This window comes from Syngnathus scovelli, chromosome 14, assembly GCF_024217435.2.
Source record: "Syngnathus scovelli strain Florida chromosome 14, RoL_Ssco_1.2, whole genome shotgun sequence".
NCBI lineage: Eukaryota > Metazoa > Chordata > Actinopteri > Syngnathiformes > Syngnathidae > Syngnathus > Syngnathus scovelli.
This window is the reverse complement of record NC_090860.1, coordinates 7,065,222-7,552,808: the sequence shown is the minus strand read 5'-3', so window position 1 is coordinate 7,552,808 and position 487,587 is coordinate 7,065,222. Positions and strand designations below refer to the sequence as shown.

At 40.2% G+C, this 487,587-nt stretch overlaps 16 protein-coding genes and 4 long non-coding RNA genes across 80 annotated transcripts; 7 read left to right on the top strand and 13 right to left on the bottom strand.

The window, feature by feature from the left end:
- Positions 1–295: 295 nt before the first annotated feature.
- col12a1a (collagen, type XII, alpha 1a) lies at positions 296–49,120 on the bottom strand. Of its 41 annotated transcripts, none has more exons than XM_049739590.1 (77): positions 48,895–49,119; positions 47,853–47,958; positions 44,916–45,032; positions 44,690–44,833; positions 44,117–44,164; positions 42,990–43,253; positions 42,747–42,911; positions 42,423–42,596; positions 42,043–42,333; positions 41,358–41,960; positions 40,938–41,216; positions 40,535–40,810; positions 40,167–40,439; positions 36,918–37,187; positions 36,185–36,451; positions 34,872–35,064; positions 34,653–34,777; positions 33,473–33,622; positions 32,966–33,085; positions 32,730–32,894; positions 32,512–32,658; positions 31,585–31,724; positions 30,743–30,872; positions 29,945–30,090; positions 29,479–29,608; positions 29,240–29,376; positions 28,609–28,738; positions 28,390–28,529; positions 28,138–28,270; positions 27,967–27,987; positions 27,116–27,255; positions 25,696–25,825; positions 25,385–25,524; positions 24,744–24,873; positions 24,545–24,565; positions 24,296–24,316; positions 24,035–24,055; positions 23,807–23,827; positions 23,542–23,562; positions 23,263–23,283; positions 23,001–23,021; positions 22,743–22,763; positions 22,440–22,460; positions 22,033–22,053; positions 21,549–21,569; positions 19,079–19,221; positions 18,073–18,202; positions 17,820–17,962; positions 17,426–17,555; positions 16,881–17,000; positions 16,651–16,797; positions 16,457–16,573; positions 16,222–16,374; positions 16,055–16,129; positions 15,832–15,971; positions 15,610–15,733; positions 15,386–15,529; positions 14,772–14,936; positions 14,617–14,655; positions 14,372–14,510; positions 13,696–13,838; positions 12,887–12,996; positions 8,637–8,789; positions 8,332–8,409; positions 7,872–7,958; positions 7,375–7,428; positions 6,968–7,063; positions 6,758–6,811; positions 6,171–6,224; positions 5,935–5,988; positions 5,003–5,074; positions 4,876–4,911; positions 4,734–4,800; positions 4,474–4,656; positions 4,209–4,286; positions 2,982–3,152; positions 296–1,105 (listed from the first exon to the last, which is right to left on the bottom strand). In XM_049739590.1, exons 2-77 carry the CDS (start codon positions 47,920–47,922, stop codon positions 957–959), a joined length of 9,567 nt encoding a protein of 3,188 aa, XP_049595547.1. In that variant the 5' UTR covers positions 47,923–47,958; positions 48,895–49,119; the 3' UTR covers positions 296–956. The 41 variants fall into 41 exon arrangements, with proteins under 41 accessions (XP_049595547.1, XP_049595549.1, XP_049595550.1 ...); XM_049739639.2 differs by having other exon boundaries at positions 984–2,303; positions 48,895–49,120; XM_049739637.2 differs by having other exon boundaries at positions 984–2,218.
- A 1,471-nt stretch (positions 49,121–50,591) lies between these two features.
- On the bottom strand, positions 50,592–54,250 carry LOC125980690 (cell cycle control protein 50A). The gene is made up of 7 exons (XM_049740111.2): positions 53,778–54,250; positions 52,938–53,057; positions 52,571–52,678; positions 52,411–52,498; positions 52,201–52,344; positions 51,900–52,109; positions 50,592–51,715 (listed from the first exon to the last, which is right to left on the bottom strand). Exons 1-7 carry the CDS (start codon positions 54,024–54,026, stop codon positions 51,522–51,524), a joined length of 1,113 nt encoding a protein of 370 aa, XP_049596068.1. The 5' UTR covers positions 54,027–54,250; the 3' UTR covers positions 50,592–51,521.
- Positions 54,251–54,888: 638 nt separating this feature from the next.
- filip1b (filamin A interacting protein 1b) lies at positions 54,889–72,968 on the bottom strand. Its single transcript, XM_049740110.2, has 6 exons — positions 72,355–72,968; positions 65,075–65,360; positions 64,336–64,509; positions 64,075–64,253; positions 57,143–59,930; positions 54,889–55,431 (listed from the first exon to the last, which is right to left on the bottom strand). The coding sequence occupies exons 2-6, from the start codon at positions 65,351–65,353 to the stop codon at positions 55,225–55,227; spliced, it is 3,627 nt and encodes a 1,208-aa protein (XP_049596067.1). The 5' UTR covers positions 65,354–65,360; positions 72,355–72,968; the 3' UTR covers positions 54,889–55,224.
- Positions 72,969–76,826: 3,858 nt separating this feature from the next.
- Positions 76,827–99,883, top strand: tfb1m (transcription factor B1, mitochondrial). The gene is made up of 8 exons (XM_049741298.2): positions 76,827–76,982; positions 78,048–78,196; positions 78,671–78,822; positions 79,039–79,147; positions 79,642–79,793; positions 80,397–80,516; positions 98,338–98,465; positions 99,020–99,883. The coding sequence occupies exons 2-8, from the start codon at positions 78,064–78,066 to the stop codon at positions 99,285–99,287; spliced, it is 1,062 nt and encodes a 353-aa protein (XP_049597255.1). The 5' UTR covers positions 76,827–76,982; positions 78,048–78,063; the 3' UTR covers positions 99,288–99,883.
- On the bottom strand, positions 87,967–92,406 carry LOC125981318 (claudin-20). Its single transcript, XM_049741300.1, has 2 exons — positions 92,146–92,406; positions 87,967–91,614 (listed from the first exon to the last, which is right to left on the bottom strand). The coding sequence occupies exon 2, from the start codon at positions 91,506–91,508 to the stop codon at positions 90,783–90,785; it is 726 nt and encodes a 241-aa protein (XP_049597257.1). The 5' UTR covers positions 91,509–91,614; positions 92,146–92,406; the 3' UTR covers positions 87,967–90,782.
- A 189-nt stretch (positions 99,884–100,072) lies between the features above and the next one.
- Positions 100,073–175,421, bottom strand: LOC125981312 (rho guanine nucleotide exchange factor TIAM2). 6 transcript variants are annotated; one of them, XM_049741283.1, is made up of 27 exons: positions 175,362–175,421; positions 136,938–137,028; positions 134,380–135,562; positions 132,120–132,564; positions 131,761–131,933; positions 131,111–131,335; positions 129,290–129,475; positions 128,912–129,049; positions 125,551–125,607; positions 121,878–122,054; positions 121,303–121,407; positions 121,140–121,218; positions 120,977–121,066; positions 120,705–120,902; positions 119,350–119,429; positions 111,232–111,465; positions 110,591–110,659; positions 109,174–109,299; positions 108,678–108,786; positions 106,894–107,073; positions 106,684–106,802; positions 105,666–105,774; positions 104,835–104,893; positions 104,643–104,745; positions 103,999–104,092; positions 103,090–103,226; positions 100,073–102,894 (listed from the first exon to the last, which is right to left on the bottom strand). In XM_049741283.1, exons 3-27 carry the CDS (start codon positions 135,550–135,552, stop codon positions 102,251–102,253), a joined length of 5,109 nt encoding a protein of 1,702 aa, XP_049597240.1. In that variant the 5' UTR covers positions 135,553–135,562; positions 136,938–137,028; positions 175,362–175,421; the 3' UTR covers positions 100,073–102,250. The 6 variants fall into 6 exon arrangements, with proteins under 6 accessions (XP_049597240.1, XP_049597239.1, XP_049597243.1 ...); XM_049741282.2 differs by lacking the exon at positions 175,362–175,421 and adding an exon at positions 156,424–156,610; XM_049741286.2 differs by lacking the exon at positions 175,362–175,421 and adding an exon at positions 156,424–156,610 and having other exon boundaries at positions 134,380–135,558.
- LOC125981314 (SR-related and CTD-associated factor 8) lies at positions 173,979–193,353 on the bottom strand. 2 transcript variants are annotated; one of them, XM_049741289.2, is made up of 21 exons: positions 193,194–193,280; positions 191,790–191,873; positions 190,321–190,402; positions 182,024–182,068; positions 181,664–181,825; positions 181,419–181,575; positions 181,203–181,330; positions 180,888–181,064; positions 180,377–180,456; positions 180,179–180,290; positions 179,964–180,095; positions 179,590–179,699; positions 179,241–179,434; positions 179,052–179,152; positions 178,799–178,912; positions 178,454–178,610; positions 178,017–178,144; positions 177,651–177,792; positions 177,452–177,499; positions 177,149–177,373; positions 173,979–177,063 (listed from the first exon to the last, which is right to left on the bottom strand). In XM_049741289.2, the coding sequence occupies exons 6-21, from the start codon at positions 181,495–181,497 to the stop codon at positions 175,376–175,378; spliced, it is 3,615 nt and encodes a 1,204-aa protein (XP_049597246.1). In that variant the 5' UTR covers positions 181,498–181,575; positions 181,664–181,825; positions 182,024–182,068; positions 190,321–190,402; positions 191,790–191,873; positions 193,194–193,280; the 3' UTR covers positions 173,979–175,375. The 2 variants fall into 2 exon arrangements, with proteins under 2 accessions (XP_049597246.1, XP_049597245.1); XM_049741288.1 differs by lacking the exon at positions 190,321–190,402 and having other exon boundaries at positions 193,194–193,353.
- A 755-nt stretch (positions 193,354–194,108) lies between these two features.
- LOC125981315 (connector enhancer of kinase suppressor of ras 3) lies at positions 194,109–228,150 on the bottom strand. Of its 7 annotated transcripts, XM_049741292.2 has the most exons (26): positions 227,875–228,148; positions 215,700–215,863; positions 213,409–213,611; positions 212,582–212,669; positions 210,049–210,090; positions 209,246–209,365; positions 209,095–209,154; positions 208,501–208,569; positions 208,260–208,406; positions 207,497–207,621; positions 207,015–207,175; positions 206,631–206,717; positions 205,792–206,045; positions 203,337–203,374; positions 200,898–200,940; positions 198,046–198,099; positions 197,261–197,300; positions 196,750–196,919; positions 196,354–196,427; positions 196,159–196,230; positions 195,994–196,058; positions 195,773–195,897; positions 195,619–195,688; positions 195,361–195,522; positions 195,027–195,217; positions 194,109–194,938 (listed from the first exon to the last, which is right to left on the bottom strand). In XM_049741292.2, exons 1-26 carry the CDS (start codon positions 227,924–227,926, stop codon positions 194,744–194,746), a joined length of 2,871 nt encoding a protein of 956 aa, XP_049597249.1. In that variant the 5' UTR covers positions 227,927–228,148; the 3' UTR covers positions 194,109–194,743. The 7 variants fall into 7 exon arrangements, with proteins under 7 accessions (XP_049597249.1, XP_049597247.1, XP_049597252.1 ...); XM_049741290.2 differs by having other exon boundaries at positions 195,361–195,688; XM_049741294.2 differs by lacking the exons at positions 194,109–194,938; positions 195,027–195,217; positions 195,361–195,522; ... (8 more) ...; positions 200,898–200,940; positions 203,337–203,374 and adding an exon at positions 204,235–205,569 and having other exon boundaries at positions 227,875–228,150.
- Positions 228,151–229,308: 1,158 nt separating this feature from the next.
- On the bottom strand, positions 229,309–234,911 carry qpct (glutaminyl-peptide cyclotransferase). The gene is made up of 7 exons (XM_049739931.2): positions 234,655–234,911; positions 232,628–232,774; positions 232,194–232,463; positions 231,046–231,213; positions 230,836–230,935; positions 230,130–230,246; positions 229,309–230,045 (listed from the first exon to the last, which is right to left on the bottom strand). Exons 1-7 carry the CDS (start codon positions 234,760–234,762, stop codon positions 229,864–229,866), a joined length of 1,092 nt encoding a protein of 363 aa, XP_049595888.1. The 5' UTR covers positions 234,763–234,911; the 3' UTR covers positions 229,309–229,863.
- Positions 234,912–235,182: 271 nt separating this feature from the next.
- Positions 235,183–241,032, top strand: mocs3 (molybdenum cofactor synthesis 3). Of its 2 annotated transcripts, none has more exons than XM_049739930.2 (13): positions 235,183–235,414; positions 235,819–235,951; positions 236,030–236,122; positions 236,891–237,011; positions 237,683–237,757; positions 237,836–237,953; positions 238,014–238,122; positions 238,236–238,298; positions 238,987–239,150; positions 239,238–239,285; positions 239,811–239,907; positions 240,002–240,109; positions 240,517–241,032. In XM_049739930.2, exons 1-13 carry the CDS (start codon positions 235,304–235,306, stop codon positions 240,672–240,674), a joined length of 1,398 nt encoding a protein of 465 aa, XP_049595887.1. In that variant the 5' UTR covers positions 235,183–235,303; the 3' UTR covers positions 240,675–241,032. The 2 variants fall into 2 exon arrangements, with proteins under 2 accessions (XP_049595887.1, XP_049595886.1); XM_049739929.2 differs by having other exon boundaries at positions 235,816–235,951.
- Positions 241,033–241,968: 936 nt separating this feature from the next.
- prkd3 (protein kinase D3) lies at positions 241,969–268,849 on the top strand. 2 transcript variants are annotated; one of them, XM_049739928.1, is made up of 19 exons: positions 241,969–242,243; positions 243,566–244,169; positions 256,745–256,883; positions 259,318–259,449; positions 259,757–259,914; positions 260,093–260,297; positions 260,388–260,465; positions 260,542–260,728; positions 260,909–261,032; positions 261,237–261,314; positions 264,076–264,352; positions 264,804–264,856; positions 265,071–265,143; positions 265,229–265,335; positions 265,760–265,921; positions 266,688–266,786; positions 266,851–267,118; positions 267,236–267,321; positions 267,415–268,849. In XM_049739928.1, the coding sequence occupies exons 2-19, from the start codon at positions 243,882–243,884 to the stop codon at positions 267,586–267,588; spliced, it is 2,688 nt and encodes an 895-aa protein (XP_049595885.1). In that variant the 5' UTR covers positions 241,969–242,243; positions 243,566–243,881; the 3' UTR covers positions 267,589–268,849. The 2 variants fall into 2 exon arrangements, with proteins under 2 accessions (XP_049595885.1, XP_049595884.1); XM_049739927.1 differs by having other exon boundaries at positions 260,090–260,297.
- Positions 268,850–278,045: 9,196 nt separating this feature from the next.
- On the top strand, positions 278,046–280,939 carry foxa2 (forkhead box A2). The gene is made up of 2 exons (XM_049741258.2): positions 278,046–278,383; positions 279,229–280,939. The coding sequence occupies exons 1-2, from the start codon at positions 278,312–278,314 to the stop codon at positions 280,495–280,497; spliced, it is 1,341 nt and encodes a 446-aa protein (XP_049597215.1). The 5' UTR covers positions 278,046–278,311; the 3' UTR covers positions 280,498–280,939.
- Positions 280,940–282,605: 1,666 nt separating this feature from the next.
- Positions 282,606–296,580, top strand: LOC125981160 (uncharacterized). The gene is made up of 3 exons (XR_011088105.1): positions 282,606–282,718; positions 292,370–292,551; positions 294,924–296,580. It is a non-coding gene; the product is annotated as an uncharacterized lncRNA (long non-coding RNA).
- Positions 296,581–297,843: 1,263 nt separating this feature from the next.
- LOC125981161 (uncharacterized) lies at positions 297,844–319,683 on the bottom strand. Its single transcript, XR_007485850.1, has 3 exons — positions 319,460–319,683; positions 316,837–316,901; positions 297,844–300,646 (listed from the first exon to the last, which is right to left on the bottom strand). It is a non-coding gene; the product is annotated as an uncharacterized lncRNA (long non-coding RNA).
- A 39,336-nt stretch (positions 319,684–359,019) lies between these two features.
- Positions 359,020–367,272, bottom strand: pax1a (paired box 1a). 2 transcript variants are annotated; one of them, XR_007485845.2, is made up of 6 exons: positions 367,037–367,272; positions 365,992–366,624; positions 365,283–365,416; positions 364,932–365,145; positions 364,218–364,366; positions 359,020–359,468 (listed from the first exon to the last, which is right to left on the bottom strand). XR_007485845.2 is itself a non-coding variant. In XM_049741005.2 (5 exons), the coding sequence occupies exons 1-5, from the start codon at positions 367,038–367,040 to the stop codon at positions 364,272–364,274; spliced, it is 1,080 nt and encodes a 359-aa protein (XP_049596962.1). In that variant the 5' UTR covers positions 367,041–367,271; the 3' UTR covers positions 363,949–364,271. The 2 variants fall into 2 exon arrangements, 1 of the variants encoding a protein (XP_049596962.1); XM_049741005.2 differs by lacking the exon at positions 359,020–359,468 and having other exon boundaries at positions 363,949–364,366; positions 367,037–367,271.
- A 25,512-nt stretch (positions 367,273–392,784) lies between these two features.
- On the top strand, positions 392,785–396,488 carry nkx2.2a (NK2 homeobox 2a). Of its 2 annotated transcripts, none has more exons than XM_068653020.1 (4): positions 392,785–392,896; positions 394,554–394,596; positions 394,880–395,147; positions 395,486–396,488. In XM_068653020.1, exons 1-4 carry the CDS (start codon positions 392,856–392,858, stop codon positions 396,040–396,042), a joined length of 909 nt encoding a protein of 302 aa, XP_068509121.1. In that variant the 5' UTR covers positions 392,785–392,855; the 3' UTR covers positions 396,043–396,488. The 2 variants fall into 2 exon arrangements, with proteins under 2 accessions (XP_068509121.1, XP_049597094.1); XM_049741137.2 differs by having other exon boundaries at positions 392,800–392,896; positions 395,459–396,488.
- On the bottom strand, positions 393,440–394,809 carry LOC125981226 (uncharacterized). The gene is made up of 2 exons (XR_007485860.1): positions 394,574–394,809; positions 393,440–393,739 (listed from the first exon to the last, which is right to left on the bottom strand). It is a non-coding gene; the product is annotated as an uncharacterized lncRNA (long non-coding RNA).
- A 10,092-nt stretch (positions 396,489–406,580) lies between the features above and the next one.
- On the bottom strand, positions 406,581–410,449 carry LOC125981163 (uncharacterized). Its single transcript, XR_007485851.2, has 2 exons — positions 409,841–410,449; positions 406,581–407,636 (listed from the first exon to the last, which is right to left on the bottom strand). It is a non-coding gene; the product is annotated as an uncharacterized lncRNA (long non-coding RNA).
- A 1,334-nt stretch (positions 410,450–411,783) lies between these two features.
- On the top strand, positions 411,784–414,631 carry nkx2.4a (NK2 homeobox 4a). Of its 2 annotated transcripts, none has more exons than XM_049741022.2 (2): positions 411,784–412,507; positions 413,383–414,631. In XM_049741022.2, the coding sequence occupies exons 1-2, from the start codon at positions 412,138–412,140 to the stop codon at positions 414,060–414,062; spliced, it is 1,050 nt and encodes a 349-aa protein (XP_049596979.1). In that variant the 5' UTR covers positions 411,784–412,137; the 3' UTR covers positions 414,063–414,631. The 2 variants fall into 2 exon arrangements, with proteins under 2 accessions (XP_049596979.1, XP_049596980.1); XM_049741023.2 differs by having other exon boundaries at positions 411,787–412,507; positions 413,410–414,631.
- Positions 414,632–434,855: 20,224 nt separating this feature from the next.
- kiz (kizuna centrosomal protein) lies at positions 434,856–455,347 on the bottom strand. Of its 4 annotated transcripts, XM_049740352.2 has the most exons (15): positions 455,186–455,347; positions 454,833–454,898; positions 454,346–454,508; positions 453,550–453,612; positions 451,785–452,367; positions 451,493–451,664; positions 448,669–448,788; positions 448,106–448,270; positions 447,210–447,354; positions 443,758–443,917; positions 443,293–443,355; positions 441,879–441,980; positions 441,371–441,440; positions 437,522–437,568; positions 434,856–435,141 (listed from the first exon to the last, which is right to left on the bottom strand). In XM_049740352.2, exons 1-15 carry the CDS (start codon positions 455,344–455,346, stop codon positions 435,038–435,040), a joined length of 2,184 nt encoding a protein of 727 aa, XP_049596309.2. In that variant the 5' UTR covers position 455,347; the 3' UTR covers positions 434,856–435,037. The 4 variants fall into 4 exon arrangements, with proteins under 4 accessions (XP_049596309.2, XP_049596312.1, XP_049596311.1 ...); XM_049740353.2 differs by lacking the exons at positions 434,856–435,141; positions 437,522–437,568 and adding an exon at positions 440,571–440,754; XM_049740355.2 differs by lacking the exons at positions 454,346–454,508; positions 454,833–454,898 and having other exon boundaries at positions 455,186–455,322.
- Positions 455,348–487,587: the final 32,240 nt, after the last annotated feature.

Here is a 487,587-nt window from a genome sequence, read left to right as displayed (position 1 = left end):
GCTTATTAGCTCAAAAGACTGAAACTTACAACTGTGAAGCAAATCAGAATAGTTCTGGAATATTTATTTTCACACTCCTGCTTCTCTTTTCCTGTTGCACTGACATGACCTGACATTTGAGGTGGCTGAACATGTCTGACTATAAAAATAAGGCATATTTCTTAAGGCTTGAATGAACTTATGTCACTCAAAATGAAAAATCTGAACCATTAAACCCAAATGAGAGAACTCCCACTTGAGGAATTTGTTTTACCATTTTTTTTGGCAGAAATGAAAAGTCCGCTGACACAAAAGCAACATTTTCAGTAGTTTTATTGAAAAATGCCTCTTCTGTTTTTTTTTTTTTGAGAAATAAATAAGAAAATAAGGCTGTGGGGAATTCACAACATATGTGCAGTTAAAACATGAGAACAGCAATTCTATGACCCATAGTCTTGCATCCAAATCTAACTGCATTGATAGAACACAACTATATTCTGACTTACAAATTCTCAGTAAATTATACAGCACAAACATGCAAATTACACATCTGGTAGCAGAAAAAAAAAACATTTGATGAAAAAGTTTTGCTGCATTACAAGTCAGACTGTTATTTGGTTTTATAGGCCAAATAAGATGCAGAAACCTTTACGGGATAGAATTATGAGACATTTTTAATGTCATGGAATTCCTACAACAGCTTTACATTGAATTAAAAGACCATCTGGTGGAAGACTTTCTGCAGTTTTTTTACAGGATAAATGCATTCAACATTGGAATCAGATAAAAAAAAAAAAAGGAGCTCTAAGCGTGATGAGTGACCTTGTATTGCTAAGTTCTCATGTCAAAACAATATACGTTCAATATAACTATGGGTATCAAACCCATATACATATGTTCTGAATAGCATTTTATCCTCACATAAATGGATCATCAACGTTAGGTAAATACTACACTCTAAGGACTCCTCGTGGTAGCTATGATTCTAGTGTCTCTGTATCGCCTTTTGGAAGCGATCGCTTTCTTCGCTGGTTTCGCGTGTAACCTGATGATTGTACTGTCTCAATTGCTCCAGCCGGCTCCACGGATAAAGACGCTACCTCCGGTTCAGGTTGGTAGGTGTTGGCTATAGAAAATACGCGGCCAAATTAAAAATCAAATGGTATTGCACATAGTTTTGTTGTAAACTGCCCTGTGATCACTTTTACACAAAGGAGTATTAGCCTCAGAAAAGAAAAGAGTATATATACTGAGAATAAAATAAAAATATTACAAGAAAAAAAATGGAATATGTGTGAAAAATGTTGCAAGTTATGAGACTGCATTAAAAGTCATTTTTAGCAGGAATAAAGTTGTAAAATGGCAACCAAAATTTAATTGTTGAGGATAATGTCATTGAGAATGAAATAGTCAATGTTTGGAACATCGACACCAGTAAATAAATTAAAAACATCCAGTTCGGGGTAATAATCAACAAATATTCAATTATTTGATGCAATTAATCTCAAGAGGCCGCTGGCCCTTTTAGAAACTTTTGGGTTTATGTAACTTTCACTCAATATTACAACTTTATTCCTGTAAGAAAACCACTTTTAATCATTTTCCCTTTTTCCTTTTCCTACTATGATGACTTTATTCTTAGCTCATGTTCTTGCACAATAAAGCTTTTAAAAAAACAACAACAACTGCGCTACACTAAACCGGCAAGAGAGCAACACTGAGCACCAGTTTGTCCAACATACACACAAAATAAAAATATAATGGTTAAAAATTACAAACGGAACATGCTTCAGTCTGGTCACTTTGTAAACAGAGGTTATTGCTGGTGTAAGTAAGTTAGCCAGGAGGGTTATAAGGCATAAGCTTAGTACAGACGTTAACTTGGATTTAGTGAAGTGTCCGGGGGGATCATAAATCATTTACATAGCACAACATTAGTTTTATTTACAGTCTCACCTCTACGCGTACACAATTATGAAATCCTCTTTGTTAGTAGTTGTGTTGGGTGGTGTTTGTACATGCTCCTTCCTTGGTAGGAATGCTCTGTCTCTGTTTTTGTGTTCCCAGCGGTTTTTGCGGTTCAAGATGCAAACAGGCCAGCAGGTTGCCATCACGGTAGCTTATAGCTGTGAGATGATGTTAGTGCCAGTCCACTTCCATTCTGGGTTTTGGCGTTTTTTTTTGTAATTGTTTGTTTTAATGTTCATTAGTCATGTCCATGTGCACCTTTAGTAAAGCCCTGGAACAAATAGGCAAAGGTCTCAGAAACAGGACTTGAAACTTTAAAGGAGCATAGTTGATTCTGAGAATTTACTATGCCCAACCTGCAAATATTCAGATGGGGTGAGTTAGTCTTTGGAAAAAAAGTTACTTTATTCTATGCAGAGAATCATACACTGCTAGCTAGAGTGATTTACATGCATGCTTTAAATAGAACATCAAACGAATGCAGGTGATGGAGAGCGGTGAGTCCCAACTGACCGATCACTAAACACTTCCCAATGGGGATCGTCCAACCCAGTTTTGGATTTAAATCTTGCACATGAGGCTTGAGTAAGAGCGAAATGAAGGATTCCAAGTTGGCAATCATAAAGATACAGTGAATTTACTTTCCATGCGAGGAAGTCGATGTTTTTCTACCTTCGTCCAAAATCATTGAATGGGCCCATTGTTCATAGAACCATGAGACCTCAAAAGTCAAATGCCCCTGAAGTTGTACAGTTTGGAATTTGACCAACATTTAAAAAAAAATGCAATGATAATCGTACTGTAGAACACAGCGTTATGCTTGAATTTAATATTAAAAATGTCACCTACAGTTGAATCTGAAATTGAGCTCATTTGGGGATAGAGTTTAGTAAATGGTCAGTTTTCTCGCATTAATATTTTGTATTCACTACCACACATGCATGTTCCTAAATGTTATCATAGAAAGTAGTGCGTGTAATTAGTGTGCTATGTCATGTAGTAGCATGCAGCAGCTCGACATTTTCGAGCTTTACCTGGATATCCTTGTCCGTTGTAAGGGATGCCAACACACTGAGAGGAGTCACAGTATCCTTGGGGTCCTGGTGGTCCCCTCACCCCGGGATTACCATTACGACCTGGAGGGCCACGAGGGCCTGAAGAGCCAGTGGGACCCGGGGGACCCGTTCTGGACTCTCCTTGTGGTCCTGAAAACAGAAGAAAGAGCGCAAGAGTGTTTAGAAGGGGTACAAACTCAAAGCCCTTATGACCTCAATCATAAATATTGAGTGGAAACGGTTAACAGGCCTGTAATTTCACAATTCCAGTTACTCAATTATACAGCCCCCCACTCGCAAAAAAAAAAAAAAAAAGAGTTATGTCGAACTTTGTGGAGGTACTGGTTCTAACCAACCCCCCTCCCCAAGCTCCATGTGTCTAGACAGTGAGAACTCAGCATGGAATTTTCCCCCTCGTGCTCTCTGCCTTAAGTGAACCCATGTGTTGTCAACCAAGTCACCAAAGAACGCTCATTGTGCAACATTCTGATTCTCTCTTCTTTACGCACACATACACACGTACACTCATATTGGATTGAGTCATTAGAGTGGACTTCCTCCCACAGGTCTTTAGTTGTGTCTCACATCAGTCAGAATTTGGTCGAGTGAGGTCGGATTGAACGGAACACATGGTTTACAAATGTCCTCCTCTGAGCAAAAGAAAATCTTAAGAAGCGATGAGCTATTGTTAAAATTCATGTTGATATTACATTATTATATCGACATTGTAACTCTACGTGCAAGTCATCTAGAACTGTAAGGAGACCATGACTGACATCTGGAACTGGTCAAAATGTATAGACAAGTAAAAATGTTAAATTTAAATGCAAGTTACGGAAAGTAATATTTCAGATGTGCACAATGTTTTGGAGAAGCACATATGTACATAAATCCTATAGAAGCGTTCAGGAATATCCTTTGTGGTTTTCCAAGATCATCCATTTTATGGTCAAAAATGTTAACTCTTTTCTGTGAATCCATTTTCATTTCACCAGTTCTTGTGTTCAAAAGCTCCATGAAAAGAAGAATGGAGCCACTGTGCGAGTGGGATTTTGTGTAAACATAAAGTCGCACGACTAGTTGACCGGCAGTCTGAGATGATAAACAGAGAACCTACATGCTTATGTTCCTTGCCTCATAGGGCGGAAGATTTAACAATGAAGTCTTTTGTCAGACTAAAGAGGGAGGCAGGAAGGAGAGTCTTACCTGGTGGTCCAGTTGCACCTCTTTGTCCTCTGACACCTGTGCCTGGAGATCCTCTCTCTCCCTTCTCACCTGGCGCACCTACACACATAAGCAATAAGAATCAGTTTTGTAGAAAAAACACATCCTGAAATGATCTGGAATTAAAAGCACACATGGAAAATAGTTAAGTTGAACCATGTGCAGACTACACCAGATTGTTACGTAATTCTCATAATTAGCATGACCTTAAACTCAACTTTTACAAAGCAAAAAAAAACTCAAGTACCTCTTTCTCCTGGACTTCCAGGTAACCCGGGACCTCCTGGGAAGCCAGGTCGTCCGCCTTGTCCTGGGTCTCCACGGGATCCCGGTTCGCCGGCCGGGCCAGGTGGACCCGGTGGCCCTGGATTGTTGCTACGGTAGCTAGAAGGAATCTGGTTGAGCATCTGGTCAATTCGACTCATTTGACCTGGAACAAATAACAACATATGTTTGAGTAGGATGATCAAAGTGAAAAACAATATGATGAAGAAATGTTTTGCTCACTGTTCACAAGCTGCTCGCAAACTTGTCTCGCAATGGAACGCATCATGTTTTGGGATGCAAAGTCTCCCTGGAAACACATGTTGGATTAAATCAATGCGACTGTGATGATAGGAAATGACTGACACATTGAAAGCGTACATACCCGCTCGCCCTTTTCTCCTTTAATGCCAGCGGGTCCCTGTTAAAGCAACATCACATGAATAAATACATGCATTAAAAAGCTATCCTTTGGTGTGATGTGCCATGTCCAATGATTGGGGTACACGTACTGGGCGTCCTGAGTCTCCTGATTTTCCTGGTTTCCCGGTAACTCCTGGTGCACCTGGAGTTCCAGGATTTCCCTGAAGAATGGACGAAAAAATGGTGATGCATAATTAATAAAAGTTCATCTTTAATCGGAGCAGTATGAAACAGAGGTGGAGGACTAAAGTCATGACTTGTCTCAAGTCAGACTTGAATCGCCACATTTTATGGCTTGCGACTTGATTGGCTTAAACTTAACAAAACTTTGATGACCGACATTTTGACTTGAATTACATTATAGCGATGTAACGGTTCATCAAAAATCTATTTAAAGTCGATTTAAACTGCTTTAAAATGTGCATCAATGTAAAATAAGTAAAAGAATAAATTCATTGTTAAGATTAAAGTGTAGTTAAACAGTAAAAAATATTGGTTCATTTTCAAGGTTTATTTTTTAAAGTTAGAAAAGTCTGCAAGAAGGCCTTTTAAAGAATCTAATCAAATTAAAAGCAGGAACTGTAAATTGAAAATCAAATCGGGGCTTGTGTAAAAAAAAAAAAAAACAAGTTTAGATTACACATTTTACTCCCACCTCCGGCATTAAATCCATTTCCCGTTAACTGTTGCATGAATTAATTTGAATTGGGATCCACTGTAACAAATCCATTAAAGGCCACATGTTGCCAAGGGTCTAAGCGGAGATGAAAACAATCCCATGTCAAAACATCCTCTGCAAATAGCACTCTTGAGATAAACTGCATATATATACGTATTTATTTATCGTATATTGGCATGGAGCCTGTCCTCAGCGGTGCTCGATTAATTACATTCAGACATCGCCTTAACCGCAGCGGAAAAAAATGTGAGCACCATCATTGTGGCAGCAGAAGCATGAAGAGACAACAAAGCTTGTGCACCGATTGGGATTTCAAGCACATTTAATGCAACACAAACTTACCATTGGCCCTGGCGGGCCTCTGGGTCCAGATCCGCCGTCCTTTCCTGGTGGCCCCTGCATGGAAACAACATACAATGCATCAGTTTCATGACTGTATTTTGCTTTCGGTCTTAAGTTTGTCTTATTGAATTAGCACCTAATATTATTGCTGACAAAAGTTAGGTAAAATGCTGTATAGTAGTTGAATGTTACATCCATTTGAAAGCACACTAAGCGGATTTGGAAGTATGCCTTACCCGCGCTCCGCTTGGTCCAACAGGACCCATAGGACCACGTGGTCCAGGAGAACCCTTAAAGAAGAAAGGAGACACAGTCAATCAATGTGCAATGATCGGGAACAACCTCTTCATGCAGTTACCAAAATAGCTCTGCTTAAATGGACTATAACGCTCTAAAATCGTGCATTTTTTCAGTTATTACGCCAGAGTCAACATACTAACTTCAGACTCAATGCAGTTGATACTGGATGTGCATAATAACATGTACAATATTGATTGCACATATATACTGCAATTACTTTTTTTACACACACTTTTTACAAAGTCAGTATTTTCTGTTATAAGGCTGAGAAAAGAACATGTTCCATTTCAGTTATTCTCATTTGGGTAACTTGAGTCCACGCTTAATAATTTAACTCCGGTCTACCGTTTGTCAATCATTGCGCCTCTTTCAGAATGTGGGTGTCCCTGAGGATGGAGGGTAATCCACCTACTCCTGAGTGTGGTTTCCCTGATTGCAATGTTAACTGAATCCAGGCTACAGAAGCAGATATACTCTGTTACGTCCTGTTCGTAAACCACAAGAAGGGAGTGGGGGGGCTTACTTGCAGGCCACCTAGACCCTGGTCTCCGCGATCTCCCTTTGGTCCAGGGCGACCCTGAATATGGAAGAGAAAAATACATATTTTTACTTTGCTATGGCAAACAGTGATGGTTGTAGATTTTCACCTATTCAAGAATTTCCACATATGTTTCTCATTGCTGTATTCACTGATGATAAAGGTTCTATAACTTGGTGGTGTTCATAAACTTACAGGTGATCCAGGTAGAGACAGTCCGTTAGGACCTTGAGGACCTGGGGGTCCCAATGGGCCGACAGGTCCTGCGTCACCACGTGGTCCCACTGGACCCTGCCGAGACATAAAACATAACACAATAGCTTTAAAAAAGACAACTTTGATCAGATGTTTAATTTGAAAATAGACGTCATCAGTTTGTTGTTGAAAAGTTAAGATCTTCTAATGGTAAAAAATAAAGAATTTCAGATGTTGCTTCTTTTGTTGGTGTGATTAACGATATTGTTAGAGCAGACGAGTCACTGCTTCTGGAAAACCACAGCAATGAGATTTGGTGTTTCAAAATCTGGGAGTTATCATTGGCGTTTGTCGAATTGAAAACAAAACGTTACAAGATGTTAAAAAGGAACCAAGGTTTTACTCACAGGTTTGCCTGGGTCGCCTCGATCTCCTCGTGGTCCCTTAGTTCCCGGGCCGCCCTAGAGAGGTAAGCAATCAAAAGACAGAGCGTGAGTGCAACAACAGGAGAAAATTCCAACAGCCCTAAAATGCACAGCCATACAAAAAAAAAAAATAATTCCTCGCACGAGATGAGTGGGGGTTATGGGCAGTCGTTTTTCCAACAGGCATTTGTCTTTTGACGCTGCCATCGAAACCCACATTTCATTGCATGTGACTGGCCTCATTGCTCAGCTGCTCAGAGGAAAAGAAAATATCTCCTGAGGCGAGGGACATCCTCAGACTTCTGGAGATCAAACTGTATTGCAGGCATATGTCAAGCTGCTCTTCATAGTCGCACCATCATAATAATCTATGGCATTGTCATCATTGTCATAACATGTTTGACATATGAGAAAAGTATTTTATCAGCATTAGAGATGAAGACAGGTCGGAGGAAAAACGGGATGTGCAGTAGCTTTACCGAAGGACCGGGTGGACCCTGGGGGCCGATGCTATCTTGCGTGCATGTGCAGGAGTGGGGGAGGGACGGGCATTTGGCCTCATCTCGCTGGAAACAAAACAGAAAAAGGATTAAATGAGCGAAACTACTTGTGTAGATAAGACCAGCAATTAGGGGTAAAAAAAATTACAAAGAAGGCCATCGAGATTAATCAGAGAGCTTGTGCTTCAAAAACCTCACAATCAATGGAAATTAGGCAATTATAAGTGGAAAAACGTGTATGTACACTCTTCATGCAAAATGAATGCATGTGCCAATTCTGAGTGCAGAACAATCATTTCATGTTGGTGTCAAATTTTCTTTTTATTCCATCAGAACTACAGTCCAATCCATGAAGAGGCCTTTGGTCCTCCACTTCAGAGTTCCAACCACTGAATGATTGCTGTTATTGAACACCCCTGTTTTTTTAAATGAAACCTACCGTGGCTGGCAGATCGCAGCATTTGTCTCGGCTGATCCAACTCAAGCTGCAGATAATATCGAACATCTGGAGCTGGAACTAAACAGAGGTAGACAAAAACATTGAAGCGTGTTAAAAATGACTTCCATACATGATGACAATGCACAGTGTTAAAAACTGCACATTGAGCTCTTTTTTTTTTTACCGTGCATAGCCACACATGGAATTCTTTCAAAGAATTCCTTTTTATTCGTTGTTCACTGAAGTTGTGAAAAGAAATGAGATGCTCTTGCACATGTGTTTTCTGGAAGTCTTGTTTCACTTACCGTTGCAGACTGCCTTCTTCCCGAGCGAACCATCTTGCCAAGCACTTCGGTTCCCTCCAATGTGATGTTGCTGGCCTCCTTGATGGGCTTCTCCCCCACCTCTTGGCAGTCCAAATTGAGCTTGACTTTCTCTGGGGAGACGGTGATGTGGAGCTGTAGGACGAAGATGATGGACAGGTGGCACGGTTATTCAAAATATTATTGTCCTCTTTTCTACCTTTGCAGCTGCCAAACGTGAAGCTATGCTATTATTTGATAATGCGTAGGGCTTTTGAAAATATGGCTTTGACATTTACTTTTGGATTTGTCTGGGGTCTGACCGACCTTTTAAGCACGAAGGAAATGAGGAATTAAGGAAAAGTGCAGCCTTACGGATAAGAACAACCTCAATGAACCCTTTTTTTGTATTTAGCTTTTAAAGATTTTTTAAAAGCTTTGCCTTTGCTCATACTTCAGTACACACAACTGTTTCTTTTGGGAAACTGTTTGGAATTTCCAAAACTGCTCTTATTACCCACTCCGATATTACCATCCAGTGGTTCCTGATTCCGAACGTTTGATGCCTTTGCTGATCATAATATACAACAGTTGACAGCAGCCTGCAGTGGTAAAAACTGAGTTTTGTATAACAATACAGAATGACTCAAGTGTCAGACTGTGTTCGGAGAGCCCTGCTTGGCGTTATGAAACTATATCATTTGTGGCATACCGAGCTTTCATTTCACCAGAGCGCATTTTCCCCTGCTCAGTGGTCTCTTTATTTTACAATAAGCATGTCACTATTCCTTTATACAAAATCTTAACAACCACAGACTTGACCAAAGTTCTTGGAAACTAATATGTCATTAATTGCTCGGTCTTAGGTAGACTATACCATGGCACTTTTATCTTGAGGATGATCTTGTCCGAGCCAAAATACAAGTAAATCTGTTCTTCTAGCTATACCACTGACATATACACTGACTTTTTCTTATTTTTTCTTTTTTTTCCATCTGTATGATATGTATTAGGATGCATATTTCTCTATCTATTGAAACTTTACCTTAAATGTATTCATATTTCTGGAGAATGCCACTTTGCAAGCCCCTGGAGGGTTTTTTAAGACATTCTCCATCACATTTATTTAATCTATGTACATTTTAAATGTTTTTGCATGTGAAAATAAACAAACAAACAAACAAAATATAGTGACAGGAAGCACAATTCTCTTCCATTAGAGGGCAGAAGAGACAATAAACCAATGTACCACCAGGAAAAGTCACAACTTCCTGTAAGTAGCTGTGTAGAATTAAACATTTTACACTGCGTGTGTACATTTGTCAGTGAAGTCAGACAAAAGCAACATTATTTCAGTACTCATACATTTTTGTTTGGTGGTGTGGTATTGGCTTGTTAGGAAACAATGCTCTAGAGAATGACAACTGCAGTAAAAAAAAAAAAAAATTGGTTTTACTCCAGTGAAATCTTACCAAAGGCAAATTTCAAGCTAATCTTCTACTGTTTTGCAGTGAGATGAAGTGAAAAGAGCAATCTTGGGTCAACAAGACCATCTCCTAACCCTTAAAAGTGGGAGTCAGGGAGTTCCCAAGAGGGGTAGTGTGTCTCTCATATGCAAAATTCATCTTTGAGAGCTTTCCCACATGCTCAGCTCGCGGTAGACCACGACCTCTCAAGCCCGGGTTGCTCTTTATTTACAAGTTTGAAGACGAAAGCCAAATGCAAGCACTTTATGACCAAGTGCTGTGGACTTGAACCACGTAGAATGACTCTTCGTACATTACAAAAATGAAAAAGCCAGAAAGGGTTGGGTGTAAGGGGAAAAAGGGAGTATTGTGCTCCTTACCAAAATAAAATTCAGACTGGATACTCGGTATCTTTCCTTTTCCTATGGCAGTACGTCAAAGCTCTATTTTTTTTTTTTCACAGAATGACTGCCCTACCTGCATACTGTAACTGTGTTTTTTGTACTTCTTAAAAAAATAAAAAAATCTATGAAACCTAATCCTGTTATGTGGTTGCTGGATTCAAACAATGTTTTAGTTGTGTTATTTTTAAATTTATTACTGCGATTAGTAATGTTTATACTTTCCATTACTGGGAAAGTTCTATTATTGTGAGAGTTAAAGTTAGATTTATAATATTGGTTCAAAGTGAACTTCAGAGAAAGTGAACTTCAGATCTAAAGTTTCATTGGCAAAAGTAGAAGTCTGTGGTCAGCATTCAGCCATGATGGTGATTTTTTTTTTTTTTTTTCTTTTAGAAACGTCAAAGAATAATGTCTGAGACCTGATGGATTATTTGGGGGTTGGAACATTTGAACAGTCCCTACATTTATGAAGCTATCAGCTAAAATCTTGAAGCAGAAGAGACCATGAGTGAAGGGGAAATATGTTTGACAAAAATGGCAGTCCCTGCTATGTGTTGTGATGTTGCTGGGAAAGTAATACTGTAGGGAAAGTGATTGTCAAGTGGAGCTATAATTGATCAATAATAAATCTTGGTGAAAAAAAAGAGAAATTGACTAAATTTTGCCGGAGAATGTTTCAGCCTGACAGCCTGATTCTGTAACTATAGTGGACAAAGTGACAGGAAACCACATCAACATAGTCTGCCAAAGCATGAAGCAACAGCACCCAGTCAGTACTCCAGTAAATAAGAGGCTAGGTTGACCACTGTGCCGCAAGCTAGCCACCCAGTGTACATTCGGAATACAGTCACGCTCTGAGGGCTCACACATATAAATTATGCTGTCGAACAAAAGCCACGGTGATGTCATGAAATCATCAGCAAACATTTTCCAGGATCTCATTCATTCATAAAATCCCCCCAAAATTAGTTTTGCGGTTCCTAGATAATAACATTGAGATCATATTTGTTAGGATGAAAACGAAATACAATGCACCATTGGAACATTTCCGCAGTCTAAAAACTTGGGCTCAAATAATACTTTCAAGGAAAATTTGTTTTGTTTGGCTTATTTTGGTATGAGTATGCTTTCATTATGCTATCAATGATTGGAAGTCAAAACACTGAACAGAAAGTATGACGATATGAAGAAAAAAAAAGTCAGTTATCACCAAAACTCATCAAAGTAGCTCGTCACACATTATTTTTTCTTTTTGCGCTTATTTAACAACACAACTTGCCAAAATATTTAATAACTCAATCCATGTTCTCAGAGTATTATCACGACTTATTCTATTTCCATTATTTTTTTTTAAGGAAAGATTGATTCAAAATCTGATTGTGTTACAAGGGTCCACTCAATTGAGATTATTCAGGCATGATTGAATGTTGCCATTGGATAGGTACTTTATCTAATCAGTCTTCTTAGGGGACTTACATATTAGTCTTTGGAGAAAAAAAAAAAGTAAAAGCAAGTGGCCTTGAAACGACTATTTTTCCCTGCTGTGTGGGATAAGTCATCGGTAAGAAAATATACTATGTTTCATTGTTGTGATCCTAACAGCCTGCTGAGTTAAAACAAAACAGTGGATGTTTTACATTGGCTGCTGCTTTGACTTGGATTCAATACAATCTGATTTCAGTCATCCCAAGAGACGACACACAAGCAAGTGGGCCTAATGTAGTGGCAAATGTTCTGAAGACAAAGGTTTCGTAAAAGAAAAATAATGACTCCGTAGGCGGTTAGTTCAAGCGATGTCTTGTTTTGACAGATTGTTCGATGACAAACTTCTCTTAACGACTCCTCTAATAAGCAAAGTTTAATTGTTAGTAAAATGACCTAGAAGATGACGACATCAAGCCAGCTGCAATCATTTTAAATTGAAATAGTAGTGTGGAGAGCTTTGTTTATCAAGTACCTACATGCACCATGACTAATTCACATTCAATCCAAATCAAATAGAAAACAAAGCAATCCAGCCTCCCGTGTGCAGCGTTGATTGGTTTGGAAATCATTCAACAACTTGCAGAATAGCTGGTCTTCATGTGGTTATTGGATTGATGAAGTTGAAGAATTTCTTTTGTATTTATAAACGTCAAAGCTCATTCATCAAGTAAGTCATTGAATGCTAAAATACCATTTGGACATAATACCTCAGTTGTATGAATGATTGGAAATAGTTTTTTGGGGGGAAAGGCATGAGCTTGGCTGGTGCTTTCATAACTAAACAATAGATCCGAAAGTTGAGCTAAAATATTTTCGATGATTTAAATTATAACACGATGAAGATATTCAATAAGGACCACGACAGCTTTTCCCAACGAGCATGGGACGGTGTGTTTACCTTGTGGAAACTGCCATGGAAAATGCGCTTCACTTGTTCCTCATTAAATATGGCTCTCTGGATCTCTCCTCGGGTGTCCTTGTTATAGAACGTGATTGTTTTGCTTGAAGCTGGAAAGAGAGGAAGCTTTGATGAAGCGACATGGAAAGCACAGACAGTTCTATAGGGAACACATGGGGGTAGACGGACGGATGAGGGGGATAACAAGAAGGTTAAGGGGGATTTAGTCCATTCTCCTAATCATTTGCATGCACTTACCACATGTGCAGTTGAAAAATAAATGCCCAACTTAGAAGGAAACCCCATCCTAAATTACCGTAGAAGACTACCGACAATTCTGCACATTTCCAATTATCGGTTTCCACCCATAATTAATTAGTCCGCGTTTGATATGCTATAGCGGCGGCTCGGTGGCGCACTGGGTAGCACGTCCGCCTCACAGTTAGGAGGGTGCGGGTTCGATTCCACCTCCGGCCCTCCCTGTGCGGAGTTTGCATGTTCTCCCCGAGCCCGCGTGGGTTTTCTCCGGGCACTCCGGTTTCCTCCCACATCCCAAAAACATGCTTGGTAGGCCGATTGATCACTCCAATTGTTGTCCCTAGGTGTGAGTGCGAGTGCGAATGGTTGTTTGTCTCTGTGTGCCCTGCGATTGGCTGGCAACCGGTTCAGGGTGTCCCCCGCCTACTGCCCGATGACGGCTGGGATGGGCTCCAGCACGCCCGCGACCCCCGTGGGGACTAAGCGGTTCAGAAAATGGATGGATGGATGGATGGATGATATGCTATAGCGTATGACAAAAGGAGACTTACGATTGACGGTGACGCCGACCTCCGGATTGTTGTTTTTGTCGGAAATCTGCCAAACATCAAAAGGTTCAGAAGGTGTGTCGGGTAGAAGTCTGAAGAGGAGGACGATGGTGTAGGATGGGGGAAGACCATCTGGATGGATCTCCCTGTTGGTGTAAACAAATTGTATCGTTATTAACCCAAAGTCCACAGAGTCAAGCAATCGAACAAATGTTGTCAACTTGCTAAAGAGTGAACTAACAAGAATGTTAAAGTCTGTCACAAAGCCATTAAAAGCTAAATTATTACCAGCTACCCCTCTGGGTGTACAAAAATGACTCACATGTTGAAAGTATTTTCCATCCTCTCTTCCTGACTATATTGTCAACTGTTTCCATTCCACTCACTACTTGAGAAGTTCAGTAGTTGCAAACACACCACTTGCGGATGCATAAAAGGGCAAAACATTTCGCCCAGGGGTGAGTTGTGTCATTAAAACAGAAAAGAACAGGACAGGAAGAAAATCTCCTCCAGGTGATATCACTTGGGCATCTATTCTCAACTTATTGCTGATGGTTCACTTGAGTAGTCTCTTTGACGACGGGGGAAATTAAGTATCATTATCAATAATGACAGGGGGTTGGACATGAAATTACTTTGTTGATTTTACATGCACTCAGGGTTTTGCACCAGTTCTTACTTGGTTGGCTGGTTTATGTAGGCATCCTTATGCAGCCTGTAGGCAATGTAGCTGTTGAATGAGCCCGGCTCCATGGACACACCATTCATTCCAGCGAACGTGCGGTCTGTGATGTTAAAAGCCTCAAGCATCCTGAATCCTGAAAATTGGCGAAGAACAGTCACGTCAATAGTAAAAACCACAACAAGACATGCTAGTCATGTTAGCAAGGTGTGTAGGGATCAGTTAGTGTGCGTGATGCTTACCAGGTGTGGTGTATCCATTCATGTAGATCAGAGGGCAAGCTAAAGCAAAAACAGAAAAGCATCAAACATACTCTTAGGGTTGAAATAATGCTTCTTATGTGTTCAGACATTAGGTTTAAAGAGATTGAAAGGACATAATATCTTCTCTGTCTTACTGGAGGTAGCAGTTTCACAAATGAAGGTGATCAGGTTGTCCTGGATCTTGTCGAAGGCATCGTAGTCATCGACCACAAACACGTGTCTTTCGCTGGGCTTGCTGCCAATGTTTCTCAACTCTGCCATGTCCACATCGGCTACGCCAACCACAAACACGCTGTAGCCTGTGGAGGGAACAACACAAAACAATTCAATTGTCAAGGAAATTAGAGTTCAACAGCTAAAAGCCATAATGCCGAACTGAACTGGTACCAAAAGTAGGGAAAAAAATGAATTGTTTGTTTGTTGGCAGAATATTTCTTGGTTTAGAAAGATGACATGAGATTTGACAAATGGACAGCTGCGGTGGACTGTAACATTAACAAAAATTAAAACAAATGACTCCTCTATTATTCCTTGCTCCATCTGCCCCTGCTCCATAATGTTATGCAGAACTTTGAGTTCAGCATAATTCTACAAACAAACTAATCAAAATACAAATGTGGTGAATTTGTAACATTTTTCTCTGAGGTAAAAAAAAAAAAATCAAATCTGTAAACATTTATGAGGGGAAATTTCAATAACTCAAATTTGTGTTTGTGAGCTATATTGATGCAAATTAATTTAGGCATACCAGCTTGTTGCAGCTGTAGGGCGTTCTTCTTGACATCATCCTGGGAGCGTCCATCGGTGACAACCACTAGAACTTTAGGAACATTCCTCCTCATTCCACTGTCAGAGGTGAACACCTTGTCGTAAACATGCTTCAGCGCAATGCCTGGACAAAGAAGCAAAAATCAACACCATTATCACATTTGTTCATTTCATTGTGCAGACGCACACTTGTAAGAAGAGTACCTGTCTTGGTGTTTCCTCCTCTGTAGCGAACATTCTTCAAAGCCGAAACAACGACACCCTTGTCATGGTATGTGTTGAGCTTGAACTCAGTCTTAGCATCATCGCTGTACTGCGCAAATGCAACCTGAGGGAAAATGCGAAATGGAAAACTTACTCTACATTCTACGTAGACCGACGATTAAAATGTTCTGATTCAACAGACACCAAAGAACTTCTTCTAACCTGCATGCCACTCGGACTGATAACATCAAAAGCACCGGTCATGCTCATGACAAACTGGATGACCTTGTGGAAACTATCATCTCCGATACTCCAAGAGCCATCAATGAGGAAGACCACATCGGCCTTAGCGCCTCTGCAGACTGTGATTCAAGCATATCAGTGATTAATAAAAGCCAGTCCGGTGATTTAGTATCATTATTTAACATGTGAAAGCTCTCCTCACCATCCAATGCTGATGGAACTGTTGCTGGTGGAGGAGGAGGTGGTGGCTCGGTTGGCGCTTCAGTGGGTTTAACCACTTAAGGGACCAGAAAAAAAGTACATTAAATAAATAGTCAATGGCATGTACATTGAAGAGCATACACTGAAGCATAATAAATGCCATCTTACATGTTCGCTCCTTCGTGTTCACTCCAGGCCCTTCCATGCTGGGGGTCTGAGTATACACAGTGGCAGTGTAGAGGGTGTCAGGTGTCAAACCGTCAAAGCAGTGATCACTCGCACTGCTTCTGACTGTGATCTCCTGAGCTCCACCTCGAGAGGCTGAAGAGGGAAGGGAAATTAGATCTATCCGAAACAATATTTCAAGAGATTCTCCAAAAATCAAAACTACTGATGCACTCACGATCAACCGGTTGGACTTTAAGCCTGTAGGACGTTGCGGCTCTGTGCTGAGCCCAGCGAATGCAGAAGGTGTCATAGGCCACGTTATATGTTGTCAAGTCTGTCACATTCAGGTACACTAAAAAAGACCCAAAGCATATTTGACTGAGAATGCCAAAACAATTTGGAGTAGCTGTACCTCAGGTATCATCTTACATGTGGTGCCCTGGCCAACCAGAGGTCCACTGATCCCGGTGCTGTACTGCGCCAACACTTTCACATCATAAGTGGTTCCGGGTGTCAGGTTATTCAGTTGGTGGGTCGTGACATCGCCAACAAAAACCTCTTCAGACTGATCAGAGCCTGGGAGGAAACACCAGCAGGACACGGTGTGAAAAATATTTATGCTAATCAAGGTACTCATCTCAAGAATGGCATAATGCTACCTTCAGGCTGGTAGATAAGCTTGTATCCGGTAACCCTTGATGGAGCTGGGTCCCAGGAGACCTTAAAGCGGGTGTACCATTCATCGGAAACGCGAAGGTTCCTGGGTCCAAGCATAGCCACTGTAGGAAAGCCCAGGCATAACGATTATCATTAGATCAGAGGAACAACATGCAAATGAAATTTCACATGGTTCTGTTTCATCACCTTATCAGTGATTATATGAACTATGGGGAATTTGGAAAACTACAAGAAGCCACTTTCATTTTGTTAATTAGGTATAATGCGAGCCAGGACTACTTCAAGAAGCAGGTCCTGCTGGACTCCAGGCATTGCGCAATCCTCTGGCAATAGCTTGTGTTTATTTTGGCCAGTGTGACATCAAGCCAAAACCTATTTTTCTGGAATTACTCACAATTCTAATCAAGTAAATGAATCCATTCAATCTTTCCAACTTCTGCTGTGAATTCCAAACATTCATGCCGAATTAAGTCAATGCATTCTAGTGTTCTTCCTCCTGTAGAGACACATGTTGAATAGTCTGTACCTGTGCGACCATCTCCTTCCAGTTCTCCTCCTGGTCCATCAGCATAGATGGCAGTCACTTTGATGTGATAAGGGGTATCTGAATCCAGGTTCTGCAGAACCACATTGTTTCTGTTCCCTTGGACTGTCGTCTGCAAGTCATATGACAGAAACCTAAATGTCAACAATCATTGTAATTGGCAACATACGCTACATACCCTTAGGAGGATGTTTAAATTGGTACACGTAAACAATTTAATACAAATTAGATGTTATGGCGAATTTTTCAGGATATGATTAGAGTGTGCAGCTGATCCTAATTATGTGCCCAACATATCCTTAATTTCTAAATTAAATTTATTCACTTTTATAACAATACAAAGTTCAACTTAATTACAACGTCTGCAAATACTTACATATTCTTCAATGGGGTCGCCAGTGGTTGGGGCATAGGTGATGCGATATTGCGTGACTGGGCCATCAGCGTGTTCCCAGCTCACAGAGAGACTGGAGGTCGTGGGGTCGTACACAACCATGTCCCTGGGGCCGCCGCGAGGACCTACATTATAAGAAATGTCAGTACCTTCATCATAACATTTTTTTTACAAACCTATTGATACTGAAATAAGTTTTCTAATCAAGCCAGCGTTGTAATCATAAGATTCGTACGTGTTTTGCCGTTGTCATTGATGGTTTCTCCTTCACCGTCACTGTATACGGCAACGACTGCAACGTTGTAATCCGTGTCTGGAATCAGATCTGGCAGCAATGCCGTGGTGGAAGTCCCTGGTACCATAACCTGTACGCAAACACATGATTGTTATAGTGAAGATTGAGTATCCTTTACTTGACTATGACCTCCCTGCTTTTGTGAAAATGAATGGAACAGTTATTTTGTCTGCTCTCTATCATTTGGACCCCCCTCCTTTAACTTCTTGTTGGAGCAAACGAGCAAACTTGAAGTGTATCATTAACATGACATGGAATCCTCCTGCCAATTGCTCCCCCAAGACCTTTCCCTTCTCTCTTGATGGACACGTGTGTTGTACGTTCCACACAACACCTCTCTTTGACTCATCAGTCCCATTGCTGTCAGCACAGAGAGAAGGGACGAGCCAAATATTCTTTTGAAGTTGACGAGTATGTTTGACGGCTGCGAAGGCCACATCTTTGGCCCACGAGTTGCGTGAGACCTGACTTGTTGGAGAGTTACTCCAATAGAATTTCAAGGCCAACCAAAGGTAAAGCTGTCAACCTAAAGCCAGTTATGCAGATGATACAGGCCATATTGTTGTGGAGTCATATCATATGCACCTCATAGAAGAACTGAAATCCTCACTATTTGAAGCAGACGGTAAAGCGAGCCAATGATGTCACTCAAGTAAAACTTCAAAACTTGTTTACATATTCCGAAAAATTCTTTCCACGTTAAGATGTTGAAACACTCCTTCCAGATGTCACATACAGTTGAGGTTTACAGTTCATGCTGGTGTACAGGTATAAAGACATGACATTTGCTAACCAGACTAATGTTTAGCTTTTAACGTCTTATTATGAGGCTGTTACATTCCTTGTGGCAAACACAAGAGTACTTTAAATTCAAGTCAAATGTGGGCCGTTAGGTTGTTAAAATACATTTTATACATGTGTGCCCACTTGCTTGTCGGAAACTCACCGATTCAGCAGGCTTGGCACCAGACAAAGGGGAGTAGACCACCCGGTACTGCAGAACCGGTCCTGTGGCATGCTCCCAACGTACGTTCAGACTGTTGGTTGTGGGATTGAATACTTGGATGTTCCGGACAGGTCGACGCTCCACTGCAGTGCCAGGAATGGTGGATGGCAAGAAGGTAGTTGAGTGTAGAGAAGGATCAAGTTAAAGATATAAGAGGCGAGGTCAAGAAAAGGTAAAGTATGAAGAGGATCGTTGGACAGAGTGAAGAGTGATGACAGAGCGAGGTTAAAGGGCAGTGGTGGAAGTGTTTGCACAGAGAGGTGAAGAGAGGATGAAACAAAACAGACTAGTTAGATCTACCCCAATAATTTACAGATGTCCCCTAAAGCCCAAAAATGTGCTCTATGCAAACAAGGATAAACATGTTGAAGCTTACGAACTCACTAATTATTTTTTTTTGGGGGGGGGGGTGACCTTGACCCCTCTGTTCTGCATGAATCTTAAATTTTCAGTATGTTCATTGATTTGGGACAACTCTATGCTTCTAGCTCTGTAAAAAAAAAAAATCCTGCTTTTCCTTCATACTAAGGTATGTAATTCCAATCCGAAGGAGAGCGGGCGGCACTGCTTTATCACCCCAAAAGCGTAGAAACAATACGCCCTGATTTTGAATCGCTTCAAATAATGAGCGACTGGCTGGTCCAGGTACTAAAAAAATCTGCCTGTTGGTTTTTCCCATGGAACTACAATACATCCCATGGGAAAAAGGGGCAGATTCCCTCATGTTTATCTTTAAATTGTTGTAACAAAACTGCCATCAAAAGGAAACTTCCTGTCAGAGCCTTAAAGTATACACAAGGTGCATAAGCAGACACGCATTCAAAAATCCGAAGCACATGTTTAGTGCTTTTGTGCCGCTCCTCCATTATAACCTCATAAACGCAGGGGGGAAAACACAGCGGGTTTAAGACAGAGAGAGTACTTCCGTACTTTCACAGGCTGAAGCTAGTTGCTGGAAGTTCCTTTGAATTTTTAAAGCACAATAAATTGTAAAAGGTTAGAGAAGATCCTGAAGATGAATTAGACGGATTAAAAGCACTGGAACTGACAGTATAAAAGCCGCAAAGTCAATAAAAGTGCAATTTAAAGTCTTGTTTTTGTAGGCATATGATTGGATAAGCTGGTTAGGTTTGGAAAAAAGAGGAAATATTTTAACAAAACGGAAATGATAGCAGGCACCGTTCTTGACCTTATTCAAGTAAGTCTAAGGCCATAGAGAATATAAAGCTTTCTATTCATTCATCAGTCCCCTCCCCTTCCTTTCCTTTTCCCTAAAGCAGAGCAATTTAGTCAACGCTCCCCCTCCTCTGATACCCCAGGCTCACCATTATCCTGACCGCCACCCTTCATTCCATCCTTTAAATGGACAATATTACGGTAAAGAGAAAGAGGAGACACCATTATGAAGCTGCCAGCTGAGGAATTCCTTCCTACGCAATCACCCCACAAACTGCTGACTCATTCAAGGGTGGAGGTTGGCGGTTTCGAGCAGTCCGTAACCTCGCTCCAGATTTTGCTTACTCTGCTGCCTCATTTTTTTTATGATTGATCTACAGAGACGTTTATGGTATTGTACAATCAACTGGTCTTGGTTTTTATGACATCATGAAATGAATTGGTAATAACTGCCATTTAATGAAGACAAAGAATTCACTGGATTTTTAACCAAGTGAAGGAGATGGTCATCCTCATTTTTCCAAGGATGTAACACAATGTTAGATACTGCAGAAGACATGCATGGCAATTACCTCCATGTCAGTATGGTTGGTTACTTCATAAAGTTAGAGCGGTTGCTTAGATTCAGTTCAAAAGAGGATTTTAAAGATGCAGTTCTTGATATTCCATTGGTTCTGATCATTTGTTTTGTCATCAAAACACAAAATAATGCACACGTTGAAATGTGCATGCATGGACTGTGAATATCAAGAATTAATACTTTAAAGGACAGAAAAGATCCGTATCTTTTCTGAAGCATGGATCAAGTGAATGAATGGATGGATCAGTAAATGCAATGGATAAATGGATGGAAAAGATGAAGTGATATTTAAAGGATGATGAGGGGATGATGGAATGGACTTCACAAACAATAAATTCATCAGCCATTTAACATAACTTTAGCGCATTCGGATAAGCAGCTGCGACAGGATAGCACTTGAAGGAACCCGGCCCACAAGAGCTGGGCATGGGCTAAGCACCTCGCGTGATGATAATGATAGTGATGATGATGATAATGATGACGATGATGATGATAATAATGACGACGATGATGATGATAATAATGACGACGACAATGATGATGATAATAAAGATGATGATGATGTTTTGACCAATGAGCAGCGATGCATATATATTAAGCATGCTTTCACTTAGAAAGGTAAAACATGATTTTCCCTCTAACATATTTACTTACACGGATCACGGGTCTCGGACACTATAGAAAACAAAAAAAGAAAGGTATAATGGGTTTATCCCTCATAAAACATTGTATACCTATCCATGTTGATACCACACACACATTCTGTCATACAAGTAGGATGAAAAAAAGGGTTAAACTACCGGAAATGGATTTAATTTTCCATTAGTGTTCATTCCCTGGCAGCACTTGCATGTTTTGCCATTTTCTGACAATGATGATGATGATGATAATGACGACGATGATAATGATGATAATTATAATGACGACGATGATGATGATAATAATGACAATGATGATAATAATGACGACGACAATGATGATAATAATGACGACGACCATAATGATGATGATGACGAAGACGACGATGATAATGATGATGTTTTGACCAATGAGCAACAGTGCACATTGGCCATATATATTAAGCATGCTTTCACTTATAAAAGAAAAACATGATTTTCCCTCTAACATATTTACTTACACGGATCACGGGTCTCTGACACTATAGAAGCAAAACAAAGAAAAGTATAATGGGTTTATCTCTCATAAAACATTGTATACCCATCCATGTTGATACCACACACACATTTTGTCATACAAATTGGATTAAAAAAAAAAAGGGTTAAACTAATGGAAATGGATTTAATTTTACATTAGTGTTCATTCCCTGGCAGGACTTGCATGTTTTGCCATTTTCTGACAATGATGATGATGATAATGACGACGATGATAATAATGATGACGACGATGATGATAATAACGACAAAGACATCAATGATAATGATGATGTTTTGACCAATGAGCAACGGTGCACATGGGCCATATATATTAAACATGCTTTCACTTAAAAAGGAAAAACGTGGTTTTCCCTTTAACATATTTACTTACACGGATCGCGGCTCTCGGTGACTATAGAAGCAAAAAAGGAAAGTTATAATGGGTTTATCCTTTTTAACAATGATGATAATTATAATGACGACGATGATGATGATAATAATGACAATGATGATAATAATGACGACGACAATGATGATAATAATGACGACGACCATAATGATGATGATGACGAAGACGACGATGATAATGATGATGTTTTGACCAATGAGCAACAGTGCACATTGGCCATATATATTAAGCATGCTTTCACTTTAAAAGGAAAAACATGGTTTTCCCTTTGACATATTTACTTACACGGATCGCGGCTCTCGGTGACTATAGAAGCAAAAAAGTAAAGTTATAATGGGTTTATCCTTTCTAACAATGATGATGATGACGATGATGATATTGATGGTAATAATGATGACGACGATGATGATAATAATGACGAAGACGACGATCATAATGATGATGTTTTGACCAATGAGCAACGGTGCACATTGGCCATATATATTAAGCATGCTTTCACTTTAAAAGGAAAAACATGGATTTCCCTTTGACATATTTACTTACACGGATCGCGGCTCTCGGTGACTATAGAAGCAAAAAAGGAAAGTTATAATGGGTTTATCCTTTCTAACAATGATGATGATGATGACGATGATGATACTGATGATAATAATGATGACGACGATGAGGATAATAATGACGAAGACGACGATGATAATGATGATGTTTTGACCAATGAGCAACGGTGCACATGGGCCATATATATTAAGCATGCTTTCCACTTAAAAAGGAAAAACATGGTTTTCCCTTTAACATATTTACTTACACGGATCGCGGCTCTCGGTGACTATAGAAGCAAAAAAAGAAAGTTATAATGGGTTTATCCTTTCTAACAATGATGATGATAATGACGACGATGATAATGACGACGATGATAATGACGACGATGATAATGACGACGATGATAATAATGATGACGACGATGCTGATAATGATGATAATGATGTTTTTGACCAATGAGCAACGGTGCACATCGGCCATAATATTAAGTATGCTTTCACTTAAAAAGGAAAAACATGGTTTTCCCTTTAACATATTTACTTACACGGATCACGGCTCTCGGACACTATAGAAGCAAAAAAAAAAGGTATAATGGGTTTATCCTTTCTAACAATGATGGTGATGATAATGACGACGATGATAATGATGATAATAATGAAGACGACGATAATGATGATAATAATGACGAAGACGACGATATAATGATGATGTTTTGACTAATGAGCAACGGTGCACATTAGCCATATATATTAAGCATGCTTTCGCTTAAAAAGGAAAAACATGGTTTTCCCTTTAACATATTTACTTACACGGATCGCGGCTCTCGGACACTATAGAAGCAAGAAAAGAAAGGTATAATGGGTTTAACCTTTCTAACAATGATGATCATGATAATGACGACGATGATAATAATGATGACGACGATGATGATAATGACGAAGACGACGATGATAATGATGATGTTTTGACCAATGAACAACGGCATGCTTTCACTTAAAAAGGAAAAACATGATTTTTCCTTTAACATATTTACTTACACGGATCACGGCTCTCTGACACTATAAAAGCAAAAAAAGAAAGGTATAATGGATTCATCCTTTCTAACAATGATGATGATAATGACGACGATAATAATGATGATAATAATGATGACAACAATGATGATAATAATGACGAAGACGACGATGATAATGATTGTGTTTTGACCAGTGAGCCACAGTGCTCATCGGCCATATATATTAAGCATGCTTTCCACTTAAAAAGGAAAAACATGGTTTTCCCTTTAACGATTTACTTACACGGATCACGGCTCTCGGACGCTATAGAAGCAAAAAAAGAAAGGTATAATGGGTTTATCCTTCCTAACAATGATGATGATGATGATAATGATGATAATAATGATGACGACGATGATGATGATAATAATGACGACGATGATAATGATGGTGTTTTGACCAATGAGCAACGGTGCACATTGGCCATATAGATTAAGCATGCTATCACTTAAAAAGGAAAAACATGGTTTTCCCTCTAACAAATTTACTTACACGGATCATCCCTCTCGTACACTATAGAAGTGAGAAAAAAAAAGTATAATGTGTTCATCTTTCATAAAACATTGTATACGTGTATCAATGTTCACACCACACACACATTCTGTCATACAAATAGGACGGGAAAAAAAGGGTTAAACGACCGGAAATGGATTTCATTTTACACTAGTGTTCATTCCCTAGCAGGACTTACATGTTTTGCCATTTTCTGACATGCGTTGTCCTTCTCCAGCAGAGTAAACAGGAACCACAGTCACAGTGTAGACGGTATCAGAGTCGAGCTTCTTCAGAACTGTGTTGTAAGTGTTGCCTGATACTTGGACCTGAAGGAGTGACAACACAGAATACTTTAGGGGAAGATCTGACAAGGCTGTCTCATAAAAGTGAGAGTAGGCTATGGGAGAAAGGAGGATCTGGATTAAAGGATCAATTCCAAGAATTTTCTTCTTCTATTAACATTCCAACCTAAGTCAAGACCCATCACTCAGTCTTCTTTAGTACTTGCTTATATTATCTAGGTCACAGCAGGAATTGAAGACCACCCATCTGATTAAAGGCACTGCGGATGGATCTTGAGTGGGAGTTGATTCCAGAAACAGACTCAGCTATAAACAAACACTATTCTACCAATAGCCGTTTTGTTTTGTTTTTTAACATTTTCCTTAATATATTTGTGAATAATGCAGAGATTATAGCAATTGGTAAGATGTGTGCATCATAGTCCATGATACAAATAAATGCAATACACAAACTTGTCTGAAATCCAAGAATTTCCATAAATCCAGAAGACTTTTCCCAAAAATATCCCAGTGAACAAACTTGGCTATGACTTACCATGTCTTCCCGGCCTCCAGCTGCAGGTTGATAGAAGACCCTATACTGTCGCACGTTGCCATCAGCAGGCTCCCAATCAACATTCAGGGTGCTGGTCGTGGGGTCAGTGACCCGCAGGTTCCTGACACCACCCAGAGGCTCTGAAGTAAAAGAAAGTAACTCAATACTATTGTGATAATGACATCACATCATTCTGGTTCTCATCCCAACTCAAATCATTTTCTCCCTCCTTATACACTGTAAAATAAATCATTAAAGCTGCTCCTGTTGATACTTGTTCTTCAGAAACATCCAAAGTATAAACATCTTACTGGTCCTGCCAAGTTCGGTCAGTTCTTCACTGACTCCTCGGGGGTAAACAGCCACCACGCTGATGGAATATTCAGTGTCAGGGGTTAGCTTGGGCATGAAGAGAGTGGTCTTCTTTCCTCCAACTTGGGCCTATTGGGGGAAATAAGGAGCATGTTAGGTTTCCTCTCCTGTGTTAAATGTGCCTGACATAATCTTGCAAAACACATTATTGCCCAAGATGCATTATCTTCACCAAGCTGACATTAACTTTTTTTTTTTTATGCATCCTTCACTGTCATATTTTGCAGCCAACTGTGGGGTAACCACATTTCATCAGGTCTTAAGAGGAACACAGTCCAGCAAGCCTGCAGATGTAAGTGAAGCCATGTGAGGTGAAGCTAAAGGTGTTGACAGCCTCTGACTGAGCAGCGAACAAAATTTGCTTCCTCCATTTAGTAAATAATTTTCAGAACATCTTTGTGGTATTGAAGTTGAAAGGTTATGTGATGAATAAATTAGTGGAAAAAAATATTTTGTAGGGCGGCTCGGTGGCGCACTGAGTAGCACGTCCGCCTCACAGTTGGGAGGGTGCGGGTTCGATTCCACCTCCGGCCCTCCCTGTGTGGAGTTTGCATGTTCTCCCCGGGCCCGCGTGGGTTTTCTCCGGGCGCTCCGGTTTCCTCCCACATTCCAAAAACATGCTTGGTAGGCCGATTGAAGACTCCAAATTGTCCCTAGGTGTGAGTGTGAATGGTTGTCTGTCTCTGTGTGCCCTGCGATTGGCTGGCAACCGGTTCAGGGTGTCCCCCGCCTACTGCCTGATGACGGCTGGGATAGGCTCCAGAACGCCCGCGACCCCCGTGGGGACTAAGCGGTTCAGAAAATGGATGGATGGATGGAAATATTTTGTTTAATTGTCAAAATACATTAATGCACAATAACTATACTGGATGATAAGTGACAAAAATATGTATGCTGCTTGAATGCAAGCACAAGAGTATAATTAGATTTCTTTGTAAGCCAGGATTGTGGAAGCAATGTCAACTAAAGGAAAAAAAAAATCAACTGCCATCCACTCAGACTTTAAGGAAGAGTGCCCATGACCAGCAGGACACAGTCGCCACTGTTTGGAAACATTGGGGGGTGGCGGGAAAAAAACCTCAGACAGGTTCCATCAAATCATGGTTGCCTTTTCCAAACAACAGTTAGGGATATTTGACTTAGAGTAAACCGCATTCATGCAAAAGTGATGCCGCTGTGCTTGAGCAATGCACAAATATTTCCTGGATGAGACTGTACTCAAGTCAATTCAACTGAGACCTGCTAAATCATAAAGTAAGCGTACAGTCAAAATTGTAATACACACATTCAATACGGCTCATGCATTGTAAATCCATTTTGGTTTCAGGTCTTTGGCATTACAAATATCACATGACTTACAGTCTGGGTCCTGCCTCCGGAAGTGGGAACGTAGGTGATCCTGTAGTTCTGGACACGGCCTGGAGCTGGATTCCACCTGGCGTTCAGGGTTGTGGTTGTTTCATTGTACACAACCAGGTCGGTAGGAGGAGCAAGAGGTGCTGAAGAATACATACGTGACAATTACAACCTTGTCAGGATGGTTGGTTATCCTAGCAGATAAGAGCGGTTGATCTTTTTTTTTTTTTTTAAATGCTTTTAAAGATGCTCTCCTTGATATTCCAGCCATTGACTCGAATTTATATGTCAATGAATCAAAATGTCATCAAAACAAGATAACCAACATATTGGAATGTGCATGCTTCCTATGATATGAATATCAAGGATTGCTGCTTTAAATGCAGAAAAAAATACTCATCCCAGGGATGGTATCTTTTCTGAAGCAGGGATGGATTTGGAATAAATAAGTGCAATGGATGGATGGATGGAAAAATGGGATGATGATGATGATGATGACAATGATGATGATGGAATGGACATCAAAACCAAAGAAAAGTCAATCCTGACATGCACGCTTGAACTCCGTCTTCATCCATTTAACTTCAATTGAATCATTCTTAAGAGGAGCATTAGGAAAAGTAGCAGGGCAACAAGCACGCAGACAAAGACGGAAGCTGGAAGCACTTCAAGTCAACAGCTGTGTCAGCGGCAGCACAGCTGGCCTCGCTTGATGATGATGATGATGAAGATTATGATGAAAATGATGATGTTCGACCAATGAACACCAGTGCAGATTGGCCAAAAATAATAAATCATGCTTTCATCACTTGAAAAGGAAAATCATAGTTTTCCTTTTTGACACATTTACTTACACGGAACACTTCTCCTGGGCACTACAGAGGCAAAAATAAAAAGATATAATGGGCGCACCTTTGACTGAACATAATACCATTTACAAAACCTTCGACCAAAATTCCTCATGGAGAAACTCTCATGCAACCGGGCCTAAAAATTGAATTTATGTTAACGTTTAGTCATCTTACATGTCCTCTCAGTTCCAAGCAGGTCTTCGCTCTCAGACTCATCTGGATAGATGGCGGTGACGGACACATCATAGGGGGTGTCGGGTTCCAGGTTCTCCAGAACATGGGTCGTCTCATCATTATTCAAAATTGCCTGATGAGAAAAAACATAGCATGTGAGATGATTCTTAAAAAAGTAATTAAGTACGGGGAAAATTAGACAAGCAATGAAATATACTTCAAGTTGCTTTTAAGAAATGTAGGCAGACGTACATATTGGAAGTTGGTTTCTCCTTTCTTGGTCCAGCCAATGCGATAGAGAGCCACATCAGGAGCTCCATGCTCCCAGGTGGCTCTAAAACTGGTCTGGGTAATCTCTGAGAATCTAAGGTTCTTTGGAGGAGGAACCACATCTGCAAGATGGAAGATTAGAAGTTAGGGTTAGCTCATTTTATTGTCATTGTAGTTGTGTTGTATCTTCTTCAATCTTACCAGTGATTCCGACGCCCGGCATGGTCTGACCAGCACCTTCATCATAGATTGGGGTAACAGACAGGGTATACTCGGTCTGTGAGATCAGGTTGTCTAGTACTGTAGTGGTCCTTGATCCATCCACTTCCAGCTGTAAACATTATTATTGCATAACATTATTCCAAATTTGTAAACTGACTGAAGATATTTTTTCCCCAAGTCTTGCACAAGTTTCCAGACATTATTTGGAAGCCAAATCAGACAAAATGACATTTTTATGTGTCTGTGTTTTAAGTGGCATACTGTCACTGAGTGGGTAAAAATCCCATCATCCATTAAGCCAACATTTTGCTATTTTTGAGCCAGAAGACTTTTCCACCGACTCACTACATTTTTCATAATCAAACTGACAGGCCATCAGACACTTCCACATATGTTTCCAGAACAAGAATTCTCCCAAAAGGGGAAAAACAACCATGTAGTCTATCCATTCAACAGAAACATAAACCCGACTTTGACCCTGGTAAAACCGAACTTTTTCATCAGACACAAACATTTTGAATGTTCATACAGCTAGATGTTGATTGAGACGTCAGTCAGCAAGTTTTCAGTCGTATCATCCCTTCCACACGGGAAGACGAATCAAACTCACCTCCTTTGGTTCTCCAGCCTCAGGTTTGTAGGTGATGATGTACTTGCGGACAGGACCGGGAGCAGCATCCCAGATGAGCCTCATGGTGCTATGAGTGACATCCTGGACCCTTAGTTCACCCGAGGGTGGCAGGGGCACTGAATAAGGGAACAAATACGTGACAATCAGACACGGTCCAAATTGACATTTTTAGGATTGTCCTTGGCCGGAAATATCATCTGAATTCATCCAGTGCTTACAGGTGACTCCCTGTTGTCTCAGTGGTTCACTGACTCCTTCTCCATGTAGGGCCAAGATGGACACAGTGTAGGCCGTGTTGGGTGATAATTTCACGAGCTGGGTATCAGTTGTGCCACCAGCCACGATGATCTGTGAGAAAACAACGCGGGTTGGAGGTACAAGTTAATAAAACCAATTGCGCATTTGGATTCAATCTTTTGAAGCTCTCTCAGAAAAAAATTCTGACGCTCCCTCGGCTGAGTGAGCTCATACATGATTACTCCCACCCTTTTCTAACAATGTGACTTTGTATTTCCCTTTTTCTTGCAGACAATAATGGTAGCTGTGTACTACAAATATGACCTCATTGTGTTACACCTGTTTTTAGTCCAAGACTGCTCACCAGACTTAAGCAATGTAGCTTGGCTTTAAAAACTGCCTACAAAATTTCAATTAGCCTAATATAAGCAGCAAACAGGCAATTACCTCCTGTTCAAATGTAGGCTCCGTGGCATTGATGGCGCTGTAGAGCAACTTGTAGCCTGTAGCACCTGTTACCGGCTCCCATCTCACTCTCATTGTGGTCATCTGTTCATCATAGATGTCCATCCTTCTTACACCAGGAAGGGGCACTGCAGAACAGAGGATGACGAATTATTAATTAATTAATTATTAAACATTCTCATAGACAGTGTCTTCTTTTACTGGTGTCCCTGAGCTGTATTATTTTTACAGAGTGCCAATAAAACTTAAGCACTTAAAAAAAAAAAAAAATGTCAAAATGAAGCTCATACCACACGGCACATACTTGATGAAGATTTAGTATGTCATTTTTGCAGCCATATAATTTCAGTAACTTAGGGATCAGCAAAATCATTTGCAATAAATTAGGTTATTTTCGTGGTAACTCCATATGAGGACTGGAACCAATAAAACAGACACACTAAACCAATTACTTTTCCCTATATCAGATTCGGGCCAGCTGAATGATCTGATATGATTGTGACATAACACATAAATCTACGATGAGCAAGCGTTTCCAGCTCTCTGATGCTCTTTTCTTGTTGGGGAAAGTGTTTTTATTCTTCTATGCTTCGCATGGTATGCCCAAAGGGCGATAAAAGTTTAGAGCGCCGTTCTTTAATGTTGACATTATTTGAAGACAACGATCTAGAGTTTACATTCCCACTGGAAAGGCCGACCCTACATGGGTGCTTCAAAGTCCCTTGAATCAAAGACTGCATTCCGAGCAGTAAACCAAAACCGCAGAGAGCAAAAACCTACATGTGGTCTCGACGCCCTTTAGTGGCTCGCTGATCTCTTCTCCCACCACAGAGTAGACGTTAACCAGATACTCGGTCAGGGGGTCGAGTTGCTCAAGTACCACTGTGTTCTGAGTGCCATCCACAAAGACCTATTAAAACAGAGGACACTTAGAAGATGGTCTGCAGTTGTATGGTCATTGGCACACATCCATTTTACACACGATGATTAATTATTATTATTATTATGATCTGCGCATACAATGAGATTAATTACAAAAATATTTTACAATTTTCATTTTTAATATAACAATGTGTTTATTATTGTTATTAAAGCTTGTAATTTGAAATATGCAAGCAATATAGTAACAAATATTTTTTCAGACTTGATAAATGTCAGTCAAAAGTAATCATTTTTTTTTCTTTGTATATTTTTGAGGATTTGATATTGGATACATCTGGGCCTTATTAGATTGTGCTGGCATACCTTGATTTATATTTTCTAATAGATTTAAGATAGTTACATTTGGGTAATCGGTTAATTAACAAAAATGAGTAAATCATATCAATATACATTCTATTTTCCCAGTGCTGCAATTGTTCATGAGGTCATAATATTTCCTGGCCCTCCGTCTGATCAAAATGTAATTGGACTCCCGTTCAGCAGGAGGCCAATACAAACAGGAGGTTGGAAATTGTTTTCGCACAGTATCCCATTAGACTCTGAAACAGTGGTTCATTACATACAACATTTTAGGCCAAACTTCTCTCAATACCTCAACTCTAGGGAACCACACTTAACCTTTATGTGTTTTGAAAACGAAATACTGACTGCATTATTGGTGGTCCGACAGTTCTAGTTACCTGTTGTGTGATTCCTGATTCAGACACATATTCCACACGGAATTTTTCCACTGGGTCCTCGGGGAGAGTCCACGTGGCTCGGAAAGAACGGTGAGTCACCTCAGATGTTACCAGATTAGTTGGCGCATCAGGCGGACCTCCTTTAGCAGACGGAAAGTGCGAGACAAACCATCACGGTCAGCATTATATGTGTGCTAAAGTTAATTCCGATGTGCGTTACCACCTGCAAATTCTCATAAAATGGAAACTTGCAACTTCCCCAGACTAAGGCTCATTTGTTACCTCTTTAATTTGATTAAGTTGCATCCATTTTACTTTACTAAACACAAATTTGTAAAGCAATAAAATAATTATTTCTAATGCTTTGACTAATTTCCTGCTTCGACTTTGCACATAAGTCAATGACCCTATTTTAACTAAAGTAATGGGATTTTTTGGCCATTACACAATTTACAGGAACTGAAAATGGAAAAATAAACTGAATTGTTTCTCCCAATGCAGCAGCTTCCATTCTTTCTGCAAGATTTTGGAATGTGTTCGTGAGAATCTTTTTGAACTCATCCAGAAGAACATCTGAGGTCAGCTGATGTTGGATGAGAGGTCTTGGCTCAGAATCTGTATTCCTTTATCCCTAAGGTGTTTTATGGAGTTGAAGTCAAAGCTCATAAGGCCAATACTGAACTCATGCAAGCATACTTTTATGAAACTTGCTATGTGCAATGTGGCGCAAACATATTGGAACATATAAGCCCCTCCCCTATACTGCTCTCAAAGTTATGTAGAAGCATAATACATTCTGGGATTAAGTAATCAATATAAAATAATGGGGTATAATTGTATGCTTTGAAACAAAAAATTTAAAAAGTTTAAAAATCTGCAATTGTTGTAACTCCTAAAGTGAATTTGATGATAAAAACTGATACACACCTGGTCCCTTTACACTGTTACAAAGGTTGTCAGTGAGCCTGTCCACAATGTCTAGCAGGAAGGAGAAGTCGGCCACGTTGTACATGTGAATGTCATCGGGATCCGTTGCAATGGACCTCAGCTCATTCTCATCAGCGTTCTTTACACCTGAAATCCAAGATAGAAGTGAGCTACGATCATAATAGCATGCAGCTATTATTGTATCGAAATGTGTTTACCGATGGCATAAAGCTCAATGCCCTCTTCACGTAGTCTCTGAGAGTTGACATTGACGTCATCCTGGGACTTGCCATCAGTGATCAGCACACCAATTTTGCGGGCATTGGGTCGCATGCCAACATTTTCTTTGAAATTGTTCTGGAGCAAGTAGTTCAAAGCCAGACCTGTAGGATTGATGTTGTGTATCAAAACGTTTCCTAATTGCTCTTTTTTTTAGCTTGATAAATTCAAGTACCTGTCAAGGTGTTTCCACCCTTGTATGGAAGGTTAGAGATTGCATCCAAGAGGGATTCCCTGGTTGGGTGAGCATCCAAATGCCATTCAGTCTTCGGGTCTCCACTGTACTGTGCAAGACCTAAATAATGTAAAGATTTTCATTAGTCAAACACACACAACTTCAAAATGGCTTTTTGGGGAAAATAGGTCCCGTATTTTCTGCAATATAAGGCGCACCTAAACACCTCAAATTTTCTTAAAAGCGCGCCTTATAATCAGGTACGCCTTATATATGGACCAATATTGAGCCACTACAGCAGCCCAAAGTCCGGCCCGCGGGCCAAATTTATATATCTTATATATGGACAAAGTTTTAAAATGGGCCATTCATTGAAGGTGCGCCTTATAATCCGGTGCACCTTATATATGGATAAAGTTTTAACATGGGCCATTCATTGAAGGTGCGCCTTATAATCAGGTGCGTCTTATAGTGCAGAAAATACGGTAATATGCTGGATACACTCACCAATCTGGACTCTATTGGGGCCGATGTCAAAGACTCCAACCATGCGAGCGATGAAAGAACGGATCGTCTTAAAGTTAAGACGTCCGATACTCCAGGAGCCATCGACAAGAAGCACGATGTCAGCCTGCGCACTGGTCTTACACATCACATCTGACAGGGCAAAGAGTTTTAGTGTCTTCATTGGATCACATGAGATGCAACTGCATGTGCATGATCATGTTATTTTTCAAAATGTAAAGACAGTTAAGATATGGAAGTGGTAAAGAAAAGAAAGAAATGAGAAAATATTTGCAGAACACAAGCAGACAGTAAAAGTGGCTAATATTTCTTTCATCTTTCGCCGAGGAATTTTTTTTGCAGGGAACATTTCTTTTCCAGGTGTTGTAATAATTGTCCTTTCGTCTTGTTGCGTGTCAGGGCAGTTTCTTTCCTGGCTGTTTTTTTTTTTTTTTTTTTTTGCATCTGTGTGTTCATCCCACGGGCAAATCAGGAGAATAAAGTCATAATAGCCCATGACATATCAAAGGCGGAAGGAACTCCCTTGCCCTCCTTAGCAGCCAGGTAATGTTCAAATGTTGTTTTCCAACTGTGCGCTGGAATCTTCAGCACCTAAAAGGAGACTGCAGATGTGCAACTGGCACAGGCAGATGTTGCACTAACTGCCACTGTCTGGAACTGAACACAGGTTACATATTTGATTTACAGCTGCCCCAAACCCCCAACAAATGAAAAATCAAAACAAACAGGCAGATATCAAACAAACAGAAATGTGACACAAATGGAAAACACTATTTCAGGTGCAAACAGAAAATTCCTGCTATCTGACTGAATAGATTCATTTTTAGCCATTCAGATGCTTTGAAGCCAGATCTGTCTCCTTATTAGGAATGGCCCGGTCAAAATGACCTTCTATACTCTTCACATGTCAGTTTCCTTTTACAGTGCTAATATTTGTGTGATGCCCTCTGACCCAAAAAGCAATAAACCATTTTTAAACCAAAAATAAATGAAATATGTTCGAGTCAAGTCTGCACTTGGACTGGAAATTTTAGGTGCAATCCCAAAGTGACTCACTGCAGACAGCAGGAAATTCTTGATTGATGTGGCACTACTGTAGATGTGAATTAGTTGGTTTTTCTTTCACTACAATGTCATGTAGTAGAACATTAAGTAAAGTCACCTGGTAGTTCAATAGGAGGTGGCTCGGGTCCACTTGTGAGTGTGGTTTTCTCTTCTCCAGCCAAAGGCATACTTTCTCCTCCCTCAAACACGCCAAACACATTCACTTTGTATTCTGTGTCAGCTCTAGAAATAAAAAGAAATCAGCCATTTATAGTGTCATACAAAATACACGAGACGGTTCTTTAAAAGTGATTAACATATAAAAATGCAACACTACCTTAACTCCTCCAGTACCACGGTGTTGTCATAGGGGCCAACTACAAGCTCTCCCAGGTCAATCTCATCCTCTTTAGGGTGGAAAATCACTTTGTAACCTTTCACCTGACCAGGTGCAGGGTCCCATGTTACGCGGAAACTGGTCTTTGTTGGTTCTGAAGTCTGGAGATTCCTAGGACCTTTATAGGGGGTCACTAGTAGGGAAAGAGGTACAAATATTTAGATTTTCTCCTCCTTCTCAAGATCACTTGTGGCTCTTAGACCTTTCAAGTACAGTTTGGAAAGATGATGTAAACACAGTCATTAGTTTTTGTAACTGTTAAAGGATTTTCTCTTGTCTTGCTTGTTAACACATGCTTTGATGGGTAATAAAACGGAGCAATAAATTATTTTTTTTATCGATCATGATTTTGTGTCGGTGTTATGTTGACGGTGGAGCACAACATGCCAGCAATTAAGGCCAAGACGAAAATGGAATCAGAAAATAGGTGTGTGCATATCGGAATGGATTATCCTCACTGGGGTCGCGAGCGTGCTAGAGCCTATCCCAGATGCCTTCAGGCAGAGGGCGGGGTACACCTGATCGCAGGGCATACAGACAAACTATTCCCATTTACAGACACACCTGTGTTTATTATTAGCAATTTAAAGCGTTCAGTATGTGAGTTTATTCCTAACAATTTAAAGCGTTCAGTATGTGTGTGTGTATCAGGTATAGTATGTATTTTTTATATAATCCCACCGAATCAAATTGTTCCAATTTTAAATGAATCATTCTTGATTCGTATCCCATATTAAATCATACAGAGATAGTTATCCAATTGTCTTTTTTTGAAGAAGAAGAAGAAATGCTCAACCCTAATGGCAATACATTTCAGGAATACAGTAATCCCTCGTTTATCGCGGATAATTGGTTCCAAAAACCACTCGCGATAAGTGAAATCCGCGAAGTACGGTCACCAACAAGAAGTACTGGGCAGGCTAACGAGTTAGCGGAAAGATACTAATTCGCGATCGTGCTAACACGCGAGAACGGACTTCTAAAGTAATGTAAACGAACATTTGGAGCAATACTACATTGTCCTAAAGGTTAGACACATATTTTCTCAATTTGGAAGTTTTATTTTGACTTTTAAAGGTTTTTTTAATTTGGGGGAAAAAAAATCTGCGTTGTAGTGAAGCTGCGATAAACGAAACGCAAAGTAGCGAGGGTAATACCAACTTGAACAATGCAGTGTCTTTCATTTGTTTAGCTTAAAATGCGATAAATATGTGGAGATAAAAAATGGAGTATGAGGTTAAAGGCCAACTTACATGTTGTTCCTGCGCCTTGTCTTGCCTTGCCCTCTCCAGAACGATATACTGGCACAACAATGATGTCATAGGTGGTGAGGGGAGTAAGGCGTCTCAACACGGTGGTGGTATTGCCACCGGGCACCTTGGCTGCCAGCTGGCGCCCTCCAGACTGCGGTTTATAAGTAACACGGTAGTTGACCACATTTCCAGGTGCTGGCTGCCATGTCACCTTCATGCTCTTCTCCGTCTCCTCTGAGACGCCGATCACTCTGGCAGCATCCGAGACTATGATGAAGAAAAACAAAAAATCTCTGCGGTTAAAACGGGGGAAAGATAAATGGATAGTCTGATGGAAAATACAGACCAAGTTCTAATGTGCGCTAAGTGTGTGCTTAACAGCTTGTGTTTCCGATGCACCTTTGGAAACATAAGCGCCATGGCTGTCTTGATTGAAAATAAACTAAACATTAGCATGGCTCAGTCTTTCATCTGGATATCTACTTTGTTATATGATTGATTATGTTTAGCTTGTTGTCTTTGGAATGGATGCCTGTGAGGTTAACAGGACTTGCTCATAGCAGAAAAAGGCAAAGAAACATTCGAGAAAATATTCATGACGGCTACAAATACTATATGAGAAGCTGGAGAGTGTTTGAAATAGCTTTGATGATTGTGGTCCTTTCTAATCAAGGAGAAACAATGTTACAAACATTGATTTGAGAATAAGTGGGAGTAAAAATAATGGACTTACTATCTGTGGTTTCCTCTCCAGCTAATGGTTGACCTTCACCGTGACCATAAATAGCATACACAGACACCTGATAACGTGTCTCTGGTGTGAGACCATCCAGAATCGTGGATGTCAACTCTCCTGGAATTCGCTTTTCCCCAGACTCCGCGGTGAACATAGACTGCCAGGTGATCCGGTACTGACGGACCTTACCCGGGGCCGCAACCCAAGATACAATAAAAGTGGTGTCTGTGGGATCTTTGGTCACTAGATCTCTGGGTGAACCAAGTTCTGTGGAGAAATTGAGAGAAATATTTAATCATCAACAAAAATCAAATATAGCTGGATAGATTTTTGACTATGCTTTATTCCCTCTCATGTTTCACAAAGATAGAAAATAATGACTAAGGGAGATTTGGCAGTATCAACGTTCACTCCAAAGAATAAACCATCATCATCTATTATACAACACCATGACCTTCTCCTTTTATAATTAAAGACCGTTGGGAAAAATCTTCTAACCTAATCACAAATTCCGTAGCTGCACCTCTCCTTGTAGCACTTTAATTTTCCATTGAAAAAAAAAAGAACATGATCCACAATACCACAATTGCAGATGTTGCACTACCTCATGTCTTCACTTATTTTACAGCTTGGGGATTTTGTTGGTGGTGTTTCATGAGGAGCAGCCAGATGCTAAGAGTGGTGAGCCTGTGTCGAGACTCTCACCACTCCCACCTGGCTGAAACTATGAGAAACCAGAACAACCAAGTGCCCCATGATAATTTTTTTTTAATGCCTTTATCGGATTATTTGTGGTAGGTGGTCGCTGTCAATCATTCTCATATCCCATTGAAAAGAAAATATATGAGCTGTGATTCCCAGCTTAAGAAGCAGTCCCTGTGTCTAATCTATTTCTCCTTCTTAGCATCCCATCCATCCATCCATCCATTACTGACGGCTTGGAAAGCGATCTGAACCGAAATAACAGCAGAAGATGTTCCAGCCAAGCAGAATGATCTGCACCTTGAGATTAAACTTCAGAGATAAAGAGTTCCAGAGTTTGAGGACCATGAAGAGTCAAGGCTGCACAAACTCTAGCCAGAGCATCCAAACACCTGGAAAGTCTTTGCCAAATAAATGGCAAAAGATAAATTTGATTGACTGTTCCGGCCGTGTGTGAACCGTAGGCGAAGAGAAGGAACGGAATGATTGCTTTTGCAGACGGTGGCCCACTTTTCAACATTTGCACACAAGCGAAGGGGCCACTCCAAAAGGTAAAGCACGCATGCATGAAACACATGGTTCACAGATTTAGCATAAACTCAGACTGACTTTTTCCACTGTGAAAAGCTAAACCTGCAAGACAGCTAGCCTAAATCAAATTATGGGCATTCCCGGTAACACCGGGAGGAATTGTATGCTAATAAAAACATAATCAAATTATGGGCATTCCCGGCCGGTAACACCGGGAGCAACTGTATGCTAATAAAAACATTCACCACATATTTTGCTTACTGCCCTCAACCTACTGTCCTCATTATATCAGTGCTAATCTCACATTAAAACCTTGGGGAAAAAAAACAACTGATAAATATGCACAAAAACCTTAACTGCATTTATAAAACCTTATCTGATACAACTCAAGAATATCAAAAGAGCTTTCCCTGTTGGGTGTGTGCTGGAATAACATTTACATTTGTAACCAGAGATTCCCAAAGCTCATTATAACAACAAATAAAAAGCAACCACAAAAATGCACCCGCACTATCTCATGCACTGATAATTATCTTCATTATTTTAAAATCCCATTTGGCCACTGAGCTCTGGACTAAGTTCAGCAACAAGTTCTGACTTGTCAAGTCCTCCCTTTCTCTAAGTTGGAAGTCATATTGCAGCTCTGCATATATTGTACATGTAGATAAAAAGAAACTTATAACAACAATATTATATAGTAAAAAAGAGAAACAGAACAACTATGGTTTTATTTGTGTAAGGCAACAATGTTGTCCTTCCAAAATACATATAGGCTTTATCTTCGCTCTCTCAAAAATCTTGGAAGTCCTTTGACCCACCCAGCATCTATCAGATGTTCCCATTGGTGACATCGTCCATTATGGACAGACGTACCGCCTCATAAGTAAATAACTGCCTTTGTTCAAGGTTGAATGGCATATTCCATTTCCTGCTGCACCTGGAGAATGTGCTTCGCTCTTCGACATTTCAGAGTAACAATTCTGCCTACCCAGTGGCTTCTGTGTTGGCTAACGCCATATGGGCTTAGCCATAAGAGCATGCTTTGTATAACCCACCTACACGGACTTCACAGGGAGGGTCACTCAAAGCAAATGACCCCTGAACACAATGAGATCAGTGTTCAGAGCGTGCTGAGATCATGACAGCTTAATAGAGCCGCCTAAACAAAGTGCTTTGTCATCGGGCCTTTTCCTATGGGGGTGTGCAGCTAGTGATGGCACATATTTGACATCATTTTGGTCAGGATGGAAAATACAAAGGGAATTTTGTTTACATTAAACATTCGACAAAATGAAACCACACCTAATGTCATCTGGGCTGGAACAACATGATTGTGCTCTATAAATATGAAATGTTTACATTGTTGAGCCATTGGTTGAGAACGGAATGTCATCAATAGCTGATGGCTGAGATCATTTATTGCAAGGCCAGGATAGTTTAATTTTATCTTGTAAATCTTAATTCACATCAAATTTATGATGTGATGACTTTGGATATCAATAAAGTCTCATAATTGTAAACATTTGCCTTCTCACTTTAGATCAACAACAATGAAGCCTCTGTTGCAAGTGTCAGAATAGAAAACTATGATGACTGTTCTCACCGACAGAACACGGACTTTTTACCCCCACTACCTATTTTAATCCACATTTTAATGGAACTGACATTCTTCTCTGCTGGAGACAAAGCCTTCCCTGTTGTTCATAATGCCACAACACCTCTGTCTTTCTGTTTTAAATTAATCTTATTTTATTTTACCTCCTTTCTTAACGTGTTGGGCTCCAACACTCTGGCAATGATGGAGAACTTGCGCTGTCCAAAACTCTTTTAACTGCATCTGAAGGTTACTATATACAAATATTTTCATACCATGCATACCTGCCCTGCATGGAGCACAATTTGCAGACAAACCGGGATGATTTACGATCATCCCCTCCTCCCCACACACCCACAGATGTCCTCCTCATCAAACCTACAATCTGTGCCAAATAATGAGGTGAAACTCCTTCTTACCTTCTAATGTTGTTCCTGTACCAAGAAGAGGATCACCCAAAGCCGAAGTATAACGTGCGCTGACAAACAGTTCATATTCAGTATCTGGTTGGAGGTTCTGAAGCAAAGCCTCGGTTGTATCTCCTCTGATAGTCACTTCTCTCCTCTCACCTGCCTCGGCAGGTTTATAGGCAATGATGTATTGGAGAACATTTCCTGGAGCAGCCTCCCATGTTAGTCTCATGGTATTGATGGTTTCATCAAACACCCGGAGGTTACGAGGAGAACCAATTACTGAGGACAAACGAAAATGAAATATATATTATCAGTATTGAAAGGGAAAAAAAGTTCTCAGCGTCATAATTGTTTTAATTCTATTTTTCGCTCACCTTCTTTGGTTGTGCCATCCACTTGCATTTCATCCCCCAAGCCCGTGATGTACTCAGCAGACACAGACACACGATAGGTGGTGATGGGGAAAAGTTCCTCTAGAACAATGGTAGTCTCATCTCCTATAGTTTGGGCCTCCAATATTTCCCCAGCACCACTAAGTGGGACGTACGTCAGGCGGTATCTGAGAACCGATCCTGGAGCAGGTTTCCAAGATACCCTGAAACTGCTCGTAGTTTCCTCGGTAACTCGTAAGTTCCGTACCCTCCCTTTCTCTAGAAAGGTAAATTACATAGATGGTAAAGGTGTAGCTATCATAAATGAACAGCTAACGCGTATTTCATTTGAATGACTGGTAATTACAAGTTTACCAAACCCTCCAGATAAAGATAAATATCTTACCTTCAAGGGTAGTTTCTTCACCAGTCAAAGGAAAACTGTCCCCCTTATCATATTGCCCAAAGACATTGACCTCATATGTAGTGAGGGGCGTAAGATGTGGCAGAATAGCTGTAGTCGTCTCACGGGGAACTGCCAGAGTAACATAGTCTCCGGTAATATCTTCAGCCTTACGGAATCGCACCAGGTAACCCAAAACATCGGAAATAGGTGCAGTCCACGTTGTGCGGAAGCTGCGGGAGGTAATCTCAGAGAATTCCAAGTTTTCGGGTGGAAGCAGACCTAAGAAGAGATAATAATATACATAGTAAGTGGACAATAGCATACTAAATATACTTATTGTTCTCCACTATGGAATGTATTTATTTAGTTGTTGTACAACTGCATGCTTCATGGTCTCAGGTTATTTGTATTGCAACTTACTCTTCTTTTTAATCTTGAGAAGTTCCTGTTCAATCCTCAAACAGATGGACTGGGTAAGCTCTTTGGAAATCCTCTGGAAGGCATCAAAGTCTTCCACCTCATAGACGTGAGTGTCTGATGGTTCATTGGCGATTGCTTCCAGCTCTGACCTCACTGCATCTTTCACACCCACAGCAAAGATTTCGACATCATTATTTCTCAGGTTGGTTGCTGCGTCCTTAAAAGAGTCTGATGATTTTCCATCCGTGATCAGCACCATGACACGGGGGACATTGTCTCTCGCACCACGGTTGGCATTAAAGATCTTGTCCTTCACGTAGGCCATAGCCTTGCCAGTGTTGGTGGAACCTCCACGGTAAGGGAAAGTACGGACAGCTTTGACAACGGCGTTAATGTCATGATGGGTGTTGAGCGCAAACTCAGTGTGTGGATCTCGACTGTACTGGACCAAACTAAGCTGGACGTTGTTGGGGCCAACGTCAAAGGAATTGACCAGTACCTCCAAGAAGGCACGGACTTTGGCGAAATTTTGTAATCCAATACTGTATGAACCATCCACCAGCAGAACCACGTCAGCCTGCACATCCACTCCCAGCGAGCATTCTAGAATGACAGCACGTACAATCGAGTTAAAGACAAAATGACATCAAGAATGACAATAAATCACACAAATAAATCTTCTCACCTGTTCTCACTTTGACGGGCTGTGTCTTCTCTGTAGCCATGACGGGTTCACTCGGTGTCAAACCCTTGAGGGCATACAGGCTTATCTCGTACACGGTATCAGGAGCGAGATCACGAACATTGATGGAGTTCTGCATCACGCTTATGTACAATTCTTGACGACTAATGCCAGGCAACATGGGAACCAGGACAAGCTTATATCCTGTGACATATCCCTGTGAGGCATCCCACGTCACCTTCATTGACTTTGATGCAATTTCCGTCACTTGCAAGTTGGACGCCGGCTCCACCACTATGAACGAGACGAAAAAAAAATTCTGCAATTCGGACACTGCAATAACTTTCCAGCACTGCATTTTATAAGCAGAATATGGGACCTACTTTCTTCACCGCTAACAAGAACGCTGAGCTGCTCATCAACACCAGAGCACACTTCTGAGATGATCTTTTTCTCGACATCTTGGATCATATCAAAATTGGCTACATTGTACACATGTTTGTCGTACGGAGTGGAGGCCATTTCTCTAAGTTCATCATCATCTGCACCTTTGATACCTGCGATGGATAAAGAGAAATAAAAAAAAAGAATAATTTATGATATCACTCTTACAATGGACCATCAGTGGAAAGTCAGGAAGTTTCCAAGAACATGCTGATAGGACACATGGGAGAGCAAAATAAAAATTCCCATTATGAAACACATACCTAGGACAAATATTTCCACTCCAATGTTCCTAAGTCTTCTAGCATGCTCCTCCACTGGATCCTGAGATTTTCCATCAGTGATGATCATGGCTATCTTTGGAAAAACTTTCCTGGATCCAGTTTCCTCCGTAAAGATGTTTTGAAGCAAGTACTCAATGGCATCACCTAAAGACAAAGGTATAAAGAACATTCTGTATTTGTCTTTCTTCATTCTTATGTAAAATTGACTGAAGAGCTCCTCACCTGTCATAGTATTTCCTCCCTTGTATGGCAGTGAGTTGATGGCTTGGATCAGGTCTCCTCTCCTGGTGTAACGTGTCAGAGGGAACTCTGTGCGAGTATCCGTACTGTATTGCACCACTGCTACTCGAGTTTTATCCTCGCCGATGTCAAAGGCTCCAGCCAGGCTAGCGATAAAACTACGGATGTGCTTAAAGTTCTCTCTGCCCACGCTCCATGAACCGTCAACCAGAAAAACCAAATCTGCAATCGCACTGACTGAGCACTCTGTAGAAACAAAGAGTAGAAGTGTGTTAGAGTTTTATTGCAGAATTTAAACTGACCTAAGCTCGGGATTAGTGTAAAAATATTTTTAAACTGACTATTTTCTTCCGAAGTGGATCCTGACACCAAAGGAAATATGTGTGTGCCAAAGAGTGGGTTTGGTATAGTCATTCCACCCTGTGGACCAAATATTTACCAAAAGTCCCAGCTGCAATATTCACTTTTTAAAATTCCGCATGGCTGTTTGGAGTGGATTGTATTTTCTGTTGGAATAATGTTTGCCTGTTATAATTTCTGACAATCTTGAAGGTACACGTGATATTCAAATTGGTTTAATTCATTCCAAATGTGTCCTTCTTTTTTTCATCTGAAATTGTCTGACCAAATGTTGGTAATGTGAAAGACAGTGAGTGCTTAGCTATGAACAAGTCAAAGTGAAATCTGGAAGTGGTTTCCAAAAGAATCAACAGGTGGGGGGGATGTTCAAGATGTTTAAATCCCTATGACGTACTTTGTCGGACGTTGCCTGTTTCTACGGGGTACAATGAATGTGTCATTCCTGGGTCACCCTCCCCTTCCTGCTCTCTTCCCCCTCCATGACGCACAAAAGAAACCTTGTCTCCTACCGTGAAGCCTGAAGCCTACTTTTCCTTTTTTTCGTAATGTGGCAACTGCTGTTAATTAACGGAATCAATGCCTTCCCAACCACTGTCAAGAACGTTATGCACTCATTACCCAGAATATAAAATGACTAAATTATTCCGGGGGGGGGAACATACAATGACGACTGTGATGATTTGAGAAAGAAGCGAGACGATGGAGAAGCGCTGAAAATATTTTGGTTGGCACTTGAAAAAAACACTCACTTATTGACGGTGGCCTTCGAACTCGTCCAGTAGAGTTACTGGATTGGACTGAAAGACAAAAACACAGACTGTCAACAGAACCCATTGTTGTCCCGATCCTCTTGCAATATTTTCTCAACAGGCGAAGATAATCAACACATCATAAAAACAAGTCAACACAATCAGAACCAGCTGCTTGCACATTCAATATTTTCCGGACTATAAGGCGCACCCAAAAACCAAAAATGTTCTCAAAAGCCGACAGTGCGCCTTATAGTCCGGTGCGCCTTATATATGGACCAAATTCCTACATTTAAACTGGCCCGAAGCATTGTGTCATGAAATCAATCATAAGTGGCCCGCTGAAGACTATGAATCATGAATCAAAAAGACTATGGATAATTATTTTGTGATTATAAAGTAATTTGTTGCGTCTGAAGTTGAAATAAAAAAGATAAAATGGAGAATGATTCAATTTAGATTAAAAATCTGACATGATGCATCAATGGTGCGCCTTATAGTCCAGTGCGCCTTATAGTCTGGAAAATACTTTATATGTTGGTGCATCCACTTTTCCCCAAAAAAATCACTTACTTGTGAGTCGCCCAAAGATGGGAATACTCTCCTCAGATCCATAATAGGAATTGATGGATACTGAGTAGTCCAAATCAGGGGTCAGGTTAGTGATTGACGTGGACGTAGTATAAGCATTAAGGGCGAAATCTCTTGTTGGTTCATCTGCATAAGAGATAAAAATACAAATAAATGTTAGGTTGTGTTGTCGGATTAAATGACCTCAAAATATGCGGTCTTTACTCACCTGCTTCTGAAGTAATTTGTACTCTGAAGCCTTCTATTCTTGTCGAGGGCCTTACCCAAGACATTTCCACTGTGTTCTCATTTTGAATTTTAAAGTTCAAGTCCGAGGGGGGATCCACTGGAAAACAGATGAATCAGTATTAAACACAATTACTTATAGTGGTTATGTATTTTTAAGGTAGTATTTTTGATCAAATATAAGATGGAATTTCTAGTCAAGCATTCACATGAATCCCAACGACAAACACTTCACGGTTGAAGTGAGCTTTTTTTCGTTGTTGGGAAATAGACACAAAGCATTGATGCCCATGTGTCACGTGACAAGTACAGAAATGTGACAACAACCAGAAACAGTGTGAGAAGCCATTTCGGAGTAAAAATGGCATTTGTTTGAGTTGTCCAACCACGGAGGCCAACAACTCAAGCACTGGCAAACATAACATGTGCACGACTCAAACATAACCATAGTGCAAACATGAACGTGAACCATCCAAATAACATGCTGAGTGCAGTCATCACAACGCATGCAACGACCACTTAAACCACAAAAGTTGATCCCAGCATGACAAAAACACAACTCAACTGCAAGTTACCGATTATACAATGGAACTCAAGATGCCATACTGAAGTCTAAATGCAATTGAACACTATATGTTTTATATACACACAGTATATAAACATATTCCATTTTGTTTATTTGGTTAAAAAAAAGTGGCACATATCCATTGCAAACCTTTTAAAAAAGAATACACAATTTGTCACATGACTCTTGTGTACTTTTTCCACAACAGCATCAACATGTTTTTTTACATGTGCAATATATACATAGTCTAAAAAAACAAAAATAAAGGACATACAGTATATTGGGAAAGAAGGCAATTTTCGGATCATGCATCTTGTACATGTGAAAGTTGTTCAGCTTGACAACTTTGATGGACTTGCTTCTCCATGTACAATTGGGGCCACACAGACAGATGACAAATATATTTTACAATGATATTCCCAAACTAAAAGCCTACAATGTAGTTCACTGTTATTAAACGAGTATGTAGAGTCTGTGGAAATTTGCATGCATAAATTTCCTCTCAAAGTGCTTAATATTTAATCTAGCATTCAAATTAGCTGTCTTTATAAACAATTGCATATCTTGTAATTAATGTCAGATATGTGCCAATATGGCGGTGAGTGAGAAAATAAATCATCATCAACAAACTAGAATTACTTGTTAAAACGATCTGTACTGGAGTAATATGACTAATTTAAAACAAATAATCATGCAGAAAATTTTAGAAATCAGGAGAGCGTTTCTACATGAGACCGCATGGTAGCTATTAATAAGAGTTTTCCATGGATATCATTGTAAAATACATTTTGGGGAAGGAAACCATAGTTTGGTAACTGAATGCAAAGGCAGATGATGAACAGGAGGTCATCAAATAGGTAAAAACTGGGATTGGAGGATCACCAACCTGTCTTATAAACTCAAGGAGCCCCGATGGAACGTGTCGGCACTCAATTCTCCACGAGTTCACTGCTCCAACAATGGTATGAAGGTGTGAATAATGTGTGTGTGTGTTCAGGAAATGGCTCAATAAAAATTGTTTAGGGAAGTCTTCAGTTGATGTATATAGTTTCTTTTCCTGGAGTTTAAATACACTTGAGGACCAAAGGTGGTCTCTGGTGTGTTTTTAGGAACTTGTGGCTGTTGGCGTTCTGTCCCATCAGTTTCTAATAAAGGACACCCGCTCTGAGTCTGGCTACTGTTCTCTGAGTAACCTCAGTCTCCAGGCAGCCAGCCACCCTGGTTTGAGCTACTGCCAGAAAGGGAGACCAGGGAGAAGGGGAAGGAACAATGACCCTCCCATGGAGGCAGGGAAAAATGCCAAAGTCATTCAGCAACATGTGCTGACATTAAACATTTCTGCATATTCGCTTTCCATACATTTCGCAAAGTCAGCGTTTTTGCAAATACCCGCAAAGGAGGTCGAGAAAGGCTCTTTGTGTGTCTCATTGCTGTCTGAGGATTCATTTGCTATTCTCCTATTTCATCTTTCCATTCGTGCAGTGGAGATATACGAGAAGAGAGCTTAGACTCCACTCTCGCTGCCAGAAAGCTTTATAAGGAAGGAAAAAATGACAACGTTTTCCATATCATATTTGACGAACTTTTTGATATCGTATTCGAGTCGTAAGTTACTTTTCGTTGGCAACTTTCACATCCTATAACGAATTAAATTGCGTGTACAGGAAAATACCATTCATATAATCTAACTTTACACAGAATAAATGTCACATCTCATTTCTATCATCAATGCAGTTCAATAAATTTAAATAAAATCGTGACGTTAGTCGAGCTTGATGTTTTGTAAACCATACTGATTAATTTTCAACATTATATGATGACTTCAATCCACCGAGCGTTACTGATTTTACAAGTGTCTAATCATTTTTTCCAGTGTCCTATTAGGATTCAGCAAATGTCACCATGGAAAATAGCAGACATACAAAGATATTTAATGGTGAAGCACTAAGCAATAAAATCTGATGACGTCGGTGTTTGCCCTGCTGTTTTAAGACATTTAATTACAAGTTGGAAATGGAATACAATTTTTTTGCTGTTGATTTGCTACTATTTGCCATATTGTAACATTTGCTATGAATAGTTAAAAATCATTTGAATTGCAGCCTTAATGTGATTCAATATTGAGTCACGGCATTTAAATAATAGCCGTGGGTCAAACAGTCAAGCATACACATAGAATAACAACAACTTTATTGACTTCACCGTTACACATTGTCATATAATCGATGACATTTAAATAAAGGTCTATCTCCTTGCAACACTAACAACTGGAGATAAGAAGAGAGGGAGGAGTAAAAGAGAGAGAAAGGGTAAAGTGTGTCTCATTAGAGTGACTGACGGGTGTGCTTGGTTTACCTTGAGCATCGATGGAGGATATCAGAGCTGCAAACAAGGCAGCTGTGGCCAGACACAGCCCTTTCTTCATTTTTAGACCTTGGGGGTTAGCAGGGCATCAATGGGTCTGGATAGGAACCAGGGATTTTGAGTTAGTCTAGGGCAACAGCGCCCCGTGTGTTGCGTTTATATATTGCATGCTATGGATGTATTTAATTAGCTGTTTAAAGCGGTCAAGAATGGAAGTAGTTTGGTATAGACACAGTCAGCTGCAGGTTATTAGCACAAAGGATGCAGCCTAAGACTCGAGAGTTAAGATATTCATGAGGTTTGCCGTTTATTAATTTGAAGGTCTTAAACCACTTTACTTAAAACACCGCAAGTCTTCATTTGAATTTAAAAGCTGCAGCCCAGATGCCATAAATTGACAAAAAATAAAAACACCATCTACACCAATGGGCAATAGTCTTCAATTATGTACTATCCTCTCGGTGGTTATCACAGATGCATGAGCGGGAAATGAATAGACTGGTAATATTTGGTGTACAATGTTTTTTTTTTTTTTTTTTTAATTGGACAGAAATGTACACAAAATAAACATGCAGGTTACATTTTGCTGCCTCAAAATCAATTTAACTGTTAACATTTAGGGGCCAAATCACTACTTTGGCCCTTCTACTCTTCATCTACAAAAATTTCGATAATTGTAAAATATGGCTGTCCATGATAGATAGATAGATAGATAGATAGATAGATAGATAGATAGATAGATAGATAGATAGATAGATAGATAGATAGATAGATAGATAGATAGATAGATAGATAGATAGATAGATAGATAGATAGATAGATAGATAGATAGATAGATAGAGAGTTGTCAAAATATTTTCAAAATTATTTGCAAATAAAAAATAATAGCTAGATTGATGGATAGACGGATTGAGAGTTGTCAAAAAATCAAAATTATTTGCAAATAAAAAAAATAATGGAAAAAAACCCGAGAACTCTCTCAGTCAATTAACTGTCAAAAAAGTCAATAAAAGTATAAAATAGGACGGCTCACCTATTGAAAAAGCCAAAAGATGGAAAGATGAGAATTCGAATGTGCCTTGGGTGAAGAAGCGTCCTTGTGCGCACCTTCTTTCCTCTCTGCCTCCTGCGCGCTCCACCAGCAGATGTCCAAGGAGGGAAAACTTCCTTCCAAGTGGGAAGATTCTCTCCACCACCGGCTTCTTAATAGGGGGGCAGTTCCCAACTCTCAATTTACCATCATTTTGCTCTCTGACGACTTTCCCCCGCCTGTTACTTGATATATGTCCCCCTACTGGGACCTTGGAAATTACATTTTTTCCTTCAAATTCCATTGGTCTGGCGGTTTATTGAGTTTCCAGCGCCAACGTGACCTCACAGTAGTTTGGCCAGACGACACTGCGGGGGTTGTGCGAACTAAGAAATACAATTTATTTGGATATGCATCAAGTGATGAGTCAAATTGTTTGCTCTGGGGAAAGAAACCGACAGGCTCCTTGTGATTCAGTGCCTGAACCTAATATGCTCAGAATGCTTTTAAACATCAACACTGATGTCATCAAATGAAGAGCGTTTAGCTCATTATTTGGGTTTCACAGAAATTTGGACATTTGTGAAAATGTCAGTTTATTTAAGAAAAGTTCAAGGACTTCATCAGGCGCCGTTTCCTTATTGTGTCACTGGTTGTTCTTTGGTGCTCTCTGGAGCTCAAAACTGAAAACTGCATGACAATTGCTGGAGGAATTATCTATATGCAAAAATACAGCTTTAGCATGAATTTTTAACACTTTTTTTATAAACCTAAAATACAGAAAGATGATGTGTCGTTTTAATGGCAAGAGGGAATAAGATGGACTACTAGAATGATTTTGGTGTACTGTGTGTAAGATTGGGCAAAAGGATGATTGGAGGATTTGGTGTTTTAATTTGATACATCAGATCCCAACTCTGGTTACAAATTGGACTTAGAATGTGTGTGTGTTTTTTTCCTTGTCTTTTTTTCTTATCAGACATGACCCATCAAGTCTCACTTAGGGAGTTTTGTGGATCAGATATTTGATCCACCCTTCTGATGAATAAGTACTGCCATCCTGTTCAAACAGGATTAAAGAGTGAAAGCTGGTTCAACATAAAACACATACTCGCCAGTGCTATTAACTATTAACTCGCACCACCTAAATTTACAGGAAAATATTTCAAAAATAATATAGTGCTTTTGCTTTATGGGAAGTGTTGTAAACAAGTCACCCTTGCAGTGACCTCTCTTATAGCAAGCCCATTGGCCAATGACTAATGTCCCCATACGTACTGTTTTTAACTAAGCTATCTAATTCTGAGTTAAAAACTGTAACGACTGGATTGGTTGCAATGGCTCAGTAACTGTTTAAAAAAAAAAAAGACAGCTCAAATGTTTCCAAGAAAGTTCCCAATATATGCAAAATAGGGACATCTGCTGGCCAATCTGTGTTATTACAAAGACGGCCGAATGCCAAATGATGTACAGCAAACCCCCAATATGAAAGAATTTCTTCAAAATGCAAAACAATTATATACAATATAACTTCCAAAGCACAGTATACTCAATAAGTGTGACAATCTTTCATCAAGTCAGGATTGCAGGTTTCCCCCAAGTGATTTTATTCACAACAAAAACAAAATTGTCTATCCTGCAGCAACCGCACTTGTTAATAGATGAAATAATGGAATGTGGAAATAAAATACAAAACCGCAGACATTGACAAATTCTTTAATTGGAATCTGTTAACCTTGTAAAAGCCCACTCATTTCAATTTCACAAAAGACTCCACATTTTAACAAAAGTGTACTAAAACAGGTGGAAATTCTGAAAGGTGTGAGCGTGAGGTCGGGTCGCACCGCTATTCTTTTTTTTTACCATTTAATCTTATTCAGGTTGAGCTAGAGCCTAACCCTAGGGGACTTTGGACAAAATAAACGTTAAGTGCAAATCATTTCGTCAACACTAATATAATTGTGCAATGTAATTTAACAGAAGAACCCTTACCACTTATCAACCACACAGAAAACTCGAGTCAGTTAACAATGGAGTGTAAGTTTGTTGCATGCATAAATAATCATCCAGTTTTTGTACATTTATGAAAAGTGGAAAGCAAGCTGAGATTATTTGTAATTGGTCATGACGAGGGCAAACTTCTTACTAACATTGTTTACCAAGTTTGATGATGCACCAGAAAAGGTTTTTCTCATTTTGAACACCTCAAACGTAGAAAATGAGAAAAGGTTTTTTTCTCATTTTCAACATCTTAAACCTAGAGGTATGAGGTCAATATAATGTAATAGTACATTCATCAGCAGGATATTTTGTCAAACATGACATGGACAAAAGCTGACATATAATAGACATGCCCTTCAATAATTAAGCCATTCGCAAAGCTGTGCTAAGATACAACACATACTTTGATATATACATAAATAGCACATTTTAAAAAAATTAAAACACAAAATGACATTCGCAGCAGCCAACTTGAAGCAGTCAAGACTCTGGCATTGTACTGTTATTTTTAAACACAGCTTTTGATAGGACAAATATGGGACTGCTCTTGCACATACGTTTACAGATGACCAGTGTATTTGCGCTGAAAACCACCAAGCAGTCCACAATGGACGCTCAGCAGTCGGGATCTAATTCTGAATATCTGCGCTACTGTTGCGTGAGTCATATTTATGATGGATGATGAGCAGAACCACACCCAGGGAGAAGCAAATGGATCCCACGGTGATGTAGGCGATGCCCAGGAATGGGTTCTTCCCTCCCATCCAGGAGATGGTGCTCAAGATCATTCGCTTGCGACCGTCAAAGCTCAGGACGGGGTAATCTGATTATACAGCATGAAGGAAATGTGACTGGAGATTTTTGGAAAATAGATTAAAAGAAAACTTGGCCCACAGCAGTACATAATATTAACCCACCTTACAAATTCTAGCAGAAACAACACGCAAAAGTTCAAACCCAAACTGGCCTTTCTTTGCAACTGTGCTGATCAGACTACAAAAGGATACTGTAGGTGATGTCCAAGGTATATCTGCCGCTAGCTAGCGTTGGGGTTGTGCTCGACTTCTTCTGGATGATCCTGTAGAGCTTGCGGAAAGTGGGTAAGGCGGCTGTGCGCATCCACACAATGAAGTCCTCATTGATGAAGCCGTTGTTATCACGGTCATCCGGGTCCAACTCAAACACTGGCTTTCTCCAGTTCACCGGCTTGTTAGTACCTGAGAAATAAAACGACCCAAATAGTACGCCTGTAGCAATTGAGAGCGGAGAAAAACGCTCGACTTTTCATGCCATACTTGATAGAATTACCTTGAAAAGCGACGGTAAGATTAGCATTCCCACCAGGATTCCTAAACTTCACATGCTTGTCTGTCCACCAAGCAATGCCTTTCTTTACCAGGGGGATTCTAATTCTGGTGCCATTGGATTCAATATGATATAGAACCAAAGTGTCTGCAAAAGAAAACATATTTTGTTTTTAGAGTATGTGTTGCGGGCATACTGCTACTTTGCTTTTACCATTGAAGAGGCTGTTGGCTATGGCTCCGCAAGGAGCAATGGGCTGGTTTTCGCTGGTACGGTAAGGCTCACATTCCTTGCTAGGATTCTATGAGGCAATCAGTTTCATTATTTGATAATCATCTCTGCAGAATGGAATGGAACATCTTTAAAGCCATACCGTCAAAGCAGAACGATCCCCATTCAGTTGGCTGTCATCCCTGGATTTCACATAGCGTCTGTGATTCTGATAGAAGTTTGATAAGCCATAGTACATAAAGACGTTGCTCTGGAAAGGGGGAAAACAAACTGTTACTGAATGTGAAGATTAAAAGATGGAATCTGGTCACTTCTCCCCTGCACTAAAATTTGAGGAATCAATCATAAGTGTCCTGTTACTTGAGCTAAAATTAGATGCTAATGGAGATTTTCTGTCCACCCCCCACTTAATGTCACTCACCAAGCAATACTATCAATATTGCACTGAAACGTGTATTTATTATTCATTGAGTGTATGCAGAGTGCATGAAGAGTACGGTAGGACACACCTCAAATGGCTGCTCCAAAGTGAAATTCACAGAGCAAAAGCAGGGTGTCGGATTGTCCCAGCTGTAGTTTTTTGCACAGTTATAGCATGGGCTTGACACGTCCACACCGGTGTAATCAATCTGAAAATGAAACACATAGCATCTAATAAATTCAAATAATTGTAAACAAACTTCATATTGATCGTATGCTTTATAATTCACTGTCCATTTTATTCCAAACGACATATGATACACCAATTAAGACATCTTTTAATCAGCATACATGGTCTTGCTCTATCCTAAAAATGAAAAATAAAATGTGCAAATAAGTCACATTCTCTTAAAACCAACTTAAGAAGTTGGTGTAGACTGGAGCTGCTTGAAAATGATCAGTGTCAAGCCTGCTGAGCATGTAAAGCTGCATATTTAAAATTCTGATTTGTATCGGTACGTGTATGTTGTCTTTAGACTCAGGCTTTCATTAAACAATGTGACTGCTCCTTTAGTAAGACATTAACTCCTACTGTTAACCTTTTATAAGCATGTAACTGGAAACAAATAGAACAGCTTGAGCTTGTTTACAAAGATGAATTCATGAATCTAATTAAGCACAAGACATAATTGCTGCTTTTTTTTCTGCCAATGAACTTCTACATTAATTTGTTGTTGACATTTTCTGTACTGTATGTTGTAGTGTCAACCGAACGAGCTAACGAAAGTAGCATGCCATATGGTCGGCACTTATGATCTTTTCTGTTGGCCTACGTGGCCGATTGCGATGACATTGTGGTTAAATGACACTGCAGCTGCCTGGACGTCGCGATATGACCAGAAGAAGGTTGTAAGAGAACCTGGACCAACCTCATACTCCTTGATGTTGTTTGACGTAACATACAGGCCGATGCCAATGGGGATGAAGATGAGACCGATGACGAAGAAAGCGGGGAGTACAGTTCCAGCTGTCAAGATGGGCTGCCAAGCAGGTAGTCTTTGTTGTTTAAATGCAGTATTGTCCGGTTTCTTGCTTTTAACGGCCCCAGCGCCACCATGATTAGAGGGGCCTGAGTGATGGCCGTCCTCTTCCTTAGCGTTGTAGCTCGACGCCATCATGGTTGCAATCCGCTCTTAGTAAATAATACTGTTGTGGACAGCCGCTCACTCACCGTTCTGATCCACAAGAAAAACAAAATACGTGACTTTAAGGTAAGCTAAAAAAAATCCCGATTAGAAATCTAAACAGTTGCTCAGAATTGCATCGGTTCTTTTGGTTGTAATAGTTCCATCTTACACCAAGAAACAGGAAGTAGCTAAGCCGATAGGCTTTGACGCGTAATGTGACGTCACAAAGGAACGCCCACTGACGCTGTCAGTGACAGGAAAATATATTTAATTTTTATTGGCTGCAGTATTTACAGTGTTGACTTTTATTTCTTCTCTCTCTCTCTCTCTCTCTCTCTCTCTCTCTCTCTCTCTCATTGTTATGAAGCAAGGTATTAACTCACTGGTGTCAAACTCAAGGCCCGGGGGCCAGATACGGCCCACCACATTATTTTATGTGGCCCACGAAGACAAATTGTGCATCAAATTCGTGTCATTACTAGAATTGCAAATTGTCTTCACTTTTCCTAATATCTTTTTTAAAATATTTGACCAGTTTTTATTTGTCTGATTTGAAAACGAGTTATTTGTCAGTTTGTTTTGTAGCTTTTACTGTATATAATATGAGGTGCTCATACATTTATTTGGGTTGACAGTCATAATGGCCCTCCGAAAGAAGCTATGACTACAATGCGGCTTGCGAAAAAAACGAGTTTGTCACCCCTGTATTACCTCATGTTAACCTTTCAGAAGTGCATAAGTGAAACAAAGAGCAGCTTGATTCTGCTTGCAAAGATGAATTTTTGATTCTGCTTGGAAAGATGAATCCATGCATAAAAGACAGTAAATTTGCAAGAATTTTTCCCAGAGTATGAACACTTCAAAATTATTTTTATTAAAAATATGTTAACAATCCATAACAAACGATTTACATACAATCAAAACACAAATTACTTTAAAATATACTGCATACATTTGAAATGTTTCTCATTATATGTGATGCAATGAACAATTAGTAGCAGAGTGGTTTGACCTCTCTTTTCCCCGTACATTTTAGTTATGTAAATAAAAGTATATATGATACAGTATGTGACAGGGAAATAAAAAAAGGCTATATATAAATAAAATATTTGAGCTCAAACATAATTTTCACTTGGCTGTTGTGTATCAATGCGTATTTTTTGCTTACAGCACCATTTTGGTTTTTAAATCAGCCTTTTCCTCCATTTTGATAAGTAATGCCATTCACGGCTGATTTCTTAAGTTCTATCCTCATAGATTGACTCTCAGCACGCGACTCTGCCTTCGCTCCACTTGATATGCCCAAGGAACCAAGCACCGTCTTCCCCGTTTTCAGGCTCTTGGACATTGGGATGCGGGTCAGTCCCGTACGAGGAGCCTGGGAATCGTGCCCACACTGTTAGACAATAGAAAGAGAGAGAGTACAGTTTCTCAGGCAAAAGAATGAAAGCAGTTGGCATTTGAATGGAAAATGTATATTCCAAAAAGAAAAACGGGAATTCAAAAATTCTAAACAGTTTAACTCACTGGCCGGTAACAGAATGAACATGCAAATATTTATTCATTCTTTCATTTGGTTTCTGTGTGTTGTTACTGCTGCAAGGCTGTTTTTTGTCAGCCGGGGGGCACAGAGCTCTGTGTATCTGTTTGTGAATGTAAACACTGTGAAACAAATATAAATTGCAGCATGCCTGTAGCAGGGTGGCAAAATGCCACATCATTAGCTCTGCTGTGCCCAGGCCAGCCCATAGGGCCTTTTTGTCACGCTAGCAGTCTGAGTCACAAAGAGGATATCATAAGGTCCACTGAAACATTAACACTGCTTTGCTCTCATGGCCTTCCATCCACATAGTGAGCCTTTAATCTTTATTAATTTATTTTATCAGTGAAAAGTCATCATCACTTTTTTCTTCTTCAAAATGGTTTCAGGTACCATACACAATTTCTATGTCTTTGAATAAAAGATGCTGAAGTATTTGGCCAACACATTGGATTTGTTATTTTAGCAGTACGGCAAGCCACAAAAATTATGATCAGATATCAGAGGATAATGATATCTGATTCAAGGATTTAGCTCTCATGTAAATCAAGTTTGTGTAACTACAATATTACTAAATGATCACTTCTGTTACAGTGTCAATCAACGTGTGACTACCTTTGTAAAGACGTAATATTTATTATCCCTCTTACAGATATCATACTGTGCAACAGGTCATAATGTATCTGTGTCAAAGATTTTTTTTTTTGTTTCAATCATTATTTAGTAGGCTACTTCCTGGTTCGTTTAAAGCACAGGTGTCAAACTCAAGGCCCGGGGGCCAGATACGGCCCGCCACATCATTTTATGTGGCCCGCAAAGACAAATTGTGCATGTAGCATGTTTTATTACTAGAATTGCAAATTGTCTTCACTTTTAATATCTTTTTTTTTTTGACTAGTTTTTACTCGTCTGATTTGAAAACGAGTTATTTGTCCGTTTGTTTTGTAGCTTTTACTGTATATAATGAGGTGATCATACATTTATTTGGGTTGACAGTCATAATGGCCCTCCGAAAGAAGCTATGACTACAATGCGGCCCGCGAAAAAAAAAAAGAGTTTGACATCTATCTATCAGATAGATCAAATAATGAGATGAATTATTTTGAGTTTCTGGTTTCAATAAACCATTAGCACACATTCAGGGTTGGACATTAACAAATTCCAGGTTAAATCTTAAAGATTGACAGTCACTCTTATTCATTCACCCACCAATAATTACAAATGCATCTTTTTCAAAAAAGCCATTTGGCTGCACATTCAGCATTCTGTCAAGCCAAGATGCATTCAGTCATAATGTCCCTCCGAAAGAAGCTATGACTACAATGCGGCCCACGAAAAAAATGAGTTTGACACCCCTGGTTTAAAGTGATGGACAGGTAGATTTAGATTCTGGTGTGTGAGCTGTTCAATTGACACAAATGTTTTCATGTTTACTTGGATTCTTATCAAAACAAATATATAAATATATTCATTTACAAAACGACTGCTGTGAATGAGCAATACAGCGAGCCTTTAACCTTTGCACCCTACTAAATATCATTGTACCGTTGCTGTGTATTAAACGTACCATGCTTTGTGTGGATCTGCTCATGTTTGACGCGACAGGGGAAATGGTAATGCTGCTCGTCACTTTGTTCTGTGTGGTCCGCGTTGTGGTGATTTGGCGAGGGGCACGCAACACTGTCCCGGTCGACAGGGTCAGTTCCTTACTCTCAGTTATGGCAGACACCGGCCTGACCACCATCTTTGGGGTCAGATTATTACCTAAATGAATATGGATCTTGTTATCATCAGTGGTGGTGATAATGCTGGTGTTGTTGTGACCCTTCCTTATAGGTACAGGGACCATCTGCTTTTCAGGGGTAACTTTGAACACAGCCCGGCCCATGGTCATCTCTTGGGGTTCTGGGGAGGAAGAGGTGTCAGCCACTGCCGTGGTGCTAACTGTCATGATGGTGACAGGAGACATTGGCCTTCCCGAGGTAGACGAGGAAGCTTGGCTGCTGTCTGGAGACTTGGCTCTGGAAATAGTTGTGATGGTGACTGGAGATTTGGTTCTTTCTGGACCCTGATGTCCATTGGCAGCGGACCTTCCCCGAATTGTAGCAGAGTGTGTTGGAATGATTGTAATTCTGGATTTGGGTTGTGATGGGTTTGCATTTAGTGGGGTTGATGTTGAGAAGACATCCTCAGAAGTGGTGCTACTGATTTCAAGGGTGGCCATATTGTTCTGGTGGTCCGGTGTCACTCGGATGTGTAAAGGCTGACCTTGCTTGTGGGCCATAGTCAGGTTTGAATTTGTGATATGCGTTTTTTCCAGGCTGGTTTCGTGAGAGTTGGTGTCTTTCTTCCTCATCCAAGGAATCCAGGATTTCTTCATACTGAGATCACTTCCAGATGAAGGGGAACGTTCAATGCCACCGGACTTTTCTGTTGGCTTCTTCAGGCTCTTCTGTCTTAAATTGTTCATGATGTGATTCTCTTCTTGAACAGACTTCCTGATAAAACCAGCCGGAGTATCTTCTTCTGTTGGCCCATTGGACGGTGCTTCTGTTTGTACTCCAGTCGATGTGACGGCAACATCAACCATCCTTCGTCCATTCAAACTGGGTCTCAACGCACGACTGTGGCGCTTTGCTATCTCCAGCTCTTTGGTTAAATGGAGAACCTCAGTGCCTATGCTCTTGGCTTTCTCTTCCTCTTCAAAGAACCTCTGCTGGAGGACTGAGTAATCGACTTGCAATTGAGAAAGCTGGTCCTCCTTATGCATGAGTTCATGTATTTTTTCCTTTAGAGCCACAACATCTGCTTGCATCTCTCTGGTTTTAGCCTCCTCTTTCTTGTATTGTTGTCGCAAGTCTTCCTCCTGGCTGTCCTCCTCTCCTTTCTCAATGGCTTTGTTCCGTGCTATCTGATTCCTCATGGCTTCTACTTGCTGGGAAAGTATGTTGGCTTTGTCTTGTTCTGTTATGAACCTTTTCTCCAGAATGTCATATTGATCCTCTGTTTTGATGAGATCTCCCTCAACCACTTCAAGTTGTTTGAGACGATTTCTTAGGTGCTCAATCTCAAAGGTTAGCTCTTTGATTTTGTTATCTTCTTTTTTGCCAGCATCGGCAGATCTTCCTTGGTCACATTTCAACGATTTGTTTGCAGACAACCTTTCTGCTTGCTCCAAACCGTCCAACCTCTTTTTCATCTGGCTAACCTTTGAAAGAAGATCCTTTGTTTTATCTGTTTCGTATGCTAGCTTGGTGTTGAGGTCCCTCTTTTCTGTTGTCAGACTGTCAACTTTTGTTTCCATTTCTGTTTTAAACTTTAAGAGTTTTTTGCTCTCTTCTATCAATTTTTCTGTCACCTCCATCACCTTACTCTGCTCATCTTTGACCATTCTAGTCAAGTCTTCCTTTTTCTTTTCATCCGACGTCATTCTTTCCAACAAAGTCTTTCTCTCCTCCATTAAAGCTGCAGTCAACGACTTCAGCTTACCCAAGTCATCCTTCAAGTTAAGCTCAGACTTTTCCAACTTAAGCTCAGAGGATTCAAGCTCTTTCATTCGGATCTTGAGCGTCACAACTTCATCAGAGAGCTCTTTGCTCAGCCCCTTCTCTCTTTCTAAAGCAGCTTGTAACTGAGCAGATTCCGTCTTACTTACGTTAAAGGCACCTTCAAGTTTCTCTAAATCTATCATTCTTTTCTGAAGTTTCTCTACCTCTATCCGAAGTTCTTTACTTTTGTTATTTTCCTCCTGTAGCCTCTTCCTGAGCTCCTTGCACTGATTTTCTGCTCGGGTGATCTCCTCATCGTTTCCTTCCATCTCCAGCACACGCTTCCTTAAATTCTCAAGCTCGGTAATTAAATTAGAGTTTAGACATTCTCCTTTGCCAGTTTTGTTGTCCATCTCCTGCAGTTCCTCTTCGGATTTTCTCAAGGCTTTGTTACTCTCTTCGATCTCATCCACTGTACGCATGAGCTCGAGAATTTTCGAGTTGAGTTGACGGTTGAGGAGCTCCTGACTGGCAAGCTTAGCGTTCATCTCTTCATGCTGTTGAGCAAATGTGACGTTTTTTTCTTTTAGCTCAGCCTCTAAGCTCAGAACCCTGTGGGCATCTTCCTGAGCGTGCTCCCTGGCTTCACTTAGTATCTTCCTCTGCTGCTGAAGCTGCTGGCTCATTTCCTGGACCCGTTGAGTCTGTTGGTCCATTTGCTCCAGGTGTTGTTGGCGTTCATTGACCAACATCAGGGCAAACGATTTCAGTTTCACCAGCTCCTCTTGTACCTTGGCCAGACGTTTAGAATGCTCCTTCTCCTTTTTCACCTGGTAGGCTTTTTCGTTGTCAAGCAGCCTCTTTAGTCTAAAAGGCGAGAAAAGGAAAAATCAATTTTGTGCATTAGTTAAGCATGTAATAAATCTCATGGGTATTTGTTACTTGCCAAGTTTCTGCACTTAAGACTGTATTGTACACATATAAATTATTTTTATTCCATAATGTGGTCTTTGGGCAGATATTTAACAATTATTGCAGTTAAATGATCAATTTTAGTAATATTACTACTACTGCTACTACTATTACTATTTATTTTTATATATTTCCTGCATGTCACTTTTATTTGCATTTCTATCTACAATGATTTTTTAACTGCCCAAATCGCTGAGGATTGGATCCAGCTCACTGACAATACAGAACAAGCCGGTAATTATTCATCAACACAATTAACACTTGAGCCAAACCAGGGTTAAATATTACATCCAGCTCCCCCATAGTACTTAATCCCTTCCTCCCAAATTAGAGTAGGAACTAACACACAAACTGGTGTTTGCAATCCTTTCACTTCTTTTATATTTTCTACTTTCCAATATGCTAATGCAGATTCCAACAAAATGCATGCCAAGCAGAGTGCGATGTTGCATGTTCTCCCTCTACACTGCCGCAAACGTTGCAGAACCATAATTGAGCTATAAACCTCGAAAGACACGAAATATTAGTCGATAAACAAGTATTTATATCTCAGTTTAAAAAAAAAATCATGTTGCAATGCAACATTAAATCTCTACAATCAGAAAAAGAACTCAATCAGAACTTACCACTGTTGTTCTAAAAGCAACACACAAGGATAATTACAGTAATATAAAATCCAATCAGCATGCGTGACCAGTAGCCAGGACCTCTTTTTCAAAAAATTATCCTCTGTGACACCTCAAGCATGCTTATTTAAGGACTACAAAAGATGAATTACTAGAGTGCAGAAGCATCAGATCTCTGCATGGTGCACAATGTCACCGCATCCTTATAAGGCAATGTGTGTGTGTGTTTGTGTGTGTGCGTGTGGAAGAAAGTGAGAGACTGCGTACTGTTCTACTTTGCACTGTGAAAGGGGTGGGATTTTTGCCACAGGAGGAGTGCTCTGCAAAACTCCCCCAATTTTCCTGCTTTTATGCAATACTGGCATGTTTGAGTGAAGGCCAGTGCAAACAATTTTCCAGACAGTTTAAGTCTTACTGAGTAACATCACACAGTTTATAAGTTCATTTGAGGATTTTTCAGTTTTTTGACACTTTATGGGGAAAACTATGAAAGGAAACAGGAGGAATTGTTCAGTGTTGTTCCCCTTGAGGGGAAATTGGATGAGCACCGCTTTCCATGTGATGAGGGAAACAGATACAGAATGGTTGGATGAGAAGATTACGGATGACAAAATGTAACCATGACAACAATATTAAAATAAGGCTATTGTGATGCACAACACTGGACTTTGATTTAATTCTATCATTATTAAAATTGAATTGTAAAAATGCAGACGTCTGATCCTAATATGACTAAATATATTTTTTAATTATTCCATGATCAGGTTGATAGTTTTTAAATACATTGAAAGTTGCTTTTTTTTTGTTTATGGGAACTACAAAAACACATGGCACAACATTTTATCCTGTGTTTCCTGAGGAATTTTCTCAAAGGCTGCAAAGACCCTCTGTCTCCAAAGGATGAGGACTGAAGGGAACAGCTGCCAAGAAGCTGTCACGGCAATAGTGTGTTGTGTAGAATTTATCTCAGTTGACTGAAAAACACAATTATGTGTGACGCTGCAACATTGGGTTGATGAAATGCAGCAAGAATGATGTACTGTTAAGAAAACCAAATTGGAAACAATGTGGACATTAGGCAATTACCAAAACAGCATAACAACTTTTCTAGTAACTACGAGATGGGTGTTGTGAGACTTATGGTGACAGGTTAAGATTCCAAGTAGCAGCAATGGAGCATGACTTAGAATATATATAAAAAAAAAAAATGCAAATTGCAAAGTACATGAGGAAAGGCATATTTGTCCAATTTTAATCCGCTTTTCCCATTTTTTTCAAGGAAAATATTCAATGTTTATCAGTGTTGTTTGAAAAACTATTTTGGGTTTTGTAAAAAGAAAAATCCAGCCATTGTTCACCCAAAGATTATTTATTTATTTATTTATTTATTTATTTATTTATTTATTTATTTATTTATTTATTTATTTATTTATTATTTATTTATTTATTTATTTACCAAAGTTGCCGCTGCAGCCCATGGGCCACGTCACACATTTCCACTTTACATGATATAAGATAACCAAGAAAAAAAAAACATAATTAATTACAATTATCTTAAATTATACTTATTGTGCATGAATTGACACATCCTTCCAAGAGTGGAATTTGTTTCTCCTGTTAAGCATCAACCATCATGTCACTTAGCTATTTGAGGTTCTTGACATACAAATTGATCTGTTATCTGAGAGTTGTAAATTGCCCATAGTTACCAGTTTGAAAGAGCTTATTTGGTGCCCATTTTCTGCATTCCTCTGACTGTTTGGCACACGAGTATTCTTTTTTTTTTTTTTTCTTACTCCACTTAGCCCTCACCCAGAATGCTGGAGGACATCACACTCATGGAAATGAGATTTTTCCCATTTGAACTAAAGGAGAGAATGGCAAAGTAGCAAACTTGCAGATAGACCAGCAACACAGTTTTTTTTATATATTTGTGCTTCTATATATTTCTTGATAAGGAATCCTGCATATATTTATTTATCGTTATTATTATTATTAGCATAATTTTGTATTTCGTAAGGATTCTTTGTGCACCGAGTGTTACTTATATGTCGTCATACGAGCTTTCATGTATTGAGTGTAGCCAAGTCTTGATTTCTGACATCTAAACAGTGACTTGGGTGGACTTAAGACACTACCGCTCAGGCAAAGATCTCTTGTCACAGCCACTTAGCCAGGGCTGACTTGAAGTTGAAGATCATTCCCTCCGCTGTGCTTTCGATTCTCATTCATGCAGGCATTTGCTGCACGGGAAATGGGTTAAAAGGTCAACAGAAAATATTCACATGCAAATTGTTTCTTTGGCACTCATTTTTTGTCTTCTGTTTGAAAACAAATTTGCCACTCTGAGGGGTAATTAAGTTGTTACATTTTCAATGCTTGGGCATTTCCACATGTTGTTTTTCGGTGTCCCAGACCATTCAAGATTCATTTTGGAGAATCCACTGAATGTGTAGCCTAGAATTCTCCTTCAGCATAGCAACTGCCAATTACTCTCTTTCATCTGTGAGTACTTTCATCAGTAGGGGCTCCGTTCGTATTTGCATTCAGTGCAGATAAACAGCTCATTTGATGTCTGTGAGGCCCTCTGTATCCACGTGACGCAATATCCATGGTGTGCGGTACCCCTCCCTTTGTCTCTCCAACACACTTCCCATCATGACCTAAAGGGAAAGGTCACAGCCTATGGGATGACATCATTTCAGAAGTGATGTCATGGACTCTTGATTCTCTTTCTATTTTGTACAACCCTTATCTCCTTTTGTGAAGAACCAGACACCTCGCACATCTAGAGTTTCCGCTTTGCTCACTTTTTAAGTGGTAGCTTGTAATATGTTATTTACATTTAATAGTTAAATAATATTTAATATTTATTTCAACTGACAATTATTTTAATAATCAATTAATCTGGTGATTCATTTTGATTAATTGATAAATTGGATTTTTTAAAAGCATCTTTTAAGTTCTACTTGTTTATTCAATAACAGGATATTATGTCAACTTAACAGTGTGGAAAATTAATTTTTGGGTTGGTTAATTTGGCAGAAAATAAGCAAAAACATTGATTATCGTTTTCCAAAGTAAAAGCAAATGTTTCATTTTAATTAAACAAATATAATCAGTCTGCTTTCATGGAGGACAGCATTTACCATCGAGAAGCTGAAATTTGGACAATTTTAAATCAAAAAGGCAACCAAACGATAACCGAGCATTAAAAAATGATCGATTCATTTGATAATCGAATAGTTGTCGATGAATAGATTAATCGTTGCAACTCTGTATTTAATGTTTTAACATTTTGGTTACCTTCCTACATTATAAAGGCAAGTTAAAACACTTAACCACAAACCTGTGCTTCAGTTTTACACCTCTGCCAACCACACAACCACAATAATTAACACGTTTTTCCTCACCTTTCTCTCTCTTGCTCAAGGAGATTGGTAAAATCATCACTCTTGTTCATGTAATCGGCATGTTTGCGCTTCTCGCTGTCCAACTCGTGAACAGTTCGACGATGGCACTTTTCAGCAAGCAGCAACTGTCCCAGCATCCGCCTGTACGTTTCCCTGTGCTTTTCCTGCAGGCGCTCCAGCTGCAAAAGAACACAAAGCACAAGCTGTGATTATTTTAAGAAACACGATGATTAATTGTTGCAGAAGATTGCCACGACTGACCTCAATCATCGGTTTTTGGTAGACGCTGTGGATGTTTGGCGAGGTGCCGGCGATGAGGCCGTCCCTCTGCAGGGCCTGGAGGGCCGAGCTACCTGCTTCACAGCTTTCTGCTGATGCAGTGGTCACTTGAAGGGGCTGCTTCGATTTTAGCATGCCGATAACATCTTCTCTTGCCTGCAGGCACATAGAAAGATATAAAAAGATTAAAATAGCAAAATGCAGCTTGAAGTGCAGGAAATTAGCAAGCAGGAAATATCAAATTAAGTTAGTTTGCTGTACTATTTTTCTCACAAATGAAGGGATTTACTTTGCTTTCGGGGTTGTTATGCAACAGTTGTTTTGTTATTTCCCCAAAATCATGTGACGGAAATTGATTTCTGGATCATCCATCATACTTGAGGAAAATGTAATCAACAAGCAGGCGCATGTTGTGTTGTTTTTATTGATGTTGTGTTAATATGCAGTAATGAATCACTTCATTAGTGATATCTTAACAACACTGCACGTTAGAGGAATTTCAAATATGGGTCTTGAGCTTTGGGAAAACATTGTTTTCTATTAAAGTGAAGAGTCACACTTAACCACAAGGTGGTGGTCTAGGTCAACTTAAATCCCAGAGATCAGTGTGTTACTCTATTCGCGTTCACACAATTATAGTCCAAATATTTTAAAAATGTTACCTAACTGAATCATTCCGCCATTGAAACATTGGTTGTGTCAGATAGGATGTTGGACCCACCTGAATCTCTCCTTCCATGATCCCCAGCAGTTTGAGCAGATCCTGTTTGGACAGGTTGAGGACAGCACCTTTTTTTTCTTCGCTCTTAGAGTCCATCACTGTCTGCTCTTTGTCAAATATCACCTCCATGTTATCTTCACCCTCCTGCTGCTGAGTTTTGGCCTTCATGTTCTTCACAGCAATACACACATCCTGCTCATGGCTGAGGTCATGGTCATCCTGTGGGACTCCGAGCACCCCGTTGGGCGGTTGCGCCACATCACTGCTTTTGGATCTCATCTCCTGCCTGGGCCGAGAACAGAGAAAAGTATGTAATCTAACATGCCCTTGTTCTTTTTTTTTTTTTTTAGTACATCCAACCCTTCCATTTTCTTTAACACTTGATGATAACCCGTGAGCTGGAGCGAGGTGATTGTTGGCCAGCCAATTGTGGGGCGCATATGGACAGTCACTCCCATTAACACCTAATGGGAATTTAGTCTTCAATAAACCTAACATGAATTTTTGGGGAATGTGGGGGGAATTCCTGGAAATGATGTGCTGCTTATTTGAAGCTCATATCTGATATCTAAATCAAATCAAGGCGTGCAACACATTTCTAACCCTAATTGTGCAATTTGCACTATTAATTGTGTTAGAAGCAGTGTGCTTCCCTTAATGATTTTAACACAGATGGAAAGAGCCTGGGGGAAGACTATGACTTAGTGTGCTCATTGTTCAACACACTGTACTAATTCATCAAAGTGGGAGTGTGTGCGTTTGTCTCTTATGTGTGCATTTGTGTTTCTAATCTCAACCTGTCCTTGAGATAAATCATGTTTGTAATCTTTAGAACTGACATTATCTCCCTGTGTGAGTTCCAAGAAAACATCATCAGACAGAACAGACTTTCTGAAGTGTTCTAAAATGTGAAGCAAAGGCAAATATGTGCAAATTACACAACAATGCAACTGGGACTTCTGTACTTTTAGGAATCTGGTCTGTAGAAGATTCTGTCTCAGAAGAAAGTCAAATCTTAAATGCAGTAACTCTAATGGCGCTTGAAACTGAGCTTTCTGAAGCGACCCTATTTCTAGGGGGAAGAATACAAGATAGCAAAAACTGCATCTCTCAGAAGATAAGGAACCAGAACAAAATTACACATGATGGGTATACCTCGTTTTACTTCTGGGTCCTACTTGATTATTTTTCCTACATGCCATTCTAAGCATTGTTTTGCATACAGCACACACAAATGCTTCCAGGGTTCAGCTAAGCAGCACTGACACATTTGAATGAGACATGACAAATGTCCCGAATCTAAACCTTGCCCGACTCGGCACGAGCGATGAATCATGCGTGATACTTTGAATGCTGGTGACAAAATCAGTCCTTGAGTGCTTTATTTTTACATACTGGGCTGATGACAGAGTACTACGGTATGGGTCTCATATTGCAGGGAAACTCTTCGTGGTCCAACAGAGCTAGCTGACTGCATAATGTTTACGTTAAGAAAATGTCTGACTGAAATTTCATGAAGGATACCTTCACAACAAAATTTTTGCAAATTGATTCATATTGATTATCCCGGTGCATGTGGTCCAAATGTGCGCTTAGGTGCAGTGTTTTTCCTTTGGTATTTTTGTGGAAGGGCACAGTTAGAAAGGGGCGTTTGCGCTGTTGAGGAAGTGAACACTTCCTCGCCGATGAAAGTGGCTCCTTTTGTTTCCTTTAAATCCATTTCCGGGGCATGTAAAAGAAGATGCCCTCGCGCTGCCAAAACGCAAATTCCCAAACTCTGTCTGCACCAGCACAAAAATGAAAATGCTCCATGTTTTTTTTGTACCTGACTACAAAAAAAGAGCCTTAAATTGTGAACCTTTTGAAATCTCATCCTGATACTGTCTGGGCTATATTGATGACATTGTTGTATTTGATAAGGGTCAGACAGGAATGGTAAGAATTTGCCATCAGTTCAATGCCTTTCCTGTTTGATCCACTTTGCCTGGTCAATGAAGCCTTGACTATATTGAATTCTCCTGAGCAACAAATGGGCATTCCAAAGTCACGTGACCCTACATTCCAGTCTGGCATGCAGCACTCCCAGTTGTCTGAATGAAGAATAAAAAATATCTGTCAGACAATCAAGCTTTAGTCAAAGGTCTTCGGTGACGACCAGACTGCCCACACCGAACATTTACCACGTTACTGATTGTTTGGTGCAATATAATGTCATAGGACAGAGCCAGAAAGGCCACAAACAAATCCTAAATTTAAAATGGGGAACCCAAATGTAACTCATGGCAAGTCCAGCTGTCACAAAGACATACATACATGTATTTATAGCGCCTCATTCCAAAGCAGGAGAAAAAAAAGGAGCTATAAAGGATGTCAGTGGTCAGTGGGTGGATACCACCAATGGTTGCTACATGACTTTTATCATGATCTAAATTTGGTTTACATTTTTCTGTAAAGTTAAAGGATCAAATGTTTACGAAATTAAAACAATAAAAATAGAGGATAATAAAGGCACAGTTTGAATACGGCTAAATGTCTAAAATCTTCATAACGGATTGATAACCCAACAAAAGAATGATTTCATTGCCTTTAGTTTGCCTACAGCGTTGTCAAGATTTTTTTTTCTCTTTGGTGTGATCATAACCTAATACTCCCTGTGACTAAATAAGGAAAGAAAAATTTTAGTGTTTGGCAACTTGCTCTCTTAGCTGACACCTATAAAATGCAATACGCTGGCGAGCCCATTTCATTCTGACATGAGAGACAAAGCCAGCCAAGATTTTTGGATTTGATATTTGAATCTGTATGTGCGTCTTCGAGTCAGCATTTCAAATCAATCCGTCTGTTGATGAAAACTTGGCCGGCATGATGCTGTTCACCAGTACAAAGCAGCAGTACGTTCCAGCATTTTGATGGACAGCGCGTTTTGGGCCAGACGACCAGTGACCTCACGGGTCAGATTTTACGTAACTTGCCGTATTCTCGAGAAATTCATATTTGGTATGCAAACTGTGAAAATACCAACTGTAACTCATACATCCATAAATCAGCTTAAAATACCAGACGCCAGCACTGCAGCATTTTCGTAAATGCCAAACTGTATAATTAAGATAAATTGGTCCTACAAGTCAAAGCAACATCGGTTTGAAATTATTGGTAAGCATGTGAAAAATGTATTTTGTGTTCACTCGTGACATTGCTGATGAGTCGTTGGAGTCACCAAGCATATGGGTGAGTGCACCCTGTACCCTTAAAAGGCCAGGTGCGACCAGGGTGAAGCTAGGACATGGAAAAAAGGAAGCGGCTACTCAATGTTTCAACTTAACCACTTGGTCACTACCACTCTAGTGACCTTTTAGAACTTTTTAGACTTCTCGAGACTCTGAAAGCAGTAGAAGTGAGTCCAAATTGCTAACTGACTAATTGCTGGTGTTTTTGCCAGTCATTCCTGTGAACTTTCTGTATAGATTTAAGGAGTCATTTTTCAATTGTATGACGTCTTTAAATATTGAATGTTTGAAAAATAGTAAAGTTCTGTGTGATTTCAAAATAGGCAACTGTGAAAATTGTTCAGTGTTTTTTCCCCTTAAAATGGACAAAACAAAGTTTATTTTTCAAAAATGCTCCAATATTTGCAGTAGTAAAATGGAAATTAGTAATAAAAATACACTTGAAAACTTTCACAATTAAAAAAAAACTGATTTAGCTATTAAATGAGTAATGGTGTATATGAGAAAAGGCGAACAGGAAGAAACGTGTTGAGCATTAGAGTGGTGGTTCATTTTTACGTAGTTATGGAGTAGAAAATGTTCAAAACTTCAGTCATCATGTTGCCATGTAAGATTTACAACTTAATTGTTTGGTCCTAGTCAGCTTTATTCATATGTTTTTAAGCTTGTTTTTGCAGATGCTTTGGCTGATTCAATTCTCCTTTCAGAAGTGGTACAGTTGAACATAATAACTACTTTCTGAACAAAAAGACTCAAGTGGAAATTTCAAATTTAATCACAGTCTATTCCATGACCCTAATTGACCTTCGCGTTCCTCTTAATTTCAATTTTTTTTATTACATAATGTACAGTACAGTTTGTACAGTGTAGTGGCCAGCCAATCCAAAATGTACCTTGCTTTTCAACAAAGTCAACTGGGTTAATAATAGTCATTGCCAGTGAGTAATGGGGAGAAAAAAAGATATTGCATAATGATCACGGCCCAATGATGTAATCGACTTTCAATTTGTTGATCTTTACGTTTGAATTTCTTTCAGCACAATATCGTTCCTTTCTGGATAGATAGTAGCAGTGCAACTAATTATCAGCATGTTTGCAGTGACCAATTATGAGACTTGGAACCCCTCTGACATTATTAGGCACCAATTAGCAGCTAATCCAATGTTTATAGCCAGTGCGCTTTGCCGCCTTGCCATTCAGGATCAAATGACCTGGAGAAGATCTTAAGTTGCTATGGAGTCAGAGGACTTATTTTTAAACCAAGGTGAGTTATGAGTAGGCTACCAGTGATCTGTGAAACATCCAAATGTGTCTAAACTACATTTTTGGAATTCAACTGCAGGGGCTCTTATATGTGTCTGTGACAGCTGTCGTTGAGACCCACCAGACTCAAAGTTCCATAGCGTACTTTAGTATGTTCGCAGAACTGACACCAATACATTTAGTGGCATTTCTGATATGAAAGATGATCTTTCTTGTCTTTATTTTTTTTAAAAGCAGTTGCACTGCACAAAGACAGCCTGAGGTCATCGGTCACAGGTGTCAAACTCAAGGCCCGGGGCCAGATACGGCCCGCCACATCATTTTATGTGGCCCGCGAAGACAAATTGTGCATCAAATTCGTGTGTCATTACTAGAATTGCAAATTGTCTTCACTTTTAATAAGATCTTTTTTTTTAAATATTTGACCAGTTTTTACTCATCTGATTTGAAAATGAGTTATTTGCCAGTTTGTTTAGTAGCTTTTACTGTACATAATATGAGGTGCTCATACATTGATTTGGGTTGACAGTCATAATGGCCCTCCGAAAGAAGCTATGACTACAATGCGGCCCGCGAAGAAAATGAGTTTGACACCCCTGTCATAGGTGATACAATCGTTGAAAGACAATAATTGTTTTGCATCCCTGTTGTATGCTATGTCAAGACTATGCGTGACGCATTAAAGCCACAGTATGTAATGTTCTCTATTAAGGCCATGCGAGTGACTCAATCCAAACCAGGTATGTGGCCTTGTGGCTCTAGAGGCTGGAACACGAGATTGTTACATTGCTGTGTGGGACCTGGAGCAACATTGATGATTATAAAGGGAACCTGAAGTAGAATGAAGAATGAAAACAGTAATATTGTATATTACAATAATACCATTACAAGACATAATGGTGTCAGATTAAGGAATCAAGTTGACAAGATGCAGCCAACTGTAAATGTGTCAAGAACTAATAAAAGGAGAGCACATTCTTACCAGAAATATTTAGAGACTGTTTAATTGTCTATGTGGGGTTTTATGTACTATTTTGTGAGCTGAATTTTAGCAAGTCAATAATAACCACACACATCAGAAACACTTTAAACATATGCTGTGTGTATGTCAGTCAGAAAGGGTGAACTTCACCTCACTATGTTCACTTTCTATTTTCTAAAATAACCTTGGAATGAACATGCCCATAACCATCTAGTGCGTGCTTCATCTGATAGATCGCGTGTCAAACTCAAGGCCCGGGGGCCAGATACGGCCCGCCACATCATTTTATGTGGCCCGCGAAGACAAATTGTGCATCAAATTCATGTGTCATGACTAGTATTACAAATTGTCTTCCCTTTTAATATCTTTGTTTTTAAATATTTGACCAATTTTTACTCGTCTGATTTGAAAACGAGTAATTTGTCAGTTTGTTTTGTAGCTTTTACTGTATATAATATGAGGTGCTCATACATTCATTTGGGTTGCCAGTCATAATGGCCCTCCGAAAGAAGCTATGACTACAATGTGGCCCGAGAAAAAAATGAGTTTGACACCCCTCTGATAGATCAAATAATGAGATGAATAATTTTGAGTTACTTGAGTCAATAAACCATTAGCACACATTCAGGGTTGGACATTAACAAATTCCAGGTTAAATCTTGCCCATCTTATAAAACTAGAAAGATTGACACTCTTATTCATTCACCCGCCAATAATTACAAATGCATCATTTTCAAAAAAAGCCACTTGGCTGCACATTCAGCACTCCGTCAAGCCAAGATGCACTCTCGGTGGGCTGAAATGAGCACACAACAACATTAACGAGGCAAATATTGCCACCATTTCTCTTTGTGGCATAGATACCACATCAACTGAGGAGGGAGGCAGGCTGCATTCCAGGAAGAGCGAGACTGTGTGAGATTGTACGCGACTTCTGGACATTTGACCGAATGCATCTTGGAGGGTAATTAAAGCCACCCCTGTGCTGGCATCTAATGTTAGCGCCAGTGAAGTATGTGTCAGGTTTTCTTTTCGGTTTACAGTGGCGGTGTACAATATACAGTATGTTGACAGATGGATAGAGAGTAGCGGCTGAACGAATGTGTCTCCTTCCTGGCTGATGACCTCATGTAGATGAAATTGATTCTATATTTTTTAAATATGTCATCATGCTGCAAGATGCTGAGAAGTGTTGTGGGAGTGTTTTTGTCAAGTCAAGTGGGAAACCCATCAAGTTGACTTTTTATTTGTTTATTGCAAAGGATAAGCAAACCAGATGATGTAAGCAAACACATTCAAAGCAGTAAAATTCCAATATGTCGTCACAGGTCATCACAGTTAAGATAATCTGTTTAGTCAAGTAATTTCCAGTTAAAAATTCTTGAATGAAATTAGCAACCGTTCCAGTGAAAATCCATATAGTCCTTCTATGACTTCATGCTCATGACTCATCGTGCTATCATCCTTCATTCTCTGGTGGTGTTCTGCCCACATGCAAACACTAACTAAATGGCCACATTCATGTTTTGCAATAAATGTCATTCATCCACATTTTTTATTCATGACTCTAACCACTCATTATTCACTAGAACAATAGTGAAGCTCTTACAAGCATGAACAACACAATATTTAAGTCATGAGGGAATCATTAGTGACAAATGTGAAGAATTGATACTTTTGAAAAGAAAGCTTGTTCATTCACATAGAGCGCTCGGTTGACTTAAATAAAACCAAATTGTTACTTGGCAACAATGACTGAGGACATCCTAATAATCTGACAGTTCGTTACGTACAAATAATGGAGTTACCTGTTGTGTTGTCACCCACGTTTAATTAATCGTCCCTCGTGGATAATCCTGGTAATGAAACATCCACAAATATCCCTTTTGAGATGTCCTGTGCTGGAACTGGCTATTGAGAAATCCCCATGCTCCTTTCCCTCTTACTTGGTCAGATCAGGGAGGGAATAGAAGAAAGCAATAATGGAGCACTGTAACTTCCCACTCTTAACTCTCTCTCTCTTTCTCTTACCCTCCCTCCCTTGTTCACTCCCACAGCCCATTCAGTTGTGCTAAAACACAACAATCCTTTCCAGAAGCCATTTCGGACAAGTATTGACATAAAAAGAAAGACTGTTGTCCTTTACGTACATCTTTTGAGCATCCCTTGCAATTCTTCTCTTTAGAATCCAAAAAAAAGTTCCCCTCTATATTTAACTTCTCCTCTCTTGCCAGCCTGGGTACTGTTGGCAGCTGAGGTTATCTGAATCTTAGACGACTTGGCTGGCCGAGCGAGACCGCTAACGCTCCTCGCTGACTTGGAGATGACAGCTGAACCATGTCATCATGCTCGGAAAGTCCGGTGACAGCAGACACCCAACCCTTAAGTTGCTCCAAGGAACCACCAACTGCTGACGTAAAGGTGGTCTTGGAGTGTGAGCGTGAGCCAAACTTTCCAACACTTCTGTAGCTACACTTGCTCGCCGTCTCTGCTACAATGTAAATTTAGACAGTGAGATCAGCGCATAGTCCATTACTGTAGTCATGAACTCGACAATACACTTCATTAGATTCGCTTGGTCCAATGAGGTCCAAAAGAGGAGCGATAATAAAAAAGTGTTACAATTGCACATAGTCTCTCTGTTGACTCGTTTTTTGACCTCGCTGCTGCTTCTATAGCTTATTTTTTCTGAACTTAGATCCACCTGCTTTTAGTCAACACTCAAATGCAACACATGGTTTTGTTCAAATGATCTCATTGATCTGCAAGAAGAGGCCCAAAAGCCAACAATTATGTATTTGGATATTTCTTTGATTCAACTGAGAATATGGATCATTTTGAACTTTTGTGGACGCGTACCATGTGTTTCGTATGGAGTTGATGTACACTGTGAGGACATGAGATACGTTATGTCAGGCCACCGATGTTGAGGTTCATTTGTCTGACTCCCGTGAAGGCAGTGTTGGTTCACTTCCAACTCAGCTGGTGTGAATGTGAATGTGCATCATAGTCTGTCTCTATATTTGCGCTGTGATTAATTGGTGACCTGGTGCCTGCGACCCTGAATAGGGTAAGCAATATAAAAAATTAGATGGACGAATAATTCTATGCAATGTCAGACTGAGACTGTTGACACGCATGGGACATCAATGAGTATATTATTTTTCTCATCATGAAAGGACTGTGGACCGCTGCTATTTGCAGGTGCTGAGAACTGGCCGACCCTTAAATTTCAGAAATCCGAAAGATTTCCCATTAAAAAAAAATTCCATAAAATTTGAGGAAAATATGGGAAAAAAAAGTTTTTTTAATGTTGAAAAATTTTTATGAATATGCAAATCCATGGGTGTCTTGGATTTAATTCGTACTTGATTTTTTTGTAGTGCAGTATTAAAGTTTAATTACAGTTCATATTTGCATTCGAAACAATTCTCGGCCATAAATACTGTATAAAACAATTCAATGACAATTCTGCTACTCAAACTATTTCCGTAAACACCATCTGAAACCTTGACACAAAACAAACTGATGACCCACCCTGCACCATAAGTGAATGCATGCACTCTATGGTAATGCTCTTCTTTTAACACTTCTTGGAAAGGATGGCCCTTGTTTTGAGAAAAAAATCCACAAAAACCAAAAGGAAGCCAAAAATGTCCCAAGTAACAAATGCATGATGGCAGTCTGAACTCTTGTTGTGTGACAGACACAATTGTAGTGATTAGCCTTTTGAGGTTCACTGACTATTCTTTTACAAGTAGATTTGTCTTATTATGGGCCAAAACGCTAACCACTTGTCTTTGTTCCATAGCTTTACATATGTACCAAATAGTTGTGGTTAGAAGAGGTCCCTGAATTAAATCTTGGCTCTGACCTTCCTATGTAGATTTCATATCCAGTCCTGGTGTTTTCCTGGGTTTTCTCTGGGTATTTTAGCTTCCTCTCACACACCCCGCCCCAAAATATTGCATGGTATGCTCATTGAAGACTCTAAATGTTCCTTTGCTATGAATGTTTTCTTTGTTTCCTCCTTGCAATTTTTTTGGGACCAGTCCAGGATGACATTCGCCCTATGTCAGCTGGGACAGGTTCCAGCTCCCCCACAAACCTAATGAGAACCACTACAAAAAAAAATAAAAAATCAATAGGTTGATTTTAATAATTGACCACACTGACTAGGCTGAACAGGATTTAATTAAATGCAGGTTTAATTATTTTATTTTGCACTGGTACTATATATCTCTTATTAATGTTCATTGCTATTTTAGTTTCGGATTGGCTGACTTCTTTTCCTAATGTTCAGTGTTCATGCAAACATATCATTAGCGTTGGGTCGAATTCCTGTACCTCCAAAATCATCACTTTCCAGCAGACCCAAAAATCTGGACGTTTGTTCAGCGAGTGTAAAAGCGAGCAAAGCATTATAGCACTTTAGATTGCTCAATAATTTTTAAATAAATAAATAAATAATGGTAAAAAAATAAAAAATATTGGAAAAAAAATAATCATGAAATTATTTTCAAAATTTGGACAGCAGGAATACTCCATGTGATGCAGTTTAATCAAGTGTTGCTGACCACATCGAGGTAAACATCTGGTAAATATAAAGAAACTGGAAACCAAAGCAAACAAAAAGTCACATCAAGTCACTGAGGGGCTATTTTAAATGATGTGACGACTGCACTCACTCCATCCTCTGTGATTCATGCGGCATCTGAGCCAAGAGCAGTATTGTTCTCTTGTAGTCGTTATCAAACTGGGCGGGTGTTGTGCTGATGTCATGCTGTTGATGAAGTGAAAGCACACTGCACAGGCCATCCGATTGATAACTTTTGACATCCCTCACCTATCACTTTATTCCGTCTATGTGTGTGTCTGTGCAAGACAGAACAACGGGTGAGTGTTAGGTCACAGGAGGTCACTCCACAAGCTTTATAACCAGATCTACTACTTTTTATGTGTCACCAAAAGATAATCAAATCAAACACTTTCCTTGTCATATTCGGAAGGATGACATATGTTGTGGTATCAAAGAGGAAGGGTGATGCAAGATGAGATCATGAGAAGAGTATTTTGATGGAAGGCCATAATTCCCACACCCTAAAATGAAGTCATGTGGCGGGAAGCAGCGAGGAAGAGGCTTGTTATGATTTCCCTCTTTATGATGCATGTAATACATGCATGACCTGTTTGGGCACATGTGTTATGAATCCGAGAAGAAATGTAGGCAGTTTGAATAGCAACATTCCCACACTAACTTGATAGATGTTTTATGTATGTATATAGAATAATATTTTTTTAAGACTCGATGTGGTCATGCAATTCCCAATCTGTACTTTAAGCACCAATTTTATTCCTCCACTTCTCCTTAGGGGCTCAATGATTGTGTCTGTCGTCAAAACACTGCTGCCGCTTTAGCAACACTTTTTTTGGTCTCATCCAAGGAACGTAGAGACGCAGGGCCAAGGCCATAATGGGATTAAAAAGGGAAGCAGTAATGTTATCACTAAAAAAGGTCATGAAAACAGAAAGTATAAAACATTTGTTTACTGAGAGCTTGAAACTTTTATCAAAGTTGCAGACCAGTCTGGGAGAAGAATGCCTGCATTAATACATCAGTTGATAAAAACATCGATTCCCTTAGTAGATATCTCTCGAGGTGTGTTTATGTCTTTCTGTCTATCTAGCTGGATTATGTAGAATGAAAGGATGAGTGATGGTCTAGGTCAGGGGTGTCAAACTCATTTTTTTTCGCGGGCCGCATTGTAGTCATAGCTTCTTTCGGAGGGCCATTATGACTGTCAACCCAAATAAATGTATGAGCACCTCATATTATATACAGTAAAAGTGACGAAACAAACTGATAAATAACTTGTTTTCAAATCAGATGAGTAAAAACTGGTCAAATAGTAAAAAAATAAATAAAAAGATCTTATTAAAAGTGGAGACAATTTGCAATTCTAGTAATGACACACGAATTTGATGCACAATTTGTCTTCGCGGCCCACATAAAATGATGTGGCGGGCTGTATCTGGCCCCCGGGCCTTGAGTTTGACACCTCTGGTCTAGGTGTTTTAGACTACACTGTGACAAAATTGTGGAGGGAGTCAGAGTGATTGTGGAAGTGAATTCATTAGATCAGAAGCGCCACGGCTGAAAGCGTTGAACCTAAAAGAGGATTAGCAGGCTGGTACTGGTGTCCACAGTGAGGAGGATGGAATGGAGATAGAATTACACGCAGCAGCGTCTCTGAAATACCGCCCTCTTCTGGTCATGAATCGTCATTACATCAACAACAACCGACTGTTGAAGGGCAAACCCAAACCCCGCCTGCGCAAATTGATTGGTGGAATTTGCGAGCCTCGCAATCTCATTGGATATTTCGACGTCAACGTCATGACGAATAAGGAAATAAAAGAAAGAAAAGCATCGCAGGTGAGAAGCATGGGTCATGTGGTTTATTCTCCTTCATTACGTTTGCTGTATAATTTATTCCGTTTATTTTCACGTTGTACTCGGTTTGTTTAATCTATGCCCCGCCATAATTTGCAGCCTTTACTAGCTAATGTAGAACGAGTGAGGAGTAAACTTCATAATGAAATTGCCTGCACGTTTCACAGTTCACATAAACGATTATAATCATATAGGCAACCCTTTTTAAAGTTATTTATTTAGTTGGTGTCTATATAGCAACTTTTAGATTGCAAAACGTATGTGTGCATCCAGTCAATGTTGAATAGACAGTCGTGAGTGACGAAATCGTTTTTGTACTTTTTCTTACCATTAGATAAATTAAAAAAAAACCCTATTTGCAATTCTTTAATTACATGTCATTAAAAATATGTCAATAAAATTATTTCTTATTATTAAGTATTTCGGACGCTGGGTGCTTCCGTGGAAAGTGCAGTACAGCATGTTATACTTTATTGTGCCACGAGATAGCGCGCAAGGACCTTGGCCATAAATGGAAGCCTGTGCAGCCCTGTTAACTAAATTATACGGACGTCTGCAAGAAACGTCTCGACAATTTAAGCGCGAATAAATACAAATGCCTCTGGGTGTTGTTACAAAACAGTGCTAGATATTTCAATATTCTGTTTTCTGTTTGTTTATTTGTTTTTCTTTTTGTTGTTTATCCAACACTGTCTTTGTCCCCTTAAGTATTTTGTACTGTGCACAAACTAGTGGATGTGACATTAGAAGCATCACTCCTGTAATTTTCCTAAATGTGCGTCTCAGAATTTGTTTTTAGTAAACTACAATACACGTTGTGTGTTTTCTTCAAGAGGGTTGATTTAATGGAAAGTATTTTATTGACAGCATGAAATACAATTAGAATAAAATCTTTGATGACCAGTGAGTAGAACAAATCTGATTAACATAGTTTATGAGGGTCCATGTTTCCTCTATTAACATTTCCAGAAATGTATGTCTCCCAGTCATTGTAGCTGAGGAAAATGGATCCGATTTTATTTAATCTTTCTGTTTTTATTTTCGCAGTGTATATTTAAACGAAATGGCTGCCTCGGGGAAGCTTGCATCTTTCCGCTTGCCTCCCTTGCCTACTGTTGGCGAGCTCATAAAACTGTACCACCTGCGGGCGGAGAAACAGCTTTCCCAAAACTTTCTTTTGGACTTGAGGCTCACAGGTTGGTCATACTACCACGCACGCTGTCCTTTTCTTCCACTATCTGCATTGCACCAATACCTGCTACTTCCTATTCCTCATTATTTTGTCTACACCAGTGCACTTGAGTGCACAGCTCCACGCAGTCGTGTTTCCAGAATTCAAGCAGACAGGCTTTCCTGTCTGGGTCATGTTGAGGAGATCTACTAAACTGAAAAAGCTAGTCATCAGCCTTTGTGGTGCTTAATATGATTATGTGTAAATGCACTGCAGGTCTAATGTGCCTTTTTGTTATTGAGCAAGGTGACTGTTAGATTAATGCATGTCATCTTCATAGTGCATATATTGCATTCCATTCTATTCATGGACGTTTGGACACGCAAGACTGATGAAATCGTTTGATTGGAATCTGTTGTATAATTTGTTGACCTCTGCTCGATGCGTTATTCACTTCTTACGAGCAGAACGGTATTAAGTTGATCATCCATCTTTTCAGACAAACTAGTGCGACAAGCAGGAAATTTGAACAATGCACACGTGTGTGAAGTGGGTCCGGGTCCTGGGGGCCTGACCCGGTCCATTCTGAACGCCGGGGCAACGGACCTGCTTGTGGTGGAGAAGGATTCGCGCTTCATCCCCGGATTAAAGGTACGAGTCTCTTCACTCGAGATGCACCAGCATCTCAATGTCATTGGCACCTTGTCAACAAAACACTTGCATCTGTCCTTTTTGAAGATGTTTTGATTGAGCTGTTTTCTTCTGCTGCTTCATTGCTACCCGCCATCTGGAGGGAGACTGATGAGCTGCATTTTTTCACTCAATGGTCTGTCATATTCCTAATTGGATGTTTCTCTGTTTCCTCAGCTGCTATCTGAAGCTGCACCAGGCAGGGTGAGAATTGTCCATGGTGACATTCTTACCTACAGAATGGAAAGAGGATTCCCAAGAAGTATTTGTCAGCCATGGGAGGAGGGTGAGATTATTTAACTGAACAAGTGTACGACCTATTTCGCCAGCAAGACGCGTCTCAGTCAATTCTCAAGTTAATTCAATAGAGAAGTAATTGGCGAAACGAGCTTACGTTCTGATGTGGGATGAACATGCAAAATAAGGCTGCAATTGCTGAAAATGGGCAGCCCGGTGGAAATGTTCTTCTTATGCTTGTGTGTGTTTTCTCCAGCTACCTCCCACATTTAAAAACCTGCGTGGTCGGTTAATTGGAGAGTCCACTTTGATCATAGTATGAGCATGAATGATTGTCGTGACGATGTGCAACGAAAATGGTGACTCGCAAAGAAGAGAGTATGAGAGGTTGCATGTCACCTGACTGTAATCACAGATTATTTTCAAATTGTACGGTTACTTTAGAGCTAAAACTGCACTCTATTTTTTTTTTTTTTTTTGCAAGATGACACGTTACCTGCTAATGTAAGCCCTAATGTCTGCGTGTATGTGTGTGTTCCACAGATCCACCAAATCTTCACATCATAGGCAATCTACCCTTCAATGTTTCCACCCCTCTCATCATCAACTGGCTGGAAAACATAGCCAACAGAACCGGGCCTTTTGCCTTTGGGCGTACCCAACTCACTCTCACCTTCCAGAAGGAGGTCGCAGAGGTGTGGCAAATGTGTGAATAAGTTGCAACTACATTGATCCCTCGCTACTTCGCGTTTCGTTCATCGCGGCTTCACTACATTGCGGATTTTTTTTTTTTTTTAAATTAAAAAAACATTTAAAAGTCAAAATAAAACTTCTAAATTGAGGAAACACGTGTCTAACCTTTAGGACAATGTAGTATTGCTCCAAATGTTCGTTTACATTCCTTTAGAAGTCCGTTTTCGTGTGTTAGCACGATTGCGAATTAGCCTCTTTCCGCTAACTCGTTAGCCTGCCCAGTACTTATTGTTGGTGACCGTACTTTGCGGATTTCACTTATCGCGGGTGGTTTTTGGAACCAATTATCCGCGATAAACGAGGGATTACTGTATATGTATATTAAGGGTCTTAAGCAGGCACAATAAATTCCTGAACTATCCAAAATGAATACAACAAAAAACAATTGGACCCTGATTTTGTGACTGAAGTACGTTTCTTTTCCAGACTTGGTTATTATGCCAACGACTAAGAAATGTTAAATGAGCCCACCATGTGACAGTGTCTTATCACATGTATCAGTGAATCTTACTTTCTTGTCTTGTGGTGTTGTCTTCTCCAACCAGAGGTTGACAGCCAGCACAAAGAGCAGACAGAGGAGCCGTCTGTCCATCATGGCTCAGTATCTCTGCACCGTCCACCACCGTTTCACCATCCCTGGAAAGGCCTTCGTCCCCAAACCAGAGGTAGGAATTTCAAATTGGCTCTTCTTTGCTTTCAGTGCAGTGTCAAACCAAGCGCAAAATCGTTTCTATTTTCTTACTGAGGCAGTGTGTTTAGTAATCTCCATGGAGTCATGAGTGCTGCCCCCTCAATAATCATCATCTGATGTGTTTGCTTAAGCGTAGAAAATCCACACATGCCTCCTCAGGGGCGTGTTGCTGAAATAGCATTTCATCTTTCAGAACACATTTCATTTATTTATTTGTTTTATTTTTCAAAAGTTCCATGTTTATTTCACTCGGTTGTAAAATGATGGCTGCAAGGTCATCAACGCCAGATGGACGTGTTGTTATTATATCACACTTCTTCCTGGAGGACAATTGCGGGACCTCAATTTTAAATATGTGGCCTTCTTCATCGGGACCCGTGTTGTCATCGCAAATCCCTTGTCATATCGCCATCACTCATCCCTTCTTCACCCTTCTTGCTTCAAGCCTTCATTAGGACTGTGTTGAATCACTTTTGTCTCTGTTCTGTCTTTGGACCATTTCTGGGATGTAATGATGCCTGGTGGGTATTTGAGATGTGGCACCCTAACGCTGCTGCGTCTCGTAATGAGGCCCAAGTTCTTTTTTAGGCCCCATTTTCTGCCTCTGTCTTTTAGCCCGTGCGTGGATCAGCCATGGAAGAAAGAGTCGAGCGCTTGCATAACATGGGAATGCAAGATGTTTTTGCTTCATTTTCCAGGGTCAGGGTTTATAGTAAGACTAGAGGGTGTATTGAAAAAAAATGAAACCTTTGCTTTCATCGAGATCTTTTTATTTAAGATAATAGGCAGGATGACTCGGAAGGTTCCTTACGACCTGGTACAAATATTTTTTTTTAGTCTCTGGATTAAAGGGCAGGTATAAAGTTGATGTCATGGATGTCCCTTGAAGATACTATGGATCTTTAGGACGCACTCTGGATAAATAAATTATTCGGAAATGTTGTGAATTGGACCAGGGCCGATTTTTCATTCTCTTAGAAGAGATGGCTCCCGATAATTATTTCATCACAGTCAGCGGCCACTTAGCACCTTACTTTGAATCTTGCTGTAAATGTACACAAACACGCACGCAGACAATACAAACAAACATGATTACAGAGGGATCACACTGCAGATTCAGCACCTCCGACATGCCCACACAAGCCATTTTTCCCGCTCTAAATGTTTTAATGGGCACTTGGTGGGAATGATATCATTAGGAAAGATGATGGCGGTTTGATGAGCAAACCCCCTGCTGCTTGTGCCCTATAAAAGATCACGGCGCTCAGAGTGAGTTAATGCGTGTATGTACGCCCTAGACACTATAAATGGACTGAAGATCTGGGACTCCTGGTCATTATGCCTACAGGGAGGGAAATAAAGTGTTGGTCCTCCTTCTCAGCTTCACAGTGTGTTTGTTGGTACTCTGTCCAGAAGTCAGAGGTCACCGATGTCGGCTGACTGGCACGGCCTGGCTCGCAATCTTTGTGGTAGTTCATATCAGAGGTGTTTGATGAGGAGGAGGTTGAGGTCAAGTTCTTGCACAGAAGTCATCCAAGCATGTCTTTATGTACCCTGCTTGTGCACTGGAGCACAGTAATGCAGAAACAGAAAAATAAAAAAGGTTCTTCCTCGCTTCAAAATGAAGAGTTGTATTCCAGGATTTTTGTCTGTCTGAAGGTGTACCTCTTATGGTATATCTTAAAAAGCTCATTTTCTTTTGGACTGATGAATTATTCTCAGTGAGGAGTGAAATTAGTTTTTCTTGTAAAATCTCAAAATAATCTATCTCACGGTTGCTTTTTGCCAATTGCTTGAGTGAAGGTAACTTTTTTCTCCATCATTCCAAACACATTACATTGTCTGACAATATGATGAGGGAAGGAAATTATTGAAAGTCTGCTATGCATATTTTATACAACGAAAAGGCTGACAAAATAGTTAAAGGAAATTTCCTGTCAGGAAAATTGTTATTATTATTTTTTTAAAGGTTGGAGCGGAAAATATGTTGTTGCTGTTGTGTGGCGCTTGTAGATGGGAGCATTATGCAAAAAAGTAGACCAGTGCTTTGCAAGCAAAACATTCCAGCTTACTCATGAGAATTAATTTTCAAACACATATCCACTGATGAATGCCTTCACGTTCCAACAAGACTTGAAACAAAGTAATGTTTAAACTAAAATATGCATAATTTAGGGCAATGTTTCCCAACCTTTTTTGGGGGGGGACAAAATTACTCAAATAATGATAATGTCATCTAAATTTACTCACAAACTGATGAATTGATTGAGATGAACAAAGCTATATTTGTAAATAACAAATAATAATCTATGGGTGAGCCAAAAAAATCGTATGTATCCAAGCCAATTCTTGTGTTATAAAATTGAAGAATATCCACTTAGCTGAATGTGCGAGTGTGTCTGTGTGCCGCACACCTATAGCCAATAAATCGGCTCACTGGTCTAATTGTTGGCATTATCTCTTCGCCTCTGAAGCTGTGGGCTCACTATTGTGTTAATGAAGAGGGATTTGCTCAAATTGACACACAAGAGGTATTTGGTATTGTGCGCTCTTGGCATGCCTGAATCTGAGTCTCATGGTTCTGGTGTAGTAGGCCTTGCAGTTGTGGCTGTACTTAAACAGGACTGGTGAATAATTTATACTAACTGGCTATAGCAACACTTACTAACCTGTACAATGAAAACCAAATGAGATTAAATACCGTATTTTCCGGACTATAAGGCGCACCTGACTATAAGGCGCACCTTCAATGAATGGCCCATTTTAAAACTTTGTCCTTATATAAGGCGCACCGGACTATAAGGCGCACTATTAATGCATCATGTCAGATTTTTAATCCAAATCAAGTCATTCTCCATTTTATCTTTTTTATTTCAACTTCAGACGCAACAAATTACTTTATAATCACAAAATAATGATCCATAGTCTTTTTGATTCATGATTCATAGTCTTCAGCGGGCCACTTATGATTGATTTCATGACACAATGCTTCGGGCCAGTTCAAATTTAGGGATTTGGTCCATATATAAGACGCACCTGACTAAGGCGATAAAGGTGAGAAAATTTTAGGTTTTTAGGTGTGCCTTATAGTCCGGAAAATACGGTAACTGGCAATAGCAACACTTACTTACATGTACAATGAAACCCAAATGAGATTAAATATATAAATGTGTTGCCAAGGGCGGTTTTTAGCTAGTAGCAGGTGCGACACTGCACATATGGCAATTCAGTGACATTTTTCAAAGTGATTTGATGTTGTGCACTCACCAAAAAGCAATGGACCTTTCTAGCGTCCACTGAAAGGTTGATGGAGTGGTTGGACATTAAGCCAACAATGTAATGAGGACGCAATTGTTGATTCCTCTTTGCATGAGCACTTGCCAATATTGAGATGGGAGGGTATGATAGTCCTCTCTATTTTATCCGTCAGCCTTGTTCTCCTTGACCCCATCTGCTTGTGTCTTATTGAGTGACTGAGATTGCCCTTGAGGGTTTCGGAGAGTCGCGATTGGACGATTTTCCCTTGCGGCATACACCCGAAGCAGATCACACCTGAGTCCCCCTTTCCTGCTTTTTCTCTTTTTTATTCACACTCCTCTGATGCATTCTCACAAAGTCTGATCTTTGAATCTGTTCAGTTAAGCTTGCTGGATATTCGCTTTCTTTATTTGAACCATTTTAGCCATTTTAATGCTAATGTAATGAATCTTCCCAAAAGTGGTATGTTTGGCACCTACGTTGAACTGAGTGGAGGAGCTTCGTTTTAATAGTAAAAAGTGCTTTGCCGCTATCTTGTTTGATATTTATGCAATTACAAATATTTTACTATTCATGACAGTATCCCCTGCAAGTGCAGACACATACACAAAATACACACAGTGTTGGTGTCTGCTTGCTTTTGTAATCATAATAATTTCTCATTTATATTCTGGTCATGGGTCAAGAGGAACCCATCAAGCCATCGGTACGTCTATACGGAGCCATCCAGATTAATTTCCATAGCCCCTTTACATAGAAATGAGCGAATTGGCTAAGAATGTACCTGTGTTCATGAGCAGAATATGTTTCAGTCAGCTTCAGATTGTGACAAGTGGCATTATAAGACATGTAGTAGATGCTTCATCACGCTCAACATGCCTCCATAAGCTCTTCGGGAGGGCTCCACAGTTGTTCCCAATAATTAAAAAGAGGGGTGGTGAGGTATGTTTTTACATGCAAACTGGTGAATTTAAAATCAAAAGACAACATTTATAACAACAGTGCAAATGGGGCCCTATTTTAACATTTTGTGGAGGAAACAGTCGAACAGAGCAGATTTTACATTTGGTTTACAACCATTGGGAGTTTGAACATTATTGCCTGATATATCAAACTTTGCGAGGCCTTAAATCTTTAAAATTGTTCAAGTCTGAGACAGTCATAACTTATAGCATCAAGCGCATTATGTCCTATGTAAGAAAGTTTTGTGTAATTTTGTGTCGTTTTTTTCACTCTTTGGAAATATTTGCCTAATTTTATACAATTACATTCTAAAGCTGACCTACATTTGCTCATTACAAATGAGTAAGGAAAATTACCCACATGGCGAAGCCTCATTTGCAGAATCAGCCAAAAGGCCGCCTCATGACAAGATGGATCTGATTGGAGATGGAGGCATACCTCCGACAGATGGTGGCCTGTCTGGGCTGGTCGTCAGCCCGGTCTTGAGTAATGGTTGCACCCGGCGGCTCAAGCCAGCTAACTGAGCCTCGCAGGCGGAAAGCCCTACAGATGTTCGCCTTGTACACAGTCATCAGCTAAGACCACGGGCCAGATGAACTGAGCCTAAATTGAATTTGTTAATGCCGCATTGAACATCCATTAGAGCTGGTGACTGTCCAGGGAGGATGCAGATGCATTCAGCTCAGTTATATTTTGGTTTCCCTCCCAGCTATGCCGTTAGCACGTATTCCAGCCTCGTATTTATTATCTCTTAAATCCAGGAGGGTGAAACAATGTAGTGGCAGACACAGTGATGGATACCTTTGCTGTGACCTGATGTTGCCCAGCTCTGGCTTGAAGAGCAAGAGCGCAAAGTTATTCGGCGGGACAGCACGCTTTTCTCACCGCCTACCGTGCACACGCTCCACGGCCACCGCAATTCATCCTGGCCTCCAACTGCCTCGTAAAACGGGTCAAACGTGGTATCAAGAGGATCGGGGAAAGTTATTTTCAGGGACCTGTGCCAGCACATTAAACGCCTGAGGCTTTGGTCTTGTTAGAAGGTAAAAAAAAAAAAATACTGTTCTCCTCCTCCAACCGTATCACCTGAAACAGAATGCAGCACTTAGCAAAATGGTGTTTTAAAGTTGGCATTACACACTTCAAAACCTCAGCAAACATAAGGGGTTGTCTTGATTTGTGTGACATCGTCGTCCTTCTTAAATCCATTTCCGTGTTATAACCAGAACACATCTACAGAGATTGAGCATCAACAATTTTTATTGATTTAGCGTCGCCTGGCTACCAAAACCTCCCAGCCGCACGTGTCATCCCATGCTGAAATATTGAAGAGTCTCCTCTGGAACTGTCACAGTGTATTGTTTTCTTACATGTAGTCCCTTTGTCATCCTCGTAGCTTTTACTGCCTTCCTCAGCAGTTTACTGTGTTGTCAAGGTCGCTGCCATGGTTCCCCAGCTTTGCATGTGCACTGGGGCCAGGAGTAGCTCCAAACAAAGGAAGGTCACCCACCCCCCCCTCCCTCCCCTGGCATCGATAAGAACATTATATCTCTAATATGATCATGAGCAAGCAGAGCAGCTGCCCAAAACAAAGAGCGGCACATTAAGTGCGATGACACACCAAGGCTATTTACTTCGGCTTTCGAGTGTTGTATTTTGGCCATTGCACCGATGTTAAATGGACACGCGGATGAATGTCTTTCTCATCCTTGCCAGCGTGAATGGCGGATTGTGCCATCTTCGCCTCATTATCCTCTGCGCTTTCTGCTGGTCTACATAATCTCGAAGGGTATTTGTAGATCAAGAAGGCAAACAAATAGTGTAGGTTCAAAAGAGAGGCCGCCGCTCACGAGTGTCGAGCATTCGCCACCTCCTCGTCTAAGTTCATGTTCAGATCTGTCATTGTGGCGAGTCTAGGTGGGAGTCTTTGATGGAGAATGTAGGTTAAATACACAGAGGAGCAGATCTTATTCGTGTTTTCCCCACGAGAGGAGCAGCTATTTGAGCTGTACTCCTGTTGCATAACCACAAGGAGTGGGAGAATGTGGGAGAGCTATGAATATTCTGTGTTGGTTTCAGGAATTTCCTCTCACTTTGATGCTGTTCTTCCTCTGATCAATTGAAATAAAAGGTTAGTTCATTGTAATTTCCCTACCATCTAAACAGGCCTTTAAAAATATATAATGAATATTAGTATAGAGGTGCGACAATTATTTGATTATTAAATTGCTCAATAATGATTTTTGATAATTGATTGTTTAAACTTTTTTAATTGTCCAAATCCTCAGAATTTCAGCTTGTCAACAGTAAATATTCACCGATCTTTGTCATTCTCCATAAAAGGAGACTGATAATCTTGGTGTTAAATCAAAATATAACATTTGCTTTTACTTTCAGGGATGAGAATTTTCTGCGGATCCGCGGATTTCCGTGTTTTTTTCCGTCTAAAGTATTTTCGTGAATCGTGTAAATCCGTTGAGAAAATTATTCTTTTAAATATGGGGGGGAGCAACCGGCTAGCTGGCCGGGCAACGTTAGCCTCGGTGACTCTTGCGGGCATTCCCCCGCCCGCCGTGACAGCGTATATCCCCCCCCCCCCCCCCGCTACTTTTCCGTGCTTTTTCACATTTGCTATTCTCATCCCCGTACTTTGGAAAACAATGATCAATTTTTTTTTCCCCAACATGTTACGGACAAGAGCATTAACTGAATCAAAAATATATATATTTTTTGTACTATTCATTTTAAATAATGTCCTATTTTTTTAATGAAGGGATACAAATAAAAAAAAAAGATCCAATTAATGGATTATTAAAATAAGTGCCAGTTGCAGCATCTTGTCAAATCCACTTTACATAGATAAAACAAATACAAAATTCATCTCCCCAGTTGCCTTTAAATCCATGCAAGGTTATTATTCATGCTGTCATCTCGGTGAGGAAACGCTCGGTGAGCTTGGGTGCGACATTCCGAGTAGAATTCTTTTTTTATCAAAAGCCATTTGCACATGGCGATGTATTATGGATGCATACAGTGAAACCAATGCCGCCGCTCCCCAGGGTGCTGCACCGCGTAAGAGCAGCCTGACTGGCCGGCTGCACTGAGCACAGCCTGTAGCATCCGACAATCTGTACATTTGGCCAGGCTGACAATACTTCACCCTTATTGGCCGTGCATATAGTAACAAACCACCAGCAGGCGTGTTGCTTTCATAAAATAGTTTTATTAGTACAAAATAGAACTACTTGCACAAGCACATTGAGACAACTGTTTCACACAACCTGTGAGCTGCTCGTCACAATTATGCTCTGGCAAAGTAAGAAGTGCTAAAGCATCCACAAAAATAAGCTGCAGTTTTATCAAAAAGATAAATCAATGCATCGGTACAGTTTCTATGCACATTTGTAACTTTTTAAATTCATAGGACCACTTTGCACTCGGGCCCATTTCTAAGCTAATGCAATTGCGTGCTGATATCAAGCTGCACAGACACACAAAAAAGAGGAACCTCTCGCTCGTAACTCCCCGCCGGAGCGCTCAGACGTCATCCACCCCCCCCCCCCCTTTTTTTTTTTTTTTCCAGAGTGCCACTTGCGTAGTGTTTGTACTGGTGCAGGGAGCTTGAAATGCTCAACCATTGGAAACAAACTACTCTCAAAATAGTAACACAAAAAAGGTGCATTGGCGTACTCTTCTTATAAAGAAGATATGGTATGATCATGGTATTGTATCTTCTTTTGGAACAATCGGAGAGAATTCCAAGTCCCTCAGCATAAACAACCACGTAGATACTTGTGTACAGCTGCCATCGACCTCTTGAACACTCCTAAATGAATACATTGGTTTAGAAAATACCACACTCATGTGACCCACCCACACTCATGCTTAGCAAATCTTACTGTGCTTTGGGAAATCAGGAATAAAGAGGATTTCAAATAACCCTCAAAAGCCGCCCTGGACTGCACACAAGCATCTAGTTGACTTGAGACTTAGTCTGGCAGAATAAATCCATAAAACATTCGCTAATGTACAATTCATATACAAAGAACACATTAGAAAAATAAAGATAAACCATTCCGGATAGTCATAAAATGTCATCATGAGACTACAGTATTTGGCACATTCTTGAAACGCAAAAAACGTCAGTATTACTTAATGATATGGCACATTCTTCGCGTTTTTTTATTTTGTTTATTGCATTGCTTCTGGTGCCAGGGCACCGAGTTATTGTCAGCGAGCCAGCTCTGTTTTGGATGCTGGGGCAAGATGGCGTAGAAACCTGGTCGCAGAGTGCTGCCAGGGCTGGAGATGAAGCCCGTAGTGATGCCTCGCGGTGTGCCGGCAGCGGCCTGCAGGTGGCGAGCTGGGCTTAGCCATCTGCTCCCTCCACAGAAAGCTGAGTGTTTATGAGAAAGCAGGAGGAAACTGTGCGGTCCTGCGCATCACTGCCAAAATCTGTCTCCGTTATAATTTCCAATATTCCTCCTCGAGAAAAGAATACACGCACACTGGGACAGCAAAGTGTGAAAGCGCAACAGTGCCCCTGACATTTAAGTAGGTGAAGCGTATGCGTGTGTGTGTTGGCTCATGCTTTCAACATGCATCAAGAGTTCTGCCGTCAACTATCACATCCATGTGACATGGGACGGAAGCGGGACAGAGGATACGTGTTTGCATGTCTGCGTAGCGATAGCAGTCAAGTGGTTTCTGTTTAAGACACAGAGACCTTCTGCAGGTGCAGCCTCCATGCTGACACGTTTGGAAAACAAGTCACATATGGAGAATGACTCCAACCTTTTGTTACTGCCTGCCAGCCTCATAGCGAGCCGTTCGACCGTGACTCGAGAGGTTTCACATTTGCCTCTATACCACTCCAGCCACGAAATGCATCTCGAAAAAAAACAATTCAACATGGACGCTGCCTCTTCTCGCTGGCTAATAAAGGGGATTAGACTAAGTCGTGTACACAGAGGCTCTGATTGAAGCTTATGGAACAATGGGAAGAAGCAAAAAATAAAAAAAGAGATGTCCTACCACAAACAAATCACTTGGCTGACAAGCACCGGCCCCTCAGACAATAATTTGGTTTCCATGGTAGCGTGAAGGAGGATAGCAGGATGAAAACATGCAAAAAGCAGCATGAGTGTGTGTGTTGGCTGTGTCTGTAAGGACACACAAGTATGTGGGGGAGTAGTGCATGTCTAATGGGGCGCCGGTGTGCCAGAAATGGTTACTTTGGCCAGAATTGGCAGCTTAGCGACAGGGTGCTTTCAGGATGGCGATATGATAACAGCTCACTCCCACATGGTTTGCTCAAAGATTCCATCTTTTTTTTGCCTTTCGTCCCTCTCCGTCTCTCTCACATTTCCACCTGCCGAGAGGAGGAGAGCAAGCATCTGTTTGTCTGCATTTACTCAAAACCTGCCCAGCAGCCCACGTCTCCTCCTCCTCTAATGTCTCGACAGCTTTTTCAGGCACAGGCATATTGTGTGGCTATATCACGGACTTCTACCCATCCATCCCGCTGTCTTAAAACACAGGCTCCACACGGCATGCTTTAGCGGCAAGACATCAAAGTTACTGGAACAGCAAACAAAAATATGGCCGGCCTATCTATGAAAGGACGTCCAGCTACTGTATTTGTTTTCAATTGAAAGCGCTCCAAAAGATTGTAAATAGCAGCTAAGTGATTGCTTTTTTTTTTTTCTTTTGATTCAAACCTTCGGCCGGGAGGGTGTCGGCATCCTTCCTATTTGCTTAATCCGCTCCTCAGGGAACGCTCCCAGTCATTTACCGATGAGCTTGCATTTGGTTTGCGGCCCCCCTCGGATTGTGCAGCACCTCATCCGTGCTTCCTGACGCCTTCGGTATGTTTGTTCCAAGGTGCTGCTGGGAGATTAAAACCACTGCTTGTGCTTGCAAAACAGAAGAAAGACAGGAGCAAGACACAAGAGCAGCTCATATTTTCCCACCTGTGTGGCGCACTCGTCCACTCCTCCCCCTCGGCCTGTAAGCTTACCTACACATAGTCCTGCAGGCTGTAGCCAGTCTTATTGTCCAGTGGGGAGAGAGAGCAATACTGATGCTGGAGCTCCTGTTGTTGGAGCAGCTGTTGCTGCTGCTGCTGCAGTAGCAATTTGTCAGGCGGGGGGAGCAGGACCAAGTCTTGGGGTCCGTGCCTTTTCCCCGAGCAGGACACGCAGAAGATGGAGCCCCCCATTAGGAGGAACCCGGCGGAAACGAAGGCCACATACACGGCGCCCCCGGGCTCAAACTTATTGCTCTCCGGCACGGTGGAGTCCAGGAAGTTGGTGATGACCTCATTGGTAAACCAGGAAGCAGGCACCAGGCACAAAAAGCCGGCGGCGACAAAGCAGCCGCCGCTGGCGATGGCCGCGTGCCGCTTGGAACGCCGCCCCCCTCCCCACCGCGTACACTTGAGTCCCAGGGAAGCCAGGCAGAGCCCCATGGCCGCCAGTACGCAGCACAGCACCATGGTGGTGCGCGCAGTCTGCAAGTACGCCGGAAGCGAAAGCACGGAATACTTGAGCGTGCAGCTGAACATTCCCGTGCTGTACCATGTGCAGTCCATCCACAGTCCCTGCATCTGGGAGATGGCAGTGATGATGTTGGAGCCCACGTCGGCGCTCACCTTCCAGTTGGGCAGCAATGTGGCCACCATGGCGCCCATGATGCCCAAAAGCGCCAGCACAAATCCAAATATCTGCATGCCTGTGGACGCCATGCTCCGTTGTCGAGCCTAAGCTGACGTCTCGGCCAGGTAGCATTCGTCAAGCGGCTGCCGGTCAAACCTTTTGCTTCTTCAGCTCCTGGGCTGCAGCTCCGCTGGTCTGGAGCACAGAGACACAAATGAGAAAAGAGACAGAGTGACTGCCTCGCACTGCCTCCTCTCTCGCCTCATTCAGCTCGACACAGACGCACTTTACTGGCTGCAAACAAAGAACCAGCAATAAGAGCTGACTGTGCCTGACCCTAGGTAAGCAAAACTAAAGGGACGTATTGTGCATGTGTGCATTTTCTACGTCCTCTCCCGTGCCTTCCACCGTGCTGATACCAGAGAGGGAGAAATGACTTTGTGCTATTTGCAACGCTCAATGCCTATGTCGACTTAAAGCTGCAGTGCCCGTCCATACCTTAACACTCATTAAATGGCTTTAATAGCGCTAAAATGGGAGCGCTTTTGACCAACCATTTTTGAAAGAAAAAAACATCCCATTTGGTAAACAAGTTACAGACAACTTTCTCACTCTACTTAATCCAGTGTAAAATATTTTTGAACAGAATTAGGGAAATTCTCTCGCCCCTAACGGTGGATGATCGCCTTCTTTTCTTTTCCGTCCCCATAAAACGATCGGTCTTACCCTGGCTGCTGCTGCAGAGCTGCCACTGGCGCGTCACGTTGTTGGCGATGATTCCAGTAAACACACATAGACGCGTTGCGCGCTGAACGACTAGGAGGAGGCGATGTGGACAGCTCAGTCCGGACCTCAGCTCCGTTCGCGACGTCCATCTCCTTAGCAACAACGGAGGAGAGCACACCCCAGCCCCGACGGACCACACAGGCTGGACAGAAGCCTGCTAGGGAGAGAGAGCCGCGGTGCTCCGGCTCTCTCGCTCTCTCTCTCTCTTCTCGATCGCTCCCCCGCACTCGACGCCCGCCCCCCCTCTTCTTTCCTCTCTTTCGCTCTCTCCTCCCCGGTGTGTGCGCGTCTGTCAGTGTGATGTACTTTGTGTGTGCTCCCAACTGCGTGCGCTGCCCGTCAATCAAACGTTCACAAGTTTAACATTTTCCAAAATGTCACCCCCCCCCCCCCCCCTCTATGATATTCATGTATTTCTATAGATGCAAATATTTAGTAAATGTTCCGTCGTGAGTCAGTGAGTGAGGAATATTGTGTTTGGAGTTCGGCACATCACTGGATCATTGGAGCTTGTGAATGTGATTGGACGCCAGTATAAAATGAACCAAAGTTAAAGAGCTTTTTATTTTTTTTAGGATTTTCAGGAGAAGCAAAATATATTTTTGGGGCTGGGTTTTAAATGTGATTAAAATCTAAATTGCTTCTGTTTATTTCGTTAAATTATTTTATTTTTCCTGAATCTGCAACCACACCAGATACCTTGACTGGTCAGCTGTTTCTTAATGGCTGTTGTTTTGCATTCATTGCAGACCATTGAAACACATAAATGAAAAAAAATGAAGCTCCCCAGGGAATCATCTCCATCAGGAATCAGTCAGCGGGGGACTTAACCTCCCAGCTGCTCCCCGTACGTGTCTGCTTATCTCTTCTCTTCAGTAGAAGGCATACAAGAGGGGAGCCGCTTGACAAGGACATTCTGGATTCTTGAATGACAAAGAGGACAAACTGTAGGTGCACACAAACATGACCAGTGCACCGATATGCTTTGTTTTCTTTGTATTGTGCTTGATGGCCATATCAGTAAACGCCAACTCCAACCTAATGCTGCGGGCACCAACCATTGCAAGCCACAATCTCTCCTTTTAAATCGGTTGGTTGCTTTTGATCTGTTCATCTATTGATCTGTTTTTGTGTATGGAGAAATCATTTCTCCAATTCCCCTGAAGAGACTAAGAATCCAATTCAAATGTGCTTTAAAAATCTCAACTAGGATGTTCGCTCTATGCTACCGCAGCTCCCCCGGAAATAGAATCTTTCCACTTTTCTTCCGACATGCTCGTGTGTGACCCGTCTCCTTGTAACTGATGAGATCCTAAGTGCTGATACTGATGTTGCTCCATGGGGAATAGAATAAATAAATAACTAGGTTAAAAAAGGAAGGTGCGAGGAGAGAAAGCGCAAAATGCAGTTAACATACCGTGGGGTAGTGCAGATGTGCCACTCTGCCATGTGTGAAGATTTCACAGGCTATTAAAAGCGTGGTGCCCCTCTTTTCTTTCTTTATCACCTCACAGCAGAGCTCTCCTGTCTTTCCCGACCAGTCACGCTATTGCGTGACCCGCATCGGGGTCTTTTATCGTTCAATTAGCGTTTTCCCTCCTTTATGTGTCCCCTCGTGTAATTGGTTCCCGTGCTCGTTGACGGCTAAGGCGCAAAGGTGTTATGTGATAGCTGTTATGTATGTCGGTGACCGCGGAGCATGAAAGTTTTTACCAGGTGTGAAGCTGTCAAATATGCGACAATTGGTTAGTTGAGGTTAAAAATCTTGTACATCATTAAGAGTGACATACAAGAGGTTTAAAGAAGCCATGGAACGTCTGGAGCAAGTCAGTCGCGTGAGGAAAGGAGTTCTCCAAGTGGGTTGATAGGGTAGGTCTGATGTCCTCGTGCTTGCCCGAGGCCGTTCCATGGGAAGTACGCTGGGCTGCTTGTACAGGAAGCCAAAGCCCTTCCTCTCCAAATGCCCGCAAGCAACATCAGACTTTTATATTAGATGAATGTTGTGAAAGTTCATTATCTACACGAACTAGTTCAAAATTCAGTTCACAAATTTTACAATTAATTTGTTCAGTTCATAGTTCATAATTGAAATTGTATTGCTGGCTTCGTCAAATATAAAAATAAAAATAAAGTTGCTGCCAGCTGTTACATTTTGGCATTTTCTCATGCGCCGTGTGACTGTAGCCGGGGTTGCCAAATCCTTTTTCTTCTGCCTTGTTTACAGTGTTTTTAGTGTTTTTATTTTTTATTTTAAAGTCTAAGAAAAGAAAACCTGGCATCCTTGAACTAAAGTGAACTGCCGTTCAAAATTGTTCATTGGCCCCAGAATGAGCGCGTTTACAAAAACCTTCACGAAGCAAAAACGTTCAGTTCACGTTCGTCCAAAATATGAACTTCGTTCGTTCATTCAACACTGTTAGGTGTCTTAAGATGGACTGCTGCCTTCTTTTCTTGAGAGCTTGCCTTTTTGGCTTTATGTGGAGGTTGTCTTCTTAAGGTCATTCATGATTAATGTAAGTCTTCTTTTCTGCAACATCTCAGTGCAATCTTCTCCCACATATTCTGTCCTAGCTTTACAGCTAGTCCGGCCCCCCGCCCTCTTGTTTTTTTTTTCCTCACGACCAGTCATTATGTAAGCATCCAAGTGTTGGTGGTTGAAGTAGCAAGGTGCCTGGTGCCCATGGATTTCTGCCCTCCCATGTTTGTGACAAATTACACCATCGTCAAGATATAGGTGGAAGTTGGAAAGAGCAAAGATCTCCCAACTGAGCTTTGGGAAGGTCAAACACATGAAATATGGAAAAGTACAAGTGTGTTGATGTGGCTGTGGGGCCTATCTAACACTTCAGGTGGGTTACGAAAAGCCATTTATGTATTTGGCCTTCAATCACTTTACTATAGGAATCCTTGCTGTCAGGTGAAGCTTTTACTGCAGTCTGTTGTTACTTTTTCAGCATTTTTTTTATTTTGACCACTAGCCTACTTGAACACAAAGAATGGATCATTTTAGCTCAGCCGCCTAAAGAAGAACCTAAAGAACATTTGTTTATCTTACTGACACCGATGTTTGTGACCAATTTAGCTCAATGATAAAAGTCAGATGCTCAGAATTTTCTTGCACTTTAGTATTGATTCCTATCCAACAAACTAATTTAGCCTGTTCTTGTCTGCACAAGCCAACACACGATAATTGCATTCACACTATTTCTATATTCTCCGCCTGTGGGAAAATTGGAGCGGAAACAAGTTCATTGCACCTAAAGTTTCGGGCCAGGTGATATGGCGGCATGTGATTTACAGTGGAGTTTCCTCGCATGCCGAGTTTATCGGTGGGGGAGGATTAATGGCAGGATGCAGTTCATATTACGTGGGTCTACCTAGTGAAGCCGTGTAGCAAGGCCATCTATAAATCATAATAGCAAAGTGACACGGACAAGCTGATGGCTGAAATGCCGCCGCCCATATCGTCTTGATATTGACTTTTCCCCTGTGCTCTTCTCTTAAATCATGGCGTGGAGAATATAAATGGCCTAATTATTTTAGCGCAGGCTGGAATCATACGCACGGGTTTCTATTGCTTCCCCGGAACAGATGGTTGTCTGATCTTGCATCACCAAAGCACTCGGGAGCATTTTGCAATTCAGATCTTCACTATATGGTCAAGCCAAATCCCTCTTATGTGCATGACAGGTGGAAAAATGATTTTCATAAAGCTCTCCGCTATTACGACATCACGTTGCAGCCACGCTCCTGGTCATTATCGACATGTGACAATACGCCATCTGAATTAAGTTGGTCGAGTCATGGGATTTTAACAAACAGGCGAGATTCCAAACGATAGAAAATTTTGGAGTGTTCTCTGCATCAGCCAATCAGCCGCCACCACTGTTGTCCTATTACAGCACTTGACGCTGCGGTGAGGAAACACAGGCCTATCTATCAATGTGATAAGAGATAGCGCTGCAGTTTATCAGCACAGCTAAATGCAGCCACAATTGAAAATCCAAACATCTTCTTAGGAATGTCTCACGATTCCACGTTGCTTGTCCTTGCACCACTCCAATGTAGAGGACAGCTGAGAATGGGTGAGTCACCAAATCCAAGACTCCAAGCTTGAGTGGAGCACGAGGTGTTCAGTGAAGTCATGTTAATTTCACCCCTATGTGCTTGTTCTCATGACTAATGGAGGGAGTAAACTCAGCTATCCTTGCCAGTTCTTTCCAATCCAGGACTACTAAGTTATAGATGTTGTCCTCTCTAATGGATCTTTGAAAAGCACCCAAAATCCCTTAAAGGGAATGAAATGCATAATGATGATGATGATGAGGACAACTAATACCACTGATGTTTGTGATGCGTGTCTTTAGCTAGAGCGCAGCCAGTGGACCTACGAATGCTAAGCTCCTCTGTGTGCTGCCTTACCAGGCCATTGGTCCCTATACACACACACGCACACACACACACACGTATTGCGGATTGTGTGCTAGCACGATTACCCCACGCCACCCCCATTAAGCTATAACATTCATGTCAAACACTGTTTACAAAGGGGCACCAAATGCGGGATTATGAAATTGTCTTCTGATATTTCGTGTGATTCCATTCTGATGCTCAGAAGATGAAGTAAGATGATCCTTTAGAGGAAAACAAGCCATCGGGGACAGTTGAGAGGGTGAGCGGCGAGGAGTGTGTGCTGGTTGGTAAAAGCCAGAGCTCCTAAAGCAACTCCGCTGAGTCTGTCACGACTTCTTCAACAGAGTGTCACGTCAGTTTAGGGCTGACGCGGGAAGGATCGAGAGGCAACACCTTCGCTCGCTGTTAAGCGCGAACACCAGTGAGGACCCCCTGAGCAGGGAGCTCCACAATTACAGATTATTGGAAATATTCTGTCAGGTGTCTCAGGCAAAGTGGAGGGAATAATGAATTGTTCCAAAAAGCAGTCAGTGTTAGCATAAAACCTTCAAGATTCTGCTGAGTCGGGAAAAGCTACTCGAACATCTGAAAGTTATTTGGGGTTAATCAGAGGCACCTAAAATGTGTCACGTTTGCCGATTCCTATTTAACACCAGTTTTAAGTTGAGTAGTTAATTCTGTACACAGCCATGTCCAAGTTATTATGAGGGGGTGCACACTTATGCAACCACATTACTTTGTATTTTTACTTGGACTTTGAAAGGTCATAAGGTTATTAGTGGAATCAAATCAAATCTATTTAGGACATATTTTCATTTCACAAAAACCTGACATTTGAAAAGGATGTGCAGACATTTGAAATCCACTAGAATGCCAGTTTCCATGCAAAGGCTTGTCGTGAGCATTACAGTAAAATGTATTTTTAATAAATTTATGGTTATGACTTCATGTAAGCTCCTAACTTGGTCATCTCACGGCACACTCACAGTAATAGGGCAGTATTTCCCAAGTGCTGCACCCACAGCACATTAGAGTGCCGTCCCATTTCACTTAATTGGTCCAATAAGTATTATTTAGTAGCTCACTTTGTGTCTTCCTTCACTTCCTCCCACTATATCAGCATTGTCGTCATCTAAACAAGCTATGATTTCATACTGAGTAATTACATTTGTGAGGAATTAGAGATGAGATTCTCATTATTTCAGTGCAATTTTATTATTTTTATTTATTTGATATTTATTGTCTGTGAAATGTTTCAAATGTAAATTAAAAAATGAAATGAAAATGAAAAAGAGCAGCTATGTCTAAAACATCATTTGCACAACAACATTTTGACATTTACCTTGGAAAAAGGTTATTGTGCCTTTTAGCTTTTTCATGAAAATTCACCTGAAAATAGAATACCCCGAAATGTTTGTCAGTTGTCCCGTTTTTTTATTTTGTTTCATAAATTAGTGATATAAAGAAGTGGTGAGTCAGCCTGAATGTGCAGGAAAATAGCGAACACAGCTCGGTGTTGTTACTATGACAACTCAGCAACTCAGTGGCTACTCTGCGTCATTTTATTTTCACTTTTGTCCGGTAATCTTTATTCACTTTTTTGCTTTTCTGTCCCTATCTGCCTGCTGCCACTTTGCTCATAATTCCCTCAAGTGCATCTATTTTTTTGCAGTGTCTTCTCAGGTCAATGTTTCAAAGCAACCTTATGTGTGTACATAGGTGGACGTCGGAGTTGTTCACTTCACCCCTCTGGTTCAGCCTCGCATTCAACAGCCCTTCAAACTGGTGGAGAAAGTCGTCAGGAATATTTTCCAGTTCCGCAGAAAGCACTGCTACAGAGGAATCGGGTGAGCACCGATGTTGTCGGCCAGCTTCAAATGCAGAAGCAACTCATGAAAGCGCTCCCGTGCTTGTGAGCAAGCGGGCCCAGATAACGGCGCGGTGCTGGCTGTGTGAACGAGAGCAGCAATTATTAGTCAGCGAGGTGGCACGGGAACGACGAGGCGCTCAGATTTTATATAACTTTGACGTGTTGGTGGAAGCAGCACCCGACTGGTAATTATTTTAAGGATGGACATTTGGAATAATTGACTTGATCAACCCACTCTGTGGTAAATATAGTTATTTTTTTAATTGTGTTTACTTGTTTAAGTTGAACGGGATTTTCTCTCACAGATAATTGGAGATTCCAATACAAGCTATAAAATTTTACCATGCATTATAATTTATAGCTGTTTCAGAAAAAAAAATCCAACTTTCTGAATCTAACCCTTTGCTTATAAATGACTATAAATTGAGTGCATATGTATTATTTTCTTGTTAATATTACGAAAACCGGATGCCAGCATGTCTGATCATTGAAATATCTTTTGCTCCTCGCCTCTCTTCTCCCTCCTGCCAGAATGTTGTTCCCGGAGGCTCATCGCGACACTTTCACAGAGGAGCTGATGTGCAAGGCAGATGTGGAGCCCACCATGCGCCCCACCGAACTCACCATCCCCCACTTTAAGGCGCTGGCTGACGTCTACGCTGACATGTGCACCCGGGAGCCGCTTCTGCTCGGCTACGACTTCCGAGAAGAGCTCCGGCTGAAACACCTCACCAGGCAGGAAAGAACGCAGAAAGGCGTAACCAAGGGAATGACGCCGAGCCCGGAGGGACCAAAGTGATCGTGACAAAGTGCAGAGAGCGCGACAGAGGTCAATTTAGTGCCGCTCTTGTAGCCTTGACATTTCCACCTGGCACTGGCATGCATTTTTTGACACTTTTTTTCCATGCCTCCAAGAGCGTCAAACGGCTGTTTATTGGAAGAACAGATAAAGAGCAGATTGGGCTAAAAAAAAAAAAAAATACACACTAAAATATATCATGTAAACAACATGGCTGCATCTGATCCAGGTCGCTTGTTTTCTATTGTGTAATGTTGTCACTTGGGAGTAAAAAAGATTACACACATGAATGTGTACACTGTTGTGGAAAGCCACTTGGGACGTTTTTAAAGTCAACTTGGTTCAAAACACAACTCAGTAAGTTTCTTTTGGATGAGTCAAGATATTTTTTTATTTTTTTTATTTTATTTAGGAACAAAAAGGTCACACCGCTCGCAACACTTCAGTGTAATTTTTCTGGATTCCCAAGATGCATTAATTTGTAACAATCCTTTATTTTAACGTGTATTCATTTTATCAAATGATTTGTGCGATAATCTTAATGAGCCAATTAAATTCCATTGCAGTGTTCCGCTCAATGGAAGCAAATTTAGAAATCGGGGGTGTTTTGCTTTACCGCTGAGGCATCTCAGACAAGGTGGCATAGAGGGAGAATTGCGGGAACTGTCGCCAAAAGTCCGATAGCAAAATGAAAATGATTTTCTCAGAACTGCTTCACCTGTCAATGTACTTAAGTGGAATATGCACACGCTCGCTCGGTGGCAAAGACGGAACTGTTCTCCAGGCACCGTTCACAGATAAGTTTTATTTCAAAAACAATTCCATCAGGAGGAGGAATTCACATTCATTGGTATGCTAGCATTGAAGGCATGGTGAGAATGGACTGTCTTTAACAGATATAAACCTCAGTATAGTACCTCAACTCCATCCATGTTATCTAACAAAAAAAAGCATTTCATTTTCTGAAAATTAATTCCTTCCTCATGAACTGTACAGTATCTAGTAGAAAAAAAACAGAGTATGTACACAAAACCCTTAAAAGCATACAAATAGTTGAACTCAATTATTGCTATTCAGACTCATGAAAACGGCCTTATTTCAACCAATAATTTCTCTGCACACAAATCAACAATGCTTTGCAGAACAGAATGATCAACCTGCCATTTTTTTCTTTTCTGGTAATTCAAAGTAAATTCAATCTTAAATGCTCGAAGCCTTGTCGACAAATACACAAAACCAATCGACACTAAAGTAATAAATAAAAACTGCATTAATAACATTAAAACCTGTACAGAAACACGAAATCTAATAGGCAAACAGTGTACTTTAGTGCACAAAAAAGAAGCGAGAGAAAAAGAAAGATATTTTTTGACTGCAGCCGGTCTTTGGATCTTTGCTTTCAGTGAACATGTGACCATGAGCTGAGCTGCTGTGTGTATGTGTGTCCCAAGTATATCAAAGCTCTATCATTTCCTTCTTTTCATCATTTCCCATCATTCAGTCTACTTTTGAATGTGTTCCTGTCAGCTATTTTTAAAGGTGACAGGAAACAAGATGTACTTAATAGAAAGTAAAACCAATCTACCCTACAGTCTAATTTCCTTCAAACCGCCACTTTCATTAAAATTAAACTCAGTCAGCCATTATTTTATTCCTCAGATAAAAAAAAAAGTCATGCAACTAGCTTGGCCTATTTTTTCCTGTCTGCTGACATGTGGTGAGGTCATGTTATTGATTATCATGGAAGCGTATCATGGCCACATGTTCACTGTTGTTGCCAGGATTTTCTTATTAGCCCTGTTGATGCATAGTAATGTCTGTGAGGAAAAAAAACCCCAATCTGAGCAACTCTCCAACAAATCTCTGGAGTAAAGTTCTGGTTTGATGTAAAGAAACAATCAAATAAACCTGATCACTAGCCAAGAGTTGAAAGCTGGAATGCGTGGCTGAGCTGCTTTTGTTTTGTCCTCAATTGGCCACATGTCCTGCGGAAAGGGAGGGTGGGGAACCTGACCGCCCTCTAAAGAATTTGAGCATATAATTATTTTGTTGTTGTTGTTGTATTCATGAAGCATTTGCGCCACTGTCGCTGGGGCTTTATCAGGGCCTGACTATAATAAAAACACTTTTTTGCCCCTAAAATGGTACAAGCCCCCAAACCCTGCTTTGTTAGCAAACTAAAAGTGTCCACGTCACGTTATATGAGAAATGGATTTGTTCTTTACATTCAACTCTATACCAAATTTTTAATCTCCTTCGCTTAAGTGGTTTTACAAACATCTATTTTCACCAAATTTCTTTTTTACTTCCATTGGGCAATTTGTACAATGAATGCACCCCCCCAACGTGATTCATTGTTTTTGTATTATATCAAAATATTGCTTTGGTGCCATTTTGTGGCATCTTTGCTCCAAGGGACTGAGGATCTTCATTTAAGTCAGGCCATCATCTTTATCTAATAGAAAGAGCAGCAGCTTAGTCATCATCTTGAGGGACCCATTGGCAAATACAAAATTAATCAAATGTACAACCTACAGTTGCTGTGAAGCATGTAGTCGGCCATTTTGGTGTGGAAATGCCATTTCTTGGATTTCTGTCCTTTTTTGGGATCCTAACTAGTGAACACATGAGTGACAACTACTTCGCAAAAAATCTTCAATTGCCTTTAGATGCCACAAGATGGTGGCAAAGAACGACTTATGTCTAAATGAAACTTTGACATTAGATGACACCTGATGGCACCAAAGCAATATTATAGTACAGAACAAAACTGAACAAAATGAGCTAATACGCAAATTTGTAACTGCCGATGTACAAATATGGGGGGTGGGGTCTAAATGTGACGGGAATCAAATGCACTTGTGGTTGCTGAGCAGGCCACACACTGAGGAACCCTCCCCCCTCCTTCGAGAGTTTGTAAACCAATCAGCGTACCTCATGGTTCTCACCTGAGCGGATGTGTGCTAACTGGGCTTGTGCTCTTGTGCTATCGGGGGTCTCTCTAAGGCCGTGTCGTAGAAACAGTCCTCATTGACCACCGAGGTCAGACTTTGGACACTAAACTCTCTCTCCAGAAGCGCATTGAGGTCCAACACGCCTGGCGGTGGCAACGCATCGCTGCGGGCATCCAAGGAACCGCTTTGCTCATTCAAGCACACTAGCGCCCCCTGGCTTCTCCGCAAACTGCCACTTTTCCTCTTTGCCGCACTCGGTCGATCTCTCGCGAGTCTGGGTTGAACCGTGGGCGTGCCCCCATCAGGTTGGACGTGGGGCACGGGCGCGTACGTCAGCACAGGCTCCTCTGAGATTTTTAACTGGAAGAACTGAGCATCGAGAGCGCCCCTCTTGGCGCCCGCAGTCTCGCTAAAGCCGTCGTCTTCTTCGTCGCTGAGAATGTCAGACTCCTTCATCGAGACAGAAGCGGGTTGGGAGTAACTCCCCTGTGGTGACCCAGTCGGGCCTTCCCGTAGCTGGGGAGCGCCGGACAGACTGCAGGTGGCAATACTCGTACTGCCTTCCTCCAAATCCGTCCCGGACTTGAGATTCCGGGACTGGGTGGTTGGGTCTCCAAGGGGCTGCCGACACAAGCGGGAAGCCCTGGAGGAGCCTGCGATCAAGATAGACATGGAAGTCATACATGGTGCTCTTATCTGAGCAAAACACACAGCTCCCTGCCTTGCAGTCTTTTGATGGCCTAAAAAGTAAAGATATGATCTGGTGAAGGTGCATTTCACACTTGTACTATCTTTGGGAATTTGTTTAGGAAGAATTCCTTGTGTTGGCGGCGTAGAGTGACACTCACCCATCCTGGTGCGCATGGCTGCCAGGCGTTCCTTACAGCCACGCTCCAAGCTGGCCTCGCCTCTCGTGTTCCTCCTGGCGTTCTCCCTGAGAATGGAGCGGATCACCTTGATGATGTTCACCTTGCTCTCGGGCTCACTGGGGAGGACACAGACGAGGTTGCTTGAGTACATAGCGTGATCGGTAGATAATTTCAGAGTCCTAATGTAGATTAAGAGGATTGCTGCCAGAGTTCGAGGGTGTCCCCAGAGAGAAGAGCAATGACATTCATTCAGCCTGATCCCAATTTATCAGTGCATTATGGGATCTTTCGTCTTGATGATGTCGCTGTCACCAGCGCGGGAACTGAATGTCACACTGAAAATGCGATACGGTGAAAAATAAAATATCAAACTGTAAATTAGGTTTTACTTCTGAGGGTAAAACTCATTCTTAGCACAAATGAATGATCTCAGCACTAGTTGTGGCCTATTTAATTGGAGAACTGGACGTACAACAACGTGTGTAACTGCTTTGCAGCCTCTTGTCATTAACATAAAGAAGCATTTAGTAGTATCTGCAAGCAGCCAACCATATTTTAGCAGGAAATTGCCTACTGAGAAGTCGACTCAAAACAGAAAAGAAAAGCTCATTACTGGTGGTGACTTTAAAAGTATGGTAAACACTCCAAACAGTAATCACCCGATGCCTACTGCATCTTCAAGAACAGTGTGGGGTGAGAGAACAGTCAATGTGGGAAATGGTTTAATTTCAACTAAATTGGCTCAAAAGCTATTTAAGTGTTCTTCTCAATGAAGCATAGTGACGGGCAGAACAATTGCAGAAAAATGCTCTTCCATTCCACGGCAATTAACCGGTGTACCTTTGTGTCATTTTTATTTTTTTACGATCATCAAGCTAAATGTCTGACCTGCTACACAACTGGAAGACTGTCTCTGGTCTGCCTTCCACTTCAGACCTGGAGTGAATCAGCTCCCAGATGCAGCTACTTTCTGTGCCTGGTCCTGAGAGAAAGCAGAGTAAAAAAAAAACAGTTTTAATCCTGCAGCCTTAAAAGGGTTTACCATTTTACAGGAAGCTGAAGAGAAATGTCAGAAGTGTGTATGTGTGTGTGTGTGTGGGGACAAGGTGAATGAACTCAGACGTGTGTTCTGCGAGAAGATGAGTAAAGACCAAACACGTTTGGTGGATTTTCTTTGAGAGTGATTAACACTGTTGGGTATGACAAGTAGTGTCGGTGCAGGTAAAAAAATAAATTTCTCAGTAGCCTAGTTGAGACGTCATTGTTTTGAACATCAAAAAGCTTGTCACAGATAGAATTAAAACGTGTGTGCAGGGAATTTGTAGTCATGAGGAAGACGAAAGAGGCTGGAAGTATAACTGGCTCATGTTCCTCAGAATTCTTTGCTAGCTATTTTGGCTTTGACGTTTTTTTTTTTTTTTTTTTTAGCAAAGCTTCATTTAATATAGAAATAACAAGGACGTTAACTCGCGACTTTTCTCAAGTTAGTTGCCCAACACGGGCGATTACTAAAGCTATCATGCTAGTCTTACCTGCTGCGTTCCCCAGCCTGACCTGGAGGGCAGATAGAGGGATGAGCCAACGAAACTTGAACGGGTCCGGCTCGCCGTGAGAAAGCGATGAGCGCGAGTTGGTCTGATGACATAAAAACAAGAGAAAAATGTTTTTTTTATTGCCAACATCCCATTTAAGCCATGTGAAAGCACGAGTGCGCAGCCTCTCACCATCTTCTTCTTCATCTTGTTGTTTTCCCTGTAGACCAATATGACTGCTTTCTTGAAGACTGGCAAGAAAGAAAAACACTCTCAGCATCTTTACTTGTGCGTGTGAATGCCTCATGGGGGAAGTGGAATGAAGGGGTACAACCCACAGAGGCATTTTAGATGCAAACGTGGAGTCGAAAAAGAAGCTGTTTCCGAGTAATAATGCGACTCTACTGCAATTTTGTTTCTACTGCAATTTTGTTTCAATAAATGAATTGAACCCTAACAAACGTAATTATTTACTGGATCATGAATAGGAAAGTTCTACTTTACATGATTTTCATGACCGGTTTGGAGGTTAGCTGTGGTTTTATAAAGTCAAAGATTCAATACCTGTTCATACTGGCTGTCATTGGTAATATTTTTTTTTTCTTTTTTGAGAGCACTGCTTGAGTAGAGCATAAGTTTCTTCGAAGTTAATCGGCCCCAATTAACTGGGGGGGCAAGATGACAGAGACACAACAACATGGATGCCTTTTTGCTGTTGACCTTTTCTGTTGATTAATGTGCACACTCACACACAAATACAATTAAATAAAGCAATAATACATTAAATAAATACATTATTTTCACTGACTGTTATACTGTCAGGTTCCAATAATGGCCCCATGCCTATTTGGGTATAAGTAAACGATGATAAATATATGACTTTGTTTTTCATTTAAATATACTGAATATTTATGATTCAGCGCAACAGAGCAGCATTTAACAAAAATCTCGTCTTTGCACTAGTTACAGTGGTTGGTGAGCATTTTGATTTGAGCCAAAATGCAACAGAGGAGGCAGACTTACCAAACACGGTGATTTCAGGGTCTTTCCTCATGCGGCCCAATGATGGATGTGGATTGAGCCAGACTGCAGTGGAATGCAGAAGAAACTCTCCCATAGAGATTTCAGTTACCTGTGTGACACAGTGTGAGATTTTATAAAAATAAACTATAAATTAAGGATGTTTTGTGGATTTAAAAAAAATAACTCACAAAATAAGAAAGACAGTGACAATATAGTAAACGATTCGAAATGGGTCTTCAATTGACAGCAACAATCTGACCAGCTGAATTGCCGTACATTACGTTACATACTGCTGCTCCATCTTGCAATCAGATGAGTGATCAGTTAATGGATTTTAAAGCTTGTTGTTCGGCCCTAAATATCCGGATCATGTAAATGGTGGATTGATGTTATATAGCGCGCCAAACCTCATCGCACAACAAGCTCGGCTTTTGTTAAAATGTCTCCTTTTCAGCTCCACTCAGATACGAGGGTTCGCAGCAGCTGGCTGCTTGCTTGCACTAGCGAAAGCAGAGTGCACGAGTGTGGAAAACATGCATTTGGCCCAGACCGTGAACACATTTTTGTGGCACAAAAACACCTCGTGAAAGGCAAATTGTTAATTAGCCCCACTGCCCCATAACAGTAGGGCGGAAAAGCAGAAGAGCTGGCTCACAGGCACATTTTCAGAGATCGGCAGATTTACTTGCATGCTCAATTTTACACAGGCACTTTAGAGACCCAATATTTGCATACTTACTAAACTATGATGTAGACAAGTAGTGAATGACGTGATTTATATTATGCACACACACATTCTACTGCATCTAGGAGTGGACTGCAATAGATACAGACTAAATATTCCATCAATCTGGAAATGTATTCATACCCCAAAGGCAAAAACACAGAAGACGGCATAAACAGCTCAAGCAGCAAAGCAGTTTTGTGACAAATGTGTGTGGGAATATTCAATTTGACTTTTAATTTTCACAGGGCTAGTCATTCCTACTGGGGCGGCTTATAAGATTTGAGCGTGTACCTCTCTATCATGGCTGGCCTGCTCGGTAACAAGTTGATCAAAGACCGAGCCGTAATCCTCGTAGATTTTCTGCATCTCATTGATGTGGCTCGCCACCTTCTCCATGGCCCTCAGCGCCTCTGCACCAGGCGCCAAACAAAACAAATTCTTAGCAGTGATCAACTCTATGCAATACAATCCGATTGTTTATATTAACGTCGATAAACCTACCTGTGAGGTGGTAGTGCTCTTCGCTGTTGGCGTCGGTGAGGGAGACCAGCTCCCTGAGCAGCAGGGGGTACTTGAGAACTCTTTGCACTGGTTTAATCAGATAGGACTCCAGGGTGGAGGAGTGCTGCTTGGTGGGATTTCTTGCATCTAAAAATTCCTTGAAGGCCCGATCGGTCTTGGCTTTAAAACAAATCAAGAGCGAATTGCAAATTAGAGGCTGTTTTATTTATTTGGCACGATCAGGTATGACCAAGGTGCAGAGTCACAACACCAGCAGGGGGTAGTGTTCGTGTATGCTTCTCATTGTTTTAAAACTAAAAACACATATCTGACTTCATACTGCAGTAGAAATAATGAGAATACGCTTCTGCCACATCCCTCAGAATAGAAGAGAATATAATTGATAATAGAGGGCAAATGTTTTCCTCGAGCAACACGCTCGCATTGTGGGGGGCCATTAATGTATTCATTATGACACCGCCAGCTGCAGACAGGCAGCTCAGTCGACACCTCCCCGACTAATTGGCAGGCAATTAACGAGTCGACAAATAAACAACGATGCTTCCCTGTGGCATGATGGCAGAGATAGACATCTATTTCTTTGCATAAGCTTGACAGACCTCACTGTGTCCTTGGATCAACTGGATGTGACCAGGCTGTGCCGTGTTCTGCATAACACTGAGTCACAACTCGAGTTTTTTTTTTTTAATTCCACTTTTCAGTGCTGCACTATACAATTACTTGACTGTGAGTTACTCTCATAATGTAGACCTATTGTAACATAACTATAAGGATTTGATTACAGAATAGGCCGTGGATACAGTTCTGACGTAAAGGTGGTCATCACTGCTTATTATTGCGTAAAAAAAAAAAAGAATCCCATCAATCCCTTATGTGTGTACACATGGGTTAGTGCAATAAAGGTCTTTATAGGAAAATACCTGCTGTTGTTTTTAACAAAATGTTTGTATTTATAAACACAAAATGCAATATAAATATATAAATAAATGCAATTGAAATCGTTTGATACCATTGAACTATTTCTTTCCGTGCATTTACGTGTTGCTCGCAATCCTTGCACCAAATAAACAGCATGTAATGCCCCTCTTCCTCTTGCTGACCCATTAGAGACTGTCTAATCCTATTAAATGCCCTGCAGCTTACCCTGAGAAATGTGCCATGCAATTCTGAAAATGGGGCAAAGTGACCCATCACCCTCCTCCAACCTTGGTGGCAAAGAAGCTCACCCTCTTAGAGTTGTGGAAAGCGCTGCCAAATTGTGCTGGAAAGGCCAGCATTAATCATTTGGAAATGTCTACTCTTTCACATTCAGGGGCAAGATGCATGGATATATTTCACGGATATATTTCACGGGTTGTCTAGGGCACACTGCGCATGCTTTAAATTTAGAAGGTGATTGTCGTATTTAGGAGGTTAATTTAAAGGTTAGCCAAATGTTAAGGCCTTCGTTTTTTTTTGGAAAGGGGGGTATTATCTTTTTTTGTGATGTAGCCATGGAGAATGAATCCCGTCTCCCTTCTTGCAACTCAAACAGGCCCCGCCCCTCCCACCTTGGACTGTGGAGTGCTGTGAGGGGTGCTGATGCAACACAGGTGCAAGCATGCTGAGTTAGCATTTACATTTTTGGAGCCCAAAAGGTATTCTAAATATCAAGAACCTAGAACCAAAAGTGATCTTTTTCAAAATGCTACCTATTTAAAATGCACTTCCTAAAATCATGCTTGCGTGTTGTTTGTGGCAGCCCCATAATAAATATGTCGTACCTCTCTCCAGAACTTTCTGGACCTTGATGTGATTTGCACAGAAGCCACTGTAGAGCTTGAAATGGTCAGCGTAGTACAGGAAGGAACCCCCGAGAGAAAACAGAAGCTTCTGTGAAGTGACAAATAGAAGAGGTGAGTTCACAATGCATAAACAAAGAACGTGTGAACATGTGAAGTTGTGATCGGAACACTCCCGACCTCCCTCCTCTGGGGAGCCCAACGGATCGCCCCGTCCTCCCTCTCACCGAACCTCTCGGCCGCTCTCAACACCTCGCAATCTAACCAGTGAACCACCGCCGCGATCGATAGACCCCCGCGCCGCGTCATGTCAAGCCTATAAATCAGCCGGCAAACCTCGTGCCTCGCCATCTCAATTATTTATCAACCTCAAACATTCAGTGATGACACCTTTGTCTTGCAGAGGTGGCTCAATAAGTCCAACTGAGTGATATCTACCTGAACTCTTTGGCCATTTGTTCAAAAAGAACAGACTAACCTTGAACTGGGAAGGCGTCTCGAGCGTGCTGAAGTCAGGGGAGGAAGCAATCCTTTCTTCCAGCGTCTGCAGGAAGACCTTCTGGAAGTCTAACATCTCTGGCAGACTGCCGAACAGACTCTCCATCTGGGAGGGGGGGGAATACGAAAAGGTGAAGAATTGCCGGTGAAGTGAAGTATAAGACGGAGTGAGGGAATGGGAGGAGGCCAAGATAGCTTGTAATTCATAACAGTAAGTCAGACAGGCACCCTGGAGTGCAGTAAAACCTCCACTCTGATGTCTTCATCACTTACAAAGGCACTTAAGGAACAAGCAATGGCCCTGTTATAAATGTAACACACACATACGCGCACGCTTCGACATTCTCCCGCTCTGACACATACATCCGGGGTCAACGCACCCTTCATTAAAAGCCATTCAGGGGATAATGTGACCTTGTCCGTTTTGTGTCCAGGAGACTTCCGAGTATCTCATAATGGTCTATTAATTTGGCCCGGCCTATCGACCAGTTTATCTGGAAGAAACCTTCTACGTTTGAGGTCACTGAAAAACACAGGACTTATACTTAAGTGGTAAAAAAAATAGCAATATTTTATGTATTCCCAGAAATAAAAATCACAAGGGCACAAGAAATGTGTTGACATGAGAAGAGCGCTTCCACGGAATATTTTTATTTTGTTCGTGCTCGGCAGTTATAGGGCAGCTGTTGAGGTTCGCGCTTGAGTTCTGGTGCCCACGGAGATCCGAAAAAACAGCTACAGATATTGGAAATAGTTGCTGGAGAGATGAAGCGTGTTTGCTTGCTGGGTACTGGCGAGGTCAACTTAAGCACGGAAGATGTTTATTGACTTTCGAGAAAAAAACAAATCATGGGCTATTTATTTGTTGGTTAATGTATATTTGAGATGGCATGCATATTAATGAAAGTCGAGTAGCTGAAAATTCTTAACTTAAATGATAACGGTAGCAATGTTACGGACACTGATATATTTTCCACCAGCCTGTTATAGCGTGAGCAGTGAAATTGCGCTCTCTGCTCGTTGCTACCAATTGTTGAAATCCATTATGTCTCCATTTTATCAACACATAACAATTGGAGCAATAACTCATACGTGTTTGTGAAGGACAATGGACTAAATCCCTACTTCTCCTTGGGGCAACAATTAAAGGTTTTTCCTCCTATGCTGCAGTATATGAGGTGAGTTGAAAAGGTGGCCTTCACAGGCACGTCCCTTTGGGAAGGTCATGGTATGGGGGATGCTAATTTGTCCGCCAGGCATTCACAGAAGTAATGAGAAAGATATAGCCTGTGCAGGTTTATCCTCTTCGCCACGGGGTAATAAACATTTAATGCATTTCATGCTGTATTTGGCCTCAACACCTTTTTTGTGTTTACCAATGCATTCTGGCCACCTACCTCATCCAGCGTAAGGAAAGATTCATTTTGTAGGGGTTTAAGGTAGATCTCGAACAAGCAAGCCAGGTCCTGCACAGAAAAGCCCAAAAAAAAAGGTTAGTGGAAAGAATACATATTTCTCTCATTTGAAATAAACAACAATTCTCATTTTGCCATTTTATGACCTCCAAGTCTACTACGAGCTTCTATTTAACAACCCCCCCAACCCACTTCAAATAGTTGCTTGTCTTGGTATCAATGGGCATATTCTCATTTACGAGCGCCTTCTTTACAAAGCTACAGCACAAGTTGCACGCAGACATTAACCTGTGCCAATGTACGTTAAAAATACATTCGCCTCAGCTACAAAATACGACTGTAGAGAAACGATGCACGAGGGACGGGGAGTTAATGAAAAATGAGAAGATGAAGAAGACAGGGCAGAAAAAAATGAGGATGTAGCATCGCTGAGACAAGAAGATCTGGTTGTTCAATGGGTGTCAGGCAGGAAAAGGTCATGCTGGGGAACAAGAGTGATGGGAAGAGGATGAGTAGGAGGTGCTCTATGTAGAGGCGCACTTGTTGTGTGCCAAATATATCCAAGTAAAAAATTCCAAAGCCAAAACCAAAATAAAAATCAGATCGTAAAAATCAATTTTCACCTTCACATAGGATTTCTCTGTGTCCACAAGCTCCTGGATGACCTTGCGTAAGCGCTCCGTGCCACTCATATGCTTGTGGCAAGGTCGGAGAAGAGTGCCATCTCCCCTGGAGCCTGGAGCTAAATCGCTGGCCTGCTTCATTGGAGGCTCCTTGGTGTCTTCCATCGGGCCGCCAGTGGCTGAACCTTTTCCCTCCTGGAAGGACTGGTACAGGTTGCATACTGTTTCCACACTCTGTAATGTAATGCAAGAAAAAAAAGTACTTTTTTTTTTTATTAGGATAAAATAGTAATCATACATTTGTATAAGGACATAGAGACAACATTTGGTATGGCTGTACAATCTAATGAAATAACAAGTGTTGAATCAAAAATTCACTAAGTAGCACATTCCTCGCATGTTAACTACAAAGTTATAAAATAAAAACGTGTACAATGTACCTGCCAAGTGAATCCCACAAGTCGACTATTGTATTCTAATTAACTTTGCATCAAAGACATTATAGCGCATAATTATGTTCATAAGGATGGGACTAGATATTGCTGCCGTGATGATGCCTTTAAAGCCATTATGTAACAACTGACGAAAAATTAACAAGGTGCAAGATCCGAGTAGTCTGTTATTGTATTATTAATTTGTGGCTATTTATGTACATGGAAGCAGAAAAAAATGGTGCTCTTGTCATTCTCAGGAGGATCATTAACTTGACATCTTTATTTTGTTAGATTATCATGCATGATATAGGACTGATAGTACGCATAGAATGTCTAAACCCATACTGCCAGGTCGCTGTAAAAGAAACTAAAACTTAGAAAATGAATTTTGAGTGGGTTGTTCTGTATATGGAAAGGAAATTATCTCAGAGTGACAAAGTGGCTGACGCCACTTTCCCATTATATTGCGAGCATTTCAAGTGATTTGTCATTTGTGAGTACACTTCATCAAAATCAGCCTCTTAACGTCTTCGGAGAACAACTATGTAAAAGCAAAACATTTCATCATTAGCGCCATTCTTGACTGCAGCATCAATTATGGTTAGAATTCAAGCCAAAAATAGTGTCAGTGCTTTGGAGTGCATTCCAAGCACATCCTACTCAGACAACGACTCTGACATTATTGTCGAGAAGCTTCCTTGGTCACGCCAGAAGCTGATTCCTTGTTGGAAAGGTCACCTGGGGGATTCGAGTTTGTAGCACACTGACACAGTGAGTGGGAGGACCGCCATGGTCAGCACTCTGCCTTCTTATGTGTGCCCGTGTGGGTGGCTAGATCTTTCAAATATTGCACATGTAAGCGTTTAGGAGGACCTCACAGCTGAAGACTGTAAAGTCGTGTGCACAGACCACACTGCGGGCGTCACTCATTAAGTGTGTGTTTAAGCTTGTCCGAGTCATTCAGCACTTAAAAACACATCGAGCAGCGTCAGCTTTAAACGCACCACCCCTCACCCTGCAAGGAGTCCGCACTCATCAGCTGGCTCATTGTAGCATAGCCTCTCCCAGAGGTGCTCCTAAATGTGGCTGTGACAGTTTGAAAGACACTATGATGGAAGACGAGGACGTGCATTGGTTCTATTTTGGCCCAGCTTGGTTTGAGCTCATTTTTATGAGTGTCGGCATGCCTACTGATAGGAGGCCAAAAAATACATGAACTGCTCACGCACAATTATTATTACATATAATTATACTAAGGAGCTTCAATTAAAATTCTGAAGGGTCTGCTTGCAAGGCATTTCTTCGAGCAAAGGTCCACCCAGACTTGAAAACAAGTGCGTGATGATCATTTTAACTGTTTTGCCTGTGTTTCATGTATCAATACTAAATATTGAATTTGTAGCTCCTTGGCAGAGATCTTATATGACATCTGTTTCCTGACACACATGAAGCCCAGAGAATTTTATCTATCTGCAGAAACATTAGACAACAGACAGCACAAATAATGCATGTCATGTCATGCAGACATTTCTCGTGTGCTCCGATGCAAAGTAGTTCCTCTGCCTGGAGGAGAAGTCAACACCGTTTTATTTACACATACATCATTTATATTACATACATATCTACTTTGACCTCTTAACTGCTGCAAAACTTGACAATACTTTATTCCGACATAGACTATCTATAAAGCTGTACCGTTGTCATTCCTCCACAAAAAAATATTGGGCCGCAGCCATTGGCGCACAGTATACGATAAATAGGAACGATGCTGCAGCCGCCCACAGCTCTGCACATCGACACAATATTCAATCAGGTAGGAGGACGGGGGAAGATTGCCTGAAGGAAATACAGGAGGTTGAAGGATATCAGAACGACATATTCATCAAGACGCCCGGTAGCCTTTAACGAGAGAGCGCTTGTGGAGACTGATAACAGTCACAGAGGCCATTTGTCTGGGCCATGGGGAAATGGAAGCCCACAAGAAAGAATGTGCGTATGTCCGGTGGCACACTGTCACTGACTTAATTTTGGCAAACACAAAGGACATGCAATCAAGCTCAAGTCACACGCATGCATGATAATGAGGGGCGCACAGGATTGGGAGAAATTCATCATAAGCTTGACAGGAAGGATGGGAATACAGCCCCAGGACTGTGCCCAAATTCTTATAGAGCTTCCTTGGAGCATGACAGGAAGAGAGTGAGAGTGAGAGTGAGAGTGAGAGAGTGAGAGAGAGAGAGAGAGAGAGAGAGAGAGAGAGAGAGAGAGAGAGAGAGAGAGAGAGAGAGAGAGAGAGAGAGAGAGAGAGAGAGAGAGAGAGAGAGAGAGAGAGAGAGAGAGAGAGAGGACCCCTCCATACCACAACTGAGAAAATGTGATTGCCTCACAACAACTCGACCAACACAGCCTGACAGCTAGCACAAATAAACCATTAAGTGCAACGGCGGCGAATAGCCTGGCAGGTTTTTTCTCCCTGACAGCTGACAGCTCAGGCATGTTTCTGCCTCTTTTTGCTTCTTGTCTCCAAAGTTCATTTTGAAAAGACATCGCCAACCCTAAGTGTGACAGTGGACTACTTGTTTCCTTTTAAACTGACACCTGCTAAAACAAACATTTAAAAAAAAAGGATATAAACAAAGAATTTAAAATGAAAACTTAAAAAATCAGTATTTATCCTCTATGCTCACCATGAAGAGCAACCTGTAGAGCAGCCTCCATGCTGCCGTGGCCTGCCGCTGTGTTCTTCTGGCAAGGGAGCATCCTTTCCTACGCAGTCCGCCTACCCTGGATGTCGGCATAGTGCCGCCACAAAAAGTGTGCGCGGCCCAATGGACATCCACAGCAGACAGTAAAATATTGACTTCCCTTCCACTTTTCAGGTTGATTTTGCTCACCCTCTTAGGCCAGGTCAAAAACAAATCTAGTCTTGAGTCCTTGGGGCAAAACGTTATCCGACATGTTGTTCTTGCGCTGCATACTATCGGTGGTTGTGAGATTGTCTTGCATCACAATCCCGAACAGACTTCCCGGCCTCTTGGCTTGTGAGCTCTCTCCCGGCATCTCATGCATCCCTCTGCCTGTCTGTTTCTCTGGCGTCCCAAATACTCAGTCCGCTTGCCCTCAGATTTTTCCTCTCATTTAGACATGTGACATTTACGTATAATTTCCAGAGAGCTGAAAACTGAAGTGGTTTGGAGCATCAGTACTGCGCCTCAATAGCAGCAGTACAATGTAGACTGTTCTGGCTTGTACGATCAAACACAGAGGAATGGCTGACTCAAAAATGGGAGGCTGCAAGGTCATTGAGGAAATGGGACAGGCATGTAAACAATTGTATTTACACCTAAAGTCCTTTCATTAATTTGCAAAAAAAAATTAGACTAATGCTTGGTCTTTGAAAAACTCTCATTCCATGTGATCAACAAGTTTCAAGTTTTTTCGAATCACTGCTTAGTTCATCCAAAGGTATCTGCAGAAAAGATTCAATTGGGTTGGGAGGAAGTCGTTGAACAACAAAAGACTTAAATAATAAATCCAAAGAAAGTATGCCACATGCAAATACACAAGATTTGCCCTTTTCATTAAACATGATACAAATACGCTGCCGTCTCATCAGTTCTGATACGTCAATTCTACGTCCGAAGGGTTTGTGTTGAACAAAACCAAACAGAACTAACTCAAAGCTGTCAAAGATGTCTCGATTGTCACGAATACTTCAATGAAGGCGTTCTACATACAGCATGGATTCTTTTGCAGATGAAACACATCCATCATCAAATGAGCAGTTGAGATGGACCATCTTAGATGAAGTAAACAAGAAAACATGGATGGGGGGGATGTAAAATGGAGGACAAACAACAAACAGCTATGCTTGGAGATTGCTTTTTTTTCTTTGCTTGTATGAAACTAGTCAAAAGAGCAAGAGAACTGGGGCCAGCTGTTGGGACAAGATTTATCTGTCCAATAGTGGACAACTGTGGCGCAATCATTTCAAAGCTCAGTAAAAGTAGACCTGCCCTCATAAATCAAATAGTCGAAGGGGAGGTGGCGCCGTTCCGCTAGAATCCAGCCCATTTACCCTTTTATTATTCATTCTAAACAAATATTATTCCACAAAGTCTCAGAGGCCTTTGGGAGAAAGAGCGTGTTTTCATAATGAAACCAGCTTCAGATTAAAGCACCCCATTCCCTGGAGTCCCAAATCTCTTCACATAAACTCCAACGCACGAAAGCTGCTGTAGAGGCAAAATAATGCCGGTCCCAAAGTTAGCGTCATTAATAAATTGCTGAATGAAAGCTTACGATTTATTCTTAAAGCATTTAGAATAAATTGGTAAAATGCAAAAGGGGGAAGCTGGTAAACTAAATAAAGCCAAATAGACTGTACTGCCATAACATAGCTCCAATGTAAACTGAATTGAATATTTCTCAAAACACATTCCGCTAGGTCCGACAGTTACCGGTCGTTGGCTCCTTTTAGCGTCACTCTGGCAGGACAAGCAGTTTTCCACATTTTGCGCCAAGCAGTCCAATTTGTCTTTCAGGAAGCGTCCTAAGCTGAGCAGCACAGAAGCCAGGAACAGATCCTTCTGCTCGGCTTCAGAGCCGGGCGGCCAGAACCAGCACATGGCTAGCAAGGACCACAAGGCTTGCGCCGGAGACTGGTCCTGCATGAAGAGTTCAACTAAGGTAGTGAGGTACAGACCGGGGCCGGGATCTTCAGTGTTCGTCACTGGAGCCAAAACAGCCATGGTGGTGTTAGACACCTTTGGTGTGGTCATTCCAAGCAGATCTGTGTCATGGTTCTTGTTTCCTGCGGCTCTGTCCGTTTCTTCTGTTTTGTTTTCAAACTTAAATGTTTGTTTCCAGCAGTGTAGACTGACAGGAGCAGACAGGCATTAAGTGCACCGCCAACAGTAAAGCCAGATTATTAGCCCGCTCACAGCCAGATGGCTGGCGGCTGATGGGCTTAGTCATAATACACAGCTCCCCGAGTTGCAGCTCCACCCAAAAAACAGACCCACATAGGAATTTTAAACAGATTCTACAAAGTTAAGAGAGGGGACGACTGTAGCTTGGAGCAAGAAGAGATCGCTTTTTTAGAAAATGATACTGCCTAATATCTAAAGACATCAACTTTAAGATACTTTCTAAATTTAAAGAACCGGGAGGAAAACAAATGGAATATTTCCACTTTTTGAAACTCTACTGACAAGACTGAGACTAAAAACAAAGAAGCAAAAGCCCAGCAGCATCATGACCTACACTTATCATCCATAATGACAAAGCGGCCAATCCTACAGTTCCTCATCAGTCCATTTAAATGCTCTTACAGAAAATGCCTGTCTCCACAAAGAGGCTTAATATGTCTGACTGCTCCTTAATCTTTTGTTTAATACAAGACATGACAGGCAACTATGTTCCGTGTCAAACATCGCACGGCTATAAATACAGCAGAATTCAATTCAGCCCTTACAATTTAATAGACCCTTAACGGCGAGGAAGCACACAGCGGCAGTCCACCAGAGGTCCATGACCTCCTCGCCTACAATACACAACAGGATTGTTATGTTTTATTGGATTGTGCAATCCATCCATTCATTATCTATAATGCTTATGTGTGGGGTCATGGGAGCCTGGAGCCTATCACAAGTGACTTTAGGTGAGTGCTGGGGACAAACGCAGGACAGACCACTAGGCACTAGACTTTATGACGCTCTGAGAAAATCTTATAAACCTTACGAGTGATACGTTCCTTCATGAAACAATATATAGCCTATCTATCCACATTAGCCCCTTTTCAGTCCATTAACTTGTTAAATTGGCGACACAATCCAGATTCACATCCATGTGGGCTACATTAGTTCTTTTTAAAACAACATGCAATGCGGACCAAGGACAATTTTAGATTCCTTATGGTAGTGGTCCGGGGCAAATTGAGTCCTCCAATCATTCGCTTGAGCTCATAATGGTATAGACCAATAACATTTGTTTAAACTGATGAATAAGGCTCTTCTAGTGCTGAATATAACACAGCATTAACTCAGAGGCACAGGAATTACAATCAGTCCCAATAGTAAACAATACTGTTAATTCTGCATAGTAAGCACTTCATCTCAAACATACACAGGGATCCCTCAAGCGTAATTAGAGTAAATTGAAATGCAGTAGACCAATTAATCAAAAAGCAGCCAGACTAGCAAGGCGGCTGATTACAAGTTGTGACAAGAGGCTTGAAATTGGTCCTTCCTTTGCCATCCATCTTTATTGACTTTCACAATGACATACGTGATAGATTTCCACCCAAGTAACTTTATTTTCCTTACCTTTGAAAACAGATGACTGACTTTGCTGCACATAATTTGTTATTCACAATATCACAGTTTTTTTTGTAACATTTTGATGTATTTTGTGATATAGGTTTGATATAGATTATCTTTTTATTCTGCACAGTGCCAAAAGAATTCCCATTCAGCACATTTATATACCGCTTTACACACGCACACACATTTCTTCCATTTGTTCCTCCATAAAAGACAAATGCTGAGCCTGAGCAGCAGTGGTGCAGTGCAGAGGGACTGACTCATGTCGCCACTAGGAAGAAATCAAATGATGATAACGGACGAGCAGAGTGAAGCAGATGAGGCTGTCCTCTACTTTTGCTAAGTGACCACAAGTCGGCTTTTGTCAAGTCATGGCGGCTGCTACAATTAAAAATAAATTTTCCAGACATTGGGCCTGAATGGATAGAACAATCAGGGAAAATGAGCAGATGCCTACAATTGGTCAGTGCAATCAATACATTACATGAAATTGCAGTTTAACATGCAATCAATGACGATGCTTGAACACATTGGCGAACACACACACATACTGGCTTGGATGCTTCCAGACAGAAAGCTTTATGATGACCATACAAACTCATTACCACTCTCGATAAACATCAGCATAGTCATTCCTCACATTACAGCACAGAGGCATAACTCCCACAAGGACCAGGCTCACACTAATTTGAACAGCTTCATTCAAGTTAGCTCAGATATTGAAAAAAAATTACTAACCAGATATTTAAGAACCACCGAGCCAGAAATAGACACACAATCGGTTGTATTTATTCATCAGTGACAACCATCTGGCATGTTTACACAGGAGATATTTTAAAAGAGCCTTAGAAGATGTTCTTCAAAGTGGACAACAAGCTTTCCAAAGAGAACGCTATGCTTTAAAGGTGATGCCTGCCACTGGAGGTGATAAAATGACGTCTGAGTGACAACTATTTATTTGGCCCTAAGCAGCATACAGTATCTCACTACATGCAACCCGCAGCAAATAGCTGAGTGTGTATGCTGTTCAATGTAGAGTTACATTGGTGATGAGGTTACAAAATGCATACACCCACGAAGCTATAGAAAGCCAGATGTGTGCGAGTGTTATTTCCTCCCTCACAGATCATTCTGCATGACAGTAATAAGATGTGTTTATACCAGTGGCTACAATGGAGCATTCTAATTATAGTAATCAGAGGAATTGGTGCCAGTCTGGTTTCAGACAAACTACCGATGTGACAGCGCACATGCACATACGGGCAGATAGCCCGAATACATTCTGGAAGAATCGAGACACATGCTGTATGTGAAGTGGGTGTCTGCATGACAATGGAAATATTCGATTTAGCTCCACCCACCTTGCTGAGCTGAACAGGCCTGTGTGCGCAGTGGGAGTGACTCTGCATGGACTCGCCGCCCTCCGCTGCAGTGCACAAGTCTAACGAGAGATAGAAAGAGGAGGGTTAAGTTATAGGTATGTGTGTTCTTCACATAACTGCATGATTGAAATGGAGGTTTATTGAAGTCTAGTGAGCGCTAAACACAAAGAGTATTTTTTGAAAGCCATCAGAGGCGCCTGCCTGACTGCAAGGTCTATAAATGACAATGCCATTGCACCCAAAAGAAAAAAAAAAACCAATCAAATCCAGTAATTGTTATGTTTGTTATGATGCCTCGGAAAATACAAGTGACACATTGGCCTTAGTAATGTAAAACTGAAGAGACACTCTGACAAGATATTTTTAGATGAGTTTTGATGACCCTCAGCTCATTAAATTCACAGCTCTCATTGCAAACTGTGTAGCAGTTGGCACATGAAAAGACTTTATCCCTGATTGTAACATGGGAGGTAAGCCAATCTGACCAAAGAAAACTTCTGGACCGCCTACGAAGCTAAGCGTGTCCTTTCTGAACCGCCAATCGTTGTCAACCAAATTGCAGACTGCTAAAGAAGATTCATTCAATCTGAATTTAATTTGTCTGTCTTGCACATTAGTGAAGACAGGCAGTTTTCTAAAAAGCAATTTGTGTTTGACAACTACTAATTCTTTTCCATCAGCGCTTCTTTCTCTTCCTCTTGATCAGACAGCTTGGGATTGTGCCCTCTAGAGACTGAGAAGAAAATTGCAATGACTTTGATCACACCGTTTACTGTAATGAGGCTTTCAAGTCATTAATCCCTCAGAGTTTAATTAAAGATTCCCAAGGAAAGACTATGCTAATGAATTACTACCATCAAGATAACATAAAATGTTCTTACTGGTTTTTTGGAAATAAAAGCAATAAAAAGGCATGACAATGTGTGTGCATGCTGAGGGAAAATGTGATGTGCACAGTGTGGTTTATTTTATTTTAATCACGCTGCTTATTAATGTGTCATTTTGTTTATTTTGGAAAACACATTCATTTTATTTTAATCACGCTGCTTATTAATGTGTCATTTTGTTTATTTGGGAAAAAGCATTTCTCTTCATGGGTTCAGGTCAGACTTTTGAAGAATCTGCAGAACACAAATTATAATTTCAGACATCGATTCATCACACTGAGTAATTAAATCTGAATTAGCAGCAGCCTCGTTTTCTGAGTAATGGTGAATTAAATTTGAATTGCAGAAAGCTCCCTATAGAAAACAACAAGACGAGGTGACAAAATTAGGGGGATGAAGGGTTTGTGCGTGTGTTTTGAGTCATATCTGTTTCGTGATTATAAGTACCCGAGGAGGACTTGGCTTTGAGCTTGAATGCCGAAAGAGGAACTGGGTTGTCAAAGGCACCGTTTTGAGGCGGGGGTCCGTCCCGCCTCAGGCACATGTTGAGGGTTTGCTCAGCAAACAATGTCTGGATCAGCGTCAGGTCCAGACCTGACACATTGCGGCCATTCAACATGAGAACCTCATCACCTGGACGTAAACCTGGAAAAACAAAAAGCATGTTGGAAGTGCCATGAAACATATGATGCAGCAAAACTGTCATTGCTGTTTGGTACCTTCAATGAATCCCAGTCCATTAGGGAGCACCTCACTGACAAAGATCCGACTATTCTTCTGACTATCTATATGTCCCGTTACTGCAAATCCTGGATAAAGAGAAACAGAATGACAGGATAAGGATAAAGATGAAGTGCGAAGGGATTTTTTACAGTGACTTACCGAAATCTCCACTGCCGCTTATCCTGCTCATTTGCAGTGTAAACATATTAACGGGAACCACCTCCAATTGGCTGCCAACCTGCAGGTTAATATCAGACAAATCAAAACAACTACGCAAACAAGCGTATCATGAAGAGTCGCTGCATCTGCTTGCTCTCCTCACCAATTCGGAGACAAGCTCGCCAGGCGCCACGGATCGAATCTCAGTATCCTGTCCCGCCTGTCTGTGCAGACGCAGTCGGTGCAGGTCTGGGTCCAGCCCTTTCGCCTGTTTACACAAGAGAATCTAATACTCGGCAGCTTGTGTGCGCAGACTTATCGGACATGTTTTGTGCACCAGCGCTTGGTTCGACAGCTGTGGTATGGTCATGGCGTGAATTATTCATAGAATATACACACAGCGACGAATGGTTTGCGGTAAACAAAACAGCGTCACCCACCCCAAGTGATTACAGCCTATGTGTCAATCTTATGGGACCGTGTGAAGTTAACACTGGATGAATAGGTGTGTTGCTTTAGAGGCCCAAGGGAGTAGAAAATGACAGCATCCGCTACAACAAAGACTTGTGTGAACTGTTCACTGACTAGCATCTTTAAAACGATATTTTATCCGGGGATTGTCTTTCTCCAAAATCTAAATTTATATTTAATATAAAAATTATTATTATAAGCAAGGACGATTTTACAAGGTGGTACAAGAATTCCTCATATTGTTCTTTTGTGCTTATAATCACTCACCTTGCAGGCCTCCAAGAGGAGGTCAGTGGCTTTCTGCTCACTTCGAACGTGAACTTGGGCTTGCAGGCCATCCGGCATGTAGATGCAGGTCAGCATGCCTGGGGTGCAATTGTTGCTATCCCACACACCAACCTCAGGGGGCGGCATGGAGTACATACTGGTGTGCCCGTCCATCCCCTGAAGAATGACAGATGGGTGATTACGGAAAGGGCGGTATCACATGTCAAAAGTGTCAAAGGGGTAATGGGGGGAAAAAACAAGGGTGGGAGAAAGCAACAGACTGTGAGTCTCAGTAGATGCATCTATTAAAGATATATTTTAAAAAATCTCCATTACTCAAAATGGTTTACTATGGTGCAAATATACTGTATGGCTTTCGTTACATTTTCATTTGACAGTATAAAATCCAGTCATTGCAATGATCACACGAAGAACGGAAAAGTTTAGGAGTTCATTTGATCGAGACAATTAGTTAATTTTGCAAAGAAAAGAAAATGTCACAAGTAATATGGAGGCCCCACTGCTATTTGATTTTCTTGGCAGCATTAGATGTGAAGTTTGAGATGTACATTAAAGGGAGGAAGGTTTTAGCCATCATTTTTGAGCAGCTGGGAGTTACGCTTCAGACTTTGTGTCTCTGGAGAGAAATGCGCCACTGTGGCGTTATGAGCCTGCGGGAGACACCAAATTATAGCTTCTGACCACAATTGTTAAGGAACTGGATCTTGAGGAAACCATCACATCAAATGAAGCAAACCTCATTCAATGGAGTGTTTTAGTGATTCAGCACTTCTGCAAAAAAAAAAAAAAAGATGACACGACTGCGGTTTAGACGTGAGAGGAACAGATGCCTTAGCGAATGGAATGATTTGGGCACGACCCAAAGTTTTAAATAAACTAAGAATTACCCTTCATGTCAAGTGGTGTGTGACTGTGGTTGTCTGGAGCGTTTGAATCTGACACGTATGAGCTTTTGATTGTTCAGAAACTGTTAGCTCATGAAAGACCTTTTAGCCTGCACGCCGCAAAACACTATTAAGAGCTGTTGCGCAGATAAACAGACACATACGTTGGACTTTATTTTCCGTTTCTGCTCCTCAAAAAATGAAACGCCAGCAGTGCTATTTCCTAAAAACCAAGGGATGGATGAACACAAGGTGCCTCTTGGAACCTGCAACTTTACCCATCCATTTAGGGATGCAAAGTCAATTCTAACTCACTGAGGGGGATGAAGTAACAAGCAACACGACGGCTGGTTACATAAGCACCCCATTTGTGTGCCAGCAATATGGCGTGAGTGGAAAACTAAAAATTTTGTTGCCTCCACTGACCTGAGCAGCAGCTGATTTAACACTGTACACCCATTCATGGTCACAGAGGGTAAGAAGAGGCAGGCGGTTGCCTGGTCAACCTTCCACCACCAAGTGCCAACAAGCCTGTGGAGACGGCACGTGCTTTGCCATCAATAAGTGCCCTGTGTGGTCAGTCTGTGGGCACTATTCAGTCAGAAATACACACAAACTGATAGTTCAGTCTTTCCCTCTGGAAAGCGGAAACTACTCGCAAACCAGAGTTTCTAAAAAAAAAAAAAAAAGAAGTACGTGAGGACATTTGGTGACAGCTGCATAAATACACAACTACACCCTTTCGGCTCCACTTAGCAACGGAGAAACACAAATACTCCAGTTTGGACTAAAATAGATTAGCTTTAAAGAAAAATCACAACTGGTGTTGCAGACAATTTTAGACAATTTCCCTCAATTACATGGACTAAAGAAGGATTACTTTTAGTTTCCATTTCCGCCCAGTCTTTTTACACTACGGGTGGCAGGCAGCCCATAAAAGCTGGCTCCACTGCATCAATTTAGCCGACATGTGGAGAACTAATCATCAAAGGCGATTGAATGGAGATTTTAACCTTAGCGCCTTCCTGCCATCCTCCCACCATGAAATCTTACTCCCTACATCAAAATAACCTGAATCAAGGAAAGATCGAAGGACGCCACCGTGGGGAGCCTCTGACATTTGAAGCTACATTAAAGCATTTACCCAATGAAAGCCTGCATTGTTTCCCAAACCACTTCCGCTCCAATCTGATGGCGGGCAAGCTTTTGACACTCACCGCCGACTATGAATCACTGCATCCTGTGGAACTTACGAACACTCATTCAGTTTTTGTCGTGCTCATTTGTCAACAATAAATGATTAATCACCTCAAGGGCCTTTGGGGACATTTTATTTGGAGGAAAAGTGCATCCGTGTTGGCATATTAACGCATAACTGGGTCATTAATTGAGATCAGGGAAAAATACAACTGGAATTAATGAATAATTACGTTGTCAACTCCAAGTGAGAGAATGCTGCAGCAAAAATATAGTAAGGTTTGGATCTGAACCTCGGAACACAAAATCACGCATACTTGATGTAAACATGTAAGAATTTAATTGCATGAGGGCTGAAGAAACCTCAGCGTCTGGCGACCCAGATGGTCAAGATTCACACTCCTCAGTCGGCTGACAATTTTACCACACATGCGTAAACTTACACGATCAGTCGGCGTTTTGGTCATCACGCACTCAAATAATGAATTCTAAGAGCCCACACTGTATTTCAACACTTTATACGTACTACTATAAAAAAAAGCCAGTAAACAGCTGTTCGTATATTTAATACCAGCAGACTGACATGGAATTGTTATCTTTGCTATAAGGTGAGAAATGGACATATATATCGTATTTTCCGGACTATAAGGCGCACCTAAAAACCTCACATTTTCTCAAAAGCTGACAGTGCGCCTTATAGTCCGATGCGCCGTATATATGGACCAAATTCCAGCCCGCGGGCCGTCTAAATTTAAACTGGCCTGAAGCATTGTGTCATAAAATCAATCATAAGTGGCCCGCTGAAGACTATGAATCATGAATCAAAAAGACTATGGATCATTATTTTGTGATTATAAAGTCATTTGTTGCGTCTGAAGTTGAAATAAAAAAGATAAAATGGAGAATGATTTGATTTGGATTAAAAATCTGACATGATGCAACCTGGCCTGTTTACTGCAGTCACAAACACCAATATCACCCTTCTTATTCATACAATAACAATAAAACAAACTTAATACATCTAATAAAAAAAATCATTCGACTTTCATAAAATTGTTAATTTGTTATTATTTTAATCTTTAATTTTTCTGGTGGTGCAATTGACAACAGATTCTCATTTGCAATATCAACCTATCTGCAAAAGCTATATATAGTAAAGGATATAGTTACATATTTACAAGTTCATTCACAATGGTAATGGTTCGTGGAACGTCGGTGCGAATGGTCGGCACCTATACAGGACTGTCTCAGAAAATGAATGCTTTAAAGGTGTGCCTTATAGTCCGGTGCGCCTTATATATGGAGAAAGTTTTAAACTGGGCCATTTATTGAAGGTGCGCCTTATAGTCCGGTGCCCCTTAAAGTCCGGAAAATACGGTAAGTCCATTTTTCAAATAAACACCATCAAAGCCAGGATTGGGTGGAAAAGGTCGTGTTTCTACCACGACTCCTTGGCACCCATCAGTGAGCATATAAAATGATGGATGACATGGATGACTGAGAGAAAGGAGGTTTTAAATCATAAATCACAGATCCACACACCATGCTGGATGAAGTAAGGGATGACTCACCTCAGTGTTCTTGGGAGGCGGACCATGCGCTTGACCTCCAGCGTCGCTCTCAAAGATCTGAGATCAAGAGATGGGCATATGAGAGCGGGAGAGAATAGGGACCCACTGACTCATAAGCGATTACCGGTATGAAGTGACATCTTATTAGACCCGGATCGAGCTATTCTGACGTTGATTAAAACCTACGTGTGGTGGGTGCCAATCTTTCAAAGTGCTGAAATGTGCGTGAGCAAAGAGGTTGTGAATGGACAAAGAGATTAAGCGGATGAGGATGGCATTTTCCCTATTAAAAGTCTAAAATAACAAGATTCTTGCTGCTTCATGCTTTCCGACTGTTGTGTGAGCCTGAGGCTGCAGGTGACTCAACCTCTCAAATACAACATAAACAGAAGCCACCACTTGTGTGATAACTGCTTGTTCAGCAGCCTGCAGAGCGAGCATGCAGAATTTTTTTTCCCTGATTTGATTTGTGGAAAAGATGACATATTGCCATATTACGTCAAACTTAAACATACTTCCCAAAGTCAATGGAATTTACGAATAGCAACAAATGTTTTTTAATTAACTGTTAAATACAGATGCAGCAATATTACTGTATTTTCCGGACTATAAGGTGCACCAGACTACAAGGCGCACCTTCAATGAATGGGCCCGTTTTAAAACTTTGTCCTTATATAAGGCACACCGGACTATAAGGCGCACCATTAATGCATCATGTCAGACTTTTAATCCAAATCAAATCATTCTCCATTTTATCTTTTATATTTCAACTTCAGACGCAACAAATTCCTTTATAATCACAAAATAATGATCCATAGTCTTTTTGATTCATGATTCGTAGTCTTCAGCGGGCCACTTATGATTGATTTCATGACACAATGATTCGGGCCAGTTTAAATTTAGGAATTTGGTCCATATATAACGCGCACCATATTGTTGGCTTTTGGGAAAATGTTTGGTTTTTAGGTGCGCCTTATAGTCCGGAAAATACTATACATGTAATTTGTTTACAGTGGGGTACAGAACCAATTGTGAGCTCTACATTAGTACCTTTGACTATTGTTTCTGACAGTGTAGTTGGTGTTGCAGATACAGTATATTAAGCGCCCCCATCCGACCCCGCCCTGATAATACTTTAGTAACTCTCCCGCCCCTTACAAGAAAATAAAGTGGCTGTAAACAGAATTGCTTTCCTGTAAACTGACTAATTATAGCATTACCAACTCTCCCACAAATCCTTAGACCGCTCTGGCCTACTTCCCACACCCCCAATGAAGGCCAGCTTCTTACGGTATACATATAGCGCCGCTAAAGGGGATGATGGCACTCAAACAAGTGGGAGGAGAAGACGAGCGAACATGACTCTGGGACAAGATTGTCGTGCGCTGGGTTAAATGAGCTTAAGTCAACACAGATGATTCAGTGTGGAAGCTGTGGCAGAAGGGCTGCCAGCAATCGTTCTGATATTTATGCGTGGAGAAGAGAGTTTGATGAAGAAGTTGTAGAAGTGAGACGAATGAAGAGTGAATTTGGGAAGTGATCAGCAATGGAAGGAAAATGGATTAGACCTAAAGACCTATTTGAAAGCCTAAATAAAATAGTCACGCGTGAAGTGGATATACTTTAAGCTTGTTTGGCTCTTTGATAGCCCGGCTGTCCATATCCTTCAAGAAAATTGTATCGTCACTTCCTTGTGGAGAACAGGCATGGGGAATGATGATGTCATTGGAGACAACTAAGGAGTTGGATTTCCCACAGTCAGATGATATAGAGAGCTCCTACATTACTTTTGTATAAAGCAGCAGATGTCCAGGAATCCCACGCCACCTTACGACTACCAGCATTTACTCTCCTTAATTAGCTTTCAAGCCAAATAAGAAAAAAGCGCTAAATGTGGTTCTAAGAGAACGAGGACCTTGGGATAATAAAAGAAGGATGGACATCTAATATTTAGCATCTTTACAGCAACCATCTGCTTGTGTCCACGGGGTTGAGGGAAGAATGGGGAATGCCATCAACCACATATGGCCATTCATAATTGATGTTTATGCTGCAGTGCAATTCCGGCCCTCCTGCATGGCGTAATCCTAACTGTGTCTCATTAGAGTGGCCGACTTGAGCTTCTCATGAAAAATCACAATGTGCGCACACACCTCATTAGTGACAGACTGTTGTTAATGGTCAATCACAGTTAGGAGTCAATGGTGCGCCACATGTAGAATTTGAATGACCCCGTAACTCGAGAAACACGGATGACCTCACAGCATAAAGATGCTAAGTACACTTATTTACGATAGCAAATGAGCAAAGCTCCATAAAATCTAATTGAAAAGTAACCAAGTATTTCCTGTAGTGTGTTTTAAAACGAGCACACATGTATTTGGGATTCCTGTATGAAAAAAAGTATGAGTAACTGTAAAGCTGGAAGGACTTCAACTGGCCCCCTGTGGACAGGTATTAAGATTGCTCCCTTGTGTTTTTGTCAATTTAAAAAAAAAAAAAAAAAAAATGGAGTGTGGAAATACCAAGAAAGGAAATGGCAGACTGGGGGGAAAAAAAAACCCTGCTTATCCTATATTGATATTTAACACAATTAACACAATCAAACAAGTTTAAATATAAAAGAAAATAAGAAATAAAAATAAAAACATAATATTTTTTTTAAACTTTGATTTAATTTATTAAGGGGGGGAAAAAAACTATACAAAGCTACCCGTTATAATAGTAGCGAGATCATTTTACAACTGTGATGGGCCACCTAAATGTGAATGTGCGTGTGTACGTGCACATTCCTGAAGCTTTATGTTGCGGGAATGGTCTTATGAATTCTACACGGTCACATTTTGTGAATATCCGGTGGGTTTCTTACAGGAACACACTGCTCTAAAACCCTGTAGGCCAGACTTTCATTCTTCTTTGCATTAAGTGAGATTATTTGGAGTCTTTTCAAGGTAGAATTGCTGTTATTGGATCGGAACCACACAGTATTTCAATTTAGGACATGGGCTGCAGTCAATTTGACCACAGGAACGCAGCATTTTTAATCTATCTGTGCCACCGAAAATTTAGGCTACTCGATGATCTTTAAAAGCCATATTTTCAAGACACATTTTTTTAAGTGCTCTGGCACATTAAATGCAATGCTATGATACATAATAAACACAATACATTCCTTAACTTTGATCACTTTGATGGTTTTAGCAAAATTTTGCTGCTGAACTTGACTCAAATGTGTAAGTCATCTAAATTCAAGCAATGTTTAACATTTGATCATATGATCATCAATTTTCTAAGGTTCATTAGCAGGCAATACTCTTATCTTAAAATATTACTTTATCAGTACAACAAATATTTTGTTTACCTGAGATGCCGAGACCCTTTTGCCCTTCTTTGTCAAGGTGTCAAGGCCTTTGAGGGAAGAGAAAAGGCCCCGCTTGTGCTTTCGGAAAGTCCGTGACAATGAGCGCCTGCGCAGTGTAGCCTCATCTCTGGAACAAATCTGAACAAAAGACCAAAATGAGAACTATAATCATCTAGCTCAACGAAAAGTCCCTTTAATCACATTATCTTAATTAGATTTACGTTTCTATAACATCAGCACATTTGCAAAAGGTTTTCAAAGGTATAATGATGTTCAGGGTTGCTGCTGGACATGAGGTCAATTAAAATCAAAGGAATGTTAAAAGGATCTAAACATCAGTCATAGACTCGTTCTTGGCCCCGCCCTTTGCTTTCTCACCAGTGCGTGAAAGGATGAGACAGAGAAGATCCCGAGGCGGCCCAGGGTGGTTTTGGTCGGGCGGCTGGCGATTGCTAACAGGCTCTTTGGGTTGGGTAGCTCGCCGCCCTGAAGACTGGCCAGGTAACAGCGCATCCTGAAGAGGTCTAGGTTGAACCTTTCCAGATTTTGCTCCCACTGCTGGATCTAAAGGACGAGAGTTAGGGGGGGAAAAGTTTTGTGTTGGAACTGAAGCTCGGGAATCATTTGGTGGCTAGGAATGACGATTACGTGGAAGTGAGGACAGAATGTAAAAGAGTGAAAAAGGTTGGGTCAGAAGAATGTTTCCATTAAGCTGCAATTGCTTGCAGATGTTGGTGGAGGCTAAAACCATACATTCGTTGCTGATACAAGCAGAGTAGTGGAGATGTGTGCAATAAATGCCCATTTTAATGCAGTCTTGAGGAATGGTGATGCTGCACAGACCAGCCTTTAACCCCCACTATTTACAGTTGCCAGTCCCCCATTCCTTTTTGCTCCATATAAGAGCCCAGAAGTGACTTGAGACTCATTTTTAAAGAGACCACTTGGATAAAACAACCCTCTACAGCCACTGACATTTAATAGGTCTCGCTTGCCATTGTAAATTCATTTACAATAATGGACCCCTTGGCATTGTCCCAATTGGGTGCAGTCACTCTCACGGCCTGCTTTAGGATTAGGGTTGTCGCAAAGTGGGACGCAAGTGTGGTGTTTAATGAACCTGAGACTTTTCAAACTTTTGAGAAAAAAAAAAATCAAGTGCAATGTAAATCTTTGCACAGTAGATAATACTAGCTACGCAGACAGCCGAATAGATTTGTAACAGAGTTTCCATGTTTGGTATTTACGACAGTTCTTGAAAAGGGGCTAGTAAGATACTAAAACAACGGCAGAGGTTTCATGCGGTCAGCTGCTCTTACAACATGAGTGGGAAAATGATGCAACCAAGACGGAACAAGGCCTTCTTTTTAGAAACCCTGTTTTATCTTTTGACATTCTGCATAAAATACCTAACCCAAGAAAATTGTTCAAATCTAATGTGATCAGTAGCGCCAAAGACAATCTTCAAAAGCAGTTTGTTGGCACATGGATGGAGGTGGACGGCTCCGCTACATCAAAGTCCCCTGTTAGTTCTGGATAACCCCAACAGAACGTTCAATCTATCATCAGCCTCTGGGCACCAACATCAAATGACATACACCTCTGACCCTATCATTGACTCAAAACCGCATCTGTCTCTGAATATACTCTTGAGGTGGCAGGGGGGCTAATTGGAAACATACGAGCGCACCAACACGTTGACATCTGCACTCAAGACTCTTGGTAGCCTCCATGGAGACAAACTTGCAGAAGCAATATTAAGGTAAACAAATATTGTAATCACTGCAGCGATAGGGGATTTCCCCCTAGCTTCAAGTAGTCGTCATGTAATAACAAAAGTGAAGAACCCACTACCGGAAAACATCTGGAATCTCAGTCTAATACTTGAGGAGAAAGATATCCCCCTGGGCCCCTGTGAATCATTTGGGGATTGATGCATTTATCCCGCAAAATTAAAAGCACAAGACTGTCGGCGAAGCCATACAAAGCTGTATAATAAAGCACAGCGCAGCATGTGGTTGGCAAAAAAACAACATATACTGTCATGCAGGGTCTGAAATTAATCAATGCTAGCTTCCAGGAAACACAACCCAGGGGACAACTTGTCAAATTCACTTGAGGCCTTCCAGTTTGTTCAGTGCATTGACGCCATTTCTTCCTGCATCTATCAGGACCACAACATCAATAACATCAACTAACCTGGTTTTCAATGGCCTTGCGGTTTTTGGGGTCACTGACAACAGTGAGCTGAAGCTCAGCCATTTTCTTCATTTTCCCGTCCATGTCAATCTTCTGCAAGAGGCCGCGGACCTGGCTTCGCAGCAGACGTACTGTATCCTCCTTTCCCTGGCGCTTGGCCAGCAGCGAGGCGCTGGCCGAATGGATGGCTGTCACCCAGTTTTCGAGGTCGGTCTGGTTGCTGGCCTGCGGGGGGAAGTCAAGTTGATGAATTGGCGAGCCTTGCTTTACTGAATCAATACATGCAGCATTATGAACACTGCCTATATCAAACCTACATTTCATTCTTGCATTGTCAAATTAATTAAAAGCAACATAAAACGGTCTCAAAGGCCGTGTGGAAAATGAAAGGATAGCCTTGTTGCCGTCTTTATGTTTAATAGCTGATTTCTTTGCACTTTGCCTCGGGGGCATGTAAGCTGCTCACTCTATTAGATGCAAACTATGTCTGAACATCATAATGCAGTCTGGCAAGCTTTTAATGTTAAGTGGTGATATGTAGGTCAGTAAGCACAAGTGGCAAATGTGCTCTTAGACCTCTTACCTGCCATGTTTGGGCACATTGCGTGCATAGCTTTTGCAACAATAGCCATACGTGTCATAGACTTTACCTGAAAGAGATAGATATCTCCGTACGAGTTGCTAAGGCACAAGACGTTCTCCTTTTTAGGGTGTTCCGGAACAGCCTGGACGATGCTGTCCTCGGCCAGAAGTGAGTAGCGAGGTGAGAGCTCTTGCTCCGGTGACCCTTTACTGTACGTCTCGTAGAACAGCAATGTACATCCTAAGAGAAGATGACTCATCAAATTGGTTCCAGGAAATAAAAATTCTCAATGCCTATGTAGTAATTATACTACAATTAACCAAAATTTCAATTTCTGGGAGATCGCTGATGGATTAATTATTAGGCTTAACCCATTTGTCCAAATTTACACGCTGGTTGAACATGAACATTCCAAGATGAGCTCACCTTTCAAGGTAACCCAGTACTGCTTCCACTTGCGCCGTGTCACCAGCTCCAGCTTCCTATCCTTCTGCAGAGTCACTAAAGGCTTAAACGAAAGCCAACCCGCCCGTCTGACCACCCCTTGTTCCTTTTCAAACAGCAGGTCCATCTGCTCCAGAGAGCCTTCGGCCGACTCGCTGCTGCTCTCGCCGTCATCTTCGCCCGTGGAAGGGTCTCTTCTCTCGCTCCCTCCCTGTCCACTACCCGTCTCCAGCTCCCTCATGAAATTCTCATAAATGTTCTGGCGAAGGGCATCATTGGTCGACTGGTGAATAGCCCCCGATGATTGAGTCCTCGGGGCTCCTGGGAACCACAAGAGGCTTGACGCTTGAGACGGGGAGCTGGTGTCTGCAGTCATGCCGTCAACGCCGCTGTCAAAGACATCGCTCATGTCCTTGTGCCGAGTCTCCTGATAAGACAAACAAGAGGCATGTAGACGATAAAGAGGTGTTTGAGACAGTGACCGCTATGCTACCAATGGTTCCTTCATACAATGCCAATACAGAAACAAGTTCACAGGTTCATTTTCCTTACATACAATTTTGCTAAAAAAAAAAACACCATGTTAGCCGCGAGCATTACAAACCTCAGTATGTCAAGCCGCGTGAGTCAAAAATGGAACGCAACTCAAAGTGTGCACTTTCCATTAGCCAGGAGGCACTGCAAAAGTTGAAGGGGAACTTTTGAAAACATGCACTCAAATCACTCAAAGCTACTTCAAAGTCTGCATTACGGTGACTTGATCTTTCAGTAGGCAGGGAAAGTGGGGCAAATTTCCTGTGACGGCACCTGGGGAGGTTAGAACCCTCCGGGCTGGAATAATTTCTCATCATTTACGGCCTGGAGTGGCTTCCCAATTCTACAAATGAACACTCGATGGAATTGCACTCTCCAAATCTAATGAAGCCTACCTGTACTTGAATAGATTGCTGCATCGATTGTGGCAAACCGTTTGGAGTGAGCTGTGCATTTCCCAACGTGCAGACACACTGCCTTTATTAGCTTTACTGTATCACACAGTTTTAATGGAAAAATGGCCATGGTATAATTTATTGATTCAAACCGATTTCACTTATTCCTCAACCTGACACCTGAAACGCCACAGAGCAGATTTGGTGACGCCACACATCCAAGAGTCAGCATCTGTTTCTTGTTTGAAGCAGGTTCTTCGGTCACAATGTGACCTTTAAACTCACAAAACAACTCTGGTGGACCGTAAGCTGGAAGGGAACAAAAGCTAGAGATGCATGGGAGCTTTGGGCTGGATATATAAATCTACCTCAGCTTTTTTTTTTTTTGGAGTACCTATACTCAAAATTAAATTAAAAGCAAATAGGATTTCTGAAAGCAAGATAAAAATTTGATAGGAAAAAGAGGTGGAAGTAAATCACTGAGTTCTATCCAACGCCAATGAAGAGTTAAGTACAAACAGATGGTAATGCAGTTAGAGCAGGACGTCATTAATATAAAGTGAAAGTTGCTTACGTGTCACTACAGAGACAAGCAAAAAGGCCATGACAAAATATCCAGTTTAAAAAAAAAAATCACTGCACTTCACAAGTCCATGTAATAAAAGGTCAGCTAAATATAATCACAGTTTTATTTTTGCTTTAGTTTGCGTTCAGACCTAAATGACTTTACAGCAATTCCTATTAGCAGACTTTTTCCTCTAAGGGATGCAAAAGAAGACCAAAGCATCTGCACCACATAACAGGCAGAACAACCAAATCCATTCATTAACATTAGAGGGATGAGGCTAAATCTTGAGCTAGGATTAAGTTGCACTCCAGTAGAGCCTCTCAAAGGCTTACAGCGATTCCTTTTGGCGCTTTCCAAAAAAGCATGTTGCCGCCTTTACAAGGCAAGGCCAAACTAAGTAAATGGAGGAACAATTGATGTCAAAATCAGTCAAATGGAATGTTTTGAAAAATATATTTTGGGTTTGAACAATGATATTGTTCATCGAAACTTTCAGGAGCTAAGCAGAAAAGAGTTGTAATACTTTCCGTTGTCTCCTCTGACCTGTCAAAGTGGAAAGAGTATATCATTTTACATCGATTAATTACGATGTGGATTCTCTGTTTGCAGTACTCTGCTTGTAATACTTTTCCATCCTCAGATAAAATGGAGCAAGAAACAGGAACAGTGTTTTACATCGTACCCAGTCTGAACATAACTGCAACTATCACCAAACAAAAAGAGAAAAAAATTCAAGCCACATTACCTGGGTCTTCCTCTTCTTACGGCTGAGGCTGCCAGTCCAGTCACTTAAACGTCGAATGTGTTTTTTTATCGAAGCTTTCTTGTGGAAGCCAAACTCCGATCCAGACCGCTCCCGATGTTGTTCATGGTTGGGGTACTGATCCAGACCATCACTCATGGTGTGAGCTTTGGGTCTTCGACAGGGTAGCGTGTATGATGAATACTGGCGGGCCTCAAGGCATTCATCTTCCAAAGGGACATCCAAGATTGAAGCAAGGGAGGCTCGATGTGGCTGTTGGCCAACAGGAGCCGCCTCTAAATGGGAGGACAGGTCTTTGGCTATTGGGAAGGTTGCAGCCATTGTGGAATCTTTATAGAGACCGGCGATGGACACGGGGGAGGACTGCTCAGTGAAAGAGTCATGGTGGATTGGGGAGTGCACTTGTGTCCTGCTAGAAGAACAGGACTGGTGGTCCTGCTCACAAAGTTCTGTGCTGGCTCCCCAAGGAGAATCATACCAGGAGCCATCTGAGCTCAGAGAGCTTCCTTTACTGGTTCTGGCAGTGGAAGAGGTAGAGGCTGGAGGAGGACCACTGTGGAGGCCATCGGGTTCGCTGCTCCCGGAACCAGGCAAACTCGGGGTGGAGGGGGACTCCAAATTAGCAGAGAACTTGAGGAGCTGTACAGGACCAGTGACCTCATCCAAGAGAAAATCACTGCCTGAGGTGTTGGTGAATTCCACTCTCAGACTGCCGTCCTTCTTGATCACTACTCTTGGGCTACTCTGTTTCTCTAAAACCTGCTCTTTGTCTCTCTGGTCATTCAAAGTATGACCATTGAGCTCGACACCATACGGATTATCCTCATAGTCATCGGACACGTGCCGCTTGCGTATGCCACATCCAGTCGTCCGATGCAAGCGGTGTTCGCTCGGGCTACCCCTGGCGCCTCTGGAGATGTAGTCGTGACGAGGCGAGTAAGGCTGCCGGCTCTTCGGAGGAGAGAGACAACCTCTGCTGACGCATTTGGCCTTATACCCGGAGCTCACCGGCGCACTTTTCCACCACTCGTGAGGTGACAGAGGGTCGTCTGTGGCTGAGCCAAGCTTTAGTGAGTATGGCTTTTGGGTCCCAGAGAAACCAAAGCTCGTGGCTTTAAGGCCCTGGATGCTGTACTGGCTGTCAGAATTTCCCATTGCTGGCTTTCTGGAAAACAAGTCACTGAGAATTAGGTAAATGGGAAAAAATGTTGTGACAGAACACCAGCTCATTTGGAATACACAATTAATCTATTTAAAAAATATATAAAAATCAATACAGAGGAGTCTCCCGCTGCCCGTGCAAATCATTTAACTCCAAAATTAAAATTAAAAGTAAAATTGAACGAGGAAGAAAACATTCTTCCAAAGTACTCCTAAAAACTATATTGTGACCAAACAGCCTTTATTGCTGGTCTCCTACAATAATATTACTTTACTGCTTATTAAATAAATACTGGTACTACCGCTGTCGGGTAACAGTTTACTACACGTTACATTAATAGTTTAAGACTTGTCCTGCTTGTTAATTGTGTATTCAAAACAAATCTTAAAATGATCTGCCTTAAGATATGAAATACCTGCCAAACGAGTTGCATAACGCAATATGCTCATAATAAACAAGTACAATAGCATTACACGTCTTAATATTTTACTTCAAAGGTCACCCAACATGTTTAAACCGGCTGCTTAAAAAGAAGTATGAGGTGGTCAGACGGGCGGGGTGGCTTTTTTAAGGCTTTCGGTGACGCTGCAGGATTGGAACCTGGAGCTGGTGACACATCTTAGGTAATGAATAACGTGAAGGGCTACCAGTTTTATACGCATTTCATAAATTTGCTCAAATTTCCTTAATTCTATGCTGTTAATAATTAATGACATTCATCTAAATCACATGTGTCAAACTCAAGGCCCGGGGGCCAGATACGGCCCGCCACATCATTTTATGTGGCCTGCGAAGACAAATTGTACATCAAATTCATATGTCAATATTAAAATGACTAATTGTTTTCACTTTTAAAAAATAGCTCTATTGCTACCATTCATATTTTTAAAATATATTATGTTTTTCTTAGTCTCTGTTTTGAAAACTAGTTATTCATCAAGTCATTTACTAGTTTGTTGAGTATACACTATACATAATTTGAGACATTCAGACATTTATTCGGGTTGGCAATTTCAATGGCCCTTCGAAGGAAACCATGAGTATGATTCGGCCCGCGACAAAAATAAGTTTGACACCCCTGATCTAAGTGAAAATAAATAATTATCAATGACTTAACAAGGTGAAAAACGCAAAAATCAACGTGCAATACAATTTCTATTAAGTGTTTATATTTTCAAACATTCCTCAGAAATTACAATGTCTCATCACAGGTGAGCTGTTTTTAAAACAAACCCGCAGGCTACTCATAATGCTTGGGGACTACATGGTAACTTTAGATGCCTGTCTCTTTGTGCCATTAACAGGTAGAAATGAAAAAGACTGGAGAAAAGTGCCAAATGCTTTCCAAACATGCCCGATGTGATGCCCTCGGACTCACCTGCCTCAGAGTCTCAAACTGGTGCTCCTTTGTGCAAGATCCTTCCACCTCATGACTCAAAGTATACGACTTCCGATGTAGCCTTGATCATCTGAAACAGAAAAATATTGCCTTCAATACCACTGCTCCACATTGTAATTCAAAAACATCTGGACCAATATGAGAGAAGATAACCCCCAACATTTGTCAGAGGATTTGAAAAAATGTGTTTCGGTCCATGTTGAACAATGTTATTAAAATGGAAATAAGGCTCCTGTCGATTTTCAAACTACCTTACTATCTGTAAAACTTTTATCTGTTAGGAGGAAAGCTTGTTACTGGCGGCTTTGTAAAAAGTGAAATCACCAAAGTTTCGGAGCTGAAAAAGTTTCCTTCACATTGAAAATGTGCAGCTCATACGGGGTGAACGAGAGCTCACATGAAATCCCAATTGATTCACTTGAACCAAGTTGTTAAAGTGTCAGTAGAGTAATATAATGCCACCGTGTGTGTGCGTACTAAAGCACACCAAGTTGAACGTTCTCTCCACCCAACTTGCTTTCAAATCAGCCAATCAAACTAAATGCTGGAAACATGTTTCCACCCCCCCAATTTTCAAAATGACGTCGTCTTTACTCAGCATTGGAAATATTTTTGAATGCTGGCCGCAGTTTACCCATATGTTTATTTTTAAACCTTGGAATCCTCGCTTGTTCCTTTTTTTTTTTTCCTTTCCACTGCCAAATTTGCTCAAGAGCAAGAACTAAAACAAGAAATGGCCCAGGAGCACTCTTAAATAGGATTTGGAGCATCTTGGGTATAACTTACAGAACATACATGAAGCTCATGCTTCTAGACGTGTTTCAAGTAGTGCTAACACTGCTTAGCCTGCTCAGCATGTGTTGGGTTTCCGAGCAAGCAGTCCACTGCCAAAAGCCTTAACCTTCGGGATTAAGTGATGTGCACCATCAAGAGTTTTATCTGCTTCTGCTTAAATACACCTTGACCACAAGGTGAGCAGTGTGACAGAATTAATTGACTCCTCTAAAACAGTTTTGGGCACCCCTAATCTAAACCTTGCAAACTTTATCAACAATACCCACAAAAACAATTGGAATTGAGAATTCCATTTATTCTTTGAATGACAACTAATTTGCAAACTTCACTTTCCACGCAGATTCAATTCAGGCAGAACAGAGTTGAGTGAAAGGCTTTAAGGCGTGCCAAACCTAAAGGCACACACGCTGGCCTTCTGCTGTGACTTGAACCAGACTATTGTGCCACTTTTGAGGCATACAAGACAAGTCTGCCTGTTTGCTGCAGCTACGGCGTCAAGTATGAACCCTCCCCTCCTTCCTTCCTTCTTTTCCTTCAACCCCCCTTTGCTCTTCTCAATGGATTTCCTACAGGCCATCTGCTCAGGGGCCAAGTGACCCCGACGCTCCTCGAGACACCCTGTGACCTGGCATTCTTCTCCCTCTGCCCTTGAATAACTCCCACGTACGCTTCATGTTTAGTCTGGCAAAGTGTTGGGTCTGGAGTTAGGAATAACAGCGAGGAGTGGGCCACACACCTCAACATGATACAAACACTTGGTTTAGGAAGTGAATTTTCCTTAAACCAATCCACTGTGCAACTGGAAAATCCACACAGTCAGTTCCTGGCCGTTTTTGTCCTTGGACCGTGAAAAAAAGTGGAGCAGCAAGTTAGTGACACAGCAGCTTGGCAGGCAAGGCGTTCCCCTCCTCACTAGAACGCAGTTTTCAAAATCGAAAATACTGCAGTGCTTTTGAAAAAAAAAAGAAGCTTGCTATATCTCATTGGGCTGCAAGAAAGATCACGAAGGCAGAAAATATATAATGTGGTAAAATCATGCTTGAGTAACTTAAGTGGTTGCATAGACAAAAACCTGTTAAGTCCTTGTGCCTTAGAAGATACTGCGAACTCAAAACAATGTGGTCATTTGTTATTACTAGTGAATGTTTACACAGTTGCCGAGCTTTCTTCCTGTCAAATCGCAAAGTGCATGACCCGCCTCTTAGGGCTTTCTCTCAAGTGAAGGAGCAGCGTACTTCACAGCTTTTGGATGCATCATCTTCAAATCAAAGTTTTCCAAAAACACCATCGTTCATTCTTTTTTGGTGGAAAAAAAAGCAACCAGATGTGAATATGGAAAAGGCGCCAAGGAGCAGGCCAGCATTGCTCTTTTTTTTGTTTTTGTAATTTGAACAGCAACATGGTGGCACGGAATGAATCACTCCATGCAAGTCTACATTTCTGTGTGGCGCAAGAGCTTGTGAAACATCTTTAGGTATAAATCTGGCAAGACAACCATTGCATGAGGAGCAGTACAATTGATATTCAAAATATCAAAAGGTCATTTATTATTATAGCTTACAAGAGGCCTCGGGGAAAAAAAATCACTTCAGATGTAAATTAAGCACAAGTGGTGCTCTCGTGATTTTGTTTGGACTGAGTTATTCACACATGCAGACACCTGCGCATATCAACAAGAGGATTCACTAGGCAACCGGACCAACCCTGCCACCTCTTAATCCAGGACAAACAAAAACGGAGCGGGAGATAAAACAAGAGCCCATAAGATGCCTTACCTCTTCTGCACCGGCCTTTTAATCTAAAAGCTCTTTGCGAAATCTCGCTGCTGTTCTGTCACCTTAAAGTGGATTCTCCCCATGAAGGCTTGTTGGGTCTTAAAGCAACAGAGACATGCTACGTTTGACTCACACACAAGCAAACACGCACGCTGGAAGACACGTGGAAATTCCCTCCCTTCTCTGAGGCAGAGGCGAATCACCGTCCTCCTGGGGTAACCCTGGGTAACGGCGCACAGGCTCGGAAAGCAGGACAACAGGGAGCGGAAAACTTCTCAACAGAAGCACTTTCTCAGAAAAAGAAGGAAGACTGTTTTATAGCTTCCATCAATTAAGAACCTCCACTCTTGTTTTTCCTATACGGTATATAGAAGCCTCGCTTTTCCGTTGGCTCGGAGGGGAGGAGGATGCATGACTGGTTGCAGCCAAGGCAATTTTCCATAGTCGTCTGAGACGACTGGGCGAGACATGCAGGCGTGGGGTGGCTGCAGAGTTGCCTTACAGGCAACGGGGAGGGCGAGATGACTGGAGACTTTGTCGGATCACAAATGGCACAATAACCCCAGGAGGAGACCAAGGTGGCCAAGAGTCTGTGTGTGGTTAGTCCACACTGACAGGAAACAAAAGTCTGCAACACACGATTAAGTGATTTGTTTCTTAGGGCAAAAACGGGCACAATTGTCCAAAAAGAGATCTCTAAACATTCCCTGCTAGTGGAATTCGGGAGATGCTTTTGAAATGTTGTGACTAAGCCGGAGCCTGGTGGCGACACAGTCAAGACCGCCAGTGGTTTAAAACGCCACGCATGCCTCCATTTGACTATGGCTCACATAACTGTGGTCGCATAATTGAGTTGGGCCGATTTAGATGGCCGCAGTATAGCACAGTGCAGGACAAGCGGTGGGTGCTGGTTTTTTTTTAATGCCAGACTGTTATAGCAGCTACCAACAGTTCAGCTCTTCATGTCAAGTCAGGAGTTTGAAGATTTGTGCATGTAACCGACGATATCACCCTTGACTTTTGTTTTTCATAAGACATTTTCAAAGTCATACCCAAAAGCATGCTATATGAGCAGCTGCTCAATAGGCATCCATCAGCCTGCTGTCTGACGTGACAACATCAGGATTCATCAGAGCTAAACATTGTTTGCCATACAATAGTCAATGTGAAGGAGTCTGGGCTGGTCTCAAAGCCTTTTGTCTGCTCTAAAGGTTCGTGGGCAACACACTTGGTGGGAGTAGGAGGCATGAAAAGAGAGAGAAGACGACAAAGAGCACCACTGTGATGCATATTCATACAGAGCAGGTGCTTCAGGAGTTCGGCTCAAGCCAAACGGCGAGCGTTTTGATTAAGATCAATTACAACATTTTGCAAAGAAAGATCAAATCCCACGGGGGACTAATACAAAAGCGATTATCGGTTCCAAATGTAAAGCAATTGGCTTGTTGCAGTCTACGAACATGAATCATTTTATTTTTTTCACCTTGTGAAAAGACCTTGTAACCAGACTAGCTTAAATAACAAATGTCATACTGATTCAGGGAATTAGTTAATTTAATTGAGAAGTAAAACTAAAATTATTTATAAACCAATTAACTACAAAAATATCTTCCTGTAGCCTCACAATACTATTTAGTTCATTTAAACTCAGCAAAAATAGCCTGCTGTTATTCTGATGGATTAGCGTGTTAAATTGTTAGCGCGCACAAAAGTCCATGTAAATGTTAATTTATGACATATTTAGCCACAGATTACTTTCAATAATCCCTATTTAATGAAAACAAAATCCCACTGGGGGGTTGTGTGCTTGGGATATCGCTCGTGGGACCCGGACCTGACAAATGGAGGAAAGCTTGGGGAAGAAATATGGGAATTCATTCAGCGTGCTAATACTTATCACCCCTCGAATCAATTTAGCTTGGGGGTGTTTATGATCTCCCACGTGGGATTGCAGTCAGATGTAATTCATAAAAGACACACGAGTATGGGGGCCATACGTTGATCCTGATTGGACACGCTCGTAAAGATCAGTACTCCGATAAACCCCCAAACAAGGACTCAAATTTCTGGAGCCTCCAGATGCTTTATTGAATAATAGAGTATCAAATGAATGGATGGGTGAGAAATGATGGAATCCACTTAAGAACAGGGTGCTCTGAATCGGGGTCAGAGATCAAACAAAACCGATTTAGCATTTTTTTCTTTTTACCAATTACGCTCCAAGATCCATCACAATAATTATGTGCTTCTCAAAATAAATCATGACAGCAACATGCATTGCTAAGTGTGTATTATTCAGTGCCCTGATCCTATTCATCTCTGTTTACTGTAAGTGTCTTCAGAGGCATAATTTGTATGGACGGGCAAAGAGGGAATTGGTTACGCCACAAAAATCATGCAGTGAGAGGTCTCAAATAGCCGGAAGGCGTAGAAGTTCAAATCGGCTAATTTCACAAATTTATTGAACAGCAGAAGTTCGTTTTAATGATTAAATACACAGAACAGTCATGAACTTACTCCAGAGCTACAGAATACATTTTCACCCAGACAGGTTTTAGAGCATATTTGAACTACGGAAATAATGCTATCCACAACAACAACAACCGGCGTGATATTTCATATGTATTGAGTAAGTTACTGTATTTGCATCAAATAAATCTGATGAGAACTGTCAGACACTCAGCTGTTAAAAGGCCTGCATAATGGATGAAAATAAACGTGTCCTGTTCAGGGTCACGGGTCTGCTGCAGCCTATGACAGATGACTTTAAGCAAGAGGCTGGGCGCGTCCTGGACTGGTTTCCAGTCAATCAAAGGGTACATAAGGATAGACAATCACTCAGATAGACTGTCAACCCCAAATCTCTTGACTGAAAGACGTGCTAGCCAGTGCTCCACTCTGCCGCCTGTAAATCCCCAAATTTAAATCCATGGTACGGTGGTTCGATCTGACTTATACAAGTATGTGCAGTGGTCAGAAAAAGAAAACAACACTGAGACTGTAGAAGGAGCTTGTAGAGTTGGGTCGAAATCTATTAAACTACCGTAATTTCCGGACTATAAGTCGCGCTTTTTTTCATAGTTTGGGTGGGGGGGCGACTTATACTCAGGAGCGACTTATATATGTTTTATTTCACATATTTTTACTTGAGCATTAAGACATCACTTACTTACAAGTATAGTTGACCACTTCCCATGTTATTTTTAGTATAGTTGTTCACTTCACATGCTTTTATATCTTTATCTTGAACATATTGAAAACATAAAAAATAGAGAAAACATCAAATAAAGCAATTAACACTTTAAAGCACCATATCCAAGTCCACTGTCTGCTGTATGTACACTTGCTCTATTTTTGCTCCTCTTATATTTATTATTATTATTATTATTTATTTGGCCCGTTCTCAGCTCTTTGTTTGTGTTTGTCACGTTAGCATACCTATCGTTTAGCCTGTTGTTGCTATTTAATGAATTGGAGTGACACCGATGGTTTTATAAACATGTTATTCATGTAATAGTTGTCCTTAATCACCCTATATGTTACGTCAGGCCCGTTCTCAGCTCTTTGTTTGTATTTGTCACGTTAGCATACCTATCGTTTAGCCTGTTGTTGCTATCGTTTAGCCTGTTGTTGCTCGTTCATGACTGTTTTTGGTGTGGGATTTTGTCGAATAAATTGCCCCCCAAAATGCGACTTATACTCCGGAGCGACTTATATATGTTTTTTTCACTTTTTGGGGCATTTTATGGCTGGTGCGACTTATACTCCGGAGCGACTTATAGTCCGGAAAATACGGTATCCTGATAGGATTGGTGATCATTTATTTGCACTCCACAATTACCAGCAATTATATGCCCTCCCCAAAAAACATTTCTATTTAATCAATTCCGACATGAGAAAAGAGCTCACAAATGCATTCTACTTGACATATTTTCCCATCAGAAATGAGCAGCACAATCCACGCAATTGTTGCAAGAGTGGAATGAATCAAAGTAAGGGCATGTAGCTATTTTGAAGACGATAGGGAGAAAATGATAGGAATGAAGGTGGTGTTTAAAGAAAAACACTGAGTACCAGTGTGGAAGCATAGGGTCGAAAAAGAAACTAAAATAGAATGGAAAACATGACCTTGGTGTCGTGCAGTAGATTTATATACATCTCTATTCTCCTTGAAAAATTATATGAAAATATTAGCTGTTAACAATACAGTAACAAACAAAACAAATCCATTCTCCTCATGTGGCACATTAAAGTGCAGGTAAACTAGAATTTGCTGAGGCTGCACTTTGTGACTCTGATCTATTATCCTACTGTAGTGGGAGCTAGAGCGATTAATAACATTCATGTACTCGTTATTAGCAAAGCCACTATAGTAGTGTTCTGCGGCGAGACTCACTCCATGTTCCCTTGATGACCCATCAAAGATCATTGACTGGTGCAGGATAATGAGATTCAGATGCTGGGGGTGCAACACTATCACGACAGGTTTCAACACAACAATGGCGTCGTGGGGATTTGGGAGCATGAGCGGCACATGCATGATTGGTAATCAATGTTTACAAACATGAATTAAAAAGTCTCATATAACACTCCAAATAGTATATTGAGGCATTGATTACATGATTGGAAAAAGCATATAGTTTGGCTCCGTTCAGTAAGTTATACAAATTTACTGCAGTTTTACTGCAGTTCATTGGTGGGCTGACATATATTCATATGAAAATGGAAAAACTGAAATTTACTGCTTGGTGGAAACATGGCAAAACGCAGGATTTACTAAAATAATATGGAGAAATAAAGCAAAAAGACAAGACCATGTGCACAGATTCATGGACATAATCAACCAAACATTTAGTGCCCTAGGGAGGAAGTAACAGGCTCAAAATTGTTACTTTCCAGCCAAGATTGACACGTGGCTGGTGCATAACACAACATCGGGGCTAGTAGGCCAAACACTTTATGGCTTTGCCTCAAAACACACACTCTCACACACAAATACCTGCTATGCTAGCAGATAATGTATCACACTTGCAAAGGCCTCTTACTTGCATCCAGGATCTTAGAAGGTCTATGAATAGTCTTGAATGGGTCTTCATCCATCATACCACCATACAATCATTAATTCATCTCTGCGTTCTTGAGTTGTGACACCAGCAGAGATTTGCCCTTGGATATTTTTTTAAATATATATATTTATATATAAATATTCAGACTCCAGAATAGAGAAATATACTATTCTTTCTGTATGTTTGTTGCTCAACAAAGGCCGCTCGATTTGCTTCTTTAATTTCCAACTCCGTTTGTGGCAGACGTGTGATGTCATGTATGCTGTGGTCGTGACAGCTCTGATCAACTGGTGAAAGGAGTTTGAATCGCATCACTTTCATCCATAAGTGCTTCAAAAACAAAGCGTATGGAGAAAAAGCTTTTGTTCGTTTGTTATGTTTGTATAAATGCTTTATGGTGTGTGTTCTTTAAACTGTATCTTAGGTTAATAAAATTGGTTTGCAAGTAGCTGTAAGAAATATGCAGAAGTGCGACGATTAATCGATTATCAATCCATCCATTATCAACCGCTTATTCGGAGTCGGTTAGCAGAGGCAGCAGCTTCAGCAGGCCAAAATTCAGATCTGACTATTTTTGTTATAGACCACAGGTGTAAAACTCAAGGCCCATGGGGCCAGATATGGCCCGCCACATCATTTTATGTGGCCCGCATCAAACTCATGTGTCATTACTAGAATTGCAAATTCTCTTCACTTTTAATATCTTTTTTTTATATTCGACCAGTTTTTACTAATCTGATTCGAAAACGGGTTATTTGTCAATTTGTTTTGTAGCTTTTACTGTATATAATATGAGGTGCTCATCCATTTATTTGGGTTGACAGTCATAATGGCCCTCCGAAAGAAGCTATGACTACAATGCGGCCCGCAAAACAAAATAAGTTTGACACCCCTTATAGACGAATTCGCTTCAACTCAAAGCTGAGATGAGCGATATGTCCTAAAATCCATATCATGGTATAAACTGAATCCAGTGGCTGTGATGGTACCAAGCATGACATAAACGTAAGTGTAAAAAGCGTAATAATGAAGCATCAAGTTATTTTAATGTGTAAATATTTCTTGTTAAAAGAATACAAATACCCTGCTGATTCTGATTGGTGAGTTTTGCAACAGAGGCTGTGTGAGATGAGACTATAGTTGACAAAACAGATTCCGGATCACACGCAGCCTTGGCAATCACAATTGAATTGTCTGGAATCGCAATTTCAATTAAGAAACCATACAACCTTAGTGTAGGGATGGTAAATCACTGGCATGTGACGTGGAAATGGAAGACTAGAGGGCAGGTAATAGATGTGGTCAAAGCGAGACAATTCAAGTCTGGTCTAGCAATGGGGCGCTCCTGTTACGTATGGCCTCTTAAAGGCCAAAGTGCAGATCAAAGCTGGGCCAAACGCATCTTGAATTAATCTCCGGTAGGTCTAACTGTGGCCACAGGCAAATGACCTGGAAAAACAAAGCCGTGAAAATTTAAAGCTGACTAACGTCAAGCTAAGGAAACTGGCAGGTCGGACTGATTGTTGCGAGCTCAGCACTTTCATCAGTCACATGTGCCAAAGTCTTAAACAGTGACAGTGAAAGCCAAGATGACGTGAGGCTATTATGGGTGGTTACACAGTCTGGAACTGCCTGCCTGCTTTGCTCGCTATGGTCAAGGTCACAATTGCAAAGAGGCTACTCAGGAGCCATTACCACACTGGGGTGACTAAATAAATGGACAGTAGCTGTCAAGTGGCTACACTGACCTCATCAAAGCGTTTGAGACCGACGCTAATGGCAAAACCTTTCTATGAAATCATCGATAAATGAAAATTAATCTCATTAAAGTCCAAAACTATTGAATTCTGTTGTCCTTGCATAAATAATCCATCATGCGAGACATCTTGGCCTACATGGAATAAAGCAAATGTGTTTCCCACAGTAATTAAACATAACATACTTAATGTAGCCTCTAATAAAGTGCCCCATTTTAAGAGTACAATTAAATACTCACATGAAGTAGCCATTCTCTGACTGGTAACCCGAACACAATGTTGATCAAAGGTTAGTAAATCCCCAAGGCAACAAATGTGTTTATCAAATTCCTGTGATGAAACAGATGAGGGTGACATAAAATGGAGGTTATGAGTTACCAAGCCTGTCAATAGGAGGTTTGGAAATCAGATAAGGCAGAAATGTGAGCGACCTTGCATTCTGGAGCAGCTACAATTGGCGAGGCAGCTGGATATGAGACAAACACACAAGCACACACGCACTGTAATTTTATTCTACTTTGGGCCACCGTGAACGTATGAGTCAACATGTTGCAGTAGGTCCGAAGAAAAAAGACTTCTTCAGATAAAACTTCATCTGACTCATTTCTGTAATGAGGGACACATTGTTTCATTTGTTCATGTCCATTAGTATTGCACTGGATCTTGTTTGATAAAATATGGAGATTTTTAATTTGCAGAGATGAAACAAAGACTGCGATTATGAATGTATTGGCCGTGTGAACTCGTGGTGTTTGTCCAAGGTTGGATTCATCCATCTTTCCGACAAGCGGAAACAGATTTAAATTTCAACATTTTACAGCTCAGTCTGAAAGCGGTCAAAAAGGCTGGAGTCAAGATTAGGTTTCACAGCGGGAATTATCACGAGAAATTAGCTGGGAGCCGCTATCGGCTCTAATCCAGAGCAGGTGTTCCACAAAGCTACGTTGCAGCGTTAAAATACACAACGCAACAAAAGCCATCGTTTTCTCACCAAAACTAGTTTTTCAACTCATGTGAATGAAAAGATGAAAAGATAACTCTTTGCAAAACAATCCCATTTACTCATTTCCGTGAGGCTGTTGCAGAGAATTGCGGTCACTACAAACAGTAACAAATGTTCTTGTGCACGACATGTCTCAGCTTAGCACCAGAAACTGAGCCATGTGTGTGACATTTTTACAGATGTGATTAAATGAAGGTTTATGCCCAGAATAACACAAAGAGCCCCGGTCACGATGCCGTCATCATGTACACTAGACAAACCAAAACACCAATGGAGTCTAAAACGACAGCATTCGTGACAAAAAGAAAATAATGGCCATCTTTTAATTCTTAATGACAAAAATAAATTCCAGAACTGATTGAATTAGTGGTCAGGGGGCAGATGTGGCAGTCTAGTGATGGTCCCGTATGACCCTCTTGGTAGGATTTAAACAGGCAGATGCGCTACCAGCAGGGGCCATGAGAGGTCAAGCTGTTCCATTATGAGAGGACAAGGGTGGTATTTATTCACTGCCTTGCCTTCCTAAAAGGGGGAGGGGCTTAGAAGGGAAGAGAGATGGATACTTAACCCTTGAGGCGAACGGCTGATTACAAATCATCCCCTGTTCTTCTCATCTGCTGGCGGACATGCAGCACACCCAGAAAGATTCAAGGCAAGGCAGAAAAGTTGAGAAAGTTGAGAGCCAGACATTCGACTCTGCAATGATCCAAAGTGTTCCTAAATGCTCCCAGGAGGAGAGGAGGGGGAGAACCAATCCACAGAAAAACAATAATGATCATGACAGAAGACGGCAAGTGAAGCAGTGTGAGGCCGTATCAAATTGGTTGTGATGCACCCCTGCATTTAAGACACGATTTCCACTCCTGATGTTTTTCATGCTGTGTATGTGTTTTGGCTCTGGTACCCCAGTGGCAGGCGCAAGCATATTGAATGGCTTGCCAAAAGCCACAGAGCAAAGCATGCTGGTGAAAAAAGATCACAAAGGAGAAGGGATGCCTTCCAGATGGTAAAAATATTCTTAAAAATAATATATATATCGGAAAAACATTTTACGACAAAACCGTTCCCATTGCACGAGGGAGCGTGAAAATATTATTTCAAACAAATTCACTAGAAAACTCATCTGTAAGCAAGTAGATGAAAAGGAAAAAAATAATCCAGTGTGAGCAATCATACGTGAGACCATTAATATAACATGACTGCATAAGTACAGCTTTCACTCGGGCCCTCGAACCATAACAACCATCTCATCTGACAGGAAAACACAGATCCTGGCATGTCTCTCGGTTATTATTAGTTGAAGACGACGCACACCAGAGTGGACATGCGCGTTCTAAAACATTGTTATTAGTGCACATGAAGGCAGCCACAAGTTTCCAGAAGAAAGTGAGGTGCAGACCACAGGGCTTGCTGTTGGAGACCCGCAGTGACACACAATATTATTCCAGAGGAGAAAAGAAAGACAAGGCACGAAACTCAAAAGTAAATATCAGTTATAAGAATCATTATTTAGAGTTAAGGTCTCTGTCAGACAGAGGCAGAGAGCGGAGGCTCCATAAATGACAATAATGATAGATGGGTGCAAATAAAATCCAGAGTTCTTGATTGTATTGCCTGGGAAGATGAATTACAATACCTTTTATTTCATCTAAGTGGACACCAGTGGTTGAAAAAATAAGATATTTGTCAATAGATCGCTAAGTATTTACTCAGTAAATAATTCCCTTTTTTATTACCGTATTTTCCGGACTATAAGGCGCACCTAAAAACCTAACATTTTCTCAAAAGCCGACAGCGCGCATTATAGTTCGGTGCGCCTTATATATGGACCAAATTCGTAAATTTAAACTGGCCCGAATCATTGTGTCATGAAATCAATCATAAGTGGCCCGCTGAAGACTATGAATCAAAAAGACTATGGATCATTATTTTGTGATTATAAAGTCATTTGTTGCATCTGAAGTTGAAATAAAAAAGATAAAATGGAGAATGATTTGATTTGGATTAAAAATCTGACAAGATGCATTAATGGTGCGCCTTATAGTCCGGTGCGGCTTATATAAGGACAAAGTTTGAAAATGGGCCATTCATTGAAGGTGCGCCTTATAGTCTGGTGCGCCTTATAGTCCGGAAAATACGTTATTTAACTCCTTAAATTCTCACGAACAGCTGGGATAAATTGTTGAAATTATAAACATTTTTAGGTAGAAATAGAAGCACCCCCCCTCCCCTTTCTTAATCTTCTTGTCCAAAGTGTTAATATCGGCAGACGCTGAGGTCATTTTCTTTTTCCAAGAAAGACGGAACCCTGCGCAAGTGAGCCACAACAGCTCTTGTTCATCCACACAGTGATTCCCTCAAACACACACATAGACTGATTTTGCACATCCCTTGTAGTTAGTATGAGTCATGTGTTCCACTCTTACCACACAGAGTCAGTCTAAACTGTAGACACTTAGAAACATCTGGAAAAGCCACCAAATATTTTTCCATCCTCTGGCTCCTGACTGCTATACTAAACAGACAGACGGACAAATTGGTAATCTTACAGAATCAATTCAAATTATCCCTGTTTAAAAAAAAAGTGTAGTTAGTTGTGCTCGGAAAAAAAGCAATAGAACCAGAGCAGACGAAACAAAGCAGTTCAATCCCCCGGCCTTTAATAACATTAGCAAAGAGCTACGGACAAATTACAAGTCGGCTCCTCCAATGACCGTTGAATGTCAAGTGCCGTAAATAGCCTCCGGTATCGCCTGCAAACACGTGTGTTGGGTATTTACATACAATAGCTTGACGTAATGGTTCTTGCCATCCACTTCGTAATCACGAACTGAGCTATGACCTGTCTGAACCTAATTTAATAATTTACGCTTGTTTTTTTTCCCCTCAGGGAACTTGCTCAAGAATTGCCACATACAGTACACAGAACGGAAGCACACTTTTAACAATGGATTTTATTCGCTTGTGCTTCTAGGCCATGCAGGTGCAGTGAGCAAGAGATGGGTCTCCCCCCTCCCTTAGGCAAACAGAGCACACCTTTAGTTAAAACCACTCTTATGCAATAACAGAGGAGAGATTGTTCTTGGCACTGCCAGCGGATTTGTGGAGGTGGATGCTTGTGTTAGATAAGAAACTGTGTTTGAAATCTGGGGATCATGTAAGGCACAGGTGTCAAACTCAAGGCCCCGGGGGCCAGATACGGCCCGCCACATCATTTTATGTGGCCCGCGAAGACAAATTGTGCATCATTACTAGAATTGCAAATTGTCTTCACTTTTAATAATATCTTTTTTTCATATATATATTTGACCAGTTTTTACTCGTCTGATTTGAAAACGAGTTATTGGTCCGTTTGTTTTGTAGCTTTTACTGTATATAATATGAGGTGCTCATACATTTATTTGGGTTGACAAGTCATAATGGCCCTCCGAAAGAAGCTATGACTACAATGCTGCCCGCGTAAGAGAAGCCTGAAAGAGAATATCATCAGGCCCAGCGATAAATAAAATAAAAAATATAATTAAACCTCATAGGAATTGTTTTCATTCCCGCATCACATTTAGCATGGCTGTCAAGAAGATGTCAAGAAGACGTTAGGAAACAAGGTAACAAGGTGCCCATGTGATCCGAATTGTCGCCATTTGATCCCCGGGGACCCCAAGAACAGACGACAGATGAGTGTTCTTATCGTAACATTCTTTGCAATGAGCTAACATCCTCTTCCGTCTAACAGCTGAGGCCTGACAGCCAAACAAGGCCTGATGATTGTATCGCTCCAGGAAACACGATCTTTGGTTACATTTACCTCTTTTTTTTTTTTTTTTTAGGGAAAGAGAGTTAATTGAGCATGTTCAGAGAGTCAATAAGGGACCGCCAAGGACCAGAATGTGTTGACACTGGCCGGACGCCAAATGACTGAATCAACATGACAAAGCTTAGGGAGTAAGAAATCAAGAAAAGAGATTATCTGGCTTGGATATCAAGCCGGCTTCTGCTCAAGTGGAGAGTTGGTTGGCAAGAGGAGTGTTAATGAGGCTCCTCAGCAACACAACACTGAAACAAGTGCTACCAAAGCCAATCCGAAGAACTTTGGGGCTCATGTTTCTGAACAGGTGGAATAACCACAGCTAGCCACTAAGACTAGACAAAAATGCCTTTATTGTCATTTTAGAGCAGATATACCGTATTATCCGCACTATGAGGCGCACCGCATTGTAAGGCGCGCCTTCAATGAATGGCCCATTTTAAAACTTTGTCCATATATAAGGCGAACCGGATTATAAGGCGCAAAGAATAAATAACTCAACGTTGCTCAAACGATAATACAATCACAATATAGTAACACTCGAAATAGTGAAAACAATAACAATATATCGAACTCAACGTTGCTCAAACGTTAATATCACACAACACACAAAATAAACACGTAAAGCTTACTTTAATAAATTAGTCCTTATCCACAAATCCATATTGGTCCATATATATGGCGCACTGGATTATAAGGCGCACTTTCGGCTTTTGAGAAAATCTGAGGTTTTTTAGGTGCGCCTTATAGTGCGGAAAATACGGTACAATGAAATATTTCTGAGTTTTGAGCCCACCATTAACAAAGGTTGACAAAATATTCCATAAAAAAGACTAATTACCATAAAAAATGCATTAGTATTTTTGCTTTTATTATGTTCCAATTCCTTTGTATATAATGAATGAAGCATTAACTGAGCCATGTGCATGAGGAAATCAGCAAGGAAATTGCATAATATGCTAGGTGCTAATCAAGATAACAATGACTCAGTCTGACCGGAGGTCTGCATGTTACCAGGCAACATTGTAAATTTTTTGCTGCTAGCTTTTTTCGCTCCACCAAGCCCAAACTGAACAACAATGGGGGAATAAATCCTGAACCCACACTTTAATCTGGATACACACCTAAATTTAATGACTTGATCCTTGTCACGTGCACCACCGTTTTACAAATGAGTGGTTTTTATGTACAGTAATCATGCTAACATACAAACTGACAATATGACAATATTAACTGCTTGCTGTTGGGGTGAATCAATTCCCACTTAACATTCCTTTTATGAGTCTAGGTTAGTCCGCCATCAACTGAGTCAAGCGACATAGAGCCTCTGCTTTGACCTTAAACAGGATAAGCCTCACAGAAAACAGATGGATGGATCATAGTCGGCCAAAACACAATCATTCATGTTGAGAGGTTATGTAAATATATTGACTGAAGTGAATGTGCAAGACAATAGATGAAGCACACACTTCCTATTTTTTTCATCTTCTTCTCCAAGATGGAAAGTCAATCTATCCGTCTCCACCCACGTGACGAGCAGGTGGAACATGGTGGAGTAAAATGTGAATTTGCATCATCCATCATGTAGGAACAATACAAGACACACGGCGCCAAGTGGAGCACTTTGGCAGTCGCACCAGCTGTGTTTGCTTTTCCAATCGGGATAGTAAGTGACATCCGATGGTGACCGGAGCATGGATCAATCATGATTTTTATTGTCACACTGATCGACCCGAGAGACGGCTGTAAGCCAACGAGCGGGTGCATTTCTATGTTAACAAGATTGCTGGTTTACCATAAAAAATGTGCAAGCATGTTTTAAGGGAAAGCGATCAGAAACACAAATGTGCTTGAGAATAACTCACTTTTACAAGGTTCTCCATCAATGTCAAGTTATCAACTTTCCATGTGTGCCAGTACATCAGCATGTTTTTTTTCTGACCGAACACAAAAAAAAGATGACCGAACGTCATCTTACATGGAGGACTACAGAAAGTGAAGTTTTGGACAATTTTAAATGACTACGTCTTGCGATTAATCGTTGTTTCAAAATGGTTATCGATTAATTTGATAATAATTAGTTGTCGATTCATCGATTAATTGTTGCAGTTTTACTATTTATTAAATTGATGGTAAAGACCTGTTAAGTAGTCATTTGACATTTAAATTGATACAAAGTAATTTGATAGTTTCACATGTGCATTATTTCGTCTCCAGTTAGCCATATTGTTTTACTGTACTGCATTTTACTGAGCTGTGTTTCCGTTGTCTATTTTGGGAACCTCATTAGGACGAGCTCTCAGTATGACGCAGAACAGTTCTACGCCACTGCAAAGTATAACAACAATCACTGCTCATTAAATTCCCACCATTGTTAGAGCGTCAACGGTTAATGAAGCCGTTTTGATTTGTGATATCGATCTTGTAGCGGATCACCACCGAAACGGTACGGAATGTTGTAGATGGTGAGTCACTGCAAAAAGTTATTTCTCTCCTTTTTTTTTTCCACCTACATCAACTTCAACCATCCACCTGGAACCTTTTAATCCTGCACCTTGTGACAAATGGTTAAAGCCACCGTCCTCTTTCAGTCTTCATTTTCTTTGCACAGCTTACAGACCGTCCTTTTTTTTGCAGGTGACCCCAAAGGTGTGCTTTAATCTCCCCCCCAAAGACTTGAGGCTGTTAAGAGAGCATGACTGGGCGCACCTTGTTCTGCCGGATCAGACCTTGCTGCGCCGCTGAGCTTAGATAGAAGATTTGTTTGTGCAGCAGCAGATGCCCAAGTGCAGCTTGACTGAGTAAATCCTCTCAAAGTGGACACATGCGTGAGTGTGGGTCCACAAATTCAACTGCATGAGAAAACTTTTGAATAAAGTTTCAGGGTCACTGAATTATGCATCAAGTAAAATATGAAGCCTATTTCTTTACCGTCGCTAAAAGCCATGGCGGTATGATTGGGTTTATGTTGACTATATGCAAACTCAGGTCAGAGCCAGTTCATGTGTCTTTTAGGTGACCTTCACTTTCTAAATGACAAGTCTCGGGCCAGGATGCTGTCAGCACCAGCCTCTAGTTAAGTTTCTTTTTATAGCAACCTCTCCAGATGCTGCTGCATGAACACAAGACAAATAGAATAAAAACCACAGCAGCAGAAAATAGAAACACACGAGCCACCATCACATCAGCCTCACTCGACTGTCCACGCCGCAAAAAGAACCTGGAAGCCATAAAAAGAACAATTGTGACCATTTAGTCCAAATGAATTCAAGTTAAATCCGTCTGGAAGATGGGTGCACCATCTCCACCTTGGAGGATGACACCATGTGACAGTGAGCATAGATGCTAGCTTGATAAGTCACATGCACGCCTTGCCATATATGGAGAAAAATGCAGAGGGGAGAAGACATGAAACATTTGCGACTTCAGAATTAACAGCGGTTCAAACTTCCTAATAGGCTGCAGAAGCGTTGGAACAAAAAAAACAAAAAAAATCCTGCTGGCTACACAGACCATCAAAAGAGAAGAAACTTTATTTTCCATCATCCATTAGCCTGCACGACCATGCATAATTCACACTAAATGAACTGACATCAACAACAAGAATGATTTGCATGGGAGAAGTTTATGTGGGAATGAGCTCACGGCTTTAAATGTCTGTGACCACCCACCAAGGAAGATGGCTGACATTACATGCCTGATTTTTTTTTTTTTTTTTGTCACGAGTCAACATATTTGACAGCGGACCTCCTCCTGTCAGAAAAGAGAACAACCAGAAGCATCACATGCTTGGAGGAAATTACGGCTCACACTCAATTGCCATCACACACACACAAAAAAAAAGAAATAACAAACATCATGTTCTGTGCGGTGGATAACATTTCCTCACCTCAAAAATGTGAATGGCAGGGACAAAAAAATACAAAAACGGTGCCACAACCTCTAAGCCACCAAGTTTGGTTTCCACAGTTAAAAAAGAGAGCACACACATACACACGAGAAATACAACAATTATGGAAGTTGATTACGAGTTTTTTATGGTCCATTAACTAGGCAGAACCAACGAGGCTGGTCTCTTGCTAACAGACATTGTTTAGTATCTTACTCTGGCGCTCGTGCTGCTTCAGTCCAATTCCAGTGCAAATGAGGTAAACAGAATTCCCACAATTTCAATGCCTCATAAAGTGAACACTAATGATGCTAATTAGGACATAAATATCCCAAAAGAGTGAATCAGCACATGGATGGTGGCCAAGCAGAACCTTTCCAGAAATTACTCCCAACCATCCTCTAAGCCATGTGTGGTTCAAAAGGTACAAGTGACACAGTTGTAGGTTGCCAAGGGGAAAAGGGCCAAAATTGCCAAAAGGCTGGCTTTCTTTGCTCTTGTCAGGCCACTCACTTGGGGGGGATGCCCTTTTGTTGGCTCTGCATGATCCCTGAGAGCCCTTTGCAAGCAGCACACGGCCAAACAACAATAGAGAGCAACCAAATTGCATTCTAATACAACTAGTGGTCATGTCCTGTGATTGAGTGCAATGGGCCCATAAATAAAACAGTAAGAGTGTGACATCAGTCTGAGCTAAACGGGTATGATCTGCTGAGCTAATATTAGAATGCAATAATACACATTACATTTATCCATTCATTTTCTATAATGCTTATCCCTTATTTTTGCCACGGTTGTGCGTCAGTCTCTCTAAAATGAATTTGGGCGTAAGACGGGGAACACCCTGAAGTGGTCTGCAGTCACTCACAGGGCATATTTATTTAGAAATAATTAGTCTGCACTCGTAAACGTTTATGGAAATTTAGAATTTCAAGCTTTTTTTTCTTCCTAGGGGGGTGTGCCACGCAAGCACGAAAAAAAATCTGCACACAGAAAAGATTTGTAACCAAAAATTGAGACCCGTCACTATGACACACTATACATTTTATGACCCATTACAATATTAAGATTTTTTTTGCAAAATGCAATTCATATTTCAATGACTAGATTGCATCTATGTGTGCACAAAGTGTAAGCAAAGCCAAAGTTAAAGCGAGTATAAATAAAAGTTTCGTTTAGAAACACTTGTTGGTCAAACATGGTTAATCATCGCGTTTTGTCGAGCGACAAAGCAGTTTAATAGGGGGGTAAAAAAAACACTCCCCAATAGCGGAAGATTGGAATTGCATTAATAGATTTGCCGTGTGAGACGATATGTTTGTTCAACGGAACCGAACAAAGCGCACGTGAAACTAAAATAAAGTTGCACACTCACCGTTTAGTGTTTCCTCCGCTCAAACATACTGTAAATCTCCGCACAGCGTCAAAGCAGAATTGGGTTGTATTTTGACGCAATAAAAAAAGAAGCGTGCTTGGTCGATATGTTACTTTCAAGGATCGTGTTGTTTCCAAGCAGGACGGAGAGCGCGGAGAACAAGCCGACTCCTCCCAGACATTGTTGCGGGGGGGGGCCAGGGGGGGGACTCCTCCTTCCCTCGGACAGCATAAAGAGGGGGGGGGGGGGGGGGGGGCATGGCCCAGCTTGCTACCGTTTCCTACCTTTTTCATATTCATAAATACACGCGTGAACGTCTTGACGAATTCAAGGCATTATTTACATTCACATTAATAACTTAATGTACAGCACTCATGAAGACAGCCGACTAAATACAGTAGAAAGATACAGATTGGTTGAAAAGCAGCTGTTTTCTGTCACATTAAAAATTAATTATAATTTAGTTATTTTGTTTTTATATGCACAGGAGTAATAGGAGTGAGAGAGTCTAAATGCCTATTGTAAAAACACTCGAGGGAACCTTCGACGGCCTTTGTCCATCAAGTGGTACTGATCAGGAAACGGAGCACGATTGTAAAATCTGATAAATGTATTCCTATTTTTGTTAGTCCCTCCACGATTCTGTAGAGAAAAAGCATCGATTCCATCCATCCGTTATCTGAACCGTTCATCCTCACGAGGGTCGTGGCCGTGCTGGATAACTAGTGTGACTACATTAGCAGGTTCACCTAAATGAATAGACAACATTTGCTAAAGGAATGCTGCTTGAAGGAAAAATCTATTTATTTCATTACATTATTTTTGTCTATTTTTTTTTTTTATTTTTTTTACAAGGACTCACAGTGATTGTAACTGTCAAACTCCATGAATTATACTGACCACTCCCATCCGTTCCCCACAATCTTTGGTGACCTTTTTTGACATTTGCCATCAATACAATTGTTCCACCAAGTCCCCTCATGAGCATCGTAAATGCCCCTCCCATCTGTTCATCACCCACCGTGAACCAGGAAGTCACCTGCTCGCTAACAAAGAGATGAACAAACAAATATTACCCTCAATTATTTTGGTTTTTGACTTCTGTTCACACCTTTTTAATAGTTTGTGTGACCTCCCAGTTATAATTGTTTCTTCTAAATTAGCTAAAACACCTACCTGAAGGATAAAATATGATGCTAATGTACATGTGATACACATTTATAAATTGTTATTTATATGGGTATGTTTGTTATAACTATGATGCTCTCCTGTTTCAATGTTAAGTGATTAACATTTCTGTTTTAATTGCACATATGAGATCTCCTGCTGTCAAGTTCTGACTAAGTAAAAGGATTTGTCTGTCACATGGATCAATGAGCTGATAAAGAACAGGTTTGGTCTCCTCAGACAATCAATCAGCATGCGGGCCTTGACAGAATGCATTGTTATTCATGCGACAAATGTGCAAGAAGCATTCTTCTTTCATTTTCCCTCGACCACATGAAGAAACAAAAATTCCCCCGACCTTTTGGTAGCGCTCGTCATATAGCCAGAACTTGGTACCAAAAACTCAGTGTTGGCTAATGTTGCTTTTTGGACAGGCTTGCTAGACCCAATCTGACTATAAATATGAATAAATTTACTGGGGCTCCGCTGGGAGGCCGAGCGTCCATGCTTATCACTGCAAGTCATCGTAGGTCGATAAAGCACGGCTGTGCAGCTTTCTATCCTCTCATCACTCTTCCGCTCTGTTTAGCAACTCTGGTTAGCCAAGCATTTATTTTTAACAATCAACACGGTATCTAATTAAGTATCTCTGACCATTTAAAAGGCTACAAGCAAAAGTGTGTCATTGCAAATGGAGATAAAGTGAAATAAAAGCAAATCTGTTCTCAATTGTAGATTGGTCTTTTTAGTAGTACTGCACAATTGTAGAAGAGGTGTTAAAGAGTAATCGACAATTACTCGACTATCAAATGAATCGACAACTATTGTAACAAGTAATCATTTAGAGCCATTGTCAACTTAAAATTGTTAAAATCCTCCATTTTTCAGCCTCTCAACAGTAATTATTCTCTGATTTCTGTAGTACTGCATGAAAAATATGTGAATATGTTGATCAAAATAAGACATTTGTAAACATCTGCTTTTAGTATGGAAAACAGTGACGGAACCAGTAACTGAATCGGTTTCAAAAAGGTTGCCATGTATGTACATCAATCAATTCTGTTTTGTTTTGTTACTTCAAATCTTGGGGGATTTTGTTTTAATATTTTTTAAAAGAAATACTTATTGTTAATTACTCTTGACTCCCTCCTCCCCTGCACTTGGGTCCTCCACACTCGACCACAAAAACCTCAAACGCTGACCAAACATGCATGTTCGGCCTATCACCCAAAGTCGACCTTTATAATGATAATCAGTATAGGAAATGCATCAATGTTTAGTATATACTTTATTTTCCAAATAATTTCTGTAGACGGGCCAATGAAAAGTCATATGTAATATGCATAACCAGTCAATTATAGGTTCAGTCTTGGTTGACCTTCTGTCTCTTAATTTTTGAATATCCACATATATGTGAATTTAAAAGTAATTAAAAATATAATTGAAAACATACATAAATTACATTGCGAAGGAGATCCATCCCATCCCATTATTGAACCATTTATTGATTGGGACGTTTGTCGTAATACTGTTACCCATACGTAAATTGTAAGTGAAGCTCAATCAGGTGCTAAGAGTCTGCCTTAACTAACATTGGTGCAAGAGGTTCTTAGGTCACACACATTGTCATTGATTTCTCATTAGTAAGGACCTTGGGAAGCTGCTTAGTGCATCATTTAGATCAAAACTGTCGTGTTCAATTAAAAGCTTTTGTTTTTTTTCTTCTGGCCTTATCTTTACACCGCCCTTCCGTCACCTTTCCTGCGTAACTTCTTTTGTCGTTACTGTGAGCCGCTGCAATTGCCTCTTTCATGTTGTCTGCTTCATCTAGACACGTTGAAAGAATTGTTGCTAGGTGTGTCTGATTGCAATCACACAAACTATCCCATCGGCTTCCTTGTGTTTCTGCCCGCTACACAATTACTCCCTAAGAGATTTCTGACCTACTGTCTCAGACATTTCTATCACAGGGAGCCATAAAGTACATACATAGAAAGGACAGACTTCTCATTCCATCCAAATAATAGCTGGATCTCAGTCTACAATAGCAATAAGGGTGAGGAAAATCACTTACCATCTACCCAATTCACACACATGCCTGCACACTATTATTACCCTATTACAGTGCTCGTACGGGCAGAACAAAGTGGTGGCAGTTGGAAAGCCTGAAGACAGTAGGTGGGTGTTGAGAACTCTTTTGAGGGAAGGAAGAATGAGTCAAGGTGCTAATGGGTGTGCGCGTGCGTGTGTACGTGCGTGTGAGAGAGAAAGACTGTTATATGTGACCGATTTTTTCTCTAAAAAAGTGCTTAAGCTTATCAAGTAAATTTGTCATTAAATTCTGTCCATTTTCTACAGAGTGTGGCCTCATTACTCCTCCCTAAAATGTCATCTTAGGGCACAGGTGTCAAACTCAAGGCCCGGGGGCCCAGATACGGCCCGCCACATCATTTTATGTGGCCCGCGAAGACAAATTGTGCATCAACTTCGTGTGTCATGACTAGAATTGCAAATTGTCTTCACTTTTAATAATATCTTTTTTTTTATATTTGACCAGTTTTTACTCGTCTGATTTGAAAACGAGTTATTTGTCGGTTTGTTTTGTAGCTTTTACTGTATATAGTATGAGGTGCTCATACATTTATTTGGGTTGACTCTCATAATGGCCCTCCGAAAGAAGCTATGACTACAAAGCGGCCCGCGAAAAAAATGAGTTTGACACCCCTCCCTAAGGGGTTTGTGTGATGATCCGGGGAGCTAAATTGTCTGAGCTTTTATGTCCCTGGCAAGGTCACCTATGGCAAACAGGTCCCAGGTGTGAGACCAAAGAAAAGGATGCTGTTTTCTCTCAGCCAAAAACAAGTCGTCTGGAGCCAGACAGGTCCAGAGGTGGGGATTGTTAATGAGCACTACTTGGTGGCCTTAGCTGGACCCCAGGCAAAGCCCGAAGAGGCAGTGTGGGTTCCCCTTCCCATTGGCCCACACCACCTGTGGGAAGAGCCAAGTGGGTCGGCCGAGTGCATAGAAAGCAATCACAGACGGTGAGGGATGCCATCAAGTTGAAGAGAGAATCCTATTGGGCCTTTTTGTGAGACTCCGGTGGTAGCTGATGGGTACCAGCTGGCCAAGCAGAAGCAGCTTTGGCGGTTGGTGTGGCAAGAACTCGGGTGCGGTAGTTCAGCAAGGCCATGAAGGAAAACCCTTGCACAGCTTCGAAAAATTATGCTCCACGATATGCCACTTTGAGGAGGAGGAAGCTGTGCACTATCAACACTGTGTGGAGTTTGACTAGTGCCAATGCTGACCTCAACTTGAGACGAGAGCGATCGTCTCATTTCTCCTAAACATTTATACTTCCACATATTTAACTCATCTGTCAATCTGTGGACTACCTGTGGTATTCCACAAGGTTTGGTATTGGGACCGAGGTTACAGTATTTTCCGCACTATAAGGCGCACCGGATTATAAGGCGCACCTTCAATGAACGGCCCATTTTAAAACTTTGTCCATATATAAGGTGCACCGGATTATAAGGCGCACTGTCAATGAATGGCCCATTTTAAAACTTTGTCCATATATAAGATATATACATTTGGCCCGCGGGCCGGACTTTGGACACGCCTGCTGTAGTGGCTCAATATTGGTCCATATATAAGGCGCACCTGATTGTCGGCTTTTGAGAAAATTTGAGGTTTTTAGGTGCGCCTTATAGTGCGGAAAATACGGTATTTGTAATTCACTTAAATATTTGCATTGTCTTCAACATACCGTAATTTCCGGACTATAAGCCGCACCGGACTATAAGCCGCACCAGCTAAAATTCAGGGATATTTTAGTTTTTTTCTTACATAAGCCGCACCGGACTATAAGCCGCACGTGCACATGAGTTTTTTACAAAGAAAGACAGTACACAGAAAGCCGTAAAAATCCATAAATACGCCGCGCCGCCATTTAAGCCTCAGGGTTCAAAGTAACCTTCTGAATGAAATGCATTAAAAGTTCACATTCATTACAACTTGTTTTTGGCGAGCAAAATTTCAGAAGAATTGAATTTAAATGCTGATTGATTGGGTTTTAATACAATGCAGATGGTCCAAACAGCGCCACTCTGAGTCACATGGCAGAGTAAAAGAAAGGGTTTAGAGCCCTTTGACGCAGGTAACCTAGTGTGCATTCCTACTAAAGCTCATAATAGTCACAAACAACACAGCCAGAATAAGCAGCAGCCATAGTAGTGTTTTAAAATAGTATTTTTGTTGTTTTTTTCTTCAAGATACCGCACAACAGTGGTCCACAGCCTTTTTACGAGTGTATAAAAGTGATCAAGTCATCACAAAAATCACGGAAAAAATCTTATATAAGCCGCACCTGACTATAAGCCGCAGGGTTCAAAATTTTGGAAAAAAGCCGCGGCTTATAGTCCGGAAATTACGGTATATAAAAGGTTTGTAGATGACAAATTTATTTTGTTTGCTCAGGGGATAACATGAAACAACAAAAAAATATGTAGGAAGGGTATCGATCGTGTTAAAAAAATAATTGTAATAAGTCATCAAATGAAAATAAAAACTAAATTTCCAGTAAAATAGAAAGTGACTGTTCTCTGTGGTAGCTGATGGACCCAGTGATTGATAGAACCATACCGGCTGTCAAGCGTCTCAGTGTGGATTAATTGGCATGAGGAAATGTGTGATGGATTCACGGCTCATCGTTTGGAATCTGCCTCTAACTGCCTGGCTAGCATTTGTCAGTGAGGGACGATGCTCTGTGTGTTATTTATTTGTCAGTTGCTACTGAATGACATTGCAATTACCGTTTATGTGGCAGTGCTAAAACTATTAACGGTGGTCCAAGACTCTATTTGTCTCCAGTGCTGTTCTACAATGTCAATTGTAGTGTCTAAAACTAAATAAATTTTTGTTGAAGTCGTTGCGTGCACGTGTTAATATTTCTCACACACTCTCACACCTTTTATGAGATCACACAAATCCACCCAGTTTTACTGTATATTCTTAGTTATACATGACCATCTGCTGTGTGAAGTAGCAAAATCTGTTGTGTCGTTCTGCAAAGTCCCTAGGAAACAAACTAATATAAGCAGATCAGATTATTTACTATCGTCCCAAAATAAAGTTTGATCATTGTTTGTTGTGAAAGGTCTTCTCACTCAGGTTACATTTATTTTCAGTACTGTTGTGTGTTGTTCTTTCAGTTTGTCTCTTTGAAAATGTTGTTGTGGCACAATAAACATTGCTGCTTCCAAAAACGGGGTCACTCGATTGAATTATTGCCGTCTAAAATTGAGTGTAATGAGAATAACATACGGCAAGGCAACAAAGGAACACATGACAATGTGAAGTTCAGTAAAGAAAATGGCATAATCTGATTCCAATGAGTCAAATGTAATCAGTCACTTAAGTGTAACACGGTTTGTGTGCTGCTTATGTTTAGTAATTGAATAAAGCAACCGGTAACAGGGATGACACTGTGGATTGTAAACAACTTGGAAGTGAAAGTTCAAGAATAAGAAAAAATAAACTTTTTGTCTTGCTGAATCATAATTTTTGAAAAACGGATGCGCCAAGTCGATCTTTATTTGATCGTAGTAGAATGCGCAAAATGCACGGTGACCCTTTTGAGCTAGCTTGACCTTCTCGCTTCCCATGGCGAAACACATTCACACCCATGTTGAGAGGGCAGTTAAAATTACCTTGTTAAAATCCGCTTAACTGGAAACACGCAGCATTGAACTCCACGGCACTAAATAATCAGCCACGAACAGGAAGGCCATGTCTTTGTATCTGATATCTTAGGTTCATATAATGGATGGATGGTAAAGATCTTTTAGAAAGATGATACCCCTCCACTCCTCCAGAATAAATATGTCTAGACTGTCTGGTTTGTTTATACACTATGTTGCAACAATGCATTATGTTGTGTATAATAGGCATGTTATTGCATAATGTGTAAATTCATGCAAACTTTACAGAGCACAGTGCTTTATGGCACTGAGCTTCCATGTCCTTGAGAGAGGCTGAAAGAAACACCTTTCTGCTGCATTTCATCACAAGGGGGAACCTGCTGGTTTTGGGCACCACTGCAGTCCTTTTGCAGCTGAGTGAGGGTGTGTGTGTGTGTGTGTGCGTGTGTGTGTGTGTGTGTGCGTGCGTGTGTGTGTGTGCGTGTGTGTGTGTGTGCGTGCGTGCGTGTGTGTGTGTATGTGTGTGTCCTAAAAGCACTTTGTGGTAGTCATAATCCACTCTCTCCATTTGGGCTGTGGAATTGTGTTAGGCCTCTGATTTCTGGAGTATGATGAGTGCCACACTGACCACAAGAGAGACGTTTTTAGTTATGTTTTTAGCATGCTAGCAGATTTTATGGTCATAACACTCAAAGAGTGGTATTGATTTAAAATGTGTCCTCAATATGGTAATTAAGACCGCCTGTGTAGTTAGTTTGTAAACATACCACAAAGAAGTGTGAAGAAAATATTGGGAGATGATTTCTTTGTTGTAACAATGCTTCTTGGCAATAAGTTTTGTACCACTGAAAAGCTTGTAAAGTAGATTTTTAAATGGTCCCACATTTGTAAGGATGATGCATTTATGGGATGAGTAGCAGAGTTGAGTATATTGGTTGCACCCTAGAAAGGTTTGCCAAATCTCTTCCAATTTTGCTGTTGCCACTAACTCAAAATTGCATTTTTAGCTTGAGTGAATCCTTGTGTGAGACCCCTAGTTGCTATCAAATTTTAAATGCACATTTAAATAAATATATTCAGGTTATTATTAGCTGTAATTAAGTATAAAATGTGGCCGTTTGAAGATAATACGGAACGAAAAAATTCCAAGAAGACTGAGAGGAGAGTAATGATAGGGAAGACATAAGGGGTGTGGTGCAGCATCATTACTCCTCTTCTCATTTGTCGATTCATTTGCAGAGGCTATGGCGTGAAAGATGTGATTTACACATCGCATTAGAAGAGGCCATAAGGGCTCTGATAAATTAAAAAGAAAGAAGTGAAAATGTCTGGATTCATTTTTGGGCCGCAACAATCCGGACAACACTGCTGTATTTGAAGAGATGCAAAGTGAATAACAGCAAGAAGAAGAGGCAGAGAAGGTCCCCTACTAAGAATCAGTTATATTTGTTGTTGCCCAGAAATAAGCACTTCATATGCTCTGCTTGCATGTTGCTGCTCTGTCAAATTACCCCTTTGAAGCTTTATAATTACCACAGCAGCTATGATAATTTTCTGCGTATAGCGGTTCACATTACATGTGAACATTAACATTATGTAAAGTCAGCAAAGTCAGCGCCGATAGGCTCCAGCTTAGTCGCAACGCTAACAAGGACAAGCGGCATACAACATGGATGAATAGATGGAAAAATGCCAAGACCAGCTGGGAATTTACAGACGAGAGTGCAACTGAGAGAGCACAGAGGGAATATCCTCTACATTGTCGATAGGTCACGGACTTCTCAACCCCCAAACACACACACACACACACACACACTGGAGTGGCATCTGCTGTCAATAGACGCTGTCACACTGCACTCTCTGCTGGGGCCACCCGTCACAAATGTTCTCAGTGAGGTCCCTTCCTTCCTTCTTTCACTCTTTCTGAGAACTCAGAGGATTCAGTCCCAGAAAGACAAGGAAACAGGAAGCGTGTTTCTGCTTAACAGGACGGCAAATGTCCGTATTCGCTCTCAAGTTCAATACAGTAATCCCTCGTTTATCACGGATAATTGGTTCCAAAAACCACCCGCGATAAGTGAAATCCGCGAAGTACGGTCACCAACAAGAAGTACTGGGCAAGCTAACGAGTACGGAAAGATGCTAATTCGCAATCGTGCTAACACGCGAAAACGAACTTCTAAAGGAATGTAAACGAACATTTGGACAATACTACATTGTCCTAAAGGTTAGACACACGTTTCATCAATTTAGAAGTTTTATTTTGACTTTTAAATGTTTTTTTAATTTGGAAAAAAAAAAATCCGCGATGTAGTGAAGCCGCTATAAACGAAACGCGAAGTAGTGAGGGATCACTGAATACGAATCACCAGCAGGCCTTGTTTTTAGTCCCTGCAAATGGAAGCACTCTGCATAAAATGACTGTAATTCTTAAAAGGTAAATGTCATATTCATACAGAGACTCTTAAAATAAAGCTTAAAATCTTCCCGTAAATTTAGTCTTCCACTTTCCTCTCTCTCTCACACGCACATTCACAAAGTAATGGAATAGAAAGTTTAAGTAAGTATAAATAAATCAGAGAAAAGAACATAACTGGTAATGCTTTTGTGAGTGTACAAATATATGAGAACAATATGTCCCAAAAGTTAGGAAAGTGTACTATCGTGTTGTGTATGAGGAAGACTATGTGGATTAATTGTCAAATGTGAAGATGTGCATGTGTAAGTGTGCATTTGTGTGTCTTAACATCATCAATATCACCCACAAGGGTCCCCCTGCCACCTCACTGATGGGGGATTAAACATTTATGAGCATGTTTATTAATGACCAGCAGGCGTCACGGTTCAGAAACACATACACAGATTGGAGAAGCGGCAGGAGGGAAGTTTGTTAGCAGCAACAGTGTTAAATGTGTTCAAGTGTGAAGGAAGATGAGATTTGTATCAACATGTTTCACACCTAAATGCTCCACTAAAAACAGCAAAGACTTATGTATTATAAATAATAGTTTAGAAGACATAATTGCAACATATATTTACTGTTAGACTTGGCCATAATGGTTTATTTTCATTTGAGGAACATGGGCATATAATATCCTAAAATGAAGATGCAAAAATTGAAATTTATTTTAAAATAAATAATAAAATAAAAAATAAAATACAGTAAAATTGAATTTATGTTCAAATCATTATCTAGAGTGGCAAAGACAAAAACAAATGAAAATAAAATATGGTATGCTGGTTGTGTTTCTTTGTCTATTAGCAAGTCAATTCCTGGTTTACACTGACTGGACCATACCATGTTTGAGTCTGGGGGGTGGGTAGAAGCGTTTCTATTGAGAGTGAGAGTTACAAAAACATGTTAAAGTGGTGAGTTTTTGATTCACGCAGAATGATGTATGAGGATTTGGCAGCCGAGACTACAATTTGCATTCTAGTATGGTTGAATGCTTGAAGGGAAAACACATTCTTGCATCCATATTTACCCGAACTTGCACCAATATTAAAGACAAGTGAATTCAGAGATTTGTTATTTTCAATCCATTATTCAAGTTAAAAGTTATCTGTTGAATACATGCAAAGACTGTGTAGTATTCCCTTGAAGAAATATAGTGTTAAGCTGTTTTGTTTGTTTGTTTTGTTTAGTATTTGAGTTTTGCTGATTATTGGGGGACGTGGACAAAACAGCATCGTGTGATTTTAGAGTGCGGCATGAGTAAAGAAGGGTCTAAAAATGGCTCACACCAAATGAGTTAAGTGTTAGCAAGACCATCATGCATGAACTAGCACTGACAAACAACTTTGCTCTCACAAATGAACGCTGTCTGCCCTCGCGTCTAAGGCCACGTTTCAAAAATCCTTCGGTGACATGTTCAATGAATGGGCTAAGATAAATCGTAGAAGCTGCTATTTTAGGGGTAAGAAAAAGTCCCAGTGTCACTTTAATTTGTGCTGTTTTCGTTTTTTATGAGAATCTAAAAACAGAACGAGGAATCTCTCAGTAGTGGCATCCAAAAAATTTACATGATTTAAGACTGATTTAATGGTGGAAGAAAAAAACATCATAAAAAGATTGCTTAACATCATTCAGAGCTAATTGGTTTTAACTCAGTGATAAATATTGTAGCTGTTATTCACCAAAACAGTAAGTGATGAGAATTGAGGTCAAATCAGGCAAAACATGAAAAGTTGTTTTTCCCTCACCAACAAAATGAAGTGTGGAAAAATGAAAGTGTACGACATTTTGTGCAATGATTTGACGACAATGAAGATGCGACTGACTTATTTATATATAAAGGCCCTCGATTTATGATGGTTTTGTGGTTACAAACGCAAACCAGCTATGACTAGTTTGTGCCCTTTTTAGTCTGCAAGCTAACCACAGATGTAATGGAACTATTCACCCTTATTGATCACAGTCTTTCATCGTTTTATTTGAGGCTTACAAATTTAGCGCTGCAGCAATTAATCAAATAAGATTAATAATTCACTGCAAACGCATGTGATGGTGGCGAGCCAGGAGAAAACAGTCTGTAAAACAGAGAATGTCCCAAGACAAGATTCTGAAAAGCAAAACTGGCTTAAACAATAGCATGTACATTGTAATGTAAAGCTAGTTAGCTTATTTAATTGATTTAGGTGAATTTAATTTAGGTCAGCCACAGCTGCCAGTCCACTTTCTATGACTAATGATAAAAAAAATCAAAAGGAACAACATTATCAGGACATTCATATGTGCGCTTGTTTTGGCCACAACAGCACTCCAGTATGCAGACTGGCTAACTGTTAGCCAGTTAACAGCCAAGCACTAACCAATCTTCGTAATTCACCAGGTCAGGCCCTGCATTTTGAAGCAAAGTCACACAACATTGTAGAGTGATTTTGGTGACCCCAAGTGTATATAAAACAACACCCGCACCTCATATGCACACTATTGTATTGTGTATTTACCCGATTAATCATTAGGATAATCCATAGAATATTTTCTCCGACAAATATTTGATATTAGCATCCCCAATACAAATATTAACCGTAATTCAGACTACCATAGCGTAGGTTAGTGATAAAATGTGAATGTTGACCAATGTGTAAATTCTGTCAACTTTTTGGACGAATCTATACTATTGGTCAATCTGCAATTTAAAATAATAATAATACAACTAATTGACCAATCTAAATTGTCTAAATGGCTTGCTCTCTTTGACAATGCTATTAACAGCTCAACAAACATGACATATTTTTGGTTTCCTCAAAAGTAATAATTTCTGAGATTATTCCACAGATTCCACCTGACGTTTGAGATATTTGGATGACCTCAGTGTCGTGTTTACGTATTGTATATTTCTTACAGAGCAGTTATTCAATTGCAGAGGGACTGTGCAATAAGAAACGTGCTGAATGTATAGCATGGGTTGGCAAAGTATGGCCTGCGGGCCACAAATGGACCAACCTATTCTTTACTTCAGCAGAGGTGTGGAATAACTCGCTATAATTTCAATTGAACGCAATTACGCACACTTGCCGATGACTCTCAAGGGAAAACCTTCTTCTTAGCATCTAAAACAAACTGAAAGACATTGACTCTAGGCCTAATGGGCTAATTACCAGCTAGCAGCTTGAACCACGCTCTCACATGTTGAGGGAAGTGGAGAGGAGGGGTCAAATAGATGCGCGGTCATCGCACTTAACGGAAAACAATGAGGCTTGTTCTTTGGGGGGGGCGGATGAAACAGGTGTCACATCTGCAGACGCCGCTGAGTCAGACTTTTAATAAGCAGCTTTTTACAAGGGTTTTGTAACCCGGTGACAGACTTATGAATGGAGACTGGAGGAGAACGAGCGTTAAATGTCTGCTCTTTATTAAAGGGTGTGTGTGAAGCAGACCTCTTGCAGCAGAGTGTAAAAATCCGCCTGGTGACGCGATGAGGGGGAGTATATTCACGGACCCAAATCTCCCCCACCATCCTCCATTCGTTTCCACACACTATATGCTGTGTTGAAGCTTGCTCAGCATCTCAACCCCCCCCACGAAACACACACATTTTCCACATTTAATAAGCTCCCCTGATACCTGGATAACAATCACGCTGAAAATCAGCATTTTGCCTTCTTGACAACAACTTCATCTGCACGTTCAAAGCCTCATTCCCACGTCTCCTAATAGTCACAACCTTTGAACTCCAATGTGATCTCTCGCTCACTCTGCATGTTATGACAATCTGAGATGGGAATTAAAATAAATTAATAATAATATCATAATAATATAATAAATATAATATTTTATATATACGCACGCACACGCACACACATATAAATAAAATAATAATAAAAAATAAAAAAATATGAAAAAGGTCCAGATTTCCCAAATCTCATTGCTTGATACAGCTATTATGACCAAGTAGGGGAGGGGGGGAGGCTATCCATGGGTTGACCGGTAAATTTGCATTTATTTATTTATTTTCTTTAACATATTTAAAACAATGTTAACAAAGCTACCAGCCGGCAGTCCTAAAATGTGTACGCAACCCTGTTTGCACAAGTGAGACTGATTCAAGTTGCATTGTGACAACCACTGCTGAACCACTGCCAACGCACAAACAGTAATGTGAACGAGGCTGAGGTATTTCGTGACAAGCATTTAAACTGCTACTATTAAAACACACTCACTGGTATGTAAATACACAGTGGCTTGGCAAACACATGCTGTCATAACACAGTGTTAAAAACCTTTTGAATGTTCCCCAAAAGACAATTACATGAACGACACAAATGAAAGTTGAGGATATAATTAGATCATATTTGGGAGGTAAGTGGTACGAAAACATTCTGAAAATGTAATAGCTGGTAGGTAAATGATTTCCAAAGTGTGACGCTTTTATTGCATGTACTCTATAATGCCTGAGGGCTTTTCCAATTAAAATCAATGAAATTCAATCTCAATTGGCTATATTACACTAGTATGCCATATAAAGACTGGCATCCCATAATAGTTATTTAATACAATATGAATTCATAAAAAGAATCAATTGACATTAAGTTTCCAATTTTGACAGCACGGTGTATTAGTGGAAGGCAAATCTTCGAGTTGAGAGGTTCTGGGTTTGAATCTTAGTTTGGGCCTTTCTGTGAGGCGTTGGCATGTTCTTCTCAGGTTAGCATGTTTTTTTTGTTTTTTTTTTATCTGGCTACTCCAGCTTCCTGCTGCAACATATTAACAAACATCTAGGTGTGAATGTGAGTGTGATTTTTGTTCATGCCCTGTAATTGGCTGGGCAACAAATCATTATCAAACAGTATTTCGCCATTGACATGAATGAAAATGGCATTAATTTGTTCCAGCTGAAAAAAAACCCGTGTTTTTCGTTTCCAAAATAATGATTCTCGTAAGTCTGGAAAAATGGGGCAGTGTGTACTTATTATTTGTAATGATATGATGGGGTGACATCCATTTATATGATTTGATAAAAGCCCTCTGAAAGAAACCATAACTACGACATGACACATGATGAATGAGTTTGACACCCCTGTGAGTCTACAATAGTGTTTCTGAAGGTGCTTTTGAAATAAAAATGGCACACTTTTATTTCGGGGCTACACAGGTCAATTACGCAACCTCTGCTATCTAATAGAAAATCATTTAATTGTCCTGTCACTCACCATGCATCACTGTCATAGTTGAATAAATAACGTACAGTCGTGATTTGTAATAATTTTCAAACCAATTAAGTGAAACTTTTTAAATTGCTGCTAATAATAAGTAATATATCTCCGTTTATCAATCTACACCAAGGACATAGTGACAGACAGAACGATTAAAAGCTTATCTGCAAGGTGGTAATTAACCTGTGTATCGACTTCTGTGACATATTTATTTTAGTGGTGTGCCGTGATATTTTTCCAATGTCATGTAATATGTGCTTTGGCTGAGTACGGCTTGGGAAACACTGATCATGGTAGCAGAGGCTCCTTGAAACCAGCAGGACGTTTTAAACACCCCCACGGCGATGAATAATTGCTGGAGCTGAGATAGGGGATTCCTCCCTCCCGTGTACACAATGATGGATGCTCCCGCAAATGTCCCCAACTGTTCCCCAGACTAGGAATGAAGACGATATGGATATACTGCAACCATGGCAGGCTGCTGTTACTCAACTAATCGAACGCTTGAATCAATTAAGAATGTGGCGAGCAAAACAAGAAGGTTGCGGAATATTTCCTACAAACAGAAGCTCATCCCATTTATCAAATAACTACCAAAGAGATAAAATATATGATTGATTTATTCCAGTGATGCAGTTTTTTTTTTATCCCCTTATCATATTACTGAAGAATTTTGTGTGTAGAGGCCATCTCTTTCAAGGTAATAGCTCTATCTGCTAAACGGTACCACACTGACCTCTAACGGTCAGATTATGTAATAGGCCCATGACTGTTCTGCTGTGAGAATGCTCCCACGCCAGTCAAGAACGATTTAAAACACCCACCCCAGTCAAGATGGATTTAAAACACAATCACTCAACTACACATCGTCATCCATGCTAACTATCTGCCTTGATTCATTCGCTCAGTCGACTCTCAACCATTAGTGTCACCACCTTGTCATGAAAATGCAGTGAATCATTTCCCTCTCCAATTAAGTCTCGGGGCTCCTCATCAATTACCTGCTCACGTACCAAGTTATGATTGGCAAGTTTATTTAAGGACTGTAATGTAGACTAATGAAGGCACCGGAGCATCATTGCATTTTGTGGTGGATGCTTGCCACATTTGAGTGAACGAATGACATAAAAGTGTAAAAAAATAAAAACGGTCAAGATTTTTAGGATTTTTTTAATCAGTGATGCATGTAAACTTTTTGTGCTCATTCTGAAAGTGACCTTGCTTTTTATCTCCAGCACATGTTTTCATCATTTTCATAAAACGCCAATATGTACTATAGTAATATATTTAGTAGTATATCTGTTGACCGTTGGAAAATATTTGCTAAGCTGTCTTTTGGGGTATTACAGATTTACGTACAGACTTTGTGACAGACACATAAATTGTTATTTTTGATGACATATCTGCTATGGAAATAAATCTTCTATCGCTCTGTGTTATTAAACAAATCGCAATGTTTTCTCCTTCTTATCCTATGTAGGCCCATTTCAAGTTTAGAGGGAGAGCGAATGCTGGCTCAGCTCTTGTGCTGAGTGAAGAGGTGATTAAGGCAGCCAGCATCTGCAGCTTTGCTCTAGCTTATGTTGTTTATCCATCCATTTTCTATAGTGTTTATCCTTATTAAGATTAAGACTTCTAATCTAAGACTTATCGCGTGCACCCCTGCTAAATCACAGATTGTGCTTTGATTTTTTTAAATAATTACAGCTGAGTATGAATTTAGGGTTGTGTGCTTTTAGTGTACTACCACAATGCGATGTAATATGCTGGGCGGAGAATATGTACTTTGCGCTTATGTGTTGTCCCGTCGTGCTGTTGTTTGTCGTTTTATAATTACCATGAATTGGCCTACAGCATTCCATATTATTTTATCATTGAAACGTTCCTTAGATATTATTACATTTTGGTGTTATAAATACACAAGGTTTTGTGTATTGTATTGTATTGTATGGTATTGTATTGTATTGTATTGTATTGTATTGCATTGCATTGTATTGTATTGTATTGTATTGTATTGTATTGTATTGTATTGTATTGTATTGTATTGTATTGTATTGTGAAAACAGTGTGATCAAGAGCGTGTGAACAGGAGTACTTGAAAAAAAAAAGTGTTTTAACAAAATTAAGTGTTTTAATACATTAAATTAGCAACGTGACAGGATTTCCCAAAATGCAAAGTCTGATTGGAAAGGCCACTTTAACCTGAATACAACACAGCAAGAGTTTTGGAAATCAGATGAATGTGGAGAGATAGAGCATTTTGTGGGGTGGGGGATTGCCTTTTTGCAGACCCCTTGATGCATCCGCCTACATTATTTCCCGTATTTAAATGAGTGTTTTTGCTGTGTTAGTAGAAGAAGCAAACAGACATTGCTGAATTTAATAAACTAAATCCATCTGTCTAATTATTGAAGGGAACCCGCTGTTTGTTTTTGCTATAGGCTTCAAGGAATATATTGAAACGCAAAAGACATGTCAGTACTCACCCATAAAGGGTAAACTTTATGACTTCAACTGATCCTTTAATTGTGTCTGCTACGCAGAGAATCCCTTCTTTGTTTGGCAGCCAAGTCTGATAAAAGAATATTCACAAATAAGCTCATAGTGGCCGGAATTTTGAGGTGTGCTTTGAGTGGTCACCTTAAAATGCTGCTATCTTTCAAACTTGCCTTAAAAATGCGATATAGTAACGCAAATTCAACATTATTTAACAGAAAAGCAGTGTAAGCAGAAGGTCATGTACTTTAGTCAACTAATTGTTTTCTCGCGAATGTATCTGTTATGGGTATTTTAGAGGCATTTGAAATGTTTTTTTTTTTTTTTTTTTAATCCAGCAATGTCACGTTGCTATTTAAATGTGTTAAAAATGTGGGGAGGGATAAAGCGATATACACAAAATTTATATGGTCTCTCTACAGCTCAGATTTTCACCTACTGACAATTTCCATGTTTATTTTAAGGTGTCACTTCTTAAAATCTACATTTGTCACAATAATATATATCTATATATAAAAAAATATAGCAATATCTGATGCACCTTCAACTTTTATTTATTATACCATTTCCTGTGGTGGAACAGTAGCCTAAGCATCTCCGGGGATGTGCCTGAACAGAAGAGCACTACAAGCATGAAATGAACACGACAAGAGGCTACAAGGCTGCATGCACAGAACAAGTATATTGTCTCTTCTAGAATTGAGTGCTGTACAAACTCTCCAGCTACCACACATGAAAGGTTTGTTAATTCTGTCCAGGTAGTATGCGCACACACACACACGCATTTTGGTGTGTATCGCACAGGAGCAATGAAAAGAGTCCATTGAAAAGGCACAATCCAATCATCTGCAACAGTCACCAAGCACAACACAGGCTGAAATCATCTGTAATTTAAACTATGTCCCGTGTTCCCCATCCACCAGAGTGGATGGATGATCTAGCTGCATTTTCAGTTCCAAATAACATTTACTGTCTGAAGTGACGGCACATAGTGTGCACGCGTGTGAAGAAATGTTTCCGGTTGTCCTGGGTCAGAAAAGCAGTCCTAAAGCATGTGTTTAAGGAGACAGTTGTTTATTTCACACTAAAACAAAATGCACCTGACATCCATCGCATCCCTCTGTTCATTGTCTTATCCATTGCTCCTCCCCATGCTGTTACTGTTTTGCTCAGCTTCATCATAGTTAGAAACACATTACATATACAGCATAATAATGTTTTTTTTTTTTTTCTTCCATACGGTTCCAAATTGAGTAGTAGCAATAGCCGTAATGTTTTATCAGGCTTAGATGTGCGTGTAAAAAAAGCACAAGACACCTTAAAAGCATTCACTAAAACTTTGCAGCAGCATTTTAAAAGAAGGTGTAAGAAATGAGCGCACAACTGCAATTTTCCAGTGTTGTGTGCAATTGTATCCATTGCTGAACAGTCAACAATCCATTGCTGAACAGCCCTGATGTCATCCTTTCTTCCATAGGAAGGTCAAAGCGCGTGCCCCCACACAAACCGTTTGGGGTAGTCGATCAGATAAAACGTACCCGTATCCCACCGAGCGGCAAACGTTTGCGAGTGGATAGTGATATTTTTTCGTCACGGTTCGTTCAAGGTTGTCAGATGTGACCTTGAGTGAACCGCAACGAGACCGCGTATTCGCTACCACTTGCAAACGTACGACCCTCCGTTTGATACCTACTTAAGCTATGCTTGCTAAAACTTGATGTGGTGGCAGTACAAATTAAAACGGAAACAAAATACTGTACAAACAAACAAAATGTTCTCAGAATAAGTCACTAAGGACCTCTCTATTTAAGTACACTGGTAATTGTGAGCTATTTGCCGTGTCCGGTGTGGTGGTGATGCTTTGCTGACATGAGTACAGAGAAGAAGAGACAACTATACAAAATGATCTGTTACCTACTGAGTGATGATTATGTCCCCTCAGTGTCTGTGTCAGTGTCTAGCACTGGCTCACTCGCAGCTTCCTCCATGGCCTCACTCTGTACAATGTCTACGTCCTGAGGAGGCCCAGCCTGCTCCTGCTCGGCTTTACTTTCAGGAAGCGCAGACTCGGTGGGCTCGGGAGAGGCGTCCGGCGTGGGCTCGAACGCCGTGCTATTGTCCATCTCAGCTCCATTGAGCCACTGGGCTTTAGGGGAAGGGGTTTTCTCTTTTGAGACATCTTCAGTCTCCACCTGTGGGCATAGCTGCGCCTCCAGAGAGTGCGTCAACTCTACAGGGGGGCTGACAGCTTGCGTGACGCCTAAAGGAGATTCTCGGCCCGGAGTGTCTGAGGACCTGGTGGGCTGGGGACAGGCCTTGTCCGAGTCTTGGGGTGGTGATTTGGGGAGTAGAGTGGTCTCTGGCTGGGGCGATGATCGGGCCTCAGTGAGTGAACTGGGCAACGGGGTCTGAGCCTTGTTCTCAGGTTGGGTTGAGGGCAGGGATTGGGATTGAGGGGTCTGAGGCAAAGGGCTATGGGATTCAGCTGCTGGGCTGGCTTTTCTGACCTCTCGTGACTGGACAGGAACCGGCAGCTGATGCTGACCTAACAGAGGCACTTTGGCCTGAGCTTGAGATAGCAGGGGGGACTGGAATCGGGACTGAATGGGGTTGTTCAATCTGAGAGGGGTAAGCAGTTTCCCTTGGTTTAGATTCAGATTAGGGATGAGAGGGGGCGTAGGAAGAAGAGGTGTTGGGAGAGGGAGAACAGGTGTCCAATTGCCGCGTTCCCGCTCTCGGTCATTATTGCGGTCTTTCTCGTGCTCCCGGGGAAGGTCTCGCCCTCGCTCCCGGTCTCTATCCCGCTCGCGGTTTGGACGATTTCCATTCATTTCCCTCCGGAAGTCAAAATCTCTCTCATCGCTGTCTCTTTGCCTGTCCCATTGCGATCTTCGTTCATCTAGGTCACTTTCGAAACCGGCTGGACCACCACCGCTGCGGTTCCAAGGCTGTGTCCCGGCAACGTTTTTGGGAGCTGCATTAGCGGGACGGTTGTCAAAGCGATTCGGGAAGTTCTGCCCCGGGTTGGGACGATCCATGCCGTCTCGTTCATCGAAGTCCCCCCTCGACTGGTTCCAGTGATTATCGGGGGTAAACCCGGCAAGAGCCTGCAGACGGCCAAGTAGACTGCCTCTGGCTGGCTGAGTCCCTGGTGTTTGCAGCAAAGGGGGCCTGCCACCTCCCCCTCCCCCGCCAAGGGGCGCCCGGTGCTCTGGTGGAGGTGTTCTCAGCAGACCTGTACTCTGCTTCTCCACTGGGGGGAAGCGGTAGTCCTGGTCTTTGCCCTCATCAGCCCCCGAAGAAGACTCCTCTGTCTTGGCTACATTATCATTGGCCTGGGGAGGGGGCCTGTGAAATGGATCCATTTGAGAGAATGGAGGCCTGACATGGGCTTGAGCCTGAAGGGGGCTGTCAAGAAGGCCACCAGCCTGTTGGCCAGGTCCCTGGAGGAGGAGAGGAAAGCGAGCCCCGGCCCCAGGCGGAAGGAGGTTAGGACGCACGTCGAGTTGCAACATTCCAGGCATTCTTTGTCCCGCCATTCCCGCCTGGTGAAGTGGGTGGGCTGAGGGGTGCATGCCAAGGAGGCCCATTCCACTGCGAACTGCATTATGCATGCCTAGGAAAAGATAAAACATACAGCATGTTAATGTCACCTTCCACACTAGTCAACTCATCCATCATATATGTTAATGGTGCGCCACCTGGAAGAGAAAGCTCCGGTGTCCCCTCCAAACCCTTGGCAGAAGGCGGCATTTTGTCACCCGAGTGCTGCTGACTTTGAACTCCAGCCGCATTAAATACATTAGCTCCAGAGATAGCGGAGGACATGAAGCCACCAGGCATAGAGCTGGTCGTTGCAATCATAGAGCTGAACGGAGATTCCTTGGCCGTCTCCTGGCTCGTTGCCACAGGGGGCGGCACTAGAGCTACAGCAGGGTCACAAAGAAATCACTCTAAATGACATGTCACATGAGTCAAAAGGTTACCACGTAAATAGCACTTACAAGTTGGTGCTGAGGCCATGGCTGCAGTCTGTGCTGCTGGCATATAACCTGTACAACAGAATATAACATACGTAATCTTAAAGTACAGTGTTCCCATGGTTCATCATTTATGGGGTAGATTCTTTTATTCTTACAGTACACAGAGTTGCATGCTTTCAGTGTAGTACGACAAGTTTGTAAAAAAAAAAAAAAAAATTACCTGGAGGTGGTTGTGAGGCATTAAATGCGGGCCTTAGGAAAGGTGGGGGCGGCCCATAACCTGGCGGGGGGATGCTCATATTGACAGGGAAGTTAGGAGGCACCAAGCCTACTGGACCAGGAACGGCCTGGGGCACTGGTAGCTGAGTAGGAGATAACAAACAGCAGGTTGAAAATAACGACCTGAGTTGTAATGCCACCAAAACTGATATTCAATTCTCATTTCGTGTAATCGTTTCTAATTTAAGAGCTCGTCAGGCCAATGTGGACTGAGAGAATTACAGAACAAATGAATGCTCCCACAGAGAGGATCTCCTCATATTCACAACCATCAAACAAGTTTAGCAACAGGCAGCATCTTTCTTACCTGCACCGGCATCATGGGTACTGGCTGGTTGTAGCTTTCACTCTGGCTGTTGGATGCTTTCGTCTCGGCGCTTAGTGGTTGGATTATACCATCCTTGGTTGCCTCTGAACTCTTAACTGTGTCCCACTCTGAAGAAACAGACAAAACTTGATTTTTAAACCAAATTATTCCTGCGTGTTGGATTCTTGCTTGCAGTGCTAATACAGGGTTAACTATTAATTGGTTATATTAACAATTAACGTTTTAAAGTTAGGACTAGCCTTACTAGAAGCAATTTCTTCAGCTATGTAAGAATCCAATCAGTTACCACCCTGCATATTGTATGATATTTTGTTTTTGAAATTGCTTCTTTGATTCTATTATGTTGTGTGGATAATTGATTCGACCCATGTCTGAGCCCATTGATTATTTTTGCTGAATACAAAATCAAATTTTACCTTCATTGACAGTCTCCTGATCAATGATTCCTCCTTCGGCAAAGTCGTCCAAGTCATCCACCTTAACTTTCTCCCAAGGTATGTAGGTGACTCCAAGGTCCACATCCCAAAACTGCTTGTATTCTTGTCTTACTCCTTTGTTTAGGGCCCAAGCAATCTGCATTTAAAAAGCATAACGGTGGCAGGGAGAGAACAAAGTATTGTTCAGAGACACAATCTATAAAAGACATCAAGCCGTCCAAGGTTCCGCTGCTAGAGGTCAATGTAGAATTCAATTACAAAGAAACTATGGAGAAAATGACATTGCATTCAATCAAATTACAGCATAGCGGCAGCAAAGTGTACCTTGATGATCTTGGAACCAATTTTGCAGGAACCTGTGCTGAGCTTTTGGCGTGCACGGTAGGCGTCTTGTCTGTGGACCATACAGATGTAGGCGCAGCCTCTCGGAGGGATCATCTAGAAAGGTCATAAGAGATACAAAATAAGACAAACTTTATCCAGTCAATAACTAACACATGATACACTTCTTGGAAATGTGAATGGGTGAGGGTCAAATGACAGAAGACACAATCACACTGTAGAGTAGACCTCTTACATTTATTGACTCTATTTGGCCAAACTCTTCAAACAGGTTTGTGAGGTCTTGTTGAGAAGCCTTTTTGTCCACTTGGCCAACCCAAAGAGTTGTGCTGCACACTAGATAAAAGGTACAAATAGGACAAAAATGTATTGACCTTAACTGATCAGATAATTCAAACATATAAGATGAATGCAATTTAATTACCACTTAGAGTCTTGGATCGTATCGGAGGCAGTCCTTTCTTCTGCCGCTCCTTTTCTCGTTCTCGGGCACGTCTTTCGCTTGAGTACGAACGTGACGTCTTTCTCTTACGATCTCTGGAGCGTGATCGTGACCGCTTACGATGCTTACGCTTCCGAGAGCCGGAGCGGGACCTAGACCGTCTCCTTTTGGGAGACCTGGAGAGACAAAACAACACATGCTATGAGAACATTTCCAACGACTGTATGTTTTCCGTTTAGGATTTTTTGCAACACATGCCCGTGTTGTAAGATTAAATACTTTTAAAATATCATAAAAAAAAAAAAAACAACTAAAAATTGTTTTGACTGACCGAGAACGTGACCTCGAGCGTGTCCTGGAGCGGGTTGTGACAGTCTTTGTGTCTTCTCCCTCAAAGTTATCCTCTTCCATTCCATCTGGGCCCTCATCAAGGTCCATGTCCTTGAGGATCAATTCAAAATATAAATATAAGCAAATAAAAATAAATATATAAATAATAAATAATCCAAATAAATAATATAAATATAACTAAATATATTTGCTGTGCTGTACGCCTCACAGCACAGTTAAGTGCCCAGCACAGTGGTTAAGTAGTAACCGCCTCGGAGAACCCAAATGTGGCAGAAATGAGTGGGAAACGATCCATACAAAATCAAATATGTATTTCAATCTTCCAAGCAGTCTCACCACCTGGCCTTTAGTTACCTGTTGCTGGTTGTCTATGGTGTCATCCATCTTAATTTCTGGCTCGGGTAGCTGTGGCTGACAGCTCGTCTGAGCAGTTGCAACTGAGTTCTCTTGTCCATATAGAGTGTCTTGCCCGTCTATGCTCATTGCCTGCAGAAATACATTATCAGCGTGTAACAAAACATTAGTCAATTATAACAGCGCCCCCTAGTATTGGTTATGCGCGTAACTACCTTTTGCTGGTGCTCCAGCAGTTGCTTCTGAAACTGCTCCAGGTTCTGCTGCTGTAGCTGCTCAGCAAGTTGGTGGAAGAGTGAGCTGTTCATGGGCTCCGACACCATGGGCCTGCAAAGTGGTTAACAGATTGGATTAGGCACATCCAAGGGTTGTCGGGAAAAATCAATCTTGTCGATAAAACATAATGAACCCACAGTTGAGAAGATGCCGCTTCCTTCTTAGCTTCTTCAACACGCTCAGCCTCATTGCCAAAGTCAAACTGCCCCAAGAGTTTCTGGGGGAAAAAAGCATTACATTTGTCTCATTAAAAGTCATTAGAGAGAAATAAATGTAATCATTAAGTACTATAGTATATAGCTGATTTATTAAAACAGAGGGGTATATTTTTTGTCATTTGAAAATCTTAAAACTCAATCCCGGTAATATTTTTTTCTGATATGTTTTTTCTTGCATTTGTGCTCACGTCCGGTTAAGTAAGGCAAAAATGCTTGAATTTTTTTTTTTTGTCAGCTCAAATATGTTGTGTTTAAAAAGTGTTAATATGCTTAAATGTACTGTAAGTGTGTGGGAGGGATCATTTAAGCTTCAAACAATTGAGACATTACATGCTATCTTTAGAGCAGATTTTCATCTATTGTGGGTGGGCGTGGAACTTAACTCTGAGAATGAAAAGGGGGGGGGGGGGGTCACTAACGCTATAAGTACCTTGTTAAAAGAGGAGACCCTCTGCTCGAGGGGATTGAGACTGTTTGCAGTAGCGGCTGCAGTGAGTTGAGCGGTGAGAGCTTGCAGCTGCACAACCAGACCAGCATCCAAGGCTTGGAGCAATGAAGGCTGAGGCTTTTGCTGCTGCATTTGCAGGCTCTGTACGAGCTGTTGAAGCTGGTGATAGAAAAAAAAAACATTTCAGATACCCTGAAGAATAGGCAGAAAATACTTTGTAGCAAAACTTTAAAGATACCATTCTTTCTAAATTTTCATTTTTAAGAAGAGACCCTCAAATGTATTGTTTTCTCGAACCTGCTGGCCCTGAGGCGTTTGTAAAATTTGCGCCACAGCTGCCACAGTGTCTGTGTTGGTAATCTGCGAAGCCCAGTCAGGAAGACCTTGAACGATGTTGGCGGGTGTGGCTGGTGTTGCTGGTGTGCCTTGAAGCAAAGAAATAAACAAGTGAGTAAAATAAAGGCAATGGACATAACGGAAAAGAATGACCTCCACGCAGGTTTTCCGACTGACCAGGTGTGGTGTTATTGACGGGGGCAGCGCTGCCTGGCATGACCGGAGTAACGCTCGGAGGAGGAATCCCGGCAGCCATGTCCAACAACGGCTGGATGATGTCACTCTTGAAGACAGCATTCTTTTGCCACAAGTTCAGGACCCGCACTATCTTACTCTGAAATATGACAGGAAGATCTGAGTAAAACTAACAAATTGCATCAAGAATAAAAACCAAATAAGTACGTAAGGGCAAACATTAAAACCTTGTCATCTGACGGACAACGGTAGAGGTGCTGGAATGTGGCGATGATATTCTTGCTGAAGCGTGGTGCAAAGACATCCTTCTCCGTGCCAAACTGGTGGCGCGACTGCCTCACAATCGAGTCGATAACATACAACCCCGGGACCTTGTATTCTGGTTTGCACTGGAACGGCAACAACCAAATTTAATGCATGAAAATATGGACGGCAGTTCACATTTTAGCATGGAAGGTAGATGTTAAAATTTGTTTGGTGTGGTTAAAAATATTCTTCTTATTCGCATATCTGATGTAAGTAGATGATAAATATTGTTAATTACATTGTTTTTCAGTTTTACTATTTTACAGGTAAGTACAACTCACCTTTTGTATGAACTTCTCTACACTCTGCACAACATGCTTGTAGAACTGAAAAGAGGGGAACATTTGTTAATAGCAGAGTCTAAAAGCAGCATGAAAGAAAAGGCATATAGTTAAACAGTGGGCTATTCAAAAGGGGCAAAAAAAAATAATGAGACCACACAGGATTCACACCAATTTTCCTGCTCCACAAATTCAGACGATTTAGCTGCAATTTTTGGAAATCTTCAGAATTTACTGTGTTATATGTCCTTTCAAAGTGTTGGCCTCAGTGTACTTGTTGGATCCTTTGACAATATCATGGAGAAACTTCGATGCCAGTGGAAAGACATTTATATTACTTGGGGCAGAAAAATGGTTTCTACATAATTTTCTTGTGATGTTTTGTTTTCAGTCATGTTTATCTAAATAAACACAGACTTTTTGTTGACTGGCATGCAGGCAAACTAATTGGGAAAACTGATTATCTTGATAATAAAGCTCTGTGAAGCCTGCCCCTTTGTGGTTGCGGTCTTCTCCAGACAAATTGTTGCAGTTACTTTTACAGCCGACAATGTGTTTTTGTTTTTAAACAAATAACTGCTTATTGGATGTCTCAATTATGTAACAATTATAATGACCAGTTAGCTAATGGTGTGAGGCGTTACGAGAATTGAGATTTGTAGACCGGCAATTGTAATTGGAAAACCTTTTATGCAAATCATATTAATATCAAGTGGAGCTGGGGTGACAGGTTGAATATTTGCAGAACTTGTCCCACATCATTTACCAGAATAAAACAAGAACGAGAAGAGTTTGTAACTATGATGTAGCAACAAGATTACGTAAACATTTGCTTAGCTGCTTTTTCTAATTGAACTTATTCCTCGTTTGTATTTTATTGTTCTACTATTGTTTTTCAACACAGTCATAGTTATTGCAATTAATATCAAGCTACCTAAAGAAACAGATATGACTGGATAGAAGAAATACCCACTATGATAAAAAAATATAACCAAGACATTTAAAAATATAATTTCCACTTTATGCTTCTAGGTTAAGGGAAAATAGTACACATAACTCCATATTTGATATTCAGGATCTCTGACCATAGCAGAAAAAATATGAATAAATGAAATAAATAAATACATACATACATACATACATACATACATACATACATACATACATACATACATACATACATACATACATACATACATCATTAAATAAATAAGTCTGTGAATCCTTTTTTCTTTCCTGTTTGCGTTTCCAAAAGTGTGTCACGATACCAACATTTTGAGCAATTCTATACCTGCATAAAGTACCTCAATACTGGTATTGAAACGATTACCATCAGTAACAAGCAGTGGAATGATAGCTGGGATAAAACAAATTTATTTAAATATGTACTGATTTAAAAAAAATATTACATATAAGGCTGCTAAGGCGGCTCGGTGGCGCACTGGGTAGCACGTCCGCCTCACAGTTAGGAGGGTGCGGGTTCGATTCCACCTCCGGCCCTCCCTGTGTGGAGTTTGCATGTTCTCCCCGGGCCCGCGTGGGTTTTCCCCGGGCACTCCGGTTTCCTCCCACATTCCAAAAACATGCTTGGTAGGCCGATTGAAGACTCCAAATTGTCCCTAGGTGTGAGTGTGAGTGCGATTGGTTGTCTGTCTCTGTGTGCCCTGCGATTGGCTGGCAACCAGTTCAGGGTGTCCCCCGCCTACTGCCCGATGACGGCTGGGATAGGCTCCAGCACGCCCGCGACCCCCGTGGGGACTAAGCGGTTCAGAAAATAGATGGATGGATGGATAAGGCTGCTAATTTGAAAACTTGATAATTCCTCCAAGTAAATAGGTCCGTGCTCATTTTCTATATACGCTGTATTTTTCTTCCAAACGAACTGTTTTGAAAATTACATTTTATTGCATTGACATTTGTCAATTTGAGTTCAATTAATAATTCAGCTCAAATGAAAATGCTTTCAGAAAAAAAGTTCATTAAACAAGGTTATACAGTGACCATATAACAAATACAGTCTAATACAAAATACACCTAAACTTGAGAAAACCAGCTGCCATAAGCTACTATTTTACTCGGAATAACCGCCTTCTAAACAACTCAAAAACATCAGTCAAGACAAGTCAAGGATATTTGTATAGCCCTTAATCATAAGAGTGTTACAGGAAAAGTGCATATTATATGAATCTACCCTAGCCAAAGAGTGAAAATGTTGTGATCCACCCATCCATCCATTCTCTGTACCACTCATCCTGATAATTAATCAAGATTAGATGACTAATTAGTTGGTTGTCACTACTACGTCGATTACCAAATTCTTTGAGGGCTAAATTTGGTAGTTGACGTCGTCAGGGATCGACACTAACTCTTGCACTGGTGCTACCAACCTTTTCAATTGGTCACACCGCACAGGATTTGCTGGCACCCTTTTTTTTCCGGAAGTATAGTATGACCATGTTTGCTAATATAGTTATCTCATTTGGCATAGTTTCATATGATGTAAAGATTAACACTATATATTAACACAGATAACACAGGCAGATAAATTGTTTTTATACGCTGTAACTTTAAGAGAAAGAAAAAACAGGAAAAAATACCACAGCAAAAACTGAAAACATCAGTAAAAGGAAGTGAAGTGATAGCTGCAAATTTTACAACTTCAAAATAATTTTACTTGTATTACAAAATACTGTAACGATAGTAAATTGCATTGATAGCATTCCCACAGCAGCAAAAAAGTTACCACAGGAGAAGGAAACAGCAGCGCGAGTGAATGATGACGACATATGTAAACAAACCATTTATCGAGTCCATTTTTCCTTAGCAAAGGATAAGAGTTATGAAAGTTAAGTGAGATAAGTAATTACTGTGACAGGCCTAACTATGGTACTGCTTCTTTGTCTTTATATTTGTAAACTTCTTGTGGATAACAAATAATGTTAGATTAGCTTAAAACTTTGCCATTGGACAAAAAGCTTCTAAATTAAAACAACAAAATAAACATCAGCGGTTGTATCATGCTTGTTTGACGTTGATTGACGTTGATTGATAGCTCAAACTAGTTAATGGCAATTATTTGACACAAACTGACACGCACACAGGTTGCAAGATGAGGCAACATCACACATAATAGCCAATCAAAACGCACAAAAGCTTAGGGCTCCAACTAATGATTATTTTAACTATCAATTAATCTGTTGAATATTTTGCTCATTAATTGATAGATGAGATTAAAAATGTATTACTTTCATCCCTTTACTCAAAAACAGTTTTTCAAATTGGCAGTGCATAAAATGTTCAAACGTGTATTAATTATTATTTTGTTTCAGGTTTGACATCCAAGAGAAATCTGCAAAAATGTTAATTGTTGTCCAAAATTAAAGCAATGTCATAATAATTGCAATATCTTATTTGAAAAACCACTAGCATAATCAGGCTGCTTTATGATATCAGCCATCATGACGAGCACAATGCCAAAAATATTAATATCAGCAATTTTAATTACTTTTATTTGCCCTATATTGCACGACAGAGTACTGGGTTTTGAGATGGACACAATAATAGGTCTCAAAATAATTAATTTCCTATGTAGCTTTGCCAAGGGATTGTTTATTTGTTAAATAGTTTTCATTGCATTAAAAAAAAAAAAAGTCATGTTTACATTCATTCATCCATCCATCTTCCAAACTGCTTATCCTAATGAGGGTCGCGGACATGCCAGAGTCTATGAAAGTTGTCTTAGAGTGGTAAAAGGCATACCAGTCAAACAGAAACATGTTTACATGAACATTTTCAATGAAAGGAAGCAGAAGAATGAATATGAAACTTTCTGACCCTTTTTAGGCAAAAATAAATGAAATAAAGATAGATTTCCACATTTAAACACTGCATTCAAAAATACTTCCATTATTATTTTTACGCTACTTTCACACTATTAGGGCGAAAAGATTAAATTAACACCATGATATGAATTTCAGGCCATATTGCTAAGCCCTCCGGCTGATAGCAGCGGTCGAGCCTAGTCATAGATTTTAATGGTTTTAATTGTATGACGACATTTTCTGTCAGGTGTGTACAAGTTATTGCCCATTGTGAATTTTCCAAGAAAATCGCAAATCGAATCGAAAAACTTTTTTTTTCCTTGTTATTGTTCAGCACCACCTGGAAGTGCGACGCTAGCCATTGGGTGCATTTTAGTAGCCTTGCAAGCCTTTACGCAAGTGTGTCTGGAAAGACAATTTCAAAAACAAACCGTACACGGCAGCAGAAGCAGTAACGCGGGAAGAGACCATACTTTATGCTTGATTCAGAATTCAACTTAGTTAAAAAAAAAAAAAACTGAAACACAAACTCAATAAAAACCCTGCATCATAAATATTTATATTAAAAGACATGTTTTTCCCCCCCGACATCACATTTACTCTTCGACTCATTTCTTCTACCTGTTGCTCCGCCTCATTTATGTGCATGATGAGACGGTTATTGGATTTGCAGGCAGACATTTTAGTAATGGAGGTGGCATACATATCTATTTATTCAGTGATAGATGTTTAAATACTTTTAGGTGCTGCTGTAAAACACAATGTCGATATTGCAAGATGCGTCTCAAATTATGGCAATCTTAAAATCCATAACCATCCATAATTGTGTGTGAAAGCCAAAGCGAGAGGATCAATCTTGGACCACATGTGCCATGTAACAGGTAACATGTAACAGCTTGTGAATGAATATTTGTTTCATCGATTGTACTCAAACTTTATTGTTCAACAATAAGACGCGAATCTTAAGTAACTGATCGCACTCGTATAATGCGCAAGACACAATCAAAGAGCATTTATACAGTAAGACATTTCAAACTTGGGCAGAAAAATAGTAACCAAAGTTAATAACCACAAAATAACCAACCAATACACATTTAATGGGCTTTTGGGAGGAAAAAAAAATTCTGAATAATAAAATTAAATTCGAAAAGGTACATGGCTCACCTAAGCATACTTGTAAAAAATATATTTTATATTTGTTTTGTTTTAAAGGTGTAATAAATATTGAGACTGTGTAATAAATAATGAGACTCATGTTACTTGTGTACAACTTTTGTAAATGGTTAAAGTAGCTACATATTAGGTAAAAATAACATTGTCAAACATCAGCCATTTGGCGAATTAGTTTTAATTATGTTTATGTTTAAAGGGTTGAGGGGTTGTTTAGCTGGCCAATTAATCGGTCTGGCCCTGAAAATAATCACAAATAGCAAAACAATGTGGGCTTTCGAACAATTCATAAAATACACACAGGAAAAATGCTGGAGGTGTTTTTTTTTTTGCCTTTTACTTAATGCTTAAATGCTGGAGGTGATTTTTTTTGCCCTTTTACTTGATTATAATCAATTGTTCATTAAGGACGGTAAATAATTTATCTTGTGCTCTGTAAAGTACTTTTTGTGTTACAATTCATATTCAAATCACTGGGCTTCAATCCTTTGTTCTGCAAGTTCTTCCATTACTAGTGGTTAGGATAATATAAACAAATAGTCACTTTAATCCTCTGACCTTGTAACGTTAGTAGGAGGAAAGATTTGAATTTTTTTTTTCTTCTTATAAGCTTCAACAACAAATATAATTGTATAATTGCAGTATACAAAAATCGGTTATCGGCATCAGTTTGTAGAAACAGGAAATTATCAGTTGCCTGTATGGTTTCGGTGGGGAAAAAAAAAGATTGTTAATCGCTATCAACTGTATATTGTATTTATTTATGAATCTAAATAAGTTCAGCGTTTAAGAAGCGCAGTTCACTTGTTTACATACGTCGTGACGCATCATGAGTTCAATGTGTTAAATGGTAGTCACAGATGTGTTTGCATTATTGTTTTAATCTGCCTTTTAGTTTCTTTGATTTCTTAATGATTTAGAATAGTATATACAGAATTATGTGAATGCTTACAGACTACATGTCAAAGTATTTAATAATTTTAAACCTGTAATGTAATAGGCTGAAAATTTTTCATATCAATTAATGTTTAATTTCCCATTATCTTAACACACCATAGTATATAATATATATGGTATGTTTCACTGTAGATAAGTCAAATTAAATGCTTGTTTGTAAAAAAAAATATATATAAAGGCCCTTAAAAATAATAATCTAATATTACATCGCAGTCGCAACTTTTAGGGATAATGAATCCTTTCACGAGAGGGAAGTTGACAAGGGTTGCAAAGAGATGTCCAAAACTCACAGATATTACTTACAGTGCGGTTACACTGTTTTACTACGCAGTTTAATTTTATTTGATGTGTCATCTCATCTGAACGCATTTACTTGATATAAACTCAGCCCTGATGTACACAAATTAATCAAGGTCCTACACCACTGTGTCTAGCCATCCTAAATTCACTAACACTGGCCCAATTTACTGTGCAGCTGAGATTTTTGTTTTCATGTGTTGGGTTATGTCCTTCCACAAATAATGTTGTGAACAAATTGCACAGCAAAGAAAATGTCAAATGGTAAATATTCAGTTATAATTTTTTTTTTTGACAATGAAAAAAACCCAAAACAGGCAAATAACTGTAACAACGCAGCAGTAATATTGCCTTAAAGTCTTAGGTAACAGTATTAAGAGGGTAAATAGGAAATAATTCTTGAAACATAGAACGTATATCACAATACAGGGGGCGCAATATGTGTGTCCCCATACTTGGCCTGCAAAGTGAAATATCTCTCAATATTTTACATTCCTTTACTTTTTTTCTGAAAATGGTCATGTGTATAGCTAGATTATAATTTTATCATGCTATATGGCATGTTCTTCAACTGTTCGTAGCGCTTCCAGTTTGTCACCAGCAAAGTGTCTGCACTGCACAGCTAGGAGCAGCTTTGAGAGATGTGCTGGCAGACTTTAAGAATGAATCTGCAATATCAATTATGCCTTCATATCAATGCTTGTACTGTAAAGAGGCCCGCAACAATACATTCCCATATTGATTTTTTTTAGCACAGCCCTATTTATAGTGGTTACAGTTTATGCTGAGTCCCCGCATGTGCAGCGCACATTACCAAGAAAATGACGAAATATTAATGTGCCCAACTACACTCATGTGTGGTTAGAAGATTTTCATACTGTTTAGCCACATTGACTAAGAGGTTTCACGACCAAGTTCACGTTACGTCACAGGCTGAAGAAATGTAACCGTCTTAAAACAAGCACCCCTGTATAATATTTTGTCAACATAACATGTGGTGTTTAACTGAAAATACAATTCTATGGAGTAAGTTAAGAATGACACATTTAAGTCATTATTTTTAATGTACAGTGGACCTAAAGAACGCAAAGCTCAATCAAGGACAAGTGAGGGATATTGGCTGTACTTTCATATTTTTTTCTAAATGAATTACTGATAAGGAAATCTGGTATTGCATGTAAGTATCCATCCATTGCCCAAAAGCAACACCGAATGAGTTTTTATTTATGCATGAAAGCGCATTGTGTCTCCTGTCATGTCACCGTGACAATAAACCAGGCAAATAAAAAGTCTTCCAAAAACATCAAACTCGGGTCATCATCTGCTTTATCTCTTGACTGATGAATGAAGTTCTTCAAACCAATCAAAAAGCTGACTAAGGTCAACACAATACGTCTGGCTACAAAAATACTAACTTGAGCCATCTAAAAGCAGTTGCAAAATTCAAACAAGGCTCCATTTCAGACAAAGCAACCACTTAGCATACACTGGAGCGCAAACTATTAACTCAACGGAAACTAAGTGGAAAGGAAATTATGAGAAATGGATAATTGGGATCAAACCATCTTAGGTACAAAATGGGGTCATACTAGATCATTGATCACATGGCAACACTGCCACACTATTCCAAGACTTAAATCACTACACCTTCATCCATAACAATTAGGTTTAAAGCAAATACTAAGAGAGGTCACATGCCACAATAATGATTTGGATGCACTTGCAGTATTTAATCTTGACTGATCAAGTCAGTGTGCATTGAATGCAGCGCACGAAGTCTATGAACACCATGATGTATTATTGTGTTCAAAACAGTATGGAGTTACGAGAAATGTGTGCATGTCCACAAAGCAACCTCCATTTTGGAAAACAAATAATGTTCTCACTTTGCATTCCCAAAAGTGTTCTTAGTTAAGAGTCTTTACACCAAAGAAATGCATCAGCAGCCAGGCCAGACATACAAAGTCTCCCAAGCACCACTATTGAGCACTGCCTGGAAAAGTATGGAACCAACTGAGGCATCTTTCCTTGTGAAACAACCCATACTCCTACCTAAGCTGGTTAGGGATTCTCTTATCTCTTTGTAACTCTCTCCACCCCATCCTCCAGTGCTTTGGGGGAGCTGGGAGAGCTGCTGAGGGAAGGGGAAACGAGTGTTATTCATCAGGCACAGTAGTTCTTTAAGAACAAACAAGGCAGAAAAACATTTGATGAGAATATGATGTTAAAAGCCTGGTGTTGTCCTGTACTTTTTGGTGTAATGGATGGATGGCTTACACTGCAACTGCCTCTATTAATGAATATATTAATAAACATTCGTAACTTATACTGTAGGCTAATAAGTACGGCTTGGGGGGGGTATTTAAGTTGACCACATAAGTTTGACAAAACAAAAATGTTTCCGTTGAGACAATAAAACGCCCAGTACCATGTTTGGTCACTTGCGTGCTCATCACAGACATTTTTTTGGCGAGTTGCTCTAAAACTGAAAACGGGTAGCTAATCGATGTGATCGGAATCGGTCCATCTGACCAAACCATGTCAACTAGTTTCACCAGCTCGCACAAACGAACCCCCCTCTCATTTGCGATGCCATCTTTATTGAAATTTTATCACGTTGCCATTGTTAGTGAACGAGGTCCATTGACACAAATAAAGATTGAAAAAACGGGACCAGAAATATGTCTGCTGTTAATTGTATTCCAGAGTAGCATGCCTGTGAAAAGGGCACTCTCATTACAACGATCATCTTCCCTAAGAATTTATTTGGAGCATTTCGGGAGTTTCATCATCAGGGTGTTTGTTATGGGTGAAACGATTCCGAATCATTTTTGTACCTCAGTTTTACAAAAAATGTCTAAAAGATTTTTTTTTTCTCCTATTATTTGGGATGCAGGTCGGGATGCATGCCGCCAACGTGCGGAGAAGGCCAACTTCAAAATAAAATCTTCCCAAATACATTAATGCACAGAAATCAATGCTTTGGTACACTTTAAGATAAGAAATACAGTTTGCTGCTATGCAGTTTAAATCTCGGGGAAAAAAAATTGTTGTCCAAAAACAAAAACCAACAAGTTGCTCATGTTCTCTTGTGTATTCGCAATTGTTCTTTAACCAACCCCCCATTTTTTTTTTTTAACTTTATCTGAATGCTCGATTACTTGAGAGAATTTTAAATAGTATAGCAGAATACCAAAATGTTCACTATCATATAAGTTGGACACCTCATTTGTAGGCTATGTTTACTGATGTGGGTTTTATTTCCCAATTTTGTTGTATACCTGTTGTACAATGACAATAAAGTGATTCTATTTTATTCTGTTCTATTTATACTAAGGTAAAAAAAAAAACAGCCGAATAATAAAGACAAAGGTGATGAGCAATTTTAATATGGGCATCGCCACTATCTGCTGAGCAGCAGTGCTTTCTCTGAGGCAGGCCCATAAATAAGAATTAGAACCTGGTGTGAACACCATTTACAATCTTTATTCCAAATTCCTCACCTAACTTCTTATACTTACTTTAATGGCCTTGATGCCTGACTTGGTGATTTGGGTCATCTTGGCCTTCGAGATGGGCGGCTTGTACTCATTCAACGAGTATAACTGCAAAAATCACAGAAGACATACAATGAGAATCAAAGTTCATTCATGACGAAGAAATCCCTCCTAGTTTTCTAATTGTATTAACAAGGAAATGAAACGACAAGGAATGAGAATCAACCTTTATTTATGTCGAAAAAAATTCACATCTGTAAGAAGTGATTTGTTCACACCACTGTTTTTCTCGTTTCATTGTGTTGGCGTTATTCACCTTACCACTATATACCACTATAGATGACATAGAACACAAGACTTAGTTTTTTTTCCCACAACTTAAAACTTCCTTGAAAGAGCAATAAGAAACAATTGACAGATTTCCGGACTCCATAGTTAACAACCCCACCTCATAACTTCTGGTTGAGGAAAGTGTATCTTTATAGTTGTCTATGGTTCTGCCAAATTTGATGTAATTTGGTCAATCTGCAGAAAAAATATTTTGGATCCACCAATCTCTTGATGTGACCTGCCATGATGGCTCGTATATTCCATCGCTTCCAACATGTGAAAGCACTATATAAATAAAGATGTATTGTATTGTATAGATTTCATGAATTGTAGAATTCATTCATTGTAGCAAGTAAAATGCATTATAACTCTGATATAGTAATTCCTATGTAGTTCGCAAGGTGTGGAGTGTTTGTTCATTCACAACTCCTAATTTGTTATTTTGTAAGCATGTTTGATAACCAAAAAAACATACAGCTGACGAATGTCTCTCTATTTGTATTCTACCCGTTTTAAGTCTTTTGTACATTTGCGTCAAGTCATAAAAAAAAATGCTGCATTGGACGAGATGTGAATGTACACCGATCACGTCCAGGTTTGTGGTGTTATATCATGACCATTAAAAGTGATAAATGGCGAAAATGCTTTATTTATTTTATCACTGCTGGATGCAAAACATCAACTGGCAGAGCAACAAGCCTAAAAGTACCGCGATCGTTTTTGTCAATGTCAGTGATGCTTAAGCTAACGCTCCAAGTTATCGTGCAACTCAGACGGGTTAGCTAACTTGTAGCGTGCTAACGTTAGCAGCAGGCAGTGCAGCTCCCGTTCTCGTTTTACACTGCAGATAGTTGTAATTACAATGTAATCACGTCGACCTTTAACCAAGCACCTCCACTGACTATGCCTGGACGAGAGCTTCCCTAAAAATAAACAACGCCGCTACATGTTTGTGCAGTTATGCGGCCTTGCGACAGTCCCGCTAACGTTAGTTTACGTTAGCTTTAGCTAACTAGCTTTAACGTCACCGCTAATAAGAAGGGGATATTGGATTTTTCGTCATGTTTACATGATCTACTGCACGGATTTGCAACAAACCTCGTTGTTGAAGGCTTTCACGGCCTCCATGGTGGCGTGTTCGTGTTCGGGCTCTCAGCGACTATCTACTCAATAATAGGTTGGAGACATGCATGCTCGGTGTCTGGCGAGATGGAGGAGATTGCCAATATGGCGCACAAGCATAGGAGGACAACTACAGTACACACGACCACGACCCCAAGCGTCGATTTTGGGGAGTTACAAGTTGCGCCTCCATGTTTTTGCAGGGATCATTCAAAACAATGAAGAAAATGCTTTAGTCGAGTTTTATTGGCCTGAATACAAACAAGCTCACCATCGTTGAGCTTCATAATATACACTGGAATACGTCACGCATCCATTTTTAGGAGCCTCAACAGCTGACATTGGGTTGGACCAAGGTTGGGGTTGTCATTATATTTGATTGCAACTTGGACTTGGATCTGTTTTACTGTTTTGAGAGTGGCAATTACAGTGATGAACAAGTGTTGTTTTTTTTTTCGTTTTTTTTCCAATCAGATTTAAGTAAAATTTTCTAGATGTGTGGTTTTTTTTTTTACACTGATTCTGAAATGTACTTTTTTTCCCCTCTAGCACATCAGGTTGTCATAATAATGTAATATGCACCATAGTAATATACATATTTAGTAATATTGATGAATTAAGGAGGTTCAGCAAAAAGTGGATTTTTTTCTGAAATGCAACTACAACAGTCAAATCCATATTGTGCAATATTTTATAGGTTAAACAAAATATGAAACTATTTCTAAAACCTGATGAGCTAGAAAATAAGGGACAACATTTTTAAAATCAGCAGCAAAAAGACATCTGGGGACAAATTAATCCATCTCTGGTTAAAATTTGCTATTCACCGGTGTCCTTCTTAACTGTGAGTTTCCCACTACCAATGTTTCATAGAGCTTAAAATACTGAATACACATTTTTGTGTTTGGTTTAATTTACAGCAGTTAAAATGAGCCATTTTACTTACAAGTCATAATCACATTTTAAGTGAGATTGTAGAACAAAATGTTCTGCTTTACATCATCGAAAAGAAATTCAAACAAACGTGAATACTCGTGATTTATGATAACTACTCAGTTCTTGCAGACTGAAGTTCAGTAGAGATCCTTCTCAAGTTTGTTCAAAAGGTGTAACAGGCATTGAAGGTGCATGGCACCCGTAAGAAACTGAAAACAGTAAAGAACATACATTATATCCGGCACCATCTAAATAGCTCAAACCTTCAACAAAACAAAAACAAGTGTTTCCATGTAGAGAGCAATGCGAAATACTCCATCTTTCACAAACACAAACGGCAAAAAATAAAAGGAATACCCTGCAAAAGATGCTAATTTTACAAATGGTAAAACTAATACTAGGATGCATTTCACATTGTAATGTGACCCGCTAGTTAAAAAATGGCTGTACAGACTCTATATAGAAATAGAAAATAAAACGTTTTCATTGAAGATCGTAAAAGTCCACAGTAGTCCCACTTTAAAATTTAACAGCAGTGTGTATGTACAGGTGTGTGTAAGAAAAGTCAGTAGCGGGACACAGGGGAGTCTTTAAAAACTGGACTCAGCTACAGGAGCAGCAATGGCCATTGCGCCATCTTGGGAGGCCTCTACATGTTGGTCATTTGGGACACAGATCTCTTGCACCAAAGGCCCGTTGGCTTCCTTCCATTCTCTGAACTTGACCGAAGTCAGCTCAGTGTCTGACAGCACCTGCTCTAGTGCCTGTAGGTCTGCCTGTTTTGACTGGGATGTAAAAGAAAAATCACTTAAAAATCTGCAACTAAGGTGAACCACAATTCATCAAAGCAACACTATAGGAAAACAAACCAACCTTTAAGGTGCTGTTCAGTGTCCTGATGAGATGCAGTTTGTCATTGACAGTTTGGTTTTTGCAACGTTTCACGAAGGATGCCCTGAATTCCCGTTTGGTAGATGGTTTGCGGTCTCCTATAGGCGACAGGCTGGCCTCCTTCAAGTGGATATACAGTTTCTCCATCTCATCGGCGGTGTTGCCGTAATCTCCTGCAGCAACATTAGTCCCACGACATCATGATTAGTATCATCACAGACTACATGTTAAGTAACCATAACAGCAATAACACCAAAAAATAGAATGTAAATTATATCACTGGTGGCCTAAGCTGGCCGTGTTAAAAATGTCTCACCTTTGTCCACCACACCTGAAGCCTCCATGTTTGCTGCGCCTTCCTCAGTGAACCCTGTTTCAGCCAACTCCAGAGGAGCCGAATTCTCCTCCACCTCCTCGTCCTCCTCAGGCGGGTGTTGATGCAAGTGCACCTGGACCGAGCACACCGCCGGCGCTTCGCCTGAAGAAGCAGAAGACATCTGTGCCACCAGGTCCAACCAGGACTGGCGCTGTTTGGAGAGAGACGAGGCGGAGGAGCTGTGGGATGTCATCGTACTGGGAGGCGAGGAATGTGAGCCGTTTCCTTCGCTAGGGACCGTCGGCGTGTACGGTGGAGGAAGAGTGCCCTGTGAGACCGAGATAATCAGAGAGGTTGATTACACATTTGCTACGCAATACAGGCAAACACTCGACCAAGCCATGGCTCAGACCTGATGTGTGCTACCAGGTGGACCAGACGGAGCCCCGGAGTCCCGCTGGGTCTGCTCACAGTATGGCGGTGGAGGTATATCTGTGGTTTCTGCATCTTCATGGTCACTGGCCTCACTGTAACACTCTAAAAGCACACATGCGCAATGTCACCTTCCAACTCGCTGTGTTTTCAATTGAAATGACAAAGTCACACAAAAGCGAGGTTTCTTCAGAAGCTTACCAGCTGCTGTGTCTTGTTCCGTGGGCTCATAATGAATGGAGGCAAGCCCGAGCTTGTTCAGCCATCTGGAACACACACACACAAGGTAATTGCTCGGCAGGATTTGAACATTTCATTTAATTTGAAGCATCTTTTCCAATGCAGTGGGTACGCCGTTGTACTTACATGTTCATTTCTTCGTGGTTCTCAGCAGCAAAATAAAACATCATAACTTGTGGGTGGCAGGCTTTGAATGCACTGCAGACAAAAATGAGGCAATGTTGAGAAGGGACATGAAAGAGAGCGCAACGCCACTTCCAATGATGTCCACGTCTAAAAATGAGGAGCTTAGCGGGGGACATTGCGAAGCGCATCGCTTACTGTTTCTTCTTGCACTCGATGGCTCGGTCGATCATGAAGTTGGTGAGGTCAATGTAGCCCTCGGCTTTCTCCGCCTGTATCACAAACATTGAACAAGAGTGAGTGTGAAACGACTTTAAGCCACTTCCTGACAAAGCCCACTGCCGTCCGCTACTTCTTCTATTTCCTGTCTGTGACATTTCACACCAAACCGAACCTGTCAGTCAAACTGGCCGTTCCATCAGGGTCATAGGAGGTGTGAGACTGCATGCTAGTTACTTTTAAGACAGGCTGTGGAGGAACTCTTCTTCAAATAGTCTTTGCGGCTCAACATTTGTCAGAATTGCTCGATCATCCATTAGACATCCAACTCAAATAGATTTCACACCTTCAGTAAAACGATAACGGTATTCTCACCAGCTGGTTTGTGTACCAATAGAACGCTGTTTTCTTCAGGACGAACCAGAACTTCTTCCATTTCATACCCAGGAAGCCTTTGCTCTCTTTCTTCTTGTACAACCAACCCTGGTGGTCGGGCTGACCCAGCTCTTTGACTGACACCCGCCGCCTGCTCATTGCACCATTGCCTGTGCACAAACACACACGCACACACACACGTGCAAAAGCCACAATGAGACATTATACAATGTATGAAAGCTCAAATGGTTTCCAGTGACCTCAATTGAGGTTGCAAACAATAAAATTCCACCTAGATGTTAAAAAGCCAATAACACCAGCCTACCTTTTTCACATATGAATCTAGGTATGATCATGATTCCCAAATTAACTCAAATTGGCTACAAAGAGGTAAACCCTATATTGAAGTATGTAAATAAGCAAGCGCATACTAGCCCACTATTACATTTACACAATTACAGTTCCAGGGCCCTGCAGAAAAATTGATGGAAACCGGAGGGTGACGACCTACCAGTTCGGCTCTTCTTCTTGGACTTGTGGCGCAGGGAGACCTTTTGGAGCAAAAAAAAAACAAAAACAGGAGTGAGATTGAGTGGTGGGTCAGTGAATTTAAGAGCATGCTAACCAAAACCAAGCAGCTCACAAGAAGAAGCCGCCTGGAACATCCTGTTTCACACTGCAAATGTCACATGCACTCACTCTGTCTCTCTACTTCTCTCATACGTACGCAAGCACACACGCAAAAATAATGACGTTCTTCAACTGTGCCCTGGCTTTCTGTCTTCTTCAGCTATGGGCTCTATTTCCAAATAAAGCCTAGAACAATGATATTGGAGGACATTTTATCCATTTGTTGAATTAAAGGAAATAGTTCTAAACATAATCTGAAGATATGTCATGTATGTTGAATTATTTAGATCAGATCTAGATTAAATTTGGTTTCACTTATCTTCAGAAACTGCCCACACATCAAAAGTTGTTGAAATAAATAAATAAAATAAATATTGATACATTGTTTTGTTTTTTCACAATATAGCCTTAATTGTAGTCAGAATGTTACACCCAAACAAATAAATGTCTGCCAGGCTTTCTCTAACCTCTTCATTATAAGACTAAAATGAAAAAAGTAGTTGATAAAGAGGTCAGTATATGAAAATTAATTCCAACAAGTAGCCCTTTGCGACAAAACAGTTGGCTTGCTTGGTGGTCATTTTGGGTCCCGCAAAGTTGCTAACTAAAAGACAGCGCAAGCACCCACAAAAATGTAACTAACAAAACAAAATAAAAAGAACTTACTGGGTTGTAATCGTCAGCAGCCATGGAGGGTGACACAGATATGGGGAAGGCAGCCTGGTCAGAAAGACAAAAAGCAAACAAAGCATATCACCAGCAAGAAAAGAAAAATGCAATTCCAATTCTTATGGTTCATTGACTAATACACAGTTATTCAACAGCACCAAGCGAAAGCACATTTTAAAGTATGGAAGTAAAAAAAACACTTAGCAAAACCTAGACCTCCTGCAAACTATAATACCAAATGACTATATAAACAGCACAGTGTCCATTTTTTTAACATTACAAAGTTGACCAATTTCGGATAGCCAAATGAAAACATACCAGGAGCCTTTGGATCAGTTCATAAATATTACAACGGACAAAGAGTTAACACGATCACCTTTTCTACAATGGAGGTAATACGTAATTTATCACACCAACCAAAGAAACAATGAAATCTGAGGAAAAACACAAATCAAACGCAGCACTTGACTCACAGCTTTCAAGTTGTACTGTCAGCAATTTGTGATGCACAAAGCACTTCCACGCTCCTTAGTATCCTCTAGTCTTGTTTCAAGACTACACCGCTGAATATTAATGATTATTGTATTAGCAATAAGGTCAGACGTACGTCTCGATTGTTAACGTCAATGATGGGTGAGTGTGACATTGAGAAATCTGAGCACCCGCTTGACTCACTTCCTTGCAAACTTAAGTTCCTTATTTTAAATTTGCCATCTTCAAGAGATCCTAAAAAAAAAATAGCTTGACGTTCTCCTGTGAGAACATTAAAAGGTAATCAATTTACATTTGTTTAATATAGATTGATAACATCCCACACTATTATTATTACACATCAGGCTATCCGTAAAAATGTTTTTCATAAAAATATCAAAAGTACACGCTACAATAATGTCAAAGAATAAAAATGACAACAACAAAACGACTCATACCTTTTAAAAGTCCTTCATAATTCGAAAAGGAGTACCCTCTTGTTCTAAAACACTTCACTACTGTGCATAAACCAAATTTGAGTGGATGTTGCCCAAGAGCAGTCGCAGTTGTCGCATCCTTTCCGGATGTAATGGCCAAGTTAAACCGCCAATGGGCGACAGCCGCAACATTAAACTTGACAGACACAAAACGCAGGTGTGCTTTCCCTTTTTGTTTTTCCCTCCATGCAGACTACGAAACGTAAACTGCAGATTTGACGGCATAAATGCAAACGCAGTCACTCCTGGATTTTGAAATAAAGTTACTAAATTTACGTCTTTTCGTGGACGTCGAGCAGCGTCTCGTGGGGTTACCCAATAAATTCCTCGTATATTGACAATAGGTAACCAGTCAAAATCAGTGTGCAATTGTTAATAAACTACTAACATACCGTACCTGCCACCACATTGTCAACGTTTGCAGCGTTGTCCGAAAACTGTGCTCAAAGTTTGACCAAACTTTGGCGAGCATATCGGACATGCAACAAAAAGCTACAAAGAACTTGTTGTTATCAGGTGGTTTACCCTGATTACCTCGGACTAAAATGAAAAGTATGGTAAATTAAATGCGTTTCGTACAAGACTATGAAATAAAATTAACTTTCAAAGAGTAACTTCAACTTGTGACATTTGGACAAAACTGCATTTCTCAAAAATAAAAATCACCGATTGTTTGCCGCTTGGTGTCGCTGTAAGGTAAAACGCTTCAGACTGCGCACAAAGAGGAAGTCGAATCAAATGTGACGGAAATGTCAAAATAATAACATTTCAAAATAAAAGTTCATATTTAGGTTTAGCAAATGGCCTAAAATCCGTCTCACAGAAATATAATTTATATAGTTATAATTTATTTGATTTTACTTATATTACTGTTCTACAGAGGTAAAAGTCTGATGAAACTCACACACTTAAATCCATAGTTGACCCAAAACAAAAGTTTTGTTATCCACTCATTGCCTAACTTCACAAACCAGTTGTTGCTTAATGTCACTGTGTGCAGCACTTTAAATGTTTTTGCTGGGATAAAGGTAACAACAGATGCACTCCCGAGTCACAAATAGAGCTTGATTTAAATGTCCTAGAATGAACCCTTTATTTGCTTACCATTTTTCTCACTGCGCAATACTAATTCCAGTGGTCCCAGCCATACTGCCCATTTATTTCTGTATTAATCGAGCGTTCCATTTTAACATAATTCACATTCCCATCTGTTCATTTTTATTTTTAAATGACAGTGGACAACTTAATCATGATTTAAAAGAGCATTTGTGTGCAAGTGAATTTCGAGAGGCCTGAAGGATTCCTGAGAATTCTGATTGGTCACACCATTGTAGCGCTCAATCTCCCATCACGATTCATGCTGGGAAGTGTCACGGCACTTATCTAATGTACCCCACGCCCCTGACACCACTCCACACCCTTCTTGACCCAAAAACCGAGTGTGTGAGAGGAAGGGCTAACAGAGAGACTATTCTTCTTGAGCAACGGGGGAGGGGTGCAGGCCTGGTCATGATATCACAATCTAGTTTGCTCACTTTGGCTTCCTTTGTAGCGCTCCAATGGCCACCACAAGGGGTCTTGTGTTGCAAGACCCTTAGTATAGCCACAAATACGACATTTGCTTGCACTCAAGTGGACTTCTCACACACACACGCACGCACGCAATTTTAGGAGCGCTGGAAGAAAATTTTGTAAAATTTAGAGGTACACAATTGTGACTATTATTTCTTTCATTAACAGAAAGGTACCAACAATTTTGTCCGTGTGAACATCACCCATTAGAGGTCTTCCTTGAATCAAATTATTTTCACAGATGACCCACAATTAGTGCACAAGAAAAAGCACCACGTTGTGCTTGTTTGATAGAGGCAGTGTACTTACAGCTTGAGAGAAGGACCAGGATCGTATATTTGGTTGATTATACCTGCAAGAGCAAGAAGTATTTAAAATTGAGAGGACCACAGAGAAACATTTCGAATTCAACTGTCATACTTCAGTACTATACATAAACATGTAGTGATTGTGACTTTCTCATAACCGCACAATCTATTGCAAGCTGGCACCGACTGAGTCTGGTGACAGATTTTATGGAAATCGTTTAATGACTGGAATGTGGTAGGATGGTGCCAGTGGTTTTGATAATGCATTTGGCAATACTGCCACAGCAAACATGGGTTCCCAAAGCTGAAAATACTCAGTACACCCGAGACGGGCCTCACCCTGCAATTTAAGGCAACAAAAATGTCAGCTTATTTTCCTGCGTTTTAGTCCCTTTTTCCTCTTCCCATCAAGGTTATTATAGTTAACGGAAAGTAAAACAAAAAACAATAAAACTAAATATGAAAAAAAAAGTTTCATTAATGAAATAATCAAAATGATTACTGAAACTACATTTAACATTTTTAAGATAAATTAAAAGCAACTATAATTGCAGTGAAACTGTCCATTGTTTTTATTTTTCAATTAATTTCATACATGAGATTTTGGGGTTTATTAAATTTTTTCATTTCGCCATTACTCCTCAACCGTCCAGAAGAACTGATATCTAACAGTAAAGTAGTTTGGGAATCGTCGTTTGTGATATTATGCAATACTTATCACAACCTTTCGTTTTCTTTCCCCCTTTTTTTAAATCTTTCACTTGAGAACTACTTTATGAAGAAACCAAAACTAATATTAAATCTAATAAAACATAAAATAAGCATTTGGGGGGGGAAATAAAACTAATAAAAACTAACAATGCTGCTCTAAAAAGTAATTAAAATTTACACTAATTAATTCTGTTGGCAACAACACAATTTGATATTTACAAATATAATAGAAGGAGGGGGTCTAATAAAACAGATGGTGTGGCATCACGTCACGTCACATCCAACCATACAACAAACTGATGTCCACACTAGCAATGATGACAATGTCCAGCCACAATATAAGATACAGCCAATTATTGGCCAAGCAGTTAAATTCTATCGTAAAAGTGTTTGATGGGGATGGGCTCTCAAGTTCCATAGAAAAATCATCCAAGCTGCCTGTGTGAAAATTATTTTGTGCCCTGGGAAGAGAAAATGGCCCTCGCCAAACAGTTATCCCAAATGTGTCATATGCATGACTAATTAAAATTCATGGCGAAGAAAGGACTCAAGCTGATTGCTAAATTAGTCGATGAAGATGTGTTTGTCTGCTTTTTGTCCTTCATGGACCTAAACCAAGTCGACGCTTTTGACAGGTGACATAAGAATGAAACCAATGCAATGTGCATTTGTTTTTTCACATTTCCAAACTAAAATGATCATGACAGCTGATTAATTCCTGAGTCAATCATATCCTCTGGCCTTAACCATTGCCTCCCACTGTTTTCCTAGATGCCAGCCCACTCCCACAGTAATGAGTCACCCGATTAGCATCGCATCCATCTATTTATTGTAAATACGAGGCGTGTGATTGAGCGGGCGATAAATAAGATGTGATGTTTTTAGGACTTAGAATAGAAGCAAGTAGGTGGTAGGGTGACTTTGAGTCATCGATCATGGCGTTAAAGTGGGCAGATGCGCTTCATTGGGCTCTGTAACCAAGAGCAGAGGAGACACGGGTGTCACGGATGATGAAATCTAGAGGAAAGAGCAAGCCTCAGATGTCGTCATCTGTCACAGAAGGCTGCTGTGCTTCCACCTACAGACATGCCAATAAATATTGTGGGCATCTTAGTGGCTAATTTGGAACACCGGGAGAATTCCCGATAGTACACAGTACTTTATGATTCTGTTTTGGTCCGATTCTAAAATCGGCATGCAATTACAGATATACAGTACATGCCTTTGTATAATGCTCTTTAAATTTAATTTGTACACTCTAAAAACAAGGTTAAAAAAAACTCATAAAGGGACGATCCACTATTTGGATCAATTGGATCCAACTTTCTGGGTTGTGCAAAAAAACAACAATTGAAGGTTGGGGCAAAGGGACCCAAGTGGAGGGAACGGTAAACTATTTTATTGGAGTAAAATCACATTCATTAAAGATCTTTTAGTTTTTAATTTGCTGACTTCATATGCTATAATTTAAAAACCTCAAAAGATGCCAGCTTTGATCTGACAGTTTTGCCACCCCACACCTCTCACCACCTGTCGATGACTAACCCATGCGGTAAAAGCAGCCCACCCACTGATCATGTGGTTGGTTTGGAAACAATTCTACAGGCTACCGCCCAGTATGATGAAGAGAAATGAGACTTGCCCACCTCTTACTTTTGCAGTTTGATTTATGAGTTCAACGCGGTATTAATGTGTGGAAAAAAAAGTGGGCAAAAGAGTGGGCACTCACCGATTGAGGAAGTCTCTGCTATGGTGCCAGTCGGGTCCCTGCGATACATAAAAAATTCACGCTTTATGTTCCATTTGAAATCAAATTATGTGTAACACTAGATTCAATTTAATTCTAATTCTTTGGAGTAATTTAATAAATATGAAACACTTTAGAATATTTTTTTTCTTATTAAATCCATATGTGATTCACACTGTTTGTGATGTGCATATTGAGTTAGTGGTTAGCAAACTGGATGAGTTAAAAAGTGTGAGTGCTATTTAGGCAAACCTCAGGGCTTCAGAAGGTGCAAATTAGTGAAGATCGCAGGAAACTAGCGCTGCAAGCATGGGCAAGAGCCAGATAGACGGAAGTAGAAACAGAGAAGATTAGCAGAGAACATGCAGCAGAACCCCCGAGCAAAGGTGAGGGTTCATTTTGATCAGAGGAAAAGGGCAAAAGCTGCCAGACGGCTTGTAATCCTATCCTCACTTTTAAATGTAAAAGACAACATACGTGTAGAAACAAGAACTCGTCATGGTAAACCTGCTTGGAGCATATGGTCCACCAGCTGGAGTTTTAAGGTTTGTCAAAGTGCATTCACAAGCATCATCACCTGACCCCCCCAACCCCACCACACACACAGGGGGTACCTTGATGTTAGCTATCATGTTACACCACATGCTTAAAAAACACGAGCGGAGTTCATAGAAGGTTAGAAAAGCAGAAGGCCCTGTCATTTGCTGCTGCATTCACGAGCAGTGAGAAAATCACACCTCAGACACCGGTAAAAGCTTATCAGAAAAAATGTGTGATCACAAAGTCGAACGAGATTTGAATAAATGAAAGAAATGTGTTGAAGTTTGGTTAGATTTAAAGCAGTCACACTCAAATGGTAAAATGAAGACAATACGAAAGATGACTGAAACAAACTGCACTTTTTAATAAAAGGCTATGCAAAACGTACAAAAAAGGCATGTTGCGCAATAACGGAACCTTCCTCTTAGCATATTAGTTTTAAACAATACTGTGATGTGAGCTATAGTCTTTTCATAGCACAAGATAATCTGTGTAGATAAAAAACATTGATTCAACGTAACACCCTAGTTTATTACGGTTATCAAGACGCATGTATAGACCCCTTGAGTTGGGTAATTGCAAAGTAAATTGAAACAGGGTAGAAAGAACCACACTCAGTAGTGTGCGTAGCTTAAAAACCCAACACAAATATTTGTGACAGCGATGAGAACATCCTTTCACCGACCGATGCAGCAATATCAATTTAAGTGACAAAATGATTATTGTAAAAATATGCATAGCTTGAGAGGCAACCATCGGCAGAAAAAATGTTTTACAGTAGCTAATCTATCACAATAGTAATCGAAGAACAAACATACATGCACTGCTGCATTAACAAAAAATATTCGGAGTTCCGTATTTTTTTCTATAACTTACGCATAACAAAAATGAGAACATAACCAAAGTAATCCCAGGCAAGAGACATAAGTTAATATGTACATTGTGATTCGCGGACAGCAACGTATCCGAACGTGAACAATCTGGTCATCATGAAGCCAAGAAGAGATTTAGCTGTAGTCGGGGTTAAAATGGGTGATGATATAATGCGGTAAGTACAGTTAGTATTCAGGGTTCGACATTAATGGTGGCCCGATGGCCAGTAAGTTTTTTGGCCCGAAAGCGCATTTTTGGTTTCTCAAGAAAGACTTATCAGCCCGGCTGGAGGAGGTTGTTGTAAAGATGCAAGAAAAAAAACATTTGGAACACACTTGACTCATTAATGGCCCATTAATCAGATTTAGCCTCATGTCGCTAGTGTCAGCTAGTCCGCTCGCCATTCATTCCAGTGGCAGGATGACCACAGAATGACGAAACAAAGTAAAGCTTTATAGTCAGACTATTCTCATCAGAGGCGGGAGCCACTCGAAGCATGATAAGAAATGACGTTGGATTTAATAAGTCTGTGGAAACGTTATTGTTGCAGGAATTCAGTGCCCAAAAATAAATAACCATATACTTGACTTATACTTTTTACTATTTGAGTCAAAATATATCAACTTCAATTCGACATCCATAGAACAAGCGCACTCTTGATTTTTCTTTAGAAAATTAAAGGGTCTTAAGTGTGCCTTATAGTCCCCCTCCATACAAACAGTATATGATGCATATACAGGGCCAGAACTGCGTCAGACCGGGCCATCGCCACTCCAAAAAGGCTTCATGTCGGACCCCGGTACTACAAAAGAAGGGTCGATGGATGAGTAGTAGTTGGTAGTAGTAGGCAACATCAGGGAAAGAGAGTTGGCAAGAGAGTGCAAGAGAGCCGCAAGCTGCGGCCAATAAAACAGCAGGATTTTCAAAATCAAAGGCACAGAGTAAGGAAAAAGGGAACAAGAATCCCCAAACAGGAAGGGGATCATCATTGAGTCAAAAGTTTAAGTCTCGTGATCCAACTGACCAGTAGCGAACGTTCGGCCGTTGTGCGCTTGGACACTGCAGCTACGGAGGATTTCTTGACATCCTCCTGGTAGGGGATGGTGGCGCTGTTGTGGAGGTCGGAGTTGGAGTAGTAGCGGCTGCCTCGGATGTGGTCAACTCTGACTAGCCGATGTTCCCCGGTCGGGAGGTAGGTGGGCGGAGACGCTGACGCCACTTCCTCGGCTATGGTGGGGATCCTCTCATTGCTCAGGTATCTGAACAGGAGGTCATCACCTTCGCACAATGACACGTTACTTGATATTTGCTGTGCACGACTGAAAAATATCGATAGCCACTTTTCTATTTAGTGGTACAGTTCATTGCCGCTTGCCACAGTACCATTTGAACCCATAAATCAGGGGCGTAAAACTCATTTTTCGTGGGCCACATTGTAGTCATAGCTTCTTTCAGGGGGCCATTATGACTGTCAACCCAAATAAATGTATGAGCACCTCATATTATATACAGTAAAAGCTACAAAACAAACTGACAAATAACTTGTTTTCAAATCAGACGAGTAAAAACTGGTCAAATAATTAAAAAATATATATGATTAAAAGTTAAGACAATTTGCAATTCTAGTAATGACACGAATTTGATGCACAATTTGTCTTTGCGGGCCACATAAAATGATGTGGCGGGCCGTATCTGGCCCCCGGGCCTTGAGTTTGACATCATGCCATAAATCATTGCATAAAGGCAAAATGAACAGTGTTGCTTGTAGCAGAGACGACTTAACACACAAGAAAATAAAGCAGCTGTGTGAGAGTAAAAGCTTCTCATAAGTTGGAATATTGAAATAAGAATAATAGTTAATACCTTTCCTGTTCTGTGTCCATGGCTTAGCAAAGGGATCAACAATTGCAACACAAGTATCCACAGGCATGGAGATAGGCCGAGGCTTACCTAGAACACATGAGAGGATCACTGTTTTATGAGCTACTGTATTATTTGTGAATGCAAATGTGTCCCAACCGTCATTGAGCTAAGGCGCCCCAGTTTTCATATCAGCGATATCTCATGGTACACCACCAAACCAAAATGTCACAAAAAGTATGAATACTGAAATCATGACAAGGTACAAAACCTGGACAATTATATTAATTGATAATTATATTTCCTTAGACAGCCATGATGATGTCATCACACACTCATCAGCTTCATGGAGTATATAAGATATGCATAGACTAAAAATGTACAAACCACGAGAAGGCTTGCGCTCCCTCATTCTGGGCTGAATCCCATTGGCGTCATAATCTGCGATGGTGCAGCGTTTCCTACTCTCCTGATCCAGGAAGGAGTTGGGCGACTCTGAGCCGTTTGCCCTTTTACTAAAACTAGAAAAGGCGTCGGTTCGTCCCTCTCTGCAAGCACAAGTACAAATAGTGCAGGACTATTTTTAACAGAACAAAACTAAAGCATGATTTGTATATGGGCAAAGACGTGATTGTAAAAAAAAATAAAAAAATCTGTCCCTCTATCGAAATAAATGTGGAACACATCATCTCCCTGGGGGAGGAAGATAAGAGTCATTGCATCAGGATGGTGTTGGGTTTGTGGGAGAAGAGTGGGTGGGACAAAAGCAGAATATTCTGTGGGAAGTAAACTTCAGCAACTTTTTCTGAAGAAGACTACTAAGAACTAACTTGCATCTTGTTAAATCAAATCATGATGAGAACTTTCACCTTGGAGTGTATGGCATTTGAGGGGGAGGCGGGATGTAAAAATCAAGGATCGCCGGTTTCTCCTTTTTGGTTGATCCATTAGCTGAGCTGCCGGGGGGCTGGGTGCGGATCAAACAGGAATTGTTCTGGAAAAAGAAAATAGTCCAAAAAAAGCCACAATAGACGTCAACATGGCGCAATTGTATTTCTGATCAGACCTTAGTCAAATAATTGATAGTATTTTATGACGCAAAATGGAAGACACTGACAACCAGTAAGACATCAGACATACAATAAATTTCCACGTGGCTCCACGACACGGAGTGTTTGTCAGAGTCAAACATAAACTGAGATGACCAATGCCGATATCCCCGACGACTTGATAAAACAAGATGCTACGGGCATGTTAACAGTGAGCACCTTTGTGATGAAAGCCTTTTTGTGCAAAACACGCTTATCTCATTCTCTGACTAAACGAAACTGCGGAATCCGAGAAAGCACCTTGTCACTCAACGTTTGTGAATTTGTGTGAGCTTTCTTGTGTTGTTTTATTTTGATGGGAACATCGCAGCCATTGTTTTTAATTAACCAGATACAATCTGAACAGACTCCCACACTCGCTTTATCTCCTGCCATTTATGGCGGAAAACTGGAGCATTGAACTCTTCCGAGAGCCTCCTTCAGACTTGTCTGGGCTTGTTGCCTTGGACTCCTGACTGTAAAAAGCTTATAATTGATAGATAATGACTAGACATGCGTAGGAGGAAGTGCCTTTGTAGCCTACCTGAGGTACAGGAGGCTTCCAGCGCATATTCTTGAGAGGAGTGGGGTTAAAACCCGTTGTTCCTGTGGGTCGCTTCTTTAAGAGGAGGAACACACCTTTGGGATCCTCCCTTAGTTTCATTACCAGGTTTTTCAGCTGCCAACCGACCTGGATTACAGAAACATACGCGATCTGATTAATATTTAAGGATAATATGAAATAATGCTGTCCTAAATTCTGTAAAATCAAATAATAATCTCACCACTGTCTGTTGATTGACTTGAATCACTTCATCACCAGCATGGATCTTCCTGGTCAGGTCAGCAGGGGACTGAAGAATAAAAAATATAATATAATACAATATAATATAATATAATATAATATAATATAATATAAAATAAAATAAAATAAAATAAAATAAAAAATAACAAATAATATATGACATTTCTTTCTCCTGCTGCTCAGAAGTATCGGCCAATAAAATAGTTCAGATCATGTCCGATGTTTCTGTCGATATGTTATTTGAACCTTTAACCAATCACATTCAGTTGAAACAAATCGTGAGAAAACACACAACAAACAGGAGTGTTGTCGATGATTCAGATCGTGATTCACAACAAGGGCCTCAGGCAAACTGATCCAATGATACTGGCGCATTAGTCACTGCCTGAATGTGTCATTGTCATTCAACGTGGGACTTTTTCATGGAGGGGTGTTTGTGGTTGTGCAAAAACTAATTGCCATAAGCAGGAAGAGTTAGAAACTCAAAAGAGTTGAATGCTTTTAATACTAGAGGTGGGAGATGGAAATGCAGGGGAGCTGGAGAGAGAAATCTGTGACTTGTGTTAACACCTACATGTTCCGTGGTTCCGGTGATGACGTGTAAGCCATCATATGTCGACTTAATATACATTCCCTAGGAGGAAACAGAAAAATATTGTGCTTTGTATTTTGATGAATAAAATTGGGACATTCTGTATACCAGGATCAGATGAACGCATCCTTACCAGTCCTTCACCCGGTTTGATATTGGCCAGCTGGACCTCCTCCAAGCAGGCAGACTGGCTCATCAGGGGGTCAGAGGTGGTTCTTACAGTCTGATCACAGATGTTGTTCAAAATTTTTGACTGGAAAAGAAAGAAATCACATCTAATGATCTTGATGTGCAAAGCCGCAGGAGCTGTGTAAAGAAGCGTTTCCGACACGGTGATGTCCCACTTTGGGGAGTTCTGTCTTAAACGGAGAGGTGAATAAATCCCCTTTTATCCTCTAATGTGCTGATTTACCAGCAAGCCACCATGAAAGCTGCTTTTGACTCTGTGTATGCCTCCCAAAAAAATCCCAAATTAAATCCACGTTTAATCTGAGAATTTCACTGCACAAGTATACTCGGGAAATTCAAAATAATCTCGTGCATGTTACTGTTGAGTTTTTCCCCATTTGAAAGTGAAGAGATTGCATGCGTTTAGTGTCTTCATTCAGTATTTTTAAACAACGTGCAAATCTCAATTATATTTTGGACGCTTTGCTCGTGTGAAAGAGCGACAATAAAATACAGGAAGCCTCGAGAACCAAAAGAGTGTCTCCAAAAGGAAGCATTTAATTGATTGATGGCCTGGTGGCAAGAGGCGCCCCCGCCACTGGCAACCCGTCATTATCCTTGCAGAACAATGAACAGAGTGCTGAGATACCATACAACGTCAACATAACAAGACAGTTTTAATTCAAACAATCCCTTTAAGTAAAACATCTTCCTTCCTTTAATTATTTGAAATTACAAGAGAAATAAAGATACATTCAGGATACTTACTACTTCCAGGATTTTTTCTTCCATCTCATAAACACAGCAGTCCTGTTAGACATACGAAAAACAACAACAGATTAGGATCTTGAGCAGTAGACGACAAGCTAGAAGGAGAAGCAGTCATAACAAGAGCTGGTCAAAAAATATAATCAGCTTTCCATGTATAGAACGGAGCAAAATGGAGAGCTCCCAAACATAAACAGCAACCCGTACATCAAAATTACACCCCTGCCGAAATTGACGGGAGCTATAATTACATAACTCCATGAGTGGTTCACTATTACTGGCACTCTGACGCATTTGGGAACAATGTGCAGGTAACATGGGGGGGGAATCACCTCAAGAAAATCTTCAACTAATACTCTAGCCCACAGGTGTCAAACTCAAGGCCCGGGGGCCAGATACGGGCTGCCACATCATTTTATGTGGCCCGCAAAGACAAATTGTGCATCAAAATCGTGTCATTACTAGAATTGCAAATTGTCTTCACTTTTAATAGTATCTTTTTTTTTTTAATATTTGACCAGTTTTTACTTGTCTGATTTGAAAATGAGTTATTTATGTAGCTTTTACTGTATATAATATGAGGTGCTCATACATTTATTTGGGTTGACAGTCATAATGGCCTTCCGAAAGAAGCTATGACTACAATGCGGCCTGCGAAAAAAAAGAGTTTGACACCCCTGTTCTAGCCTTTGGCACACCAAGAGTAGCTGTGAGTGTCATTTTAGAGAGATATTTTGCTAAGTCAGCTTGGAGGTGGCACGAAAGCGTGCTTTCACTCCAGCTGGACTGCACACAGCTGAGGCAACAGCCTCCCCGGACAACTGTGTCAGCCCTGGTGGTGAAAAGGGACTGTGTTGAGGGTGTAGGGGGTCTACCCTCCTGTGGGGTGAAGAGTGGGGGCAGCTTGTTTACAAAACTGGAAAAGGCTACCACAAAGGAGGCCATACATCAAAACACAGGTGGAATGCTTCAGTCTAAACTGGACAACAAATAATCCATGTTAACCTGAATTGATCTTTGCAAAATAAAATAGAGAAAAATGATGAATAACTGATATGGTGAAAATAGTAGAGCAAAATAATTCTTTTAAAATGTCCTCATGAACACCAGATTTATGTCCCTGTAGACAGAAGCTGGATCATAACTTGTAGTCAATAAATGAAAAATGACAATCCCGTGAGTGTGGTGATCCCTTGCGGTTTTGGACTTGACCCCCATAGTCAGAGTGGATCAGATGACTGTGTCTACAGGCTTCTGGGTCTTTGATCTGTCACCAGAACAGATTTGTACGGTTGGGCAACGACGCGGAAACAGAGTGGTGGGACGCTGTGGGAACATGGGACTTAACACCAGTTCTAAATAACAACACTTAAGTCATATTATGTCAATTACATTTTCCACAGTCTTTTTCGATTCAAACTTTCAGATGCCGGAAGCTTGATCAAAAACTTAATAAAACAAAAACTTTGTCCATCTATGATTCCATATCCAGTAGAAATTGAGTGTTCTGCGCTAGAAGAAATGTGAACAATAAAAAAATGGTATTCAAAGCAGAATGGCCTCAATTGTCCCTCCAATCAGCAAAACACCATGTGCTTTAATATATCAGGAATACTATAGCCAAAATGAAGTTTCCCAGTTTTTTTCCCCATAATTGTCATGATTCGGGGTTCTTGTCACATCTATGACACTGCAATCAAAGTGTCCCAGTGAGTTCTCAGAAGCTATTCTCAAAAATAAAAGAACGCTTGAATGAAGTGAGGGTCAAACTGTTAAGAGGAGGAAATGACAGCTCAAGTTAAGAATATTCAAGTTGGTTTTTTTTCTACAATTTAAAATGATTCATGTTCAAATGGGATTCTTTTTGTTGTGATGTGGTCTCAATAAATGCACCTTTGGCGCACTTGAAAAAAAAAAAAAAACTGTGGCCCTTTACGATTTGTATTTGCCGTGCCTACACCATAATCTCTGCGATTCACATGGCAGTGTGGGAATTGTACACCCCCCACTTCTACTAGATGACCATGACGATGCAGCAACAGTAAATCAGCAGAAGTGCCGAAATACCCAACACTAGCTGGGAAATGTGCACCGTGGGAAAGGAATTTATTTTTATACGATAAGCCTCTTAAAAAACGACACCTCAAGTCTCAGCGTCCATTTTCAAATGCACCTTTACACTATACCTTCATACAGGCAGACAAATCGACTAGGCTTAAGAGACGTGGTCTGTGTGTCTGGTTATGAACATGTTAAAAAAATCCAACAAATCCTCAAAGGACACAAAGTGGGTCCCCACAAAAAAAAGAAAAAAAAAAAAAAAAAAAGTTTCCAATCATCTGTTCAGACTGTGGGTGGTGGGCTTCTGTCTTGCCTGCCAGACCACATTTCCCATAAGGCTCCTCTGCTTCACTTGATCCTGCATGTCTGTACCCCGGGGCTGGAAGGTGCTGAGTGTTTTCCACTATTGTGTACATGTCGCTTTCTCAGCGGCTGGCTATGCACGTGCTGTTGTGCTGACAAGTGTGCAAACCTGTTGAACGGTGGTGGTGAGCTCCAGGCAAAGCTGAATGATCTTGTTCTTGGTGGCTGTGAAGTCACTGATCCCTGTGAGAGGCGTCCTGTCCACGGACAAACAAAAGGGCAAAAAAAATAATATAGATTTAAAAAGTAGCAATGATATACTGCCATTTTGGTATACGGTGCACATTGTACAATATGTGGGTGACTGGCCACACAAAAACTTCAACTGAAATTTAATTTAAATGTGTTCCTTCTTTAGAACATGTGGACAAATTTGCAGGGACACAATTACACCCACAGGAAATGAAAATGAAAGAAAATACCAGATGGAGTCCCCACCACCACACACACACTCACTCTGGGAACATAGGCTGTTAGATTTGGGAGTTCGTGGGACTTTTTGTAAAGTCAAAGGTCACCTATGTTGGTTGATGCTGATGGGGGCGGTCATAAGGCTCTGTGCTTATCCGACAATGCCTTTTACTTTTTTTCTGTGCAGCTCACTGGACGTTATCAATACCCCCATTTTAGTTTAGGTGGCATATTATGAGAATTTACTTTTTGATTGCTTGTATTTAAAAATTAGGGTTTCTGGTGACCTTGCAACACCATCGGGATTGAAATCAAACAACTCATGATGTGCCTCTTTCTATACATTGCAATTAGCACTTTACATAATAACCAGGAATGTAATTCTTGGGCTATTTTGAGGTCACCAGAGAACTCGTTTAAATCGTGATTTTACAAAAAATAAAAAGGGATGCGACATTTAACCTGTTGCACGATAAATTCCAATGAGCCCATCTTTCATCAGAGGCATGGTGTGAAAGCGCTTACCGATCAAGCCAAGCCAGGAGACTCTTTGCAGCACCAATGAGCTCCACCACACACGTGAGAAAATCATTGGGTGGCTTGCGTGAAGCACTGGCGTCATACACCGGGCTCTTTCTGCGATCAGATGTGGCCATGTGGAGACTGTTGGCGGCTGCTCTCATCCTCACCACTAGGGTCTTCAAGTTGTCAGTCTCCACCCCACAATTCTAAATCAGGGAACATATACACAATGACAAACCAATAATTAATAGAAAGCTTATATTTTTACTCTAAAAATTGAAAACTTACTGTACTATTATTGAAAGAACACACATATGTAGCTTTTTAAAGCAAAGCTCCAGCAATATAGTCACTGCTATCCTAGTAAATATCAGCTTGTGGGGTGTTGTAACACTGCCAGTGACTCTGCTGTTCAGACTGATGTGCCAGAAGGCTAAACATGCTCCGACAGAGAAACGCAGCACGTGTCAAGCCAATAAAGGAGATCTGCAAGTAGTTAGTGTCTGCTTTTATTCTACTCCCCCCCCCCCCCCCCTCCCCCTCCTAGAAACACCATTCTTTTCACTAATGTCAGTGTTTGAGGAATTACTGGGATAGTTTTGTTCGGGACATAATCACTGTGGAAAGCCTTGGTGCTGGATTAGCACTGAAATTATTTAGTAAATGTTTGGTCGTCAAACATTAGTGTCAGATGGAAGGATGTTAAAAAAAATTATTAAAAAAAATTTATAGAGCATATATACACATAAAAATTGCACAAAATGGTTGGTACCCTTCCATTAATCAAAGGAAAATCCACAGTGGTCACGGAAATAACTTGAATTTGACAAAAGCAATACAAAATGAATCGGTGACGTTTATATGCTAAGTTTTTTGTGCATGGCCCATTTTGCCATTCTTGTTGATCTTATATGAGGAGACTGTGGAAGTTGATGTTTATGTTGACCTAATGATGTGGGAGTTATCTAAACAAACTGAAATGAATGTTTCCTTCTAAGTGAGGGATAGCTATCACAACACAACACTTCCTGTCCGTTCCACAGGATTTAGCCAGACTGGACTAAAAACACGCAGTGTGTTTTACATAAGATAGAATATGGCATCTAACGAACACGTCCACTGATAATTAAAAATAAAAAACATTAAGAGGGATTCTGTGGCTCATCGCATGATTTTATTTCTATTAATGTATGAGTTTGTCTAAGGGGGACTTTTATGCATCACTGGGATGAAGGAACAAGTAAACATTTTGGGAGTCACAGCGACTGCAAAAGGCAACAAGGGCCACAGAAGTCCAGTAAAATTAAACAGACTGTTCTTTGTTTGCCCTTTGACAGCAGTGACCGGCCGATAGCTTGTGGGGAAGAGCGCCACTGTTTCCTGAGACAGCTGTGGGGTAGCATGTTGGTCCATCCGTCATTCTGATTAAGGTTGCCGCCCGTAAGCAATGTTCTGCTTCATAGATAATGGTGACCAAATTGAACTCCCGTAAGTATGCAGGGGTCCGCTGCATTAGAGGAAACGTACAAGAAAGCGTCAGAACAACTTGGAGGGAGGGTGCTCCAGATGTTGGTGGCCTTGTTGGAAGCAATGACCTTGCCTCAATTTCAGCTAATTGAATCGGGGCCACATTTCCTCCCAACCCAAAGCCCATTCTCAAAAACAAACCTCCAACGGCACACTACTTGAATGGGAAGGGAGAAATATTCTGGACTAAATACCTGAACTTCACAGGAACATAGATTGGTCCATGAAAGCGAACCTGCGTGAGCACATCTAATAGAAAACAGAGCAGCTCTTAAATGATCAAAAAATAAGTTTTTCCATGCGTTTGAGCCAAAAGGACCCATCCATAATGTGAAATGTCTGAGACTAAATGGATTTTAAATCTAAAGAACTAGAAGACCCCTTGAACAGAAGAGATAAAGCTACGTTTCCTGGAAAAATGTTACAAGAGATGCAAGTCCGACATTAGAATGCAAAGAGCAATTTTAAAAGGGCATAAAGGGAGAAACTGCCGACATAGCTCAAAACAAATGGACCACAATCTGAGACTTTTATGGGACAGGAAGTGATAAAATTCCAAATCAATTCCATCTGCTGGAAAAGTTACTTCCCCGCTCAGACCGTTTGTAGCGCTGCTTTGATGCTAACTAGCACCTAAGTGCTTACACACAAGGACGTGAAACATATTCCGTATACGAGGAGAAAGCAAACGAAGTGTGTTGGACAAATGGACCACTTGGGCTTCTTTTTTTTTTAACTATATACACTTACCGATGAGTTCTACTCACCAGAGCACAGAGAAGATCAACAGCCTCCAACACCAGCTCCTGATGTCCAATTCTCGCCACACCGAGTTCTTCCAAATCTTGATGCGTGATCTTCAATAACTGCTCTCCACTGATTTTCTCCCTCTCAAAGTTGCTCACGTACTGCTGTAAGCTTTCATCCAAACCTGGACGCACATGAAAGACATCAGCAACTTTATTTAGCTCAGATGGCAGCAAATATTATCAGAAGTATTTGCCACTTTAATTTGCATGTAAAATATTATTTGTCTGCAGCTGGTTGTGTGAGGGTGTGAGTGGAAAAACCATTTCGAGTCACAGGTGGGACAGATAACTTCAAAAGATAAACACACTGCAAACAAAGAAACAGTTGCAACCTCTAAGTCAGTTAGGCTGGTTAAACAATGGATGGCTATATTTGTGCAAGTGTACAATATGTCCGCGTGTCCATCTGTGTGTGTGTGTGTGTGTGTTAATCGCCTGCTGCAGAGTTAAAATAATACATTGAGTGCACACTAAACAACCACGCTAACAACCCTTGCATTAAGAAGTCCAAGCGTCTATAAATAATTGTATTTAAATGTTTGCTTCCGGTAGCCTAACATGAGATATATACAATATGACAAGAAATGAAAACACACAAGATTACTTGTGTGCATGTTTGTAGAACACCATCTTTCTTCCAATGAAAGAGAGTACAGAGAGGGGGCAGCTGCAGATGCATGGCCCTGTGCCCTGTTTTTCAAACAGACCCGTCAGCTGTGAGGCACCCTCAGTTATAAGTCCAACCTCACCACACACACACACACACATACACACACTGTGACACACACACAGATATATTCCTCAATACAAGGCAGGATTTGGTAGCCCAGCTTGAAATTCAAGTCACGAGAAACTTGACTTTTTTCTTTTCCTAAGAACATAAAACGTGGCAGCAGATCAGTGGGGCCTTATAAAATGTAGCTCGTGAATTTATGAGAGACAGGCCACTAGGTCCACCTTCTTCTCACCGAGACATTTTTCTAACGAGGCGCATCACATTTTAAATCTCGTTAACAGTCAGTGTGGGTCAAATGTGGGTAGCGAAGTAGAAGACAGCAGAAGAAAGTTAGATGCTGAAGTGTGATTAATTGTAAAATAAAATACTCAATAATTCATACGCCACTGACATAAAAGGACATTGAAAGAAAATCTGAAGTCAGGATTCTCACACACTTGTGTCGGGATGAGTGATTTTTATTTGAGCTTTCTGCTTGAACTAAAATGTGTCTATTTATCAAATAGTGAAAAATTATAACCAAGTACCGTATTGTCCGCACTATAAGGCGCACCGGATTATAAGGCGCACCTTCAATGAATGGCCCATTTTAAAACTTTGTCCATAATAAGGCACACCGGATTATAAGGCGCATAGAATAAATAACTCAACGTTGCTCTAACGTTAATGCAATTACAATATAGTAACACTCGAAATAGTGAAAACAATAACAATATATCAATAACTCAACGTTGCTCAAACGTTAATATCACACAACACACAAAATAAACACGTAAAGCTTACTTTAATAATTTAGTCCTCATCCACGAATCCATATTGGTCCATATGTAAGGCGCACCGGATTATAAGGCACACTGTCGGCTTTTGAGAAAATTTGAGGTTTTTAGGTGCGCCTTATAGTGCGGAAAATATGGTAGATAAATTGCTAAACAAATTTGTTAGACTACTTTCCAAGCTCAGATTTATGCAACAGCTGCCCTTGTTTAACAACATTGGAAATGACAAACATCATGTTTGGTTCATATTAATGTATATCAGCATAAAATGTAAGGAAGTAAATTTCACTGGTTGGAGTCCATGCGTGATTAATTTCTCAGACGTCCAGTGAGCCAACTCAAATTTGAGTCTCAATTCAGTTTGAAATACTCATGACTTATGAAAACCCTAAAACTCTTAAAGCTCAGAGAACTTAAAAGTGCCTGCATTGAAGCAATTCATGATGCACTGTGACAGGTGGTCGAATAAATTGGTTTGTTATGGTCTGAGTCTGAGCTCAAGTCATCTCAGCTGAATCAAAGGAGAACCAATCGGGGCTTGTTAACCATTACTCTGCACACCCAGCCAAATCCGGTTAGGCTCACGAGATGTTTCTCATTCCTTGGCATGCAAATTCCTGAACGCCGCATTAAGGAAGTTTGGGTTTAACCTCTAAATGGCCAGCTGTAAGGAAAAACACTATGTCACACAAAACAAACCAGGAATAAGAAAATAAAGTCATGCTAAATGTAAACACTGAGCCAGCTACCAGGGAGCAAATGAAAACAAATCGTGGTTTAACAAAGTCAATGGGAATTATGTCACATTTCCGTCTACTATCAGACAAAATGCCACAAGGAAAGTCAGCAAACAATGAGACTTGTTACGAGTCACATTGTGTTGCTTTTTTTAGTTAGTTCTCAGGCAGGGTCAAGAACCACGCCAAGAATCTGCATGAGATACTAAACTGACAAAAATGGTACCTGTACATTTGTCAGCCAAATTCTGATTCAACTGGAGATACTAGTAAAAAAGATAATCTCGTATTGTCTTGAAGTGAGAGGAAGGGAATGCAGTGTCTGTGTGAAAGCTTTTCAAAAGCTGTGCACGATGAAAGAGCTTTGACAGAGTTTTACGGCCTCTGTGAACCACTTGGCAAACGTCCTCGGACCAAAGCGAGAGGGTGTAACTCCACAGCGGAGACATAAACACACACCACCAATGTCAAATACAATCATCTTGATCTACAGCTGGGCCCATATTTACAGCTTCTCAATGTTTGGTTCGATTGAAGGCCAACTGCAGTAAGTCATTAAATGTGTGGCGCTTATTAAGTTCAATTTAAAATGATTTTCTTTTGGGATTTGATGTTATCATTTTACTGCTACTATTCTGTTTCCTTTTATAATGTTTTCTGTGTGTGACAACTTTCACTGGAGGTCTGCGAGAGAAGCTAATTTAATTCACAGCACTGGTTACTGTATGTCTACAACAGGTTGTGTAATGTATATGTGTACTTTGCCCAGAGTGGCATAATTGTGGGTAGCTTAGAAAGCACTTGGCGCAGATAGTCCAGTCTGGACTCTGCAAGTGGGACTACAGTACACTCCAAGGGAGGCCGTCAAAACCCGCAGCAAACTTACTGGCTGTGTAAGCAAACACTTCTGGTAACATAAACAGCAAAACCCGCCTCTTTGCCAATGTCTGTGCTATTCTTGTCACAGTAGGTCCCATCAGCAAAATATTTTGTAGAATAATGATAGCGTGATGTCTTGTGTTGTGCTATCAATGATAGCATTGATGTACATGGTAAATAGTTTGGGACCCAACATTGACCCTTGTGGAACCCCACAAACAATCAATGGAAGGTTAGTAGAATTTGTTCTCCTAATTTTATAAATTGCTTTCTGCAACTCTTAATCCACTCTAAAGCAAGTCCTTCAGTCGCAGGTTAGCCACAGATTCAAACATTTTTGTTGTGAGGCTAACCAATCAATTACTTTATTTGAATCAAGATATCATTACCGTATTTTCCGCACTATAAGGCGCACCTAATAACCTCAAATTTTCCTAAAGCCGACAGCGCGCCTTATAATCAGATGCGCCTTATATATGGACCAATATTGAGCCACTACAGCAGGCGTGTCCAAAGTCCGGCCCGCGGGCCAAATGTATATATCTTATATAAGGACAACGTTTTAAAATGGGCCATTCATTGAAGGTGCGCCTTATAATCCGGTGCACCTTATATATGGACAAAGTTTTGAAATGGGCCATTCATTGACGGTGCGCCTTATAATCCGGTGCGCCTTATAGTGCGGAAAATACGGTACTTCAGTAAACATACTTTTGGTAATGTGTCGTGAGATTTTTCTACAGGCCTTGGGAAACGCGCACAGACAAAAGAATGAACAGCCTTTCACTTTCTATAGAAAAATGAGGTACTAAGCGGCTTCCAGCAGATCTCTCCAATCTTTCAACCACTCCCTTTGCTCCCACTGGGAGCGGTAGCCACTCTCTAACGCACACAAACAAACATGCACGAATATCCCCAACTGGGGTGGCCAGTGGGAACATGACTGGGTGTACAATAGCAAAGCCACTGTAACGCTGCTGTTTTTATTTGTCAGCCAGCCCCCTGAACCTGCTGGGAACGGTCAGGAATTTGACTCATTGTTCCCCATTGAGCAACGCCATTGTGGGAATTCACAGCATTCGGGCACAATGGACTCTGGTTGGACCAGGCTGCGCTGTAATTAGAAAGAAAAAGCTTGTCTCTGCAACTGCAAAGCTATCTTCGAATGCATGACTTAACAGAACAACAAAGCCTGTATAGACACCGGGCTGGTCCTTACAATGGGAACTGGGAAAAAAAGTCCTACCATGGACATTTCGGCATTTGCCGTCTTTCGTTGTGAGTTTGCTATACGACCAACTGTGTGATTAAAATTGTTTGAAGATGCATTTGAGATGCTGGAACATTTTCTTCAATTCACTGACTAATACAATTGTGATATATTTTCAGTCTCATCTTGGCTCTTTCACTCTTTGCCAACAAGAGTGTTTTACCTCAAAGTGAAAATAAAATAGACATCGCTGGTGACAGATCCACTGTGTGAAAAAGAGCGACTGGGGCTAGTCTAGAACTTGATGGATGATGATTGATGAGACAAGAGGGGGTTAAAGTTCACAGGCTTGCCAGGGTTGTGTGTGGTGTATCAACAAGAGTGAGTGTGCTGAGTTAATGCACAGCTGCTCAAATTTTCTTAAAACAGAATTTGAAGTGAATAAAAGGGCTTTTAATTTGCTGTGTGTCATTTTGATACAAAATTTGTTTTCATTATGAAACATTTAGATACATTTTTTAATTTTTGATATAATTACTTTTGATGTAGTCAGATCAGTGATGACTGACATCTCAATATGTGTCCTGGGATAAATAGAGCAGCACTGCGTATGAGGGTGTTCCATAAATCACCAACAACACAAGGACACTGACCCATTTAGGAATGTTCAACTGTCTCCGATAAGTTAAGGCCATTTTTAGATATCGCCCCTGACATGTTGCTGCTGCAGCAGCATTCATCCATATGCCTGATCCCATGCGGCAAAAATAAATTTCCTCAACGTTCCAAATCAGCTGATGGGTTTGCAAACCATTTATGTTTGCTGTACGGAAGAGCAACTGATAACCAAATAAAGCATCTGAAACACAAACTGTGCAAAACTGATATTGATACCGTTTCTTGTTAACTTTAATAATTATCTGCACAGTTGAGAAGGCTAGAAAATAACAGCAAAAAGCTGAGTGCAATTAAAAGGCGAAAAGAAAATGTGCTACTGTCAAATGAATCTGCTAACTGCACACACCAAATCTAAAGCATTGAGTTAACGGTTTAATCACTTTACACAGTAACATTTAGACCGTAAAAAGATTCAGATTAAAATGAATATAAATGTTCAAGTGTGAAAAGTTGCATTGGCTGTAACCAAAAACACATGAAATTTTTATCCACATTTGGAAGAGGTTTGCTTTAATCCTGAAGATATCTGATGCTATGTATGGCTTCTCCTAATTTGACTTGACTTTGACTAGAGGCTATCATACAAACACTAAATGTTTACAAACATAGCTAATCTTTGCACCCATTGAGTATCATGTTTTATGGCTTCAATGGGACAGATGCTTTAGTTCAGGGGTGTCAAACTTGTTTTTTTCGCGGGCCGCATTGTAGTCATAGCTTCTTTCGGAGGGCCATTATGACTGTCAACCCAAATAAATGTATGAGCAATCAATTAGCAATCAATTTTACTATACAGTAAAAGCTACAAACTGACAAATAACTCATTTTCAAATCAGATGAGTAAAAACTGGTCAAATATATATTAAAAAAAAAGGAGATTAAAAGTGTAGACAATTTGCAATTCTAGTAATGACACGAATTTGATGCACAATTTGTCTTCGCGGGTCACATAAAATGATGTGGCGGGACGTATCTGGCCCACGGGCCTTGAGTTTGACACCTGTGCTTCAGTTCAACTGATTACATATTAACATATTTGTATAATCCAAGTCCTTTCTGGACAGGATCCACCTTAACAATGTAAAAAAAAAAAACAGATGATCAAAATAGCGGGCAGGGGCATCTTTCAATGACCCAATTATCTAGTTAAGGCACAAAAGGAACACGAACTTTTGAATAACGCAAAGTATGAAATACATGAGTGACTACAGGCTAAGGGTTGTGTGTGTGTGTGTGTGTGTGGGTGGGTGGGTCTGTGATCATGCTTTGTCTGATGTGAAGAGCATGGTTGAGTCATCATCTGTGAACGACAAGGGTGAGTGACTTGTTACCTGCAGGCCAGGATGGGCATCCGCAAGTACACGCACGCACACAACACTGTTGCACTGTGGTATTTAACTGCTCATTCTAATTAAAGACAACAAAGACATATGCACACAATTAAATCCCTCTGTATAAAAACACCCCCCCACCTATTTCAGATGATGTGTGTTTGTACTCTTGCCAGCACCTGCTGTCTGTTTCCCCCCTACAGCTATGACACTTAACGAAAGAGCCAATGGGGTTCGTGTTGACTGATAGCAGTTAAAACAGGGCTGTGCATACACAGTGAGAGGATGGGGGGGCAGGTGACTGACTTTGCTAGAGTATATGCACCAAACAAAAGAGAAGGTAAACATCACTGTGATATGAGTCATGAAACCAGGTATTGGATCTTAGAATAACTAGGCTACGCTTCGGGATCAAGTTTGACCTGCATTATAATTATTTATGTACAACTTTGGTTAACTGTCATGTTCAGTGACAGAAAAATTTTGACTTCCCTGTCACGGGATCTTTTATAATAAAATGATGAACAGATTTATTTGCTGTACTAAAGCCCTGCAAGTGAGCAACTTGAAGTTTCATGCTCAAAACATGCATCCATTCATTCAGGCTATAATGGCCATGGTTATGGTTGGCCTTGAGGCTGACTCAAGAGACCTTCGGTCCAATGGAGGAGGAAAAAAAAAAAAATCAAACATGTTCCATATATGTCAGCACACACAATGTACATGAAGCGTGATAATCAGAATAGGAGCCTGCAGAGAGCAATAACTTTTTTCCCCAACATGTGATTAAAATGGATCGGAAATAGTTCCTGTGTAAATCAGTAGAAAAAGTAGAGCATTAAATTGTATGTTATCTGAAGAGGATGATTTTTAAAAAAAACAGTGCAAACAGCAGAATTCATTCAGTCGGAGCGGAAAACTGGGAAAAGCAGACGTGTCTCGACATGCTCTAAACAAGCCGTGTTATGGTGTTCACCCAGTGCCCGACAAAAGCCAACTGTGGCTTCACAAAGCTAGCCACTGCAAATAGATTGACTTGATTATACCATAAAATCATGGTGGGATCTTGGCGAGGACAGTATTTGGTCAGTGGGAGGACCATAAAGCTTATAAAGGCAACTTGTGGCTCCAACATGAAAGCGAACACACCCCGCTTGTTTTGACTGCTCATCCTCGGAGCAGAAAGTGACTGCATTCCGAGCTCATTTCAGCATAACTGCGCTAACGCTGTTTTGATTGCAATAGCGACACAGGCATACCAAAACCCCTATTCAAGGACACGTTTGTTTTACTAGCAGTCTGACATTTTCAATATATTGGGAACCAGTTCAATCACACGACTGGCAGAGTGAGCCAGGCATGCAAACGGGTTGACACACACGCTTGACTTCCTTGCACTAGAGGTCACGTGGCATGTCGCCCGTATTTGCACTTGCATCACATGTGCCACCTGAGGTTGGAGCGTTTATTCGTGGAGCTTAAGCTGAGCCACTTCACAGGCCAATGCTCTTAAAGCAGACCGCAGCCAAATAGCTCGCAGGTCTCACTAAGCAGAGATCATCTACGTGATTTGCAATGCACAGTGTACATTTGAATAAAACGCCAGCAAATCGAAAGACGGTTGGCAGGGACATCAGGGAACGCTATCTGTTGGGTATGAATGCAAATGTAATATACAGCTGATAAAAATGTTTGAATCCCCAGCAGTGGTTATACAGCTCACACCAAAATGTGTTAAATTAGCATGTGAATAGCATCTCTAGCAATTGAGGAATACGTTTACATGCAGTCGATGTGAATTTATAGTCAATTATTTATGTTAGGGTCAAAATTGGGTTTTCTGTGAACTGAATGTGCATGCAAATTCTCATTTACATGACTGGATGGACAGATACTTTTGTATTTAAATATCCCGATTGAAACGGCGACGCAAACTACCGTCAATAAAACACATTATTTAAATGGCCCTCACCAAAGGAATAAAGCTGTAGGTGTGTTGCTGGGAGCCCCGCAGGTATTAATTGGAATTTTAAAAACTCGAATAAGGGCATATTCGAGTTTTTGTGCATGATTACATGACCCGAAATAAAACCCGAATACTGCTAATACTTGGGTTTGAATAAAAATGCGGTCCATGATGTTTTGTTGAGTTTCTTCCCATTATGGTGCAAGTTCTGCAGTTGTAGGCTGGAACACCAGTCCGTGTGAGAAACAAGGCCGTGGGGGTGGCGGGCTTATATGTAACGAAGGCCATTGCTCCCAGTCACATCTCCCCGGGGGGAATCCTCTTACAGCACTTCCCCTGACCTCTAAAGACCATTTTCTATAGTAGAGCAACACAGGTATCTGCCCATCAATGGAACAATAGCTTGATTATCAGGGCTGAATGACTTGGTGACTGGAAATTCATTAATGACAAAAGGTTGACTTGATTTTAGAGGATGTCAAGAGAATAATGTACTGGTCCATCTATTCTTGTATCGATGAGGCAGTTTGCAAAAGTTGTTGAAATTATGAAAAAACAGAAATATTTGGGTTTTATCCATGTTTTTAAAAACCCAAACAAGAGCATATTTTATTTGGGCTTTTGCACACAATTACATAGCTTTTAAAATATTTATTTATTTATTTACTTATTTATGTTAAGCCTCAGTCTGTGACTAGGCTGTGGCTAAAAACTCTATAACTCTTTAAATGTGAAGAAGCGTGACGTGATCATTTTCCAAGGGACTTTTTCAAATCTTCAGAGTGTTCTAATGTACAGCTAACTTAAGAAAGTGTGACCTGCGAACTAATCTTATTATTATTCAAAGCACAAACGACTCAAAGAGTAAAGCATACTTGTCACGTTTGCCACCTCTACGAAAAGCTTAATTGCCTCCTTGGCACTTTGATGTTAGTTGAAAAACAGGAAAGCTTTATCTACACCTTGACGTGGGATGCAAATTGTGTTTACAACCATATTCATTGCCATCAATGATTCGAGTCAAACCAGTTTAGTTAGATGGTGTAAATATAAGGCCATTGGGTTTACTGGATTGAGGTGCGTACTTGATTTATTCAAGCTCAATTCATCTACTATAAAAAATAAATTGTCACTACTGAGTACTCTCTGAGTCACGTGTTCAAGTTTAGTTTCCGCTTGTTAAACTACTGGTTAGAAGCCAGTACACTGGAGTTGTGCAGGTTTGCATGTTTGGAATGCCTTGTGAAAATTTGGCAGGCTTACCTGCAGTAACAATGAACAAACAAAAGGGTAGTGGAAAATAAAATGTTTTGTTAAATAAAAAAAACTCTTCAGCAGCTTTTGCCAACTCTTCAACAGCTGAGGCTTCACCCATGTAGACTCGCTACTATATTTGGAAAATGAAAGGCAGTGAGTAGCACCACATGGAAGATGCCATTTTTTTTCAACCCACCTCATCCTTAAATTTGTTTTGTAACATTTTGTCACAGTATTTATGATGGATTCGTAAAACTTTACCACGTCGAAATGGGTAACACATGACAGATGGCGTGCTGATCACCCGACACCTCAAATTGTGGTGGAGAAAACACGCTTTAGGGCATCACGAGTCCGCAAGACAAAAGACGACAGTGTTGAAATTGAAAGAACCAATTGCGCTTTCACTGGCAATAAACATCTACCAGCTACTGCTTGATCTCCCCCAACAATGCTAGTGATTAACAACTGCTTCAATACACAAAGAACTTCCTTGTCCCCTCAGACAAAAACCACCTGAGGCAAATGACAGCAAATGCATACAGTATTTGTGTGAGTAAAACTCAAAGGCTGTTTAGATGAGACTGTTTTAGCAAAAACTATGCTGGATGGATGAAAATAACAATTGGGCCATTTCCATGCAAATGCTGAAAATAGAAGCATGCAAAAGGCTTCAGTCACATTCTATACATGAAAGGAGGAACACATAACTTCTCTAGTAAAGTGATTATAACGTTGCCAGTCTTTCATTGCGAGACTTTTTATACAATATACAGTGGACCGACATACTGGCTCGTCACTAACAGTGTTTTCTGTCATCATTTAGCAGAGTGAGACATGGGATTGTTGTTCTTTGTTTGTGGTAGTTTCAAAAGACAACCCTAAAAACACTGCTTTTGCCATTGGAATAGCAATATAAAGCAATCTCCACCTCCCAATATCATGCAGCCCTAGAAGATATTGTATGCATGTATTTATATTTTATATATTTAATTCAACTTGCTTGTACATTGTTGAAATAATATGTTGTTTTGTGTTCCCATCAATCCATTCATTCATTATCCGAACCGTCTCGCAGGAGTCGAAGGGGATGGAAAATTTTAAAATGTTTTAATCCAATTCATCGATTAATTGGTGTTATTGATTATTAAAAGAATCATTCTCACTGAGTTTTCAGCCCAAATTATGATAAGGGATTTTGGATGAGAGCTTTGGCACACTTTTGATATGTTCCTAATTTAAGAGTACCTGTAATAATTGCATCATCACTAATATGTATATTTCATAGCCTTATGATTGATTTCAATTAAGATTGTATTGGTCCACAATACTTTCTGATGTCTTGGAACTTCAAAATGCTGAATATAATACACCAATAGAAAGCCGCATGATGTTGAGGAATAATACATTTTGTTGAAAGTACCAAAACAAGAAAATGTTTTTTTCTTTAGATTATTGATTATTATTATCAGATGGCTAGCTGTTCATTTTCTTGCAAAGAAACCTGCACACTTCAGTGCTGCTGTACTCAATTTTCCATCATTTAGGTATGTAGCGATTAAACAAAATAATGCTCGTGTGATTTGTTCACCTTATTTGACCTGATTTGTCATGCCCTGAAAAAATTGTGGTAATTTAAGACCGATAAAGACGACCGCTGAGTCAGATTTGCAGATAGACTGGCAGCAATGGGCCCTGTGTCAACTAATCCCCCCCGATCCATGCGTGTCCTGGCTGGGCTTTTTTCACTGAAACTAACCCCCCTCCACACAATCCTTTTGAGCCACTGATTGGCTTCAAACAGACTACAATCAGCCTTGTGTCACATAGTGAAATTAAGTCAATTTAACACTGTGTGCATAAGGTTGTTTGAAATATAAAATATTCAAATATAAATAATTTATAAATTATAAATATTTTTTTTCATATGACACATCAGTCATTCAGTTCACATCATCAAAAGGGAGCAGTGAATATTTTCCATCCATACCGCACATACCATTTGACATTTCTCACTGCACATAACTTTGCAGTGACTGGAGCCAGGTAGTCATTCGCGGTAGATGGCAAACATGCTACCTGGCACTGAAAGTGTGTGTACAAGTCAAAGGCCTTTAAAAATGCTTTAATACATGTGAATTCTTTAAAGCTGATTTTGCACGTCATATATGTGATTTCAAAGCCGGTTTCGTGTTAAATAAGCAATGCATGCATTTTTTATTTATTTTTTTTAGTCAAGATGACAAATAACAGGGTACCCAGTGTTTTGCCCGCAAGTTGAGCTATATCGGCATGTTTGTTTATAGACGCAACCTAACTTTCTGCAGATGGAACATAAACAGCAACAAAACGCAATGTTTGCTAATATGCGCAGAAGTAAAGCTTTGTTGATTGACAAGTGAAATGCTATGCAGTGACGTCGTTGGGTGCTGTTGTCACAGTTTCTACGAAACTAGCAACCGATAAACGACGGTTTTGACATATAGACGTTAATATTGGGAAACTTTATGACAAATACATATTGTATTTATATAATAAAATCAAAGTGCATTGATGGGCTTACCTTTCATCCAGTCTACAACTTGCTTTGGGGTCCACTTCGTTATCGGTTCCATGGCTTCTTCAGTCGCGTATACCTGACAAAATATTTTGAAGACAGTATCGGGGGAAGAGTTAAGTGTCAACTTGGCTGTCACATCCTAATAAAAACTTTGTTTTCATTCTTTAAGGCTGTGTATCTTCATTTCCAAAACAACTTGCAAAACGCAGCCGAGCAGGATTGACATCCCCCACATTACAACTCTTCATCGGTCCTGTGCGTGTGGGACCGGTGTTGCCTTCAAATACAATTCGGAAAAGCCTAAACAACAAGGTCAATAAAGTGCGATTGTTTACCCTGTCGCTTGTATAAGTCATAAAAACGAACAACTAATAAAAGAGTTTCATGTATGAAATTACTCTTCTTAGCAATTATATTTTCAAGCACGTAACGAGTCAGTTTGTTATACATCCTTGAAATCGGACTGTCACTAAAGTTTCCGAGGTACAACAAACGCATCGCTGTGACGTTTTGGAGTATTCATTCACCGGTTTTATTTGAAAGTTAAAACTGGATGCATGATCAACTAGTATTCTGTTTCACGCTGCGTGCAATTATTCGAGACGTTTCATTTTGCGTAATTCTAATGATATTTAGAAGTGTCATTGCCAACAGCAAGTGTATAATTTCGAATGTTACTATTAAAAAAAATCCTCCATACTACGCTACAGTGCGGTCAGAAAGCGGTTCACTACTTCTCCCTGCTGGTGATCAACTGTACTACAGTATTAAACTGACGGCAGAGGCAGTAATTAACAAAGTACAAATACTGTTTTACTATACTTAATTATACTTTTTCTTGCATTGATGCGTTACATGAATGTTTATTTTCTGATAACGTTTACTTCCTGCATTTGAAGTCATCTACATCTAACTTAATTTCTACTCCTTACTTTGTCAAAAATATGGAGGTCGATTTGGGTCAAACGTTATGTACTTGAAAATGTAAAACTTGAAACTGAAAATAAATATGTTGAGCTTGAAACTTAAAAAATAAAATATTCAGCCCTATTACACTAAGTCAACCCGTGAAAATAAGTACTCCCCTCCCATTTCCTTGAAGCATGTTGTTTTAATAACCTGTTAGAATGCATAAAAATAATAATGTGCAGTATAATAAGTATAGTGAATCAGTCATGCTCAGTTTTTCCAGGAGTGTGCTGAAGAGATTTGAACAGAGCGGAATTCAGGAGAGGGCCACCCTGACAGGATTAAGGGACTTGAGATTGTGGAGGTGAGTGGGTCTCTGTGAAGGAAAGGAACAAGCTCAGCACCAGATGAAAAAACAGATGTACTGTAGGTAGTGTTTCCTGATGACTGTGTAAAATTTGAATTGAAACTACAAAAACGTCCCTCATGCTAAAAGTCACTTGAAAAGACATTTTTTCATGAACTTCCTTGTATTGTAATGCAACATTTATTTCTGACTCATGATCCAGAAAGTACATGCATGACATTATCCGCTATATTAACACTGGCCAAATTATCACAAAGATAAATAATGGCAGGCAAATGAGGTACACCAGCACAGGATGTGATTCATTTTGCTATCTAGGAAGACAGGATATGAAGTGCTCTTTACCTTGTTACAATACAAATACTGTAAATTTACATCCTCCCCATGAATGATTAATTCTATAAACATTGAACAGACTAACCGTAGAAGACAGAATGTCACATAATCTGTAGTTATAATACACGACCTGGCGTACATGTCAAAAGACTAAAGCTGCAGAATCAAATTCAAGTGTGTGTGTGTGTCTAAAAAGTACTTTATTAATTTAAATTTAAATTGAGCCTTAAATGCATGATATATACCTTTTACATACAATATGTGAGTTAACATCTACATTTGTGAACAAAATGCACCTGTTCCTGTAATCAGGGGTTAAATGTCAACATTGTGTCTCAAGTAATAGGTAAATACATTAGCAATATACACATAAGGTAAAATTACATGTTTGTCATTGTGTTTATAGTACTGGCAGGTCGGGCGTTAAGGTACTCGAGGACAAAGATCTGTAAAATCTTGTTGAGGTTTTCAATGGTGGAGCGGTCCAGGTTCTGCTCATTGTCATCAAATGTGTGCCACACGGCGGGAAAAGGGGAGGGAATGAGATGGAGGATGCGTACACCTGCCAAAGAAGCAAAGCATGAGGGTTACTCATGAACCGTATGACAAAACATATTTGAGTAGCCTACTGTCTGGGGGTGCGTACCTCTGTTGAGGAATGGTATATGATCATCTTCAATACGGCCAATAGGATGATCTGGCCAGAAATATTCCACTTCATCTGGATGATTTTGGAGTTGATTCATTGAGTGTAGACGTTTTTCTGCCCACAAAGAGTACAAAGTGTACACTGTTAGAAAGATGTACAGTGATCCCTCGCTACTTCACGTTTCGTTTATCGCGGCTTCACTATATCGCGGATTTTTTTTTCCAAATTAAAAAAAACATTTAAAAGTCAAAATAAAACTTCTAAATTGAGGAAACGTGTCTCACCTTTAGGACAATGTAGTATTGCTCCAAAAGTTCGTTTACATTCCTTTAGAAGTCCGTTTTTGCGTGTTAGGACGATCGCGAATTAGCATCTTTCTGCTAACTCGTTAGCCTGGCCAGTACTTCTTGTTGGTGACCGTACTTTGTGGATTTCACTTATCACGGGTGGTTTTTGGAATCAATTATCCGCGCTAAAGCCCTCATTAGGGTCACCAGTGAGCTGAAGATGATTCCCAGGTAACTTTGGACAAGAGGCAGGGCAACGAGTTAACATAATGTGCTAAATGTGGTCGTTTGTTATTCAGAAGTAGTTCCCAGGATGTGCTAAATGTGACGACAGCAAGTTTCTCCACAGGTCTATGACAGGCTGAACCAGTGTGGTGGCTTATTACTTTAACTAATGTGATATTATTATTCATCACCTATGTTCTGCAACCGGGACAGCCAGTACGTTGTGGTTTGGAACTGGTTACCAAAGCGTGGACTTGGGGCCCCAATCAGGTCCAACAACAGAAAAAGATCCTGGAGAAATAGTAACACTAGAACTTAATTTCTCCAAGAGTGCACACCGTTTGTGCACACGTGTGTGTGTATGTTTGTGTGTAAGTGTGTGTGAGGGTCAGGAGACATACTATCCCATCCAGTTGATTGGTGTCTGTTTCTCCTGGAGGATGCGGGGTGTTTTGCATCTTTTGTGCTAAGTGACGAGAGCCATACAAAGAGTCTAGAGCGGTCCAGTGGACGAGAGCTTCCTCTCCATCGAAGAAAATCAATTGCAAGGTCAGGTTGGGGAAAGAAGTCTACAAGGGAAACAAGTGTCAGCAGTTGTTTACAACACCATTTTAGATTCTAAACGGTTTGCTTCCCTCTAGTGGACATATTGTGCTAAAGAAAATAAGCAATGTAAGTACCAAAAGCCCATTGCATCAATAGTGGAAGGCTATGATTTTATCACCACTTTGAATTCCAAATAATTGGTATCTACTAAGGAGGTCAGATTTTTTTTTTTTTGTATTGATTTTATTGGAATATTTGTTGAATGTACTTGGTAATGATTATCATTGGGGACATACTGTAGCACAAGTTTTCTTTTTAATCAGAGCAATTAGGTGCTAATCTAAAGTGGGTTTGTTTTGTCTTGATGTAAGCTTCACATACCGCCCCCCCTCAAATCTATTTAAAGGTGATTATTTTGAAGGATTCTGCCTAATGTCAGCCATATGCACTCTAGAAGCAAACTTATTTGCAGTCAACTGAATTTCACTTCTCCCCTTGGATCTTTTTGATAGACGCTTGAACACGATAAACACAGACTTTGGCTGATCTCTGGCGGTCACTGGGCTTGTCCCTGTCCATCCAGTGGAAAGATGTATTGGTGAAGCAAAGGGCAAAGGAGCAGGCGGCATGAATGTTAAGTGTGTTCTTCATGTGATTGACCAGGGATGGATAGGGAAATTTAAATGCTGGACGGGGCCACATTTTAAATATGGACAAAATACATGTACTGGACATTTAGAGCGTCCACTCTACATTTTAAAGTGTCATGTCTGTGGAGTTTTTTTGTCCATTTCTTCAAGCAGCAAAGTCCTGTCTTACAATTTCTGTACTAGTCCTTTCCGAAGGTATCTGAGAGGTCAAATTCTTCCACCCTAGAATCAACCAACCATGCAATTATGGATATTGCTTTGTGCACTGGGGCACAGTTGAGATGGAACAAAAAAGAGAATTCATCCCACAAATGTATCCTTTTTTTATGTTGCTTCTAAGCCACAAACATTACCTTTTGAGTTTTTAGCTCTTCATTGAGGGCTCGTGCCAGCTCAAGCATCATGGCGCATGGCACAGCAGAATCGGTGGCTCCCAGAAACACCTGTTGGTGGTAATACTTGGAGTCATAGTGACAGGCTAGAACCAGGCGGCGCTTAGCTGATGGGTTGAGGGTGGCAATGATGTTGGTGAAGGGTAATGGGCCGTAAGGTGTCTGTGACGTGAACGTATCCTCCGTTACTTCCCAACTTGCTCCAAGGGAACCCAGGGTTGCTTTAATATGCTGAAATAAAGAAACAAACAAGAAGCATTATTATTGCTTTGTTACTAATTGAACATGTTTTGTCCCTATTAGAGAGAATTAATTGTAATACAGATAAAGATAAAATCAAAATCCCTGCTGGCGTATCAGTTTTTTGCTACCATAGCTGTGGTGATCAAACTTACCTGCTGCACCGCTTGGCTGCCTGGGGAGCCTGGATACCTGGTAACAAGCAATGGCCTTAGGTCCCTTTGCCACATTTGGGTCAGGTCTGTGTGTGTCAGGGCCGTCTGGATCTCGCTGGGTGTAAGCGTGACAGCTTGGTGCTGTAACTGGACAAGAGCAAAGGGATTTTTTGCTTGTTAGCTCCTTGATTTATTCATATATTGTTCGGGGGAAATGTGGGGAAAAAAGTGTCCACTGCACTGCTGCCTCTGGTTTCAAAATGGAGTTACAGATAAATGGCTATAAAAACAGCATGGGTACTCAATAGATGGATACACCTTAATTTAGCTGCTGTCTGTTCCTGAGGTCTGAAGACACATTTATATTAGCACACCTCAGTGCATCATTGATCAGCCCATTCATTGTGTTGGCTATTCATTGACAAATGTTTTCCTTAAAGGGGAAGTCAACCCTAACATGTTCTTAATAATAACAACAATAATAATAATAATAATAATAATAATAATAATAATAATAATAATAATAATAATAATAATAATAATAATATGTATTAAAGTCCAACTAGTCAAAATAGTGTTCACAGTAATGTTATGAATTAAATGGGCAAATTCACATGTTAAATGATCCATCTCAGGAGGCGGCCATTTTGCCACTTGTTGTCGACTGAAAATGACATTACACTTGCAAGGTCTCAGGTCACAACATATCACAGCTTAGAATGAATAAATATGGTAGTAAAATAAGGTAACCAAAATAGTAGAACATTCTCAAAGTAAATCAGTTATCTACAATACCACTGCTATGATCGTAATAGAATATGTAGTTGCGCTTCCTAGCTGTGTTAAAATAACATGGAAATTCCCTCGCCTTGTGCAAGTGTACTACCTCGTGAGTGTCTGACTGACTGAGAAAGAGAGCTCATCAGTATCTGTGCAAGTTTGCTCAGTGGGAGCTAAAATACAATCATATTGATCCCTCTGGTTCTAGTTGTTCACTCAGAATTGGTCTCAAAGTTCAAGCTGCAGAGAAGCCTGGTTGTCTTGGAAACAGACATTAAAACCCAGCAAGCCAAAGACGATCCATCTCGATTGATTCGCTTGCTCCACTCTTTCCCTCGGTCATATTCAGAATGCACTCGAAATTAGATTATTTTCTCACTAATAGCTGTAACAGAAAAATCCTGATACGGAGTTACAAGTAAATGGCACATGTTCTTCCCATTTTTAGGCCATTTAAAAAAAAAAAGTATATTACATTACTTTTATGTTTGGGAAAGAACCTGAACACACACCCATATGAAAAGATACAGTCATAATGTTAATTTGTTCCTTGTCGCTTGGCCACCAAAGGTATGTTCTTTCGTACATCCGTCCAAAAACCGGTTTAGGTTCTATAACTGCAATGCAGAATACAGTGCATACAGTATTATTATGTGGTTGGTTCCATGGCCCTGAACCCCGAGAGGGTTAAGGTGGGGTCCACTTGAGATCTATAAATACCAAGCCCTGCAATTGGAAGATCAAAGATGATGACAGAGCTGCCATAGCAACTACATGAAGGCTAAAACCACAAGAATATGAGAAGCAGGAATGTTGTAGCGTAAGCTAGGCCATGTTTTGATTAAATGTTAAAGACTCCAACGTCAATTTGTTTGGCACTCCCTTTTCCCACACTCGTACATGTACCTAAGGTTATATTCTTAATGCCTGCTCATGCTTAAGTTACAAAGGCTTTAATAACGATTAATAAGCAAATTCTTTTTTCCCCCCAAATTAAATCAATAAATAAAATAAGGCATCATTTACAAAGCACTTAGAAGACTCGTTCGAGCCCGTCTTTATTATTCTAATTATTACTATAAAATATCTCAAATACAATCACTAAAATCATCTTAATATTTGAGAGTGGTGTTGTAAGATCCTAAAAGAATTGTTACGACCACAATGTTGAAATTTAACACGAATACACCGATCAATAATACCGTTTCACTTGAGTGTAGTTGGAGCAACAGATTTAATTGGCTTACCTTTTCTTGTGTCCAGGGAATTCCATTAGAGCAGTGGTTGAGTGTTGACCAGATGGCAACAGTGGCAAAAAAGCGCATGATAGAAGGACAGTGGTCCCACACAGCCATCGTTTCTGCGTCTCTCTCTCTCTCTCTTTTTCTCTCTCTACCACTTCAGATCATGTGAAAGGCAGCGGGGAGCGCGTGTGTGCGCGAGCGTATGTGTGCGTGTACGAGTGTGCGCACACGGATTAGTGATCGTTTTCCCCCATCCTAAATTGACAAAATATATAAAATAACCCCTTCGTTCCTCGAGTACTTCAACTCCTGTACCCCCAATTGGTGTTTTCCATAAAGTCACCATTGTATGTATTTTCTTATTTATTATTTATTATTAATTCTTATAAAAAAAAACCACATTGTTTTTTATTTAGTTCTTGTGAATCCAAAGACATAATTTATAAACAACGGCAAAGGAGAAAAAATAAAAATAAACTGTACAGCCCAGAAAGAGGGACGAACCAGCCAAACTGCGTACCACGTGGTATCATAACCACGTGATAAAAGCGGAAGTGTGGTTCTTGAGCTCATGTGTATTGTTTCAATGCGTGAACTGCTTCCTCACATTTTGCACTGCTGACTTGTAGTTAAAACATTTGACATATATATAATGGAAGTAATATCAGGGACGACTGAGGAAGCGAACTACTTGAAGGCACAGCTAAGAGAGAAAGAGAAAGAGATCGCTGTCCTGAAGAATAAACTGGCTGCATTCGAAAAGGTAGTGTAGTGTCTTAGTGACTGTCAGCTAGAAAGTATCGTTTATTTGCAATGCCATTGTCAGCAAATCGTTACAAACAATGCTAAATCATTTTCTACTATTTACATTATCTTATATGTGTCCGTCTGTCATGTATCGGTACATCTCGTTTAATCAGACTATCTTGGAAAATATCAATTAATTTAGTCGCTCAAAAACTAACTCATGGATTCTGCACAATGTTTTTTAACTTCAAGCTAACAAAAACCCAAAGTGCAAAATTTCACTTTGGACTTCTGGGTCCTCTCAGCATGAGCATTGTTACAACAGAAATAATCAGCCAAACACATAATTGCCCTAATTGGTTAGTCAGATCATCTACAGTTAGCTCTTATCATTGTACTATTTTCTTTTTTTTCTAGAAGAACAACTCTTTAGTCCCACAGCTACTTGACAGAGTGACTCCACTTACCCCACTAAAAGCCAAAGCAGCTCTCTCCAATGAAGACATCTTGAGGTACAGCAGACAGCTCCTCCTACCTGAGTTGGGTGTGCAAGGTAACAATTCATCTATAAATGCAAGAGAATGACTATGTCAGGACAAAACACACCGATGTGGTCTTTATTTGTGCACAGGACAGCTGAACCTACTCAAGACATCTGTACTGATTGTGGGTTGTGGAGGTCTGGGTTGCCCTCTAGCTCAATATCTAGCGGCAGCAGGCATAGGTAGGTAATCGCAGGGCTGTTCAATTAATCAAAATTTTAGTTATGATTATTACACCTTGATTACAAAATTGGTTTAAAAAAACGATTATTATAAAAGAAAATAACTGATTTTATAAATTCTGTTTGGTCCAAGAACATTTTTTAAATATATTTCCAAGAATCTAATTTGACTCAATATTTTATACGTTCAAACATTTTCTTGTTTTGTGATAAAAAATTATTCAATTAGTAGCAAAATAATCACGATTGCTAATTTTTTCCATAATCAAGCATCCCTAGGTAATTGACCGGCACACTAACATTTTGCTAAGGCAAACAGTTTGTCCCTTTAAGCACTCAATATTGATAACATAAAATGAATAAAATATCTATTAGTCAAGTTTATTTAAACACAATTTGAAAAAAAACAACACATTCCTAATTGTCTGTTATGTTGGTCTTTTAATGCATCTTGTTGAGTTTTATGTTTCTTTTGGAATTAAAACAACAAAAGGCCAAAGAATGTTAATCCCTTGAGGTTGAGCTAACATGAGTTACGTTGAAGTCTTGCACAATATGCTGACATCTTGTGTAAAATCGTGCATAACGACCCCGGTGTTTTGGATGAATCAAGAGGTGCGTTTTACAGTAAATGACACCCCGAGGATTTGACTTCAGAGGGTCCACTGCAATTGATGCAATCTTGCTCAGCAGATGTCACTATTTTACATGGTTCTCTATTCCTGTTAGGGTTTGGCATTCATTTACTCCGTCTGTGTTTCTCTACAGGGCGGCTGGGTCTGCTGGACTATGATGAGGTGGAGCTCAGTAATCTGCATAGACAAGTACTACATGGCGAGGAGAACCGGGGTCACACTAAAGCTCTGTCAGCAGCCAACGCAGTCAGAAGGTGATGTTTGTGTCCTACACAATCACAGTTTTGTCAAACACGTGTATTTAGTCAACATTAGATAATAAGAGAAAATTGTATCATTAAAACTGTTGTTTGTGACCCCAATGGTCTCTGTGTAATGAATGCAGGCGCTTTCCAGTCTGGCCTCAAGTTATATTTGGGTGTGTATGTGTGTACTCCAGTCTGCAAATGTTGTGTAAACATGTTATTTCTGAGGCAGCTTCTTTTGGTGCTTCTTGCCCCCCACTGTGGTTAGTACACATTTGGCTTGTCGTTCACCACACTTGGGTACCATTTTACCACTAGGAAACCACAAGCACAGCAACTTCCATCTACAGTTGAACCTCTAAGGTTGAACATAATTTAGTCCAAGATGGTCCAACCTCAGTTTTATTTGGATTTTAATTTTTCTACCAAAAGGAAGCAATGGGAGCTGAATTAATCCATTTACAGATCCAAATGTTACCATATTGAGCATATATTAACTGTACAGCAGACCTGTATAAAATTCAGAATTGGCATAAAAGAACACAAAATTAGTATGCTGAAAGTATTGCTCATGGACACCTGCGATTTTATTTCATATTTGACTTTAGAAGTTCCACTGTACTTTGTAGATGAATTAATTGTTATTTTGTTAATTTGTACTTTTGAATGTAACCTCACAGGTTGAACTCAACAGTGGAGTGTATTCCTTACCACTTGCAGCTTTCACCTGAGAACGCCTTGCAACTCATTCAACAGTATCCCGTTCCGTCAGGTTTTTGGTGACTTTATGAAATTAAGAAAAAAAAGACATGCCTTGACTTGACTGACTTCATATATGACATCGTGGCCGATTGTTCGGACAACGTCCCCACTCGTTATCTTGTCAACGACGCTTGTGTGTTGAGCGGCAAGCCTCTCGTATCGGCGAGCGCCCTCAGAATGGAGGGACAGGTAAGATATTTTCATCTTGCAAATCACCATCCTGCACGGCCTGAATGTTTTGTCTTGTAGTTGACTGTATACAACTATGGCGGAGGCCCTTGCTACAGATGCCTCTACCCAGTGCCCCCACCCCCAGAGACAGTGACAAATTGTTCCGATGGAGGGGTGTTAGGAGTGGGTAAGTCCAGCCTCTTTCCAAGAAGCCATTAACTTTATACAGACACTTCTTTCTCCATCATCTCCAGCCTGTTAAATAGTGGTTGTTAGTCAAATGTTCCACTTATCTTTAAGTTCCAGGCATAATGGGCTGCTTTCAAGCATTGGAGGTCCTCAAGATAGCCTCTGGACATGGCTGTATCTCAACTCTGGCATGACATACTGTACATTTCAGCATTCCTCGATGTAATACAGAAGTGAATTGTCACAAAGTTGGGACTTGTTACAAATCCAGGATGAGGTTTATTTGGGATTTTCTTTTCTGTTACGAATTAATATGTACAGCAGGGATGTCAAAGTCATTTTTTTCGCAGGCCGCATTGTAGTCATAGTTTCTTTCAGAGGGCCATTATGACTGTCAACCCAAATAAATGTATGAGCACCTCATATTATATACAGTAAAAGCTACAAAACAAACTGACAAATAACTCATTTTTAAATCAGACTAGTAAAAAATGGTCAAATTTTAAAAAAAATATATTTTTAAAAGTGAAGACAATTTGCAATTCTATTATTGACACACCAATTTGATGCATAATTTGTCTTTGCGGGCCACATAAAATGATGTGGTGGACCGTATCTGGCCCCCGGGCCTTGAGTTTGACACCTATGATGTACAGTAACTGCCTCACATTACCGTTTTTATTTGTGTATTGATTAATATTGCGTATATGGAATTTGAGTTAAGCAGCGAAAACCACCCAGTCTAACCATATCACGGGTGGCCATTTTGCCACTTGCTGTCGACTAAAAATGACATTAGTTGCTCAGGTTACGGCTCAGCTTGCAAACGTGGTTTCATGTTTAACTTAACCGCACGTGTTAGCTTCCTGTGGCCAGCAGCTGGTGATCTTTGATGCTCACAGTACCAGGTTCAGGTCCATCAGGTTGCGGCCGAAGCAGTCGGGGTGTGTAGTGTGTGGAGAAAAGCCCAGCGTAACCAAGCTCGTCGACTATGAAGCCTTCTGTGGTTCTGCCGCAACAGATAAGGTTGACCTTGATATCCTGACATGTTCTTTTATAAGAAGTATTTAAATCTACTTGTTAATATAAAGTATTTTTTTGTTTTGTTTTCAGTGTCGCAGACTCAACCTCTTGTCCAGAGATCAGAGGATCACAGTGCAGGTGGGGAACCTTTTGGCCAGTACATCCCTCCCCTGTATTAAGTGTTGTTTATTCAACCATTACTCGTAATGTTCTCCTCGAATTCATGAAAATGGATGAACTGATTGTATCTCAGCACTCACGGGAAACAAGCTAAATGTGCTTGTAAATTTTCCACAGAAAAGAATAACACTGTGTTTGGCATCAATAATGTTGCATGTGGATCGCACATGCATATGCACCTTCTGAACTTTCAAGCAGTCATTAAGCGCAGAGATGGAAATCACAGTTAAATTGAATTTGCGTCAGGGGTTCTATTTAGGAGCCATTTTGAGTCCAGCGGTTTTAGGAAAACCTGTTAAAGTAATTGTAAAATGTTACAAATCAAACCCAAGCATTACTTCCCTCAAATTAACTGCAAGTTGGTATATTTCCGAATTTAACTGTAAGATATAAATATGTTTTCCTAAGATAAAACCACTCCCTTCTTAATGAGTTGGTCAATGTTATTTTTGCATTTTTGTGAATGTTTCATTGTATTTCCAGGATTACAAATCCATTGTGGACAAAGCAGAGCCCCATCTCCTGTTAGATGTGCGCCCTCTTGTGGAGGTGGACATATGCCATTTACCAAGCTCTCTCAGTATCCTTTATTAGACTGGAAACAAAACATAAATCAGTCTGATGAGACATAATAAAGCCCCTCTTTGTGGTTATTCTCCTGACATTGTTGCAAGATATACCACTCTCAAGTTTAGAAGAGAGGACGAGCGAACATATGCAGTTACTTCAGGAACGTATCGACCAATTGAAACAGCAGATGGTCGGTGTCTGCCGGCCTTCAGGTAAAATGACCAAACGCCGGCTTTATCTAATGGTAGTCTGAAATGCTATGGGTGTACTGCACAGTGCACACTCATTTCTCACATATTTATCTATACATTTTTTTACTTTACATTGCAATCATTATCTGAGTTTGCATGAATGGAATTTCTGTGGTTTACAATTGCAACTATATCATGGGATAGTTGCCTTCTTACACTATGTCCATAAAATGTTGTTTTTAATCTGATCTACACCATAGCACACAAATTATAGTTATAGCCCAAAACATAGAATATATGGACTGTACTGTAAAAATAGAATCCCTTGAATATGATCTGTATGCAAACTTTGTTTTCCCCTATAGTTATCATACAGATCCACAGGAAAGTACTTCTGTCGCCAAAAGTATCTCTGTGGTTTCTTCCAGTTTATGTGATTTGTAAGCTGGGCAACGACTCCCAGAAGGCTGCGCAGATTCTTGAGAAGATGAGTGGATCTGAAGTAGACAATATCACAGTGAAAGATATCTGTGGGGGGCTGATGGCGTGGGCGAAGAGGATAGACCCCAAATTCCCACAGTATTAAAGGGTATGTATCATGTAAAATGAACTTTTAGCTTTTAGCAATGCAAACGCAAAAACACCCCCAAAGTGGTGTTTCCCCTCCATTCACCCATCTCGGAACTTTGCTCACTCTACTTGTAAATGTCACATGATCCTTGATTGTTGATGTGATGTCATATTTAGTTGACAGTAACTGACATGTGTTTTAAAGCTGATAATTGTACATGAAAAATAATTATCGAAATAATTATAGAAAAAATATGAAGATTTTACTGCTGATAATGGCTAAATAACTATCCTGAACTAAAATAGTATGATAGAGACACTTCAATTTCATTTACCTCTGTATGTTTTGTACAAAATAAACTGTCATCTTTTGATTGTGTTGTTTGTGATGCTTTAAATGTTTTTAAATTGTTTTTATTAGTACCGGCCGGATCCAAGTAATATACATTTTATTTTATGATTCTTTTTTTTACGATGTCAGCAAAATTTAATTACATCCAGTTTTTTTAACAACTTTCAGTGATAAAAAAAAAAATATCGGATCTTTGTAGGATCAATACTGATCCTCGAGACTGCAGTTTTGGTATCGGATATCAAAAAGTGGTATTGAGGTAGATCCACTATAACAGTAACTATTGTCAGCCGTCGGACCTTTAATGATACTTCAGCTGACATGCCGCTATTGTGATGTCTGTGCACAGGTTATTGATCTTGGAAAAAATGTATTAAATTATTTCACGTACCCCCTGATGTGGAGCCGCTACTTTTAATTTGAAGTGCTCAGACGTTCTTGAACAAAGCAATGAGGTTCCCCTTGTTTACCTTTCAGCTTTTGTGTGTTTTGTGATAAAGTACCCTTTCGGGACTTGGCTTTTTAAAAAATTGTATTACATATGTCCACGTGTTGCCATGGTGGGCCAGGAAACCACCACCTTGGCCTCCTTTCATGCAATCTCATGAATGGAAAATCAATGTTGCACATATTCATCCGAGGAATACAATATTAATTCACTTAAGAGACTGTGACGGCTGCTTAGAGCTCCTTAATGACTGTTGTGTTCTCAAGTGTGTCACGAACCTTTCCAGGTCGCGCGAAGCTGCAGTTAGTTTTTTTCCTCGAAACCGATAAAAATTAAATAACGGAAAATATCTACGCATGCGCAGGGCAGTCGTATCCTCAGTGGCGCCATTGTTTCACTGGGTTTGTAGTTTAGATTTTGCAGTCTAAACGTGGAGTCCCGTACAGAGAAGGCTACGGAAAAACTACAACTCCCAGCGGGCGTCAGTACTTTCTTTTCGAGTGTAGCAGGGGGAGTGGTCACAGCTGGAAGGATAATAAGATGCGCATGAATTTACTACAGTATCTGAAACAACGATAAGAGGAAAATAAATGGACGTTTTCGTTGCTCACATCAAGCGTTTGCGCAAAAAAAAAAATTCGGTGTTTGTTTTATTTAAGTTGGCCTTTCCTCGACGAATTTTAGCAAGTTAAAGTTGGGACGCCGCTTTCCGTAGTTGATGGAGATTCAAAGTTTGTTCGGTCCACTCGCATTGGAAAGAAATGCGTCCTTCGCTGACTGTGAAGGTAAAGGATCACTTTTAAAACATCTAAGGAGACGTTTGTCTTTGGAACGGCAAAAAGTTGTACCGAAGCGAAACGTCCGCTTGACGTACATATTCAAGCTTGTGTAACTTGTTAAGTTGTTATTGTGTGCGCTCCGGTTGTGTTCTGCCAGTATATGAATAGAAGTTAGACCTTTTCAAACCTTAATTCCAGATGTTGACTACTTAAATTATCTTAGATATTGGTAATACGCCTTCGTTTGCGATGCTATTGTTTTCATGCATGCTAAATGTCAGGAAGCTGTTCGTTATTAATTTATTACACTTGAGATTCGGGACAGCATACTGTATTTAATTGGCGTGGCCTTTCTCTGTGGAGAGCAATGGCTTTATGTGCAGATAATTTGATCAAAACATTGATTGTATGTTTATGAAGAGGTAAGTGATAATGTTGTAGGACAGTGTTTTTTCAACGTTTTACACCAAATACCGCCTAAAAAAATACTTCGCTCTTCAGGTAAAATAGCCCATTATTAAAGCACAGTAATGTAGTGGGCGCAAGTGTCCAAAAACAAGGCAGAGGTTTTATTCCTAAAAAGTTTGTTTAATGTTACAGGTACAAACAGTAATGCTGCATTCAAATATAGGATTTAAAATGATAATATAAATAATAATAAAGTATTCTATTAAAGTGTGTTGTGCACACAAAAGTTTAACAGGAGTTGTACCCAAATAAATGTTTTGATTTTTTTTTTAATGCAAATGCATTGTACTTAAAAGATAAATTCAACTTAACTCATTAATTCATTCATCTCCCAAATTGCTTCTCCTCATGAGGGTCACGGTTGTGCTGGAGCCTATGCCAGTAGCCTTTGGCGGGGTACACCCTGCCAGCCAAGTGCAGACAATTTAACTCTCCCTAACAAATGTACGTTTCTGCATTCAAAAAGCTTAAGCCACTTTAACACTATGTACAGTTTGAATATTTCATTCTGTGATTCTTCTGCATACTGCCAAAGATGGCTCGACACTTTTAGAGTCACTGTTCTGGGGTTAAGCACTGTACTTTATAAAGTTTGTGGGTTGTGGGGTTATTTTTGATTTATATTTAAAATGCGCAATTTTGAGTCCCACATTCCAAAAACCTGTATGGTAGGTTAATTGAACACTGTAAGGATAAGCGGTTCAGAAAATGGATGGTATGATTGATTGATGGATGAATGTGCAAAATGAGTCAAGCTAAAAAACAGGCAGAGGCCTCAAATGTTTGTTTTTTAATTTAGTAAGTGTGGATCCTTGCTTTGTCTAAATTACAAACATGTCTGTGTTTGTTTTTGGTGACAGGCTTCCTGTGGTCAGAGTGGATCAGTGACTTCAGTAAAGGCAAGGAGCACCATCTCAAGATATGACATTAGCTACAGTGATATTCTAGAGACTTATTTCAAGTTGTTTTGCCATACTGTGAAGGAGTGTATGAGCTCAGGTGAGACCAGCGGCTTTCCGCCTGATTTGATCTGAGGTGACACAGTGGTAAAAAAAAACAAAAAACACAATGCTGACTCAGTAAAACTTATGAGGACCAAAAGTATTCCCCGCCATAAATCCTGTCACTGAACCCTCTGGTATTCAGCATTACACATCGCCATTGGAAAAAAAGCCAATGTCTGCCTCCTCTCCCCCATCCTTACCTCGAGCCTTTCAACATTCTCTCCATCCGCACCACCCGACCTTGCCGCCCATTTTGTCGCCATCTTCGGCCGGACCGCTCTACTCGCGGCTGTCCAATGGAAACCACAGTGTCCCCAGCCCCACCAACTCCCGTAGCTCTTTCCATGGGGTGTCTTTCCTGCTCCAAATTGGGTTGACCAGAGAGACAGTGAACCTGGAGGGCAATGACCTCTCCCTGTCGGCTGTCAAGGACCTAGTGTGCTCTATAGTGGACCAGAAGGTAAGATCCTCAACCCCAAAAAAAAAAAAATTCTTCACAAACACATTCATACCCACTACAATTTAAGCAGCTATTCTGAAGGCAGTTGTGGAGCAACATGCTGCATCAGCACGCGTGTTGTCAACCAACCATATTCATCTATCGAGGTGTTCCAAAACAAACATCTGGGCCGCCTGCTCTGAAACTGACACAGCAGAAACACACGCACACAATAGAAGCGGTGGACAGTTAGTGAGTGACGTTGCATTTGAGTGCGTCGGTTCTCAAAAGTTTCACAATCATGCTTAATCGCTCCTCTGCGGTTTTACCGTTGCCAAAGATGAACTCAGCCTTGAAAGTGCAACGTTAGACTTCATTCCTGACTGTAGTAATTGTACCTATTTGTCTATTTTTGTATGCTACTTATGTATGTTTGATTGATCGCTTCATAGGCACTTGTTTCGCTAGCCTAATAATGCTGCGTTAAGTGTAAATTTAACATAGCACAGATGTTTTTATCAGTGTACATTCAGTGAAAAATATTATTTTACTTGCTCATGGATTAGGTATTTTTGTTCATGAGAACCTTTAATTAATGAAAAGAATTGTATCATCTTAGAATAAGAATCTGTTCTTGAGTTGATCAACTCCGAACCGGATTTTTTATTTATTTTTTTGGTAACATTTGAACTGGCAGACATTATTATGTAAGCATAAAATTCTTAATTTTCCTTTGGGGTGACACAGCGGTTACCAAAGCTGAGAGGGTGACTTGTTAATAGAAGTTGACTTCTTTGAGACTGGGAAGCGCATATCTTCGCGTAAATATTAAACACAGTTGACTGCGCCACGTACATTCCGTTCTTTTATTATTGATGTCATTTTATTGTGTGCTATAACACAATCACTTAGCTGACTAGACAGAATGTGTATACAACTTTGTATGCAAGTTTCTGGTGTCTTACCCTTCTTGGCTGGCATCATGAAAACACGGCAAAGAAAAAAAAAAGTTATGTTTTGTCGAATTATTCCTTTTGATGATCACTAAGCGGATGTATGATTATGTAACCATTAAAAAACTCCTTTGAGGCACATTTCTCCAGAAGATTTTGTACTGCTTAAGGGACATTCCACTCACTGTAGTACAGAACAAAATGATTTTTGGAATTGTTATAAAAGAAAGTTAAAATTCCAGAAAAAAAAGAGTGGTGACGGGTGCTTATTTTCCACGAATAGGGCTGTTTGACGATTGTTATTGCGCAATTATTTTCATTCTTACTTGACATTTGACTTCAGTTGCTGAACAGTGTGTGTCTGTGTTGTCTTATTTTGTGGTGCATTATATTTTATATAATACCTGCATTCAAAGTTATCCCTTGAAAATTATTTAATTAACTCTGCTTAGCATTGCGTTATTATCCTGAAAATCAGCGCGTATGTATTCCCATAAGGAGTATTTTTCAGTGTTGGGCATTTTTACAATTGTAAAATGTTATTTCACTTACAAAAATGACACAACTGTGTGGTGGTTTCGAACTAAAAGCACTTAATTATCTTAACCCAATCACACCACAAAGAAATCTTTGTGCACTTTTTAACTGGCACTTAATTTGAATTCGAATGCACATTTCAAATATCCCTTCGTGTTAAACTGCCTGCTTATTTTCCAGCTTCGGTAAATGTTTGTTGGGTTAATGCTCTGCGGATCCTGTTTAAATAATGAAATGGAAGTGCATCCCACACATTGTATTTTTTTTTCACCGCTTGTGTGTAATTGTGATTACAGTACACTATTTGTAACTGCAATTATCGTTGCGTGTAGAAAGGGGGGGGGGGGTGATTAAACAGTGCACTTCAATCAGCTGCCTTGGCCTCAATATTTGGGAAGGTCACTCTTATATTATGATGATTGATCAAAGTGAGGAAAGGTAAATGTGCAGCAAACTTGAGAACTATGGAGACGAGATTATGGCTAATTTTATTAGGTCTGTTTTAGATGATTTTGCTCTTGACAGCAGGTTGGATTCATTGTTGGTTATGTAACTACTGATTTGTTTGCACGTATGGTACGTTGGATTTTTAATGTAGTGGCATTGTTGCAAAAGTAGGGAACAGGAAAAATTTGGATTCAATGTTAGAACAACATCTCTGAGGAAATCAGTATAAATCATCATAATCGGTGATGGAAATAAAAGGCCGCGGGTTTTATTGTTTGTCTTAATCATAGGTCGCTTGTTTAACACAGATTCATCGAGAATCTTCATACTTTTCAGGTTGGTGTTTCGGGACAATACTTTGTGGGAATAGCTTAGGAAAGACCCCTTTCTCTTTCAGCATAATTTCGAAAGTCAATAAATGATTAATTGGGTAAGTTTGAAACAGAAGACCTTGAGCCAGCAGCATACACCCACAGGAATAAACTTGAACAGAAGTCAGGCCCTCCAAAATCTTGTACAACGTTTTGTTTTCACATCAACACCCAGGCCTTAACTAACCTTGTGCACAATTTGCTGAAGCCTGCTGGAATGAGAGGCGAAATGACAACCCGAACAGTCAGTTGAGAACAAAATGGTTGAATGAGAATATTCTCTGGCTTGTAAAAAAATATTTCCAGAAGAGTAGAAGCTAACAGTCCAACCCCAAAGTTTCCTTCTTTTTAATAAAACGGCCACGTGTCCCAATACTTTTGTCCACGTACAGTGTATGAATGTGCACTACAATTATACGTATATCAGTATACAATGGACTCTGACTTTACTGCTGAGCATGCTGTAAATCATTTGACATTATAATTTTGTGGACATCATTGCAGCGGAACATGTCCAGAACATTCAACCACGTTGTTGTGCGTTTCTTCTATTAAACCTTGTTAAATACAGTCCACAGCAGCAGCTGCTTCATAAAACCAGCCATATGGCTTTGATATCTGTGGAAATTATGACTGTAGGCGCTTTGTACTCCACTCCAACCTTGCCTCACTATTTGCAAAAAATGCACAGCAATTGTGAACCTTTTTTTCTTGTCAGTGTGCCGAACTTTGCCAACACTTTTCACCTGTGGATCGCTGACCATAGCTTAGGCCATGACAAGATCTCACTAGTCAGCAGAACCTCCTGTGTCTGTCAGCAGATGTAATGTGGTAATATTACCCTCCCATCCACCCCTCTCCCTCTGTGCTGCAGTTTCCTCTGCTGAGAAAAAAAAAAGTTCTGCTCCACCAAAGTGGTTCAACAATCATTCGTGCAACAAATTTGTGTCGTTCTGCCACTTGTGTTGCAGTGAATGTGTCCATTCACTGATACTCAAATGCTGTGTCAGAAGTGGTGAACACTCAGAAAAGCATTTACTCGAACAGAGAGTACGGAGAACCCTTGCGATTAATCGTTCATGCTCGTTCTAACTCCGATTTTTACGCTTTTTGGTTATGATTGGTTTTTACAGTTGAACACAAGTCTGAATTTAGAGTTGGTACCACGTTAAGCCTGAAATTGTTGGCAGAGAAATACCTCTCACAAGCCATGGACACAAGCCTTCATGCTGTAGCAGATACCCAGGATGTGGTTTGCTTTTTGTGCAGTGTCTCAATGCTCCCACATTTTTTGTATACAACATATCATGGCTTCAAGGTTGACTTTCTTACCTTTGTTGAACTCTCATGGTTTGAGGTAATGTAGGCTGTAAATTGTAAGGACGATGCAGTGTACTCATTCATACTCTCGACTTGGCAAGAATCCACTGAGCTGATTTTTTTGGGGTTGATTTTCTCCTGATGTTGTTAAGAGATTCAACAATTGAGCTGTAGAAAATATTCAATGCATTTAGTATGTCAACTGTAGTCCACGGTCACCCGATCCTGATTAATTCAATCTCTGCATCACAGCTTCATGCTCTCGGGGTTACAACATCAATCTTTTTTATCTTTTTAATTACATTGCTAAAATGTATTTCCAAAGGTCCACTTTTTACTTAACAGTAAATCTATTCTCATTTCACATGGTCAAACATGACATTATTTTTATCCATGATTATTTCTTTCTTATGCTTTGACTTGCAAATTTAAACCTTGGATACAAACACTCCATGGTGGCATTTAAGTTAACTTCAAAATAGTAACACTTGGGTAAATAGTCAACAATTCTTCAAAAAAGAGGCTTCAAGCTGTTTTATTGCAAATCCAAACTAAGGATTAAACAGAGAATTACACCACAACACCACAACGATATTGTAGCCTTTCAGTCTGCTAGCTTGATGCTATAATGACTTACGTACTATATAATGACTAAAACTAGTGCCTACTAATAAGCTGTGACAAAAATTGAGGTGTTATGAATCCCACTTGAGGATTCATACTAAAGCCTCAGAAAATGTATATAAGTCTTATCCATGTCGCCAAGGGGGGCGCACCAGAAGGAGCAGCATTCAATTGATTGACAGTTAAATCCTGTTTAGGTATTTAATAACAGTCTGTTTTTACATTTTTTGGGTGCGGGTGGTGCTAGAATAGAGTATGAATGGCATTTCCATTCATTTCGGTGGGAACTGATGATTTAAGATACAAGTGTTTTGAGTTAGGAGCAAGGTCACGGACTAAATTAAACTCATCCCTCAAGGCACCATTGTATTTTCACATCGGGGCAGCTTTGTTTCACATGTCAAGCCCATCTCTTCTGTCTAGTTTTTGGGCTCAATGAATGGTGCGTGATAAACATCTATCGCCTATGCTTGTCAAGCCTTTCCTGTCTAGTGTCGCCCAAGTCCTCGTGTGTAGCCATCAAGGGAGTGGTTGTTGGACAAAAGTTCATGACTTTCTGAGAGTGACATTCTGTTTACCAGTTGCTGTCTTAGACGGGTATAAAGTATTTCCATTCACCCTGGAAATTTAAGGTGTCTTGAATTGTAAAAGAGGTTACAAGGGGGTTACAAGGCTGGAACCCGCTAGGTTAAATAAAACTGTGACAGGGTGCTGATCCACGTCTGATTTTCTTTTTTGTATTTAGAATAAAATTTACTAAAAAAACTAAAAAGTAAATTCTATGGTATATGATAAATGTTTGAGTCCACTCTGGTCATTTCATTGCTTGTCCCCATAAACCATTGCGTGAATTATAGTCACAGATTCTGGAAAGAACTGTAATCTGCATTTTATTGACATGGAAACTGTTTGCCTGAGTCCGTAATCGTTCTTACACTACACTACATCAAAGCCCCCAGAAATAAGATGGCTAGAATGGCATGACTTTTTGTTGCCATCGGAAAAGGATTGGCGCTAGGAAAGCACGTTTTAAGAAGAACAAATTGAACCATTGCTTTGAATTGCTCTTCTATAACAGATACTTTAATTTAAATTTTCCTCGGCCACAGGTTTCCCCACCAGTTTTGTCAGTCCTGTGGCTTCTCGTCTTTGGTCGAGGCCTGACTAGCTGTCTCTGTAATTAGCGAGACAAAAGACTTTCAGTCAGAAGAAGGCTGTATTCATAAACTTAGAGTGAAATAGCAGAATATTATTAGGATTCTTCGGTTTGCTCCTCATCTTTCGGAAATATTACTTGCCTTATGCAAGTTAGCTTCAGGAAATGTTCCGTTTTAAAATTAATTGCGATAATGTTGCAGTGGGCTACTGCACATTTGCTTTTATTACAATTACATCACTTAGATAATTTGTTCTTTGAATAAACAAGTGGAAAATAATAATCAAAAAATAATAATAATATTCCAAAAATAAAATTGAAATTCCAGTGGGGCATTTCTTGGGAACTTGTTCACATTGACCAAAACTAACAGAAACACTAAATAAATCAACACCTTTAACACCCCCTTTCGACACGGGGCTTTATGTGTGCTATACATGGTGCCAGACATTTCCTGGATAGCACATTCAGCACCCTCACAAGTAAAAACAAGTCACCCTTGAGTCAATATGAGCAGTGTTGCTATTGGTTTTGAATACACATACCTATGGTGTCAGCCCTTATCCAACGGAGATGACTTTTAGTGAGTGTTCCTTACACTGAGGTATTTCAAAGCCATGGAGTTGCCTTACTTGATATCACAATTGGGACTGCTGAAGAAACAAAAGTTTTCCATCTGTTACTCAGAGGCTTTTTTGCACAAGGAATCTATCAATTTCCCCGGTCTTGGAGTAATTTGTGGAAAAGGGAGAGAGGGGGGGAAAAAAAGGGAAAAAACATCTCTGAAGTTAAGTGAGCTAAGTAATTTCTACCATCTGCAGTGCACATTTCTGCTGCCTCATTCTCCTTTAAATGTAAAGTGGCATGGCAGAACAGAAGGCTCAGCCACAAGAGTCGGAATGACAGAGTGGAGAAGGGTGGTCCTCTCCAAGGGCACTGGGCAGGGAAGGCTGGGACAGACGCATTGGCAGGCACAGAACGTAGCCATTCATTCGGTGCCAAACCGTCTCCAGAGGGCCGCTACCAAGTGTGGCTTTGCTTTGGAATGCCCTTCACCAAGCCAGTGATGTGAGATTATCCCACATCAATCCAATCTCTTTTTAATGCTGGCTGAATGGGTTGAATCGGTTGGCAATAGTCAGATGAGCCATTTATTAATGAAGAGACTTTGACCTTGTGAAGCCAATCACCTCTAGTAATTCGGTATTATGCACTGAGGCACTCCACCAACCTTGAATAATAAATCTATGATTGAATATTGTGTTGATGGCAAGAGCATACCTCACATTCATTATACTCAACCTGACTTTTTGCTCCTTGGCTTGAACTAGCTGGCAACCTGAAGTAAAATGGTCATACACTGAATTTTGGCAAATATATGTTTTGGTTCTTATATTGTTTGTAGCTTTAGCATTCTAAATCCACCAATGGCAGAAACATTGCCTTGTTCCGGATTTGTTTAGAAAATTAGCAATAAATAACACACAAGCGTCACATTCGGAATGTAAGTGGAAAACCAACGACCCAACTGCATGTTAGTTTTGACACTTTGAGTTTAAATTTAAAAGGAACATGCCGCATTTACAGTACTGACAAGTTGATTTCTATTGTAAAATGATTGTCTTTTATCAACATCATATCCACTCAAATTGAGCTGTACTTTATCAAATTGTTCCATCTTAAAATGTATCATCCTTGTATCACGGTACGTAATGAATCGTCTTTTATTGGAAAAATGCAAACGCCTACTAAACGTATATGTCAGGTTGACAGTTTTGATCCATGCGGCAGCAGCAGGTCATAGAATGTCTTATTCTATGTTGTTTTCACAGTACTGTTTGCCTTTCCTGTCTTTCAGTGAAGTGCATGATCTGTCAAACTGATAGGAAGGTGGCAGCGGAAGTGCAATTAATGTTGAAACAACAAAAAATACAAGAAAAAAAAAACCTTGTATGTTCTGGAGCAGTGCTCCCCAACCACCCGACCGTGGACTGGTACACTTGGCACCGGGCATCTTAAGCGATGTCATCGGCACTGCTATTTATAACAAATTATTCAGCCATAATTGCATTACAGTTCACAAACAAACAAAAGTCACAGCCAGGTTTGTAAATGAGTTTGCAATTTTGCAAACCAAAATATCTCAATAGTATGAGTCAGTTTGTCACTGGGTTGCTTTCTCCTCTTCTACTTGTCATTGGTTAGTTCCTCTGGAAGCCACTCCCTGTTTCCATAGTCTCACTGCTCCTGCTCTCCAATCTGCTGTGGTCAGCGAGGCAGCACAGTCTGTACAGCCCATGTTCACATAGCTTCTCCCTCCAGTGCACTTGCTATTATTCTTCCCCCGTCTGTTTAAACATTTGCAGATATTGCCTTTCTGGCTCTGGTTTTTGAGAAAGGTGACAGCTCAAGTCTCGGAATTTGGCCACGATTAATCTCGTCTTTAAAAAAAAAAAAGGCGATACGGAGTGGAAGGGGTTTTAAAAACCTAGTATGGTAGCTAATCCCTCCCTCACTTTCTGCAAGCACAGAATTTGCGATAGTATGTTGCTGCATCTTAATCTCACAACCTGATTATTTGAGCGGGAGATATAGTACGTGCTGCAATATATTTCTCAGGCACTAGTGGCGGATCGCAGCAAAGCAATAACTCATCAGTGGTGTGCAAGGGCCGAGCCAAGCAAGTCTTAGATCACTCTGCTCTCTTCCTGAGAAGCTTTAGATCCTGTGACTCAGGCTTCCTCTTCTCTGCCTGCTCTCTGGACACTGTTAACACACGCAATACTTATGTAGACATGCACGCACAATTACAGAAAAAGCAAGCTGAGTTTCTACCACTGAACATAAAAAGAATGCTGAAGCTGCAATTTCGGATTGTAACAACTCACTCACTTTAGTCAATGTTTAAGCAACTCCGCACATCTTCCAACATATAGTCTGATATGCTGAAAATCCAGATGGCTCTCATACATACAAAGGCAACTAACCAAACAGTGATCTCACCACCAATAACTCCGCTCTGCTTCATTGCTTTGGCACTTACTATAAACGATTACTACAGAAGAGTATTGTTTCACTCGATTCCAATATTCAAAGGCCATGTGCAATAATTGCGGGGTTATCTTTGGCCAGCCTTAAAGCAACATTATGTGAAATCAGAAGGAGTTTGGTCACAAACCCATCATTGTGGCGGGGTGAAATACAGAGACCTTCATTTTTTGAAAGCACTCTATAAATTCTACTTATTTATTATTATCATTGGCAGTAAAGTTAGAATCCTTATACTCTTTGAAACAGGTCTTTTGCTAGTTGACTGATCACCAGCTGGGATAGGCTTCATCTTACCAGCAACATTTAGCAGGATGAGCATTAAACAATGATGAATAATGCATAAGAATATTTCTTCATTCTACCATGACACAGCATTAACTAGCTAAACCTCTGAATGAACCTTGACACATTCTCTGCATTACATTCTCTGGAATGTAAGCCAGCCCACAAAAGTGAAAAAGTCACCGCTCGTCTCTGGCTGCCCTCCCAAACATTAGGATTCTTCTATGCTGCAGGCACGGCAAATGTGGAGTTGCTTTTCCGGCCCACTGTCACATGTGAGCATGTATTGAGGAGCGACAGGATGAGTTATTCCTTTTCTTCAATTGAACAAGACTCCTTCTTGTGCATGAACTATTAAGCCAAGTACACAGCTTATTAGTAGCACTTTCTACCTCCAGATGTAGTGTGTTTTCTTTGGCGCAGGCCAAGAAAATGCTTCTTTCCATACACCGGCTGGAGAGGAGAAGCATGGAGCTTCTTAACCAATCCTTGGTTGTAATTAGATGATGTACAATATTTTCAAACTCTTGGCAAAACAATTACAGCAATTTGCTAAATGAACCGAGACATGGACAGATGGTGTAGCCCAACCATTTCTGTCTGACATTGTGTAAACATTTCACATCTTGCAAATTGAATTAATAATCTGTCTTTAGGTTATAAAAAGTCTGGACATTGTCAGAGAGTCAGTTCTGGACTATGTTAAGAGTAGCTTACATAAATGTAGCATACAACGGTAAATTGTTAGTGTTAGATGTTTTTATTTTTATTTATTTTTTTTTATTTTATTTTTTTTGCTCATTCTCAGGCTTCTTTTTTTCTACTAGTTTTTGGAGAATTACATAGCTTCAGCGTAGTTCACATGTTCACTATTAACTGGCAAAGTAATGTTTTGCTAGCTGTTGTTATTAGCTGAATCCACTTTGTGGCTCCTGTTGCTCACTTTATAATGTTATGTAAGATAGCATAAAAAGATGAAGTATGATTATGAAGAACTTTATTAGTAACTTTCTTAATACTACCTAAGAACTTTAAAAATTCAGAGTGATGCTTTCACGTCTGTCCGAGCGACCGGGGATGAGCAAACTGAGTATTTTCAAAATTGTGTCTTTTTCCCATATAAAACAGCTTTTCCCGATTTAGAAAACACACAACACATATTACTGATATGACACACTGTAGTTCAACTCTTCTCTCAGGCATTCTACAGAGAAAAACATCAATAGCTTGTGATGGAGAATTTCCCGGGTAGTGTGATCAGTCTGTGTTATTTTTACAAAAGGGACATTATCAGTCAAAGGATGCATTTGTCTTTCTCTGGTAATAGCACCTTGTATCACACAGATCTTGTGACATTCTTAATCTCTGCACCTCAAGCGAAATCAATGAAGCAGTGTCTTTTAGTTCTTGACTGTGATTTAAAATGCTCACTTCATTCACTTTATTTAATTGTTTTCAATTGGTTGCATTTATCACCTCTCTGAAATCTGAAATATTGCTAAACTGTCAATAGATTCATAGCTGAGCAGCACAACAATATTGCGGAAGTTTGGCTCTGGTGGTGGAGGAGCATTTTATGAAACTATAACTTTGCTGGATTTTTCCCCAATTTTGTTTGTCCCGTTGACGTGTCTTAAAAAAATTGGAATTATGTAACGTCAAATTTTGAACAAGTTAAAAATGTCATGGTAACAAGTAAAACAGTGACCATTAAAATTATTTAGGAATTGCAGGCCAACGTCTGCAACTTTGTGTGTTTTGAGCAATTAAGTTTGCTTATGTTTGTGCATGTCCAAACCTATAGTAGAAGAAAGAGAGAGAGAGAGAGAGAGAGAGAGAGAGAGAGAGCGAGAGAGAGAGATACAAACATACAAGTATACTTTTTGTTGTCAATAAACGTGTGTTCACTGCCTAAAGCTCAAGCTTCAATGGTACCACAAAGTTTTATGCCTTTTATGGTTGATGCATTTCAGTTTCTACACAACTGTGTAAACTGAAAAACCTTGGCAAATTGACACCTCATATGGTGTCTATGAAAACTGAACATGATTATCTTTGATCATCCTCTTGTTTTGGAAATCATTAAAAGTGCGGTTAGTGGGTATACTGTATGTTCCACTCTGTCTTGGCGTTGTTGGTAACTCATAAGTGACTTGAAGTAATTCATTTTTGGCTTCTGTAGAAATAAGACCATATTTCACATTTCACATCACTCACCAGCTCCCATTTTCTTCGACTTTCCTAACACTGTCTCTCTTTGCTCATAACAGGATTTAGCATATCAATGGTAGATTAGCACATTTAACAAAAGCTTACTACTTGCAAAGCTCCTTTCCACTCGTCTTTCCAGGCTGACTTGTGGACCTCACACGCAGATTCGACGCTCCTGGGTCTTTGGTGTGCGTGTGTGGTCGCTACCGCTCAGTTCAATTGATTTCCGTTTGAGGACGACAAAAGCCATGCTCGGGCCACTACGGGCGCTAAAGATGGATATTATGCCACGTGTTGGTGATGCCACTTAAGCAGGCGGCGGGGGGCATGATGATTTTCCACAGGCATATGGTCTTATTAAATGTAGGAAGGAAGCAGCATGTGATCCGAGTATGCATTCAGGTACGCAGTGTTGGAATGTGTCCGAAAAACTTGCCAATCTATTGTTCTTGCACCCCTGACTTCCACTTGGTTTAATGAGGTATGGAGCAAAAGAATTATCCTCTGCCCTCTCACCCTGCAGATGCTCCTGGTGTGGAACGAGACCTGTTTTTTGTGGAAACTTTTGCACTGAATGCCAAGAGGTGCTGACTACAGCTGGCAGCTGCACTGACAATTGTGCCGTGAGTGTGTACGGGTTTGAGAGCTGGCATGTCGGCTGAGTGAAAACCTTTCTGTGACACAGCAGTCACCACAGGAAGGATGCCCCCAACCCCTTTCTGTTCACCGCCTTTGGTTTGGAAGGTTGAAGGTAAACAGTACTGTCAAAGGGTAACGAGGGAGGGCCTTCAAGGTAGTGGATTGCCGAAGTCTCTTTTCCGAAGGGAGGTTGTGTGTGTAAATCTGGTAGTCAGTTTGAATTCAGATTTTTTTGTGATGCAAGTCTGTAATAGTTTTTTTTATTTTATTTGTTGGCAGCTATGAGTCTGCAGGTGTCTTAACACGCCGTATTGGTTGAGTCAGTGCCAGCCTTGGTGCTCTTTGGTGACATTTGCATTGTCACAAGTGACCCATTGTGTGCTACCCCGGTTCACAGGGAAACAGCTGTTAGATCCCCCAGTAACGCCATGCTTGGCATGCAAGCACCATCACAGTACATTTACTCCTGAATAGCATTGATGCAGGACAATTCCAAACGTGCATCTGGTTTTGATCTGCTACCACATCCTCCTCTCCATCCTTGAAACATGATTCTTTTACAGTCTTTGAAAATATAGGAGATAGAGCCAATATATGTTCGTTCATATGATTCGCTGCTGTGATCAACTCGTGGTTTTAAAAGACACTGCGCCTCTGTGCAGGAAGTGACTCATTTGCCTGCTGCTGTACTTCCTGAAGTGTGATTCTCCACCACTTGCTTCAGGATATTTACATCCTTCTCCTCTTTCTTGCCGACTGCTTCACTCAAAAGCTTTTATTGCTCCTCAGTCACACTAGTGCCAACTGAGTTTGTCTAGACAAACAGGACCAAACAAGTCAGAATTGATCTTTATCCCCGTGTACTTTTCAAAGCTCCCTGTCTGTTTTTTTTGTTTTAGATCTAAACAGAGCACCGATGATGTAACTGTATGTTTTCTGTCTTGTACATTACTTCTGTCACTAACTTGACAGGTATTTCCAACTGACTGGTCTTTTTCCCCTCAGTTCCCAGAGTGCGGCTTCTTTGGCATGTACGACAAGATCTTGCTATTCCGCCACGACCTAAATGATGAAAACATCCTGCAGAGGCTGACCTCAACTGAGGACATCCACGAGGGAGACCTAATTGAGGTGGTTCTCTCCGGTATGTATGCTGTCTTGTAGCTTACAACTTTATGAAAAATACACAAAAATGGCAAAAAACACAAAGAAACCACTATTTAATATCTTAAGGCTGCTGCACTCAAAGCGACGTGTTTTTTGTTCAACACTTGGTCATCGTTCAATTTCAAGGCGCAAACGATTCAGAATCAATATCTTACATTTCATATGAAATCAAAAAAGAAACTGAAGAAACAAAGGTGGTCTAATATTTTTTTTCATAGCTGGAGTTACTAAAACATTCTGATCCAAATAAGATTGGTTTTACATCTTTCGATCGTCACTGAATGACTACTAGTGAATCACCTGACACTCCCTCCAACGTTTTGACTTGTGGTGAAATTTGCTCGGTTGTTCCATGACATGATTCACCTTTGTGTCAGTTATCCAGGTGTTTTTTCGTGCTACTCCCAGCTATGAGTGAATCAACTTCCTGTGCAATGCCGACATCACAACGACTTACAACGGTTCTTCTCAAATGTGTTTGATTCAGGAAGCACCTGACACCACCTGTTCTGAATCTTAGCCTCGCTTCTGCAGAGCGCAGAGTATTGTTTGCGGGGGTGTACGATTGTATAGATTCAAGATCTGAAGATACTTCAGGCATCGGGGCTGAGGAATGTAGACTGGAGAACTTCCTCCTTTTTGTTCCTCACTGTCTGTGTTTGTCTTGGGCGCTCTTTGTGTCACCCTTTGTTGTTCTTTGCACACCCTACTTTCTCTCGTTTCAACCTTGTAACTTCCATCTGCAGGTGCTTTTAGTTTCTCACATACAACAATGAGTTTTACATGACAGCAAATTCATGTTTTCAGCTATGTCCTTTGGTCAACTCTGAATCTTTCCCGCCCGGTCATTTGTTTCATCATCATTGGTCAGTTTCGCTTAACCAACCCCGTGGTTGGATCCTGTGGGTTTGGTAGAAAAAGGCCCAAAAAAAAATCTCGCTCGCTGTAAGAAAAAAGCAGAAGTGGCTTTTTCTTGGCTCAGTGTTCAAAAGACGAGGACTTGTTTTTCCAGTGATTGTAGTAGGCCCGTGGTGTGTAAACATGCTCTCATATGCAGGCCGGCCCTGGTCACATCGTACAACCGCAAAGGCCATGTGGGCACATGAGGTTTGCGGTTCAGCCTGACCGATTGTCCCTTTGTTCTGTTTTTCACTCCCATCTTTCACAAGTTTACCTCCATCGGCACTTGTTGTAAATGTTAGGAGGGAATATGACATTTGGTCGGAAAGTTGGATGTTTTTTCTTTGTTTTAAACCTGTGGCTTCTGAATGGAAACTGTGGTGCCTTGAAGCAAACAGATGGAGTCTCTGATTCAAAAACAAGTTCTCGAGTACATAAAGTTGTTGTTTCAGATCAATTATCTTGACAGTCAAATGCTTTTCTTCTTTCTCCTCGTTCACCTGAAGATAAAACTGCAAACACAAACCACCAATGATTGTACTTTTTTAAACAGAGAAGCTTGGAGTTGTCACAAATGCATTTTACTGCATTAGTATAAATGTAACGGTACATCTAGATTCTCTGATGACTAGCTTATCAAAGGATCAAGAAAATGCGATGTATTTGCTCACATGTCACTTTTTTTTTTAACCTAGAAGTATAGAGATTGGGGTCTGGAAAAAGTATGAAATTTCGAAATCGTAACTATTTCATGCAGCACGGTTTGACTGATTCACACCCTTGACCGGTCATCAACGTGACGCAGGGCTATTTTTTACACTGTTTAATGCCTTGAACTTTTTTTTTAATTCAAAAATTATGCCTGGAGTTGAAGAAGAGACAGAATAAGCACTCCGAATAACAGGAAGAACCATTCCATTTATGTGAGCACAAATTATGACATACTCATTACACAAGCTGAAACTAGATTTTGGATGTACATTCTGGAGTTGTTTGGCAGCTGTCATAATCTTACACATCTTTTCATTTTTAGTGAGTCATATTCATATGACTAACCAACTCTTACTGCCAACAATGAGCTCAGTGTTTATTTGACACGAAACCACAGAGTAAGAAAATAGAGAAACAGGAAGAGGGACACATCCACATCTCCTCTGTATTATAAATAACAACAATGGACTGATAACACATGATTATGGGAAATATCTCAGGGTTCTGTTGTCCTCTTTTTTTATTGAAATAAGTTGTGCAACTGCACAGATATGATGCCCTCTACTGTAACAGTGCAGACATAGCAGCCAGATTTCCAAATTGTTTCTCTGTGTTAACATCTTTAACGCTCTGATTTGCTGTCAGCGGCGTTGATATTGAAACTGTGCCACAATGAAAGTGATTAATAGTTTTCCCTTTACCCCCTTACATCTTCAGAACATCCCTCTTTTTTACCGGCCAAGTTTTCTGGATGGATTTGATTTTCGAGTTTGGTTACATCATTTTACTGTTGTTTCTAGCCCAAGCCACAGTTGAAGACTTCCAGATTCGACCTCATGCCCTCTATGTCCACTCCTACAAATCCCCCACCTTCTGTGATTACTGCGGGGAGATGTTATGGGGTCTTGTTCGGCAGGGGCTCAAATGTGAAGGTTAGACACACACACGCACACATCAATTTTAATTGCGGGTGGGCCACACAAACATGGTTCGGTTTTTATATCTAAGTGTTTACTTTTTTTCATGCATTAAACTCAGATAGAAAGTTTACTGTATTGATGTGATCAACATTTGACTAACTTGCCTGTTGGCATACATCTTATTTTTATGCAATTTTATCCACACATTTGATTTGTTTTCAAACCAACTCATCAGCGGAGCCATGTTTTAAATCCCTGCCACCTCATTGGTTGTGTGTCACACTGTAACACCTCTAAGGTGCTTTTGTTTATGCATCAGGATGCGGGCTAAACTACCACAAGCGCTGCGCCTTTAAGATTCCAAATAATTGTACCGGTGTGAGGAAGAGGAGACTGTCCAATGTCTCGCTGCCAGGACCGTCCCTCTCAGTTCCCCGACCGGTACCTGCAGAGAATGCAGCGGTTGTCTCGGATGAGGTGAGATCCCTTTAGAAGCTGCATGGCATAAGCTCCTTGCAATTTTTTTTAAATCGACTATTTAAGATTAAATTCCAGATGAACAAAACAATGATTTATTTCTGCTCTTCTTTGCCATACTCTTCCAACTCACTAAATGTTCCATGTGTTCCCCTTGCCCATGTATACACTGCAGCAGCAGCAGCAGCAGCAGAGGTCCCATCAAGAAGCAGGGAAGCGAATTCTGTCCTGGAGCGGCCGGCCTATCTGGATGGAAAAGATGGTGCTTGGTCGGGTTAAGGTGCCTCACACTTTTGCCATTCACACCTATACTCGACCCACTATCTGCCAGTACTGCAAGCGACTGCTCAAGGGACTCTTTCGTCAGGGAATGCAGTGTAAAGGCAAGTCAGATCAAAATATATTTTACACTTCATGGTTATCTCTGCCGTTTGACACTTTGTGTGTTTTTTTTTTTTTATGCCTTCTACTAGATTGCAGATTTAACTGCCATAAGCGGTGTGCTTCAAAGGTACCAAGAGACTGTTTGGGTGAGGTGGATTTCAATGGAGGTAAGATCAACATCACATCCATTGAGGTATTTCATTGTGATATCTCAAATCCATGCACCTTGATGTACATATGCAGAGCCTTCTAGCCCTGGCCCGGAGTCGGACACCACTCTGGATACGATGGAGGTGGACAGCGGTGAATTGGAAGGCAGCAGAGGGATGGATGACTCTGAGGAACTTTCCACTCCAGAGGAGAGGATGTTCGACATGGATTCTCCCTTCTTGGACCGAGAGAAAGATGAGGAGCCCATTAAGACTATTAGGTATGGCGGTATTATTATGATGAAATATTATTTTCATGAGACTTTTTAAATGTCTTGACCCAAAAACTATGTCAGTTAGCAAATTGTGCTTGACTAATTGAAAAAATGTACCTATAAAAGTTTTTATTTGTATTATGATTAGCTGTAAATGAAAGTAAAATGTTATTTGCTTGTATTTAGTCCCTCCACAAGCACCAACATCCCACTGATGCGGGTGGTCCAATCCATCAAACACACCAAGAGGCGGAGTTCCACTGTGGTGAAGGAGGGCTGGATGGTTCATTATACCAGCAGAGACAACTTGGTAAGACCGACAACCAAAAACCATTTGACCCCGTCTTGCCTGGATAGCTTGCATGATGGGTTTTTATCTAGTTCTGCATGTAGCAAGCAGCACTGAAAGTATTTTCTCTCAAGAAATAGCCTCACGTATGCTTGTTGAGTGACATTGTTGTGAGAGTCCCTTTTTCCTTGTGAGCTCACTTGGGTTTTGCTCTCTTTTGGACAGAGGAAGAGACATTACTGGCGGCTGGATAGCAAAAGTCTAAGTCTTTTTCAGAACGACACAGGAGCCAAGTTCTATAAAGTAAGCAACAACTACAGTATCATTGTTTTGATTCACATTAAACCAAATACATTGCTTAACATGTACACAAGACTTACGAATTGTTTCAGATGGAACCATCCATGTTAAGAACTCTAACTTATATATTGTTCATTATGTATTTTTTCTTTTCTTTAAGTTCCTGTTAAAGCATACCTTCATAGTTTTCACTTTTATTGCATTGTGCAATCGTGGACGCTCAGGAGCCATTTTCATACCATAGTTTGCCTATTTACTGCCCCCCTTTTGGGAGTTATGTAAACATCACCAAAGACAGTGGGGAGCTGTATGACTTTATTAATATTACTGCTAATACTGATTATAAGGACTTTTAAAGTAAAAGATGTGACCTTTAATAATAGAGCCATCCTTTCATTAAAATGATGTCCATTTTGTGACTACAAAGATGTCAAATGGTCCTGATCATTGAAGCTTTCAATCAAGCTTCATTTTGTTTTTAAGCGGAAAAGCAATTGCGGTGTACTTCCTGCGCCTCACTTGGTCATTACAGCACCACAAGAGCTTAATAACACGGTAATTACCCACTGAGGACTCAGTGAAGGGAGCTACAAGATAAACACTTCCACATGTGTTGATTTTTGTCTGTCGGGTGTCTGGCTTGTTTTTTATTTGATTGTTCATGTCATACTGTATATTTTAAGACGACTCCTTGTGGTGTGGTGAGAGGTTTGATGCAGTGGGATGGTGTGTAGCAAGTTTCTCGTGTGTGTCATCGTGGAACAGGTGTTTTTAAATGAAGATGTAGTTTAAATCCTTTGTGTCTCACTTGCTGTCCAGGTCATACCAACAAAACATACCATTCAGTCCTCCTGTACAATCAAATTTGGTTTGTTAGCTTATACAAAATAGTTCTGCCTTTACAATAATAACAGTAGTAAATAACTATATTTCTAATTACGTAAGTTTAACTGTCAGATGTATTATTGTATCCCACCAGAGGAAATGATTGTATTAATTTATTCTGCCTGTCACTATTGGTTGCTGTCTTAGATAGATGAACAAATAAGCATTATTTTTTGTAAATAAACAATAATCTTTAATATACAGTAATCCCTCGTTTATCGTGGATAATTGGTTTCAAAAACCACCCGCGATAAGTGAAATCCGCGAAGTACGGTCACCAACAAGAAGTACTGGGCAGGCTAACGAGCTAGCGGGAAGATACTAATTCGCGATCGTGCTAACACGCGAAAACGGACTTCTAAAGGAATGTAAACGAACATTTGGAGCAATACTACATTGTCCTAAAGGTTAGACACATGTTTCCTCAATTTAGAAGTTTTATTTTGACTTTTAAATGTTTTTTTATTTGGAAAAAATATCCGCGATGCAGTGAAGCCGCGATAAACGAAACGCGAAGTAGCGAGGGATCACTTTTTGATATTTACAACATATAGACTATAGTTATATATGTACATATTTGAAAAAAAAAAAACAATTTAAAAAAAAATATGAAACCACGTACAACAAAAAATGCATCCACAAAAATAAAGCTTTACGTATATGACATTCTTGTTGATGTCAATTATAGGTGAGTTTAGTGATAGGAATACTTTTGGGTACAGGATCTCATTAAATTGTGGTGACTATACATTACACATGCCTTTTCAGAGGTACATAGAGAGGTTGTCCAGATACTGGAGTTGCATATCTTGAGTGTAATCCTGTAATTTTACTCAAATCTTATATGGCTGTTGCTCATCAGTATGTGGCCACTGTCCTTCTCTCTCTTTGCTTTATACTTCCAATTTGATTAGTGGTGGTCGCGTGGTGGCTCACTTGCAAAGCATGGCTACCATTTTCCCCTTTGGAAGCCATAACAACCCCTGGTTTGAAGATGAGACCCCTGTACTTGTGGGTTTCTCTTTTATGGGGTAAGGGGGCTTCTCTGTGTCTTTGCTAGATTGACTCCTGTCACAGTCAAACCCACAAACACACCCACCCACCCACTAACGGTAGTTGTAGCGTCTTTCGTCTCGGTGGCTAGTGGTAGCGCCAGCGGCTCGTGCTCAGATGGGGCCTCTGGCAAGCCCTGCCTTGTAATCAGGGAAACAGAGCGCTTAAACCCACCGCAGGGCCCGTTCACGTGACCCGGCCCCGCTAACCGCAGGCACTTCATCTGATACTCTGTGGTGAGCCACGCGGAAGGGGACAGCGTGTGCCTCTGCAAGTGCAGATTGGTTAAACCTCTCTAGGTTTTTTTGCATTTGACCCTCCCTAGTCCTCACTTTGATTTAACAGCGAATATAGAGAGGATGGGGGGACTTTTAAAGTTGACTCCAAGACTGTTGTGTACTCATAAGAGAGAGAGAGAGGGTGAGGAGAAGTTAGGATTGGGAGTACGTTATCAACACTGAGACGAATACCGGACAGCTAATGAGACGCAGTGGAGTGTGTGAGTTAACATCCTTTATTTCATATTGTTTCTAAGTGGAAATCTCTGTTTGTGTTCCTCGTTGCTTGAGCAATTTGATCTTTGTCTTTTCTATTTGAGAAGCCAGCACCAAAGAACTGCCTTTTTGTATAATTTCATGTGACGGTCATTGTGTACAGTTTTTAATTTGTCTTATTTATATTTGCCTTTCTGCATTTGAAAGAACGATTTCAAGTATGGGTTACATACCGTTTTTGCCTTTTCGCATTTGACAGAATGATTTCAAGTATAAATTACATACCGTACATATCATATTAGTTGCCAGAGCTTCTGCTGTCTCTCTTGTAGGAAATCCCCCTGTCTGAGATTCTCCAGGTAGAGCAGTGCAGAGACTACAATAATCTGGCCCAGGGAAGCAACCCACACTGCTTTGAGATAATCACAGACACCATGGTCTACTATGTCGGGGAAAACAATGGCAATCACTACCACAGCCCAGTTCTGGCCGCCTCGGGAGTTGGCATGGAGGTGGCACAAGGCTGGGAGAAGGCCATCAGACAGGCTCTGATGCCAGTCACACCTCAACCTAGTGTGGCAAGTGCTGCTGGTCCGGGCAAAGATCATAGTAAGTTGAAGGCAGCATTGTTGTTTTCAAAATCAGAAGAGACTTCCTTATATGTCTCTTTCACAGTTTACCAATTCGAAGGACCTTTCATTTATAAATTGAAACCATTGTATCATTGCGGTACATCATTCCAAATCCAACACTTTCCTCTAGGATTACATCACCAACCTCTGAAATTATCACCCCATAATGTTCTCTTGCGTTCCCTACGTTGTCGGCACCAGTGTTTCCAAAATCCTCTCTTATGAAACGGTGCATACTTGCAGCCTTCAGTCACACATTAGGAAGCCAGTTTATTGCATAATAGATCGCTTCATCGTGATAATCTGTGATTTACGCAGCTGAGATAAGCTTGAAGAAGCTACATATGTGTGCAATGTAGCTCTGCTTGTCATTACTTAAGGATCCAGTGACCACTGCATCAATTTATCAATGTGTTTTCCTTCCCCAGGAGAGCTGTCCATAAGCATCTCTGTGTCCAACTGCCAAATTCAAGAGAATGTGGTGAGCTTTTTTTTTTTAGTACAGTGCTAACCGTGTTGCATTCAAGCATGCTATTAGATGTTTAGCAAAAACCTGAGGGACTTAAATCTAGCTTTCACTTGGGGATTTAGGAGAGTTTCGAATCTGATCATGCCGGAGATGGTGGATTTAGTTGATATCCATTTGCAAACAAATAGTTGAAGTGTGCTAATTGTTTTGTTTTGTTTTTCAACAGGATATTGCCTCAGTGTACCAAATATTCTCAGATGAAGTGCTGGGATCAGGACAGTTTGGCATTGTGTATGGGGGTAGGTCTGGTGCCTGATTTCCAGAAAATGAGCATTTGAGAATGTTTTATTTATCTTTGTATGCCTATTATGGGGTGTATTTTAGGTAAACACAGAAAGAGTGGAAGAGATGTGGCCATAAAGGTTATTGACAAGATGAGATTTCCTACCAAGCAAGAAAGCCAGCTGAGGAATGAGGTGGCCATTTTACAGGTGACCAGCATACTGTATTCTTGACTCTTCATCAGTCTTATAATGATAATAATAAAAATACTACTAATAATATACAAATAATGATGGCTGGAGGCTCGGTGTGGGTTCGATTCCACCTCCGGCCCTCCCTGTGTGGAGTTTGCATGATCTCCCCGTGCCTGCGTGGGTTTTCTCCCGGCCCGCCGGTTTCCTCTCACATCCCAAAAAACATGCGTGGTAGGCTGATTGAGCACTCCAAATTGCCCGTAGGTGTGAGTGCGAGTGCGGATGGTCGTTCGTAACTGTGTGCCCTGTGATTGGCTGGCAACCGGTACAGGGTCTCCACCGCCTACTGCTCGATGACTGCTGGGATAGGCTCCAGCACGCGGTACAGACAATGGATGGATGGATAATAATAATGTGTCTGTGTCTGCTCTGTCTTCAGAATCTGCACCATCCTGGCATTGTCAACCTGGAATGCATGTTTGAGACACCAGAGCGGGTGTTTGTGGTGATGGAGAAGCTTCATGGCGACATGCTGGAAATGATCCTCTCTAGTGAGAAGAGCAAACTGCCTGAACGAATCACCAAGTTTCTAGTTACACAGGTTTGTGTGGCTTTATGCTGTCATGTCTTCAAGAGTCCAGTTTTCATTGGATGTCTCAAAACCAAATGGCAGGAGCCTCAATTGATGGTTATATCGCATGAATACAGTTTTTCTTTTTCTTAAGTGGTTCAGCAAATACTCACTTGCCTTGTGGTGTTTATTGTCTGTCATGATCTCTCTGTCTCTGTATGCTCCCTGATGGTTTGTGTTATCCCACTGTACACAAGCATCTACTCAAAGTCCAGGCCTGTTGATTCTTGTGGTGACCTGATTGTGGGGAAATTGTTTATGGGAATTGTCGGCGTGGCATCAGGGCCTCCTCCCTTTGGATTACTGGCTGCTGCATGCGGTGGCTTTGCGGCCTGATTAGACGAACAGTGGGCTCCTGAGCCTCAATGAACCTTGGATCCCAGACAGAAGCAGCCTCATTAACAACAGTCCCATTAGCTGTGGCAGGTCTGGCTCTGATGTGGTCAGGAGAATGTTTGTCATAGCCAGTCAGCTTGGAGGAGCCTGGCGTGCTGTGGTTTTGGTAGCAGGCCACATAGAGTCATGCATGAGGAGCCAGCTTGCAAATAGAGACGTGATGATGAAATGAGATATTGTGAGGTATTGGTCAAGACTAAAGTATTCTCTGACATTGTTTTGTCAATAGTTTTCCATCATAGAAATCATATGATACCACAAGGTAGTATAATCTGTCATCTAGGTTTTGAGGCTGAGTCAATCCTCCCTCACCGACCCACCCTTTGTTTCTTTGCCATAGATTCTGGTGGCCTTGCGACATCTGCACTTCAAAAACATCGTTCACTGTGACTTGAAGCCTGAGAATGTACTATTGGCATCTGCAGAACCCTTTCCTCAGGTAAACGACAAAGGGTTTGTGCAAACGGGATTGTGCAAAGGCCAACTTCTCTTCCATCTTGCAGGTGAAGCTGTGTGATTTTGGATTTGCCCGCATCATTGGCGAGAAATCTTTCCGGCGATCGGTGGTGGGCACTCCGGCTTATCTGGCTCCTGAAGTCCTGCGGAGTAAAGGCTACAATCGCTCGTTAGACATGTGGTCTGTGGGAGTTATCGTGTACGTTAGTTTGAGCGGGACATTCCCTTTCAATGAGGATGAGGACATCAATGACCAGATTAAGAATGCTGACTTCATGTACCCGCCTACGCCCTGGAAGGACATCTCAGCGGAAGGTAATGGGAAATCCCGCCAGCACTGTGGCTGAGTCATTCTCAGACACGTATTTTCACCGCCTACGTGTCTGAGCTTAGCTGATATGTTTCGTTATTTCAAATCATTCTTTGTCACAGCCACAGATCTGATCAATAATCTCCTCCAAGTGAAGATGAGGAAGAGATATAGTGTGGACAAATGTCTCAGCCATCCTTGGTTGCAGGTGACTTCAATATTCAGATCAATATGACTTGAAATATTATTTTTTTCCATATTTGGACTTGGCTTTTCTGACTCATATTTTTCCCCATCTCAGGACTATCAGACATGGTTGGACATCAGGGACTTTGAGACGCGACGAGGCGAACGCTACATCACCCACGAGAGTGACGACGCACGCTGGGAGGAGTACGCGGACGAGCACAGTCTTGTTTACCCCAAACACTTCATCATGGCGCCCAATTTGGATGACATGGACGAGGATCCCTAGTGGCACACCAGGGGCTGAATTCAGGAAGATCACTGGGGACTTTTTACGTGGAACTATGGGAGCTGTGAGCCCCTCCAAACTGTTTGCTGTGGAAACAGACAAAGACTCACAATACGTGGGGAAACGCCAAGTTTGTAGCATGCCTGCACTGCTACAAGTTGTAAGCTGAGGATGTGCGTGCGCCACTGAAAAACAGAAACTGAGGAGAGACGAGATTTCTCCTTTTTTTGCATCATAGCAACACATTCCATGGATGTAAGGAGAATTGTACCAAGATAAACTTGATGGTTTTGTTGTTTTTATTCAGTTGTGGTTCCTTTTCAGTAATAATATGGCTCTGGTGTGTTTGTGTGTGTGTGCGTGCGTGCGTGCGTGTGTGTGTGAGAAGAGGTTGATAGAAAGAGACAGAGAGTTTATCCCAGGAGTAAAGGGCACTTTTCACAAGGGATTTGGGGCCTGAGAATTTACCAAACAATCTGCAAGTTCTCATTTCCAAACGGTTTGTGAGTTTGTCCTTCGACATGAAACTGGAACAATCACATTACGGTATGTGTTTTGTATGTTGTTTTAATGTATTTAGTAATTGTGTTAGTGTTTTGCACTATATTGTTTTGAACATTCCCATGGAACAAAAAGCTCCATTTGCTGCTACAGAGGGCACGGCACGTCTGGTCTCGATGCACAGTGTTCAATAGTGATAATTGGTGAAAAGTAGCTGGAGCTCAGTAGTGGCCGATGTGTGTCTGTAAGTTCTCAATGTGAGTGTTATCTGTTCTATCGCCAAACAAAAAAACAATCGTGGAGTACTTTTAAACCAATAAACGTAATCAGTCAGTACGTTCAATCGATTCCATTTTTGCATTCAGTGTTTGTCTGAAACCAGCAATTGTATTCATATATACTATTTTAAATGGAACTTTGTAAGCATCCCTTTGTGGAATGTGATCTTTTTTTTTTAATGCTCTGTTAATTGAAGCATTCCAGAGAGCAGAGGTGCCGCATAGAACAAAACTGTCCATTCCATGTGCAAACAAATTGTATGTATGATGTCTGAATTATTTTTTTTAGCACAGTATCGAAAGCTTCCCATATGCCAGTTTAGTGTCCAGCGGGTTTGTCGTTAATTCTGCTGTTGTGATTTGGGAGTTCATTCCAATTTTCCTTCACTCTTTCTCTTGTCTTTGTTGCCGCTGGATTGGCAGGTGTTTTGTACATTTCTATGCATACCATTGGAAAATAAAAGGCCCCAGCATAAACAGCTCTAACTTGCAATTTTGTTGTGTTAAGTTCTATCATCTATCGTGACTCACTGAGCGAGTTGTGGTGTTTTTATGTCACAGGTCTCTGAACAGATGGATGTGATTCTGGGCCAACCTCTCACCGCAAGGAAATAATGACATGGTGACTTCAATGTGGGGGCTTTGAAATCATTCATGATAAATGCTATCATGGATCCCCTTCAAGTATCAAATGTACATCCAATAAGAAATTAAAGAGATTCAGACAGTTATGATTAATCTTCTTAACTTTTTTATTCCTCTTCTGATGGTTTCTGCACTGAGATACTGGCTGACCACTAAATGCAGAAAACCCCTACTCATACTAACCGCCGATGAGAAGTTGAAGAAAAAAAAAAAAAAGATATGCTCCTTTTCTCTTCAGTTGCAATCCAATACCGCCTTCCTTTATTTGCTTGCTTGAATTCTTTCAAGATGTGAACTTTGCTGGCCAAGTGACCCCATTAACCTCTGTGGGGGAAATTGTTTCTCCACTTAACACACCAAAAAGTACTACTTTGACTTAACTTGCACATTCAATTTCAAACCCAAATTGGCCAACTAAAAATATCTGATGATTTTCTTGCAGTCCAATGTAATGATACATTGGGTTGGAGATGGGCCACTGGAATCATTTGTGTTGTAGATAAGAGGTGTGAACAAAATCATGGAAGAAATAGAGTGTAATGTCTCCCCCCTCTGGCTGGACAAACTTGTTAAACAGTGACATGTACTGCATTTTTTTTTTTTTTTTTTTTTGCGTGTACGTAGAATGTTACTGTGTTTGTATACATGATTGTCACTGGGTTATTTATTGCATTTAATTAAAAAAACGTTAAATTCAAAGCTATAGTATATACACAAATTGTACAGATTACTGTAAAACATAAAAAAACAGATTAAAATTGTAAACATTTTGAAATTGTTTGATATGATGGTGGAACAGCACAGCATGATTATAGTTTATTTTTTCAAACCCAGCAACCAACAGTCAAATGAAAGCGAATAATAAAAAATATGAAAAGTTTAGTATAACCCAGGTGTAAAAAAAAAAAAAAAAAAAAAAAAAACTTAAAATCATCTTTCTCCCCACTATGGTGTAACTGTCCCTTCACATTTGTCATAATTGATTAAATTCCTGCCATCAACAAATATAATGTCAGTTTCCTGATACCATCAAACATAAATATCTTTTTTTCTTTTCAGATTGGAATTATTTACAAGTAATGGAGAAAATTCAAGCTATTCAGTCACCAGGACCAGGAAAGCATTTCAGCACAGTATTTTTTTTCCTGCCAGAAGGTGTCAGTCTTGTAAGTTATTTGTCACTGAACATGGTAGAGTTGTGGAATGGCCTTAATAAAATGTGAAGTCCCACAAAGAAAATGCTAATATGGAAAAGTATTTTTAATTTTTCATTATTATTGATTGTTTTGACTTTGCCATGATCTGAATTTTTTGTGGGGCATTACACTGGAATGCTCTGAGATTGCACGATTGAAAAATTCCTAATCATGGAGTGCCCATGATGCATGTCAGAAAAAATATCTGCTGATGGATCACGGGTAGTTTGATCTTGAGGTCTTGCTGTATTTGTTGAACAGCTTTGCCTGCGCGGTAGCTTCTCGGCAGGTCTCTTGTCACCTCACGGCGAGGTCTGTATGTCACACGTCCTCATCTAAGCCCCCCCACCCTCGCCTTTCTTCCGGTCCTCGGTGTCTTTCCCTTCCCCGCCCGATGCTCCATGCCGGGTATCCATGGGCTCCAGGCCAAACAAGCAAACAAACAGAACAACAGAAAAGCCCATCACCCAGGACAAGGTTGGTCTAGGAGAAATGAGGAGAGATCTTGTTTGCTTTCCGGCCGGTTCCATTTCACTGTGATGGCAGAGGAGGCCTCCCAGGACGCAGCTATCCACGTTTATGTTTGACTTCCAGGGAGATCAAGGTGGTCCTCAGTTCTGACACATCATCTCTCCACCTAATACATAACTTGAGTGCAAAGCTGTCATCCAATCCTGCTTCTGATAGAGACCACACACTTACAGTGGAATTAATGCAATACACTACTGTTAATATGTCATGTATATTTATAAAGCGCAGTTTAAATAAAACATCACAAATGGTAACTCAAGTTTGTGGAACCAAAGATACTCAAAATTTAAAATGTACTTATCTTTTTCTACTCTTGAGTCCATTTTACTTTAGTTTCTCAATTTGTAGCGTTTAGTTTGGTTTGTTCAACTGAAATACACAGCAGCAGTCGAACCCATTTGAAGACCATATTGTGTGCCTGAGTGTCGTACATTGTGCCTCAACATCCCAGGCATCTCAGTCTACTGGAAAATGTAGAGTGGGGCAAAAATATAAGGCGAAGAAGGTCCCCAACTTCAGTAATTTTTCATTTTGCAATGTATGTTAGCATTAAGCTAGCCTTTCGTTGAATGAATTTGCTTAGTTTGGTTGAACGTTTTGGTGTTTGATTCTCTTTTTATATGTTCATTTTACAAACTAAACTTCTCCAGAAAGTGACGGAAAAAAAAAAAAATCAAGGACGCTATGATAAACAGGGGTTCACTATAATGCATTTTGGCTAATTAGTCTTATCAAAAAACAGCAAGGAACGGACCACGTTTGCAAAATGATTTGGACTGAACTTGAGATGTTGAAGCACTCAAAAATAATGATAATTTCCATAATCATATGGGATTTTATTTTCTAGATGAAACAATAGAAGCAATAGATGAGTTGTGTGGATGTTCTGGGCAATGTCACAAAAAGGCTCAAATATCTCCGTGTGTGGCTTGTCAGAGCATCAAATCATTCTTTAATGTTAAAAGCCAATTAAAGGGGGAAATGAAGACTGGAAACGCTCTGGGAAAATGCAGATGAGCCATGTAGGTATATATTTGATTTGCCGCCTCCAGCTGTGCCCGGAGAATTCCCCTGACCCATCCTATGCACCGGTTGCTGTGTGAGGCCACATGTACCCCTGTTGCAAAGCAGCCAGGCACAATACGCAACCCCCCACTCTTCTCCTGAAAGGGCTGGTCATTGACCTCTCAGGCAAGTGGCAATATTTGCTCACCTGAAATACACACATCTTGCCAATTGGGGTCGGGGTGGGCCAAAGACTGGGGAAGGAACCCTTGATGCAGCTGTGGCCCAGAGAAAGAGCCAGACCAGGAAGTTTTGTGGCAGAGGAAGGGCAGGGGTGGTGGTGAGGGGGTCTCTCTTGGCGGGGGGCTGTTGAGCAGTGTTAGCTCTATTGTGTCTTGAAGGAGGCAGGGACGCTATTTGTCCGAAGCTGTAGGAGGCTGATGAGGTGCTAATCTGTTGAGTGGCCGAGTCATTGCACCTCTGTTCCCAATGGCCTGTTAGCTGTCAGGGCCTGTAAAAAGGCACAATTTACGGGCCCCGCGACCAGGACTGAACCATCCGTGTCCGCGGGTAAGCAAACACAGATTGGACAGTTATGTTGTTGCTCTTATAGGGCAGGTTTTACCACCGGGCTCCTGGGGTGACACGTAGGCAGCCCCCTTTCACCGCTCTTCATGAGCTGTCGGCTCCCTCCGTGCTCCTCTGTAAACACTACAAATTAGCCATCTGCATATGGATGGGCCCTCGTCCATCCGAGAAGGCCCGGCAGAAGATAGGCTCACCTCTAATGCGGACCTGATATAAATTCTCCGCTATACGCTTCTAATTTCTGTGCTATGCATACCAAACAAGGATAGCTTTCAGGCAGCGAGCGTGAGATTTTGTTGTGTCGTCTGCTGAAGCATGACGATAATGAAAGCGCGCCGGTAACTGGCTGTCAAAGATGGGTCAGAGGTAATCCCAAACTTGAATTTCCCATCAGCCTGGAATACAGATAAGACCGCAGCAGATATAAGCCTCACTCGCCCACTGACACGGTGATGGAAAAAGGAAATGGAGCAAAAGCCTCTCTCAGATGTAGAGCTCAGATGGGTGTTTTTTTTTTTTTTTCTCTCAGGTGGTCTTATAGAGATGGTCGCAGCCCAACACATTTCAATAGCTTAAATGACATTGCATCAGTGCATGTTGAAACACTGCAGAGGCAGCAAAAATACTCACATTTTGTATTTAATTAGAAGTAGAGATTCTTTTTTCAAAAAACACCCCAATAGAGATATCAAATCCTTTTCTTAAATATTCTGTAATTTAAAATAAAATGTGATACAATCACACCCACAATGGTGCAAACGTTCGTTTGCATCTGCGCCTGTTCAAAAATCTAAATGCCAAATGAAAGAAAACATAAATAAATACCAGGGTCCTTTGTGTTCGTTAGGTGGGAAAGGAGAGCAACTTTTATGCCATCGAAATTTCTTTCCATAGCTTTGCATATGTTGAACTGACCAAATTACCTCAATTACGGAATAATGGCAACTGAAAAAAAAGACTACGCCTTTCCTGAAAATATTATTTTAGTTTATTTTTGATTGCAGACTTTGTAGCATTTGTATTGGAAATATCTTGCCCCTCTGAAATTGTTTTAACATCATCACCTGTGGAGTCTGAAAAAAACCCAAGCCCTATTTTAGAAAATTATGGAATAGAAACTAAAGATACCACGAGTAACAAAGTATTTGTCCTTTGCTTGCCATCACTCAATGGTTAACCGCTTTCCTCGCTGTCAAAAAGTACTGCCCTTCACATCAATTAGGATTAAAAAGCTAATTAATGCAATGTAACTTTCCAATCAGCACACAGCTCTCTGACAGCACGGTGGCCCAGAAGAGCAGTATTAGCCCATCACAGATTACGACATGCGAGGTTTGGTGATGGCGCTGATATCTAGACATGCAGCTTCCCACGGGAGCTTGGCACTTTAATTAGCATAGCAGTACTGCTCCCCTCCTGTTTTAATTGCCTACAGTCTGTGATTAAATGTGTATTGACTCTGCAGTTGGCCCACTAATGAATGACAATGGGTCGATTTGGTGATATTAAATCTTTCGGCCCTAATAAACATCAGGCACCTTTTACTTTGAAAGTTCAGACCGACATTTGAAGAAGTCAAAGCAACTGAACCGATCGATGTGAAATGATGACCCAGAAATGATTGACCAAGAAGAATGAATTACAAACTAAATTTACCATACTAGACCATAATTTGAGGTATTCCCAAAAACCACACAAAATCGTTGGCTATTTTTTGTATTCCACCTTCCATATTCTCCTCCTGTGGTCCTATAGATGAACTGTCGCTTTGTGTGATAAATGAAGGGCAGCGGTCAACACGAAACCTTTTACCATGACAAGGAGACGAGTATTGAATCTGGAGCGCCCTGGTTACAGTCAACGTAAAAACATACAAATGGGATTCTTGGGCCACATTCCTCTCAATATCAAAAGGTGCGTATTTGAGGATATCCTTAGTGCGTTTACGCCTGTGTTTGCACCCTGACCCACTGGGGCCAGTGCAATAACTTTGGACTCCCTCCCACATGCATCTCATTGCACTGACCAGTGACCACTCTGGGTTTTTATTTAGCTCGCCTTGTGTGCCTTCCCAGTCCAGCCGCTTTTCAGATTCATTTCCAGGTAAACAGAGTGTGGCCAGCCACAAACCTGCGGCCAACAGGCGTTGTCACAGCTGTGGCAGATAATGGCAAGTCCAAACTCCAGGCCGGCTCTGGAATGTTTACTGTCACCACAGGCAAGTTGGCAGCAAACATTTTTTCCCTCTTTTTTTCTAAGAGAAGGGACCTCTAATTATTAATTTTATTTTGATGAATTACATACTTAACCCTTTGGCTTATGTGGCTCTAACCTTGCATTCATAAGGATACAAAGGCTCAAAAGGGAGCATTCTTAAGTGAATTTCACCTAAAAGGAGGGAAAAAAAAGTCACTTTCAAAGTTGAAACTTAACACATTCCTGCCAACAACTCCCGGGTGTTTGGCGGAATGTTCCAAGAGGTCCTCCCACTGAGCAAGGAGAACCTTTCTACCACCTCTTGGCCTGCACCCAAAAAGTGCTCATCACTTGAGGTTGGATCAGAGAATGTTGTTTTAGGCCAGTGCGCATGCAGGTGTAGCACTTTCACGGCTTTTAACCTCTCATTAAACTTTCAACACTTAATGTTTGCCCTTGTCATGAGCACTGATTGAATGAATGTCGGATGTGTTAAATATAACACTCTACATCGTAGACATTAACTTGATCAACAAAGCGGCAAGTGTCACCTGTGAATAGCAGAGGTGCGTCACTTTTCTTTCCCGTGTGCCGTTGCTTTGTAAAGCAGTTTTTATCTCCGCAAACTTGCAAAATAAAGTAAAGCTAATTTGGGCTAATAAAGAATAAACTAACTCTCGCCACCTTAAAATAAAGATAATAGAAAATAAATAAATAAATAAATAAATAAATAAATAAATAAATAAATAAATAAATGAACGAACGAATAAATAAATAAATAAATAAATAAATAAATAAATAAATAAATTTAAAAAAATCATTTGAGATCTCTTCAGTTCTTCAACAAAATAATGAACATCAAAATGCTGACCTTTTCAGATAAGGGCACAATCTAATGTGCACAAATAATGTGCACAATATAAAGAGATGAAACACAATAACTATCAAGGGAAAGATTAGAATCCTAAATTTTGACTGACACGGTCAGAGAGATTGAAAGCAAAGTATTAAAGGGGATGCATGCGTCAAATATTAGAAGACATGACAAAGTCAAATAATTTTATTTTGCTTTCATTGGATCTCAAAATGTTGTTGGTTTGTGTTGATATTAATCACATTCAATTTAAAAATTGAAATTAAATCAGTGACACACCGTTGTAAATCGATGTATATGTTAATTTATTCATGATGCATGAGGCAACATTAATGATGGCTACCGTGGGCACAGGGACGCCACTAGGAACCACTGAGTACTGGTATAGCCTGGCCCCGCTCACCAGTGATTGGAAATAATATCCTAGGAATGTTGTTTAAGTGATCATTTGAAAAGTAAATGCAATGATTTATTGAAATAAAGTGTGGCATATCTCTAATTACTATGTGTTTCCATGTTAATCGTTTTTGATCAATCTGAGATGAATCGTTATGATTGATACCAACATATAATAGGCAAGTTTGCTAACCCTTGGACTATATTAACTTCTACTTTGGTTCTTCATCACAACTCTTTTTGCATTTTTTCTTTGCAAAAAAAGAGTTTGTAGTGAGCTATGTTATGATTATGAAAAAGGTTACATGACATATTTTGTCACAAAGGTGTTTCATTTTGCCATAATCTAAAACCCATGTGTGTGATTTATTTTTCAGAAGATCTGTTTCTGTAACTATTATACAAATACAGTACAAGAAATCAATTGCATTGAAAATGTGGCTTAAATTCCTCATGAATTCAAGAAGACACATGACGCCATTTTTTATTGATCGAAAATTCCCCCAAAAAGCTGATTAACTCGATGTTTTGACAGTATTCACAAAATCTGCACTATTGGGAGTATGTCTTGGACATGAACTGATAATTAGACCAAACTAGGATGAGGAGGGGCTGCAAGCACACACACAACTGGTTGACTTCAGATTTTGTTTTTCACAAAATCCAAAATGCGACCTTCACCCATGTGAAAGGACTCTCGCAGGTTGATGATTAACCTTGGAATTAGTAACACCTTTCATTCAGGAACAAAGTGTCATTTGGGTCAAGGACCATTTTGGAATAGTCCTACCAAGAAATGGACTTCTCTCTTTATGAAAAAAATAAATTATAGGTTGTCTTTATGGAAAACAATAAATACAATCTCTCTCTTGATATAACAAGCAAAATGATTTCCTAATTTAACATTTATTATACGTCATAGGCAGTTTAATATTCAAACCAAATTTCATGCCATCGTTGTTTTCAGCAATTATTCTCGCAAACACGCACAAAAAAACCCGTCAATTTAAATGACACCCATTGGCCTGCATTGCCTTCGCTACATTGTGGAAGCTGTGTGCGCGTAGCAATCCCCAATCGTCAAACACGGAGTTTTTTTTTTCCCCCCTCATGATCTCATTTCCAAGTTAAGCAGACTCTGTTAGTCCCTCGTCAACAAGAAAGGTTTACTCGCCTATACTAATGGGGCTTTATACTGATAGTTATGCTCCTGCGTAAATATACACTCAAATAGATGTACAACTAGTGACACGTGGCGGGCAACACACTACAGCCTCACCTTCATGTTTGTGTCATACAAATATATCAGTACTGTACAGTACTTTAACAAGCTGCAAGGGATATCTTCACTTTAAATACAGTCATGTAGTCTCGTTGATATACTAAATAAAAACCTGTATAATATATATAAACCCTTGATTTATATTTATATTATTTTGCATTTTGCTGAATGAAAGCAAATGAAAAATTCTTCATGCACACCTCAGAGCCCAATAAGGTAATAACCGACAGAGGGCGCTCTCACGCAGTGCTTAACTGCACTAATTTCAAACACTTGCTGGGGGAAACCTTTTAAGAATGTTGGTGAAATACTTTTTTAAATGTTATTCTTAATTCATATGATAACTGTGTTAATACAAATTTCATTTGGGACAATGGGTAACAATAAAAAAAATTAGATTAAACAAATAACATAAGTCGAGTAAGCATCTAAAAGTTGTGGCCATTTTGAATTATAAAACAAAAACAACAATACATAATGATAATAAGAATGACTCTAATTCTTCTGGACACTCAAAGACGATACTGGTATAAAACAAACAAAATAAAAGGTATAAAACTTAAAGTGCATCAAATTACAAGCTAAAATACTGTGATCTCAAAAAGAAAGTGGAGCTTGGATAACTTTATAAGGAACTGCAATGACAATGTCAACATTGCATCTAAGTACCCAATGTAAACAAACAATGCAGAAAAAAAAGAAACATTGATTTATTTAAAATGAATAAGAGCACCATGGAAGTTGTCTATAGAAGGAAAAAAACACCTTGCAGTATTCCACTCTTTCCTGTCTGTATATAATCAAAGTCTAAAATACATCTTTTCATATATGGTCAGTGCAGGTGTACTATGGGGGGTGGGTGGGGAGGGTTTGGATTGTTGCTGGGGGAGAAGGGGGGGGGGGGGGGTGAAGCTTGAGGAGTCTCACGCCTAGGTGCGAGGAGATTATTCAAATAGGGCCCAAGGCGTAGAAGTAGGATTGGAGGCTTGGCTGGCGCACACAGCTATATCACTGCGTCAAGCGGCTGCACCGAGCGTCATTTTCAACTGCGCTCACTCGCCGACGCATTGCGCGGCTGCCTCTCCCTTTTGTGCGCCACTCTTGGACTCGGAGGGACGCGGCAGCCACGCCGGCACATGTACCAGCGATCGGTCCCTAGTCAGCGGCTATATACGAGAGACGCGCTTGGCTTTTTTTCCTCAGCTGGGAGACGCTCGGTTTTAAGTCCTCCATGATGCTTGGAGCAGTTAAAATGGAAGGACACGAACACACCGACTGGAGCACCTACTACGCAGAGCCCGAGGTGGGTACCTTAAATATATATTTCCCCCCCGTTGTCTAAAGCCGATCCCATTTTATACAACTCAATATTAGCCCTGAGATAATATTAACTTTGTGATCAAATATTGACTTGAGGCGCCTCCAAATCCTCCCCCATCTCCACGCCGCGCGCGCTATCCTAACAAAGTTGCTTGACATGTAGAGGAGGAGGAGGAGGTGGGGTAAACTTTTTCACTTGGATTATAATTTTTTGTCTATATACCTATCTTCACCAAATCACACGAATTTTTTTGGGTCCTGTTTTCACTCGACAAACAGCGGAGGTGTTTGATTTGGGGAGCAGATTGGTTCAAATATTTGGGATGCGCTCTCGTGTGCGCGCTCCTCACTATCTGTGCGATTTGAACACGAGACATGACGTGTACTATTTAATAACTATAAACGCTTTAGAAGCATTAACATAAGATTGTACGCCACTGCATTGATCACATTATGTCTCAATATACCGCGAGATGGTACGCAAACTAGTCTGCTTTTGAATCTCTTCTTGAGACTCACTGATAGTTTGGCTTTATCTCAACGGTGTTATTCTAATTCATATTTTTGCATTTGTTCAAATATAATATATATTTTTGTTGTAATTTCTTTATAATTTAATTCTGTTCCATGAAAGTTCTTATTGCGATTTCCGCCCCCGAAAGGCGCTATGCGGATAAAGTTTCATAGACCACTGGCAAGCCAGCCTTTGAGCGATCTCGTGCACTATATAAGTAAATATTAGTTGATCATTTATTAATATCGATGCACCTTGCATTTGTGTTGGGTTTCATAGATGATCTTTTCATAATTCTATTTCCCCCTCGACAGTGTTATACCTCTGTTGGCAACATGAACGCGGGCCTGGGCATGAACACGATGAACACCTACATGAGCATGTCCGGCATGAGCACCTCGGCCAACATGTCGGCCAACTCCATGAACATGTCTTACGTCAACACCGCCATGAGTCCGGGTATGACCGGCATGTCTCCGGGCGCCGGCGCCATGAACGGCATGGGAGCAGCCGGCATGACGGCCATGAGCGCGGCTTTGAGCCCCAGCATGAGTCCCATGACCGGGCAGCCCCCCTCCATGAACGCGCTCACATCCTACACCAACATGAACGCTATGAGTCCAATCTACGGCCAGTCCAGCATCAACCGCTCCAGGGACCCCAAGACGTACCGGAGGAGCTATACGCACGCTAAGCCGCCCTACTCGTACATCTCCCTGATCACCATGGCCATCCAGCAGTCTCCCAGTAAGATGCTCACCCTGGCCGAGATCTACCAGTGGATAATGGACCTCTTCCCCTTTTACCGACAGAACCAGCAGCGTTGGCAGAACTCTATTCGCCACTCGCTGTCCTTCAACGACTGCTTCCTTAAAGTGCCCAGATCGCCGGATAAACCCGGTAAAGGTTCTTTTTGGACTCTCCACCCGGACTCGGGGAACATGTTCGAGAACGGCTGCTACCTGCGCCGTCAGAAGCGCTTCAAGTGCGACAAAAAGCTGTCGGGTGTCAAGGAGTCCGGACGCGGCAAAGTGGGCGGCGACGGCTCGTCGCACAGCAGCTCCGAGAGCTGTAATGGCAACGAGTCGCCGCATTCCAACTCGTCCGCCAGCGACCACAAGCGGGTCATGTCGGACATGAAGGCGAGCCAAGCTCTGAGTCCGGAGCACGCCGCCTCGGTCGCCGCCGCTGCAGCAGCGGCAGCAGCAGCAGCGGCCGCCGCCGCCTCGTCCATTTCGTCACCGGTGAGCCAGGGCCAGCACCTCCTCTCCCAGCATCACTCGGTCCTGCAGGCCCACGAAGCGCACCTGAAGCCGGAGCACCACTACTCCTTCAACCACCCGTTCTCCATCAACAACCTCATGTCCTCGGAGCAGCAGCACCACCACCATCATCATCATCACCACAAAATGGACCTAAAAACTTACGAGCAGGTGATGCATTACTCGGGCTACGGATCCCCAATGACCGGGCCCCTCTCCATGGGCTCCATGGCAGGGAAGTCCGGCCTGGAATCCTCATCCATACCTGACACCTCTTATTATCAAGGAGTCTATTCCAGGCCCATCATGAACTCATCATAAATGGACTTCTATCTCAACGTGTAAATATGTGAAAAAAAATATAGAATTTGTGTACAATATGTATTTCAAATATTTTCTTCCATGATCGTTTTAGTTGTCGAGTTTGTTAGTAGCCCTATTGTTGTTAATAATCTGTGACACTGGCTGATAATGTGACCTGTTCAGAAGTCTGCTGCAGGAATGAACTCCAAAGAAAACAAACCAATAAATAAAACAACAACGAAAAAATAATTTAAAAAAAAAGAAAAAAAAAAGAAAAGACGAAGAAGAAGAAAAGGAAGAAAAAACTGTAAAATAACACACATTTGATAACTGGACTCCAGACTGAATTTCAAAACATGCATTTCTTCAATCATTTGTGTAATTCCTATTTATGGCTTGTATATGTGTATTCTTGTAGTGACAAGAGCAGAATCTATATTAAAGTGTTATTTGTCATGTTTTCTGAAAATGACGATTGCTGAGAAATTATTGCAAAGTGTGTTAATTATAAAAGTTCTCTTACTATCATATAATTGTGCGATTCTATACGGAAGAAGACGTTTGAGGAAAATCGAACATTTGAGGAAGGCGCAATAATAATTTTAATATATTATTTATAATATTAATTATAAAAAATATATATACCACATATCACTTAATTTACAATAAAAAGTAAACTACATTCACTCCATTTTGGTAATCGGAAGAACGCGACTAGAGTTGGCGCATTTCAAACGCACGTGTTATGCACCTCCAACGCTACAACTCCGATCAGCCTTTACATCATTGGGGAAATTTAATGACTTAATAATAAATGTAATACATTTAAAGTAATACTGCATGAACTAAGACATTAATTAGCTTTTTATTAACTTATAGACTACTGGAGACATTAATACTGAGAAGGTAGGCTCCACTTTCTACACTTGCGCTACACTAACATCCAATACAAAATTAAATTTAACAAATTTGACACGCATTATTTCAGATTTATAATAAAACTGCTTTTGCAAATAACAAGGCTGATCTTTGCTGGATCATTTCATTCATGTATTAATTAAAAAAATATTGTTAGTTGAGTGTTTAAAAAAACAACAGAAATAAATATAATTACGGTGAGGGCGCGATTTGTTTATTAACTGTTATTAAAACAATGCAAACAGAATCGTTATTTTGTAAAGGCACATTTTTATACGGAATACATACGGTATATATTTTTTCATAGAAAAGTCAACCTTTTAGGGACTCGCATCAAAAAGTTCCCTTTTGGTGGCTCTCATCAGCTGCGGGCCTGTATGCACACCACATGCTTGCCCATTGAGTGCAGTGAGACATTTGATTCAACCGTGCTGCTGCTCGGCAGTAAAGTTGAGATCAGCGGGCAAGATTAAGTGTCCTTTGTCACATAAAACAAGCTCCCGCGGTGCCGGAGAATAGCATCTGTAAAAAGGGGCCTGATTGTGGGACAGACCCGCTTGAATGTGATGCTCTAACTTCCAATCTGGACCTCCATTGTCTCCTCTCTCTCAAAAGTGGTGGGGACCCTCCCATCTTGTTAGATAAGATAGGTTAGTTGTCATCCACATGAATTTAGCCTCCTCCTCGGAGCTCAAATCCAAGGGCGCATGACTCGAGGAGACGTTTGTGCACCAAACGGAGATTCCAGGCTCCTCAGAAGAACCCCCAAGCGCCTTTATGCCAAGCAAGCCCAATACAAAAATGATAGCCCCTCAGCACCTGCACGCACGGACTAAAAGTGTGCTTTTATTCTCCAGACCCCACTTTACGCATCGCACTTTAAACAGAGTGATCTGCGAATAAACAAAGGCAGTAAACAATGGAGTGGAGGCAATGCCCATGTTACGTATAGGAAGAGTACACACAAGCATCCACACACATACACTAACCAAATTACACACAGTGTAAACTCCGAAAAGGACGCCGCAGCTCTGTAAATTTACACAGACATTAAATTTGGCACTATTCATTTTAGACATATCCCGCTAAGCTGATTTTTTTTTTTTTTATAGCATACTGATCGATATCTCTGTAAAATAATCATTTTTTAACTAGCGGGGCAGTGAAATCTTTGCTTTGTGCTAAAGTCAACAGTGACTGAGTTTGAGCTCAAATAAATGCCGCGATGTCTGGAGCCCTTTACAGAGGGCGCAAGGCAAAGCTTCTACAATGGGCTCCTGCATGCGTGGCTTAACTGCAGCCCCCCGGCCGTTTTGCACAGGTAGGGACACCTTTAAAATATTGAAAGTTGCATGTTAAAAGAATATATATATGGATATATATACACACAAGTTGTCTACTCTGGGAATCTGCGCGCAACTCGCCGCAATTAGGTGCTGATGGAAGCGGAGAGTGCAAAGAGAATTTTCTGCAAAGGAGACGGGTTGGATTTCAAAACAGATCTAGTGGAGCAAAGCTGACAGGATCTGCAGATTGTTACGAGATGGAGAAGCCGAGGATTGCGGCGCAGTGGACAAAACAGCACTAATGAGTAGTCCGATCGGAAATATACATGCATGCGTGCATGGATAAATGCGCACTGTTTTTAATGTATGCATTGTTGTGATTTTGAGTTTGTCTGAAATTTTGCCATAGGGTTATATTTTGTCATGTGAGATTGAGTGAAATATTTGTTGCTTTAGGCAGACAGAAAAACAACAGTTTTAAAAAACATTAAAAACCCCACCGTTTTCTAAATTACTTTAGTAATACTTATTTATTATTACAATTATTTTTATTACATTGTTTCTATGAGCTTTAAAAAATTTGTGACTGTATTGTAAAATCTAAATACATGGTCATAAATAGTTTACACGTGCATGGGGCTGTTAGCACTTGCATATGAACCCAGAACACAACATAAAAAAGCAATAATAATAATAATAATAATAATAATAATAATAATAATAATAATAATAATAATAATAATAATAATAATAATAACAACAACAACAATAATAATAATAATAATAATGCTAGCCTTGCTTGTCATCTTTTCCAGTGAATAAGTGAATAAATGCCACACAGGAGATGGAAATGGCCTTTTGGAAATTTGATTGGCCTTTCGGAAATTTGATGTTTTCATATATATATATATATATATATATATATATATAGACACATACATATACACGCACGCGCGCACACACACACGCGCGCACACACACACACACACATGCGCGCGCGCACTCGTTGTTATAGCAACTACATAAAGCCTGGTCCAGCCTGTTGATCCCTTTACTCCGCTAACCTGATTTAGCGGCAATTCCCATGCATTTGCATTTTTCTTGATGAAGGCTTTATACAAGACCTCCCACACAAACCATCCAGAATGTTATGTCAGGCTTTTATTGATGGGGGGGGAAAACATGAATGATCGACTACCCTCCAGGTTGTCTTCACAGACTAATATGATGACTTGAGCTGTCAGCATCCTATGTCATTACATGCTGCACACCTCCAAAGTGAGACATTCTCCCTGCAGCAATGCATTGCAATGCCTGAGCGACTTCTATAAATGACTCACTACCGTGTATAAGCCTTTTGCGCACCCACCCATGGGTGTTAACTGAGTGGTGCTATGCGAGAAAAGCACAGCGCATAACTTCTGGAAGAATTATAATGATAAGTATAATAATATGAAAATTGAAAGGTGTAGTGATTCATATGACTGGCATTTTCTGAATGCATGCATACAAATTGACAATCTCTATGTGATTTCAGGCGGATAAATGTTGTTTCATATATAGTAGCGCGTCTGTCGCACCTTAGTCTCAAAGCGCCGCTGCTTGGAACACCCAAGTAGATCTGTCGCCATGGCAACAGCGGGACACCGGTCCAACAAGCTGTAATTCTGTCTCAGGCTTTTTCAGGGGAGGGACCAACTAGGCCAACTTAACTCCTCTTTCATGAGAAATACTCCTAATCCCATATTTTAGTAAGGCAAACTGCCGTTCCTCACTATATTAAAGACGCCGCAAAGTCAAAACGACGTGCCACCCAGCAGGCGGCCCGTTTCGGTCCACATCATTCTGCCCAAAAATCGACGTGCATCCAATTGGATATGCAATAACATCGGACCAAAACGGAAATTATTATGACGCTATAAGAACTAATATTATAAACGAAAATTAAAATATAATGTAATATTTGCAAATGTTTTGGTTTGCATAATTGAATAAAAGTCCAATAATGTAATAATACTGCTGAAAAACAGTAGTCATTTATATATTGTACACATACATATTGCAAGTAAGTCTTTTGATAAACTGTTGGTTTTAATTAAAACACACATATATGATGTGACCCAGCACAAACATATGTTAAAATCATTTATGCAAACATTTCAAAATCATTTCAGGCTGAACAGTTACATTTGTAAACTGAGCAATTTTTTTCCAAGAGTAATTAAGTTCTTCACTTAATAAAGAAATTTGATATAAAATACAGCTACACACTAATTTTAACTGCACTTGTGGCAGATTTTAGCTACCAAATACAATGAGTTGTTTAACATGTAATTTAGATTTTGATAATGTAATAAAGAAAATTAATTTATAATGAATAGCATTTCTTACTGTGCAAATAATTTCCCCTCTTATATTTGCCTTTATTCCATTATAAAACACGGCTTACAATAAGAAGCATATTTGTCCATCTTAAAAGTTGAATTCCTGTCATCCCTAAAGGTAAAGCCTGACTGGGTTGACTTTTAAATTCAACAAAATCGACAGGCGTGGCATTTATTTTGAAAATCCAGACGCATGAGGGTCATCTTGAGGATGAGTTTGGATGGAGGTGTGTGTGAGTGTGTGTGTGTTTGAAGGGCAGACAGAAAGAGAGAGAGAAAGAGAGAGAGAGAGAGGAGAGAGAGAAAGAGAGAGAGAAGAGAGGGAGAAAGGGTGAGAATGCGGCTGCTGACTGTGATGTGTCCGCATGTCTTCTGACATGACTCTGTGACATTCCAATGTAGGACTCCTTCATGTCGGGGTGACGGGATGTTCGAGAAAGAGAGCGCGAGGGGAAAGAGACAACGAGACAGACAGAAAGAGAGTGAGGAAAAAGAGAGAGCGAGAGGTCCATCAACAATGGCCATTGAGTAGTAGGCAAGGCAGCAGCTGGTGGGACACACACTGACTGACCTACAGGCGGTCTATTGAGGCCGGGATGGGGTGCCTTACTCTGCCCTGCTGCTTTTATGTGCCTGGAAGTGGATGGATGGTCAGTGTTTATCCTTGTGAAATATTGCTACATACATTTAAATGGTATCTGTCCCTTTTCAAAAACAGAATGACTCATTAAAAAGACGCAAGGATGAGCCTGGACAGACAATGGAATATGAGTTAGGAGAAGTTCAGTTCCTTTGAGCTCAAACCTCGTGGAGAAAGCTAATATAAAATTTTGTTAGTGAGCTATGCTAAAAGGACGCCTGACCGGCCTGCCAATGTTTTTATTTATTTATTTTTCAAAATTTTACTCGCGCTATGCTGATGGTTGCAGGGTTTTTTGAAAATAGTGGCCCATCATATTTCTTTTCCTCGCCCTACGGCCCATTCGGCCCCACATTGCCATAACGCGGCCCTTAAACTCTCTCCCCACATCCCCCTCAGCTCCAGTTCCAGGAAGTAAAGACAGAGCTTTGCCAGCCAATCACGACGAAGGACACCCAACTCATTAAAAGTTAATGAAACCTATAAACGTGGTGCGCCAGCAATTCATTTAAACCCCCAATCCAATCTCCTCTTCCAGGGAAGGCAAACAAGCCCGTGTGCCCCCTGTGCCGTCCTCGGAATAACAAACTACGGAATATTTTGTCCTGCATATGTTCTCCTATGCAGACGTGCACTGTGATAGGCTATCTGACAATGGGACTTGTCCAATTTAGTGAAGAGCAGACCGATGTTGTGCAGGGTGGAGGAGCAGGGGGAGGGGGATTCTGTAATCTGGGCCCGATTTGAATTTAATGCCTTCACTTTATAGCACACATCTTGTCAGAAGTGGAGGTGATATGTCATTTCAACATTCATGAGAATCAATGACATTCAAGTCATGTGCTCATTTTAATACCTTACGAGCGGGGGCCAAATCTACAACAAAGTCCTGCATTATGTTGTTGTCGGAACAGGCCAAATGCGGACATCTAGTCTTTTCTCCAAAACACACCCACCTCGCCTATGTCAATTTAATAACAACGCATCAACAGCAATAAAGTGCCACTTTACAAATGTGCAAATCCAAAGTGGGTCGCATTACCCGCCCCCCCCTCCTCGTTTTTAAGACCTCCGTCTCGTAGCGCTTTCCTCGGGGGACACAAATTAAATTCCCGGCATGTATAGCGCCACTGTCAGCTCACTAATGAATTCCCATACCCGAACTTGAATCAAATTAATCCCCAATTTAATCCTGTATAAATGGCGGCGTTATTTATAATGGAAAAGAGGATGCTCAGTTGAAGGATAGAAGAAAGCTGGGAGGTGTCTACAGGGCTGTTGAGCAGATTATGAGGAAGGATGAGGCCTGCATGTTCTCCCCGCTGCAGAGTAGTCCCCAGATACACACTATTAACCCTCGCCTGCTTGACGCTGACAGAAGCATCGCTGTGTTTGTCACTTAATATCCTCTCAGATTAAGGAGTCAACTGGCAGATTTATTGGCGGGAGGCTGGTTACTCTTATCTTGAAGTGGCCGACAGAAAGATAATGAAAGGTGCGCGTCGTGGAGATGATGTATTTGCGGTTGCGGCTAAATGAGCGGTGTGTTCCGACTTGCTCCGACCCGCCAACGGGTGAGGTCACGACGTTGTGGATGTGTATGCATGCAAATATTGCATCAACGTTTCCTTCACGAAAAGCTTCCTTTGACTGACGAGAAACTTCATATTGGAGTTGGGGTTAAAATCATTGTGACGCTTTTACCATGAGAATACACAATATTGGTCCCGGACGCCGTCAGATGTATTTGAGTAAAGAAAAGCAATTTCCAGATGGCGGCTTCAGGTTCAGTTATTGACGCGTGGCGCTAAGGGCTGGAACTGCCGGGCACTTCCTCCTTTGTTGGTTTTGGCCTCTTCACATAAGAGCCAACAGAGAATGACAACACATGTAGCCATGCCAACATCATGATGTTTTATATCAGCAGAGGATCAGTTGTTCATTTACATTCATAATTTGGATTCTTATGTGTCAGAAGGGCCTAAAATATAATCAAACGTGTCAAAGTCACCGAATTCAAATTAAACGGAGTAAGTTACTTGTATGTTTCCTACAACCCGCGGTGTATTGTATACTATGTATACGTTATTAAGTCAGCAGTTGAGCACGACAGACGGTTCTAAAGACAGTCTGGCAGTTCCTAGGACATTTTGGAGCCTTAAAAACCTGCTCCACCAAATGTCTGAACAGCTATGGTTTATTGAGGCATCTGTAAGATGACTCATTTTCTTGCCAAGCTTGGCTCGTGCACCTAGCTTTGTGGCGAGGGTTTGAAAACGCACATACATAGACAAAAGTTTGCTGTTTGCGTTCATCCTACCAAATCTCGACAGGCGCGCCACTGCCCATCACTTGTCACACAATTGCACCATCGCAACCACTAAACACACCATTTGTGTTGTAGAAAGTTATCCCGTATGTATCCAATCCCACATGGTTGGCGACGAAGGAGAGGTGGGGGGCGTGAGGGGCCGCATAATTTGCTAGGAAACATTTTACCGAACATTTGGTGATAAAAACGCCGGCGTCAGCCTCGAGGCTTAAAGCAATTAATTCAGGATCCTGACATAAACTCTCCAATCCTTTGACAGCTTGGAGCTGAAATAAAAATGCTAGTTCTCCTGGGAACGGCAGGAGATAGCTGGCTCTTTTCTGGACTGTTTGCTCACTGGCCCTGAGAGGCAATCTTCCCCAGTCAGAATGAAATGCAAGGACACAAACAATGTACCGGCGAGAGAATGGGAGATGGGGAATGAACAGTTTGGACTATTTGCTTAGCAGAAGGGCAGCCACAATGGCCGGCCCATGGCTTTCCCATGCATCAAGCCTCTTAGTCTTAGGCCTCCCTTTGTTGCCAGCCTTCTTCTCACTCGGCCAGATAAGAAACCAGCTGCCCCGATACTTTTAATTCCCGTTAAACGGCGTACTGTATGCTCATTTGTCTGTCAACATTGTTGAATTGGACGGGTTATCGTATCTCGCTTCACCTTTGCGTGTTCTCCTTTAGGGGCTCATGCTTGGTCATGAAAGGAGACGAGAAGAAGAGGGGATAACGGCTGACCCCTCTTCTCTTCTTAGAGGAGGTAGCACAAGTCAAGCACCGAGTTGCGATAACTATTCCGGAGAGGAAATCTTCGCTCAAAACTTACACAAGTGTAGCCTGACCCCAACAATCATGTCATTTTTACAACTGAAGGTAAAAAGGCTCCAAGGGCTCTCAAGCGACACGCTCGTTATATGACCCAAGAGAAGAGTTGGCAAACAGAGCGAAGCTAGCACAACTGGATGCTGGAAGGATCCATGTTGTGCTCTTTTGTTTTGTCCTGTTGGATTGTGTTTGCGTATACATTAACCGCGTCTGTCCCACTTGTGTATTCGCTCTCTATACATGGAATGCTCTCAGTCTTCCGATGGTGGAAGCCTGTTGGGAATAAAATAACAGCAGTAAATTAGTCTTGAAAAGCAAGCAACCATCAAACAAAATAAACGACAACAAAACAAAAAAAAGAGAGCGTGGCGGGCTGTCAGTGGAGGATCAATACACATAAGATGAAGGAGCATATTCATGCATGTGAGCAGACACTTGCCTAAATACAAACACACACACACACATGCCCATCCCCCTCTGTAAAGGTTGCCGTGTCAAGGACCCCCTGGGTGGTCAGACTGAGGATGATTTTTACACCATATGATGTTGTGAAGAAGAAACACAGCAAAGTCATTTGCTGGATTTTTCATTTTTCTGATATAAATTAATTTGGATTTGACAACACAAACCCGATAAATAAATGAAAGAACTGTAACTACAAAGACAATAGATAAGCAGCATAAAATAAGTAGAATGGATATGTAACAAAAAATAAGTAGCACCCACTCAAAAAAGCTCATTAAAACAAAAGTAACTCATCTCAGAGACTAAAAAACTGAGCAGTAAAAAACTCGTTGACTTTAAATAGAAATTTATTTATTTTTTACACATTTAAAAAGTTTTATTATCTTACCAAATAATATTTTTGTTATGCACTTGATAATTTAATGCATTCATTTTCTAAGTAGATGAAATTGGAAATTTTTGTCAGATGTTTTACTGAAAAGCTTTTAATCCATTGGATGACATTTCAAAGAGCCTGTAGCTGTGCCAGCTTCCAAGACTGCTCCAAGACACGTAGGACTGCAAATAATACTAAAAAAAATGTTTTCGGAAAGGCCTATCGAGTGCAAGCATTGTAGCATCTCCGTATAAATACGCATCGGGCGCCGTTTGGTGCAACCATCAGCATGTATAAGACCTCAGTTATGACAGGCTACATAGCTGTCTGTTTTGTGCATGTGAGAGCCCGGCTTCTCGTGGGGTGGTGCTCTCAGTGTCACGCTCCGCCAACGCTGAAATAAAGCTCTGTTCGAGGCATTTCAACACCGCTTAAGGTTGTCCACGGCCGTGTAATTTATGAGTTGAGAGGACTTGCTTTTTAAATTCACCGAGACCTGCAATCTTCCAGTTTCACGGCCAAGAGAAAAGAGTCATGTGTGTGAGTCATGTAGGAAACTTACAACACTCCTTCAATTACCCCAAACAGTGCAGTCCCAGTGATACGTGCACACTCATGGAGCGTGGCTGTTCGGGCAAATGTTGACGTGATGTCATCGCGTGGACAAACACCTTAACATGAGCTCTGTCACCTGTGAGTCGGTGGGAAGCAGAGGGGATACGGGCCCAAGCGGTTGGCTTTATGGGTGGTCACAAGGTCAGACAGATGGACAGACCAACGCGGACTCCCTCTGTGGTAACCCAAAACACTTTTCAAAATTTAAAATGAACCTCTAATATTGTCTCAAATTAAATCCATCATTAAATATAACAAATGTGTCCACACTAAGTACTATTTAATTTTTTATCCATGTTTAAAGATACTAATTTTAAATATATAATTTACAGTAGAGCTAATACATTTTTATACCCTGGCAATAGTGATGAAGGCCATCTCATTATTGTTTTTATCGCCATGTTTGGTTTAATGATTGAGCTATATGGTTTCATTTGAATCCATTAGATATAAAATGTGCTTGATCACTCCTCTTCTTTAAATATTAGAACACACCTTAAACATTTGTATTGTAATACACAATGTTTATATTTACATGAGTTGTATTTACATATAATGTGTGTTATGCTTTTTTAGCCAGTGGATGGTTCCACAATTTTGTGTTATTGCTAAGTCATCGAATAAATCATAGCTAATGCTACTTTATATTTTGAAATTGAATGTTTAATGTTTGAAGACATAATTGAAAAGGTTAAGCAGAAATAAATGTGAATAGTTCCAACTGCGAATTAACAAAGGACATTGATTAATTATTAATTCAATATGATAGCTTTTATTTATTATTACTTGCTTGATAACCATGTACTAACAAAACATTCATAAGCATATGATAATATTTTATTTCACACCATAATAAACAGATTTCTGTCATTAAAATAACATTTTATTTCTTAATATTTAATAATATGATACACAAAAACACATTACTGTGCAGCCAGAAATATTGTATCTCTTATTTCTAACACAATACACGTGATAAAACATTTTGGCATGATAACACTTTTTTAACACACACTAAAAGCGAAATTGCACAACATTTTTGGAATGTATTTTATATATAAATAGGCCTATAATGAATAATATACTAGCCTTTAAATGAAATTTTTACAGAGAATGTGAAAAATAACTGTGATTAACAAACAATAATTCATACAATATTGCGTATAAAAATCTGCAATGAAAAACAATCTGACAATTTGGGCTTCTAAATACAGCAGTTAACATTTTAAGTAAAAAGCAACCAAAACCAACATGTAATGCATCACATTGAAGTCCAAATTTACATTTGGAAGTTGGAATAAATGCAAACCCCAAAATAAAAACAAAAATTATTCATCAACAACATAAAACAATGAACAATATACAAATGGAAACATGAACTGTGTGTTGCAAAATGCTACTTTAATTACAACAATTAAATAATTGTTGCAAGCAAAGGAACTATCTACTCCTCCTGCTAATAATAACAACAACTTGGACTGCAAACAATGAGAGCGGTAATTTGTATTTTGCATTCTTCCAGCTCAGTCAGACATGGCTGCTTGTGCCTCAGTGCCAATGTGTGAATGTCAACACCCTGTAAACACCTTTGACACACATGCTTGAATGTGACGGGTGAGTTAACGAAACATTCCTGGGTGTTCCCAGTAAGGGTTTACCGCTCATCCAGCATGCTGCACAGCACAAACCCGGGTCGTCTCCCCCGATCCGCAAAGAATATTCATGTAATCTCCATATATTTCCATGTATTCTTTAGATAGAAGCCTTTCATGTATAAAAGATACAAAGCAATATATGACAGAAATTCATGAGTTAATTTCATGTATTTAGAAAAAAAAATAAAAATCCATGAACTTAAAATGAGATAGAACAACACTCTTTAAGGATTTGGGAATTTGGGAGTATAATTCCATCCCAGTGCTTATCTCTGCACCCAGACTATTTGAGCGTTTTGAGATGCGGGCTCCCCGAGGACGGATCGAAGGCGTCCTCGTCGAAGCGCACGTCCCATAAATAGGAGGGTGGAATTTATCCGGAGCCTGTGTCGCTGTCAAACAGGGCTCTGCTGACTGAAGTGATCCCCGCGGGCCGAGCTCTGCAGAGGAGGAAGAGAGGGAAGCTGCGGGAAGCGCTCCGCAGATGCGTGCGTGCACTGCGCACGCGCGCGCGCTCCCAACTTCGCGCACTCACACAATGTCCCTCTCACTCGTGGGTTGTGACCGGCCCATGGCATTGGCCAGGTATGTCAACTATGTTTGCAAAGCCATCCATCACACATATACCTTCCCTCCTGAAACAGGAACTGTTGTTTGAAGCATACACTTGTTAAGCCCATCCTTTGACTTGCCTCAGCCTAATTTATTTCCTCATAGCCCGTGGCAGAATTTATTATCACCTAGGTTTTGTTCTCTATTTTCTTCTCATTGTGACATGCACACTGAGCGTGTGTTGTTAGAAACATAAGGCCCTTGTTACCAAGAGTTACAGTTTGGTCACACGAGTGACCCTTATCGTCGGTGACCAGGGTTAGCAAATAAATACTCGGCAGTGGAGTTGAGCTGCTTGGAAAGCGGAGACAAGATTTATAGTTGTGTGAGGCTTGTGCGTGAGGATATGAGATGTTCTCAAAATGAAGAGAACCATTTCAAAATGGCCTACCAAATGATTGCTGAAAGTTAATTTGAAGTTTCAAAAAAGTTTTACACCATAAAAACTTCCTTAGAGGTGTGACAAAGCACAACACATTCCATTTAGATGGGATTATAAAACTTGTAGGAATTTCTAGCAATTCTAAAACTGTTTTAGTTAATTTGTCTCTGGATAAAGCATGAATAGAAATCATGTATTAATGATAAAATTGAACTTTATGCAAGAGGAAGTTCACTGATGTAATTTAGGACTGTAATTGTGTGGAATTAATTGTTTATTAATCGCTTCTTCCAAATGCGACAAAATGGATCACGTGACTTCTAATTCAATAAGCAGAGGTAGTTTGGGGCAGAAAGATATATAAGATGATGTGAAAAGTTGAGTTACATACAACAGCTCCTCATTTGGGCAGCAAAGAGAGACATTGTCATGGAAAATGGGCACAACAACCATTCATGTTTCATTAAAAAAATACCCATTGAGTTTCTTCATACTCAATCAAGGGAATAATAATTCAAATGCAAATAAATAGAAATGTTGTTTCACATGCAAAAGTTAATAGAGCAATTGTTGCCTTGATTTTTTTTATTTTAATTTAGTAAATAGTAAAACAAACAAGCAAAAGGACAGGATTCCATAACAATGCACTGCAGATTTCAGAAAACCATTTTTGGGCGTGTTTAGAAGCCTGCTGAATAACACTTCTAAACAATTATTATAAAATTGCTAAAACACCAAACGTAATAGTGATGGCGACTTTAAATCAAACATCAAACAGATACTGCAAAAGTCCATGTAAATGTTGGAAGTGGTATGAAAAGCTACAAAGATGCAAAGTTGGCCAGTAAGGTAACTGACTAAACTTCCCCCCCCCCCCCCCCCCCCCCCATTTGTCTTTGTCCTGTGTGAGGCGCAGGTATCACTGAACGTTAATGATTGACTTGAGGCACACCAAGCATCCTGCTTTGAGTGGCCACGTTTCCACCACTATATCTTTGCGGCCCCATAATTCTGTCTGACGTTCGTACAGTATTATTAGCACTGTCGGGGATTCGTGATGCGATCGAGACAAACTTTCAAGAAATAACCATAGGAATTTGGAGGTAAACAGATGATAAGATCGTCTCTGACCCTTTTAGTGTAGTTTCATAATACTGTGCATGGCTGTGTAAATCTCCCCCTAATCTCCCTTTGAGATAAATATGGCCCTTTTCTTTTTGAAAAGTAAATTAATGCCCTGACTATTTTTTCTGCTCCACCTTTTCCAGGGCACCCGGTGATGAGCGTGAAATTAGACTCGGGCTCATTGACAGTACAAAATGGAGAGCAAACTGAGATTAGGGGATGTTAATTAATTGGTAAAATGACTTGGCTCTGTTTATTACTTCCTGCCAATCATTGCCAGTGGTGTGCTCATGACTGGAAATTTGTATATATAATTAATAATAATAATATAATTAATTTTTCTATTTTATATAATTATTTTTCTCATTAAAAAAAACATTTTGACATGAACTTGACAAAAATGTTCATAGTAGTCCACATTACATGCCTAGCCAATCACAATAATTATATAATGTAAAATAATATTTTATTAGAATGCTCTATTCTGTTACCATCAGTTTTTAGACGTGATGTGAGTTAGACATTTAGATGTGAAAAATATGGAGCGTGCTCAATGGCCAGGAATAGAATTAATTTCCAAAATTGAACCCATTTTCATCAATCCTTTGCCAGCTACCAGATTCCCATTCACCAAATGAAAACAACAATGACCAAGGTGTGAGTGACTGTGATCTTCAATTGCCCCTATCAATGTTTTGTTGACTACTATTGCACAGATCATGTGACAGATTTCTTCGAACCCCCTCCCATTTTTCATCTCCATCAGTGTGCTCTGGAAAAAAACACCGAACGACATGTAAAAGGAAATGAGCCGACGTGTCCTTCCTGTCATCCGCAGATGGCTTTTGGCCTCTCCTTCCTGCCCGCTGTCATCGCGGCGGTTCCAGCGACCCGACAGCCCGGCCCAGTCGATGTACTTGGCCGTATCTGCGTGCGACCTGTCTGCCATATGTAATATCAAAGCCTCTGTCAGCACCGAGCTCAATGGGAACAAAAGAGAGGCCTTCATTAATGATTAACTGTTCTAAAAGCCCCGGCTTTTGTATTCCCATGGTGCCGAGGCTATCTGGCCGCCATGTGACATGCTCGCAGCGTTTTTCGAGCAGATTGGGGAAAGCTAGTGAGCAAACACAGGTGCTTTGGAGCGGCGTTGGCGACGCTGTCAGGGACAACCACAAACAAGAGCAGCTATGCCTGGCTAAATGAATCCACCCTCCGCCTCCCCCAGCACCCCCCTGCCCCCCGTCTCCCTGTCACCGTCTAACTTGTTTGCCAGGCCGCACAGCCTTCCTTATGGAGAGTCCCTACACCCCCCACCACACAAGTCCAACGTCCACCGCAACTTCTCACACCCTCCAAAGAAACAAACAAATAAAAGTGAGGACGGCCGACTGCTTCTTTGAGGTGATGGCATTTGCGGCGGTCTTGACTAGTGGAAGAGCAAACAAATTAACGGTGTTCGAGTTTTCACTTTCCAAACCAAACTAAATGTCTTTTAGTTCAAGTGGGGCAATTCCACTGACCCCGGTGTCAACCGCTTGTGTAAGGACTTGCACGCTCATGCACTTGAAATGACCAGAACGAAATTACGCGGGACTCGAGTACGACTGCACACAAAGCGGGTGAATTAATACACAGCAAAGTGACAAGTCACAAACAGATCTTAATGAACAAGTATGGATTTATTAATAGTGACTTTAACTGAGAATGTGCAGCAATTAATATTTTCCTCCAGAGTGACTTGATTGTTCACCCTGACTGAGCTCCTATGTCGCTCTTTACTTTGATAAGACAATCTGATGATAGGATGGTGTTATCTTAACACGGCTTTCCGCCTGGGAGACAAATGAACAAAGTGTGATAACGGGAACAAAAGCTCACCTCTTATTGGCCCAAGCGGCCTCCCGATGGAAAAATCACCAGCGTGAAAAATTCACATTTTCATTTTTCTTCCTGGGCCTTTTAAAATCACTCACACGTTTATAATGTCTCTCGTCGGTGTTTTAATTTCATGCGCTGCAATTAACCGAGCCTATAAAGCATTTATTGTCTGGAAAGATGATAAAAACGTACTTAAACAAACATTTGGAATAAACAGCTGAGGAAATTAAGTTGTAAACACAAGGAAGAATGATGCGCAATTAGATCATGAGATCTAATTATAAAACATAACAGGATAATAATAAAATTGCTATGTTAGTTTGTGAAGCAAGAAAAGATGCACAAAAAGTAATTCACTTCTATCTTGACTTCTGGTGCTCACAATTTTCAATTCGCTCACAGTCAGAGGTGAGTGCAAAGTCTGGGTTTTGTTTGCTCTATTTCCTCAAAATAAATGGAAGAACTCCTGCACTAAAAACTTGTAAAAATGAAAACAATGATTTTCTACTGTGCTAAATAAAAAACAATACCCTCAATGTGTGTGTTTCAATTGATATTTTTCCTCATTTGATTATTTTTCTTTTGATCCATATCTGATATTTGTGTGATCATATTTGAACGGGAGGACTCCTTAAACAATTCAAAAAGGATTTCTCATGAGCAGGGATGTATTCAAAGAGGCTCATGTAATTCCGTCTCCTACCGGATTTATCCTTCACTGGCCGTGAGCTGAGTCCGATGAGAGGAGTTACAAATCCTCACTTTTAGGCTCCTTACTGTAATTCCAAAATGCAGGGGCCCAACATCTCGAGAGGGATTTCAGACAACACCTTTGTTGCCTCCTCATTGTGTTCCGCTGAAGTCGTCCACAGTCTGATTGTCTGGCCAAACTGGCCTCAGACCTCAGTGCAATCAAAGAAAAGTTTGTCATTAATGAGGGAAGACATGAAAGCTCAGCTACATGTTGAAAAGGTTCTTTTCATCTCGCCGGTCACAATGGGGAAATTTGAAAAGAGCAAAGTGTGCTTTAAGCAGCAATACACCACGTTAAGTCCTTGTCTTTTGACACCCGAAAAGAAGCAATATTCTTCTCTATGGAAAAGGTACTTGATGAGTAATGGGGAGGGGGACCTTTGTGTGGTACCTGCTTCAATAAGACATTTGACAACAAAGGAGGAGAGCCAGTTGGGATTTTTCAAAAAGAAATTTGACGTGACTACACTCGTGAAAATAAATAAATAAATAAATAAATAAATAAATAAATAAATAAATAAATAAATAAATAAATAAGTAACTAAATAAATATTTTGGGAATCTCCCAAAATTCCCAGTGGCCACCAGGTCTCTGTGGCAAACATGGAAATAGTCACCAGCAACACAGTGAATAAAATGCTAACCAGCAAAGTAATTCCAAGTTTTGCTCAGGAAAGCATGCCCACCCTCAACTTGGCTTTTTTTGTCTTACAAAGAGTGATAAAAATTAAATGGCAGTGGAGAAATTACTCAGCAACCAACCAACCACATTGGTCATGGCTCAGTGAAGGGACGAACCTGTCCCCGCACTTAACTGAGTAGGCTGGTGCTATCCGCCCATTAGCCAACCAGTCTGTCGACTTCTCTGCGAGACCTAATAAAACAAACGCTGTCTCTTAGTTTGACAGGCTTCTTTTTTCAAAGGTATTTATTACCTTCCAAAAGGCCAATTACAGTAAATGGAACCTAAAACCGGAAAGAACTAAAAATAATATGCACTCACTGGGCCACTATAGAAACAAAAGAAACACATGCACAATAGGAGTTGTAACAAACATTTTAACTTTCTCCCTTCCTGACGCCTGCTGGCCTGGACCACTTAGTGTGCATTCAACCCTCCCCCCCTCCACCACATATAGAGCTGTGAGACAAAAGTGGTGCACGCAGGTAATGGAGCGACTCAGGTGGAAGACCTCTGGGCTGCCGTCGTCATGCGTGAGCAGCAGTCAATGACAGGCGTATAGGCCAACAACTGACTTCATGCTCTATACACACATATACTAAACCTGCCGCAGTTCCCAATAACCATTCTATTCACTCGATTGTCTCCACGTCTACCTCTTTTATGAATACAGAGCATCTCCCTGGTGTTCAGTGGCTTAAGTCAATATGAGCTATTGAACCTCAGCATATGAGTCAAAACATGAAGAGAAAGGCTCGTCCATGTCAGATGAGAAGAGAATATTATCCTGGTAATTTGCAGCCCAGGAAGTAAACAAAAAGCTACTATATGAAGATAGCGTGTTGTCAAGGTGGAGAGCATCTGCACGGCCATTGTAAAATGCTTCAATGTGAGTCGTCTCTGATCATCTGTGAATAAAATAATAATAAAAAATAATATGCTGCAATAATTTCTGTGAGGGTGGATTCCATGCATGATGTGTGTGTTGCGTGTGAGACAGCTGCTGCTTTTCAGCTCTGACATACACATGCACACAAAGATGCACACACGCACACACTCAGGTAGCAGCTGGGCAGGCTCACCTGTCATATTAATAAAACCAGACAATCCCTTCCATCAGCAACACAACAGCACCAGCAGCCAAAGCAGACAGAGAGCTAGAACAAAAGAACGGGCGGACATGTGTATGTGTGTGTGAGACAGAAAAAGAGAGAGAGAGGGAGAGAGAGACAGAGAGAGAGATGAAAGAAAATGAGGAATATAGGAGCAGATTTACCCCTTTGAAAAGAGCTATAGGATATTGATAGAGCCAACAATTATAGGCTACATAGAAGAAGGCTAAGGATTAAAAGCAAATATACAAAAAAAATAGTGCATATCAACAAATTGACACTAACCTGGCACATTGAATATAGAATGGTGCATGCTAATTAGCACTTTTAAACCCAACCCTGATTTATTCTGATTTTTTCCATTATTTCATGAGTCTCAAACTCAAGGCCCGGGGGCCAGATTCGGCCCGCCACATCATTTTATGTGGCCCGCAAAGACAAATTGTGCATCAAATTCGTGTCATTACTAGAATTGCAAATTGTCTTCACTTTTAATAATATGTTTTTTTTTAAGCTCTAATGTGTTTGTGGGGTTTTCCCGAGGCGCAGGAATCCTTTGGTATCAAAGATGGACACAAGTAAAGAAGAGAACAAGAATAAAGGCAGGCAGAAAATGACTAGCCTGCCTAGTAAAAGAAAGGAGGGGTTACTGTTTGAGAGTAGCCCCCCGCCCCCTCCTCCTCCATTAACTCCTGGAGGGCCTAGCTGCTCAGGTAGTGCTGATGCGATTCACTGCAGCCACTGACAGCATCTCCATGGGTGGCATCCTCTGTGTTTACTTTTACCTGTGGACTCTGAGAACTCAATGAAAGCCCTAATGTGTCGTAAGTGACAGCAAAATGCAAACACTCAGGCACCCACAACCTCTTCTGACAAGCCGCTATGATTAATACAAGAAGCCATATATTGATAGATTATTTCTCCCCTCCTGCTGTGGCATAAATTAAATTAGAAGAGGAGCCACCACACATTGTTAGTATCCTGGCAGCCCCCGCCGGAGGCAGCCGAGTGTGATTAGGCCGATTACCTACGAGGCTGAATTGACAAAAACGTGTCAGAGGGGAGAAGTAGGAAATGCTTGATAAAGAATCTTTTGAGGCCGACTGACAGCGCCCAGTGAGTGAGCATCAATTTATGGATGACGGCACAAAAAAGAAAGTTCCCAGTGTTCATCGGAGGCCAGTGAATTCAAAATGAACTCTTTTTATGAGGCTGACTTTGCCTCGGCGATGGCGTGAGCACAAAGCGGCCGACAAAGGGCGGCAGTAAAGGGGGAGTTGTGACAAGATAGCAACACAAAGAGAGAATCAACTTTCATGTGGCTCAATGCAGGCAGGAGCCCGGCCCAGCTGTTTTTAATGGCGATGCATTGACAGGAGGGCAGGCTATTTTTAATCGCGTGCACTTCTTTCAGGCCCGCACACAAAACCCCCCTTTCACACAGCTTTGTGGCTAACCTGCTGTGACCTGCATTGAATGCTGCGTCGGGGTCGCCTGCACAATGGTCACTGAGGGGAAGGGGGTACAGGCACGTCTGCAGCTGGATGTCCAGTCAAAAGATTAAAATTCCCGCATGTTGGACCACCACGATGGATAATATTTGACCGAAATCAATCTGAGCACAAATATTAGTGCAGGAGAGGAAACAAAAACATCCGAATTTCAACTCGTGCTAACTTTGCAACAAATCGAGCTAAATAAGGTGCTAATGGCTCTGCAAACATGCACACAAAGAATGTACAAACACATCGGAAAACAAAGGGCTCTTATAACGGGGCTTGGGATCTGGATGAAAAATTCAAACAATATTAAATGGCGAGTGTCAACAGCAGACACACTTGTGCTGAGGGCCCTTCAAACAGACCGAGTAACTCAGCACACACATTACGCCGCCACAGTTCAGCCTCTTAGTGTAATGATGATGGCAGCTTTAACCAGGGTGTAGCTTTTAAAACCTGCAAGCACTCTGCTGTCCTCTGGCTTTTGGCTGCTAAAGAAAAGCAGGGTTGAGGAGATGCTCTGTCCAGGCATGTTATTTCCCCCCAAAGTTAAGGCCACGGGTCACCTGGATTGCTTGCGAACCTTCCCTTCCTCCCCGCCTCACCGGTGACCACTTCATCAGGAGCTGTTGTCCTAAAAGACGCAGATTAAGATATCAGTGGCGAGGGATTCCAACTGTTCTCGTGCACAACACGGAGCAGTAATACCTCCTGACAGGGAAGCTTTAGCACCCGGTTCACATTCTCACATCCATCAGTGATCCCTCATCCCAGGCAAGCGGAAAAAGAAACAACTCACATAAATATGTGGACCCCACGGGCTGGCACACATGGTGAAAAAGGTCACAAGGATGGATACAAGATGAAGGACCACTTTTTTAAAATGGATAAGAGAGAGGACAGAAAGTGGCGTGGTGTCAATTTTAACGCATCTCACCGGCGCTGAGCAAACAATTCAAAATATTTTTGCTAAACCATTGTCAGCTTGCAAATGGAGCGAGTGGCCACAACATGCTACATTAAATCTTAACATTGGCTAAAAAGATCCAACCTGTCATCGTCCATCCTATCAATATGCATTTCAAACAGTTTAACATGATTACATTTTAAATCCATTTGTCTCCATCTAAACTATTGGTGGGGGGCTAAAGTGAAGATTACAATAATAATAATAATAATAATAATAATAATAATAATAATAATAATAATAATAATAATAATAATAATAATAATTATTATTATTATTATTATTATTATTATTATTAATACAGAATAGAAACATTATCATTATTATTATTATTATTATTATTATTATTATTATTATTATTATTATTATTATCTTCAGTTCAACTCTAAATTGTTTAAGTGGAGACACATGAATTTCAAATGTTATCATGTTATTCTGTTATCCAGAAAGGAAATATTACACATAGATTGGAGCAATCAAAGATGATCCAAAATGTGAGTAGAATATTTTAAAGTAGTATAAATGCCTTCCATGTGGGAAGGTGGCATTTGTGCTGGTTCCTCGCCACCACCTGCCACCTATGCTAAGTGGGAGGGGCTAACAAAAAAAAAAACGAGACAGCAGGTGCGCTGTTATCACCGCCATAGAGTGGTAGTTACAAGGCCGCATGACAATCGACAGGAAATGAAGCCGTGCAGCTGAGTGTGATAGCTGCGTTTAGAACACTCAATATTATCTTACACATATTTTGGTTTTATAAGGTAGCTGATTAACGTTAACTTCATGAATTGGGATAACTTTTTGCAGCAGGCTGTTGGTTCAGATGACCCCCGTATTTTTATATAAGTGGTGTGTCATTTGTAGGGCGTCGCCAACTGCTCTTCACGCCACCTGCCTATCCTTACCTGTCCTTGTGTTCATTGAAAATTTCCCACTTCCAACGTCTACTGTACAGAGCAGCAGCACACCCTCCAAATCCCCCCCGCTCCCGAAAAAAAGTGACTTTTGCAACAGACAGAAGCGAGGATATAAAGAAGGAGAGTTGTTTTCTTTTCAGTGTCTCCCCTGGCTAAATCTGGGGTAAGCCCGCTAATCCCGCTTGGAGTGATGACTCACAACGGGTGTGGCCAATGTGTTCCCAAAGATATCTTTTCCACAGTGGGAATATCAATAGGAATGTTGATGTTGGCTCTGTGAAACATGTTGTGTGCCATTTCGTTTTTTCATTTACCAGCTGCCCAACGCTTCTTTTTCAAATAAAGGACGGGGTACAATCAGATGCATATTTCGTGATCAATTTGACAGTGTGCGTTTCGGATGTGTCTCTGAGAAGGAGGGAATCGGGCCCACCTAATTGTTATTGCGTGTGTGTTTGGCCTGGAGGCAGTCGATGGGAATCAGCAGTGAGCCTGGAAGCAGGTGGGGGGCCGCCGTCTCCCACTTCCCAGTGTCTTAGTTGTAATGCATCCCTCCACTAACAGGGATCAAGGTATTAGGGATTCAGGTTATTTGTATTGATTTTATGTGCTGTCATGCCGGCTTTGAGGATGCCCTCATATTTGTGGAAATTGCAAATTCCACCTCGGAAATGTCACCAGCATTTAATCTCTTCTCCAGTGGTCAATATGGGACCCGTTCCATTTCACTCAGGTCCGGCCACGTTTATTAAACAGAGACCACACACTCGCTCAGTTACCATGACACCACGTTGAGTGGAGTGGGATTGGTCCACATGAGAAGGTAACATGGGAGGAAGAAAGTCGAACATTAATAACTATAGAGAAGATCTTTGTATCAGTGTTTATTAGATTGCTCATGGATGAGGAGCCTTAACTTTGGATTAGGCTCATGCACAATTCATAGATTGCAAAAATCGCAAAAATTCTCAAAATGACATGACAATAAAGTTCTTTCAAAATAGGCATTCCAATTAAAACCAGGAGTACGCTAAGGTGATGGTTGTTATTCCACAAGGTCCCTTCAAGGCCTCTAAGAGCAAACGACGTCGTCGCATCGGCCAACATTTGCATGCGATTTCCATCTTTGCTTTTCCACGTCATAGCAAATGTTTCTCTTTCTCCGCTATTTACAGGAATGGCCGGGTCACCCAAGCACCCCCGCCACCGGTTCTCTCTCTGTCGTCCGCAATCAAATTTACTCTGGCTTGAGTACACGTTTAGTGGGGACCATTTGTTTGAGGCAAACACTTAGGGCCCTCGTATGTCATTGACCAGTGTCCACAAATATAATCCTATCAAGTTCAATCTTAGAATGTCCTATGCTGTTGTTTTCCTAATGCAATAAATGGAAATAATCCCATCAGTCAGGATTTTTATAGACTCAACTCCTCTTTTGTTAGTGCATTAGGGCTTTCCGCTCTTTTTTTGTTTATCCCACTGTTGATAATTTTGTGATTGTTTCACCGACACCCGCTTGTTGACATGCAGTCGGGTATTTACAGTTCTACTCCGGGACGAGCTCGGCTAACAAACATGAACTTGCGTGCTTGAATGCGCCCTTTCTTGCTTGTTGATAAAGCCCCGCTTCTTGCCGAAGACCTCAGTTGACATGTACCTACAGAGAAAGCCTTAGCAAAACAAGCCGGACCCTTGTAAATATGCATTGCCCAACAGTGGCACACGCGCTGTTGGCTTACACACTGCTAGTGGTGTTTTTCTTTTTACCTCCAAATTTGCTCGGAAAACTAATCATGGTCTGATAAAGCCCATGGTAAATATGGGAGAGATTGACACCCACATGTCAAAGTTTACATAGCCGAACCAAGTGTACATATAGGACGAGGGAACTGTGGGGCCGCGCAGCGCAGGGCTAGCCTGACCTCGGTTAGTCTGCACCGATGAAACGGACGCTTTGTGAAGGGGAGGCGCACAGCAGGAAGATTACTCAAAGGCTTGCTCCGAGAAGTTAGATTGTGTGAAGATAAACTTTCGGTGGGAAAACTTGACGGCGCAAGGCACATCAGCAAAGCGGTAATAAATACGTCATTATTTTGTTGTTTTAATAGCATCTATTTTTTGGTTGAAATGGTGCTTCTTTTTTCTCACTAGTGGCTGTCAGCTTTCCAATTGCTTGATAATCCACAGCAAAGAGAGTGCAGCTAACAGAAAAGGTTAACCCTTGACTGATGTGTCTGATGTTAATCTATAGATCAATTAGGGAGAGGCACACTGGGTCAAGCTACAGATATTGCGATGGCTATTAGTTGGCCTGTCTGCCATTATTACACAGTCACATGCTCAAACATTGCAGTGGCTTGGTATGCTAGGCACAGATGCTGAAGGTAAACAGACAGGCCTACAAGGATTGCACAAAATATTGATCTGACAGCAGATGGGAACCTTGATAGCAGCCATTCCCTTCTTCCTGTGTCTCTGTATTCTGATGTGTGCACAGGGTGGAGCATTTACGCCAAAATGCACAAATTATTTGTTTTGGTTTTATTAATCTGAAATGTGTAACTGTTTTTGCCAGAAATAAATGGGATGTGCCTGGAAAAGGAAAATTGTTTAATTTTAATTTTAATTTACACATGATCTGTCAAAAAAGATGCTATTTGTGTACATCCTTATAACATATCTGAAATATTGGATATTTAAGTACTACATTTGAACTGCAAATTGTATTTGAAGATCCATTTGAATAATACATGTGCCAAAATTTGCCTATTTTAAATTTTAAATTGGTACTCAAAGCCACAGCAAAATAACAATAAATGAATGCACTAATGATAATAATAATAATAATAATAATAATAATAATAATAATAATAATAATAATAATAATAATAATAATAATAATAATAAAGGCCAAATTGTTTGATACAGCGCTTGTATGAGATACACATTATATATACTATGTGCAAAGTTGTTTCGTCCTCAAATATTCCAAGCCTGGAGGCGTTTGTCCGCTCACAAAATGCCAGACAAAGAGGGAAACACTTGCATCAGGCTCCTTTTGTTGCATTAAGCTGCGTATAAAAGAGTTGTCCACGAGAAAAGATGGATTGCAATTTTCCATTACTTCATTCAAAGCTTCCCATTCATTTGTAGTGAATGCGATTGATCGCGGAATCTCTGAGGGTAGACGAAAAGGTACCTTGCACTTCAACGGTATAGAAATCTTCTTTTCCAGTGACTGATCTCATAAATATTTTAGATGATCACATGACTCATGCTGGGAAAAATGTCAACAGGAATGACCCATTTAAGGAGTGATTCTTTCTTTTCAAGGCAGGCATTAAGCATCACTTCAAATGAAAACATGCAAGTGGTCTAAGTAGCTGACAATAGATCAGTTCTTTTAAGGAAATTTCAATTTTACGAAAGGGTTATGACAGGTCGCATATTTCTCCGGACAATCCCTGTGCTCCACATTGTGGGTAACTAGTGCAAATACCAATGATGGATAATCCAACATTCCTCAATCTTGAAATCTGGGGATCATCACAGCAGGAGGTTAGGATCCATATTCATGTCTAATTATGGTTGTATATCAAATTACTTCTGCTACTATGTTTCACTCAGGGCTCCTGGAGATCAATCAGTTTTGTGGCATTGACGAGACAGAAGCATTGAAAAGCTCCGCCTACATGGGGATGCCACCAGCCATTTTTGAAATTGCTCATGGGGTGGCAGAATTATTCTAAAATTTCATTGGGTAAATTCACCAGATGGAGGCGAGTACTACACCTTGTTGTCACGATGCCTCCAAAAAGGACATCGAGGCTGCTTCCTGAAAAAAAAAAAAAAAGAGCTGCCAGCTCCTTGGCTCTCATTGCAGGAGCCTGTGGCTCAGCACAAGCCTCGGTGATAAAGTGGTATTTCCCGCATACAAAGGAGGCATCGGGCCTAATCCTCAACCAACCCACACCCCTTCTTTTTTCCCAGCAGGGAAGCACAATGAGTGTGGACCTTGTCTTAATCCAAAGGTGGGCTATCACAATAATCTGGTAATACATGCTGATCAAAGCCTATTCAATGCTAATCAGGACAACAGATCAGTATTATGATCTAATTAGGGACACCTCGTGTGCCACTGGGGTGGAATGCCATGGCATTGTTGAGGTTATAGAGGATGACATTAAAATGGTGGAGCAGAACAAAGGGCTGCCTGTAATGCTGTGCTATAATCCTTGCTCAAACCTGTCCTGGCAAAATAGCAGACAGTAGGCATTTAAATGAGAATGCAGGGGACTCTATCCAATAGAATCATGAAAAAAATTGGACATATTCGAAGGAAAAATCAGAAAATGTCTTTCCACACTCGTCTTAAATTGCTATTGTTGTTCAAATATTTTTGTGGAATATAAATTAATCAGAAAGATCCACACATTTGTATTTAAAATTACATCGCAGTTCCAAAGGACTCAACTTGTGAGGGTCACATCACCAAACCCAGAAAATAGTTGAGTCATTTCCTGATTTTCAGTCAACAAAATGGCTACCCCCAAGATGCTTAAAAACAGACTTAAGACTTTGTGGGTGCATTAAAGATATTTTTGTAAAGACAATTTTTGACTCAACTTCTCTTTCCACACTGGTGCAAACCCGCACATGGGATTTCTTTCTCTGATGCCATTTCTGACATGAAGAATGATGAAGAGGTTGGAGGTGAACCACGGTCGAGCCAAGTCTCACAGAGTGACATTTGCTCTTTGACTCCCTCCATTGGCTCCGGAACATTCACCGACTCCGCTAGATACATACGTGCTGTACTCTTGTGGATTTGGCTCGGCACGGTATGCCTAATCAAGCATGAGCTATTAACCAATCTTTAAATCAATTACCCACTTGCCTTTCGGAAGGCGTTGTTCCCCTTTGGGAGGCGCATCGGTCACGCCTTGTCTGCACGGTTATCCCCTGCAAGTCCAGAAATGTGGGTGGCCGTGGCTCTTTGAAAGCAGCACAATACAGCTCCTACATTTGGCTAAATCAGTAGATAGAAAAGTCTGCCGCAACAAGGCTCCTGGGAGGGGCTAATCCCATCAAAATGGACTCCTTTTATGCAAACAATAATAGCCAGTACCCTCTAATGACAGAGGTATTTTATAAATGGGATGCAAGGTGAGCACAACTCATAAGTGTGAGATAAAAAAAAAAAAAAATTGCATGGAGAGCAACATCCTTCCCACCTGTAACTAAAACAACAAGGCCATTTTTGGATTGAGCACTGTTTAGATATTCCTTAGTTACCAAAATAAAGGCCAGATGTGCAGGTAGGCATATCATGTGGCTACATGTAAGAAAAAGTGTGTGCAACGACGAAAGGCGGCTGTGTCGACAGCTTTTGCTTTGCAACTTGACTTTCCCTTTCAGTCAGCGTACAAAGAAAGGTTTAACCCTTTATTTGGGAGTAAACGTACCAGATTTGCACTGTGTTGAGTTTGGCACAACATCAGTAAGGTACTCTGTGTGTGTTTGTGTGTGTGCGTGTGTCAACATTATTGGAACTGTACTCTACAAATGAGGTTACCGTTATAAAGGCTTTAGAAATTGTTCATCAACAATAATATAAATCAATTTGATTGATCGTGCGTGAGCTCACTTTTCGGCAGGTTCAAAGTAATGCCAAATGTTATAATCAGTGTATGATCCTTAGTGGGGCTGAACAATTTTGAATTTTTTTTCAAATCTATGGCGCTATCATTTCAACTTTTTCACAAAACAATGATATGTAAACTTTTTAAACACGGTGCTTATAATACCAAGACACTGTATAAGTAATACAATATTATGTATATATATAAAATAAAAATCCTACAGACTGCCCCCCATCTAAATTGCCGCCTCTGCAATTGGAAAATTGCACTATCCTAAATTGCGATGTCGACTTGAATTCAAACAACCAACCTCCGAAAAAGAAACGGTTACGACAGCCTGACATTTGAGCGTCACCACAATCCGAAGTGTACACGCCGTCCCGTGTGGGTCAGCTCCATCCAGGCTCAGCCCCCACCCCCATCCTAAGTCCAACTCCCACACACAGTCAGGGACAAAAAGGCCCACCTCAGTGTGGCCCTATCAATGTCAGCGCTTTGTGCGGCAGTCTTTCAGGGTACATGAAGTGTCTTTAGCAACAATGAGATCAATAGCCCAGCCAACTGTGCAGCCAGTGAGGCCCCCACCGAGCTGCAAGACGGAGCACATAAAGCTACTCCGAGTCGCCACGTCTGATCTGTATCTCCATCTACTTGTGCACACTCAGCTCTGGCCGGCAACTTTTCCCTCTCACGTGTTTGCTGTGTCGAAAAAGCAGACGCCATGCTCGCGGTGCAATATTGACGTGACATATCGCCCCATTTAGTTGGAAATGTCCCTGAGGACCTTCCAAAGTTTTCTGTGTACTCTGCTGAGCCGGATCTTTCCTGACAGTGACCTCAGTCAGCTTATAGGTATACTGCGTTGGACAGGTCAGTGTCATTGATTTCCCATTGCCTCTTGGCACAATAAAGACATTGGACATTGAGACGTGTCCTTGACCAAAGTGTAACACGTCGACACCAACAAGCTCCCCTGAAAACAGCATTTTGCTTCATATCACAGTTTTATTCTCATTTTCAACGTCAAGTGAATTCATTAATAAGACCACCTAGTTGGAGCCTGAAGCTTTTTTTTTTTTTTTTTTTTTGCTCGCTCACCAGAGAAAGTCGAATTTTCCATCATGAGCTTTTTTTTTCTTCAAACAGAGACCGGTCTTTGTGATTTAATCCGAGTTCTCTCGAGGAAATAGAGTCTCGACAGGCAGTGGCGGGATTATACGAAAGCCTTTGCCAGTGCTGTATCTTTTTGAGATTTCAGTTGAGATTCCAAGAAATGTCCAACTACGAAAAAAGAAAATTTGATTTGCATCGAACAACATTCCCTCGGCAGCGGAAGAAACGAGAAATCGTGTAATGTCTGTTTCAGTCAGCCATTTTACATAGCACTCAACTTTATATTCTGTCTAGTTATCTTCCCAAAATGCCAAGTCTAATGTCATGCAATATCTGACCAAATGACCTTAATTTAAAGGGCTGCCATTGATGTCAACATGGAGTAAATAGCAAGTTGCAAATGTGCATTGATTGTTTAGATGCTCCAGGTGACAGCTTGTCAGCAGAGACAACTTTTGTTTACATCTCAAATTTCACCGAACGGCGATCGGCTGGCTCTGGAAAGAGTTGACAAAGCTTGAATGAAGATCCTTACATTTGAAAAAAAAAATCTGAATAAATTATGGGACGAGTAGTCAACATGCAGTCTTTGCTTCTCTTGAGCTGCCTCAGCAAAGCAATGTGTGTGTGCGTGTGTGTTTGTGTGCACGCACGCTGCCCAGTTCAATAAGGAAATGAGATGCAAATGACTCCATACGTCTACAGCATATTTTAAGAGGTTTATTCAGTGTTTTGATCTAGACTAGGCCTTTGTCGCTTTAAATGTACAAACTATTCAAAAGATTTCTTTTGTTCTTCACTTTTGTAAGAAAGTGGAGAAAATATTTGGAATGCATTAAGTGCTGAAAACCGCCTGTCATCGCCGACAATAAAGGCTAGCCTAATAGATGTTAGTATGGATGGTAAAGAGAACAAAAAGAAGCGGCCCTCTGTTGTCCACAAACTGCCTGGCCCTACTAAAAATGAATCCATTAACTTCAGACTGTTTACTTTTTACTTTTGGCTGAGAAGGCAAGGAACATAAAAAAAAAGTCGCAGGAGCCAAGGCCTGAACTTCTTTCACAGGCCACGTTTTTTCCGCTTTTTAAAAAGTCACACGCCAAGCGACCTGGCAGCTAGCACTGACAAGACGCGAGGGACAGAATGGACGGAACGAGGAGACAAAACCAACACAAAAATGGGTAACATCTGCAGCCGCTTCCAGACGGACAGTTGGATGTGAATAACTCAGCACTTTGTGCCCTGACCTTGGCGAACAAAGAACGGGGAGATGCCTCAGGAGCAGAGTGGGACATCCTGGGAGGCGAGCATCCACGGCATTTTGTCGGTAGGTTGGGGGCAAATATTCTTCTGCCAGCACGTCGCATGCCACTTATATAAAAAATATGATCAAACTAACTCGAAGGTTCATCTTGATTCATTTCATCTCAGCCGAAAGTTAGAAAAGGCAACCCCCTCCCCGTCAAAATCAAAGGATGACACAACAAAGCAACTGTGTACTTGACGACTTAAATCTTACAAGTTCCTAATCCTTCTGAAGTCCACATGAGACCCTTGGTCTCCATGGAAACAGTCGGGCATTCAACCAAGTGATTGCCTCCAATGAATTTCAGATAAGACAAAATGGAAGTGAATTGATGTGATTTTAATGCAGAAGTGCGCGACGGAGGGGAGGTCCACTCGCTTCATATTTGAATAAAGCAAACAGAGCAGACAAAAGGCTGACAGCCGTAAATGACATTGTCAGTACAAAAATTATCAGCCAGTTTACAATCTGTTTGCTCATGTAGAACAAACAGAATGTGTGTGGCATCCCCGGGCTTTGTGAGCGGCAGGGTCGGCAGCCGGCGGCGGGAGAAAAGCAGATACGGGCTCCCCCCTGCAGCCCTGCAACAATTAGATAGCAATTTGACAGGCACACTCCAAATGTCACTTTGTTGTCCTCTTCCAAGGGCATCCAGGGCTTGTCTTTTCTTCCCTTTTTGATATGATCTTAAAGGAAATACAAAATTGAGGCGCCCCGGCCAAAAAGACAAATTGTGAGAGCGATGGCGAGAGGACTGCCCGTGTGGGATATGACGTAGGGAGACGCATTCCAAACATGAGAGCCCCAGTTTCCTAGCAAGGGCTCTAGTCTAGGGTCCTCCATTGGTGGTAGGGGGCCGACGGGGAGATCTTCCTGCCTGGCCTGCTCGCACTGCCCTTTTGTTGCACGCTGTCATTTGTTTTGTTTTGGTCTTGTTAACCTCGATGTGGCAGCTGCTCTCGGCTTGCGCCGGGCTGCAACACATCAATTTCATCTTGGGACAGGCAACCAAAACACAGCAGGTTTGCAACTTGAACCTAGCCACTGTAATCTCATCTGGACATGTTGCCAAGCAACCATGAGCCCCACGTACTGTATGTGAATGTTTGATAATGTTGATATAAAATATCTGTGTATGTTTTATATCTAAAGGGATACTTATTTAGATATGTTCAACGTGAATATTAAGTCTCTGATGAATATGAAAACTTATTAAAACTTAACTTATTCAATTATTTTTCACGTACAATTAACGCTTTTTAAATCGCATTTTGCCACTTGCAACAGCCAATCACAGCTCAGCTTGCGAATGAGCCATGAGTGGTTCTTACTCGAGCACTGAACGCATGTGATGTAATTTTCAGTCAACAGCAAGTGGCAAAATGCATTTTCAAATGTGTTAATTGTGCATGAAAAATTCTGAAATTATATTATGAACAAAATGTCAACTTTTTACTGTTGAAAATGGCTAAATAAATTAAATATTCCTTCAATACAGTTGTGGTTCAATTATAAAATACATGTCATCATACAGAACAAAAGGTGTGTCTCTCTTTCAAGTTAATAAAGCATATAATTATTTTTTTATGTTCTCTTGAGTTTCTATTCCTGAGCGCTCAGTGCTGGCAGCCCCTAATTTTCTACTCGTGTGGACGTAAATTCAATTTTCAGGTTGTCTCACTAGGGAGATTATCATTGAGACCAATGAACTTTACGTGGTAACAAGTGCAAAGGATATTTTAACATATTTAATCAAATCAGGAAAAATAATCAGAATCACTCTGTTTTTTTATCCATATTGCTTACATTACACGGAATTTCAGTGGTGGAATTTTCTCCTGAAACCAAATTGTATCGTACAAAGGCACATCAGTGAGTTTTGTGTAGCTATGAAGCTCATTCAAAAGTTGATTTCATGGAATTACTCAATCAATTCCCACCAAACGTGAAGGAGCGGAACCCAGAGGAAGATAAAACAATATTAAGTAGTATAATCAAGAGTGACTCAATATTAAAATGTGAGTCAGTAAGTGTGTCTTTGCCTCCTGGCCATTGAGCTCTGCTCTACTCTAGTTGAATTTGTTTGCAATGCAATTTGCCCCAAAAACTGGTTCTTGTGTTTTTTCTTGATCACATCGTACACATTGGAAGCACAAATATAAGCAACTGTTTTTTCATTTAAATGTGCAAGATCGAGGACTGCAAGACATAACGCTTAAATAATCATTTTCAAGTTTTCTTGTCTCGATGGCTTCACGGATGCTTCTTGATGTCCAACTGAAAGTCGTCATGAGAGAAAAGCAAGTTGCCTCAGTGGTCATTGATATTCATCCCAAGATGTTTCTCCCTGCGCCGCTCTGATGTGTGGCTGCCGTGATGCAGTTTAGTCTTATTAAAAAGTTGTTTGATTAGTCAGCCCAGGAATGAAGGCTATATGGAAAGGTCTGGCAGCAGCAGATAAAAGGGGAATGATAAATAGGCCAGTCAGCCACTAGAGCATCAAAACACATCCATTTCTTTGCAAAGTTGATCCAATTATGACCAGACACTAACACCATAGCTACTCTGTTTTGCTCTTTTTATTTCAGGCTAAATTGCTGGTGCCCCTCCTTTTTTCTTTCTTTTTTTTTTTTTCTCTCTTTTTGCAGATACGGCAATCGGTCATAAAGGGCCAGCCATCATTAGTGCTGTTTGAATTGGAGCCCTGTAGTGTTTGGTTAAGAGGGTTAATGCAAATTTGATGAAAGAATAAGGCTGCATTTACATATCGGCCTCAGCTCACATGGGCTGGGTAAACATTCTGTTTATCTCAAGTGTCATTTTATGATTTCAGTCAAATGTAAGAGCGACCTTGGCCCAGTCGGAGCACAAGACAGAGGAAATGTGCTCCCATTAAACCATGCTTTGTTGTGAGTAAAAAATATAATTTTAATTTACCCAATAAACATGATACTCAGGTGTTTCCCTCCAAAAATCCGCAAAGCATTCATCCTAAGCACAAAAAGGTAATCCTTGAATTAAATACTTACAAAATGGTTGTCATTTATTTACATATTGGCGACAGACATTTTGCCACTTTAACAGCTCATAACACGGAAAAAAAAAACCTTAATTTAAAGGGGATGGAATAAGGTAAAATTATATTTTGTACAGGGAAGAAAATTCCCACTTTGCAGTATTTTACAATTGTTTAAAATTTAAATTGCAAAATGAAGGTAAACCGGAAAATATATTGCAAATAAAAATGAGGTAAACCCATGCAGTGAAATCTGGCTCGACCACAGTGGTCTGCTAAAAATAAGGCAAAACACTGCCATCTATGGCTTCTTTCTGAGGACTGCTCAGGTTCTGTGCAGCCAGCACAAAGGCAATCAGCCATTCATTGAGAAAGAAATGATTGTGCAATATTTGCAAATACGATTAATACAATACAGTTGTAATCATAACCTTACACTCAGTATATTCATTTTCATTTTTAGAAATAGACAAAGCATTCAGAGCTGGTGTTCCAACCAAAGTTTTGGACGTCTCACGATGCTGACACGTTTTTGGCTTTCGAATTTGACAGATTAGACTGAAAGCTCGATTTTCATCCAAATGGGCATCTGGTGGCCATATCCTTTAAGCAACACAATTCTGCACAAATCAGGGGTTCTGTCGGAGCTTTTCCGACCACCTGCCGTGTATCTTCCCCTCGATGCGAGTGAGCCTGCCTTCATTGTTTCATCATTTTATCTTTACACTTTGTCGGCCAAAACGCAACACACATTGCACAATTTGTACTTTAATGGCCAATATAATGATACAGCGAGCACTGTATCTCGCCGAGAACGCGCTGTATATGACAGATATCCCATTCCCGAAGCTTACTGTACATTCATTGGCAATAACAAGAGGGCACAATTTTGACAAGGATTCAAGAGCGCATTAAGGTCCAATAAAGAAGTGCATATAGCTGCCAGACTGGGGTAGCAGGTTGGCGGCGAAACATAGAAGCAAGCCAGATGTCAGGGCTTCTATAGCTTAGGCCTTGACCAGGCCTTCGTCTGCGACGGCCCTTTATGTGGATCTCTGCGTGACACCCTGGTTCCCTATGGGAGCCCCGAGGCTTTACTGGTGATGAGACGCCATCCGTCCCGTCTGTCACCTCGCTCCCAACTTATTCATACGCCATCCATACAGTAGCTCCTCCAAGGCGGCTAATCCCCGTCTCCCGAGGTGGAGTGCAGACAGGGAAGCAGACAGGCGGGCAGGTTGCTTGTCTGTTCATAAGATGTTCAACACTCTGAGCATGAAGGCGCATTTCACATTGACAACATTTGGGGCCGTGCTATCAGCATGAGGCTGCAGAACAGTAGGTGGAAACTCCGATTCTTACGATAACGTGCTAACGCATGCAGGCGTAGACAATCGCTTTCATCCCCCAGATTTGGAACAACACTGCACGTTATGACTTTGCATCCTAATTTATGAGTATGTCGACGGTGACTTCTTTTGTTTTCTTCCTCCCTAACTTTCTCCGGCCCACACAAGGAAGTTGGCACCAAATTCAAGAAATAACATCGTCAAACTGCAATATGTCGAAAGCCGTCTGTTGTTGGTTGGAGATACCTCGGCACTCGCCTAAGTCAATTTGCTCGGTGTGCCATCCTTTAATGTTTACAAACAAATACAGAAGAAAATGTTTATGTAATGCACTTATTTGAACAAGAACTAAGAAATGTGCAAACAGATCATCATTCTTAGGGAATCTTTGCTTTGCAAACACACCTATAATAGATTCAAGTCTGACACTATGCCAGCGTTATCCAGGTAAACGAGAACTGTGACTGACAACTGAAAGTGGTTTCTATTTGTGCTTGTGTGTGTGAGATGGAAACACACACAAAGAGGTTCTGCAAGTCTCACTATGCCACAATCACCCCCCCACGTCTTCTATAGAAGAGCCATCAATTCATCTCGGACAACTTGACCACTCCCTTCAAGGATCAGCACATAAAGACTGACCTGGGGCACACACCAGAGAACATTAATCAAGTGCCACAGGTGTGTGTGTGTGTGTGTGTGTGTGTGTGTACATGTGCATGACGTCAGATTGTGTGTTGCAATTGCTGGGTCATGTACAGGGCACTGGATCAACACTTGATCAGCAATATCTTAATAATAGCAACAAGTCACCAAAACATGCGCATGTAGATGTTGCTATTTATATTATTGATTGTCCGATGTGTGATCAGGGATGTTTGTCAAACTCAAATAGTATTGTTTTTTTTTTTTTTCGACAGAGATTACCTGGTTTAATACAGAGTGCAATCAACCTTTGGGCTGGACCTATTCTGTGTGTGTGTGTTGGGCCGGTGGGGTGTGTGAGACAAACACCACCTGTGTGGTGGAGGAAACCAGAAAATTTGGAGCCAACGCGTGCTTTGTCAAATGCCATTTGATTTGTCACTCAACGGAGTCAGTCTGAGTCACTTAGCAAGCCACACCCGCTTTCCCCATCTCAGCCTTTCTTCTCCCTCCAACACAAAGTGTATCTAAGGGTTCACCTCCAGGCCAAGAGTGTTGACACACATACCTGGCAGCGTGTGGCTCACGCCCATTTCTTTCAGTGAGCGGCAGCGTTGAACTACAGACGGAAAATCATCACAAATCCTAAAAACTTACCAGCAAATCTGAGTGAGGTTTACTAATTTGCATCATTAATTCCAGGCTTATATACGTACATATATACTTTTGATCATTACTATGAATTCAGCATTTTTCAAAGACACATTTTGATACAACATTGGATAGGTGTACTAAATGTAACTTGTGGACAATGAGTGAAGCTGCCAATGGATCTGGTTGCCTTGCAGTTAGACTTAGACTTAGACTCAACTTTATTAATCCCTTGGGATTACTCCTTCAGGGAAATTCTGTGTCCAGTAGCAGTAAAATACAAGATACACAAGAAAAACACAAGAGATCAAGATATACAGAAGATGCCGAAATACACACAGTGCAAGAGATAGCAATGAAATGTAAAAGAGGCCAAAAGATAAACTAGGCAAGAAAATCGAGGGAGGTAAAAACACTACACAGTAGTTGCCATAATATTGCGCATTGTATATTGACGTGAAGAATGTGTACAGTTATGTCCCTGTTCATGTCCATGTCACCTCCTCCCCAGTGAGGAGTTGAATAGCTTGATGGCTTGGGGGACAAAGGAGTTCTTCAGTCTGCTTGTCCTACAATTGGGGAGGAGCAGTCTCCCACTGATCCGGCTCCTCCGATTAGTGATGACAGAGTGCAGAGGGTGACTGACATTGCCTATAATGTCCAACAGTTTTTTCAGTGTCCTTGCCTCTGCCACAGTTATCCATGATGTGACTCCTGACAAAAGCGCCAGGATGAACTACAAAGAGTTTTGGGCCTATACAATTCACCCCATTTGGTCAATACTCTCAATTTAAAGCTGAATGTCCGAAGTTGAAACATATCTTGCTCATTTCGTTTCATTTTCATTGGCTAGAGCAGTGGTTCTTAACTTGGGTTCAATCGAACCTTAGGGGTTCAGTGAGTTGGTCTCAGGGATTCGGCAGAGCCTCCACTGTGGTGATCTGAACATGGCTGATTTATTGTGTAAATTCGTGGTGACGCATATCTGAACTGGTCTCACAAAGGCAACAGAAATCACACTAATTTGCAGGTATGTCATTTCTTGTGAGTTCATGCATTGTGTTGGTCTGTCTTGAATTTGAACAAAAAAAAACATTTTATTTTTCACTGAAGAGGGGTTCGGTGAATGCGCATATGAAACTGGTGGCGTTCGGTACCTCCAACAAGGTTAAGAACCACTGGGTTAGAGCCTAAAAACATGTCCTAATATTTATATACCTGTGTGTAGCTGGTCCTCAGATTGGAGCGGCAAATTTCAGCACAAACAGATAATTCCATCCACCCTATGGATGAGAGACATGTCTGAATGGGATGGACGGCTAAGTCAACTTTGTCAGTGGCGACAATTTCCTATTCACACTTTCACAGCCAAAAACAGAAATTTAGAAAATGTTGAACACCAAAAACATTCTTTCAAAGTAAATCAAAATGGAAAAGTATAGGGTTTATCTAGTTTCCATTTGCCTCTTTGAGAGCAGCACAGATAAGAATGAGTCAAGTTGTCTAATGCCGGAAGCAGCTAAGTGATTGGCCGCTGCACACAATAGGCGGGTTGTGCCATCGACTCACATTCCACACATGCCAGTCAGTCTGTCAGTGAGCCTGAAACGGAGCCCACTTTCCCAATTAGGGTCATTAGTGTGAGCCAGTAAGTGGCCCGGTCACACATGACTGCAAAACAGACCCACTTTGGCACGGTGGAACGGACGCCAAGCAGAACAACACAATTGGGACGTTTTCACCAAGATGTCCATCAGGACATTTGGAGCTTAGTTAGCAAAGGTGCGAGTGATATTTGGATACCAAAACAAAGCGGCAGAGGGAGTTGGAGAAACTGAAGTGATACTTTTCAAACACTGTGTTAATGAGTGTGTGAATTTATTTTATAATAAAATAAAATTGTATCACATCTCCAGACTAGCAGTTTTGGCAGTTACCTCATTTTAATTGCGCTTGACCAGGGGTGTCAAACAATTTTTTTTCGCGGGCCGCATTGTCGTCATAGCTGCTTTTGGAGGGCCATTATGAACCCAAATAAATGTATGAGCACCTCATATTATATACAGTAAAAGGTACAAAACAAACTGACAAATAACTCATTTTCAAATCAGACGAGTAAAAACTGGTAAAATATATATATTATTAAAACTGAAGACAATTCGCAATTCTAGTAATGACACACAAATTTGATGCACAATTTGTCTTCGCAGGCCACATAAAATGATGTGGCGGGCCGTATCTGGCCCCCGGGCCTTGAGTTTGACACCTGTGCTCTTGACCATAGAGGAAGTTTACAATATTTATACATTCAAAGTAGTATAGGTCATATAAGAGTTTTCCTTACTGCACTAATTAATTCATATACCGGATTATGAATGCATGTCAATAAACATATATGATCTCAAACAAGGGCACCTGTAACTGAACATTATTTGTATTTCAATAAATGCTTGCAGCCTACTGGCTGAATATGCAGTTTAAGTGGCTCTGCATCTGCTAAGAATTCTGCAATATGTTCTCTGCCATGAAGATTTTACCGGGATATAAAGATGGAAGAAGTATTGTATCAGTAGTTCATCTAGATGCGAGACCCCCTTGCAGCATTTGCAGCACTTGTCTTTAAAGCGTCGAACACATTTTATGCTTCTATCTCAGTGCTTGTAAGGATTTACTATACAACTTTAAGCACCACCTGCATTCTTTTGAATCATTCCCAGGCTTTTCATCCCCCCCCCCCCCCTTTTATTCCCTCACTCAAATTGAGATAAGGTGTGCAGAGAGATTTGGAAAGCGGAAGAACAGACTGATCAGTCAGCGACTTTCACATTCAAAAGACAATAAAGTGAAATGACTCGGTGAGAAATCACTGGAGATTAACGCTCAAGCTGTTGGCAGGTTCAGCCGTTGAAAAGAAGCCTCTGAGCTGTGCAGCTGGGAGTTGCGTGCCTCGATTCATCAGGTTAGACCGCGATGGCTGGATGAGGCTGCTGGAAGCGTGATGAAAGTTGCTCTAAGCTGGGAGAGGATGGCACCTTCCTACATGTGAAGTACTGAATCAACAGTAAATGTTTCTCAATGTTCCAAGTGCCAAAAGTGGAATAAAGTTGTCAGAGGAGAGTACAAGGGATATATTGTGGAATGGACAGCTATTAGCTTGATATTGTATGAACACCATCAGGACATACAGAAGAGGTGGAAAAAATACCAGTAAAAAAGAAGACTGGTAAAATTAGAAGTAATGATTCAACTCCTGTACATTTTGAAAAAAGTTCAACTAGCTTTCACAGCTAAATAGCATTGGCTGTACTTTTATGCTATCAAAAGATGTTTGTATAGCACAACACAGCACATTTGCCACAAATCATTCTTAGTTCTTAAATAAGGCCAGAGATAGGGAATATATTGCTTCTCTGAATCTTTTGGCGTCATTGTTCATTTTTCTCAATGTTGCAGAATTTTTTTCCCTGTCCTATAAGACCTTGAGGTCGTAAATAAACATAAAATAAATAAATAAACAAAAAATAATATATGTTGTTTAAATAAATAAATACATCAATAAATAAATAACCTATTTTGACGAGGGAATAGAAACTATAGATGCTGTATCTATTTCCAAATTTAGGAAAGCCGTCCAAAAATCCTTAAGTAAAAATCTACTTACTACTTCCTTATTTCCCACCATTGCCATACATACATATACATACGTACATGTATGTAATATTGTAGCAGCGCCAACACTGACTCTAATAACACCAAGTTAGATGGTATGCTGCAATTGTACTCAGTGCATTTAGTGTTTGTTTGATGTGTTGTCTGCCTTGTAGAGTGTGAAGCCACTCACCTTGTTCTCTGTCATAAAAAGTCTGTTTGCACAGCTCCTCAGACTTACTGCAAAGTGTGCTGAAAAGCATGGCCCTCAGACAGACCAGCTAGCTGCTGATCTCAGCGGCATGTTAGTAAATCATAGTGAGGGGGAAAAAATAATCATCCTTCCTTGTTTGTATAACTGCTAAACCAACCAAGTCCCAGCAAGTGAGCCATGATTGTTTACCACTCCAGCTGCGACACCCTCCACTACCAAAATGGACAAGAGCGCCATATTTGCTTAAAGCAACCGCCTTGTGTTTTCATACTTATTGCTGAGGTGTTTGGTGTTAATAATACCACTTAATGCTGAAGGAATACCAAATATATCTTGCAGCTCTGCACAGTAGGCCAACATGACAGCGGATGTGTTGAAGTAAACAACACTGCCCTCCAGCGGAGGGGAATAAAAGCTTTCTGCAGATTAAAAAAAAAAAATCCTATTATATTTAGCTTTGTGGAAACGTAAGGCGCTAACATGCAGTTTTCAAATTGACAAAAAATATTTTACAATAAAATATTTTTTGGGGAGTTTACTCAAAAAGTGAATCTTTCACATTGGAGATTTGGGATTTTGCCAATCAACATGATGAACCTTTTACCATCTTATTGTGTACAATGAACCACCGTTATTCAAAGGAGACATCCATTCGAGTCCACGATTAGCAAAAACCCAAGAGTAATTGATGCTTACCCAAAAAGGTTTGGACTTGTCTGGATGCAACAGGAAAGCAGCAAAATATGTTTTTTTTTTCATGTGACAAGGCCATGGCTGACGAAATGAAATTCTTCCCATCACTTTGACGTAGTCATACGTTGCAAGGAACGGAAGGCACAGTGTGAATCGCTACGCTATCAGTGAAAGACAATAAAAAAAGAGGAAGTATCTTAACTATAGTAAAAACTGTACTCCCATGATTCAATTAAGATATACAGTATTGTAAATAAAAGTTCTCCCTAAATGTTTTAAAACAAACAGATTAAAAGATTAAATAACATTTTATTACAAAGTTAAATACAAGTGAATTGTATTTTAGAAATGTACCCCAGGTTAAATCACGTCATGTTCCCAAGAGGCCGCATGACCTTTAACGAACATAAGAGTCATATTTTTGCAACACCTTATTCCAGTTTGTTGAATTCAACATCAAACCATAAGTGACAAGTTCATTACAGAGTTTGCAGAAGCTGCTATCGCAACATCCCCGCCCTCTTATTGTATTATGGTTGTTCCGGCAGGTGGTGTTACCTGACTGTGGCTGGGAAGCAGGTAGATATGAAGGGGATATGTAAGGGCAATAAAGGGGCCATAACATATGAAGGGGAGGAGGGGGTGACGTTATACACAAGCACCACCTGCTTCTTTTCAGGGCACTTTATCACCAGCTGCCTGGTGTTTTATATCTCTTCTTTTACAGTGGCTGTGATTAGACTGAAAGGTCAGGTGGAAAATGGAGAAGCTCATATCATCATCAGGATGTCCTGCTCCTTTCAAACCTTCAGATGATGTCACACAAGACTGTTATTCAGATGCTGGTGGTGGAGATTGAGGCTTCAGTTCAGCTTATTCTGTGGCGCCTCCATGTGGTTTTGGGATTGTATGGCAGATGATCAGGGTTATTTCACCTGACTCGGGAAACTGGGAATGTTGGAATCTTTATTAGGTTTTAATAAGAGGAACTTTAAATTGTGACGTGTGACCAAATTATCCTTGTTAACTGTTTACGGGGCACAATAATGTGACAAATTTTATTATTTTTATTATTATTTTTTTTACACCAAAGAATATTGATACACCAACAGGTCCGAGACTGGGGTTTTAGTGTCATCTAGTGGTGAGGTAACAGACTGCAAGCAATATAGTACTAATTGCTTGTTCCCCCCTACTTGTATCTCTTTTTTCCCCTCTTTTATTTGTATATGTACTACATCTCTCTCTCTTTCAGGAATTTCTTTTACACTGACTGAATGTGATTTACTGTGGGATTTTTTGGGGGGTGTAACTTTTTCACATAATTAAACTACATACGGTGATGATATCTTGTAAAAGTTCCTTTTGTCACCCTTCCCAAAGAACATACATATAGGTTTAATGACTCCAGCTAAACTAATTTAAGACAAGTTATTTTTTAAAATAGGCTACATACACTAAATCCAAACATGCACGATCCAAAATGCAAAATAATAAATTGTGATGAACATTTTTTGTCCGATTCGCTTCAGGATATACATTTCTGGATTCCAATTAAAAGCAAACCTGTATTCAAGGGAGAGCATAAGCATATTTAAAGTCAGATCTTTGAATTAAAATGGCAGGGAAGCAATTAAAAAACATCTCCTTGCTTCCCTCGTTATACTTTTCCACATTCTGCTCTTTCCATGTTCTGCTAATGGCTTTGGATCATGGCTAAGCCTTCCGGCAAATGGCTCCTAATCCAGTAGGCCTGCATTTGGTTACCTGAGGGAAATACTATCCACGTTCTTTACTCTGCCAATTGCAAACTGACAGATTAGTCCAATATATATTAATCCCTCCATTTATCTTTGTCAACTAAGGGCCAAAAATAATTTATGAAAGAACAAATAGGAGTCGGAAGGTGCTTGCTTGCCACCTCATGCGAGTCACCTCTTGGATTGCGCCGCTAAAACCTGACAATATTACGCTGCTCTTTTTACACAGCATCAACATTTCATGGGATGAATGATGATCATTTTAAGCAAACAGGTGTTATCTCAGTGCATTGAAAATACAAAATGGCCACCAGACCTGCGTGGATGTTGGTGTTCAAAACGGCACGTTTATATAGCAGATATTTGTTTTTTAAAAAATCCTTCCCTGGCAATTCAAAAAATTGGGTTGGAATTTTTTCAGAAATTTTTGCATTTACAGTTCGGAAGAAAATAAAATGACCACAGAGGCAGTTTTCTATTATCCTGAGGAAACTACAATGGTGAAAAGCTTGTGTCTGACTCTTGGTCATCTCCTGGTATGTTCACCTCTGGGATGACAAAAGCTACACAACGCTATTGAGTGATGAAGGTTAGCGAAGAGGTCATTCGTCTCGGCAGCCTGTGACATCTTCTCCCAGCATGAAGCCAATTACCTGTCCTCCAAAGCACAATGAGAAAACTATACCTAAAAGTAAAATTCTAGCGGGAATATTTGTTCCTTGCCAACAGATTAAGTGTCCTTATGACGTTCTTTGTGTATTCTGTATGAATGCAGTATTTCCACAATCCTATGTACATCCCTCTGTTAACCACTTGTCTAAATAGTCATAAATCACTACTGAGCTCTGGCTTTTTATTAAGAAGGCACTAAAGTTTTCAAAGTTGCTATGTGGGACACAAAACATGCAAACACACTGTGCTGCAGTCAATAATTGCCTCAAATTACAGCAAATGATTGCTTTGCTTAAAATGATCCACACACTGCATACACACAGGATAGCAGACAGCTGTTTTCTCACCATGCAGAGCTAACCGTTATCGTCCCTTGGGGGGGTTGAGGCGGCGGGTGGCGGTGGAATCGGCCTTTCACTTGCAGTGGAAGACTTACTGAGTGATCCATTTTCCCTTTGCACGGATCAGAGTTCATTTGTTGTATCCGTGTCGTCAGCTGGGATTGCGATTTCCTTTCTGACCTGTGCACGTCATGAAGCAAACTCGCGAGCAGGAGTGAAGTTACAGAAGTACAAACAGGGATGGTGGAAACTTGAAGGTTGTGGACCTTGTCCTAAATCTGTGGGTTGTGGGACTGTCTGACTTACTGTACTCTCTTCTTTGCCAGCCTGTGAGGAAGGATTGGAAAAGTCGTTAAGAGGCTTCAAAGCAAACTTCCACACTGCTGCGGTTACCAACGCAGCCCCTCAAACATGATGTAATTACTAATATGCGGAACTTGGGTTAACAAATTGGGCCATGAAATTTGGTGTGAGTTAGAAGAATTGACTTATGTGCACAGACTAAACAGATCGGTGACGAGGTGATAACTGCATGTCTGTCAGGAGACTGCGCTGCTTCGAAACATGTCCGCTGCGTTGCCATTTGGAACAAGAACAATTGAAGAATTAGCAGCCAAATTTGTGTAATTGGATCATTTGTCACGTGGATTCCATGCCAGGAAAATACAGAGCAGCTTGAATATGACCGCAGTAAAATGTGACGGTTCAACCAAGCTCAACTGCTTTGAGCTTGACCCATTAAATAAATAGCTGCAATTATCTGAGAAGTTGGCCATACATGAAATTATTTAAATTGCTGATTTGGAGACAGGGATTAAGGACACCGGACAGAACATTTGGGACATCCGTACAATCTATTGAGATAAGAGTGCTCAGTTTTGATTGATGCGGTCAAAGACATATTACAACATGTGCATTTGGTAATGTTTTACGGTTTACCGGGGTGTATAAGTGCATCACCTCGTAATCAGAACTATTTCTAGGTTTCTTTGTTCAGCTTCCCTACTAGGTTCATAATATTATGCAATATACCATATCCGCACAAATTTGTCATTTGTCGTAGTGTTGTTAAAATAATGTTGAAGGTACAATCTTTTCACTAGGTCACTTTGTCCATTTATTCATGTATACAAAAATAAATATTTTTTTATATGCACCAAGTTATTCACACTATTTAATTGATATTGGGTACAGAATTTGAAAATGTGCTCTAATTGTTGAAAAATAAATAAATAAATAAATAAATAAATAAATAAATAAATAAATAAATAAATAAATAAATACATACATACATACATACATAAATACATAAATTCTAAGTCTAAATTTCATCACGCTGCTCAGTATGACGGCTCAGCGCTGCAGCTGGACACCACTACAAAATGCAAACACGAAAATAAGCAGCTTGAAATTAATTCCTCAATAGGCATCAATCAAAAGGTAACAAATTTGAGTTTTGAGCCAGCAATTGGTAGTTACATCCCAATGAAGTGCACATTTCAATAGACCATATTGCTGAATAGTTAACCACTAAACTCAAGAAACAGAAATTAACATGTTATTGCCTGGTGTTGCCACCTCCCACAAGCCGGGGCCCTCCCGCTGTCTTTGAGGTTCATGTCCGAGGCCAAATGGTCTTCAGGTCAGAGAACTGGTCTCACAGGACTTGGAGCAAGGTCCTCACCTCTCTCCTTTTAAAACATCAGCGCTGGCAGGGTCATGTCTACTTCTACAGACGTTTCCTCAAGATGATCACCAGGCAAAGCAGCTGCAGGTAGAATTGGAACCACATAGGATGAACATATAAATGTACATTTTCATATATTTTTTTCTCACTTCACTTCATGCACACACACCCACCCACACACACACACGCACGCACACACGCACACACCCACATGCACACACACACATGCACACACACACGTTCACCCCGCTCTCTCTTATTTTTGGAAACGCAGGGAAATCCTCTGCCAAAGGCTGCTTTATACTGCCGGGCCTCCAATCCAAACGGCTCTTCAACATTTAGGAAACCTCCAGGGCCCACAAAGCCGAAAAAGCAACAGAGGAAAAAGTGCAATAGACGAGCGACCACACATATTGACTGATCTCATCCCACCAGGCTGCAGTAAATCACTATGAAAGCGAAAGACGTGCTATCATCTAGGACCAATAAAGCCGCCATTTGTATGAACAGCCTCTTCACATATAACTGTCATTGACCATCATGTCGGTCGACATTTCATAGTCTGCCTCTTACTGAGATCATGCTTTTAAAACGAGTGCAAGTTCTTGTCATGGAAAACATTGAAGAAATTAAAAGACGCTCAGTTGAACATAAATCTGAAAGATAGCTGAACCATCAAAATTGGATACCTTCATATGTACACTACATCTTACATTTAAGTCTATGTTGTTGGTAGGATTGATTCATTATGTACTGATAAGAGAAAAAATGGTTTGTTGTTTCAGCAGTGCTTCAATGATCACACGTAATAATTTTTCAATCGTAATATAACAAGCACACAATATTTCTTCATAGTTTTATTGACTTAAATATATGAATCTACAATAAAAGACATTTTAAAATATTGAAAAACACTGATTTTGAGGTTGTTTTCACTATTTTGACTGATACGTAAGCGTGAATAAATTAAATAGGTACAAAGCAAGTAACTAGTGTAAAGATTGGTACTTATTTAGTTCCCTACCTGTATAAAGTTTAAGGCTGGCGTCACACTGGCAGTGACGCAATTCGTATATGCGCCATAGAAACATAAAGACGCATAGAATGTCTTCAGAGTGGAAGCAGGCCTTTTTCTAAATATGGACGGAAATCTGATGACAACACAACTGCAGTGATCAGATATAACCTGTCAATCAAAGATTGATATCATTCAAATATGCCAACTACAATGTATACATAACTGCGTCTGCCTACACCACACAAATAAACACATTCAAAAGCTTATAGTGGAAACCCACAGGGCCACATTTTATGCTCTAAAAATGTGCTTTATTTTAAACAAATTCATTACATAAGGAAAATAACAATCATAAATATTTAATCTTCATATTATTTACTAGTTTGTGTCTACTCCATCATTGTGTTGTGAAGTCATTCCATGAATACAAAAAGTCATCTGTCATTTGAAATATATGTAAATGAAAATAATTATGTATTAGATAATGGTCTCATATCGATTATATTGTTATGTTCACTATTTTATCCACTACTGTATGTGTATTCACTCCTTTTAAGTTGTTCCAGCCTAAAGGGTCACAATTTATACAGTCAAGTAATGTCTTCCAGATTCGAGATCTGAAGCACTGTTTGGGCTATTGCCTGTGAAAATTAAAAAAAAACTCTCTGGGCATTGAATCTAAAACAACTGGACTGTTGCGGTTGTCGTACAAAAAAATTGTGACTCTCAGCTAAGCAAGCTTCATCAGTTCATGCACCAAAGCTCGAACTAGAGCACACTGGCAAGGCGTCCCGGTGTGGCGCTGTTCGATTGCTGCACTTTGCAAAGCAAAAGATAATTACTGAGCTCAAGAAATGATTTCGCTATTTCAGAAATTCTGCAACACAGTACAACACGTCAAAATGATGAATACTTAATAACAGATTATTCAAACCACAACTTATTGGTGGCAGGAAACTTGCACAATACAGTAGTCTGGATGTAATCACTCTTACGTCATGCCAAACTTCCTGTTGGTGGGACACAAATGGGGTTTTCCTGCAAGAGGACTTGCAGACTTGTTTTGTTCACATGGGATATTATTCCCCCATGAAAAGTTTGATAACTGCCTAACAAGTCAGACAAACAAACACAGAGGATGTGATTTATGGCAAGGCACAAGAGGATTGTTTGTTGCTCTCAGTTGTTCTCTTATGTTTGGTTGGAGCTTCATAATTGCAATGTTGCTCCTACCAGTTGTTTCATTAAGTATAATTAGTCCATCCACTGTGCAGTCTGTTTGATGTTGTGTATTAAAAGTGCACAAGAAACAAAAGCGCCGTCAGACGGCACCTCGCTGACCTCGACTCCAGATGGGACGAGCGTCTTTCTTCATCCCATCATTGGCTGCTTTCTAGATCAAAATGGGATGCAGTGAGCTTCATTCACTTTAAGCTTCTGCCATGTTGGTCAAGTTCAGCTAACTAGGCATTTTTGACCACAGTTTACTCTGAGAGCAAAGGAAGGCGACATGGAACATGCAACAGTATTTACTTCATCGCTGACTTCATGTGGGTGGTCTCCCCCACCTCTCGGCCCCTCCTTTTCATTGGAACACAATGGCTGCACCAGACGCGGTACACTCACATACTGTCCTGCCTCATTGGAAAAGCCATAAAACATGGTCATCCTGGGCTCCCAGGCATGATAAATTTGGAGCATTTTCTTCCCTCACAGGTTACCCTACATTAAATTGCCACAAGAACGAAAGGAATTTTTATCAATATATTTACATTTCCAGAAATATGATTTTAGAAACCGTCGTAGCTTATCAAAACAGCTAAGCGTACTGTAAGAAAAACAAGCCTGAAGATGATTTCTTGTTAAGAACCAGCACTCATGTGCATTTAAGAAGCTTCAGGGCTGGTTTTATTCTTTTCATTTCAAGATATATATATAATGTTGATGTTTGCATTAAAACATAAGATCAGCTATGTTGAGCAATGTGTGTGACCTTGCCACATGACCTGAGGCAGTGGAAATGAAGCAGAGGTATAATTTTGCTGAATTTGACTTTTGACCGGAGAGGAAATCTGCTCTGGTATGGCTTGAATTATTTCACTTCCATTTTTCATGGCTCATTAAAGAAAGGACGCTGCACTGTAAACCAAGGACACATCATTAAAGTGTTTCTACATACAGTGTATACATACACATACATTCTAATGGAATCTCCAAAGCTAAACAGCGCTCTAGTTTATTTTTTATTTTTTATCTTATCTTACCAAACATCTTCCAAAAACTTAATTCACTCATTTGCAGACTCACTCTGCCTTATAACTAATCAGATCACACACATGTACAGTCATGCAACATATCATATGTAGTGTGAAAGCTGCACGGAAAAAGTGCTTCATTTCTTGAGTCGAGAAGTTTGGACGGTGCCTAAAGTCAAAGACACCTCAACAGTGGCCAGGAAGCAGACGAGCATCTTGCCAACAGCAAGTTGCTATTTTTACTTTGGAACTTGAACCGTGAACCTCTGGCTGTACCGAGGCTTACTTTAATGCTTTATTTAAAATGATTCACACTGTCACTGAGGTGAACTCACACTGCATTGCTGAGCTAGGTACTAAGCTAAGTATTGAGTTATTCTAAAAGCACATGTATGGGCCTGTACCGATGCAAAACCATTTATTAGCCAGTAAGGAAAGTCACAGTGTTTTTTCCACATTTTATATTTCTCGTTAAAGATGCTTTATGTATTTTCTTTGATATATGAGAAAAAGTCAAATGTTTATCTTTGACATCAGTGGTTAAGACGATAGTGTCAAATGCAGTAAATTATTAAGGTTCAGGATCAGGATTTACTTTGATTTTAAAAACAATCTCATGTCTTTGTTAACCGTGTTCATTTAGTTCGGGGGTGTCAAACAAATTTTTGTCGCGGCCGCATCGTAGTCAGATTTTCCTTCAGAGGGCCATTATGACTGTCAACCCAAATAAATGTATGAACGCTTCATATTATAGACAGTATAAGCTACAAAACAAACTGACAATTCGTTTTCAAATGAAACTAGTGGAAACTTATCAAATATTTTCAAGAGATGATTTTTAAAAGTGAAGACAATTTGCAATTTTAGTAATGACATATATTTGATGTATAATTTGTCTTCGCAGGCCGCAGAAAATGATGTGATGGGCCGTATCTGGCCCCCGGGCCTTGACTTTGACACCTGTGATTTAGTGTCACCCCATAGACTGGCATGCTGAACATAAAAATGACTTAACGGTAGTACATCCCCAAAACAATCTCAACTCTTGAGGTGTGTTTTCATGATGCCTGACATCAGAAAAACAGCATTGATTAAATCCAACAAAGGTGACTTGAGTGAACCTCTGCAACAACCTTCCTGTTGAAACACCTTCCGACTTTATTTGGTTTACTATAGCTTTCATGGAGGTTGTTTTACAGGGTTTATTTTTGTCTTCAAACGTATAAAATGTAAAACACTCTATAGTTAAAGGTTTTACCATGAGGGAATTTTCTTAACCTGTGAAAAAATGGAATTCACTTGACATTATTTTTCAAAGTTGTTTGGAAATGAGCACAATCTGGAAGTCACAGAGCTAATTGTGTTTGACGTTGGAGGTTCCCCTTTATTAATCATCAAACAAGGCCGCGCGTATGTAACATGGCCGATGGTCCGGCCTCCTTTGTGAAAATGATGTTTCATGGACATGCACACAAGCAGAATAAGGAGTGCACAGACACGGACGGTCATAACCGCACATGTGGTAATGTAGATGTAACTGGAAGACTTCTGGAGGCATATGGATGCCATTTGTAGGCTGCACTGAGAATGTATAGGTCAGTCTTACCCTTTGGTATCTCTCTATCCATCTGTTTTCACATCACTTGCAAATTATAGTGTCCTCCAGACTCAAATGAACATAAATCAGGATGGTGAAAGTGCAGAAGTTTTCCCATCTGTCATAAAACAATGATTTAATGTACGGGTTGTCAAAATATGGCACAGCGACTTCGCCTTGCTCCCCGGCAGTAGGAACACAAAGCACCATCTCATCGGTGTAATTTATGGCCTCTGAGGGAACGCAGGGTGATTAGGGCTCAGGCCACCAACAGCCAGAAAAACAGTAGGAGCTCCAATGAGGATGGATGGAAAACCTCGACCAAATGTATCAAACAATTCAGCTGAATCTATTTCTGTTTGGAGATATATGGCCTGTTTAGAATATGTGGTACATCTTTGGAACATTTGGTCATAGTGAAGTTGTGAGTTTTGGAGAATCTACATTAAATAGTCAACGTCCGTGACATGTGATGTGTTGGTCAGCTGAGGCCAAATCAAATATACAACAGGACCTTTCTGGATTTTAAACAACATTGTAAATGATGTCACCGTGTCTCCGTGTAATTGTTTCCTTAAAAGGTGGGGCGAAAGTTAAACAGTCAACGCCACAAACAAGGAGATAGCCTTTACCTCAAAAATACTTGCACTACAATTGACCTGTGGGACTTCCTGTTGCGTGCTGGCAATTAGCTCCGATCATTAATAACGCACGACTCAGGATGAGATTCTTTACTTGTTGACACTTTCATGTGTGTCTAAATAAACACATATTTCCTGTAAACCCAAAATGGGTGCAATAAAATGAGGTGAGGCTGTCATGCAATCGAGGCATCCGCATTCATCCACCTATCATTATGGTGTTTTTCTTTCCACATCAAGAAACGGGAGCCTCACAAGACAGGCCAGTCGAACCCTCGAGTAACCCGCTTTATTTTAATTTAAAACAAGGACCCAATAGCTAAGATGTGTGTATTCAAACCATACCAGTTGATCGCCACCTGTCTCTCAGTGTGGGAGGCATATTTGATGGTCATTCATGAATTGTTTTTCTTCTGGATTTTACAGCTGCTCTTCTGGGTCCCTGGCCAGTCATTGGCTCAGTGTGAAAAGAGTCAAAGTGGGGCCCCACACGGCGAACAAAGTTGCCCCACAGGTGTTTTGTCTATGCTAAAAGCTCCCTTAGCAAAATTATTGTCAAATTAGACTTTTTCCCTTTATTTTGTTTTTCATTAAATACTTGGTAGCTTATAGTGTATACAAAAAAGGGTGTAATAAAATAGATTAGCAACCAATTAGCCATGTATCATTTTGAAATACAAGATTTATATCGAAGACACAGGTGTTAAACTCAAGGCCCGGGGGCCAGTTATGGCCCGCCGCATCATTTTATGTGGCCCGCAAAGACAAATTGGGAATGGACTACATGCGTCAATACTAAAATTACAAATTGTATTCACTTTGAAAAAAACAATTTGAAATTGCTAGCAATTTGTATTATTATTCATCATTTTAATTGTTTTACTCGTTTTTGCTAGTCTATGATTTCAAAACTTGTTAATCATCAATTTGCTATGTAGCCTATACTGTATATAATACAAGGTGTTGACAGTCGTAATGGCCCTCCGAAAGAAACTATGACTATGATGCGGCTCACGACACAAATGAGTTTGACACCCCTGAATTCTTAGCCATTTGGATGATGCAGTGATATTATCAAGGGATCACAACATTACTCAAGCCCAGTGTACTGCTCCTAAAAAAAAAAAAAAAGAATGCAAAATGCTAGCCTATGATAATATTTTTAGTATGCATGTGCACTTGCGCACCACTTATGTGCACCCCTGTGGCCTGTCTATAATATTATTAGATTGTTTGAATTCCAAGCTGTTGATTTAATTAAATAGTAAACCACTCTGCTCCACAGCTGGGCATAGGACGCCTTTGTGCTGCTACCCTTAAAGTTTTAGCTCTGCATTGCCCCCGGAGGTCCACCAAGTTCTGGCCAAGTAGTTGTTTATTCCCCAGGAGGACACCGTTGTTTCCACTGGGACACTTAAACACGTGAAGTAGAGGCCTGGCTATCTGTTTAAACAGCAGGTAGGCCAGCATCTCTGCTAGGTTGTTCCTTCAACGGCTGGGGGGAGAAGGAGGGGAGATTTCCCATACAGTAAATGGTTCCGATGGGGCCTTGAAATATTTCTTTCAGGATGAAGCACCATGGAAACAAAAACACAAATATAGGCCAGAATATTGACCATTTCCTTTAACTCGCCTGCTTTCAAGAAAAATGGTAATGCGACAGACATTGGTCAGTATGTCTGATGAATAAAACAATTCTCACTACACTATGGCTCTGTGTATGAGCCTGACATTTAAAGAAATATACCCAGATCCATCATTAAAGGAAGTAATAAAATAGAAAAAAAGGCTACTTTGCACACAGCCTGACAGGTTTCCCCGTTCAAGGTGGCCTCAGCTGTGTTTCTATAGCGTCTCATGTCAACACCACTGACAGCAAAAAGCACTTAGGGACCCACAGATCACTTTACCATCTTTCCAGCGGGAAGGTTATTGTGGAGGTAGGCGGGTGGGGTGGGGGTTGTTGGGGGCAAAAGGAATGGAGTGATGCAGACTTAAAATATGAGGCCACTAGGTGGCAGTGTTGATGCTAGATTGATTAAATCACATTACAGTACTCCAACTATAGCCGAACGAAATGTTATTCATTTTCGCTGCTCGTTGATATCAGCTTCCATGAAAATAATTATTTTGATTTTTATTCTTTAATGTGAAAATAAATAACTAATCACATTTTTCACATGACAGTGAAGCTGCATGCTCTGCTCATTTTAGTCCCATCAGGTAAATGTTATTATCTATTTTGAAAAGTTCAATTTAGTTTTTTTTTTTTTTTAAATCATCTTCCAAGACTTACATTTTATTTTCTGAATAATAGCTTAATTTCCAAAGTAATCGGGCATTATGACGCGCAAGTGTTAGTCATTATTTAATTTAGTCACTTCATTTAAATTTAGGTAAACACAGCAAATTAGTCAAAATGTTTTAAAGCACACAATACATATTTGTAAAACACATTAATTCAAAAAAAAAAAGTACTTAATTACACAGCCCATGTTAACATTTTGTTTTGTTTCCCCATCCGGTTATTAGACTGTTTAAAAATAACTAGCATAAACAAACTAAACCTAAGAATTCCCTGCAGTGTTCGCATGACAATTTTTTTTTTTACTTTACATGGAAAGTGGCTCTTCTTATTTATGCGTGATGTGTTTGGGCTTCCAGCGAATATGCTCGCCCATAGTGGAGTTGCTCCACACGGAACTGTTAACTTTTCACTCAGTGGGTTACCAAGGGTAATCACAGACCCTGTGGTGCATCAACAATGCATCCAACTTGATAAGTATAGAAATAATCAGAGTGATATTAATGCATTGTGATGTTTGCACTTGTGAAGAATTAGCATTTAATAAGGAACATGCTTTTCCTCTAATGTGACAGCAACATTTGACTAAACAAACACATTAAATCTATTATCGCTGAGAACCATTTGAGTTGACAACAAATATGTCAAAGTTTGTCTGTGAGCGTGTGTGTAAATGTGTTTGGCAGCTTTCACACATACAGTTGATGACATCGGTAGAGCTATGCAGCCAGGTGAGTCCAGGTGCCAGTAGCAGTGACACAGTTTCACCTTCTCTAAGCTCGTCTCTGAGGACGTCTTTTAGCGTAGGCGAATGTGTCCATTCACGGCAAGTGGAGCGTTTCAATGAGACGCATTAGCTGTTGCGCCACTCTTTCCCCAAAGGCAGCTCTGAACTTGCTTTGATGGCCGCCAAGAAGGCGAGTCCTATGTCTCCCTTCATTCTTCTTATCTGCTGGTGTCTTGCAACCACAGTAGAAGGTCAAGCAGGACAGGATGTGGCTGTTGGAGCGCAGGCAATCTTAAGCTGACAATTAGGCTTCAATGTTGAATTGTGATGGTGTATTCATGAGAGAGTTCTAACACTGCAGCAAAAAAAAAAAGGTCTTCTCATGCCGAAGCTAGCATTTAGAGGCCAAATATGACTGTAAACTGGTGCTTAGAAGAAAAAAGTATGTTATGACGGTTGGCTTCAATTCATGCCTGCTGAGGAAAATCACTTTTCCACAAAGGGATGTCAGCCATCTCTCGTGTTCCCCGTCACTCATTCACAACAAATCATTTGTAAGTCACACTTAGGCTTTGAAGAGGGTCAGGCACCCACCAGGGAGGAATTCCCTCTGACGGTAAAAACCTCTGGAGGAGGCCTATGATTATATCTATATTAATAGCTCTGTAAGTCTAGAAGGATGTTTGGTTTGTCCTGTCTCACAAATGGTGCTTCGTTTTACCCCGCAGTCATCTTAAACTGATTAGGGTGTGTAGCAAATATCAGGTTCTTGTTGAAAGCATGTGCAAAACCTTTGGTCTCGTTGTGCAGACCCGCATGCCACATGCAATAAATTATTAGTCTAAATCGGAACAGAATGGCAGCTTTACATCAGGACTGTCAGCCAGGACAGGAAATAGTAACGGGTTTGAAACTGGGACAAACAGACTATGGATGCATCCTGACTGGATCCAAGGTTGTTATTTACTATTTCAGATCATGGATTTGATCCATGATGTTTTAAAATGACAACTTTTTGCAGACCAAACATTTTTCTATATGACCATATACTTTACTTCTCGAGGGGATGAAGTAGTATAAATTATGCAGCTGCAATGAATTTCACCCATACAGGCACAAGGTGCTATTGCCGTGCATGCCGTCCATCCTTCTATTTACTTGAGTCTGAAGCCTGACCCAGCTGTGCGAAAAGACGATGAGACCACTGTAGTGGACTTCAGCATTTCATTAGACGGTGCTCAGTCTCAGCACAAAGAGAGCAATTTATACTCATGTGCACATCTACAGTCACTTAGCAGAAATTGACCACAATAAATATAATAAATATATAATAATAATAATAATAATAATAATAATAATAATAATAATAATAATAATAATAATAATAATAATAATAATAATAATAATAATAGATACATTTGAAAAGTTTGTAGGGTGGTAAGCAGAAATTATGTACCGGGGGAGCAGACAACTTTTTCATCAAAAGAGGCCAGGAGGTAACTTTTTTTTTTTTTAGGATTTTTTAAAGCATAACTGATCCACAATAGGATAAATAAAGAAAATCAATCCCATTGAATATCTGCGAGGCATTGGCGAAGCATGATTTATTTTACATCTTGTAGTTATTACTGCCTTCTAATTCAAGTTTTGTTCAAATAAGTATTTTAAAAAGCAAATTTCATAATAATTATGCTTCAGAAATTTTAGTGGACATAAATATGATCTGACATCTGAAATTACAATTCACGCAACAACAATTCAACTTGCATGTGTTCATTAGTTGTTCTTATTGTTTCCAATTCAAGTCTATTTCATGTGTGTGTAATGAGTGTGTGTACATAACAAAATATTGCAAGTCAGTCAACAGTGCATTGGAGACCTGTTACTTCTGTTACTGGTAAAAACGGCATATTTCCTCCCAAGTAATATGATCTAGTTCCGCTTGGGCGTTGACACGCCTTTTTTCACAGTGCAACGATTTTGCGGCAAAACAAGTGGTCACAGTACACGACAGACACAAAAGTACACCCCCCCCCCCTCCTCTGTGGGATGACTTAATAGCAGGGCTACACTAACACTTTGCGGACTGCACAACAGCTACAGCAAGTGTCATCCGTCTACAATGGTGTCCACCGAGCAGAATTGTACCACGTAGATGCACCCGTGGACCTCTTGGAAGCTGTCAGAGGTTAGCGTGGACCAGGAAGGGAATATAAGAACAAGATTTCCCATAAAACATGCAACTCTGACCAGCTTGCACACTGCTGAAATGAAGACCAGGTGGCCTGCCCGTGCTCAGAACTAACAAATGAACACCAGACATGATGCTGAGCCAGTAGGCTTCTTCGTCTTCACCATGCTGCATTTCACACACACACATAAATGATGGACTACTTTCACAAATGCTTAACCTTGTTAGCAACTCAGGTGGACATGTTAAAATGGATCAAAAAGATTGTTTGATTCTAAGCCTTTGACCCCTTAAAGGAAATCTTCACAAGTGAAAATGCTTTCAATACGTCAGCCACTTTTATTTCCTCTGATGCCACAGATCATGTTGAGCCTTTGGCACTCCAACATTTCTGTGCTATAAAAGAAATTTGATTCAAATAAGGTGAGGTGAACTGTTTGAGTGATCATTTATTTGCCATGAAATATGTCCCAGTTTGAGACCATAGATTTGGTTACCTATTTGGGGCCAGCTCAGTGAAAAAGACGTCTCCTTTCAAAAGGTTTCCTGCCTCAAATGGAATTAAATTTTCTACACTGAGAAGTGCATATTCACATGTAAGCCCCAAGAGAAGCAAAAACATTCACACACACTCAACACGTGAGTGGACGTCAGTAAAGAAGGATTAATGAGCCCAAAATACATAAAAAAATATGTATAAAGTAAGTTTCACTTTGCTTCTAACATTTTAGACAATTCATATAACTTTGTTGTAAATTCACAATACCTCAAATCTATTACAATATGCAACTATTTGCCAGTGGAAATTATGTTTGCTCTTCTAAATTGTATTTTCTTCTCTAAATATTGCCGGTGCTAATCGTTATTTACGCAATGCTAGTTTGGTTTCAAAGGATAACGTACTGTAACTCAAGTTCGTAGCCGGAACACGTTTCTATTGAATTGTGTTTCTGGCAGGATGCAGCACAACCACCCTGGAGCAAGGTCCGAGAAAAAAAAGCAATGAGATTAGGATTCTGTGACATCATCACCCAAACAGTGTTTCATGGTTATCGCCATGTTGAGGGTTTGAATGGGACACATGAAAGGCCTTTTAACAGAATTTTCTTATTTTAAGTAACTTAAGATAAAACCTCTCACTTGTACTATTGGTTCAGTAAAATAGTTGTTTGGAAAAGTCTGTTTGCAGTTATGACAAACCGAGGAAACCTCGAGGCAGTTTGATGTATTCTCTTCACACCTCTTTCCAGGTTCGTCATATGTGACAAATCATACGCTCAGAAAAGGCCTGTTGAGCACTTTACTCCATCCATGAATTTCAGTTAAGGTTCTTTGGTTGTCGTCACATTTTTTCCTCTTGCGAGTCACCCTTCTGTGGTGGCATCATAAAAGGTTAAGCAAAAAATGCTCCTGAGATATGCTGAAGTCTTGTTAAGAGTGGCAAAAGTCAAATAGTTGTTTGAATTCCAGGTCCTTGTCAGGTTTATAATCATTTTGAATTTTTCATTTTCGCTTTGCATGGTAGCAGCAACAGCAGCAAACCTCCAAGTCCCGGAGCCCTGATTGGACTCGCTTAGTCGTTGGAATAATAAACTTGGGGCTTCTGGTCGACTTAATCACACATTTAATCTCCGTTCTCAAGACCAGAACTGGTTTAGAAGTTCCCAACTGTCCTTTAATGTCCTTTAAGTGGCCTAGTCGGATAATCTTGAGCAGAAGAATTTGTCAGCTATTCCAAGTATATTTAAGCAACGTGTACTCACAGTTGGGTTGCTTGTTGATGATTCAGCCGATGTGGAGGTAATTTGTTTGGCTACTGAAGCTCGTACACAAGTCGGATTGTCTACAATCGCATGTGAGGAAGCTGTTAAAGATAAGGCTACTACTTGAAATAATCCAAATGGACAGCCATACATGGTTTGTTTACAGGCTCCCATTAATCAAGTTACTAACTTGTTCTTTTTCACGTCTCTGTGAAACGTCCCTTTACATGCATTGGGCGGAAATCTTTGGGCTAATTAATATGTCATTGCAATGGTCAGTGACAATTAAAGAAAAAAACGTTTTTTGCACAAAGGAGTCTTGGCTTTAAGTTTTAATGTTTTTTTTAATCGAACCAGGATTTTGCAGCGTGTCAACACCATAATTGACGCAGTTACGATGGTTCTTGCAATTATTTTATACAACCCAAAAGTCAGGACTGGTTTGAAAGGAATGGATTGCAGTAAACCCCCATGTGTTCAAGGTTTGTCATTCACAAATTCAAAATTTCACAGATTTCTAATGAAGATTTGCTGGTGGAAAAAAAAAAAAACATCCAATTGCTGCTTTTTGTGCTTAACCCAATGCAATAACAATTAAGCGTTGTTGCAATCTGCAATGAATTGTTGAAGTGGGTTAAGGACCTTCATTTAGATAAATGTTGTAATTTATTGCCATCTGGAGGCAATTACAGCTCGGTATAATACTTTTTAGGGGGGTATCGTATATGCGCAGATTTTTAGATATTTGTACCAGGCCCCAGTCTCTATACTTCTCAAATAGTGGATTACATTAGATTGGATTAGATTAGCTCAAAAATTCTTAAAATGTGGAAGATAGGTCGGCTCCCTCTAGTGGTACGTAAATGAATCACTGCCCAAGTACAGCTCAGTTGTGTTTAACTTTCAAGTTCAATACATTTGAATTTCATTTTTAAAAACTGTCTGTTTTTAAACATGTATTGAGGTACAATTGAATTTTTACGTGCTATGCAGTTTTTGACCAAATAAAGTTTGATTGAGGAGACCACAGTAGGACTTGGATGGTTTTGTGTCAGTCGATCCTCTGGTTGCCAGTTAACAGGCTACTTCCTGGCTCAAAGAGAAAAAATGTAATACAGTGTATTATGTATTGCCAACGGCAGTGCTAGTTGTAAGCAATGAGCAGTTCTGATGACTCACATCAATAAAGTCTTGCGTCGGGGACCTTTATCCCCAGCCTCATCATATCTTGGTGAGTTCTTTTTTGGCTCCTGTGCCATCTTTCCACAAAGTTTTAGTGAGGCCAGGGAAATGAACTGTTACAAGAGCTGTTTCACTGTGTGCCGGCACCTGGAAGAAGTGAATGGTTGTCGAGGACTGTTCATTTTTTATTCGTCTCCCTCCAAATGAAATCCTTTGTAATGTTATTCATGGAGTATATTTTTGTTTAAAGTATAAAGTAAAAGTATTTGATCTTGTCGCATAGGAGCCTTCTCGGGAAAATACTAAAAAAGGCTTAAAAAAGTCAACTTAAAGCCGTTTGAATCCAAAGCGTTAATCTTTTTGTGGTTTCGTTCCATTCATATCATGTTTGTTTACTCAGTGATCAATCGGTTGCAAGAGCAGTAGTCAGCGACAAATTATGTGCGAGCACGAGCGCTTACCACGGCGCACTCGTTCTCAGCTGGTTTTGATGCAGGGATGGGATCACGGGACAACTCTTGGACGCCAGTGAAAGGGCTGTGGACTGTGGCGGTCTGTTGCAATCTTCTGTGTCTGGGAACACGCTCCAGTGTCCTCTGCAAAACAAAAGCGGCCCTAGCATGCAGCAATAAGTTGGTCCGACCTCACGTCTTGCATCGCAGTGGGCTCACGGCGCCTGTCGGCTGAGGCCAAGACGCCGTTTCTCCACCAGATGTATTTGTAAGATTTGGTAGTGCAACAACTTCAAAGTCCCACTTGATTGTTTTTGATTGTACGATTATTCAATGCTGAGGTCTTTTTCTAGTATTTCTGGAGGGAAAAGATATTATCATTCAACCACACTTATTTAATTGCAGCAATTGGAGCCACTCTAATTGGGCCTGGCCTTTCATCTGTAATGGTAATGATTATGAGATTGTTGCTAAGCAGTCTAGTCTGATGAGTAAGCGGGATCACATCACTGCTTTAGCTTTTGGGTTTGTTCATTTTTAATATGAAGCACCTAGCGCAATTACATGTGCATATTCAAATGATTTTTTTATTACCCGGATATATTTTTTGCAAGTTGTTCATCACAATGTTTGCCACTGATCTGATCTCTGTAATGGACGTCTTGAATAAGTAAACAGTGGAGGCCTGCATACAATGTCAACAGGCTTTGTCAGACATTTAAAGAGCATCTAATCGTGTTGATTTAAGCAATTAAACATGAAGTTGCCCTCTGCAAACGCTGACTGACTGTATCGTCTTAACGATTATCCGCAGAGCCTTATCCTCAAAGCATTTTCCATGGGCCGATAAAGGGGATTTTTCAGTCATTACGTGGTTAAATGTGTAGCTATTTAGGAGAAGAAAAAAAAAAGATTTGACAGAGGTTAGGTGCATTTTAACTTATTTTGGTGACTGCGGTCTACAAATGCTATCAGGGTGCTCTTACTGTATGTTAAACAAAGTAATTTATTCTGAAATGGAACCTCGTTGCTGTTGGTGTAAAGAATGCAAGTACAAGCAGTCCGTCATTTGACCCACAAAATTGTTAGTGAGGTCTGGAAATGTGTAGCTATTTTAAAAGTTGTTCAATGTCAGATTTATGCATTTCTGATCAAGTTGAAGTTACCTTATAATTATGTCAAGCTCAATGACAATGGTAGTGTGTTGTGTCCACCCCGCAGACAGTTTTCCTTTAAGACTACAATTCTTTGCCCTGATCACGTCCAACACGACGGAGATTTCCAGCATGAGATGCCATCCAATGATGTGGACTGTGCCCACTATAGGAGCTGTTTTGACAAGGATTATCTCTTTCATCACAATGTAATTTATAACAACCCCCAGCCTCGGCAGACCTCATATCTCTCCTAAAGAACTCTGCTTACAAATATGAGAGTAATGCTGGTAGTTTGGTTTCTCACCTTCTCCTGAGTAGGAGGAGCAAAAACAACCTCAAACATTAAAACATCTCGTTATCTTCGACCCATATTGCAGGCTGACTCTTGCACAGGAGGCCGGGTTATGAGTGTTTCACCTGCATAGTGATGCTGAGGAATGGATCCTCATGTGTAAAAATAACACGTAGCACATGCAACTTAGATGGACCTAAATGGAAGTCATATTTCTTTTGGAACACTTAACTTTCAATCACCCATTTGAGGTTATAAAATTTAGCGCATTTTTCTCGAGCTCTACTGTGTTGATAGTCGATATCAGACCATGCCTGCACTTTCAAAATAAAATCCCAAACAAATTTCATTACCGTAAATCAGGGGTGTCACACTTATTTTTGTCGCGGGCCTCATCGTTTCCTTCGACGGGTCATTAAAATTGTCAACCCAAATAAATGTATGAACGTGTCATTTTATTTATTGTATCGGCTACACAACAAACTGATGAATAACTCGATTTCAAAACAGAGACTAATAATAATATTTAAAAAATATGAATAATAATAAAAATTGCTAACAATATCTTTTTTTTAAAGTGAAAACAATGTTATTTTAGTATTGACATATGAATTCGATACACAATTTGTCTTCGTGGGCCACATAAAATGATGTTACGGGCCGTATCTGGCCCCCGGGCCTTGAGTTTGACATCTGTGCTGTAAATGACTGAAGATAGAAATGTTGTAATTCAATGTCTTAATACATATTCATCCTAAAAGCCCTCCATGTGAACATGCACAGGAAAAGACTGAAATCATCACCCAAAATTTGCATGAAGAGCAAGGCAACAGGGAAAAAAAAGAAAACCAAGATTGCGGCTGAATAGCATTTTCCTACGATTACTTTTGTGAATGCTTAAGTACTTCCAAAAAGCCACCCACATTTCCCCGCGTCGGGAGAAACCAGTCCTAAAGTGGCACCTATTTATGGATTTTGCAACTGCCAGAGAGACATTCCAGCAACGGTGAAAAAAAAATTGAGTGGGGCTCATCCATCATCCTAAAGCCATTGGCTTGAAAACAGAAGTAGCGAGGTTATGATTTGCGAGAACGCTTTGCTCGGATTGGTCCCCCACTTTCGACTTCCTTCAAGTCAAGCCCTCCCCCTTTACAATACAGCACAACGCTAACATCATAGTTTGAGTATGACCTTCATCGGTGCAGAATGTGCGTGCAGAGATGACAAAGTGTTACGCTGACGTCATGAACTTTTCTTCACCTGTACAGGCTGCTGCAAAGACAGATGCAGCTGGTGGCCTCTGCCAGACCTGCATTCATACCAATTAACTCATCCTCTTACTGCTTTTGTCAAGTATGCAAACAGTTGTACTATCGGTGTGAAAATCAGGTAAATAGTCATCATGGTTTTGCGCATTCAACGATCAAAAGCCAAACAAGGAGAGGACGCTCCCTCATGTTGCGAGGATGTGCTTAGCGTGATATCTGCTCGGCTTGTTATTTACAAAGAAATCATAAATGACTGAGTCGCTGAATATGACTCAGGTCAAAGGTGTCCAATGACCCTGTAGCACTGAGTCTGGACCCCACTTTGGCCTCCCAACAAATATTTTTATATTTTATACATATCAAAATAAAGATTAAAATCTTTTTAGTACCTTATTTTCCGCACTATAAGGCACCGGATTATAAGGCGCACCTCCAATAAATGGCCCATTTTAAAATGTGTCCATATAAAAAGCGCACCGGATTATAAGGCGCGCCTTCAATGAATGGCCCATTTTAAAACTTTGTCCATAGTATATGAGATATATACATTTGGCCCGCGGGCCGGACTTTGGACACGCCTGCTGTAGTGGCTCAATATTGGTCCATATGTAAGGCCCACCTGATTATAAGGCGCATTGTCGGCTTTTGAGAAAATTTTAGGTTTTTAGGTGTGCCTTATAGTGCGCAAAACACGGTAGTAAAATCGGCAATAGTTAACACACATGGCTCAGCGGTCACGTCGGTGTCGTATTTTGAATCAAGCAGTAGTCATCAATTTTTGTTCTGTTGATGTCCCCACACTCAGGTGGGTCACCGGGGGCGCTGCCCCTTTGGCCCCACCCTGTCTACACCCCTGTTGTTAACTATTAGGAGCAGCAATGTTGTAACGTAATCCCTCCATGTCGTTGCATGACCCCTCTAACCAGGAATGAATGAAACTTTTACAGGTTGGATCTGACCTTCAAAATAAAAAAAAAAAAACACAAAAAATGTTTGTAACCATGAACTTCCTTCCATTGCAGCATAAAAGCGGTCAAGAATAAATCACACCGGACAAGTTGCATTCAGAACTAGCAAGAAACAATTACCACAAAAAATATTGAATTGTCACAAGGGACGTCCACGTTGTACTTTTGTATTCTTCGTTTGTGTCGCACACTCTGCTTGCCGGCCTGATCGCTCGCAGGATTTTCAACTGCCTTTTTACAGCTTAATTCCATATCTATGAAAAAAAAAAAAAGGCTTCTGAAGTCTTCTGAATCACTTCTCTGGCACTCTCAACTTTGTTGTCTCTTTCAACCCTCTCATTTGGCTCTGTCTCAGTGTCTGCCTTATTGGTATTTTTTCTTGATGGTGATGAAATGGGACATATTGTTCCTTTTTATTTATCCTCTATGATGTGTATGATTTTGAATCGTGGACAAATTGCAACAGGGAGGAATACCCAAACAAACATTTTGTCGCAGACTTGGTTGGTCTTGTAAGGTGGTAAGTTTAATTCAAGTTTGCTAGAAGTGGGTTGAATATACACATCTGACAAAAGCCTAAGTAAAATTGGTCCAGAACTACGATTACTCATTTAATCTAAATATTTGATATAATAAACTTGTCAAATGACCTGTATGTGGCTTAAATCTGGCATAGGGCAATTCCAGCAGTCACTACTCACTTTTGATAAAAACTATGAAGACCTCCATGCTGACCACGGAAGCTTTGCTTGAAATGTGCGGGTAACAACATCCACACACACACACACACACACACATAGGAGGTTTGGCACGCAATGAGTGCTCATTGCACTATTGCCTCTGAACTTTCCAAGAGTTTAAAATAAGGGATCACTGACCACTGACATCCACTGAGACAGCAGGACAAAGCAGACAGTTGTTATTCATGTCAAAGTTGCAGCGAGATAAAAGTTCTGCAGAAATGCACATATGGTATTTCAACTGTGTGGCAAGCAGGGTACATTAAATTTGTCTGAATGCAAATATGTATGCAGTCATACTCTGCCATAATGATTGTAAACACACACAGAAAAGAGTTGATAAATACTTTAGGTTAATTTAGCCTCTTCAAAAGAAATAAAATAAAGGAACAATAAAGGAGGAAAGTTAAATTTGGGGCTCATGGAAATTGATATAAGACAATTTGCCTGGTTTTCTACTTACAAAAATGCTTTTTACATCTTATCATATGTCTGAAAAATCCAAGTCAGACATTTTGGATCAGTATAAAATTTCTGAACATTCTGTGAATCATGTTCTGGGCAGCGCAGGCAAAAAAAATCCCACATCGTTATGTAGCCACAAATTTAATCTGCCATGAGAAAAACAAGACAATGTCAATGCACAATGTCTAAATGTGGGGGTATTTTTTATTTTTTTTGGAGGGGACCAAGGCAAATTATTCAGAATGTGGGTCAGAATAATCTTAGGCTGCTGCATGGACAGCAGCAGGGTCCCTTTCCAGCAGTTCACAGCTTTAACAAGTGTGATTAGGAGTGACCTGGGGAAATGGTTTAATGACTGCTGCTCGACTGTGCTTCGACGCTGAGTGGGTGGGTGGTCTGACGTGACTGGGAAGGGACAGTACTCTCATGTGCTGCCTCCTAAATGGATGTTTCAACAGAACAACAAACACTTTTCTTTTCACCATCCCAGGGAGGCACCAGAATGGGTCCAATTGTATATTTTTACACTGATCCTAAATCGTTGTGGTGAGGTAAGTCCGGTGATTTACTTCAGATAATATTTATAATCCCAATACTCTGCTTCCATGTACAGTATGTTAACTCTTTGTATGCTTAAATTTGGACGGTGTCAGAATTAATGATTTACATTTCAAATTTATTGACTACTTGTGAATCTTTCCCCAGGGGCACTTGAACCACAGTCCTCTGAAGATACTGCAGCACTGTTTCTGAGACACGCTCCTAATAACCATTGCAGACTTTTATAGCTGGCCCGGCGCCACATCTCTCTTCTCAGCTTCGCTGCTTAAGAAGGCCGCGTCTGAAGCCAGTGTCCGAGTGTCACTTGTTTCATCTGCAATTAATCAACCATCATAGGTTTGTTGGGTTTACCCCCTCCGTCCCCCTGCTGCCAGGTTTATGGTCAAACACGGAGCCGACGCCAGGCTTTAAGAGACTTCTGCCACTCAATGGGCTTTTCAAGTTTTGACCCTCCCCTAACACTCTATAAATACAGTAGATGACTGAGCAAAAAAAAAAAAAACATGGTATAATTAAAAAAAAAAAAAAGAAAATGAACTTTAATCTCGAGGGATTTTTTATGACATTGAAAAATCATGCTGTGATTACATATACACAATTCATCATTACACTTACTTACATTATATGAAAATAAGATTATGTTAGCATTTTAATAGTCCCCCAACCAACTCTTCTGCTATGTTACCTGGGCCACTTTAGAATAAAAAAAATAAAAAATAGAACCTAACAACCGTATGAACAACACATACGCACACACAAACACAAACACACACTCACATGCACACACACACATATACACACACGCACACACACACACGCACACAACACACATACATTGCATCTGCTTCTTTTTCAATATTTTGTATACCAGTACTAGAAGGATGCTTATTAATATCATTGAAAATATGTCACAATAAAATTATGTAACTTACGAGCTTTACTAAAGAATACAAATGAAAGAAACTAATCTTTTTTACAGCGAAGCCTCATCGTTCTTTTTCCATCTGCTTTTCAACCAAAGCAATGTTAATTTGTTTTCACTTCCTTAATGGGAAAATATTCCCCTAATTACAGTAAACACAAAGTTGCTATTTCATATGGAATCATTCACATTTGATGCCCGGCTCTGATAAGACACTTTTGAAGTTTCTGTGTATATATGTTGTAAGCTGTTTCTTTGAGCCAGTTCAACAACCAAAATGTACCCCCGCTTCACCCATGGGAATGGCGAGCACAGTGGGCAACATTTGGATTCTGGGCCAGAAAAGACCAAACATCTTTTCCTGGTGGCTAAAATTAGCAACATAATGAGGTAGTGGCTTCCTTTTCTCTAAACTAATACCCGGTTCCTGTATGCGAGAGAGTGATGTAGACTCACGGTGGAGATATGCACACACATCTTAAAGAAATATTCACTAGCAGTTTTTTTTTTTTTTTATCCACACCTTAGATCACAAAAAATTGCCTTTTCATAACCCTGCCAAAACATAATTCCACAAAAAAAAAAACATTGATAACTATGCAACACATACTGTATATCTCTGCCAATGGAAGCTTCCTGCTATGGTTCCTTTGCCAACCTTTTTATGAGAGGTCTTGAATTGCAGGGGAGAGTAGAACAGACATGCTTAAGTCGACTTGGCTTCATTATTAAACCCACAGGTCACCTTTAATTGTATGCGCATTAATCGGTTTTATTTCAACTAATGAGTCCTGCCATAAATTTAACTGAAGGTGAGGAATGTTTATGACCTTCAGAAACTTTTGATCAGGTGCTGAAGCTGTTGGGGGTAAAATGTCTTGGAGAATCTTTACGGTGGACATACAGTATAAAATTACACGATGGCTTGATGTGCTACTCTCACTAGGAATTCTCCTTATCTCATTTCTTTTTAGTACGTTGCTTTCAAACTTACCATGGACATATTTTCTTTCTTTCTCTATGACTTTTTGCCCACACGAGAAATTATTTGTTGAATGCACACTTATAGCTGTGTTAGTTATTTGCCTTTTTCACATATGTTCATCCAGTCCATAGTTGGAATCTTTGTGAATATTCTTTATACCCACCAACACATAATCTTTATTGGATTTTTTCATATCTACCATATGATATTCCTACATGTTGCACCTCACTTAGAACCTGAACCTGACTACTGAGAGTCCGACATGTTGTGAAGAGAAATCCCACAGACTGTACCTAAATTCAGACAATGGTATTGCCTCTGACAGCTGTTTCCTTTTGTGTAACCACACACAGCTGCCACTTTCTAAGAGAGGGCATCTCGGTGTTGTGGATAATTCCACGGGTCAGGAGGAAAAAAAAATAATGCATGAGGCTTTAATAGTGACTAAGAATGGACCACCTAGATTCAATCTTTTAACATGCAATAGTTCTGAGTCACCAGATTTGTCAAACTTCTCCACAGGATTCACCTCATTAGCTAGCGATGTAGGTAATGATAGATGCAATGGTTGTGGTTTGATTTGGACTGATGGATGAATCAGTGGGTTTTTTTTCCCCCCTCAACATCGTGATTCAACATTAGTCAATGCATTGATCAAGAGAGTCTTTCAAATATTTCAGTGAACTGGTCAGTGAAGTAAATTGTTTACAAATAAAGCTTAATTGTTGGGATCAACAATTGTAAGCTTGCCTTTCTCAGACGGTTGGATGGCCATAGTAGTCCATCCATTAGTCCTTCTATCAGCTTGTCCTCATTATGGCTCACAATGAGCTGGAGTCTCTCCCAGCTGACTTCTGGCAGAAGGTGGAGGGAGACTCCACCCTTGCACAAATAGAGATAGAAAACCATTAACGCTCACGTTCACACTGTCAGTGTGTGGAAAGTGTAGTTTCTGTTCTTTAGTCCCATGAAATGCTACTAGTTATAAGCAGCAAAAGGAGGTTTTTATTTAATGTAAATCATAAATTTCCCAAAAGACATATGGTAAGAGTAGAGTTAGATGTGGGAGCTGTGTGAGGGCAGCATTAGGTCACTCCTACTGATCTTATCTGAAGAGTCTGCTTCGTAAGCTTCAGTAAAATGTGCTAAATGAATTGATGACTAGTGTATAAATGATTTGACTGTCCTTCGTGAGGGCACCCTAATAAAAAAGTAGCACCATGTTTTGTAAAAATGTGAAAGCCCCTTCCTTTGGAAGTTTGTGTCCTTTGAGATGCACCATTCATCTGTGATGGTTATCAGATACAGATGAGTGAAGGATCAGGCAAACATTGACAAGGACTTCAAAGGACTTCATCAGTCATTTTGTTGGTTACAATTACTTCCAAGATGCCGGATTAGGGGGAAAAAATCATTCATAAACTTGACAGGTACATTGTAGTCGAAAGTCGTTGAGTCTTTTAAGACATCTCAAATTGGGACAAGTGACCGTGACATTTGCCCACAAAGCCACAGGCAAGCAAAGATGAATCAGGATAGTAATGCATCACTGACAGTGGCTAAAGCAGCGCCATGTGCACATGCTAACGTGCAAATGCCACATTTCATGAGACCGGTCCTGCTTTGAAAGCCAATGGAAAAGTGAGGACGTGTTAAAATAAATGAGGAAAAAGGGGGGGGGGGGGGCATATAAGTTTCCCATTACAGATGTTTGTGGAAAGATTAGAATGGCGAGGCGCTAGGTCATAACTTAGTAGCAGACCTTTTAACAGGAGGCCGCTTGTAGCGGTTCACACACTGCTCCCCCGGGGCCCGACGCTTCGCGTAAGCTCAGCTGTTATTTCGCTTCTTGGACCATCCCTGTTCATTGTGCATCTTGTGTCTGTATTGTAAGACTTGCAGTTTAATCAGGTGTCGGCCAGCTAGACAAGCCATACTACACACACGTACACAAGACGGCTCACATGCTGGAAATGCCTTCATGGGTCAGGGGGATTTATTGATGACATCTGGTTCAGGTTAAAGGGCCGCAGAATGTACAAGTACATATGGAAGTCTCTTTTCACAGCAGACTGCGGATGGCCAATGTCTGTGACTTGGTGTGTGTGTGTGTGTTCATGTTAGCGCACACACATACACGGACTAATTCTACAACACTCACACTTTTTGGTTGCTCTCGACAGGCACTTTTTTCTTTCCTGCACATTCTTATTGCTTGATTTTATTACAGCAGCAAGACTAGTGAGGTCATTGAATAGACAACCATGGTGGAATGACAAAGTTGTTTATAAAGGCCCAGCTTCAAGACTTTTCATGACATCACTTGTGCCTACCTCCATCACTCTTGCTGCCCTGAATCACCAAACTTCATTGAAATTATTTATTTATATTTGTGACAGGCTGATGGACAAACAGTTGGACGGATAGATGTATGGGATAGTGAAAGACCTCCCTGCAACTTCTTGTAAGGAAACACTTGACTGTTTAATTCCAAAATGTGATTTTACAAAAAAAAAAAAACAATCCAAAGTAATAAATACACGGGTAGACATAAATTTTAAATTTAGTTTATGGTGTGCTTCAGTCCCATTTATCAGACTTTTAATAACTTTTGACTTGCCGCCATTATTACATCTGAGGAGAACAAATCACTCCACATTGTCACTTTTCAGAGTGAAAATATATTTTACTCCAACTTTATGCATAACAGTAGGCTTATTTTCAGGGGAATTTCAGAAGGACAATTAGCAGCACAACGATATGTTCATCCTCGTGCAGGTTCCCCGCAGTTATTGAACTTGTGACCCTTATCCCTCAGGGACATGTTCAGACAAAGATAGAGGGCAGCAGAGAGATTTAGACATGCTTATGGAACCTGTGTGGTCTCCAGATATGCACCGTGCAGCACACACACGAACACACGCACACATGCGCAAGTTCGGGCTTTGGCTGAAACTTAGCCCTGATTCATAGCGAGTGTTCCAAGAGGAGAATACCCAGCAGTGTTGTACCTTGCACTCTGCAGCTCGTCGAGAGCGGGAAGCACAAAGGAATAAAGCTGTCCAAATAGTCAAACCCCAAATGATGAGGATGACATATAAATGGCTTATTTTGAAAAGGAAGTTGGGGCTCAAATATGTGCATCGTTAACGCTATCAGAATGAAAAATTAGAGTAAAACAGGCCATGTGTCAAGATTGGAACCTTTCCTTACAAAACATCACTAAGTATTTGTTACCAATGTTTTTCACATTAATATTGATAATATATCGGGTGTCTTGCTTTTATATATGTATATATAGCCCCTTAAGAATATTTGAAATAACTCAATAGTAAGTTCTAGAAAAATGTGGTTAATATCCCCTTCCAAAATCTTAAGCTTCATTTTGATTTGTTACAAATAACATAATGTATGATTTACTAATGTGAGACAGATAGAATTGCTGTTTGTGGTTATTACTTTTTTTTTTTTTTAAAGATCTGGAAACCTTTTCCATATTGGAAGTGATGATGGTGTGTTATTCTCCTGGGCACAATGCAGCGCTGCATAACTGCTATCCAAGAAGACAGTAAATGCAGCCACTTCTCACAGAGCACCACCAACCAGGAAATGTTCCTGGTAGGTTCTTTTTTTTTGGGAAAAAGCAGAACACACCCAGACTCTTAGCAGATATTTAAGTCTTATGAAAAACAGCTTTGCAGTTTCACCGACAAAACTCAGAGCTGGGCATCTTCTACCCGATGACTGAAGACAGCTGAAATGGATTAAGCTAAATGTCCTTGGAAAAAAAAAAAAGAAGCTCACTACAGAGTGAAGGAAAGTATTACAACACAACACTGACCACTCTGTATTCCCAACCGATGTGGAGATCATCCTTTGTTGTGTATCACTTCTGAAGCAGAGAAGTACAATACCTTATTGGCAACTTCAATAAAGTATGAGGTGATGATGAAAAATATGTCAGTGGTGTTTGGACCAAACTGTCTTCCATTTCGGGGAAAGAGATAAAAAAAAAAAAAGTCATGTTAAAATTATTCTTTGCTGTAAGTTAACCACATATTAATATCTCTTTTACAGCTTTTTGCCTATTTAAATTCTTGGTGATGAAGTGATGACATTGGTTTTCATTGACGGATGTCCTTTCCATATTTCACGTTGGAAAAAATCTCACGGAAAGCCATTTATTGTGGATTTACACATCATCTGGTAAAATATAATTTGATTGTTTTGTCGGTCACTAATTTGCTATATGTGGATGACATTTATAAATGAGCTAAATATTTTTAAAACATTTTTAAATTAAATAATTCTTTTTTATGAGGAATAGTTCATAATGGAGAATTTCCCGTGGCACACCTGATTATCTCTCGTGGTACACGGATACACCATGGCACACTGGTGAAAGTCAATACCTTATTTGAAACATTATTTGACATTGAAGTTTCTATTTGAAGTGCTCCGTTGCAACATCAAATAATCCTAAACCAGTCAAGTTTGTCAATAGTGTACTACAATTTGATGAATTTATTTAATGAACAGTGATTTTTTTTTCCACTCAAAAAATATTGCTTTTGATTTTTTTTCAGTGTTATGCAAGGGGTGGGCTTCGAGTCGCTTTCGTGCTTTCACCTTCTTTAGAGACATGAGTGGAAAGCTTTCCGATATTCCTCATCTACCACCCAAGTGGATCTCTCCCACTTTGAAATTCCTCCCTCCACTACTTACAGTCAATGTGCCCCTATGTAGGAATAACTTTGCACAATCAGTTGGACCACAGCCCAGTCAGATGAGATGAGATTGGAAAAAGCACATTTTGGCACTTTTGCAGCTCTTCAAGAAAAGAATGTTGATAGTAATTAGGATAAAATGCATATTTTCTCTTGCATGCTTGATTTTTTTGTATGTACGTATGTATGCTTGTATATATGCTTGTATGTATGTATGTATGTATGTATGTATGGATGTATGTATGGATGGATGGATGGATGGATGGATGGATGGATGGATGGATGGATGGATGGATGGATGGATGGATGGATGGATGGATGGATGGATGGATGGATGGATGGATGGTATAATACAGAAAAGATCAACTTGATTTGTCTTGTTTCCTTGGCTTATTTTAGCATGAACCTCGGCTTTCAAATTAGAGTAGATAATGTACGTATTTAAAAGGACGTGAGTTTGCATGTTAAATTAATTTGAAGTGGAAATTTCCCCACACCTGGCAGGAGTGTTGGTTTCATCCTTCGACTGTGAGGGTAAACAGATTTTCCATGATATATAAGAGACACTCACAATATTTAGCTAAGAGATTCAGGCAAGAGGAAGGTTAGCCACCTGAGCTTTGGGAATGGCTTTTGTGTCAGTAGCCAGGTCAACAGCGTATCCATTTTCACTAGCGGATGGGAATTTGTTTGCTTAGCCTATCTCTGGTCTCAGTGTTTCATCCCCAATGAGTGATACGCTCATTGATCCTCGATCCACGCATCTTTGCAGCCAACTTTTTAAATCTGCACTTTTATTTAAGATAAGGTGCAGTATTTAACTTCCCCAATTGGAAAATAGTTTTACCTGTAAGAAAACAGCTCAACTAAACGTTTTAGTGAAACAAAGTTACCTGGCGAAGACAGGTCAGCACCTGTCACACCTGGTAAAGCTTTTCTCTCAGCAGTGTCTCATCTTTGGCTTTGCCTCTTCTTTATTTGGATAAGCCCCTCTTAAATGGCCATGTGAGACACTTTGTATGACTTGGGAAAAGTAAAGAGATTTTTCATTAGAATACTGAAATGGCCAAAACCAAAAACACTGTTTGGATTGCAATAAATAGAAAACTTTCCATGTATTTAAAAAGAAATCATTACATACGCATAATGCGATAAAATGTGATGCTTTATTAGCTTCCGAAGAAAATGTGAATCTGCAGGAGATGCTCAAACAAAGAAAAAAAAAAGGCTAAATATCCTGAACATGAATACAGTACAGAAAATAAAACTGAACAATAGGGGAATAAACAAGACCGTAGAACCTAACATTTGCGGTAGGCCTAAGATGATTGTGGGACGTAAACACATTGTAGGGACGGATTCTGTAGGAAAAACAACATCCACTAAGATGGCTATCATCCAGGACGAAGAAAACAAAAAAAGTTTTTCGAGTTACAAACCACGACCCTGAGGTAGAAGCAAGATTTAGAGACGATGCCATTCAAGTCTAGAGGGGGGAAAAATTGAGCAATTTAGATACTGTAATGCCCTTGCACGTAGGCAAGCAGAGCCACTTTCATTTTATTTTATGTATGATTTTTTTTTTGGACTAATACAATTTTCTTTCTGACTAATGCTATATTTTCGGTTGTACTCAAAATGGATCAAACCATTTTTAAAACTAATAAAATTGTCGGGTAATTTTTTGCCCAAGGCAGGAAAAAAAATCTTTTCAATCAAAAGGACGTGAGCTGACAAGATTGATAGCTGCGCTGATAGCATCTACTGATATTACAGCAATTACTCACTTAATCTCAAGTCATTACATTCATTTTTCTAGTGGTTAGTTCGTGCATTAGCAAAGAGAGGCCCGGGTGCTAAAAACATAATATTCATGTTTGACAGACTGTCAGAGCAGTGAGACGAGACTAATTACAGTCTTGTCTTCCTCGGGGGTTGAGCAAGAAAGTACGACCTTGTGTTGCTCACATCTAATCACTATGACATGACTGGATGAGCTATCCTGTTGCCAAGTCTTTCAAAATATCAGTCATGTGTGACAGCAGTCACCCCCTGTCTGATGGTCTGGCTTTTCCTTTATACTTACCGTATTTTCCGGACTATAAGGCGCACCTAAAAACCTCAAATTTTCTCAAAAGCCAACAGTGCGCCTTATAGTCCAGTGCGCCTTATATATGGACCAAATTCCGGCCCATGGGTCGAATGCGTCCCGCGTCTAAATTTAAACTGACTTGAAGCATTGTGTCACAAAATCAATCATAAGTGGCCCACTGAAGACTATGAATCATGAATCAAAAAGACTATGGATCATTATTTTGTGATTATGAAGTAATTTGTTGCGTCTGAAGTTGAAATAAAAAAGATGAAATGGAGAATGATTTGATTTGGATTAAAAAATCTGACATGATGCAACCTGGCCTGTTTATTGCAGTCACAAACACCAATATCACCCTTCTTATTCATACAACAATAACAACAATAAAACAAACCTAGTACATCTAATAAAAAAAATCATTCAACTTTCATAAAATTGTTAATTTATTTTAATCTTTAACTTTTCTGGTAGTGCAATTGACAACAGATTCTCATTTGCAATATCAAGTTATCTGCAAAGGATATAGTAAAGGATATAGTTACATATTTACAAGTTCATTGACTATGGTAATGGTCTCAGAAAATTAATGCTTTAATGGTGCGCCTTATAGTCCGGTACGCCTTATACATGGACAAAGTTTTAAAATGGGCTATTTATTGAAGGTGCGCCTTATAGTCCGGAAAATACGGTAATTTGGCCTAAAAAAGCTACTGCTTATCAAAGACAGCAAACTTACAGTACGAAGCGCAATTAGACCTCAACAGCTATTAAAGCTCAATTGCAGTATCAACATAGTATTTATGCACATTCTGCTGTGGATCATTCAGATGATAAGGACCCTCCTTAGAGATTGGGCCAAATGGCTTAATTTGGGCTTTTCAGACTCACTCATAGTTAGCTGTGCTTGTGCCTTGGGTGCTCCCCCTTTTTATGCCGCTTAGCTGTGCACTATCTCAACTTGAGATCAGATCACGCCAACAAAGAGTCAGCGTTCATATCGACAAATAGATCCAGAGGTCAACAGGGGGTAGTGTTCAAGCTCAGAGTTGTCGAGTCAGGCCAGAATGCCTAATCAGTGCCAAGTTTTATGATGTTGTAGGTCCATTGCTAGCGCCATCTCTGAGTGTGTGGCATTGTGGAAGACATTCAGATGGTTAAGATGGAATTCCCTGATTGTTATTGAGAGCTGAACCCAACCGGTCCTGAAGCGATCGCTATCGGGCGGCGCTCCTTGAAGCACGCAGCTATTCATTAAAGATGTTTATCGCACAAGGCTGAGGTGAGAGAAAGGTTTTCCAGGGCAAATCGCTCGGTCGCATCTAAGGCAGGTCAGGTTGACAACAATCTACGGCGTAGATTGTTGTCGACCTGGCCTGCGCAGATTCTACGTGATCTTTATTCACTGGCATCATTTTGGCTTTTCACAAATTTACATATTTCAGCACGTATGCAAGCGAACAGAAATGAGTTCCTGATAAAAAAGATAAATACCTCAGCATGCAACCGGAGGTGAAGGTAACGCTCCAGGAATTAGACACTTTCAACTACCTTTGGGACTAAGTGTAGCGTGAGGCTGCTATTATCTCGATGAATGTTACCTCATATTTCATTTCACATGAGAGCTGATTGGCAGCTTTTACATCTAAGCCTGCGTTTTGTCAGTGTGATTTTGTTCAATCTTGTCTTGGTTGGTCACGTTTATGCTTGCGTAGGCTGTGTCCTTTAACCACATATTTGTTTTTCTTCTTACTGTTATGACTTTCTTCATTAAAATGTCCATATGTGCTCACCTCACATTGCACCAGGAAGTGTGCAGAACAAGGAAGAGCAATTTTAAAAAAATTGTTTTCCTTACATGTGCTGCAGAACAAGGAAGAGCAATTTTAAATATACATGTGCTGAAGGTAACATACATCAAATTTTTGAAGCCACTTGTCCTCATGAGGGTCACAGATGAGCTCTAGCCAATCACAGCTGACTTTGGGAAGGAGGTGGAACACATATAGACAAGTCACCAGTCACAATCTAATTCGCACCTCTGGACTATTTTGAATCTTGAATTAAATTTAAGATGAACATGGATGTTTTTGGAACATGGGAGAAAGTCCAGATTTTTACCCGAAACCTCAAAACTCTGAGTCTTCGTAGTGACTTAGTGATTATTTTCACCAAATGTCATTAATTGCATAAGTGGTTACAGGTTAAATCACATGTTTTTGGTGTGTTTTATTGTTTGGGATATTTGCTGCCTAGGAGTTCCCAGCCTGCCATTAATCTTACTGTGGCTCCACGTGACACGGTGGATTATCAACTAAAACTTTCAGCCACTTGAGATGGCTACTGATGTTTAGGCTTTCAAGAAGAAGAAAGAGGAAGCAACAATTCTTCTGGTGGAAAAAAAAAAAGGAGACGTGTGTAACCTAAGCATTGTGGAAACCCTCAGCAGCCTGTAGCATTATCTGGACAAACTAATATTTACTCCAAGACAGAGCAAACACACTCATTGACTCAGGCTTTATTCAGTGCTTTGGCATTGTTGATGGATTAACTGAAATGTTGAAATCTAACTTCAAATCTTCATCTCCGTTTTGATCAAAAGGTTTGCCTTTTCGGGAAGGCATCGGTCACTTAAAAAGGAATTACTACAAAGTTGGCAACAAATAACATGAACCCCCAGGAATGAGAATTAAGCCAGAGTTGTGCTCAAACATCACTGATCAGCTGCTTCACTGTCATTGCACACATTATCATGATTGCAAACCTCCCACAAGGGTGGAAAAAAAAATGGACAAGCGCCTGTTTCTCCTTTTTCTAAGCCATGTTCAGAGGACTGAGAGATTTGCTGCAGTTTGAACATGAAAAAGGCAAAATAACGAGTTGGCTTAAAGTGCAACCACAGTGTGGTGAATCTGTGTTTGGGTCAGGTCTGCTTTGAATAAAAACTGATTTGCCTTCCCCCCTAAATTTAGTCTCCAAAATTACACACTCTTAAGAACATGGTAGGAATGTACACGGCTTAAAGGTCCTCCTTCTCACCAATGTGTAATGAGAAACTTCTTGTCCATGAGGCCCGTCAACAAGGCAAACACCTGCAATGATGTGACCGGGGGACTTCCTTCAGTTCCGCATCAACACCCAATTGATAAATTAGAACGTGCTGACATTACATTTTTTTTCTCAGTGGCTTTGGTACTTTTGTCAGATAAGTGAAACACAAGTGACCACATAGTGATAACAACTAGATTTGATTAGATTCATGTCTTATCTGAGAAATAAACCAACTGAAAGAAATATAAAAATGCAATCTTGTAAACACTTTTCATTTTCTTCTAAATATGAAATTAGATGACATTTTAATTTTGGAAAATTTTGTGAGGAAATTGTAATATTCAAATGATCACTACTAACATTATTTTCAATGTTTTCTGATGCAATTTTATTTTTAAGATTTCCCAAACATGGACCCGAATTAACCGGAAACCCTGAGTCAAGCGTGCCTGTTTGTTTTCCCCCTGCATGTGTGAGGCAGATGACATTGCGTTTCACTTATGAAGTAGCTGAAACTTTGTTAACTTAGTAATGGATACGGACACATCCTCCTCATTATTGAGCCACTGAGAGCAGGAAGACAAGAAAGCACTTCCTCTTTCATCCTGACACTCACCTTTTGTCTGTGTGAGTTACTGATGTTGTCAGTGGGGGAAGCTTTTCGTTGCGATTTCCCATGTCACTTCAGAATCTCAAAACTATTTCACTTATGTTTGAGAACAACATTTTATATTATGTGTATTTTATTAGTGGTACTTACACTCACTGGGAGGCATTGGATCGTTACAGAGTCCGATCTAGGCCAAAATGACAAGATCAAGTCGGATTGTTTTTATTTGAACAGTCCAATCCAATCCATAAACCCAATTTATATTATGTTTTTCAACAAAATGACCTTGCTTGCAATTGTCCTACATCAACTGCAAGGGAAGCATTTAGAGTTTACCTGACAATGTAATGCCTGGACCCCAGCGACTCTATTATACTATACTTATACGTACTGCTCTTGGAAGGCCCTGAATTCCCACTTTCATACCACAACAAATGCCCCATTACAGACAATTCTACCTATGCAAAGTCTAGTAAAATGACAAATCGAAGTAAACTTCATTCAAGCGCACAGCTAATCTGCACTTTATGGTAGACTTGCACTTGGCATGAAAATAAAGTCCTTAAACACAATGACTCTGCTCTTATGAATGACAGATATTGTTTTTCCACCTTACCCCCATTTTTAACCATTCTGTTCAGTACATGCCATGTCTAACTAGCTTTGTTTTTATTTTTTTTTAATTTATTTTAAATCTGTCCCAATACACTGTTTGAATACTGATGAGTTGGGATTTAGTTCAGTGGACCCTCAAATACTCATGGTTCTACATCTGAGTAATAGTAATAATGAGGTTTGGTTAATAAATATAAAATACAGAACCTTATTTTTGCGTATTTGTACTCACAGCGCATACGTGTAACAGATGACTTGCTAGTGCAATAGTGTAAGTGTGAGTACTTTCCAATATACCGTATTTTCCAAACTATAAGGCACACCTAAAAACCTAAAATTTTCTCAAAAGCCGACAGTGCGCCTTATAGTCCGGTGCGCCTTATATATGGACCAAATTCCTAAATTTAAACTGGCCCGAAGCATTGTGTCATGAAATCAATCATAAGTGGCCCGCTGAAGACTGAATCATGAATCAAAAAGACTATGGATCATTATTTTGTGATTATAAAGTAATTTGTTGCGTCTGAAGTTGAAATAAAAAAGATAAAATGGAGAATGATTTGATTTGGATTAAAAATCTGACATAATGCATTAATGGTGCGCCTTGTAGGTCGGTGCGCCTTATATAAGGACAAAGGTTTAAAATGGGCCATTCATTGAAGGTGCGCCTTATAGTCCGGTGCGCCTTATAGTCGGGAAAATACGGTATTCTTCTTTGAGAGTTAAGCTGTCAAGTATTTTCATGTCATACATGCAGCTGCGCTCCCTTCCAGTGCAGCGGTTATATCGGACCCTTCATTCACTTTCTAGTCATGTTTTCGCCATGCCAAATTAGCAGCCAGCCTTTGGGTCAATGCTGTGTGTGAGCGTCGAGATGGGAGAACGCCTCTGCTTCACAACTGACTGCACACTGTCGTCTTCAAAGCATGAGAGCTGATCCCGGCTATCATGAAGAAGCCAAACAAAAATATTGGCTGTTTGACTCTGATTATATTGTCAATGTGGGGAAAGGCAGACAGTTTTATACATGTTTTACTGCATCCCGGATATTTCTAAAGTCAATAGGTCATGTAAGTTTGTGTTTATTTAGACTTGGGCTTGTCCAACGTACCTTAAAATATGAGAGTTGATGTGGGCTGGCTGCTCCGTCTGGTACTTGTTGTCACAACCAGTTAACGTGTGGCGGCAGCAGGGCACAGTGGAAAGCTTGATTAATGACCTGCACGGTTGTTTACTTTTTACCTTTTGTTGCATTATCTCTTCAACTCACGACATCGTGATAGAATACCTCGCTGATCCTGTTGAGTGCATGAAGTATTGAACCGAAAACAGGTTAGGCAAGCATCTTTTCGGTTGATTATGAAATTTCGAGACTTCTTATTATGCTAGATTGAAATCCCGTTCGTGGGAAAGTCACAATATATTCATTTTATTAATGAGACTGTTTAGACCGATTTAATTTTAATTTTATATGTTTGACATCAGAATGTCAACAGCTACATATTGCTTTTGACTTTCAATGATGAACTATTTGTGTCTTTTAAACAACACATACTTTATGGACTGTGTGTGGGGAAAAAGGGAATAAAAAAAATCACCTGTTAATCACATATTAACGGACACATTAGTGCTTGTAATCCAAATACTATTCAATTGCATTAATTTCTTTTCCATAGCAGAAACATATCTAGAATTTACTCATTTGTCGAGTCCAACTGTGTTTCACACATGACTTTACTTCTTATACTGTAAGACACAGTTGAGTTGCATATTTGTGAGGCGTCATCATCTTATTAACACTTAATAAGAATTTGAGCCAGTTACTAGCACTAACATGGAGTAATACACTGTTTCAGAAAACTTTAAATAAGTTACAGATGGGCATTTTGGCAGAAACATAATATCAGCATAGGTTCTTGTGCAAACTAAAAATGCTCCAAACAAGGTCTGTGTTTGATTGTGATTAAATGACTTTAATATTTACAGTACATGTTAGTTTTACAGCCTTATGCGTTTGTTCATTTTATGACTATTTTGCTGGGTCTCCCAAAGATGAAAAACAGAACCGGAACCTCTTGAGATCAAATGTAAAATGACACGTTTCCATTTGGAAAGTCAAATGTCATCATGTCGCGTCTCGGCCCGTTTTGGCCCACTCAAGCATCCGGTCGATGTGGTGAGCTGGCGGTGCAAGTAGGAACATGGTGAAGACACATTTATCATCCTGCAGACTCCAGAGCTGTAACACTGCCTGCTCGGAATTGTTGAGGATAGTCAGTCGTAGGGAGAAAAAAAAAAGAGAAAAAGAAAAGTAAACAGCAGATGGATTGCATGGCAGACATTTTCTTGAACGTACAAGAAATTAATCCAAAAAAATTGATCGCTTCTAACGTCATCATTGGTCATGTACAAGACATCATGGATAGCGATGGTAATAATTTGTTAACTTATTCGTAGCTGCACGTATTAATGTAACGTATTCCTCCCCGCGGTCTGTCACAACTTGAAGCCGCCAACAATGAGCAGAAGTGAACTTGTCAAATATTACACTCAGCTTGACAAGACTAGACCGTACGCTCCACTGTTATCGGACATGTTTGCATGCACTGTCGCCATGGTAAATCCATTTATTTGAAACGTTAGACGTGAGAGAGAAGTGCTGACACACGTCGTCTTCGTAAGCCATTGAGATGCTAGGCCAACTCTTTCTCTATTCCAAGATATATCTCACCTGACGTAGCTGTCCTGAGATGATCTCTGCTTAACCTAAAACAATGCCAAGAGAAGTTTGCCACACCCTCCATGGTAAAAGAGTGCAGTGAGTTTTATATTCTGGAATTTTTTTAACGAAATGATCTGTATGGTACATGTCATGGATCATTTGAGTTTGATTTGAAGGTCCGTACTTGGTTTTTTGGAGAGCCCCTGTCATCTTTTGATGGCTGCTCGGAGAATTTGTGTGCGGTCAGTTTTAAAATCCCTTCCAATTACAGACTTTGGTCAAACAACAGATTGAAGCTCCAACGTTCAAACGGTCAAAGATTAAACTTGTGCTTGTTTTAAGATATCTTTTAATTTTCTATAGCGCTTGCCTTCATCCGGGTGAGCTGGAAGATGGCCGCCAATCAAGCGACCATTTACACCTATGAGCAATTTAGGGTGCTCAGTGAACCTATTAGACATGTTTTTGGAATGTGGGAGGAAACTGGAGGACCCACAGAAAACCCACGCACACTCGGGGTGAACACTGGAGTTAAGATTTGAAGATCTCAACTCTGAGCGACTGGGACCCACGGCAACAAAATTTTAAAGAATTATTATTATTTTTAATCCATGTGATGTCCCAGTAGACATTAAAAACTGATTTTCCTAACAGTTTACTTTTGAAAACTTAGGTAGGTTACATTTCATCATACCTCCATCAATTTGGCTTAGATTTACAGATTTCATTCAATTCTGTTCTTCCCTCACATTCCATTTCATTTTTGGACACATAGTACGTCTGCTTTTCTATAACAGACACTCTATATATACTTAAAGAAATGTAAAATATAAATAATAAAATCAATAAATCTACAAAACACACAAGCACGTATGCATTCGCTCATGCACATGCATGCACACACTCAGGCACGCATATGCACACACATATGCAAGCACACACACACACACGCACGCACACACACACACACACAATGTAATGCAGTGTAGTTCTAGACTACTGCAAATTACAATTTAAAAGTTTGTTAAATCAATAATTTTTTCAAAATCAATAAACTCAATATGCCATTTAGACCAATCTTTGTCAAGGGAGACATTTTCATACAGCTTTTCCATATTGAATCCCTAGATTGTGCAGACGGACACAATTTTACGTCCAGAATAATCGAGATAATTCTTTTGGCACTGACGTGAGGGTGTACACGATATTACAGAGGCACAATGTTTCTGTGCCCTGAAAAGAGGAGGAAACACCAATCCAAACGGCCCACCTGCTGTCCACCCAACACAGAGAACACAGTGGGGGGTATCACAAGCGCCCCTGATTGATGATCATAGGTCCCGTAGGAAGTAACCCCGCCACCATGAAGGAGTGTTTTCTGAACCCCAAGTGGTATCCGGGAAAACATGAACGACTTCAGTCAAGGAGCATGTGCATGCTCATCAGCCGTGCTAATGTTTGGACTTTGTGAGTCTCGTGGGGCTTTACTGCAAAAATGGGAGGAAAGGAATCAGGGGCAACAAAACACAGCACAGGGAGGACCCCCAAATCTTACAACCTGCCATAAAATTGGAACAGTGGGACATTTCCTTGAGCGGCCTGACCAGAACTATTCATACAAATAGTAAGCGGGGGAAAATATGATTAAATAATGAAGCCTCATAATTCAGAGCTCATATTGTGTGGCACCAGCTTACAATGTTATGACCTAACATTATATAAACACTCAAAATATTGTTTTGTCATTCGATATCTAATAGTTACATGATCATTTCACTTTATAGATGTTGTTTCTGTTGAATAACACACACACGCGCGCACACACACACACACACACACACAAAGTCACACGTTGTAGTATAATATAATGATATTCATATAACGAGTATTGTATGTTAAATCAATAATTATGGATCAAAAAATAAATTTAAGATGAACACAGACCAATAGCTTCATAAATCATTGTTTTTACAAATAGTCATACATCATCTTATTTGCACAAAACTATTATGTTATAGAGCAAGAAACGAGGATTGATGAGTGTTGTTGTTTTTTCTAAACTTGTTTGTTGGAAGGTAACTGAATTTATATCTATCCATTCATTTGCTACAGGTCTTGTCCTCATTAGGGTCACGTGAGAGTTGGAGCCTATCCCAGCTGAATTGAAACCAGAGGAGAGGTACAGCCTTGACTGGTTGCCAGTCAATTACAGGGAAAACCGCGACGAATGACAATTCACACTCACACTGACATCTACATAATTTAAAGTCTACAGGTAACCCAATATGATTTTTTGGAACATGCAAGGAAGAGAACCTACGCACACATTCGGAGAAGATGCAAACTCCACAAGGAGGACCTGAGAGGCAGACATACCATAACTACTATTATACTGAGCTGCCACCGATTGTTTACTGTATATATAGTATATATATGAATAAAAAAAATCCTGCAGTATATTTATATTGGCTCATGTATTAAAAAAAACAAAGGTGACTCTTCACAACTTCCAAAGTGCTTCTTTCTGCATTACCTGAAACATCTTTATGTAACACCCTGATTCATTTCACAAGAACGATGACAAAACTGATGATGACTTGACCAACTACATTCTTTCCTGACCGCACAGTCCTCTTTTAATTCACAATCTAGCATGTTTGTTTGCAGAAGAGAATGACAACACCTCAGTTCAGGTGTAAGGGTCAACTGAATGTCACAAGTACAATAGTGGCTTTAAGGTAAAGGTGTTTGGTAGCAGTCAAGCAGATGACATTTAAAGTGAGTCATGTTTTAATCATTTTGGATTTTTTATCATAGTTAGTTTTTATTTGTTTTGACTGGCTTTGTTTTGGTTTGGCTTTTATTAGTTTATTTTTACAATTTTACTATTAGGAGTATTTGTTGACTATAAAGTTTTAAAAAAGGTCACTAAATATCAATAGAAAATTACATTTTTGAAATAAATATTTGACCTTTCTTCCATACCAAAATAAATACATTTAAATACACTTAAGAAAACCTGAAACCTCACACGCGATACTAATTGGCCAAGACAACAAACATTTTTCAGTAATTATAGTTTTCTAACGTAAAATTTCAGTTAGATTTTTTTTTTCCAGAAGCATTTTTACTATATTAACAACAATTCTGTCTCATTAGTTTTCCGTACCTATATAACCTCGCTCAGTACACACTAATAATGCTTTCGGGACATACTAAGCTGCTTTCCATCAAATATTTTCAGGCTTTTCAAAAACATTTCAAAGGCACTGAGAAGACTCTATTCACTGCAAATGACATTGGCATATAGAAACGAGCATAACTTAGCAGTGACATCAGACAACAAGCCCTCATAAATTGGTCAGGGAGTCTATTAAAAACTTCTGAGAAGACCACAGAGCAAACATGGCAGTTTAGTAGGAAGGAGTTATGAGGAAAATGCTTATAATTTATTTTCTGAAACTTGGAGAGGCTTCGTAGAAGTAGATCTGCTGTACTTGCAGCAACCACACACAACTTGCGCCATCACCCCATAGATTTGGATCATGGCAGCCTTCATTACCAGTAAGATAACATCAGTGAAGGCGCCCAGACTGTACACAACTCTCTGGAAAGGTGGGGTGGTTACACCTGAGTGCTCCTCCAGCTAAGCACCCATTTAATAACCAACAAATATTATAATTCCAGGAAACTCAAATTAGGCCCTACTCTTAGACTAGGCCTAGGTAAGATCTGCAGGCCATTAGAAGCAGAGAAGTGCAAGACCTGATGAAAAACAGCCCACCAAAAATAATTCAAGGCTGCAGCCAGAAAATGTTTTAGAGCTCCAAAAAGCATGACTCTTCCTTTTTTGAGAGTTTTTGAGAGTATCCCTTTATGTTTATAGATCATATGTAAAAAACTGCAAAAAAAAAAAAAAAAAGCTGTGTAAAAAAGTTTATATTTTTGATACTATCTTTAGTCTAATATTAAAATGAAATTATTAAAATATATTTATAATTAAAGCTTTGGCAAATATTCAATATTTTTTCCATGACTGCAGAATGGAGTTGAAAGCACGAATGAAAACACGTTTAACAGCTTTTTTTTCCTTATCAATGATGATCTGGACATGCAAAACTTTTTTTTCTCTTTTTAATGACAAAATAGTTGTACTTTGCGGAGCACCGATGCATCCATCCATGCAAGCTTACATTCATAAGGCCATTAAAGCCTGTTTTGGCTTTACTGCATCCACAAAATGAAGAGAAGCCCATGTTTGTTTGGGTTCAGACTTACTGGAGTTGAAATGAGTTCAGTTAAATCTGATTAGGAAGCTGGTAAAAGTCCCGGTTATGATGATGAGGTAGGGAGACTGAGTCCATGCACACTGTTCAAGTCTTCATGCTGCTGCTGCTTGCTCAGCGGACTGGGAGGTTTTCTTTCTCCTGAAATTAAGGAATAAAAGATACGTAGATACTGTGAATATGTTTAATTTATTGTGGATCCACATTTTTATCCCATAGGTTAATGTACCAAAGAGGCCTGTAGGGGCTCTTAGTGTGATATGCTTTACAAAGTAAAATATACTTTAGGATAAATACAGTCAATTGTAATTTTATTGATTTTTGACTGATGCAGTAAAAAAGGTATAGGCCTATTAATTATATAAGTTAAAATATTATTATTTATGTATGATAGTACAGCATACAAGTACATATAGCACCTTTCTACAACAACCCAAACAATAATCATATTAATAATCATAGTGTTAAATGAATAGCTCTCTGCTGGTGTGATTCAAATCTGAGATTAATTATTATTATAATAGTTTGTGAAGGCACAAACTGATAAAAAAAAAATGCAGCTGTACCATAAAAAAATGGCCAATGGAGGCATTAATTTTGATTGGCGAATTGCCATGTGGCTGAGCATTATAAGATTTGGTGGCTGGAATAGTCATTATGCAGCATGTGGTATTTTCATTTAAATACGGCACCACTATTAATGTACCTTCTCGGGCGTGGTGCTTGAAGGCCATCGGAGAGTGGATCTCCCCCGCGTGCATGCTCATCCCGCTCCCATGGTGAGACAAAGCCGGGCTCTGGGGCTGCCAGTGGTGGTGACCCGGCGCCACGTAGCCGCCCGCTGGGCTACTGTACACCCCATACTGGTTTGTGGGGGAGTATGCACACGCTGAGACATAACCGGACAGTGTGGAGGTCGGCTGTGGAATATACACAGAAGAAAAAATGGATTGCCTGTAATAGGATTGGAGTGGAATGGAGCCCCTCTGCAAGAGATAGGCTAAATATGACAATAAATTGTTCATAAAAATGCTGTTTGTATTAAATGCTTTGTTACCTGTGCGTATTTTATATCAGCATCAATGGTTGATTTATCGATGCCGTTGACTGAGTGAGCTGCAGGGAAAGCTGCTCGATTGACGCTGCTCCACTCCTCCATTTTGGTCGGATATCCCTCCGTCCCAGCAATGGCTGATTTCAAAAAAAGGAGAAAAAGAAAAAAAGGGGAAAAGTAAGAATACATTTTTCAAAAAAAGACAAACTAAATGGTAAGATTTTTCATTAATCCTGTACATGACGTGCATCACAAATCTAATCTAGTATAATCTGGAAACAGATTCTAAAAATGTGTAGCGTTATTACTGTAAGCAAAAAAATATATAATCTGGTAATTTTATGTACTATTAATAAATGGTTAATAATGATTACAATAAATAAATAAAACTGCATTTGATTAATTCATTATTTGTAGTCCAAAATATATTTAAGTGAATTATTTGTTTAACATTTTAACGCGCAAACATTCGTTAACGCAAATATGTCCATTTTGAAAGCGTAAAAAAAACACGAATGACTTTAAAGGTCAAGAGAAAAAGTCTATAACGAGCAGTTGGGGGATTAGAGTGGATCGAGCTGGTGAGGAAGGTGTTTGCACACACGTCATGCGTGAAAAGGCCCATTGAAAGTGGCCTAATGGACACATTGTCCTGCGGCCGAACAGGTTGTGCAGAAAAAAAAAAATGCACCGCGGGAGGTGTTGCGCTCACCTGCGGGGTCCATGAAGGCTCGGAACCCGAGGATGTTGCTGACGGTGTGTGCAGAGGGCCAGCCGGCCCTGGAGATGCTCAAGTGTCCCGCCGTCACCGGCACCCCAGCTGGGGAGCCCATCTTGGTGGCAGCGGGTGACATGGTGTTGGGGTAGGAGTAAGGATAAATGGGGTTGTAAGGGAGGCCGGCCTGAGCCGAGGCTTGCTTGCCGCTCTCATACTGGCTGGGCTGAGACAGATTCCCGATCTTGTTGCGTAAAATCCTGCTGATGGAGCTCACCGAGGGCACGTTGTACTTATCGCACACGCCGTCTGCTAAGAGTCTGTCTCGGATCTCCCACGCAAAGATCCCGGGGTCGTTCTGTTTGTATTCCCTGATGTTTTTCACCACGTTGGGCGTCGTGACGCGAGGTTTGCTCCCACCGATTGCGCCCGGTAAAATGGAGCCAGTCTCGTTGTACCGCGCCAGAATCTTGCTCACGCAGCCATGCGAGACGCGCAACTGCCGGCTTATGTCGCAGGGTCTGATCCCCAACTGGGCCAGCTCCACGATTCTCAGCCGAATGGCGTTGGGCAGGGGTCTTCCATTTACGAACACACCGCCCAGTTGGTTCACCTCTCCATAAGTTTGCTCTGCACCACAAACGCATAAGGAATTAAGAAAAACATTCGAATAGCCTTGCACAGATTCTTTTTGTGTCAATAAAAATGCTTGCAACGAGTGCAGTGGATGTTTTAAAGCACCTCCAACTGTCTTGTTCATACAAAATGGTGTTCATAAAATATTGGCATTGGCACTCTCGATCATTGAAGATAAATAAAAAACGTATTTTTTTTTTCATTTCAATTATAAAGACGATGCATTTTAAGCAGTGCTGGCATAATTGCAGCTTTCTTAACTCGACAAAAATGCACATATATTACGCGCATGGTGAGCAGTGTTTGGAGGGGAATTGTGACTTTTTACGCAGGCGTGGTGAGCGCGGACACGCTTCCCATCAGCTTCAAACCAACCAAGCGTACAGTAAATAAGATGCAGGCTTACCCATTTGCCTCTTTACGTTCCGTAATGTTTGGAAGTACACGAACCCTCTTTAGATGGCGGCAGCGTGAACGCACACAATAAAGTGGAACAAAAAAAATAGTCCACTTAAATGTCCCTGAGTTGCAGCACGCGATGTTCTTCTGTCGCCTTTCAGACGCATGCAATAAAGGTGGCCGCCAAAGGTGATCTTCATCCGATAAAAGCAAATTGAAGTTATCCCGGGAAGTCCGGACTTTGCTGGAATTAATTTGACGCGTCCTCTCCACGTCAATCGTAGCTGCTCTACGCAGAGGTTGTGCTTCGGTTTCATTGGTTGCCCAAAGCTGTGCAAAGCTGTCAGCCAATACAAACCTCATCCGGTTGGAGCTGTGCAGCCTCCTGGAGTATTTTGCATAGGGGAAGTGGCAGAAAGGGGAAACGTTTCATCCAACATGCAGCCTCCTGGTAAGAACTCCAATCATATATATACACACACACTATATATGCATACGCAGGTATTACAGAGTGCATCAAATGTATTGAAGAAAAACAAAAACGACGACAAAAAAAGTCGAAGTTGCAATTTCGACATGTAAAGCAGCTTTTTTTTAAGTGCTACCAAATGTCTAAAAAGCTAAAACGGAAAAGAATGTATCAACAATGCTTGTAGAAAGTATACATTATACGTATGTAAGCCATAATATGATTGAGATAATATCAATACATTGATGCATATTGTTTCCATTTTGTGTTGCAATTGGCATGCAATTAAAAATGTAGATACATGCAAGAGATTGACAACTTGGAGATGTATGTGCAACTATTCATTGGATGTTTTCATGATATTGCTGATCAGTTACAACTCAATAATTTTATTTATTTATTTATTTATTTATTTATTTATTTATTTATTTATTTATTTATTTATTTAATCGTTCATTCATTCATTAATCAATTCATTCATTCATTCCTGTGACACTCGTGAGGATGAAGCGGTTTGGAAGACATGTATTTATTTTATTTTTTGTATGCATGTATGTATGTATGTATGTATGTATGTATGTATGTATGTATGTATGTATGTATGAATGAATGAATGAATGAATGTATTTATTTATTTATTTTGCTTTGCTCCCCAGATAATAAGTCGACATGCTGACTGTGCAGAATGTCTGCAGAGGCTTGGGGCTGCAGAGTTTAGGAAAGAGCCAGAGCAACAAACCCGAGTGGCCTCGTGTAATCGATAACGCTATACATTTCCCACTTTTCCAGACTAGGGGTTGTCAGAGCGGATTCCACAGACGTGCATTATCACAGCATGTTTGCAGACCGTCCACGCTAGGGAATCGGTTATATGCTCGCAAAATGGGTCTTGTAAAACCTTACAGTCGACCTCAAGGTAACAAGGTGGAGCACCCTAACCCCCTCCATACCTCCAAGCACTAAGCACCGCCGCCACCACCACCATCATCGTCGTCGTCGCGTCGTCGTCACTGGAGCACATGGAATCCCGTTATTCTTATGCACTATTTTTTGTGTCACGAGACACGCAAGAGAACACATGCTGTATCTTTGGAATTGCTCCCAAAATTAAGTGCAAGCCATCTGAAGTCGTGTGTGTTAATCTCGTTGTCATGCAGGACTCCTCCAGCTGGACATCAGAAGAATTGCATATGTTTGCTTTCTGGCTGTGTTAAGGTCGGTACGCCGTTTACATGTTTAAAAAATTATAATGATTTTATTGTAAACATGTATTGAGCTATAATATATACATAGTTCAAGCGAGAGTGCGAGCGTGTTTTTTTCATTATAAAAATGCATCTTTATATTTATTATGAATAAAAATATAATTAAACTACCGAATTTTCAAAATATATTTTATTATTAATTATTCTTGTCACAATGTTCAAAAGGCAGTATTTCCATCAGAATTGTTTTTTTATATTATCATAAGCAAAATGATCTTCAAATTCTATATTTTAATAATGTAAAATGCTGCCTAAATGTTTATTGTTCACTAGCTGTTTTATTTCATGAATTAATATTTTTAAATAAGTGTTTAGATGGAAAAAAAACCCCACAATCATCTGGCGTGATGGCGCAATTTTGGTTTTAATGATGTGCGTGGCCTTGCATGCTTTTAATGATTTCAAATTTGAATAAAACATGTACGGTGACATAAATAAGCAGATGGTAATTTTTATTTAGCGACATTACACTTACCACTTATCGTGCATGTGAATACTTTCACTTTGATGGCTGTACATACATGAACTTTCGAAATACAAGCTGCAAATCTAAATATAATATCCGAAACTAAATTACAATAGAGAACGGTTCCGCTTAGCAGTTTAAATAAAAGTTATTGAACACTGCGCCAATACCTTTCGCCCAAAACACCTGAACAATTTCCTTTTATGTTGAATGGTGTTGCGCTAAAAGAAATCTCGCATAAAACGAAAGAAAAATCCTTTTTTCATAACCACCAAAATATAGTTTTGTTAACGTCGACCGCAAAATGAAAATCGCGTGAATGTCACTTTACTTATTTAACAAAACCGAATTAAAAGCATGAGAATGGAAGCGGTTCAGAAAATGGATAGATCGTATTGTAGCGTTTTAATGAAAAAAGAGGGCAGCAACGTTAGTGATCATTTAATTAAACGGCTCCCTTTTGTTAAAAAAAATGTAGAGCGAGATTCTAGATAGGTTAATAGTAATTAAAAGTTTCACAAAATGTTTTAATTTTTGGTTTTTGATGTCCCGCGGCCCAGTGGAGACAAGCGGTATAGAAAATTGATGGATGAATGGGTTTTTGATGTGAGGATATTATGAGTGTATAATCAATAAGCATAAAATATAAATAAAAAAAAATAGGTGTTTGCTGAACAAACTTGGTCACCACCTGACACCAGCAAGGTGCAATAATTCAACCACCCTTCCCTCCCAAACCCCCTCAGTAAATATTGGTGTTGGTTTAGTGTGTCATCCAAGGATTCCTTTCTTGAAGTATTTTGTATTTAAATACCCATTAAGTTATATTTTATTTTGTGTGTGTGAGTGATATTGCCCCCCCCCCCCCCTTCCAGTGAGCTAGAAATATTACCTGGACGATGTGCTTTATATACATTAAAACACTGACTTTTCAAATCAGATTTGCCTCAGAATTTAATTGTTTAAATACGAACAACAGAACATTTCAGAACGTAGCATTGCTCACATTTCGGGGTAAACCCAACCGATTTATTGCAATGCAGCCCCCCCCCCCCCCCCTTACTTCAGTTTAACCGTCATGTATTCGAGGTGATGATATCTGCTTTTGAGTTTTTGCTAAAATGGAGGCTGGGGGACAGCAAGCTGACTTCTTTTATAGGCCCAAGCGCCACTCTGGGCTGTCGAAGACGCCTAATGAGGGCGTGCAGCGGTGCCATGTGAGACATGCCAGCTTTTACCAGGCTGGGTAATTGCTTGTGACCTTCAATAAACACGTCTCATATGTCTTCATATGTTCTCAGCATTTACGTCTAATTGTTACGTTACGTTCTGTTTACACAATCTGGGACTTTTGTCATTTATACAGGAAAGAATTAAGTCATAGTTAAGTAGTAGATGTTTGCACTTTCTTTTTTATTTGCTCTTCTACCTGAACACAATTTACTTGGAGGCAAGAGTGTTTCCTGTTAATGCCACATTATATTTTATTCACCTTTCCTCTTGTGCCACTAAACCAACTCAAAAGCAGTTTTATCCTGTTTAGCCTCCAATTGTTCTCCTTTATTGGTTATTTGTGTTACATAACATTTGCTACTTTGGCACTTTAGAGACAAATCTGACTTTGATTTAATTGGTAATGTACTATCACAATGCTATTTATTTATTACTTTCATTTTTTTATATATTCTTTTTCATTTCTGTTGCTTCTTAGCATTCACATGCTGTGCTTCCTCATGGCCCCAAAAGTGATGTTAACTTGCACTGCAAAACTGCAGGAAGAACAGGTGTGGTGTAGCCCATTTGTTTTTAGATGTGTTATCCTAAACAGATAAAGGAGAACTTGCACTACCACAATAGGTTACAATCAGGTCAGGGCAGTAATTGTCACAGTTGGTCCAGAACAGTGTATGTGTTTGTTTTCAGAAAACAAAGATAGCAGCCAAGATACGGAAAAATAACTTCATGAGGATTTGATTTAAAAATTCTATTTTAGTCCAAAATTGACGTTTTTTCCCACCACAAGATGGGAGTCGGTAGTAACTTTTGCTAAAACACAAAGATGTCAGTAGCTAGAATACCATGCAACAAAAGGATAATAATTTTCTGGCATTTTGAAATAAACTGTATTACTTTCATAATATTCATTAATTGAATATAGTGATGATTAATCCGTCATTAGTCTTGAAGGCCTACATATAGCACTTTGAAAGTACTTCTATATTTAATATCATTAATATGAGTGCACAGTGCTTCTCATGCAAGAGCCATGTTGAAAAATAATAAAATGTTGACAATAACAATAATGTCAATGCTACTTCAGAGATCTGACACAGTATGTGTGGTGTTGTCCAGTGTCTATTATAACTTAACTGTTTACCATTGAGTGTTGTGCGATGTTTATTTTAATTTTATATTCCAATATATTTAATGCTATTTCAGTATTTTTTTTCCTCATTCATATTGACGTCAGCAATCAAACTGATGTTGAAGTCCTTTGGATATTTCTTTTTTGCAAACTATGGTTCTATTTAGAGTGGGCTTGGTAATTAAGAAGGGTGCTTTTGGGTGGGTCCAGCAGCTACATGGTGAATCAAGATAATGGCACTTGCTCTTTTCTTTTCCCAGCTCAAGCCTCTTGTCTAAACATGGCAAACGAAAAACGCCCAAACCTGATTTTCAAACTGCAGTTAGCAATCCATCCTATGTTCTCAACAGAATTTAATTGAACTGTTCAAATTGTTGTGACTTACTCAAATTAGAACCAATAATGCAGTTATCGCAACATAGATTGATTTATATTGAACAAAATAACAATCTTATCTTTATAAACTGTTTTTGATGTTGTTATCGAAACCAGATTGTTTCGTTGAAGAACTTTAGAGGGACTTGTACAGGTTCTAATAAAAAAAATAAAAAAAAGGTGAATGCACGGTGGGAAACATTGTCTTCAGCTGGTTGAAGTCGAACGTTTGCAATAGTTACGTGCACATTTGAGTCTGTCGATAGTTGTCCGTTGTTAGCTTGTGCAACTTTGCTGGTCTGTTACCAATTAGTGGAGGAACCTAATTACTTTGGGAGCACTTCAGACTTCATCTACAGCTGCTGCTGATTCATGCGTGTTCTGCTTGGATATCAGCCACAGACTTAAAAATTGTGGGTCACACATGGTTGTTGACATAAGCCTTGTACACAATCTTCATTTCACGTCTGCTCTGATGTTTAACATTAACTTTTGACTTTCAGCTCCGTACCTTTTTCCTTATTTACGCATTGTGCCGTCCTTCAGGTGAAATCTTTCTCCATCTTCGGTTTCACGACTCAAATGCAGCTTTGACACATCTAATAACAGGCTTGCCTTCATTTATCCACTTTAAACTGAAAATGCAAATTGTGTGTCATGAATTGCTACAAGACTGTGCCTTTAAGAATCCTGAATCCATTATGGAGAAATCTGGAAAGGGCTATTCAAGGCCTTCTATCAGAGGCAGTGTGATATTGTTTTCCGCCAAACCAGAAATCAAGGACTTGGAAAAATCTTCTTTATGTCAGGAATAGGGGTAATGTATTTGCTCTGACAGCTGCTGCTTTTAAGATTAATAGCCTTATGAAAACCGGGTGTCTTCTTCCCAAAACCAGGCCCTTTATCATTCAGTGAGACCTCCTCACAGAACCAAAATTAAAGTCACAACACAGGGGAACTGTGTGTTTGTGTGCGCGCAGACCTTGGTTGCCAAATATCATGTCTTTTTTCATCAAAACTGAATTAACTCAGTCCTGCTCTCTTATAGTCCATTTTTGACTTTCTACTTTTTCAACTCATGTATTTGTCAATGTTGATCTTGGAGTCAGGGCCAGTGGAGGTCACCCAGGAATCAAGTGAGCAGGATCTGGATGTGAAGGCATCTCAAATGAATCTTTCTTCAGCAGAACGAGACAAGTGTTTTTGCTTCCAACTTGGTGGCAGGATGCTTTTCTGGACAAAGTTGACAGTGGCACAAGACACAAAGTAACATCCATAAAAACAGGCTTGGATATGGCTGGTGAGGAAGAACTTGAGCCACCAAACGCTTTTTACGATGACCCAAAACAAAGACAAAAATTCGTCTGAGACCTACTGCAGGATTTATTTTTCTTCATAATTTCCACTTCCAGTATTGGTATTTCCTAAGTCTCAAAACGAAATAATAGTCATCATGACTTCTCTCCTGGTGGCCCACAGAGATCTGGCCTTGTACTATGACCTCACTGAACCACATGCTCATAAATACGCTCCCTTATTTCTACCCTTGTGTGCTTGCCAGTTAGGGCGAGAAGTGGGTTTGTTTTGGGTGTCCTGTGTATATTCCCGCAATAGCCGTGCTTTCAGGACGTCCTGAATCACACACACTCTGTATTCCTTGCCTGTGGTCACCTGTCATGGAGGTATTCTGCTGAAAGCTGTATAACCGGAGTCCAGCGTCCGCATAATGGACACTTGTTTGTCCTGCCGCTGATGGTTTAATTAACTCTATGTCCGTCCTCTGTGAATTGTAATGCTGTCCACATTCAACAGAGCCACACCTGTAAATGGACCTTTAAGCGCACATGTGTAGGTGCCTAATGTCAGAACCTCAGCCCACATGGTTATTTTTTGCTCAAATGTGGAGACGTTGTCTTTCAACTCGTGAAAAATTACTATTTATTTTACGGTTAGCGCATATTTCAGGAATCCCTCGTTTCTCTCATCGGCATGCCGGCGTTTAGCAAGAATAAGTTCATGCCTTTTAAAAACTAATGAAGCAGCTTGGATACATTTGATATGTTGGGAGAATTTCAAGCTGACAGTCAGTGTGAGGTAAAGATCAGTTCACTTTTCTATAGGGGAAGCTGAGCTCACTCATCCTGGTGGTGAAATGTCTGACATGTTTGCACTGAGTTAGGACAGACAGGTCTGCAACCAAGTCCGGACTTGCAGGCCAAGAAAAAGCCCCTCAATGCTCCCCCGTTTTTCCAAGGAGGCGAGTCCACCCCCCACCACCTCCCAAGGGTGACAGCTTCCTTCGTTCGTGCGGCCATCACCTATATAGTATTAATTGACATCCATTGTCTATTGTTTTCACAGAGACTGTTGCTCATTTAAATCAATGCACAAGGAAGAAGCACAGTGAAATGAAAAACATTGTTTGCCATCACAAATGACAGGAGAGAAGAGGGGAAGTGAACTAAGGTCAAATAGAAAGCTTTAAATTAATGACTCAAGAATTTAATGTTTCACCACTTATTGAGCCAAAGTAAAAATCATCTTCATATTATTAATAAAAATAATATGTATGAATAAGTTGAAAATGAATGGAAGGATATTATGTTATGTAGAAATATATTTCATTATATTTATGAATTTAGAGTTAGGATTTGCAGCAGGTGGAATTTTATTTCTGAAACGTCACAGTTAAATTTCAACGCATGGTAAAATCGGTGCTGTGCAAGCTTTTATTGGTCAAACCTAAAAACAAAAAATGAAAACAGCTCAAAAACCTGATGTGCTAGAAAAAAAGGGGAAAAAATCAATCAGCTTCAAAAATAAATAAATATGAAATATATAATAATAATAATAATAAATAAATAATAATAGTACTCTATTGAATGTGGTTGTAAATTTCATTTTTAATGTATATTTTTTTCCATGTAGGTATTTCATGTGAAATGTATTTTGATTTCATTTTATTTGAAAGGACATCAATCACAAAATGCCATATTTAAATTAAAACATGTATTACTGTAAGTTATTCTTCCTTATTTTATTCTATTTTTCCAATTTTTATTGTATTTTACTTTAATCATTACCACCTACTGTCAGCCACATCAATATTTGTACATTGCAGTTGATTTGGTTTTGTGAAAAACCTGATGTTGAATATAATAACCAGATAATCAAAGTGATTGAGTTCTTCTTTTATTATCCTTAATAGTCAATATTGGCTGCGACCGGTTGCATAAAATCTACCTGCTGTATTGTGACCAAATTCAGGAACCTGATACATTGAAGAAGATTAGGTAGCAAATGCCCTCTAGCGGCCATTGTATGTATGAACAAAGCCACGTACAAAATGTATTGCCAAGAACTGTGGCGTTGGAGTTTAGTTCATGAAAACATGCCAGGAACTACATAATTCCTCCTTTCAACTGAAAGGTGTCAAGAACACATGATGTATTATGATTTACTAGTAAGACTGAGAACCCATGTTCTTTGTGAGTGTTGCGATCATAATTAAAGATAAGCCATTGTGATATTATTTTTCCGAATAAAAAAAAAAAAAAATCCAATGCCATTGACTGATTTCCCTGCAGGCCCATATCAAGTATACAGGTAAATATGGGTCCTGACAACTTCCTTCAATGCTTGAAGTATAATAAAATGTCAAGGAGAGGGTAAATAGAGGGTATGTTTTTTCATCATTATTATTTTTTAAATATATTTTAAATTCATTACCTCAGCGTCAATATGAGCAATGAGTAACAATGATGAATGGAGGCAGTGCTGTTGGGGGGCCACACAGAACCACACACTTCCTTTTTATTTTTATTATTACTTTTTTTTTAGGAGCTCATCTTGGTGTCAAAGATCTTGTGCACTGTAATCTGATTCTCTCGAACTTGCAATGATTTGCAGCAAATGTGACAGGAGTGTTCAAGTATGCATTTCACATTAAAAGCCCCTCAACATGTCAGATTAACAAATTGGCACTGTCTTGTTTTCTGAATGCTTCGTTTTCTTTTTCTTTCAACATAACTGAGCTCTCTGTGTGTTTTGAGTTCATGTTATTGTGGTGTCTATGACAACCAAGCCGCAGTTTTTCGTTTTGCAAATGTCTTTGTATCTTTATCCTAGCTAGGAAACATTCAGAATTCATTTTTGACTGTTGTGTATAGGAGGGATCAAAATAAAATTGTCACGTGTCTCATCCCAAAATTTCATTTGCGTGAAGTTTATATTAATATTTTGAGATTTTTTTCAAAATTGGATCTACATTGGTATGACTTCATCAATGTTGAATGTTTATGATTTGAATAATGCTCATCAATCAGGTCTAGTGTCAACACAGTACCATGCTAAGTTAGCACATTACATAAACATAATTGTGGCTATATTTATTCATACCACACAGGGCTGTTGTAAAGATAGCTCACCTATGAGAACACATCATGATTTCCTAGGAATCTTGTGAATATGTGAACACTAGCACATATATAGAGAAAGTATTGCATATTGATATGTATCTGTTTTTACCACATTAAAACATTGTTGATACACATTTATAAGAAATAGTTTTCAGTGTCTTCACATTGACCTTTATAAGAAATAGTTTTCAGTGTCTTCACATTGATGGTGTCATTTCAGAAGTAGCGCTCAGTTTCAAAAAGTTCGGTGATATCTGTTGTAAAATTAATTAAAAATATTGAAATAGACGAAAAAGAATTCTGTGGATATAAAGGTTAGAATGGATGTGTGACTGTCTGCTTGCCTTGAGATGACTCATACTAAGCCGCACTTGCCCCTTTCTCCTTTACTGAACTTGAACCCAAACAAGTACTAGCAAGTCCTGGAAGACAGGTTTGATGGGCTACTGTTAATAGTTTTCTTTTCTTTTCTGTACTCACACATCCAGCTGGCTTCAAGATTGGAGACGATAACCAGCCACCACCACCCCCCACCACAAAAATGCTTGGACTGACTTGTTTTTAAATTTACTACCATGTTTTATTAAAATGAGCACTACCTAATGTGACATACTTTTAAAAAAAAAAGTGACATCTCACTTTTTGTTTGAATTTAGCATTGATTTTCTGGATATGGACCAACAGATCATTGTTTTGTTCTTCACCTTTCAGCCCTGTGGGTCATATCAAGTTCTCAGCAGCGAGAATGCTGACACCGTGATAGCATCAACAAGATGGTGCAAAGTGATGACAAGTCTGCAGAATCAGCCTGCCTGACAAGGCGAGAGGTCACGGGTGATTGAGAACACGTAGTTTGCTAGTCATGCCATCATCATTAAGAAATGAACTGAGGATTTCTTACTTCAGACACTGGATGATTTATTAATTTGTACAGCAATTTTGAAATATTTGGACGTTACGGTTTTAAGTGTAAGCATTGTTTTTCAATTTTAATACTTCCCAGCCTCTTGACATCTACAGGGACATACCAATATTGAATTATTCTTTATTTTAGTGTAAAAACAATAAGCGGGTGCATACGTGAATTCTGCAGCCTGACTACCAGAACAAAGTGGGTACCCAAGCAAACTCTCTTTTGGAGACATTTATATGTAAACATGTTCAGTCTGCAGGTGGAAATATGGGCCGTTGGTAAATAAATAATCATAACCTGTATACTGGGGGTCATTGGGCAAATGTTAAACTTGGACGTGATCACAAAATCTGAATGAAAACATTCTTGGGCGCATGACAGTCCTCTCTAACAAATGTTTGACTTTTTTAACACAACTGAAAATGGTTGAAAGTTGGACTTTACAACAAAGAAAAAAGAATTTAGTACATAACCTTGTATTGCCCCAATTAAAGGTAAAAGTTTAAAAAAGCTCAGTAAATTGAATTTGACCAGACATCCTGTTTTTTGTTGTTGTGCTAACTCACAATCTTGCCATAAATAAATCATACTTTGAATTTTTAGGCAAAAAAAAATGCTATTTGCCTTCCTGAAACATACAAAGGACACCCAGCAGATGGCAGTATAGGCTCGCAGACCTAAATGTCCTCATGTGCCATCATCTGGTATTTTTTTCCTGCGCTAGATGAACTTTGAAATAGGCCACCAGGTGTCAGTCTATACCAATGTGTTCAGAGGACACGTTACCACAATCAATTTGTTCGGATCATGCAGAATGAAGAACACTGCAGACATTTTTGGATCGTTTATCAATATCACTTTTTACTCTTAATATTGTTCTTGCCCTTAAGTTAGGCAGTTTTTAACTTTTTACACAGTTTGTTGTGTGAGTTTTTGTCCAAGCTAATTCCTATTAATAATAAAGGATTTTTTTTTTTTTTTTGGTTGCGTTAAATGAGCACAACATACGTGTCATTACTTTTATATGGGGTAGCCATTTTCAAGTCGTTGTTTTTAAATAGTGATTGACAGTAATACAAAGGGTACTGACATTTTTGCCTATAGTTTGAATAATACAATACACTACGAATGATCACAACATTTGATATACTTGCACCAGCTCATGAGGTGTTTATATAAGATCTATAAAAGAAAAAAACAGGAGTTTTTACACAGCCCAGAGAGTTTTCCTTGAAAAGTATTGTTGCATCATACAACCTATAAGGATGATTTTCTAACTGCATATTCTTAATTGTCTTATCTAATTAAGTGTCCAATAGGATTGTGATTTTACAAATAAAAAAAAAACCGCACGTTTTGCTTTAATACCTCCTCCAGCAAGTCTTTTTATCTGACTTTACCTCAGTAGGGATCATATCACCATAACACATCTGCACAGAGCTGCAGCAAATAGTTGAAAAGACACTTCTGATTAATGTGACACTATAAAAAATGTATATATCATTGACAGAAAGGTTCACATTGCTCATGGGGTTCATGGGTGTCGGCTCCCTTTTCTTCCCATCCTTCATCCGCTCCACCCGGTCCCCTCCACCATGAAAGTCGAACAAATGTGCTGACATTGATCCTGTCTCCGCGCCCGGCCTAATTTCATTCCAGCCCGAGAGAGACGGCAATCTCCAAAGATCTTGACAGACAATTGTATTTACTATTTTCTTTTCACCAGCCAATAAAGGGTGAGCAGTTATTGCATCAGATTATATGAAAAACCGTTTAATGATTCCAATTTATAACTCTAGACTGAGTAATGATACGGCTAAGAGCTGACAGGCCATGATAAATGAAGCCTCATATAAAACATATTTAGTGTGAAGAATTGCTGGAGATGAATTGCGCAGTGATACAAACTCATGATAAAGAATAGTAAGAGCCACTAGAAGACTTGATAATGTGCTATTCATTTTCAAGTGATTTTGCTGGTTAATAAAAGAGCACAAATTAAAAATATATCTATTGTAGAAAGATGGCTGCCTGGTGAGCCACAATTGAAGTGCTAGCCCTTTTTTTGAATTGAAACCTGACTTGTAATACTTGCTGACAATGCATTCCCTTTCATTTGGTCTTTTTTGTCCACTCATTTTCATTACCTTCCAGTCTGAGCTAATTTGGGAATTATTATAATTATTATTTGTATACTTGAAAAACCACAATGCAGAACCTCATTTGAGATCTCAAGTGAATTTCTCAGCCAACTCAAACAAGATATGAGAACCATTTTCATACTAACAGCCCTGTCTTTTGTCGGCAGAATCTGTTCTACCACGAGCCTCCAGTATCATTTATATTTATACATATTTGGATGCAATTGCAGCTTTACACCTATTGCACCCTTTGGCCTTTTTTTTCGTTATATTGTTGAAGGTTTAAGAGATCTTGTGGAGTTGTTAAGGAAACGTGATCGTTAGCAAACGAGGCAATCGGCTGCCATTCAGTTTGGGATATTGAGAGGCAGGTTCTTGCAATGCTGTAGGATTTATGGATCAATTGCTTTGGCTCTAACTGCCTGCTTAGAGGCAAAAATATTCTTTTATTTTTGTGGGGGGGTAGTTCAAGAATGAAATTAGAAATATGGTAAATCCATGTATTGCAATTACATCTGCAAATAAATATAAATTCATAATTACGAATATAATAAACAAATTATGGATGAATATCATTAAGGCTAGCTGGTTTACTAACTGTGTACTGTGCAGTGATCAACCAGTCAGAAAAAGTTGACTTGCTGACATCACTCTAACCCAGGGGTGTCAACCTCATTTTTTTCGCCGGCCGCATTGTAGTCATAGCTTCTTTCGGAGGGCCATTAAGACTGTCAACACAAATAAATGTATGAGCACCTCATATTATATATAGTAAAAGCGACAAAACAAACTGACAAATAACTCGTTTTCAAATCAGACGAGTAAAAACTGGTCAAATATTAAAAAAAAAAAGATATCAAAAGTGAAGACAATTTGCAATTCTAGTAATGACAGACGAATTTGATGCACAATTTGTTTTCGCGGGCCACATAAAATGACGTGGCGACCCGTATCTGGCCCCCGGGCCTTGACTTTGACACCTGTGCTCTAACCCATTTCGTAAACGCCAAATTTCTGAAAACAAACAATCATTGTTAGTATGTGTGTGCTAGGCCAGCACACCTGATTCAGAAGGCCCTGGGCGGATTACACTAACATAGCAGCAACACATATCTGAAATCTAATTGGACGAAAAATAAAATTTCTAAACACTTCTGGAAGCTATATGTGCAGCCAAGATGACATTTTGTTGTAAAAGTTGGTCAGCAGTTCTGATACTTTAAGAAATATACATTTTTTATGCTTTAGAAATGTTTACAGACTTTCATAATGACATGGCAAACTAGTTAAAACAGACTTTAGTACTGTTTGGCGTATCTAAATTTTTGGTAAAAAAAAAAATTCTGTTTCTGTAACAAATAAAATGTGGTGTAAGGGTATGTCACACTTGTTTAATTTTGTTTCTATATTATGAAATGTACATTGACTTTTGCCAAGTGCAATATATGCAATTTAAAGAACGTTTTAAATCACAATTTTGCATTTGCAGTCATTGGAAAACAATAGATCCTCAAGTGGCTTGTAAGACAGACATACTGTATATGGAGCACTTGAGAGCTCCACACCTCCTTTTTGTTCTCCAGGTTGATGTGCTTGGAGTGCAAGGGCAGCACCCTCAGCCATCCCCGCATCCATCCCAGTTTTCAAGCCTAAATTAGAATAATAAAAGTGCATCACTGATGAGGAAATGTAAATGAGGAGAGACAATACGGCCTTCATTTAACGGTGACGAGTGCATGGAGAGGGAGGCGAATTATCAGAGGGTCACGTCGATGCCTGGAGCGCACACGAAACCGAGACTATCGTTTTTTCCTTTTATGTAGCTAGAGAAGGGTCAGAGGATGGTGAGATGAAGCCCATCAGAATAAGTGACCCCGATGTCTGTTTAGGAGAGCTACATCAAAAAAAAGGGCTTGAGCAGCCCGTTGTACTATATGAGCACGTACTTTAACACAGATTGACATGGACCTCACACTTATCAAGCCATATTGCTTAAAGCACCACTTAGGTTCATGCTAACACCATTGCTATGAAAATGGTTGACTGGTAAGGGCGAGTGAGTTTATTCTTCATTAATCTTTCAATGTCTTATTTTCCAAACTGATATCGTTTGACTCAAAGGGTTTTGACATTGCATGGAATTCTTTCAGTGCATTGTGACAAAATGTGTACAAAATACTTTTTTTGTATGTGTACAATTGTCACTGTGATGTCACAAAATACAATGAATTTGTGAGATAGTGGGAGATGCGGTAAGAGAGTTGTACCGCATGAGAGGCTTCCACCACCACATTTTTGTTTCTCTTAACAGATCCTCAAGATGTAGCTCATCCGTGATTGCCTGATAGTTCCGGACACAGAGAAGGCTGAGCTTCGACCTCCCATACACAGCCTGGCAACACTCACATGACCTCATCCCTCCGCCTCCCACCCATCATGGGAAAAGGATGAACGAAAACAATACGGTCTTTTTCTCTGCCCCCTTAATATCTAAACCATAAACCCACAAAGATCATTTCTGTCCGTTTAAGGAATAATAACCTACATTCATTATAGACATATCATATTAAATTGATTTATTACCATATCAGTGCTGTTTTTTTTTTTATGAATGGGGGGCATAAAACACGCAGAAACAATACACATTGTATTTCCCCTGTTGTTATTTAGGCGTGTTAAACCCTCCATACTCAGGCCTCCCACCCAGAACCTCATTTCTCGTCCAAGACCTCAGGCAACGGTGAACAAGGGCCATCTGAATGGCCCTAGACTGGCCTTTGTGTGGCCCTACTGCAGTGTCTCTTTATTTACACAGTCTTTAATGCTGTATGTTTTCTTTCCCTTAATTGCGTTGGCCTTTGGTGGCCTCTGGTCAATCAATACCATCTCGCCAATGACATCAGCACCTCTATTCAGCCTGTTTGGCCTTGCCAGGTGATGGTGCCGCTTCGTGTGAGAAACTAACTAGCTTTCTTTTTTTTCTCTCCCATCACTGAACTCACAAGGTACCGTGTACTGCCGTGACAACAACATGTAAATTATTGATAGAAAAGACTACAGACTACATGAATCAGAACACTCTGACTCAAATCTATACGTTTGGTATCTCTGTATTTTAATTCCTCCACAAAACTATACATTTTGGCTGTATACTTGCAGCAACAATTGCGGGTTGCTACTTTGAGAACAACTATGGCCCATTGTACAAATCAAGGTCCTTAAAGGTGTTTGGGAGGTTGAGTCAGGTCCTTTCATCAAGCATCAGTCTTCTTGATGATTGAGCAAAATGTTACCTTTTGTACCATGTCATTAAACCTACCTTATCTGTCTAGCTAGACTTCCGTATCTCCTCCTACCTGCTTACCATCCATCTACTTATCAAATGATGCACGTTTTCAGGCAGTGCTCTTAAATAGAGTGTCTGCCTTTCCTGTACACTCACTCAGCAGTGAAAATGGTGGTGAAGTCTTCTTGATGCGGCAATCAGTGTCGGCAAAACAATTTTGCTGACCTTTGACACGGGAGATGAGCATGGGAGAGAGCGAGTTGACATGCACGCAACCGCTAGCCTGGCCGTGTGCGAGAGCGCAAGCACATTCATCATAAGAGCTCCCTCTCCTGTGTCCAATTCAGCGGTGATTCTCTAGTGCACCACCATGGCAATGTTTAGTCAGAGCAGGACATAATTAGCTTTTTGTGTACTTTAATAAGGAGACATCCGAGTGTTGAAATGACAAGGGCACACACACTACAAAACTCCCGTGCTGTGATATTATCCCCTCCATTCGATGTAATTAAAACATAAATAATGAAATGCCGCTAACTAAAGCAACTGGTATGCAAATTTGAGGATCTAGTGAGTTGAAGACCACTTTTTTTTTTTTTTTTTTTTTTTTTACTGCCAAATGGGTATCATTTAAAGTTGACCTTTGGAAATGTTATTTTGAATGCAATGTGATGGCGCTGTTTAATTTGAAGAGGTGCTTATCTCAAAGTCAACATCTTACTTCTGTTTTCCTGACGCACACTCAGTCACCATATATTAGGCAGTAGCCTGGCAACCACAAGAGTTGGGCTGTAGCAAATGGATATGTTTGCAATATGCCAGGCCTAGCGTGCTCCTTACTGCTGACCCCGCCTGCCATTTTGTTTCGGTCCTGTGAAGGTGTCACTGATAAACGTTACCTTGTCTCAGCAGGTGTGCCTGGATGGAGGGCCCCGCCGCACGGAGGAGGTCACCAACCCCACAGTGTTTCCCCCTTTTATTTGAATAATGGGCCATTAGGACAGCTGGATGTCCGACGTTAAAGTAGCCGTATGTGTCTCTTAGATAAAAGACATAATTATCTGAAAGGGAGGATGTGTTTGTACACACAGTTTTCCTCAGAATTGGCACATAGTTTCACCTCTAGATGGCGACAGAGAGCGACTGAGGAAGGGACAGCTCGACCATGACACTCAATAACATTTACTGGAAAAATTGTGGTAAGCTATAATCAAGTCCAGAACAGTCAAAAGAATGAATTTAAAAGAATATGTTGCATTATTGTCGTAAAATCGCAACTTTGTCTCATTCCTACCATTAGGAATTTGCTATAATAGTGCAAAGTGAGCGATTGCCTCATTCTTACCATTAAGAATTTGCTAGAATAATGCAAAGTAGGAAAGTGTAAACCTTCAGCTTGCTTTTTTAACAGCATTGTGGCTGCTTTTCTACCACACAGGTGTAGTTTAAGAGCGACTTTCCATTAAATCAATTGAAATGTGGATAGGACATTTGAAGTGTTATTTATCCAATCCAAAATGGATGCCAATTAAAGATGAGTTCTTTATCATTTATTTGCCCTTGAGGGTTTTATGCCACTGCTATCACCTTATAAAAGCATCCTTTTAACGCAAATAATAGCAGCCCATTTTCATGACCTCCTCTAATGTATTTTCATCCATCGTCATTGCCTGGAAAAAAGTTTTCACCTCAGCACAAAACATGTTAATTGCCAACACGGGCGGGGTATAAAGAAAATATCTCCACGCTGATTATCTAAATATGTCGACAACCCATCTGCAGGAAGCCATTGAAATCACTAAATTGTGTATTATCCTTGTCGTCTTTCAATTTCAATGCATTCTTAATCAAAAGGCTTCAGAAATGTGCAGATGGGTAATCCTTGTGTCTGCAAGGAGCAGCCTGGTTCAAGGTGAATGTTTCACACCCTGAAGCCCTCATGTTTTGCCTCCATTGTGTGGTTTTGGTTCATATCCTCATGGGTTGCTCACCACACCCAAATGGGAAATTTTCTGGAACACATAAGCAACTACCCCAAACACAGTCTCCAGTCTGACTTTGAAAATGATAATAAAATTCTTCCAAGAACAACATAGTCTGTCAACAGTGATGTTAGCGATTCAACTTTCCTCGTCAAACAAATTGAGGCATTTAATTTATAATCGCTGACTTAATTGCTCTCCAGATTGATACGTGTTGTTCGGAAGAAATTCCCAAGCACTAAATGAAGATTTCTTTTAAAGAATCAAAAGTTGAAGGCTTTGAGCGTAATTTTTTGTTACGAAAGCACTTTATGAAAAAAAGTTTGATACTTTCAAGCTGACCTGTAAAAACGATTATATATGTACAGAATATTTAATGTTAAGATTGCAACCACAAGCAAAAAAAAGAATGTCATATCAACAGACAAGTTGTGTATGGCAGTATTATTTTAGGATTTGAAATGTTATGATTTAAGATTTTAAATGTTATGATTGCAACCACTAGCAAAAAAAGAAAGAAAGTCATCAACACACAAGTTGTGTATGGTAGTATTATTTTAGGATTTTAAATGTAACTTTTCATTCATTTTACAAAAAAATGTTGTTCTGTTTTTTTTTTTTAAGAACATTAAAGTCCTTGAGAAATAGCTGTTCTAATCTTGCCCATGCACTGCTATTCAAATACATATTCTTTCCTGCTACATTTTATTTTGGCCCTTTACTGAAGGTTAAAGTCGATATCTTAGCAAAGCTTTCAAATCTTTGCCTGAAGATGTTCTGTGAATACAAGACAAGGCCAAACTCTGCCCATCTTGCAATAACCCATCCTTGACTCATGCCATGATTTATTGTTTTAAGACGGCAGAAATCTCGGGAGACTAAAGCAAGCTAACTGTTGCAACCTGTATTTCTGAAGTTCCCTTTTCATTGACTCGCTCTAAAATCAATTCAAGTCACCGCGTCGACATCTCTCGGCTACCTTGAGAGACCGCCACTGCGCCTCCATTGTCGACGTGCCTCTCTCCACTTCCATCTCTTATTCACCACACGATTTGCTTCTCTACCAGTTTTAAAAACCTCTCCAATTGAGATTGTTGAGGAGGTCGTAGCTGTGATTTGATACCGCTCCTCTACGTTCACCTTGGGAGACGGCTATTGTCCACTGTGTTGAAGCTGACCCTGCGAGTGACCTTCTTGATTGATTTTAATGCTACTTCCAAAGCTATTAAACAAGAACGCTTCAATGATAGTCCCTGCCTAACAGTTAATTTGTAGCTTTTATGTGAGAACCATGTGCCCAGTTTTTTCTTAAAAACTTCATATACTAAACATGATCGTAGCATTGCCTCAGTCAAGAGAAATTTATTTATTTATTAATGTATCGCTTCTGTCAGGTGCTTAGCGATAGAGAGCGCCATAGAATAGTAATGGAATAATAGTTAAGTAGGGACTGAGTGACTTTATTATATGAACAAAATGGTAACAGGAAATGGACCTGGCAGTTATGAAGTTGGTTCCCATCTGCAGCAATAACTACTTCTATTCATTTGTGAGCATTTTTCGGGTCACACTCAAACTATCGATTGTAGTCAATCCCAATGGTGTTTGATGGGGTTGATGTCAGGGCTGTTGAGTGCTTCTGCTTCTTTAGCAAACGCATCCAATGGTAGGACTGACTGATATAACTACCTATTGATGCGGTGTGAGAATTGTCTGAGAAAATTGAAAAATTGTGCCAACTGAGTGATTGGGAAGCGCTGAGTCTCATGTATGAATCGGTGAAACCAAACTATGGTGTGTAACAGACCCTTATTATATTATATTATATTATATTATATTATATTATATTATATTATATTATATTATATTATAGTACTACTTTAAAATGTTCTAAGAATAATGGTCTAGTCCAGGGGTCACCAACATGGACCCCAAGAACCACATAAGTAGTCAGCGGGCCTGTTTTAAAAGTACCTCACCAGTGATGGGACATTGTGATTTTCAAGTAATGTTGTAGAAGTGATCATTTGAAAATGTAAACAATGGCAGACAATGTAGCAATAAAGTTACATATTAAGTAGGTTTGGAAATGTCCTCATTATTATTCAATATATAATTACTTAATTCTTGGCTGCTGGATTTGTAATCTTGCTTTCCAAATATCAATCAAAATACATTAAAATACACAGTATAATATGATATAGAGAAACTTTTGGTGGTAAGCACAGCAAGGTCTCATTTCTTGTTGGTTACAAAACATTCTGCAGTAATTTTAAGGCAATCCTTTTTACACGTTTCTTGGCTGCCGCTCTGAAACTCAAAGCTTCAACTCCCTCCAAAGGTTTTCTTTTGAGTTGGCGTCTTGTGATTGACTCGGCCACTCTTTGACCTTATTATGGACATATAATTTAGGTCAGTGTCAGATGACTCAACTTTCGTGTTCTTGCTGAGCAAAGGAGGTTTTCATCTGAGATTGTACAGTGCATGCTTCCATTCAAAGCAGCAATGTCGGCCAGTAACCTTCAGAGACAAAAAATGCCCAGAAAATGTTTTCAACTCCATGTCTGACAGGGGTGATGATGTTCTTTGGGTCATACTTAGAACTTTACATCTTCCAACCCAGAGGGCAGAATTCTGGCTGAGTAGTCAGTAATCAAACACTATTTCACTCAACATTTTATAACGTTTATATTGTGTTTGAAATGCCTTTTTCATAATAGTCAGTCAATTACCGTAGTGAACTTTAAAAACACATGAAAATTTGAGATGTTATCTATCTATCTATCTATCTATCTATCTATCTATCTATCTATCTATCTATCTATCTATCTATCTATCTATCTATCTATCTATCTATCTATCTATCTATCTATCTATCTATCTATCTATCTATCTATCTATCTATCTATCTATCTATCTATCTATCTATCTATCTACCTACCTACCTACCTACCTACCTACCTACCTACCTACCTACCTACCTACCTACCTACCTACCTACCTACCTACCTATCTATTTATCTATCTATCTATCTATCTATCTATCTATCTATCTATCTATCTATCTATCTATCTATCTATCTATCTATCTATCTATCTATCTATCTATCTATCTATCTATCTATCTATCTATCTATCTATCTATCTATCTATCTATCTATCTATCTATCTATCTATTTATTTATAAATCTGCACTCTATTTAGTTTTGTATTTATTAGTTTATTTATTAGTTTATTTAAAGCATGATCAGGTCGTACATGCAGGCCTTGTGCTAAAAAAGAGAAATTTGAGTTAAAAGATGGTTATGTCAAGTGCAAAACTCACATACTACATAAAATCATTTGGTTAGGGTTAGTTTCTTGAGTCCACTGAAGCTATTCCATTTTACAGTTCACGCCACTTTGAGACAGCTCATTCCATCTCTATCAATTTCACCTCTCCAGCTTATAACGGTTCAAAAATGTTAAGATCTACATACTCTAGAGGTTCTTGCATTCACAACACGAATGTTATGTAAGCCATGCAAATACTCAAATGATGTGAAGCATTTCTTAGCCAACAGCTCATCTCCTCTGCGATGCTCTTGAAAGACTAAAAGCGTTCATTCTCACAATCCAAGCGTTCGCTTTTGAGAAGAAAAATCGCTAAAGCTTTCACACAAATAGCACTGGCTATCAGCGTGTTTAAGACTCCAGCACACAAGTGAGCCCTCAGGTTTAATTAAACTTTGTAAAAAGTGTATCATCCATGAAAACCTGTGCCAGTTTCCTTGAGAAGCTCTCCCACTTTCTTCTCGAGTGGTCGATACATTAAAACTTGAACTGATTGATTTCAGAAAGCCGTGCCACCGGTGTCCTCACGCAGCCATTAACAACATTTGAAGTATGGTCATCATCGAGCTTAAGGCCGGGGATTGATAATAGCTTGACCGACGGGGCCTATCTTACCCATCCCTTTTCAGGAGGTCTTGTATTTAACACCCAGAGCACTTGTGGCGAATCTCAAACAACACAAGAGTATTCTCAGAGCGGCTGAGTGGGAAGCTTCTTTCTCATTGGTGTGAACCCCATGAATACATTCCATTTCTAACTAACTACTCTGCCATAATGTGGAATTTCAAACGAGGTATGAGGCCAATTTATTTATTTGTATTCTCCGGGCCTTGGCGACACCCTTGAACACAGCGATGGCTGGGAGGATAATCTCACTCTTTCATCAACAAAGTGGTGCTGCACAAAACCGCATCAGCCATGTATTCACTATTGATTGATGGTCACTCCTGCAACACCAGGCAACGCTGTTATTATCATGCACGGATTCCAGACTCCCCACAATAAAATCATTGTCGTGATTTAGCTTCTACACCCCCAAAGGTGTCGTAATAGCACGCCCGATGTTTGCCTTGTATTGCTTTTTTCCTCGACAATTAGCCGTGTCCTCTTGTGAGCTTCAGATAGGCAGTTAGATGGAACTCATAAATTTGACAATTTAACATGAATTTGAATGTGACCACCATTTTAAGTGTCTTTTATGAACCCCAAATAAATTGCGACTGTTCTAGTAGGCTTTTTTTTTTTTACATGTTTGTAGTCCAATCTAGAGCGCAAGTCAAGCTATATTGCTTCTACAACTTCTTTTTCTTCAAGGGTATCAGTCAGATAAGGATACAAAAGAATTTCTAAGTAAGTAATTTCCAGGTAGAAAAGTAACATTACCAAGAACTGAGCAATGAGAGAAGCAACAAGCTTTGAAGCAAACTAAAATAGCAAAGTCTCTTCTATAAACTTTAACTTCAGAGTTAAAATAAAGAAAATCTACAATTTGTTATATTTAAAGCCATCTGATGAACTTTCTTTTTTACCTTTAAACAAGATGAAAACATTGCAGTGTATCAATATGCAACACTTTATTTTTATGGCTCTCTGCAAGTGTTTACATTTCCAAATGTACCCTGCAACAACATTCCTAGGAAATCACAACATCGCATCACTTGGTAATCATATTTTATAACAGCCCCGTGGACGCCATATTTTTATCCTTCTACATCAGTGCAGATCCATACACAGTTTTAGTGATAACTATCAAGGTTAGCCTGTAGTCAACCACATTGATTATTTATATTTTCATCATTATGAAACTTTATGCTTTAATAATACATGAAGTTTTCAAGAAAAAAAATTGCATTGTTTGTCATTGTTGTTGATGATCATCATCATCATCATGATGAAGGCGATATTTTGGCAGTTTAGGCTCTTTGGCATGGGTTGATCTGTACGCTGAAAGCCAGAGTGGGTCCACAAAGGGGATTGTGAATTGGTGTGTCTGTGGGCTAGTCATCATCAATCATTGTATCAGGGTATCTAATGTAAACGTGGCTGCGTGCTGGATAACATGCCACATCTGCTCTTCTCTCAGTGTTGCTTCTTGGTTACCAAACCATTTATTAGAGAGCCCTACGTGGGGAATACTGTGAAGATCAACCCCCTTATCTCCTTAACTGTAACATTATTCACCAACATTATAGTCCACAACGGTTGCAGATGGCAGGAAAAGAACGGAGAGAAAACCAAAAGTGCACGCAGGGTTGATCCACGCGCTGCTGTGTTTGCGCTCCAGTCCGGTTTATGGCCCGATGAACATATGGCCAATATTTTGTCTCACGTCATAGAAGGGAAGACAAATATTGTGCAATGCAAAGGAGTTAGCGAGAGCAGAACCTCTTGGCCAGCTATGCAAACGCTCTCGGACAATACGAGAAGAGGAGCACTTGCTTTCAGGGTATATAAAGCACATCAGGCTTATCTGTGCACGCACTCCTCACTCTCATTTGGAGATATTTCATGAACCCCACACGCTCGGCCACGACTTCGCCGACCAGCCTCCCACTGGTGTACGAGGTAAGCCCACGACAAGCTTTTGTTTCGCTGATGGGCCTGCATGCGTGGAAGTGGTCGTCACGTGAGTGTGGACAGGGCAAACTAGCATACTGGGTGTGCATCACAACAGAATTTTTTTTTTTCCAATTACAAAAACTCACCAGCAACATGGATGACAAGATGTCAAAATACTAATATTAAATTCGGAGTGTGTATATATTTGGCTTCATAAATTGGAGTTACAATCATTAATGAGTCATCCCGAGTTGTAATTTTTTGGAAGCCGTCTGTGGGTACCCCCTGTTGTTTCCCAAAAGTACCGGTAGGGACCGCTAGAGCTCTACAGATGTCAACAGATGTTCACGTTATTGTGACACTCACTAAACAGGCTGTCTGAGAGGAGGGAGGACACGTTTCTATATGAGCGTGACAGATTGTGTTTATTTCTTTACTTGCTTGTGTGCACTGTGCACTTACACTCAATTCTAACCACGTTGACTGATTTTTGGAGACAAACCCCACCGATTCAAAGCATTTATGCGCGATACAATTGTCCCTCAAAAATGTGAGGATTTGAGCAATTCGTCCTGCATACATAAATGACAGTGCGTGTATGGCATGAAATCCACCGTTACAAATAAACTGGTGCTTTAACAACTGAAGTCATTCTCAGGGGGCATGGACGCGCCGCTTTAATCTCACCGTGACATGTTTAATTATCACACCAATAGAGACGAATAAAGGCTTTCCCTTTTGCCTGGAAGTGTTGGATTCTGCGTTTGGGTGGAGAAAAAAAAATCTTCCCTCGAGGCGCATGTCCGCAGGCCACGGCTTAGCCACCCTTTAAATAAACCGCAACGGTTTTACCTGAATATTAGATGTAGTCTTTAATCATAGAAGAGGGAAATCGGGTTTGTCACATTTATCACGGGTGCCCGAGGCGGGAGTGGTCACCTTTATCAAAGCTTAACTCTCCTCCCGAGGCGGCCAAATACGCTGAATTTTGGCGATTAAAAAGAAGGGAGGACGATCAACATCATTATGGATCCTCCTGCGGCATTCTTATTTGTGCATTCAATCGAAAGATGTATTTAATCAAGAATATAAAAAGCTTTTCTTCTGTTATAACGGAACCAATTGTGGGCATGAATTTTTAGGAGGGATTGTAATAAATTACGCGAGATGTTTGGGGAGAATCGTGCTTGACTGATTCACTTTTGCTGATAAAGTGAACGTGAAAAGTAACTTTTGCTCAGTTAATATATGGTAATTCTACAAATGTGCGTCTATAGCCTATTTCGGGTCATTTAGGCTATATTCGTCTGACGAAAAAAAATTGAAAAAACATGTATTCTTTTCATGTGTCGTCAGAAGGTGTTGCACAAATAAGAGGCTGATGAACTGCAGTCATGCACTTCTGTTTTGTCCCTTAAATGCCCTGGTCAATGTGTGCATCTGCAGCTTGGAGGCCTTCCTTTATCTCTCTGTCTCATACGCGCGCACATGCATACATGCGCACGCAAACGTGCACACGCACACAACGCGCGCGCACACACACGCATACACACGATGCCAAAACATTTATTTATTTATTTATTTATTTATTTATTTATTTATTTATTTATTTATTTATTTATTTATTTAATCAACGTCAATTTAATCTATCAAACTGGCAAAAATATTTTAAACAATTGATTTTCAATGCAGATTAATTATGCGGCAATAATAATAATAATAATAATAATAATAATAATAATAATAATAATAATAATAATAATAAAAGACAACACTAGAAGAGTAGTTCAGTGAGTCAGTGTGTAAGTGTTTGAACGCGCACTTAAAGTAAACAGGTAAACACAGCCAGATAGTCTTTCCAAGAGGATAAGTCCACTTAGCTTGCATGTGCACTTTTACCTCATCCTGCACAACCCTCACGAGACTGATCAAACATGCACCACCACTCCACCCCCATCCCAAAAAAAGTGTCCTAGTCCAGTCTGCAGCAACTACTTTTGACACCCTCTTGTCACGGTGCCATACACACAAAAGCAAAGCTCCGTGACATGGGCCGATAAGCCTCCGTAGTCTAAACACAGTCTGATCTGGCTCAGCTCACTTTTTGGGGTTAAATGAGTAACAGTCAAATGACGCCCTGCAAGGGCCCGGTGTGCTTCCTGATGAGGTTGCAGCTGCTCGCGCGGGCCCTTCCTTGGAGCTGCCAAAATGCCGCTCTGGGTGTCTGCTGTGCGCACTCTGTGTCCCCTGTCACATGTCGGATTTAGCTGGGTGCAGCATTACTTGGTGGATCAGGTCAGTAACCTCTCTCTCCCTTGTTGGGGCCTAAGAACCGGCTCCGGTCTTTCCATAGAACCTGCTCAACTGAATGGAGCCTTTGTGGGATGCTGAGACGTGAGATTAATTCTACCACATTTTGTGGAAAATAGCTAAGGTCTAAAATACACAAGAATCAAATTTGAAAATAATCAAAACATAAATGATGTAGCTGAATAAATAATGTGTACACAATAAAACAAGAATACTGTCGAAATGTTATTGATTATTACATTATTATTATTATTATTATTGTGTTAATGATCACAATATTAATGTTCAAAAAAAAATTGAAAAAAAATTGAATACTAATGAATGACGCAAATAATGATGTTTGCATATAAGTAGATTGTGTGTCCAACAGTACCCGCCCATAAGTTTTCACAAGTTTCCTGTTGTGTGTGCGCGCGCGCGTGGCCGTGCGTGTGCGCGCGCCCTGGAGGACTTGCCTTAATACTGTGCAAGGATCCAGGGATTGAATGAAGAGATAGTCCATTGAAAGCAGTTGAATGCCATGACAACTAGGAACAAGCTCAGATTTATTCCAAACAGTTAGAAAGCATTGTGCGCGGGGCGTCAATCATCTATTATTTGGGGGTCCGAAATAAATGCAAAAACTGCAGCGGCACAAAAGCTTCCAACAGGAGCCGGACATTTGTCTACATTTCCCCCATTGTCTGCAGCTTAGCAATCGGTTTGTATTTGTGTTTGCCCGGGTCCGACCACCCAGGATGCGGCCGGGGACTTGGTGAAAACGTGAAACATTGTCACCCACATCACATACTGGATAGCGGGCAGAGGGAGGAGAGCGGCAGGCAAAGTCTTGAAGGAGAGAAAAATAAAGTATAAGCAACAATGATAGCGGGCTTGGAGCGCTGTATAAGAGGCTTTATACGCACTCAAAACAAATATTAGGATATGGTGCCAAGATGAGAGTGGCACCGGATTGAACAGGTTGATTTAGTCATTTTAAAAAAAATCTGAACACTAAGGATTTTTCTTCAAGCTGCGTGGACAGGTTAATAATAGTAAATACATTAATATTGCAACGTTATTATCATTGCATTATTATTATTATTATTATTATTATTATTATTATTATTATTATTATTATTATTATTATTATTATTATTAATCAGCTAATTATATTACACAATACGTCCATTATTTGAAACGGAATAAACAAAGCCTTACTTCAGCCTCTTGTCCTTAAGCTCCGGCCAAAATATTGACTCAGAAGGTTTACATAAATTACCCCTACATGTTTGGACAAAACCAAACTGCGTTACAGAAACGAAAATAAGTAAAATGTTTAAAAAACGACAAATGTTTTGTTTGCGTAAGGAACTATTGCGAATATTTCGTTTAAAGTGCGCCTTCTTTAAAGAGTAACTGTGAGTCTAGCTACTTGGAGTTTCTTTGTATGTAAATAGGGAGTAGAAAAGGCCCTCCCAGTCTTTGTAATTAATTGACACGTTATACCACTCATCATACTCTGAAGCACCAATGGTAGATGCTCGGATCTCCCCAAAACCCACAATTTCACATCTGCAAACACTGTCTTCATCCACTTGACTCCTAAGACCCGCCCACACGTGGCCAACCTTTCGCGTGTTTTAATGCTTTTTCACTGCAGGTTCATGTGTGCAGACCAACCTTATATGGACGCATCGGACAAGGTAATGGCTTATTTGCCTCCTGCACCCAGCACCGGCACTGTATCCATGAGCCGCGCATAGCACTTGAGCCACTTTGGCATCCCTCCCTGGACCCCTCGGAGACCGAACCAGAGCTACTTCGGCTGCAGGCGATGCTCGCCCACAGCGGCTCCTCTCCATAGCCTCGACTCTCCTTTCCCCTTCCCAATATCAGCTTCTCCTTCTCTCCCTGTGTGTGTCCCTCTCAAACAGCGACAGAAAGGTGTTGGTGCTGCAACTTTTTTTTTTTGTCGCCCCCCACCAGAATATGTCGTTGACCAACACAAAGACGGGCTTCTCTGTTAAGGACATTTTGGACCTTCCGGACACGAATGACGAAGAGGGATCTATCACCGGAGCGGAGGACGACACGGAGGGCTCAGAGAGCACGTCCACGACGAAAAGCACGGGAGTTTTGGTGAAAAGTCCCCTGGAAAATGTGCAGAACCTGCCTTTAAAGAACCCATTTTACGACACTAGTGACAATCCGTACACGCGATGGCTCGCCACCACGGACAGTATTCAATATTCATGTAAGTAGATGCTCATCATCTTTAAGAACTGTCATGCTTGCGATGTAGCCATGAAAGATTTTTATTTGGATGCACCGAGGCGTTGTAGCTCAACAAATGGTGCTTTCTACGACGAAGCTTGTCTAAAATTTGATGTGGATGGTGTTCTGGGAGACTTCCAGGCACACAATGCACATTTGAACGCGCTTCACTGACTACCCCTGTTATTTTGGGGTGCTGTCGCTGTTTGTTGAAATATCTACTTTTTGTGATGACGCATGCATGCAAGTGTGAAGTGTCTTCTTTTGGAACCGGACATAACATTTTGACAGTGTTCCTCCCGTTTCTCGCCGCCGCAGTGCACGGCCTCTCCGCCGGCTCCCAGGACTCCGCCAAGTCCCCGGAGCCGTCCGCAGACGACGAGTCGCCGGACAACGACAAGGAAACGTCCAGCAGCGGGGGGAGCGACTCGGGCAAGAAGCGCAAAAGGCGGGTGCTGTTCTCCAAGGCGCAGACCTACGAGCTGGAGCGTCGTTTCCGACAGCAGAGGTACCTGTCCGCCCCGGAGAGGGAGCACCTGGCCAGCCTGATCCGCCTCACTCCCACCCAAGTGAAGATCTGGTTCCAAAACCACCGGTACAAGATGAAGCGAGCCCGGGCTGAGAAAGGTATGGAAGTGAGCCACCTCCCTTCCCCCAGGCGAGTGGCCGTGCCCGTTTTAGTCAGGGACGGGAAGCCTTGTCACACCCTTAAAGCTCAGGACTTGGCGGCCACTTTTCAGGCCGGGATCCCCTTCACGGCGTACGGCGCGCAGTCGCTCCAACACATGCAGTACAACGCGCAATACGGCGCAGCGGCCACGCCGCACTTCCCCACGGCGCACCACTTGGTGCAAACGCAACAGTGGACTTGGTAAGGGGACGCGATAGACAGAGACTCGATTTTGGGAAGGCATACGATAGGCAGTTTCACTCCTCACGCAAAGAGAGGGGGAAACCTCACGCAGAGCCACTCACGAAAGACTTCATTTTTTCGCACTCCACACAATATACGGTACCATTTTTATTCGGGGCTTACGTGTGCACCGTGTTTACATGTTTTCGTTAAGAGAACTGGCTCCAAACCCCTGTCCCAAATAGATTTTATCGAGAATGTCAATGCTCTTCTTGTGAACATTTTTTTTTGTAAAAGTATGTTGTGTGTTGGTTGTAGATATATATATTTTCTCTCCCCCTTTGCCCTCGTGTTATTCTCAGCACGTACGAACCACTTTATAATTATAGAAATGTTAATTTCTTGCTTCTTTTATGGACCGAAAAATATTTATGGCCACGAATAAACACTGGCAACTTTTCAAATTTCCTTATCATTCTGTTTTTATTTAATGTAAATATTTGGTGCCTAAATGTTATCCTGTGCGTAAATTTGAGATTGCGCATTTAAATGTAAGTGTGGTAAACTTCCATTAAATTTCCTTATGCTACTTCCACGTTCGCCGAGAAAATGTAAATACCACAGCACTAAGAAAAAAAAAAAAACACACTCGAAACGCGTAGAAAAAACATTATTGTATAACAGAATAGAACTTGAGCCCTCAGTCTTTTCTGGTTAGGCAGATTTAATCCATGAGAATATTTCTTCTAAATCCAAGCGCCCTCACCAATAAAGCTTGAAGTCACTTGTGAAATGGGACCAAAATCCACTCACTTAATAGAAGAGGGCTTTTCAACACAAGAAGCTTTTATGTCAAAAGCTCTCCTTTTTGTTGCATCTACAACCGGTCCCCCGGCCTCGTGCAAGCTGGAGCAAAAGTAGTTTAATACAATAAACGTGGTGTTATCTTGTTAGACGCGTAACTTGCAAACAAGAGGAAGGAAATAATCGATAGACCCGCTGTCATCAGCAGAGTTGAGCCTCGTAATTGAATACATTCCATTTAAATATAAATCGCTTTAACAATTTATATATTCTGTCGCTGTCAGACACAATTGAACTTATTGTTACTCATTTAAGGTGCGCGCAGAACACGCACAAATGACCCCCATACACGGTGGATTATCTGACTCCAGTCAATATCTTGAGTAAATATGATAGCCTCGCAGGGGAAAAAAAAAAAAAAAAATCGCTGCATTTCGTTTGGCCCGAGAACACGCACGCACGCACACAAAATATCCCAACAGATGTTAAAGCCGCCCATATCATCACTGAACAAACAGCTAAATTGGACAGATTTGCTAATTATTTACAAAATGGTGTCTCAGGGGGGCTACTGCTTTTGGACCATGTGTTCGCGCACCACGGGCTACATTGGAAGGTTAAATAATATGAATAATATATAATATAAGAAAAAAAGTCACGTGTTGCAAGGGGATATTTCATATTATTTACAATAATACTATATAATGACTATATAAAAAAAAGAGGCATTTTGCTGGACTCTATTATTGCACAATACAGTACAAGACCAAACCCGGAGACAAAAGGCCAGGTTCGATTCTGCTGCATGTTGGAGGCGTACATGTTACCAAGCAGCGGCGCAGGGATGCAGACAGTGAGGGTGAAAAAAAGACAGCGAGCCTGTCAGAGTTTGCCGGTGGTGTTCCGAGTCAGGGAGATGCATCTTTGGGCTTTTTGTGTCGCCTGTCACTCGATGTCATTGTGATCTTTTACTACACACGTCGTATCCCATATGGGCAGCTGTGCTCGGACAAGGAGAGCTGGTGGGGGGGAAAGGGATCCTTCACAAAACCCAAATTGTGTAAAGCTTTCAAACAAGCCATTGTTGTCTCTCCAAGAAAAACGAATTAAAAATTCGTGCTATATCTATTCTGGTCCGCCAAAAGAAGAAGCTCCATTCACAGATAACAGGGAGTCCTTCTTTCTTGATAGAGCTAAGCCAACAAGAGCCCTCTCATTTCTGCTCAGCCCCCATCCTCCTGTTTTCCAAAAGTAAAAGGCTGATTATTGTCTCTCGTCAAAAGCGTGCAGCTAACACAGCGCGAAAACTATTTTTAAAACCGGACACAGTTCTTCCTTGTTTGCCTTCACTCTTCGTCGCGCGTATTTTCTCCCCCCATCAATAACAACAATTCATTCAGTAATTTTCTCCTGCTTATCGTCTTCACTTTTCGCGGGTCTGTGACGAGAAATTAAATTAAGTGAGTTAATATTATCTTCTGTCAGACATTATCCCAATGCGCGTGGACAATATAGTTGTCAAGTGCATTTCGTGGTGATAAAAGCCCGAAGAAAAATATCATTAATGTATTTGCTATTTAATTGATGTGAATTAACTGGAAAAAAAATATACGGCGAATATGATCCAGAAATATATCCTTTTTTAATGATCGCGATAGTTTTGGAAAGTGCTGCGCTAAGCTGAATCTTAACATCCTAATATGTCTGCATTATTTTCCACATTTTCTGCTACCCTATTGGAAACAGAATTTCTACCCTATTTTTATTTTATTTTATTATCTTTTCAGAACGTGCTTCGTAAATTACAATTTAGATTTAACCTAGATTGCTTGACGAGATGTTCAACGACCCTCTTTAAATGTGCAGTTCAAACTACGTGGATAACACTATTGTCCCCATGCACGAATACAATACTTGAGGAAATAACGCACTTGCAACACGGTGGATCTTCGTCATCCTGCCCATTTGAACCCCGGCACATATCTTTTTTCCCCCATGTCATGCACATCGCAAAATAAACGAGGATTTCAAAGCCATATGAAGCGGCGCTTTTTTTTTCATTTAAAGGAAGCTATCTAGGTTTTATTGCCTTAAAGGAGATCCAGATTAGATTCGCCATTCGTGCTGATATTAAAAGAGAGGGAGTGATGGAGGGCGGAGGTACCACAAGAGGGAAATAAGTTGTTGCGCGCAAATGCCGCAAGATGGAACCAGAGGTCTTTAGTTTGGTTACCCATGTCTGTTTCATACCGCTTATAATGCTAAGGTTTATCTAAATATAACTATTTATCTTTATTATTATTTTTCGTTAATGTATATATTTAAATAAATAAAAAATACTATTATGGTGTATTATGGGGTGCAAATATTAGTCTGCAAGAAATTATCACTATCGCTTGAAGAGATGAGACAGCGAGAACAGTGAACAGACTTGTAAGCTTCCACAGTGTGGCGCAATAGGATAGGGGGACAAAAAATGGATCAGCTTATTACGCTCCAGTGAAAGTGAACAATGGCGTTGAAGTGTGGTCCTCCATGGGAAGTCTTCACTCAGCCGGAATCCATTCCAACAAAGAGCGATTGAGTCAAATATACACGGCAATGCGCGTGAAGGATACATGTCTTTATTTCCATCATATATCTTTGAAAACAAAGAAGGACGGATTTAAATCCGGAATATTCAATATGTAGTGGTAAAATGTCAAATTAAAACTATGCTATTTTGCTACCGAGATACTTGTTTTTGTGAGCAGGTACCGACAGGGGGCCTCGTTGAGTTAAAAGATGCAAGAGCAGCGAGGGTGCATGCAGAGACTCCAATATGATGAAAAGAAGCTGCAAAGTCTTTATCTGCGAACGTTCAAAGTTCATTGAGGTCAATCAAGACTGAATAAATATTCAAACTCCACAAAACTGAGGGGAGAGACAGGTAACATTTCACAATCTGGTCCAGGGTTTCCCCTTGTTTGAATGATGAATAAATATGGAAAAACTCAATGAGTGACTTTTCGAAGTACTGGAGGTGGTGCACGAGTGTCTTCGGGAGGAACACATCACGTCTCCATACAAAGCAGAATGTGGGCGAGAATGTCAACAATAGGGTCTTTGGATCGACTGCTACATGATGAATATACACGATGACTTCTGAAACGTCAAGCAAGGAGAACCCAGAGCTGCAGGTGGCAGCTGATGTGGCGCCTTTGGCAATATTTTTGAGACTCCTACGGTCTTCATTACCTCTACATAAATCAAATTTTTTAATCAATGCCTTTAATTTCTAAGCCACGTCGCCCGATTTAGAATATATAATAAAATGTAAACTAGTTTTAAAAAAATTGTCTAGGCTTTTAATGTTTTATTCTATTTTAGTATTTTTCTTACATCTATATGTTGATCGAAGAAGTAGTAATCTACAGTATAATATGAAATGTGGGAGTGCCATGGAGTATTATTGAAAATAATAATGTGTACTTTAACACGGATGGATAGAGTTCACATATACCCACGAACAACTGGTGAAAAATCTGATAAAGGGGTGAAAAATCAATAGTATTTCAATTGCAGCAAAAATTCTTGTCATGCAGATCCAAATGCAAGAAGAACAAAGAGTATACAGAATACGCACGGCATGCCACGACGCTACAGAATTATAATACTAGTTAATAACTAGCATAGCATGTTGAGATGCAAATCTCAGTGGCAAGGTATTCACACTACAGTGTAAATAATTGATATTATAATTGTCGAAAATTAATTGGATATGGCTTTCCATTTAAAGCTGTGTTATATTTTCAATTTAACAATAGTAACTACATTAAACACCATAATTATGTTAAATATGATGCTGAAACATCGACCATGACTGGTACAAATTATTGTTCAGATCTATTGCTTGACATAAATTATCCAAAATTTCTGATTTCAGCCTCTCAACAGTAAATGTTTTTTTTATTTCTGCAAAGCTTCATGAAAGTGGACTGACTGTTAATATTTTGTGTTTAATGAAAAAGCCATTTTCAAACTTCTACATTTACTGTGGAAAAAAGTGATGAGCATTTCCCCCTTTTTTCCAACGTTGCAATCTCAACCATGTGAATCACAGTTAATGAAAAGAAGTAATAGTCAGTAGTCATCTATTACGAAAATGATCATGTACAGCCGTAGGATAATTAACCTGTGGTTAACATGTTGAACCTGAAGCAACCTTAGAAGTGTGCATCAACTAGTAGACCTTTTCATTAATCAGTACCCAAAGAGTCGCACTCAGTTTTAAAAAGGTTTGTGAGTAATATTGCTGCATTGTCGTTTATTTCTTGTGTTTAATCATTAGACATAATGAATAATACTGAATAAAGTCAACATGTTAATAAAGAGTATCATCCCAAAAAGACGTTTTGGGGAAAAGATATCCCTCCATCCAGTTTCTGTACCGATTGTCCCCACGGGGGGTCGCGGGGGCGCTGGAGCCTATCCCAGCTGACTTCGGGCAGTAGGCAGGGTACACCCGGTACTGGTCGCCAGCCAATCGCAGGGCACACAGAGACAAATAACCATTTGCACTCACACTCAAACCTACGTGCAATCTGGAGTGGCCAATCAGCCTACCACGCATGCCTTTGGAATGTGGGACAAAACTGGAGTACCCAGAAAAAACCCATGCAGGCACAGGGAGAACATGCAAACTCCAAAATTCCACACAGGAAGGCCGGAGCTGGAATGTGTGCGTTCATAATACTGTTAGCATTTGCACACTGAGTGGTTAACCCAGCACATATTAAGCAAATTTGATATATGACACATCTTGATAGCATTCATTTATTGTTACAAAAAGCGCAATTTCCACAAAGGCTAATAGAAGTATTTACTGGTCTACTTTCACCTCTTTGCAGAAAGCAAAAATATTACACTGCAATAGATGCTGATGGTGCAGTTCCTAGATGACAGCATTCTGTGGGATTGAGCTTTAAGTGCTGCACATGACTCGCAGCCAGCTTGGAGACAGTTTTGTGCAAACAGAGTGCATGTCAAGGTTCTTGACTTTGCTAAATGTTGAGATTAGAAAAACAGCAGAGTCTGCAAAGTGGATGGATATAGTCAAGTTGAAGACTAAGAGTTTTCTTCTCAGCAAATATATGTACTCCCTTATTTGTACTCTGATTAGAATAATTTCATACATGTGTCGTATGACGTTAAAAATGAACATTAAAAATGTATCACATGAACAAACTGCAACCAGTGTGCAAGGTGTGTATTTAATCTACATTTACATTTCAAACATTTATTTAACATAAGGTGAAAGATTTTTTATTTCCTAATTTCATTGGGAAAAGTGTGACAATTGTATGGATGGAGCAGTCTAAGTTTTTTTTTTAAACATTTATTACAGCTTCTAATTTTCCTGTGGTGCAAATACGTAGTATGTTTGAATTAGAAAGCTTTCATGGGTCCAAAATAAATGCTCATCCGAGATTCTACATATATTGTAGTAACTCAGTCTGCATGCTGTCTAATGGGGCTCCTTTAAAATTATAGCATTATCTTTTATCTCTTGTGCTACTGTATAAATACTTTGCATGCATTGCTGAAAGGTCCTTTACAATCAAACATCCTAGACTCGGACTCAGATTTACAGATTTGAGTGTTCACATGTTTCATTGAATGGATTGTCTCACCTTCTTCAGTGGAGCAAATGTATGGTGCTTGACATGTTAGCATTGCAAACTCAGGGACGTCAGCCTGATTGTAAGTAGCTGTTCTACGTTTCCGACATCAGTAAGAATAACGATCACGGAGGAATGATAACGATTGACTGAACAATTAACCCTCTGAAGACATACAGGAGCATTGCCATCATATTTTATGTATATGTAGATTCACATATGAATGCCAAAGTATCTTCTTGTTCTTTTTCTTCTCATTCGCATAATACTGAATGTCTTCCTGAACAAACATACCGTATTTTCCAGACTATAAGTCGCAGTTTTTTTTCATGTATTGCTGGGGGGCGCGACTTATACTCAGGAGCGACTAATACATTATATAATTTTACAAGCTATTTTCACGCAAACCGCAAGAGGGCGCTCTAGGCCTGAGGAGTAATTGGAACTGCAACTGACGATGAGTCTGACGTAAGCAACATAGAAGTTGACGCGCCGCATCTTCTTCTTCCGGAGTTGGTGGAGTTGTTTAAAAGTGACACAGAGGATGAAGATTTCATTGGATTTGGTGATTTGGAGTGCCACGGACGGTTTGGTAAACTTGTTAGCATGTTATTTATGCTATAGTTATTTGAACAGTTAATACTCTATGTTAACATACCAGGCACGTGCTCAGTTCGTTGTTTATGTGTCATGTAACGTTAGCATACCGTACAATTATTCAGGCTGTTGTTGCCTATATTCTATTTTTATTTATTTTATTGCCTTTCATGTTTGTTCTTGGTGTTGGATTATATCAAATAAATTTCTCCCAAAAATGCGACTTATATGATTTTTCCCTGTTTATTATGCATTTTAAGGCTGGTGTGACTTGTACTTCGGAGCGACATATAGTCCGAAAAATACGGTACTCTTTATAAGACTAAAAGGTAAGAAGAAGCTCACGCTTGAATGGTACAATTTCTTCACACAAGTACGCAAGATCAAGGGTGCAACAAGCTGGTCTTCAATTGCCCGTGTCATCTGCAAGGTTGATTACATCATCCGCAAGAGGTGATTTTGCAGTTTACCTGTCAATGTCATCCATGGACATTTAAAAAACATTGGAAAAAGAATTCGGCGAAAAGGTGAATCACTGGATGCCGCACCACAAGTATAAAGGAGGTTCACGTAAATGAATAGACATTTTCTGAAGGCCCTAACACTAATCGAAGCACTGACCTATACTTAGGCATTTTTGTCCTTTTATGTTATTTTTGGATTGTTGTAATTTACGCCCCACCCCCACCCTCCACGCCACTCGAGAAAATCTATAGAGGCTATAAAACACACGGTGAATTTGACATTTGAATTTTTTGGGGTTGACAGGAAGCAAACAGTTTCCAACGCCAAGAAAATTCCAGTGTTTTGTTAGCTTTATGTTATTTACCGTATTGATTGCGAAGAAAATAAACCTGCAAGTATTCTTCAGATCTTCACCTACTGTCAAGTTATATCAATGTTTCACCCAGTTCTTGGTTAAACTTGAAAAAAGCCTGGTCTGAAGAATGCAAAGGGGAAACTCCAATCTTCATTTAGTTTTTCTTTTAATTGGGTTTACTTTCCATTTAGGTCCCAATTAAGGTTGTAATGTAGATTGTACTTCATGTTGATAACCTTTAAACAAGTAAAGAAAATAAAGAAAGTATTACATTTACAAAATAAACATTTGTCTAAATTGACATACTTAAACTTTGAAACAAGTACTGAAACTTCACGTCAATTTAATTTGACCATTCAAATCGATAAAGTTACTCAACAATCAATACAAATGTCCATTTTCATACCAGTTGCATCTTGACCGTGAGCTGAGTGATGTTCTGTTGTTTGTTCCAGTGCTACCAAACATTTCTCCTTTGTTCATTGCTCTCCATGCCATGCAGGTTACAGGAAGTATATAGGTATTTCCAGGGCTCAAGGGTTGGACTGTTTTTGTCTGACAATTTGATCTTTCTCTGCCCCCTGCAGGTTGGGAGGTTTGGAGCTGATTGCAAGTTGCCTGTTTCTGAGTGCCTGTTTGAGTGAATGTGGCTTTCACCTCTGAGTTGACATGACACCTACCGAACTCTTTTTTTGCTTTTGTATTTTCAAGTGCAAGACACACGTTCCAACACTCCGTTTATCAGCCCCGGGAAGTGACTACATATGGTTTAGTCACTTTAAGTATAAACTATGATTTAATTTGATTATGCCCAGATGTCTATTCCCTTCAGTTGCATTTCTTGCATGAGCATATGTGGCTGGATTTCACTCTGTATGGCCCCGATTTACATTTTCCAGTGCACGTCTAATACAAAGCATGTTGGTTTTCGCCAATTTTGGCAGCTTGTCAATGTTTTATGAAGAATTTGAGTGATTTAAGGAAATATCTTGAGCTATTTCCACCCGATGGGACTTATTTATACATGCCTGTTGAGGAAAGACTGTCCTGTTTCGATACCATGCGAATCACAGAGGTCCAATGCGTTACGTTTAGAAGCGATTAGTGCATATGATCATAAGACTACTATTTATTTGTAACGTACTAAATATATTAACTTATCAAGTCTGATCAAATTATCGCAATTTTAGGGTGTTATTCAGTATCACATAATATTAATAATATTATCTATTGCTTGGATAAGACCATACAGTGTCAACACAGTGCTCAAGCACAGCGCCATGGGTGGGCTTGAACGTCCTTGAACGTCCAATATGTGTGGGGGCTGAAAAAATACATATTTTCATTTAATTTTGTTTAATTTCACTTACTTAAGAGGTTCTCTCATTTATTCAAGTGTGACACACACTACAAATATGCAGAAGCTGTTGAGTAAATATTTTTGATCGGCAAACTTGTTTGAACATATTTGCACAGTACATTCCAAGGTTTTGATAAAATGTAAGCTAAATGCTAAAAACATAGCATTTGTTCCCATAATGCCCAGAGGTGTTGACTTGCGCATGGGCAATTAAAAAAATCTCTCTGCTTTTAGCATTGAGCCTACTTGATACATACAGGTTCAAAGTTAAAATGAATAGTTAAACATTGTTTAGAAGTATTTGTTTTCTAGTTTTATATTTATGTCTGCAGTGCATGATTCCGATCTATTGTGTCCATTCTGAAATGTCCATTGCTGTTTCATGACACAATCACAAATTTTGTACTGGTATTGGTATTGACTGCACACAGACATATTCACGTCTAGAAATATTAAACTTGTTATCATTATGCGACTGTCTTTCTAGGGATAATGTATATACACGGCATATCCATTGCATGTCAGTGAGGTTACAACTTGAACTAGTGAAATGGCTGCAAGATTTACAGTTGACAGGAGATATTGTTGATGAAATATTTGCTAATATAAAATCTTTCCTCTTCTTTTTCTACAAACGTAGCAAAACTTGTGTTTGCTTTCTTAACTGAGTTGAAGTGGGGAGAGAGAGACAGAGAGAGAGAGAGAGAGAGAGAGAGAGAGAGAGAGAGAGAGAGAGAGAGAGAGAGAGAGAGAGACCCCCCCTGAACAGCGGGCATGGGTTTTCCCTACGATTTTGTGATGGTTGAAGAGAAGAGGCCAGCAAAGCATTTCAAGTGGCCGAGCAGCTAGTGTACTGATGAGCCAGACAAGATGGAATCAAGCCTCCTCAAAGATGGCCATGCACATGCAGCTGATATCCCACAAAAGCAAAAAGTGCTGCTGGAACAGTACATGACAAAAAAAGACAAATAAGAGAGTCTCAGATAGACTTGATGGAGGCAAGAAGTGAAACGATGACAATTCAGTGCAATAGAAAGTGCAAATGCCACGATAGACAGTTCTTGAATTTACTTTTAGAAGATAAGTAGTATTATGATGTGAATATGTTTAATTGGCTTTGCTTTTTACTCCAAATGCTGTAAAACCAAAGTACTACTGAAAGAAATCCTAACTATCATTGTTTAACTGCAAAAAAAAGTGATTTGACAAATTTATGTTAGTACGCAACCTTTTGTATGCACAGTACAAACAAAACATTCTCCAGTACAATACTGATAAAACAGATTTTTAAAAAAAGAATAAGCCCACATTACTGATAGTCGATACATAATGCATTTTATTCTTATTCAATTGTCAGTGACAACCTGTGAAAAACTACAAGCTTTAAATCACATAGCTAATATTTTGAAATGTTGACTTATCTTTGGCAACAGACATTTTGAGTGTTATGTTCCAAATACTTTATAGTTTTAGAGACATTAAAAACACTCGAGAGAAAATTAAAATGATTTCCGAACTTTATTCAACTGGCAACCCACAAAACATGATTCATGGTGACCTTTTAGATTGGATATAATTATTATTCAAGAGAAAAAAAAAAATACACCAAACAATTATCCAGAGCCGGGATACAACTTTAAATGTGTTTATTTTAGATATATTGGAAAACAATAAACATATATTTACTATAAAGGAAAATATAATTTTATGCCACATGGAAAATTAATAAAATTATAAATTAATAAATAATGAATAAATAAAAAATAATATGGCATATCATTAGTAAAAACATGTTGGCAATTGTATCATATTATACAGTGTATATGTTAAATCCGCGTTCTGTTTTTGACACCGCTTTAGGAGCCCTTGCTGTTCAGCTGCAGGTTTACTTATTGAGAAGAAGCCCAATTATTCTGCCCATTTGATTTATTCAATTTATAGTCAAACTTTCTATTTGAAATGATATTACAGGAGTTTTGTACCTCTGTTAGGATCAATACATTCAGAGAGAAGTCATTTTGCGATGTGTTTATGTGAATTATAATGACAGTCTGTCTTCCTGCATAAAAGCACTCAAAAGTGAGGACAAACACAAGTGAAATAGGTCGCTTCTATATAGACACTGTCAAATCATTTCGAGATTCAATTCAAAACTGACATTCAAAGTGCTTGAAAAGTTTGGACAGAAAGATAGAGGCCCATCTCTTGACTGCTGAAATAAAAACACAAATTAGCATCAAGGTACACCTGCACACAAGGAAACACTTGAGACAGATTGCAGTTGTTTGCATGCACTTCTGTTGGCGAGAACAACACATTTGATCAGCTTTCTTCAAACAGGCAGAATTTGCCGGAAACATCTGGTTCAGCTGTTTCTGGACAAAAACAAATAGAGACAGAGAAACGGCACAGAGTGAAATAGAAAACCATCCTTCCAAAATCAACAAGACAAAGTAAGAATTCCAGCATCGCCAGTATGGCAGAAGTTAAGCTTGTGAGATTTCATATTTTTGGGAAGGCAATACTGGACAGAGACATTTTGCAATTTGATGAATACGTTCACTGAAGTTAGTGACGGCTTTGTTTACCTGCCCCCGCTGCTGCCGTGCAAGCAGCAAGTCCAACGACCAAAATGGGAACAAAACTGTGCTTGTGTGCATTGTCCTGCGTGCATTTGCTATTTTACAGTGATCTGAATCACCTTTAAAAAAAAAAAAATTAAATGGATTTCCAAATGAAAGTGCATGGCCATTTAAAATATTGGTACTTAAAATACAACACTGACCAATAATTTTAGCCTTCAAAATGTTAGACTCTTAACTTTTGAGGCCTCATTGTATTGTATTTCAATAAATTATCAGAGTGGGAGAGTTTAATCTGCCATCATCATTGAACTCCCTTTTTACATTTCACACAAATTTAAATTAAATAAATGTGAGACATTGTTTTCGTCACGCACATTCACCAGGACCGTACAAAAAATTTAATCGTAACTTTGTCAAGTAAATGAAGTGGGAGCCACTAACAATGGGCTCACTAATCCTATTACACCATTTTGCATTCACCTACTGGCAATTTTCCCAAGATGCATGATCAGCATCCACATATTCTGTTTTTGGGGGACCCTATTAGCATCATCTCTTCCATCAAGACACATTAATTGTGAATGAATGAAAACTCCTGGAGTAGAATAAGGTCTTGAAGAGGCCTGTCATATACTTTCTCCACTTGGGAGGACCTTTAACCTACTTAGCCGAGGGACAGAACTGTTTCAAGTAGGCCAGCATGAATGATATGCACCTGCCCGCTTTTTACTCCCACATTGCTGGGCCGTTTGAGAGGAGAGAGAGCATTTGAGCTAAATGGGACTAGGTGCACATGGAGTTTCCACACAAAATGTGATTTCTTCCAAATTTGAAATCATAGTCTGAAGACAGTGTGTGTTCCTTTCAAAATAAAAGTTGAAGATTTTGTGTTATTCTTCAAATAGACTAGTCTACTCGTCTGTTCAATCTCCAAAACAATCTTTGTGAGAAATATACATCTTGAGAAACAAACGGCACTTGAGTCCCACATTTATTGTATGCATGACATTTTTTTAAACACCCGTAAAACGTAAATAATTTGTAAATCGGCAAATTTGTCATCATATATTAGATTTTGTTTGTTACTATATGACTCAAAACTGACGGTGATGCATGTTTACGGGTTATGAGTAATTTCTCCACATGGCACTGAATAAAATATTGGACCAAATATAAATGAATCAAAAATAACCATTCACATTTTAGATTTTATTTCCACCTTTTAATATAATGAGTGTGACGTTCGAGAGAGAGAGAAAAAAAAAACGCGTTTTGCGCTATACGTTTGCATGCACGGCTGGTTTGCGGCCGAGGGGGCAGGTCGGGACCTCAGCTCTTAAGTCGTCTCAACATCTCTTACGGTATTGAATCAACATCTAAGTGATGGAGTGAAGTATTTCGTCCATTTTTGCTCTATCTAATATGTTGGGATGAACTGCAGGTCGACGTCCAGAATTTGATTGAAATTATATTGATTAGTTTTACCAAAAACGGCCCGGCGGAGTCCCTTAAATAAATGGTCTTGATGACAGGATAATATCCTTGCGCAAAACGCGCATTTATTCATTTATTTAAAGTATTGTGTTATAAATGACATATTTAACAAATGTATTACTGATGATGATGGTTATTTTTTTATGTCAAAAAGATGGGCAGCGTCATTACAGTCTTAAATAGGCCCTCGAGCGGGTTTGCTTTATTGGGCTAAAATAAACAAATACATTAAAAAAACAATCAGGACTGATCACAAAAGTCAATTGGACAGTCGAAAGTTGAGATTTTCTAAAGCGTTATAGCGTCAAAATGACTTTATAAGCTCCCGTATTGTGCGTAATTGACACAAATTGATACAACTATTGCTAAGGCAGCAGTTAAATGTGAAATAAAAAAAAAAAACAGCCTACACTAATAATGATCATTTTTAAACAAGCGAATCGCTATCTTTTGAATATTGTATTTATTTTACATTCAATTTCTTACAGTTCTCAACTAACCTTCTTCAATGGGCCTCCTGGCGGTTCCGTTCATCCTGTTATAGCCTCCTGAGACACCGCGGACGCCGCCAACATCACGGTAACTTAAATTGAGATCAAGATTTTAAGAAACAATTGCTCGGAAGCACGATACATGTATAGCCAACCAGCTCCAGATTTTTATCAGATCCCAACGTGGAGGGTCTGTGCTACCGGGTCCTGCTCTCTGACTTTAGGTTGAGAGGTTTGCCTCATTTGCATAATGTTGGACTTCTGAGCCGATCGAGGTCTCGCTATTTTCTCCTCCAGCAAAACATGTAAGGTTGTTTTTTCTTTGTTTTTAAGAACTATTCAATTGGAGTTAAGACAAAATGTTTTGTTCTTCTTTCGTTCCTGACAACTCCAGCTGTTGTGCGTGCATTTGTGTGTGTCTGCTTGCGTATGCGTGTGCACGTGCGTGCGTAAGCGCGTGCGTGCGTGCGTTCCCCCTCTTCCCCCGCAACAGTAAAATCCAAACACTTCATGTTATATCCGAGGAGGAAATGTGTTTGCAAGCATGGATGTGCTCCAATCAAGCTAACCGGAGATTGTTTAGTGTTTCTTCACTTGTCGCTTTAATTGATGGCCGACCATGACACGTCTTCATTTGCTCAATTAAACTAGGTAGCTCCTTTAGCTGCCCCGACACGCTAAATTGCATTAATGCCTTGATGCAGACTGACTCAAATGAAGAAAGAGGCCCGTATGTTTATAAAATAACCTGAGCGGCAGAGGATCACAAAGCCTCCATTGAGGCATGTACATTATAACAAATTATGAGGCTATCATCTAATTTGACAGTTAAACTGATTAGACATGTAGGCTATATATGATGCATTTACTGATTTTAGATTAGCACCGTTCAGTATAACTTCAGTGCTGTGACCCCACACCCCACCCCCCTCCCAGAACACTCAGGCCTCCACACACAAACCGCCATCTCCTCCTGCATATTGTTTGTCCCCTTGCTCTGATTCCTCCCCTGGCGCCTGTCAGTTTGCTGAGAGATTACGATGTCAGGTGGAGATTGCAACAAAGTGTCATCAATGCATGCTGGCCAGGCTTGAGGGTTAGAGGATTATAATGTCACCAAGTCGCATTAAGTCTTAGCCCATTGCATTGGGGTTTCATAAAATTGCAACTTTGCAAGGTGTTCAGGAGCTATATATATATATATATAAATGTGCAGTTGTGGTTGACAACATCAGAGAAGTATTACACAAACAGCTTGTTTATTATTTGTTTGTAAACTCAGGTGTGTTCCTAATATATTGGTTATCTACAGCTATGTAAAAGGTCAACTCTGATGAAATGAAAGACTAATAGTCCACCGTAATAAAAGTTCACCTGCGTACCATTGTAAAGACGAATATTTTGGTTAATATTCTGCTACTCGACTGCAGCAAAAAAAAAAAAAATCTATTGATGTGATAGTTGCCCAATGTTCATCCATATTTTTCTTCCATAAAATCTACTTTAGTTACTCAATTTGATTGAACCTGGAACAATGACAATAAAAGTGTTTTCTAAACAGTGATACGTATTTTGCACGCAAGCAGCTGAAATGATCAACTCCAAACATAATAATGATAAAAAAAAACACCACAGCAAACAACCTGCTGCAAATGTTTTATAAAAATACTTGGCATTACGATCTTTGTAAAGGCAATAGTTGTAGTTGATCTTTTTTTGCACAGCTGTACCTAATATTGTGGCTAGTGAGTTCATATGCTGTTTGAAGTGTCGTTCATGTTTGAGGAAATACATTTTGAGAAGCATCAAGAAGCACGTTATTCTACTTCATGTGACACTTTGATGATACTCGCTGGTCCTGTATTTCATCGAAGTGCTCTCAAAGTTTGCCCCCCCCAACCAACCAACCAAAAAAAAAAAAAAAAACAGCTGATGGTGAATGTAGGTCATTCATCATCTACCACAAAATAAGAAGAATCTTTTTTTAACGTACCCTCCACGTGCTTGCTGGTGTATATGAAAGTTTGTTTTCATGAGTTATGTGAATAAAATGTCAATGAGCATTGTTTGCTGCTAAAGGCGCGTGGCTCCGCCCCCCCAGTGTTTGTCATAAACCTGGCTCCTGGCTCCAATAAACCCGGGCTAAGAGCGCCCTGGGCTCGCCTCCTTCTCCAAGGCGATCAATAGGATCTCAGGCGCACTCCAAGTCCTCTCTTACGTAGACACCCAACAAGGAGAGAGCCGATACAACAACACGCTTGATCTGCTGCAACACAAAAAAAAAAATTCTACCTGCTTTCTGAATCATGTCGTTGAGCCCAAAGCACACAACGCCTTTTTCAGTGACAGACATTTTGAGTCCAATCGAGGAGACCTACAAGAAGTTTAGTGCCATGGACGGCGCGGGGAACCTGAGCTCTCCGCTGGGAGCCTACAGACAGTCGCAGGTGTCTCAGGGCGGCATGCAGCAGCACTCCATGGGCCACAACGGCGGCGTGGCGGCCGCCTACCACATGCCGCACTCCGTGTCCCAGTTCTCCCACAGCGCCATGGGGGGATACTGCAATGGGAGCATTGGCAACATGGGCGAGCTGCCGTCCTACCAGGAGAGCATGAGGAATAGTGCCGCAGCAACAGGCTGGTACAGCGCCAACCCTGATCCAAGATACTCCACCAGTAAGTGCGCTGTTGCCGGACTTGCTCAACACATTCTTCTACTTTTATTCTTTATTTTTTTTCCACCCTCTTCTGCGCTCCTGTAATCGAAATACTAAAGCAAGCTTACTTATTAATTACACAAGTGGATCTACAGCTTTTTTTTTTTAAATTTTTTTATTGAGCAACTAACATTTAAGTTTGACATTAAGGATTCTTATTGCAAGTCTGACTCGTTATTATTATTATTATTATTATTATTATTATTATTATTATTATTATTACTATTATTATTATTATTATTATTATTATTATGCACCCGTTTGATTGATCATTTAAAAGTTTTCACTTGTAGGCTACGTTTTTTTAAACCAATCATGAAACATCAACTTCTGCAATTTATATTATTTGCACGAGTCAAATTTGTCAAATCTCGTTTTAAATATTACAAATTAATATAAAATTCACAGTTTTTCTTCATATTGTAATTGTAAGACGTTCACAATTAGCAATTATGGCCCGTTGTTTTTTTTTTTAATATTTAAGATTGTTGAATGATATACATATTCAAATAAATAAAAGGGCAGTGCGCGTTATGTTTCTTATTTTACAAAGTAAACTTGGAATTTTTAAAATGAATTTTTTTTACATCCTTTATTACAATCAATTACAAAGCAATCTCATCTAAAATTCTCAATTTCAGCTTTACTCCAATTATTGATTTCAGAGATAAATAAGAGGCCATTTTATTAATATAATATAGCTGTCCAAGAGAAGTAATATTTGATCATCCATAGTTTTCCAATATTATGCTCAATTTGAACACAAGCGTGAGGCAGAACGGTGATGTACTCTTGTGTTGATTGAACGCACGTATATGTATGTATATGTTTAAGTTTCTAGATTCATGGGACCTTCCACAGGTATGAACATGGCGGCTATGGGGGGTCTCACGGGGATGGGAGACGCTTCCAAGTCCATGCCGGCCCTGCACGCTGCGCCTCGGAGGAAGCGGCGGGTCCTCTTCTCGCAAGCTCAAGTCTACGAGCTGGAGAGGAGGTTCAAGCAGCAGAAGTACTTGTCGGCGCCGGAGAGGGAGCACCTGGCCAGCATGATCCACCTGACGCCGACTCAGGTGAAGATCTGGTTCCAGAACCACCGGTACAAAATGAAGCGCCAAGCTAAGGACAAGGCAGCGCAGCAGATGCAGCAGCAACAGCAGCAGCAACAGCAACAGGACGGGACCATGTGCCAACAGCAGGCCCAGTCCCCGAGGCGCGTAGCCGTTCCGGTTCTGGTCAAGGACGGCAAACCGTGTCAGAACGCCACCAACACGCCGACGCCGAACCAACAAGCCGTGCAGCAGAACCAACAGAACCAACAGCAGAATGGGGCCGGAGTGGTGCTGGGCCAGCACCAGAACCAACAGCAGGTAAACGATTTGGACCTGGAGGAGATGTCGCCCAGCCCCCCCTCGCTTCACAGCCAGCTCAGCATGGCCCAAATAGACACTTCTGCTGTAGATTACACCAGTAACATGGTCAGCTCGAACCTCCTCTACGGCAGAACGTGGTAGGACCCAGTGCAGTCACTTTTTCTATCAACCTGAGGATGATGAGCCCATTCCAAACACGCCTATAGACGTCAAATATGGTCCGATAGAATAAGACAAACGTGAGGCCCCCGCCGGCCGCCACGGGCTGCGCACATGCACAAGAGTACCAGCTGATCAGGGCACATTTTCTTGACATCTCTAAAGCAGGGAGTCTATTTTTGAGCATTACACACACACGGCTGGCCCTTGAAAAGCAATCAAGACGCTTTGGACCCCTTTTGTAATCTTTTGGACCTCCCTCATGATGTTTTAATGTTTGTCTATGTTTGGAGGGGGGGTCGATAGGGAGCTGAAGTCACCAATTTTGTCATATGGATATTGTAAACTAATGTATTCAATTAGAATTCTTAAACGAATTAGGGGACATGTACATTTGGCTAACACAAGAATACGTTTAATTGTATAATAATTGTTATTTGCGTCCACTTTTATGTTTCCATTATTCTTTTGTAAGTTAAAACAATCAAATGGAGCTGCTGTATATGTTTCAGATCCAAGTGAACAATAAGAATAAATAACTTGAAGTGTGACAGCGATTTCTGAGGAAGTTTTTTTGTTTTTTAAGGTGTCTGTTTTGAAGTGCATTTTCATTATGTTGAGATTGTGACCAAATTGAGAAGGAAAGCAAGGTCGATGAGGGAGCCAGCATTGTTCGGGTGACATTTTGGAGGGCTGTCTTTTATACTGGATGTCTGCAAATATCCGAGACTGGAAAATACCCCTTTAAAAACATTAACAATCGTTAAGCAAAAGAAAAAAAAATCTTGTCTGATGTATACGTCTATAGTTTTTTTCTCTTTCTTCTCTTTTACCTTGTTTTAATGTCCCATCTTTTGCCGCAGTCTAATTGGACAATTTGTTTGTGAGTGCGACCTCCGGTTCACAATTTCTATTTATTTATATTTGATAAAACAAACTCAATAGATCTCAATTATTTTTAAAGTAATATATAAAAATGTTGATTGCTAAATAATAGAAAATACATTTTTAATATCCAGTGAGCAAATTAAATTGATGTAAAAATAAATAGACATTACTTTTGCCTAAATCTGAGCTGTACTGAATTTGAGCATGAATAAGCCTGCATAACTGATATGTAGTTTATCAGCTAATAATTATAATAATAATAAAATTGTATTTTGTCTTTTTTATGTTTTACCTCTATTTTAAAAAATTAATCCACCAAATATGCCAATACATGTGACTTTTTTATTTCAGTGAATAACAGAATTGCTGTTTTATGCTCACTTATTACTATCACTTTCCGTATATTAAGGCTGATAATACAGCTAATACAGCAGCTTAGTTTTCAGATTCATCGCGCACTCTCACACACACGCACCCACCCGCACACTCGCAAGCACACACACGAAGACACAAGCATCATTGTGATCAATCTCTTGAAAAGATAAATGATTTGTGCAAACCAACTCCAAAGTGTTTAAGCTCATCACTCGTGTCCTCCAAAAGCAGCGGCTGATAGTCGCATCGAACATTTCATTTCCTGTGGTCATTTAAACATGTTTTCAAAAAAAAAAAATGACTTGTGGAGCCCTTTCGGTGATGACACCCCGCCATGATGATGATGGCTATCAGTGTGTCTCAATGGAGACCTCGGAGAGCCTCCATTTTGCAAGCCCTTCACATACCTGGCAGCTGTATGTATATGTGCTATCCCGATACTCTGAGGGCGATCAGAGCCAATATGCACCTGACATTTGAAATTGGCCGCAACAAGTCCGTCTGGAGGGACTTGGATAAGAGCATTAGACAACGACAAACGCATTTCTGGATGTACTTTGATGCGCCAAGATTTTTCGGATAGATTTTGTCCCGGAATTGAGGGCATGAATGAGCTGTCAACAAAGCTTTTGATGGTGGACCACATGAAATGAAAGTGGAGGTGAAGCCATTCTATTCTCTTTTCAATAGCCATAGTTATGGCGCTCTAATAGGCTATGCTTGGTAATCACTGCCTATTGTGTCTGTTGCTTCTTTCACATTATTGTGGGGTGGACCTCTCTTTGTAAGAAAATATGAGTCTGACTGGCTACTGTAATTGCTGCTGGATGCATCATTTCAGTCTGGAAAGTTTGGGGAGGGGTGACAGTGTCACTTCCATTCGCATGCATATATATCTTTATGAAAATTCATTCCTCACACGCACAACTGAATGATACATTAAATAAAATTGCCTCTATTATACAAAGCAGATATTTCCATAAATACCAGATGGACTCTATACCTACATGCCTTAAATGACACATTTGGGTTATCATAGAGTTTGATAGGACAACGATAGTCTTTTTTTTTTTTTTTTTCATGCATGCAAAGGACTTTTCCGTCTATTCTTGTCAGGTAATTGCAGGTTGCACTCCATAATGTGCATGTCGTTTCTACAGCCCTGCAAGCCCCTACTCCCACCCACCCCCCAACTCCCTTCTCTCCCTTTATTCTACTTAATATGTCAGAAGGTCTGATCACAGAGGAACCTTTTCAAGTCCTATTGATGTGTTCCTCAATTGACCATGGCGACCTAGCAACCTAGTGAGCGCTAATTGGCACGGGCTCAACATTATTGGCTCTATAGTTTACCTACCAACATACATCCTTGTTCATATTCTTTTTTTTGTAGCCTGTGTTTGATATGTGAAGAGAAATGTTTTGTGGTTTTGGTCTTGGCTTGACAAAGAGATGTGAATACTGAGGCCGTCTTTCCCTCTAATGATTTCTTTCAGGCAACTAAAAAATGTTTTATTATTATCTTGTTCAATGAAAAGAAGCCTGCTGCATTTACTGCTGAATCAGCTATTAATGATTCATTTCAATAATGATAATTCCACCCATTTAAGAAACTTTCAAAGGAAAAAGTGGTGTGTATTTTTATGTTCTTTTACTTACTTTAACAGATTCGGGAGATAATTGATGGATGAATTATTCCTACTACCTACATACTATTATGGATCAGTATAATTTATTGTTGAGAATTAAGACTATTTTGTATGATTGATGCTACGAGGCTAAGTGAGTGCACTACTGGAGCTCGTCTCAATTAGCTTGAGGTTTGAAGGAGAATAAAATGGCGCCACACAAACCTCCACTATGTCAGCATATTGTGCCGAACACAGGAGTTCAAAAGATGCAGCAAGAGATTCTTCCATCTAACAATCGATTGAAACAAATACAGAAGTGAACAGAGCGAGTTTACGCAGGCGACGTTAGCGTCAACATTTCTGCATGACTTCAGAATTGTTTGGTGATTCATGTTGACATGAATGAAGCAGCACGATGTAGCTACTTGATTTTGTGTGATGTGGAGTGTATGTTTAATGTGGAGAGGTTGAATTGAGCCTCACTCGACTTTCTTTCTGCTGCTCTATCTTGTGTTATTGTTGTACAAGGTATTTAATCAAGTTTTTTCCTTTCACTTTATTTCCTGCCATCTAAAGTTAATAAAAAAACAATAACTTGACAACAATTAATTGATCATTTCTTTTTTTAATGGTAATTGATATAGGAAATGATCATTCTACCAGGATTTTTTTTTTCTTTTATCGAGCTGGATAGAACTCATTAGATTTTGCAGTTGTGCCTAATGCTGTGACGAGTGATTGTGTATTGCCTTCATTACCGCAGAGTGTGCACCAGGGAATGGATTTTTTGAGAGGCAGACAAAATTACAAGCATACAAGTGAAATTACTAAATTGGAAAGTTCTGAGTGATTTGAGAGTGGTGTGTGCATTCTGTCACAGAGAGACAATCTTTCATGTATTAAAAAATGTTTACTGATGGATTCTTTTTTTTTTTCGGGGAGTCTTCAATGCCTTGAAGTGAAAAGGTAATGCGGCACAAATAATAAAAAAATATCAGATTGCTCCTTGAAAAAGATTTTAAATACTCAACGTCAGGACAAACACATTTGCATACTAACATGACATCCAAGGATTTTTCACTATGAGCACTAAAACCTGAACACTGGTGACTACTATCTGTACGAGAAGTGGACATTGGACGAAGAATGGAAGAACTCTGTTAAGAGTGTGTGGGATGGAGGGTTGGGGTGGGGGGAGCATCCCTTATTAGAAAACCATGTCACATTCTCTCCTGACTCTCTGTAATGCCAATAATCCCCCTTCGAAGTCCCCATATGCATGTTTTTTACTTGGCTATAAGTATTTAAAGAAACTGTTTTCAGTTGCCACTAATAACTACTGACCTCCAGTGACACGGGCCAACAATGGGTTTGTCAGGCCTCAAACGCACAACCAAAGAAGCTGATTAGGAACTCAAGTGGTTTGAAGCAAGAATCAATGGCCGCTCTGTCCTGCCGTGGCGCTTCCAGCACGGCGCGGATGATTGTGGGACCTCCATTAGTTCTGCTTCATTAAGTCGCACAAACTCTTCTTTAAGAAAATTAGTTCAGCCAATCCCACAAAAAAATCTATTGGGGCTGTGCAGTGGCAGCTCCCGCTGAGAAGCACGTGTGCTGACATTGAAAGCAATAACGTGGAAACTTTGCATTAGAATAGCAGCTTTAAAATTATGCGGCCTTACAATTAGGTGGAGAGTGTATTCCTTTTATTTTTATGGAGAACCCACATCACAGACTATTGATGGGCCAGCCCAGTCAAGCAAAGATGCCACACTCTCAAAAGTGCTTTGTCAAAAATAACGCAATTTAGATGGATGGATGGATAGATGGATAGATGGATAGATGGATAGATGGATAGATAGATAGATAAATAAATAAATAAATAAATAAATAAATAAATAAATAAATAAATAAATGTTAATATATATATATATATATATATAATAATTTAAATAATTTCTTATTTAAATATATTTTAAAAAATATATAAATAAGGACATCATTTATATATATACATATATATATATATAAATGTATATACAAATAAAGAAAGAAAGAAAGAAAGAAAGAAAGAAAGAAAGAAAGAAAGAAAGAAAGAAAGAAAGAAAGAAAGAAAGAAAGAAAGAAGTAAATTTTGTAGAAAAACATTTTATATATTTTTTTGCAAAACAACCTAAAGACTGACCACTGGGTTGGTATCATTTTTGTGAGTCTTATTGAGTCCTCAGATTTTTAGATATTGATTGTCTCTTTTTCCTTTTTTTTTTTTTTTTCTTACAAACTTTGCAGAATGGTTATGAACCATAGAAGTAAAAGTATAGTATTAATTCAAGATATTGGTGAGATAGTGTGGTTAGCATTAGCTTTTATGGAAGAAGCTATCCTTAATGTGGGATTGGTCATCGGTACATAGTAACCATATTAACCCAGTTAAGAAAAAAAAACATTAATCATAGCAAAATAATAATAAAAAATCACCACCACCACAACAACAAAACAAATTAACATTACTTTGCCGTTTGTAATAAACTCAAATGAGTGATGAAGACCTTGGATGATGTTTTGGGGATATTGTAATTATTGTATTGTCATTTCAGATCTCGCTACATTAAAGTTTGCCAATATAGGTTTTTGTGAGAAATTCAGAGCCTCTGCAAAGAAACTTCACAAACATTTAACCTCACGCTTTTGGAAGTCAAACTAATTTCAAGCAGGAATATTAAGGTGTCTTACATTTTTACAAATGAAAGCACATTTGCCTGACAATTTCTCAAACGTCTACAGCAGTTTTGAATCTGTCTTTAGACGTGTGGATAAATAGTGAGACTGAGTGAAATGGTTAGTGACTGTGGCCCTCATTTTCATTACATGAAGGACAAGTGTTTCCGCGAGAGATTTGTAATCCATTCAAGAACACCTCTTTCTGGTGCATGATATAATTACACTGCAACCTTGGAATGGGTGCCAAGCCGTCCTAAACAATACATCAAAAATGTAAATGAAAGACTTTTAAAGACAAACTCTGATTACCAAAGTTTTTCCATCAGAAATATGAACATTCTCAATTGGGGAAAACACTATGCTTCACAATACTCCTTTTTCACTTTGAACCAGAATGCAGTTTTTCCCCCACTTACGGTTGCCACGGTAATGGCCAGCTGCCAGTCTACAGATTACTGGTTAATAGGGCCAGGCCTGGAGAGCAGTGCAATGGATACAATCAGTGCGTTTAGGTTGGGAAAAACTTATCCTTGTGCAGGTGTGTGACCATTCCTGAAAACAGTTGAGAGCTGCAGTCTTTTGTCAATACACCTGAATATCCAGACGGCATTCACACTGCACGGTATTCCAATACAAATGAAAAATCAAATATTTTCACAACTAGCGACTGATGGGATTTGAGAGCCGAGATAGAGACGCGCAAGCAAAGATGTGAACAGACAACAGCGAGAGCAACCTTTCAAATAACGCCGCCTGACAAATTAAGCACAGAAGGACATAATCATTTCTTCAAATATAACATTTGGCCCATTGAAAACAAGCTGAAGTCTCAATCTAACTGTCCCGGAGGGCTAGCGGGCCAAAGAGGACCACCCACTTTCTTTTCAATTATCATCTTGCAGCAACCTGTCTCCACTCCAGCATTCAGCAGGAGACACTGACTGCTCTCCAGAGGGAATTACAATTGGACTGCTTCCCTCGAATAAACTTCCAGACTGTAGCAAAGCATGTGACCCCCGAACACAAACAGGATTACATCCAAATCCCACGTTTCTTTACTCCTTCCTCTCTTCCTCTTGAGAAGCTGCAGTCAGGGGTCGCCACGGTCAGAGGCAGTCAGGTGAGAAATGGTGAAGGCCCATTGAAATCAACAAATATATAAATGGCTTGAAGTAGACGAGATGACAAGTGTGTGCTGCAAGTTCAGTTGCATTGGCTTGCAGTTTGCAGATTATTTCTAAAAATATAGTGAACACATCCAAAAAAAGTAAGGTTTATTTTGAAAGAGCTAGGATGTGTTTACTAATATTATTTTTCAATGTTTGAAATGTGATACATACATACATACAAACATAATATTAAAAAATATATATAAAACATATAAAATATGAATAACAATATATTAAAGAAAGGCAGTATAATATTCTTTAATGAGATTGCCCATACTGTAACTTGATCACATGATGTCAATAATCAGGATGCATGTTTTGTATATGTTCACGGTCATATTATTTATAATTTATTCCCATGAAGTGCAACTTTGTTATTTTCCTAATAGAAATCAACCTAGACTCAAAGCTCTCGTCTTGTCGTAATGGAATATCATTTTACAAAACAACTTCATACAATAAACTAAAATTCCAACTTTACTTTCGTAAATGTAGCCTTTGTGTTATTATCACACTTGTTCTTCTTTTTCTCATTCTACTTATTGTAAAATTCTAACTCTATTCTCAAAAAATGTATCCCCTTTTTTCTAAATGCTACTTTACTCTCATTACATTGTGACTGGCGGGATTGTTTGGTGTTTCTTTTCAGTATCGCCATCATATTCATCTCAATTTTCTAGTATACCACATTGGTTTTATATTTCGTTTTCCCATGACATTAGAAAAGCACATTTGAGTAAAAGTAAAAGACATGCAATCCACACAATTTAATGTCAAGATTCATATATCAATATTGACTCATTTGATCCCTCTTGCATAATTAGATGCAGTTAGATAGCTCAAGGCAGATTTTGGAGAGTTGGGGTCCTTCTGTTCTTCTTACAACCATGGATGTTGTATTTACTTGTAATTTGTATTTTCTCTCCATTAAAACCTCATCAGTGCAAACAGCAATTTGTCTTGGGAACACCAATTAGGAGTCCAATCAACATGGAACAAAAGCTGGGTTTCAGTTGGGAATCATATAGCAGCCAGTAGATCTGGAGTGTTTATTTGGCCCTCTGTAGCCAGCTGGTCATACGAACGCACAGAAAGGCTACATTGACTCCACCCCACAGGGGGTAGTGGCTGAGCCAAAGAGAAATTGGACTCTTTTTCAGCTTGCCTTTCCACAATGCAGCAGACCCAATCAAAGCCGCAGATCCTTTTGTGGGGGTGGTAGTGAGTGGACAAGAGAGGCAGAGGGTGGGAGTGCGTTTAGGCTGGCTGCCCCCAACCCTCACTCTCCTCCACTGTCCTATCTGTGCGGCCAGCCGCACTTCAGAGCTAATTAGTGGTCAGATCCACTGGGTCCTAATCAGCACGACATGTTAAAACTGCCCTAATCAGGCCTAATCCTGGTTTAATGTCTCACACACCATCGCCAGTGCTCTACTTACTATTGATTAAAGCATCGCTTGGAGGTTTGGTGGTCGATACTATTAAAAAAGTACGCAGTGGCTTATAGATGTGCATTGGTTTCTGTTTCTGAAATGTCAGTTTATACACTGCAACTAACAAATCAATTAATCTGTCAATTATGTTGTCAATAATTTATTCAATCATTGAAAAAAAAATGAAGTGCTGTATTGAAAAACGACATTATTTCAAAGGTTTGGTTTGTAACGTCAGAAGATTGTAAATATGTTCATCTTTGTTTTCGAAAAGTAAAAGGAGATGTTTGCAAATGTCTTTTTTTTAAATGAAAATAAATTACCACGCAAAGGTAATCAGTCTGCTATCAGCGCAGTTTACATGTTCAAACTGAGTAGGAAGAAAAAAAAAAAAAAACATTCTGACTTTTTTTCTCTTTTTTTACTCATTACGTTAAAAACCAGAGGCGTAATTTTCGTACTAAAAGTCACTCCGGAATATAGGTCGCATTAGTCATAAAATGCACAATAACTTGAAAAAAAACATATAAATCGCTCCGGAGTATAAGTCGCATTTTGGGGGGAAATTTATTCGACAAAATCCAGCACCAAGAACAGACATGAACGAGCACACACACAAAATATGATGTGTGTGCTCATCTTTACACACATTGGACGACAGAAATCTGAGAATATTTATTGTTGAGAAGCTGAAATTCCTCGGACTTGGATAATTTTAAATTGAAAAGGGTCTCCAAACAATGAGCTGATTAGCAAACTATTTTCCTGATGAATAAACAAACAAAAATAAATAAATAAACAAACAAATAAATTTTAAAAAATAAATAAATAATAAATAAATAAATAGATAAATAAATGTCTATCACTATCCCTTGTGAAACAGGGGTCAAGCTTTCTTTTATCAATATTTGGGATCAGCATTTTCAGTTCAAGACAAATACTTCACTGCACTTGTTTACTAATGAGATCCCAAATAATAACTTTTGCAACCAAGTATTCTGATCCAGGAATTAGATGAGTCTTTTGTCAGTTAATTGTTTTTTTTTAATATTAATTAGGTTTTAATGCAGAGACACTCAAAGATGGGTATGAATATTAAGGTGTTCTTATTCATGCAGATTATTCTGTTGCTATCAATGAGTAATGAGCCTATTTGAGGCAACACGCGCACTCTGAGTGTAAAATATCTAGCGAGTGCTGCTTTGAAGTACGTTAAGGTTATTTGTATTAAGGCATTTCAGCAACTTCTCATGTCAAATCACGTGTGCATTTCATTTGCTCCCGCTGGTCAGCTATTCCTTTTTACTTCCATTCATTTAGAGATTAATTTGAAATGCTGCTAGAAAAAAAAAAAAAAAGGGTTTGAAATTGACAGCCTGAACAAATTTGAATGTAAGTGCTAGACAGTGGCGAATGGATTAAGTAATTACCATACTTTTTAGCAATATAAGGCGATAAATTAAAATCTTCAACAAGTTTTAAGTGACAACTCATCTAATCAGGGGCACAATCATAAAGAGGCTTTGCTGTTTACTGATTGCTCCAATCAAAAATGCCTTCTTCAAACACAGCTAATTGGTCAGTTTGCTCACTGTGCAGCGAGGCAAATGCTGAGGGGCTACTGTTGTGATTTGAAGGACCCAAATATCCCCCATTTGCATTGAGTGCTACCAGAATACACTTGACTCCCACAAGTTATCAGCAAACCAGACAATTATTCATCAAGCACAAATTGGCACATCAAAGTCAAATCAGAGAATTACCATCAGGACGACCCTAAAGCAAAGATGGAGAGAAGACGGGCGGCCTTTGATTGACCGTGCTGCCCTTCACGCCTTCTCAAGCTCTCAACTGCTTCAAAAGTTCTACACAGTAAGTACCCCACACACAATTAGCAATGAGCAATAAAAAGATGAGAAGAAAATGGCACGGATATGACATGACAAATGTACTTTTTATTTTTAAGCTCTCATATGAGGCATGAATATATGATGATAATTGTTAATGTGGAAATCCAACCAGTTGTGGATCCCACACAACTTGGAGAAACCACACGACTGCAATGAGGGGTGCACAATAACTGTTGGACAGATAAGTGCAATATTGGGGAAACAATGATGTCATATCGTTCGTACGATATCAACAAAACTGGACCGTTAAGTGACGCCTCAAATACTTAATACGGAAAATTGTCAGGTATTTTCTTGTAATTTTTATTAAAATACAGCATTTTAAAGTTTATTATTATCAGTATATAAAATTTTGCCCATATTGCACTGCTCTATTACTGAGTATACTGTAGTTGTCTAAAAAAAAAAGGATGTCAGAAAAAAAAATTGAATATTACAAATGCTTTATAATTTGTTGTTCATTAAGATTTTTTTTTAATTTAGATTTTTTTTGTAATTTTATTACAGTACTTTGTACAGTGCTGGTAGTATAATATGTATTGTGTATTATTTTCCATCTCTGACACTGTAGTGTACTTGTGTCATTTATCAGGATGAAAAAATGTGTTCAGCTCTATTTTCATCTTGTGTGTAACAAATATGAATAGCACTCCATGTGCTGCTGTAGAGGGAACCCAATTTTTATTGCGCTAATTGTCAAAATACCTCTTCTCACACAAGCACTGCAAGACTTGAGGGCACTTGTTAGCCTCTTGTGCTTGGATGATGCAATAACACCAAACAAGTTTACAACCTCGGTGCGATACCGCTCATTGCGTGATTCATTCTTCATTTTATCGCTGACAGCAAACATGCAAACCATTGAGCCAGCTGCTGATTGGAGCTAAAAAAGTAACTTGTAATCCAATTTAGTTACTTTTTGAATACACTAATCAGAAAAGTAATTAAGTTATTTTTTTTAAAGCATAATATTCTGTTTATTTTTATAATTGCAGCTATGGTAGTAAGCAGGGTCACCAAACACTTAGTCCAAATCTTAATTTTGGGTTGATTTGTTCTGAAATAGAAATTTGTGAGTATTCGGTTCAGTTCCAACAGCTGATCTGAGAAGTCTGAGTACGTTCACCTTGAGCTCAGCGCATGCACAACCACAACAAAAAGACATCATCAATGGAGTCCCGTAATGTTGATTCACCATGGCAACAGATAGGAACATGTTAAGTTACTTACATTCTCTTTGGAATTGGAGGTGCTAACGCAGCAGTATAGTGACTTTGAAAATTTATTCTATTAAAAGCACAACAACAATGACAAGAACAGCAATATTTAGAGACACTTTAAATCACAGCGGAAACAGTAGCTTATATATTTGCTTATATATTTGCCCTGCATGTCCATATGAGGTCAATTTAAGATTTTCTTTTGTTTTTACAAATCGACACATTGGTCTGTTTAACAATGTCTGTTATTTTTATGCATTCTTAAACAAATTAAAGGGTGGATAATAGATTGTGAACAAATCTATTAACCCTATTTCACACTTGAACTGTCTCCTCGCATTATGTCATCCCAAGAATGAAAATATTTGTTGTTTTTATTTTTTTTATTTTCAGACAATAGCAAGTGAAAATAGACATATTTGAGTAAGAATGTTTTGTTAAATATGTATAGTGGTAGTGCGTTTGTGAAGAAGTTCGGATTCATATTAATTTCTGCTCATAGTTTTATATTTGTTATCATTCAGGATTCTTAGTGTAAAATAAAATGTGAAGATAATGAAACCACAGACTCTTTTGTCTGGTTGGAGAGCCAGCATAAAAAAGAATTTGGCAACATGCCTGTGCCAATTTAAGAAAGAAATTGTGATAAAATTGCATTTTTTTCCCCCCAGTAGTTAAATTAGCAATTGAATCTGATTCGTGTTAATGTTGGTGTGTAGCGATAGCAACATAAAACCAACTGGAACAAAGCAGTTTGGCAGCACTATGACGTTTTGTTTTTTGGAGATGGGAACATTCCATCTGACATTGGTGATATAAAAGCATTCTTGGAAGTCGTTTAGAAAGAATTATAAAAAATATCTGAAGACAGACAAGGCATATTTTACTTGAACCTCACTCACATTTCATTCACAATAGGATTTCCTAATTAGTTTAGAAAATCATTCAATATTAAACATCTTTTAAAAAAAATATACAGTATATTGTACATATTTGTGTCAGTAATTTGTTGAGCAAAATATTGCTAACTGAATAAATATGGACAAGCAGATAAACGCTGTTGTGGCGAAGAGCTTTTTTTCAGCTGGGCAGCCTATCCAAGGTCAATTTTTTTTTTTTTTAAATCATGTTTTGAGAAAGATATGCATGCATGCATTTATGGCATCTTGCCTTGACTATTGTCATGTCTTGTTACTCTGACCTCCATCTTCCATGCTGTTGCTCTTTAGCCAAACAGTCCACAAACTGATAAGACCACATCATCTCAGTAATGTCCTTTCTTCAATGGCTTCCTGTGCTCTTTTAGGATTCATTTAGAAAATGTTACCTTTTGTTTTTAAGTAAAGCACTGTGCTTATCTCTGACATTGGGCACAGTGTGGTAAATGTAATATTTTCTTACATAAATCTATACAATAGAATGTTGCCGTTAATAATACAAATTATTGACCAATCTGAACTGTGAAAACTGGCTTGCTCTCTCTGCTCACTACTGGTTGAACCATTTTTGGGGTCTCATGAAAACATTGGCTGAGCTAGGATTTTTTTTTCCTGGGATGGGTGCAAAATATTTTTTTATTTCTTTTGTTTTACAAATGTTTTTTTTTTTTTTTTGTCCATCTCCAAACCAAAGGGGGGTTGAGAAATACAGGGCCATTTTGCATGGCCCTTTTGTATATTTGTAAACATTTTTATTTTTTCTCCTTCATTGTCATGTAAGGATTCTGTCAAACAGGTGGATTCATTTTTGAAAGCATTGCTCAGAAGAAAAATAACCTGCTAGTCAACCATACAGTCAGGGAATTGCTGTTACCTGTTGTCAATGATTGACCACTGTGTTAATGTCAAAATTGACGCACGTTAATTACAACCGCCAACTGTAATTACCTTAATTTTGGGACGATAAGACGCACTGGACTATAAGCCGCACCAGCTAAAACCTGTGATTCTGGGTTCAAATTTTGCAAAAAAAGTCGCGGCTTATAGTCTGAAATTTACTGTAATTAAATACTTCCCAGATAAACCAAAAGCTTCCCTATTCCTCATTTGGTTTTGTGTTGGACAAATTGAAAAGCTGAGGGATGCCCACAAATGTTCAGCTTCTTCTATTGCTGAATATCTGGACTTTAATTGGCTTTGACTATATTGAAGATGGCCTGATATTAGTGCATCAAAAATGGTAACTGGTTTATTAGTTACCTTCATGTAATCCTTTAAAAATGCTTTAAAAAAAAGACAGATTAAGTCACCGTTCAGATTATGCTATTCCAAAGAGGGACCTCAGCAATAAACAAATCATGGCAGGCAGTTAGTAGATTCATGTTGATCCCTTGAATCAATGCTAATGGCTGACCCTGTATTCCCATGTGAGGGCTAGTGAGCATGCTACAACCTAGATAACAGGCAGTGTTAATAACAGGGGAGTCCAACCATTCCCCCAGCTGTGTCTTGGGCTAATATGCTTTGATCACCTTTTGTTAACATCTCTATCATCAACAGATTGCATCCATCAACGGTGCATTACATTAATGCCCTTTCCTGTGAATCAGCTGAACAAAGCATGTTTTCTCCTGAGAGGCAAAAGAAGGGAAACGGTGTAAAAGCAATACAACGGGTTTTGTCACATGCATAGAGCAGAAGATCACATCTCTACACAGATAGCGCAACCACTCCTTCATAGTATCATTTAGCATTATTTGTGCACTCGGGGAAAGATGCAGAGCAGGAAATATCTGGATGCGTTGCAGACGGGCACAGGCACGTCTCTAGTGGCTGGAGGAGAGTGTACCATGAATAAATTGTGGCGGTGTCCCAAGAGATTGCATTCAATCATAATGCATAAGGTGTCAATGCTGAATCCTTGGAATTATCCTTCACAACATTGCTGACTTAGGACTGGGGATCAGAGAAAGGACAGTAGTGTGAATAAAACTGGCCAGAATCAGAAGTGAAGTCCTAGACCTGATGTAAAGCTCGATGAGGCACCAAATCGACTCAGTAGAAAGCGAGAGTGATGATTGCCGTCTAATTACAATGTCTACAGTTCCCTAATCGGGTAATTTGAGCAGTGGTTCATGTTACTGACTTTTATATAGATGAGTGGGATCAATTCCCACTCAATCGCCCATTCCCATGACTGACTGCCGATCAATCGAGAGTTTAGTTTCCTTTCTGCCTTAATGTGCCTTCCCCACTGGCAAGCATCCACTCTACTTTTTAATTCTATTAAATTTGCTAAAATGAGTCCATCAATGGACAAATATAGTTATTTTAGCAAGTTTTCCAAATTATTTTGCTTTGTATTTATTTATCTCTTCATCCCTTTTAAAGGTAAACAGTTTGGGATTGTTCATGATTTTGGGATGTCCCACAGCGTTTTATCTCACTGGGATGGATCCACATTCAGTCATGACCAAAGCAAGAGTAATCAGCAATAAGAAGACCGTTTTTTAAAGCTGTGTATATTTGAGGATCTGAGTTAGTCATTAATGTGATATTTTCACAAAACAGACCTTGACGCATATAGCAAAAAATGGAGGAAACTATTTTTCCTTCTTAAACTTAAATATCTTAATTTATGAGGCATTATAAAGTGGAATGTTTTCATTTATTTAATTGTAAATATGTTCTTTGCATATCTAGAAAAGCTCAATAAATCACATTGATTATTAGTAGGAGTTGTCTGGCACATTGCACAGATGGAAGTTGTGGATGCCCAACCTCACACTTTTTCAACACCTGCATCCAATATGCTTGCAGGCCATGTCAAAAATGCTGAGGGCTGCTAAAAAGTCAGTTGCAAATGGCCCCCCAGGCTGTAGTTTGGATACCACAGATATAATTTTTGCCACGTTTCCGCAGCAGTCAGTTTACTAGCTGCCCTCGGTAGTGATGGGAAAATGAAGCTTCAAGATGATTCATGAATCAGTTGTCTTTATTGAACCCTCAAGATGGCACTCTCTGCTCAACATAAGACTGAAAGCCCAAATTTCTTAAATGCCTTTCTTTAAAACAATAGTGCCATCTAGAGCAGTCAACAATACAACAACTGCTTCATGAAGCAAATTTGAAGCTTCATTTTTTACAAGCCCGCCTCTAATTTGCCATCCGTGTTTTGGGAGACCCTCTACTACAGTGGTTCTTAACCTGGGTTCGACAGAGCCTCCACTGAGGAGGTCCGAACAAACCTGAGTTATTGTGTAAATTCTGATTTACCAGTATGTAATTTGTTGTGAGTTCATGCATTGTGTTGGTTTTGTTCTTTGAACAAGGTGATGTTCATGCATGGCTCATTTTGTGCACCAGTAAAAAAATATATATGTCTAGAATTTAACCAAAAAAAAAAAAATAATTCACTAACGAGGGGTTCAGTGAATGCGCATATGAAACTGGTGGGGTTCGGTACCTCCAACAAGGTTAAGAACCACTGCTCTACTATATCTTGCACTGTTGGTGTTTGTTTATTTGCCCTTTTATCTCAAATTAATTTTTCATTGAGGCATGGTGCAGAGATGCCAATATTGGAGAGATCTGATCACCCCACACCAAGTCGAGTAGGTACAATGCTAATCATGTGACTGCCGTGCCACCAGCGTCTTCTTCCTCCTGCTCTTAAATATGCTTTGTGTGTAAAAGCAGCAGACATAAAATGGCTTAGAATCCAGCATCTACCATGACCCTGAACAGGTTAAAGGGAGGATGAACAGAATTCATCATTGTTGTGTCACAACAAACAACAAAAAGTGCCTGAGCAGCAATCTTCTGCAATATAACTACCAAAATGCGAACCCATCTATAAGTATGCAGTTCACTAGTTGCCTAAATATTAACATGTCAATTTACATTCATTTTCCAATGTATCGAAAGCAAAAATACCATTCATCCATTTAAAATAATAGCTGTTTTTTTTTTTATGGCTAGCTGATTGACAAAAAAGCACGTGCATTAAAGCAATTGTTTATTGCCAGTGAATCATGCTACAAATTATGTATAATGCTGTATACATAAATTTTGAAAACATGAGCTTGTATGGCGGGAGATGATCCTTCCATTACAGGCTGTGTTTTCTCACTCATAGACAGGGTTAAAGAATTATAATGTAGCCTACTGCATTTAGCAGGTCACAGAAATTGATTTACTTAGGCTAAGGTCATTTTTATTTATATTTTTTAAGCTCTGCTGTGGTGGTATTTTGCTCATATAATCAGGAATGAGCCTTTGCCTGTCTACCTAATCTACAACCGTGTCCCAGTGGGGAAAAATGACTTGCAACAGGAAAACCTGCATGAATACTAATTTGCCTACTTGGCTTTAACAGCTTTTGCATGCCTGTCTCATAGGAATATGCAGAACACGATGTCTTTCCATCTTTTCATATTAATTATCCCAAATGAAAACTGGGACATCAAAAGATGAGTGTGTGTGCATGTGTGTGTGTGCGCGCGCATGAAAAAGAGAGTGAGAGGGAATCATGGGAATAGCTCTAAACAAGAACTCTTGGCTCTCCCTCCTAAATGCGGTTAATGAAAATGCGATTTGAAGCATCTCAAGCAGGAATGTGGCAATCTACATTTTGGAGCTCTCTGGCCTCAGCTTCAGTTTGACTCTCTTCATTATGGCTTAGCCTTGTGGCCCTCCTCACACCCTAGCAGTCTGTATGGTCACGGAATTAAACCAGATTTGGCAATAATCAATTGATACTCATATAGACGACCAATGGATTCATCATTGTCGTGTCAATTATGTGAGAGAACCATGGAAGTTTAACTTAGTTTCCTTGGTAAAACTTTTTACCAAGACTCTGAGTCAACTTTATTACATTATCACGGTCCAAAAAATACTTGATTCTGCAAGTGGTCGGCAACCAGTACAGCAGGGGTGTCAAACTCATTTCTTTCGTGGGCTGCATTGTAGTCATAGCTTCTTTCGGAGGGCCATTATAACTGTCAACCCAAATAAATGTATGAGCACCTCATATTATGTACAGTAAAAGATACAAAACAAACTGACAAATAACTCGTTTTCAAATCAGACGAGTAAAAACTGGTCAAATATTTGAAAAAAAAAAGATATTATTAAAAGTGAAGACAATTTGCAATTCTAGTAATGAGACATGAATTTGATGCACAATTTTTCTTCGCGGGCCACATAAAATGATGTGGCGGGCCGTATCTGGCCCCCCGGGCCTTGTGTTTGACACCTGTGCAGTACAGGATTACCCAGACTCAGTTGGGATAGAGTCTAGCTTGGCAGCGACGCTAATAAGGACTAGTGGTTAAAAAAAATCATGGACATGTCACAGTTTTGAAGAAAGAACTGTCACACACCTTAAAATGAATAAATTAATACGGATTAGATTTTTGGGGATCACACTCATCTGTTCGTTTTATGCCTAATAGCAATTGCTAGACTTCACAAACGTTTTCAATAATTTCAACAGCGGATTTAAGATTTTAATTCAGCTCGTGTTGTAAAACACTTGTCAACATAAATTGAAGTCAAGTAAAGTGAGGGGTTGATGTCATTGTTTTCCTCCTGAATGTGGGCATTCCTGTTCATCGAGAGTTTTGGTGTAGCCCCCTGGCTAAAATGACGGGTTCTAATATCAGTATGGAACTTATCATTGATTATTCTGCAAGTTATTGTTGTCTATTATGGAGTTTGTCTTCTGAACTAAAGCTACAGATCTACAATATGTCATCAGGACCTTTTACCTTGCAACTTCAACGACACTATTGAGGCGTATACATTTTTTTTTATCATTTAAACCAAGCTTTCCATCTGTAGACAGAGAACCTTTTGTACGTGTCCCTTCCTATAGCATCTCCATAATAAGGCTCGAGGCTGAACACATTTTCTCCTGGCCTTTTGTACACCACAATCTCACCTGTTTTTTAGAGTGGGGGCAGAGGGGAGCCAACCTTTCCGGCCCGAGTATGGAGACACAGCCGTTGTCTATAACCCACGCTCATTCATAGACATCATTCATATGGAAATCATCCTTGGACCTATTGTTCACCCACTGCACTTTTAGATACTTGCTGAATTAAGTGATAAATGCAATGGGACCATAGGAGATGCACTCCATGTAATGAATAATATACAATATGTTCAAAGTTATTATGGAAATAGGATTTAAGTGAATTGTTCTTGTTTTAGTTGGAAAATTTCGCACATTGTTCTTTTGTGTTTGGATACTGATATGAATCTCTGACAAGTGTTATAATTAGTTTCCAAGATGAGTAAAATTGAAGTTAAATGCCTTCAAATTTCTGTTGCAGAGCGTAAAGCAAGTCAGTTTTTCCATTACATTTACATTTTTTATATATGGACTATTGCGCACTGCTATCTTCAGCACGGGGCAAATATTTTTTTAATATTTACCTGCATGAGTGGGAAAATACAGTATAGTTTGACAAACAATTCCAACTGATGTTTAGTTATTGTACAAATACTGAAAATGCTGGAATCTAAATAAATAAATGTGAAGCAAATGGTAGCCATACAGATTGCTTCAAATGGAAGCATAGCCGTTGATAGGACAGCAAAAAACATTGACTTAAACTGTAATGATTTATTCATTGTTGTTGCTTCAACACACAAGGATAAAAATTACTCCTGTAATTTTTGCATGATATATATATTTTTTATTAAACAACTGTGCTCATCAGTAGAAAAGATTGTTTAAGTCGAGGTTAAGTGAAACCTAAGTATATAATGACTTCTTACCCGAGGAAAAAAACAGCTTGTATAATTAAAAGCACAACCTTTTGTTTTTTAAGCACGCATACCAAAGAAGCTGCAGAGCAGGCCACATCAGAATGAATGGATTTTTAATTGAGGCAGGGGATACAAATGACCTTGCTGTAAATGATTACTTAGTGATAGAAAATGAAAGAAAGTTACAGGTAGAATAAAAAGCGCACACACTAGACAACCTCAGTTGGTCTAGTTAACCGCAACACCAAAGCAAAACCATGACATCGTTTGACATGTGTTTAGTTGTACCATTTGTTTTCATCTGAGTCGCCTCTGCAAATAGTCTACCATAAAATGAATTGCACAGAAACTAAAGCTGCAAATGCTATAATACCATGCCTAAGGTGTTTGTCTATATCACTGATTTCACATATTGCAGGGTGTTCTGAAACATAAGGCAAGTGTCGATGGAGCTCAGTTGGCTTCTGGCAGTAGGCACGCTGAACTGGTTGCTAGCCAATCGCAAGGCACATATAGACGAACGCATGCAACGGGCAATTTGGAAAGGTCGTGCATGTCTTTGGAATGTGGGAGGAAACCTACGCAGGCACGGGAAGAACATGCAAACTCCACACGGAAAGCCTGGCGCTGGAATTGAACCCCACAATCGTGCGCCACACACATCTATCTATCTATCTATCTATCTATCTATCTATCTATCTATCTATCTATCTATCTATCTATCTATCTATCTATCTATCTATCTATCTATACAGTGATCCCTCGCTACTTCGTGTTTCGTTTATCGTGGCGGCTTCACTACATCGCAGATTTTTTTTTTCAAAATTTAATAAACATTTAAAAGTCAAAATAAAACATCTAAATTGAGGAAACATGTGTCTAACCTTCAGGACAAATGCTCCAAATGTTCGTTTACGTTCCTTTAGAAGTCCGTTTTTGCGTGTTAGCACGATCGTGAATTAACATTTTTCCGCTAACACGTTGGCCTGCTCAGTACTTCTTGTTGGTGACCGTACTTCGCAGATTTCTTATCGCGGGTGGTTTTTGGAACCAATTATCCGCGATAAACGAGGGATTACTGTATCTATCTATCTATCTATCTATCTATCTATCTATCTATCTATCTATCTATCTATCTATCTATCTATCTATCTATCTATCTATATAGATATATAGATATATATATATATGTGTGTGTGTGTGTGTGTGTGTGTGTGTATTGCAAATTCCAGTGCTCTTAGGAAAGAATAATAATCAAATGAAACAAAAAAAACCTAACTTGAGTAATGTGTGAAATATAAAATGCCAGAGTCGAGACATGAACACCAAATAAATACAGTTGTCTATATAGTCATCCTTAAGCATTTGCACAATTAAAGGCAGCTGTAGTCCTATGAAGACACATTTGGACCATTCTAACACTTTGTACCCTGGTTGGGGGGGTACAGCACGCAAGGACGGTGCACTTCAGATGGTTCACAGGTCGTGTGGCAGCGTGCCGAGAGGACATTGTGCTTTGTCATTTAACAGGTGACTCACATCACTACACTCGAGCATGCAGGAGGCAGAGCACTCGGAGATGCTTGCGGCATTCAAAATGCATGATTTTCAGCCCAGTGCAAACAAATCGCTTTAAAAGATCAGTTTAATCTATTTCGAGCTGCTATTATGAGCTGGGAGAGTTGTTCACATAAAGAGACTGAAGCAGGGTTAAGAGCAGAGTGTTGGGCAACTCTTCACATACAGCGTTTGAGTTGCCAACTTTATTATTTGTTTTTATGACAACAAACTTATGATGAAGAATGGTAAATTAGGAATCCTGGTGCAAAATAACATGTGGACAGGCTCTTTTATATAAATCTAGAAGTTAATAACACATCACCGGGGGAGCTTCAGTCGTAGAAGTCATCTGTGTCGTCGTCATTGGCGTTTAAAGGTTGTGGACGCAAGGCTGCTTCAATGTCTGAGTTACTGTCATCTGACTCCTCCCAGAACTCTACAACAGACAATAGAATGAAAAAAAATATTTCATGACCGCTGGATGTTTAGCATTGTATGATGCTTGAGATCATATGCATACATTTGTTAACCCGCTAAATTGACACTTCACAAGCATTTGAATGCGCTCAAGCTAAAACTGACCTTGAGATACCGCAATAAAGATCCTATTGCGCTCTCTTTCATACATACTTATTTGTGCTTCCTTTCATGCAATCTTGTATATTTATTTCCATACAATTGATCTTGATAAACTAAGTTATGAAAAAAATTTCCATTGTACCGCAGAAAATTTGAAATTACTTCTTTTCCTTAAAAGTCCTTCCTTGTTTATGTTAAAGGCTGGCCACAGCCCATAATATGTTTTATTGACGGTAGAAAGTAACAAGCGAAAAAAACATCTATTTGCATTATGATATCTGTGCCTCGCTGTTTAAACCGGGTAATTCAACTGTGGCAGTAATTCGTAATTATCCTAAATTTGGCCCGAACCTGAATATTGACCGCATGTAAACTTACCGTATTTTCCGCACTATAAGGCGCATCGGATTATAAGGCGCATAGAATAAATAACTCAACCTTGCTCAAACATTAATGCAATCATAATATAGTAACAGTTGAAATAGTGAAAACAATAACAATATATCAATAACGCAACGTTGCTCATACGTTAATATCACACAACACGCAAAATAAACACGTAAAGCTTACTTTAATAAGTTAGTCCTCATCCACGAATCCATATTGGTCCATATATAAGGTGCACCGGATTATAAGGCGCACTGTCGGCTTTTGAGAAAATTGGAGGCTTTTAGGTGCGCCTTATAGTGCGGAAAATACGGTAGTCACAGTTATAAATTATTAGGCGCAGCTTTTACAATGAATATACTTCTTGACACAATCCACCAGGACTCTAACCCATGTCAGCATGTACCACTGCATGTCACATAATCCTGGTTTACATGAATAATTCTCTGACCAACCAGTTCAAGGCATAGTCCGCCTTTTGCCCAAGGTCAGTTGGGATAGGCTCCAGCAGCCCCGCGACCCTGAACATGATAAGCAGTGTAGAGAATGAATGGATGGCTGGAAGTCTCTGATAGAAATGAGCCTTGTATGAGGAAAGCTTTTGATAAACCTCTTGTATTAGATCTTATGATATTGTCAATATACCTAGATTTTTCAGAAACAAGGGCATAAAACAGCTAACATCCTAATAATGGCAATCTTGCACCATTGAAAAATCAGCAAAGCTCCAGAAGCAGGAAATTACTATTTAAAGGTGCTTTTATTTAATCAGAAATGTAAGCGATTACCTGAAATCAGACCGATAATGTTTCTGATTAGTGATTGTGAAAAAAACATTATGTACGCGTTTCTTTTCATAGGGATTTACCTTCAAGGTCGAATTCTGGCTTACAAATTCTCAAAAAGGGATTTAACTTCAAGGTCAATTTCTGACTCTAAAGTCCTCAAAAAGCATAGCTCCTTTGAGAGAAATTTTCAATTAAAAGGCTGGTGTTTATAATTTATTTTTTAATTTATTTAACCTTTATTTAACCAGGTCCTATTGAGTTACAATAACTCTTGTCACAGGGAGCCAAGACAGGCAGCAAGAGACATGACACAAAACAACGTGTTCACATGAAGCTTAAATTCATATACTGTATTCAACGTCTTTGTCTTTATCCGATACAATTAGCCTCTTTTGACAAAGTCTTTACAACCAATTCAAGTGTCTCTGACTGATGTGTCATACTCAAGTGCAAGCGCTGGCTAAGTGGAAGACACATATGCACACAAAACCATATTTGGTTCCTTCCTTTTGTACTGTGAGAACTATATGGTGTATTTTGCTTCAAATAATCCATCCAATGAAAAATAGAGAAAAACTTACATTTAATATTGAATCATGAAAGGGGAATATTATGATGGTATTTCAATATAATGCAGTATTCTGATGATAACATTTTTACAACAATTTGCAAGTTATTTTTGTGCCTAAAAGAGGTGTTAATGGTAGCTATGATAAATTTGAGGGAAAATTATAACAATACAATTTGTCTTATGCGCTAAGAACTGTGGCAGTTCATTATGTCACATCACTGATACAGGATTAAATCCATTGTGGGTAGTGTTTTAAAGAAACAAACAAACAAATAAATAAATAAATGGATGCATGAATGAATAAATAAATACACTTTGTTTAGTCTTTAAAAAATGGGTTGGCCTCTGAGTTCAGCACTTTAGAGCACTCTAAAAGGTGTGATCATTTTATATGCATTATGTATTGGACAAAAGTTTTCAAGTGAGCTAAAACTGCAGTAATGGTAGTTGTCTACTTCCACCTACTATGTGGTTTTGTATATGCTACTTACCTTTTGACTGCAGAGCAGAATAAATCTTTGGGTTCACCTTGTCTCTCCTATAAACAAAAAGACAGTTATCACGTTGAACGGAACAAAGTATATTCAATATAAAATGGTTACAATTCCTCACATTACAAATGGTAAATATGTCATATTTTTGTCAATCTCTTAAATTAAATCTGATCATTCACACTTGAATCACATCTGATTTTATTACGAAGCTGTCGTGGTGATTGGTAGATGGAAAGTCTTAAAAAAAGAAAAACGGTATCATCCCAATATTTCTGGACTGAACTATATGATCGAAGCTGTCAACTGCTGTCAAATTGCTTACTTTGTTTTAGTTGACCTTCAACCTCTCGGGCTCATTTGAGAACCTCATAAAAATTGTGGAACTAATAGTATAACATACAAATAAGAAGGTTTGGCAAAACACTAATGCTTAAAAAGCATTTAACGCTGGCTTGCAAATACAGACTGAGCTGCTGAAAAATGCTTTTGTTTACCCGATTTTTTTAAGCTCTTGCCACCCACACACAAATGTTAATAGCTCAACAGCACTTTTGCACAGCAGAGCTTGTCTAAAGGTAAAAGTAGACCCATCACCTCATCATTCCCATCAACTCCTACTCCCATCCCAGCTATGACCCCCGCACAAACAATGTTTAGGCTAAGCTTGGATGTACTCTAACGGGCCTGAATGGCAGCAGGATGTCACCCTTAGTGGGGGGCAAACAACAAGAGGCAACTGTGAGTGCTCCATGAGTGGGCACACTCTAACATGTGAGTGCTCTCTGCTGGCAATGAGTTTGTACTGCAACTGAGTGGAAGCGGCCGTGATCCCATCCATCAGTCTTCTGAACAGTGGCAGTCCAGCGAGAACAGCCTATGATGCTGCTTGACTGACTGATAGTGTGACCAATGGTAAAATATTAAATAATAAAAAGGACAATTTTCATCAGCGTACAAAGTCACCATAAGAATACCTGACATTATTATGCACCTTCATAATTTAATAAGATACAACAGAAAAAAATGGTATGAAAACTAAAATGTACATAAGAGTAGAGGAAAATTACTGTTATTAAAAAAGTTCTATTATTGTGATTTTTTTTTTGTAAGGCGCTTTATGTGAATCACCCTTTTGAGTATGAATAATATTAAAAACAAAAAAAAAAAGACTTCCATCATCACTTAGTGTTTGTCATGTTTAACGTTGATTAAAAAAATCATCCCTTATATTCAACTGAAATTGGTACTCAAATAGTCTAATTAAACTCAATAAAAAGTCTCATTTTCAATTTGTAATCTTTTTTTCTTAAGTGCACATAATGCTGCGCCCAAATTTTGTTCTTCCTCCCTCTCGAGCTTCGGACCTCCCCTTCATTCTGTTCCTTTCTCTCGCCTCTCCTGTCCTTCCCTCCTCCCAGCGAGCCGTCAGAGATCGACACACATCGCCTATCCACGAGAGAAAGAGAGCGCTTCTGATTTTGACACTGAGTGATTTGAGGTCGAATGCTTGAGCACATCCTGTTGTCCACGGCAAAGCTGTAAACCACTAATTGTTGTGTCAAGGTTTTTGTCAAGCAGGCACTAGGCACAACAATAACACCGGCTGATGGTGAGAGGATCTTTTTCTTACGTGCGAGTGTGTGTGGCCGTGCTGCTGATCAAAAACAGAGGAATTTATATTTCAAAAAGGGTATTCCAAATTGCTAATAAAAAATAAGGAAGGTGTGGTCTCTGAAATGTCCATGGGAGAAAGGAGCACAATGTTTCTTTGCACCAGAGGAAGCAGTGGCATGCACTTGCATACAAAAGGGAACAAGTGGTCTTTACATGGAGTGCAGCTGCTTATTAAGACTCACTCCTTCGTGCATTATTCCTTTCATCCCCACTCAACCACAAAGTGATTTTACTTCAGCATTCAAAAAGACAGCAAAAGATTTGTAATGAACAAATCCTTAATAAATGTTGCAGATCAGTTGCTTCCCTCACAGTTAGAATACACACATTTTATAGAAAGACTATTCACCCAAACTCCATAATAGTGAAATGAGCACACATAAATGTGTTAAGAGTATCCCTTTGCATCTTGTATAGACTGCATGTATTTAATCTGTAAAGCTTATTAAGGCTTCGGTCATTGCTATGCAAAGCAGTACCCAGTGCTTTTCTCTCGCTTTTCATCCAAGTGCAGTGTTTGGCCAATAGGACTGGCCCCCCGCCTCTCATTCTGCATTCATAACATGCAACATTTGCACAATGTATCTCTCAAAGGCCCTGAATAGAAGGCCTTAATACTCATGTAAACAACTGCAAACCAATTACTTAATGAATCAGGCCCACACATAATGAGAAGCTTCACAAAGAGTTATAAATGCAATTTTTTTTTTGCGCCAAAGCCTCCGCTCAAAACTACAATCCCCTTCTGCTGTAGTCTAAGCTTACCAGACAAATCATAATTATTGTCTAAGACAACACAGGAGGAGGACATTTTTGAAGCTTCATCTTCCTTTTCATGTCACTCATCAGCTCGCTGACAAAAATAAATAAATAAATAAAAGCAAATAACGACGAAGAGGAAAGGAGTTGGCAAAGAGAGAGAGGAAAAAAAATACTCAAGGATGGAGGAAGAGGGGCAAGGAGATGGAGAAAGGGCAAAGTGCGTCAACGTGAAACAGAGAGAAACAGAGCAGAGCGTCCTGCAGTGTTATGCTTCTGCTTGAGTGCAGGGCTTGGATACCACTTGTGGGTGCATTTAAGTGCAAGAAGTGACTCTAATAAATGGGCCGCTTAAATCTAACATCCAGGAAGTGATAAAAAAAAAAAAAAGAAAACTTGAGACCACAAATTGAATTTAAGGTGATTATCGGACGTATTAGCATTGTTTCTAATTGAATGACTATGAGTGTTCAGTATGGGCAACTTGTGCACCCAATCATTGCTTTTTTCCCCCAAAAAATTCTGAGAATTTGGTCTAATCACATATACTGTCCCTATTTTGGGCTTCCAATGTAAATTAATAAGATGGAGACAAGCAACATCTGAGAGGGTCTGAAATTGGCTCATGTTTATTAAATAGGGTGGGTCGGCGCACGGCGGTTGGCAGAGGCAGGCATCAGCAGCAATGAGGACCACAATAGAGTCAGGCCATTAGCCCTTCACTGGGCTAATAGGCAGACCGCAGCGCCTGCTTGCCAGGCCGGGGACGTACAGCCTTCAGCCCTTGGATCAACGTGCTGCCCAGTAATCACATGAAATCAGAGAAGATTATTCCTCATAACGTTTATGCAGCCATTACAGGAGCCCAAATGGGTTTTGCGGCGAAGAGGTGCTCCGAGGACCCGGTAGTCAATTGCAGATTTGATGAAGTTGTGTTGATATTCAAATGTAAGCACAACGCTGCTATCTTCCCCAAGGCTGTTTATCATTAAACGTTCTTGAACCGGTCCACTCAGGGCCGTGATTTGAGCAGCTTCAATGCATTTGATGGTGGAAAATGAAAAGACGCTTGTCTTTGTCAACACTTCTTTGAAAGTAGTTGCCCTTCATCCTTCTTCACATGATGCGTTTGCATTCTCGCATCAAGCCTGGAGGCAGTGATATTATGACGCCAATTTAGCTTTGGGGTTGCCGTTTTGATTTTGAGTTGTGAAATGGGTTTTGAACCTTGTCAACAGAGTGAGGGGGGCTTAAGGGACCTTTTGTCTTTGTGAGCAAGTTAATGGTCGGTGCCCCTTGATCTTATGGAAATGAACAGGCAATTATTAGAGTGGCCATGCAAATGTACATCAACCACTTTGGTGTCTGGTGGCCCATTTCCTGTGGTCTGTTGAATAACAACAACGTTCTTACCGAGGATAAGGGTCTTGAGGTGAGGAGCGTTTGGCCCTCCCAAGGTCCACTTTAGGGCCAGGATTTTTTCCTGAAAAGAGTCATCGAGAGCAGATAACAACATCATTTGGATATGCTCCATACTTGGAATTTTCATTTAGAAACTTGGAAATAAATCTGACAGAATCCAGTGAAAATAGTTTTTTTGAGTGGTAGAGCAATAAAAATTTCTCAGGAATTGACACTGAAATATATTATATTATATAAATTGCGCCTTAGAGCATTACTGACCAGTAAAGTCTCGTTACGTCAAACGAATTAATTGCATATATTTTTTCCTTTTAACTTCAAGTGGTTAGAGGTTCATTTGGGTATTTATTTTGAAAATTAATGAAACAAAAAAGTTACAAGGAGTTTCAAGAAATAATAAAAAAAAAAAAAGCGTCAAATTTCTAATTAATTACGCTTACTTGTTTTGGCAAAAAAATTGAAGTATTGCTCATGAGAACAGGGTGTCCCCACTTCTTACCTGATAGGTCATCCTCCTCTCCCTCTTCTTCCTCCTCCTCTTCAGAACTCGGCAGGTCTTCTTGCATGGCTGATCGCTTAAGTAACTGATACGCTTTTGTCTCTGTTCAGACACGCACACAACATGCGCACGCAGACACACACATGCACACACACAGCCAGTCAAATATTTGCTTAAAAGCCAGGTTTCCTACTTTCCGAGGTTTCTGTGTTTGATGAGCCAACATGCTTCAGTAGCTGAGTCTTAAAATCTCACTTAAAAACGTGGGTGAACACGCCAGCTTAACTGTTGATTCAAGGAAAAAAAAAAAAAAAAAAAGTAGCAATCTCAGTTTCTCCACATCACGGTAATTAATCAACAGACTTGTTTTTTCAGTAACCCTTGACCAGGGTAATTTCCTATTCAGAGAAATTAATAATTAAGATGTTGGCACGCAAAATACAAAACTCTACACAGTCAAATGTAAATTGGTTGTAATACCAAAAAATGAGAGCACACTAAAGTAATTTGACCTATAACCTGTAGAATTAAAATGAAAACAAAAACATCTTTAGAGGAGACATTTTCAGAAAATAACTGAGCTAAAGTAGTTGCACAGGTGAACACACCATCTTATGTGGCTGACTTTAGAATTCACCTTTAAAAAGTTACACTTCAGTTTAGTATTTTTGCTAAATGGAGTCAGGCTCAGATGTTTTACTTCCAAAGACGAGGCTTAATCATTATTGTGACATTGACACCATTTGCATCTTTTTGGCTCTAAAAATCACCACAATCAATTTGAAATGGAACAAGATGTACTTTAACTGCAGATCATCAGCTTTCACTTGGGTACTAAAAAAAAAAAAAAAAAAAAAAAAATTGTGAGCTTGCATAAAAAAAAAAAATCTCATTTACTATGTTTCCTCCCTTTTTTTGGGGGTCCCTTTTGAACAAATGGACTCATTTTGCTGGCTACACACCGTAGGGATTCTCACACATGAAAACACTCAGTGGGAAACCTGGTAACCAACGGTAGCATAAGCTCACTTCACATTTCAGAGCAGCAGAAAGACAGGCAAACCATCTACTGGATGCCCTCACAGCGAGTATTCTTCAAGCCGCTGTTAGAAGGATAATGAGAACCGACGACGGATCTCGTGCACGAACCACTGAGCCACGAACACAGTATTCCGGAATAATAAATGATCAATATTTCCAGCTTGCCTAAGAGTGTGGCGAAAACACGGCTAGTATTTTCTATGAGCTAATTAGCGCAAACTAGCCCCGCTCTTCAGGTGGGACTTTGACCCCTAGCTGCACCTTGATCATGCTGCCACTGCGTAAAAGGGCCTATTATTCATTGCAGTAGGAAGCAAACAAACCAGCACATAAGGAAAGTGTGAATGCTGGGACACAGGCGATGCCTTTTTACCTCTAATAGGAACACTTTCCACAGGGCTTTCGCCGTGGCTGTCCTCTTCAGCACTTTGTAGTTCTGTAAGGAATGGAAGTGCATAGAGAGATGCATTGGTAGGGAAAAAAATAAATAAAAGAGTGTGGGGATGGAAATGGGAATGTAAGGTCTTTATTTAGCTCTGAATAGAATAAAGAACTAGCTGCATGAAAACCAGATAGGGAGGGAGTCGGCTCAATGGTGAAATCGATTTCTTTCACAAAAAGTAGAAATTTATTTGTGCTCAGCAATGGTAATTTTCAGTATAGAGACATGGTCAAATTTACCTTGATAGTCTACATTGCAGTTAAATGACAGGTTTACTAAAGAGTAGCATACTTCATGATATGAAATATTTTGTAATTTCATTTGATTGGGAAACAAAATTGTGTTTTTTTTTGTAAAAATGTAGATGTGCATTGAACTTGAATCACTTTTCCCGACCTTGGATCTGTTGCTTTTGGATCCCACTAGCAGACTTGACCTCTCCACCATGAGCTTGATGAGAAGGAGGGACAGAAGAACAAGTAGAGTCGCTCTCCTCATCTGCAGAGGGGCACTTCTCACTGGACCGGGAAAGCTGTGAACTCAGTAGCACTTTGGCCTGCGAGCAGCACAAATTAAAACCAAACCATTAATTGTTCCCATTCAGGGAAGGAAGTGTTAGATTAAACTCAGACCGATAAGGTATTTTGTTTATTTGGGCCACAGTTGGTGTCTAATTAAAACCAAGAGAAAATTAGGACAATATCTCCCAGTCATTTAAAGTGGAAAATCATTTTGCACACTATTCTCTCCACTCGCCCTCTCTATCACATTTTTTTTCTTCGCACCCTCTCTTTTCATCAATGAGATTAGTCAAACGCCCGCAGAATGCAATCTTCCTGGTGTTAAAGTGCAACATGGCTACTGTATCTCCCCTCTAAACTGAGAGCATTGAGACAAACTGCTTTTCCTTCCTCTCCAGATCAGATTTTTATAATCTCTCGGGGTACGAGGGCATACAATTAAAAAGAGATGTCGGCACATTGATTTCCTTCCTCTCCTTTCACCCTAATCCAGCCATCACCCTCTCTTTTGGGATCAAACACCTCATCATTTGCTACTTTTTAAATGTGCGCAGATGTGGCACAAGGATAAGGACAATGATCAAGATGATTCCAACCACGACAGTTTGCCACTTGGTAATTGATGCTATTGCACAATAAAACTTGATTCATGTCCTTGATATGACACTTTTTTTTTTTTTTTTTTTAAACTCAGGTTTAGTTAAAAATGTACTGTGGGCTGAGGGGCTGTTGCGGACCCAAACATCAAATAGCACTAGAATTTACAAAGAGCTTCTTTGAGTGTGTGCATGTGAGCTGCAGGCTCCCATTTTCCAGAGTGGTTGTTCTGTCTGCTAAGAAGAGAATGGAAAATTGTAGTTGCCCTCATTTGGAGAAAGTAAGCAGTTGTAAGAGACTACAGAGGAGCGGGCGAGAGCCCCCCCCCCCTCCAAAAAAAAGGAAGAATAAAGATGGAGGGAGTGGATGAAGCGAGCGATAAAGCAGGAGGAACGCTTTTCACTGATGCACTGGGATACTATGACAATGGCAGTCTCTCTCTTAGGTTTGTTGGTTTCATATTTTCAAGTGGCTCTACAGCCTCTATCTTTGCCTTTTCTCATTGTGTCCAAGACACTGAAGTGACATCTTCATGCCACAAGGACTTCAGGGATATTGTGTACATAACTCAACAAAAGGAAGAAATATATACAGTATAGAAAGCATTTCCACAGGTGGTATATGTAAACGTAGAATTGCTGAAATCATTGCTTATTGTTGTTTATCTTTTAGACAAGTAATCATATTTACTGACTTTAATGGCGTGAAAGGTGTTAGCGGCCAAAAAAATAAATGATGAAGAAAGCCATATTATGGAAACCTATCTAAAATTCAGTCGAATAATTGTCACCATTTTTTTTAAATTTTGGAAAAAAAAAGAATGTCCAACAAAGTGAAAATTGAGTCTGTATGATTGAGAATAGTCAATGGCATTAACAAGGAAAAAAAAAAAAGATTCTGCTATGAATCTGGACCAGCTGACTGATTCACTTTTGGAAAGATACCAAATTAAGAGAGAAAAAAATGAAATGAGTGCTTGTCAGATGAATATGCCACATGGAATGAAAGAAGACAAGCAGAGAGTGTAATTTGCCATTAGCACACGGGTCAGGGTTTCCCTTTTGTCTGGGTCAATGTGTGGAGCAATCTGATGAGGAGGCAGCCAGCCTTTGGCATCAAACACCAGACACAAAGAGGGCTCCCGTACCACAGCACTAAACACACAAATAAATAGTGTAGGCGCGCACACACACACATATTTGCTACATCGGACCACATTCTTTGTGTGGGCCACCACTTCTAACCATAACCAGTGAAAGATCAATAGTCATTTTTTAAGGGACCGTCACAGTAGAGTGATCAGCCTTGCATGACAGACTGAAAAAGTTCAACTACATTGCTTGCGATCATGTAATCGTGTTGTGCTCAACAATTTCAGTAATTTTCTAGAGAAACGGGAGATTTGACACCGGGGTCTTAAAGCATAGGTGTCAAACACAAGGCCCGGGGGTCAGATACGGCCCCCCACATAATTTTATGTGGTCCGCGAAGAAATTTTGCATCAACTTTGTCATTACTAAAATTACAAATTGTCTTCACCTTTACAAAAAAAAGAGACATTGCTTGCAATTTTATGAATATTCGTCTTTTTAAAATATTTTAACAGTTTTTACTAGTCTCTGATTTCAAAACTAGTTATTCAGTTTGTGTTGTAGCCTATACTGTATATAAAAAACATTGACAATCATAATGGCCCTCCGATGGAAACTATGACTCTGATGCAGCTGGTGGCAAAAATGAGTTTGAGTCTTAAAGGGTCTGTATCATGCCATTTTAAGCTTTCCACACTTAATGATAGGCATATATGATGATAAATGACCTTTGGCACAATAGTGTTCTAATTTGTACAATATTTGTAATATGTATAAAATTGGCGGCTCGGTGGCGCACTGGGTAGCACGTCCGCCTCACAGTTAGGAGGGTGCGGGTTCGATTCCACCTCCGGCCCTCCCTGTGTGGAGTTTGCATGTTCTCCCCGGGCCCGCGTGGGTTTTCTCCGGGCACTCCGGTTTCCTCCCACATTCCAAAAACATGCTTGGTAGGCCGATTGATCACTCCAAATTGTCCCTAGGTGTGAGTGCGATTGGTTGTCTGTCTCTGTGTGCCCTGCGATTGGCTGGCAACCAGTTCAGGGTGTCCCCCGCCTACTGCCCGATGACGGCTGGGATAGGCTCCAGCACGCCCGCGACCCCCGTGGGGACTAAGCGGTTCAGAAAATGGATGGATGGATGGATGGATGTATAAAAATGACAAACACATTTTGTAGATTTCCCCAATAGCATAAATGCATACTATCTGCCACATTTCATTCATTCCTGTGCAGCCCCTCCCCCTTTCATTTTTTACATGACTGAAACAGCACAACAGAAAATGTCTGTGCTTTTAACAAATCAGAAAATTGGATTGCATTCATCGAACATCACCTGCAAAATGTGTTTCCTTGTGCACAGGCAAACACACACTTTCCTGAGTTTAGAATGTCAAGGAGGACATCTTCTGAAACTTATACTGAACATTCCTTAAGTCGAACAGGGCTAGTATTTTCTTTGTGAGGACCAGTCAAAATGTCCTCACAAGTCAAAAACCATCCTCAGAGCAAAGCTTATTTTTCAGGGGTTGATACAGAGAAATACAAAAATCCGTGCTTGCATATTTATGCACAAACACACACGCACGCAATTTAAGTGTGTCACGTGTGTGCACTACTCATGTGTGTGACTCCAACGCTACCTGGTGGAGGTATGTTGCATGACGCTCTATCAGCAACGGCGCAAACAGCTCGACCAAGCGCTCAGTACTATGGACACGGCTCTCCTTGAGCAGAAGGGCGTGCTTGAACCAGCGATCCCACAGCCGAGCGGCGCCAGGAGGGAGGCTGTGTGTGAGTGCGGGGGTTGGTCAGACATTTGACAGATATAAATTATATCACATTTTTCAAGTTGTACTCCATTCAAACACATTAAATGTCCATCCAGAAAATGATGAACCGCAACACATGACAGGTCCGTAGTTTAAATAGAGAATTAAATTAGTGTACTAGTAAATAAAATAGTCAAAAAGCCATTGTTACTGTGGAGGACGATGGTTTTCTTTAGATTGGAAATATAGCAGATGTCTGAGTAAAATCAATAGGGTAGGGGAGCAGAGCGTGGATTTGGCTCAGTATATAACTACCCATTATCCAAAGGACTGCAAGTCGTAGATAGGGCATTTTAATTTACTCATGACATTCACTCGTGCTGCATTACAGCAGGAGGAGACACCAAAAATGACCTTTCCATTTGTGGAGGTAGAATGTATTGAATGGCGGTGTGTGCTGAAAATGTGACTCTCCTCCCCCGTCGTCTTAAAAAAACAGGCATCACTTCAGATATACTCCTATTTGGCGAATGGAGGTTTTTTTTTTCCATACACTCTAAAATCAAATTGAATCTTTACATACTATATTCATTCTTGCCCTTTAAAGGTCCTCAAAGGTTTTTGTGAAACATGTCAAGGTTTTTGAGAAACATGACTCATAGAAATTAGGATTAACACCACAATAGCAAATATCTTTTAACAATCCAAATTATAAATCGGGGTCAACGTTGGAAAAAAAATATTCATGGTGGTTGCAGCACCCTCACCTGACTGCCATACGCTCAGTTCTGGATTGGTGTGCACTCACAAGCTCCTGTGGGAGCAGGCAGCCCTTCTCTGTTCTCAATGACAACCTCTGGAGCTCATGAAGCACCACTGTGCCACATGCTTCAAGGTCCTCCTCATGCAAGCCCGCTTCACTGTCACAAAGACTGTCCAATAGAGAGCAGACAAGCCATTGGCGGGGATGTGCATGGAGTAAATTCGACAGCTGTTAACACCGCTCTCATACACACAGACAGACGCACACGCCATGCTTTGCGCCGTAAACCGAAGGCTGTGAGACAAGACGGCCACTTGATTGAAAATGGGGATATCGGCACAAAGTGGGAGAAGTAATTGGCTGTACTGGTGTTAACAGTCATAATAAAAATGACTTTGATATGCTTCATAACTTGAAGAAAAATTGGTAGACTACAAAACATTTGTCTAGTTACAAACTGAACTATATTTTGGAGCCCTAATAAGCAAGTCCTTAATGTGGCTCATGGTTCTTGCACATGCGCCATGTTTTCATTGTGGACACAGTGGGGAAAGGGAAGACATTTACCTGATAATTCGATTAAGTTGTCTTTCATCAAGTGAGAAATTCCCATAGACTCTTGTCTGTTCACCATGGAGTCGACTTTCAATATAGTCTAGAAGTTTAAAGAGTCCTTCAAGGGAAAGTCTGAAAAAAAATTGGAGGTGTCAAATGTGTCTATAATAATAATAAAGGTAATTTTATACCCCAATAACGATATAGTATATCCCCATAAATTATTTTCCTTAAAATTACATGAATTAATGGTAGTTCTGGGATCTTTGTGTCTATTTCTAAAATACATATTTAATATGCAGTACACTGGAGAATGACAAAAAAAAATACATGTGCAAATAAAATAAAACACTGATATCTAGTGCCAAATAAACACCACTAAAATATCTAGTTGAATAACCACTTTTCAAGGAATGCAGTAAAAGTGCAAAGAATTAAAACAACACAATGATTAGCAAAATCGAATGATAGATGAATTATGGAGGGATATTATCTTTTTGCAAAATCTGGTTCAAGCATCTCTTAACGTTTTGTGATGTTGCTTAATGGATGCACTATGAACAAAAAAAATAATTCCATGATATGATGTAAAATGTCACAAAACTCTAGATCAGGGGCAATTTGAAAGATGGATGTTTGGATATTGGAAATCCATCTCTTTTTGAGAACCGAGCTCTGGGTGGCCTTCTTTAAATTCTCCCAGGAACCCCAAGCTGAGAGATTCTCAGGCCCCCAGTGAAAAAATGAGCCAAAAAGATTTTACAACCATCTGCAACAGGTTCTGAGTTATTGTGCCCTGCTTTTTGCACGTTATTTCCCAGCAACATTCTGATTAATCTTGCATCTTCAAATTTATATGCCATTCTCTTGTGTGCAATCTGCCTGTTATAAATCCTATCATAAGCCTTAAAATAGTCATCGTACTCTACTCCACTCTGTCGGTGTTCTTTAGAACGAGAGCTTTAGAGAGTTAGAAAATGAATGAGAATTTTTTTTTCCTGCCCTTGCAAAAACCCTCGCTCTTATTGTATTGTTAACAGCTTTAACGTCAAGGTCTTCAACCTTGCTTTCATGCCGCTGTTTACTACTGTCGTGACATTATCAGCGGTGTATTGTTAGCTTGGAGGAAGGGGGTCAGGTTCTCTGCTACAATATTGCTCTACAGTGTACAGTGCACATTTTCAAGTGAGATAGGCCTAACCACTAGAGTGATTGGTGTCAGGGAGGAATATGGCAATGTATAAAAATACACCACAAGTAGTGGTTCCATCAGAATATAGTTTCTAGGACTGTGTAAAAATGTGTATAATTAAACAATGGATTCAATGTTCCCAATAAAATAAACCAGAAGAAATTAAAAAAAATGTCTCAGATGAGCAGTGGAGCAAAAGCATCATGCAGAAAGTAGACGAACAGATTATGCTTCTTGAAGAAACCTGGCGGATATTTCAGGCATACGCCCTCACTCACCCTGACCATGTAAGGAGAAAAAATATAATGGGATAATCTAATGAATTGCCCTGGCTTGTTTTTCCCCGACTGCCGGTTGAATGGAGGGAGCCATATAAACTCTAACCTCAGAGAACAAGAAAGAAAAGAGGGAGAGGATGGAGACTGGATGCTCTCGGAGCTTTACATCAAAGCCTTTGCTTTTCTCCTCATACACACAAGCCCTCAGTGTTAACAATGAAAGCTGCGGCCCCCACCGTTGTCGCCCCTGCACAGGCGAACTGTGGCGCCTATTGAGGTTACGCTATAAACAGTACCGCAGACCACACAGAAACTACAAATAATATTCGACACTTTCCAAAAGGAAAATAACTGTTTTTTTTTTTTTTTGTTCAGAATGCAGCAATATGGAAAGGGGAGAAAACTAAACAAAGCTTCCTAGCAGCATGAAAAGGGGAAAAAAAAATACTTTTTAGAGTACAAGATGCTGTATAAATAAATAATCTGTATATCACAAGAATAAATGCTACTTTTGTTTTCTCTGCTTTGCTTCTGAATGTTGTTAACGGTTTGTTAATGTTTGTAGGTGTTGTGTCTTTGGACCTGCCTAACTGCAGGGGAGTGGCTAGACACATTGCGTACTGTTGATTGGTCAAAAAAGAACATTCACTTCCATGTGACAATGTAAATGCTGTAATTGGAAGAATACACGACAGTCTTGTCTTCACATGAAAAATATTTTCCCATATAATTGATTTGGTGGGGATGATTCCGTTTTACACTGTCCCATTACCGTTATCACGACCAGGCCGAATTCAAGTCAGAAGGTTTATTCTTCCGAACGGTACGTCGACGAGTAAAAGTGGACTGTACCTGTCGGTGTAAACGTGGCTTTATTCACATCCGAACCCATCCAAAATGATCCTTCACAGCTAGAGGCCATCATCACACTAAGGATTTGTGGCTGTAAGTGCTGGCCACATACCAACCCTCCAGAACACTCTGTGGTGCCACAAATTTCCTCCTCCACTGGGGAGTTCCTGAGGTCTCTCAAGCAGAAAATTGCTCTGTTAGGGCATTATCATGGATTACGCCAATATGGTTGGCGGCAGGTCCTGAGCTCTCTCTGTAAGATGCGTCACTGCCACCGCTGTTGCTGAGCTACACAGTGCATGGCTGCCTATCTAACCATGACTCCCACAATCCTCTTTGACAGCCTTGGAAGAAATTGTGTGCTCCTATTATCAACAGCCCCACTGTAATAAACAGAGAGAACAGCCTCTTGGTTTTTTTTGGGCTGCTAAACTATAAATAACACCGAACTATGCCAAAATACGAGGGAAATATTTAATTTTGAAAAAAGGCCGTAAGATTCAATGCTACGTACAAGTGAGGTGTGTCCTTGACGGTTGAGACGTGGCAACTTCCACCAGATTCAGGATTCCTTGCCTCAGCCTCATCATCCTCCGACTCAGATTGTGACAGGGAAATGCTCAGATCACTCGCAGTGCTCTCCGACAACTGCACATCAGAGCTGGAGTTGAAACTGTCACACCTGCCTGTATGGACACACACACAAAAAAAAGTTCAATTTCAAATCTTCATAATGCAAAAAATAAATGCAAGCTTCAGCAGGAAATCCACAAAAGTACACATAATAGAAAAGCACATTTTCAAACCTGAGATATCTTCAGATTTTCTTGCAGAGGATGTTCCAGGCTTCACATGGCTAAAACCTTCCCCTGAATTTTCCATTAAGGGTGTCTGAAGAGCAATCTCTGTGGAGTTAACGTGTTCAGCAGGAGGATTCTGCAGCCCTATAGGGTCATTGTTGCTACCTGGAGATGGATTCCTCTCAGGACTCTTCAAGGTTACCTGAGGTTCAAGTTCATCTTCATTAGCAAAAGGTATGGGTGTAGTTTGAGAAAACCGGAGCGCCTTTTTTCTGGGTTTTTCCCGGCCGTCGGAAGAATTGTCTGGAGCTGAACCGTCATCTGATGAATATGCTCGGCTGGTGTCGGCGTCCTCTCTGACAACTGAGAAGTCCTTCAAAGGGCCACTTGGTAGTCGTTTGCAGGAGTACATGCTACGATTGGGCGAACTGTCCAATGTTTTGTGTGAGAGTACACTTGTGATCCCAGTTGCATGGTTGGCCCCTTTGGGGGTTTGGCGGCCAACTGACATGACCGCAGGGGCATTTGTAAAATCTTCTGCTATGTAAGAGAGGGAGCTATCCTTGTAATCGCCTTGTACAGATTTCAGCTGCAAATACAAATGTAAAAATTGTATTAACCCACACTGTGTGTAAGTGAATTTTTTTTTTCAAGATAAAACAGCAAATTAACTTCATTTTTTAACTCAACCAAGTCCACTGTGAGAGTTGTTCATCTCAAGTAGGCTAAATATCCACTTTATAATTTGAATGAGAGTGGCGTGTTTGGGTCAAGGTCAGAATTCTCTCAACTTCATCTCTCAAAAGAATGTCTCAGGATCAATGTTTTAACTTTTAATCACATAAGAAATCCTTTCCATAAGTTTTGATTCATGTCAATGTCACTAAGGGGGGGGAAGTGAAGGAGCCAAAAAGCCTCCCTCTATATACAATAACAAAAAAAAAACATAGCTTCTGTTTCTTTTCTGATAAGCGTCTTAAATACCAAACAGTTAGCTGCTTAATAACATTCACTGTAAACCATGCAGCCCACCCAGCAGATCCACAAAGTAAGTATAAAAAAAGAGGGAAAGTTAATTTCTTGGCTGAGTGATTCCATCGGTAGCTGCAGGGCAAAGTAGAAAGTGACTCACTAAAGTAGCAATTGATTCTTCTATCAATCTGCAGCACGCGTGTGCTCTTCCAAGGAAAGTATTAAATATGAAAATCATATCCCGTTATCATCTGTCTCCAGCTTTCAGCCCGGTAAGCTTCCCTTAATGAATGCTGCAGCCTGAGGGACATGCACACTGCCAGCCAATGGCTTGTATGCATAATGGAGGAACGGTACCATTTTGCTCATTACAATATCGACAGACCGAAGGGGGGGGCTAAGGGGGCGGGGGGGTACACAGTTACAAGTGACTGCTCTAGACAGCATGCTCCAAGTTATTATGCGATGTCTTAGACATTTCATCTAAAAGAGCTTTAACTGCTTTAAGTGAAAGCAGAAAGCCGCTATGGGCTTGAACTATACTGACTGTACTGATGCACTGGCGAGGATTAGACACCTGTGATACTACACACACCAAGTTTAAATGTGGCAGATTTACCAAGCTTTATAAACCTAAACACACACAAAGCGGCTTGATAGAAGGGAGAATTAGGAGACCAGAAAAAAAAAACACAATGAACAAGAGGTGAGTGGCATAGCCAATGGACATGTTCTGTTCTTTCTTTATGCTGATATTCTATTAAACACAAAACACAATATGCTGCAAAATTAATTATACCTTTAAATTCCTTGTTGAGTTCATTTCTTCCATAAATCTGGACATTTTATCTGAGAATTCAGCCTGTAACAGAGATTTAGACAAACAGAGCGATAGGACCAATTTTAAAATTCACTTAAAATCAAAATCAATTCGTCGGATTTAACGCTTTCAGTCAAAACAATAAAAGATGTATTTGAGAAACTAATCTGCTAAAACAAAACAAAGTGCATTCCGCATAACAAATGTGGTGCTTATAAAACATCAAGTGGAAATAAACCAACTGCTTGAGGGGAGAGAAGGACTAAACCTCTGGAGCACTTCACAGTCTCTATATTGGCCAATTAACTCTGTGAGTCATAATTAGCCAATTTTGTTAATTTGATATTAAATTGTCAAGCACTGTTGTTGAGTTTTAAGCGATAATCTGACTGGCTCATTGTTTCCGCCCCCACTCATTCATTTGGTTGTTGTGATAAATTGCACATTTTGAGTGTTTACTATCACATTGTTGCAAATAATAATGCACATTTTACAACTCCCTGTTAAAATGACATGAAGGCTATTATTGTGAGTGAAACTGCTTTAATGTTGATAAATATGACAAGAAAGAAAAAGTAGCATCTTTAAAAATACTTTGAGATACAAGATACAAATTTTTGCATGATGATGGTAATTTTTTTAAAAGGCCATTTTTTATAGAAAATCATTAAAAACACCAAATGTCAAAGAGCATTAAAAACATTACGAGATAATTAAAATGTGGAACATTTTTATTATTCAATATTGACAAAAATATGTGAATGTGTGTGATTACCTTTTGTTGTTGCAAAGCTAAAAGGTTAGGACTGTATTGTTGCATGCTAATTTGAAGGCACTCCACATCTCTCAAAAGCTCAAGGTTTCTCATTTTCGCTTGTGCCTCCCTGACACAGATTTGCTTGAGATAACCGTGCAGTTTGGAACCTTTTATCTGGGAGCTGAAGGCACAGGAGAGCTATTATTCCAAAGAAATGATTATCAAGGATTCTTGTCAAAAATAAGAGAGCGGCTTAAATTGAAAGGTAAGGTTAAGCACAAGTTATTCTAAATTCAAATGTTATTTTCAACCAAGCTTTATAGTTGTGACCTGGTGTCTTATTATTCATGAGAATCACTTTGCTATGATAGCAGTTTACTGCATATGCACTACTGAAAATACACCCATTTTCAAATAATTTAATACAGATTAAAAATAATCCTGAAAATATCGTCGACTCCCCTCCCCAAGGAAGAAAAATAAATTAAACTACATTTTATCTTACATCGTTCGTTTATAAGGTCTGTCAACACCAAAGAGCTCCTTTTCCAACTGCAGCCTCTGTTTCTCTCTGCAAGTAAACACACACGCGCGCACATAACGCAAGCACACGCACGTACGAACACACAAACACATACACACAAGCGTGAAATAATTTTACTTACCATAAATCTTTCTAACCTCAACTGCTATGCAAAAGGCGAGATTGCAATTCTGCAAATCCCCAAATGTACATGTTGTATAATCCGATGCATACTCAAGCATGCACGAAGCTATTTTAGCGGCTAGCTACCTAGCTAAATAGCCACTTTGTCAGAGGCAAACAGGCAATGTCGTAAAAAGCATAATCCGCTTTACCTTTGATGGATGCTCTGTTGAATGGATGTTATGCGCTCTAAATATTTGTCGTCCACGCCAGCCCTAATGGCCATTTTCACTTGCTTTGCCACTGAGGCAGTGCCCCGACTAGCAAGATGAGTGACGTTTTTTTTATTTACAACGGTTGCCATGAGTACCATTACCCAGAAGCCCTTTACAGTAAATAAGAAGATCACGTGAGACGAGCGAGTTTGAGGATTGGCTGAGTGACAAAACGTCATACGAAATAAACATAAGAAACAAACATTTAGCAATTTGTTGTATCAACACAACATATCACCGCTATGTTTTATAGTTCTCAATTATGCTGTAACAGAAATCTTTTTTTTCATGGAAAAAATGCAATGTTTGATCAAATTTATTTGTTGGGCATGTGGTAATAATGGCGTTTAATAAATGGTCTTTCACTTGTATAGCTCTGTATCGACCTACAAAGTAATCAAAGCTCCTAACACTGACTTTTCATTCACCTCCCGATGACAGCATCAGGAGAAGCTGAATTCAGTTTCTTTCTAGTGAACACTTCAACATGATCACAAGGGCCAGGGATTGAATAAATAAGAAAAAAAGAAATGAGAGTTAAAAAAAAAAACATTCTAAGCTATACGAGATTTTCTTGAGGGAAATTTCCTCAGTAAATTTCAAAGTTTACAACATAGGTGTCAAACTCAAGGCCCGGGGGCCAGATGTGGCCCGCCATATCATTTTATGTGGCCCACGAAGACAGATTTTGCATCAACTTTATGTCATTTTTAAAACTACAAATTGTCTTCACATTTCAAAAAAAAATTGAGATATTACTTGCAATTCGTCTTTTTAAAATATTTGAACAGTTTTTACTAGTCTCTGATTTCAAAATTAGTTCTTCATCACTTTGTTTTGTAGCCTATATAGAAGACGTTGACAATCATAATGGCCCTCCAAGGGAAACTATGACTACGATGCGGCCCGTGATAAACACCCCTGGTCTAGAACATGGTGAGATGGCCAATGTTGGTGCCAGAGAGGGGTGACCGTTCAAAAGATCAGTCAAGAAATTTTGTAGTGTCAGGTCGTACAGACAGATATTATTAAAGTCAATACCAAGTCATTATCAATATTGGATCAATACCAGTGCTCAGTTTCAATTCTGCTTCTGCATTCATCAAACAGGCGACAGCCAAGTTACTTGCCGCTTTTTTCTCAGCACTGGGCAGACACAATTTGCCCCACCTCCCCATGTTTTTCCATGAGCCGGGGGGATGACGTGCAAGGGAGTTTATACAATTTTTGTTGTTAAGTGCCACATTGCGTCAACATCATTTAGCATTCTGACTGGTCGAAATACCAACCATCAAAGTCCAGTGTTTATTTGATAAGCTTCCCTTTCCATCAGATATAGATGTTTTAGTAGCTTGCATTGTTGCAGAATCATCAGATCATTTCATCTTACTTTATCAAAGTTCACCATTGACAGCTGTCCCAATGTTGCATTTTAAACGCAGCTGTGTGTCATTTATTTTCTCATTCCTGCGATTCAGAATCTGACAGCTCCTCCAAGTGCAAACCATAAACAACCAAATTCACCAATTTTGGTTCAATCAAAATTGCTCTATAGCTGTTAAATTGGGCAGTTTTGTTGTCCTTTTCTAATGCTAATCCACCAGATTCAGTGTCCTTCTCAGAGGCTATTTGTTGTGAAATGAAACCCCTTGTTCGCCTCCTGCATGTATAATTGATATTGTCGCAGGGCTTTTTGTTTGTGCAGTCGAGAGGTGGAAGGCAGCTCTTTGGAGCCCATGAAGAAAATTGGACTTGTAGCATCACTGTTCCAGATGAGCTCACTGGTGCTTAATACCTTTGCTGGATCTTCATATGGCTATCAGTAGACTATAAACAGCATTTACTCTATATCAGGGGTGTCAAACTCATTTTTTTCGCGGCCCGCATTGTAGTTCTAGTTTCTTTCGGAGGGCCATTATGACAGTCAACCCAAATAAATGGATGAGCACCTCATATTATATACAGTAAAAGCTACAAAACAAATAACAAATAACTCGTTTTCAATTCAGACGAGTAAAAATTGGTCAACTTTAAAAAAAATGATATTTTTAAAAGTGAAGACAATTTGCAATTCTAGTAATGACACACAAATTTGATACACAATTTGTCTTCACAGGCCACATAAAATGATGTGGCGGGCCGTATCTGGCCCCCGGGCCTTGAGTTTGACACCTGTGCTCTATATCCATCAGCAAGTAAAACATTCAATTAATTTTTGACACTATAGTTCATAAATAGATGAGTATATTTAATTCAAAATGCTAAGGACCATGCTATGCACTTTTTTCCCATAAGTGACCCGACTCTGTCAGAATCTTTAGCTGCTCACTGTTTTATAGAAATAATCAATTTATCAAAAATTATTATTTAGGAGCTGATAATTATTTAATTTAAAAACAATATTTACAACCTATTGTATTGTCAGACAAATCAAAACCTTTCACTGAGGTCTGAATCAGACTGCAGCACAAGGTGTGTTTTTTTTTCAATCAAATAAAATATCCATGAAGCAACAAATTAATTTTCCCTCCAATAATACAACTAAAGCAAGTTGTGACAATTTAATACAAGATTACATGTATTTTTTTTATGTGCACACACACAAACACACACATGCATTTTAATTATAATATAAAATCTTGTTTATTTTCAACAAAGATTATCTGTAACAACATTGGCGTACTCATTTATTTTTGGATGCACATTTTCTCAGCTTCTTCTCATAGGACAAAGATTGCATGTGAAGGGACATCGATATGCCCTAACAGAGGTCACATTTTGAATAAGAATTAACAGCTAGCAAATTAAATTGCTATTCAGTGCACATCTTTAGTGAATCCTCCAGACCTTTCTTTGCATGGCTGGCAGGGCCCACGTTCAGCCCCTAGCGAGTCAGAAACATCTGTGCGGTTAATAATTTGATAAACAGCTTACACAAATGCTAAATTATCATTTTCAAACCCTCCCTTTTCTTCCACCCCCTTGTGTAAGAAATAGTTGGCTTACACGCTCTGGTTTCAGCATGGCTGTTCTTCCATGTCACTTTTTCATTGCGGTGCCTTCACTAGCTTTTCTAAAATAAGACATTTTTGCAAATGTGGAATTTTTATCTACTTTAAGAAGAAAAACATAGAACTCAACTTAATTTAATACTCTTTTTTTTAGCGCTAGCAAAAATACATTTTACTTTATACTGTAATTGCTTCACAAAGTACACACTTGTGTGTGGCACCTGTAGTATGATTTTAATCACTCCGCCTCTAAAAAAAAAAACATCATTAAAGTGATCAAATCTGATAACTCTATTAGTGGTATCTGTCCAAACACAGGCCGAGTTTAAAAAGGGTTAAAAAAAATGTTAGAGTGTTTTATTTTTGCGACTGAGTGTCCGTTGTCCACATATTGTAGTTTATTCGTGTGTCTATGTTTAATGACGTTTTGGGCTATGAGAGGAAAGCAATTAGTTAAGTGCTATCGAGTGGATGAAAAGCTGCAACAAATCCCCTTTATAATTTCATGGAAAAGAAAGCTGACAGTTGAAGGGTTTGAAGCACATGTAGCTTCATTAGTGCATGTTTTTAGTTGTTAGCTAAGAAAAAGACAATAGGGCTGGCTATCAGTCTAATTGTAGCGTTAGTAAATATTTTGTAAATTTTTATACAAATGTATTTTTTCTACAGTATATAATCGAATGGCTATCAATATAGGATAATAAACTGCTAAAACTGAATCGATACAATTTAATTCAAGTCGTAAATGTAAGTCAGTACTTTTGATAGGAAGAAGAAAAATGCATTTTATTTTGGTATGTCTGTTGAAGCAAAGCAAATGTTTAAACACAGCACTTACAGACAACACTTGTTAAAATCAGACAAAAAAGTGCACCCAAGCTCCGATTTCTCCGTCGAGGACATGCAGCCAAGGATAAACACCTCATTATAAGAGCACCTTTCCCTGACCCAAGGGGCCTGGATGGCCCATTTGACCCCCATCCTTGAAAAAAGACCTCTCGGGCACATCACATCCATATTAAGGTATCAGGGGATGCTTTGTTTGTTTGTTTACGTGAGGGGCATCCTCTCCCGTCTCTTCCGAGGGTCACACTCGGTTGACACCGCTGCTGAATGTCATTGCGCTTATGTGGCTTTAGTCTTGCAGGTCAAATTATGCTTCAATTTGAAATGAAAATGGAAACAGTAGAGGCAAGGATCAGCTCAGGCCTGGGCTCTCTCCTCTGTATTAAGCCATCATAGTGTACTAAGGCGAACTCATATAATGAACCCTGTCGCCGGCGCCACCGCACCAATATCCCCACAACGCATCGTGCATATTGATTGCACAATGTGAGTGATGAGGTTATGTATGTGTGCATGCTCACACAAGCTCACCTTTTTTTTTTTTTTTTTTCCCAGCAAGGAGCAAGGGAATCATGTTACTCTTGGACTGATTAGACAGCTCATGCATAGGAAATCACGACAGAGACACTGCTCCCCATCTGCCAGCAGTGCAGGTGAAAACAATTTACACATCGGCAGGCTAATGGAGACATTCATAGGGAGCGCGGGCAGAGAGACGAAGAGATGGAGGGAGAGAGAAAAGGACAGGGATCGTAATGGGCCCGGGCCAATGCAGGCCACTGGCCCCGCTCATTGGGCCGAGCCGGCGAGGAGCATATCGGATAACACGTAATCACCCGGGTCAGGCTCTAATGAATGCAGCCGTGGTCCGTGAGGGCAGGCTTTTGCCCGTGCTAAAGACACTTGTAAACAATTCAGCTGGGTGAAACATGGCAATAATATGTTGATTCAGCAAGTAATGAGGTTCTCCCTGAATCAATACCCTCGACTAACCCTTCTCCCCAGTGGGACGGAGAAGAGCAGTAAGCCAGGTCGGTGAGCGCACACCTCTGCCGATGACCTTTCCGCAGCAGTAAGGACACGAGGCGGTCTGAAGAGCACTGTTCTCGCATTGCACAAGGCGCTGAGTGTCAGAACTTTCATTCGCGGCAAGCAAATGAACAGGCAGGCACTGCATGCTAATGAGCGGCAAGCTATTTTCCACCTTTTTTATCTGCACATTATGCTCTTGACTTTGGAGAAGGTGGGAATTAGGTTGGACCTCAGTGTCAGGCTGCCTGATGGCTTCGCTCAGGAAAAAAAAATGGTAATTGAAGCCGATGGCTGCCGCGGAGGAGGTCTGAATTTGGAAATAAACAGTTTCAAGCACTGCACGTCATTTCTGGAGAGATGACAGGGGGAATAGAAATGAGCTGTCTGGATCTAATGTGCTTTCGCCGTGGTGAAAAAATGGGGGCCATCTTTCGGATAACAATTGCGCTCATTAGAACTCTTGTGCCTCAATAATGACGATACAAAGTTGCTAAAATCTGGCAATTAGAATTTCCGGCAACCACACAAACAAAGTAAATAGACGCGTGGCTCTGGTTTTACAAACACTGATTTGCTTTCATGTGAGAAAAAGTATGGAATGATATTGCAATTTTATTCCAAATCCTATCTGCCCATCAAATGCTGCTAATGTATAATGGTTAATAGTGGTTTAATTTTCGTACGTTTTCCTTCTTCTAACTCAGCACTGTACTTTCCATCCTACTTTTTTCCAAATTGGAGCCATTGTAAAATTGTATATGTGGTGAAATAATAACAAAACATCACATTAGTGACTTTAAAGTGCATCCACCTTTCCTATCGCATGCAATTATAGCAAACTTGGCTTCTACACCTTCCTCTCACCTGGCTGCAATGGTTTCCACCATTTCCCTCAGGCTTTGCGATGCCTCGAACTGCAGCCTATAACTGTCACTTTCCCATCCGAGAACTTTTTTCCTCATCGCTCAACCCCCGCTCCCCTCAAACCTTTCAAAAAAATTCGATATTTTAGAAAGCAATCCATTAAAAATAATAAACCATTAAAAGTTTGCAAAATGGCTGCCGGCCCGACCTGTCACAATGTTTGTATACTGTCAGCAAATGACAGCAGCAGTTAATCTGGCATAGGCCAAAAAAAAAAAAAAAAGATGCAACCTTCCACTGAGGCGGCATGCAACCTTGATGCAATGTAGCGGGCAAGACCACAGGGGTTTCTTGGGCTGTGATAGCCTTCATGCTCATGAATAAAACAGGGGGTTTAGGGGGCGTCCCGTGCAGCTAATTCACAATCTGTTTTTATGGTACTTGGCGCAACAATTTCTATTTCCCTGCTTCAGGGCTGCATATTGCATGGAGAGTGGATTCTCTGCAACTCATACAGATAGTAATTTGCCATAATCAGTCTGTGTGCACTGGCGAGTTCAACGCGAGCTGAGACACATGAAGCGCTGTGGTGTTTCTTCAATTTTATGCAAATAAACAAAGTAGCATATCTTCGAAAATTGCTCGTCATTTCTCACTGGCTATGTCTATTGGCATGTGCACGTGTAGCGTCTTTTTTAGATGTGAAATGTTAGGTCTATTTGTGTATTTTGTATTTGTCACTGTGCTTTTATTAACGAATTTGAGGTTATTTTGTAATACAACCAAAATCTGAAGTTGAATGTTCCTAAAGTCATTCGGAATCAAACTTTTTTTTAAATTAATATTAATATATATATATATATATATGTATATATATATATATATATATATATATATATATATATATATATATATATATATATCCTCCAAAATTCCAGCGTTTGAACCCCCTGCCCATATCGTTATACTCCGGAACAACTGTTCGGAAAGCAAAAAAAATTTGATTGTGACACATACTAATTCATTTTTCAACTTTATGACTGGATGTTGATTACCATATTTTCCGCACTATAAGGCGCACCTAAAAAACCTCCAATTTTCTCAAAAGCCTTATAATCAGGTGCGCCTTATATATGGACCAATATTGAGCCACTACCGCAGGCGTGTCCAAAGTCCGGCCCACGGGCCAAATGTATATATCTTATATATGGTCAAAGTTTTAAAATGGGCCATTCATTGAAGGTGCGCCTTATAATCCGCTGCATCTTATATATGGACAAAGTTTTAAAATGGGCCATTCATTGAAGGTGCGCCTTATAATCCGGTGCGCCTTATAGTGCGGAAAATATGGTCATGGTCTGTAGATTTTTCTATTAGCAATGTTAATAAATTATTTCAAAATCTGAAATTAATCGTGGACCACAATGAATAGTGTACCCCGACGGACTTAAAGACTACAGATTGCCATCACACTTTGTCATTAGCACTGAGCAAAATGCTTCTCTCCCATATGAGTCTTGTTTGTAGCCCCATAACGAAGCTCTGCTGGTTTTTTTCCCCTCTGCACTGAGAGGAAGTTAAACAAAGCAGCACTCACATGCAGCTCCTCCACGGTGACAGCAGGCTCCAGACCCATCACCAAATGCTGAGAAGTGAAGGGCCTGTGAAAACAAACCGCAGCGGTAGCCTTCGCGCCTCCTTCCACTCAACCGTGACCGTTGTCATTGTCCAAACCAGTCATGGATACCTTCAGCTTCAGTGTCAAAATAAAGCACGTTGCAATGAAACCCTCTCAATTCCACCATCAACCCAATCGTCCCTTATGGGCAATAAAGTTGAAGTAGTTTAATGGTTTTTACCGGTTAGATACCCACACGAAACGTGTTAAGAAGCATGCGAGCATATACACAGATGCGGTTACAATTTAAATCAGATGTACATATTGATGCGATGCATACGTGCACACGCATATGCTAACAATAGGCAGAGGGGACCTAATTAAATGCATACGGTGCCTGTGTGGACTGCCGTACAGTGGTGCTGAGTTCCAAGCGGCTAAAGCAACAGTTCATCTTGGCCAATTAGATGTTGCATCAAAGCCAGGGTGGCCGTGAAGCAGTGGGTTCACAGGCACCATTGTTGTGTGCGTGGTTAACAATCAGCCACACTCCCCGCTGGGATCTGTCGCTGCTCATACTGGAAAGAGAGTCACCTGATAACAGCCAGTGCGGCGGAGATTTGCCCAACTGCTGCCGTGTGATCTTCCCCAAATGTGTGTGTGTGTGTGACTGCACCAAAGGCCTGTAGGACAGAAGTAATGTGACATTCGTTAAAAATGTCGCTACATTTGAACCCCCGATGAGTTTTAGGGTTATTAGTTCTTTCAATCAAGCTATCGGTATGTTGCCTTGTTCTGTACTCTAAGTGGTTTGTGTTCAAAGCAACAATACAAAGTAAATAGTTTTGTATGAATAATTAATACTATCCAACTGTTGCATCCTAAAAGCATTCAAGATATTCAATGACTTTGTGCCATGAAGTTTGCATTTTCTAATTCAACAGTTTTAATTTGCATGGTTAATTTTCGTATTGACTTGAGAGGAACAATTGGCTATGGAAATTGTATTTTTTTTTTTCCCCATATCTAGTTGTGTATTCTGTTCCTTTGCAAATTAAATTTGTCATTGAAAGAAAATTAACGAGGTTACCTTATTCTGTCATAAATTCAATTTGTTTCTGCGGATTCTGTAAAATTCATACGGAAATGACCTTGTAGGTCAACAAAACAGAAGTGAATTTGTGTTTGCTCACCTTTCCCTAAATCTGCCAGAGAAACAGGAGTAATTCAAGAATGGGTTTCCCATGATAAGAAGGGAGTCAGAATTGGAGTGCTGCAATTCTCCCTCTCAGCAGCCAATCTGCACCTCCCTCATTATACCCGGGGAGGTCAGAACATTATATCCATAGTGCAATGGGGGCCTCAGGGGCAGGCCTACCTTTTGCCTCTTTACGGGAGGTAGAGAAATGTCAGACACTTAGACACGTAGGAAAGGTAAAGGTTTGTGGACATGACTGTATTGCTAGTAGTTAGCATGCTTACCTCCCAATGAAAAGCTTCTGGGTTCGAGTCTTGGCCCAGGCCCTCCGGTGTGAAGTCTGTATGGTCTCTCTGTGTTTGTGTGGGTGTTCTCAGTGTACGCCAGCTTTCTCTCACATTCCAAAAACATCTACTCACCATCTTTAATTTGTCCATAGGTGTCAATATGAATGTGAATGGCTGTCAGGCTCCAGTTCAACCATGACCCTAGAGGACATGCTGTATTAAAAATGAATAGATGGTAAGTTTGCATCTCATTTAAATTTTTCCACAAAACAAGATAAAATGTTTTTTCAACGTCTGCCCCTACTCTGCCTTTTAGATTTTTGTATTATCAATTTCATTGCTGGCTTCCTAGTGTCTATGGTAAATTGAGATACGTATAAATATATATATATATATATATATATATATTTCATCAGCTAATCATAATGACGGATTATGCAATGTTTAGGCCTGGTGATTATTGTCCAGTGTTTAAAAGATTGAAGCCCTTTGTGAATTAGAGCATGATTAGCAAATGTACTTCTTTTTCAAATATGTTAATTAGTAGTCTATGCAGAGGGTGTAGCCGCTAAAAGCACTAGTCACCTCACAGAAGCTTCCAATGTAGCCACACTCTAAATTGCTTGCAGTGGGATTCTATGAAGGCTATATTTAATTAATATGCTGCAGCTATTTGGGGGCTAATGGAACTTATATTATTTGTAAGAGATCTAGTGAGGAGTCACTTAACCATCCATTAGGAGTGCTGTGTTTTAGGCACATTAATTGGATTAAATGAGCAGTCTGATACAGTTTAGCTCAGATTTGATTTAACAAAGAGAATTCCAAGCCCCTTCTATGTGACATTGCATTTTCTTAAAATAATAATGCAAATTTAGGCTACACACCAAAGACCTATATTAATCATATATACTTTTCAGTGTGATTCATAGTACAAGATTGTCTACGATGCTATATAACTGTTTTAGAAATATTTCGGATGTAACAAAGTGTTTTTGTCAACTTTATCCCAAGACCAGTTGCAGTGCAGCGACATCTAGTGTCATGAATAACATGAATAGCAGTCACTGCCGTGATTTCCAGAAAGCTGGTTTTAGAACGTGCACATTTGCTTTGAAAAATGTCAATGTTTTAAGAAATCATGATGCAATTAATTTGTATAAAATGTGTTTATATGCTGTAAAGGATTTTCATGGTTTGATTTTAAATTAAATGAGTGATTCCTTTTTAAAACCCAAGTCCTGTGGCAAGCTATCATATCTTGGTTAAGGTTGCCCCCATCTGGCCAACCACACTCTAAAACGCCAGTGGCTTTTCTGAGCCTGCTGCTGTCTTGACTCACTTTTCTCTGCCTCTTTGCACTTTTACCTTCCACACAAATTTTCTGTCCAACACTTTAGATAGTGGATCTTAATTACTTGAATTTACATGCACTAATATTAATATCCAGTCTTCCCTGTACCACCTCTCAGCCAAAGTCAGCTGGGATAGTCTTCACCAGCGACCACATTGACGAAAAGCAGTTTAGAAAATGGATGGATAAATATGATTATTATTATTATGGGGAAAAAAATAAAATGTATTCACACAGGGGGTCCAAAAGTAGGTATATGAAAAAAAGAGAGAACAAGTCTAATACGTATTAGAAATATGATACAATAAAAATAACGTGATTTTTGTATACACACGCACACACACGCACACACACACACACAATATGTCACCATTGTCATAAATTAAAGAGAGCATTGTCTCGTAAATCTAGAATTTCTAAATCAGCATTTAAATAAGTGGTTGCATTATAACCAGTTTTATAAGATACGTAATGTTATCCATTCCAGTGGAGTGGACCCCCCACATTTTTGTGATTTGGCACTCACAAATTCACCTATTTGCAAATTGTAACATGCCCCCAAAAGTCAGAAAATTTATTTTTTACCACCGTGGCAAAATAACTGTTAGTACATATAGTTTGTACAATATTTATTTTATCACAGCATCTTTTTAATGGACACCAAACTAAACTCCGCATGGAAGTTGTATGTTTTAAATTGCAACTACACACACTCACTCAACACTCACAAATTCAACCATTAACAGCACCAGCTAATTTATGATTAATATGGGTAAAAAAATCCAAATATTTTATTTTTTGGGTGGCAGAATTCTCCCTTCTGTAGGTTTAATTTCTATCGCTTAATACTAAAATTCTAAACACTGTTGTGGATGGTATAATGAATGATGACTTCTCAGCAATGTTGTTTGTTTGCTATGGTGAGAAAATAGTTGCTATAAAATACTTTGACTGCTGGAATCAAATGTTTAAATCAAATTCTTAAATAATTAAATAATTTGCATTCACACATAACTGCTAATGTTGACTGGTGGTTGGTTAAGTTTGTTCTCCTCATATGAATTCATTGATTGGCTGCTCCCTCTAAATTGGGAATTATCTCAGGATGGCCAGTCCAGCTCTGGGATAGGCAAGAGTATTGTAATAGTTTTTCCAAACTAGGACTAAACACATCGTCAAAATCCTAACAACTGCTCAGCACAATGTCACTACACCTATATTTGACCTCCAAATCATGTCACCACATCAATTCAACACTTACGCTTGCCATTGTTACGGAGCCAGCTGCAGCAGCCTGCTTTATCGACACAATACCTCTGCTTTAGTCAAATGCTATTTGTTATCCACCAGACCGTACCACTCCAGTAATTCATTATCATCATTGTCGACGTATACATGCATTATGTATTTTCGTGCGTAATTAGCTATAAGTTTACTATTCTTTATTTTTAAGGGCTACAGCAACGGTTGAAGACGTTTGTATTTCAAATGCTAATATTACACAAGAGCTGTGACAAATATTCTACTTTTGCAAAGATATCAATACTGACATCTCATCGATATCAACCGCGACAGTAATTAATAAAATTATGTTCATTACAGTTGCAATATTTTGCAATAGCGTACACCTGTATTTCATCATAAAGAGAGTTGTTTCTTATGTTGTGTATATATATCTAATTAATTGAGATAACTAAAACATTTGCATTCAAGTCAAATCCATCTCCCAGTTAAGAGGCATCTTTGACACATTGTGAATGAGTTTTAAGGTGAAACAAGTCCGCTGTTGTAATTTGTAGTCTTGCCGGATGAGCCCATTTTCTTGTGCATGGTCACTAGGTACTGACTGCTGCTCATCAGTATGAGAGTCGATGAGGTGAAGAAAAATTGTAATGATGGACACTGAGCGGTGGGAATCAGCTGCTCAATAAGCCCCCTTAATTGCTTAGCAACAGTCTTTCAGGGTCTCTCATTTAAGATCAAGAGTTTAGTGGACTGAAGGCGCCGCTTTGGAGAAATAGAGCTTGTGCCATTCGATAAGACGTCAGAGAAATGGGCTCTATCTTCCAACTCCTCTGTGCCCCCCCCCCTCTCTCTCTCGCTCGGTTTTGCTCGCCCACCGCCCCCAACCCTTTCCTACAGGGATGATTATGTTACCTTTCAACTGCATGATGTATTCAGTTCACTAGATTATTTTCTGTCATCTCAGTTAATTGAATTCTGTCCATCATATATAGATGTTTTCACATTTGCATAAAGGTTATAGTGGTGAAGAGTGTCAAACCTCAATTTAGACAATGTCACTCAAATAAATATGCTGTCCCCCACCTACACTCCCTGTCCACAGTTTTTTTTTCCTGGCTTTCTGGAGGTGGCATTTGGATGGAATTTCATTAGATGGAGATCCTGGGCTGCGGTGGTTCTTATATACATATAAATATGAATTTTTAAAAAATGGGCTGAAGGCGCTACATGGGAATTTGTGTTGTTTTCCACTGTGCTTGTGCTCATGTATGTGTGCATCATGACCGCCATCATGGCAGGTTTGTGACACAGACGGAATGTCGGCATCACTGTCTTTTTGCAAAGGCTCACAGTAAGCACTCCCTCCTACTCCGCTACTTATAGTCAAGTGCTTGTAACACGCAGCCTACCAGTGTCGCGTGAAAATGCAGACCCACAGTGGGAGGAGTCTAAGACCTTACCTTGTATACTCTGCAAAATGTACATTCATGTTTAACAGACGTAAACAATAATCCACTGATTTAAAACCCTTTTGCAATGGCAGTAATCTGTCATAAAGTGACAGAGGGAAACAGAGCACGATAACATGTCACACGAGGAAACATTGTAAAGATAGAGAAATGACTCCCAATCCCTGACAGACATTTCACTTTTAATAATAAGTGTCCCGCAATATCCAATTATGCTTACGTCTGAAAATTGATTTGCGTGTCTTTAGCGGCAATTTCCACATTAAGCTCTTTCAAATAAACATCTATTAGGTTTATGGATCACACAAGCGTGCGGTGACAGTGTGCAGCCAGAGTAAAAATAAGTCTGTCAGTCAATAAACGCTAGTGTGAAGGTGATGGACAGATTAGAGTGCTTATCTCTTTTCATCAACTGTGAATGCGGGCTGAATTTGAAGGTCAATATCTGACGATTCTTCAAGCCAAGCAGGTGACTGGAGAGTATGGATTGGCTCTCGCTCGCCGTGTCCCCGTCCATCTTTGTGGGTAGACCGGGGCCGATTTCAAACGTGTCACCACCTCATTTGAGCCTACAGTTACATGGACAACAACACCATACATTATACTATTTAAGTTGCTTCTCTCACACACAAACACAAACACCCACACACAAGGATGTCCTTGCTTTTGTCTGAGTTGGTTGAGATTCGTGTCACAGTGGCTTTTGTGGTTTAAGTTATAAGCGGAAACTGGAAATGTGTGGTGGTTTGTTTACAATAACAAAGTATAGTTGTATTCTCGTATCATTTTTATTGTATTCAGGAAAGGTTGCGGTGAAAAGCTCAGCAGATGAGGCCTAATCTTTTTATTTTAAATCAGAAAAAAAAATAATATGGGTCAGGTAAAGGGTAAAAATGTATCTTTTTTCCAATAGAACATCTATCCACGTGCCTTTGTTACTGATTACATCTCAACTTCGCATTCCAGTGACACAATCCAAAACATTGCAGATAGTAAAAAAACAATTTAAAACTTCTACAAGTAGTATACAACTCTGTTTAGCTTCTTTTCTGTCTTCTTCTGCTCAGTGAAAGCAGAGCTTTACTTAAAATAGAAAGTGAAAGCCCGATAAAGGGTGGTGGTGGGGGCGTGAATGGGGCAGATGGCATGCAGCTCATTGCTACAACTCCCTGTGTTTGTGTTTGAGCTTAGCGCGCTGTGCAAACTCTACAATCGCACAAAAAGCGCTAGATAAAGCATCATTGGCACTCATGCCTTGTCAGACATGAGTGGATGCCGAATGCATGTGTATGTGCAGTCAAGGTTGTTTTTTCCAGGCTGCGGAGGTGCCGCTTGTATATTGAAGGGTCTTGTCCAGTGTGTCAGAGGGCCCTTTCGGCTACTCTCTTCTCAGACAAAGCTTTGGAGAAGGGGCTCACTCTAGCAGGACATGGCTGCTAGGGGGGAGAGGCGGAAGCGCCACTCCAGACTGACTCGCCTGCAGGAGGTGGCTATCTGAGCCGACTCGGTTTGCTTCTCAGCCGGGTTAATACCTTTCGCGACGACCGGCACTACCCGCAGGGAAGGACATGTGACTGACCTTATCGCATCCGTGTGACTAAAAAACACGTCCTGGACGACCAGCAGTGTTGAAAAATGAAACACACTAAAATGCGGGCACATTTTGTTAGCCATCTTGTTGACAGACTGGTACTTGGCAATATTAATATTTACACAAAATATTTTTTTTGTGCTTCGAGTTAAGCTGTAGAAGAACTTGACATCCTGCGCTGAATGAAGCTGAAGCACCGACTGAGAGTTGCAAAGAAATATGTGTATGCATCTGCAGTGTTATTGAGGCCATTTTTTTTTTTTTTATTCACACAGGCAAAATTGTGAGCTCACCCTCGGCTTTTATTTACACGGGAGTCTTTCGTCTACTCGACGGGAGAGCCTGGCAAGCTGGAGATAGGTCCTTTCAGATACTTACAAAGGCCGCTTTGGCAGCTTTTTGTTGTCGTAAATGCCTCTTTCTTTCTTACATTCCAAATATCCTTGTTTCAAACCTGGTGGCCTTGATGAGCAAGGTTCTATGGACTCAATCAACTGCGTTTCTCGCACGATCTATAACATGATTTATTGTTAGCCTTGCTGCATTGTCCCTATGGATATAAACCCCAACTTGTGCTTGAGAGACAATTTTCTTTTATGAGGCTTCTTTTTGTGTAGAGTGTATTTCAGAGAGGCCTCGGTATGGGTGGAGGGGGAAGCACGACTCGAGAATCCAGCCAAGGTTGAGCCATTTTTTTTCTTAACTCATCGACTACACTGCAAAGGAAATATGTCCCCTTTAATCCATTTTCAGCATTTCTTACAACAATTATTATTTATGAACACATGGAAATCACAACAAATTTTAACTATATAAATTTAATTTCATGCTTTGACCATATAGAAGCCAGCCACACATCTTCATGCGTGTATTTATTAGAATGAATTAATAAGGCAGTTTGTCTTCTTTGCAAATTATTTGCCATCCATTTAATTTCTTGGTTGCTCTAATGAAATAGTTAACTTTTATCATCTTGTGATATTTTATTTGAGTTGGAAGTACTTGAGTGGCTAGGGTTATTGTTACCATTTTAAGTTGAGGCAGGGCGTTGTTTTCTTTTCTGGAGAAAAATTTATCCGCGCAGGGGGAGAACACGCAGACTTCACAACCTCTGCACTGTTGGAGGGGACGCCGTAACATCTATGTATACCGTATTTTCCGGACTATATGGCGCACCTATAAACCTCAAATTTTCTCAAAAGCTGACAGTGCGCCTTATAGTCCAGTGTGCCTTATTCTACCGTGGCACCATTGAGAGCGTCCTCACCAGTTGCATCGCTGTCTGGGGTGGTAACTGCACTGAACAGAACTTGAAGGCCCTGCAGCGCATAGTGAATACGGCTGGTAAGATTATTGGTGCTTCGCTCCCCTCCCTGAAGGACATTTACACCTCCCATCTCGCCCGCAAGGCAACTTCGATTGCCAGAGATGTGAGTCACCCGGCTCACTCTTTGTTTGACCTTCTGCCCTCTGGGAAGAGGTACAGGAGCCTGCGCTCCCGCACCACCAGACTCGCCAACAGCTTCTTTCTCCAGGCTGTTAGGGCCCTAAACTCGCTACCCCCTTCTGCGTAGCGTGCGGCTATTTTCGGGAATGTCTGCTGTACGCGCACTTGCTCCTTTTTTTTCTGCTCCTCTTATTTATTTATTTATTTATTTATTGTTGTGTTATTTATTCATTATTTATTCAGCACACTTCCGTTATACTTGTTTACTTGTTTGTCTGTTGTGAGCCATGTCTTGTCACCGTGGGATAGGGGGGAACGAAATTTCGGTTTCTTTGTGTGTCTTTGGCATGTGGAGAAATTGACAATAAAGCTGACTTTGACTTTGACTTTGACTTTGACTTATATATGGAACACATTCCGGTCCGCGGGCCAAATGCGGCCCGTGTCTAAATTTAAACTGGCCCGAAGCACTGTGTCATAAAATCAATCATAAGTGGTTGACTATGAATCATGAATCAAAAACACATCAAAAAGATCATTATTTTGTGATTATAAAGTAATTTGTTGCGTCTGAATTTGAAATAAAAAAGATAAAATGGAGAATGATTTGATTTGGTTTAAAAATCTGACATGATGGAACCTGGCCTGTTTACTGCAGTCACAAACACCAATATTACCCTTCTTATTCATACAACAACAACAACAATAAAACAAATGTAATACATTTAATAAAAAAATTCATTCAACTTTCAAAAAAGTGTTAATTTGTTATTATTTTAATCTTTAACTTTTCTGGTATTGCAATTGACAAGATTCTCATTTGCAATATCAACCTATCTGCAAAGGATATAGTAAAGGATATAGTTACATATTTACAAGTTTATTCACAATGGTAATGGTTCGTGAAATGTCGGTGCGAATGGTCGGCCTCTATACAGGACTGTCTCAGAAAATTAATGCATTAATGGTGCGCCTTAAAGTCCGCTGTGCCTTATATATGGACAAAGTTTTAAAATGGGCCATTTATTGAAGGTGCGCCTTATAGTCCGGTGCGCCTTGTAGTCCAGAAAATACGGTAAATATAATTTGAGCAAATTAGTTTTTTCAAAAGTTAATTTGTATTAATCAGTGGCCAAAAAGTTGTTCTCTGTCTCATAAAGGTTGGTGACCCCTGTTCTATAGTCGACGTAAACTATTCATTTTGCTTAGTCTTACCAGCTCTTTCATTGTTCAGCAGGAAGCACTCTTTGTGAAAGGGAACTATTTATGGCGGACATATGTGCAAAGACCAATCGACAACATCTACCAGCTTCAGTAAAACAACAACATCTGCCCTCAGTCTTTATAGCCTGCAACATATGTCCCTTCTTTGGTGACAAAGCTGGTTGTGACTCTCATGCTGTTCCTGTCCGCCAGTCCAAACATACATCTTTAGATACCTGTCAGCCTTTATTATTCTGTCCTCTGTTGGAGCCGATAAGGGAAGTTAAAGTTTAATGAAATGCAGGCTGGGTCCAGCTTTTATGATTTGTCGCAGTCTGGGTGCTGGGAGCCCTCTGCTATGTAAACATGGCGCTGGTGGTCACAGCCATTATGTCCAAATGACAAAACATGGACGGCATGGCAGAAATGTAACTCAGCCACTTTTGTTGTTGCCTTTGTGAAGCTCTATACCTCCTCCATAAACAAAAATGAGGACATTTGGAAATTCAAATTGACCACATATCTTCTGTCACAAATGACCCATGGCAGTAGCTACATCAAAATATATCAATTTTCTGTCTGTTTTTTCTCCTAAAATTGATGGCCAGTGTGTTTCTGAAACAATATGTTGCTTAAACTAGCAACCACACTAGCCTAACCCTAAAGGACCAAAAATGCCAATGTTGCATGAGAACAGTGAGCCCTTTAGCACTATGACCAGAACACTTGAGAAGTCTTGTCAAAAAGCCCCAATTGGATCGGTGCACTTTGTAACTCAAATGGCAAATAAGATGGTTAAAACAAAATAAGATTTAAAATAAATAATAATTTAATAGAATAATAAAATAAACTCCAAATTGTCCCTAGGTGTGAGTGTGAGTGCGATTGGTTGTCTGTCTCTGTGTGCCCTGCGATTGGCTGGCAACCAGTTCAGGGTGTCCCCCGCCTACTGCCCGATGACGGCTGGGATAGGCTCCAGCACGCTCTATATTGATTTTCTTTTTAATTAAGTAAGCTTTCTTAGTCGAAATAGATGAATTGGTGTTTCCTGTTTAAATACATGGGCAAGAAGTGAAGCAAGTTGAGTGACATCTCAGATTCCGCAAACTCTCACTAAATAGGTTGAGGAGGCTTGTTATTGACAAGTGCCTTTTTCTATCTCTCTTCATGTCTCCATTATAATGATTTCAGACACTATAAATATATTCTTTAATTTTCCATAGTCAGGAATTTCAATTTCTTATGTTACATATTTTGTTTTACTGAACCATCAACCACAGAAGGGTCATATTTCAGTGATCACTGCATTGTGGATAATTGAGCTGTTGATCAAAAGCTGCACAGCGTAGCATAAAAGACAAGGACCATCCCTTTTCACTGGTTTGTTCTGCGCTAGAAGGAACTCTAGGAAACCGCTTATTCTCCCTCTTCAATTCTGAGCTCCATTTTAGCCAGGACTGCAGTCTAGCTGAGAACAGGGGTCCACAGCTACACAGGCATATCCACCGTGCACACTTCAGTAGATGTCTTAATACAGACAGGATCTAATTTAGCTGATCCGCTGACGTTGATCCTTTTGGTAAACTCAAACTCCCCCGCTCCTCTTCGCTCTCCCAGTTGCAGTGATGCCAGAAAAGCCATGCAGGCATATTTTTGACAAGAGCAATCGCTTCTTGGTTTAAAGCCTCTTTACATTTTCACTCAAATACATGATGTTATTTTAGAGAATTTTTTTTTGAATAAGAACAGGAAGCTTTTGAAAACAAAAAAAAAATACTAGAGATTTTTTATCTCGCTGGAAATACGATTACGCATAAATACTATATACACATAAATATCAGTGATGTCATCAACAACTAGTCAACTTCAATTTCATCGTATTGGTGTTGACCTTAAATAAATAAATGAATGTGTCCCCTACTTGTGGCTAGTATAAAAAACTCATTTGGTCATCCACAATGAACATGATGTTACCTTTCTGATTTGTTAAATAAAACAGCATAATATCATGTAGTATATAGCACAGGTGTCAAACAAAGGCCCGGGGGCCAGATATGGCCCGCCACATCATTTTATGTGGCCCGTATCAAATTCATGTGTCATTACTAGAATTGCAAATTGTCTTCACTTTTAATAATATCTTTTTTTTAAAATATTTGACCAGTTTTTACTCATCTGATTTGAAAACGAGATATTTGTCAGTTTGTTTTGTAGCTTTTACTGTATATAATATGAGGTGCTCATCCATTTATTTCATAATGGCCCTCCGAAAGAAGCTAGGACTGCAATGCGGCCTGCGAAAAAAATTAGTTTGACACCCCTGGTATCTAGTATTACATTTTGCATAGGATTTAAAAGACAACGTAGGAAAAATAAGCAACTTTCTTGTCTAGAAGTCATCATTAGTGGAAACAGTATAATTAAAGTCCTACAGTTAGGTTTTTGTATTTCTATATAATAAGCTAGTTGATTGGAAACTGTCGAATGGACGGACTGGTTGTTATAGGTTTCCTGCTGTGTGTCCATTTGACATGGTACCCTGGACAGACATATGGAGGTGTGTGTACAAATACTATATATGTGTGTGTGCCCTATAATCAGTAGGTCTCTGACAAGAGAAGGAGCTAGTGGCTAGCGGGAGGGACTAAGGGACAGCAATGATAACAGATTGAGCTACTGATAAACTGTGCTCGATTGGTCCTCGCTCTCCCTTTGCCCACTTTTTTTGTCGGCACCTATTTAGTGGACTCTTTCACCTATGGTGGATTAGAAACCCGGATAAGGAGAAGCAAACACTGGCGGCTCCTCCAAGTAAGTACGAAAGAGGGTAGCAGAAGAAGATAGAGAGAATGGTGACGAGACATGGAAAGAGGATGCTGGAGAGAGAGCAGGAACGGACAGGCGGAAGATACTAGATATTCAAGAATGACCACTTACAATCCAACTTACATTTCCCTCACCTCAAACACACTTGTACACAACCTCCCACATCTTTGTAGCCTCTATTATTTTTTGCTTGGTGGGCTCTTGACGATGAAGCAACTGTTTTGTTTTCGTTTTGCTTGCTGCTACTGCTCTTTGAGCTTGAAGCCCATGATGGGTTCAAGTGGTGTGTCGTAGGAGATGTCAAACACGGTCTAATTCTGTGTGGTTAACGGCTCGGCCCGACACGCGCAGGACAGTGTAAACAGGGATTAGGTTGACGTCTCAATCATAGCATGGCAGACTGACAGACAGGCTGCTCTGACACTGACAGCAGCACAAGCTCCCTGATGTTGCAAATGTGCCCTCACCGGCCACAACAGTAGCTATGTATACCAACACAGTGTTGCATTTGAATAATTAATTTGATTATTTTGGGTGTATATATACTGTACACATTGCATTTGAGAGGATGCTAGATCTGTGTTTTCACATGCACTTCATGAGCGCTATAATGTTACGTTTTAAGCCATTTGTGTGTACATTGTATATTTAGAAAGCCCAAATACAAAAAAGTTGAGTTGAAGACAATCCATTCCCACTCATCTTTTGAACACCAGAGACCACATGTGTCAAAATCAAGGTCCGGGGGCCAGATCCGGCCCGCTACATCATTTTATGTGGCCCGCAAAATCAAAAATATGAGTGTCAACTCAATGTTCTTCTTAAAATGCCAAAACTCTCAATAGTCTTTCCTTTTAATAAGAGTGAGATGTTGCAATGATCTTTTGTTAAAACGACACTTTCAAAGTGAATTACAAAATTGTTGAACTTTTTTCAACTGGATTAGTTTGATTGATTGATTGATTGATTGATTGATTGATTGATTGATTGATTGATTGATTGATTGATTGATTGATTGATTGATTGATTTTTCAAACATTCAAAACATGAAAAATAGGGAAAAAACTAAATAAAACAATTAACGCTTTAAAATGCCATATCTAAGTCTATGAAACAAACAAACAAACAAAAAAAACTGGAAAAAAAATACACAACAAAGAATGTGATAATATGTCATTATTGGACCCACGAGGGAAACCATAACAACGATGTGGCCCGCAACAAAAATGAGTTTGACACCTCTGCCGTAGACAGTATAAATATAAAGATGCCTTTCAGGAAGAGAATGGAAAAGGTAATAAGAGGGGGTTTGCTGGAAATAACCAGGCAGTATTATGCATTCACTTTCCTCCTATCAATGTGGTGTAATTAAAAGTTCAGTTTAAGAACAGTGCCCAAATAGCAATGACACACATTCAATAAAAAGGTTGCTGTAAACAGACTAACCCTAGAAGCAAACAATTATGTACTCTCTAATGGCAATTGTGTCTGGACAATTTTCAAATAGCACATATGATAATTTCTCCATTTGTGGCTGCAGAGTATGTGTGATTTAAATAGTGTAATTATATCCACTGTATTGAAATAACACTCTCAGCGAACCAGAAATATCTGACCACGGTGTGAATATAGGGATAGTTGATAGCCTCAACACAATGCCATATAGTGCTGTAAATGAATAGGCTATTCCATTTGCTAAATTGATCCATGGGAAATAATTTACCTAGTGGTGCTGATGGTTCAAGCAGCAGAATGCTCTTACTCCTCTTTTGAAAGGGGTTAAACTATTGAAAAGACACTGCTGACCTACACCGCGTTCTTTACAGATGGTGTGAATCTTGACTAATAAAGTGCCACTCCATAAAGCAATTGAAAAAAATATATATTTTTCAGAAAATGTTGATAAGATTATTGAGATATTTTATACTGGTGGTAGTTAGACGCAGCTACAGTAGGTCCGAGTTGACAGGTTCTCCACACTCAAGACAACGGCGTGCGTCTCAGTGCCAGTGAGCAGCTTCTTTCAGTCTCACGCTCTGGTGTCAAGTGCTGCAAACAATATGCACTCACAGCAAGCACTACTCAACTCAGGAGCCGACAAGCTCCATTGACAGTGCCTTTGCTACAACTGTTTCTAATTGACATAGATAGATAGGTAGGTAGGTAGGTAGGTAGGTAGGTAGGTAGGTAGGTAGGTAGGTAGGTAGGTAGGTAGGTAGGTAGGTAGGTAGGTAGGATGGATGGATGGATGGATGGATGGATGGATGGATGGATGGATGGATGGATGGATGGATGGATGGATGGATGGATGGATGGATGGATGGATGGATGGATGGATGGATGGATGGATGGATGGATGGATGGATGGATGGATGGATGGATGGATGGATGGATGGATGGATGGAAGGGCGGGCGGGCGGGCGGGCGGGCGGGCGGGCGGGCGGGCGGGCGGACGGACGGACGGACGGACGGACGGACAATATGTTATTGATCCCGGGAGGAAATTCAGTTGCCAGCAATTAAATACATGCAAGGCCCATGTTACTCCACATTGGAGTTAGCTCGCTAATCAGCATCTCTTGTGCATCTCTTTGCAAAAACAAATAAACTATCTGTAAATGGCTTGCTTTCATTTCCTCTGCAGTCTGTTAATCTAATAGACAAATGTGCTGTGTAGAGGTAGAGAGCTCACTAAACCAGCCACCAAAGAAACAATGAAAGTCACAACCTGAGAAAAATCCCACCTGGAGATCCAGTCTTAAAACCACTGAAATCGAATTACTCCATCGGACGCATAAAGTGTGAAATCATTTCTCTGGGAAAAGCTAGTTGGAAAGACTGCTGCCGTTTTTTCCTCCTTTAAATATTTACATATTGTATTTCCATTTCCTCTCCTCACGCTTATGTGGGTTCTCAGTACTCCAGTTTCCTCCCACATAAAACAACATGCATGTTGTTAATTGAAGATTCAGAATTGTCCATTCATGTGAATGTGAGTGTGAATGGTTGTTTTGTGCGTCGTCCACTTGAACATGTAAGCACCACTGTCTAAATTGACGTCTTGGTTTTTGCTCTCTGAAGCGTAGTCACTGTAATTACCACAGATCATAAGATGCTATCGATCACCCATTTAGGTAAGCTTGGTTAACGGAGCGCCCATCAGAACTACTTGCTAGCACTGAGCAAGACACCCAGAAGAAGTAAAGGCTGGATCTCATTTCTCTTAGGGCTTCTTTGAATTGTTTTTTTGCTTAGAAACGATGCTTTCCCATCTGAGCAAGATGACCTGGAAATATTTGGAGGAAAGATTGTTTCAATTCTTGTGTAGCTCTGCCAATGATGTTGATTGGTTCGATTTACTGTTCATCGTGAGAATGGCTAAATGAGCAGTTCCCTCTGGTCCAGTTCCTTGGGGTGGAAATAAGAAACAAATATTCAAAATTCTACCACTGTGTTTGAAAAAATCAATGCCTCTGCTAATCCCTTAATTGAGTAAATCAAAGCCCATAGCCACTATGAAGGAATTTGGTATTCATATTTATTGATTTATAGAGTGGACTCATTAGATAGTTAACATGTTATTCTAAGAAATATTAGCCATTATATTAGAACGCTGTGCTGCAAAGTGACTCAATCAAATTTCACAAGAGCCAAATGACTGCAACTGTTGATGGGTATTGAAGTCTTTCAATAACTGTCTTGCCGTCATCATGCTCATCATACCACTGAACAAAAGAGCTGGAGACCAATTATTAAGAAATCCTCTCAAACTAGTGAGCTAGTTAAATATTGTCAACTCCAGCCAAATTCTCATTTTGCAGCTATTAATTAAGCCATTTAATCATCCACAGCGCTAATTGCATAATTAAATCACTGCCTCCTGGGTGCAAAAAAAAAAAAAAACATAAATAAAAAATACTATTCATCAACAATGTGGTTTGGTTGATAACGTTAATGAATGTTTAGGAGCACAGTGACTCGCCAAAACAACATGTCTTTGTTTTTTGTATCATTCTTGGTGTAACTCTATTAGTACAAGACAAAGAGAGAAGAAATTGTAGAATCATAAATGAACATTTATTTGAAAAATCTGAACCGTATAGTTAACAGTGCTCAATGAGAGTTCCATCTGTTGAATATTATAAACAAAGAATCAAAAGTTAATATGAATTACAGTCACATTGTTACAATGGTGTAAACAAAATATTGAGCAGAACCAAGCTCAAGTAAACAAGCAATAAGTGTATTTAACCTTGGGAGTGTAACAACACAAGCCATTTAAAACACAATGAACAAAAAACTACCGTATTTTCCGGACTATAAGCCGCACCAGCTAAAATTAGGGGAAAATCTTGTTTTTTTTTTTTATATATAAGCCGCACCGGACTATAAGCCACAGATGTTTTAATGTTTAATTACTATTTGTAAGAGAATATACACATGAGGTTTGTCAGGAAAAAATGCTACTTTAGGAATGCATACCTTTAATTAACATAACGTTTATTGAGAGAGATGAAGGAGCTCTGCATACATACAAGAACGCCTAATTCTCAGCGATGACTATAATAAACTTAATGTGCAGAGAACACTCGCAACACACAAGTAATAATAAACAAAATGGGACCACTTAGAGGGGTAAAATTGGCAATGCGATACGAGCTAAATGTAAAGCTCTGGAGAAGACATGGCCAGGAAAAAAAATTCTCAAAAGGGAGACACAACAAAATGTCATCAACAATAGCCCAGTGCCGTCTAGTGGTCGGAGGAAACCTCTACGGCAAACCTCCGACAAGCAAAGCGGTGCCGCACAACAGCAGTCCACAACCTTTTTACTAATGAGTGTATAAAAGTATTAGACATCGCAAAAATCATGTAAAATCCATAGCTATGCCGCACTGGACTACAAGCTGCAGGGTTCAAAGCTTGTGCAAAAAACAGCGGCTTATAGTCCGGAAAATGCGGTCCTATAGCAACAAAAGGTTGACGCAAAGGGGGCTAGATGCTGACAAGGACAAAGCAGAGACTTATGAAATGAAAACAAATATAATTAAAGTAATGTAATAACCCCCTCCGTGAGTCGTCACCTTATCATGGTGGAGGGGTTTGCATGCCCCTATGATCCTAGGAGCCATGTTGTCGGGGGTTTCATGCCCCTGGTAGGGTCACCCATGGCAAACGGGTCCTAGGTGAGGGGCCAGACAAAGCACGGCTCACAGAAGCCCCTTATGATGATTAAAATAAATGGACTTTGTTTTCCCTCGCCCGGACGCGGGTCACCGGGGCCTCCCTCTGGAGCCAGGCCTGGAGGCGGGGCTCGAAGGGGAGCGTCTGGTGGCCGGGCCTTCGCCCATGGGGCCCGGCCGGGCACAGCCCGAAAAGGAAACGTGGGTCCCCCTTCCCATGGGCTCACCACCTGTGGGAGGGGCCAAAGGGGTCGGGTGCAATGTGAGCTGGGCGGCGGCCAAAGGCAGGGACCTTGGCTGTCTGATCCCCGGCTACAGAAGCTGGCTCTTGGGACATGGAATCTCACCTCTCTGGCTGGAAAGGAGCCTGAGCTGGTGTGCGAGGCAGAAAAAGTCCAACTAGATATAGTCGGACTAGCCTCCAGCCACAGTTTGGGTTCTGGTACAAGCCCTCTCGAGAGGGGCTGGACTCTCTTCCACTCTGGAGTTGCCCACGGTGAGAGGCGTCGAGCAGGTGTGGGTATACTTATTGTCCCCCGGCTGGGCGCCTGCACATTGGGGTTGACCCCGGTGAACGAGAGGGTAGCCTCCCTCCGCCTTCGGGTGGGGGGACGAGTCCTGACTGTTGTTTGTGTCTATGCACCAAACGGCAGCTCAGAGTACCCACCCTTCTTGGAGTCCCTGGAGGAAGTGCTGGAGAGCGCTCCTTCTGGGGACTCCATCGTTCTACTGGGTGACTTCAATGCTCACGTGGGCAATGACAGTGAGACCTGGAAGGTCGTGATTGGGAGGAATGCCCCCCCCCCCCCCCCCCCCCGATCTGAACCCGAGCGGTGTTCTGTTATTGGACTTCTGTGCTCGACACGAATTTTCAATAATGAACATCATGTTCAAACATAAGGGTGTCCATGTGTGCACTTGGCACCAGGACACCCTAGGCCGCAGTTCGATGATCGACTTTGTAGTCATGTCATCGGATTTGCGGCCGCATGTTTTGGACACTCGGGTGAAGAGAGGGGCGGAGCTGTCAACTGATCACCACCTGGTGGTGGGTTGGCTCCGATGGTGGGGAAGATGCCGGTCCGACCTGGCAGACCCAAACGCTCTGTGAGGGTCTGCTGGAAACGTCTGGCAGAATCTCCTGCCAGGAAGAGTTTCAACCCCCACCTCCGGCTGAGCTTTTTCCACGTCCCAGGGGAAGTGGGGGACATTGAGTCTGAGTGGACCATGTTCCGCGCCTCCATTGTTGAGGCGGCCGACCGGAGCTGTGGCCGTAAGGTCGTTGGTGCCTGTCGTGGCGGCAATCCCCGAACCCGCTGGTGGACACCGGTGGTAAGGGATGCCGTCAAGCTGATGAAGGAGTCCTACCGGGCCGTTTTGGCCTGCGGGACTCCGGAGGCAGCTGACAGGTACCAGATGGCCAAGCGGAACGCGGCTTCGGCGGTTGCTGAGGCAAAAACCCGGGCATGGGAGGAGTTTAGTGAGGCCATGGAGAATGACTTCCGTACGGCTTCGAGGAAATTCTGGTCCACCATCCGGCGTCTCAGGAGGGGGAAGCAGTGCAACGTTAACACTGTTTACAGTGGGGATGGTGTGCTGCTGACCTCAACTCAGGACGTCGTGAGTCGGTGGGGAGAATACTTCGAAGACCTCCTCAATTCCACCTACACGCCTTCCATTGAGGAAGCAGGGCCTAGAGACTCTGAGGCGGATTCTCCAATCTCTGGGGTCGAAGTCACTGAAGTAGTTAAAAAAAACTCCTCGGTGGCAAGGCCCCGGGGGTGGATGAGATCCGCCCGGAGTTCTTAAAGGCTCTGGATGTTGTGGGGCTGTCATGGCTGACACACCTCTACAACATTGCGTGGACATCGGGGACAGTGCCTCTGGATTGGCAGACTGGGGTGGTGGTTCCCCTCTTTAAAAAGGGGGACCGGAGGGTGTGTTCCAATTACAGGGGAAACACACTCCTCAGCCTCCCCGGTAAGGTCTATCCAGGGGTGCTGGAGAGGAGGGTCCGTCGGGAGGTCGAACCTCGGATTCAGGAGGAGCAGTGTGGCTTTCGTCCTGGCCGTGGAACAGTGGACCAGCTCTACACCCTCGGCAAGATCCTCGAGGGTGCATGGGAGTTCGCCCAACCAGTCCACATGTGTTTTGTGGACTTGGAGAAGGCGTTCGACCGTGTCCCTCGGGAGGTTCTGTGGAGGGTGCTTCGGGAGTACGGGGTGCCCAGCCAACTGATAAGGGCGGTTCGGTCCCTGTATCACCGATGCCAGAGTCTAGTCCGCATTTCCGGCAGTAAGTCGGATTCGCTCCCAGTGAGGGTTGGACTCCGCCAAGGCTGCTCTTTGTCACCGATTCTGTTCATAATTTTTATGGACAGAATTTCTAGGCGCAGCTGAGGCGTTGAGGGGGTCCGGTTTGGGGACCTCAGCATCGCGTCTCTGCTTTTTGCAGATGACGTGGTGCTGTTGGCTTCTTCAGGCCGTGATCTCCAGCTCTCGGTGGAACGGTTTGCAGCCGAGTGTGAAGCGGTCGGGATGAGGGTCAGCACCTACAAATCCGAGTCCATGGTCCTCGATCGGAAAAGGGTGGAATGCCCACTCCGGATCGGGGATGAGATCCTGCCCCAAGTGGAGGAGTTCAAGTATCTTGGAGTCTTGTTCACGAGTGAGGGGAGGATGGAGCGCGAGATCGACAGGCGGATCGGTGCAGCGTCGGCAGTAATGCGGACCCTGTACCGGTCCGTTGTGGTGAAGAGAGAGCTGAGCCAAAAGGCAAAGCTCTCAATTTACTGGTCGATTTACGCTCCTACCCTCACCTATGGTCACGAGCTATGGGTCGTGACCGAAAGAATGAGATCCCGGATACAAGCGGCCGAAATGAGTTTTCTCCACAGGATGTCCGGGCTCTCCCTTAGAGATAGGGTGAGAAGCTCGGTCATCCGGGAGAGACTCGAAGTAGAGTCGCTACTCCTCCACGTTGAGAGGAGCCAGATGAGGTGGCTCGGGCATCTTATCAGGATGCCTCCTGGACGCCTCCCTGGGGAGGTGTTCCGGGCATGTCCCACCGGTAGGAGACCCCGGGGACGACCCAGGACGCGCTGGAGAGACTATGTCTCTCAGCTGGGATGAGCTGGATGAAGTGGCTGGGGAGAGGGAAGTCTGGAAGTCCCTCCTAAAGCTGCTGCCCCCGCGACCCGACCCCGGATAAGCGGAAGAAGATGGATGGATGGATGTAATGTAATAACACGATAAAAAAAAAAACTCATATGAGAGTGAAATAAGTACCAGCAGAAGAGGTGAACATTTTAATGCTACATTACAGAAACAAGGACAAGCAAAGAAACACAAACTAATTCCAAGGCTAATTTAGATGTTTTTGTTGAATCCAATCTTTTTATGTTTTTGTTTATATTATTAAAAATCAGTGCCACTTAGAGTGTGAATGACACAATTTGGTGAAGTGACATGCATGTGCATGAAAAAAAGACATCACATGTTAATGTAATTAAATGAGGTCCTGTATGTTGGGGTTGATCTCAAATTGACAAAGGACGGATATGTTTTGGGAAATGACATTATTTATGTCTTGAGTAGGATTAAGTTAAATCCAGATTTAAAATTAACACTGTTACTCTTTTAAAACTTTGCAGATTTAAACAAACAAGCACACAAATTAACAACAGTAAATGAATCCTCAAATAAGTGCATTAAAGCTTGACACGGCATTGACCCGAAAATCAAGACGTGGCTATTGATAGGCTCAAGCTCAACTGAACTTTCTGCGAATATACAGGTGTGATGCTCTTGTTTGGGTTTCCTGCGCAAGAATCAATGAATCCCTTCCAGTGTTTCAATTGCTGAAGTGGCTCGATCGGAAATTAATACATAATAGTCACGCTACGCTTGAAGAAAGGCCCATTACGGCTTTCAATTGACTGTACTTGGCTTTCATTTCAAAGCTAAGTGATGCACATAAAGGTGAGAGTTCACTAACCATTGAAGTATCTGCCTTCAACTGACTCTGGCACTCTTAAAGCAGAAGGACAAGTATGAATGATCACTCTGGATAAGACTTCTCACAAGCGGGCACTATACCTTCTCCCTCCCAAAATAGAAACTGAATAAATCTACTGACAAAATAGCATTTACATCATTCTTTTTAAATTGCAATTTGCCGCCTTTTTCAGCTGCTATCTGATTTTGGTTTGTTAACAGCGCACTGTATTATTTTGATGCAAATTTCCTCCCAGCTCAATGGTTCTAATTTCACATTTGTTTCTCAGCCTTGGAGAAAATAGCTAGGGAGAAATGGGTAACTGTAATCAGTGTAAAATAGAATCCGAAATATTCTATCTATGATTGCCAATCCGCAGAGGCTGTGGAAGAATTGTGGAAGCAGCATGTAATAACCCGTTTGGCTTTATGAGACAAAGAGACCACACCCAAATGACAGAGTGGTCTTTATTTTTTAAGAACTAAAGGTTTTGAGGTAAATTATCTTTTCTTGGTCCCGTAGCAAATGACTTCCTGATTTATTCAAATACACCGACATGAACAGCCAAAATGGCAAATATGAGACCCCAAGGGTATTCATCTGATGTAATATATGCACAGGCTAATTTATTACACCAAGACTAATTTCCATTGCTTGTGCTTGGAGTTGACTTATTCATTATGAGATGTTTTTTTTTTTTTTTCCCCCCCTTGCAACCGTTTTTCCTTTTCCTGCTTTATAATTGCACATCTACATTCAGGAGCAGCTTCTTTGCAAATAAGATGAGCCCTTGCCATTTAGCATTCAGAGCCTCCATGCCCAGGTGAGCCCACAACCCACTCAGGGCACAAGCAACACTCCTTTTTCTTCCCTCCAAAATAACCACCCACCCTCCCAATCACCAATGCTTTGGATCTCTGACGGGCTCTGCCCCCAGAAGCGCTATGACCACCTCAGAAATATCACATAGCCTCGTATGTGATTAGGCTTGGGACTCTAATTAGGAAAAGTTAACTGTTAGATGAAAGCTGTCACATCTGTGATAAATACTGCTGGTTCAGTAGATGATTCCCTAGGGGGTCTGCATCAAAAGATCCTTCCCCGCTGAGCAGGCCCTCTCTAGCATGTTCTCATGTGCCAAATCAGCCCCTCTGAGTGGCAGCGCATATGAGGGAATAGAAACACAGAGGCGCAGGCACAAATTAACTGCAAAGGAGGGAAGAAGAGGAGGATGGAGAAATGGATGGATGGAAAAAAAGAAGAGGGCGATAGAAGAAAGGGAAACATTGCAGATCCGCCGTGGTTTTGTAGGTCTTGTTAAATGGAGAACAGGGGGCAAAGACACAAAGGGATGTGAGGGAAAACAATGTCGCTTAACAAGACATCATTGGCTCATCATTAGCAATTTGTTGTGGGCATAATTTCCCCTATGCCCCTGGCATAATAGGTGCCCAGGGACATGCCTGCCGCTTTTGTGTGCCTTCATTTGGCTGTTTATTTACTTGGCTCGTGTCACAAACGAGATCTGGCTACCTCAAGCGTGAGCCGAGATAACGCCGTTATGGCTCCACATCAGAGCCCTGTTAAGCTGGAGCTTCTTTAATTGACTCCCTAGCTCAATGCCAGACCCATAGGGTCATAGATCCCACCCAACCAATAAAGTTGCCATTCCAACAAGGTGTACAATTCCATACAGTATGCAATATTAATTACGATGATATCGGCAAATTTGTGGTGGCTACCAGTATGACTGTGGCAGCCTCTGATTGGAATACCCATCACAATTGTAGCCTGCAGATCGACCAAATCTACCAAAATCGCTTAACACCCTCTGCGCCACAACTTAGACCCGCTTTTAGCTAATTTTAACCATGTGGTTTATTTTTGTGTCGTGCAAAATTGTTTTCTGTACTTGAATGATACAGCAGCTGCAAACTTCTGCAGCAGTAATAAATATGGTGAAACATCTTGAAGCGTATCACTCCCGTTAATGACAAAAATGGGGGGACAGTGTAAGCTTTATAATAAATTGTCTGCGCTTCCTCTTTACTCATCTCCACACAGATGGTGGAGCCAGCAAACGCTGCTGTTTCATCAGCCCTGCTTACTGTGGCCCTTTTTAACATAGACACAGAACACATGCACTAGGATAGAAGAATGGCCAGATGGATGCATGACGTTGAAGTTACTATTCCAAAAATAAAGGGCGTTTTTTTTTTTTTTTTTTTTTTCCGAATGGAAAGAAATTAATGATGCCAGCTTTGTTCAGCGCTGACAGATTGTAGCAACTATAAATGTGCACATAGGACTTCCTGTTACTCCCCCTTCTCCCCCCGCCATGCTTATTGAATGACAACATTCACATCAGTTTAACTGTAGTGCAATTGTATCAGTTTTTGAGGAAATGAAAATCAAGTATTTGACCTTTGCATCTTACAAGTGGCTTTGTGTTATGCAGTGGTGGCCGTCAAACTTGTGGTGGCGCACGATCAGCTTTTCATGGCTCTATTCTCCCTTTTATTTTCCTCATAATGTCATAAGCCCTCATTTCAAGTCCAAACAGCTATAATGTATTCTGTCCGGCATTGCTGGAATTTGCATGAATTTCTGAAAGCTTAAATCCGGCCAGTCTGTTCTTAGTCCTTCATTGCTTGAAGTGTTCTAAATGTACACGCATGAACACAGCAGCCCCACATCTGTTACTCTGACATAAAAAAAAACCTGAGCTTTGCCAAGGCCAAATGAGAAGATAATGAAATCAATTTCCACATTGTGTTTCACACCCTTTCATCAGGACTGGCCCTTGTGGCTTGAACGCTTGTGATTTCAAAAGCACTTAACATACACCAACGCCTTTGTTCAAGAAGCAAACTGCTTCTGCGGGGACATCAATGCAAATAAAGCAACTAGCAGAGCGAAGAAAAACTTGAGCTGAAGAACAACCAGATTACCCGCAATTAATGGGTCTTCATTACATTTCTCCCGCGTTGTCTCTCCAGCATGGTGGAGAATCTCCGTGTTAATGATTCCGTGAGTATTAAATAGGCACCCACAGCTTTCGCTTTGGTTATGAAACAAGAAAACAGATTATTGTCGAGATCACCCACCGTGAACACCAAATGATACTTAAAAATAATGATGTTCTTAACCGTACTCATTAATAGCATAG

Coding starts and splice junctions, on each gene's coding strand:
- filip1b (XM_049740110.2), bottom strand. CDS start 65,353: ATGAGATCCAAAAGCAGTGATGTGGCGCAACCGCCCAACGGGGTGCTC. Junction 64,510..65,074: donor TCATGGAAGGAGAGATTCAG/GTGGGTCCAACA, acceptor ATGTGCCTGCAG/GCAAGAGAAGATGTTATCGG. Junction 55,432..57,142: donor GCAGATCCACACAAAGCATG/GTACGTTTAATA, acceptor ATTGTCTAACAG/TGTGGGCACGATTCCCAGGC.
- foxa2 (XM_049741258.2), top strand. CDS start 278,312: ATGATGCTTGGAGCAGTTAAAATGGAAGGACACGAACACACCGACTGG. Junction 278,384..279,228: donor CCTACTACGCAGAGCCCGAG/GTGGGTACCTTA, acceptor CCCCCTCGACAG/TGTTATACCTCTGTTGGCAA.
- nkx2.4a (XM_049741022.2), top strand. CDS start 412,138: ATGTCGTTGAGCCCAAAGCACACAACGCCTTTTTCAGTGACAGACATT. Junction 412,508..413,382: donor TGATCCAAGATACTCCACCA/GTAAGTGCGCTG, acceptor TATATGTTTAAG/TTTCTAGATTCATGGGACCT.
- LOC125981318 (XM_049741300.1), bottom strand. CDS start 91,508: ATGGCGTCCACAGGCATGCAGATATTTGGATTTGTGCTGGCGCTTTTG.
- prkd3 (XM_049739927.1), top strand. CDS start 243,882: ATGTCTGCCTCCTCTCCCCCATCCTTACCTCGAGCCTTTCAACATTCT. Junction 265,144..265,228: donor GTTTGGCATTGTGTATGGGG/GTAGGTCTGGTG, acceptor GGTGTATTTTAG/GTAAACACAGAAAGAGTGGA. Junction 267,119..267,235: donor GAAGGACATCTCAGCGGAAG/GTAATGGGAAAT, acceptor TCTTTGTCACAG/CCACAGATCTGATCAATAAT.
- LOC125980690 (XM_049740111.2), bottom strand. CDS start 54,026: ATGATGGCGTCGAGCTACAACGCTAAGGAAGAGGACGGCCATCACTCA. Junction 53,058..53,777: donor ACAACATCAAGGAGTATGAG/GTTGGTCCAGGT, acceptor TTTCATTTTCAG/ATTGATTACACCGGTGTGGA. Junction 52,345..52,410: donor AGCCAACAGCCTCTTCAATG/GTAAAAGCAAAG, acceptor TTTCTTTTGCAG/ACACTTTGGTTCTATATCAT.
- mocs3 (XM_049739929.2), top strand. CDS start 235,304: ATGGAAGTAATATCAGGGACGACTGAGGAAGCGAACTACTTGAAGGCA. Junction 235,952..236,029: donor ACCTGAGTTGGGTGTGCAAG/GTAACAATTCAT, acceptor ATTTGTGCACAG/GACAGCTGAACCTACTCAAG. Junction 236,123..236,890: donor TCTAGCGGCAGCAGGCATAG/GTAGGTAATCGC, acceptor GTTTCTCTACAG/GGCGGCTGGGTCTGCTGGAC.
- LOC125981312 (XM_049741283.1), bottom strand. CDS start 135,552: ATGGGAAATTCTGACAGCCAGTACAGCATCCAGGGCCTTAAAGCCACG. Junction 104,093..104,642: donor CAGGCTGGGGAACGCAGCAG/GTAAGACTAGCA, acceptor GCTTTCTCTCAG/GACCAGGCACAGAAAGTAGC. Junction 103,227..103,998: donor GTCTTCCAGTTGTGTAGCAG/GTCAGACATTTA, acceptor TGTCCTCCCCAG/TGAGCCCGAGAGCAAGGTGA.
- kiz (XM_049740352.2), bottom strand. CDS start 455,346: ATGGTACTCATGGCAACCGTTGTAAATAAAAAAAACGTCACTCATCTT. Junction 453,613..454,345: donor TAGCTTTGCAACAACAAAAG/GTAATCACACAC, acceptor TCTCTGTTACAG/GCTGAATTCTCAGATAAAAT. Junction 437,569..441,370: donor CCTCAAGACCCTTATCCTCG/GTAAGAACGTTG, acceptor TTTTGTTTATAG/GAGAGACAAGGTGAACCCAA.
- pax1a (XM_049741005.2), bottom strand. Junction 365,417..365,991: donor AGCCTTCATGGACCCCGCAG/GTGAGCGCAACA, acceptor TTTTGAAATCAG/CCATTGCTGGGACGGAGGGA. Junction 364,367..364,931: donor CAAGCACCACGCCCGAGAAG/GTACATTAATAG, acceptor CCTTAATTTCAG/GAGAAAGAAAACCTCCCAGT.
- qpct (XM_049739931.2), bottom strand. CDS start 234,762: ATGGCTGTGTGGGACCACTGTCCTTCTATCATGCGCTTTTTTGCCACT. Junction 232,464..232,627: donor GCAGCCAAGCGGTGCAGCAG/GTAAGTTTGATC, acceptor TCTTTATTTCAG/CATATTAAAGCAACCCTGGG. Junction 230,046..230,129: donor TATACCATTCCTCAACAGAG/GTACGCACCCCC, acceptor CTTCTTTGGCAG/GTGTACGCATCCTCCATCTC.
- LOC125981314 (XM_049741288.1), bottom strand. CDS start 193,223: ATGGAGGCCGTGAAAGCCTTCAACAACGAG. Junction 180,291..180,376: donor GAAGCGGCATCTTCTCAACT/GTGGGTTCATTA, acceptor ACCACTTTGCAG/GCCCATGGTGTCGGAGCCCA. Junction 177,374..177,451: donor CATGGCCTCAGCACCAACTT/GTAAGTGCTATT, acceptor ACCCTGCTGTAG/CTCTAGTGCCGCCCCCTGTG.
- col12a1a (XM_049739590.1), bottom strand. CDS start 47,922: ATGAAGAAAGGGCTGTGTCTGGCCACAGCTGCCTTGTTTGCAGCTCTG. Junction 16,574..16,650: donor GGTTGGCCAGGGCACCACAT/GTAAGATGATAC, acceptor GGTCTTTTTTAG/TGTACCTGAATGTGACAGAC. Junction 12,997..13,695: donor GGTCGGCGTCACCGTCAATC/GTAAGTCTCCTT, acceptor CTCTCTTTCCAG/CTTCAAGCAAAACAATCACG.
- tfb1m (XM_049741298.2), top strand. CDS start 78,064: ATGGCTGCCTCGGGGAAGCTTGCATCTTTCCGCTTGCCTCCCTTGCCT. Junction 79,794..80,396: donor TCCAGAAGGAGGTCGCAGAG/GTGTGGCAAATG, acceptor TTCTCCAACCAG/AGGTTGACAGCCAGCACAAA. Junction 80,517..98,337: donor CCTTCGTCCCCAAACCAGAG/GTAGGAATTTCA, acceptor GTGTGTACATAG/GTGGACGTCGGAGTTGTTCA.
- LOC125981315 (XM_049741290.2), bottom strand. CDS start 227,926: ATGGAACCGATAACGAAGTGGACCCCAAAGCAAGTTGTAGACTGGATG. Junction 210,091..212,581: donor TCACCACCACCGTTCAACAG/GTTTGCACACTT, acceptor TATGTCTAACAG/GACTGCTGTGTTTATGAGAT. Junction 196,059..196,158: donor AACCACGAAGAAATGAACAT/GTAAGTACAACG, acceptor TGTGTGTTCCAG/ATGGCTGAACAAGCTCGGGC.
- nkx2.2a (XM_049741137.2), top strand. CDS start 392,856: ATGTCGGATTTAGCTGGGTGCAGCATTACTTGGTGGATCAG. Junction 392,897..394,553: donor AGCATTACTTGGTGGATCAG/GTCAGTAACCTC, acceptor TTTTCACTGCAG/GTTCATGTGTGCAGACCAAC. Junction 395,148..395,458: donor GGACAGTATTCAATATTCAT/GTAAGTAGATGC, acceptor ACATTTTGACAG/TGTTCCTCCCGTTTCTCGCC.